This window comes from Balaenoptera borealis (genome assembly GCF_965194805.1).
Source record: "Balaenoptera borealis genome assembly, chromosome: 9".
NCBI classification, from domain to species: domain Eukaryota; kingdom Metazoa; phylum Chordata; class Mammalia; order Artiodactyla; family Balaenopteridae; genus Balaenoptera; species Balaenoptera borealis.
This window is the reverse complement of record NC_138873.1, coordinates 30,695,916-31,272,631: the sequence shown is the minus strand read 5'-3', so window position 1 is coordinate 31,272,631 and position 576,716 is coordinate 30,695,916. Positions and strand designations below refer to the sequence as shown.

Sequence of the window (576,716 nt, the reverse complement as noted above, 5' to 3'; positions counted from 1 at the left end):
TCCACGAGGCACCTGGAGTTGTATCAATGCCTATTAGAGATATCATTGGCTTTAAGCCTTTGCTCAAAAAAAAAAAAAAAAAAAAGCATCTCTCAGCTGCTTGCCAGACGGGTCTGTCACAAGCAGCTGTTTCCCAGCCAGTCCCAGTCATGGCTTACAGCCAGGGGGCAGGGGAGCATGCTTGAGTGAATCCTTAAAGTTCTTTCTTTTCATCTCTGCTTGGGATTGCTTCACTCTTGTTTACAGTACAGCAACTGCTAGAGAGCAGGGCTGCCCATTCTGCTCACGGGGCAACCTTTGCTCCCAGCTGGGAGGCCAATCGCATCCCTGTGGACAAAGGCCTAACACTGTGACCCACAGAGTCCGCATCCCCCAACCCCGGTTGGAAAGACACATAATAATTTACGGAAATAAAATTTTGATACATTTTACAGTTTGGGACGAGGTTCAGATATTTCTAGTCTGAAGAAAGTGTAAAAATAACCAGGATGAATCTTTATGTTGTATTTTTTCATTTTGTCAAGCACGCATTCCCCTGAAATGTTTTTGCAAGTTTAAGATTTTTGTAAGATTGAGGAGAAAAGGCACAACTTTCAATTTCCTTATAACCTATTATAGATCACTTGTTACTTAGAGTGTCTTAGAACTCAAGTTAAAACAAGAAATATTTTTATTGATTTCCTTCCTCAACATCATTCGGTGATTTGCTTTCTTTTCAAATCTCCTTTCAGATGTATAGCACCTCATTTACTGGGATAAAACCTTATTTTCAAATGGGTATTTGAATCGGTTTTCTAATTTACTGTTTCCTATGTTCAAAATGTACATACCTGAATCATATTTCAAATGTATGTTATTGTTATCATCCCTTTCAAGTTTTTTTTTTTTTTAACTTGTCAATTCCAGTGCTTCCCTGTTCTCTGAATCACCAAACTATTTCTGGCGTTGTCGGGGCGGGGGGGATCTTGACTTATTCTCATTTATAAAAGGGAGCCCATAAAACTGGTGGATTAAGAACTGATGTCCGAATAGTTTCCAGTTTATGACTCATAGTCAATATATCTCATTTCTTCCTATACACAGATCTTACACAACTAGCAAAAGCCATATTTCAAAATCATCTAGGTCTGTGGTCTTATTTCTACTTCTTCCTTATTTTTCAAATCTCAGTGAAAGCATTCCATCCTCAAGCAACCCTTCACTGACCACATCTTGCTCCTACCACAGATTGGTTCAGACATTCCAGTTATATATTCTGCTCTCTTATACTTTTTTACCATAGTGTTTATTACCATTTTTTATTATAGTTCTCAGCATTTATTTGATTAATATCGATCTCCCTTCACTAGACTCTTAAATTCCTTGAGGAGACTGATATTCTCTTACCCATGTATCCTGAGTCTAGAATAACGCTTGGCTCATAGTAGGGATTCAACAAATATTTAGTGAATAAATGAATAAATAGAGGTGAAAAAAATGAATGAATGACTAAAGTCCCCAGAACTGTGACCAGTATACAGTGGCATTCAATAAAATAATAGTTGATATTATTATTGCTGGTCTCCATTCCAGATCAAATCAATTTGCTGAGTATTTTAGTTTGTTGAAGTCTTGATTGTGGCTTCAGAAACAAAGTTATGTGCTCTTTCAAATACGTGGTTTCTGACAGTTGAATTCTTTTCTATAGTTGTGCAATAGACAAATATGTAGATAGAGATAGAAAGAGACACGTGTGTGTATGTGTACATGTGACTGTGTTAATAAGGAATAAATCAATAATTTTTTAGATATAAAAATATGTGAAATAATTTTTCTATTTAGTAATCATGCATATTAAAATGTATATACACCTTGATTTAATTTCTTATTAAAACAGTTAAATTTTTAGTATAAGTTTTATCAATTCCTATCAGGATTTCCAAAATCAAGAATATATGACCAGAAGTAAACAAGGTTAATTACTTATACATTTTTTGCATTTTTTGAAAAGTTTGATTTTATTCCTTTTAATTTGAACACTTTAATAAAATTTGCAAGTTCAAGATTTCATTTTTCTTTAGAATAAAATATGATAATCTCAATTATATGGGGATTTCTGGATAATTAGTTATTTTTCTGTTATAATAAAGTTAATTTTCATTTTGCTTCTCAATTTAGTGATAGCAAGGACTCAGAATTACGTGGTATTAGATCCACATGGAAAGTTTGAGACTTGTGATTAATTACCATTCCATTATTACATTTGATTTCTTAAAATGAATTTACTTATAGCTCATAGACAATGAAGATATTTTGAAAGCACTTTTTTCCCATTGAAATTATTTTCTAAACAGAACATTTACACACAGCAATACTTTTATTAATTTTTCTATTGGAACCAGAATGGCACAACTCATTCTGTCTTTTAATTGGCTTGTCAAACTTTCCAGGAAACTTATTTACCTTTTTTTGAGTTGTAGAAACAAATTTGTCATATATGGCTGGGCTCTTAGTTCACCCCATCATCTTTCTCATTCAGTGCCTAGATGCCAGCTGTACATCCCTGGTCTCTTTCCTGCTGCGATGTGCTTCAGCTGTACTCAAGTGCTTTCATTGCAAGTACTCTTTCTTGTACCTGTGAGTTTTGTGTGGGCTGCTCCTTCATCCTCAAATACCATCCTTCTCATTCTTTGCCTGACTGTCACTGGTCCTTGGAAGTAACAGACTGATAACAGGAAGTCTTCCATGACCCCTGTTCTATTCTTTTTGTATGAAAGGAAAGAAACCCACTAAAATCAGATCATGGCCAAAAGGAGGGGCATTCTTCTGAGAATACAACAGGTAAGATCCAAAGACAGTAAGTAAGGTAGACCTGAGCCACACAGGTGGTGGGTTAGGGTGTTGAAAATCAGTAGGTCACTTCACGTTTTCTCCTGACTCTGCTTCTCTCCAAGTGCCCACTCCATGCTTCCATTTCTGTATCTACCAGAGTCCTCTGCTGACGCACCTTGCACAGTGTCCAGCGTGGTCTCTGTCAGCTGCTCTTTCTACATTGTGACTTTCGGCTCTGTCTGATTGCAAAATTCTCAAGCGACAGCAAACCTTAGAGCTCAAGCCAGGGAAAACCCCGGTCACAGCAGAGTGAATGGATGGGCTGGATTTCTGTGAGGCATCTGATCAAATCGTTTGTGACCACAAGAGCAGGGCCATGTCCCAGGATATGTAAGGCTGTCCTTTCTAGTGGCTCTCAGGAGAATAGGTTTTCTAAAGTGGGCTACAGGAGGTATAAGCAATGATAGTCATAAGGACTATAGCCCTCCAATTTGGGATTGGTACCTTTCTATGGGCTCCCAATACATTGTGCTGCCCTTTCATAGTTCTCAACATACTGTATTAACTGTGAATATTTCTGGCTTCCACACTGGGCTAGGAGCTTCTCGTGAGGTTGGACCATTCTTGTTTTTCTTTCTTTATCCCATGTTTCTGGTACAGTCCTTGGTATACAGTAAGTAATCAATAAATGTGTGTTCCAGAGGGCAGGCGGATTAGCATTCAGTATGCATATTTGCAACCTATTTTTCACACTAAATATATTTTTTGGGTAATTATATGGTAATTCGCCAAATATGTTGATATGGTAATTTCTTGCCTTTCAGTTCTAGAGCCCTAGAGTCCAAAGGCTCTGTTTTATTTTCTCCGCAGAATAAACCTCCAGTTTTCTGCTGACAAGGGGGAAGAGGTAGTCACCAGCTGCATGGAATTGGGGAGAAGATCTGGCCCTCTAACTGCTTCTTAAACAGACTTCGAACCAATTTGCCCGTTTTTTAGTCCTACCTTCACAGCCTCTAAAAGAAGTACCTGGTGTAGCCCATTTTGCACATAAGTCTGGTTACATCTTGGCTTTCTTCACTTTTGGTTTAGGGTTAAGCTTTCTTTGGTCTGTTAAAGCATTTATCAAGTGTCCACCTGTTTTTCCATCTGCTATTGTGTTATTCTCGTCATGTCTTGCCAATTTTCTTTGTCCCCGAGGATTTATGCCTTTAAAAAAGGCATTCTTTTGTCTTAGTATGGTCTGGGGAGAAAGTGAAAGCAAATGTACCTGTTTGATCCATCATCTTTTTCCAGACGTCCCTGTTTGCATGATTTCCTTTTTTTAATTTTTAAAAGTCACTTTTATTGAGGCACATTTGATACATAGTAAAATTCTTTGATTTTAGGTCTACGATTCAATGAATTTTGACAGATATATGCAGTCATATAACCACCAACATCATAATGTAGAAAATTTCTATCACTCCAAAAAGTCCCCTTGTGCCCATTTATAGTCAATTTTCTCCGCTCACCCTGATCCTGGCAAACACATGCCTGCTTTCTGTCACTACAGTTTTGTCCTTCTAGAATCTCACATAAAATTGTTTATAATATTCCCTTATCCTCCTAATGTTTGTAAAATCTGTAGTGTTTGTGCCACCTGTTTCACAATATTAGGAATTTCTTTCTTTCCCAATAAGTCTAATTAGAGGCTTGTCAATTTTATTAAGCTTTGCAAAGAAATATCTTTTGGTGTCATTGAGTTTCTCCATTTCTTTCTGGTTTTGATTTCATTAATTTCTATTCTTCACTATGTTTGTTTCTTTTATATAAAAGATAACAGTCCTTAGCTGCCCATTATTAATATGATGAAAAGACATTTTTAATATGTTTTGTCTAATTTTGTTTTATTGGTAATATAGTATTCCTTTGATTGGCAATTCTCCTATTATTAGTTAGGGCATTGCTTTGAATGTTTTCTTGGCCATATGCTTTTCTATTTCTGGTAAGTGCCTTTTTTTTTTTTTTAATAAAAAGAGTTGGGTTTTTTGTCATTTTTTAAAATACTTAAGTTTTTCAAAATCTCATTAACTTTAAATGATTATAAAGTTCCTTGTATATTAAGGAAGATCATACTTTATCTCCCTCATTTATTCATTCTTCTAAAAAAATGTTTGTTTGAAAAACCAGGAGCTATGAGGTAATTTTTGATAATCACCTATATTTTTTTCATATGCATTTGAGGGTTTTTTGTGCATGTGTTTATGTTCACATTTTTATCTTTTAGAAGTTTATACTGGAATAAAATATGAGATATCTTTTTTTATATTGTTTTTCCAATATTTTGGTTTTAGGTGCCTTAAGGTATGAAGAAGTACAAAGCTTTTTTCCCCGCTATTCTGCATATTACAAGAATGAACAAATCTGTCTTACACTGGGCCAGACTTAAGCATCTGACGTTCTGGATGATGTCACCAGCACAGTGAGGAAGAGGAAATTCTTACTCTTTGGGGTTCACAGCTGCAACATTTCTCCTTGTCTCCCAAGATTTTAGACTATCCTGCAACTATGGCATCTTTGTAGCAAATGTTCTCTCAGATGAGTGAGAAGGAAAGCCATGTGCTTGTCTCAGGCTTGGTCCTGTGTGTCCCATGATCATACCTAACCAGCTTTGATGACCACATCAACAGAAAAAATGGGATTCCCCATATTGATGAATCAAAAAAATGTCAGGATCTTTCCTATATACATGTTATATGCGATTATATACTTGCAGGGGTAAAAATGGATAATAATTTTGAAAAGAATGGTGAGTTAAATTTTTTTTTTTTCTGTGTGAGGGATCTGATACCTGACCAACTAGAATTATCCACCTGCCTCAGAGCTGGGAGAGGAAGATAAGGTGGGCAGCCTTGACTTTATTATGACCAATATACAAAGATAAAGGAATTGTTACCAGTTTTCAACTGCAAAAATATAATTGTAATACCTACTTCAAGGATATGTAACACCTACTTCAAAGCCAGGTGTTGTTAAGAGACAAAACAATTTCTAAATTTTTTAAGCTCCCACAAACAAATTAAGTGTGAGGCCTGAAAGACTTGAATGTTCAGTGTACTATAAACCATGGGAATACAGAACTCAGGAGATGATGCATGAAAAGTCTCTGCTACACTGCGATGAGAGAAAGTTGACTCTTGGATTCTGTGGAGTGTGGAAAGGAGAAGGGTGAGAGGGAAGTGCTCAGTTAGACACCTTTATGATGGCTTTACCTTTTGTGAGCTGAAATCCTGGATGGGAAGGTAAGTGTTAGGTAGGTTGAATAGAAAGCCTGAAGCAGAGATGCTTCTACCCTACTTTCTTATTGGGCCTCTGTGGGCAGAACGTTCCCCTCATCGATATGGGGGGGCTTCATCCAAATGAAAAATGTTTACACCCTGTGGCTAGGCAGAATCTGATATAGCGGATGGAAGTTGGCTCTACTGTAGGAAGGGAGCAATACTGAATTTCTCGCATGCCTTTTGGGGATGTGGAAGTTACCTGAGTTGAGAGCCAGTGGAGTTACCCAGTGGGCCTTATAGTCAAAGATAAGATGACCCTAACAATCATCTCAGGGTTCCGTAAATTGACCAAAGGCAGACAAGTTGAGAAAGCATTTATTCTCGAAAAACTGCTAGGGTTGGATAAGAACAGTGGGAGTTTGTAGCCTTTAGACATCAGAGGGGCAGACTTGATTTCGTGAGGTGATGGTGGAGTGTGAAAATGGCAAAATTTATAGAAAACAGCAGGAAGAATCTGAAGTTGTAAGTCCAGGAGAGTACTGAAAGAAAAAATTCTCAGAAAAATAATCAGAATCCAGAGTAGCTATAACATATTACCTACAAGTCCAGTTTTCAACCAAAAATTATAGTACTTGCAAGGAAGCAAGAAAGTTTGACTCAGATTCATGAAAAAAAATCAGTGTGTGTGTGTATGTGTGTGTGTGTCTGTATGAATACTCTGTTTTCTTAATTTCTTTAAAAAAACCTAAGGTTTAGAACAATGATCATAATACTGCATCAATGGCTTTATAACGTATAGATTAATACATATGATAATAATGGCAGAAATGAGGAATCAGAAAATGGAGATCTATTACAGAAAACAATGTTATATTTTACCAGAATGAAGTCAGTATTAATCTGAAGTAGATGGTAAATTAAAGATGCATATTATAACCTCTAGAGCAACTACTAAGAAAATAACTCTTTAGAAAAGGTAAAATTCAACAGAGGAATTAACATGGTATAATAAAACATATTTGAAATACAATTTTAAAGAAGTAAAGGAGAAACAGAAGGACAAAAAAAAAAAGACACAAGGCATAGAGAAAACAAATAGCAAAATGGCAGGCATGAATTCAGATTATCTGGCAACCCCAGGTTTTGCTTGACATGAGGTATAAAAGAGACAATGGGGGGTGGCAGAGGCCGTGGACCACCAAAAAGTGAAGACTGGACAGCAGTTCCCTTTAGATGGGGTCTGCATTTGCCATTTTTCCACAGTTTCTATGACTCAGTTGCATTCACTTTCTGCAGTCACTTCACTGATTTTGTTACCTGACAATGAGGTGTTTTTTTCTCCATCACAGAGGGGTCAGTATCCCTTCCTGATCCCATGGGCTCTCCCTTTGCAGATGCATATATCCAATGGGAGCTCTCAAACCTTCCCAGAAATTATATTTAAATCATTTATAGTTATTATATTTAAATATTTAAATTGTGCATAATTTATGTAAAAATTTGGGTGATTTAATATGGAAAGGATCTAGTTAAATTTTTATGTAAAGTTGGGAAAATTCAAAACATTTTGTTGACATTTAGAGATACTAGTGTAATTTTATGGTATTATTTATAACACCCATTTATAAATGAGGCAACCAAGGCTCAGAGAGTTCTTGTACTCTGTACAAGGTCACATTGCAATCCAAGCTTCTTCCAGGGGGAGTATTTTTGCACTTACAAAAAAGAAAGAGAAATCAGGATGTCAGGCAAAGTCTTAAAAATAAATTAATGCCATGGAAAAAAAATTTTTTTTCTAGATCTCATAAAGATGAAAGAAACTTGTTTTTTCATTTTAGACTGGGCTAGATGTCTTCCAAGTTTCACTGGAGAATTGGAGGGACTTCAGCTGGAGAAGCTCTGGAGCAGGTGCTAAAATAATTATAGTATATTTCATTTTCTAGAAGCTGAGAAGAGTTGTTTCTCAATTTTGAGAAGTCATAGTTCAAACATAGATAACAAGTTGGTTGTGTTTGCTGTTTTGGCCTTACTCATATCCAAAGTTTCAGGCACCAAGGGGGAAGTGTTTACATATTTTTGTACAGTACAACTTAAGGAATCATAAAATCTTACACCCTCATCTTTTCTGCTGTACTAGATTAGAGTCCTCAATCATTAGAGGCAGAATGGTTTAGGACTAAGGATGACACGTTCATTGTTCACCTTTACACTAACCGGAGTTTTGTTGCAGTTTCTGTCTCTTGACCTTATTGTACTTTGGAGTGTGAAGCTGTCCCTCAGATCATTTTGAATATAAACAAGATGGAGACAAGACTTGTCTATAGCTCAGCGTATGGCTAAACAACATGAGTGGCCTACTTGATCCACTTTTATTCTAATTTTAGGGTTTCAACTGGATTTTTATAGTTACCCATAAAAGTCCCAGCTGGCACAGGCAAGGCCTGAGCATAAGGCAGAGGCCACATCCTGGTGGCCTGAGTGCCAGGCCCACCCTGCTGATGTGTTACATTTTGTTTGGCCTTGAAAGTATTTAATGAAATTGTTTTTCTGAATTTTGTAGACAAACTTTTGCAATCTGGAGAATTCACACAAACATCTAAATTTCCTGTTTCTCTTGAAAACTCTGACTATCTGGCCACAATGGGCACACAGTCCTTCTGAGTTAGTGCCATAGCCTTTAACAGGGCACACACTCACCTACAGGGGGCTGCCTCACTCTTTTATGGTTCCTGTTGGTCCCTGGATGTTTGCGTTTGTGACCCTGCAGTCCTCTCCAGCAGTGCGTGGAGTCTTTAAAATGATTTGTTGACTTGGGATGCAGACAAAACACTTATTTCGTTTGTTTTCTCAAGTTCAAAGCCACTTTGGAATGACTCTGTTGAGTTGCTTTTGATACTCATTTGACCAGTCTCCGTAAATCTTTGTCCTTGACTCTGATTTTTGGAAACAGTCAGAGGAAAATTTAGAGCCATGTTTGGGGTAAAAAAATGTGTGACTATGTAATAGTGAAAACCTGTTTCTCTTGGGTGGTTTGGTTTGAAAGCTGACTCAAAGGTAATTAAAAAAAAAAAAAAAAGAGCTCAATAGTGCTTTGAGGGATGGCCTTTACTTCTTCCAGATGTCAGGTACCCTTTCCACTAAGCTCTCGTAATATCCTATGTGTGATTCTATTATGCATATATAATTTGGGTTTTAGTTTTTTGTTTACTGCCTTCACCCTGTTTGATCAGACTGAGAGCCACTTGGGAAAGATATACTTCTGTGCATCTTTGATATTATTGGAGACCACCGACATTGTTGGAAGCCAAGAGATTGAACTGAAGGATTCATTATTGAATGAATGAATGAATCAATCAATATAAATGGAAAGCATCGCAAGTTAACTATTTTAAAGGGGACAACACACATCTTATATCTGTTAAGCATCCATTCTCATTTTAAAAAATATTTGTATATATTCCTGAAATCAAAATGAATTGAAAATTAATTGATATTGGATGGTATAAATTTCCTTGGTCACTAACGTCAGTTCCGGGTATGGAAAGTCGTTGTTTTCCTCTTGACAACCGAGACTCACGTCACTACACACTTGTGGTTTTTCTAATTGATGAGCAAGGAAATGTAAAAGTTGTAGAATCAAAGGTGAAGCAAAACCCACCAAGAATTATAGCCTACTGTTCGTGTCCTAGTTCAAAAACAAAGTATCAAAGTATTCCAGCCTGTTAAAATTTTTGACGTTGCTAACAAGTATCGGCAGCAACCTCAGGAGAGCGCAGCGCGGACACTTTGAAGCTTTCGATGTATAAAGTCTAAAAGAACTAATAAACAAATAAAGCAAGAGCAGCCCTCACCCCCAGCACAGAAACCACAGAAAACCATAGAAAATTAAATCTCTTTTATGTGTGCATTTGTAAATTCAGGTATTTTAAGGTTGGATAGTCCTGAGTAGCGTAGGTAGTGGATAGCAGGGCTTTGAGGGAATTCTTGTCTGTTTCTACGTAGGAGACAAAGGTCGCTTCCCCCAACGCTTGACCCCATAGCCTCTCTGCTTGTCCATCCAGAAACACACAGGTCTGTCCTGACTGCATTCTCCCGCCTTTGAGAAGCCGCACTGGCCCGGCGGCCGCATCCTCCCTCTCCTACGCTCTATTTTGGGGCCCCATGATCTCATGCCCTCTGCAGACCACGCTCTGCAATTCCAGTCCAGCCCGCGCCCCGAGGCCACGCAGGGCGATTCCTGCAAGTGTTCTGCTGGTGGCCGGGGCTCGAGGCGGGGAAGGCTGGGGGGGCGGCGGGGGGGAGTTAAAGAAGCGCCCACGTAAAGGACCCAAAATAACCCACACGCAGAGCGCCCGCCATCAGACAGGAAGCCAAATAATCCAGGGCGTTGAGTTGCTTTCCCCTCATTCGTAGCGCCGGACTTCGGGCGCCGAGCCAAGGGTCTGGCGGCAAGGGGCGGGCGCGGCGGGCGGGCGGGACGGGGCGGGGCCGGGCCCGCGCGGAGCCTATTAAAGGCGCGGCGGGGGGGTGGGAGCCGAGCGTCTAGGGCCACGATGGAGCGCGACGGCTGCATGGGGGGTGGGAGCCGCGGCGGCGAGGGCGGGCGCGGCCCCCGGGAGGGCCCGGCGGGGAACGGCCGAGAGCCGGGCCGCGGCTCTGCCGCCGAGGCGCCCGGGGAGCCGCAGGCGGCCTCGTCCCTGCTGGCCCCCATGGACCTGGGGGAGGAGCCGCTGGAGAAGGCGGCGCGCGCCCGCACGGCCAAGGACCCCAACACCTATAAAGTGCTCTCGCTGGTAGGTCCCGGCCGGCCCGGCGCGCGGGAGGGCGGGGAGGGCGGCACCCGCTCCTGCGCTCCGAGCGCGCGCCGTCAGCACCCGGGGCCCGGAGAGAGACAGCTTTTGTGCCGCTCCTCTTCGCCTTCTCGCTCTCCTCTGCGGGCTTTTATCAGTGCTCCTCACCGCCGAGCCTTCTCTTCCCCCCGGGGGAATAGTTCACTCTCACTTGTATTACTGATTCTCAGAAGGGCCTGTTTATGAAACCAGGCTGTTAAAAATCGAGATCTTTAGAAATCCCACCTCTTCCCGCCCCGCCCCGCAAGAGAGCACAAGCTTTTTCGTGGGGAAAAATGACCAGCCCGAAAATTGTTGGTCTTAGGAAGGACCGACAAGGTGTTTTTTCTGCTTTTTTTTTTAATTTTATTTTTTAATTTAAAGTTTTACCTCTTTTGGGGGAATCTGGGTGCAGTATTGATGACTTTCCTTGCATTAACCGATTCCACGTGAGAAGATTTAACAGAGCTCTTTAAGTTGTATCAGGAACTCTAGAAAATACTTTTTCTCTTGGCTCTGTTTAGGAATTTCCATGCAGCTGTTCAGAAATTCCGTCAATATTCATGTTATGTGAATGTGAAGAAAAGTTAATGATTCTTTGTCTACTCTTTCAATCATAGGTTACACGGTTTTGGTTGCTAACAGAAGTACTCACTCTCCCTCTGCTATTTTGTCGTGACAGTTGCAGGATCCACAGTCAATTTTATGAAATGTGGGGTGGCTTTTCATTCTACATGTATGGTAGGAAGTGCTGGGCTGAGAGTCAGAAGCCTGGGTTCTTGCTTTCATGGCCGTTATTAATTGCTGGGGCCTCCTGTAACTCTCCCCAAACCTCAATTTCTTCTATGTTAAAATGAGGACAACATCACTTCTATGTGCATCAGATAAGATTATTGTGAGGGTCACTGTGCAACACTGTATGTGGGGGAGTAAATTTGAAAACTACAAGGAGATATAATCATTTTATTGTATTATATGGAAGTGACAGTTCTATGTTTAGTGTACCTTAAAGCATATAATCACTTACATATTATGATTAAACAATGAGGTGTAGAGGATATCTTTTCTGATTTTTGAAATCTTTCCTTTCATAAGCATTTCCATTTTCACTATGTCTTGGGTATCGTGGAGATGATACAGTGCTCTGAGGAACCAACATTCCTAGACTAAAGAGATGGTGTCATATAATTAGTACTTAAAAATAAGCCTAAGATTCAAAGGGTAAGTGTCCCAAAACACATACTGTTTGTATCTCAAGATACATTTCTGCATCATATATCACTGTTTAAGAACACCTGACATTGATGAGAACTTAGTTTTAGTCTTTTGAGTCACCTTTTTTGTTTTTGTCAATGGAAGACCTTAGCTTTTGCAACACTATCACTTAACTTAGTATCAGTACTTTTCAGTATTTGGCAGGCATTCAATAATTGTACGTCGAATCTGTATGTAACTCCCGTGTGAAATCACTTCTACATGCCAATCTACAGTCTTGAAAGTTTGGTAAATTGTCAGTTGCTAAATTCCATTTTAAAATCTTTCCTATTCATTTACTTATAAATCCACAATAGGTATCAGCAGAGATCTGCCTTTGCAACATGCATTTCAGTCTTTGACACCTGCAGTCATCTGGTCCAAAAGCATTTCTTTATGCTCTGATGATGCAACTCTGGGCTTTGACGTGGAAGTGTCTTTAGTACTTTTACAAGTAGGACAATCATGAATATTTTTTATGCCATTAGGAGGAGTCTCTTGCTGTAACACACGTTGAACTGGACAGAATTCTTACTTCATGACTTTTGATGAAATACAGTGGACCATTAATGTACACCAAAACTCACTGCTGTGTTTTTGAAACTCTTAATTAATGGTTTCAGGTGAAAGTGAAACCTCTTACCCATTCTTCTTTCCCTTCCCTACTTCAATACCCTTCTTCCCTCTAGACTTTCCCAAATGATGCACTGCTAAAGGGAAAAGTCTCCAAGAGGAGCTTGACAGTTGTCATCAAAGAGCTCTGGGACATGTCTTCCAGAGAGAAGCTGCAATTATGGGATTCCTTTTTCAGGTGAAACATCAGCACGCTTTTCATAAACCTGAAGAAATGGGTTGACTAGTTGCATCTGGGATTGGGATTACAAGAGCCCAACCACTGAGGTGGTCCTCAGCCACACGGTTGTTATCTAGTAGGATAAACACAAGAATTGCCTTCTGGAGAGCTAAGCAGTGGTGACTGTTGCATTTTTCTGAAAGTGTTTCAGATAAACTTAAATGCCGGAGGTATGTGAGAGTAGATGCAGAAGGGACGATCCCGCCCTACCTGGGCTTCTCCCCATTTGATCCCTAGGAAGACCACAGGCTCTGCTCTGGAGGCTTTGGCCCTGGGCTCTGGAAGTACTCATGCCTAGGCACTGAGCCAGACTGTGGAAAACCCCAGAAGGGCAAATAAGTACATGCTTCAGTAGATATGTTAGATCTGGATGCCTTTACTGGTTCCAAGTTAAGTTTTGAACTGAAATGTCAGCTTCCACTGAGGTTGGCCACGGACATTTATTTGAAATAACTTTCCTGTTCCCTGGCAGGTATTTTCAACCACGTTGCAGTACACTTCTCCACTGTACAGTAAGCTCTTACACGGCATAATTTTGTGTTTGTGACCTTCTGCTGTCCTTATGAATACATATACCTGTGTGTGTGTTCATAAGGGGCCTTGTGTGTGGGTGGCTGTGAGTGAAGACAACTTTCACCTTTTGATGAAAGAGTTCTTTGTAAGTGGCAGAAGTTGCCCTTGTTTATCAGACATTTGAGTGTGAAAGTTATGAATTCTGTTAGCTTTTCTCTCCCTCTTGCATCATATCATCTTATTTCTAGAATACAGCGTGGAGAATATTCAAGATAGTCCTCTGCTCTTAATCTGACTCAGAATTGACATTGCTTTTTGGTTTGTAAAATTTTATATCTGTCCAGCTATAGTGGAGCATTTTATTTCAAAAATGACCAGAACATCTTAGGGGCCAGAGACATCTCCTGTTTTCCCCTTATGGTGTTTGTTGCACGTGTTCTAATAACATGTACCCAAGGTCTCTAGGAACCCAGCAACACTGTTGTGTTTACTTCTGGGCCTAAGATGGTACCTCACACTCAGTGTCAGCTTTTGGTCGAACGAATGAAGTGCACTTTTACTTAGACTGAGTAACACTTTGACTTGGAAAAGGGAAAGATGGGAAGACTAAATACACAACCACATACCCATATGGCCAGCTGAAAGTCAGGAATCCAAATATAGGTGCATTAATAGAGATGACATTGGGTATCAATTCAGGGATAAGATCAAACTGGAATATCATTTGTTTAGCACATAGGGAGATGGAAGAGGCAGTGAATGAGTGATAAAAGTTCCCAACTAAGGCCAGCATACCGAAGAGGCCAGCAGGGCCTCCATGATAACTTGAATTCAGAATCAAGATCTAGCTACTGGGCACGCCCTCAGAAAGAAACAAGGCAGGTGCAGCCGTTTGGCAGGTACAAATAAGGCCATCCTTCAGGTACAAATGGGTCTCCCTGCTTATACCAAGGCATCTTCTGTTTTGGTGACTTTGCTGTCACACCCCAAATTCTTTGGAAGTCTTTGTGGCTCTTGTAGGGAACTGTTTTCTTCAGCATTGCTTTCTGTGACTTCCTTTCTTCTGCTTTGAGTCATATTCTGGTCTTTCTCTCTCTCACCATTTATATTTCAGCTGTTTCTACTTCATGCAGCCTCTTAGGAATACACAGGCACCCTTTCAACCCTTTTTTTTTTCCATTCTATTCCACTTTTTCAGTTACCTCTGGGCACTCAGTTTTGCCGTCTCCTGCCCCGTCATATCTTAATCATGACTGTGAATCATGACTCTCGCTAGAGCCATGTTGAGAGACCTTATGCATTTTGTATAACAAAGATCTGGGGACCATTAACCTTTTTAGAATACTTATAGGAATTTTTTGTCGGCTTCTTATCTTCCTCCAGGCCACTCTTTTTCTCAGATATCAGTATTAAAGGCAAATGAAAATAGTTTTAAATTCAGTTTTGTTTTTGAGTTTGATAAATTCCATTGCAAAATATCTGCATTACTTTTAAGACATAGCAAATGTATTTCATCTATATTATGGACATTTTAGACAAGCCAAAGAACTTAATCATGATTCATAACTTTTTGGGAAGGTAGGTAGGGGGAAAGCCACTTCAAGTTTCAAACAACATAGGAACAAAAACCTTTTGGAATACAACTTGTAATTAGAGATCTGCCTATGGTTAAAATAAACATGCCTCCATCAACCATGAAATATCCCCCAAACAACAAAAATAAACAAGAAACCTTTTAGCAGATGAGCCCAAGGCAGAACATAGATTACTCTTCTAAGTTCTGTGCAACAAAAACTGATATTCAGAGTGCTGACCCAATATGAAAACCCTTTGGCATCAAACAAGAGCTAAGTTTTGTATTTACCAAGGAGAGAAAGTATAATAATATATTTAAAAGGGCTTCTCAAAAGAATGACCAGAATGTTCAGCTAAATATTAACTGGAACATTCTGTTTCCTGAGTATTTTAATTGTATGAGGTTTGATTACAAGAATTAAGATATTATTGATAGTATTTTTCATTTTATCCTCCCACTTTTGGTTTTTAGAATAACGTTTGGTGGAAAAGTAGGCGGTAAAAGTTCAGATGATTATTACATAGCACTTTGCACTTTCAGAAGCATTTTCTCATATATTTTTAATTGATCCTTGGCATATCAGCAACTCTGAAATAGGAAAGTATGGTGACAGTCAATCCTACTTTACAGATAAGGAAACTGAGGCTCGCAGAGGTGTTTCTTAAACATTAGGTTGCATAGGAACCAGCTGGGAACTGTTAAAGACCATAGGTTCCAGGGCTCCAATCCCAGAGACTGTGATTTAGAAGATCTGAAATTATTATGGACTGAAGGTTTGTGTCCCTCCCAAATTCATATGTTGAAGTCCCAACCCACCAATGTGATGATATATGGAAGTGGGGCCTTTCAGAGGTAATTAGATTTAGATGAGGTCATGAGGATGGAACTCTCATGATGGGATTTGTGGCCTTATAAAAAGGGGAAGAGAGAGAGGAGATCTGAGCACACGCACCCACCCATAGAGGAAAGACCATGTGAAGACATAGTGAGAAGGCAACCATCTGCCAGCCAGGGAAAGAGCCCTCACCTGATGAAGCAAATTGGTCAATTGCTTCATCTTGGACTTCTGAGCCTCTAGAACTGTGAGAAATAAATTTCTGTTATTTAAGCCACCCAGTCTATGGCGTTTTGTTATAGCAACTTGAGCAGACTAAGATAGGAATGGATCTAAAGAATCTGTATTTTTTAAACAAGTACCTCAAGTTGTTCAGATGTAGTTGGTTCAGTTATTCCACTTCTAGAAACAGTGGGTTAAATTTATAGACATAAGTCACATCACGTGTAAGTAGTGGACTATGATAACTGAAAGGACTTTTCTTTCTTTTTTTAAAATTAATTAATTAATTAATTTATTTTTGGCTGTGTTGGGTCTTCGTTTCTGTGCGACGGCTTTCTCTAGTTGTGGCGAGCGGGGGCCACTCTTCATCGCGGTGCGTGGGCCTCTCTTGTTGCGGAGCACAGGCTCCAGATGCGCAGGCTCAGTAGTTGTGGCTCACGGGCCCAGTTGCTCCGCGGCATGTGGGATCCTCCCAGACCAGGGCTCGAACCCGTGTCCCCTGCATTGGCAGGCAGATTCTCAACCACTGCGCCACCAGGGAAGCCCAACTGAAAGGACTTTTAACTACAGATTTTTATTCTGGACTAATGGCGAAACCCCCCACCCCCACCCCCATTTATTTCCCTTTTATCAGTGTGAAGTCAATAATCATGTTATTGTGAGCTTCCAATGTATACAGATTTGGGGGAAAGTGACTTTCTTCTTAATCTGAGTTTCCTTCTTAATATATCTTTAGATGTACTACAACAGGAAAATAGAGTCATGATAGTCGTTTTGGAGTGAGTGAATTTTCGCACGCATATCTCATTTGTGGGTCAATCATTTTCTCACCATACCTTAGGACTTTACACATATTTGGGTGGCAAATATCCTATCACTGATGTGGTTTGAGACCCTTAAAGATCACTCTATCTTGGTTTTCAGGGAATAGTCCTGAGAAAGTATTGGGCTGGCCAAAAAGTTCGTTTGGTTAATGAATCTGTTGTTCAATAAAGTTCTTGGTGAAAATGAAAAATGTCTTTTATGTTTACTTAAAACCGAAGGAACTTTTTGGCCAGCCCAATAGTTTATTCCTAGAGCTGATTTCTTTCCCTTGATAAGTTTTTTGGCATTAGCAAGCATCTGGAGCCTTTGGTCTCTGATGGAGAGAGAGAACTGAAAAACTCAACAGTTTTTTTATGATGCTATTATACAATAAAATAAATTTAGCTATTATTATGTGATTTTTTTTTTCCAAATAGAGTTTCATATTACTCCAGAGTACCTGTAAGTGATTTTGGATAAATATGTTTAGAAGCAAAAGGTAAGACAGGTAGAACAAAGCTTCAGCCAGAGTATTTCAAGCAACAGTTCTAAAAGTGTGGTCTGTAAATCCCTGAGGGGTCCCTAAGAGCCTTTCAAGGGGACTGTGAAGTCTAAACCATTTGAACATTAATAGACATTTTTCACCCTTCTCACTGTGCTGCCGTTTACACTGCCGGAAAACTGCTTGCCCCTCAGCAGGAATCAGGGCAGTGGCACCAACTGTACAAGTCCTCATGCATCTGCAGTTAAAACCAAAAAAGCCAGTTTCACTTAATGAAGCAGTAAAAATGTCCTCAATGAAGCAGATTTTATTAAATTTGAACCTAAATTACCTTCCTTTTTAATATTCTGTGCGACAACATTGGAGTCTGCCTTTAGCACGTCTGCTGCAGCCTGAAGTACTGTTGTTTTCTGGAGGGAAAGCAGTTGAGCTGCTGTTTGAGTTGTGAGCTGAACTAGCTGCCTTTTTCATGGAACACCATTTTTATTGGAAAGAGCAGCTGACAAACCAGTGATTCAGACTTGGGTATTTGGCACATACTTTCGCAAAAATGAAAAGCGTTAGCTTGTCACTTCCAGGAAAACAAAATGAGATACGTGCTGCCTGTCATAAAACTCGATCTTTTAGGTAAAAATTGAAATTTTGGAGAACTTGTTTCTGCCGCTGTAAGCTCGACAGCGTCCCAATCCTTAAAGATTTTTCTGATGAAATAGATGAGATAGTAAGGAATGTGATTTTTTTCATCTGGTACAATGACATGTGTCAACATTTGAAAGAAATACGTAGCTCAGTGAACCAATATTTTCCAAAGGACCAATGGATGATTTACAAAATTATGCATGGGTGTAAGTTCCAATCAAACTGCAAGATAGACTAATGAATTTTAATATAATGGTATGAAAAGTTCATTAATATTGTTTCAAGTTTCATGTTGCATTTCACCTTTAAGAAATTATAACTAAGAATTTTAGTCTAGTTTTAAATAAGAATGTACACAATTATCTGAAAAGGCTTCTTAGGGTCCTCAGTAATTTTTAAGAGTATAAAGGGATTCTGAAACCAACAGTTTTGAGAATATCTGCTTTAAGGAAAGGTGTGTTCATTCAATACTATTTTTAGTACTGGGAAGAGAGGGAAAGGAAATTAAGGCATATAAAAAGAATCAGCTATTTACAACAGTTGTTGTGTCTTATTTAGGTAAGGTCCTTTATGAATTTCAAAATACTTTTACATCTACCACCTGGTTTGGTCCAAACCACAGCTCTGCCATTATCTCCATGTTAGAGATGAAAAAATCATGCTCAGAGAAATTAAGGGGGCTTTCCAAGATCACAAAACTAGTATAATAATTCTCTTAATCTCATTGCTGTAGCTTATTGAGAAATGAAGTCAGACAGAATTGGATTTAAATCCTGGTACTGTTATTAGCTGTTTTTGAAGGTAGGCAAATAACTTAAATTTCCTGAATATCAGCTTCTACAACCATAAGATAAGCTTGATAAAACCCTGTTAGGTGTTGTTAGGAGAATTAAATTAGATAAAGTATACAAAGTGGCACATAGTGTGCCCTGAATAAGTGGTCATTTTTCTTGTTATTTTTGATAAGCTTCAGTGTTACTGAATTTAAAAATTTTTCCTTATTCAGAAGACACTTTACATCTTTGCTACCCAAAGTGTGGTCTGTAGACTAGCATATCAGCATCATCTCCTTGGAACTTTTACAGAATGCAGACTCTTGGGCCCCACCCCAGACCTACCATACCAGAATCTATATTTTCACAATCCCCAGGGATCTGTCTGCACACTGAACTTTGAGGAACAGCACTCCATAGGGCTATGACGAGGCACAGAAGGCGCCCCAACCTGGATTTCTTTAGCTGGGGGTTCCAATCAGCCCTTCTCCTGCCATTGACTTCATACATGTTGCTATGATTTAAAAAAAAATTACTGAATGTTCCTTAATGACCTCAACTGTGTTAGCGTTGGGTGGAAGTGGTGCTGCTGCTGGTTGCATTTGCCCCTTTCCTTCCTTGAAAGTAAGAGGCACATTGATTAAAGTAGCCCCACCACTTTTGTCGCGTCTACAGGACATTTCATACACAGTCTGTTTCTTTAATTGCCTTTCCTTACCCTGCCTTGGCTTGTCCTTTAATTGCTCTTTATTGCTGTCCGCTGTGCCAGTCTTCTGCCTTTGCTGTGATCTGATAACACTCCAATGTTCTTTCCAATTCAACCATCCATCTATCAGAATATCAAGTAGATTTCACTTTACATTGCTCCATCAATAGAACTCTTCAATTCAAAGTTTCCACTTCAGTACATTCTCAACAATCTACAATATACTTGACATAATACCAAAACAAAGGAGTCTTAGACCAGGGCTTTTTCAGGTGGTGTTGAGGGATTGAGTCAGCTTTGATGTCTTTGGCACAGAGTTTACTCCATGATACTTCATCGTCCAAACGCATTGGCTTCCTATAAAGTGCCACCCAGCACCATTTAGATTAGAAACTTCCAGACCAGGAGAAATAGGTGAATGAAGTATATTCAGGTGGGAAGGGTGTGGGTTAGGAGCACTGTGAATAGACTGTTGATCTTATCTCTTTTTGGATTAACCAGAGAAATAGTACAAAACAACTCTGCTTGTACAGTATTTAAATACCTTACTGATCAGCTCACAGGAAGTGAATGTGAAGAATGTTGACATAGGAAAGTATTTTTTTGCCTTTGTCATTTCTTGGAAACTTTCAAAGAAAAAGAGTACATTGATTTTTCTGGGAAGCTTCAAAGATCTTGAGAGACGGGTCATGTGAAGGGTCCTAAACCTGGATTCACAAGAATTATTTGCTGTGTGACCTTTGAGCAGTTGTTTCACTTTCTGTGACCATAATATGAGGGTTTTGGATTAGGTGGGTTTCTTCTAGGTTTTAAATCTTTGTATAGAGAGCTTATAATATTTTCCCCTTGTTATAAAGATACTACGTATTGCAAAAATTTCAGAAAGTATAAAAAAGTATAAAGGAGAAAATAAAGATTGTGTACTTGTTATTATCTGTTATTAATATTTTGGTTTTTTCCCTCAGGACTTTTCTATGTGTATCACTTCTTTTTTTTTTTTTAACAAAAATGGGATCATGCTGCATATACTGTTCTATTTTCTTTTTTAACTTATATTTCCATTATGAAATTTTCCCATTGCTAGATGGCTATTTTTTTTTCTAATTTTTTATTTTTGGCTGTGTCGGATCTTAGTTGTGGCACGCAGGATCTTCGTTGATGCACGTGGGATCTTTCATTGCAGCGTGCGTGCTCTTCCTTGGGGTGCGCAGGCTTCTCTCTAGTTGTGGCGTGCAGGTTTTCTCTTCTCTATTTGTGGCGCATGGCTCCAGGGTGCGTGAGCTCTGTAGTTTGCGGCACGCAGGTTCTCTAGTTGAGACACACGGGCTCAGTATTTGTGGCACTCGAGCTTAGTTGCCCTGCGGCATGGGAGATCTTAGTTCCCCGACCAGGGATTGAACCCGCGTCCCCTGCATTGGAAGGCGGATTCTTTACCACTGGACCACCAGGGAAGTCCTGCTAGACAGCTTTTTAATGTACCTTTCATGAATGGGATTTTGAGACTTTTATCAACTTTAGTTCATTGGGTAATCTTTGAAAGCATCTCTACTCATACCTCAGACATAATCATTCCCCAAGAATTTAAATATTTTTTAGGACACAGTTTTTGTTTTATTCATCCCTCAACTCCATCTCCATTGCCTATGTCTCTTCTTATGGTTCGATTATTAGTTTTCCGAAAATAATTACTTCCTTGCACTTTGTTTCCACTCAGAATTTCTCAGAGACTGCCACAACACATGTGGGAAATTGTGTACTCCTAAATGCACTCTTCTTTTCAGCCTTATTTCTCATTACTCAAGTAACAGTGTTACCACTTGAGGGCTTAACACTTAACAGCTTCATCCATTCATAGCAGTCCTGCAGGCCTGGGACATAGATGTGTAGCCATTTATTAGTCCATATTTGTCAAGGACTCAGAGCAGACCCATCCCATAGTAAGTGCTGTGTGTTTGTTGAATTCCCATATGCCTCTGTTGAGTTTACTCTATGTCAGACCCTATGTTAAGCCCTTTATCTGCTTAATTGGCACAGCTGTGTGAGGCAGGAGGGAGCAAACGTGTTGGCTGGTGAGTGAGTCTGGTATGGAACCCACACCTCAGGGGGACTCTATGTCCCATATTTTATAGGGGACTTGCACATGTTATATGCATAACTTGGATTTAGAAGTTCAAAGGGTTCAGGTTATTTTTCAACTTCTGCTGTGGTGGTACTTTGCCAATTTAGAGGGTCAGAAAGGGTCTCAAGATGCCTATCTCACAACAAAAGTTCCAGCTGTGTTGAAACACGCCTTCCATTACAGCTCAGATTTTTACTGTTCGCCAGATACACTTTACAGGGACCATTTCTTTTCTCTACCCCAGAAGTGCTCTTTCACCTCCTTTTTTCTCACCCAACACCAGGTACCCCCTGGGATCCAACTGAATTTATCCTCCCAAAGGAAACGCTCCTTTACTGCTCTTTGGCTTGTATCCCCTGTCCCTGGATCACTTAACCGCAGTTGCCACTTAATCATATAAAGGCCGTAGAGCTTAGTGGTTAAGGGCCAGACTGCTGGAGTTGAATCCTGTCTCTGCCCATAACTGTTGTGTGTCCTTGGGCAAGTCCCTTAACTTCTCTATGCCTCAGTCTCCTCACCTATAAAATGGAGATAATAATAGTAGCTACCTCACAGGTTTGTTTTGAGGGTTATATGAATTAATCTATATAAACTAATTAGAAAAGTGCCTGAAAGATAGTAGAGGCTAGATTAGGGGTTATTGTTATGATTATGGTTATGGTTAGTAACTTTTTCAACAAATATTTAGAGTTCCTATTGTGTGGGCAGTAATGGTTAAGAGGCTGGGGGCTAAATGGTGGTGAGGGGAGAGGAAAGACTTACTCCTTGTTCTCATGATCCATCCCCACAGGACTGGATGTTTATCAAAAAATCCTGCAAGAGTGTCTCTCACTGCAGCTGTGATTGGTGCTGCCTAGAAATTATATGCAGGGCTGTGAGAGAGAGTAGTGAGGGGGAGTTGGCTTAGTCAGAGAGGTCTAAGAAGGTGTCCAGGAGGAAGTGACAGGCGAGCAGAAGAGGATTCTGAGGGGAGACAACAGCACATACAAAGGGCCTGGGGTAGCAGGGAGCATGGTGTGACCCAGAATTGGGAGATGACCAGGTAGCTGGTAGGCAGAGAGATGTGTGATGGGTGATGAGGCAGGAAAGGTAGTCAGGGGCCAGGGCCAGGCAGGGCCTTGCAGACCATCTTAGGGTTTTTGGGTTTTGTTTTAAGAGCAACTGAAACTCACTGACATACTTTTCTGTTTGCTTGGTTTTGTTTCCACTTTTGTTCATAGTGACAAAGTCTCATTTACATTTTGGAAAGGTCATTTTAGCTTTAACGGCAAGAACAAATTAAAGAGAGCATGTTGGGTGTAGAAAGAGCACCGTCTTATTTTTTTACTTGGCTATTTCATAACTACTTTCTCTTTTCTACTAGATTTTTAAGTTTCACATGTGACTATGCAAATTAAAATTTGCATGAATTAAAGTTAAAAAGCATAAAAAGGAATTCAGTTCCTCATCATGCTGGCCACTTTTTAAGTGCTCAGCAGTGATGTGCTGGCACCACCCTGTAGGGCAGCACAGACAGAGGGAACATTTTATCATCTTAAAAACTTGAATTGAATCATGCCAAAGATGGTGATATCATAGGGTTTTTTACTTTTATGTTTTTTTCCAGCAAGTAATAATGAAAATGTGCATAAAACAAATGTTGTTTGTTGAAGAAACATTTGATAGAAGAAAAGAAGTTGCTTAAGGGAGTTAAGTTGTGAATGTTTTTACAAATAAAATTTTAAGATTCCTTATCCAAATGAACGCATGTAATTTTGTTGACTTAAGCCTAAATATACACATTAAAAGGTGACACATTTCTAAAATTATGGTTCCCTCCTAAATTATAAACCCCTATATCCATTACCCGATTTTAAGTTCTGTCTTTAAGTTGCCACTGTAATTGTGATTGAGTGTAATTGTGATTGAGTACCTAACCACTGGGTCTTTAAAGAAAGTAAATGGTCATTTTAATCTCCCTGTTAATCCCATTCTCTGTCCTCAGGAAGAATACCAAAAATCCTCTGGAAGTTATCTTTTTGTTGTCTATTTCCACTGAGCTCATTTTTCGAGAATAAATGCAAGGTGCTCTAGTCATTATGTTCCAAAAATTATTTCAGAAAAAAACTAGAAATAAATCACATAAACTTAACTGAACGTGATGTTCTTTCTCTTTTTGTGTTTCTTCGTCTCTGACCTACCACCTGCATAGGCAGGAGACCTGCCTAGGCAAGGAAAACAATGTCGTTTAGACAAAGCCCATAGCCCTTTACCTCTTAGTCCGTCTGTTTCATCCTCCGCCTGAGGGTGGCAAGGGCTGTCCTGTACTGTTAATAAACTGGTTTCTTCTCTTTCCTGTCTTATGAGCTAACACAAAACTTAAAACATTTTTTCCTAAAATGACTTAATACTCCTTTTATTTACTGAGTCATGTCTTTCTTGATTGTAGCTTCTAATGAAACAAACTGTTTTTAGGATTATTTTGGCAGTGCTTTTTTTTTCCCCTTGAGATCCAACTGAAGCAAGATCGAATTAAAATATGTTTTGCATCTAGGAGACTGAGAATTAAAAACAAGTAAACTCTCAGAATGAAAAGTTCTTTGCCTATATTTAATTTAGCTTCGTTTATGCCTTGGGCTATATGTATGTGTCTATCTGATGTCTGATCATTTGCTATACGGCCAATTAGAAAAATAAAAGTCCATACCTGGTAATTTAATCAAGAGAATTTAATATAAGAAACCAGTTACAAAGGTGTTGGAAGAGCTGAAAGCCAAACGGGATGGTATGGCAACGTGGCAACCCAGGGAACAGTACCAGAAAGAAGCTTGTACTACCTTGAGGGCAGGAAAGGCGAAGGGAAAAGCTGATGAAACCCAGAGCTGGCAGCCAGGACTTCCCTGTAGGAGCTGGGACCCTGGAGAGATGCAGCCCCTGCCAGGGGTCCTGTCTGAGGCTAGAACAGGGAAGATGTATTCTGACTTCTCCCGTCTTCCCACCCTCCGATCTTCTGTCAGTGTTTCCCATTGGCTTATCCTGCTCTGATGCTGGAGCCAGGGAGCCTGGGTAATATACTGATATTTACTAAGAGGTCATTTCTCTGAGATAGAAGCTCAGGAGAAAGGCAGTGTCAGAGTTTGGGTTTCTCAGGAAACTGACACTGAGATGGAGACTGGCATCCCAGGGGTTTTAACAGGTGTGCCCTCGAGATCAGCTCCTATGGAAGGAAAAGGACTGTGGGGAGGGTGAGGTGAGCTGTGAGGCGGTCTCTCAATGGAGGCCGCCGCCCACTCTGTGAGCTCTTCCTACTAGCGTGGCCATTTAGAGCTGTCCAAGAGGGAGCTGGCTTTCCTGGGCAGGGGTGTGGCATTGGGCAAGTGCTCTCTTCAGCTGAGGCAGGCCCTGCCGGGTGGCACCCCCAGCAGCCAGGGGAGTAATTCCTTCCTTCCCGAAGGCAAATCCACGCAGCTTATCAGTCTCCACCACTGACGGCGGCAGATGTGAAAGCAGCGTCTGCACATTGTTTCTTTTTAAAAATCATATAGCACTGAAATATATAAAGCAGAGGTTCAGCTTTTTCACTTAACAATACCATGTATTGTTTAAATGGGTCCATATCCCAACCTATGGCTCTACCTAAATTTAAAAATATGTATATTTTAAAGAATTTATTGATAAAATAAGAAATGCTTATGAAATAGTATTACATGCAAAAAAGAAACAAAATTATGTATAGAATAATTTCTTGATTAAAAAAATGTATATAGAAAAAATTGTGTACATTTATGTGTGTGTGCATGCATTTTTTTTAAAAATTAAAAGAAAGTAGCCAACGTTTTTAAATAGTGGAAATTTTGTGGTGGAATAATATGGATTCACGCCTATTTCTTTTTTTCCTTCCCTTTTAAAATAAACTTTTTATTTATAGAATGGTTTTAGATTTACTGAAAAGTTTCAAAGCTAGTACAGAGAGTTTCGATATACCACACACCCAGTTTCCCTGTCACTAACATCTTATATTAGTATAGTACATTTGTCACAACTAATGAACCAATGTTGGTACAGCCTTATTAACTAACGTACACACTTTATTCATATTTCCTTAGTTTTTTCCTGATGTCCTTTTAGTTTGTTGTTCTGGTATCCAACCCAGGAATACCATGTTACATTTCGATGTCACGTCTCGTTAGGTTCCTCTTGGCTGAGTTTCTCAGACATTCTCAGACTTTCCTTGTTTTTGATGACCTGGACAGTTTTGAGGAGGACTGGTCATGTATATTTGTGGAATGTCTGATGTTTTCCTCAGGCTGAGATGGGTATCATGTGCTTTTGGGAGACAGACCGCAGAGGTAAAGTGTCATTCTTAACATACCGTATCAAGAGTCTATGCTATTAATATGACTTAATCATCGATGATGTTAACTTTAATTACCTGGCTGAGGTAGTGTTTATCAGGCTTCTCCACCTCGAAGGTATTCTCTTTTGTGCCTTTCCATTCTGTACTCTTTGGCAGGAAGTCACTGTGTTCAGCCCACACTTAAAGAGGAGAGAGTTCTGCTTCACCTTGAGAGTGGGGTATCTACACAGATTGTTTGGAATTCTCCTGTACTGGAGATTTGTCTACTCTTATTAATTTATTCAATCATATATTTATATCAGTATTAACTCATTGATATTTATTTTACACTTTGGATTATAACCTAATAATATGTTGTTCGTATTTTTGCTCAAATTATTCCAGCTTTGGCCATTGGGAGCTGGCTCCTGTGTCCCTTTGACATACCCCCATCATCGTGTATATGTGTTTAGCACTCCCTTACTTTCTGGTGCTAGAAGATGAGTCTGAAAGTCTGAAACATCATCACACATGGTTACAGTTTTTTGTCTTGTGATGAGAACTTTTAAGTTCTACTCTCTTAGCAACTTTCAAATATACACTACAGTATTAGTAAGTATAGTCACGATAGTGTATATTACATCTCCAGCACTTATCACTTATTTATTTTATAACTGGGAGTTTATACCTTTTGACGTACCCCATCATTGTGTGGGCGTGTGTGTGTGTCTGTATGTGAGTGTGTGTGTCTGTATGTGAGTGTATGTGTGCCTCCCCTTATTTTCTGGGATAGGACTTTTAGGCTCCTCTTGTCCTATTTTTTTTCCCCTAAATGTTTACTAACATTCTTGCTGCTATAAAACTAGTGAGTGTAACCAAAAGTCCACTTCTCCACCTGAAAATTAGAAGTGGACGTATGTAAACATATATGCCTAAACTTTCTGTGCATTTACCAAAGGGAGAAAAGTACACATCACACCACTCACATCCCTTTATCACTCTGTGGAATAGTTTTCAGACATTTCCCTTCGCTGTGAAGTGATGAAGAACCAGGTGGTTACCTCTGAATGAAGCTGGCCAGCTGTGCACTTTCCGCAGAATCAGCTGTTAGATTCCTTCATTTACCATTTTGCTGTGGGAATGGTTTAGGCATAAAGTCTGGGAGAAAGAAAAGCAAGCATGTTCTCTTATGTGGTCAGGAAGCCTTGTTGGTTAGTACTACCAGCTTGATAAATTCATCTCTGTTCAGCATCTGGTCATCAGCTCTGTAGACTCAAAAGCCCCTCGTGGTTTTTGATGGGTCAGGGATTCAGGAAAGGCTTGGCTGGGCAGGTGTGGCTCAGGGTCTGTCATGCAGTTGCAGTCAGTTGGTGGCTGGAGTTGCAATAGGGAATGGAGCACCTAGATGCTGGCCAGGCATCTCTCTCCCACTTCATGTAGTTTCAGGACTTCCCCACTGGTCTCTGTGCCTGGGATAGTCTGGGCTTACTCGCAACATGATGGCCTCAGAGTAGACTGCCAGCATGGGGACTGAAGGCTTTAAGAGTAAGTATTTCAGTGATGGATTTACATAATTTTAAAGTAATTGGATAGTATTTTATATTGTTTGGGTTTACCATAATCCATTATATTAACTCAATTGTTTATTAACAGAAATTTAGGTTATTTGCCTGTCTTTGCTATTACAAATAATGCTGCAATAAATAAATATCTCTGTGCATATCCTTATCTGCTTATGTGAACATTTCTATCAGATAAGTTAAGAGACTTGGAATTGCAGGAGTGGAGGATATGTACATTTTGAATTTAGATAGATTCATCTAAATGACCTTTGAGAAAGACACTTATGCTTCTATGAAGACAGTATGAACGTGCCTGTCTCTCCTTATATCCTTGCCAGCACTTGTAATTATCAATCTTTTTAACATTTGTCGATTTCATTGGGTAAAAAAGGGACTCTTTGATTTATACTTCTTTGATTTTTAATGAAGGCCTATGACATATTTTTATTAGCTGTTTTATTTCCTGAAATATCTGGTTTATTACTTTTGGTATTTTAAAATTGTGAGTTATCTTTTTCTACTTAACTTTTATACACTCATAATCTATCATGGAAATTAACTTCTTGTCATATGTTGGAAAGTTTTACCTTAGTTTCTCCCACCCCGATTTTTCTTGTGGTAGGGGTTCTTTTTTTTTGGAATTTTTACAGAAATTCCTAATTTTTATGAAATCAAATATATCAGCTTTTCCATTATAATTTTTGGATTTTGTGCCATGCTTGTAAAGATATTTATCACCCTAAAAATATTTCCCTATATTTTCCTCTAGTGATTTCATGTTAAACCTTTAAATATTTATTTCAGATGTTATTTTGTTGTAAGGCAAGAGATAGAAATCCAGTTTACTATATACTTCCCTCAAGATCTCTTTTCTCAATAGATTGCTTTTCTTAAGAAGCTAAGGTAATTTTGAAGATTAGATAAAGAGAGGCCACAAAAATGTATTTTTCAATACTAACAGTCCTGTTGAAGACAGAAGACGGTTAAATAAGCCATCAGACTAAGAACAGTGTTGATATTTAATAATTCTGTGATCCCTTGTGGGCATTACCCAATTGTGGATGTAAATGGAAATTCTAGGGGCAGGAGGCTATATCTGAGGAGTCACCCACCAGCTTTTTAAGAGGACCCTGCTTTGTGTTGAGGTGTTTGCTGTTACTGATCTTGTTGATTAGGTGCTTGCGTCTCAAGATTCAGTGAGGGTGTGGGAGTCATGGAAGGAAGCTTGCCATCAAAGCTGAATCTCTGGAAAAAAAAAAAAAAAGCTGAATCTCCGGACTTCTCTGGTGGCGCAGCAGTTGGGGGTCCGCCTGCCAGTGCAGGGGACACGGGTTCGATCCCTGGTCCGGGAGGATCTCACATGCTGCGGAGCAACTGGGCCCGTGCGCCACAACTGCTGAGCCCGTGTGCCTAGAGCCCACATGCTCTGCAGCGGGAGAAGCCACTGCAATGAGAAGCCCGCACACTGAAACAATGACCCAACACAGCCAAAAGTAAAAACAAACAAATAAATAAATTTATTAAAAAAAAAAAAAAGCTGAATCTCTGCTGAGACCATTACTTTAAACTACCAAATGGACTTTTATCCTTTGACCTTTAACTTCGGAGGGAAACGGTCTGTGAAAGCAGTCACTGCGATCTGGGAGAAGTGATTTGCTCACTCAAGCAGAAGTTATAAGTACTGGATTTTTTTCCTTTGAAAATGTTTGGTACTTTTGGAAACAAAAATAAATGATCATGTTTTTCTTTTTATTGTACCTGTATGAGATGATGAATGTTAACTGAGCCTGTTGTGGTAATCATTTCACTGTATATTTAAATCAAACCATCGTACTGTACGCCTGAAACTTATACGGTGATATATGTTAATTATTTCTTAATAAAACTGGGGGAAAAAAAATGAACACTATAGGAAAGGAGAATTACTGGCCTAGATAAATCAGTTCTCTGGAGGCCTTGCAGGGTCCCCAGGAAAAGTTCTGACATGGAGGATATGGCTCAGGTGAGGTTCTGACCTCCTTTCTGCTTCACCTGGGAAAGTAAGGCTTGCAGGCTAGTGTTTCAGGTACTTCTCATGACAGGCCTAATAGTTTATTCCAATGGCCTGGGTTCAACAAGAAATCTTAATACATGTATATATTGGGGGTAATATTCCTTAAGAGAGGAGGGTACAGGATGTGGGGTTAGGGGTGATCCAAATAAAGGTAAGGTCAAATGTCAGGGGAAAGTAGATTCATAGATATTTTAGATTTATTAGGGAGAATAGAAAATACCCAGTCTAACCCAATAAAGGGGCTATAGATAACGTGCTTTTCGCAATATCACAGAGCTCCAGAAGTAACTCACATCTTAATTTGGATATAAAGGCATGAGAGTTATTGGTCTCTTTGAGATTAGGGCTACAATTTTGCCATCCTTATATTTTTAATCGAAAATGGATAGAATTTTAATGATTTCCTTACAGTTTATGGTAAAGTTCTAACATTGTTTCTGTTTTCTTAAGCTAGAGTTCTAATTTGATATTTCATTTTTTTTTTTTTTTTTTTTTACACTCCAGCAATGTTTATCATAGCCAACACTTGGAAGCAACGGAAATGTCCATCAACAGAGTTGATATTTCATTTTAACCTGTTCTCCTAAAAAAATATTTTCCAATTATCATTACTAGCTCCCATGGGCTACTGATTTGAGCTTTCTTTGAGACTTTTCTTCAAATGCTTATTTTACCAGGATAATTCATTGAAAATTAGGGAAATGATGAAATGACTATTTGCTTGAATATTAAAAGTGCCAAAACCCTTCTCTGGACTATTATAGTTTAGACAAGACTCTCATAGTTTTATCTGCCCGAGAACCGGTTCAACCAAGTGTGTACAGCACTGTGCTTATTCAAGATAATTGTTTTGAACTGCACTTTCTATTATCAGCGACTCCTAACAGATTTATATTTGATTGAGGGCATTATCTTCTCTATCTTTCATGTACATAGTGTCATATCTGAATGGTAAAAAAATATGTCTGCCATTATCTTTCTTTCTTACTTAGGAAAGGGTTAAAAGCTCAGAGCTGCTGAGTGACAGATGGGGGAGCCTTTAAGAGCCAGTATTTAAAATAATAATAATATAAATATTACATTAAATATTTAAATATTAATTTAATGATATTTTGTACCTCATAAAACTGCTCTACTGCCTTCTAAGTTTATTTCTCCTCTGTTCTTTTTTAAAAGGATATGAGAAAAAAGAATACCAAAGAAGAGTGTGTAGTTTCTCAATGTGAATATATTTCTTTTTACTCATGACTAGAATTCACTTTGGTAAAGTCTATTAAACTCAGCCTGCTACTGATTTCCCCCATTCACTAAATATGAGAAGTAGTTTGTATCTTAAGAAATGTACCAGATTTCATGGCAATATTTCTGACATAAATTGGAAGAAGTACTGTTGGAAATGATGGTATACATCCAGCAGTTCTGTTAGTCATTATTGTAAAAACATGTGTCGATGATGAATTCTTAGAAAGTCAACCAAAATTTCTGTGATACGTCTTTGAAGCTTGTTTTTGTGGACTCCTGTCTTAGCATCTCTCATTTTAAAGGTAATATTTTCCCTTCTATGTTTGTGGAAAATACAGTATCCGCAGAGCAGAGGTTCCTTCTATCCATAGAAGTAAGAGTCTCTCTGAGGGGGAGTGCTATGGCTTGTGATCTTAGCTTGCTTATAACTCATATAGAGATCCTAGAAGTGCTTTAGCAGCTGGGTTTGTGCAGGTAGTGACACGTTCTACCCTACATGTATGGATCTGTCCAGAGTCAAAGGAACCCACCATGGTGTTCCTCTCTGTTATGTTGTCATTAGCCTCGTGATCGGTCCTTCTAGTTACTCTTATAAGCAGTGGTTTGATAAATGGCCTTGATCACCAAGACCCTGGATATTTTTGGGTTTTTGTTGTCATTCTTTGTGTGTGTGTGTGTGTGTGTGTGTGTGTGTGTGTGTGTGTGTGTGTATTATAGTTTAAGAAATTGCTAGTTATGGCTTGAAACTTCATAAAATGACTCCCCCATTACACTTTTATTTTAGCACCTCTTCTTCTCTCTGTCATTGTAATCTTCAACCTATGCTAGTCATAAGTTGGTATTGCGATAATGATTTCTGTGACTCCTAATTGAGACCTGTCAATGAGAGAATAAATATTATCATTATTTTCTTAATGGCCAATACTGATGTAATTGTGAGGGTAAAGGACATTCAGCTTAATACAGTTGTCATATGAGATATTCCCTGGAATAGTACTGGCAGGGACTAATATTTCTTAAATTGAAATTGAAAAGGTGGAGCATGGGCCAGAGAGACAGAGATATAAAAGATATGTTTTTGGAAACTATCAGAAATCAGAAATTGAGATATGGTTTTGAAGTCATAATTTCATTTTATGAAGAAATTGTGATGCTTATATACCTTATAAGCTATGTATTATATTATAAGTGAATTATATACGTAATATGTTGTATGAAGTTGGAACATCCTGTGGAGGACATAGGTATTGTGTAATTTATGGCGTGTCCTCCATATATAAAGATATATACAAGCTGATCTCACTTTATCTACCTCAAGTTGTGAAGGTGGTCTCAAACTTGAAATTTCACCAATGTTTTTGGCAGAAGCAAACATATATAAATCCTTTTTGGAGGAAAACACCATCATCCTCAGCTTCAAAGAATCCTGAAAATTTTTGACATCAATGAACAGAACACAGTTAAAAACAACTAAGCACACAAAGGAAAATGGCAACATGAGCAAAAATCAGCAGAAATATCACACAGCAGAAGCAAACAAACAATGACTTCAGATGGTAGTGTTATCAGACACAGATTATAAAATTCTTGTCCTTTTTAAAGAAAATATTGAAGAAATAATAGTGAATTGAATTAGAAGGATAATTTCTTGTGATCTTTCTTTGTGATACATGCTAGATAATGTCTTCTGATCTATTTTTCAGCTCACAAATTCTGTCTTCCACTACTCTACATCTCTTCTGATGTGAAGCCTAATCCCTTAATTAATTTTGTTCATTTTATTTTTCATTTTATTTCCAAAAATTTTATTTGGTTCTTTAAAAAACTTTCTAGGTTTACTGATTTCTGATAGTATTATCCCTTTTACCTTTTATTTTGGACACTATTTGAAGAGATGACAATTTTCTAGAACTGACGAAAGACATCAGTCCTTAGATTCAAGTAGCTCATTGAATCGTAAGCAGAATAAATAAAAGAAATATATGTCAAAAAACAACAGAATAACATTGCAGAATACAAAGGTAAAAATAAAAATCATTGAAGGTATAGGAGAAAAATGACAAATTTTCTTCAAGTGTGACGGACTGACAGCTGAATTCTCATAGTATAATGAGATCTTCACTGTGCCGAAAGAAAACAATTGCCAGACTGGAATTGTATACCCCTGCAGAAATACCGTTCAAGAATGAGAACAAAATAAAGACATGTATATACTAACAAACACGGACAGAATCTGCCATGAGGAAAATTTTAAAAGATTTCTTTATGCAGAAGGAAACTGATTCCAGATGTTTCCAGATGAAAAGTATAAAGGAAAAATGCATTAAAATGCATAAACTTGTAAATATTTGGGTAAACCTAAATGAACTTATAAAACAACAATGTCTTAGGGGTTTAAAAGTTAGAATAAAAGTAATATTAAAAGAGAATAAAGTCTAAAAAAGCTAAAACCTAAGCGTCCATATCAACAACTTAATAAAAGAAAACCCAGAAAATTAGACCTGGGATATGGAAGGAAAGAAAAAAATAAAGATAAGACCAGAAATCAGTAAAATAAAAAAGAGACTGGCAAAGTAAAAAGCAAATTCTTTGAAAAGGTATGATCCCCTATGGTGAGCCTGATTACGCAAAAAAAGAGAGAAGGCACAAATTACATCAGGAATGAAAAAAAGGAACACAAATTCAGTGCTACAGACACTGAAAAAATAACAAGTGATTATTGTAAATCACTTTATACCAATATATTTGAAAATGCAGATGAAGTGAAAAATTCCAAGAAAAACTGAGTCAAGAAAAATTAGAAAATCTAAGTAATTCTATAATCAATGAAGAGATTGAACCAGAAGTCAATAAACTTCTTGCACAGACCTTTCTAGGCCCAGAGAGCTTCCCCAGTTAGTTCTATCCTTCAAGGAAAAACTAACTCTGATCTTACACTTCTTTACTGCTTATTGTGAAGTGAAGTTGGCATAACCTTTCACTTGAAGATCTTTTTATTGTTAGTGTTCTGGTATTTTATAGTGATGTGAATAAGTATGAGCCTTTGATTTATTATTCTGGTTACTTGATATTAGTAGTATGAGCCTTTGGATTTCAATATTTGTATGTAACTTCTTTTTTTTTTTTTTAATGCTATTCTTGTCTGCTTACATTCTTTTTTTAAATTTATGTATGTATGTATGTATGTATGGCTTTGTTGGGTCTTCGTTTCTGTGCGAGGGCTTTCTCTAGTTGTGGCAAGCGGGGGCCACTCTTCATCGCGGTGCGCGGGCCTCTCACTATCGCGGCCTCTCGTTGCCGAGCACAGGCTCCAGACGCGCAGGCTCAGTAATTGTGGCTCACGGGCCGAGCTGCTCCGCGGCATGTGGGATCCTCCCAGACCAGGGATCCTCCCAGACCAGGGCTCAAACCCGCGTCCCCTGCATTGGCAGGCAGATTCTCAACCACTGCGCCACCAGGGAAGCCCTGTATGTAACTTCTTGAATCCTATTGAGAATACTGTTTAGATGGGTTTGTTTTAAATGCTTTTCTCCTCCCTGTTTTTCCTTTGTATTGATCTTAGACCTTTTCTTTTTGTTGATCTCATATTGCAGGCTTACCTCAAATGACTGGTGAATCATGGTGGTTCATTGATATTTAAGAATGAGGGATTAGGTAGGTTAACTGGAGGCAGAATTTGTTGATTAGAGTTTGCTTAGAGTAAGTGGGCAGGGAGGACTTCCTGTTATGCTGAAGATCACTAAAATGCCAGAATGAGGTAAACTTTCCTCTGGGTCACTATTATCCATGCTAGCCCCCTGGGTTCTCCAGTATACTGATTCTAAAAGTATATGGGTTCATTGTGGAAACTGGAAAATAAAGGTAAGTACCAAGAAGATAACAAGAATCACTGTGAGCCCATCAGCCAGAGATAAGACTATTTGTAAACTATGTATTACGTATAACATAAAATTAGGACCATATTGCCTATTCTGTTTTATAGTTTGCAGTTCATACTCAACAATGTCTTTCCCCAGGTCATTAAATATTCTTCTAAATCATAACTGTTAATGGCTGTATAATACTCATATTATATACAGTCCATATTTTCTTTAGCCATTTTCCTACTATTAGACATTGTACATATGTCTATTTTTTGTTATAAATAGTACTGCATGTATATATTTGTATCTAAATATTTGTACATAATTTTTTTGCCTTAGGATAAAGTGTAGGAAGTGTAGTTTTTGAGAAGTATATATACTTTAAGGTGTTTCTTTCAGACTTTTTCCAGAGATTTTTATATGCACAGTGCTTGGATCAATCCACAGCTAATCTTTGTTAAGTGTGCAGATATGAATCTGTAGTAATCTCTAATACACAGATTGGTGTTTACATGGATCCCTTTTTCAGTGGCATGGGTTGGAGAGCTGCTGTATAGGTATAACTAAAGTTACCAGTACAGCCGTTACCTGCAAAATAATAATTTGCTTTTCTTCTCTATTACACCTTTTTGACATATTTTCTTTACCAGTGCATGGTCTTCAACCACTGTTAAACAGATTACTGCAGAATTAAACCCCCCCTCCCCAAAAAAGGGAAATATTAGTATACTGGTTTTTGGCATTTCTTTTAACAGCAAATAAGAAAGAATGCCCTGAAGTTTGATTAAACATTGATAAGGTTATATTGTTCCTGTGGAAGAATCTGTAATGTCTCAGTGCTCTAAGTGAGTTGGATATTCCTAGTAGGAACTGTCATTTATGGAGTACCTCAGCGCCCCAGTCACCAATCTGGGTACTTTCTGTAAATTATGTCCAAGGCTTGTGCCAATTTTTTGAGGTGTGTATTATCACCACTTCATAGATAAAAAATAATGTTTAGCAAGGATATGAAACATTTCTAAGTCACATAGTTGGTGGTTGTCTATAAGTCGCAAGAAGGTAAGCTCCATGAAAGCACTGAAATGTTTTCGTTTCCTGGTGTATACCCAGCACGAGACTCTTCTTAACATGTAGTAGCCTCTCAGGAAATATTTGTTGAATGCTGAAAAAAATGAATGAACAGAGGTGGGATTTGAACCCTCGCCATTTTGAAACTGAACCCCTTTCTACCAGGTAGATGTCAACTTTTTCAGCGTGTTCAGGTTTCACTGAGAGGTTGAGTGTGAGGTTTGCCCCTAAGTGATGTGCTTGTCCAGTGCGTAGTATCTCCTTCCCCCATTTTCATTTGACCAGTTACATAAATTGCATCACATGAAATTTCACTGCCATTTGGGAGAATCTTCAGTTAAGTCAAATGTAACTAAAACGATACTGAGTATATAAGAGGCCAAGCAAAAGTTAGAACCTTGTCTTTAAAAAACTTCTCAATACACTCAAGCAGTTGTTCTAACTTCTACACTGAACTTTGTAACACTTCAAAGTTCTTCAAGAACAAGACATTATCTTTGAGCATGACATCCCTCTGAGTCTCCGGTGGGAGTTTCTTGGCACTGGGCTTATTGCATTAGGATCTAATCCTCATCCTCTAGGAAAGAAAATTCCCCGAAGACTCCAGCAACGCGTAGGTCTGAGTTCCCACAGAGTCGTTTCCAGAAAGCATGCTACTTGAGTAAAAGGTCAGAGGACTGATAGGCAATGTGGTCGGCTAATTCATCTTCAAATTGGAGAGGCATCTGTCACATTTGAATACCAAATCCAGCAATTGTCCATTTCCTAAAAAATGCTTTTCGCCTATATTTATTATAGGCACCCTTTATATAAAGGCACTTAACAAACTGATTGACTTTGTCAACTCAGATGAAGAAAAGGGGGAGATTTATAGTTTCCCCCCAAATTGTTTAATTAAATCAGTTTACTGATTTTTCAGGTCAGCAGTTATTTTGAATGTCTATGCGCTAGGCACTCTGCTAGACCTAGAAAATACAGAGATGAGTCAATAAATCCATGCCACCCTGGAGCTCACAGTCCGGTCAAAGACAGACAGATAAACAAACCTCCCAGAGCATGGTCAGGGCTGCAGTAATTGGAAAGACCCAGAGGAGGACAGAGCATTTCCTGAGAGAAGACAGGCAGGTGAGTGACTTACGGCACAACCTTTCACAGTGTCACCAAAGGATCTTTCTAGAATTTATAAATCCAGTCATGTCACTTTCATGTTTAAATCCGCAACAGCTCCACATTGACTGCCCCGAAGGCCACAGCCACCTTTCAGCCACTCCCGTGTCCCCGCTCCTGCCCCACTCCCTTTACAATCTGACTGCTTAAGTTCTAATCTTGCCCATGTCGCTTATCAACTCTGTGATCCTTGGCAAGTTGCTAACCTCTCTGCAGCTAAGTTTCCTTAAACTGGGTAAATAAAATAATCTGTGTCACACTGTTATTGTGAGGATTAAATGATTTGATAGAAAACTCTTAGAAAAGTGCCTAGCACATAGTAAGTACTACAGAAGGGATGGTTGCTATTGTTCTGTAAAAGTGATGGCTATTACTGTAATCATTGTTATTCTCTCTTTCCCAGACTGGTGTTATTTTCTGTACTTCCCTGGCTTTGCACAAAGCACCATTGCATAGATTTGTTACTGAATTAGACACCAGGCCCCTCTCTTGAGGCCCTAGCTGAACTGAGGCCCCCTGGTTGGATCAGGGAGTTCTTTCCCGGTCAGGTTCATGCTGCCAATGACGAAACTGTGTTTGGTGCAAGCAAGACAGGCTTTTATTCAATGGCCAGAGAGTGGAGAAGGGGAGCTCATGCTCTAAAGGCACCATCTCCTCTAAGGGAGGGAAGTAAGGGAATTTTAAGGGTCAGGAGGCAGACAGGTCATCAGGGCACTAGGAAAGGGGTGGAGATTTCCAGGGGCAGCCCGGGCATGCGCGGTCTTCCACACTCCTTTGCACACGGCACCAATTGTGCAAGCAGAGTACAAATCCCTCCGTTGGGCAAAGATCTTAGCATGATGATGAAGCAAAGGTAACTCTTGGACTCCTCCAGGTTTCATCTGCATAGATGCGGCCCTGTGGTCAAGTCAGGGCCGGGTTCTGAGCGGTTGACCACTGTGTATCTCTCAAAGCATGTATCTCTCCCAGTACAGCTGCAAACCATCGGCCCAACACCAGGTACTTTTGAAACAAACACAGAGATAAATCAGGGCAAGTGTCCTTCAGCTCTCAGGGGTTGATATGGAAACACAGAGCTAAATCAAGTCAAGGAAAATGGTGACCATTAGCCTACTTTTTCTGCCATCTTGGATCTAGCTGGTTCAGTCTGGTTTTGCCACGGGCCTTTGTGGCATCTTGTTGATAAAACACAACTAGCCTGTACAGTTAAAAAATAGTTTCTGTACCTATGCATGGGTGCATGGGTGACACATTGTCACTATGTAGTTTAATTCTTAGGTTACTTCTCACTGTCTCATGTCTTCATCATCAACAAATTCTAGAGTTGTTGCCCTGAGTAGATTATCAACTCAGCTTAGGGATTTCACCACAAATTCTTTTTGTTTTAATTTTGTGCTTCTCCGCAGAATCGAAATCCAGTGCATAGTGCAGGCACTCAAACATTTCTTTATTGACTGAAGGGGAAATTCCTTTTTTCCCACCTCTCTCTTTGTGAAGCCTTTTGTAAGCATTCTCTCCTTTTCTTCTCTCCACTGTGCTGGTAGCATGTTAACATTTTTTACATATTTCAACTGTAGCTCTTGTCCAGTTCCATTGTAATCATTCATTTTCATGTCCACATGCTTTCTCTGTCAGGGGAGGAGTTGCTTTCATTTGCATCTCTGGCCTTTAGCAAAGGCCAGTAGACACATATTTGTATGAATACTTGATAAAGAAAGAATAATACTGATTATGTTAACGCCACTGTGTTTGAGGGAATTTGTGAGAAAAAAAATTGAGTGATTTCTTTATACCTGTTTTGGTTCACTAAATGTCCAAGAAATGATTCAGGGACTCTAAACAAGCAGGAAACTCCAAATAAATATTGTTCTAACATAGAGGCAAAACATTCCAGCAACTTTACTTTTACTTATATGTCTCCAAGCTTCATGTTTTCTAAGATGAAATATTTTGTCTATAGCGTCTAAGAAAATATCAAAACTTGAAAACTACCTAAATTGTTATAGAGGTATAAAAGGATGGTGGATTTTGACATTGTTGGATTAAACTACTTTGAGAAGGAAATTCAAATTGAATTAGATTTCACAGCTCTGATAATCGTTGGTGAGAAATTTCCTACTAAAAACTATTCTGATTGGGTGTTGTGTAACAAAGTGGTAGGTAATTTAAATTTCATCTTTTACAGAGGTGAAATGATTGCTTCTATGATCATACTTTAGTTTCAGTTTCATGCTATGCATTATCTAAAACGTAAATCTAAATAACATCTTTTAGTAACAAAGAGGTGATTAAAAAAATCAGCATGCCTCTTCTGTAGCTTAACAAGAGGGCAAAGATTTTCATGTATCATGTATGCTTTAAACTCATGGTTGCAATTTAAATGCTTGCTAACCACTAAATCTTTTCATAGTTTTCTTCAAGATGAGACTTATTTTAGCAGAACTGTTCACAAGTTTTGTTTTATATTTAGTTAGAACAGTAAGGTTATTGGTAATACATCTTCATGACTGAATTTCTTCAGCAGTGAGGGAATATGTATTGGAAGTCAATAAATTTGAGAATATAAATAACTTCTCTTATCATGATTTTCATTCATTGTCAAAAGGTTAACTCCGATTACTAGTAAAAGTAGTAGAACTTTTTCGTCTTCTTACTTCCAGCAAGTACCTTATGCCAATTTCAGGTTTCTACTTGTGGGTTCACCTCCACTCCACACCGTCCCACTTCTGAGAGCTCAGACACTGAAATTCTCTTCAGAGTCCGTAACTTCTGTTCTTCTTCCTTCCTCACTCCCTCCCTCATTCCCACTCCTTCATTCGCTCGATCCTTCACTTCTCACAGTTCTCCATCCCGATACCCATGTTCACATGGTCCTAACCCTCCCTGTTCAGCTGTTGCAGTCACACCTTGACTCTCTTGTTCCCTTTTCTGTTTCCCCTCGCTTCCTATCTCCCCATGCCATGTTATCTTTTCACCCCACTCCTCCACTCCCACTCCTGGAATTAGAGGCCTCTGGGTCTTATTACAAACAATTCATGATCTCAGTAAGCTGGGCCCCCAGAGCTGGAGGATCTTTTCACTCTTCCATTATTGACTCCATCTCTGTTGTCCCTACTGATTTGCTGCCATCCTTCACGTGGGGTCTCCTAAGCCCCCTTCATCACTTCAGAACCCCACCTTGGCTTCCTCACTCCCCACAGATGCTTCTTACTTACAGAAAAGGATTGAAGGGCTGCTTCCAACTTCCTACGGCTGCCCCTCAGCTTTTTTTGGTTTTTGTATCTTTAAGCCTTCTTCTCACCCACCTATCTCTGAGGCTAATCCCCTGAGAGTATTTTATTGTATGATTAACCTGACTGTTTAAACCAGTTTCTTATAATGAGCTTAGGTTGTTTCTGGTTTTTTTGTTTTTTATTTTTAAATACGAACAGTTCTGAATTAAACATCCTTGGATATATATATTATTATGTTATATACTATATTATTGCCCACTTGTGAGAATACAGGCAGTGCTAGCTTTGCGTGGTTCTCTGACATGTACAATTTCAGTTCCCACAGTTTAATTAAATAACACCAGTCTCCCAACAACATGGTTCAAATTTCAGTAACTAAGACTTATTGACTGTGAGTAATTGCATAAAGTACAATCTTTGCTACTAGCTTTTTCAGTCCACAAAACACTATGCAAATAGCAGATGCATATCATGGTCAGTGACCAATGTCACTTCTTTTAAAGTGTGTCAGTGATTGGTTACTATGCATCTGTTGGTCAGTTCAGCACAGACAGAAAAACAAGTACTTGTGTTGCTTTTTTATCTGCCAGTGGTAGACCTACATCACATTTTATAGAAATGAATAATTGAAAGAGGGAATTGGCTGATAAAGTGCAGTTAAAAAAAGAAAAGAGATAATGCCGGAAATGAAATTCAGATCAAATGTAAATGGGGTTATGGAAGAGATAGCTGACTGTGGGTAGGCTAACACTGCTGCCGTTCAACAGACTCTAGATATACAGCCAAAGGAACTTAGTGACAGCGAATTTATTGACATGAGAAGCATGGTTGTGAGGAAAAGGATGAAGATGTCCCAGAGGAAGTGACAGTGATACAAAGATTCATATTAATGGAACTTTTGGAGATATTTCATGATATTAAAAGTACAAAGGTTAAAACGTTGGAAACTTATCTAAACTTAGAAAGGAATATGACAATTTGCCAAGGCATATAAAAGATTCTCACTCTGTATTGTGAGAAGTAGATAAAGCACTGTTCAGACTATTCTTGATAGGTTTATTACAAAGAAATAAAACTTTAATTTTCCATGTTTTAAATTACAGGATACTAAATACAGATTAGTTTTACTATTTTTTCATTTCCCTATATATTTATAATTGACAGTAAGAGAGTTTTTATTGTTTTTGATAGATCCTTTAGAATTACTCTTCCATAAGTTTGTGTTAGTTTACACCACCATTAAAGGCTTAGGAGAATCCATTAGTACTCTTACGACCTTGTTCTATTTGCCATTCTTTACTTATTTGTTCAAGCTCTTCTTCTGATGGCTCTTTATTTTAATGGACATATATACATTTAGATTTTTGATTTCCTAAAAAAAGAACATGACCTAGACCCTGTTGTATTTTAGATCCACTGTACTTTCACTCTTCTTTCCTTTACCTTCGTTTTCTTTTGAAATGAGTTAAACCTGCTTCCTCAGTTTATTTGCCGTTCACTTCCTCTTTAGTTCTGCAGTCCCTTGACAGTAGGCATGCTGAGGACAGAGGTCATGTCTCTTTTATTACTGAGGACCCAGTACTTAGACTACAGATCAGCATACAGTCAATACTCAGTATGTTTTATGTGAGGGAATGAGTTCAGAAAACATAAAAGCCTCTACCCACCACCGACCCTGTCCCATTCACCCATTCCTCCTCTCGTTAGTATCTCTTCATCTTGGCTTTGGGGAAATGCCACGCCACCTTTCCATACTGTGTCCATTCCCTTTTTCATATTCTTGGTTCCAGCCAAAGTAGTCTGCTCATTATTCATCTGCCACCTCCCATATGCCTTCCTTCCTGCAAGCCTTTCCTTATACTGGTTTTTCTCTGCTCTGCCCTCTCTTCCCTTCCATCAACTCTGCCTGGCAATATCATGCCGTCATTTCCCCTTTTCAGAGTCCAGCCCAGAGGCTTCCTCTATGAAATCTTTTCTGATCTCCTTCTCACCAACCACCCCAGCCTCTCTTCTTTAAACAACTATAGAACTCTGCAACTAGAGTCTACCAAATATGAGCCATTTGTGCTGTTGCTTTTGCCTTTTCCCAAAAAGTAGAAGCTCCCTGGGGGATCTCTTATTCTTTCCTTCAATGCATAATATAGTCTTTACACATAGTTGGTGCTCAATGCATATTTTATTGAATTGTCCTGAAATGTGACATTCCAGAGAGCTGCCAAGGGAACTCCATTCCACTGAAAAATATTGAAGACTATTTTGTAGATTATTCTGCTCCTTTTTTTTTTTTTCTAACTCACAAATAAACTTCTGTCATTGTTCTTAGGAGTTATATGGTGTAATCACTGACACCATATTAACCAAATGATCTAGTTAAAGTCAAATGTCAAAGTCCAGAATAGTGGAGAATGAGAAAGTTGCAAAATGTTAGAGCTGGAAAGATTTTTAGGGATCCAAGGAGTCCAGCCCTTTAATTTTATAAGTGAGTAAATTGATGTCTGGAATGTTAAAGTGACCTGCTCCAAATCTCTACACAACCAGTTTGTGGTAACATTTGGGTCCGGGATGTAGTCATCCAACCCTGTCTGTTGCTCATTCCCACAAGCTGTCACAGTGAATATGAGAATAGTGTTTAGGTTTGTGTAATTAAACTGTTAGAAGAGGCATCTGATATTCTCATATTGCCTTTTATGGATTAACAAGTAGAAAATTGTTAGGTTTCTTTTTTCCCTACCTTAATTATTATACGTTTTTGGACTGGATTCATTTACATCAACTGGGAAATTTCTGGCAACATTAACCTAGGAAGGCATAGATTTGTTTGCTAATTAAGTAAACATTTTGTTGAAGTATGACGTACATACAGAAAAGTACCTGAAGCAAAAATGTGCGGTTTGAATTTTTCCAACGTGCACACATCATGTGACCAGCACCAGATCAGGAAACAGAGCAGCACCAACAAGTTTAGAAGTATTTAAAGAAATAAAACATTTGAAGAGATAAAAGGGCTTTGAAACCACATCATTTTTGTTTTCTCTCCACAGGTATTGTCAGTCTGTGTGTTAACGACAATCCTTGGTTGTATATTTGGGTTGAAACCAAGCTGTGCCAAAGAAGGTAATTAGTGTGTGTGTTTGTGTGTGGGTGTGTCGGGGTACTAGTCAGCCTTTTTCAGAATGTGATTGAGATAAGCGTTATGTCCTAATCCCTTGAGTACTCCATAGACAGTGCAAATTTGATGCTGGTTTGAGCCTTTTTCTTGAAGCTCTTTTATTATTTTAGCCATATACTATTTTATTTACTTGCAGAACTTCATCCCAAAACGATGAAGAGGGGCTATGATCAAAAAACCAACCAACCAAACAAGCAGAAAAACCTCAAAACAACAAAAAATAAAGAACAAAGACACAAACAAGCAGCTGGCTGACAGGTTCTGCTGCTGTGCTCCTGGAGCCTGTCTCCCTGACTTCCTCCAGTGACTCCCAAACACTTTTTCTGCCTAAGGAGTTAGGTGCTGGAGCAGCCCTTGAGGTTACTAGGTAACCAATTAGCATCCCTGGGCAACCAGAAACTTATCCTTAATGCTTATAAGTCTTTTAAAATTGCAGACATTTCAAAGCAGCAGTGATATTTTTAAGCTTATATATACATTTTTTTTAATTGAATGTAGAAATCTAGCCAACACTGACAAGATTACTATGAATAATAAAACTATGAATAACAGTACACTGTAGCAGTCATTATTTTGGCTCTGAGGTAGTTTTTATTTTTTCCCTGTTAAAAATCATTGATGGTCTTCCTAGGGAATTTGGTTTTGAAAATTGAACAAATCCTTCTGTTCAACTATTCTGTAATTGTACTATTAGTCATTTAAAAAATTTTAGTGATTGTTAAGCTGTCATTTATTGTTGAAATGAATGAAATGTAATTTTATATATTTAGTCAGCAACTATTCAGAGCAAACTATCAATGTTTAATAAGATTAAAAAGCTGTAGACTTTAGTGTTCACCTATGTAGCCTTTAGACACAGAGTAATTCCCCTTGAGTTTAGTTTGGCATGTAAAAATAAAACCGAATGATTGAAAACAGCAATTTTAATCTAAACTCAACATGGAATGCATATTATTTTTTAAATGACTAGGAACATATTAGTGAGCTCCAAGTAATAGCTATTATTATAATAGCTTTCCCCCCTTGGGTCAGGAAAGTTAATATTTTTGATCCTAGGAATTATTATTGTCATTTCATGTCCTTAAAATTGCCTAGTTTCCCAGTGTTAAATGAGAGTTAAACTCTGTGGCAGTGTCTTCTTGGGTCAGGAGACCATTGCAGTCAAGAGCTAGGATTATTCATTTTTTTCTTTTGGACTTCCATTATTTTATAAGTGGATTTTTTTTCTTACCATCCTGATTTTTAGTAATCCAATAAAAACCTAGCTTATTCTAGGTAACTAGTAAAGAGTTATAATGTAAAATTGTTTTTAATGAAAAGTATTTTCCTTCCATATCTGCCATTTATCCATTTAACAAAAACGTATTAGTACCAGCTCTAGTCAAGGCTCTTGCTAGGCACCAGGGATACAGTGAACTGGGTAACATCCCGATGTGGTCTTTGTTCTTAAGAAGTTTGTGCTCTAGGGTGAGACTGGGATATTAACCAAATGATCTAGTTACAAATGAAAGTAAGTGACTGAGATGAAGGATAAGGTTTTATACAAACTTAAGAAAAGGAAAAAGGACCTAGACTGGGAGTTTGGGAAAGTTTCTCAAAGGGAGCAGGCTGGATCTGAAGGTGCAATGGATGTTTTAGGTGATGGTGGGAGATGGGTCCCGCAGAACATGTTCTGTACAAACACATTACTTCTTTACACCAGACTGAGAATGATGTAAGTCAGGTATTCTCTGTCTTTCTGAAATATTCATAGATTATCACTTTTTAGAGAACTCTGCATAAAATCTTAAGAACAAGGTCTTCTTATTTTTCTTTTCTTTATTATTCAAACGTATTTAAGTTTTATTACCCCCAGTAGGGTTTATAATATATAAAAGAAAAAAGTCATCTTTTTTTCCTATGGCAAGAGATAAAATTGCAAACTCTATAAGGTTACTGCCTTCTGTTTGTGTTACTTTCTACATGTATTTGTGAAAAGATTCTTGGTTAACTTCATTGCCCACCCCATCTGTGTTTTCTAAAACAATATTTGAACCTGACTATAACTAACTTAGGTGTATTAATTGATGTTTGCTTTGTAATTATATAATGATTAGAAACATCTAACTCCTTCAATATTTTCAGTTAAAAGTTGCAAGGGTCGCTGTTTTGAGAGAACATTTGGGAACTGTCGCTGTGATGTTGCCTGCGTTGACCTTGGAAACTGCTGTCTAGATTACCAGGAGACGTGTATAGAACCAGGTAAAAATATGCAGGGGAACAGATGGAGTCATGGGCCTTGGTAAAGGAGCAAAGAAAAGTTCTGCATCTTTTAGGTATGTGATTTACCTAACCCATTTGAGATTTTTAAAAATTTGGCTTTTATATTTTCTGAGAGAAAAAACATTTACATATTTTGCCTTGTTAAAAGTTTTATGGATAGCAAAACTGCCTGTTTTTAATGTATGCTGATAGCCTATGTAGGCTAATTTGCATTTCACCTAAGTTCAAAAAGGCTACTTAAAATATATGAATATTTCTATGGGCTTATTAAAGCAAGAGTTCTTAAGATGTCCACTTAAACTTCAAAGTAAAACTATCAGACTATGGAAATTTTCTCAGTTTGATTTGGTCTTCTCTACGTATGACATGGTATAACATTTAAATGAGAGCGAGCCAGGTTTAGATTAAATTTTGAGAACTCTGACAATGACTGGTGGAAGAAGCCAAGGTGGACGTGGGAGTTGTATAATAAGAATTATGTTTGTTTACATTTTAAAACGATGAGATTCTGGCTTTTTAGTGAATAATCATTGCTGCCTGCATATTTTCTCTTAGTTCAGATTTACCACTGTGGTGGCAGGTTCTGTGACTGACTAAGGGTTAGAAAATGGTCCATTGTCTCTTCATGGATCATGTTCCAGAGGCATTTCTGTATTCACTTTGGACATGTTGAATTTGGACCCTGAAATGTATTATGTTGATACTTGTTTCTAGAACGGATATGGACTTGCAGCAAATTCAGGTGTGGTGAGAAAAGGTTGTCCCGAAGCCTCTGCTCCTGTTCGGATGACTGCAAGGACAAGGGCGACTGCTGCATCAACCATGGCTCCGTGTGCCGAGGTCAGGGGGTCATGCCCTTGCCGGGTTCACATGCAGGCTTACATCTTCCTAGGTCCTAGCGGGGTTTAGCACAGATGTATTTTTTACATTAGAAGTCATAGTTATTGACCAACCATATTGGCTGAAAAAATATTTTAAAAACATTGTATTGTAAGGAAAATTTCAAATATATATACCTGAATAGAGAGAATATGTGATGAAGCTTGCGTCACCCAGCTTAATAATTACCATTATCTAACACGGCCAATGTTGTTTTATCTGTAGTCACTCACTCTCCTGCTACAACCCCCTCGTGTTATTTTGATATTAGCTGCATATTTAACGCTGTACTTGTGGAAAGATCACTTTTGCGGTCCTGGCTGACTATATAACAGGTTCCTTTATAGTAAGTGAGGACGATGTCTGCTGTGCATTGAGAGAGTGGACGTGAAGTTAGTGCATAAGATTCTGTGTAAACTGATGTTATTATGATGTCTCGTCTAGGTGTTAACAGGGTTCCTTGAAATTCTTTGACAGAACCTGGCTCTGTATGAGAGGAACTAAGACATCAAGGATTTAATACCAGAAGATTTTGTTGGGTGGATAGAAGCAGGGTTGTAAATTTTGGCTGAAAATATTAACAATTTGAAAATGGAAAAGGTGCCTTCAAGTTCTCCCAAATACAGTAGTATGTTTTAGTCTTGCAATCATACATTCATTTTTTAATTCCTGATATCAACTAACTTTTATTTTGAAACAGAATAACTCCCTTTATTTGTTTTGTTTCCCTAGAATCATGTCCCATATTATCTATGTATCTGTTAACGTATTTTGTTTTTGGAATCTGTCCTAATGTGTCTCACGAGCATCACAATCATTGTTTCTATTGAGTGTGTTTAACTCATTGTACTTCTTGAAAATGTTTTAGGTGAGAAAAGTTGGGCAGAAGAAACATGTGAGAGTATTAATGATCCACAGTGTCCAGCAGGGTAAGATTATATTCTGAGAGACTAATTTTTTTTAGGAGTACCATTTTTTTCTCTTTCCAAATAAAAATAATAATTATTCATTGGTTCAGTAAATATTATTTTTAGTTAAGCCTTCTTTTGGCACTGGTGGTATAGAGATGATTATGGCATGACTCCCCACTCTGGAAGCTAGTGGAAAAAAGAGAGGTCATGAATATTTAGTATTCATGAGTGTTGGGTGAAAGTATTTGTGTTTTCCTTCTTAGGAAGGAAGGATCTTTACATTCATTTGAAGTTTTTCAAGTTGAACTTATAGTGAATTACTTTACAGCTTCTTTTTATTATTTTTGTGTTTTGGTTCATTTATATATTTTTGGGATAACATGTCTGTGAGAAGATGTTACATAATTTTTATAATTTATACTTGTTATTTTTGTATTTAGAGTATTTTTACAATACCTTATGTTTACAAGGTCATCAAAAAAAATTTGTGTGGAATTCAGAAGGTAGAAATTTGGTGACAGTATTAAACATAATTATCTTTGCTCCACTTGAACAGAGATATATGAATTCAAATTCATATAATTTGAATTATTAATCTTCAGGAATATATTTTTATGTCTTTAAAATAATGATTTTTCCAGACTGTTAAACATTTTAAAGCTGTATTTTAGCTTACTTATGTATATAATTTATTTTTGTTTTTTAAATATGTATTTTTGTTTTCTGTTGGATGGAAGAGTTCTTTTCTGTTTAAAACAATAGTAATAACAGCAGCAAAAACTAAACCCAAAAAATTCCAACAGAAGAGACTTTTTTCAAAGAGGACTTCTCATATATCCTAAGATGTCTGTTAAGTCCAAGGTATATTGGAAATTTTACACTTAATGAATTTTGAATCTTCCTTTCCTTCTGAACATTGACTATTATTTTCCAATTGTAATGTTGACTCTGTTAGTGGAAAATATAAGTCTTCCTTTCTTTACAAGAAGACCATAATTTAGGACACATTTTATTATACTGGAAATTATTATACCCGTATATTTACCTGGAGGCCCAGCAAACTGTTTTTATGTTTTCTGTTGATTGAATAGAAATAATTTTATACAGACATGGACCATTGAGACTATATGCAGCTGATTCTGCAGAGTCTCCCAACAGAACTATGGTACAAATACTAGTTAGTGGAAATTATACACAAATTTCCTCCTTTTTCCATTTGTGTTTGAGTATGAGAGTAAGCTGGGGAGGCAGTAGAGTTGGAAAAGGCAAGGTAAGGTAAATCTTTGTGCTCAGATTTTTAAATTACTGAGTAAACTTTCAGTGGAAAGTTTTTTCATGGTTATCCAATGATATACGACTTTCCTACTCTCTATCAGATGTCATTAGAAACTGCAAAATTTCTGAACCATGCCTGTTTTGGTGTAGCCACGGAATGGTTGTCCATAGTTATTCTCTTTTGCTGAGTATATCATTACACATGTTTTTTTGCTTCCCTCTTTGGATTTCCATACCACACATGTAAATCTGTGTGTGTTTGTGTGTGTGTGTGTGTATGTGTACCTTCATTGTTTGTTCATTTCTAGCTTTGGATCATTTCTTTGTTGTTTATGTATTTAAATGTAGTAAATACCTCACCAACTTCTCAATTAAATATTAATATCTTTTAAATATGGTAAACTTAAAAGCTAAATATTGTATATAATTTATGTGATATGAGATACTATCTATTAGGTTCAAGTAGAGACAATATCAGAAAATGCTTTTACAGGAAAAAAAGTAGTGGAAACAAGAACATAATTTAGAACATGCTGTTTGTTAACATTCATTCTCTTGCAAATTGGGAAAATATTATTACATTTTAGTTGCTTTTGGTCTAGCTTTTGGAATAGCAGGAATCATAAATGATGGTCTCTGTATGGTGGCTCAAAATGGTATGAGTGCTTAATCAGTACTATTTGATGATATATATAATAAAATATAAAAGCATATATATGAATATAGATGCTTACAAAATATTCTTTATGAGGATGTTTGTTGAGCTTGTTAGTTTACCTTAGATTACATATCAGCCTCAGTGGAAAATCTTCACGGATCTGTGTCTTGTTTCTTCTTTAAACAATTTTTTTTTTCTTTCTTTCTCATTATCTAGGTTTGAAATGCCTCCTACCCTCTTATTTTCTTTGGATGGTTTCAGGGCAGAATATTTACACACTTGGGGTGGACTTCTTCCTGTTATTAGCAAGCTGAGTGAGTAACTTCAGAGTTTACTATTGGAGTGCCACAGTTTCAGTGAGATAGACCAAGGAGGGAGTCATTTTTTCCAAAAATACTGGCAGAATCTGTTTTACTAAACTCCTCTATTGCAAAAGAGTTAAACCTAATGATAAGGAACTAGTATTTAATATTGTAATTGTTCTGAAACTGCCTTTTAAATAATTCTGAGATAATAGTAGTTATTTTAGGATTTTTATCCCTTGGTGATAGATGTAGATATAAGGATGAGATAAGATATACTTTTTTTTTTCTTAGACTTTTGGATTCCTTTTATGGACAAATTATTTATATATTTATCTAATATGTATTACATCTTAAAATAGCATTTCAAAAACTGAAGGTATTTCTGCTGTGTTTCTAGTAGTGTAGATATAGAATATTTGTTATTTATCTTATAGTATCGTGTAGCATCCTTCCAACTTCTTTACCTCGATAAAGCCTTAATTGATTATTGTATAAGTTACTAATGCAATAGTAGAATAGTCTTTTCTTAGTATTAATGCCAAAGTTTTAAATCACATTAACCACCAGTAATATGGGCATCACTTGTATCATCATTGTTACTGAAAAAAGAAAAAATTAAATATAGGTATAAAAACTGTAGAACATTGCTTGTTATCAGTGATCGGTATTTAAGTAGCCACAGTGTAATGCTGGACTGAACTAGAAGTAAGTAAATACACTGTTTTGGTGTTCTTCTGGAGCTCTGAAACATTATTTACTGGACTTGAGTATATGAGGTTGGTTTAAACATCACAGCCACTCTCAGTAAATACATAGGTTTGTTTATTGTACTTCTATTGTAACAAGTGAAAATAATATTTGGAGAACTTTTAAAAATTTCAGTTTTTAATTTCTCCCGGGAAGAAAATAGTTTTTATAAATAATCATTTGACATAAAAAGTCTTTAGCAGGGAGCTTGCATGGGCAAGGAAGACTCTGTTCTTACCAGCCAAGCTCATGAGCTTTGAGGTTTGAATATGGCCCTTTGTTATCATCAGGAGGAAAGTTTGTTTCCATAGCACCAAATATGAGTTCAGAACCTGAGTTCAGAATTAAGGAGCTGTAGGTACCTATATATGAAGTTGGAAGGAAATCAATACACAGTTAGACTAAGTCCTCTCTTTGGGTAGTTGGAGAATGTAGTTTGTAATTCTGAACTATTTGGAAGGCAGTGAGATAGATAGACACGTGCCAATCTGAGGAATATTTTCAGGCAATGGGGTATTGATATGCTAGAATCATTAGTTAGGTATTCCGTCGTCAATGGTAGAGGCAGAAGAGGAATGTGACGCTAGGGCTAAATCAGGAACAGTTTGACTTCTGTCCTTTCTTGTACTTGCCGCCAGAAGATGCTTTTTATCTTTAGAGCAGTGTTGAACTTATCTGGAGTTAGCTAGATTGGATTTTTGGGGTGGGGCACTGTCGTCCCGGCTACTGCTTCATTCTTGTTTTAATTTTGCAGATTTAGCTACTAGTGCAGTTTTTTGTTGTTAAAATATAACTACATCTTATAATTTAGTATGTTACCACCAAGTAGTAGCAGACAAAGATCTAGCAAGAATCATTATGGTCCATCTGGAACTTAATGTTATTGATAGGTATGGGATAAGTATTTCATTGGCTTAACAATTTTGTTCAATGATTTTCTAACTAAGAGAAAAACTAACTCTTAACATTGAATTCGAATCCAAAATGTTGCTTTGTAATTCACCCTGAATTTTTATATGGTTGTAAATCCCTTCTGGGTTCATTTTTTAGTACTATTTAGAAGTCTGTGGTACCAAAGCTAAATAAGGGAAACAGATTGTTAGTTGTATTTAATAACAATATTTAATTTTTTTCCCTTGTAGAAACCTGTGGAACATATGCTAAAAACATGAGACCAGTATATCCAACAAAAACTTTCCCCAATCACTACAGCATTGTCACAGTAAGCTCTGCATTTCAACTTTTATATGTTCACAGAAGTGAGATGTAAGTGTAACATTTTTCAAGACAATAAGTAGATCTCAGATCAGAAAAAAATAACTTCTTTTTCATTGTGTAGTTAAGCAAGGAAACCTAGGTTCTGGTCTTAGCTTTTCTACTAACTAGTTGTGGCCTTGGGCAGGTCACTTTACCTTCTGGGTCTCCATTTCCCATCTGTGAAAAGAGGTGACTAAAGACTCCAAGAAATGATTTCTTGGTTCCCTTTCAATTTAAGAGTCTCTGATTCTTGGGTCCTGTTTTTTCTGATTAGTTTTTATCTTACTTTATTTGAACCCCAGACTGTCTACACTCACATGTTCTCAGCTGTCTTTCCAATCATCTTGATGTATGAGACTAAGCAAGCCACTTTGCCTGACTTTAGGTAGGATTACAGCTCTATTTTTGTTTCACTCAAAGTTTGCAGATTTAATTTGAATCCAGAAAAAAAAAGTAGAATTCATTAGGCCTTAGGGTTGAAGCCAGAGAATTAATGCTTTAGCTTGTGTTGGTACAAGCTATTCTTGGACCCACCCAAAAAGGAGTTTGTTCTGCAGAAATGTTTCACTGAGCAATGCAAAAGGACAACACAGTAGTTTTTTCAAAATTAGGCTGCTTCTTTATATAGAACTTCATCCATATCATTCCTAATTTATTTTCTCCTATTACATAAATTAAAACACAAATACTCCATAAAATCTTGAGTGGTTGGTTGTGTTTTAACAATACCCATTGTTTTGTTCTTCTCTCCTTAAGCTGGGTTAAGTTCCTTGTAGCTTAAGTTGTCTATTTCTCTTTGATGATTTTGTTCTGTAACTTTAAAACTTGCATAAAACTTGTATTTTATATTTTTTAGGGACTTTATCCAGAATCCCATGGCCTCATTGACAATAAAATGTATGATCCCCAAATGAATGCTTACTTTGCACTTAAAAGTAAAGAGAAATTTAATCCTGAGTGGTACAAAGGAGAACCAGTGAGTTGTTTGTTTTCGCTATTAAAATTATTTTTATTATTCTCATCTGTTTCTATCAGAGTAAAATACCAGATTCCCTGGAGCTTTTAATAACTCATTTAATTTACTGTGTTTTGTGCCATCCTTATGCAAACAGAGATGAATTCAGGTAACTCTAAATATAGCTTGTATCATTATGTAGTTTATTCCAGAGTGGGGTTTGGGTTATGCTGAGCCAATTTTCTTTTCTGCTTGATTTTACCTTTTTGTCCTAGTAGCGAAGAGCAGTAGTCTGGGGGTAATATTTTGATCTACACAAAGCTAACGGTTTCTACAGGTGTAAACTTTGACTTTGTTTGCATTTGTTAACTTAGAAGATTCTCTCTGATTGTGAGTTAGATGTGTTCTCCTTTTGAGTTTTTATAAATTGCCACGACAATTCTATAAGGTCTATTTGGGTAGTCTTGATATTCCTCTTGGGAGGAGAAGAGCATTTGCAAGTTATAAATTCAAATTTTAGCTCTGACATTTAAAGCTGTGTGACTTTGGGTAAATTATTCTTTCTGTGCCTCAATTTTCTCATATCTGTACTGTAAATAATACTGTAAATACTGTTAACTACCTCATAGAGTTATTGTGATGATTAGTTGAATTAATAATCTAGGATGCTTATAGGAATACTATTTAGAACTGTAATTGGCAATAATAAGTGCTTAATAAATGTTAGTTACATAAGCAAAAATGTCAGTATGTTAAAGATATGTATATTTGTAAATTTTTCTTTTCTTTTTCCTTTCATGAATTTTTCTTCTTTTAAGAAGGAACCTATTAAGTAGAAGTATGACTATAAAAGTTGCAGGAGTTATCAACTGTTCATATTTTTTAGGTTAATTTAATTTCTGATTATTTAATTTCTCTTTGCTGCTGTTCAAAGTCATATTACATTGTTATTTTGTAGTCTAACTGCTGGAGCTTATTAATGTCAAAAACATTCTAACATTTGGGAGGAAAGCATTGGTGTTGCATGAACACATGGTTTCCTAAGAAATGAATGCTTGCATAATTTCCTAACTTTCCTTCACTGGCTTCCCCAGATTTGGCTTACAGCTAAATATCAAGGCCTGAAGACGGGCACATTTTTTTGGCCAGGATCAGATGTGAAAATTAATGGAATTTTCCCAGACATCTATAAGATATATAATGGGTATGTATAGCTGTACTTTTTCTAGGACCTATAACATAGAACTGTTGATTTTCTTATCATAGCCTGAGTTCTAGCGTTTGAATGATATGTTGTTTGAAAAATGAGACCTGTCAGAATAAGAACTCTGTCTCAAAGAGTTTTAGATGGATGATAGATAGACAGTAAAACTATGACGAGTTTTTTCCTGGAGGTTTTCTAGAAAGCACTGGTAACATGTTAGAGTTTGCATTCAGATCTTTGGGCAGGAATAAGAATTGAAGTCCTGGTGAAAGTAGAGGTCCTGCACATTTTCACTCTAGGGAGAAAGAACGAGGAGAAGGAAGTGAAAGTATTAAAGGGACACAGGTAGGAGTGACTCTCTGGTATCTGGAAATATTATTTAAAAGAAGATATTAATGGCACCCCTGGATTTGCATTTTCAAATTACTTTGTTAAACGTTCCATTTAATGTGAGAACTGATTGGAGTGACCTCCCTGTGATATTCAAAATCCATGAGGTACCACGAAAAAAACAGAAACTTTTTTCTGGAAAACTCTCTTTGGATCATTTTAGGGAGAATAGCAAAATAATTTTGTCTTTCACTTGGGAAATTTATGTCATAAAATCAATACGATAATGTATTTGAGGGACGAAAGGAAAAGTTCATAAATTCCAAACAAGAAATGCATAATGATTTTCTTTGGTGACCTTATGCTGTTGTTTATTCCTTATGGTTCACACGAGCAACTTGTTATTTGCCGTTAATTTCATTCCATAGATGGTTATTGAGATTCTATGTGCCAGGCACTGTCCGAGGCCTGGGGGATTTGAAGAGTAGTGATATATGTTCTCTGGCTTCTCAGGGTCTGATAGAGACCTTCTCAAGGTACAACTAAGTGTACTTGGGGTTGGGCAAGCACTCTGATGGAGACCTGTAAGCAAAATCCTGTGCCCACAGGAAGGTGTCATTAATTCTGCCCAGAAATTGTTGCCTGGAGAACTGTCTGCTCATTAGGTGTCCACTTCCCAATTTTACTAAGAGTCGTCAATGAGTGAGTTCTTCATGAGGTCCTCTTTGAAGAGTGTATTGACACATGGGTTATTCATGCCTTAGCAATTGCTATTCTCGGGTCCAGGAGTAAGATCCTCAGGTAGAGTATAGGAAGCAAATCCTTTAAACCTGGCTACAACTTGCATATGTGAAAAATTTAATGTTTGTTTCTTTGTCGGGAAAACAATTTTAAGTTTTCAGGTGAAACTCTTACATTGCTTGGAACACATGTGATGCCTTGAATTGTTTTAGTCTCTCTGAATGCAATTTTCAGTGAGACACACATTTATATCTTAAACCCAAACAGTTGTCACAGATTCGTTTTCATTTTATCTTTCATATTAGTTCAGTACCATTTGAAGAAAGAATTTTAGCTGTTCTTAAGTGGCTGCAGCTTCCTAAAGATGAAAGGTATGTAGACGATTAATTTCTGTCATAAAATACTCCTTTGTTTTATAAAAATGCCAGAATATTTTAAATAGACGACAGGAAAACTTTGCTATTGGCTATGATGTTTTATATCCAAATGAACTCTTTAGTGCCCTATTACAGCCACATTTTGAAGAACTCTAAACATGTAAATTATTTCTCAGCAATTTTAGAAATGTTACCCCAGTGTTGTATAACTTTTATTCACTATCAGTTGTTGAATTATTCTTTCTATCCTGTTTTACAATGTGTTCGTAAAATATTACGTTTTGATACTGTTTGATTTAGACCACACTTTTACACTCTGTATTTAGAAGAACCAGATTCTTCAGGTCACTCTTATGGACCAGTCAGCAGTGAAGTAAGTACATTTTTATCAGTGATTACGTCATTAAACCTGGTAATATCTAACTGAACCTTGCTTTGAAGCAGGTTTCTAGACCATTCTATAGGAATCCATGATTTCTGGAAAGAGTGAGTATTAAGCACATTTTTATTAAACCAAAAGATGCACTTTAATCAAAAAGAGTTGGAAGCATTGTTTTGTTTAACACTATCTACAGTGCTAAATTGAACCAATGATGAGTTAAATTCTATATTTTCAATGTCAAATGAGACCTGTCACACTCCACCCTTTGTACTCTTTCCATCAAAACCGATCTCCAGTAACTTCAGTGTAGTTAACAACCCACATGCCCTTGCTTTGATTCTGTCCTTCAGCTAAGTAGAAATGCTCCTTCTTAGAGGTGGGAGATGGGTGGCCGTCAATGCGGCCATGTCATAATTAGACAAATGGAAGTTTCTTGTAGTTCTTATCTTGGTTTGAACAATTGGCCAGATGCTAGTATAATTTTTATTCTTTCACTATTAAGACCCGTGTCTAGGTCAGTTTGGCTACAAGTAAGTCTAAGGATCATTTTGTAATTGATTATCAGATCACATAAGTTTTAAGACCAGTGCTATTTTTTCTATTCACTAAAGATTTACCAAAGTACCTGCTTTTCTCTTTCATCTTCATTCAAGGTCGAGCCCATCGCTTTTCAAATCATATTCATCAATTTATAAACTCAGTTAAACGCTAGTATTATTGGCTCGTCGAAACCCACTTTATCTTCATACTTAAAAATTCCAATCCATGTTGCTTGGATATCTTTGAGTGAAAGAAAGACCATGTTGAAAGAGCTTGTTTCATAATACAGTGAAATACACAGACTATAGATAAAGGTTAGACTGTTTTGATACAGTACCGAAGACACAGGCAAAACTGCACAAGAATTTGCCTCCGGTGGTTTTGCCCGGAGAGAGGAGGAGAGAAGAGCCAGAGGTAATTTGCCAAAATCATGCGCCATTCTGTGTCCTTGTGATATTCATATGCAAAATAATACAGTTTGTATGGAAACAATGGGTTGTATTCCTAGAAGTTCTAATTTTAAAAAATTAAGTACATAGAACTATAAGAAGCATTTCATGAATACTTTTAACTGCGTGACATGAGATTGTTTCCCTTTCTTAGGTCATCAGAGCTTTGCAGAGGGTTGACAACATGGTTGGCATGCTGATGGATGGTCTAAAAGAGTTGAACTTGCATAGATGCTTGAACCTCATCCTTATCTCTGATCATGGTAACCTGAATTTGCATCATTTTTCCTTCAGGTTAAATGGTGCCCCCAGAAGTTTACTCGATTGATTATTGTTTTATTATTTCCTCTGACTTTTATAGTTAATTCTTTCTTTTAAATGTGATTTCTTGTAGAAAGCCTTTAGAAAATACTACATTAAATACAAATCACAAGTGAAACGTAGAATTCACAGAAACCTAAGAGCCTATTAACCACAATGCACTCATCTCCTGATTTGGGGAGGGCTTACACCAGGAATTTGGAGAGTTAAAACAATTTTTTTAACATTAAATTTTGGTAAATCTACTCTCAAAATTTTAGGTGTAATTTGAATAGATCATTATGTGCTGCTTCTGTTTTCTCTAGCATGATAAAGCTGACTTTTAAAAGCAGTATGTATTAATTTTGGCAATATTTTAAGTTAACTTTTACTTACTGTGACCTTTAGAACATGTATGTGTATAGCCTTGGGACTGTAAAAGCAATATATATACAAGAAAATAGGAAAGAGGTTCTTTTTGTTTGTTTTTTGTTGTTGTTATTATTGTTTGCTTCAAAAATAATTATTGAAAACTATTTCTAGAAACAGTCCTAAGAAGCTGTATCCTAAAGAAGCCCCCAGTCCTGGAATGAGGTTGAGAGTTTTATACTCATAGTTAATATGCTAGGTGATTCTGAGAAAGTAACTACGCTTTCATATTCAGTCTAAAACTGTGATATTCCTCATCACTCACATAAAGATATTGTAATATATAAATAAGAAGAAACACTAATTTTGGATGAAGGAAAGGGAAAAGATTTTTTTTTAAGTGACGTGGTAGATATACATGAAATTCTGTGTCTTACCTATTAGATGTTCAACTGTCATGAGTGCTGACCTCATGTTTATTGATTTAAATTCTGGAAGTGAAAGAAATTCTGACCTACATGTTAAATGTTTTTTATTATAGTTGTAACATGTTTGGGGATTTTTTTCTCCTAGGCATGGAACAAGGCAGTTGTAAGAAATATGTGTATCTGAGTAAATATCTGGGGGATATTAAAAATGTTAAAGTTATATATGGACCTGCAGCTCGATTGAGACCCTCTGATGTACCAGATAAATACTATTCATGTAAGTATATCTCTGTGCTAATTTTGAATATGATTATATTCACAATACATTCCTCGGAATCATTATGTCTCTAAATTAAAGGGGATCAATTAATTTCCTTTTCATGATTAAATCTCCAGAGCTGATCTTTTGCACCCAAAGGGATTTTATGGAACTAGATGGGAGGGCACAAGTCTAACCGCTTATCTGTTATTAACGTCTAAGAATATTATTTGATGAACTTGGTACAATTTTATGTTATTGTTGTGTCTTTTGCTTGTGTTGGGTTCAAGATTACTTGTACTAGAAAAATAAAAACTTAAGAGAAAAGTTCAGTTACATTTATTCAACTTTGATTAATGTCATTTCATTAAAATAACTTACAGATGTTATAGGATAATATTCCATTATGAGGAGGAATGCTGGCAGAGATGATTAATTCTATAAGCAACTAATTTCTGTTCTCAGAAATGACTTTCTTAAACTATTCCAAAAAACAATGAGAATGTGTTTTTTGAACAGAGAAGAAGAAATTTCACATTCTCTCTTGACCCCATGTTGTACTCAAACTAAACTACCAAGAAATTTTAAATATTCATTCTTTTGAAAGTCAAGCCTATTTCAGAACTGATTGCACCTCTATTGTACCCCTCTTTGATTACCATCCTTGGTAATTCTCAAATACTAAGGGCAGTTTTGTTTATCTTTTTGTTACAATTACCTTTGAAATGGAAAGAGAAAAGAGCTTTTCTGGCAGTCATCAGCATTGGATTAGGTTTGGGTATATGCAGTGCTATATGTTTCAGTAGATACTGTTGAATGTTCATGAGAAGAAGTAGATTTCCCTGCAGGAAAATAGTTATGCCAATATATTAACATAGTAACCCAAAGCACAGACTCTAACTTGTACAATAACAAGTTTTAATTAGTGTTTAAAAAATTTATTAAAGTAATACATGATTGTTACAAAACCTGTTATAAAACTATACAGGCAATGGCAGTCCCCAGAGATGTTTAGGATAGGATGGCCAAGTTTAGCCACACCCTTATCTCAATTAGGCCCCTAAGTTTCCCACTTTAAAGTAAAAATTACATATCTCTGTATCTACATTCATACATTAAAATATATATACAGTACATATTCTTTTATCTGGATAATTTTCTCAAACTTATGTAAAGTATAGCTAAAAGAATCGTAGGGAGCTAGGCAGTTACTGTTTGCAACACAGAGTACACTAAGTAAGTACACTGTGGGCTTGCTGTGCAAATTCAGTTTCAAAGCTCTTCTACCTGCCCTCACTTCTAAATTCCCCTATGTCCTTATTTGGAAATTCTGGAATTATCCTTGAATATCAAAGTATGTAAAAAGTAATAATTTTCCACCCTAAATCCCCCTAATTCACAACTCAGTTCCTCTCTCTAGAGATAAATACTTAGATTTGGGATGTGTCTTCCCAGGTATTTGCTATGTATATGTAAAACACATTCATTTTTATTTTTACAAAGTGACATTATACAGGATCTAGATGGGTGGATAGAGGGATGGGTAGATATTTGGATGCATGGACAGATAGAGAGACAGATGGATGTATAGGCAGATGGACAGGCAGATGGATGAATGGACACACATGTGAATGACAGATGGATGGATAAATTGATGTTCTATAACTTGCCTTTTCACTTGACAATAGGACATAATTTCACAGGCATGGTGGTAGTAGAGGTTGGTTGGTTCCTAAAGATCTGTCTTATTCCTGTCAATGGCTAGTATATAATAATTGAAATCAATGGTCCCCAACCTTTCTGGCACCAGGGACTGGTTTTGTGGAAGACAATTTTTCCATGGATGGGGAGAGGGGATAGTTCAGGTGGTAATGCGAGCAATGGGGAACAATGGGGAGCGGCAGATGAGGCTTTGTTCACTAGCCCGCCGCTCACCTCTTGCTGTGAGTACCCAGTACCGGTACGTGGCCTGGGGGTTGGGGACCCCTGATTTAAATGATCTGTTTGAAACCAGCTTTGGTATTTAAATATAGGGTTTGAGTCTGACATTATATATATTTTGTATTATTTTTATTTCTAATGGTAACATACCATTCAACTATTAATTCTTATCTTTGCCCCCCTTCAGTTAATTATGAAGGCATCGCCAAAAACCTTTCTGTGAGTATCTTTTTTCCCCCATTACTTTGTTATTACTAGTTTTGTATAAAATATATTTAGAAGAAAGTTTCAGTATTTGTTCTTGGGATTATGGAATTTAATCTAATTTTTTGAGTATCTGGGCCAACATTTAAATGCTCTGTAGTTTTTAAAGATCTTTAAGGACAAACCCCAATAATGTAGGTTTTTTAAATTTTAAGAATTTATTTATCTGTTGACATTGTTAAATTTATATGACAGTACAAGAAGTAACTGAAAACAATAGAAGGGAAAACCCTATAGCTGTACTACCATAAACACTGTTAGCATTATGATATATTTTCTACCAGTCTTTCTTATGCCTATTTTTTAAAATAAGTTTTTGTCCTAGTGCTGATTTATTATCTATGCTACATTTTTTTACTTGATAGAAAATTCTTACAATTTTAAAGAAAATTCTTAAAATTGTTATAAGAGTGTTTGAAAATATGATCATCAGTAGTAACACAAAGGCAAACTAGTGACTCAATCTAAGCATCCCGGGACTCTTATGTAATAATTATGATTTTTCTATAAAAATAAGAACATTCAATAGTTGGGAATATTCAACTTGTACTTTATATAGGTAGTAAGAACTCAGTTTATTTGCATCTGTGACTTATTGGGCATACTGATTAAATGTTTGTGAGAAAAAAATTCATATGGCGTTAGAAAGCAATTTCAAGGGAAGTTTACACTTAAGAAAATATGGAAATAATGGTTTTTCTTTGCCTTCTACAATTTCAGTGCCAGGAACCAAGCCAGCACTTCATACCTTACCTGAAACATTTCTTACCCAAGCGTTTGCACTTCGCCAAAAGTGACAGGATTGAGCCCCTGACATTCTATTTGGACCCTCAGTGGCAACTTGCATTGTAAGTTCTGACAATCTCCCAGGTAAACTTAGCTTGATCTTGTAGTAATTCAAGGTAACCATTGGGCCCTTTCCAATGATGTCGTTATATGAAAACTACAAATATGATTCTCTTCACTCTATCCCAGGGTCTCTCAACCTTGGCCTATTGACATTTTGGATCAGATAATTCTTTGTGGTTGGGGAGTTGTCCTGTCTGTTGTGGGATATTTGAAAACATCCCTGGCTTCTACTCACTAGATGAAAAAACACCTTTTCTATAGTTGTGACAACCAAAAATATCTGCAGACATTGCCTGAAGCCCCCTGGGGAGGGGAGTCACCTCCAGCTGAGAACCACTGCTCTGTCCCCTCACATCTGTCTTGATTATTTCTTATGCTCCACATTTGTGTAACCACTTGCCATTGTATGTCTTCTGCATGTTACAGTTTTGCCTAATAATACCTTCAGAGTCTAACAAATAATTGGCAAAACTCTTTATAATAATGAGCCATTACCTTCTTCATTAGACAAAGCTGTTTTTTCATTCTTGTTATCCTAGTCCATTAATAAACCTCAGTTTATTGGTGTGTTCAGCAAATTTTTTGGATGGTTCGTATTGTTAATATCTCAAAACTTGATCATTAACTCTGTATGGTTGCCAGGAAGCCAGGGCTGATAAATACCTCTGTCCAGCAAAACTTAAGCAGGGAACCAGAATTCAGTCAACAGAATTGCACTGTCTCTCCTTTATTAGAGAGCTGTGCTTTCAGTGTTTAGAAAAAGAATATGAAAGAAGAGGAGGTCCTTACCTTCATGGGAGAACTAATATTAGTGAGCATCTACTGTGTTCTAAACATTTCTTTAGTACAAACCATTTAATTTTTATAAACCCAGCATGACAAATTGAAACCACGAGAAGATAATTAAATTGCCAAAGTCACAGCTGAGTAAATATTATGGTTAGGGTTCAAAACCATGCTAATGGTTTTCTCCTTTATACCGTATTGCTTATAATTGATTCGTCTACAAAATGAAAGATAAACGTGGCTGCCCCTTAATGCTTTTCAAAGACAAGTGGTTTTATTTACTTTTTTTTTGATTTGCTTAACAATAGTTACTTATTTTTGATCAAAGAATATTAAAAAGTGTACAAAAGTATTAAAGAAAAATATTGAATATTAAAGAATAGTTACTCTTTATTAATGGAAATAATGTCATGATTGTCAGTTTTGCTTTATGAATGGACTTTACATTGTTAATTTATATTATGTGAAAATTAGGAATCCTTCAGAAAGGAAATATTGTGGAGGTGGATTTCACGGCTCTGACAATGCATTTTCAAATATGCAAGTGAGTAAACCTAGTATACAGTAAAAATTATAGTTTATATCTGAAGAAAAAACTGATATATGAAGTTTTAGACTTAAAATCATAGACTGTCATTATATGTCTCGAATGAGAATTAATGAAGCTTTTAGTTTCATATAGCTGTTTTATTTGGACATTAAATAAATTAATAGAATTTTGTTAAATATTTATATTCATATTTTATGAATGTTACTTATACCTCATACTAAATTTCTATTAATTATTTTGTATGTATTTGTGCTTCATTAAGAATGTTGCTCCACAGTAAATGAAAGCCAGTAATTTAATAGGTGAAAAGATATCATAGTTATGTTTTAAATAAAGTTAATGCCGGGAATTCCCTGGTGGTCCAGTGGTTAGGACTCCGTGCTCTCACTGTTGAGGGCCTGGGTTCAATCCTGGTCAGGGAAGTAAAATCCCACAAGCTACGCAGCGCGGCCGCCCCAAAAATAATAATGCCTTCCACTTACCTAGCACTTTAAAATTTTCAAAATATACTCATAATAATTTTCTGATTTGATCCGTATGGCACTGTGTGTGGTGGGAAGAATGAGGTTTAGATCCCATTTCACAGTTGAAAAAAGATTTCATCATCATTCTGTTCTGATTGTCACGTTAGGAATTATAATGCAGTTAAGAAAAATAACCTAGATGTCCTTAGATTAAAAGTACAACAGGGGTTAAAATAATATCCTAGAAAGTCCGCTGGGCACAGTATTTTTCCACTTACCTTAATATAACCAGTTTATATATGTACAATGGGGAAGATATAAAATACCTTTTTGGTGACCAACTCCATACATAACTGAAATGAGTAGATAAACTGTTTCTTTTCTGGCCAACATAGGCCCTCTTTATTGGCTACGGACCTGGATTCAAGCATGGCATTGAAGTTGACTCCTTTGAAAATATTGAAGTCTATAACTTAATGTGTGGTAAGTGTGAACAGGCATCTTTTCTCCCTTCTGAACACAGAGCTGGAATAGGATTATGAAAAGTAGGTCACATGTTGGGCACCTTTCTGGAAGTGATGATATGGCAAGACAGACCCTTATATTTCCACCTTTCTTCTTCCTGACCCGGAGTCATTGAAAAAATGTGCAGAACATAATCATCTGATGACTGACCTGTTCCTTCCACTAGACTGCACAGTGGTAAAGTACAACACTCAGAGTAGGGAGGTCTGTACATCCCAAGCGCCCAGTACTTTGCCAGGCCCTGGACTTCATTAGATGACAGTTGAACCAGATCAGGGTGGAAGCCAGAGAAAAGAGTTTGGGGTTGTGAAAGGAAGACAAAACAGGTGGATCCTCTGGTAGCAATAATAGTTGAATTGATGGCAATGTCAAGGTTATAGAAATGGAGGAGGACATATTGACTATGTTCTTAGTTTACTCTGCACCTTCCAAATTAGTACTTTTATGGTTGAGTATTGCATTTTAAATATTACTTCCTTTTTCTGATAACAATACTGGGCATTTGTAAAACCTTAAATATGTTCTAAGTAAAATTATTTTAGTGAGCGCCTGTATACTTAAATGAGTTAATATATCCTAAAGCACTTAAACAGTGCCTGGCATATAGTAAGCGCTTTACTGTATAAGTGTTTGCCATTATTAGGAGCGTGAGTCTTAGACTTGGACAGAGCTGGTTTTGAATCCTAGGTCTACTCCATTAGTAGCTTGAAATCTTAAGCTAAACACTCTGGTTACAGGCATACCTTAGAGAAATCGCGGGTTCAGTTCTAGACCACCGCAATAAAGTGAAGACTGTAATAAAGCAAGTCACATTATTTTTTTGGATTCCCAGTGCATATAAAAGTTACATTTATATTATACTGTAGTCTATTAAGTGTGCAATAGCTTCTGTCTAAAGAAACAATATACATACCTTAATTAAAAAGTACTTTATTATTAAAACATGCTAACCATCATCTGACAATGTGGGGTTGCCACAAACCGATTTGTAAAAAATGCAGTGTCTCTGAAGTGCAGTAAAATGAAGTACAGTGAAACGAGGTCTGCCTGTACTCATCTACCAAATATTGACAATAACTTATTAAATTGTTTTGAGGATTAAGTAAGAAAAATATATTAGCATACTGATTGGCATATAATAAGCATTCAACAGGAGATAACTATATTTATTGTATACATTAAAATTTAGAAATTTTTATAGAGAAGTACAGCATGCATATCAGTATTTCCATTGAGAATAGCATGGTCATAAGTACTCTACAGCCCAAGAGAGAGAGATTTATAGTTTTATTTTAGGTAAAGAGTTAAGGACTCTTAAATAGATTTGGCTTTAAAAGATAAAATTCATAGTTCAAGTCTACTATTTATTTAGTTTTGAAATTTCTAAGTAAATCTTTATTTACCATTCTTGAAATTATGCAGATTTACTGAATTTGACACCAGCTCCTAATAATGGAACTCATGGAAGCCTTAACCACCTTCTAAAGAATCCTGTTTATACCCCAAAGCATCCCAGAGAATTCCGCTCCTTAGTCCAGTGCCCCTTCACAAGAGCCCCCAGGGAGAGCCTCGATTGCTTGTGTGATCCCTCGGTAAGTAGTCTCAAGAAGTTTAGCCCAGTGGGTATGGTTTTTTAACACCCTCTGCATAGCATATGTTGTAGAAATACATAATGATTAAATTAAAATTTATGAGTGGGAGTAAACATATATTTATTTTCAATTCCAGTGACACATGCCGACCTTTTTATTATTTATTTTTCCTGCTCCGGGTTTTTGCACTCTCACTCTATTTTTATCCCCCTGTGTCGAGACTTGATTTGGCTGTAGGCTGGGAGAGGTCTAGCTGAGTCCTGAAATGTACTGAATCCCAGAATCCGTGCTGATATCCTAGCAGTGAGGTCTTTTATGAACCAATCACAATATTCCTTTTCTAAAATACATCCCAACCTATTTTAAATTTAGAGGGAAAATAATCATTTTTTGGCATGAAATGGATTTATGACACTTTTCGTTTTTTACTCCTATCTTAATATACAGTTGTTGTAAGGAGATGAAAATACATGACAAGTTATGAACAAAATTGATAGTGTCCATAAAAATAGACATTTGAGTAGTTTATCTTACGCTTTCCATTCTGTTTTAGGTTTAATTTAGACTTGTAAAAAGACTGTTAGAGTAGAGATAAGAATTATAAAGCAGCAATTACATTCTTGTTTTCGATGACTTGTGTTATGCTATGCTAACAATTTTGTCTTTTTGCAACTATTATCCCTATTCTTTTATCTCTTCTTCAAAAAAAATAACTTTCACTTGCACAAAATGATTTTAAATTTATCTTTGTTCTGTGGTGGAATACTTAAACTGTAAAATTCATTTATTACAAAATGAAAGCATGTTTCTCAGTCCTTAAAAATTGTATCATTAATTTTTTAGATTTTGCCAATTGTGGATTTTCAGACACAGTTGAATCTGACAATGGCAGAAGGTAAGGCATGCTTAGTCTTGAGCCTGGGATGTGGAAGCAAGCTTTTTCTCAACAATGTGAACCACAGAATTAGTTTTTGGGTCATTGTTTGAGAATACCAACAAAATAAGGTAGTAATGGAGGACGACCTGATGAACCGGAGAGATTTCTTAGCTTGATAGTCTAGACTATTAGTCATAAGGAAAGAAAGCATGTTTACAGTGGAAACAGCATGTAATATAATTAGTGGAAGCTGAATCACTCTTTATGAACTTAGTGGAGTGTCTTGAGATTTTGAAGATATTTATAGGTTTATACAATATTATAATAATAGATCCTCAGATTTCCATTTAAAATACCCATTAGCTTTCTATCTTACCTAATTCTTAGTTAATTATAAGGGAGTATAAATTGATTTATTTATCTAAAGTTATTTCTTCATAACTTTTGAATGAAAATTAAGAATATGCAAGCAGCTGATGAAATGTGGATATTTAGCATCACTTTGACACAGTCTCTGATCCTTAAGTTACTTGGCTCACAGCTTTTTCTTGCTGGAATAAAAAGGTGAATTATGCATTCATATATGCAGAATGAATGAAGTTCTGCATTCATTTATATGAATGAAGTTCTATTCATGTAGAACTTCTCTTTATAAAATCTCTGTAAATGTTCAGATTAGAGAAATCTCTGATGGCCCCAAGGTGGCCAAGTTTTGTGGTGAAAAGTGACACCTTGGAACTGAGTAGATATGGGTTTGAATATGAGCTTAGGAACCGTATGTCCATGGAAAAAGCATTTACTCCCTATAAATTGCTGTTTTCTCATCTATAAAATGGGCATATAACCTTAATTCTTAGGGCTGTATAAGAATTAAATTCAACGATGTATACAAAGAACTCTAAAAAAGTATCTGATGCTTGGGAAAAGGGGCAGTAAACGGTATACATACTATTGTTGTTTCATTCAGTGTAGTCTCATAATTTCAGTTTTGAACTTCTGCTTTCCAGGTACACACATCAACCAGAAAATTTTCCTTCTGTAGTATATCCTGGAAAATAAGTAATAAAGACAATGTTAAAGAATTTTAGTAATATAATTTAAGTCCTAATTGCTGAAATTCCTAGCAATTTCATGTAATATCTTGTGATATCTTAGTATTACATTGATCTTTCAGAATCTTCATAGGCAAAAACTGCAGTGAACTCCTTTTTTTTTAAATTGTTTATGGTTCTGCTCTTTGTAATTAGTTTAAGTTTATAGTTACAAATAATTTTTCAATAGGGTTAAGTAGAAGAAAGAATTAGATCAGTGTATCATTATGTATTATCATATCATGCACACTAAGCATATTTGAATGGTGGTTTCATTTTCCCCCTATGACCCAAGAGAAGGCCATTAAGCGTGGCACTCTACCTTATGGAAGACCCAGAATTCTCCGGAAGAATAGCACTGTCTGTCTGCTTTACCAGCACCAGTTTGTGAGTGGCTACAGCCATGACATCCTGATGCCCCTTTGGACAGCCTACACCATCGACCGAAATGCAAGTATTTGTCACCTCTTTACCTTTGTGTGGTTATTTTATATTATCATTAAGCAAAACATTGAAAGCATAGTTTCTCACTGTCGATCTTGGCTCTGTAATCGGTTCCCAAATTAGAAGATCACTGAACTGAGAGTCAGAAAAATTAGATTCTTGTTCTAGCTCTGCTACTAACTAGCTACGTGACTTTGACACTCAGAGCAAACTTCTTCTGTGAAACAAGGGTGTGCAGTGAAGATTTCTCCCTTGCTTTTGTTTTTTCTCAGTTTTAATATTTGATGATTCTAATTTCTAATTTAATGAACTCAGTTTTACAATCAATTTATCTCAAAGTACATAGCTGTGTAAGTACAAGGATTTCCCTTGGCTGCCCAAATCGTAGGGGGTCCTCAGTGATGGAGAAGGCCATTAAAGCTCAGTTACCTCACTGTATATACCACCTATAGGAAGACACCCAGACCAAACCAGGGAAAGGTCAGGGATCCTGTCTACCACCCAGACCAGAAGAGTTTGGCCTTGAAAGAAGTAGGGGAAAATATCCCAGAATAAGACCACCATTCCCCCTCACTCTCGTCCCTTGGGTGCTGTGGTAGAAAGATAAATGATGAGAAAGAGAATGGGGGGAGGAGATGAGATTTAGATCTTATCTGGAAGTGAAGTTTTAAACTAGACTGACCAGATTTTCGAAAACTGAAAATGTCTGGCAAGCTATAGGATGCCCTTAAGGGATGGAAAGGGGATTTGAGAGAGCTTAGTTGACTGTAGCAGTTAGATTTTAAAAACAGAGCTTTTGTTACTACTCACTAAGGCTGCTAAATAAAAAGATAGGGAGACGTGTATATATATATATATATGTAATTTCTGTGTCTATATATAGATATATTGAATACACACAGACATTTCAGGTATTAACATGTTTTTACCTTAATTTGATTTTTAATTTTTAAAGAGCATCTTCAAACACTTTAAACACATTTTACTTGACTTTGTAGTATATAGCAGTTTACCCAGTGTTTTGTAGGTCCCCATCCTATTTATTGTTGTTTAATACCTTAATTATGGTGTTCTTGGACTCTGAATTTTCAGTTTTCTTATATAATGAAAGCTGCAAAAATTCAGAGTCATCACTACTCCTGAGATTTTCATATCGAATTGCTGTTCAGTGGCTTTTCTCCACCCCCTAAGCCCCACTACTTTTGTTGTTGTGGCTGTGTTGGATATGAAAGAGTCTATCTCTAAAAGTCAGCAATTCACTACACAAAAGTTTGAAACTGAGTAGACAAAAACATTATAAACAAAATTAGCACAACATAGTAGGAAAATATTTGCACATATATGATTAATACCCTTAATATTGTAAAGAGTTCTTACACTTCAGTTAGAAGCAAGATGAATACTCTCGTAGAAAAATGGAAAATGGTGAAGGACATGAACCAACAGCCAGAACTCCATGACTTTATGTTGTGATTCACCTTTAACTATTTATAAAACTCTCTGTTTTTCTTCCGTATGCCTGATCCCTGATGGTCCTTTTCATTTTGTTCTTCAGGATAGTTTCTCTACAGAAGACTTTTCCAATTGTCTTTACCAGGATCTCCGAATTCCTCTTAGACCTGTCCATAAATGTTCGTTTTATAAAAATAACACTAAACTGAGTTATGGGTTCCTTTCCCCACCACGTAAGTCTCTTCCTCTTTGACCTTCCCTTTCCCTTCTTTCTCTCTTTCGTTTCCTTTTCTTTCTTATGGGGCAGTGTACGTCTTGTTTATTTATTGGTGAAAATTGTGAAAGGGAAATAGAACTATTAGGGAAAATTTTCAAGTGTCTAAAACTTGAGTTTTGGAAACCTTTTTACTTTTGTTTGGAGGGTGATGGATTTAGTGCAGGCACTGTAGATAGAACATTCTTCACTTTTCTGCATTTCTTTTAAACAGAATTTGAGAAAACTCAGGTCAGAAGGATGCATCAGGGTTCTTAGGAAGGAGATATCATTTTGTTGTTTGAAAAGAAAAATGTGACTTGTCAAAGAATTAGGTAAAGGGAGAGCCTAAGTGTGCTTGTTCTTTCACTGGTACAAAGCCCCTAAGGAATGGCTTTTTTTGAAGTTAAGTGTTCTGTGTTTTCAAGTGGCAGACTTGTATGTTAATGAGAAGACAATTTGAATCCGTCCTAAAAAGGCAAAACTCAGAAGCCTCCAGGTGCTCAAATACACCCAATATCCAATCGAGTCCCCAGAGCAAGCTTCTGAAGTCAGAACTTGGCTATTGCATTATAAAAATAGACAGGTCTAAGCCAAAAGTCCATACAAAGAAGCCTTGTACAGCATTTTGAGGCAGACATCCTGTGATGTTTTTTCTAGTTAGTAGGTGTTGTTCTGAAGCCAGATATTCTCTTTTTTCTTTTCACTGTGAGAGAGTTTTAGGAAAGAAGATTGTCAACACAATATACTTTAGTTGAAATAAGGCAAATGAGGTAAAATTTGAATATGTTTAATTTGAGACCTTCATATTAAAGATTCTGTTTCATTGATAAATTCATCTTGAAGAAGAAAAGATCCAAAGATTTTGTTTTTTTTAAGGGACTTGACCAAACACATTGCATTTCCCCTTGACCCAGTACCTGGGAAAGTTTTACAAGTTTAAGATGATACTCAGCTGATGTTTTTAAATGTCTCCCATGAGAAAGTATAATTCCTAGTGTTACATGTGAAGAATGAAATAGTTGACCTGTTATTTTCTTTGTAGAATTAAATAAAGGTTCAAGTCAAGTATATTCTGAAGCATTGCTTACTACTAATATAGTGCCCATGTACCAGAGTTTTCAAGGTAAAAAATTTTAATCTTATGTCTCATAATTTCAATGAATTTCCCTAAATTATAGGTATGATTTATATGTAATAAGACTGATGCTCTAAATTAAATGACTAAATATCAAATGTGTTCTTATAGGTTTGTTTAACTTTGAGAATACCAGTACACAAAAAATTCTACAAGTATTAGAATTATGATATATTCCTATAGTTATTATTATGCTTTGTACTTAAGTGTTTACAAACATTTTTGGTGGAAAAAGTATGTAATGTTCTTCCTAAGTTATGTAGCTAATACGGTCTACTAACATATATTAAATTTCAGTCTATTGTACTATTTAACTATTTGGAAGTTCTTGATAATTGTTTTTTATTTTAAAATGAATAGATTTTACATCATTATTAATTATTGCAATACTTGACTCTTATAAGAATAAATACACATTTATACTTTGTGACATATAGAATTTCAAAATATAGAGCATACAAGGAAATTTTTACTCTCATTTACATCTAGAATGCTTTTGAATATTTCAAAAAAATTCAGATATTAACAATAAATTTGAATAACCTGCCTTGTTTGTGTTCATGATTTTTTTTTATGCTTAATGATGATGTGTGATCACAGCTTCATGATAATGCACATGTTTAAGGATGCCTCAAGTAGAGTTGAATTCAGCATTTGCTGGTTAGTCCTTCCAAGGGCCAAAGCTGAACAGTGGATTCTTGGCCAAACTTGACTTTACCCCTAATTATGACAAACGCTAATTTTGAATCATGGTGTGGATTTATTTCACATGACAACATGGCACCTTGTTCTTTTGAAACTGTACTGTCGTCCTTCTTGTTTCAGTTATATGGCACTACTTTCATGGCACCCTGCTGCAAAGGTATGCTGAAGAAAGAAATGGTCTCAATGTTGTCAGTGGTCCCGTCTTTGATTCTGATTATGACGGACGTTATGATTCCTTGGAGACTCTGAAACAGTAAGAGCGTATTTCATTTACTCTTAAAAACAGCTCTCAAGTGAGATTACCATCCAGTTGAGTCAGCAGAACCTTTTCTATCTGATGCTATTCATATTTATGTACATGACATTTCTGATTACGCTGGAAGCCCCTTGAAATATCTGATTAATTTTGATGTTTTGCTCAGTGTTAAATATTTTTTAGATGAAAGCAGTGTTTATCGCCCACTCAGCTCAGATGAATAATTCTGTAGTTCATATTAAATACTGAACTCTGCCTTTGTTAAGAAGATAACATCAGTGTTGAAAATCTCTCTGTGTGGCTATTGTTAAGATACTGTCTTAACTTGCATACTGCCAATTAGAAGATGAAGAATGATATAGTGTGGCTGGAGGCATCCTGAGTCAAGGAAGCAGAACGCTTATAAAGCGGTAGTGCCCCAGGGTTGCCCCTGGTCGAATGTCACAGCTTTTACCCAACTCTACCGGCAGGGGAATGATACAGTGACCTTCTTGAGAAACCATCAGTGGTGCTGTTTTTATAAAGGAGAGGGGAAGAACATTTTAGAGACTAGTTAATCTTTATTAGAACAATAATTACAAGATTTTTGGAAGCAATTTTTCTATTCAGACTATAAGAAAAAGAGAGTGAAACATCCACTGAGATTCAGCCCCTTTCTGAGAACCACTCTCTCAGGCAGATTTAGGGATTACTGTTTACACACATACACCTGTGATCACTTTAGTTTGTAAAATTACATTTTTCTTTTTTTTTTTTACTATAACCCTTGAGGCATAAGTGTCCCATGTAAATGCCTCAGAGATGACGGCAGTAGAATGGGAAAAGAAGAGAACTTATACCTTTCCCATTCACAGCTTCAACCAGAGCGCTGTCTCCATCTATTTATGTATCATGGTTCCACATACGATTATGTTTAAAAACAATGATACCACTACCTTAAATTTTGAAAGATGCTAAAATACCACCCAAACAAATCTAGTTTGTTTTTTTTTTAATTTCAAACAAATCTAGTTTTGAGACCAAAGGAAATGGCAGAATTAAGATGAGGTAAAAGTGTCACTTGGGACATCTTTGAGAATATGCTTCAATTAAAAAAAAAAAGTTATGGGATAGGAAAGAAGATCCAGGTAAAACATAGGAGAATTCATAGGTTCTCTGAAGGAGCTAGAATAAAAAAATCCCAAACCAGTTCTCTTTCACTCTCTGTTCATAACTGCCTAGAATATAAAAGACTATCAGTAATGCTTTAGAGTCTTGGTTGTACATATTCAAAATTGATATTTTTCTCTTTAGTGTCTCAATTTCAGTTTGTTAATGTAGAATTACCCCCAAAAATCCAAAGTTTAATAAATTTCTATAGAAAATCACATTATTTGGATTGTGTTTAGCTGTCTTCTAATTCTTATTCTTTCTCCATCTGGCAGAAAATGTTGAGGTATTATGATAACTAGCCTCTTACAGTATGTTTAATTATTTGACTGAATTTTATTTTGGGATGTATTGTATTAACAATATACTTGAGTGAAATATTCACTAAGAAGAAGATAGTTATTTCTTTCTCAAAGTGAATATTACCATATTTTACAGAAACAGCAGAATCATCCGTAATCAAGCAATTATGATTCCAACTCACTTCTTCATTGTGCTAACAAGTTGTAAAAATACATCTCAGACTCCCTCACAGTGTGAAAATCTAGATACCTTGGCTTTCATTTTGCCTCACAGGACTGATAACAGTGAGAGCTGTGCTGTAAGTAACCTTTTTTAATTTACCTTAAACACTGACACATAAATATGTTTGTGTGTGTCATATCTAACATAACTGGTATATACATGTACTTTGAAATTATAGGATGGTTTTAAATTTGATCCTCTAAGATGACATATCTTCAGAGAACATCATTCTTGTCTGTTAAAAGCACTAACAGTAAGATCAAAATGTCAAAACTTAGTGACCTCGTATGGCTTAGCCATTAAATCCATGTCTGAATTCTGGGCCCTCCCCTGCAAAAAAGGGCAGCAATAGACTTATGCTTACACTTCACTGACCACAATGATGTTAAGTGCCATGAATTAGGCATTGAGTCCCTTTTCCATCTGTACCATTCCAAAAGCTATTGTACCGATATCTTAAATACAAGCATTTAACAAATTCTATAATGGCAGCGTAATTAGAAGACACTAAATATTGAACGTGAACCAGAAAGAGGATTATTTGAAGGTGTATCACACATACTTACGGAAATAGTGACTAAGGATTAGCTGGATATTGGCCTGAGAGAACAGATCCCTTGTGTGTACTTTTTATTTATTCCTGTAAATATTGGAACAGATGGCAGATATCTACTGGCCAAGTAGTCTATTGAGTCAGGGCTATTCCCCTGAAAGCCAGAGTGAGGACTGCTGGAGAGGAGGAGACTGAGTGGAACAGCAGTTTTGGGTAGTGGATGACTGGAGGCTAATGGGAAAGTGGAAATTATTGGTCTGTTCCTTTTTATGTGAAAAGTCTATATTTACCATTTCCAACTAATGATATCTTAAGGGTACATGAACCTTTATTGAAGTATGCCTTTAAAGTATAATCATAGTACACCAACCAGTGGATATGTTCTTCATCTGACTTTCTCCAGTAGCCATTTTCAGAAAAATGTATATCAACACATGGATGTATGATTTCCGTCCCTATTACCTGCCTTAGCTACCATCTCTGCTTCCATGTGCCAGAGCATAAGGCTTTAATTCTTTTTTGATCTCGTATTAGCTAAAACTTCACTACCTCACCAGAAATGAAAGTGCGTTTTACCACTTCCCCTAATCCTTTCTTCATCGCAACCACATTGATAATTGATTCGGATAAGAACTAGCGTTTGTATAGTGCATTTGCATACATCATTACATTTGATCTTCAGAGTAACCCAGTAAGGAGGGTGCAGGTAAGAGAATTAGGATTCAGATGTTAAATAACTTGCCTCAGTTTACCTGGTAGGATAATGGTAGAAACAGGACTTGAATCCAAGTTTCTTTAATTTATTTTAATTTTTTTATATATGTATTTTTTATTTTTGGCTGTGTTGGGTCTTCGTTTCTGTGCGAGGGCTTTCTCTAGTTGTGGCAAGCGGGGGCCACTCTTCATCGCGGTGCGCGGGCCTCTCACTATCGCGGCCTCTCTTGTTGCGGAGCACAGGCTCCAGACGCGCAGGCTCAGTAGTTGTGGCTCACGGGCCTAGTTGCTCCGCGGCATGTGGGATCTTCCCAGACCAGGGCTCGAACCCCTGTCCCCTGCATTAGCAGGCAGACTCTCAACCACTGCGCCACCAGGGAAGCCCGAATCCAAGTTTCTTGATGCTAATTTCCATATTCTTTCTACATGGCATGTTGCTTCTGTTTTCTAACATTTTTTAACCCCATACTGTTGACGTTTCTTGCACCAAAGTAATAGAGGAACATCTGTTCCACATATACTTTTCCCAAATTTGATACATCTATTAAACAAACATGCATGGTACGTATTAGATAGTGAGCTACTCAAGAGCAGGGATTATGCCTAACAACTCTCGTGGTATCTGCCATTTAAGAGCCGAGGTGTCACGGCTGATTAAAATGGGGGAGATGGAAAGTTCATAGGGAAGGTTGATTGACTGCTCTCCAGTGACTTTTCTTCCTTTCCCACGCTCATAGCATGGGAAGCATGAATCCTCATGGGTTGAAGAGTTGTTGAGGCGACACAGAGCTCGAATTGCAGATGTTGAACACATCACTGGACTCAGCTTCTATCAAGAAAGAAAAGAGCCAATTTCAGACATTTTAAAGTTGAAAACACATTTGCCAACCTTTAACCAAGAAGACTGATGTTTTCCATTCCAAAACCACGCCGTAAATCTTTTTGAAAGAACCTTCTGTTTTATACATCCTCTATTTACACTATTGCCTTGTTCGGAGACTGTTGACCGGAGTTAGAACTGGGAATCCTCTTGTGATACACAACCATCTCAGGGAAACTTGTGGCCTCCGCATAACAGTAGGAAAGTGTTCCTATTGAGTCACGCACGTGTCTGAATGTGTAAGAATTGTTCAGATTGGGGAATAAAGACAGACCATACCTAAAACTGCTCTTCTACTTCTCTTAAGGGCAGAAGTAGCTGTGAACATTCTCTGGACACCAGATGTTTGAATCTTATTATCATTAATAAACTTCGATGATGCTGGCAAACACTAGACTGATGAGGAGGATTGGAATAGGCCCTGTTTCATTCGTTTCTTCCCAGGAATTTAAGAGTGATTCTGGATTCTTTTTAACTTAGAGTTTATTTTAATTTTAATCATAAAAGTTAATGGAAGCAAAAACATTTGAGACCCTATTTCTATCTTTTCTGTACAGCCCCTCAAAAGCCAAAGTATGTAATCCTGTGTTATTTTTTAACTGTGACTGGGCTTCTTCAGATTTAATGATTCTTTCAAGTTAAACTTTGAGGGAAGGCGTGTATTGAGTACATCTTTTTCTAAATTTTACTCTACATTTGTACCAAAGAAGAAAAATATTCCCATCCTTCTCACTGGTATTTAACATAGGTTGAAAATAACTCCAAAAATGGTTATTTAGACTGTTAAAAGTGTGTCTTGTCTTAGTGAAGCTCCACAGAGCTTGTCAACTCATGCAAGGTGGCATTTTTCATCCAGATAGTGGGAACGTTTTCCTCTGTGCACAAAAAATGACGCTACCAGCAGCAGAGCTATACTGTTCTGAGCTGTTCATTTTGAAGTTCCATTGATTTGAACAGAATGTGTTACCATCATTTTATATCTTCTCGGTAGTCATGATAAATGAACTTGATTTCTCTGCTTCATAGACTATACCCTTTAGTACCAACCTGTGGACTTTCAAAAGTTACATTCACTTTTAGGCTACTTGGGTCTGATATAAGTCTTATATTAATACAACAAAGATCTGTATTTGTCCTTCATATGATACTTGTTCTTCAAAAGCAGAGGGGCCACAAAGACCTAATTTAGATAATACAATTTGCATCTGAAAATTATTTACTAATTTAGAAAGTCTCATTGGTTTTGTTTTAGTCCCACAGATCCCTGAGGTTCTGTACATTTTTTTTCCCCAGTCTGTTTTTTTCTCTGTTGTTCAGATTGGGTAATTTCTATTGTTCTATCTATCTTCAAGTTCACGGATTCTTTCCTCTGTCTAATCCATTCTGCTGTTGAGCCCATCCACTGATTTTTATATTTCAGCTATTGTGTTTTTTTATTTCTAAAATTTCCATTTGATTCTTCTTTGTAGCTTTTATTTCTTTGCTGAGAAATTTTATCTCTTGGCTGAGACTTTCCATTTTTGCATTTGTTTCAAACATGTTCATAATTGCTTATTGAAGATTTTTATGATGGCTGTTGTAAAATCCTTGTCAGATAATTCCTACATGTGTCATCTTTGTGTTGGCATCTATTGTCTTTTATCATTCAAAAAGATTTTTCTGGTTCTTGTTGTAGTGAATGATTTTCAACTGAAACCTGGATATTTTAGGGATTATGTATGAAACTATGGATCTTATTTAAACCTTCTGTTTTAGCTGACTTTCTCTGTCATTACCCTAGCAGGGGAATTGGGGGCACTGTCTCATTATTGCCAGGTTCCTTACTCAGCCTCTATTGACATGGGGTAAGAGGGGACCCCTGTTACTAGGCAGGGTGAGAATTCAGCTTCCCACTGGGTCTCCATTGATGCTTCCCTGGCTGAGATGTGCAGGGCACCTTGTTACTGCCCCCATGTGGTCTCCACTGATGTTGTGGACAGGGGTGGCAGGGAAAACTTTATTATCACTAGGTGGGAATGAAACTACCAGTTTCCTACTCAGTCTTCTCTGATGCTGTCATGGCAGAGGACTTGGGGCACCTTTTCACAACCTGGCAAACCTCTGTCTTTGCTGGCATGGGTGGGATCATGGTCTTTTATGTGGTGTTTAGTTCGAGTGGAGCAGTTATTTTTTTCTCCCTTGCTAGGCCACTCCTCTTCTGGTCCTTTGGCTGGTGAGATAGCAGGCCTTTCTTGGGGCTTCTTTTTGTCTGTACTCATTGACATTTCCAGGTTGCTGACTTCTTCAGCAACAAGTCTGGCATATATGAACTAAAAGAAAACCCAGCAGAACTCATTACAGTGTTGTTCCTTGGGTCCCGAGATCCCTAGCCTGTCTGCCTTCTCCTCTCCACCTTTCAGAATCTTGCTATGTTTATTTTATATATAATAATGAAGATTTTTATCTGCACTTAGCAGAAGGATATCTACTTCTTTATAGAAGTGTCTCATTGATTTTTATATATTTTTCAAAACACATGCAGACACAGTTGCCTCTACATGGAGCATCTTAGCAGATCTTAATTAAATGGATGGATGCCTTTCTCCTTTGCCAGACAGCAGGAATACAGAGAAAAGCAAGTGACAATCCTTCCAGTCTTGGTGAGAGAGAGGAGGCAGCAGCAGTGTAAATGATCCCTAAAAGATGGTAAATGTTATAACGGAGCCATGGGCAGGGTGCCAGGGAGTACAAAGCAGGCACTGGGTGCTGCTTGGAAGTATCAGCAGTGGCTTCCCAGAGGTGGTAATGATTGGGCTAGGACATGAAGGATGAATTGGAGCTCTGCAGGTGAATAAGTGAAAAAACGGCATTCTAGCCTCCCTTGGGTGGATACATTTGGGGCATTTTTCCATTTACTGCTACTTCCGATATTTTCTACAAGTGTCACTGTGACCAACTTACAATATACAACTATTTCGTTTTTCTTACTTTGTTAATCTCCTGCTCTTAAAGGAAATGTCAGACTATAAATTCTGCGCTGATTCTTTAAAGGAAAAGGCATCCACATCTGTTCCTACTTAGCTTTCAGTTGCTCTTATACAATGTGCTTTTTTTTCTTCTCTTGTCTTGAAAGAGACCCTTTCTTGCACTCTTTCATCTACTTAAGACATGTGACTAGTCCCCGGTTTGAATGGTAAATTCACATGATCATATATGGAAATGTATGTATCCTACTTTTTTCAATAAAGGCTATTCTTTCCTTTTCAAATGCACAGCAAAACCTTTATTTATCCCTAATTTTGCTGCCATTCCTCCAGTCAGTACTTGTTAAATGAGGTAAGTAACTCTCATACATAATTTTCTAGCTGGTTAGTTTATTCACGGCAGAGCAAAAAATCAGGTGAAACTTAAAAATATTTCCAAGAATCAGAGAAAAGAGGGCAAACCATAGGGGGAAGAAGGCGAATGTTCAGGTTCCGGCAGGGTAAGGAGATATGCAGAGCGTGGTTAGGCCAGTTGGCCTGGCTGGTCCTGTTTAAGGAGATAAGACCCACCAGGATAGAGCTGAATCACTGAGTCCTCCAGGATAGGCTACGGCCACCCCCCCACCGTGACTATTTTCTGCCATTAGCTGCAATAACTGTCCAGCCCAGATCTGTGGGTACGTGTTTATCTGTAATTGAAACTGTTGTTTGAACTTTGAAACTAAATGTGATTATACTTCACGCTGAAGCCTATCGCAGGAATTTGGTGTGTGGGTGCTTTCATAAGCACCAAGTTAAATTTTATCATGGCTATAGTCCAAGGGCGTTTTCCCTGATTTTTTGGCCAGTCTAAGTATTGTAAGGTAGGGGAAAAAAAGAAAAAAAAAACTTCTATAGATTAAGTGTCTCTAAGCTAAGAAATGTGAATTTACAAATAAAAGTTGTATATACAGAATCTTGGCTGCTTTCCTGCCTGGATGTGGATGTGTGTTTGGAGGGTGGGGTCAGGAAGGGCGGGTGATGGTGTTTCTCCAGGGATTGGTGCTGAGTACAAGGGTTGTAGACAATTAACTCCAGCTGTGTTGTCAGGAGGAGGAAGAAAGATCCGAAGTTCATTTCAGGTTCACAGAGTTAACCATTTCTGATTTGTGACCTATATCCTTGTTTGTGGTATTTTAATTACATTTAGTCGTACTTCTAGGTAACAACGAGTGACAGGCATATATAAATATCTTTCCAGTATTTCAAATGGTCTGAAACCAGGAGGAAAGTCTCCAACTTGTAACTTCCATAGATTTTTTTCAACATAAAATTTTTGCATTTATCCTTTCCGTGATAGATAAATAATGAGCGGAAAAAAAGGTGTTTGCTAGAAATCATATCTGTACCAGAAGCCACAGAGGTATGAAATACGTTTTAGTGTACTAGAAATGAAAGAATCTCTGGAATAGGTATTATACCCATGGGATGGCAAAAGGAAGCAATGTAATCCTACCCCAACGTGGTTGTTTTAAATTTAACTTCATACTTTCACTCAAATCCTCAATTCAAGGGACAATTTGAGGATTTTAGTAAAAATATCTAACACATTACTTTAAAAACTCATATCCAATTTCATTATATATCAGAAATTCAGAACTCAGAATAGACTTCGGCTTTCACAGAGTAGAGATACAAAACAATTTAATAAACATCCAGGAAATGAGATTTTTACATCTCTTGATAATTTTGCCCCATGATGTCCAGGTATTTTTCACTATCAAAAATCGTTTATGCCTACACTTAGATGGCATTGCGCTGGGTTTAAATAAAGGAAGCAAAACAGGTCTCAGAACTGAAAGTTTATAAGCTAATAAAAACTTGAAACAATTTTAAATAAATGAGAACAACATTTTCTCAGTCCAATGAGTAGATCTCATTGCTCAAATTTCCACAATTTAAGAAATCTCAAAATTCTCAATCATAAACTACGCTATACCTTGACACAATTTCACTCTTTGAAGAGTTACTCACTTTTATTAAGGTCAAAACGGAAACAGGCTGGTAGATTTATGGGGCTTTTATTTGTGTACTTACTTGTTTTTAAGATAACGCCACTGTTTAACTTAATAGCACACTTAAGACACTGCAACTAGATTAGATTCAATTAGATCAAGATTGACAATAAATTTCAAAGCTGTGCTTACTCTGTGTCAAGGAATTAGGCATTAGAGATAAATTGGGGAACAGGACAGATGGGAGGCCTGCCCCCTTGGTACTTACTTATCAACCTCTTAAGTTCTAGCCCAACGCACATGTGCTTTTGAAACCTCGTCTCTATCCCCCTAAGGGATCCATCATGGGATCATACCCTCCTAGACTTTGGAGATTATAAATAGCACATGCCTTCAAGGCTAGACATTCTTACGTAGTTGCACCCAACTGCCCATATTCCATAACCTGGGCACAGTGTTGCTAGATGGCATTGAGACCTACTAAGAGATTGTCCCCAGCCCCTCTCTTCCCCCCACTGCCCCGCCCCCCCACCCCATGCTAGGTCTAAATACATGGCTTGCTAAAGGCAACCTGCAACCATAAAAGGAAATAAAATGATTTTAAAGTGATGTGGTTATAGGTATAAGAGGATTGTTGGCTTCTACTTGGGGCTTCCAGGGAGGGACCTGGCAGGATTGTCTCCTAAAGAGAACACATTACCACAAACCATATAAGGAAAGTGAGAAGTCCCAAGAAGCTGCATCATCTATACTTTTCCCAGCCTGTGATCTTCTGTTAAATTTGCTAAGACTGTATCCTTTGAGCTTATCCCCAAAAACTCTAACTTTGATGAGATATATGTTGAGTGATGTTGAATGTGCTCTTTCGCCAGGAGTGCAACTCTATACTGTGGGATTTCTTTCCTCCCAGTGGTTGTAACCGTAAAAGAAAATTAATCAGTCAATCTAAGAAAGAATTGGAAAATTTTATTGGAGCCAAATTTGGGGATCATAACCCGGGAAGAGCATCTCAGAAAGCTCTGAGAACTGTTCCGCCTGTTAGAAGTCAAGACACAGTTTATATAAGTTTTTTGAGACAGATGGCTGTACATTAAATGATGCATTATTGACAGTTTACATAATCCAGATTTAAGTGCCATGATGGTGGGTCATGTGATCCTTTACAAGATTAAGAAGGAATGTTATCTTCTAAGGACTTGTCTTGTTGATGCTGGGAGAATGTTGCTGTTTATGGTTGAGCAGGTATTCCTGCTGAAGGGGAAGGTTTGGTAAATGCATAATGCAGATGCACAATGCACAGTGGGGGGAGAGGGGAGGCCAAAGGGCAGAAAAGAATTTTTATGTTTAAATTTTTCCTGTCTTGCCATAAATATGAATTTTATTTCACATAACTCTCATTTGGTATTTAGCATGTTTCTTAAATTGATATATTCCTTTCATGTATTTATTGTCTTGTCTGCAAAGTCATCTGTCACTGAGAACAGAAATAATCTTTATATCCTCTGTTTCTAGCACAATGCCTGGCAACATAGTAGTTGCTCAATTTAAAAAATGCCCAGGTGAATAAAAACCAATGAGATGATCCTAACAAAACATCCATTTAAGATAGCCAAGGAATCACAGGTTACAGAAATGCAGCTGGAGGACAATCACACTGAAATTAATTATTCTTTGCTTCCTTAGTTTTTAAGCGCCAGATGGAATTTTCAGTGGGATATTCTTTAAAAAAGAATTCATCTAGAGATATGTTTCTAGTGCACAACGCAGATTTTTTTAAAAAATAATAAAAGATCAAGAATGCCTTTCAAGGGTCACTTACAGTTGTTTCATTGACTACATCCTGTGGAAAGTATGATGCCTGGTGAACTGAAAATGAAAAAAGGAACTCTTCAGAGTTTTGGCATGTCAAACGAAAACCTCTCCATAAAGCACACAGTGTTTCTCCGGTAACAAGCTGCTGTCGTAAACATTCAATGGCAAAGGTGAAGGTGCATGGGAATGTCATCCATGCTACGTAGCCCAGGCCCCAGGAGCAAAACTGTTTTTTTTACTATACAGGCTAGTTGTGTTTTATCAACAGGCTGCCACAAAGGCCTGAGGCAAACCAGACGGAACTGGCTTGATCCAAGATGATGGACAAAGTAGGCTAAATGTCACCACTTTCCTTGCCTTGATTTATCTCTGTGTTTCCATACCAACATCTGAAAGCTGAGAGACACTTCCCCCGACTCATCTCTGTGTTTGTTTCAAAAGTACCTGGTGTTGGGCAGAGGTGCTTTGCAGCTGTACTAGGAGAGATACATGCTTTGAGAGAAACACAGCAGTCAGCTGCTCCAAACCTGGCCCTGACTTGACCACAGGACCGCACCTGTGCAGATGAAGCCTGGAGGAGTCTGAGAATTACCTTTGCTTCATCCCCATGCTAAGATCTTCACCCAACGGGGGGATTTGTACCCTGCTTGCACAATTGGTGACGTGTGCAAAGGAGTGTGGAAGACCGCGCATGCCCGGGCTGCCCCCAGAGATCTCCACCCCTTTCCTCGTGCCTTGATGACCTGTCTGCCTCCTGACCCTTAAAATTCCCTTACTCCCCTCCCTTTTTAAGTGCTAGAGGAGATGGTGCCTTTAGAGCATGAGCTCCCCTTCTCCATTCTCTGGCCATTGAATAAAAGCCTGTCTTGCTTGCACCAAACTCAGTTTCCTTATTGGCAACGTGAACCTGAGTGGGAAAGAAGCCCCCGACCGAGCTCGGGGGTGGCGGGGTGGGGCCTTGGTTCAGCAAGGGCCCCAAGAGGGGTCGTTACATCTCATACAGGAGAATATCTTAGTTCTCATGTTCATCAACTCCAGGTAACACCTTCTGCTGTGGGGGAAAGCAAATCAGCCTGGAAGAAATAAGTAGGTGGTAGGGACCACACCGGAGCTTCTGGAACAAACAGACTTCAGGCAACTTCCCTTTACCAAAGAGGAGAGATTTTCCTCTTTCCCACACCTTCCTCCTATCTTTGAAATCTAGGGCAATGGAATCTAGCATTGGCTAAGATAGTAGTGAACCAAGAAGTGTTAGAGGTGGGTGAAATCATCCCATCCATCTCTGATGGAAGGTTGACAAATGATTAAACCTAAATTCTCGAATAACCAATGAATCAGTAATATTATTATGATAAAGATCTTGAGATCAAATATGATGTTAATTACAATAAGTACCCATTACTGGGTACTTATTTTGTTCCAGACATTGTGCTAAATGATTTACATATATATTCTCAACAATCCTGTAATGTGAAAATACTCATCTAACCATAGCTAGTGGGTTATCCCTGGCAGGGATTTGAACCCAGGTCCTGGCAAAGTTCATACATTTAAGGAGTATGTCATATTGCCTTCTTAATAAACACATTGAAAATGTTCAAGTTCATCAAGTTCTACTCCATCAGTAATTGAACTCTGAAACAGTTCTTGAAATAAATTTATTAATAGTGTGTTAATAGTATGACATATCACCAATTTTTTAAAAAAGCACTTAGAAACAAAACAAAGATACGTTAACCCTCAATTGAAATGGGCAAAAGTCTGGATTAAGACATGCACAGGAAAGAAATGAAAAGAGCAAACATAAATGCATAAAATGTTTAAATTCATTTATTAATGTATTTTTATGCTTACCTTGTGGGAAAAAGATTAAAAAGATGCAGATCTCCAGTGTTTCAAAGTTATAGGCAGTCAGACCTTGAGGAGGGCAGCACAACATAAGATGCTATGACATCTCTGACGGCAATTTGACAACTGTGTTCTGAAAGTCTAAAAATTGTCCACAAACACTTCAGTCTTCGGTATGAAGAACTTTCAGTTCTTCAAATTTGTTCTGAAGAAGCTGTGATCCAACTGCTGGAAGATACAAAGTAATGCTCAATCTAAATGGTTGACTATTACTAGGGAAACAGTAATGGTATAGTATATTCATATAATAGAATAAACTCTTAAAAAGTGATGCTTATCTAAATTTACTAAAGTGGAAAACTTCACACCATAGAAATTCAAAATGACAGCTTCTAAAATAGCATATGATAATTTACCGATTCTGGTGAAAGGAAAAATAAAATCCCTTTTCCTCCTCTTTTCCCTTCTTCTGTCTTCTCTTCCTTTTCTTCTCTTTCTCTCCTCTTCAGTGTCACCCCTCTCATTGTTCCCTCTGGAAGTTAATGCCCTAAACTATTAACAATATTTGTATCTGAGTGGTGGGATTTGGGGTGATCTTCAGTTTCTTGTTCCTCTATAATGCATCAATTTTATAATCTGGAAAAAAAACAGTAAAATTCATTTAGGCAAAAAATATTTTGAAAATTCATAAAGTATTTGAAGTGTCTTTATCCACGTCAATATAGGTGGTAATAAATGTCTGAACAGCAGAGAGTATCCAGTACCAAAGGATATTGAATAGGTACAGCTTAATAGTGTGTACGTGCCATTCCCTCGTTGCATTGCTGTTTGCCATAGCGATGCTAACACAATTCCAAAAGGCCCATTCTGACTTGAATTCTGCCATAGACATGTGTCTGCACAAGACATGTGTCTTTTATCATCTTCCTTCCCATGTTCTGTGTGCACACCTGGTCCAACTTCCTTCTAATCCATCATAGAAGAAGTGTGATTCTTTTTCTTTTTCCCCCAGACCTGACTCCTCACTTCCTCCAGGGCTTTGTTTTCTTAATGATTAATGCTTCTTTCTCACACACACATCTGCGATTCCTACCTCTGAACTGATTCCACATCTCTGCTTTGACTATGCACGTGTCCTTCTTCTATTTTTCTAAAGTATTTACCCTGTGGCATCTGTTCCCTCTGGCTCCCTCACAATCTTCTCCTCTCACTGTAGGAAAGGACAGATAAGTGATTGGTTTTTATTTCCTGATGTTATTTCTTCACCAACCTCTCCCCTTTTTTGTAAAGTCCAATAAATTGGTTTCAGACCATGTCTCCAAACTTCACTACTTCTTATAACCTCTCCTAAAAAAAATAACAATTTCCTAATTGACAGATTTTATTTTTATTTTGGCAATTTAAAAAATATATTGTAAAATATAAGGAGGAAAATAACAATCATCTGATGCAGTCACCCACTGTTAACATCCTTTCTGGTTTATTAACTTATTGATAATTGCATTAATCTTTGTGTTTTATATTTTCAAACACTATGATTATCTTAAGCCTCCTTACATGGCCCAGATTCCATTTTTCAGTAATGTTTATTTTCTTCTTTCTTATTTGTAATTTATTATTTCTATATTATTACTTCTTTGAGCCTACTATCCCCCCTTTTAAAATCTCCTTCTATTATTTTATTATACCTTCCTTAAGTTTATTTTTATTTTTTGGATTCACGTTTCTGTTAACCTGTTCTGTAATGTGAAACATTTCTTTTGACCTATGTGTTTTTCTTCTAGATGGGATTGATGTAATGAGCTCTTCCTTCCTTCCCTCCTTCCTTCCTTCGTTCCTTCCTTCCTTCCTCCCTCCCTCCTTTCTTTCCTTCCTCTCTCCTGCCCTTCCTTCCAGCCTTCCTCCTTTTTTATCCTGTAGTAATTTGCTGAGTTTAATGCCATTTCTTTTCATATTACTCATCCTATTTTGTTCTGAGATGAAGCGATCATCTTCCAGTTGTGTCTGAGAGTTGTTTGTGTTTTCCTTTAAACTGTCAGGGAGGAATATTTTATGTCCTATCCAATTTTCTGAAGTCCAAGGGTAGTGTAGGGATGGGAGGAAAGATGGACTGAGGTTGTCTTAGACTTTCTAGGATATTTGAGATCTTTCCTTCTTCAGAGATTGTGTCTCAGAGAAAGGTACACTTCACCTTAGGTTAAAAAATCCTATGTTGGATAATTTTAGACTTTGACTTATTTCTCCAATTTAGTGCATACCAAGGAGATTTCACATATCTGTCAACCGTATTTTCTCTTTCTCTGTTTCACTGGTTTTCCTCCCATTATGTCCCTATTTAACCATTATAATAGATTGTTGGCTCTTTCCATTCTGAATGCCTCTTTGCAATGAGACTTTGCTGCTCCATCCCTAGAACGTGGGTTAGCCTTGTGACTTACTTTGACCAATAGAATGTGGCAGAAGTGACATTTCTCCACTCATGAGGTTGTCCACCAATGAGGTCACCTTGCCACTTATGCTTCTGCCTCTGAAAATGCTCCTACTACCATGTAAGGAAGTCAGTGCTTAACTACTGAACGATGAGAAACTATGTAGGAGAGAGGCTCAGCTCACAGCCTGTTCCAAGGGCCCAAATGAGAGGATAAGGCCATCTGATGGCCTCTAGTCCCAATGGAGCCGCCAGATGACTGCAGCTGTATGAGTGGCCCCAAAGGAAACCATCAGAAGAACCACCCAGCTGATCACAGTTACAGAATCATGAGAAATAGTAAATCATTATTTTAAGCTACTATGTCTTAGGGAGGTTTTTATGCAAAAATATATAATTGATACCTGAACATGGATGGTATCATAAGCCCAACTCGAAACATGTGACATTGGCTTTGGGACCAGGCAGTGGGCAGAGGCTGGAAATGGTAGAGACTGTTGAAGGTAGAAGAAAGGACTACCTGTGTTATGTGTTATACTATGTTGCTGTTCTTCACAATCTGTCTCCAGTTGTTTGTGAAACACTCTGAAGGGGACAAGGCTGAGTTGAAAATTGAGACATAAGGCATTTGTGTGCGAGTGTTGATTCCGTATTTGAAAGGACACATTGATGCACATCAGTGTTCATTGAAGCATTATTCACGATAGCTGAGAGCAACCCCAATGTCCACGGATGGATGAATAGATAAGCAAAATGTTGTCGATACATACAATAAACTATTACTCAGTCTAAAAAAGGAAAGAAAATCTGTTACATGCTCCAACATATATGAACCTGGAGGACACAGGTGAATAAGGCAGTCAACAAAAGGCAGTATTGTGTGGTTCCACTTATATGGGGCATCTACAGTGTCAAATTCACAGAAACAGAAAGTAGAATGGTGGTCACCAGTGGTGTGTAAGTGGGGGAAATAGGGAGATGTTAAATGGGCATCTGTTTTGCAAGACAAAAAAGTTCTGGAGATCTGTTGCACAACAGTGCAAATATATTCACCGCTACTGAACTGTACACTTAAAGATGGTTAACACGGTATATTTTAAGTAAGGTGGTTTTTGTTTGTTTGACCACATTTTTTTTTTTTTCAATCGAGGGGTGGGGAAGGACATGGTGACAAGATAGATGGTAAATCCTGATTGTAGATGGGGAATTTGCAAGTTTACAGTTATGCTTCACAACAAAAATAAATATAGCAGGAGCAAAAATAACAAAAAAAAAAAATTGTCACTTTAGAAACATTGTTAGTTCTGTAAATGTAAACATGGGATAAAACTGAATATAGGAAACTCCTGTAGCCACGGTACTTGGTAGATTTCAGCACTAAAGTAAGGAGCAGTTCGCCTCCTGCTGGCCATCTTAGAATTGTTCCGTTTTAGGAAATAACCAGGACTGATGGAATAAGCATGTTCCCTGTAAGATTAGGTGCTTTCATTTACCAAAATATTTCCTGTGGAGACTCTAAACTCCCATAGCTATTATCTGCAATTATTCACTCATTCATTCTTCCATTTTTTTAAATGAACGTACAGTTCATTTGGATATAGCTCACTCATTCACCAACCTTTATTTAACCCCTAATAGGTGCCAGGAGCTGTGCTAAACACAGGTTTCAAAGATGACACTGGTGTAGACCTGAATTTGGCATCTAATAGAGTGACACTGACATGTAAATCATTAAATTCAGTAAAGAGTTATAAATGTGATAGAATTTGTCTGTGTACTAGAGAATAAAAATTGGGGCATAAAGAGGCAGTAAAGAGACTCAGCAGAAGTATAATTAGTAAATGGGATCCCTACCCTTAGAATTCACTAAGAGAAGTAATCTGATCATACAAATATTAATATATTAATTGCACATTAATATATTCTCTTTTTTCTCTAGTTGGATTTTTCAAGAACAGCTTTTTATTTTGAAATAATTACAGATTCACAGGAAGTTGCAGAGGCAGTACAGATAGTCCCACATATACCTCATCCTGTTTTCCCAGTGACTGCATCTTCAAAACAGAAAGTTGATAATGGTATAAAGTGTGTGCATAGTTCTGTGTCATTTTATCAGATGTTTAGATTTCGTAAGTGCCACTGCAATCAAGATTCGGAAGTATTCCATCATCACAGACCTCCCACAGCTACCCCTGGAGAGTCACACCCACCTTCTCCCTCCATCATCCCTAACTCCTAACAACAGTTGATCTGTAAAAGATGACATTGGCCCCCAGAGATAACATCTAATAGAAAGACATAGACAGGTAAATCATGTAAATCAAATTCAGGAGATATATACATATATTAAGGTATTTTGTCATTTCAGGAATGTTATATAAATGGAATCATATAGTATGTGACTTTTTGATGTTGACTTTTATTTCTACACAGTACAATGTCCTTGAGATCCATCCTAGTTGTTACATATATCACTAGTTTGTTCTTTTTTTTTTAAATTGCAGAGTAGCATTCTTGTTACGGATGCACATGGTCTGTTTAAATATTCATCTATTTTGGTTATTTCCAGTTTTTAGCTACTACATGTAAAACTGCTATGAACAATCACGTGCAGGTTTTTGTTTAGACATAAGTCTTCATTTCTCTGGGGTAAATGCCCAGCAGGACAATTGCTGGGTTGTATAGTAAGTGTATGTTTAGTTTTTTTGAGAAACTGCCAAACTATTTTCCAGAATGACTGTACCATTTTACATTGCCACATGTAATGTATGAAAGATCCAGTTTTCCCTCATCCTTGCCAGCAATCTGGGTGTCAATATTTCATTTTTGCCATTTTGATAGGTGTACAATATCTCATAGTGATCTTAATTTGCATTTCTTTATTTGCTAATGATGTTGAATGTTTTCATGTCCTATTTGCCACCTGTATATTCTCTAGTGCAATACCTCTTCCTGTCTTTTGCCCACTTTTTAATTGGATGGTTTATTTAATTTATTTTTTTACTGTTGTGTTTTGAAAATTCTTTTGAAAGTCTGTATATGAATTCTTTATCAGATATGTGGCTTGGAATTATTTTTCTCTTGGTCTGTAGATTGTCTTTTCAACCTCTTAACAGGGTCTTGTGAGGAACTTTTGATGCACTTACTTAGCAAAATTAAAATGCTTTTAATTTTGATGAAGTCTAATTTATCCTTTTTTTTTTTAAAAATGAATCATGATTTTGGTGTCAGGTCTAAGAACACTTCACCAAGCCTTAGGTCCTGAAGATTCTCTCCTGTGATTTCTTCTAAAGCATTATCATTTTATGTTTTACATATAAATCTATGATCCAAAACCTTGAATTAATTTTTGTACAAAATGTGTGTTTAGTTTAAGGTTTATATTTTTGCCTGTGAGTATTCAATTTCTCTAGCACTATATGTTGAAAAGCTATCCTTCTTCCATCGCATTGCTTTTGTACCTTTGTCAAAAACTAATTGGGCATGTTTTTGTGGGTCTATTTCTGGGTTCTCTATTTTTTTCCATTGATCTATGTTGTTTACTGAACCTATATAGTAAATGTTGAAATCAGGTAGAGTGAGTCTTCCCATGTGATTCTTTTTCTTTTCTTTCTTCAAAATTGTTTTAACTATTCTAGTTACTTTACCTTTCCATATATATTTTAAAATAATCTTGTCCTTACCAACAAAAGATCTTCTGGAATTTTGACAGAAATTGCAATAAACCTGTATATCAATTTGAAGAGAATTGGCATTTTTTCTATGTTGAGTTTTCCAGTCCATGACAACAGTATGTCTCTTCATTTATTTAGATCTTTGATTTCTTTCATTTATATTTTACAGTTTTCATCATGTTTTTATTAGATTTACACCTAAGCATTTTTTTTTTGGCAATTGTAAATAGTATTGTATTTAAGATTTTGATCTCCAAGTGTTCATTGCTAGTGTATAGAAATACAATTAGTTTTTGTATATTGATCTTGTATCATGCAATTTTGCTGAACTCTTTTACTAGTTCTAGGATTTTTTTGAATAGATTTCTTGGAATTTTTTATGTAGATAATCATACCATCTGCAAATGAGGACAGTTATATTTCTTCCTTTCCAATCTGTATTCCTTTTATTTCCTTTTTTGCTTTATATCACTGGCTAGAACGTACAGGATTATGTTGAATAGCAGTGGTGAATGGGCATCCTTACCTTGTTCCCAATCCTAGCAAGCAAACATTATTTTTCACCCTTAACAATAATGTTAACTGTAGGTTTTTTGACAAATGTTGGTTGATAGAAATGTCATTTTATTTAATTTTTCTCAATCAGATTAAATCTGAACGTTAGTTGCTATGTTTCTGATGAGCATCCATTTTTTTATGTTTATAAAAACAGTAGGTTTATATAAAACAATTAGAAAAAATAACAAATAATACTGTTGTGGAGAAAGAATTTTCCTCTACTCTTCAAAGTTTCTTTCAGCTCGTCTAATAATCAAATTGATGTGAAACAGATAAACAGGAGAAAAACAAAGTTTAATTTTGAATATATGGGAACTCCACATACATGAGAGGTTCAAAGACAGAAAGGTAAAATGAAGTCTATGTGCCATTCTGAGCTAAGGAATGGCTTAGGGGCCTGAGCCTTCCAAGGTTAGGGGGGTCATTCACAGGACAGTAAGAAGAAAAGCAGATGTTGGGTAATTAGATGTTTGCTCTGCCACACAGATGGGCCACTCAAATAAAACTGATCTCTGGCAATAACTCTAATTCTGGGAAAAACTCCTAATTTAAATTCTTCCAGGTACTCATGGGAGGGGCAAAAGTTTCTCTTGAATCTACAAGTTCTCCGTTGCCTTTAGTGCAAAATAATCCACATACCACAGTGGCACATTTTGGGGAGACTTGTTCTGAACCCCTTCAATACAAAGAAAACTCATACCCCTGGCAGAATTTTTCACCTTGCTGTGATTATATGAAAAGCAGTGATCACATTAATAATTATCTGACCAATTACTTTAAGATATCTTTTGTATTTTCTCTTGGTTATTGTTTTTCTTCTTATAACAAAGTCCTCATTCTTATGAATTAGATTAAAGTAAGAAAAGAAAAAGTCAGCAACTATAATTGACCCCTGCCATTATGTTTATGTAGAATTGATAAGCCGTAATCACTTTGCCAAAAAATTGAGGTGACTCTCATTTTATTGATAGGATAAAGTGGATAATCAAAACCTTTAAAATATTATTAGATCACAGTGAAATATCACCATAGGATCCCTTCAGTTTAGGAAATATTAAGGGCATATGATGCTCATGAACTAAATATACAGATGCCATTGGAATTCCTTGGGAAGCACTGCCTATCATTTTGAGTATCCATTAGAGCACTGACCACTGAGAGGAACTGTTTGCAAGAGTCTCATATAGGAGAAATACCTCCCCTTGTATCTCACAAGTCACTGAAGTCTGGGCCAATCAGCAGAGACCTTCAGCAGGCATGTAGAAGCTCTCAGAACAGCCAACGATGGCTGCAGATGTCCATGGCAGATGCCATTTCTCTGAATTGTCTGTACTACTGTTTTTCAACTGGCGTTTGCTATAACAACAACAGTGACAGAGGACAAACATCCCAGAAGTTATAGCTACTTAGAGTTCAGTTTGTCCTTGAGATACAATTTGTCCTTGAGCGCTACTTCTCTTCATCCAGCAGGTGGCGATAAGTGATTATGGGAAATACTGTAACAAGCATCAGCGTGAAGGACCTAGGAGTTTACTTAGGCTGCGTAGAAAGGGTAATTCTAAGGGCATGTTGGACATAATGCTAATCTGAAGGTATCTTTTAATTTGAATATCACCTGAAACACTGTTTTATTTGGTGCCTCTAAACTAGTGAAGTGGTACCTACTGTTTAAGAATAAAACAGATTTAGAGCTGAGCTACTTTAGTTGCAGAGGGGCATGAAGCCACTCTCCCCCAATACAGCAGACCTTTGGGACTTTGAAGACCCTGCTTTGGCTCAGCTTCTCATCGGAACAATTGACCTGTAATTCTTACGACTAGGTGACTAACCTCCATCTAGATGTCTGACAGTCATCTCAAATTCAATATGCTCAAACCAGGCTGTTTTGTGTTGTGTCCAGCCTCAAGAGGCTCATAAAAGCTGATGGATAATTTGTCAGAGATTTTGCAAGTGGGTTGACTTTACATTGGTAGCTTGAAATTGTCTATCACAGAAGCATTTACAATAGAAATTTTCTATTGTTACAAACCAGTACCTTCCATCTCTTCCAGCTAGTTGTTAAATATTTACCAATATTCTGCTGATCCAAACACACTTGCTTTGTCCCTTAACAATACCTCTTGTCTTGCTCACACATCCTATCAATTCCCAAGCCTCTGATTATCTCACTCTCCAAAGCCCAATTTAAATTCACTTCCTCCCATGGTCAACTATTTTTTTTTTTTTTTAATTTATTTTTATGGCTGTGTTGGGTCTTCGTTTCTGTGCAAGGGCTTTCTCTAGTTGTGGCAAGCAGGGGCCACTCGTCATCGCGGTGCGCGGGCCTCTCACTATCGCGGCCTCTCTTGTTGTGGAGCACAGGCTCCAGACGCGCAGGCTCAGTAATTGTGGCTCACGGGCCCAGCTGCTCCGCGGCATGTGGGAGCTTCCCGGACCAGGGTTCGAACCCGCGTCCCCTGCATTGGCAGGCGGATTCTCAACCACTGCGCCACCAGGGAAGCCCAGTCAACTAATATTTGACAAGGGAGCCGAAAAGACAGTCTCTTCAATATGGTGCTTGGAAAATTGGATATTCATAAGCAAAAGAATGAAACTGGGCCCCTATCTTACACCACTCACAAAAATTAACTCGATATGGATTAAAGACTTAAATATAAGACCTGAAACCATAAAACTCCTAGAAGAAAATATAGGGAAAGAGCTTCTTGACATTGGTCTTCACAATGATTTTTTTTTGGATGTGATACCTAAAGCACAAAGCAACAAAAGCAAAAATAAGCAAGTGGGACTATATAAAACTAAAAAGCTTCTGCACAGCAAGAGAAATGATCAACAAAATAAACAGAACCTACAGAATGAGAGAAAATATTTGCAAACCACATATCTGATAAGAGGTAAATACTCAAAATATATAAGGAAAGCATACAACTCAATAGCAATAATAATGAATAATAATAATAATAGTAAATCCAATTTTAAAGTGGGCAAAGGACCTGAATAGATATTTTCCAATGACCAACAGGTACATGAGAAGGTGCTCAACATCACTAGTCATCAGGGAAACGCAAATTAAAAGCACAATGAGAATGACTATCATCAAAAAGGCGAGAGGTAACAAGGTACAGCCACTATGGAAAACAGTATGGAGGTTCCTCAAAAAATTAAAAATAAAGCTACCACATGATCCAGATATTCCACTTCTGGGTATATATGCAAAGAAAATGAAATCACTATCTGGAAGAGATATCTGCACCCTCATGTTTATTGCAGCATTAGCTATAATAGTCAAAACACTGAAACAACCTTAAGTGTTCCAATGGATAAAGAAAGAAATTGCGGTGTAAATGTAGAATGTTATTTGACCAAAAAAGAGGAAATCCTACTATTTACAACAACATGGATGGATACTGTTAAGTGAAATAAATCAGAGAAAGACAAACACTGTATGATCTCACTAATATGTTGAATCTAAAAAAACTGAACTTACAGAAACAGAGAACAGATAGGTGGTTGCCAGAGTTGGAGACTAGGGGAAATAGGCAAACAGGGTCAAAAGCTAAAAACAGAAAAAACGAATTCACCTTCTCCTGCAGTAATACTGAACTTGCTTCTCTGACCCCTGCCACTTCCCCCCATGCCTCTGGCTTCCTAAGACACTTGGCTTATGCCACAGGGTAAAATACCCTTATTTTATAATGTGTGTTTCTCAAAAGTCTAGTGAGTAAATACTAGGCTGTGGGTTCCTAAAGGGGACTTTGAGTCCATATCTGAGACGTCATGGTAGCCTCAGTGGCTATGGTAGAACTTGGCACATAGTAGATACTCAAATGGTTGTGGTTTTGGTTGTTACCACAGAACAACTTTGCAATTCTTTTACGTTGGCCATCGGACCCCAACCAGATTATTAACATCACTTTTTACTTCTCATCTTCATTTATCCTGTTATATTGGTTACATTTTACTCAAACCATGACCCTTGATGTACCCCATGGCCACCTCCCGTCGTCTCCATCTTTGTGTGTGCTCTGCCTTGTCTCCATGGAGTATCTTTATCCATTTCCCTCAAGGTCTTGCTCAAGTGCCTGATCTTCTGTGGAGCTTTTTCCTTCTCCTTAATCCTTCAATTCTGCCACTCTAAGTAATCTGATCTCTCAACAGCACGTCTCCAAATTTGCCCACTAACTCCTAAAATTCTGTGCAAAGGGGAAACTGAACTAATCCACTGTGGTTGACTGGACCGCAAAGGGGAATGCCAGAGTTCATGAAGAATATTCTGAGAGCCTTGCCAAAGTCACTCCCTTGTCCAGACCAAACAGGAGTGTGAGTGATAGATAGAGATTTTGGATGTGGGGTATAATGAAGGGGAGGAGGGCAGGGCTTGAGTTCTATCTCTTTAAACTGGTTGCCTGTTTGGCAGCCCTGCCTGGAGGTGAGAGGGGCATTTGTGCTCTCACCCGTATCAAAGGTACCGTTACCACCCTCCAGGCCAGGACTGTTAGCCTTCCTCAGAAAACCATGTTTGGAGAGATATCTCTGGGGAGGGAATTTGGGGTTGAAACTGGAAAAGGAAAAGAAAGCCTGAAACTTAATTGGGAAGTAAGAGATATATCAAGGGGAAAAAGGCAACAATTTTGATGTGGAAAATATCTTGTGAGGAATAAAAATAGTAGCTTTTAGGTGGCACATGAGGCAGTTGGGCTGCTAACGCTTCCATTAGTTGACTTCCTGTGTCCCACGGGGACTGTCCTCTGAAGACTGATTGCTGCCTTTGATGCTTCTAACCATTTGGTGTCACTACCGTGGCCATAGAATCTGGGATTCCAGAAAGACAGGTAGATTAGCAAAGAGTTAAAGAGCTTTGTTTTGAAAAAGCTGATCTATCGATCACTTATCAAGAATTTGTTAGAGGGAGATATACAAAAATAAATGTGTGATTCAAATTTTGTTTGTTTGTTTTTTTCCTCTTTGGTGCTTTGGATAAAGTGAATGGTTTTCGTTTGTCTGGCAAGACAGCATAAAGCATGAAGTGGTTGCTTATGTCCCATCGCTCGCTCCTCTCCCTCAGTTCAATTCAGCACCCTTTTAGTAAACCTATGCTCTCTGCTAAGTACTTTGATAGGCCCTAGGTATACACATTTGAATGAAACATCATCTATTTTTCCTTTAAGGAGCTCACTGCCTAGTACAGGAGGCAGATCTGTACACTTCTAATATTAGCCCCAGATAAGTTATAATTAATGGATGTACAAAGTGCAATGGAGACTTATAGGAGGGAGTAAGTTGGGGGAGGCATTATGGAGGACTGAGAATGCTTCGCAGCTATTTTTTTCTCTTTTAGTTACATACTTTATTATCTCAAACTACTTGTTAGGCCCTGGCATCCCTGATCCAGAGAGATAAAATAGACAAACTTTTCCAATAAGAAGAGAACACTACATACGACACTCAGGCTTTTCCACTGAGCCTGGACGCGGCCTCAGAATCCTCTCCACTCAGGACTCAGGGGAACCATTCGCAGCCATTGCCATTTGCACAGAGTAGAGACCTATTTCTCACCCCAAAACCCCTCCCGAACTGATATTCTACTCCTCCATTACATTAATTTTTAGGGGTCTAAAATTCCTGTTTTTGTGCCCTAACATTCCCTCATGAAAGATTATTTAATCAAGGTTTTATAATTTTGAATTGTGAACACATATTTATCCACGGAAATTCTCCACAGCCTGACTTGGGAATATGCCGCTCCAAAATGGTTTCCAGTTTGCTTTAGTGAGGCACACTGAAGATATTAGCATTTGGGGACCAACCTTTATATTAACCTCCTAGCTTGAGGGTTCCCAGACTATATACGTAGTGCTCCTTCAAACCTCAAACTACTTATGGGAAAGCCCACAACTGTTAATGCCAGAAGAGACTTTTTTCCCTATCCAGGCAGACAAAACTGTTTCTCCTGTGCTAGTAGTTTGATTTCTTTTTTTTCTAGACCACCCTTTCAAGTGTTCTGGCTTTACTGGGAGAGGAGCTTGGGGTGGTGGTCTTATTTTCATCTCCGCCTCCTGGCATCACAGCTTCATATGCTGTGTTCATGTGAGTGCTAAGACCCCAGACTTATGGTTCCTGGGGCTGGAACCCTCTTCCCTCCCAGGATAACCTCAGTGTTATTTTGCACTCATAGCTTTAGTTTTTAATATCTTATTATTTGAAGGCCCTATGGAAGTCCTTCTTTTCTTGAGAGCTCAACCATGCATTTTAAAGATTGTTGGCTATATTTTACCCAGAATTTCTAGGTTTAGACATGGCTGGAGAATGTTCACGTTGTCTACTGCCCAGAAACAGAAATCCATCTGGCAAACACTTAAAACCTAACATCATTCAAGCCGTCCTTAGCATCCACAGACATACATGAAAACAGAATGGGACCTGTGACAGTGTCTTCCTATCTGATTATTTGGACCGCTACAGGTTTAGATATAGAAGACTGAGTCCTGCCTTCTACTCCTCATGGCAGAAACAAATAATATAGTTCAGGCATGAACCAAATCACCAATTTTTAGTGTACAAATACAGTCACATTTCTTTATTTTTCTGTAGAATCACTTTAAATCCAACTGCCTTTATTGAAAAAAGTCCAGTGTCTCTCTTTTGAGGCCTCACCCTCTCCAGCAAATTATTCAAGAACTCCTAGGGATTATTTAATACAAAGGGAGTCAGTCCTCTTCCAGCCCCAGGCAGAGAGAACTGCCCTGTACCTCAGCACAGCTATTGTCAGTCATTGCCACATGGTGTCGCTGTTGAGCCTGAGTCCTGCCGGGTCCAGGGACGGTTGTTTACTGCTACAATTTCTTCCTCGCTGGTACCCTCATTTGGACGGCAAGGTTACAGCTCTTTTAGTTCACTCTCAGATTTTCAGCAATTGTTTTCTAAAGCTGTGACAGAGTAGCTGGTCCTCAGGGCCTTTTCGCCTCAGCCAACCACTGTGCCAACCGGCGCATTCTCACTCAGATTCTTGCCCTCCTGTTTTGCAGTAGTGTTTAGACTGTGTATATTTTTCTCAAGGATATTAAGCTCCCATTCTTTTCACTTCTCACTTATACTAAAAAAGAAAAAAAAAACTTTTTTAATATAGTGATTACTATTTAATAATTTACTGATACTCAAAACCCGCTCTATGCAGGCAGCACTGGGACCCAGAAAGAAGTGACTTTCCCAAGAGAATTCTACCAATTACTGTTAAAACTGAAACTCCACTGTTCTCTGTACCAATGTCACGTCTTTCAGACACTAACCCTTGCCACGCAGTAAGCTGTTTGAGTACAAATCAAACATCTCCTGTATATCTTCACACATCTTTTTTTTTTTTTTTTTTAATTTATATTTTTGGCTGTGTTGGGTCTTCGTTTCTGTGTAAGGGCTTTCTCTAGTTGCGGCAAGCGGGGGCCACTCTTCATCGCGGTGTGCGGGCCTCTCACTATCGCGGCCTCTCTCGTTGCCGAGCACAGGCTCCAGACGCGCAGGCTCAGTAGTTGTGGCTCACGGGCCTAGTTGCTCCGCGGCATGTGGGATCCTCCCAGACCAGGGCTCGAACCCGTGTCCCCTGCATTGGCAGGCAGATTCTCAACCACTGAGCCACCAGGGAAGCCCCTTCACACATCTTCGCTTATTTAAGTGTAGTCCCCTCACTAACGGTCTGCTCTTGATTGTCTGCATTGTAGTAGTTACAAACACAACACTAACGATTCTCAAAGCGTGGTCGCTAGACTAATAGTATCAACATCACCAGGAAACTTGTTGGAAATGCAAATTCTCATATTCTACCCAGACGGGCTGAGTCAAAAACTCTAGGTGCGGGGACCAGCAGTCTGCTTCCACTAACTTATGAGAAACCCCGCCTCACAACACATACAGTCTTTTATCTGTTAGATACTCTGATACAGTGTTTGCCCAGGTACATAAGATTTTGAAGGCCTACAACAACGTTTGTAATTTGAAAAACAAAGTTTCATCTACAAGTCACAAAAAGAAAATGCCAAACTGTAAATCAAAATTAATAAATAGGTCACTATCTACAACATAAAACAATATGTCAGTCAACCAAACCTCAATTCTTATAATTATCTGTATGTTTAATTAGGAATGTGGGTGCATTTTAATATGTTTGATATGATGTGCACCGTCAAAATAAGTGTATACTTTGGTCTTGTTTTGTTATTTACTTCTTGAACATAGAGACTCAACTCCTTGTATGGCATCCCTGCAGATGAAGGTTAAATATGTGGAGGGACAATCGTCAATTTCCAGACATGTGTTCAGCTGACCACAAATATCGGTGTAATTAAAGGAAAGAACAAATGACTATGCTGCAGTAGACTCCCACTAAAATGTCTTTCAAAACTAAATTATTACAGGCAAATGAAACGAGAAAAAACCCCAAACTATATAGCCCTATTAGTCTGTTTTGGCAGGGTATCATGCTTGATTTCTATTTTCTTCTTATCTCTGCTCTTTTACCTGTGCATTCTCTAATGTAATGACATTAGATGTTTAAGTAACCTAAGATGAAAAAGAAAGAATATTTACTGATTGCTTACTTTATATCAGCTACTATGTGCCTGCTACCTAATAGACGATTGAGAGAATTCATTGAATGCAATACTAAATTCGATATTCACATTGACGAAGAAGGCATTTACTATTGTTTCTTTTTAAGGATGGGAAAACTGAAGTTTAGAAAGGTTAAATTACATTCTAAGGCCACGCAACCATAAATGTCGATCCAGGAGTTAAATGTCTTAGACACTAGAAACTCATGATTTTTCCACACGACCATGCTACTTCTCTGAGAAGTAGCATTAACAGTGAATATTGTCTCTGGACAATTTTTACCGTGCAAGGCATATTGGTGCCATTTACTATTGCTTTGGGATCTGGAAACTTGTGAAGTAACTAAGCCTTTCTATGCCAGTGTATGTAGGCATATGTACAAAATAATTATTCTTTATGTAGGAGAAGTCCAGATTTGCTATATTTGAGTTGAACTTCAAAAGTTGACATTTAAGGGGAAAGTTTCTTATAGGAAAATCTATTTTGAGACTTTATTATTCCCCATTCTCTTATAAGACTTTAAATGCAGCAAGTCCCATCATCTGCTTTGTACTGGTTGCTTAGAGGCAGTCTGTAGCTACTTTATGCTTTGTCAACTCTACAGAGTCATCTCCTAAAAATAGAATTATTGCTTGATGATAAGCTTGTACGAGAGAATAGCCCATAGCTGCTACTGACAGACAATAGTCTGTTATTGTTACTGCAACTAGGGCAAGTGTAATATGAAAGGTTTAGCTTACAAACACTCCTTTCATCCAAGTCTCTACTCTTTCCTAAAAACACATCTCACTGAATGGTCCAGGGCTCCCCCACCTGCTAGCTCTCTGCCATCAATATTTTAGGAAAAAGTCTAATTAAGGAATGGAGATTCAATTGCTCAGCAATAAGCTCACCCAGCAAACAAGGATCTCATTTATTTTAGTCCTGATGAGGTTATAGATGAATATCTATTCATATGACAAAATGTTCTTAACATCGAGAAGTGGAAAAAAAGTTATTAAAAAGTTTGCATAGTACTTGACCATTAAAAATTATATTTATTTAACAATCTAGAGGATATACATGAATACATAATACAGCAGCACTGTTCAATAGAAATATGAGTCACATATGTAATTTAAAATTTTCTAGAAGTCACATTTAAAAAGCAAAAAGAAATAGGTGAAATTAATTGGAATGATATATTAAATGTTCTAAACTATATTAATTTTACATGTATATATTTATGTAATTATATATTTTACACACTATATAGTTATATTTATATCTAAATATGTTAATTTATTCTATTAATAATACATTTTAACAATATATTAATCTATATAATAAAATATATTAATGATATATTGACTGATTTTATTTATATGTGAAATCAATATAAAATTATATATATATAGATAGATAGATATACTTTACATTTTTTTCATACTTAGTTTTTGAAATCTGGTGTGTATTTACATTTACAACCCATCTCAATTTGGACACTAAATTTGATGTGTTTAGATTTCATAAAATTTATAGCTAAAAATAGGTTCATATACTGAGTTACTCCATTTCATAAGTCATACATAAAAGTTTTCCAGTCACTGAATTGAATGTCAATTTTAAAGTTAAATTAATTAAAATTAAATTTTAAGAATTAGTTCTTCAGTTACACTAGACAACATTTCAAGTGCTCAATGGCTACATGTGGCTAGTGGCTGCCTTTCTGGATGGTGCGGTAATAACATTATTTTCATGAAGTCTCAGACTGCATAATCACTTCCAGACCGCAGAGGATGGTCTTCCTGTTCTGAAACCCAGGACAGCTGAGGCTCTGCCCTCTGCTAGCTTGGCCTGCTCCCAATGCCATTTCTCTCTTACCAGACTCAGTTCCCTTTGTCAGGCCCATGGTCTACAGTCACACAGATGGCACACTGCGTAATTCCAGGGGATACCACTCACCCTGTAGTGCCCTGCTAGTGGACTTCGATGACGCTGTAGGTCAGTCTCTTCACCTAAAGACTGTCCTGGTGGGTGGGCCATCCAGACCACCCTCAGGTCCACGTTTTCCCTCCATCAAATCTCTCTTGTGATGTGCTCTGCTCCAGCTCCTCAACTTTCCTCCAAGTCTGCCCAGAATCCAGGCAGGCAGCTGTGTCTCCTCTGAAGATCTCTTTAACATGAACTGACACCTCCATAATAGCTCTGTGATTAGAAATTGATTGAGACAATGTCCTTATGTTCCATGATGAAGAAGGGATGAGATTAGACCTGGGAGTCAGACTCATAATCTTGGTCCTCATCAATCAAGGTACTGAAGGTGAAAAAATATTTTTATAAAAATATGAAACAGTAATTAGATTCCAGAAGTTCTCTTGCTGGAATTAGGTGAAGAGTCACCTGATTTTATCATTAAAGAGAAGCTATGGAAACAGTTTTACTAATGGCATATCAATCACCTCTGCTTCAAAATCAAGAGGAAACCTAGTGGTATCTTCTTCAGACCGGAAACATGAATTCAATGGGAAATGGAAAAAATCAGGGGGCTGAGAGGCTCCATCACAGTAAGAGAAATCCGTTAATTATTGAGGTCGTATGACTCTAAAAGTAATAGAGTTAGTGCTGTAGAGTAATAAAGTGAGAGTGGAATGTAGAAATCACTTTGAATCTTGGGAGCAGAAATGCAGCTTTACTTACAGAAGGAATCTGCCTCAACAACTGAACAGTTTCCATTGGACAAGTTAAATCAAGAAGAGGAAATAGGCTTTCCTGGGATCAGAGTCAGTGACCCTTCATTGAAAGTTCAGGACAGCCAAATGCCCGAGGGAGAAGCCCTTGGGGCCACTCAGGAAAAGAAGTGCCTCCTGCAAGGTGCCCCGAAGGGGAGCTACAGAGATCTCTTGGAAAGATGGAGAGGGTGAGAATGGTGTCAGTGCAGGAGTTCTGGAGTCTGGGGAAGCAGTCATTTGGGGCCAGAAAGTTCAAGGCACATTTTTGCCCTGGGTCAACCACAAAAATGTGCTGGACTTAAAAGCCAGCTTTTCAGCAGCTCCCACCTCCCCAGAGGCCACGGAGGCACCAGTGTCTGCAGGCATCTCACTGCATAAGCATCTCTTTCCACGCTTCTCCCATTCACTCATATTCCTCAGGTTTAATCTCAAATCTCCCACTTTTGTCCTGCTGTCTCACACATAGATTCTATTCTTTGATCTTTGGATGATATCTGACCTTTAATTTCTTCTCAAACCTCTGTCTCTGGGCTCCACGTTTTGAGGATGTGTTTTTCCTCACCCAGAATAGTTCTAGGATAAAGCATTTAACCCACTGGGCGGCGTATGCACAAATCCTGGAGCCTATATGCATTTTAGAGACTGCTCCCCACCCCGCAAAATACTTGAGTCCTGAAAAAAATACATATGGCTCCAAATAATATAAGAAGACTGGAAAATTGAAAGTAATAAGTGTTTAACTAAAATCTACAAATATAGCACCACGTCAACTGTATTAATTGTCAAATTTAGTATTTATACCAATTTCATTGCCTTTGAATATAATTTTGGTATTTGGAATTTCTTACTTTGAAATACTTCCTAAGTATACATGGTGATAGCTGACAAATCATAGTCAACCATCAATCAAATGCTATCTGTAGCCAAATAGCTTCAAAGGTAAAATTATAAGCATCCTTTCAAAAAATTTACAGCTGAAAATCATATTTAGTGTGGGATGAGGATTTGTTTTGATATGTTTTATGTGATGCAGTGTGAAGCCTCCATAATAAAAAAACTCAGGGCCTACCAAGGCCTTAAAATGACCCTGAAAACCCCTCTCCACCCAGCCCATACCCGGCCTTTCCTGTTCCTGGATAAGACAAGTCCACATAGCAGACAGCATGATGTGTCAGAAAGTCCATGAAATTCACATCCTGGACAAATCAATTTCTAGCAGTGAGAAAGTTGGCAACTTCATTAGCCTCTCAGACCTTGCATTTATTTGAATATTCAGAGATTCCTGGGAGGATTACATAAGATGACAATTGGGCTCAGTATCTAGTAGGTTGGTAGGACGGTCTAGAAAGAGAGAAGATGGGTTAAATCCTTGTGTCCCATGGCAGAACAGAAACAGAGGAATAAAACTGAACTCGTCATCAAGGACGAGTTAAAAGGAGTTAAAAACTGCAGGAGGTTTCAGAACCACAAACTTTACAAAATTCAACATCATTTACCGGGAGAAAGATACACTTAAGATACCTATGTTAATTGGCTCTCGTGGTAGTTGCATCATTGTACCCACGACTCAGTCCCCTTCCCTGTAGGATAATTATGCATTCTCACCCATTGCCACAGGGCTTGTAGAGCCACCCTATGGGCTGAATACACTTGGCCACCATGTCAACTTGGCCATGTGGCTTGTTTCAGCCAATGGAAATGCAAATGCCACATCCAAGTAACAGCTTTAAGGGCAGTTGGGTGGTTTGCCTCTGCATCTTGCCCTTTCCCCTTGGCCTCAATAATGATGTAGTGTCCCAAAGAGGGGCTGCTCTTTTAGCCCTGTTCCTGGCACGATAAGGCACATGGAGCAAAGCCACAGCAGCCGAGGCAAAGCTACTAACATGGAACTGTGCGAGAAATAAACATTTGTTGTTACAAGTCACTGAGATTTGGGACTTGTCACCACAGGAAAGCTGATTAATATAGGCATTTAGGAGGTAGACACTTCCAAGTAAGAGGATTATTCTCCTTGTTCTTTTATTGATCTAATTTGAAAAAGACGATTTTTGCATTAATCAGCAGTAAAGAAAACCAGCATGTTTCACTCTCCCCAGAATGGTGTTGTGCATAATTTATAGTAGTTAACACTTTAACAGAATTAGTAAATTAACATTAAAGGTATAATTCCTGTGCCACCTGTCACATGCCACAAGGGTCCATGTCAGGATGGAGTCATAGAGATATTTGAACTCCAATAAAGTTATTTATTTGTCCCTAATGACATCTTCTGGGATTTACTGACGTAGGCATTTTATGTTTTTCAGTTATAAGTGTGAAGTATTTTTGTTGCCAATTTTGCTAGTGTTAGGAATTCTCTGCAAGGTTCTTTCTGTACTTAGAAAATCAGCATTAATTAAATCAACTCATTTCCCAAAGGCTTAATTTAGCACACTACTTATTTCTTTATGGTGAAAATCTGTTGTTTCTTCTCTGAGCTCTAGATAAATAAAGTACCTTGACTCAGAAGAACGTAACCTTTCATTAATTAAAGTAGCAACTACTAAGATTTTTTTGTGTGGTTGTTCTTTCTGGTTTACTTTTATTAATTGAGTGAATGCTACTTTTAATTTTTCTTAGTGTAGCTCTCGGACCAGACAGTAAAACTTTATACAGAGGGATGGTCTGTCTTCTTGTGGAACCTTGGAATTCTTGCACTAATCTGAACATTTCTGCGTTATCCCATCGCCTCTGTGTCTGCCCTTATTTTTCTCGCCACATTTGCCTCATTCATTCATTCAGAAGATATTTATTGACTACATGTCAAGTACTGTTGTATACCCTACTGATATACAAGAGAAACAACATCTTATTCCATTGGACTTAACATTGTTAGAAAATTCGTAGGAAAAGATCTGCCTCGGTAGAGGGAATAGAAAGTCAAAAAGCCATGAGGCATGGTTGAGCTTAGACCATTTAAGGAATGGCCAGAAGATAATGTTGCTGAAATAGAGCTAAAAAGGGGAGAGTGTTAGGAGATGAGGCTGGGAAAGTCGAGAAACTCTAGATCATGGGAGCCGTGTGAACTATGCTAAGAAATCTAGATTTTATTCCAAGCATAATGGGAAGCCATGGGAGGATTTATATTTTCCAAAGATCACCCCACTGCTGAATAGAGAAAGGAGAGTAGAAGGGCAAGGGGACATAGGGAGACCTCTGGGGAGGTGGTTAGAGAAATCCAGGAGAGGGACCATGATGACGTGACATGGACTGGAGTTGTGGTGGTGACAGTAGGAAGAAGGGATCAGATGCAGAATGTACTTTGGATGTAGGTCTTGCTGACTGGCTGACTGTGGAGTGTGAGCAGAAAAGAATTCAAGGACGACACCTCAGCGTCTGGTCTGGATGACTGGCTAAAAGGCAGGAGCATTACCTGGCATGGAAAAGACTGGGGAAGAAACGAATTATTTGGGTGTGGGGCAGTGGGGAGAGATTATATATCTTAGCACATGAAAGTGTTGTATCCAGAGGCATATTATCTGTTGCTGGAACTGGTACTTGTTATCATGAAGGCTGTCACCTTTCTTCCTAGTTCCAAGTATTTGTAAGAGCCACCTGGACACTCAGTAGACTATTTGAATATGAAGCCAGGTGAACTTAAAGGAAAAGCAGCCTCCTGAAAGTCATCTGTTAAGATTCTCATAAAGAGGGGGCAGGGCTGAAGACTCAGAGAAGCAGGTGTACCTATATTGTACTATGCATGTCGTAGATACCTACTGTTTGTTTTTTTGTTGCCTGACTTCCATCCTATAATTGTATTCAATTTCTCTCTAGTACAGGGCCTGCCTCCTGATTTTGTAAATAAAGTTTTATTGGTACGAGGCCATCCCCATTTGTTGACATAATGTCCATGGCTGCTTCTGAGCTACAAATGACAAAGTTGAATAGACAGAGACTGTATGTTCCACAAAGGCTAAAATGTTTATTATGGAGCTTTTTACAGAAAAAGTTCACTGATCCCTGCACTGGTGGAATCATCCTCCTCCAGCTTTCAACCCAGGTGCCTTGGGTAAAGCTGATTCCACTCATAGACTCCAAGGTCCACCTGAGTTAAACCACTCTCCACATTCCGTTCCACTGGCATGAGTGACCAGTTCAGGAGTGAGCGCTGACCTCAGCTGGTCTAATTTATGAGAACTCAGAATTTTGCCTGGAATTCTGGGTCAAAGACTATAGCTTTTTGTGAATCCAGAAGGCTGTAGGTTTAGAAGTGCTGGTACCTTGGGACAGGTTGTTGGCGACAAAAGAATATAAGATGGAAAAGAAGAGTTCTGGAGAGAGAGATGGAGAGAGAGAGGAAGGGGGGGTGCAGAAGGAGGGTGGTGGGGGGAGAGAGAGAGAGGGAGAGAGAACCAAACCCTGGTCATGTACTTTGAGTTCTTTCATCCAGTCCTGTCTCAAGCCAGTGTACCTAGGACTTTTCTGTTAAATTCCTTTTTTTCCATTAAATCCCCTTTTTGCTTAAGCCAGGCTAGATTGAGTTTTTTGGTCATTTGCAACTGAAAGAAACCTAATAGATGTAAATGAATATCATGCTGGATCATAATATATCTGATTTGTCTGATATTGAGATGACATTAAGAAATGTATGCCTTAGACATTTTATCTTTCCTAGAAAACCCAACTCAAATGGTTCCTTTGTCATAAAGTCTCAGCAGAAAGTGAATTTTCATTCCTTTCCTCTCCTATAGGATTTTTTTCCAGTGCAACACTTGGGAAATTTAACATGTTCTACCTTACTTTGTGATTATTTGAGAAATATTTCTACTCTATACATAGGTTTTAAGGTCTGTGAGAGCAGAAACTACATCTTACTCACCTATGCATCTCCCCTAGAACCTAACACAACGCATAGCACTACCATAGTAAGGACTTAAAAGGTGGTAAGCAAATCACTGAGTGCGCCTTGGTAACAGTTTAATTTGAAGCTACAAATTAAAGATGAGGCAAAACGAAGTAGAACAAGTTGAGTGAAAGAGAAAAAAAGTGCCACTCCCTCCCCACCACCCCTGCAAACTTTGCTCCCTACTTGGAAGGAGAGGATATTTAAATTAGATGCAGATTATAGTTTTGATTTAGATTGGAATAGATTTTTTTAAAATACCTGAATATAAAAATTGTATAATAGCTAAAAATATACCAAATCTCTGGGATCTACCTAAAATATAAAGAAACAGGATCAGGATACTTATCAAAAATGTGTAATGGCTAGGGGTTAGGGGGTGGGTGAGAAATTAAACTATTTCCTAAGTGTACTCTACTGAATTCAGTCTATTCGATAAGCTATTTACATATATTATGCCTGATTTGTCTTGCATTTCTAGCTTTGGAATTTAAATGAAAATGATCAACTCTTTAGAAAGATATTTAAATTTTTAAAATTATTCACAAATAAACATGAGACCTGATTAATTTAAAGATATGACCCATATATTTATGTACTAGCATAATTAAATAACCCATTTAATTTAACCCATGTTTATTGAGAATCTTCCATGTCGAAGCTGAGTTTCTGAGCTCAAGAACTTTGGAGTTGAGAGAGAAAGTAAATCTATGAACAACTAGAATGGTGCTTTCAAGGATAACTTTGTGTGACGATGAAGATGTTTGTGATATCTGCATTGTCCGATCTGGAAGCCACTGGCTTCTGAGCATTTGAAATAATGCTAATGTGAGAGAGAAGCTGAATTTTACACTTTATTTAATTTTAATTCATTTAAGTTTAATAGCCACATTTGTCTATTGGACAGCAAAGAACTAGAATATGGGTAAAATTGACATAAGTGACATAGTACAGATATAAACAGAATGTTTGCTAGAATGTTTTAAAGAAAAGATGGCTGCTGACAGGTCAGGGCAACCAGGAAAGGATTTGTGCAGTGACTTCTGGGAAGGGTTTTAAAAGATGTGTAGGGTTGACATATATAAATGTATTTATGCATTTACACACATACACATTATGGAAGAATCAGGGGAAGAATTTTTCAGGCAGAGGGACTAGACTGAATGAAGGCAAAGTGTGGAAACTATTTGGAAAATATGGTAAGCCCAGTTTGGTTTTGGCATAAAAACTATGTATAAGAGTAATATGAACTTGGACTTCCCTGGTGGCACAGTGGTTAAGAATCCGCCTGCCAGTGCAAGGGACACGGTTTGAGCCCTGCTCCAGGAAGATCTCACATGCCGCGGAGCAACTAAGCCCATGCGCCACAGCTACTGAGCCTGAGCTCTACAGCCCGCGAGCCACAACTACTGAGCCCATGTGCCACAACTACTGAAGCCCGCGTGCCTAGAGCCCGTGCTCTGCAATAAGAGAAGCCACCGCAATGAGAAACCCGCGTACCACAACAAGGAGTAGCCCATGCTTGCCGCAACTAAAGAAAGCCCACATGCAGCAAAGAAGACCCAATGCAACCAAAAAAAAAAAAAAAGCAAAAAACAAAGTAATATGAACTTATTCTGAGTAGATGCTTTGATGTTATTTTGTAGATCTTGAATACAGTCCTGCAAAGATGGTATTTACCTTGAGAATAACTTTTGCATCTTTTTCGGAGCACAAAACTTACGTGACCAGAGATGATAATCTGATGGCAGTAATTAAGAAGAAGAATTGTGGAGGAACAGGAAAACTAATTAGCAGACTCATACAAATATTGCTGGCAAAAATAGTGAAATCTGTAATAAGAATGACAGAAATAGAAAGCTGGAGATGGTTTAGAATTTTCTAAGTTTGGAGGCATGTGAATAGAAATTGGTACCTACCATTTGTCTATAGAGATTTGTGAAGGTAGGCATGCAGTAGTAGCTGTCACCATCAAGGTGAGAAGGGATTTTGGCACCTGGGAATAAGATGGAGGGAACTGCAACCCAATTAACAGTTTTACGAAGATTTCAGAGAGAAGGAAAAGAGGACTTAGTAGTTTCCAGTGTTCACTGAAGCATCTGAGAGGTTAGAGAAGGGGCAGAAATAGTAGAACTACCCAGTGACTGCTTGGGCCCCATTAGGAAGCCCTACTGAGAGAATCATTTAATTCAAAATCTTTAAAAATTTCTCTTGAGAGTCCTTCTTTGACCTATGTGTTATTGAAAAATGTGCTGTTTAATCTCCAGGTATGTGGGAATTTTCCAGCTATCTTTCTGTTCTTGATTTCTAGTTTAATTCCATTGTAGTCTGAGAGCAGACATTATATGATTTCAATTCTTTTAAACTTGTTAAAGAATATTTTATGGCCCTGAATATGGTCTATGCTGGTCTATACGTGGATGTTCCACGTGAGCTTGAGAAGAATGTGTAATATGCTGTCGTTGGATGAAGTAGCCTAGAGATGTCAATTATATCCAATCAATTAATCAATTAATCAATATAGTTGATGGATGGTGCTGTGGAGTTCAACTATGTCCTTACTGATCTTCTGCCTGCTGGATCTGTCCATTTCTGATAAAGAGGTATCAAAGTCTCCAAGTATAATAGTGGATTCATCTATTGCTTTTCATAGTTCTATTAAGTTTTTGCCTCACACATATCCATGCTCTGTTGTTAGGTGCATACATATCAAAGATTGTTATGTCTTCTTGGACTACTGACCTCTTTATCATTACATAATGCCTCTCTGTATTCCTTACTTTCCTAGTTCTAAAGTCTGCTCTGTCTGAAACTAATATACCTACTCCTGCTTTCGTTTGATTAGTGTTAGCATGCCTTATCTTTCTCCACCTCTTTACTTTTAAGTTACATATATCTTTATAGTTAAAGTGGGTTAATTGTAGACAACTTATAGTTGGGTCTTGTTTTTTGATTCATTCTAATAATCTATGTCTTTTAATTGGCTGGAACACTGACTTTTAACGAGATTATCTATATTATATGATTCCATTTTCCCTCCTTTCTTAGCACATCAGTTATACTTCTTTTTAAACTTTTTTTAGTAATTGCCATAGAGTACACTATACATTTAAAATAATCCAAGTCCATTTGCAAATAACACCATATTACTTCATGGGTAGTACTTTATAATAAAATAATCCTAACTCCTCCCTTCAGTCTCTTTTATCATTGATGTTATTTAGTTCATAAACATAAGCATACATACTACATTTTGGCAAATTACTATTTTTAGATCAACTAAAGAAAAGCAAAAGTTTTAATTTTACTTTACTTACTTCTTCTTTGATGGTCTTTCTTTATGTATAGATAGCTTCACAAGGTACAGAATTCTAGGTTTGTGGCCTTTTTTCTGGAAACACATCAATTGTTTCACTCTACTATCTTCTTGCTTGCATGGTTTCTGAGGAGAAATCAGATGTAATTCTTATCTCTGCTCCTTTATAGGTAAGGTATTTTTTTCCTCTGGCTTCTCCCAAGAATTTTTCTTTATCTCTTATTGTCTGAAGTTTGAATATTATATGCCTAGGTATAGTTTTTGGGGGTTTTGTTTTTGTTTTTGTTTTTTGGTTATTTATCCTGCTTGGTGTTCTCTGAGCTTCCTGGGTCTGTGGTTTAATGTCTGACATTAATTTAGGGGAAATTCTCAGTCATTATTGCTTCAAATATCAATTCTGTCCCTTTCTCTCTTTATTCTCTTTTGGTATTCCCATTATGTGTATGCTACATCTTTTGTAGTTGTCCTACAATCCTTGGATATTCTGGGTTTTTTTCCAGTCTCTTTTCTCTTTGCCTTTCAGTTTTGGATGTATCTATTGCATATCAAGCTCAGAAACTCTTTCCTCAGCTGTGTCAAGTTTACTGATGAGCATTCTTCATTTCTGTTACAGTATTTTTTGATCTCTAACATTTAATCTTGATTCTTTAGTAGAATTTCCATCTCTCTGCTTACATTGTCCATCTGTTTTTTCATGTTGTCTACTTTTTTCATTAAATTCTTCAGCATATTAATTATAGTTTAAAAAAAATTTCCTAGTCTGATAATTCCAATATTTCTACCATATCTGACTCTGGTTCTAATGTTTGTTCAATCTCTTCAAACTGTTTTTTCTTGTTTGTTTGTGGGTTTTTTGGGTTTTTTTTTTTTTTTTTGTAGTCATCTTTTTTCTTTTTTATTTATTTATTTTTGGCTGTGTTGGGTCTTCGTTTCTGTGCGTGGGCTTTCTCCAGTTGCGGCAAGCGGGGGCCACTCTTCATCGTGGTGCACGGGCCTCTCACTATCGTGGCCCCTCCCGTTGCGGAGCACAGGCTCCAGACGCGCAGGCTCAGCAATTGTGGCTCACGGGCCCAGCTGCTCCGCGGCACGCGGGATCCTCCCAGACCAGGGCTCGAGCCCGTGTCCCCCGCATTGGCAGGCAGATTCTCAACCACTGCACCACCAGGGAAGCCCTTTGGTTTTGTTTTTTGCCTTTCAGTATGTTTTGTAATTTTTTATTGAAAGGTAGACATGATGTACTGAGTAAAAGGAACTGCAGTAAATAGGCCTTTAGTAATGTAGTAGTAAGGTGTTGGGGGAGGGGAAGCATTTTATAGTCCTATGATTGGGCCTCAGTCTTTTGCTGAGCTTGTGCCCCTGTAAACATCACCAGTACTTTCAGTCCCCCCTGTGTTTGGTGTGACCACATAGCTAGAGGGAGGTGAAGTTAAGTATTTTCCTTCCTCCAGGTAGGTTAGACTCGAACAAAATCCCAATAGGTAAGGCTCTAGTAAAATAATTTCTCCTTGGGCCTGGCCTTGTTAAGAAGAACAGAGGGCTCTGGTGTATTTTTTTTTTTTTTTTTTTTAAAGAATTATTTATTTATTTTTGGCTGTGTTGGGTCTTCGTTTCTGTGCGAGGGCTTTCTCCATTTGTGGCAAGCGGGAGCCACTCTTCATCGCGGTGCGCGGGCCTCTCACTATCGCGGCCTCTCTTGTTGCAGAGCACAGGCTCCAGACGCGCAGGCTCAGTAGTTGTGGCTCACGGGCCCAGTGGCTCCGCGGCATGTGGGATCTTCCCGGACCAGGGCTCGAACCCGTGTCCCCTGCATTGGCAGGCAGATTCTCAACCACTGCGCCACCAGGGAAGCCCTCTGGTGTATTTTTAAATGGTTACTTTTCCCTTTCCCCTGCATGAAGCAAGAGGGGATTTTCCTCCAATATTCATAGAGCTCCTGGAGGTAAGATTCACAAAAGCATGGGGCTCTCCTTATGACTGCGTCTGGGACTACTTTCTCTATAAATAAATTTCTAAATTGAAGTTAAAATATTTGAGTGTGGGTAAAAGGAAAGTGGAGGATTCCATGATAATGGAGTGTTTCCACCTGGGTAACAAGTAGATTAATAGTGCTATTAATAGAAATGCAGAGTCACATGGAGAAGTTGATTTGGAGAGAAATTATGATGTTCTCTTAGTGAGGAGCATAATAAGACCAATAGTATTCCTCTTTTTTTCCTAACATCAAGGATGATTCACCTAAGCATATTTACACAAAACGAACAACATCTTCCCTCAAAAAGCTCTTCAAGCAGATGATCCCTGGACCCAGCTCTCTATTAAAAACACCCAAGGGTGCCTCCAGTCAACATCGCCCAGGAGAGCCTCTTGGCTGTTGCTCTTGGCAATGACCACTTCTTGGCCACTACTTCCAACAGTAGTCAGCAAGAATTTCCATAGCAGGAGCTTCCAGTGGCCACCCATATTGTCACAGATCCTAACCAGCAGCAACACATCCTAGCAGGTCTTCCTTCTGGTGAACACGGCTCCAAGAGATTGCCAGCAGCTCTTGACTGCTTATCCTTGGAATCCCATTAAATTCTAAAAGATTTAATTGTAAAGGACCTCAATCCCATACATCTTCTCAAAAGTCTTCTGGTTTCCCTCAGTGACTAATGGGAGCATTAGACTTCCAGCATCACTCCTCAAGACCAGATCTCAATAGGCTCTCTATTAAGCCCTTTAGGGGCAGTTAAGATGGCACACTGTTCTTTCAAAGTCCTTTATATCTCCATTGGTTACTCTACATACCTGGTAGAAAAGTCCCATAGACAGAGATGCTGGGCTTCTGGCTTGAAGGACTGATGGGTGTTTACTCATTGCGGGGTCCTCTATGTACTCCAGTTAGCCGAGAAATCTCTGGGTGTAGGAGGTCACTAGACAATCATGTTTGGAGCAGAGAAACAGAAAGAATACCTCAAAAAGATAGTTAGAAAATTGACAAAGACTCAAACTCAAAAGGATGAAAGCTACCAGAAACCAGAAATGAGAGAATTGAGAATATGTATACTATTCTGTATACAGGACACCATTTTTAGTTGCCTTTCCCACTTTCTTTTGCTGTTCACCAAGGCAGAACACATGAACTGACTTCCCCAGAGTTCCAGCAAAGCTCCTGTCTTCCTTAAAATGTATCTCCCAATGGTCACATTATAAATCCCATAACTCCCTCCTCAAATCTAGGCAATTTTAGTGTTTGGCTCATGCCCCGCACATGTCCCTTCTCTCACCACATCCCTATTTCAAGGTGTTTATGCAAATGGAGTTCTGGGAATTTCTCAGACTTCTCAGAGCTCCTTAATATAAACATGGAAACTTGCCTTGAGTTACAAATTATCAGTGACATGAAATAATTTTCATATTGAGATTCATCAGCCCAAATTATGGGTAAAGTTTAAAAACCAGCAAATAAGCAAAATGCAAAAACAAACAAACAAACAAAAAAAACAGTCATGTAGAAAATATTTCCTAAGCCCTTAGATTTAATGTCATTTTCAGTATTTTGTAAGAACTCACTAGAGAGGATACAACAAATACTGACCACAGATCAGAAAGAATCCAGGAAGAGAGGAATTGGGGAGAAAAATAAAGAGTTGAGCATATGCTTAGTTAAAAAAAAAAAATCCTCTGGAATGATATAAAAGAACATTTGAAAAAAGAATTAAATAATAATAGTTTGTCTTTTTTTTTAATGCTAAGGGTTTCAATTTTAAAGGACTTCAATCTCAAACAGAATAAATCAATATATATTGGATTGAAAAATGGAGAATATAAACATTGTTAGCAGTTAATGTAGAAGTATAAATTTAAATTTTGATCTCAGTTTCCCAATTTGAATTAACCCAATTGTGTTAACTGTGCTGACAAAAACTGTATTTGAATTTGTTGACTTAATGCAAATCTTACATATGTTTTACATTCTTGAGACATAAATTCGAATTAATCAGTGACATTCTACATTTCTTACTATTCTTTGTCTTTTAAATATCTAATATAGAAGAGGGTCTCCATGTTTATTGTTTTGGATCCTATGTTTAGATTTGGAATGTGACAGTATTTTAAGAATACATTTTACATTGCATACTTTATTCTTAGTCCTAGCAACAGTCTATATATAATCAGTATGATTCATGAGATAAAGAATAGTTATTGTAAATTTATAATAGAAAATCTTCCATGAATTTATTTACGGAATTACGGAATTGGAAAATGAGGTAAGAGAATACACTTAATATACATGAATACATGTAGCCTAGAGGTTATATGTGTGTTGCACATGCTCCTGGGCACATGGCACATTAAAGAATGGTGACTTGAATGGCTTAGCCATCTGTTTATGTATCGTGAGCTGTTTATCTAAATCTGAAATCATGAAAAACTCTAACACTTTTTGGCATATTCTTGCCATTTTTTTAATGAGTTAAAAGATTTATTTTTTAAAACTTTTTCTGATTATGAAATAATGCATGTTCATTTTGGAAAATTATAGAAAATTATTTTTAAAGAATATAAAATTACTTTAAATTGAATATCATGAGATGAATACTACTAAGAGATTTATTTCTTTTAAAAGTCATCTCTGGATTATGTCTGGAATTGGTACAGATTAGACCAATCTCTTCTGAAGCACTATGAGCTGTGTAGAAAAACAAAGATGTGAACAAAGATATGAAACCAAAGTCATCATGGACGTATTACATTTAGTGTATAATGAATAGGTTCCCTAATATTCTCAGGTGGCCAATTAGGTTTTTTCTTTAGCTATCCTAATGAGCTAATCAATTTAAGGATAGATGATAGGCTTAATACACTGCAATTCTTATTCTCATAGAAGCTCAAATTGCCCCATCTTTAGTAGGAGTCTCTTCAATTTGCCTCCTGAATCCTTTCAGTATGATCTTAATGGTCCTTGTCAGCTTCATTATTATCCAATATATAAAGGTGTTCCCTGCATAAATGTATTTACCTTACACATTTACTGCCCCAGTCCTGGAGTCAGCCATTCTCCAAGAAGCCTTAGGTTTTTTTAGTGGAAAATAACAAGAGTACAATCTGGACTTAGGGATGCCCATTGCTTTTTAGTTGTCATTGTAGCTAAGCTTTTTCAGTGAGCAGATGTAGGAAGAAATGTACATACGTGTGTGTGTTTTAAAAGATAAAATACATCATAAGTTTACGCTGATATTTCTAATTCAAATTCAGGACTACAGAATCTAACTTAACCACTTTTATATTACATCTGTATTTTCTGACTTCCTCACTAAGAATCCTAGGAACTCACCACCACTTGGGATAGTGTTAGAATGTCCATAATGGCTAATTTGCTTGATCTCACATTACACACCCCATAGTCTCAGAATAACAATACCACCACCACCACCACCAATAAAAGGAGTTAAATGTGTGTGGGGGGGGCATATGCTACTTTCATTCTCTCCCCAAACATTGTATGGTTGCACTCCGCACTATCAGAGTATATAGCCACTGTATACTCTACTCTCTCCTCTTTAGCCTTTATTTAGTCTTAGTTCTAAAGATAAGCTATATTTAATGCTCACCACCAGTCCTTACGTTAGCATCTCTCAGACATTTTTGTTTTTTTAGCTTTTTCTCAGGTAGGCTCCTCAGAAAGTGTTCATAGGAACAATATGCCCTGAGTTCTTACATGGTTTTGATGATTTGCCTGTGTCCTTTATTCTTGAATATCAGTTTTGAAGGGTAAAAATTCTTTGGCTCACATTTTCTTTCCTTCAGTATCTTAAACATGTTATTGTAATTTTTCTGATATGAAGTGTTGCTGTCATTATCAGAATAATGAATTAATTTTCTTTTACTTATAAGGTTTATGTTCTTTTTGCCTAGATGTCCCAACAGTTTTTCCTTTTTCTTTATAGTGCAGCAATTTTACTAGAATATGTCTTAGTGTTGGTTGATTTTATTAGGTATATGGCATGCTTTTTCAGTATCACTTTCTTTCTTTCTTTCTTTTTCTTTCTTTCTTTCCTTCTTTCTTTCTTCCTTCCTTTCTTTCTTTCTTTCTTTCTTTCTTTCTTTCTTTCTTTCTTTCTTTCTTTCTTTCTTTCTTTCTTTCTTCCTTTTTCAGTATCTCTTTCAAATCACTTTTTATTTCAGTTTTCTTGATTTATAGTTTTTGGTTTTGTTCTTCTTCAGGAACTCCTACTATTCATATGTGGGACCTTCTTTGCCTATCAGTAATATTTACCACTTTTTCTTGAAACCTTTTAATTCTTTTTTTATTTAAAAAAATTTCTCTCCTCATTATCTCTTCTTCTTAAGGAATTAACTGTTGTGTTTGTTCACTCTTGTGTTCCTTCTATTTTTCTAATATTTCTTTAATTTCTAATTCCTTCTTGAGTTTTTATCACCATATTTCCAGGTTTTACTAACTCGTTTATGTTGTTATTTTATGTCATTAGTCGTTACCTTTTAATCATTTATGTCCAGTGTTATTTTCTTAATGTTCTTTTGAAATAGTAGGTTATAGTTTTGACATGTTTTCTGGGCATGTATTTCTGGCATGCTTTTATTATCTGTAGATATGTTATTCTGTCCTTTATTATTTGTTTGTATAATATTGTTGTATGCATTTGGCTTTTTTTTTTAAAACATCTTTATTGGAGTATAATTGCTTTACAATGGTGTGTTAGTTTCTGCTTTATAACAAAGTGAATCAGCTATACATATACATATGTCCCCATATCTCCTCCCTCTTGCATCCCCCTCACACCCTCCCTATCCCACCCCTCTAGATGGTCACAAAGCATTGAGCTGATCTCCCTATGCTATGTGGCTGCTTCCCACTAGCTATCGATTTTACATTTCCTAGTGTATATATGTCCATGCCATTCTCTCACTTCATCCCACCTTACCCTTCCCACTCCCTGTGTCCTCAAGTCCATTCTCCACATCTGTGTCTTTATTCCTGTCCTGCCCCTAGGTTCTTCAGAACCTTTTTTTTTTTTTTTTAGATTCCATATATATGTGCTAGCATACAGTATTTGTTTTTCTCTTTCTGACTTACTTCACTCTGTATGACAGACTCTAGGTCCAGCCACCTCACTACAAATAACTCAATTTTGTTTCTTTTTATTGCTGAGTAATATTCCATTGTATATATGTGCCCCATCTTCTTTATCCAGTCATCGGTCAATGGACACTTAGGTTGCTTCCATGTCCTGGCTATTGTAAATAGAGCTGCAATGAACATTGTGGTACATGACTCTTTTTTGAATTCTGATTTTCTCAGGGTATATGCTCAGTAGTGGGATTGCTGGGTCATACGGTAGTTCTATTTTTAGTTTTTTAAGGAACCTCCATACTGTTCTCCATAGTGGCTGTATCAATTTACATTCCCACCAACAGTGTAAGAGGGTTCCCTTTTCTCCACACCCTCTCCAGCATTTATTGTTTGTAGATTTTTTGGTGATGGCCATTCTGACTGGTGTGAGGTGATACCTCATTGTAGTTTTGATTCACATTTCTCTAATGATTAGTGATGTTGAGCATCCTTTCATGTGTTTGTTGGTAATCTGTATATCTTCTTTGGAGAAATGTCTATTTAGGTCTTCTGCCCATTTTTGGATTGGGTTGTTTGTTTTTTTGATATCGAGCTGCATAAGCTGCTTGTAAATTTTGGACATTAATCCTTTGTCAGTTGCTTCGTTCGCAAATATTTTCTCCCATTCTGAGGGTTGTCTTTTCGTCATGTTTATGGTTTCCTTTGCTGTGCAAAAGCTTTTAAGTTTCATTAGGTCCCATTTGTTTATTTTTGTTTTTATTTCCATTTCTCTAGGAGGTGGGTCAAAAAGGATCTTGCTGTGATTTATGTCATAGAGTGTCCTGCCTATGTTTTCCTCTAAGAGTTTTATAGTGTCTGGCCTTACATTTAGGTCTTTAATCCATTTTGCATTTATTTTTGTGTATGGTGTTAGGGAGTGTTCTTTTTTTTTTTTTTTTAATAGTAATCTTTATTTATTTATTTATTTTATTATTTTATTTTTATATTTATTTTTTGGGTGTGTTGGGTCTTTGTTTCTGTGCGAGGGCTTTCTCTAGTTGCGGCGAGCGGGGGCCACTCTTCATCGCGGTCCGTGGGCCTCTTCACTATCACGGCCTCTCTTGTTGCAGAGCACAGGCTCCAGATGCGCAGGCTCAGTAGTTGTGGCTCACGGGCCTAGTTGCTCTGCGGCATGTGGGATCTTCCCAGACCAGGGCTCGAACCCGTGTCCCCTGCATTGGCAGGCAGATTCTCAACCACTGCGCCACCAGGGAAGCCCTAGAGAGTGTTCTAATTTCATTCTTTTACTTGTAGCTGTCCAGTTTTCCCAGCACCACTTATTGAAGAGGCTGTCTTTTCTCCACTGTATATTCTTGCCTCTTTTATCAAAAATAAGGTAACCATATGTGTGTGGATGTATCTCTGGGCTTTCTATCCTGTTACATTGATCTTTATTTCTGTTTTTGTGCCAGTACCATACCGTCTTGATTATTGTAGGTTTGTAGTATAGTCTGAAGTCCGGGAGCTGATTCCTCCAGCTCCGTTTTCCTTTCTCAAGATTGCTTTGGCTATTCAGGGTCTTTTGTGTTTCCATACAAATTGTGAAAAATGTTCTAGTTCTGTGAAAAATGCCAGTGGTAGTTTGATAGGGACTGCATTGAATCTGTAGATTGCTTTGGGTAGTACAGTCATTTTCACTATGTTGATTCTTCTAATCCAAGAACATGGTATATCTCTCCATCTGTTTGTGTCATCTTTAATTTCTTTTGTCAGTGTCTTATAATTTTCTGCATACAGGTCTTTTGTCTCCTTAGGTAGGTTTATTCCTAGGTATGTTATTTTTTTTGTTGCAATGGTAAATGGGAGTGTTTCCTTAAGTTCTCTTTCAGATTTTTCATCATTAGTGTATAGGAATGCAAGAGATTTCTGTGCATTAATTTTGTAGCCTGCTACTTTACCAAATTCTGTGATTAGCTCTAGTAGTTTTCTGGTAGCATGTTTAGGATTCTCTATGTATAGTGTCATGTCATCTGCAAACCGTGACATCTTTACTTCTTCTTTTCCGATTTGGATTCCTTTTATTTCTTTTTCTTCTCTGATTGCTGTGGCTAAAACTTCCAAAACTATGTTGAATAATAGTGGTGAGAGTGGGCAATCTTTTCTTGTTCCTGATATTAGAGGAAATGGTTTCAGTTTTTCACCATTGAGAATGATGTTGGCTGTGGGTTTGTCATATACGGCCTCTAGTATATTGAGGTAAGTGCCCTGTATGCCTACTTTCTGGAGGATTTTTATCATTATGGATTTAGCTTTGATAATTTTGCTTTTCTATTTTTTAGGTAAAATTAGTTTTCCTGGACTTTATTTAGGAAGGAGGCTTGGTTTAAATAGCTTTTCTGACTTCATAGAGCTCCCTCTTTGGTTGTTTTCATGCAGCATTAAAAATATGGTCATTTGCTTCCTGAGATTTTGAATGTTTCTATTCTCATTTTTACCTGGACCCTCTCTCTCAAAGTTTTCGCTGTCTCTGACTTGCTTAATTTTGATTTTACTCCCAAGAATGTGGAGTCCTCCCTTGGGAGAGAGCCTTGGTTTCTAAGTTTTGTTGGAATGGGCAAAACTCCTACCAGTTTCATAAGCTATCCTCAGATTGATCTCCTATATTTCACTGTTGGATATTTTGGAGCTCTCCCTTTCTCAGAAGCATCAGATACCCTATTGCATTCCTTTGCTTTTTCTCACATTTATGCTGACATAGTGCGGATCTTGTGGTGGTTGATGATTTTCCCCCTCTCTTATCTTGGGGCAAGGGATACATTGCCATATAATTCTGTTGTAAATATGTCTCATGGTGTTTTGATTTTGCAATCTAGTTACTCTGTTTTTATGTGGAGATTTGGAAAATCTAAAATCTATGCTTCCATTATTACTTCTATCTTCCCAGAATTCTCAAATTCCTTTTAAAACAGTTAGGCTCATTTACCATGGCCCTTCATCTTTGCAGCTAGGAGTCAACTGACAGAAAGGAAATGTAAAGCAAACAGTGTGCTCTGTGTGTGTGTGTGTGTGTTTGCATGTGGGCTTATTTGGGGAAGTGGAGTGCAGCTACTGATGGCATTGCTGTATACGTATGTAGGTGTATCCTAAAAGTCCAACGTTTTGACCAGAAATACTTTTCACATTTTGAACATGGGAAGCTTTCCCTTTGGTTTGTGGCATGGGTACTGTTTGTAGAACTAGTCTTTATTTTCGGTTGTATTTCTGTCTCTTAGAATGACACTGGCACTACAACATTGCTAATTACCTTGTGAGGGCTTGGTCTGTCTGCAACTATTTTTTTTTTCCCTAGAATCCACAGCTATTCTGATCTAGAAAAAAATGGGCTTTTAGTTGTCCCTGGAGTGTTCCTTTTGTTTGCCACTTATGTCAGTTGATTTTTCAGTGGAAACCTGGTGAGGTCCAATATCATTTCTACACAGGGCTTCTTGAACAATTTCATTTTGTCAAACCACTTGGTAAATTATTGATTTTGAGATCTGATAAAGTGAAAAACTTTATCAGGAGAAATGGAGGAGTTGCTTTTAATTTAAGGCAAATTTCTATGATACAAATGAATGGAAGATTTGCTTATCCTTCTTTTTCTACTTATGCCATCATGTATTTGTGATTTGTTATCTGGCAAATGAAAGAACAATGCAAAATAAGACTTATTAAGTTGTTCCACTTTAATGGAGATTTTATACTTTTTTAGATTTAACAGTAAGATATTCAAGTTCAGAAATAAATCTACAGTAAAGCATACAAATTCAAAAAATAGTTAAAAATTTTCTATGTGCAAGGCACATAGGCTAGTGTGTGATCTACAGTAGAGCATACAAATTCAAAACATTTTTCTATGTGCAAGGCACATGGGCTATTGTGTGATGACAGGTTGGAAATTAGATGCCCACAATGGCCAGAGAGGTATTAAATGTAAACAGGACCGAGTGTAATACAACAGGGGTTAGTGGAGACTGAAATAATCTAGAGAGAATTGAAGTGTTTATAAAGTACTGTGAAGATAACAAAAAATGCCTGTGTACTCAATACAGTGTATATGCCTGCAAATTTGTGACACCTGATTCAGTGTGATGTGTATTCATGTAAAAATTCTATTGAAGGGATTAACCAATTGATTAGATGATAAAAGATATCTAGAAAATTATAAGTGAATTGTTTTAAGACAAACAAAAGCTTCCCATTTTTACTCAAGAAAACTCAGAAATGTTTAGAGAATAAATGAATAACCAAGCCCTTTGTAGAAAAAATATATACTTTATTTTCAACTAGAAAGGTGCAAACATGTAACTTTTGGTCACACTCTCAACAAATAAACTGTCCAAAAAAACAGTCATAGTCAAAGTAGAAACAAATGCTTCCAGGTGGAAAAACCAATCAGCTATACAGAGCCACTCATTTTTTAATAAAGGTCATTTGTACATTAAAAGTGAGCCTACCACATTTCCAACCTACAAATCGGACTTCCAAGGACATTGCTGCCTCACCTTTAGCAAAAAACCTGTTTTGATGAACTGTTGCTCTAACTGAGCAGAATTTCCATTTGAATATCCATTTCATGCTTTGAGTTATCAGACAAGCTTTACGTCCTACCTATGGTGTTCAGAATTGAGGCTAACATTTGAAATATCAAAGCATTAAAAACATAAACAAAAAGGCACAAACAACTTTAAATTAACTTAGATAACTGTACAAATATATATATATATATATATATACACACAGTATTTACAGTATCAATAAAAAAAAAATCTGGCTTGTTACAGGCAAATTAGCTTGCCACAAGCTGTCCAGTCTAATAGACATGATTCTGATTCCTGAACACTGTCATCCGAATCAGAAGGTCAGAGCTGAATCTGCTGTTACGACTTAGAGAAGAACTTGACTCATCCTCATGACGGCTGGAGAACGCACATCCTAGCTGTCACTGGAGCTACAGGCAGGTCAGTGAGTCTTCCTTCCCAGTGACACTCCAAATAGCAGGCACATCACTACTGTAAGATGACAAGGCTTTCTATTGGTCCCCTCCCACTGCTCCTAGCATACATGCTGGTGCTATGCACTAATGCAGTCCCACGGTCAAGTCTTGCTTCCTTCAAACCAGTGTCTGGGGTTGACAGACTGTTTGAATGTCATATGGCACAAGATTTTGAATTTGGTGGGAATTTTTCTTTTCCCCAGTTAGAAAAACAAATTTAAATAACCTGTGCTACTGAAATCATGTTTACACAAAAATGAGATGTGAATCAGTTCAAGTGACAGCCTAAAGAGTTCATGTCTCTCTCTCTGGCTTTAGGCCATGTCTCCATACATCTTCCTGTAGTACAGTGACTCAAAGATGTCATTGTCCCCGGGGCAGTTGTAATGGCAGGCACAGGTCTTGATGAACATCATGCTCTTCTTCATGACCTCGCCATCGGGACACTTGAACTCCACGGGAAGGGTCGCGGTTCTGTGCGGGGTGCAGCACCGCCCGTCGGTGCACACGCCGCAGAATTTAGCCCGGAATGTCTTTACGCTGGTGCAGCCAGAAAGCTCAAACTTGACAGGCTTGGAGATTTTGGGGGTCCGGATGCACTTTTTGCCCTTCTGAGGAAGACAAGGGAGGACAGAAAAATCAATGACTCTGCAAGGGGTGTGGCTTTCTTCAACCTCTGTGTGTTCTCGCCTTAGGGCTGTCTGACTTCTGTTTATGTTTTGAGGAGGGGAAGGCTGAGTCTCATTTGCCAGTTTTCCAAAAATAGACATGGCCTCTTCTGGGATGTCTTGAATGAACTAACACTGCGGAGGATTTCCGAGTGGAAAATTGGTGGTTCCTATTACATAACATCTCATTCCATCAAAACAGCTCAATGGTTGGATATTTTTGGAGATGACAGGCCTATAATAACAAGGGTGGTAAGAGACCTAACTTTGGTCCTGTCCTAACTTTGGTCCTGTCCACTCTTGTTCCATGATTATGAGTTAATAGGAGGAGAAAACGTACCTTAATGTTCTCTTCCAAGTCAGCTTCACAAGGCCTGACCATGCAGAGGCGGCTCTGCTTCTCCAGCCTGCAGAAGGCGTTGTCATTGGTAACCCGGGTGGAGATGCCCATCCCGCAGGTCTTGGAACAGGCACTCCACTCTGTGGTCTGGACCAGGCAGTTGGCTCGAATCATGGTTGGGTCTGGGCCAAACGTGTCTTCCAGTCGGTAAGCTGTGAGAGCAGAGCACGCAAACACGAGGTAAGACGCCAGGCTAAGACATTTCCCCCTGCCCTTGGCAAAGTCAGGATTCAGCCCCAGGGGGGAGAATCACGAGGCTGACTTAGAGGAAGACTCAGCTCACCAGCGAGGGCAGGGCCGACCACGGTGTGGTCCTTGGGCTCGTCACACACCCACTCCTCGCAGCATTTCCCGGGCAGCTTGACCCTTCGTGGGAAGGGGCAGTCGGGGCTGGGCAGGCGGACGTCCATGCTGCACAGGGGCACGCAGCCCACCGCCCCGTCCAGGCAAGTGCACTGGTATTTGCAGCTGCTCTGGAAGGACTCTCCGCTCCGGTACACCGTCCCTCCGAAGACGCAGGGGGCACCATCTTTGGCTGAAGGAGAGGAAGGGAAAAAGGGGACGTGCAGGGGTCAAGCATCGGTTCTCGAGCCTGAACCGGAAGCGCGTCGGGGATGGGAGCTGGGAGCAGGGCTCCAGGGGAACAGCCTGAGGAAGGGACGCAATTCGAGCGGCTTTCTTTTCCGGCGGGACGGTGAGCGTGAGGGGAAGAGGTGGTGGGTCATCGAGTGTCCCCCGGCGCCCCGGTGGTGGTGGCGGCGGCGCGGGGCGAGGGGCCCGGGGAGGCGGAAGGGGACGGGGGCTGCAGGTCTTACCGGTGCACACGCCGATCTTGCGGTTGGCCGGGGAGCCGAAGTCGCAGAAGAGGCCCTTGTGCGGGTCGCAGGGGTCGCGCTCGGTGCACAGCTCGCCCAGCTGCTTGGCGCACACGCGGCAGCAGCCGCAGCTGTCCAGCACCAGGCTGACGCCGGCGGGGCAGCGCGGCGCCGGGCCGGCAGCGCACTGGCACCGGCCGCCGCAGTCTTGGCCGGAGGCGGGCTGCGGAGGGAGGCGGCTGTCAGCCGGGCGCACGCCCCTCGGCGCCGCCGGGGTCCCTCCCGGTCCCCCGCCCGGCCCCGGCCGCCGCGGGGGTCTCCGGTGCTTACCCGGCTGCAGAGGGCGAGCAGGAGCACGAAGGCGCAGCGGACGGGGCCCAGGCCGGCGGCGGACATGGTCGGGGCGCTGCGGGCGGCGGGCGGCGGCGGGGCGGGCGTGGCGCGGCGGGCCGGGCGGGCGGCTCGAGTTCGGGCCGGAGGCGGGGTCGGGACGCGCCGGGCTGCTGTCTCGGGAGCTGTCGGTCTGGGCGGCTGCCGTCGGGCTGAAGGCAGTGGGTCGTCGGCGGTGGGAGTCGCACTCGCTGCCTCCTCTCGGCGGGGAAGAGTTGTTGTGTGAGGCCAGGACGGGCAGCCCGAGGCTTTTATACGCTCAGGGCGGCCCCGGCTCGCCAATGAGCTGAATGGAGTCCTACACAAACAGGGACATTCCTCGCATTCCTCCCCACCTTCCTGCCTCATCAACTCACACCGGATTGATCCTGACCCCTTGACACTCAGCATTCCTCCCGTCTGAAAAAGCTGGCACACTCCAGCTCACCAAAAAAAAAAAAAAAAAAAAGGCTCAGTATTTCCAGCCACCAAATAGGATTTTTTTTTTCCTCTTGCCTCTTCGCATCACTCCTGATTTATATCATTTAAAAAAATACATCGGCAGTGATTATCATTATTTTTATGCCACTCACTTCTGTTTCTAATAGCTGTGCTTGTTCTACACACTGACATAAATCCTTTGTAGGAGGTAGGTAGCTGAAGAGGCTAATAGCAGGGATTCCTAAAAAATTCGAAAAGGTTTCCTTTTTTATTGGTTTGATAATGATTTTTAGTTTTAGAGGCTGTCTGCCTTTGAAACTCTTCAGAGAGCAGAAAAGGGGTACGTTGCTTTTAACTGCTTGAAATCCCCTAGAAGCAGAAGCATACCTGCAAATCCCTGAATCCCACATTGGAGATGCAGGAATTTGATCATTTGTCACTTGGAGTAACGGTTTGGATGCCCACGCCAGACGAGAAGGAGAATAAAGACAGGGGTCTGCGTAGGGATGCAGTTTTCTGGGAGGGATTTCCACCACTCTTGCTTTGTTTTCTCTTAATATATGTAGCAGTTTTATGGTTGGGGCTATAGAGAGGGAAAAGGGGTGAGTGGACATCAACACTTCCAGAAAAATCCATCTATTGTTATGTCAGAGCAAGTGATTATGTGTTGGGTAGGTAGAAGCCCTGGGTGCTGAGATGGAAAAGGGGTGGGAAGACAGGGGAACCATACAGGAGGGGAGCAGCAAGAAGCTTGGGGTTCACTTGGGGAGTTTTAAACACATTTGTGGGTCTTTGAGAAATGAGTGATTTTTCTTATGCTAAAACCTATAATCTTCAAATGTGAAGATTTAGTTGTGTTGCAGTTGAAAAGAAAATCTGATTATATAATGAGAACACTGTACCCCCATTATATTTGGTTATAATTAAGAGTGTCAGTAAGTAATATATTTTAGTGACTCTCCACACACCTGTGAATAGTGATTGTTACTTCTTATTACCCAAGGAGCCTGTAGCCTAAAGGAGGGAGATCAGGACAAGGAAAGAATAGGTTTTATTCTCTCTGCTTGTGTGCAGATGTCAGATATGGCCAATAAAGTCTAAACATATGTCCCTTTCCTAATATTGCTATTTAGCTTCACTAAGGAGTCAGTTAATTAACTGTGCTTCCCTCTAGAATCTATAGTTTAGTTGTGTTTTGTTAATAACTCCAGTTTCCACTTTATGTAAAGAAAATGATTCCAGGGCTATGCCATTTTTTCCTATTGTAATGCCACATCCTTTGATGCTGGTGTTACCCATGAGTAGATTCATTTTAGTTGTTGATGCTTCCTTGTATAGGTGGAAGATTAACCTATCTGTTTCAGATGCAAAGGCAAGCTTTCAGAAACATTATAGATTTATAATTTGAAAATAGCCTGTTTAAACTGGCCACATTTTTTCAAGTTTCATTTCATTCTGTTGAAAAAGAGCCAAGAAAAAAAATAACTACTCCAACTTCAGCACAGACCACATCATCTGTGCACAATTACCTTGTTAAGCAGTCCACATGTTGTACAGTGTAGTTGCATGTCAACAGTGGGAATGGCCAGCCAACGATGAGGGTCTCTGAAGCTCAGGAAGAATTTTCATCATTGTTATTTCATGTTCTTTCCAAGCATTCCTCAACGAGAAGAGGCCTTAAACGTTCCTATTTAAAGAAGGAACATTCCGAGTTATGTTAATAGCCACATGTGTATTAAAGGCAACTTGGCCCCCAACTTTTTCTTCCCCTGTGGATGATTTTAAAAGTCCAAAATATGTGGGAAGCCACAGTGAAATCTTTCAAGACCTAAACCCCCAATTATATCTACCACTAATGGTTGGAAAGGTGTGGTGGATGGGGAAGGGGAGGGATGTGAAGCTGGGACCTCACCCAAAGTGACATGTGGCCTGAGCCATGAGCTCTTGTGGCTTGCAGGGTGAGGTAGATGGGAGAACTGGTTGGGAATTTTTGAATACTCTGGAGAGTCTAAGAGCCACCACTTCATGTCCAGTAGAGTGGAGACTCTCATTCATGGAGGGGCTAAATTGCTGGACTGGGTTACAGTTGGGTGACCTGGGTTGTATTCTTGGAGCTACCATTCACAAATCGTAGGGAAGTCATAAGTAGGAGTCATATTCCTGAGTTTCCGTTTATAAAATGCTGGTTTAATGATAGTTAATTAGACTACAGTTCTCAGAGAACTGGTGCTTTATTTTATTTTACTTTATTTTTAAATTTAATTTAATTTTATCTTTTTGATCTTTCTTGATTTTCTCTTTCTCCACAAGCATAACAAGTATATTCCTATTCTACTGTGTTGTTAAAATATCGGGAAGTATTATAAAAAGAATTTGGTTTTAATAAAATTCACGTGGTCCCTCAAAGTCTCAGAAGTCCATAGTTAGCTCCAGTTGGATGGTTTTAATATTGGCTAAGAGAAAATAAGCATATTGAAATATACAGAACATGGAATCTCAGAATAGAAAAATATGCTGTGCATGTAAGGTTAGATTGGGGCTTTATGATCAAAACTCTTTTGAAAGGTTTAAAATGAAAGATTATTAAGACAGTGACAGAAAGAGGGCGGGAGAGAAAGAATGAATACACCCAAGATATTCACAGACTCAAAAGTATGTTTATATTGTGATATGGACCATCAAATGCCAGGAAATTCAAAGGGAACGGCTGACACTCTGTCCTTCACTCATGCCATGGGATTTGAATTCTTGCACTATTATAAATGACTCAGCAAATGTTTGTGTGTGCCTGGGCAGTAAAGTGGAAATAGTGGCTTCTTATAACTTCTTCCAGCTCTGACTTATCACAACCCTTTTGATTGACAGCAGGTCAGAATTGGGAGAAAAAGGTCTTTGAATTTGTGTGTAAAATGGTTAAGATGCACTAATTTTGTCTTGTAAGCAAGTGTTTATCTAGCAAATGCTTTTTAGAGAGCATTTTTTCTTTTTCCTGGTAGAATGAGGAATTCACTGAGTTGGCCACTGAGTCCTATTTACAGAGCTATATAAGGTATGTGTGTGTGTCTACTCAGGCATCATTTGTACAGGTCGTTTGGTTAAGGCTTGTAAGATGTTCAGCTGCGGATGTACTACATTCCTTCTCTTATGTTTTTTGGGTTTTTTTTCCCTGAAAAAAAGGTTACTTGATCAGGTATCAGACATAGAGAAAACCTGGCAGGACTACAGGAAAGTGGCCAGACTTGGAGTGTTTGTGTACTTGAAGAAGGAATCTTGCACATTTCAGCTTTCAGTCGTAGACATTTTCTTATAAGAGCAAGCAGGAGTCTGTGCCAGCCCTCAAAGCGGAAATCAAAGCTCCCAGGGAATGTGACTCAGAGCCAAGACCCATACGCAATGCATACACTAAGCCATCAGATTTATAGGAAGTCTGGCCATATAAGGATATCTGGACGGGGAATGATTTGTCGTGATGGTCGGTTGGGAGTGGGCTTCCGATATTTCTGACATGCCTCAAATCCAATCATGTAAATGAATTCCAGCAAAAAACATGGTGTGCCAGAAGGCTTTTTGAAAAATAGTCATAAATATTATCCTAAAATCTTCAGGGACCCTGGCTTGGCTTACATTTCCTTGTATTTGCTTAAGATGAAGGTTAAAGAGAGGGCGTACTCCCTGGGAGTTCAGAGGTGGGAAAGAAGCACGGATGTTTACTATCTAAATTACATTCATTTCCTTCATGCTTTTCCCTCCTTATAATTAGTTCTCTGACTTTCTTAGGATATTTTCTGATGCAAAGTTATTTGTCAGAAGGTAGTCAAGACTGTTGCATGTGGTCTGTGTTTTATGTTTGCCTGTTCATTTACTTGCTGGTAAATGGAATTGAGGGTTAGAGGGGTGAGGAAGGAAAAGAATTTTAAAAAATATGCTATTTCCTTCAGTTTGCTACTTGTCCCACTTATTCTGTTAGTTTAGTTAGAATCCTGTGTTGCCTGTAGTCTGCTTGCATTAGTCTGAGATGGTGCTGGAGAATACAGATGCTCCTACATGGAGATGTCTCTCTAACACTTTTCCTGACAGATTAGCAACTCAAATGTATTACCATAGCAACCAGGAGTATTTACAACCCTTTGTTTTCTCTAGCTAAACAGGTAGAGTCCCCTCGGTGATAATTAAGGTGATAAGTGAGTAGGAATGAAAAGAGTGGAGGTAACCATTCTTTCAAATGTGTGATTTGGGGAAAGCAAATCAATAGGTTTAAGAGGAAGACAGAATTGAGATGAGAATTTATTTCAAAGAATGGGAGTAAATGAAAGGATAAATATTTTGAAAGCCCCTTCTCACAACTTCAGGGCTTCCTGGAATACTTTTTGAAAATCATTAAGTAGGACCCAGAGAACTGGCTAGGAGGGTGGAGGTGTGAGTTCCACACCTGCTGTTTACCTGCCATGGGAGCTCAGGGTCAGACCTAATCTTCCCTGAGCCCCCAATTTCCCACCTGCTCATAGTTATTTTTCAGCCCAAGGAGACCATGTTTATGAAAGTACTTTTAGATAATGTATGAGGATTTTAAATGTACCCATCTCTTCTGTCTTTCAGTGGCTCTTCCTCTTCTTAAGTCCAACTAAGCCTTGATTTTAAAAAGCCCATTGCGGTCTGACTTGATAACACCATTCATCTTTGCAGGGATTTCTGAGTGTTAAAATTCCACGAGAGCTTAGAGAACATCAAATCTGACTTCTTCATTTTTTAGATTAGGTGCTCAGAATTGGTAGAGACATTTAACAAATGAAACTTTTAGGTAAAAATATCATGTGTAAATATTCAAGAGACAACTGAAAATTTATTATTATTGCCTGTTTCAGTGATGTTTTCTTTAGGTTATTTATTTCTCAGAAACCAAGATGGTATTTTTTTGCTTAACCTAATGCCACAGACATTTTACACTCTACATTAGACTTTCTCCTTTCATTTAATTTTAAATGTGAACTATGCTACCATGATAGTGACAAGCAAGTTTTCAAATTGAATGGAAACTGGTAGCCAGTACATGCTAAAGTGTTAAAAACTAAGCTGTTCAAATTGTCCAAAGAGTTTCTAAAATATTCCTCTATGTGGGAATTTTTAAATAACTTTGCCTATGGGAATCATATATTAAAATCTGAACAGATGGATAAGGCTTTTTGCGAAGGCATCAGGCTTCTAGGTCAGAGCTTACACCATAAAGGAAGAAAAGCCACTCTATTTAAACTCTTGACATCATCAGATTTGAAGTAAATGTGAACTAATGCATTGTTTAATCTGATGTTAGAACTCACAATGCCAGTTTTGTCTGATCAATTTAACAAGAATGCCTCTTAGTGCTCTGTCAGGGTGCCTGAAATGGATACCCTATATGGCTGTATCACCTTCCGTTTATGTAGAAATTTTAAATTTACAAAAGCCCTTTTGCATACACCATCTCATTTCAGCTTCCTAACAGCCCTCTGAGGGATTATTCTCCCCATTTTGCATGTGAGGAAATTGAGGTCCAAGAAGGCTAAGTAACATTACATAAGCTTGGGCAGAGGTGGAGCAGGGACATGTGAGTCTAAATTCGGTTCTAAAGGGAACACTTCTTTTCAAACTCCACTGCTTCTTTTCTTCACATTCTATACACACTGATCTCTGAACAATGTATGTTCTTAAGATAGTTATCTCAGAGCTTCTTAAAACTCTTAAAGCACAAACGCTAGAAGGCATATAAAACACTGTGGGCTAATTAGCATAGTCAGTATTATGCTGCGGTCTGAGATAAGCATGAAGTAGAAAGATAGCGTTTACTGATCTGTATTAGGAGAGACTCTTGGGTTTAGACAAAGATTTTTTTCCCCCGACAATTAAGATTTTTGCTGTGTAGGCAGATGTGTTGCTTCTTATCCACTAAGGAACTGATGTAGCTAAAAAAGGAAACATGAATCAAGATGATGGGTATGCTTTGGGAGGCTTAATATCAGGGTGTGTACTTCTATGACATCAGCCGCAGCCCACACTGAAAATGTTCAGTCTCTAACTCAGTGCTGTCTTGTTTAGGCTGAGACTCGGACCAACCACAGGCATCAAAAAAGTCTTCTTGAATAATTGCATCATTCACTGATAAGCAACCCTTGTGCATAAATACCATGGCAGACTCTCAGACAGGCCATTGGCATTGAAGCAGTATCTACCATAGACAGAATTTTTTCACAAGTATCCCTTAATAGGCATGTCTCAGCGTGTTATTAACATACTGCTTATTTTATGAGCTTCATCTTCAGTGAAAAAGCACTTTCCTCATACGGAATACAGTGTGCATTTCAGGCTTACAGCTTTCCCCTTCTTTTGCCATGGGATGATTTGATTTGAATCCTGATGAGTTTCACGTTGTTAATGGAATGAGGTCTATGTCGTCACTGCACGTGGCAGAGATTGAGAGTGCTGTTGTCTAGGAGAGACAGGTTTGTAATGTGGGGATATTCGTACGGACTCGTGCGTGTGTGTGGAAGTGAACAACTACAGGATAAAGTTTCACGGAACCATGGACTTACTTGCTCACGTCTGGAAATATTTCACCATTAAGCCATTTCTCACATATAGATGATGAAAGCTGATTTTGTCCAAATGAATCTTTTGTGGCATTTTCATCATTTCTAACTGCTCCCTGTTGATTCTTCTTGCTCATGTGTTTTGCCCTGCTGTTTCCAAATATGGCTGATTCCTGAGACTCCCACTGCTTGCTTTCAACTTGTAGGTAAGCAGGCAAACTTCCGGCCCAGCTTCAGATAGACTTTGAACCAACTTTACTTTGCAGTGGGATGAGGCACTGCTAGGCGCTTTGCCCGGTGGGGCACTGTGGTGGGCGCTGTGCTGGGTGCTGTGCTGGGTGCTGTGCTGGGCGCTGTGTTGGGTACTGTGTTGGGTGCTGTGCTGGGTGCTGTGCTGGGTGCTGTGTTGGGCACTGTGTTGGGTGCTGTGCTGGGTGCTGTGCTGGGTACTGTATTGGGCACTGTGGTGGGTGCTGTGTGGGTGCTGTGTTGGGCGCTGTGCTGGGTGCTGTGTTGGGTGCTGTGTTGGGTGCTGTTGGGTGCTGTGTTGGGTGCTGTGTTGGGCGCTGTGCTGGGTGCTGTGTTGGGTGCTGTGTTGGGCACTGTGTTGGGTGCTGTGCTGGGTGCTGTGCTGGGTACTGTATTGGGCACTGTGGTGGGTGCTGTGTGGGTGCTGTGCTGGGTGCTGTGTTGGGTGCTGTGTTGGGTGCTGTGCTGGGTGCTGTGCTGGGTACTGTATTGGGCACTGTGGTGGGTGCTGTGCTGGGTGCTGTGCTGGGTACTGTATTGGGCACTGTGTTGGGCGCTGTGCTGGGTGCTGTGCTGGGCGCTGTGCTGGGTGCTGTGCTGGGTGCTGTGTTGGGCACTGTGTTGGGTGCTGTGCTGGGTGCTGTGCTGGGTACTGTATTGGGCACTGTGGTGGGTGCTGTGTTGGGCGCTGTGCTGGGTGCTGTGTTGGGCACTGTGTTGGGTGCTGTGCTGGGTGCTGTGCTGGGTACTGTATTGGGCACTGTGGTGGGTGCTGTGTTGGGCGCTGTGCTGGGTGCTGTGTTGGGTGCTGTGTTGGGTGCTGTGCTGGGTGCTGTGCTGGGTACTGTATTGGGCACTGTGGTGGGTGCTGTGTTGGGCGCTGTGCTGGGTGCTGTGTTGGGTGCTGTGTTGGGCACTGTGGTGGGCGCTGTGCTGGGTGCTGTGCTGGGTGCTGTGCTGGGTGCTGTGTTGGGCACTGTGGTGGGTGCTGTGCTGGGTGCTGTGTTGGGCGCTGTGCTGGGTGCTGTGTTGGGCGCTGTGTTGGGTGCTGTACTGGGTGCTGTGCTGGGTGCTGTGTTGGGCACTGTGGTGGGTGCTGTGCTGGGTGCTGTGCTGGGCACTGTGGTGGGCGCTGTGCTGGGTGCTGTGTTGGGCACTGTGGTGGGTGCTGTGCTGGGTGCTGTGCTGGGCACTGTGGTGGGCACTGTGCTGGGTGCTGTGTTGGGTGCTGTGTTGGACGCTGTGCTGGGCACTGTGTTGGGTGCTGTACTGGGTGCTGTGCTGGGTGCTGTGTTGGGTGCTGTGGTGGGTGCTGTGCTGGGTGCTGTGTTGGGCGCTGTGCTGGGTGCTGTGCTGGGTACTGTATTGGGCACTGTGGTGGGTGCTGTGTTGGGCGCTGTGCTGGGTGCTGTGTTGGGTGCTGTGTTGGGTGCTGTGTTGGGCGCTGTGCTGGGTGCTGTGCTGGGTGCTGTGCTGGGCACTGTGTTGGGTGCTGTGCTGGGTGCTGTGCTGGGTACTGTATTGGGCACTGTGGTGGGTGCTGTGTGGGTGCTGTGCTGGGTGCTGTGTTGGGTGCTGTGTTGGGCGCTGTGCTGGGTGCTGTGTTGGGTGCTGTGCTGGGTGCTGTGCTGGGTACTGTATTGGGCACTGTGGTGGGTGCTGTGTTGGGCGCTGTGCTGGGTGCTGTGTTGGGTGCTGTGTTGGGCACTGTGTTGGGTGCTGTGCTGGGTGCTGTGCTGGGTACTGTGTTGGGCACTGTGGTGGGTGCTGTGTGGGTGCTGTGCTGGGTGCTGTGTTGGGTGCTGTGTTGGGCGCTGTGCTGGGTGCTGTGTTGGGTGCTGTGCTGGGTGCTGTGCTGGGTGCTGTGCTGGGTACTGTATTGGGCACTGTGGTGGGTGCTGTGTTGGGCGCTGTGCTGGGTGCTGTGTTGGGTGCTGTGTTGGGCACTGTGTTGGGTGCTGTGCTGGGTGCTGTGCTGGGTACTGTGTTGGGCACTGTGGTGGGTGCTGTGTGGGTGCTGTGCTGGGTGCTGTGTTGGGTGCTGTGCTGGGTGCTGTGTTGGGTGCTGTGTTGGGCGCTGTGCTGGGTGCTGTGTTGGGTGCTGTGCTGGGTGCTGTGCTGGGTGCTGTGTTGGGCACTGTGTTGGGTGCTGTGCTGGGTGCTGTGCTGGGTACTGTATTGGGCACTGTGGTGGGTGCTGTGTTGGGCGCTGTGCTGGGTGCTGTGTTGGGTGCTGTGTTGGGCACTGTGTTGGGTGCTGTGCTGGGTGCTGTGCTGGGTACTGTGTTGGGCACTGTGGTGGGTGCTGTGTGGGTGCTGTGCTGGGTGCTGTGTTGGGTGCTGTGCTGGGTGCTGTGTTGGGTGCTGTGTTGGGCGCTGTGCTGGGTGCTGTGTTGGGTGCTGTGCTGGGTGCTGTGCTGGGTGCTGTGTTGGGCGCTGTGTTGGGTGCTGTGCTGGGTGCTGTGCTGGGTACTGTATTGGGCACTGTGGTGGGTGCTGTGTTGGGCGCTGTGCTGGGTGCTGTGTTGGGTGCTGTGTTGGGCACTGTGTTGGGTGCTGTGCTGGGTGCTGTGCTGGGTACTGTATTGGGCACTGTGGTGGGTGCTGTGCTGGGTGCTGTGTTGGGCGCTGTGCTGGGTGCTGTGTTGGGTGCTGTGTTGGGCGCTGTGCTGGGTGCTGTGTTGGGTGCTGTGTTGGGCACTGTGGTGGGCGCTGTGCTGGGTGCTGTGCTGGGTGCTGTGCTGGGTACTGTGCTGGGTGCTGTGTTGGGCACTGTGGTGGGTGCTGTGCTGGGTGCTGTGTTGGGCGCTGTGCTGGGTGCTGTGTTGGGCGCTGTGTTGGGTGCTGTACTGGGTGCTGTGCTGGGTGCTGTGTTGGGCACTGTGGTGGGTGCTGTGCTGGGTGCTGTGCTGGGCACTGTGGTGGGCGCTGTGCTGGGTGCTGTGTTGGGTGCTGTGTTGGGCGCTGTGCTGGGCACTGTGTTGGGTGCTGTACTGGGTGCTGTGCTGGGTGCTGTGTTGGGCACTGTGGTGGGTGCTGTGCTGGGTGCTGTGTTGGGCGCTGTGCTGGGTGCTGTGCTGGGCACTGTGTTGGGTGCTGTGCTGGGTGCTGTGCTGGGTACTGTATTGGGCACTGTGGTGGGTGCTGTGTGGGTGCTGTGCTGGGTGCTGTGTTGGGCGCTGTGCTGGGTGCTGTGTTGGGTGCTGTGCTGGGTGCTGTGCTGGGTGCTGTGCTGGGTACTGTATTGGGCACTGTGGTGGGTGCTGTGTTGGGCGCTGTGCTGGGTGCTGTGTTGGGTGCTGTGTTGGGCACTGTGTTGGGTGCTGTGCTGGGTGCTGTGCTGGGTACTGTATTGGGTACTGTGGTGGGTGCTGTGCTGGGTGCTGTGTTGGGCGCTGTGCTGGGTGCTGTGTTGGGTGCTGTGTTGGGCGCTGTGCTGGGTGCTGTGTTGGGTGCTGTGTTGGGCACTGTGGTGGGCGCTGTGCTGGGTGCTGTGCTGGGTGCTGTGTTGGGCACTGTGGTGGGTGCTGTGCTGGGTACTGTGCTGGGTACTGTATTGGGCGCTGTGGTGGGTGCTGTGCTGGGTGCTGTGTTGGGCGCTGTGCTGGGTGCTGTGTTGGGTGCTGTGTTGGGCGCTGTGCTGGGTGCTGTGTTGGGTGCTGTGTTGGGCACTGTGGTGGGCGCTGTGCTGGGTGCTGTGCTGGGTGCTGTGTTGGGCACTGTGGTGGGCGCTGTGCTGGGTGCTGTGCTGGGTGCTGTGTTGGGCACTGTGGTGGGTGCTGTGCTGGGTGCTGTGCTGGGTGCTGTGTTGGGCGCTGTGCTGGGTGCTGTGTTGGGCACTGTGTTGGGTGCTGTACTGGGTGCTGTGCTGGGTGCTGTGTTGGGCACTGTGGTGGGCGCTGTGCTGGGTGCTGTGGTGGGTGCTGTGCTGGGTGCTGTGCTGGGTGCTGTGTTGGGCGCTGTGCTGGGCACTGTGTTGGGTGCTGTACTGGGTGCTGTGTTGGGTGCTGTGTTGGGCGCTGTGCTGGGTGCTGTGCTGGGCACTGTGTTGGGTGCTGTACTGGGTGCTGTGTTGGGCGCTGTGGTGGGCGCTGTGCTGGGCGCTGTGCTGGGTGCTCTGCTGGGCACTGCGGTGGGCGCTGTGCTGGGTACTATGGTGGGCTCTGTGCTAGGTACTGTGCTGGGCGCTGTTGGGCTGGGCACTGTTGTAGTAGAACTGAGCACAAAGCCCCGTTGGCTTTGACTCTATCTGCACAGGCCCCTCCTCACCAGTCCAGCAGATTCCTCCTGGCCAGCTTCTGGAGGTGCTGCCAGTGAGGGGCCCCCATAGCGTGGTGGTACCTCTTCTGCTTCTCTGATGTTCTCTTCTTGCTCACGGAAGCCTGGCCTTAATCTAAAGAGGGCTCAGGAACTCCAAACTCCTGTATTGTTCGCGCTTCACATCCGACTTTCCAAGAAGGGAAAATGACCTTATATTGAGCAGAAATGGTGATCTGTAGACTTCTGTCTACAACTGCCAAAGACTAGGGGATTTCTCAGACTCCGTGTGTATCGAGGGCAGGTGACCAAGTGCATTGACAGTGCATCACCTGGCGTCCTTTAGACAAGCACAGCTGAAGGTCATTTGCTTAGGCTCCTTCTTTTTCTTGGCAGTGGTGATGGTAGGGAAATACTACTGTTCTACTATTTCAGGCAGCCCAGTATTCAGTCAAGCCTAGGAAAGCAAAGGAAAAAACAAAGAAACCAATAGATCATGTTTTAAAAACCGTTGGTGTTTACATTTTAAGATCTCAAGAATAAAGCCTACAAAGTAAACTTGATTCGTATTTAATTAAAGATGATTTTCAACAATTCTAGTTTGATATTCTAGTATGAACATTTATTACCTAAAGTAAGTTAATTCTGTATTGGAAAGCAGTTCCTAAAATTAGCCACCATTTTGGATTTAACTAGGGCAACTTTTGTTATCTTGATTTCAAATGTTCTATTGACAGAGGTTATACAGAAGTGACATGAATATAGAATTTGCTGCACTTAGTATTTCTCTTTTTGACTATTTCAGGAGAGATCTTTTTTTCTTTTTCTTCTTTACTTCATTAGTCAGCTGTTTCTTTTTTTTGTTTTTGTTTTTTTAAAGATTGATTGATTGATTGATTGATTGATTGCTATGTTGGGTCTTCGTTTCTGTGCGAGGGCTTTCTCTAGTTGTGGCAAGTGGGGGCCACTCCTCATCGCAGTGCGCGGACCTCTCACTATCGTGGCCTCTCTTGCTGCGGAGCACAGGCTCCAGACATGCAGGCTCAGTAGTTGTGGCTCATGGGCCCAGTTGCTCCACGGCATATGGGATCTTCCCAGACCAGGGCTCGAACCCGTGTCCCCTGCATTAGCAGGCATATTCTCAACCACTGCGCCACTAGGGAAGCCCCAGTCAGCTGTTTTATTAAATGTGTGACATCATGCAAACTACTTAATCTATCTGAGCCTCAGCTGGCTCCTCTTAACTTGGAGATATTACTAGTACCCTACCTTATAAGACTGTTGGGACAATTTGTGAGGATTAAATCCCTCAAATCTTGCAAAGTACCAAGCACAATGTTTGTCACAGAATAAGCACTCAGTAAACGTTCGTTAAGGTAAAATTTTCCTTTTCATTCATATCTAACTTTTTTGCATTAGCACATTGACCAAATATTAGCCCCTTAGCCCAGTAGGTTTCGGGGTCATGCACTATGCAAATTGCATGGAAAGAAAAGAATGTGGTTAACAGTTTCTGTTGACAGACTTTTTCTAGCAAAACACATACTATTGTTATGTCACTTGTGAATGATTTATGACTTGTGATTCTGTCCTTAGGATCCCATTCTTTTCTTTTTTTTTTTTTTTTTTGCCATCAAATTGCCACAGTTGGGAGTATAAGTTCTTGAAAGAAGCAAAGAATACCGTTAAGGAATTTGATACCAATTATTATTGAGCGTGCATATCTAAAACATCTAAGCAGATTATATTAATATCCGTGAGAAAGTAGAAATATTTATGATAAAATAATAAATTAGGCTGCTGTTCCATCTTGGATTTAATGATTCTATGATAGTTGAAAAAATAGTGCCTGGAAAATGTCTCTGTGGGACATGGAGAGATGTGTGTGTGTGTGTGTGTGTGTGTGTACACATGGGCAATATTGGCACTGCAAGAGAGGGAAGAAAATTTAAGTTTCTAGTTTTTGCCATTAAAATCATGACATGAAAGAGAGGAAAAGAGAGAAAGAAAGTGCTAATATGTATAACACGAGGATGAGAATGGCGTGGCTATGATAATATGACACAGCCTCACATCAGGAATGATACTGAACCTACCCTGTACATATGAGAAAATTTAACTTTATGGAATTCCATTGCTAGAAAAGACAATTCCAAAATAGAGAGAACTGTGCAAGTGGAAAATGAAATATCCCTTTGAATGATACAATTGCATTTAATAGCTACAAAAGACGTGACCTAATTTTGTAATAGTAATAGTCAAAAATGTGGTATTTCCTCTGTCTCTTTGGAGAAAGTGAGGCACAACGAAAGTGTTAAGGAAGCTGAATAGAGAAACTTAAAGGTTGGGTAGGGATGATAATGGTACCAACGTGACCTTTGCCTGTTGCGAAATAGTCATCTTGGTAGGTGGTTTGTCAACCTTCTTTCTATCTCTCTGCTTCTCCCCTAAAGTCCTCCTTCAGGACCCTGGTATGCCACAGATGAGACCACCTTTCCCACACTGCCTGTCTTTCCCCCCTCTCCAGTTTGGTGCAGAGTTCTGAAGAAACCCTGTCCTAAAGATTCTTATTCTTATGGGCGATCTTCCTGTGTGTCTTTACAGCACACTTACTGATTTTCTGAGTGGTCGAAGGCTTTGCACCTGGCTTCTGTTCTTCCACTGAACCCTAACTCCTGCCACCATCATGGGTTTCCCCCAGTATCCACCAGAACTTACTTCTCAGTTCTTGTTGCCTGCTTCTTTAAAGCCAACCAAGACTCGCCCCAAACCTTGCCATTACCTAGAAGTGCTCCATCCCCTCAGGTACTAAACCATCTGCTGTCTCTTGCTCTCTCTCTCTCTCACTTACCCTTTATGTCTATTCTTTGACCTGATTGAGACCGGGATCTCTTGCCCCCTTCCTTTTCTTCTAAACACACGGCTTCCTTCTCTATGGCATCATGTTTTAGGGCAACGGTCTCTTGCTAGCACCTCTGGCGTTCAGCCTCCCAATCTTTTTTCCAGCCAACTGCCCTGCCTTAGTTGCTCCTACACTGTCTGCCATATATTTATGGTCTCCAGTCTCAGCCGGGCCCTCAGTTCTGCTATGCTGTGCTTTTAGTCTTTCTGGTCAGCCCTTTCCTATCTGTTCCTTGGTGTCCCTTCTAAACCTCCCTGCTTCCCTCAAGGTTCCTACCCTGCCCTCTCCCTCCCAGCACATCAGTCCTCCTTCCTACACGAGACCATCAGGCATGAGCCACTCAAGCCTTCCTCCCCAGGACTGATGAATCCTCAGCCCCACATTCACTCTAGCTTAAAGCTGCAGTGTTGAGTTCTTCAGATTCTGGTCACATATGACCATTTAAATTTAAATTAATCAGAATTTAAAATCCATTTCGTCAGTTGTTCTAGTTGCATTTCAAGTGTTCAGTAGCCACATATGGCTAGTGGCCACTGAATTGGTTGGAGTGGCGAACCTTAATATCATACAGAAAGCTTGATTGGACGGTACTGATTTAGACAGACTTCTACTTGTGCTTTTGGCCTTTCTCCTGTCTACTGTGGAACACGTTCACTTTTTCTCATCTTTCAATTTCTTTTTTTTCTCGTAGCTTCTTCTCAGCCTATAAAGACGTGTAAGTTTCTCCCACAGAAAAAAGCAAAATCCCCAAACAAAATAAAATAACCTTCCCTTTGTCCTACACATCCCTCTATATAGTGCTTTTTCATACTCTGAAGCTCCTGAAGCACACACATACTTCATAGCACATGATGACAAACACACACACACACACACAAACCCTCTGTATTTACTGTCTCCAAATACTTACCAGGCAACCCACTGCAATAAGGCTTCTGATTCTAGCACTGCAAATTGCCACCAAACAACCTATTCATTGCCAAATCCAGTGGATTCTTTTCAGTCCTTATATAACTTGATTTCTCTGTGGGTTTTGTAGTTGAGCCCTGTCCTCTCTCCATCTCTTCGGCCATTTCCTTTGGTGTCCCTTGAAGTCTTATTTCCCTCTGCCTGCCCCTTTGATGTAGATGCCCCGTGGTCTTTTGTCCCTGGTCCTCTTTTTACTTACATGTTTTTCCGCGGCCACATTGTTGATGGTCCCCTGCTCTCTGGATCTCGACCAGAAACATTTGTGCCATGTACAGAATATTAATCTGAATGTCCTACACAGACCTTAAAGTAAGCATGTTCAAAGCCACACTCATCGCCCCCACCCCCAAATCTGCCCCCTTTAATGTTTCCCAGTCTTAGTGATTGAAACCCCCATACCACTCCATACTGAAGCCTATACATTGTTTGATATTCTTTTTTCTCTTTCACCTCCTATATTTAGTCAGTCCCAAAGCTCTATAGACTCTAACTTTTCATGATATCTTCCCAACATATCATGCCATTAGCATCTTTTGTCTGAATTACTACGTTAGTCTTTCTGTTATTAACTGGTCTTTGACCTGCCTTATTTGCCCTTTCCAATTTATTGCCTGCACTGCTGCCTGAAGAATCTATCACTGCAAAGTATTTACTCATCTGCTTGAAACCTTCACATGGTTTCCATTGCTTCCAAGATAAATCCCTTTGTCTGGTTCCTATCTTCCCCATTCTTATTTATCACTACCCGCCACCCCTGCCCTTATAACTTTTTCATTTCCTATTTTGCTCCAGTCAGTTTCAGTAAAGTAGTTTCATCATGCTAATCATGCCGTTATAACTTACTAATCTTGCATATCCTGCACCTGGAGGAGCTGTAAAGTGTGTTTACACCAAATGAACTTTTGACTATAGTAGGAGCTTGTTTTATATTTGTTCCAGTACATATACACTTACATATACACACACACAGTGAAATAAAAAATTTATGGAAACAATATTTATTGTTACTATATGTGATAGCTTTGGTATTTTAAAATCGATTACATTCCATTTTTTAAAAAATGCTGATCTTGACCTCCATGATACTGTGATTTATAAGAAATATATTTGGTCCTTCAGATGACCAAAATGTATTTCTTATATATACTCAGTCTTTGTGCCATTTCTGGCTCATGGCTTTCAGAACACTTGAAATTTCCTAAGTGTTGAGAGGGATAAAGGTGTCTTTTGTTATATGAATGAGGTGACTTTTGGAAGCACCTAAGCATGGAGCTGGTTGCCATTGGCACCAAACATGAGGTTAGAGGGTTGGAACTTTCTGTCTACTCCCCCCCTCACGCCCCCACTATACCAGACCTCTGGGGAGCTGCGAGGGGCTGGAGGTTGAATCAATTGCCAATGGCCCATGATTTAATCAACCATGCCTATGTGATGAAGCCTCCATAAAAACACAAAAGGACAGGGTTCGGAGAGCTTCCGGGTTAGTGAACACATGGAGGTTTGGGGGAGTGGTGTGGTGTGCCTGGAGAGGGCGTGGAGCTCAGCGTGCCTTCCCGTATACCTTGTCCTATGTGTCTCTTCCTTCTGGCTGTTAAGTAAAATGTTTCTCTTGAGTTCTGAGAGCTGTTCAAGCAAATTAATAGAAAGCAAGGAGGGGGTCATGGGAACCTTTGATTTATAACCCGTCAGTCAAAAGCACAGGTAACAGCCTGGCCTTGCAACTGATCTCTGAAGTGGAGGACAGTCTTATGAGACTGAGCCCTTTAATTGTTCAATCTGAATTGTTTGTTAATGTGGGGAAGCCTACACACACACACACACACACACACACACACACACACACAACACACTCACTGGAATTGGGTCTAAGAACCCTTGCAATCTCTAAGCTTATTTTACTGTCTAATAGAACCCACACATTAGAAATAAGATATATAGATATAGCGTTGCAATCCCAGGTGATCAGGATAGGCTATCTGAATAAGCATTGGAGGGAGGTGGAAGGTCGTGTGAGGTTGTGAGGTTTGGGGATGCTGTAGACATTTGAGAATCATTAAAAGAGCACCTGTAGTTGCTGGGAGACCAATGTGTGGAGTGCAAGTGAAATACAGAGCAGAGATGCAGAGAAAACCTGGGTTCTTGGTACTTAATCAGTTTCATCAGTTTCATCAGTTTCATGAGCCAATACGTCCAGCCCACTTTTTTTAATGGGATCTGGTTATTGTACTCCAAAATGTCCTAGCTGATACAGACTTCACTAATGTGAGAGAGAGAGTAGTTTTACTTTCACATTTATATTTTCTAATGTAATTACTTATAACATTTCCTAATTCTTTCATAGTATTAGGATATAACAATGCTTTCTAACCCACCCCTTTTAAAAAAGACATAATGGAATACATAGAAAATGATAATATTTTTATGGCATTTTTGGGCAAAGGCTTTCTAAAAGTTCTAAAATTTTGGAATGGTAAAGGTATAGAAATTACTTTGGTTTGAAGATATCAAAGATCATAGGGAAGCTTGCTGGAAAATTGCTACTTTAAAAAAATAGTTTTTAGGTAATTTAAGGTATTTCTTGGAAGTTGATTTCTGAGTATTTGTGAATAACCTCTCACACAGCATCGAGTACAAACAAATCTACCATTGAATGAATTCCTTATATAAAGTTTGAGAACTAGCTTGAACTTTAAAATAGCCTATAAATATGCTATATTTAGCTAAAACTCACAACTACTAAGGTTTTAGGAACTATGGTGATATATATTATAGCGTACTTCTATCAATTTATTTATTGATCATATAAATAAAATATCTGAGGCTCATGTATTCATATCTGGTAAGTTTGTGGTTTTTAGAATACTAGCGAATACAGTGTTTATTTCATTCAAGCCATAATTTATTGAAGTAAGAAATTCTCTAAAAAATTGGATACTAGGTATGTAGGAAAAATTGCTGGTTGACTGGCTGATGTATTTTCTAAAAATTAATGCAATTGTCAAAATTGCCTAACCTTAGGCATAAGAAGATATTAGTAGAAAATTATTGCAAGCTAATAAATTTATTCAAATGCTCTAAATTAAAACTCAATCAGACATTTATTATTGTTTCCCTTTCAGTGAAATAAATAATTCACAAATATTTTGAGCATTTGATATATTTCTAACATTGTTTTAAACACAGTGGGGTATCAAAAGATATCTAGTTCTTGCTTACAAGGAGGTTATGATCTATTTGCAGAAGAAAGTTACACATGGACTAAGCATTAAACCAATGATCTTCACAGTTTTCTGACATGGTAACCACACGACACTGAAAACTCTGGAGGATTGGTGTGATGTCATATTTCATGACCCAAAAGTTTATTAGAACTTTGAAGAACTTTGAGGTATAGATAATGATAGAACCATTTGCTATGAGGCTCAAGAGCTCTTTCTCAAGTGTCGGTGGGTCAGTGGTGAGTCATTAAGTGGTCACGGAGGGATATAGCATTAAGTGTTCTGTAAGTGAAGAGGAAGGAGAAGTAACCAATGTGGAAAACCCAGCGTGACCTTTTAACGGATATAAGCTGGGTTAAAGGATGAGGACAAGAGGAACAGCAAGGGCATTCCAGACCTTAGGAATGGTGTGAACAGTCTTGACTTTGTGAATGTTGCGACATATATGAAAGAGAATAGACGGGCTGTTTGGACGTGAGCCAACATGGGGATGAACTTGAAGGATTAAGGAAGGGACTACAGTGCAATCCTAGTTTCTTTCTTTTACTCTAATGTTGAATATATCACTTTTATTTTTAGTCCTCTAGTCTTTGGAACATATATATTGCTTTATAATAGTTTTCAGGGCTTAGAGAATGTTAAGAATACACTTGCAGATTTATAAGGAATGATTAAGAGAGTCTCAAAACTCAGAGTTAGTAATGCTGAAATTATTGTTATGCTCTGTTTCTCTTCTGGCTTTAAATAGTATCTATTATTTTTTCTCTCCACAACCTGCAAAGCGCCAGGCATATGGAAAAAACACAAAGCACAATAAACATTTGCTGAATTAATGCATGTTTCTTGAGAGCAGAGATTATATTTCTTCCTTTTTGTGATTCTCCATGACTCCTATATGGCGTTATGCATGCAGTGAACATCCCATAACTATAAAGTATTGAAAATGTTTATGTTACCGAGAAACAAACATGACTGAAACCAGTATTACTTGCTCAAACTGTCTCGAGCATTCTTTCATTCATTCAGCCACTCAGTAATGGGTGCATTCACAGGATACTTCACTAAGAACTTTTAGTCTGAGGGTGATTTTATGCCTTTTACAGGCTGGCCAACTCTTACTGATCCTTCAGCTCTCAGCGCACATGTCACTTTCTGTTTTAGCATTCCAGACTGGGTTAGGTGCTTATCCTTTCATAGCCATATTCTCTAACTGTACGGTAATTCGCTCCAGATGGTGCTCCACAAGAGCAGAAGTGAGCCATTCACCTCTTGGTCCCTAGTACCAAGCCCAATACCTTGTTTATAGATGTCACTTGATGAGAGTTTGTTGAGTAAATGTTTGTAGAACAAATATAATCTTTAATGATGGTGTTGTCAGATGTATGGCTTTGAATTGGCAATTTGGCTTTTAAGTATCACATTCAGAAAACTAACTGAAAAAACAAAACTGCCACAGTTATAACAGTTTGGAGACAAATGTGAGTCAACAAGAAAGAATAATTAAAAAGTCACAAAAATATGATATAAAATATAAGATGAAATGTACCATTAATAAACTATTCATATTATGTGGGTATGTACATTTTTTATTGTGGCAAACTTTTACTGTGTATCTAGTAATTAAAATATAATTGTTAATGAAGGGGTGATGTTTATTCAATGTATGATTTAATAAAGACTGTCTTTTTAAATAACCAACTTAAATAACACTCAAAAATTTATTTTTGACACTCTCAAATCAAATAAGTAATGATTGTTATCTTTAGGCTAGAAGTGGAGACTGATTAGATTTAAAATATTTTTCAAAAACTTAGCAATGTTGTTTGTAACAAATAAAATGGAATCCACTAGCATGTCCTTATTTATTTGATTGTGAATTTTCCATCCCCACCAGAACTTTTTGAGAATAAATAGAATCTACGTGTAAAGTAAAATTTGCTTTATAATCAGACATGTGCCTTTACGCGTTTGGAAGTTAGAAACAACTCACAAGTCTTGGATTGGGTGAAGGCAATGATGCCATTTCATCCTCAGAACGCTATTTGGAAGAGCAGTTAAAACAAATGCAAAATGAGGGGGAAGACTTAGCACAAGTGGATTTTTGTCTCATGAGATTTGCTGAAGTGTATTATTTTCCCTAGAAATGCCTTAGGCCCAGCTTGTGCTTGTCTTAATTTTCTCCACAGCCCTTGCAGGGTACTTTGCATATTAGTAAGTATGAGTTGACTTGAATTGAATTAAGCTTGGTGGGATCCAGCTGCTCTTGAGGCAACTGGCACCCCAAAGGCATGGAGACAGAGCAGTCCTTTTCAATAACTAATCTGTGGAACTATTTCCTACTCTGTGTAACTCCTGGAATTCTTACAGACAGTCACAAAGTGTGGAAAATGGCTGGATATTAAAGCAGGACATTACAGACCTACTAAGCCAACCTTGTCAGATTTCTCTTCCCCTCGTCCCGAAGTAGAGTATCAGGAGTTAAAACTTCAGGAGTTACGCAAAACTCTAAGCCACATCAACTCTTACATTCTTGGGATTATTTGGGTCAATAGTTTGTCTTTCATGTGGTGTGTTTACATATGGTTGGAAGTGGTGAAGTCATTTTCATTGAGAGCATTACAAAGTAGAGTCTGAATGCTACAAAGGGGGGTGATTTTTGTTAACAGTCAATCAAGAGAAACAACAATTGAATCAGAAGATGAATGGGTAAAACAATATAGAGTTCATGTTTTGTGAATTTTGTGTATTTAAAAAAAAGACCTAGGACATTAAACCGAAAGTAAACCAACCGAAAATTGGTAGTTCTTTTAATTTTATACTCATTTAATTTGTGGACTAATTCTTGATGCATATGTTTAGCCAAAAGTTGAAAAGCAAATACAAAGATCAAATTTCCGCCTCCACTCCCCACCCCTAAAGAAGGAAGTTAAAAGTATTTAACTTACACATTTTACTGTGTTGATTTGTTTAAAGCTCAGTTGACCTAAATGGTTATAAAATGTCTACACATAAAGGTGTTAGCACATATTTTTATATGGGCAAATCCTGAATATGATGGAAATGTAATTTCGACTTGGAACATACAACTAGCAAATTTAAGAATAGGAGGTTTCTTTTTAGCTTGTTGTGGAAATAACACCATGTCTTTGGTTTCAGGTAACAGGATGAAGTCACTGCCAGAGCCTGACTTCCTACTATGAAAAAGGTAAGGTATGAAAGAAAGGAACAATCCCAGTGGAAATTCTACCATAAGATCACATACCGACCAAATCTTACTATTTAGTATTTCCACTTGTAGACTAGATTTTATTTGACATAAATATATCAAAAAATATGTGCTTTTAATTTAAATTTCTTTCTTTCTGAAAAACAAAAGGCAAGGCATCTGTTCTATAAAATGAATAAACTTAAGTAGAGTTTGCTAAGTACCATGTCTTCTAACTGTGGCCTCTCTATAGTTTATTTAATGTGGTTCATCCTCAGGAAGTTGCAGAGTAATGAAGAGTCTTACAGGAAATAGTGACAGTTTTACTGTTATCTTTAGGAAAAGTCCCATGAAACAAAGGAAACCATTTTTAAACTGTCTTAGAATATTTTTTTTAAGCTCAGTTTAGGATTGTATAATAGAGTAAAGCATGCCTATTATTTGCAGTTACTCCTTTAATAATAATAATTATCACACATGTTTTGGTGATTAATAATACTATTGATATGGCTCCCTAAAAACCCCATGAATTTTAGGTAGGTTCAATTAGAGTTTTTTTTTTTTTTTTCCCCTTAAGGCTTGGAATAGATATTTAAAGACTTGTCCAAAGCCACATAACCAGTTAGTGGCAGAACTGGTGCTAAGGACAGGTTTGCTGACTTTAGCTCCATCTCCATTGTTTTGTGTTTTTCTCATTACTTCATCCAATCTTACTTAATTTACTATGGGGAAATATATTCTGAGGAAAATAAAAATAAACGGAAAAGAATAACATGAATTCTAAATTAAGGCTGTTGTTTTAGTAAGTTTCAGCATCCTGGTTTGTTTCATTCCCAGGACGTTAATGCCCTGCATTGGCTGCTGACATGCAGCAATGAGGCTCCAGGCTTGGGCTCAGGAGTCAGGCGCTTGGGTGGGGCTTGTTCTGCCCCTCACTAAGTGTGAGAGCTTGTGTCTCAGCTGCCCCTTTGGAAGATGGAGAGCATAGCGAAACCTACCTTTGGGGGTTGTTGTGAGAATTCAATGAAGTATAGTTTATTTAAAGTGTTTATAATAGCGTTGATGTACATAGTAAGTGCTCCCCAAATGTTAGAGACTATTATATTTACTTTAATAATTAAGATTATCAAGGAAGATGAAAGATTTATTTTCCCCAATTAAAAAACTAAAAAAATTAGGGATCCAGGGGAAATTCACTTTCCGAGAGGGACTTCTCAGTGCTCCAGTGATCTCATAAGCATTGTTAGTTCACGGTAAGGGCCATTGAATGAAAAACAGAAGAATAATGTTTTCAGTTACTAAAAATTTTATAAACAAGGTAAATTAGCAGCTTAGTTACTAAATTAAATTATCTTGCTTTGAAACTGAGGCTTTCTTCTAAAGAAATATTTGTTAAATAGACTAAGAAGTCCCTTTAGATGTGGCCTTACTTCTCAGAATAAGCGCTGTCAGGAATTCTGGGTATTTAAGACATGGACTAAATATTCACTAAGTATGTGAGTTTAAAAATTATGAAAGTCTTGGGAGTTTGTCTTAGAAAATCTGCCAAAAGTAAGCACCGTGAAAGTAGTAGTTTAATTTTTGGTTCTGATTAGAGAAACTGACAGCTTCTTTTTTTTTCTCAGCTAGTTAAATATATATAGGATTAGAAACTGGTAAAGTTGGAAGAAAACACTTCTGATCATGCGGTCTTATGCTTTTCCAGCTTCTCACCATGGCACCTAATTACAAAAATGTAACCTATAAAAACCAGGAGGAGAAGCTGTAGTTGTTTCAAGAGAGGGGGTTGGAGCTGGGCTCACCACTTCTGCAGAACTCTGCAAAGCCCGTGAGCGCACCTCCCCTTCAACGGGTGAGGAAACCGACTCCGTAGGCAATGTGCGCCTTACTCAAAGACACACTCTCAGACAGACAGTGGCGGAGCCAGTTCTTGAATAAATATCCTCTCCTCTTCTGCTCTTTTGATTTTACCCTGTATCCTTCCTAGTAAAGGATCTGTAAATTAGAGCCCTTTAACAATCCAGATCCTTTTCTCTTCTCCACTTTTATTAGAGAGTTGTACCTGACAGAAAGTCCATTTAGCTTGATATCAGCATGACGGGCATGTCCTTGGATCAGTGCAAATCCATCCCAGTGTTTAATTGATTAACTCATTAATCATCTGTTAATCACCTGCTCTGTGCCTACTGGGTACCATATGACGCCCTGGGAATATCAAGTTGATGAAAACGCCATCTTTTCCCTCATAGGTAGAAGAGGAATGTAGAGAGAGATGCATAAATAAATACTGTGTCTCTTGTAGTGGCTTAGCTAGAAAGTAAAAATTGTGTGAAAAATATTAATTCTTTAAACATTAAATATTAATCATTATATAATGCTCTGTTCATGGTAAATGCAATACTTATATATTGGAAGGAAAGGCAGGATTTCGATTAATTTTTATTAATTTATATTTTTATTTAAACTTTTTTAAAGCAAAAAAAGTTACTTTATTTTTAATGATTTTTTTATTAAGTAAGTAATTTTGTTATTGCTGTGAGTCACAAATCCCATGGGCTGGATGCCTCCTGATCTCTGTTGGATGGTTAGGTCACTGATGAAGTTGAATAATGCTGAGGATGGAGGGTTCTTTCTTATAGTCTAATCCTACAGTAGAACCTGAACGGGTGGTAATGGAGTATAGATCTCCTGATAGAAATATATCTCCTTATGTAATTACTGATGGCCAAGGTCACTGTTTATTCTAACTAGTCAAAGTTGCTTTAAGCCTAGAGTGGTTCCTCTCAATGATTAAGCTTGATTGATTAGCCATGATCAAGGCAAAATAAAAGACTTCCTTTGGCAGGGAAAATTAATGGCACCAGAGACCCGTGCAACTATGCTAGGCCTCACTTCGGGATTCCTTGCCTTCTAGAAGCCTTGTTCATATTAAAGTTCAGAATTTTGAGGATCACCTAGCCCCTGTTACAAGTGCTCACCTGATTGTCGCTACCTTGATGTTGAATTGTGCTTATTTTTGTTCGTTACAGTAAATCAGAATTTCTCTATTGCCTGCTATCATAGTAGGCTGCCCACCATACAGTGAATCCTCCCTTACTTTATTCTACCATGTCGAACAACATTTACTGCTCTACCAACCTTAAGGAGGGTATCTGGTTCTCTTTTGTATCATGATCCATGTATCTGTGCTTGCTTCTACCTGAAAGCTTACCGCACTAAGCGTTCTCTGTAATAACGTTTGTATTGTAGACTTTAGTTTCCATGATGGAGTCATTTGTAATGGACAAACCTTCCTGCAATAAATAACTATAAAAGCTGGACAGAATATGTAAGATAATAGATTGAAGACATTGGAGAGCAACCGACATAGTCGGGACACAAGGGTGGTTATGATCCTTGAGAGAAGAGAAACGCATTGGCTGCACTTAAATTCTCCCTAGCTACCCCTGTGAGAGCATTGTCTAAATTTTAGCACAGGTGAATGAAGTATAAGAAGAAAGTGGCAATTGTTATTGGACTAAGGAGAATGATATCAGACTTTGGGGCAAACAAAGTGGCTAGAACTAGAGGGGAAAATTTCTGGAGGGGAGTAAGCCTCAGAAAAGTAGCCCAAATATCTCCATATAAATTCTGTTCAAGTCAGTTGTCAACTACTAGTCTGTACGTAAGCAGGACAAAGACCTCAAGAAATGTAGCACAAAAGGACATCTGAATGGCTAAAAAACAGATCTCTGGAGTATTTTAGCCTCATGACACCGGGGAGAGAGATAGGAATTCAAGTGCTGCCAAAGTACAGGGGCATTGGTAAACAACCTGAGGATCTCAGTGGAGACCCTGTCTGTCAAGCCCTAGGAGTAGGGACCTTACCCTAGGAAAAAGGAAATACAACAGAGCTTTAAATCAAGCTTAGACAGGATCAGTTGATCCACCAGCATTTTTTTCCTGAATTTCAGAAAACCATTTAACTCTCTTTTAAGGACCATATCAGAGTCTCTATGATACTCAGCAGTCAATAAAAAATTACAAGATGTGCTTTAAAACAGGAAAAAAAAAAATGACCAAAACCCAAGAGAAAAAAGACAATAAACCCATACATGATTTAGATATTGCTGTTATCAGATAGGGACTTTAAAATAACTATGGTTAATCTGATCAAGAAAATGGAGAAAATGATGTACAAAATAGATGAAAATATAACTTCAGCAGAATATTGGAATCCATATAAATTAATCAAATGGACCTTCTTGAGCTGAAAAATACAATATTTAATATTAAAAACTTTGGATGTTTTGAACAGCCAGGTGAACACATTATTGAACTAGAAGACACAGGATTGATGAACTAGAAGACAGGTCAAAATAAGCTAAGCGAGAATGGAAACAGAATAGAACATAAAAGACACATGGTACACAAACTGACTTCTGAACTCACTATTCTCCAGAAAGAGACTTCATACTTGGAAGCTCTATGGATTGCTTTTTTCTAGACTATTGGATGCTACTAGAAACATACTTATACATATCTAATTCCATTGCTGATTCAAAGCATTTGCATTTTCAAGGGAACTTAGGGAACTGAGAGATGCTTTTGTTAACTTTAATTTTAATGGAAAATCTATTTCCTTTAAGTGGTATCTTTACCAAAATTTGACAACTGCTGAAAAGAGAACAGAGTACAAGATCTTAGGGAGTAGAAATAATCTAGATCAAGTTTTCTTCCTAAAGAAAATAATGCAACATCATAAGAATGTATTTTCATGTTTTAGTTTTTTTTTTTCATCTTTATTCTAGTTTTTATTTCAGAACTATTTGGATCAGTAGCAGATCGCTGTCCCTTTTACTTTCTCCTGGTTTCTTTGCTTCCCACTTTTGATCTGTGAGTGCTTGTGCTCTGTGCCTTTTTACTGTATTAACAGTCTATAAGGTTTTCCATTTCTGGAAAATTAGGCAGAGAGCAGAATTTTTGATCCAAGTCTTTGTAATTTGCAGCATGAGAACTGTTTCACCAGTTGCAATCCATCTTTTATGGGTTTTAAACTATTTTTTCTTGAGACTTTTGTGCATTGCTTGTAGCCCACACTGACACTGTCAGGGAAAAATAATATACTCTGACAGTAGTCTTACTGGTGTCTTGGAAAAAGACAAAAACGTGGAAGGCAGGTTAATGAAGATATTAATGAAAAGTGGATAGTATATTTTATTTCTTTCTATTCACTGATTCTCAACTAAAAATTAACCCAAAGCCAATGTTTGGTATCATAAAACCTTGGCTATTTTATATATTTGGAAATGGCTTCTGACCTAGAAATAACATTGTGTTCCCTTCCACCCCCTCCCCTTTTCACCCAACAGCCTCATCCCTTCCCCTCCCCCACAAATCCTTGATGATAAAGAGGTTTCCTCTGTATACCCAGTAACACATGAATCCAATTGCAAAGAACTGATTACACCACAACTCTGCCTAATATATTGATACTATCATGACCCAGTTTCTGAGGCTAAGATTTTTTTCTTGATAATAAAATGCTATCACAGATGTTAAGTCATTTGACTTCCTCAAAAATTGTGTGAGGTAGGGAGAGTGAGTATTATTACACCTATTTCACAATAAGGCGGCTAAGGTAGACGAAGTAACTCACCCAAGGCAATAGCTAGTAAGCTTTAAAGCCAGGACTCATGCCTTTGCTACTCTTCAGCGTTGACATCCTTACTTAGGAGGCTTGGGTGGAATGGTAGGTGGATGCTAGGAGCATTGTTATTATTGAAATGTTTTCATAGTATAAAGTAGGACTATGCCTACCTTAAATCCATGATAGGTATAGACTATATTTTGACTACTGTTCTAGCTCTAGTGGGAGAGAGATGTTCTACTTTGCAGAAGCTTTTTACAATATGAATCCCTAAATCCTTTTGGGAAATGGTAAAAAACAATAGTTTTAGAAATTTGTGCTGACCTTAATAAAGAGGAAATGAATACCCGTAAGTGGTTTGACAAGCTCAGGAAAATGTTCTTGGGAATGTGCAATAATGGTTTGTTCAGATTAGATGACATCCTGAATCAGAAAGGACTTTGCAGATCCACAGGTATTTAAGGCGTGGACCAACAGGACGCCAAGCACTAAAGCATGTTCTGTGAATTCTCTTAGTGTCAAGGTCATATTGGGAGACAATTCTTGGAGTGTCTTGGAGTCTCACATTTCTCCCTGTCTTATGAGCAAAGGAAATAACTAACTTTATCCCACTCTATTATTTCCAGAATATTTGTGCAGTGAACAGCCTTAGAAGATGTAGATAGTGTCTCCCTTCAGAGCAAAGGGCAGGCATGCTTACTGTCCAGTATAAAAGATTCAGGTTCCCTAAGCTCAGGGTCCCTCTCCTATAATGCTTATTGTATGTACAGGTGTCACCTGACCCTCTTTGTGTTGCCCTATGGGAATTGGCTCTTTTGGAACTAGTGCAAGAAAATAATGATATTCTGGCTACCACTACTGCTGAGAGGAATAAAGTCAATTGTCTCTGACACAGGCAAGTCACATATTCTTCCAGCATCTGTAAAAGTATGAATGTTAGTTTGCAAATAGCCTTCACCGCACAGTTCTGACATGTCTCAAGCCATCTCCTCCTCTCCTAATCTCTGGTCTAGTGCAAAAAACAAAAAACAAACACAAGACATTTTGAGTCCATGAATGTGGTTTCCTGAGTCTTGTGTATTTTTAGCAGGATGATTCTGGCATTTCACAATGAACATTGTCTGTGGAAACCAGATACGTAGTTGGTGGAGACCAATCAGCAAATCATGACACTGCAGAGAAGTTGGGGATTCTTAGATAATCCACTGCTCCTCTTCCCCTGCAGACTTCAGTCTCTTTAAGACCAGCCTTGAGCCAACCTGGGATATAGGTCTTCAGTCTGAGGAACTGCTTTTATTTTCCCATTTTATTGCTCAACATATTTGGAAATTATCCTCGTTGTTCCTCACCAGGCTGGATTTTCATCCTTAGCTCATTACTAGACTTCCATTTCTGCATAGCCCTCCAGTTCTTGACAAGATAACTGTGTTCTCTCTCTTGATTTTTTATGATGATGGACATTAACACAACAAACCATCTCTGTTATTTTTTAAGATCATTTAAGATGGGGAATTTTTTTTAGCATTCTAGATTAGGTAGGGGCCAGTCATGGGTAAGAAAGTTCTCCAACCTTGGACTCTCCTCTTGTTAAAGGTTAATACAATTTTCTAAGACTTAATGCTGCCCAAGGACTCTGAGGTTCACTTCTGTGCCTGACCCGTTTTATTTATGCTCTCTGTCTTCAGAATTTAGACCTTAGTTTGGGCCCATTAACTTCGGGTTTACTTATTCTTCCACAGTTCTCCCTTCTCCCTTCCAAGCCCCCAGTAAGTCACCCATTTGATTCTGGGAGCTGGTCAACCCTGATGCCTTGCAGAAGCTCAATAAATATTTGTAGAATGATTAAATGGAGGTACTGGATCTTGTTTTGAGCCTTTTAACCAGAGCTCTTCAATCTAACCAGTACCTTGATTTCCCCAATAAAAAATACATGGAAAGAGGGATAATAATGCTACAAGTCATGCATAATATAATACCAATACTGGCCGAGAGCTTACCTTATGCCTGGTACTGTACCAAGCGCTTTAGATATATTGCCTTATTTAATCCTCACAAATTTACTACATGATTACCAACATTTTACAGTTATAAAAATAGGCACAGGGAGAGTTTGTAATTTTTCTCAAGTCACAAAGTGACAGAACTGAGATTCTTCTACCTTGTAGGAGCTAGAGTTATTTGGTGCACATATTACATGGTTAAAGAAGAAAATTGAACTTTTACTTTTGGGTAAGGCTAACTTAAATCAGCCATAAAAATGTCTTCTTTGTCTCAGGATCAGGTAAAAGATCAGTCAAGCCAGAAAACCTGAACTTTGTGGAAAGCAAGCCATGGGTATTCTCGTCCAACTCCTCATTTACACAGCTCCCTCTCATATCAGTTGGGTGATTAGTTAATTTCTTCTTTCATTTATTCTAAGAATATTTACTGAAACCTGATTTGGTACATAGCACTGTTCCTAAGAATTCAGGCTAAGTGAAGAGAAGTAATTCCCCTTAGGGGAAGGAGAGCATTCCTTGTGGACCTGCCTGAGGCCAGGAGTTTTCCCCAAAGAATTGGAAGAAGATAGAACTGTTGTGAAGGGTTGAGATACAGACTGGGGACTCCTTCAGTGCTTGTAAATTCCTGAGGGCAGGGACTGTACCTGCGTCTTTCATGGCTGCATCGTTTGTGCTGAGTACACTGCCTGATACACAGGAGTTGCTTCAAAACTATGGTCCAACTGAATTGAATCAATAGCCTCCTAGGATGGTTTTTTTTGCCTTAATCATTCTTCTGGAATTTTACTTAAGTTGTTGATTGGAAAAATTGGATATATTGGTTTATTATAAGTGTTCAGATATTAGATTAAACATGACTAAGTTTCAGTTTCTGCTTTTTCTTTTTCTCTAACCAGAAAAGAACTTTGTCATTCACCACATTTCATATTCCTTTAGTACTGTATTTTGGATCAAGACAGTGTTTCTTTTTTTTTTACTTCCAAGGTACAGAAAACAATACTATAGAAAAACTGCTCACATGTGATAAACTAAACTATGTAAATATACGTAGTCTGCTAGGTTGGGTCATATGTAACTGACAATATTAGGGAGTTTTTGACCTTTAGTGGTTAAACTTAATGGATTATGCTTTATTTTCTTCTTCTTCTTCTTCTTCTTTTTTTTTTAATAAAACAACTGAGATGCCTATAAAAGAAGAAAAATTTCTCCACAAAAATTTCTATGGCATTCTCCAGGTTGGTGTACTTCTGGCTATAATGAAAGATATTTGCATTTTTCCTTTGCCTTATCAGAATTCTTCCTAACTGGATGGCCTGTAGCACAAACTTACTTTCCCAGCTCTGACTATTATGTGAATGTGTGCTGGATAATGTATTTCATATTATTTGAGGCCTTGTGAGTATTATTAGAATGAGAGGAAACCATGAAAATTATGGGTTCTTGGTTCACTGCTTTAACAAATATTTACTGAGAGCCAACAAAAACAATATTTACTGTATGAGCGGAAAACGAAAAGACACAGTTCTTGCCTCCTTTGACTTTATTTATTTATTTTTTACTTTTTAAATTTTTTGGACTAATATCTACTATTTATTGGACAATTTGCAAAGCACTGTGCTACACATCACATGCATTATTTCACCTGTTTCTCATGGAAGCCCTATGAGGTAGGTATTGCATCCACATCTTACAGAGAACACAACAGTTTCAGAAAAATAAGCTGCTTGCCCCTGATCACACTGCAAGGGAGAAGCCAAACCATAATATGATCCTAACCTGTCTCACGCACCAGTACAACCTGACAGGGACAAAACTTATCTCCATGTATGAAAGATCCATGTTTTCAAACAGAAGTAGAATCACTTCATTTTATAATCACATTTAGTATCAGTGGCATCACTGTCTGAAAAAAAGGTCTCTAAACCATTCTTCCAGTTTACTAATTCTGCTAAAATGTCTTCAGAAATGGCATCATCAGTGAAGCTGCCCAACAAGCCCTCTGGAACAAAACACCCAATGAAATGGACCTTTATTTATATTTAGTGCAAATTACACTTCCAGGACTTTAGCTTGGAGCTATCCCCCTGCACAGATATGTAAGCAGATTAAAATAAATTATGGTATATTCATTCAGTAGAACCTTATGTAACCAAAAAAGGAAAGCGGTTCTTTGTTCCTTACCTAAGGATATGGAATGACCTCCACTGGGGAAAACACCGTATATAGTTTGCTATCATTCACCCCCGTACATGTGTTTGTTCAGGCACAAAATCTTTGGCAAAAGGATATAGGAAACTAGCGAGTGCCTGAATCCAGGGAGAAAACAAGGAGGTGAGGGACAACGCAGATCACTTTGTATTGACCCAGGGGGAAAGTTATGTATTTACACTTTTTTTTCAATTAAAAAAAATAATGGACTATTATACATTTGAAAAATTACAAGAGTAACTTATGGTTGCAGAAAGAAAAACACAAAAAGTCTTCTTACGAGAATCACTATAAAGTTATAATGTAAATACAATTCTTTTAATGTAAAAAGGCATAAAATTTCCTTTATAGACAACTTCTCATTTATCTACCATGTAGTGTCAAATGTGCCTGTAATCCCATGAAATAAGTGTGATTCTTATGAGAGAATAGAGCCAGATCAAATGCATCATTAAGGAAAAATATGCATACTAGACTATGAATTCTACTGAGGACAAAGGCCATTACTTTAAATACTTTTAAATTCTCCAGTTCCTGATAGGGTTCTCAGAACAGAGTTTCTTGGTTAATGAATAGCAAATTGATTTATTGGTTAAATTAGCAACTATGGAGCTTCCTGACAACAACATAAAATTAGTGGATAATTCACCAGAAACTGGCTTCTAGATTTTCATTTTAATTACTAGTTTGAAACAACATAATTTGGTACCAGAGGTTTAAACACCCAATATAATTGCTAGACTGTGAAATCAGCATTATTTATATCTCATCAGCTCTACAAAACTCATCAATTTTTCTTTTGAAAACGGTAGTAGAAATCCCAAAAAATAAGGGAGAGACTACTAATTTAAGGTCATGTTTACTAATCTAGCACCATAATTCCATTCTCAGGACCTCCCAAGTGGCTGGAAGGAGGAAGGGAAGAAGTAAGGATGTTTGAAAAGTAAGGGTTGTTCTTAACTTGTGGCCCCATTTGTGCTGTAAGGCAATACAGGGTCTAGCAAAGAAGAAAATTGCTGAGGCTGGAGATGAAAACAAAAGCTTTTGGTTCAGATGGTAAAGGAGGCCCTCAAGAACAGTACAATCAGTTTATCCAGGAGGCAGTGCTGGAGTCGGCCTCATGAACTAGGGGGTTTCTTCTTGGTGTCCATGTCCTTTTTGATTTCTTCAGGTTTTTTAGCCAGGTTTGGTATGTCATAGTTCTGAGCCAGATACGTTCCCACCACGTTGCCAAGAGTAAATCCAAGCAGGAACTGGAGCATGTGTCGGCAAGGAAGGCTCGAAGGGCGGCTGCAGCTCCGTGGGCCGTCTGAGGCTGCCTCGCCCGGCATGATGCCTCCTTTGACTTTATTGTTTATGGTTTGTATTGTTTATCTCAAAGAGCCTTGTAAATAAATATAAAATTATAGTTGTGATAGGTGCTTTGAAGGAGAGTGCATAATAATACAACTGTAAATACTAGGGGGAATGGATCAAGTTGGGGAGGTCAGGGAGGGTCTTTCTGAGGAAGTGAAGGCTGAGCCAAGGTCAAATACAGTTGTTACCCGGATGAAAGGAGACCAGCAGTGGAGATATGAAACAACACAGTCCAGTTCAGTTCACTGAATGTTTACAGAATGCCTACCATATGCCAGACACTATGATTAGATGCTGGGAAATAAAAAATGAATGAGACATGGTCTTTGCCCCAGTAAATTACTCACTATCAGGGTTTCATCTTCATGCAATTGATAAATTAGGAGAGCCACACCGTATGTGTTTGTTTTGCTTCTATGTAGTTTGAGTTTCCTTTGTGTCAGGATTCCCTCAGCTAGGCAAGTCCTTCTGAAGAAATCAAACACAGTCTTTTTGTCATGGAATCAAAGTTTAATAAATAAATATACATAGTCTTCTAGATTCAAGTCCAGCAAGGCTATTCTAGGCTTTACCATCAATTACACGTGGCCTCACTGTGGAGCTCAGGACTGTTTCAGACCTGCCAACAGCACGGCTCCAGGAAGAGAGCCTGACTGCCACCAAACAAGAGACCGATTCTTCCTTTCTTTCTTTTTTTTAACATCTTTATTGGAGTATAATTGCTTTACAATGGTGTGTTAGTTTCTGCTTAAAACAAAGTGAATCAGGTATACATACACATATATCCCCATAACCCCTCCCTCTTGCGACTCCCTCCCACTCTCCCTATCCCACCCTTCTAGGTGGTCACAAAGCACCGAGCTGATCTCCCTGTGCTATGCAGCTGCTTCCCACTAGCTATCTATTTTACATTTGGTAGTGTATACATGTCCACGCTACTCTCTCACTTCATCCCAGCTTACCCTTGCCCCTCCCCGTGTCCTCAAGTCCATTCTCTACGTCTGCATCTTTACTCCTGTCCTGCACCTAGGTTCTTTAGAACCATTTTTTTGTTTTTTTTAGATTCCATATACATGTGTTAGCATACGGTATTTGTTTTTCTTTCTGACTTGCTTCACTCCTTATGACAGACTCTAGGTGCATCCACCTCACTACAAATGACTCAGTTTCATTTCTTTTTATGGCTGAGTAATATTCCATTGTATATATGGGCCACATCTTCTTTATTCATTCATGTGTCAGTGGACACTTAGGTTGCTTCCATGTCCTGGCTATTGTAAGTAGAGCTGCAATGAACATTGTGGTACATGACTCTTTTTGAATTCTGGGTTTCTCAGGGTATACGCCCAGTAGTGGGATTGCTGGGTTGTATGGTAGTTCTATTTTTAGTTTTTTGAGGAACCTCTGTATTGTTCTCCATAGTGGCTGTATCAATTTACATTCCCACCAACAGTGCAAGAGGGTTCCCTTTTCTCCACACCCTCTCCAGCATTTATTGTTTGTAGATTTTTTGGTGATGGCCATTCTGACTGGTGTGAGGTGATACCTCATTGTAGTTTTGATTCACATTTCTCTAATGATTAGTGATGTTGGCATCCTTTCATGTGTTTGTTGGTAATCTGTATATCTTCTTTGGAGAAATGTTTATTTAGGTCTTCTGCCCATTTTTGGATTGGGTTGTTTGTTTTTTTGATATCAAGCTGCATAAGCTGCTTGTAAATTTTGGACATTAATCCTTTGTCAGTTGACTCGTTTGCAAATATTTTCTCCCATTCTGTGGGTTGTCTTTTCATCATGTTTATGGTTTCCTTTGCTGTGCAAAAGCTTTTAAGTTTCATTAGGTCCCATTTGTTTATTTTTGTTTTTATTTCCATTTCTCTAGGAGGTGGGCCAAAAAGGATCTTGCTGTGATTTATGTCATAGAGTGTCCTGCCTATGATTTCCTCTAAGAGTTTTATAGTGTTTGGCCTTACATTTAGGTCTTTAATCCATTTTGAGTTTATTTTTGTGTATGGTGTTAGGGAGTGTTCTAATTTCATTCTTTTGCATGTAGCTGTCCAGTTTTCCCAGCACCACTTATTGAAGGGGCTGTCTTTTCTCCACTGTATATTCTTGCCTCCTTTATCAAGGATAAGGTGACCATATGTGCGTGAGTTTATCTCTGGGCTTTCTATCCTGTTCCATTGATGTATATTTCTGGTTTTGTGCCAGTACCATACTGTCTTGATTACTGTAGCTTTGTAGTATAGTCTGAAGTCAGGGAGCTTGATTCCTCCAGCTCCGTTTTTGTTTCTCAAGATTGCTTTGGCTATTCGGGGTCCTTTGTGTTTCCATACAAATTGTGAAATTTTTTGTTCTAGTTCTATGAAAAATGCCATTGGTAGTTTGATAGGGAGTGACCTGAATCTGTAGATTGTCTTGAGTAGTGTAGTCATTTTCACAGTGTTGATTCTTCCAATCCAAGAACATGATATATCTCTCCAACTGTTTGTATCGTGTTTAATTTCTTTCATCAGTGTCTTATTGTTTTCTGCATACAGTTCTTTTGTCTCGTTAGGTAGGTTTATTCCTAGGTATGTTATTCTTTTTGTTGCAGTGGTAAATGGGAGTGTTTCCTTAATTTCTCTTTCAGATTTTTCATCATTAGTGTATAGGAATGCAAGAAATTTCTGTGCATTAATTTTGTATCCTGCTACTTTACCAAATTCATTGATTAGCTCTAGTAGTTTTCTGGTAGCATCTTTAGGATTTCTCGTAGCATCTTTAGGATTTCTCTATGTATAGTATCATGTCATCTGCAAACAGTGACAGCTTTACTTCTTTTCTGATCTGGATTCCTTTTATTTCTTTTCCTTCTCTGATTGCTGTGGCTAAAAATTCCAAAACTATGTTGAATAATTTGGTGAGAGTGGGCAACCTTGTCTTGTTCCTGATCTTAGTGGAAATGGTTTCAGTTTTTCACCTTTGAGAATGATGTTGGATGTGTGTTTGTCATATATGGCCTTTATTATGTTGAGGTAAGTTCCCTCTATGCCTACTTTCTGGAGGGTTTTTATCATAAATGGGTGTTGAATTTTGTCAAAAGCTTTTTTTGCATCTATTGAGATGATCATATGGTTTTTCTCCTTCAATTTGTTAATATGGTCTCTCACATTGATTGATTTGCGTATATTGAAGAATCCTTGCATTCCTGGGATAAACCCCACTTGATCATGGTGTATGATCCTTTTAATGTGCTGTTGGATTGTGTTTGCTAGTATTTTGTTGAGGATTTTTGCATCTATGTTCATCAGTGATATTGGCCTGTAGTTTTCTTTTCTTGTGACGTCTTTGGTTTTGGTATCAGGGTGATGGTGGCCTCGTAGAATGAGTTTGGGAGTGTTCTTCCCTCTGCTATATTTTGGAAGAGTTTGAGAAGGATGGGTGTTAGCTCGTCTCTAAATGTTTGATAGAATTCGCCTGTGAAGCCATCTGGTCCTGGGCTTTTGTTTGTTGGAAGATTTTTAATCACAGTTTCAATTTCAGTGCTTGTGATTGGTCTGTTTATATTTTCTGTTTCTTCCTGGTTCAGTCTCGGCAGGTTGTGCATTTCTAAGAATGTGTCCATTTCTTCCAGGTTGTCCATTTTATTGGCATATAGTTGCTTGTAGTAATCTCTCATGATCCTATGTATTTCTGCAGTGTCAGTTGTTACTTCTTCTTTTTCATTTCTAATTCTATTGATTTGAGTCTTCTCCCTTTTTTTCTTGACGAGTCTGGCTAATGGTTTATCAACTTTGTTTATCTTCTCAAAGAACCAGCTCTTAGTTTTATTGATCTTTGCTATTGTTTCCTTCATTTCTTTTTCAGTTATTTCTGATCTGTTGTTTATGATTTCTTTCCTTCTGCTAACTTTGGGGGTTTTCTGTTCTTTCTCTAATTGCTTTAGATGTAACTTTAGGTTGTTTATTTGAGATGTTTCTTGTTTCTTGAGGTAGGTTTGTATTGCTATAAACTTCCCTCTTAGAACTGCTTTTGCTGCATCCCATAGGTTTTGTGTCATCATGTTTTCATTGTCATTTGTTTCTAGGTATTTTTAAAATTTTATCTTTGATTTCTTCCGTGATCTCTTGGTTATTTAGTAGCATATTGTTTAGCCCATGTGTTTGTAGTTTTTACAGATTTTTTCCTGTAATTGATATCTAGTCTCAGTGTTGTGGTCAGAAAAGATACGTGATACGATTTCAATTTTCTTAAATTTACCAAGGCTTGATTTGTGACCAAAGATATGATCTATCCTGGAGAATGTTCCATGAGCACTTGAGAAGAAAGTGTATTCTGTTGTTTTTGGATGGGATGTCCTATATATATATCAAGTAAGTTCATTTTCTTTAATGTGTCATTTAAAGCTTGTGTTTCTTATTTATTTTCATTTTGGATGATTTGTCCATTGGTGAAAGTGGGGTTTTAAAGTCCCCTACTATTACTGTGTTACTGTCGATTTCCCCTTTTATGGCTGTTAGCATTTGCTTTATGTATTGAGGTGCTCCTACGTTGGGTGCATAAATATTTACAATCGTTATATCTTCTTCTTGGATTGATCCCTTGATCATTATATAGTGTTCTTCTTTGTCTCTTGTAATAGTCTTTATTTTAAAGTCTATTTTGTCTGATGTGAGAAGTGCTACTCCACCTTTCATTTGATTTCCATTTGCATGGAAGATCTTTTTCCATCCCCTCACTTTCAGTCTGTATGTGTCCCTAGGTCTGAAGTGGGTCTCTTTTAGACAGCATATATATGGGTTTTGTTTTTGTATCCATTCAGCCAGTCTATGTCTTTTGGTTGGAGCATTTAATCCATTTATGTTTAAGGAAGTTATCGATATGTATGTTCCTATTACCATTTTCTTAATTGTTTTCCATTTGTTATTGTAGGTCTTTTCCTTCTCTTGTGTTTCCTGCCCAGAGAAGTTCCTTTAGCATTTTTTGTAAAGCTGGTTTGGTGGTGCTGAATTCTCTTAGCTTTTGCTTATGTGTAAAGATTTTAATTTCTCCATCGAATCTGAATGAGATCCTTGCTGGGTAGAGTAATCTTGTTTGTAGGTTTCTCCCTTTCATCACTTTAAATATGTCCTGCCACTCCCTTCTGGCTTGCAGAGTTTCTGCTGAAAGATCAGCTGTTAACTCTTTGGGGATTCCCTTGTATGTTATTTATTGCTTTTCTCTTGCTGCTTTTAATATTTTTTCTTTGTACTGAATTTTTGATAGTTTGATTAATATGTGTCTTGGCATGTTTCTCCTTGGATTTATCCTGTATGGGACTCTCTGTGCTTCCTGGACTTGACTATTTCCTTTTCCATGTTAGGGAAATTTTCAACTATAATCTCTTGAAATATTTTCTCAGACCCTTTCTTTTTCTCTTCTTCTTCTGGGACCCCTATAATTTGAATGTTGGTGGGTTTAATGTTGTCCCAGAGGTCTCTGAGGCTATCCTCAATTCTTTTCATTATTCTGCTGTGTGGTATTTATTTCCACTATTTTATCTTCCAGGTCACTTATCCATTCTTATGCCTCAGTTATTCTGCTATTGATTCCTTCTAGAGAATTTTTGATTTCATTTATTGTGTTGTTCATCATTGTTTGTTTGCTCTTTAGTTCTTCTAGGTCCTTGTTAAACGTTTCTTATATTTTCTCCATTCTATTTCCAAGATTTTGTATCATCTTTACTCTCATTACTCTGAATTCTTTTTCACGTAGACTGCCTATATCATCTTCATTTATTTGGTCTGGTGGGTTTTACCTTGCTCCTTCATCTGCTGCATATTTCTTTGTCTTCCCATTCTGCTAAACTTACTATGTTTGGTGTCTGCTTTTCACAGGCTGCAGGTTTATAGTTCCTGTTGTTTTTGGTATCTGCCCCAATGGGTAAGGTTGGTTCAGTGGGTTGTGTAGGCTTCCTGGTAGAGGGGAGTGGTGCCTGTGTTCTGGTGGATGAGGCTGGATCTTGTCTTTCTGGTGGGCAGGACCGAGTCCAGTGGTGTGTTTTGGGGTGTCTGTGAACTTATTATGATTTTAGCAGCCTGTCTGCTAATGGGTGGCATTGTGTTCCTGTCTTGCTAGTTGTTTGGCATAGGGTGTCCAGCACTGTAGCTTGCTGGTCATTGAGTGGAGCTGGGTCTTAACGTTGAGATGGAGATCTCTGGGAGAGGTTTTGCCGTTTGATACTGCATGGGGCCAGGAGGTCTCTGGTGGAGAAATTTCCTGAACGCGGCTCTCCCACCTCAGAGGCTCAGGCCTCCACCTGGCTCGAGCACCAAGACCCTGTCAGCCACACTGTCATGTACGTGGAGAGCTTTTTGCCTTTTGGGAATTCTGAGTTTTTCTGCCATCATTCAGTAGGTGTTCTGTAGGAGCTGTTCCACATGCAGATGTATTTTTGATATATTTGTGGGGAGGAAGGTGATCTCCATGTCTTACTCCTCTGCCATCTTTGACACTTATTATTTCTTTATCTCTCTCCTTTTTTAACCATTAACTAAAGTTACTAAATTATTAATCCAGCCATAAAAATGAATAATAGACACACAGTATGTGCACTTGATTAATCTGTTTTCATGTTAAGTGTCACTCAAACGTGGAGTACAAACTCCTAGGGGCACACAAGTAACACACATATGAAGTGTCCAGGGTGTAAACAAAGGGGAGAGGCAGGAACTGTGGAAAAATGGAGATTACCAAAACCACAGAAATAGAACAAAACAGCACCCTCGTGTGCTGGATTTTGCCCCAGACTCTAAGACATGTCCTAGTGCACATTCTAGGCCTGCCATCCTTCTCTCTACAAAGGTCTAGGCCCTCTCAGCATCTTTGGGTCTGTGATTCTGGCATAGCTCTCTATTCTAGAATTACTGACTCTTGCCCTGCTTGGCTTCATACCCTAGTCTTAGAGTAGAACTTGCCCCAGGGCTAGTTCTGAGTGTTGCAGTCTCTGCTCTTCTGTTTGACCTTGGCTGGGTCACTGCACCGCCAAGCCCTAGACACCCAGGATGGCAACCTGACCACCCCACTTGGCCTGCTCCTTTTTCTGGGACTGACAGGCCTCCACAAACGGATGGATGAGGAAGTTAGTGACACCCAGACCTGTGTCTCAGTTCTGCTGTCTCATTTCATTGTTTTCTTACTTTTCACTCTTCTTTGCAAGGACTCACAAACTTCCTTTATAGTTAGTGTCAATATATTATACTATTAAGACTCTCTCGTCCTGGCTGCAAATCCTAAACACTTGTTTTCTTTTCCTGTTTTTCATTATTAATAATTTTTTTTTGTTTTTTCATCTTTAAGAATTGATTTGTTAGAGGGCAAGCAATATTTCTAAGGGGACCCTTAGATATTGCATCACTAAGTGACTTGTCCAACTTCAGAGCATGCCCTTCATTATGGAGCAATCAAGTAGAAAAGAGGAACAGCTCCTAAATTTTCTTTCTTAACTGAGTATGCATAACCAATATTGCACAGATTCAATAAATATGTTAACTAAATGGTGGAATATTAGTAGTTTGGGTTTATCAACTAAGAAGTTTTAGGTTAAAGACTGTAAGAAATTATGTTAGAGACAACAGCATTAAGTGGTCTTTTGGAAAATATACCTCTGTATTCACAATCCATGAAACTTTTGAGACTTTGCTTTTGAAAATTCAGCCTGTGTTCTGTCTAACAATTCCACACTCTTCCTGTGAAGAGTTATTATCAACCCTGTTGACGAGAGCTGTGATTTTTGCCTAAAATTTCTAAATGAATGTGGTGAATGTCTAGCAAGTTGTCTGTCTATCTGTCTAGCAAGTTGTTTGCGCTATCTCATTTCCAGATTATTCTGTAAAAAGGAATTTACATGAGTACCATTTTACCCCTTGAATAACTATGTCTGCTAATTTTTCTTCTGGAAGTTTTATTAACAATATACTCCAGTAATGATCTAGCCCAAGATGTTCTTGTGTTATTTTGGAGCTAGTTGCTCGTGACTCATAGCACGTTGGACATCCAAGCTATGGTTAACTGGTGGTAAGGAAATTCTGTTTCCATTAACTCTCCCTTTCTTAGCCCAGAACACCTCTCCACTCATTTTTTTCCTTTTGATTCGTCATGCTTATAGGCTCTGCTTGGTGTTTTCAAACCCAAAGTAGACACAATGACATGCCATAATAAGTATTGTTCCTACTGCACTTCCAGCTTAGCTAAAAACAGGAAATACAGGACATTTTGTGGAAAAGCTCACTTTTGTGATATTTCCAACCCAAGAGGTTTGGATCAACTTTGGTTGAGTGTCTGAACTTTTGGCTTCTTACTTACAGTAAACCTTCTAACTTCAGAATTTTAGCACCATTTGCACTTATAAGATTATACCTTCTGTATTTAGATTATGCTGACACATGAATCAGTTTGCTTTGAAACCATTTTTATTTAATATTAGGATGTACTTGTAGCCAAAACGTGTACATAAGAAAATTGTGTGAACCATAAGATTTAAAGCATAATAATAGAAATAGCCTTACTTCCCATAGTTTCAAGACTTTCCTTACTTATTGGACAGTTTATTTAAAATGGGTCTATTATTTTAAGGCTTTACCCATTAAGTGAGCATTTGATGCAGAAATTTACTATGTAAAATAAATCCAGAAGCAAAAAATGCTAGATTAGGTAAAATAGTCAGACAATACTTTTGGTAAGGAACACCAGGCCCTACCAGAAAATAGATCTAAATTACTTTGCACTTAAACAATCAACCAATTGATTTTTAGTAATCCTAGGAGGCAGAGGGAGTTTAAAGTTAGAACTTCATGTACACTGTCTTTTTTTCAAGATCCAGTGAGGTAAAAATTGAATTGGATAGATTAGCAAAAGAAGCCACATAAGGTTACATTTATGTGATTCCAGGAAAATGGGGTGGCCTTGGACAATTCATTATGTTATTTTTCAGTGTCAATGAAGGGCCTAAGTTTTCTTGGTTTCTTCCATATTTGTGACTGGGGAGATTGGCCATAATGAATCAGATGGATTGCATTGTTTCATTCATTCTCTTCTGACTTAGCCATGTAATGTGATCCTACAAAACGTTCATCATGGTTTTCAAGTGTGATAAATGGTGACATGAACTATAATTCCAGATTGAGTCATTAAAGTTTATTTCATTTGCCTTTGTGAGATACAATTTGCTACATTTCTTTTTTCACCTTTGATTTAGTTTTAAAGACAAGTCATCTCAAGGAAGGGAGATGAAAAAAATAATAATGTCAAGGAACATGGAGGTTAGAGATAAGAGAAGCATTTTCAGAGGAATCAGAGCTCTTCAGCCTTAACCTTTATTGAGAAAAGATTTTAACTCAATATTTGTTGAAGTTCTGAAATGACCGAATAGCTCCTTTTATTCTCTGTCTTCTTGCTTCCATTTAGCTGGAATGTACTGGACAGGATTAGAAATGACTATTCTTTTGTTTTTTTGTTTGTTTGTTTGTTTGTTTTGTTTGTTTTATGGTTTAGACTAAAAGCAAAGTGCCAGAGTTCTTAAAAATAATCTCTCTTTATGAGATTCCAAGCCTTTGTGTAAGGCTCAGAAAGTGGAGACAATATCTAGGTTTTTAAAGAGTTTATCAAACTGTATATAACATACTAAACTTTAAAAATTTTGCTCATGGTTGAGTTGACAATACAATCTTCCATCCCAGGTCAACCTTTCTCCCCTAAACCTTCTTCCAAAGCAAGAAAAACAAAGTAAAAGACAGCTAATACCTGTTAAAATCCTGCATAAGCCAAACATTTTTCTATTGTGTCTGTATCACATGATATCCATTTTCCTCTGCATAATTCTTGGAATAATATCACTCACAATTTAAGATCTTACATTTCAGATTTTTAAGCTCTAACTGAATAATACTGGATGAGTTAGAGAGTCCTAATAGTGAATTTATAAAGAAATGTTGACAGAGCTTGGATTCTCATAATGCTGGTGGGTACCATGATTATAATAATGGTTTCCTTTAAAACTCTTCCATTAAATGTTCCAAACATTGGAATTTGTAGTTTTTCCTTTGGTCCAGAGATCAAAAACATGAACAATTTTACATTTCTAAGGTTGGACAGCATCTGTGTTTCCACAATTTCTGTGGGAAAGCAATCCACCCTTTCTCAGTTTTATTAACAACCACCATTTTGGCTCCAATATGTGCCATTTCAAGCACTTTCATTATGTCTCATATCTCCTTTTAGGAAGTAGGAGTCTGCCTATTGCTTTTTTTCCCCCTTTTTTCTTTTTGGCTTTCCAAAATTACATACTGTAGTGAAGAGTGGTTTAAAAATTGAAGATAGTGTAACATAGTGGTTAAAAAGGTATTGTGAGAGACAGATTGTTAGAGGTCAAATCCTTCTGCACTTTAGTAACTATGTGAGTTAGGCAAGCTGTGTGACTCTAAGCCTTATTTCCCTCATCTGTAAAATGTGTATATTAATAGTATTTTCCTTGTGGCAGATACTATTAATCCTTTTGTAAGGATTAAATAAGGTAACGAATGTAAGGCGACTGGATCATGGTAAACTCTCAGGAACTGGTGCCATTACCAGATGTTCTATTTATTTTTAACAGATAATTTGGAAATATTTTCTAATAGCAGTTACTGTCTTACTAAGATAATCTTATTTTGTAACAAGCATATTTTAGTGTTTCTATTTTAGAATAAAATAAATTAAATCTGATTTATTCATTCAACAGCTCTTTGTTAAGTACCTAGTATGTGCCAGTTGACTAAAGACAGCTCCTTCCTTTATAAATTATGATGTTTACTGTAGGCTTTTTCTGTTTTGGTTTGTTTTTGTGACTATCAGATTATGGAAGTTCCTCTGCATTCCTAATTTGTTACAAAGTTTTTCTACCATGAATGAATGTTGAGTTTTATCAAATGATTATTTTTTTCCTGGATCTTTTGAGATGACCATATGAGCTTTCTGTTTTCTTTTTCTTTAAGTTTGTTGAATTTTATTAAAAGATTTTAAGTATTAAATCACCTGTGCATTTCTAGTGGAAACAAATCTTGGTTGTGGTATTTTATCCTTTTCATATACTACTAGATTTGATTTGCTTATATTTTGTGTATGATTTTTATATCTGTGTTCATGGGAGAAACTGGCTTGTTCTTGTTGTGTTTCTTTCTTATAAAATTCTTGTCAGAGTTTGATATCAACCTGCTGCCCTCACAAAATGAGATTGGAAATATTTCCTTATTTCTTTTTTTTGGAAGACTTTGTGTAAGACTGGTGTTATTTCTTCCTTAAAGGTTTCAAGGAATCACTGATGTAAGCTGGGCCTAAAGTTTTCTTCCTGGGAGAGAAATTACAGATTTAATTTCTTTTACAGATATAAGTACTATTGAGATCTTTCATTTTTCTTGTGTCAGTTTTTCTTCCTTTTTTCCTTCCTTCCTTCCTTTCTTCCCTCCTTCCTTCCTTCCATCCTTCTGTTTTTCCTCCTTTCTGCAGTTCTATTTCTATAACTTTAGTAAATACGTTGCATACATATACATACCTTTAAGAAATAAATGTTACCTATGTTATTCTGTGGATTGCCTTATCTTTTAGTAACATATCTTAGAGGTTTTTTTTCTATATCAGTAGCTATAAGACTTTCTTATTCTTTTAATGGCTGCATAATATTCCACAGTATGAAATCACCATATTTTATTTAATGAATCCCCTATTGAGGAATATTTAGATTGTTTCCAAAGCTTGACTATTGTAAACAATAATGTAATAAGCCTTATTGCACATATATCTGAATGTATACATAGAAACATTTGTTTCATTTTCCTTTTTTTATACCTTAGTAGTAACTGTATCTAGCATAAACAGTGGAAATTAGATTATTACTTACTGTCTTCTTCATATTCTAATGAGGTAGGCTTAGAATTATTTTTAATTTTCTGAATGATACTTTTTGCACTACACTGGCACCTTGGTGTGTCACCTTACCAACCCTACCTTTATTACTTATTACTGCTCAGATTTGGTTTATTGTAATATCCTTTAATTGATTTTCACTTCATTTCCATAAATTTTTTCAATAGAGGAAAATCTCTACAGGGACAACATTTTGTCTGTTTTGTTCAGTGCTTTATCCCTAATGCTTAGTATAGAGTCTGGCACATAGTAGGTGCTCAAAAAAAAAGTAATAATTCAGGGAGAGACACAGTGAGATATAATGATTTTAAAACAACAGTAACTGTGAGCTGGGAGACATTCATTCATTTATTTGATGAATGATTTTTAGGGGTTATGGTAACCAGTGGAATGTTAGGTGTTTAAGATGCTAAGATGACTAACATACCAGGCCTATGTCTCACAGACTAGAGGGAACAGATGCATAATGGGCCAATTACAACGCAATGTCATAAGTACTGTAATGACATTGGGAGGCAGAGAAGAATGGGCAAGGAAACTGACTCAGAGAGACATGGAAGGCTTATGGAGGGCAGGATGCTGGAACTGGAGATTCCAGCAGGAGGTAGTAAGAGGAGTAGTAGACACAGAGGTCTGGAGATGTGCGATGTAGTAGGAAAAGGGGAGAAGTTCAGAGTCATTTGATGTGTAGAAAGCATTGGTGAGAGCAGGTTGTTGAGGGGTTGTAATAAGGCATGGCTGAGGAATGAGAAGTGATGGTAGAAGGTGGCTTGGGTTAGACTGTGAAAGTCCCTGGTTTCTACAGGAAGAAGTCTGGATTTTTATCATATAGTCAGTAGAGACACTGCAGGTTTTAAAGTAATACAGTGTACACCTGTAACTAACACATCATTGTTAATCAACTATACTTCAATAAAAATAAAAATTAAAAAAAACCTATGCTAGCCAATCAGCATAATTTCAAACGTCAAAAAAAAGTAATACAGAAAACCTGGTAAAACAGTGGCTTAAACAAACTCAGGTTTGTTTTTCACCAAGAAATTTGAAGGCTAGTAGTTGCTGGTTTTGGTTCGATGTCTCGAGGGTGTCAGGGGCAAGGTCTTTGTGATTCTCTCATCTTCTCCTCATGGTTGGGTGGTGGCTGCTGTAGCTCAAGCCACCATGTTCAAGTCTCAGACTGGAAATTGGTGGAAGCATCCCATAGCAATTAGTGGAGTCCTTATGAAGAATGCAAAACGTTCTCTAAAGATTTAAACTTTCTGGGGACTTCCCTGGTGGTGCAGTGGTTCAGACTCCGTGCTCCCAATGCAGGGGGCCCGGGTTCGATCCCTGACCAGGGAACTAGATCCCACATGCATGCCGCAGCTAAGGAGCCCGTGAGCTGCAACCAAGGAGCCTGCCTGTCACAACTAAGACCTGGTGCAACCAAATAAATTTTTTAAAAAAGGAAAAAATAAAAGAATATCCTAGATAAACCAGTAAACATTATTAAAAAAAAAAAAAAGATTTAAAGTTTCTGTCTCTCTGGCCAGAAATGTGTTTCATGGCACTCACCTTACCTCAAGGAAGGCTGAGAAATGCTATCTGGACACATTTGTGTTCCAAAAACAATAGAGGTTCTATTAGGAAGGGAGAAGGGAGAACAGATTGTGTAGACAACTATCTGTGTCTACCATAGGTGTGACATTAGATGTGATTCTTAGGAAAATACCTGTGGGCACTACCAAAGTTGATTTGGGGCTAGGTGATTTGGTTGACAAATATATTCTCCTAAGTTTAGTGGCCATGATATCTAGAGATTATAACATTAATGAGAAACATGAAGGTGATATTAACGATTTATAGTTCAATGATATCATTAGGATGTTTTAAGTTTTTTTTCTATTTGAAAGAAGTTACTAAGAAATAATTAACTACAACACATATTTAATAACCATCTAAGAGCCATATCTTGGTAATGTTAATTCATTTCATTTCATTCATTGCTTCATTCATCGAATGTTTATTGGGCACCTCTCTGTGTAAGATATTGGGCTAGGTGCTAGGGACAGAGCAGTGAAAAAGATAGACCAGTCTCTATTTTCACAGACCACAAAGTCCAGTTGGGGAGACAGGCAGTTAACAGGAGACCCAGGCTTCCCTGATGGCACAGTGGTTAAGAATCCACCTGCCAATGCAGGGGACACAGTTCAAGCCCTGGTCCGGGAAGATCCCACATGCCGCAGAGCAACTAAGCCCATTCGCCACAACTACTGAAGCCCGTGCACCTAGAGCCTGTGCTCCGCAACAAGAGAAGCTACCGCAATGAGAAGCCCATGCACCGCAAAGAAGAGTAACCCCCGATCACCACAACTAGAGAAAGCCCGCACACAGCAACCAAGACCCAACGCAGCCAAAAATAAACAAACAAATAAATAAATAAATAAGTAAATAAATAAAAACAGGAGACCCAAGCAGCAAGATTATTATAGGTTGAACCATGGGATACTAGAAAAGAAAGAGTGATGAGATAAAGTGACTGGGGTGTAAGGGGCCAGGTGCTATTCAAATAATGTGGCCAGGCCAGGAAAACCTATCTGCAGAGGGAAACTTTGAGCTGAAGGATGAGAATATGAAAAAAGCCAGAGTATATGTGTTGGGGTGAGGTGAGAGTTACAGGTACAAAGACCCAGAGGCAGAAAAGGGCCAGAAATGAGGGCTTGAGGCTGGTGGGAGGCGTACCCTGGGAAGAGCAGGGAGATGCCCTGTGGTGAAAGAAGCAGGGGGCCTTTCCACGTAGGGCCCATCGGGCCATCGTGCAGGAGCCAGTGTCATGAAGTGCCTTGAGTCATGAAGGTGATGGTCTGATTTATGTTTACAAAGGTCCCTCTGTTTGCCATCTGAGAAGGATTGGAGAGAGGCAAGTGGGAATGTAGGGAGACCAGTTAGGAGGACCAGTTAGGTGGTTAATGCTCTGGTCCAGGAGAGAGATGATGGTGATTTTGGATGAAAAGGGTTTCAGAGGAAATGGAGAACACCTGGAAATATACAGAGGCGCATGAACCGACAGCACTCGCTGATGGATTATACAGGGAAATGAGGAAAAGCCTCATTTCTAAGTATTTTAAAAACTTTTAGTTTTGTGTTATCTGTGAACTCTAATGGCAGAATCTTAACTGGGTACTTCCAGTTCTTCTTAACTCAACCTTCATACATTAAAATGCTAACATCAACTGGGATGGCTGTTTTCTTTTATCTTATAATTAAAAAACAACAACAACAGGAAAAGATTTTTAACAGAACAATAATTCCAGCTTGGTATTTGCCCTTGAAGATCTTGTGTGTGTCCTTCATCCTAAAGGGAATTCCTCCTTTTCTGTTTTTTCCAGTTCACACAAACAAATATCCAGAAAAAGAGATATAATATAGATATTTGTTTTTAGTAGAAGAGAGAGTAAAAGAAAATAGCAACAGCAACATCTTTCTCGTGTCATTCATATGCATTACTGTGGAATTTAATGACCTGAAGGAAAGCAAATGGTTTTTATGTAACTTTATTTGAGATAAACTTAATCTACACCAGTGAGTCCCTCAATTTAATGTGCACATAAATCGCACAGGGGTCTTGTGGAGATGAAGATTCTGACTCAGTGAGTCGGGCTGGGCCAAGGTTTTGCATTTCTACCAAACTCCCACCTGGTCCGCAGACCACATGTGAATAGGAAAGATCTCAACTTTACTCCAAATGGGCATTGTCCCTGCTCTTAATCACTTATACTTTGAATTTTCAGTGTTCCAGGATCATCAGATTGGAGAAACTGACCCAGTGGAATTTAAAACATACTTGGTAAGTAGAAGAAACAAATAAGGAATTTTTTTCCCCCTCTGGAATTTATTTCTAGATTTATAATTCACTTTCTGTTCTTGGTCTAAGAAAACCTGGCATATTGATTGTTGTCTGGTATGTTCTTTACCCTAATGACTAAGAATCTAATTACATTCCAGATTGTGACTATTTCCCTAAATATTCCCAGCTGCTTTCAAGATGAACTCTATAACATTACTAGAAATAGGCTCTGTGGCCTTTTTGGGAAATCTAAAATATGATCATGTGATCCCAAATAGCTTTATTCAACATGTGACGTTCAGAAGACCACAGAATTTTAGGGTATCTTTTCATGTTAGCATTAATCATACATGTTTTTCTTCTGAAAGCATTTCTTTCAAAATGACCCACATTTTGAAAAAGAAAGAAAGCACATATCAGTTTAGATGAGATATTGAGGGAGAGGATTTGACTCAGAAACTTTATCTGGAAATAATAGATTTTAATATTTTCTGTCTCAATAGTTATTTGGTATATACTATCAAACTACTTGTAAACCAAAGGGGAGGGCTAATTTAAATAATAAGCTTAAGTACTAATTTACAAGTGCTAGTACTATGTACAAGTGTACATAAAATTGAAGTCAAAATTATTTTATCAAAAAATATGTTTTGTACAAATTACTAGTTATAAATACTCAGAATATCATTTTTAACAGAAATATGACTTTTAAAGCCTCATAACTCCAAAAGACAGGCTAATTCTAAAAGGCATCTGATGACCTAATTCTTTAAATGTCATTCAAATTGGGGTTTACAAAAATATATATTTAGCCAAGTAGTATTTACTCAGTTGAAAACAGCAGCAAGAGATTCTCCCTGCTATTATGATATTATTCATCTTTTTTCCAAGCTCACCCCATTTGCTGCCTCTTCTACATTTTAATTTATTTTATACATTAAAAAATTATATGTAAATATAAATACTTTATGAAGCACATTTTAAAATGAATGCCTGTGAACCCATCACCTCCATAAGAATTAGAAAAATACCAATATCTTTTTATTCTTTACTTATCCATCTCCTGTTTCCTTCCCAGAGGTAAACTCTATGTTGAATTTTTCATTAATCATTCTCTTAAAAAATAGTTTTACCACATATCCATATGAATTGAAATAAGATGTAATTTATTTCCTTGTTTTTTGAGCTTTATAAAAATGGTTTCATATTTATCTGTCTAGTATTTTTCTACTTGATGTTGTTTCTACGATAATTCATATTAGTGTCTGTAGTAGTAGGTCATTCGTTTTCATTGCTGTGTGATATTAACTTTGTGATTGTATCAAAATTTGTCATTTTAGAAATGGAGAGTTGATTTTCCATTTTTTTCCGTTATTATGAAACACACTTCTCTAAACATTCCAATACATTTCTCCCGATGCACAAATAAAGAGATTTTCTAGGTTGTTTATATTTTGGAACAGAATTGCTGAGTCATAGCAAATGATCAACTTCTCAAGATAATATCAAGTTCTTTTCCAAAGTACAGTTTTATATTCCTACAAGCAGATCAATTTCCATTGATCCATCTCTTGGTTTTGTTATTTGTCTGAATTTTTGTTAAAATAGGTATAATTTTGTTATCTTAATTTGAAGTTACTTGACTATTCCTAGAGTTGATAATTTTTATATGTTTATCAACCATTTGTGTTTTCCCCTCTATGAAATGTTTATTCATTCTTTTGCTCATTTTTCTATTGAGTTATTTGTTTTTTCTTATATGTTTCATTTTTCATTTAAGGACCTTATTATTTATTGATTTTTTTCTAATTACTTTCTAAACAGGGAATACATTTAATCTTGTGTTAGGTATGGGTTCTTCTTCTAGTAATGGCAGAGTAGCTCAGATCAGATCAACCATCCCAATGAGAACAATTACACACATACACAGTATATACATAAATTCACAATATACACATAATTTTATACCCACACACATAGATGCATACACACATATTGTGTGTGTAATTATATGTATATATATGTGTGTGTGTGTATATATGTATATATATATATCACAACTATCTGAAGCTATTGGAGGACAAACAAAGGTGGGCAGAAACAGAAGAAACATTGATACTTCAAAGAGGAGAATAGCATTAAGTGAGTTTCCCACATTTAATGAACAGAGACTCTGTCACTTGTAGGATAGTATCAGAAAGTCTAATGTGAATATAAGTGGAATCTGAAAAGGAGATGGAAAACAATGCAGAAAAAAGATTCAAGGAAATAATGAACTAGAAGTTCCCAAATTTGATGGAAGGTATATTTGGTATTGTTACCAAATCCTGCCAGTTCTGTTGCCAGAAATCTCTATGAATCCAGCCTCTCTCTTACCCTCCTACTGCCATTCATTTGGACTACTGCAATAATTTCCTATCTGGTCACCTGGAAACCTGCTTCTCCCAGTTTTAGTCTGTCTTCCACATTTTCACCAGAGTTACCTATCTAAAATCAATCTTGGGCTTCCCTTGTGGCGCAGTGGTTAAGAATCTGCCTGCCAATGCAGGGGACACGGATTCGAGCCCTGGTCTGGGAAGATCCCACATGCCGCGGAGCAACTAAGCCCGTGAGCCACAACTACTGAGCCTGCGCGACTGGAGCCTGTTCTCCGCAACAAGAGAGGCCGCGATAGTGAGAGGCCCGCGCACCGCGATGAAGAGTGGCCCCCGCTTGCCGCAACTAGAGAAAGCCCTCACACAGAAACGAAGACCCAACACAGCCAAAAATAAATAAATTAAAAAAATAAAATAAAATCAATCTTTTTCAAAATCAAAGCTGATAGTGACATTATAAATTAGGTAAAATCTTAAACTCAGCACGGTCTTTGCAATATGACCCAATTTATACCTCCCGCCTCTGTTCCTTAATACCTCTCTCCTGTATGCTGTGCTTCTATTACCATGAGCTTCTCATCGTTCCCTGACAGGACAGATCCTTTCATACCCTCACGCCATCTCTTAGCAGTGTCTTAATGCCATTAACATCCTTTTCCTCTTCTGGGAGCCTCCTATCATATCTGCAGTGAAGTCTCTCTGTTTCCATGGCACGTGACAAACATTGCTGTTAGAGCAAACACCTTGGGAGAAAGAGACTGCCCTATATGCTCCTTTAGTGCAGGAACTGTTCCTCTTTGTATCTTAAAAACTGACAGTGCCTGGCACAAAGTGGGTGCCAAGTAAGTATATATTGGATAAGTAGACTATCTGGTAGATATTGGGTTGGCCAAAAAGTTCGTTTGGGTTTTTCTGTAACATCTTACAGAAAAACCCAAACGAACTTTTTGGCCAACCCAGTATTATATTATATATGTATGTATTAGGTTGAATCATAGGAAACTGCTGATTTTGATAATTTTTTACTACAGAAGTAGCAATCTTGGTTCAACACACACACGTATATCTGTGAACAACTTAAGTTTTATACTACAGCTGTGTCTATTAGCATTCATCAGAAAATGATATCAAGAAATCATCTGATCCAACCCACTGCCTTCAGGCATGTGACATATTCTTATGTTACAGAAGAAGTTCAGAGAGATTATTTGCCTAAGGTTCACAGAGTTATTAAGTGGTAAAGTATGCTTATAAATGTTAAAGCAAAAGTACATACATATGCATAGATAGTCATTTCATTACTATATAAACATTTTAAGTGCCTGCGGTCTACTCAAACAGTGACAATAAGTGACCCATATCCACTCTTCCTTTATAACTTAAATAATTTTTCTCAAAATATTATCATGAAAAATTTTAAACATACAGGAAAGTTGAAAGAAATATACAGTGAAAACACACAATTTTAATGAATAAAGCTATGAAAAATTAGTATGTTCATATTGTCTATAAACCTCTGAACTAGAAGTTGTGGTAATCTATTTTAAGGGGAGGGCTAGCAAGGATGGGAAAAGAACTTTCTGTAAACTCAGATGGATATAGATTTTATCACTTTCTTTGGTAAACTTTGGATTTGAATTAAAGATATGAGCAAAGTTTTAGCCACTTATGTTCTAAATTAATGCTGGACATTGGATTTGGTGCCTTAATTTTGTGTGGGATACAGATCAAGCAACTCTATGACTCTCCACTTTCAAAGTCAACAGTTTCCCAGCTCGATAATTCTGGGAGCCGATAGTGTTTCATATTCATTTGATGATGCGGTCCGTAACTGCAGAATGACTCATTGGATCTTCCTTTCCATTTCTCTATAAGGGTAGCCCTTTTGGCCTATAAACATTTCCCAAATACCTCTTGAGTTTTTACTATGTAATGAGGACCATACTGGGGATATAGAAGTGAATCAAATAGAGGCCCAATACTCATGGAGCTTAATAAGTAAGGTAAGCAGACTAGAAATAAATAATTTTTACAAGTTATTAAACAAAGAATTGATTACAATTTATTTACTTTAGGTAAGAAACAAAGAATTTATTACAATTATGATCAATCCCATCAGCTGTCATTAGCTGTCATCCTGGGTCAATCAATGTAAACACAAGCATGTCCTAAGAAGAGAGTTGAAGTCTCTATCTGTAATACTCTCACCCATATGTTTAACATGTGGAAATTCTGATTCTGCTGATTCTGAGCTGACAAGAAAAACAATAGTAAAACCCTACTGATTTTTATTTTTAGTTTAGAGAAAAATGCAAAGCTTTCATTTCTCTTTTTTTATAAAGTAGAAGTATGCCAACATTGCTATTTCTGGACAGGCCAGTAATGGTCCTACCACTCCTTTCTGGAGCATTTCTTTCAGCTACCTCAGGACAAATGACTCAACCACATTCCTCCTTGTAGGTGAGCCTCATTAGGTCTCCAGGGCTCTCACCCTTGCATACCTGCCTAAGCTTTTGAGAACTGTTCAGCTGAGTCTGAGCAATGAGAGGGAACCTTCTGAGCGGGGTGGGGGAGAGGTGGGGACTGAGGTAAACAGTGCTGTGAAGCAGGATGGGGTTCTCCTAAAGGTTTCATTACTTCGGTGGGTCATCACTTCTAATGATGGCTCCCTTTCATCTTGAGACTGGACCCTTGGAACGTTTCTGGGGGAGGGCAGGAATATTGTGAGATAGGAAGCTTTTTTTTTTCAGGCACTTGTGAAGCTTTCTGTCCCCACCTCTTGGGATGCAGTGTGCTCATGGCTCTGTAAGTCCTTACTTAGTTAGGATATTAGGTCTCTAGATCAGAGAGAATGGTGAGAGACACAGCATTTTCTCTTTGGTGACCAAACAAGCCAACTGTTACGGGTTGAACTGTGTTCCCCAAAAAGGTATGTTGAAGTCCCAATCCCTGGAACCTATGAATAGGACTTTATTTGGAAATTGGTCTTTACAGATGTAATCAAGTTAAGATGAGTTCATACTGTGTTAGTGTGAGCCCTAATTTAATGACTGGTATCCTTACAAGAAGAGGGAAATTTGGACACAGACACCCACAGGGAAGAAGGCCGTATGAAGACAGAGGGAGAGATTAGAGTGATGCATCTGCAGACAAGCCAAGGAATACCAAGAATTGCCAGCAATCTGCAGAAACTAGGAGAGACTAGGAAGGATTCCTGCCTTAGAGTCTTCAGAGAGAACATGGCCCTAGCAACACCTTGATTTTGGGCTTCCAGCCTCCAGAACTTGCAGAGAATAAACTTCTGTTGTTTTAAACCCACTCAGCTCATTATGCCGGTCCTAGGAAGCTAATACTCCAAGCAGTAGAAAAAGAATCATCCCAGTCTTAAGATACAGACACACAAACTTTCTGCTCCCTGATCTTTCCAGATCTAAGCAGGAGCTCTCTCTCTCTCTCTCCCAGCCTCTAGGACAGGTAGCATTTCAGTCTTCTAGTACAATCCTTCCTGTGCAAGTGCTACAGAACAAATGAGGCGTCTCTCGTGAGACACGGGAAGGCAGCCTCCAGCTTCCCCGAGGGTATCCACAGGTCTCCTGAGGAAAAGTCTCCTCCAGGCTCTGCAGGGTCCAGGTTGTCACCCAGCCTCCACACCTTAGGCCAGTGTGCAACCCGTCAAGACTAGAACACAGTTCCTGACGTCACGTGCACCCAGCTCTTCTAGCTTGCCCTCTACAGCCAGACCATCACCTCCCCAGGATGTAGGGGTAAATTACTGACCAAGAAGGAAGAAAGTATTTTGGAGTAGGGTAGTGATGTACTTTGAACAATATATATACACACATACACATATATGCATACATATATGTAAATATGAATATGTATATTTTACTTCCGTGTTCAAATACTTTTACAGGCTCCCTATTTTTTGGTGAATAAAATCTAAAATAAACTCTAAGCTTGGTTTTCAAGATTAACTGCTATATTACCTGACAACTCCATTTATGTATTCTGTAATCTAGCTGAACTCTTTTATTAAGTGCTTCCCATCTTTCAAAACCCAGATCAAATATTAACCCCCAAAAGAAGACAGTCTTTCCTCATTTCCACACCCTTTTTGGAGGGACTACGATACTTTGGTTTCACCTCTCTAATTGTGTCACACATTGTGTTGTATGTTTTTGTGCATTTGTCTGACCCTTCTTCCCTGGCAGGAAGAAAGCTTGTTGTTATTAAAAATGAAATTAAAAAAAAAATGAAATTAATGGCACACTGTATTTGTGAAAACCGAAAGCACAGAAATTCTGGAATGTTTTCTTATGTAGAAGGGTCGTCATTGGCACTGCCATCATTGCAGTAGCTAATACTTACTGCGGGTTTATTCTGTTCCAGACAATGAGCTAAGCATGCTACATAAGTTATTTTAAGCTCTTTCCACTAATGCATGCCGATTACTCATGTATCTTTGTGTCCAGCATACTCCATGGCACAGTTGCAGATACTCTGTAAGTGTTTGCTGAAAGATGAGTCTAGAATGCAAATGCACGTAGAACGTGAGATTCTGAGCCTCCTCTCTTGACCTGAATAGATGTATTGTTTTTATGAAAATTATGGCTGAGCTGATCTATTAGGAAAAGTACTCCAATCCAAATATCTGTCTTGGAGTACACTCTAAACTGAGGAGGATATTTGTGAATGAGGATGTGATACTGAAGAAAAATTCGGAATCGTAATCCTGAAGTGTTTTCTTTTATATATATTTATATATCATACAAATATAAAATAAACTCTTGATTATTTTAAACCATGGTCATTATGATAATGCAGAAAAACATACTGAAAGCAATATTAAAAATGCAGAATACGGACTGTCTTATATGTTTAATTCCACCATTTAGTGTGTGAACTTACAGAGAACTAATACAGCTATGAATTTTTTCTGTAATAACTGAATTCGTATGTTTAAACATTAGTGTAAGGAATTAAGCACATATGCTTTTTAATAACCTTTTTTTAAATCAGTTCCCAGCATTGCGAACTTGGTCACAGGTGATTGTGCTTATTTAAACCATGGTTCTTCCGATACATGCAGAAAAACATACTGAAGGTAATATTCAAAATGCAGCATATGAACTGTCTTATATGTTAAGTCCCACCATTTTATGTGTGAGCTTATGGAGAACTAACATATAAAACTCTAAACTACAGCTACAAAGTTTTTCTGTAATAACTGAAATTGGATGTTTAAACATTAGCATAAAGATCTAAGCACATAAGCTTTTTTTAATTATTATTTTAAATATTTATTTATTTATTTATTTATTTATTTATGGCTGCGTTGGGTCTTCGTTGCTGCGCGGGGGCTTTCTCTAGTTGCTGTGAGCGGGGGCTACTCTTCATTGCCGTGTGCGGACTTCTCACTGTGGTGGCTTCTCTTGTTGTGGAGCACGGGCTCTAGGCGCGCGGGCTTCAGTAGTTGTGACATGTGGGTTCAGTAGTTGTGGCTCGCGGGCTCTAGAGCGCAGGCTCAGCCGTTGTGGCACACGGGCTTAGTTGCTCTGCGGCATGTGGGATCTTCCCGGACCAGGGCTCGAACCCGTGTTCCCTGCATTGGCAGGCGGATTCTTAACCACTGCGCCACCAGGGAAGTCCCCATCTGCTTTTTAATAACACTTTTTTTTCCTACCACATCCCAGCATCATGAACTTGGTCACTGGTAACTGTTCAGAGCTCAACACAGCTCACAAGAGTCCCCTAAAAACCAAGCCGCTTTGCGGACTTGGCATTAAATTCAGACGACTTTGAGAAGCAGTTCAGATCTTCTGGGTTTTTTCCTTCTTTGTATTTATTTCCGTAAGAAAGCTGAGTCTGACCTATTTTTAGGATTTGGCCCATGGAATTGAACTTGGTGGTTTTAGTTTCACTGTTGTTGTTTTTCTTCTTTTAGGTAAAAAAATAAAGCACAGGAGTCCTGGCTGCCATGACTAGAAAGACATTAAAGCTTTCTTCTTTTAATTATACACTTAAAGGCATACTAGGGTAGACGTGTGCTTTCTATTTCCTGGAAACTGTGGGATTTTAGTTTCCCTAAACCCTTCTAACCTCTCCTTTTAAATTACTCACTGACTTCTAATGGCCCTTGAAAAATGACATCATCAAAACACCTAAAATTAATCTACCTGGATATTAGTTTCCATTTTTTGTTTGTGGGGATTTTTCACCATCAAGAATTCTATTTTTTTTTCCTGCTGTTATTCGCCATCTTACCCTTTGTGTATCTTATAAAGTCCTTCTCTCTTTAGAAGGGCTGAAGAAGATTGACATAAACTCCTTTACCACGCCAAGATCTTAGTGCGAACTAGAGGGAAATTTTTGAATATTGAGATTTTTCCATCCGAAGAGGCTGGCCCTTATTCCCTTTCCACATTTTCCCGAGTCTCCCGTGAATTCTTACTAGAGTAAGTGTTAGAGGAAATAAGTAAAACATGATTTATTCTCAAGCGCTTCTATTACTGAAGTTAATGAATATTAAATTTGTAGGCTTGAACTTGTTTTCAAATCTGGCAGGGTTTGAATGCTTCTATAAGTTCCATTGCCTTAGGCAGTTATAGGATTTCAGTTCTGGGAATAAGGATTATAAATATAGGGAAAACATGATAGGCAATTAAAATGTTTAATCACCTAAACTCTAGAAATTAGGGCAGATTGACCATCTCAATAGCTTGAAGAACCACAAACGGACTACCAAAAAATAACTGCTGTCACTTTTGTTCCACAGTTTGTTTTAGAGGTTCAGTAGCAGCCACTGAACTTTTCCCCTGACTATCTTAACACACCTTTTTCGTATTTGAGACTCTGGCCAGGATTGGAAACAGAGGTGTGAAAGAATTACGAGAGTGGCTGTTTTTGCAGTACTTTTGGCTAGAAGTAAAATAAGCAGGAAATTCTAAAATGTCTTGAGAAAGTTTGTCCCCAAGAAAATTCTAGCTTGAATTTTTTTAAAAACATGGGGTTCAGACATTTAGGCTCATATTTGAATAAAATTTTGATTATATGGATACCAACATAATTGCAACTATTTGAACATCTTACTGTCTATATGGTTCCTTTCTAGGATTTTCAATATTCTTTCACATGCTTTTTCTTCCTCCAGTGGCTACAAACACGGTATCAGGCAGAATAGTTTGGTGGTGTTACTTCTGTTTTACAAATTAGAAAACTTAAACACAATGTTCATAGCAAAGTTTATTTTGTTGCTTTGTGTACGGTACCTTTTAACTCATAGGCTTTCATAAATGCTTCTAAATTTCTTGGTCTAGCTGTAGATAAAGGTTATTCTGAAACTCAGAAGTACTGAGGTCTGTTCCCAGTACCATTTGTGAATACAAATGCAACTCCTCACTTTATGAATAATCTACAAAAAGATGTATTCAGTGCTTACCTATCCATGTTGCTGTGCTCAGTCTGTACTTTCCTAGAATCAAGATATTCAATAAGTTGTTCTGCTATTTCTGACTTTATACAGAATTATAATTTAATATTGATTTGAAAGTATACAAGCAATCAGACAAATCCAAATTCCTAGAAAAGTGATTAGTTTAGGATTAGAATGAAGTAGGATTTGGATTCCAGCATTTATAGGAGTGTTGTGGATGCCTGTAGCTGTGGCAAATGAAAATAAACAAAAATGGATACATTATTACTCATAGCATTTAACTGAATAGAACTCATTAGCTTAAAACCTGGTTTGTAGGAGCTCTCTCACATGTTTTTAGTATGATACTATTTCAGAGATGTTATTACTATGTGTGATAATATATTATGTTTGAATCAATATGACAGTGCTTTCTAAATATTTGAGTATCATTCTTTGTGAATATATGTATATGTTGTATACCTTTTACTTAGTCACTTATTCTTAAAGCATCTATAGCAAATCCACATGAAAATGCAGGTATTTATAAGGATATTTAATCTATATGGTATGTTTCAGAACATCTAGGTGATTGTTGTTGCGCTTGTTGGAATGCAGCCCAATGTGGAAAGTAGAACATATAGAGGATGTAGTTTGAAACCATATAACTTAAGGAATGATGCCCATGTGGTTACCAGGGGGGAAGGCTGGGAGGAGGGAGGGACGGTGAGGGAGTTTGGGATTGATATGTACACACTGTTATATTTAAGATGGATAACCAACAAGGACCTACTGTATAGCACAGGGAACTCTGCTCAATGTTATGTAACAACCTACATGGGAAAGGAATTTGGAAAAGAATAGATACATGTGTATGTATAACTGAATCACTTTGCTGTACACCTGAAACTAACACAACATTGTTAATCAACTGTACTCCAATATAAAATAAAAAGTTAAAAAAAAAAAAAAAGAAATGATGTCCCTACTCTCCAGCTATAGCAGCCTACAAAAGTTGTATTACTCATGTACACTTTATTTTAAAGCTTGATAAAAAAGTTGTTACATTCAATACAGTAACCCTGATATAGAGAGGTGTAATTATGTAGAATATTCAGTTTTCATGATCTATATGCAACAAGTTCAGAGATATAGATTTCAACTTAGGAGAAAGCAGAACCTTCTGGTGAAAATAACTGTTGGACATTTGATTGACTGCCTCAGGAGTTAGTAAATTTCCTGTCAATGGAGATGGTCAAACAGATGTTGTAGTGGGGATTCCAACGTTTGATTAGGTTTGACTAGATTATTTTGGAGTTTCCCATGATTCATAGCTAGTGGAGGACAGTGGCTTCAAGAGAGAATCTCAGACTATTACTTCTGGAAAGAACTTCAGAAATTGTCTAGTCCCGCTCCTTCACTTTTCAGAGGAGGAAACTGAACCCCAGGGAATGCAAATGTCTCATCCAAGGTCAAATAGCTAATATATTTTAGCTGGTTTGTTTGCCAGGAGTTTATCTTTTGATTTTATTTAGAACCTAGTAAATGTAACTGTATTCTCAGTGAACTGTCTGCCTGTGTAGTGTAGGGAATACTGGACCCCTACTGAAAGCAGAAAGTCTTTTATTTCAGTTAATAATCTGACAGGTATAACTCACAAAGAACCTGTATTGTACATGAATAATTGAAAATAATAATTTTAAGCTTCTATTCATTTTGAATAATTCATGTACTTCTGTGGCAATGGGAGTGGGTCTCATAGCCTTTATAATGTAAGGATCTTCCAGAAAGAGCAAAGAAGAGGGTCAGGATTAGGTTGCAAAGGAGAGGCAAGTACATAAGAGTTCTAAATTCACTTCCCTTTGTTATTAACCATTCCTTGTGGGGTGTGAGGCAAGATAAGCAAGGCAGATACCATTTGGTAAGTACTAGTAAAACCATTCTGGTTGGTTAAGGCTAAGTATTCCCATGCTGATTGGCCATTAGCCATTTCTTTGAGCTGTCTGAATGTCCCACCCTCTACCGACCCTTCCACTACCCTGGCTGCCTCGCCACCACATACACACGTACTTCCTGACATTGTAGCAGCTGAAAGGTTAACATCTTAGTTGAATGGATACTGAAAATTAATTTCTAGCCAAAATGATGTGACTTTTGTTCAACAAACTTATTTCAGGCTACCCAGGCAATCTGTCTGGATTGGCTACCCAATCCAGAATCTATTCTTTCAGTAAGTCAGGTTATTTGGTAATGACCATAAAAGAGAGGGAATATAATTTCTTATTCATCTCTGCCATACAGTTGGGGGACATGTTTATGAAGGCCGTTTGTTAAGTCTTTAAAGCATTTCATTGTATTCAAAAATAATTGAGATCATTCTTTAGATGAGTTCATAACCAGGTAATTCAGCTAATGCAGTAGGTTTTTGTTTGTCTGTTTTTAATTTTCTGGTTGGTTGAAGGGGTAGATAAAGTTAAAGGATCTTCTCTTAAGAATCCTGGCTTTTACAAATATGAGGCACTGAAATAATTAAACAGCTGCTATTTATGGAGTGCTTACTATGTCCCAAGTACTGTGCTGTGTCCTTTACATGTATCATCTCATTTAATTCTTATAATAACCCTATGAGATATGTCCTTTTATCATTCCCATTTTACAGCTGAGGAGACTAGACATATAAATAACCTTATCAGCTCATAAGGGGTAGAACAAGGATGCAAACCTCCATCTTTTTAATGCCACTGGGAGTTGTAAGGAATCAGAAGCTGGGTTCCATTTTTGTCTTCCAAGAACACCTAGGCTTAGGTTTCTTCACAGGCCATAGCCTAACCCAGGCCCTGTCCAGGCCCTGGTTCAGAACTTGGGCCTATTCCCAGGATCTTTAGCCAGTAAACTCAGCCTTGGTCCAAGAGACACCAAGGTTAGAGTGTAATTTATCAGTCATGGAGCTAGGTAATACCTGTGTAGAAACTTCAAGGCCGAAGTATTCAGGAACCCACAGAGCTGAATAATACCTATATGATGTGGGGAAACCACTACAGCTCAGAATGTCTTGTTAATAGCTGGGTATCTTGTTAATAGCAGAATATCTTGTTAATTTCTTCATTTGTTAATAGCTGGTCCTACCTCACCTTCCTAATGAAAGTTAGGCTTAGGAGGGAGTGGGCACTGTGTATTCTTCTTTCCTTCCTCCACAGGTTAATATCAGTGCTTTGGACATAGTAGACATTCAAAAAATATGTGTGAATGAATTTATTTTATAGTTTTAAAAGGAAATATGTTATGGTGTGGTAGTAATATTCAGAGAACTCAGGAAGATTTTTCTGATCAGTGAAGAAGAATTCAGAAATGCTTATTAGATTCATTATTGTTGAGAGTAAAAGCGGGACAATTACGCTTACATTTGATTTAAAGAAGGAAGAAAGGGTCTTATTCACTAAACAACTGCATTCCAAGTCATTTTAAATTGCATTTAAGAACTCATTCCTTCGTTCTGATAAGCCTTAGTTTACTTCTGTCATGCTGTGGTAGTCACTGAGTAAAATAGATGAAAACAGCTTTTCTTGATGCTGTCCAGTATGTTTATTTTACATGCATTCCTGCCAGATATCTGCAAGATATGCCTTTGATAGGACTATGTGCCAGTCACCTCTGGGCAGCACAGTTTCTAGTAGTATTTTACTTGAGATAAATAACAACGATTACTGCAATAAACTCCCAAATCCCAACAGCTTAACACAATAAAAGTGTACTTCTTGCTCACACCTGATCCAGAGTGGATCAGCAAGCAGTCTATCTTGTGGTCCTTTAGGGATCTCATCTTCCTCCACCATCTTTTAGGACTTCAGAGTCTTCTAATGGCTCCTCCACATCAAGACACAAAATGCAGTAATAGAGAAAATCACATGGGAGGCTTCTTAATGCTTCAGCCTGAACTATAGGATAGAATCATACAGGACGATCCAGTCATGCAGCCATGCTCCCAAGCTCCAGGGGAATGGCAGTGTCATCTAGCTGTGGGCTCAGGAGGCAGAAGGAAAGAGTTTTGGTGAACTCAGAGAGGTCATAGCAACCAGCCAAAACCTGTTGTTTCAACTGCAGTAGCTTTAACAATGCTGTGCTTAAAAATTCAGACTTCAGAATCATAAAGTAGCTCATTAAGTAATTCTTTGCTTTGGCTTCTCTTTAGTTTCTTTCACTTTTGTTATAAATGAGTTTTCCTTCAAATTTTGAAAAGTGAATCACACAAGTCTAGAGATGTAATGAACTCTCCCTAGAGAAACATACCATGTAGTTTTTGCTAAGAAGTTCACAGAATGTAGGAATCCTGGTGCCAAAACTCAAATAAAAACTCAGGTTATACGCACTGAAAAATTGAGAAAATGGCATTCTTATTGAGTTTGTTTATATAGTATCTCTTAGACTTAATTTTAAAAAAGGTAGAGGGTTAGTTGTTGTTGCTTTCTTCTATAGCTTTCTTAGGAAATATGCTTTTAAGAAAAGAGGCTCTGGGCAACGTACCGAATGGGATAGAGTATTTGCAAATCATACATCTTTAAGGGGTTAATATCCAAAATCTATAAAGAACTCCTATAACTCAATAGCAAAAAACCCAAACAGTCCAATTAAAAAATGGGTAGAGAGTCTGAATAGGCACTTTTTTCCAAAGAAGACATACAGATAGTCAACAGATATGTGAAAAGATGCTCAACATCACTAATCAACAGGGAAATGCAAATCAAAATCACAATGAAATATCCCCTCACACTTGTCAGAATGGCTATTTTCAAAAAGACAACAAATAGCAAGTGTTGGTGAGGATGTGGAGAAAAGGGAACTCCTGTTCACTGTTGGTAAGAATGTAACTTGGTGCAGCCACTATGAGAAACAATATGTAGTTTCCTCAAAAAATTAAAAATAGAACTAACATATGATCCAGCAATTCTACTTCTGGATATTTATCGGAAGGAAATGAAAACACTAATTCGAAGAGATATATGCACCCCATGTTAATTGCAGAATTATTTACAACAGCCAAGAAAGACATGGAAGCAACCTAAGCGTCCATTGATGGATGAATGGATAAAAAAAAATGTGGTATATATACACAATGGAATATTATTGAGCCATAAAAGAGGTTAAAATCTTGCCATTTGTAACAACATGGTTGGACCTGTAAGGTATCATGCTAAGTGAAATAAGTCAGATAGAGAAAGACAAGTACCGTATGATCTAACTTATATGTAATCTAAAACAAACAAACAAAACCCACCCAAACTCATAGATATAGGGAACAGATTGGTAGTTTCCAGAGATGGGGGAGTTGGGGGCAGGCGAAATGGGTGAAGGTGGTCAAAAGATACAAATTTCCAGTTATAAAATAAATATCATAGGGATGTAATGTACAGCATGGAGGCTGTAGTTAATGATACTGTAGTGAATATTTGAAAGTTGATCTTAAAAGTTCTCATCACAAGAAAAAAATTGTAACTATGGTGACAGATACTAACTAGACTTATTGTGATGATCATTTTGCAATAAATACAAATATTGAATCATTATGTGGTACACCTGAAACTAATATAATGCTATGTTATATCAATTTTGTCTCAATAAAAAAAAAAAGAAGAATGCTTTGCTTAACACTGCTAGGCAGATCTATGAGGATTTCAGTAACAAAGGTCCTTATCCTGGCAAGTGTATGAAACATAAGTCTGGTAATTAAAAGACTTCACTTGGTATGTTTTCTGGAATGAAAATTATTTCAGAGATATCCAAATAGGAAATTTTGACTAGAGAGAAACCATGATGCAGTTACAGGAGTAAAACAGTACCGTACCTAGCAAGCATATAAGCTGTTAGTAAGCTGATGCCGTTATTCACTCAATTCGTTTACTAAACACTGTGTCCCAGACACTATTTCAAGTGCTGAGGATACAGCAATGAACAAAATGGACAAATATCTTGTCTTCATGGAACTTAACATTGAATATAAACTATAAAAAATGTTATGTGATGGTAAATGTTGTAGAAAAACTGAGAAGAGGAGCTAGGAGAGTGTGGAGGGTTGAACTTTTATAACTAAGGGATTCAGGAAAGGTCTTACCGAGTGAAGATTTGAAGGAAGTGAGATAGTGGGCCATGTTTCTTAGATTAAAAGGGTATTCCTGGCAATAGGTAATGGCAAGTACAAAGACCCTGAGTTGAGAGTGAACCTGGATTGTTCAAGAAACTTTTGATAGACCATTGTGGCTGGAGCAGAGCCAGAGAAGGGTAACGTAGTAGGAGAGAGGAAACTTGGATGTGATAGGGGGCGTGACAAGGGAAGATCATAGTAAGGATTTTGCCCTTCACTTTGAGTGATATAAGGAACCAATTCAAGGTTTTCAGCAGAGGAGTGACATGATCCAACGTGTTTTATGAGATTAGTCTGTCACTTGTGTTGAGAATATAGTGAGTGAAGGGACAAGGATAGGAATAGGAAGGCCAGTTAGGCATCTGTTGCAATAAGCCAAGTGAAAGCAATAGTGATGTGCACCAGGGTAATAGCAGCAGAGGTGGTAAACACTGGTCAGATTCTGGATATATTTTGCAACTAGAGCCAATAAGGCTTTCTGATGGATTCACTACTGGTGGAGGCAGTAAAAGAAAGAGAGAAACCAAGGAAGACTCTAGGATTTATTGGCCTGAGCCAATGGATGGATGGAGTTGCCATTTACTGAGGTGGAAAAGACTAGGGGCAGGTTTTAGCAGGGTTGGGAGGAACTCAGTTTCTACCAGTTACATTTGTGATCCCTGTTAGATATCCTGGTAGAGGTGTCAAGTATGCAGCTGGATATTAAGTCTGGAAGTCAAAAAAGAGGTCAGGAAATAAATATTTGGGAGAGCTCAGCAAACAGATGATATTAAAGACACGAGCCTGGATGAGATGACCTAGAAAGTGAGTAAACACAGAAAGGAGGACCAAGGACTGAATCCCGATGAGCTGTTTATTGGGAGAGATGATGAAGAAAAGGAGACTGAGAAGAAACGGACAGTTAGGTAGGAGGAAAACCAGAAGAGTAACCCTGTGTTGGATGTCAAGTGAGAAAAGTGTTTCCAGTAGGAGGCAGTGATTGTCAGATATTGAAACCTGTACAATTAAATGAGGATTGAGGAATGACTATCAGGTTTGGCAATGTGGAGGTTCTTAGTGCTCTTGACCCAAGCAGCTTCTTGTAGTGGTGGTGGTGGGAAGGGGCTCTTTGAAGTGAGATGGAGAGAATGGGAGGAGTAAATTGGAGGCAGTAAGTACAGACAACACTGGGGAGGCTTTTGTGACAGAAGGAAGAGAAATAAGGTAGTACCTGGAGGGATAAGTGCTATTAAGAGAGGGTTTTGAAAGATGAGAGGACTAGGATGTTTGTTTTTTGAATAATAATGAGTAGAATGGGGAAAATGGGTGCTGAAGGAGAGAGAAAGGAAATTTGGACAAGAGGAGATGGGAGCTGGGCACAAGTGGAAGGGTTGGCATCAAAGAATCACAGACAGTTCATAGACTGATGGGAATATGGAGGAATTGGAGTTTAAGAAGAAAAATGGAGAAGGTTTGAAACAATTTTTAAAGGAAGAGAGTAGGAGAATCTACATACTACTGAAATATGATGGATGGATTCCATTGTGGTCTAAGGATTGTTGGAATCAGACATCTTGAAAAAGCAAGATGAAAATATAGGGTGGTGAATAACTGTCATAGATTGAGTGGCAATTAGTCTGTTTCCCATTGAGTTGTAAGGCAAGAGGGTATTGAACATTTCCCTGAGATTTAGAAGTGTCATGAGACATTTTTGGGAACCGTAGCTTTGTGCATTTAGCAGAGCCAGGTATACTTATGTGGGACGACCAGATAAACATTGATGTAGACTTCCGCACGGTATGTGGCAAGACTAAATGAATGGTCTTGGCCAGTAGATTTTGCACTTATAATATGTGCCAGTGAAGGGAGTGGGGCTAGTTGGATAAAATACTGCCCCTAGGGAGGGCTGGAGCAAGAGACCTGTGCATTATGCCTTCCAGACCTGAAACGGGAAGTCAGGTTTTAATAGCTTTGACTTACAAAATTAATACCCTCCAAAGAAAATTCACCTGTTGCCAAATCTAGTGCCAGGGTTTGGATGCTCACAGTTCCTTCAAGTCCCTTGTTAGTTTTCATTTCTTTCTTTTTTCTTGTTCTTTTCATTCTCCTTTTTTTGCCAGAGTGTTCTGGCCTTTTAGGGACAATTACTAAAGGACTTGTAATCAATCTTCTTGCTGAATTGTTTAATCAGAAGGTCATAATGAAAGAGAGGGAGAAAAAGTGAGAGAGAGATTTTAAACATTTTGTAAAATGCATTTCTCCTGGCTATGGATTTCCGTAAATTCTTTGTGTACATGTAAATATACTGTTTATGTCTTGTAATTTGGCCCACTTATTTGGAAATCCAACTCTTCCAAAACATGCCTTTTTAGTTAGGTAAGTGTGAAAAACAGCAGTTCTGTCAGAAGTTCTACTGACCTAGGTGCCAAATACTTCTTATTTTTGTTCCGTATACCTTCATTTTTAGAATTAGATACCTCAAAGCTGCTAAACTTGATCTTTCACACCATCAGATGTCAGTATTTAGCAAATGCTGTTGCCACTAATGGTTTTTACACTTGGGTTGTTTCACAAAGTCTACTTTTAAATCTTGCAAATTAAAGTTTCCATTCAGTATCACCAACAAAGAAGCAAGAAATATAGACATAGTTTTCTCATAAAGAGGATACAAAAATATTCATACCACACACATTTTTTGGTGTTGGTGTTAAGAGGAAAAGGATTTAAATATCACTTAAGATTTGGCTGAAAAAAATGTGAAGGAATTTAGATGCAGGAGTGCTAGAATATATTCCCATTATTCCTTATTAGATATATTTTAAGATGAGTTATTTTCTTGAATTTATTTATATTACTTTGAGTTTTGACTGAGATCAAGAATGGAAAAATGGAGAATTATTATTACTATTACTACTTTTGATAGAGAATGGCTTTTCCTAATCATATACATAATACATGCTCATGTAAAACATTCTATCAACAGAGAAATGCATAAACTACAAAGAACAGGTCCTCCCCGCAGTCCCACCTCCCAGAGGTAACCAAATTTAGTAGTTCAATTTGTACCCTTTCAGGTTTATCTCTACCTGTGTGTATGTGTGTTTGTCTTTAGTTTTTAAAACAAAATGAGCTTTAATATAGTCATTTTAGCCTCTGTGTTTATTTTGTTGGTAAATTATGCACCTATTTCCATATATATTTACCTCACTCATTTTACTGTATGGATGAGCTAATATTTATTTTATCATTGATGAAATTATTCACATTTCTAATTTTTACTATTGTAAGTAATGCTGCTATTCACACCTCTATACAATGGGATAACATCACCAATCTCATAGGCTTATTGGAATTAATAAACAAATACACTATTAAATTTAAAGTGTCAAAAGAGTACATGACACATAAGTGCTTCAAAAAGTACTTATTTATTATTCTGTTTATTTTCTTTATTACTAGTGAATATGACTGTGTGACAAACTCCTAGAAATGAAATTATTCAGCTGATAAATATTACCAAATTGCCCTCGAAAAAGATTCTACCAAGTCATACTCCCTTCATCAGTGAATAAAGAATATTTGTTTCCCCACACTATTTAAATTAAACTTTTCAATAGTAGCATAATATGCATATAGAAGAATAATGCACTTGATAAGTATTGACTCAACAAAGCGAATCCATATGTGTAACCAACACCAGATCAAGTCAGAGTACATTTTCATCTGAGAACATTTCCCTTGAGTCATGACCCAGTCATTATTTGCCATTCCTACCCCAAAGTTAAGCACTATCTTCCTTCTATCACTGTGGATTAGTTTTGCACTGTTATATATAGCTTCTTTCACTCAACATCATGTTTGTATTAGATGATTATGACCATTCATACTGTTGCAGATATCAATGGTTCAATCATCTCTATTACTCTATTTTAGACTATATTGTAAATTATCCATTGTACTGTTTATGGACATTTTATGTGTTTGACTGTTTTATGTTTGTTACAAGTTAGACTATTTTGATTCTTCTGCATGCCTTTTGGTGTATGTGTGTATGTATATATATATGTGTATAGATACACGCATAATTTATATATACATAACATAAACATGATATACACACATGCATTTCTTTTGGAGAGTTACCTCAGAGCAGAATTGCTCGTTCATAAGGTAGGTGTGCATTTAGCTTTAAAAGTTTTCCAAGTTATGCCAATTTATCACAATGGCAGCAATGTATGCTAGTACCAGTTGTACGTCGTGGCCCATTCTTGGTATTATTAATTTTCAAAATTTGGTCATTCTGATGGGTGTGTAGAGGTATATCATTGCGGTTTTAACTGTATTTTCCTGATAATTAATGAAGCTTAACACCTTTTTGTATGATTATCAGTCTTTTGGATGCCCTGTTTTATGAAGTACTTTTTCAAGTCTTTTGCCCATTTTAAAAATTAGCTTGTTTTTTTCTTATTTATTTTAGTAGGAGTTTTTCTTTTTCTGGTTATGTGTCCCTTGATATATATAATTCCTCTTAATATATACAATTAGAGATATTTTTCTCTTAATCATGTCTATAAATAAGCAAGTTCTTAATTTTAATGAACTCTGCCTATTCAACCTTTTCCTTTATAATTAGTGTCTTTTGTGTCTTGCTTAAGAAATCTTGGCCTACCCAAGTCCGTGAAGGCATCCTCTATGTTTTCACTAGAAGCTTTGTCATTTCACTTTCCTTTGTTAGACTTATAATCCATTATAAATTGATTTTACGTGGTGTAAGAAAGCAGTCCATACTCATATTTCCCCATATAGAGTCAATTTACTGCACTATTTATTGAAAAGTGCTACAGTGGCATCTTTGTTGTAAATCAGATGATCATATATATTTGTTTTTCTGGACTATTCTGTTTTATTAGTTGATTTATCTGTCTTTTTGCCAAAACCATATACTTGATAACAAGTCCTCATATCCAGGAGTGCAGGCCCTCTACTTTTTTATTCTACAAGACTGTCTTTGCTACCCCTGGCCTTTTGTTTTTCCACGTGCAATTTAAAATAAGCTTAGCAATTTCCACAACAAATCCTTCTTGGATTTTGATTGAGATTACATGAATGTATTTACTCACTTTGGGAGAATTTGCAGTTTGACAGGATTGAGTCCTCTAGTCTATGACATGGTATAACCCTCCATTTACTTAGGTCTTGAAGTAGTAGAGCTAGTAGAGGTCTTGGATATATTTCATTATGTTTATTCTTAGATATATATTCAATGTTATTTATATTTTACATTAAATATTTTATACATTTAACATATTTTTAAAATTTCAGCTTTATTGACATATATAATACAAATAAAATTGTAAGATATTTAAAGTGTACATTGTGGTGATTTGATATATATATGCATTATGAAAGGATTCCCCCCTTCTTGTTAATTAACACATCCAACACCTCACATATTTATCTTTTTTTTTTTTTTGACGAGAACATATAAGTTCTACTCTCTTAGCAAATATATGTTTTCTGCTAGTATATAACAATAAATTGTTCTTTACTATGGTCAGTAAACATGTTGGCATGATATTATCCCTTTAAAAGTTTAAGACTTACTTTATGGCTGAGAATATAGTAAATTTGGGGGAATGTTCCATTTGCAGTTGAAAAGAATATATATCTTGCAGTTGTTGTGTAGAGTGTTCTGTTGACATTCCAAATTGCTGATCCTGTGATTACAGTCTGTATCTCTATTATTTTGTCAATTTTTAAAATCAGTTATTGAAAGAGGTGTTTAAAATCGGCATATATTATTGTGGATTTGTCTATTTCCCTTCTTATTTCTATTTGAAGTTTTTGCTTTACGTATATTGAGCCTATTTTACCAGGTGCACGCAAATATTTTGATTGTTTTACCTTGCTTTGGATTATCATTATATATTATAGCTTCTATTTGAAATAATTCTGCTTCTTTTAACATCTTTGTCTTTGTCCATTTAATATCGATACACCAACTTTCATTGCTTAACTTTTTCATGGTAATGTCTTTTTCATCCTTTTATTTTATCCTTTTTGTGTCCTTTATTTAAGACATGTCTTTTAAACAGTATATAGCTGAACTTTAAAATCCATTTGACACTCTTTATCATGAATTAGAATATTTAGTTTATTTACTTTTAATAAAATTACCAGTATATCTGGGTTTAAATCTACTATAATGCCATTTTTCTTTCTTTTTTTTTGACTGGTTCTTTGCTTTTTTCTCTTTTATCACCTTTTAAGATGAAATATATCTTTTTTTGCCTTTTTAGCAAGCTATTTATGCCTTTTGTTATTCTCTTTGAAGTTAGCCTAGAACTTACAACATTCGTCATTAACTTAATAGAGCTATGACATTACCACACTGTGGAAAATGTAAGGAACCTAAAATAGTTTAATTCTACTCATCATTTTTCTGCTTATCTGATTTTCCCTTTTTTCAGGAGTCTTAGATCCTCAAATTCTATTTTTCTTGATAGCTCTGAACTCCAATGCTTGTCTCATCAGCTCTATTAGAATGGGAAAATCTTTTTATCACAACTTTCTGCTTGACCTCGGATCCCTGCACCAAGTATTGGCTGATTTGTGACACCTTCAAGCTGTTTTCAGATACATTTTATCAATCTTATCTAGATTATCTTGGTACAAGTACTGGTCTGATGCAAAGTACTCCATCATGGTCAGAAGTAGATGTTTCTGTACACTTTTATCAAGTCTGGTTGTTAGCTACCTTTTTATTATTTGCTAGTTTGCTGGCCAAAAAGTTATCATACTGTATCCATCAGTTATATGGCAGCCATCATCTTGGTTCACTGTGACTACTTGACATCTGTACTTTCTACCATGTGGGAAAATGTATTTTGTAGTAAAGATGAAATCAGTATGCAGAGAAATGCAGTGAAAAGGCATGGAAAGAGAGAGTGGGCTATGCTTCATTTCTTGATTCCAGTTATTCAGTAATCCCAGCTGCATCTACTTTTCCTATGGATTTTTTATTATGGTAAAATATATATAACATAAAATTTACCCTTTTAACCATTTTTAAATGTATAGCTCAGTGGCATTCAATATATTCACATTGTTGTGCAACCATCACCACTATCCATCTCTAGAAATTTGTTTCATCTTCCCAAACTGAAACTCCCTCCCCCTTGAACAATAATTCCTATTCCCTCATCCCCCCAGCCCCTGGTAACCATCATTCTACTTTCTGTCTGTATCGATATGACTATTCTAGGTATCTTATGTAAATGGAATCATATAGTATTTGTCTTTCTGTGACTGGCTTATTTCACTTGGCATAATGTCTTCAAGGTTTATCTATGCTGTACATGTGTCAGGATTTACTTCCTTTTTAAGGCTGACTAATATTCCGTTATATGAACATACCACATTTTGTGTATCCATTTATCTGCTGATGGACACTTGGATTGCTTCCACCTTTTGGTTATTGTAAGTAATACTGCTAGGATTATGTGTGTATATGGATTGTTTTTTGCATTTTTTAATTTGTTTTTTGCATTTTTTAATTTGCTTTCTTGATGTATTTTTTGTGTTGTTTAAACAAATTAGACTTAGCATGCTACTTGTAACCAAGAAGGTCCCAACTAATATGCATGGATCTGTTTTCAGACTCTCTATAATATTCCTTTGATCTACCAGCCTTTCCCTGAATCAATACCAAACTGTCTTAATTATTTTAATTTATAGTACATTTTTGAGGCTTGGTAAACAAGCTTTCCCTCATTACTCTTCTACAAAAATGTGTTGGCTGCATTTTCAGTGTTTTTTTCCCCAGATGATCAATTGTCAAGTTCTAAAAAGAAGACAAATGGAATTTTGTTTGGTATTGCACTGCATTTTAACTTGATTTGTGGAGAATTAACATTAAACCTTTAAAAACATTATCTGTGTAACATATTTTTTTGTAAAAGAGCCAAATAATACTAATATTGGCCCCCTTTTCTAAATATCCCAGTCCTTTTCCAGTTTGATGTTGTCTTGTAGAAACTCTGTTTCTTCCTCTATTTACAGGATACTTTATGACCCCCAAATATGTGGTGTTTGTCTCACACAAAGCAATTCTGTGATACTAATTGGGTGTACCACAATTCAGTTAAATTCTGACACTAATCAGAGTTAGCACAGATCCCATAGGTTAATGGATGGGTCCCACGACTACCTACCCTACTTCAGACTTTAGTCACAAGTCCAGGTTTTCACCAGTGCTTCTGACTGACCAGCTATAAATTGGGATTCCCAGGACCCCCTCCTTGGATTTAATAATTTGCTAGAATGGCTCACAGAACTCAGAGAAACATTTACTTATGTTTACTGGTTTATTAAAAAGGATATGGTAAAGGATACAGATGAATGGCCAGATGAAGAGGTACATGGGGTGAAGTCCAGAAGAGTCCCAAGCATAGTCTTTTCTGTCCCTGTGGAGTTGGGGTGCGCCACCCACCCAGCACGTGGATGTGTTCACCCTCCTGGAAGTTCTCTGAACCCTGTACTTTGGGGATTTTTATGGAGGCTTCATCATCTAGGCATGATTGATCATTAACTCAAACTTAGCACTCTTCCCTTCTGGAGGATGGGCGGGGGGGCGGGCGGGGGAGGCTGAAAGTACCAAACTTCTAATCATGGTTTGGTTTTTCTGGTGACCAGCGCCCATCCTGAAGCTATCCAGGAGCACACCAAGAGTTGCCTTGTTAGAAAAAGAGTCTCCTATCACCCAGGAAGTTCCGAGGGATTTGAGAGCTCTATGTCAGGAACCAGAGGCAGAGACCAATATATATATTTTCTATTGTTTCAGAGAGCCTTCTTTATACTACTCATCTAATTTGTTTGTTTTTTTTTTTTAATTTTCTTTTAAAAAAACTTGAATGATACACGGCATGTATTTTTCTTCAATGTCTCTATTTTGAGATCTGTCCATGCCCATACAGAAATATCCTCTTCATTCCTTTTATTTGCCACCGGGAGTTCCATTGTATAGGTGTACTTTATTTATCTGATGGTTAACCTGTTGATGGACCTTTAGGTTATCGCTATTTTTCAATATTACAAGAAAATTGTCCTGAAACTTTGAGACATATTTTTGTTCACATTTTTTTAAGAAGGAAGCTACCAAAAAGCAGATTGATGGGTTTAAGGATATGCACATTTGAATTTTCAAACTATTATCACATTATCCTTGAGGAAGTCAATCCCATTTTATACTCCTAAGGCAATAATAGACATAGCTCTACCTCCTTATACAGTCAAGAGGCTTATCATTAAAACTTCTGCCCATTCAGAGAAAAAGAAAAATAATCTGATAGTTGTTTTTACTTTAATTTTAATGGTTACGGTATGGTTGAACAGCTTTACTTATTCATTTGGTAATTCGCATTTCTATGTCAGTAAAAAGTCAGTTTATAAACTTTGCCTGTTTTTCTGTTTTTGTCGTTGTTTTAATTGTTCGTTTTGTCTCATTGATTTGGTCCAGTTGATTTTCACTATACATTTTGAGTATTAATATTTTATCTTTAATATATATAATTAAAGTATTTTTCCTCATGCTGTCCATTGTCTTTTTTTAAATTTAATTTTATTTTTTTAACATCTTTATTAGAGTATAATTTCTATACAATGTTGTGTTAGTTTCTGCTGTATAACAAAGTGAATCAGTTATATGCATACATATATCCCCATATCTCCTCCCTCTTATGTCCCCCTCCCACCCTCCCTATCCCACCCCTCTAGGGGGTCACAAAGCACTGAGATGATCTCCCTGTGCTATGCAGATGCTTCCCACTAGCTGTCTATTTTACATTTGGTAGTGTATATATGTCCATGCCACTCTCTCACTTCGTCCCAGTTTACCCTTCCTCCTCCCTGTGTCCTCAAGTCCATTCTCTACATCTGTGGTCTTTGTCTTTATTCCTGTCCCACCCCTAGGTTTTTCAGAACCAATTGTTATTTTGTTTTTGTTTTTGATTCCATGTATATGTGTTAGCAAACAGTATTTGTTTTTCTCTTTCTGACTTACTTCACTCTGTATGACAGATTCTATGTCCATCCACCTCAATACAAATAACTCAGTTTCATTTCTTTTTATGGCTGAGTAATATTCCATTGTATATATGTGCCCCATCTTCTTTATCCATTCATCGGTCGATGGACACTTAGGTTGCTTCCATGTCCTGGCTATTGGAAATAGAGCTGCAATGAACGTTGCGGTACATGACACTTTTTGAATTATGGTTTTCTCAGGGTGTATGCCCAGTAGTGGGATTGCTCGTTCTTATGGTAGTTCTATTTTTAGTTTTTTAAGGAACCTCTATACTGTTCTCCATAGTGGCTGTATCAATTTACATTCCTACCAACAGTGCAAGAGGGCTCCATTTTCTCCACACCCTCTCAGGCATTTATTGTTTGTAGATTTTTTGATGATGGTCATTCTGACTGGTGTGAGGTGACAACTCATTGTAGTTTTTTTTTTATTTTAACATCTTTATTGGAATATAATTACTTTACAATGGTGTGTTAGCTTCTGCTTCATAACAAGTGAATCAGCTATACATATACATGTCCCCATATCTCCTCCCTCTTGCGTCTCCCTCCCACCCTCCCTATCCCACCCTTCTAGGTGGTCACAAAGCACCAAGCTGATCTCCCTGTGCTATGTGGCTTCTTCCCACTAGCTATCTATTTTACATTTGGTAGTATATATATGTCCATGCCGCTCTCTCACTTCGTCCCAGCTTACCCTTCCCCCTCCACGTGTCCTCAAGTCCATTCTTTACGTCTGCATCTTTATTCTTGTCCTGTGCCTAGGTTCTTCAGAACCATTTTTTTTTATAGATTCCATATATATGTTTTAGCATACAGTATTTGTTTTTCTCTTTCTGACTTACTTCACTCTTTATGACAGACTCTAGACCCATCCACCTCACTACAAATAACTCAATTTCATTTCTTTTTATGGCTGAGTAATATTCCATTGTATATATGTGCCACACCTTCTTTATCCATTCATCGGTCGATGGACACTTAGGTTGCTTCCATGTCCTGGCTATTGTAAATAGAGCTGCAGTGAACATTGTGGTACATGATTCTTTTTGAATTATGGTTTTCTGAGGGTATATGCCCAGTAGTGGGATTGCTGGGTTGTTGGTAGTTCTATTTTTAGTTTTTTAAGGAACCTCCATATTGTTCTCCATAGTCGCTGTATCAATTTACATTCCCCCCAACAGGGCAAGAGGGTTCCCTTTTCTCCAAACCCTCTCCAGCATTTATAGTTTGTAGATTTTTTGTTGATGGCCATTCTGACTAGTGTGAAGTGATACCTTATTGTAGTTTTGATTTGCATTTCTCTAATGATTAGTGACTTTGAACACCCTTTCATGTGTTTCTTGGCAATCTGTATATATTCTTTGGAGAATCTATTTAGGTCTTCTGCCCATTTTTGGATTGGGTTGTTTGTTTTTTTGATATTGAGCTGCATGAGCTACTTGTATATTTTGAAGATTAATCCTTTGTCAGTTGCTTTGTTTGCAAATATTTTCTCCCATTCTGAGGGTTGTCTTTCATCTTGTTTATGGTTTCATTTACTGTGCAAAAGCTTTTAAGTTTCATTAGGTCCCATTTGCTTATTTTTGTTTTTATTTCAATTTCTCTAGGAGATGGGTCCAAAAGGATCTTGCTGTGATTTATGCCACACAGTGTTCTGCCTATATTTTCCTCTAAGAGTTTTATACTACATGGCCTTACATTTAGGTCTTTAATCCATTTTGAGTTTATTTTTGTGTATGGTGTTATGGAGTGTTCTTATTTCATTCTGTTACATGTAGCTATTCAGTTTTCCCAGCACCACTTATTGAAGAGGCTGTCTTTTCTCCATTGTATATTCTTGCCTCCTTTATCAAAGATAAGGTGACCATATGTGCATGGGTTTATCTCTGGGCTTTCTATCCTGTTCCACTGATCTATATTTCTATTTTTATGCCAGTACCATACTGTCTTGATTACTGTAGCTTTGTAGTATAGTCAGAAGTCAGGAAGCCTGATTCCTCCAGCTTTGTTTTTCTTTCCCAAGATTGCTTTGGTTCTTTGGGGTCTTTTGTGTTTCCATACAAATTGTGCAATTTTTTGTTCTAGTTCTGTGAAAAATGCCATTGGTGGTTTGATAGGGATTGCATTGAATCTGTAGATTGCTTTGGGTAGTATAGTCATTTTCACAATGTTGATTCTTCCAATCCAAGAATATGGTATATCTCTCCATCTGTTTGTATTGTCTTTAATTTCTTTCATCAGAGTCTTATAGTTTTCTGCATACAGGTCTAATGTCTCCTTAGGTAGGTTTATTCCTAAGTAGTTTATTCTTTTTATTTCAGTGGTAAATGGGAGTGTTTCCTTAAGTTCTCTTTCAGATTTTTCATCATTAGTGTATAGGAATGCAAGAGATTTCTGTGCATTGATTTTGTATCCTGCTACTTTACCAAATTCATTGATTAGCTCTAGTAGTTTTCTGGTAGCATCTTTAGGACTCTCTATGTATAGTATCATGTTATCTGCAAACAGTGACAGTTTTACTTCTTTTCTGATCTGGATCCCTTTTATTTCTTTTTCTTCTCTGATTGCTGTGGCTAAAACTTCCAAAACTATGTTGAATAATAGTGGTGAGAGTGGGCAACCTTGTCTTGTTCCTGATCTTAGTGGAAATGGTTTCAGTTTTTCACCATTGAGAATGATGTTGGCTGTGTGTTTGTCATATATGGCCTTTATTATGTTGAGGTAAGTTCCCTCTATGCCTACTTTCTGCAGGGTTTTTATCATAAATGGGTGTTGAATTTGTCAAAAGCTGTTTCTGCATCTGTTGAAATGATCATATGGATTTTATCCTTCAATTTGTTAATATGGTGTATCGCATTGATTGATTTGCGTATATTGAAGAATCCTTGCATTCCTGGGATAAACCCCACTTGGTCATGGTATATCATGTGCTTTTTTTTTTTTATTAATTTATTTATTTAGTTTTGGCTGTGTTGGATCTTCGTTTCTGTGCGAGGGCTTTCTCTAGTTGCGGCAAGTGGGGGCCACTCTTCATCGCAGTGCGCGGGCCTCTCTTGTTGCGAAGCACAGGCTCCAGACACGCAGGCTCAGTAGTTGTGGCTCACGGGCCTAGTTGCTCTGCGGCGTATCATGTGCTTTTAATGTGCTGTTGGATTCTGTTTGCTAGTATTTTGTTGAGGATTTTTGCATCTATGTTCATCAGTGGTATTGGCCTGTAGTTTTCTTTTCTTGTAACATCTTTGTTTGGTTTTGGTATCAGGGTGATGGTGACCTTGTAGAATGAGTTTGGGAGTGTTCCTCCCTCTGCTATATTTTGGAAGAGTTTGAGAAGGATAGGTGTTAGCTCTTCTCTAAATGTTTCATAGAATTCGCCTGTGAAGCCATCTGGTCCTGGGCTTTTGTTTGTTGGAAGAATTTTAATTACCGTTTCAATTTCAGTGCTTGTGATTGGTTTGTTTATATTTTCTATTTCTTCCTGGTTCAGTCTTGGAATGTTTTGCTTTTCTAAGAATATTTCCATTTCTTCCAGGTTGTCCATTTTATTGGCATATAGTTGCTTGTAGTAATCTCTCACGATTCTTTGTATTTCTGCAGTGTCAGTTGTTATTTCTCCTTTTTCATTTCTAATTCTGTTGATTTGAGTCTTCTCCCTTTTTTTCTTGATGAGTGTGGCCAATGGTTTATCAATTTTGTTTACCTTCTCAAAGAATCAGCCTCCAGTTTTATTGATCTTTGCTGTTGTTTCCTTCATTTCTTTTTCATTTATCTGACCTCATCTGATCTTTATGATTTCTTTCCTTCTGCTAACTGTGGGGTTTTTTGATTCTTCTTTCTCTAATTGCTTTAGGTGTAATATTAGATTTTTTATTTGAGATATTTCTTGTTTCTTGAAGTAGGATTGTATTGCTATATACTTCCCTCTTAGAACTGCTTTTGCTGAATCCCATTGGTTTTGGGTCATCATGTTTTCATTGTCATTTGTTTATAGGTGTTCTTTGATTTCCTCAGTGAGCTCTTAGTTATTTAGTAGCATATTGTTTAGCCTCCATGTGTTTGTATTTTTTACAGATTTTTTCCTGTAATTGATGTCTAGTCTCATAGCGTTTTTGTGAGAAAAGGTATGTGATACAAAATTTCAACTTTTAAATTTACCAAGGCTTGACTTGTGACCCAAGAGATGATCTATCCTGGAGAATGTTCCATGAGCACTTTTGAGAAGAAAGTGTATTCTGTTGTTTTTGGATGGAATGTCCTATAAATATCAGTTAGGTCCATCATGTTTAATGTGTCATTTAAAGCTTGTGTTTCCTTATTTATTTTCATTTTGGATGATCTGTCCATTTGTGAAAGTGGGGTGTTAAAGTCCCCTACTATTATTGTGTTACTGTCAATTTCCCCTTTTATGGCTGTTAGCATTTGGCTTATGTTGAGGTGTTCCTATGTTGGGTGCATAAATATTTACAATTGTTATATGTTCTTCTTGGATTGATCCCTTGATCATATGTAGTGTCCTTCTTTGTCTCTTGTAATAGTCTTTATTTTAAAGTCTATTTTGTCTGATATGAGAAGTGCTACTCCACCTTTCATTTGATTTCCATTTGCATGGAAGATCTTTTTCCATCCCCTCACTTTCAGTCTGTATGTGTCCCTAGGTCTGAAGTGGGTCTCTTGTAGACAGCATATATATAGGTCTTGTTTTTGTATCTATTCAGCCAGTCTGTGTCTTTTGGTTGGAGCATTTAATCCATTTACATTTAAGGTAATTATCGATATGTATGTTCCTATTGCCATTTTCTTAATTGTTTTGGGTTTGTTTTTGTAGGTCTTTTCCTTCTCTTGTGTTTCCTGCCCAGAGAAGTTCCTTTAGCATTTGTTTTAAAGCTGGTTTGGTGGTGCTGAATTCTCTTAACTTTTGCTTGTCTGTAATGATTTTAATTTCTCCATCGAATCTGAATGAGATCCATGCTGGGTAGAGTAATCTTGGTTGTAGGTTTTTCCCTTTCATCACTTTAAATATGTCCTGCCACTCCCTTCTGGCTTGCAGTTTCTGCTGAAAGATCAGCTGTTAACCTTATGGGGATTCCGTTGTATCTTATTTGTTGCTTTTCCCTTGCTGTTTTTAGTATTTTTTTCTTTGTATCGAATTTTTGATAGTTTGCTTAATATGTGTCGGCATGTTTCTCCTTGGATTTATCCTGTGTGGGACTCTCTGCGCTTCCTGGACTTGATTGACTATTTCTTTTCCCATGTTAGGGAAGTTTTCAACTATAATCTCTTCAAATATTTTCTCAGACCCTTTCTTTTTCTCTTCTTCTTCTGGGACCCCTATAATTTGAATATTGGTGGGTTTAACGTTGCCCCAGAGGTCTCTGAGACTATCCTCAATTCTTTTCATTATTCTGCTGTGTGGTATTTATTTCCACTATTTTATCTTCCAGGTCACTTATCCATTCTTATGCCTCAGTTATTCTGTTATTGATTCCTTCTAGAGAATTTTTTATTTTATTTATTGTGTTGTTCATCATTGTTTGTTTGCTCTTTAGTTCTAGGTCCTTGTCAAACGTTTCGGTTTTTTTTTTTTTTTTTTTTGCAATTGACAAGGAAATTTAGTTATTTCTGAGATATACATTTTAAAGTAATAACTAGAATTATGACTTATAACATTATACCAGAACATATAAGATTTTTAGAAATTTCATGTAATGTCTGAAACATTTATATTAACATATTTCCATACAAATAACCCAATGAAAGTTTAGTATTAGTTTTTTTGTTTGTTTTTTTATACTGCAGGTTCTTATTAGTCATCACTTTTATACACATCAGTGTATACATGTCAATCCCAATCGCCCAATTGTTTGTTTGCTCTTTAGTTCTTCTAGGTCCTTGTCAAACGTTTCTTGTATTTTCTCCATTCTATTTCCAAGATATTGGAATAGTAAAGATTTTCATCTTTACTATCATTACTCTGAATTCTTTTTCAGGTAGACTACCTATTTCCTCTCCATTTATTTGGTCGGGTCAGTTTTTACCTTGCTCCTTCATCTGCTACATATTTCTCTGTCTTCCCATTTTGCTTAACTTACTGTGTTTTGGGGTTTCCTTTTCGCAGGCTGCAGGTTCATAGTTCCCATTGTTTTTGGTGTCTGCCCCCAGTGGGTAAGGTTGGTTCAGTGGGTTGTGTAGGCTTCCTGGTAGAGGGGACTGGTGCCTGTGTTCTGGTGGATGAGGCTGGATATTGTCTTTCTGGTGGGCAGGACCGAGTCCGGTGGTGTGTTTTGGTGTGTCTGTGACCTTATTATTTTAGGCAGCTTCTCTGCTAATGGGTGGGGTTGTGTTCCTGTCTTGCTAGTTGTTTGGCATAGGGTGTCCAGCACTGGAACTTGCTGGCCTCTGGGTGGAGCTGGGTCTTATCATTGAGATGGAGATCTCTGGCAGAGCTCTTAGCGATTGATAGTACATGGGGCTGGGAGGTCTCTGGTTGTCCAGTGTCCTGAACTCAGCTCTCCCACCTCAGGAGCTCAGGCCTGATACCAGGCTGGAGCACCAAGACCTCTCATCACCCTCTTGGGCATCAGCACAAGGCAGGAATCAGCTGCATTCTTTATTTATCCCTCCGATTTTTCCAGAACCTTTTCTTCAAGGAGAAATCTCTGGGTTCTGCAGGAACAGTGAGTTGTGACCATCAGGTAAATCTGAGACTAAACCAAGTTCAGCCAAAGTGGTGATACTTATTTCCCTTGTAGGAGTCCACACGGTATTAAGAGGCACTGTGGGAAGACTATATTAGTAGCTACCATATCTTGGGTCCTGTGGATTACCTTGGGAGCCAACAATCGTGCTTCCAGTATTTAGGCAACTGCTTTGAAAATCTATGTCCAGATGCAAACAAAGATGCGGTTATGCACAGCAGCTCTACTCATAATGGCTAAAATCTTGAAGAAGTCAGAATGTCCTTCAATAGAGGAACGCATAAGCAAATTGGCATACATCCATGTCAAGCCGAGTAAAATATGCCACCCCGAAATATCTGTCCATTGTCTTTTAATATTGTATATGATATCTTTTGCCATACAGAAGTTTTATGGTTGCTACAGTAAAGTCAGTCTTTTTCTTTATTGCTTTTTAATATACATCTTAAGTAAGAGGGCTTCCCTACTCTAAGATTATATATATATATATATTTCCTTCATTTTCTCCTATTAATTTTACACATTTTATTTTACATAAAGTTCTTTGACCTCCAAAATTTATTTTTGTACATGTGTTAAAACTGCTATATTTTACTACCTTTTCCCCTATTTGTATTACTATGTCTGTGAGTTGTCTGACCATATTTTTCACTCATTTTTCTGTTTGGCTGATAAAGACTATATTCTGCCCCGAAAATTTGTTGGAATAGCTACTTCTATCCTTTCCATATTCAACTGAAATGTCCTCTTTATCATATACCACATTATATTTTAGCCATGGCTCTATTTGTATGTATTCTGTTCTGACCTACTTGACTACTTCTGTGCTAATATAACACTTTTTTATTTACTGTGAGTTTTAAAAATAATGTTTTTTCTTAAAAAGCTATCTCCACTTTTCTTATGTATTTTATTTTTAAATGAAGTTTAGAATCAACTTGTCAAGTATCATCTACAATCTTACTGGGAATTCATTGCATTTATAGATTAATTTGGAGCCAATTTATATTTTTTTAATAATGAGACCTTTTATCCAGGAACAAGGTATCCCCATTTATTTAGGTCTCTTTGTGTGTGATTCATTAATGTTTTATATAGCTCTTTTTTTTCATATAAGTTTTACCCCATTTATGCTAAGCCTATTTCTAGTCATTTAAATTATTTTTGCTAGTGTGAATGAAAATTTTCCAGTTATTCCAGTAACCAGTTATTTTTAGTATGAAAAGAAAAACTGTTAACTGTTAAAAATATTTATCTTATGCTGAGTAAAAATATTTATCTTATGCTGAGTGAAATAAGTCACAGAAAGACAAATACTGTATGATATCACTTATATGTGGAATCTAAAAAATACAAGCTAGTTCAACAGCAGAAAAGAAGCAGACTCACAGATATAGAGAGGAAACTAGCGGTTACCAGTTGGGGGTGGGCGAGAGGGTCAATACAGGGGTGGGGAGGTGAGAGGTACAAACTGTTGGGTGAAAGATAGTCTCGAGGATGTATTGTACAATGTGGGGAATATAGCCAATATTTTGTAATAACTTTAAATGGAAAGTAGGCTTTAAAAATTGTATTAAAAAATTAAAGACTATAAAAAATTTATCTCAAACATGAGTAGCTTACTGAAATGAATTTTTTATTTGATTCTCATAAATTTTCTTGATGTATAATCATAATGTCTGCAAAAGTAACTTGTCTCTTTGCAATGTGTATACTTCTTTTATTGCCATCTTTTTGCATTAGCCAGAATCTCCTGAGTAGTGTTGAATAGCCATGTTGATAACATATATCTATGTCTTTTCCTGTCTTTAATGGGAATGCCTTTAATGTTTCATCCTTAACATGGTGTTTTTTGCTAGTAGCTGATGAAGAATTTTTGTACTACAGCCGTGGTATATGTGAGCATATCAAAGTTTAGAGTAAAGAATTGAGCACAATATGTTGGAAAGACCTCAGCTCTTAGAATAACCAGCTTGGAATTCTGGCTTCATCACTTACTGGCAATATGATACTGAGAATGATACTTTACTGTCTGAATCTGTTTCTACATCTAAAATAGGAAGATAACGATACACATAAGGATAGCTCTGTTATGAGCAATTAAAGAGATATGTCAACAAGCTCCCAAAATGCTTGATATAGGTTGGACTCAATAAATCTAGATTCCCATCCGGATCCCAGAGGACTTGGGCAACAGAGAAAGCCAAGTAAAAAGCAGGACACCATTTATTGTATTCATTCTATCCTCCCACTCTTTGTTGAGAGCACATGACTTACTAACATAATGTATTGCACATTTAATTTCGCTAAAATGGAATCTCTAAGGCTGGCTCCACACTGTAACTAAATCAATTATACAACAAATGAGTGAGCCTATTAAGTGTGAATTTTTAAAAATTTACAAATATATCAGAAACACAAATATCTTTCAGAGTTGTATAAAGTTGATTAACTCTGTATATCTACAAATAGAAAAAAAATCTCATTACAGTAAACCTTTTTATTTTAAGGTCCAAATGGCTTCATCAAGATTTGAGAAGTCATCCAGGAGTGTTTGAATCCAAGGTAAGGGTCACTTTATTATGAAGGTTTATTAGTGTTGTTAGGGACAAGTTACTGCTAAATTAATCAATATAATTAAAAAAGAAACAAATGAGCCTATTATGAGGTACTTTATACATGTTCGAATTTTGATAACTTAGAAGGACTGAGGCCAGTCCCCACATGGACAAAAGTTTATTTCTTCTACTGAGCTCTAGTCACAGCTAATAATCATAATGGTTTGAATGGCCCTACACAGTTTTTCAAATTTGGGCAAGTCCCATCCTGTCATTTGTAATTTGAGTGGCAAATATCTACACACATACCTATTATTTGTTTTTTTTTTTCAGCATCAGATGGAGTTTTATTTTTTCTTCTTCCACTTTTATGGAGATATCATTAAAATACAGCACTCTATAAGTTTAAGGTATACAGCATAATGATTTGACTTACGTACCTCATGAAATGATTGTAACAATAAATTTAGTGAACACCAATCATCTCATAGAAATATAAAAGAAGAAGAAAAATATCTTTTTCCTTGTGATGAGAACTCAGAATTTACTCTCTTCACAACTTTCATATATAACATACAGCAGTGTTGATTATATTAATCATGTTGTACACTCTATTAGTTGTTAGTTACAACATTCAATGATACTGTGATTTTGTGGCTTTTAGAGAAATGCTCATTTCATGTAAGTCTCAGTTTCCAAATATAAAACTTGGAATATGTGAAACATGTTTTAATCTACCCAGGTAGGTGGGTGAATCCCTTTAGAGCATAGACCACGCTTTCTGTGACTTGTACCCCCATAAAATTCAGCAGAGAATTCAGAACACAATATGTGCTTCCATAAATATTTTAATGGCAGTTAATGAAAACAATATGTGAATGGTTTAGGGAGTTTGGCAAACTTTATAATGTATAATTTTGAAGTTTGTTTTTCCAAAGAGATTTTATGTTATTTGTTGATAGAGATATAAATTACTCGTGTCTGTAATAGCAACAAACGCTAGTTGAGTGAGTGGTTTGTGAAAAACAACTATTTGATTGCTATCAAAACAAAGTTTATTGAGTGAACTGCAATTAAAAATAAAATAGGGTAAAGTATAAAGAAGCATAAACTTAAAAATAAATAGTTCCCTTACAAGAAGATAGATTAGCTAATAAACTCAGGGGAATCTTGTTAGAAAATTGTTATGTAAGTGAGTAACGTCTATAATGGTTGATAGTCCAGCTTAAAAATTTTAGGAGGCAGAGGTAATGCCCTTCATGTACCTTAACGTTCAAAAAGCTTGATGACCTTCTCTTTGAGCGGCGGGGCCATTCCCTTTTGTTCTCCAAATGCACAATCATACATCCTGAATCAGAACCACTGAGATTAATGACTGTGTCGGTGTTGAAAGCTTGAGGCCAGCAATTGCTGTTAATATACTGAAAGCCAAGTATATTTTAAAAGAGTGTGGTGGGTCCTTGAAGTGTGGACGCTGAGAATATTTGAAGGCCAGTGAGCAAAATCTCCAAAGGAGAAAGAAATGGCTTTATTTTTCACATAACCTATCAAAGGTGAGTTTTGCTGCCTTCAAGCAAATCAAAATGATTATAGGTGACTTATTGCTGCAAAGATGTTTTGTGTGTATGTGTGTGTGTGTGTATGTGTAAGTGTACACACATCAGCAAGACTTTTCTCTTTCCAAGAGGAAAGCTATTTCTATATTCCCTTAATGTGAGACTTCTGATTTCCTCAATTTTCAGTCCAACTGGGAAGTTTCTCTTTTTCCATGTGTCCCCAGACACAGGAGAAAGCTTAAGGAGAGTGACACAGGGAGGGGCCCGTGGCCTGGCTTCCCCCCCTTCACTGCCTGCCTTCTGGGGCCTGGCGTGGTGTACGGCTGCTGTTTACACCTGCTGAAGTGCTTTCAGTGTTTGCGTTGGCGCTGCCACCTTACGTGCTAGAGCCCCAAGCCATTCATGAGGTCTGTCCCAGAGCTTTGAAAACTGCGAGCTGGCGCTGGGGCGAGAGAATGTCTCTCTCATTTTTTGGGTGAACTCCATGTTTTTTCCAAGAGGTTAGATCACTGTGGCAGCCCAGGCTTGTAGACAGAATGTAACAGTTACTGTTGGAGACACTCTGAACTTTTAAGGGCACAAGGCAGAGGGGGAAGGGAGAGAGGAAAAAGCTCAAGGTCAACTTAACAGCTTAAAAGTGAACACTTTTATATCTGGTAAACAAAGATTTTTATGGAACTGGAAAACTTTATCGCCAAGGAAGGAAAAAATATATATATCACTTCTTGTTATGGCAAGAGGTTATGTAGTTCCAGAGTTCCCAATTCCATCCCAAGTCTTGTTTGAGACCAGACCAGATTAATCAGTGGTCATGGCAGGGGTGTTAGGAGTGATGTAATTTTTGCAGAAATTTACCTGGCTCTCTCCCTGGTTCTTTCATTGGCCCTAATGATTTTTAGAAGATGTGTCTTCTTCAAAAGTGGCTAAATTAGGAAAACTCTGACACCTGCTTGTCCCCTGCCCACCATTCTTGGCTTTTCCTTCCCTGTGCCCATTATTTGTAGTATTAGAAATATCCCAACTGTTTTTTGGCTAAGATTTCTCTCCCCTCATCTCTTTCCATGGGAAGTCTTGGTTCATGGGAGAAATTTTATTTTGATTATATAAGCTTGGGTGTGACTAGAATTATTTATTTTCCTTCTGTTTGTGTGTGTGTGTGAATGAGTATGATATAGATGTATAAAAGACATCATATATGAGAAACTAGTAAATTATTAAAGTGTTTTACACCAAAGTATAACAGCATCCAAATAAAAAAGTAGACACATGGAAGAATTGAAGTTTAAGGCTGAGTATGACTGAATTCCAAGGTTCATAGCAACTTTGTTTACAGGAAAACATAAGAGAGCCCTTGTTACACCCTCTTCCCCACCTCTGACCCCCAGTGAAGTACAAGGTCTGTGTTCTTATAAATATGTTAAGAATTTCATCTGTAATGTTTGTCTATGAAGAACATAAAAATGCTTTGAATGGAGTAAATGCCAATCTTCTTTCACCAACCCAAGGGAAAAAAATTCCTACTCTTGGTTTCCACCTAGAGAAATGCTAGTGAGAAATGAATAAGCTCTCCTAGACTCTTCAAGGTAGTATATTTATTCTTGGGTCAAACTCAGTGGTCTTCCGTTTTACAGTTCTACCCCCTTCTTCATATTTCATTCCCTAACCTGACTCATGCTGTTTGTCTGATAAGGCTGAAGGATGTATACACCGAACATTTAATTTGACCTTGTCTGGAAGCAATACCATTAGAGTCTTATATTAATTTTAATGTGATATGGCTGTTCCAACATATGGGATGACTTTGTTTGTCATTCAAGAGATTTATTGTTGTAATGTGTATTCCCTGGTCCTTTCATGAAAAAATGTTTATACCTGTGGGCATATCCAGATGGCAGTGAATGACTTGCATTCATGAGTACAGCATTCAGCAATTCATGGTTGCCATGGTTCAAAGGCATGCCCTCTGTACTCTACTGCCTTGTAAAGAAATAGCCTCTAAGGTAACAGACTAGCACCCTTGAGGCCAGAGTTCCCTAGTGTTTTAGACTTGATGGAGAGGTGGAGGGGGAGAGAAGAGCCAGAGGGACAACATGAAATAATACCTAGGAAAGCAGTTTTTTGTTATTGTTCTGGCAATTTTAAAAGGGGAAAGAGTTGAGGGAAGAGGAGGGGGCTCAGAATTGTCCACTTTGGGTCTCAGTAGAGATTTAATTTGGATCTGCCCTGTGCGTTGTGAGCGTGATGCCCCTTTCATAGGTTAATTTCAGGGACTTAGGCAGCTAATGGTCCAAGGCATGACCGAAGGGACAGGCTCTAGGCTGTCACAGGCTATGATTGTCAGGTGGTAAATAGGCAGGCGCTCTGATTCTCTGGGAATTTGTGGCATTTTTAGGATTGACGTTTTTTCTGTACTGTATCCCCTTAATGCTATCATTGCAATGGTAAAATGTAACCTGAACAAGTGTTCTCCAGGAGATATTGCTGGCCTGGACTTAACAGTCTTGATGGGAAGGATTTTTTCATTCGATCACCTTCAAGTGCAGAAAATTATCAGGTGACAGCTTCTAGTTCTTACAGCCAGTGGTAGTGTAGATGTGAACCTGGTAGGTAATACTAGGATGTTATATCCTTTATAGAATTTGACCCATAGTTACAGCTTAAATACATGATATATTGCGGGAGGCGGGGGGTTTCCATCGAATTAGAGAGGTTCTCACATTAAAAGAAGACAATGGTTTCTAATAATTGAGTTTGCATTTTGGTGTTATTGGAGAAAAAGAGCGGTCCTTAAACATCACAAAAGGAGCCTGGATTATAGAAACATAATAGCTTGCTTTGGCTAGGTCTCATCTTGTCAATATTGTTCAGGTGTTACTGAAATGGCATTGGGGGTGGGAGGAGCAGGGACTGGCATATACGTTACTTTTGAAACCCAAACAGACCATAATGAATGTATCTGGTTGGACTGGCATAATGTCAAATCCATTCTTAACACCAAATAGTAAGTGAATTACGACACGCTAACAAAAAGTCAGTTTGGGTTAGAAGAACTTCCATTTGTTCGAGTTCTTTCCCTTTGGTTTACTATCAAACCAAGAAGTATATTTAACAGGATATTTAACAGGGAAGGACACAGTGAATAGACTGTGTCTTTAATGCTCCCTGATGTGACATAAGAGAGGGTCAATGGAGGGGTGAGTGCAGCCTTGACAGCAACCCACTAGGTCACGAGGGCAATGAAACTGCCCCTTTTTCATTAACCCCTTTGAATGGGGTTAATGCAGACTCCTACCTTTTGTACCAGCAGGCTGGGAGAGGGACCCATTCACACTCACAGAATCTACTGCCATATAAAGGATTCCTTGCTGTACACCAGTTAACATACTACAGTGGTCTCCTCACCGTATCACCTAGTTACAGAGGCCTGGGCCTGGCCCACCACAGCAAGATCATACAGTATTAACCACAAGAGGCCCTGGAAGCCATCAGTCACTTCTGATGTTGAAATGTTATCCATTCCCTGAAAACTTGTATTAGGTAGAGGGAGGGTGAACTGAAGAAAGCCTTCATGAGGCCTCAAAACAGGGAAGGCTATAGAGATATCCTCTTAAGAGCCTGATTACTAAACCCTGTATAAAAACAGAATAATAGGACTCAAAGGGACTTCATAAGATTCACTTGTTTAAGAGTCTGCCTTTAAGCAGGTGACTAAGTTATCCAGGAAAGAGAATTAGTTATTCCTGTCTCAATATTTTCAGAGGGAAACACTACACAAAATCCCCTGAAAGTTAATTCCATGTTTTGGCCCTCCAAAGACATATTGTGTGAAATTAAAATCCTAGCTGTAAAAGTCAAGCTTCTTTCTTACCGTTCATTAGCTGTGCATAAACACTCTATCATTCTACTCAATACAAATTGGATATATTCCTAAAATTTCCTGTCAAATGAATTTATAGGAGTCACCAATTTGTGTACAGATTCCAGTTTATAAGGATGTTTGGAAATTTGCCGGCTATGTAGAAATGTTTTATTTTTTATTTTTTAAGATTTATTTATTTATTTAATTTATTTTTGGCTGCGTCAGGTCTTAGTTGCAGTATGCGGGATCTTTAATGAAGCACGCGAGATCTTTCGTTGTGGCGCACAGGCTCTTCGCTGTGGTGCGCGGGCTTCTCTCTAGTTGTGGCGTGCGGGTTTTCTCTCTCTAGTTGTGGCGCGCGGGTTCCAGAGTACGTGGGCTCTGTCGTTTGCGGCACGAGGCCTCTAGTTGAGGCGTGCGAGTTCAGTAGTGGTGGTGCGTGGGCTTAGTTGCCCCGCGGCATGCGGGATCTTAGTTCCCTGACCAGGAATCGAACCTGTGTCCCCTGCATTGCAAGGCGGATTCTCTACCACTGGACCACCAGGGAAGTCCCTGTAGAAATGTTTTAGATAATGATAATAGTATTTGTTGTATGCTTGCCATGTGCCAGATACAGTTCTAAGTGCTCAGTGTGTATTAATTCAGTTGTTCCTCTTTAATAACCATATTAGGTAGGCACCATCTTTTACAGATTATTAAAATTGAGGCACAAGAAAATGAAATAACTTTTCTAAGGATCACACTGATAGCAAATAGAAGAGTCAAGAATTAAACCTATCCTGACTTGAGAGCATAATACAACCAAGTGGTGATGATTCTGCCACTTAGTAAAGGCTGAGTTTTTTTTATTAAGTCTTCAGCCTCCCCCAGAAGGGCCTTTAAATATATTAAGCTCCTGAAATGGAGCATTCTTTTAATAGAATTGCAAAATCTGTCACTATGTTTAAGACAGTGTGTGTGTGTGTGTGTGTGTGTGTGTGTGTGTGTGTGTAAATGTTCTCCGATTTCCTCAGCCCCATTCAGTTTTTTTGTTTTTGTTTTTCTTTTACTTAGAATAAGGCATAACATAAAGGGTATGGTAAAGCTTCTTCCATAACCTCCTAGATCTTAAAGGGGAGACAAAGTTGCATATTGATAACACTTTAGGTTCATAAAGGATTAGAATGGAAAAGTAGACTTGATGGTGCCAGGCTTTTCATTTCAGGGGCAGAGCAGGCTGAGAAAGGACTGGCCTGGGGCATAGCGTGGTAGACCAGATGGCGGTGCTGGAGAAAAGGCAGCATGATGAGCAGGGAAGTGTCAAGAAATTATTCATCTGAGCTCACATTTTTCCCCTCTTTCCATTCCTTCATTTCATGCCATCATTAGACTTGTCCCATATAATCCACTTTGGAGAGAAAGATGAGGAAAAGATAAAATCTAGAGATGTTAGGACACTTCCCTTAGCCAAGGGAGAATTTGGGCAAGAGAAGTTTGGGATGGGGAGAAAAGCATTGGAGACTATTTTAGTAGGGGAAGGAGACTGACTATATGTAGCTGGAAGGTTTGTTTTTTTTTTTCTCTCTCTCTCTTTTTGTAATCATCTCTTGTAGCTTCCAGGGAGGTGATATTTGGAAATGAGTCCAAACCCAGCTTAAAAAAATGAGTGGCCTCTCTTTTCTCAGCATTGGGAGATTTATTGATTGCCTCTTCTGATTTTGGTCTATAACAGCACCACTAGCATTGAGTGGTTTCTGAGTATGTCCAGGAGCCAGGCTAGCTTTGAATTCCAAAAGAGAATGAGGCCAGAGTGTGCTGAAGAGAAAAATAAGTAGGCTTTCTTCAATGGGACCTGAGGGACATCTTCTGTAATTCTATAAATCAACATTAGAATTATGACTCGAAAGCAGAAAGACTGCAGTGGAAAAACATGTGAGATATATTCTACATTGACTACCTCAACTTCCTTCATTGACTCGGGATGACATTAAGGACACAAAGAGAATAATGATTAATTTTTTTAAATGAGAAATTTAAACTCTTTGTCTGCAGCTATAGGAACTTTTTCAGGATCTCAGATATGAGGCTTCATTTGTTTTGTAGTTGGGTTCAAATTTAATGGCTTAGCAGATTGTCATTTTTACATTTATTGTATTGTAATCATTGATTTACATACATTTTTGTGCATGACAGTGAACACATTGATTTTAAGACACATTCTGATTTCAAGACATTGAAATGTAACTTAGAATCAAGGAAGTATGGTTTTATATGAAAGGCAATATTAATATTTCATCATTTTAGCTCACTACTTTTCACTATTGAAATTCTGGTTAGATCTGTCAAAAATAAATTTAAATTTACTTAGTTTTCATATTTTGGTGGAAGCTTCTTACATGATGTGATAAATAAAATTTGGATGCCATAATAAAATAATCCTGGGAAAGCCTCAACTTTGTCTTCTAGAAAATATTTTCACTCACTGAATTCCAATTAAAATTATGTGTTTGTAACTTATGTAATTTCATCTTAGCCATGAGGAAATATTTTTACAGGATGCAGTGTGATGGAGTAGAAAGCAGCCTGAATTGGGAAGCAAGTAATTGGGGTTTTAGTGTGTGCTCTGCTATATGTGTGATATTCAGGCAAGTCAGGTTGAAATCCCTTGGGTCTTTTCAAGGCTACAGGAGCCTCAGATTTACCATTAACCACATTATATTTATTTCACTCGTTTCCATTTAATTAATAAAACTGACTAGAGAGAACCGTTTCAAATTACTTATATTTATTATAGGATTATTCAATATAAAAAGAATTACCTATTAACCCATTTACTTTATGAAGGCTAAAACTTCCTTTTAGGTAAGGGTTAAAGGCAATGATATCTATCTAGGTAAATACCTGCAATGATCCTTTAGTGGCCTCGTATGTGGGGATGCTCTTGGTCTCTTTTCTGTTACTGCCTGGGCCACGCAGGGGGACTGGATCCTGGAAGAAGACTCCTTTCAAAGTGCAGTCCAGAACCTTGGGCTGGAGCCTTGACCTTCCAGCTATAGGAATGTGGAGGGATATCATACTCCCCTGCAGTGACAGCAGTGTCCTCACTGACTACAAAAGCTCCAGCTTGGTTTTCATAGCCTGTGAACCGGGAACTCCCTTTATCCTAAGGTTTCCTTAGAGATGTTGCAGTTCACAGCCTTGCCATGATTGACTACATGCAAATTACACTAGTATGTTGATCCTAGAGATGTCGGTGCAAGTCCTGGTCTGGCTGCCCTCACCCATATAGCTGGAGATGTAATAGATTAGAAAATTAGTTAATGCGTTTCAATTTTATGTTGATGCTAAGATATGATTGCACTTAGGCAGCCCTTCTATATAGCTGTTTCATTTAGAACTAGGACTCAAGTCATGATTCATACATTCAACAGTCATACAGTCAATAAAATGAAGGGGCTGGGCTTGGGTCTCTTTATGATCTAAGTAAATAAACGAATACAGTATCTCTAAATTCTCTCTCTGGTCCAAATAAATATCATGGAAAATATTCCTAAATCTACAATCCAAAAATCTGATTAGATAACAATGTATTCCTTACCTGAATGCAGGGTACCAGAAGATTCCCCTTAGTTCCAAATATAATTGCCTGGAAGTTTACTTTTAAATATTTTTATTAAGGTAAAAGAGAAAGAGGAGTACAGGGGCATAATGAAGTAGCATGAAAAATCAAACTATCTCCTCACAATTTTGTCTCTAACTGTGCTAATTATGAGCATCAGCATGAAGTGCAGTCTTAAAAAAAACCTCATCTTTTGAGTGTGACTTGATTTAGAGCAAATTTGAGAGAATTTTCCCCAAATGTATATAAAAATTACAAACCACATAAACACATAGAGAATGCTGGTTGCCATAGCTGACTTTTATCCTGATGATTCGAATGGGTCATTCCCAATCAGAAATGGCTGGAAGACCTAGGTACAATATAGCAATACAAAGAATCTGTAGTGCTATTTAAATACTAATGATTAACAATAGTAAAAACTGTTAGTATGGTTCTGCAAGTTCCCTTAATTAGTTTATATTATATACATTGGTCCAATTAAAAATGAAGATTAAAAAACTGGAAAAATGATCTTTTTCCTCTCTCACTACTCAGAAATTTTTTCTCATTTTCACTCTAAAAGCATTAACCTATAATCCTTTCAACTTCAATGCTTTTCTGTTCCACTTAAAAATAAAAGCGAAAGAACTACCAAATTTTGGCCAAGAGATTATTTATTTATTCATATCGGTTTAAAGCCTCCTTTAGAGGTCTGTGTGACCTGAGGGATATGAAAGTAGGATGCTTTTATAAAACACTATTCCACTTCTGGTCTTTTGTAAAAGTGAAGAGTGAAGAGACTTTTCCATTTTTATTGTTATTATTATTATATTTATAGAGAGACTTGTGTCCACTTTTTCAACGTTAATAGCAATCAATTACTACAACTGAACTAGCATTTATTGCCATTATTTCTAATTACTACTTGAAATAGATATAAGTAGATACTTTCATAGTAAAAAATAGGTTAATTTATGTTGATTATCAAAATTGTTTTGGGAACGCCTGAAAAAATTCAGCTATTTCTTTAGTTTCCAGGAAAATCCAAGTCTATGTCTCTTTCATCCCATCTGAGAGATTATCTGATTGGAAAATATTTCCCCCATTGCTAAGGTCATATCTGTTATGAGGCCAGTATTTTTATATGTATAATAAACACATTATATTTAATGTTTAGCATATTTCAAAAGTCCATAGCTTTGCTAGTGTTTCATCCCACAAGGAAGAGCTCCAGATAAACATGTGTGACCTATTGCACCCAAAATGAATTATGGAAGACTACAGTAAACCTGATTGTCTGAAGGAAATAAAGACTTCCAAATGGAGAAAAAAAATGGGAGCAACTAAGTTCCTGAGGTCCAACTTCTGTTCTGTAAAGTAGGTTCTAACGTCTAAGGAGCCATGTAACCTTCGGTTAAACATAAAACATCTGTCTAGTCTCTTGACAATTAAAATAATTTATTGTTGAGAAGCCCTTATGAAAACCTATTAGGAAGTCTGTTATGCTCATCAATAACATACCCTCAGAGGCTGTGTTTACACAATGATGAACAATGGAATGAAACAAAAAGGTTGCTTTCAAATAGCTAAAATACACGCTTTATTCCCCCTGGTTTTCTTTTCCTTTCATTCTTTCTTCCTTCCTTCCTTCCTTCCTTCCTCCCTCCCTCCCTTCCTTTTTTATATTTATTTATTTATTTGGCTGCACTGGGTTTTAGTTGCGGCATGCAGGATATTTTAGTTGAGGCATGCGGGATCTAGTTCCCTGACCAGGGATCGAACCCGGGTCCCCTGCACTGGGAGCAGAGTCTTAATCACTGGATCGCCAGGGAAGTCCCCCCTGGTTTTCATCATAATTTCTGTCATTTTATTATTTTATTGTGGTAAAATATGTATAATTATGCAATTTACCATTTTTACCATTTTTACCATTTTAAATGCATAGTTGAGTGGTATTCCTTACACTATTGTGCAACCATCACCATTATCCATGTCCAGAACTTTTTAAACCTAGTTTACTGAAACTCTATATCCACTGAGCAATAACTCCTCATTCCCTCCTCTTCCTAGCCCCTGGTAACCACTACTGTTCTACTTTCCGTCTCTATGCATTTGACTATTCTAGGTACCTCATGTAAGTGGAATCATACAACAGTTATCCTTTTATGTCTGGCTTATTTCACTTAGTTTAATATTTTCAAGGTTCATCCATGTTGTAACATGTATCAAAAGCCATAATAAAGTTCTCTAAACTCTGAAAAGTAAAGGATCTTTATAACAAGAAGGATCTTGTGGAAAAGGTGAACATTTGATTTGATCATGGAAATAGTTTGTGGGGTTTTTTTTAATCAGGGACTCTAAAGTTACGTTTCAAGAATGACGTTACACTCCCCTTCACACCAGTCAAAAAAGCATGGAAATTCACAAACTCACATCTAACACTATGCAAAATGTGTTCTGTGGTCTCTCTACTTCCTTGGCTTTTAGTTTATTTAATAGTCGTTGCCAGGATATACCCATTATCTTAGCAGCTTGCCCTCTCTATTTAAAAATGCTTTCAAAAATAGTATTTTTTTAAATTTAATTTAAACAAATAGGTATTTACTAGTATTAACCATGACCTCAGGGCTATGCTATGCTATATTGAGGCTACTTTTAGAGGGCAAAATATACATAAGATATGGTCCTTGCACTTGAAGGGATTAAAAATTTTCAGCAGAAATAACATGCATAGTCATGAAACTGTTAATAATAAAACATAATAGAAGAGAATTAAGAGGCAGTGTTGTAGTACTGATGGAAAATTGTCTGGAAGCCAGGACCTTGAGTCTGGTTTGGACCCTGCTCATACCTAGTTGTGAAATCTTGGGCAAGACACCACTGTGACCTTGTTGTCCTTACTGTAAAATGAGTATGTTAAGTTGAATCAGCATGAAGGGCTCTCCTGGCCTTTGAGTCAGAAGAGATCATATGAGTTTAAGAGGAGGACGGTTGTTCAAGTACTCAGCAAGGAAGCAGGATATAAACTGGGACTTGGAAGATGAATGGGCGCTGTTGCCATTTGGTGGGGGGTAAATGTTTCCTCCTATTTGATCATAAACTTCTCAAGGGCGGGCATGGTGCTTTGTTCAGTTTTGTATCATTCTAGCACCTTGTGCAGTACTAGTGAGTTTCCAAAACCCCTGAAACACTTTTCCAGAGGCAGGGTTAACTGTCAGTCCCAAGCTCATCCAAGGCATTCTGTACCCACCCCCTATCACCCTTGCCACCAGGTATAACTTTTTATTTATCTGTTTGTCTCTTTGAAAAGCAGGGATTATGTCTTTGATCTCTATCTCCAGTGTCCATCACAGTTCCCCACCTGTAGTAGGAGCACATTAAGTTTTTGTTGATTGAGTGAATGAATGAATAAAGACAGAAAAGAAGGTATAAGTTTTTGAGTAGAGGAGCAACATAATGAAAACTCTGCTTGAGGGAAATGAGTCAAGCAGGCATGTGAGGGAAGGATTGGTAATAATAATTATTAATATAGCATCATCAACATCAAAAAGTATGCATTATGTCAGTGTTTTTGTGCAGTATTGTAAATAAATGCTACTAGAAAGATAGATATTGATTAGGTTTTGCTATACTATACTAAAACAGCCAAGATTTTCCTTTATGGTATGTATCATAGTTTATACTTATATACTTTGTGGTCTTTGCATCTCATATATAATATGTAAACTCCATGAAGGCAGGGGCCGTGGTGGTTTTGTTCACTGGTGAATCCCTAATATCCATCATACTCCCTGGAATATACTTAGTTTTTTATTACATATCTGTTGAAATAATGAGAGAAAACAAGTTAAGGAAAGGTTGCAAATACAAATTCAAGCAGAAGCAGGTAATTAAATCTAAAACTTTAAAAATTAAAAAAAAAATTTGCCTTTCAACATACAGGAAATAACACAGACTGCTGGGGTTACTCAGAGAGATCTGGGCTAGATTATTAATTCTCATTGTATCCCTTTAATTGGTTCACATAAAACTTCCTGTAGGAAAATAGTTTTAGATCCATGTTTCTTGGGAATAACAAAAGATGCACAAATTTGTTGGTGAAAATAACCACATTTAAAATGGGTCAAGTTTAGGAAGTTATTGTAGTATTAGAATTTTCCTTCCCTTTTTCCTAGCAATCCATTTAGTTTTATTCTTTGGTGTCAGAGTAAGAAGAACCAACTCACATTAGCTGAGCCGATCTCTTGGGGATTCTGGCTACATCAGAAGGAAATATTTTAGGACACTTCCAGACCAATTTAGACAACTCAGGCACTTCAGATAAACATCCTAATTTTTAATGTTTATCTCAGCTGCATCTCAAGGGTGGATCACCTGATAGCTGGAGAATAATGTTGCCCTTTTAAGGACATTGCAAGGCTTGGTATAATACCATCTCTGTAGTATTTTTCAGTTATCTTGTTAGTATATTTCAATATAATTTACTAATTCTTACTATTTTGGACAAGTCTGGTGTATAATTATCATGAAGTCTGAATTATAGGATCTTTTAAATGAAGTAGACTTTATTACTTTTAAACTCATAACTGTAACAAAGTAGAATTGTTTGAATAAGGAGAAACAGAAATCTTGCAATTAACATGTTAATTATTTATTGGAAAATGTACATTTAAAAAATATTTTATGGCAATTCAAGATTTCTTCCTAGTCAAAAATAGTCCAAAAAATTCATTTGGCACCTATTATGTAAAAGGTCAGTACTAAGCACCATGTGAGGGTACAAAAAAGAATAAGACCCAGGGATGTGTGTTCTCTGTACTAGCAAGAGAAACAGGACATATAAGTTGCTTTGATCAAAGGTTCATGATGTGAATGAATCTGTAATTTTGCTGAAGCATCAATTTAAATGGGAGGCCTCTGTGGGGGGAGCCACTTTGCTATTATGTCAACCGGGTTACTTCAGCTTTAGAGCAGAGTTTTATCAGACAGTGCATCTTATTAAAAACTTTGGATGAAAAAAATACTCTTTTAAATGACTTTAGGGGAAGGCAATCTATGACTCTAAGTGGAAATGATATTTCAGAGGAAGTAAGAAGCCTGTGAAAATATTTGTGAAACTGGGGCCTTCTGAGCTTGTTTGTGTGGGTTATACTTATCAATAATTACCATATTAGAAATTATGTTTGAAAAAAATTTAAATTTGTATGTGTTAATTTATTTTAAAATAATAAACTCATTACATGTAAACATAAACATTTTATAAAAATATTTTCCAAAACAAAAAAATAGTGAGAAAAGTGGCATTGTTTTCCGTTCTAAAAATACCTTTAATGCTTAGTTTAAGGGAAGACAGCAACATTCTTATATCTGCTTCTGCAACCATTTTTTTGGTGTGTGATATTACATACCATAGAGGCAATTAAATTCTTAGTAGTATTAAGAAAATAGTTTTGACTTCACAGAGCCCCTGAAAAGATCTCATGGACCCCAAAGTTACCTGGACCCCACTTTGAGAGATACCCTCCCTACACTCAAGAACCCACTGAACAAGTAGTTGTCATAGTAGGCGGTTTGTGATAATGACCTAAAACAGGCAGAGACAGTAAATAACAGAAGAATGATTCAATGAGTATAATCTAAAACAAAATAAAAAGCACCCAAAGCTTGTGTTGATTGGATCTTTAAGGCAAAATTTGCAACTTCTATGTGCTTTGTTTTTCCCCTTTGGGATAAGAATAATAATGAGAGGAACAATACAGGGTTGTTTCGAGGTTTGCATGATATGATAAATATTAAGCATTTGGAACACTGCCTGGCACAAAGTAGGAGCTCAGTTAATGATCACAGTTACTTTTGTTAAATTCAGCCGGTGGAGGTGGAGGGAAGGATGCACCCCAGAGAAGGTCACCGTGAGCAAAGGCCCAGAGGCAAGATGGGGCATGGCGCATTCTGAGAGTTGTGTATTAGCTACACTAGGCAGGCAGATTGATTTGGGAAAGAAGCAGAAGATCTAATTGTGGAGGTTCTTTCAGGACAGGTCAGGTGGTTGGGATTTTATTCCCCATGGAATAGGGAAATCATTGAAATCATAGGTGGAGGAAGTGGCCAGATTAGATCTGTGCTTGACTGGAATCAAATTCTACCTGTGTCATAGTTCCCTAAATGATTTGCCCAGCTAGTTCTTTCTTCTTAGGTGAGGGGAGAGAAATTTTAAGCCACAGTCTGTATCCCCAGTCAGGTGAAAAGTTAAAATTCGCACTGTTATTTCTGTTTTGCTTCTGGGCAAACTAAAGGCCGTGAGCAGCTAACTCAGTTTTTGACACTCATACCCTCCCTTGGTGTTTCCAGTCACATCGGGGACCCAGATACCCACTCCTGTGTAGATGGATTTAAAAACTCATGTCCAGTGATCTAGGAGCTGGAGGGTGGTTTTTAAGGGAAGTGGGGTTTGAAAAGGACAAGGACAAAAAGAGCTCCTGGAAAAAATAAACAAATAAATTGCATTCCGGATGTATTTTAAAAAAAACCCTGGTAGGATGAGAAAATCATTCTAGCCTTGCCAGTACTTTATTGCAGATCTTTTAGCCAGACCCCAAATAGCAATTGCCTTGACCATAATTCCTGCATTTGTTTACTTGTACATTGCTTTTTATTACTCGTGGTCAGCTTTTAGACTTTGAAACTCTGTGGTATGTGAATAGCTTTAATACTTCAGGTTTTTTTTTTTTTTATAAGTAAGTCATAATTTAACTTTATTTTGAAAGCTTCCCAATGGCCTAAGGGTTTGTATCTTTATTACCTCAAAGGGATGTTTGAGGATAAAGTGAGATAATACATGTAAAAGTGTTTTCAATTTTTAGGTATAGGGAGGCGGTTTATATGTATGTGTGTGTGTATCTCCTCTGTCTTTAGTAGTTTAGGCTTCAAAGAAAAGCAGGTTCTATGCAATAAACCTATTTCGATTGGTTTAGAAGCCCAAGCTGTATCTGAATCAAACTGAAAAAGCTTTTCCTTTTCTTTTTTTTTTTGATGTGGTAATAGGTTATGGTTGAAAGAAGCATAGCAGTGGATATAGACAGGAATGTTTTAATGTCTTTAAAAAAAAAAAGAAAAGAATCATTTTCTCTTCATAAATCGTCCTATCTCTCAATGGGCAGAATTGGAAGTTTTAAATTCTGGAGTTTCTTTGTTTCAGCAATGGCAGTATGACACCCTTGAGGGATGTCTTCAATTTTACCATGAAGAATGTGCTAAAAGCAACATTTCAGGTACAAAAATGGGGAAGGAATTCTATAACTCTGTAGCTATGGCTCTCCCATTACTGTAAGTGTAGTTAAGGCCATTTATAATAGCTTGAGAATGCAATCAGAAAGGCAAATAAGACAAGAGGATGCAAATGATTCTAGTTATGTACCAATATTTTTTTTCTCTTAAAAAAATGACTTGTAGTCTTCTCTGATTATAAAAGTAACATGTCTTCACTAGAACTTTACAAAATATACAAAAGTGTAAGGTGAAAATGAAAATTGCTCACAACTTCCTTACCAGGCAGAGATGATTCCTTTGACCTTTGCATATATTTCCTTTTAACTTTTTTTATTCATATGTATTTTGCTTGTTAGCAAAATTGGGATAATGCCACACGTATATTTTTGCATAATGATTTCCCCCTAATTATAACGTAAGCAAGTTTCCACGTCGGTAAATAGAGTTTGAAAAGATTTGAATGACTGTTTCATGTTCTATTTTATGGATAGAAGTGTGAGGTAATATGTGTAGGAGTTAAGGCCATGGACCCTGGAGTCAGACTGCCTGGGTTTGAATCCAGCTCTGCTGCTTGCCAACTGAGTGCCTTTGAGCAAGTTAGTCAACCTCTCAGTATCTCAGTTTCTTCACCTCTAAAAAGAGATAAAAATAGGAGTACAAAGTTCATAGAGTTGTTGTAAGGATTAAATGGGTTAATCCATATTTATCAAACCATTGAGAATAATTCCTGGCACAAAGTAAGTATGATTATCATTATAATAATAACTTAAGTAATCCACTATACCTTATTATTAAAAAGCCATTATTATTATTAACTAATAATAAAGTGAGCCATTATTATCATTATAGCATGATTAAATGAATATAATGTTAGATGGGCTATTTCTCATTTTTGTCATTAAAAATTAAGCCACGATGAACATTCCTGTAACTAAGTCTTTTTCCATCTGATTATTTCCTTGGGATAATTTTCTTAGAAGTGGAATTACAGAGCCCAAAACATTAAATGAATGACTAAATTGCATTCTAGAAAGATTGCAGGGCTTTACCTTCCCACTTCCAGCTAAGGACCTTGTCTGTTTCACCACACTGATGATACTACTGAAAATTTTTATGTGAAACATTTTATACTAATATTATAATGTCTTAATTTAAATTTGTCCTTCTTTGACTACTATTTAGAATAATTTAAAAAAAAATTTTATTATACACTCTTCCCCTGTAAGTTGTCTATTTGCTTCCTTTTCCCTATTTGCTTATAGAAATTCTTGACATATTAATATTTCAACTTGTGATCTGCCAGATATTTGGAAACTGTTTTCCTCAAGTTTTGTTTAAAAATTTTGCTTGGGATGCTTTTTGTGACCCATACAGTTTTTATTTTTTAAAGGCAAATTTACTGACCTTTTATCTTTGTGGGTTTTTTTTTTTTTTTTTTTTGACCTTAGCTTTTGCGCTTAGTAAATCTAAAATCTCAAGATCTCTGTCCAATCTTTTCTCCTAGGTTTTTTTTTTTTAAACATTAAACATCTGAAATGTATATTGACTATAATTTGAAGTAAAGATTAATGTTATGTATTCTCCAAATAGCTAACCTTTTTTCACAGAATTATTTATTGAATAAAACTTCCTTTTCTTTTTTTTTAAAATTGAATTAAGGTTGACTTACAATATTATATGAGTTTCAGTTGTACAATTTAGTGATTTAGTATTTTTATAGATTATATACCATACAAAGTTATTATAAGATATTGGCTATATTCCCTGTGCCATATATTACATCCTTGTAACTTATTTATTTTATACCTAGTAGTTTGTACCTCTTAATCCCCTTCATTTATTTTGACCTTCCGTTCACCCCATCCTCTCTGGTAACCTCTAGTTTGTTATCTGTATCTTGAGTCGGTTTCTGTTTTGTTGTAGTCATTTGTTTGTTTTATTTTTTAGATTCCTCATATAAGTGAAAACATACATATTTGTCTTTCTCTGACTGACTTATTTCACTAAACATAACACCCTCCAGGTCCATCCATGTTGTCACAAATGGCAATTTTTCATTCTTCTTTATGGCTGAGTAATATTTCATTTTATATATATATATATATATATATATATCTCACATCTTCTTTATTCATTCATCTGTTGATGGACACTTAGGTTGCTTCCAATGTTTCTCACATACTGTTCCTCAGACGTTAATAGATATTTCTTGAGAAAAGTAGTCCATGGTCATCTCCAAGTGGCATTCTTTACCCTTCTAGATATATCTTGCACATTAGCTTATCAAAGCAGCTGAATATAAACATGTTAATGTTGTTTAATCCAGTATTCTCAGAACCTATATGAGCATACAAAGCCACTCCCTCTTTTTCCTTTCTTGAGGAACACTTCCTAGCGGAGCGCAGCATTTTAGGAAAGACTGCTACAGGGATTGTAAACTATTTTCCTTTCACTGGGTAAATGACTAAAAATGTAGAATTGCAGCCACTTGATTCAAGTTTACCTCTCTTATTAATTTCAAAAGATGTGTTCTTTAGTTTAATCTTTATCAAAGAATGAATTAATTAGTTAGTTCTCTAACAATTTATCATACCATGTTAATTAACCCACATACAGAGCAACTACCAACAATATATGAATCAAATTACAGGTGGTTTCATGTTTTGGTGAAACTTAGACACTGCCCAGGTATCCCTGCCCTCATGATCTCGGATCTCTTCTCTTTTACTCTGGTTTCCATTTTGTTTCTCTATTCCTTGCCAGTCCATACTGGATTAGTCACCATTGACAAATTCTCCGTCTGTACTGTCACTCTTTGGCAGTCACTATTGCCAAATTCTCAGTCTGTATGCTGCAATGCAAGCTTCAGTTGGATAATTCATATTTATTGTGAAACACATTTTATGAATGATATTCTTTGTTCTTAAAATTTGTTTTCTCTGCTAATTATATAGAATGAAGGGGAGAGGAATTTGCCTCCTATGTGAAAGTAGTTTCAGCAAAAACACTTGCTTATAAAATTTCTAGACATGGTTTGCATAAGAAGCTCCATGACTTCAGTCCCAGCTCACCTAGGCTGAGGGTTCCCTAGAAGACTCTCCACCATTAATTACCCAGAAGGCTCTGCTTCTATAGGATAGCTTTCAGACTTCCTTGTATCCTATTCTTTTTTACTGCAGTAACTAGGGATGAAGCAGTCAATTTACTGTGATGTCAATACTTAGGATGCTAAAATTTCAGATTTTAGAGAACTAGGTTTTATAGTATATACCTTCTCAGTTACATTATGAGGCATTTAATCAGAGATGCCTGGCAATGTCAAGATAGGGACCTGGGAGAAGGCAGACGAAATGGCTATCTACTGGGAGGTAGTAGTTGGCCAGCCTCGCCATTAACCAGCAAGGTTTGGAACATAGATACTATTGCCTTTAACTTCATATAGTTGGGTGAGGATTGTGACTTGTTAGATTTCAGAGGGAGTATCATTTAATGTAGTTGGCCATAGATGGGACAAGCCCAAGGACTTATTGTAAGGAATCTGCAACAATACATGCATGTTGTTTGCAGACTGAATAAAGTAGATGTTTTATAAATTAGATGCTTTAAGAATATGATGGCTAAGATATATAGGATCCCTGCTTAGGGAAAGATAGACAGTAAATAAATAAACAATAGAAACAGCAGATAAGGATAAAACTGCTATGCAGAGGATTAAAAGAAGGTAATGTGATACAGAGTAACTGGATGGCTATTTAAATTGGGTGGCCAATGAAGTTCTTTCTGAAGTGGTGTCGTTAAAACCAAGATCTGATGACTAAGAAGGAGACCATGTGCAGACCTACAGGAAGAGTATGCCATGTAGAAGACAACAGGGTAATGGTCCTATGAAGGCTAGAAGTTTGACCTGAGGATCAGAAAGAAGGCTAGAAAGTTAGGCAGGGTCCAGACCATGAAGAGTATTGTAGGCTCAGGCAAGATGTTGGTATTTTATTCTTGGTTTGGTAGGGAAACATTGGAAAACTTAAATAAATTTGTGTTTTATGACCTGATCAGAATGGGTTTGAGAGTAATGACTCCTTCTGCTTGTGGTTTGTAGAGGGGCAAGTTTGGAGGCAAGTTTAGCAGCCTGCTTGTGAAGTAATATCTTTAGAGTAAGAACAAAATCAACAAAAACCATAGCTAACATATTCTGTACTATTCTGTACAGGTGCCATGCTGGGCATCGTGTGCATTATCTAATTTAAATATATGTGAGTGGCTGTCATGATCCAAAAAAATATAAATTAGATTAAAAATTTCCTAATCATAGTAATTTTTGTCACCCAATTAAAAATGTTGAAATTGTAGTTACACATGGAAGGGTTGGAGCAATTTCTTGACCTTAAAGTGACCTTCATATTTGAAAATACTGGGAGTGAATATGTTGGATGAAGAAGAATACTCAGTCCTACGCAGTGTCTATCAGGAATGGCTCCCAGGACGGTAACAGCACAATGTGGAAATGGGGAAGAGCTTGTAGGGACTAGTTTAGCAAAAAGAAGTAGTGGAGACAGGACACTCTATAGATCCTTCCACCTCAGTAAAGAGACTACAACCTATAAAAACCCAAATTCAGGGATTGTAGTAAAAATGCCATAGCAAGCAAATACCAATCTCTGGGGTTAGAAGACCTTGTCTGAGAATAACTGGGGAAAAGGTTTTGGGGACTTTTTGCAGTAGACAAACCCTAAGACAAGTGCAGTTTGAGTTGTTAACTGGGGAAGGTGGCTTGACTTACGATTAAGAGAATTGGAGTTAGATTTTAACTCTAGGAGGCAAGAATATAGTAGAAGTGAAGAAAACCCCTAATCAGCCATCCCTGGGGGACACTGCATGTGCCAATTGGATGCCACAGAGTCAGGGCACAGAAGGAGGTCCAGAGTGGGAGAAATAGGACCAGAGCAGGTCAGGAAGGTCAACTAGACTCTCCAAGGGAGAGCTGAGAGCTTAATCACCCGAAGTTCATCCTAGTGCCTCAGGCTTCATGACTCTTTGGCTCGTTGGTCAGCAGAAGTTCATCCTAGTGCCTCAGGCTTCATGACTCTTTGGCTCGTTGGTCAGCAGATGTAGAGCACGAAGGTGTCTGGGATCTAAATATACTTCAGAGGGAAGGAAATCCCCTGCTGATAAATTCTGTTGGTTCTGGGGGCATGGGTGGTTGACATGAGCGATGTGCTGGAACCAGCCTATACATACATATATTTAGTGACATCATCAAGGTGGTACCTTGAAATTGACCATGGCAGGAATATTTATACCATAGAAATCAACACAAAGCCTATAATCAGCCTCTTCCCCCACCTCAAGAGCTGGTTTAACAGCTTACCATTGGTTGGCACAATTCACAAGTAACTGGTTATGATACAGCAATGGTACCTAATTCCAGGAGATATAATGTTATGTGAAAATTGCTCCCGGGAGTTTTGTAACAGCAGTCTTAATGATTATTTCAGATGGCTGACATCACTAGGACAGTGAAGCAGGACTGATAATCCACTCAAGTTTACCTTGAAAATAAATCATAAATCTACTTTCACATCACCTCCCTTAAAATAAGCCATGGTGAGAATATGTTACAAGGATACGCATCAGTCATGTAGTCTCAACTGGAACTGCATGGTGTTGAGTGCAATGTGCATCTGTGGCCACGCAATATTTTCAGGTTAATAGAAGGTCTGACTTGCTTTTCAGATTCAAAAGTACAAATTGATGTTATCCGGTTTCTTGCTTGTAAACTTTGAAAGCTGGTTTAACAAAACACATAAGGAACTGTATTACTGTACAGTTGACTATTTCCACAAGAATGTAAAAGTGGTTTAACTGCTTTGCCTTTATCAACTCGAAGCAAAAGTTTAAGGTAGGTAAACCAGTTAACTTGACATTAAAGCATTGTAAAGTCCATGGTGACAGGTAGAATTTCCCAAGATGGTGTTCCACTTAGAGTGTTAATCTGATATGAAATTAAATTGAAACATAGGTTCAAAAGGCAATGTTGAAATATTTATTTGAGTTCAGATAGTTACAGGTTTCCCCACCTCTTTTGAAGTATTTAAAATAAACTGCTCAATTATAAAACTCTTCCTCTGACAGGATTTCCATTGAGTGTGGTCAGCTTTCTGGGAAAATTAGATTGAGTTCAAGAATTTTGAAATCTGAACTTCAAACTTGCTGGATTTCCATTGGGTTTCAGATTTTCTTTCAAATGTTTTATTGCACATTGACTCAGCATTCTCAAGAAATCAAAATGTAATAATAAGGCTAACAGGTATACTATGTAAAGGACACCCATCTGGAACTCATTTTATTCTAAAAGAGCATACCTGCCATGTTAAACCAAATATAAAGCACTCCAATACCGTTAAAGTTTTGGAAAATCTTTTGCTTGAATTATAAATTTTAATTATTTGGGTCTTTGTATTTTCTTCTCCAAAATATTTTAAAATTCCTCTTGATAACCAGGACTGTTTCTTTGAAATTTGATAGGATTCAGGTGTCTCCAGTCACTCATCTAATACACAGAAAATTCTTTCTTTTCCCCTCCTCTTTATACCCTTCCATTTACTCTTTTTGAATGCATACTACTGAATGCACACATTCTGAAAGCCAAAGCAAGCCCCTGTGCCACATCTTCCTGCCCTTGATATAGATACCGCAGCAAGATTTCCTCCACCCAGATTCCTTTATAGCCACAGTAATCATGAGAGTTTAACATCCGTCTTTACCTTTCTCTCTTCCTTTGGTCTTCAAGCCAGGTATGAGCTATAAATTGAGGTAGAATGTACAGCTGGGTCAATAAAGGCGGTGGCGGGGGGGCGGATGAAATAGGTTTCCTATCATTTTTCACAAAGTTGAAAAACAGAGCTGGCAAAGAGGAAAAAAATAAAACAGGAAGCAGGATTGCACATATAAATTAAATATTTTCACCCCAACCCTTTTTAGATAGCCCAGGGGTATTGGGAGGGTGTGTGTTTTGGATGGGCCCGGCAAGCATTCCAACAGTAAATGGCTTCCTGTTCAGCATGTTCGAAGTCAGGGTGTCTTTTAGGGTTGGTTAAAAATATGTGTGAAATATGTACTTTTATTTCAAGCCAAGTCAAATGTTTTCAATCATCCCCCCTTACTTGCTTCTCCTCTCTTCCCATCCTGTCATTTCTTGCCCCCCAGACAGTAAAATATACCCCCAAATATGTTTTTTTTCCCAAAGGGAAGTTTAGTGATTAATTATGAGTTCCATGTAAGCATATATTATTGCCCTCGAAGGTATTCACCAAGAACCTGGCCAGTGTCATTCCTGGCTGGCATTTGTGAGTGTTAGATCTTGGTGAATAGAAGTTAGAGAAGCATGCAAAGAAACCAAGTATTTGGCTTGGGCACAGCAAGGAACCAATGGATAATTGAGGGTGAGAAATGGTCTATAACTTTTCACCCCAGTGGTGATGAACCTATAATTCCCAAATTGTTTGTGTAATTTTCTATTTCTACCACATCAGTGACAAATATTATTTTGTACTGCATGTTCCTTGTGGATTTTTTTCATCAGCAAAGTCCAATTAGGCTGCCTGAAAAGAAAATAACATACCTGGGGCCATCATACCTGGCAAGAAATGCCACAGATGTACCCAGGAGGAAAAATATAGACTTCTGGGGGAAGCCACAGAGTCCCTTTCTGCAAAACACTACTCTGATGTTGATAGACTTTAAAACTGTATGTCATATGATCTAATTAGAGGAAACTCTCAGATATTCAAATTCAACATTAAGCTGTCGAGGAACCTTTTATATTTGGCATAGACTACTGAGGCTACAAGTGCTCTCTACAGAAGGCTCGGGCAGTGGCTTTGTTTTCCCACTCCCCCGTTTGACTGAGCCTGTTTCAATTCAGCAGTGTTTTTAGACAACTATATTTGCTAATGGTGTTAGGTGTCAGAGTTTAACCCTTTACATATTTTAAAATTTATTTAGTGTAAAAGGTGATTTTTAAAAAACTCCAATGTGAGTTACATGACTTGTGTGGGGAAAAAAATAGCCAACTTTTCCAAATGAATCTCTAAGGATAATTTCTTCAAAGAACGTCTCTTGACATGTGATTCCAGGTTTTTGGTGTTTGCTGTTTTCAAATTGGTTTAACTCAGCAAACACTTATTAAATTGTTGACTGTGCAAAGCTCAATGCTAGGTGCTGTTTACGGATGTTAGTGACCTGGAAGTAATTCACCTGGACAAAGTCTAACACCTTTTATTATGAATACTCTCAGAAAAGTAGCAATATAAGGGAACTTCTTTAACATGATAAAGAGGCATTTATATTAAACAAAACCAAAACAACCCACAGCTAACATCAGACTCAATGGTGAAAGACTGAAATCTTCCCCCATAAAATCAGAAACAGGACAAGAATCCCCGTTTTTACTGCTGTTATTCAACATTGTTCTGGAAGTTCTAGCCAGAGCAATTAGACAAGAAAAAGAAATAAAAGTTTCCAAATTGGAAAGGAAGAAGTAAAACTATCTTTATTCACAGGTGACATGATCCTATATATAGGAAATTCTAAAGAATCCACAAGAAACTACTAGAGCTAATAAATTCAGCAAAATTATAGTTGCTCCATTTTTTGGTCATAGTTCAGCACTTAGCATCCTCACTAAATAAATCTAATTGCTTGTCTTCAGAGCAACAATGTTTTAAAAAGTGAATGTGGAAAAAAAAAGTGAATGTGGAAGTTCCCTTATTGTATGATGAAAAATAATTTCATTTACTACCTCTATATTCAGCTTAATGTGTGAAATTCTCATGAGATTTTTTTTTTTTTTTGGCAGAAGGTCAAATTTTGCTTAAATTCTAAATGGAATTTATACAAATTAAATTTAAAATGGAATACTTATATGGCTAGTAGCACATCAAGTCTCTTTATGCCTTGAAAAAGATTCATTTATTAAGTTATCTCATGAGAGCAGATGTTACTGGCTAAGAAAATAGAGGGAGAAGAGTGAGGATTACCTGCCAAGTAGAATCTGGAGGGAGGGACAGAGACATAGGAGAGACTTTAAAGGAAAGTAAAGAAAGGAAGGGCAGAAGGATCAACAAACAAAAGGTACCATAGACTTTCACTGGTTTTTTTTTATGGTAGCCATGAGCCATATCTGACTATTTAAATTAAAATCAATTAAAATTAAATAAACTTAAAAATTAAGTCCCTTAGCTGCATTAACCACATTTCAAGTGTTGCTTACCTTGTGTGGCTGTGACTAGTGTATTGGAAAGCATGGATATAGAATATTTTTATCACCATAGAAAGCTATTGAATAGCATCCTTATTTCACTCAATAGTATTTAGAGAATAAGTTTTCTTTTCAAAAATGATCTCAAGTTCAATTTTTAAAGATTGGATAGTATTTGTTTACATTATGATCATGATTTTTTTAAATCAATCATTACAAAAGTAGCTTTTCTGTAACTTTTTGTTATCATAAATATGGCTATGATTTTTCTTAAAAAAAACCTTGTAGCAGAATTTTTTCATTCATCTTAAATTATTTTATTTATTTATTTATTTATTTATTTATTTATTTATTTATTTATTTATTTATGGCTGTGTTGGGTCTTCGTTTCTGCGCGAGTGCTTTCTCCAGTTGCCCCAAGTGGGGGCCACTCTTCATCGCGGTGTGCGGGCCTCTCACTATCGTGGCCTCTCTTGTAGCAAAGCACAGGCTCCAGACGCGCAGGCTCAGCAATTGTGGCTCACGGGCCCAGTTGCTCCGCGGCATGTGGGATCCTCCCAGACCAGGGCTCGAACCCGTGTCCCCTGCATTGGCAGGCAGATTCTCAACCACTGCGCCATCAGGGAAGCCCTTAAATTATTTATTTAGAATAAATTCTTAGAAATAAAATGCTTGGATCAAATGTTACAAACATTTTTAAGGCTTTGGATATGTGTGGCCAAATCCAGAAAGTTTGTCTGTTTACATACCATAAGCATAGGTGACAGGAGAGTCATTTAATTTTGAAGGGAAAGGAGCATTACCCCAAAGAGCAAAACAAAACAAAACAGAGCAACGGTATAGTTGCCTCTGTGAAGAACAGAATTTCAAATTTGGGGAGGAGTAGCTGTACAGAGGTAAGCTGTAATACACCAATAAAAAATAATAATTAGTAGCCACTTGTGAAGTATTGCTAGGTGGTAGGCACTATTTAGGCATTTTATAGGGTAACTCAAGCCAGGATAGCCTTGTGAGTTAGGTATTACTGTTATTGGCCTCATATAGGTGGGCAAAACTGAGGCACTTGGAATTAAGTAACTTGCTTGAGATCATTCACTAGGCAGCAAAGCTAGGACTTAAATTCACATGGGTTCATCCAGACTGGTAAGGATTCAAGAGCCCATGCCTTTAACCACTATACTACATTGCCTCTCAACCATTTAATTCAAATCCCAATGAAGCCAGGTATTTCAGATTGGGTTGTGTCTCTCAAAAAGACACGTTGAAGTTTTAACCTCCAGTACTTCAGAATGTGACCTGAATTTGAAAATAGTGTTATTATAGATGTAATTAGTTAAGAGGAGCTCATAGTCAAGGTGAGTGGACTCCTAATCCAGTATGACCAGTGCCCTTATAACAAGATGGCCATGAAGACACAAGGAGAAGACCATGTGATGACAAAGACAGAGATTGGAATTATGCTGCCGCAAGCCAAGGAACACCAAAGATTGCCAGCAAACCACCTGAAGCTAGGGGAGAGGGAAGGAAGGATGCCCTACAGGTTTTAGAGCGTGTAACCCTGCCAAAATGCTAGCCTCCAGGACTCTGAGACAATAAATTTCTGCTGTTTTAAGCCACCAACTTTGTGGTACTTCATAACAGTAGCCCTGGGAAACTAATATACCAAGTAACTTAGAAAGACGTTCCAGTGTCTGCCCAGATGCCCGTTTAGCCCACGAGCACTTCTCGCCTAGTTATCATTTTGCCCCTCTATCACATCTGTGAGATAACTTGGTGCCCAATCACATGGGCTGAAGACCAAGGACAATATGTTTGCAACTGAGACTGTATGTCTTGGAAATACCTAAGAACACTCTGACTGACTCACAGTGAATAGTTTGTTGAATTTGCCAACATTGTGTTCACTTTTGGGGGAGCTAATCATTGTATATTTTTGTTTGTTTTAGAAGGGCAGTGATTCACAGTATGAACTGTGCTGCTGTCACGTAGCAGCATTTAGATATGTCTACCTTGTAGGAAAAACTGTGAGGTTTAAACAACTATAGATTATCCATGAATTTGTCCTTTTGTCTTAATTTTCATTCCCATATTTAGTGAGATTGTAGTTTGTCCGATTTTAGAAAATCAGTATGCTTCTTGGCTTAAAAAAAGTAAAACAAATTTATAGTTTATTCCATACTTTGCTAAAAAAATAAGTCTTCACTATGAAAATAACTGTTATGTTGAATGAACATGTAAAATATGATTTAAGACCTAATTTTCCTTTTATAATATCAGGAGGAGAGAAGAGTCTAGAAGTATCACCAATATCACAGAATACCTTGTTCTCTAATATATTTTCCCCCAACCATCTGTTTATATCCCTGATTTATTCTCCTTCTCTGAAAGAATACCCTCTATAACCTGATTGGTGCCTGAAGTTGTAAAAGTGATCCAGATTTTTATACTGGGAATTACCTTCTCCTGGCAGATATGATTTATAAACAAAACTAATAGTAGCTTCTTTACAGTGCTTTTACAGTGTCAAGCACTCTGCTAAATGCATTTATGGATATCATTGCACTTGAACTTTATAGAACTCAATGAAGAGTAGTGAGATAGGTCCTGATGATGAATCTGAAGTTCAAATTAAGTTATGTTACTAGGTCTAGTAAATGGCATTGCAGGTTTCAAATCTAGGGCTGTTTGAATCGCAGTGTATTTCCATGCCCTATGCTCTCTTGAGAACAAGAGTGTGAGCAGCGAAAGCATGGGGCCCTGAAAGGGGAAACAGGTAGGTGTCTCAGTGGAGAAAAGAGAGAAGAGGAGCATTAAGGACAAAGCTCTGGCATCTTCTAATTTTGCCTGGGGCCTTCCCTGAATCATTTCGAAGACTGGTTTTTGAAGACAATATGAAAAAAGAATGCAAAATATCTCATTGATATTTTTTATATTGATTACATGGTGAATGATAATATTTAGATAATATTGGGTTAAATAAAATGTACTATTAAAATTTCTTCCACCTGTTTCTTTTTACTTTTTTAAAATTAATTTTATGTATTTATTTATTTATTTTTGGCTGTGTTGGATCTTTGTTGCTGCACGCGGGCTTTCTCTAGTTGCGGCGAAGAGGGACTACACTTCGTTGCGGTGTGCGGGCTTCTCATTGCAGTGGCTTCCCTTTGTTGCGGAGCATGGGCTCTAGGCATGAGGGCTTCAGTAGCTGTGGCATGCGGGCTCAGTAGTTGTGGCTCGCGGGCTCTGGAGTGCAGACTCAGTAGCTGTGGCGCACGGGCTTAGTTGCTCCGCGGCACGTGAGATCTTCCTGGACCAGATCTCAAACCCGTGTCCACTGCATTGGCAGGCGGATTCTTAACCACTGTGCCACCAGGGAAGTCCTACTTTTTTTTTTAATGTAGCTACTACAAATTTGAAATTATATATGTGACTCCCATTATATTGCCATCAGACACCACTTTAGATGTTCAGATAATCTAGACACCCTGAATAATGTTAACTTAATTTAAATGAAAAAATGGGATTTGACTTTTTGAGAAAGGCAAGTAGTACTGCAGTTCAAAACTAATACAATTTTTAAAGCACACAACATATTATTTTTATCTTCAAGATAATACCATAGTTCAAATTTTAAACTCGATTTCTAAAAAATTGTAATTGTGAGAGGTGAAGGTTTTAGTCTTTGTGGTAGATTGCATGCAAAACTGGACTTAATTTCTCTCTCCTTTTATTTGAGCTGCTTGGCAGCTCCTCTTAGTAGGAAGTGGGGTTTATTTTCCTGCTCCTTAAATTTCCAATCACAAGTGTTAACCTTGTGAGATGCTTAGGCCAATAGAATATGTCAGAATGGTGACGTGCTGATTCTAGGCTTAGATATCAACAGTCCTTGCACTCCACCTACTCTGCCTCTTGGAATCCTGCCCATCCTTCATGTGAACAAACCTTGAGATAGCCTGCTGGAGGATGAGAGACCAAGTAGAGCAGAGACAAGCTGTCCCAGATGAGACCATCTCTGTTTTCTATGGTGCTATAACAAAGTACCACACATTTAGTGGCTTACTACAACACTAGTTTATCATCTTACAGTTCTGTAGGTCAGAAGTCCAACACAGGTCTCACTGGGCTAAAATCAATGTATCACCAGGGCTATGTTCTTTTCTAGGAGGTCCAGGGGAGAATCCTTTTCCTTACCTTTTCTAGTTTCTAGAGACTGCCTGCTCACCTTGGCTTATGGACCCTTCCTTTATCTCCAAAGCCAGCAACTGCTGGTGAAGTCTTTCTCACTTCACATCACTATGACCTCCTCTTCTGACTCCCTCTTACACTCTTAAGGACTCTTGTTATATTGGACCAACCCAGATAATCCAGAGTAATCTCCTTATTTTAAAATGAACTGATTAACCTTAATTCCATCTGCAATCTTAATCCCTCCCTTGCCATATAAAGTAACATATTCTCAGGTTACAGGGATTAGGATATGGACATCTTCGGGAAGGTCATTATTCTGCCCATCACACCATCCTTAGCCAGACAGTACCTAACTAACCCCAGGAGGTGATTGGAAATGCATGAGTGAGTCTGGCTGTGATTAGAACTGCCCAGGTGAGCCCAGTCCAAATTGCTGACCTGCAGAATGATGAATTTAATAAAGGTTTATTAAGCACATTAATCAAAAGTTAGGTGGTTTGTCGTGCAACAGAAGAAAACCAATAGTCTTTGAAAAGGTCCAAATGCTAACTGACTTCTTATGTTTCTGTAAAATACTGTAAAATCTAATTTCTGAAACAATCCTGATAATTTGAGGCACTCCATTTTTATTTAACTATTTAATTAATAATTTTTACTCTTTTTTTTAAAGATAATGGCGATATGGTTGGGACAAATTCTGTCTCCCACCTGAATTATTTGCAGTATAGGAAGTCATATTTACCCACCCTTCCCTACCAACATTCTCAACTTTGCTTTTTGAAAATAACTTCTAGCAAGAGGGAGGCTTAATCTCCAAGTCCTTGCCATTTGAAATAATAATAACTTGTAGCCTGGGCCAAATTTCCATTAGTGAATAAATAATATTTTTTAACAACCTCTCCAGCTGTTTAATTATTCTTTTAGCTCTCTTTTAAGTGGATTCAATATGTAGTAAATTACTTTTGGTTTGCACTGTGTTGTATAGATTACACGGTCAACTTTTGGAGGAATCAGGGTTTTGTTTATGGTCAAGGGAAGGCCTTGATATGCCTCATGACGCAAATTCTCTGTTTCAACTGTGAAACAGAAAGGTGTAAAAAACTCAAAGTGGCTTTTTGTTAGAAATGACATTTTACCCTCCTGTGTAAAATCTCAGATAAACTGGGACTTTTAAAACAGGTTTCAGATGGAAAATAAGAGCCGAGCAGAATAATTTCTAATTGAGGCACGTGAAGTTTTTACTTTGTAATGTTTTTAACTTTTTAATGTTTGATCTAGGGTCTCAAGATTTCCATATCAAGTATTAGTAGCAAATTGTGAAAATGGTGGGTCAACATAATCAGTTTGGTGGCAGTCTCCTAAAATGGAACCCATCTGCCTATGATAGCCTCATGCTGTAAAAGTTCCCCCAGATGTGTGTGTGTGTATCAGTGGTAAGAGGTTCTTCATTACCAGCCAAATTTATTACTAAAGATCCTGAAACTGGAAAGTCATAAACAAAGGTAATCACTTAGCAAACTAATAAAAATTCACACATTCAAAACTCTTGGAAATTGAAAGCATCTGCTAATGGTTCCCAGTTTAACAGATCATGGAAATATATTTAAGGATAAATAAATAAGCTGCATCATTGAAATTTCTTGTTTTTTGTTTGTTTTGATTTTCCTTTCTTCTTAGAGTATTTTAAACTTTGTCACCGTGAAATCTTCTATCTGAGAAGGGTATGAAAGAATTTCGTTTTCTATTTTTTCACATAGAGAGCAGAATGGATCTGGAGTGACCTATGAAATTCTGAGATTTTTGTATATTGGGCTAAATTCGGAGGCATATATGTTTCTTAATTTCATTATTATGTTTCTGTTGGGAATCACGTAACCAGATATTAGCCTCAAGAGGATGTCACAATGTCTTTTGAGTTGCAAATTGGATATGGGCTTCATATTTTCTGATGTGGCTAATCATATTCTCACTGGAAAATTGCATAGTTTCCCCTGCAACACTAAAATGGCTTTGCTGCCCACCAGCAATTAAGACATAAAACATTTCACTTGGACAACTATTTGGCGCCCCGGGAGCTCTAAACAAAACTGCGCTTGTCATGATGCTGCCTGGCTCTGCTTGTTATTATTAACTGGGACCAAACAGAGCAACTCACATGTCAGCACATGTGTGTGATGTGTGTGCACATGTGCAGATGTAGACTCACAGGCCTATTGGAAAATGAGGTGAGAAGAGACATATTTTCCTACTTACAGAAAAAGGTAATGTGCTCAGTGGGTCTTTGTAAGTGTTTTTACCTCACACATTGAGACAATATTGATTCAATTCAATTAGCCTGGTAAGTGCAAATATTAAGTATATAAAGATCAAAAGAGATGGGAGGAGGAAACACATTTATTAAGCACTTACTGTGTATGCACCTCCATTACCCTCCTTGTATTTAGTGATAGTAACAATAGGTATTACATTTGCAGCGTATGGATAAGGAAACAGTTTAGGGAGATCAAACCACTTTATATGTCAAAGCCAGGATTCAAACTCAAGTGTGATTCCAAATCCTGTTTTGTGACCGTGGTAAGAAGGCGCCTCTTCACCCAAATAGGAGTTCATGGTCTAGTCCAAAGTAATGTTCATGAACATTTACTGACACTCTCTTGATTACGACGTAGGTGGATTTTACACACATTTGTCAGAAATGATGAAAAAAAATGAGGTTTTAAAAAATATCTTTATGGAATTTATAGTCACAGACACATTTACATAAAAAGAGACTCCTAATTGTGTTTTACAAGTTCTACACTTCTTTCTTGTGATGTTTAATCAGGACTGGAATAAAGAAAAGTAACACTTAAGGTGCCTGTTTAAAGAATCATATTGTCAATATGAATTCAATATTGCTTAATTCTTTAATATATTTCTTACAAGAAAGAAATTAGGACAGCCTTTAAGGATAAGACCATAGATATCATCTGTTATGTGTCTATGCCGTTTTTTGAAAGTGCAAAATACTTGACCCACGTATACCTTGTATTTAATTCTTTTAACAACTACATATTAGGCATTAATTTCCAACTGTAAAAAATGAGAATCTCAAGGCTGTAGAGGTTAAGTAACTTATAAGCATTGGCACCAGGGTTTAAACCAGTCTTACTGTAAGAACCAGACTATTTCCCAGATATGACATGTTGCCTTCTCAAATACAGACTTGAATAAGAGATATCACTGAGACTATTTAGGATGATTGCTACATTAATTTGAACTAGAAAGGTCAGAAAATGGATGATAGAGTGAGAAAAACAACAGCTTTTTTTTTTTTTAATCACCGAATTAGAATAGCAGAGGGAAGAATTCAGAGGTCAAAAAGTAGTTTCAAGTGGTAATCTGCTAGCTATAGCAAGAGCAGCTATGGGAATGACATCACCAGGGAAAAAAAGAGTAAATAGTTTGGCAGACAAGTAATCTACCTCAATTAACAGATCTAAAACAAAACATCATTGATAATCCTCCATTTCCTTTTTCCTGGCTACAGTGCTGGAAAGAGCTACATGAGCATATGACTGAATTGTTTTGCAAGGCTTGGGTGACCTGCAGGTGGTTCACGGTTAATTGCTGGAACTTCATTGGAGATGTAAATACTGTTAGTCTTTGTAGTTTCATGACACGTACCTGAAGAGCACAAACGTCTATGTAATGGATCAGAGAGCAGTACATACATGCACCATATGTATACGAAACAATAATGATGTACATGGAAAAATCTGTTTAATGGCAGAGAAACAGGAGTGTGTAGTGGTTCTTGAGCTCTTAGTTTTGTGTCACAAAAAAGAATTCCAATCCCTTCTGTTCCACTTGTTAGCTGTGTCTATTTTTCTATCAATACAATGCATGTAACGCTCTTGGGGCAGCGTTATTGTGTAATTTAAATAAATGGATGTATGTAAAAACACTTGGCGTGGTGCCTAGAACAGAGTAAGACATCAAACAATAGCTGCTATTAGTGTTCATGTCATAGGATGTAGTATTCTGCTGCCTGACTCTTCTGAAAAGGAAACTAATACCCAAATTTGTCTCAAGTGAGTTTTGGTCTCATGGGATCAACCCCAGAAGGCCACTAGCAGAGCCAAATGGGAGAAAACCCAGTGTCTGACTTGTAGCTGTGGAGGGCTAGTATTTACATTTGGGCTGTGTCTTTGGTCCCTTTTAATCTGGCCAACCTGGTGCTTCACCAGCATGAAATTACTTCCTCCCAAGGTTTTCACTTGCAGAAACAAGAAGACCTTAGAGGCCAGTAACTAGTTGTTTATTTTAAATGTTCTAAAATAAAAATAATAGTGTGAGACTTTTGCTTCAGCTTTCTTTCTGAAATGACTCTTGACAGGAACTGGAAATAGTTCTTGTCAGTGCAGCCATTATCTCTTGTGACCAAACGGTACGTAGGAGGTTGGGTGGAATTTCTGAGTTCTTTGTACCTGGGTGTGAAATGCCTGTCATTTAGTTAAAATAAATTATTGATTCTTAAATCAAATCAAAATATTGAGTCAAACAAGTGGGTAGTGTACTTGAATTCTCCCTTATTTGTAAGAACTGTTTTTCACCATTTCATGAATAGTGGGGGAAAATAAGGGGTTATAAATAACGAAAACATGTCTTGGGCTTCCTGAAACCCATAGAAGCAATTATAGGACAGTCTGGAAAAAAGTTTAAATTACCATTATTTCCCAGGAAAAGAAGTAATTCTCTTTCTTGCCTTATCAGATAAGCAAGCTAACAATATGCTTTGAAAACAATTTTAGAATATTTAGTTCCTCCTTTCATTGGAGGCCTGTGCATGAAGCTCGGATCGTTCCTTCCAGAGTCCAGCACTTTCTCTTCTTCTTGGGAAGAAGGGTGTTAAGTGTCTTCAGCGTTACTTCAGGGCTTGGGCTTGGGAAAGTCTTAAGAGCAAGACAAATGACTGGTTTTGCTGGAAGGGAAGTAGAGAAAGCTGGACACATGTTAAGTGGAATAGTAGCCTAATGACAGATAGCTTTAGCAGATCAAGTGTTGACTTACTCCAGAGATTAAAAGATGACACAGGGCTTCCCTGGTGGTGCAGTGGTTGAGATTCCGCCTGCCAATGCAGGGGACACGGGTTCGAGCCCTGGTCTGGGAAGATCCCACATGCCGCGGAGCAATTGGGCCCGTGAGCCACAACTACTGAGCCTGCGCGTCTGGAGCCTGTGCTCCGCAACAAGAGAGGCCACGATAGTGAGAGGCCTGCGCACCGCGATGAAGAGTGGCCCCCGCTTGCCGCAACTAGAGAAAGCCCTCGCACAGAAACGGAGACCCAACACAGCCAAAAAAAATTAATTAATTAATTAATTAAAAAAAAAAAAAAAGAGAGATGACACAATTTGGGGTTCCTGTGTTGTTGCTTCAGGACTTGCAAAATTTAAGTATCCGTAGCCTGGGAGTAAAGAATGGGCAATGATCTCTCTAGTTTCTTATTTAAATTACTTCCAAAGCTCTAATCGTCCCAGAAATAAACTCCCACGTTCTCAGCCTGAGAATCTGGATTTCCTTGCTCTTCTTCTCCCTGCTTATCCAGTTCCTGTGGTTCTAGTTCTCTCTTCAAACCTTGGGCTTCACATGCTAAACTCATAACAAGTTACTGTCGCTGTACTACGTCAGAAATGTGCCTCTCAGCCTTTGAATTTCATACTCCTTTTGTCCAGAATGGCCTCACTCCCTTTATTGCCTTGACTAAGTGATAACTTATCATTTAAAACATGCTACTTAGCCCAAAATCTGGGTTGTGTGTACTTGCTATGTTTATAAATTATCCCTTATTTTTCTTAACCATTATATTTATCATATTGTAATCTACTCCTTCATTATTTGCATCTACTGCCAAACTAGTGACTTTCATTTAATTGGTGTTAAGTGGGACCTTCTCCTCAGTGGTCTATTTTAAACACTGCCTGGTGAATTTGGTTCACAGTGAGGATTAAGACCCACTGGATTAGACTGAAATCTCCATGAAGATAGGACAGTTGACTGTCTAGTTCACCATCATACCCTGTTTTCTAGTTCAGCGCTGGAAACATGGTAAATGCTCAAGAAATATCTATGGATTAAATATCATTGTATCCCGAATACTTGGTACAGTGTAAAACATTAATTGTTGAATGAATTAATACGTTAAATTCTACAAGGGTTACACAAACTAGTAAACCACAGGTTTTACTTTTAAAAAGTGATAGATAAGGATGAGGGGCATTAGAGAAGCACACCAAGAATTTTGATGTAATCACTCATACAATCAATGGTAAACATATTTACAGTGGTTATAATGATTTCTTATGGAGAATATCTTTCATGGTGAGGATCTTTCTTCTTTCTGAATGCAGAAATTTTCCAAGTGGTTTGGCAGATGTCCAGTTAATGGAAGCTTTGAGCAAATTCTGTTTAAATGCTTCGGAAAACTGCTCAATCTTCTGAGGTCATTTCCAGACCATTTGCCTTTCTCTGTTATGCACTAAGGCAGGAAATGTTTTCCTCCGCTTTGAAATGAGCAATTCTAGGGGCAGGTAAAGAATGCACTCTGTGCAACGTGCTATCAGCACCCTCCAGCTGTTTGCCATGGTCTTTTTCATTCTTAACAGGGACATCAAGTTCTTTTGGATACTAGTTATGGTTTTATACATAAGACAAAATAAACATTTCCTGGAGGCCTTCGGAGGGTAACTACTCTTAGGTCTTAAATTGCATTTTCCTTCAATCAAAAAAGGAAAAAATAAGATTTAATTTGAAAGACGACTACCATTTATCAGGTTATGCTCTAGTCAGTCAGTTGGTACATTTCTCTTCCTTTTCTTTTTTTATAAGCCTGAAAGCGGTACAAACCCACATCTTAACTTTCCCCATGTTGAATCACTTAATTTTTTATACTTGTGAGTGGCCATGGCCCACCCCGCCCCCCCCCTCCCCGCTCCCAAAGTCATCTGAGAACAATAGTACTGGAGTCACTGACATTCTTAAGGTCTTGTTTGGAAGGGGTTGTTTGGAGCTGCTGTAGTCTGTAGTCTGATGACCTGAGTCATCCCACACTGGGCCAGGGAGGATAAAGAATTGGACTCTTCCCAAAGGAATGCTTGTTATTGTAGTGAATCTCTAGAAAGAGACGTGTAGTTAGAGCTAAGAGAACATGCGCTTCGCCTCAGATTTACCGTTGGACAGGGACAGACTCTGACCTTTTAATCAGGATAGGCTTAGACTGGATATTTTGTACAGAGTAAATTGGCTTCTGGTGGAATTTCCCAGAGAGACCACCCTGGAGGAAGGTATGATGATTTAGGGAGAAGACCATGGGATTTGGAGTCAGATAGACTTAGGTTTAAACCCTGTCTCTACCTGTCTCAGTACACTGTCTGTACCACGTACCATGTGAATTAGGTAAGATGCTTAACCTCTTTGAGGCTTAGGTTTCTCATCTATAAAATATAATGACCTACTATAGAAATGAAATATTTCTGAATTTGTCAGATGCAAACTTTATTTTAAAATATTAGTTAAAACTATTCTATGTGCTGTACAAAGAGAAACAGAGTTCATGCCTGCCAACTAGTCATCTTAAAATAGAGAAACATGTAGGACAAGAAACACTTGAATATGGTAGAGCAGAGGAGGATAATGGAAAAAGCATTGAATTTGGAATCTCAACTCTGTGTAACATGAGGCTCACTTAGAAATAATACCTACCTTAATATTTTTTAGAAAATCGAATGGTGTAATGTTTATAGATCTACCTTGAAAGCGTTAATAGCAACATGCCCACATTAATTTCTAAGAACAGGTTGCATTTCTTCTCCTACTGACCAAAACCAAAGTATTTTAAGAGTGGGGAATGGTACACAGTTGGGGAAGGGGTATTTTTTCAGAAGCCAGGAAGGAAGATGGTGAATTTAGTTATAATATGCAACTATAATTAAATGCATAATGTATACATAAACTAATAATGTATGCATATGCAACTAAATACATAATGTAGGCATATGCAACTAAATGCATAATGTATGCATTTTCTCAACTACCCCTTGGAATTAGAGCTAAAGGAGGCAGGCCAGGTATTTGCTCAATGGTGCATTTTGGTGGGGCTGAGATGGAGTCCTGCCTGAAATAGAGTAGTCCTTCATAAACTGGGTGGTGTGTTTGTGAAAAAGACCGTGGTGTGTAACACTATGGAGGGCAAGACTGAGGACTCAGAGAAATAGAGAAAATAGAGGTTTGTGGAAAGAGTAATAAAAATGATTGATGTATATGTATTTTTATTTAAACATCACAGTTCATAAATATTCTCAAAGACATCCCCTACTAAAATGAACTAGATTTACTGGTGTTAAAATGTTGCTCCAATAAGTAAGCATTTTCCTGACCGTCCTGAATTGTTCTGGAAATCTCCTGAAACAGATTTTTCCATGAGTCATATGTTTTGCAAACTCATTTTAAAACTTTTGGACCCTACTGATTTGAGATTTAACATATTTTTGCACTTATCATTTGGTTAATTTCCTCAAGTATTAGAAAAATGTTTGTGCAGCCACTCTGCCTGGGCCTAGTCTTTATCCCACAAACCTAGATGGTGGAGCCTAATCAGGTGTCCCTTTTACACTCTATGCCTCTACTCTTTGGGGGCAGGGAGGGGGAGTAGTATGGCTTTGGGGCTCTTTTGTTTAAAAAGATTGAAATACACAAAATATAGGTAACAGTATTGCAGACTTTAAGTTGTCATACAAACATAAAACTGCATGCTCTTGTAATTTGAAGCCCACGTATAATGAGTCTCTCATTTGGGTGATACTTGGGAATTGGTATAGTTATGTAATTGTGAATGGATAAAACACTGGGTTTATCATTTATAAGCATTCATTTGAAGTTAGTTTATCAAATGAGCAAATAAGTTGCCCATAAGCGTGCAAGTCAGAGAAATGTAGTGAGTGTAAGAGGGATGCAGAGAAGGTCTGGGGACATGGGATGTTGATCTCAAGGAGTACCCAGTGGGAGGCCCTCATGGTGGTATGAATATGGTGAAGGGTTGAATGGCAGAAGGAGACACAAACAGAAATAATGGCAGAAGGCCACTGTTTTGTCCCTTCTTATTTTTGCCTAGAACTGACCTTGTTTAGAAGGAAGGCTTCAGCATTGCTGCTTTTGCTGTGGTGAAGACTTTAGCTGAAAATAGTAGATAGAGCTTAGTTAATTATTGTGGCAACCGCTGACAGACTTCCTTATACAATCCTATCAATACTAATCTTCAGATATGCGAAGAGAAGACTAAGAAAGAATAGAAACCAAAACTTTATGTGTAAATGCTTGACTTATTGTGTTCTTGCTCAACCTTTTAGAGTTTCTGTGTTTCCTAGTCAAATTTATTCTTTGCCCCCTTAAAATCAAAGCACAGGTAATGGTGGATACATGTCATTGTAGATTTGTCCACACCCACAGAGTGTACAACACCAAGAGTGGGACATAATATAAATTTTGGTCTTTGGTGATAATGATGTGTCAAAGTAGGTTTGTCACTTGCAACAAATGTACCCCTCTGGTGGAGGATGTTGATAATGGGGGAGGCTGTGCATGTGTGCGGTCAGGGGTGAGATGGGACATCTCGGTACCTCCTACTTAGATTTGCTGCGAATCTAAAACTGCTCTAAAAAGTAAAGTCTTACTAAAAACAAAACAAAGCACAACAAACTAGATGAGAAGTGAGAGCAAAGGACCATGAGAGATGGGAAAATTCAGATTTGGTTTTGGAGAGCAGGGCACAGGGATCAAGTAAGAGCTCATTGAGATGTCAAATCTGAGATGGACCTTGAAGGAAGGGTGAGATTTATGAGAAGACTGATCTTGATGTAGGGAACAGAATGGGCAAAGACACTGAAGTGTGGTAACAAGTCCGAGTTACATAAGTGATGTACTGTGGAGTGGTTGGACTGCAGAGATAAAGGTGACTGATTGGTGGTAGCTGCTGTCACGTTGAATATTTCTTCCTGAACTTAGAGGGGAAATTGAACTGGACAACATGTTAATTGGAAATTCTTTCCATATTACTAACATGAGACATGGGAGATCTAGAAAAGAATAATGTAAGAATTAATAAAATAACCCTTTTAATATTCCTATTTAAAACATTGTTCTTCGATTTCAAATCTCCTTTGCTTTGCGAAGTGTTGTTTTCCACATTAGCTAATTATACCCTAGAAGTATTTTCATGGCTGTTTTTCCATTTCATTATAATATTAGCCGTTTTTTTAAAAAAGCAGAATCATAAAATTAAAAGAACGCAGTATTTGAACAAGGATTTGTGAATTTTTAAGCTTCTCTTTGTCTAGTTCCACATTCATAAATTGGAAAAGAAATATATATCTGGCCAAATTGTAGAAAGGAATCAGAAAATATCAACCCAGTAACACCTTCAAATTTCAGCAATTCACCCCATTGAACTGCCTTTGCTTGGCTTCTTTGTGAAGCTTTAGAGGCCCCAGAAAGATATTTGTTCACTACCAGAGCTACCTTAGTAACTGCTCAGCAACTATTAGGCTGTTTCTAGTTATATAATTTAGAGTATATGCAGAACTATTTGACTATTTCAGACTCATATGTTTGGGGTTTTGTTTTGTTTGTTTTGTCTACTTTCTTTTATTACAGCTTTAGTTATCTACTAGGAGAATATTGTATTTAAGCAGAAGCGTAGAAGATTGGGAAGTGGTATCTTTACAGTTTTTTCCCAATAAAACGATATTTAGTGAAACTGGAGATTTTAAAAAGTTATTTAAGCATCAATAAAATCTCATTAGAGTCTTCAGAAGGGAACCAACCAATCATGCTTTGTTCATACTTGATCTTTCATAGTGGCCCTTCCTAACACAGTCTGAAATCAGGCATCTTCAATCATATAGGTTGAAAAAAATCTTGTAATATGCACTTGATCCAAAGTGCCTTTTACACTCTATTCTTTGAATAGCCTGTGTAAATGTAAATGGACCTTAGAATGATTTGTCTTTGTCACCAGGCATGATTCTGGGCGCTTAAGGAAGCATGTGTATACTGTGCCTGTCATAAAGTAGGCCCTGAAAAATTATTCTGTTGTTTAATTAATGCAGATGATTTTACCATTATTCTTGTCAAAATGTAAGTAGAAGGTAAAATTGAGATCTAAGTACTTATGTATTAGGTTTAATGTTCAATAGAAAAAAAAAACCCCAGTATCCTTACTTCTTAGGTCTTTACAGTTTCAAAGCATTCAGAATTTTGAATGCTGTATATGATTACTTCTCTCCATACATGGATATCTAAAAATTCATTAACAGGTAAAGGATGGAAAGATTTGGAAATAAGATTGACAAGAGGAGATATTTGAGTCCTGGGGTCCATGGTCTACATTTTCAATCTTCTCCCTTCACAGTATTTCAAAAATTAGTTGTCAAATGTTCTATATTTTTATGTTGTACTTGACATAAGGTAGACATGAACTATATACACCTAACATTCAGGGTGACTTTATAGGCACCTTCTTGTAAAAATCAAAATCTGATTGTTAGTAATAGTTAATAATAAATGACATGACAACAGGTTAATTTCTTTTTTTTTAATTTTTTAATTTTTATTTTTTTATATTTATTTATTTGGTTGTGCTGGGTCTTAGTTGTGGCAGGCGGGCTCCTTAGTTGCGGTTCGCCAGCTCCTTAGCTGCGGCATATGAACTCTTAGTTGCAGCATGCATGTGGGATCTAGTTCCCTGACCAGGGATCAAACCCGGGCGCCCTGCATTGGGAGTGCAGAATCTTAACAACTGCTCCCCCAGGGAAGTCCCAGTTAATTTCTTTAATGACCTATTTATTAGATAAACTCTTCATTTCTTAATGTTATTTAAAGTTACTTGTGGGTTCCAATTTTTCAGATATTGCCCACAAATCTAAGTGAAATCAGAAGAAGGCTAGAAGGAAAAAATATATTAAAAATGCATGATTTAGCTGCTTTACCTTTTAAGAACTTGAGAGAGAGTTCAGAAAAAAATTGGAGATATTGTAAACAAATTCAACACTGTTGAATATCCATTGACCTAGACAATGATGTGCTTTAAGAGCTGACCAATATTGATGCCATATGCTATTTCACAGCATGACTTTGGACAACCCCAGTGATTTCTTAAAGATTATATCATGAGTAAATTTTGTAACATGGCAAGATTTTTGTATTTTCCCAAGAACTAGTCATATTAAAATGTACTTTTCCAGATCCTTAAATCAACAAACATTATCTGAGGACCTACTATGTACTAGGCCTTAGAAATACAAAGATAAACAGATGTCTCTGCCTTCATGTATAGTGTACCCAATATGACTTTTCACATGAAAAATCACATACTGCCAAAGAAATGACGATCTGAATTGCTAATGAACTATGCATAGTCATGAAGAACCGAAAAATTAACCAAAAGAAAATGGAAAGAAACAATAACGATAAGAGCAGAAAATACTAAGTATAGCGAAACATTCAACACAGAGGATCAACAGCAGAAAAGATTAGTTCATTGAAAAGGCTAATAAATTTGACAAACCTTTGATGAAATTTATCAAGAAAAAGAGGGAAGTATAAATTGGGAGATTGGGATTGACATATACACACTACTATATATAAAATAGGTAACCAGTAAGGACCTACTGTTTAGCACAGGGAACTCTACTCAACACTCTGTAATGACCTATATGAGAAAAGAATCTAAAAAAGAGTGGCTATATGTATATGTATAACTGATTCACTTTGCTGTACACCTGAAACTAACACAACATTGTAAATCAACTATACTCCAATAAAAATTTTTAAAAAAAGAAAAAGAGAGAAGTCACCAAAAAATATTAGGAATGCATGGATGCTGCAGATATTGAAATGAAAACAAGAAGATGTTATAAGCAACTTTTTGCCAGGAAATATGAAAAGTTAAGTGTAATAGAAAAATTCTTGGAAAAACACAATTGACTTAGGAAGGTACAGAAAACATTAATATTCCTGTAACTATTAAATAAAATCAGTAGTTAAGCACAGGAGATTGCCATTTTCAGCCATGACATAGCAACCAATAATTAATTGCCTCTTGCTAAAAACAACTATAAAACAAGAAAATACGTGAGACAGCTGTTTCTAAGCATTGACGAATGGGCATCACAGGACTATAATCATTGAAATAAAGGAAAGACACAAGGTGAGCCCTACTATTTTTCCAGGTTGTGTTGTTTTCTTTTCTTTTCTTTTCTTTTTTCTTTTTTTTTGCCTGGGTAGTAGATTCTTGCCACAGTACAGGGATGGGGAATCCATATAGACAAATAGACACGCAGTCTTGCTGAGCTTTGGAGGCAGAGATTAGAGTTTGAGGTTGCCTGAGCTGGAATTTGTAATGCAGGGTACCAGAGAAGAGGAAGCTGCACAGAGGTGGGAACCAAAATTTGTGTAAGGATTTACCATTGCTCTTTGGCTGGGGGTGAGCCAAGTTTGAGTAAGGCGAGATTCCATGAGACCTAGCAAGAATGTGCTACAGGATTGAACAGAGGTTGTGCGTTGCTGAAACATATTGGAGTTCTGGCCCAATCAGAAAGCAAATACAAAATTTTATTTATATACACAGATCTTCCTCAATTTACGATGGAGTTACATCCCAATAAATCCCATCATAAGCTGAAAATATCATTAATTAAAAATGCATTTAATACACCTAACCTACGAGAACGTCTTAGCCTAATCTACCTTAAACATGCTTAGAACACTTACATTAGCCTACAGTTGGACAAAATCATCTAACACAAAGCTTATTTTAGAATAAAGTGTTGACTATCTCATGTGTACTGAAAGTGAAAAACAGAATGGTTGTGTGGGTACAGAATGGTTGTAAGTGTATCGGTTGTTTACCCTCATGACTGTGTGGTTGGCTGGGAACTGCAGCTCACTACTGATGTCCAGCATCATAAGACCTCTGTATTGGCCCAAATATCGCCAGCCCAGGAAAAGGTCAAAATTCAAAATTTGAAGTACAGTTTCAACTGAATGTGTATCGCTTTTGCACCATTTTAAGGTTGAAAAATCATTAAATCAAACCATCGTAAGTTGAGGACCTTTTGTATATTATCCATTCTATGTTATATCCATATACTTACCTAAATAATAGTGTACTCTCTTGCTCTCTCCCTCCCCCACCTCTTTATATATCGTTTTTAAAAGTAGTATAAAATAACTTGTCTGTATGAAAGTGTGTCTGTTCCCCAAGTCCTGCTGGAGTAATTCCTAGGAACAGAATTATCCATGATTTATCCTGTCTTACAATTATAACATTAACATTAATTTGTAAAGCAGTGGGTAAGAAGTTGCCATCTGATCTTTAAATCTAATAATCTTAATACAGTACTGAGTCGTAGTAGAGGAGCTTTGAATTCACAGAGTATTCAAATTATTTTTAAATTGATCTGGGCTTAACAGTTCTCAAAACTGATTTTCTAATGAACTTTCAGCTTTAACTTTTAAGAATTGGGATTTGAGAAGTTAATTCAGCTTACTTTTTACTTTGGCATTAAATATCATATTTTTGGCTGCATAGAAAATCTTTGATGCAGAGTTAAAAACATTGAAGACTTTTACAAATCAAGAACAAAAGGAAATTAGATTTTTCAGGAAGAATTTTGAGTTCTAGGTAGAAACCTATACTATTCCTGAGGTGAAAACTTTATCCCCAGACATTTTCAAACCTTGGAAAATAAAAAGTAGTCATTTGTTTAATGTAGAATAATGTTACTTTTAGTTACCTTGTGTATGTGACTAAGACAGCACAAATTATAGATAGAAGACCAGCACAATCTTGAATTATTAGCAGGGGAGCAAAAACAAGACGTCATGGTATAAAACAGTCTTGACCCAGTGGCCAAGTGTACTGCACACCTGTTTGAACTTTTCAAAGGCCCTGCTATCTTTATAATGCACAGTTTTAGCTTTCTGTGTTGCATTGTGTGTATCTATGGTTATTCATGCTGAACCGAGAACAGTTTATGGATGATTATTCCTAGCATCTAAGCAACTTTACTGGTACTATTTATTTTGGTCACTTTCTGTTAGCTTGGATGTTTGCAAGCCTATTCACGTAGAAAGTGGAAAGAGGGGACCATGTAGAGTGGCTCTCTGTGTTTCCTAGAGGTATCATAAAGTCATTCACAATTATTTGTGAAGTTTGAGTCCCTGTAATGACTAGTTCTATAGAGTAGAAATGTATATGAGAACCAAGAATATATGATTTTACCTTTTATTGCGTGGTCACCTTCCTAATGAACTTGACTTTTCATTTGGCCACGTATTTTGCTTCTTAGCTGTAACATATTAAGTCTTCCAAACTCCATACACCTAATAAATAGGATCCATATTATTAGAATTATTCAGTTGAGTTGTATTAGTCTTCTATATATTTGACTCATCCTTTTCATTTTTTAGCCCTGAAAAGAAACCAGTTCCCACATATCACTTAAAAACATGGCATAAAACTGTTGCCACCTACATCCATTAAAGATTTATAGATAAATATTTGAAATTTACCTATAAATTTTAGACTTCAATTTTCTTTACTTAGACTTTAAGTGGAAAAATGATATTGAGAGTGTATGATAGCTTGTTTTCTCATGTGATTCTTTTAAAATTTTAAATTTTGAGCTTATCTTCAGAATTTAATTTATGATCATTTTGTGACAGTTGAACTGAGTGTATATTCTTCCAGATAGGATACTGTTTGCTTCAGCTAAGCAATAGGGGGCATTATTTACGCAGTGATAATTCCTTACCTTGAGCTTTAATTCCTTATCTTGAGCTTTCTCAAACCCCACAGGTAGTTTAAATTTGAACCCCAATCCTGTAGTTTTGAATATTTTTCCCCAAAATCTAGACAAAGACCAGGAAGTTTTCTTGACATTTCTCTTTGCCAGGAGATAAATATTTTCGAGACACCCTCTCCTGCCCCAGCCCTGAGGGTCCAACTTTATGGCCAGGATCTATATTTTAACTCATCACTTTGCCAAGTATCTAAATTAAAACTCAGGGCTCTTTAGGTTCCTGGGATCAGCAAATACCCACAGGGGAAGATTTAATTTCAACCTTCATTTATCTCTCCACTAACTGCTTCCTTATCCTGGTTGGACCCTGGAAATATTCCTTCTTTCTTTTTTGTTCAAAATTGCTTTTTCACTTGTAAAATGTTTACTTAAATATAATACATATACAGAAGAATGCACACATTATAAGTGTACAGCTTGATGAGTTGTTACAAATTAGACATATGCCTATAACTACCACCTAAATCAAGACAGATAGCATCAGAGCCCATCCACCTTCTTATCCTCTCTAAAAGCATTACCCTACTTACCTAGGAGAGCCACTGCCCTGACTTTTATTATCTTTGATGGATTAACTTTGCCTGTTTTTGAATATTAGGTAAATGGAATCATACAGTATGTATATACTCTTTTGTCTGTAAATATTTTTGCACAACATCACATTTGTGAGCCTTACCCATTTTTGTGTGTACAGTAGGGGTTTTTTTGTTTTTTTTTTTAATTCGACTGCCATTTACCCATTCTATTTGTTGATGGATGAGAGGGTTGTTTCTAATTTGGGACCGTCACAAATAAAGCTGCTATGAGCATTCTTCTATATGTCTCTTAGTGAACATATGTATTCATTCCCATTTGATATGTAGCTGAGTGGCATTGCTAGGGTATACACGTTTTCCAAAGAGGTTGTCCTCATTTACATTCCCATCAGCAATGTAGGAAAAGTTGCTGTTGCTCCACATTCTCCCCAACCCTTGGTGTTGTCAGGTTTGTTTGCTTGTTTGTGTGTTTGTTTTAATAGTAGCCATTCTGATGAACGAGCAGTAGTAACTCACTGTTTTAACTGGAATCTTCCTGTTGGTTAATCACTTTGAATACCTTCCCATATGCTTATTGGCCATTTGGCTGTCCTCTTCAGTGGAGGAAATTGGTCGAATGAAGAAGGGTTTTTGAGTTGTATTTTTCTTTATTTTTGAGTTCTTTTTCTATTCTGGACATGAGGTCTTCATCAAATATATGTATTGCCTATATCTTCTTCCACTCTGTGACTTTTCACTGTCTTAGTGTTGTTTTAATGAAAAAGTTAATTTTAATGAAGTACAATTTTTCATTGTTTTCCTTTATGGTGAATGCTTTTTTTGTCCTGTTTAAGAAATCTGCCCTTCTTAATTCATGAAGGTATTCTTTCATGTTACCTCCTTGAATCTTTATTGCTTTGCATTTCATATTTATACATTGCAATTCACATGAAATTGATTTTTGTTTATTGTCATAAATCAAGAGACCATATACTTGACCTACTGTTTCTAGATTCCCTTTTCTGTTCCATTGGTATATATGTTTTTGCATCAATACCACATTGTTTTAATTACTGCAACCTCACAATAAATCTTGAAATCTGGTAGTGTGAGTTCTCCAACTTTGTTATTCTTCAAGAATTGTTTAACTGTTCTTGACCTCTTGTGTTTTCATGTAAATTTTAGTACCAGGTTTTCAATTTCTGTTGAAATACCTATTATATTTTATTTGGATTTTATTGAATTTGTAAATTAATTTGAGGATATTGAAAGTTTTATAGTATCAGTTCTGTCAATCACTGAATATTTATTGAAATCTTTTATATTTCTCTCAGTAATATTTTGTAGTATTGTATAGAAGTATTATACATCTTTTCTTAGATTTATTCCTATATATTTAGATTTTATGCTTTCATAAATGTTATCACTTTATAAAGAATTACATTTCCATCTGTTTTTGTTAGCATATGTAAATATAAGTGACTTTTATATCCAGGAACCTTGCTAAATTCACTTATTAATTCTATCAGTTTACCTATAAACATTTAAATTTTCTATATTCACAATCAGGTTTTCCAGTTCTTGTATGTTTTCTTCTTTCTCCTTTCATTATTTAACTGGATAATGAATAGTTGTGGTTTTAGCAAACACTCTAGTTTTATTTCCAAACTTTGTGGTAGGCTTTTTGTATTTCACCAGTAGTATTTTGTTTCCTGTAGATTTTGTAGCCATCCATTATCACGTTAAGGATGTCTCTGTCTATTGCTAGTTGGCTAAGAGTTTTTATAATAAATTTCTGTTACATTTTATCCAAATTGCTGTTAAGTTGTTTTGTCTACTGTACCTTTAGTGTTCATTTTCTCCAAAAGGTAAAATTTTAGTTTTGTGCTTGAGTAAAATAGAGGCAGTCATCTGTTTGGTCAACATGTGGGTGATTTTAAATGTCTAACTTTTCTTTTAAAGATTTCAACCTAACCTTCCCATTTTTAGTTCCCCACTCTCTGCCCCATGCAGTTTTTAACCCCCACTTTAAGAGCACCGGATGCCTTGAATTCCTTACACGGTTTCCAGGGTTCTTAGTTTTCTTTCTTACTGGCTTCCTCATACCTGTCCTCCTTTACCCTAGTTCTGTTGATGTTTAGTATTTAACGATCTGTAACTTGCTAAATTATTTACCATTATTCCCTCTGCTTTCCAGCCTCCAAAGTTCTTATTCATTCATTTGACAAATGTTTTTGAGTTAGGATGGCCAGATTTAGCAAATAAGATCATAGGGCACTCAGTTAAACTTGAATTCTAGATGAATAACAGATTTTTTTTAGAGTAAGTATGTTCCAAATATTGCATGAAACACACCTATACTAAAACATTACTTGCTGTTTATCTGAAATTCAAAGTTAACTGGTCATCCTGTGTTTTATCTGGCAAGCTTATTATGAACACCTAGTGGCTCAGGTATTATAGGTATAGGTGATACAGTGGAGATAAAAAATGGTCAAAACTCTGCTCCCAGGAGCTTACATTCTACTGGATGAGACAGATAATACACACAATAAGTAAATTATTTAGTATTTTAGAGAGTGATAAATGCTATGGGAAAAAATTACAGTGGGTTAATGGATATTAGATATGTAAAGATTGGGATTGGACTTCAGGCGTGTTGGAAAAGGTATCAACGAGAAAGTGAAGTTACAGGTAGCATTTGAGTTGTGTAACTCTGGGGAGAAGGGTACCCCAGGCAAAAGGAGCAGCACATGAAACCTGAGGCAGCAGTACAGCTAGTATGTTGGAGGCAGGAGGCAAGTATGGACCAAGCAGATTAGCAAGGGCAAAAGTGGTAGGGCAGATCAGGAAGAGAAATCCAGACCAGGTAGGGTGTTGTGGGCCATTGTGAAAATTAGGAACCTCCTCTTAAGAGGCAAGGGGGCAGTGTTTAAATATGACTGATGTCATTAGAAGATCTGACATTGTTAAGAGAAACAATGGCCGCTATGCTGAGAATGGACAGCAGTGGGTCAGGAGAGGCCAGGGAAGAGATCCCTGCAGTAATCTAGACAAGAGATAATGGTGGCCTTTACTAGTGTGATAGCAGTGGAAGTGGTGAAAAAATGGCTAAATTCTGAATATATTTTGATGGTAGATCTCACAAGATTCCCTCATGGATTGGACATAAGTATTATCTCAAGAGAGTTGGCATCATGGATGACGCTAAGGTTTTCAGTCTGAGCAACTGGAAGGATGGTTCAGTTCTACACCATTTCTCATCTATTTTAATCCTCTCTTTTCTTATTTTTATCCTCATTGCTTTATGCTTGTTTATATTCCTTCACTGATAGTTTAGTGGGGCTCTGGGTTGAAGCGATGATAAACCTGTGTGTTTAACTCAACATGCTTATCCAGAAGTCCATATAGTTGTTTTGATAAGTTAATTTTACTTAATTTTGATTCGTGGGGAAGAAACACCTTTGGAATTTAACTGTAATGTGATACTTTATTTTTTAAAAGGTGATGGAAATAAATGTCCCTGACCCAAAACAGTGTGGCTCAAGTCCATGTAACACATGTGATTCAATTAGAATTTCCTTGCTGTATTTGGTTACTGTGGAGAGAGATTATTTTTACCCTCGTGCCACTGCCAAAATGATACGCATGAATTAACTTCTCTGTAATTAAACTAGTCCATTTTTGTATTTTGAAATAACTGATGGTAATTATCCAAGAACTTTTATGTGCCCACAGAGATACTGCATACCCTGAATAATTCCACAAGGCATTGAGAAAGGTCCAACTAATCAGAGCAGATATTTAACACTTTAATTTAAAAATATGAGAAGGATCCATCAAAAGAGCTAGATAAATATATAAATTGTTATAATCAGTACTTTCTTAAATAGCTTTACTCCCTATTTGAGCATGGCACATCAGAGTTTTATGCTATTGTTGGCTAGTCACTCTTTTTTTTTTTTCCTGTTTTGTAGAAGAATGTTAAAACTTTATTGGATTTGTTTATTTCTTTTAGGTATTTTCCACATCTCCCTGTCCTTTCCATGGCCAAAAGTGATCAGCTAAAAAATGTTAACAAAGAAACAAATTATCATATTTTTTAAACGATATACTGTAAAGCATTCTTTATACGAAAACCTGAACATTTTAACAAGAGTAATTTGGGCAACCTGATGCACTAATTGAAGATCAATATGATGACTTGAAGTTATTTTGAGAATCAGGTATACCTTCTGAATAAATTAAAAAATATAAAATTCAGCAAATAAAAAGTGCACTCAATCACATTTTAATTTTTTTCAAATTGTTAATACAGATGTAAATGATCGGAGAACCAGAATTCTCAAGATTTATCTTGAGTGCTTCTTGGCACTCAAGTAAGTGCCTCTTACTTACTTAAATAATTTGTATGACCTACTTCAGTGGCAGCATGCTAATTGGAATTCTGTTTATATCTCCTGGCATTATGCTTCTCAAATTAGAGTAACTGAATTTCTGGGAAGCCATGCTGGGGTTGCCAGTGGTTGATACCCCAGGATGAACAAGGTAACACTTCCTGGAGCATCCATCTTAGAATTTTTTGTGAAAACTTTCTATATTTAGGCAGATATCTGTTAGCCTGTAACACAAAGGAGACATAAAAGAAATTTCTCCTTGCCAGGGCTCCCTTTGGGCTGTATCTCAACCTACCTTCCATCTCCTCTACCATTTGGATACTTTGATGTAAATATTTAAGAAGCTCATTTTGACAGTCTTCAGGAAAGTCCCTATGATGCTAGCACATCTTTCAGAGATTTCTAGGGTTAAATACTGATGATATCCTATTTCATGACTCATAAAATATGCAAAATATTCTAGAATAGCCTGCAGAATGTGATGTAAATGTCTAATTATCTTACTAAGTTACCCAGTTTCCTTTTTTACCAGAGCATGCCTACTTTTGTCTCAGCTAAGTCAATTCAGTGACTTTGGATGGCATTTTTCAGTTCTGTATAGAAAATAATTATAATAGGTATGAATTGAGAGCTTTCTATGTATGAAGAGCCATTTTTGTATTGTCTCTTTTAACTATCACAGCAACCCTCTGAGTTAGGTAGTATTCTCATCCCTTTTTACAGATGAGAACTTGGGCACAGACTGGTCAAGCTACATTCTCAAGATCACACAGCCTGAAAGAAAAGGATCCAAGATTTGAACTCAAGTGGTCCTCGTTGGAGGCTCCACCTTAACATTGTTCTTTGTCTAGAAATCATCTTGAATTAACAACAGTCCTTCGTTTAAAAAAGCAAACAAAATCCTTATAATCATGGGTAGCACGGCTGACTTCTGCAAAGTGACGTCATCTGTGCTTAACGGGTAGGATCCAGCTGCACACAGTGTTCAGCGTCTATGAACAACATTGACTTACATACACTCAGAGTTGCGTGGTCAATCTCAAACGAAACTATGAAGTTAATGAAATTCATGCTCCCTTTTCACAGCCCTCAGCTTCCACATTCTTGACCTGCCTTGGCACACTGCAGCTGCTTTCTAACCTTCCCCTGTTGTGTAAACAGAAGAGAACTCGATACCAGCCTTTAAAGTGTGGTTGATGGATTCCGCTTTACCTGGGTGTGAATGAATTTCAGTAATGTGCATTATCTCAACTAAGCATTTTCATTCAAGACTTTGGTTTTATCTCTAATGGAAAGATTTGAGTCCATTAAAATACCAGCCTCAGTAACCATGTGGTAAGATAACTTGAGTGTGAGAGGCCCTGGAACTAAATCTATATCATCATAAGTTACCCCATTTAATGAGACTGAAAGAGGGTAAAGATGGTCTAAAGGAACAACACCACAGAGTTTGTTTGCTTATTCAGACCTTCCCTCCTTTGGTGCCACTAAGGCTAACAGCGACCCATCAGTTAGAGCAGCAGACATTTTTCAGAAGTTTCTGGGGGCAGAAGAGCACGTATCCCATTGTTATCATTTTCTTCCAAGACTGAAACAGGTGTCTAGGGCACATCCGTTCCTTCCACATACACTGCCCGCCATCACTGCCTGTACAGAGGCTTCAAGATCAAGCAGCTCAAACCTCCTGTGCATTCTGATGCTGTGACATTTTGGTAACCAGCAATGGGCAATAGCTTTTAGAGAAACACTGCTCTTGTGACATCCTGAAATACCTATGTCTTTTGTATTACTTTGATCTCTGATAAGAAGTTGCTGAAAATAAAACCACCTTATTAAAAGTGTTGATACAGTGGACGTTTCCCTCTGTCATACACAGTTCTTAATCTGTTTATATGTTTATCTCTTCCACTGGACTCATTGAAGTCATGGACTGTTTCTTTTTTCTGCATCCTCAGTGCCCAGTAGAGCACTTGGCACAGAGACAGTGCTCAGTAAATGTGGACTGAAGTAATTAATGACTAACAGAGTGGATACACAAATTTGTGTTGAGTCTATATATAACTCTAGGCTCTGTAAGAATATGGTTAGAGTAATTCTCCAACAGATTTTAATAACATCATAAAGTGCCCGGCAGTATTAGACAGCATAATTTATGCTACTAGAATAAGATAACTGGCACAGGCAAAAATCATCCCATTCATTAACAAAAATTTAGAACTTAGGTTTATAAGTACTAATTTTAGATTATTTTCCAGACAGGCTCCAATTTAAGGAATATTTTTAAAGAGTCCCACAAAAAATTTGAAGCTGGCTTTTTAAAATGTATGGCTTAAGTTGTATTAAAGAAAAGACAGGAGTCCTTCATTACATATCACATAGATTTATAATCCTCTTTGAACTATGTCTAGCTCCACTCTCCCCTTCCATTCTAATGTCCTTCTGCTTCCCACATGCAGCCTTTCTCCATGCAAACCAGTATCCTCAAAAATCTCCTGTTACCCAGCACACTGGGCTCTTCATGGCCTTTGCTCATTCCACTCCTCCTTTTAATAACTCCTCCCCAGTCTTTCGTCAGCCCGACTCAGAGTGCAGTTCAAGTCCTTCCACCATGAATCATTCCCTGACAGCTCTTACAAATGATTTTCTATTTGTTCCTCTTCTGAGCTCCTAGTGCACATATTGTTAATGCCACATTTACATTCTTATTTCATCTTTTACTTGCTCTATGTTTATTAGTTTTCTCCCCAAATGTAAACTGTTTAAGGGCAATGATTGTGTCAAAACCTCTGAATCCTCCACAATACCAAATAAAATGCTAAGCACATAAAAGCATACACGGAGCAAAAGCAATGAAAGGAAAAATAATTAGCAGGACTACATCAACTAAAAAGATCATCAAAAAGTGAAAGGACAATCTACAGAATTGGAGAAAATATTTGCAAATCATATGTCTGATAAGGGGTTAATATTCAAAAAATATAAAAACTCATACAACTCAATAACAAAAAAAAAAAACCTAAAAAATCCAAATAAAATATGGGCAGAGGAACCGAACAGATATTTTTCCCAAACAAGACATACAAACGGGCAACAGGTACATGAAACAGTGCTCAACATCACTAATCATCACGGAAGTGGAAATCAAAACCACAATGAGATTTCACCTCACTCCTGTTAGCATGGCTATCCTAAAAAAGACAAGAGATGACAAGTGTTGGTGAGGACATAGAAGAAGAAAACTTGTGTTCTGTTGGTGAGAATGTAAACTGGTGCAGGCACTATGGAAAACAGTATGGGGTTTGCTCAAAAAATTAAAAGTAGAACTACCATATGATCCAGCAATCCCACCTCTGGGTGTATATCCAAAGGAAATGAAAACAGGATATTGGAGAGATATCAGCACTCCCGTGTTCATTACAACATTATTCACAATAGTCAAGATATGGAAGCAACCTAAGTGTCCATAGATGGATGAATGGATAAAGATGTGGTATATGTACACAAAGTAATATTCAACCATGAGAAAGAAGGAAATACTGCCATATGGGACAGCATGGATGGACCTTGAAGACATTATGTGAAGTGAAATAAGCCAGACAAAGAAAGACAAATACTGCATGATATCACTTATATGTGGAATCTTTTTTTTAAAAAAAGTGAAACTCATAGAAACAGAGTAGAAAAGTGGTTGTCAGGGGTTAGGTGGTAGGGGAAATAGGGAGAGGTTGGTGAAAGGGTACAAACTTTCAGCTACAAGACAGAGTCTAAGAATCTAATGTATAACATGGTGACTATAGTTGATAACACTTTTTGTATAACTGAAATTTGCTAAGAGAGTCGAACTTAAATATTTTCACTAAAAAAAAGATAAATAAGTGAGGTGATAGATGTGTTAATTAACTAGATTAAGGGGGTATCCTTTCATGATGTATATGTATATCAAATCACCACATTGTACACTTTAAATATCTTATAATTTTATACATCAATTATACCTTAATAGAGCCGAAATTTTAAAAAATGTACTCATCAATATTGCTTGTTTGTTGGCAGAACTGAGTTTTTAAATATTTCACTGACCCCTTTATTGGTACTTTGCTTCTATTATTTTATCTTCCCTAAAAATTAAAATCACTTGTCAAAATCCTTTTATAACCTGTCATATCTTAATGCTATGTCTTAACCAAATGATATTTAAACTTGTCTGAAAGGAAATTTTGTCTTCCCATTGGAACGTTACTCAGTATTCTGCCCACCAGAAGTCAGTGCTTCTTTTGGAAACACTTTTAGTATTGTTTCCCTTCTCATCATTCAAAGAGCACAGTCTGTAGTTTAAGGATCTTCATAATTTTAACATCTTGGGGGTGACTTAAACCCAGGCCACAGCCAAATGGATAAACAAGGAGTATACCAAAGGTATACTTATTGGAAAGAATATTTTCCCCAACTTTTCACATAGAGCTAAGAAGTGAAATGAGTAGAGAAGTGAAGGGTAACCTGTAAGTCTGAAATAGCACTTTTCCAGGTGCAAGAGAGGATGTAAAATTGCTGACATTGGTTTTTAAAAGTTTAAATTGTAAAGAAAAAGGAAATAGTACCTAGGATGGTGGTTTTTATCTGAAACTAAGATCAATGCTCATCATTTCCAAGTATAAAGTAAGTGGAGGCTTTAGGAATTGCTCTAATTTTAATATAAGACAGTTTTCTAATTTTTGTCCAGTCTTTACTGGTTCATGCCTCTGCAGTTATGTTGATTTGGAAAGTCTATATTTGTGAAAGAAATCATTTAAACACTTTTCTTTTAACTTGGTAATGTGATTATTAGCAGTGAGGTCCATTTGTTTATCAACTGGACTACTATAATACTAATTAGAAAGGTCAGTGTATTTTTCAGGTCACCATGTACCTTAATAGACTGAACCTTCTAACATGTCTAATTGTACTTGTCATACTGCGAGGTCTCACATTATAGGAGGCTATGGTGGAGGGATTTCATTTCTTGATTTAAAATCGAGAAGAATTATTGTCCGGATTTTAAATGAACTTTGCCTACTTTGACAAAAAGAAATGGACCAAAGATTTCACTCTTTCTATTTTTCCTTATTAAGTAGAAATTGGAAGGGTAGACGGAGCTTCAAGTGTGGTTTAGGCCACTTCAAAACCCTGCCTTGACATTTTGAACATTTCTAACTATTCTGCTCTTTGAACTGCCTTAGCACTTTTTAAAAACAGTTGGGTCAAGATAGATACTTTTTTAAGTTCTACTCTTTAGACTTAGACTTTATAGGTACATTAGTTAACATCATGCGTACTGTGAATAACTATGCTCTGTGCAGTTAATCAGATTCCCACTTTATCTGTGGAGTTTGGTGGCAGATGACACAGGACTGATGAGTGATTAACTAGCCAAGAGAAAGGTAGGGTCACAGGAAACACCCCAAATGCCAAGAAGTTGAAATGAGTCCCCGTCAATAAAAATTCTTTGAAGAATATATTTAAATTAGAAAAAATATATTCAGTCGTGTATATGCTTCTAACAGGGCAGAGTGAGTTTACATAGGCATTTTATTTATTGTTTTAATTTTTATTGAAGTATAGTTGATTTACAATGTTGTGTTAGTTTCAGGTGTACAGCAAAGTGATTCAGATATATATATATATATATGTGTATATATATACATATATGTATATATGTATATATATATACATATATATATATATTCTTTTCTAGATTCCTTTCCATTATAGGTTATTACAAGGTATTGAGTGTAGTTCCCTGTGCTACACAGTAGGCCCTTGGTGGTTAGCTATTTTATATATATTTGTGTGTATCTTTTAATGTCAAGCTCCTAATTTATCCCTCCCCACTTTTCCCCTTTGGTAACCATAAGTTTGTTTTCTGTCTGTGATTTTATTTCTGTTTTGTAAATAAGTTCATTTGTATCATTTTTTTAGAGTCCACATATAAGCAATACCATATATTTATCTTTCTCTGTCTGACTTACTTCACTTAGTGTGATAATCTCTAGGTCCATCCATGTTGCTGCAAATGGCATTATTTCATTCTTTCTTATGGCTGAGTAATATTCCATTGTGTATATATACCACATCTTCTTTATCCATTCATCTGTCAGTGGACACTTAGGTTGCTTCTATGTCTTGGCTATTGTAAGTAGTGCTGCTATGAACATAGGGTGCATATATCTTTTCAAATTAGAGTTTTCTCTGGGTATATGCCCAAGAGTGGGATCACTGGATCATATGGTACTCTATTTTTAGTTTTTTAAAGAACCTCCATTCTGTTCTCCATAGTTGCTGCACCAATTTACATTCCCACGAACAGTGTAGGAGGGTTCCTTTCTCTCCACACCCTCTCCAGCATTTAGTATTTATAGACATTTTGATGATAGCCATTCTGACTGGGGTAAAGTATACCTCACTGTAGTTTGATTTGCATTTCTCTGATAATTAGCAATGTTGAGAATCTTTTCATGTGCCTTTTCGCCATCTGTATGTCTTCTTTGGAGAAGTGTCTATTTACGTTTTCTGTCCATTTTTTGATTGGGTTGTTTGCTTTTTTTGATATTGAGCTATATGAGCTCTTTGTATATTTTTGAAATTAATCTCTTGTCCGTAGCATTGTTTGCAAATATTTTCTTCCATTCTGTAGGTTATCTTTCTGCTTTGTTTATGGTTTCCTTTGCTGTGCCAAAGCTTTTAAGTTTAATTAGGTCCCATTTGTTTATTTTTGTTCTTATTTCCATTACTCTAGGAGACAGATCCAAAAAACTGTTGCTGCAGTTTATGTCAGAGTGTTCTGCCTATGTTTTCCTCTAGGAGTTTTACATCATCCAGTCTCACATTTAGGTCTTTAATCCATTTTGCATTTATTTTTGTATATGATGTTAGAGAATGTTCTAATTTCATTCTTCTACATGTAACTGTCCAGTTTTCCCAGCACCACTTGTTGAAGAAACTGTCTTTTCTCCATTGTATATTCTTGCCTGCTTTGTTGTAGATTAATTGACCATAAGTGCATACATTTATTTCTGGGCTTTCTATCTTGTTCCATTGATCTATATGTTTGTTTTTGTGCCAGTACCATACTGTTTTGATGACTGTAGCTTTGTAGTATTAGTCTGAAGTCAGGGAGCCTGATTCCTCCAGCTCCATTCTTTGTCAAGATTTCTTTGGCTATTCGGGGTCTTTTGTGTTTCCATACAAATTGTAAAATTTTTTGTTCTAGTTCTGTGAAAAATGCCATTGGTAGTGTGATAGGGATTACATTGAATCTGTAGATTGCCTTGGGTAGTATGGTCATTTTCACAATATTGATTCTCCCAATCCAAGAACATGGTATATCTTTCCATCTGTTTGTGTTGTCTTCAATTTCTTTCATCAATTACATAAGCATTTTAATAGCCCCTTTGGGTATCTGCTAAACTTTGGTAAGAAGGAGAATTAACATGGACTCTCTCATATTGAAAGGGGATAGGGAAGGACTTTTTTTGAAGTAAAAGCAATTTAGAAGATTCAATTTAAAAACAACTTTATTTAGATACTTTATGAAGTCCATGTGAAAATTTCGAATGCCTATAATAAAGTCTTTGTGTGTACGTGTCATCAGGATTTGATGGACACAGTCAGTGTCTGAACTAGCAAAAAAATGTAGTCAACTATTTTTGGAATGTCTCATGACCCCAACATTCCTCTACTACCTTTATGTTTCCCTGATTTGGGACAGGTTGATGTTTCTTAGATCAGGAGTCAACTAAAAACTCTAAGAACAATTGTTCCAATCACTTTCCTAGTTTTGATTTCAAGAAAAATGTCATTGGTTACACTTGTTAAAAAGTAAACTGAGGCACATTACAACTTTTCAAGAGTTTATCTGAGCATACATTAATTCAAATCAAGCGGCACCAAGCCAGAAGTTGTTAGGAGAACCCCACTGAAAAGAGCAAGAGGCAAGGTTTTTATAGAGGAGATGCTGAACTAAAGCTGAGACGTGATTTGACTGGTGATAGCTTAAGCAGTTGCCTTATTTGGGAACACCTAGTTGACTGTCTGTGACTGGTTGCTACTAAGTTTCATTTTCTTGCATTCCAGTGCACTGACGTTGGCTTAGGTTTGGGTTCACTTATGTAGGCTGCCAGGGCATTGGAAACACCTCAGTCTAATGGCCTCCTTTTTTAAATACTTATAGACACAAGCTATTTTTTAGCATCATTAGAACTATGATTTGCACTATAAATATGGATCAGACTAGAATTCAAAACTATGTAGCATATTGTTCAAAAGTAAACATCATATAACATCATTATTGTGTGTCCAGATATTTCTGTATACCATATGCTCAGAACAAAGTTTATTTATTCTAAGAATCTTCAAAACATCCAGAATTATTAAAACTGTGTATTCAGAAAAGCATATAGCATCTAACTTCCCAGTTACAGACCTAGGGATTTAGGTCAAGAAAAGAATTGCAGCCATAAAAAACTGGAAATCACTGTCACGTGCAGTTGAATGTGAGATGTGGTGATCTTGGCAAAAGGCACATTATCCATGTTTAAAAGACATGGAAGCCCTTTAGAACTGTATTTTGTCACCATAATCAAAAGACATAAGTTTTCATCATGTGCTTTCTCCTTATCTTGTAGCAGGAATGAGAAATATTTCTAGGTTCAGAAATCAAAAACTAAAATCCCCGTTACAATTATGACAGTTTACTGATAATTGAAACAGAAAATTTTGCAATTGTAACTGTCTTCATACATTTTTTTCTTACATGCATCATTGATTGGTTTTTAGTCAAAGAAAAAAATAACTATTTATATAGCAATATAGAATATTTCTCACATTCACTTCTTAGAATGGGAGAAAAAGTACAAGTCTATTTACTGAAACTTTGTTCCTGAGATTTTTCTTTTATTGATTCAATGGACTCAGCTTGGTGTCTTCTGTAATGTGTTTCTAGTCCCTTCATGCTGTTGGCTTTCTAGATGTCCTTCTGAACAGGTCTTTACATGAACTATATTTGTTCCTGGAGAATGCAGCATGACCACACAAATTTCTTCAAAATAATGAGCGTTCCTTTAAAGGCCAACTGAAGGAGTAAGGTTTTGCTCAGCACATTTTTATCACTGATGTAACTTCCTCTCTCTCTCTCTCTCTCTCTCTCTCTCTCTCTCTCTTACTTTTTCTTTTCTCATATGAAACATCACATCTTTCCTTAGGATGAGAAACTCACAGACTAAGAAGAATGTAAGGCTTTCTACGTGTCTGGAGGAAATTTTGTCATTTAAAATAAAATAGCTCTTACCAAGCAAAACAACCTTCCTGAGTATTTCATTCCTGGGACTGTTTGCATTCTTTCCCAGTGAGCTGGAGTGATAGGCACCAGAACCTATTTATAACAGGCAAGAAGAGCTATTAAACTATTTGGGCTGGGTTAAGAATAAATGCTGCAAGTGATTGGTTGGAATTTTGACATGCCTCTTTCCAGCAAGCATCCGTTGCCCTTTTGGGGAAGATATGGCTGTATGTCAGGTTTGTGAGAACCCAACTCAGGAACAGCATGCAATGTGAAAATGGAAACAGTTGGATTGAAACCATACATGGTGAAGTCAGAAAGATGTTCTTTCTTGAGCTGTTACTGAAATATGCTGGGGTTATTTCAGTGTTTGAAGAATAAATAGAACTTGAGGTACTCTGGAGGATAATGTAAAAGTATGTCAGAGGTCTCTGTGAATTTTCCCAGGCAGCATCTCTCAGCCAATTATATTTTAGCTTTCACTCTGACTTTAGAAAACATTATTCCAGTGCAATAAGGTCTGAGCCCTTTGTGAGTGGACACAGACTGCCTTGCTTCTTTAAAGACATGAGAGAGGTTTCTACCTAACACGGTGTTCCTCAGGATTAAAGCACAGAAGCAAAACCGAAAGAAACAAAACCACAGCTAAAACCCCAAACGAGCACAAGAAGACACTGTAAATTATCAATACTTGACAACTAGTGAGAAACTACTCAGAATCATAGAATGTTTGACCTGTGCAGGACACTAAAAACCCGTAGTCCAAGCTCTTCTTTAGATGAAGAAAAACAAGACACAAAAAAATTAAAATGTGGGAGGGAGAGAGACGCAAGAGGGAAGAGATATGGGAACTTATGTATATGTATAACTGATTCACTTTGTTATAAAGCAGAAGCTAACACACCATTGTAAAGCAATTATACTCCAATAAAGATGTTTAAATAAATAAATAAATAAATAAAAAATAAAAATAAAAAAATCACACAAACACACAAAAAAATTAAAATAACCTGATAACCTAACCATTTATAACAGAACTGGAATCACTTCTCATGGCTTCCTGTCTCCCAGTCCAAGGGTGCCCTTCATTGGGAAATGCAAATTAAGAGCAAAAATTACAATGGAAAGCATGTCTACAATGTGTTGGAGCATTGCTAGACTTACACTTGTTGAGTCCCTGGCCCCTGGGCTGTGTAGCAGCCATAAATAAGCCACAGCATCTTGGTATTACAAGTACTAAGGCTCATCTGGTTTGGTTACTCCCAGGGAGAATAAAGTAGCTGGGTATTTTTAGTAACATATAGCCAGTCAAACTAAAGGGGGAGGTGACACTGGTACTGTGAAAAATACACAAAGACAAAGGTCTAGGCAGTTAAGGAAGATGACTGGTCAGAGGAGACAGTCTTCTCTGCATTTTTTTAGTTCTATTTATGAAGCACTGAGATGTTCTCTTTGAATTATGTAAGCATTTAATACTACGAGAATTGGTCTGTTTAATATAACCAGCCTTCCTAGCTAAATCTTGTTTCCTAGCCAAAGTGTATTGATATATGAGAAATATACTTCTTCCTCTCTATGAGAGTGTTTATTTAAATTGATATTTTGAACTCTTCTGCAGACACAGACTTATGTCTGTGAGAATTTCAGCATCCCAGAAGCACATCCATCTGGAGGGTGGTGCTTGTTACTGGTATCTCATTTTTGTACTGGGGTACAACAACAGAGAGGAACTTTTCTTCTAACTCAACAATGCTAAGCCATCAGACTTACACTAGAAAGCAATTATTGAATTTAGATCAGGTTGTGTTATGAATTTGAGACTTAACTCTGAAAGTCTTTCGTAAGCTTTTCTTTTCAGTACCTTAATGGAGGAAACATTTTGAGATTGAAGGAGAAAGGAAAATCTAGATCAACCTTTTGGTTACTATGGATTTTTATCTTAGCAGATTTTTGAGCAGATCAAGTGAAATAATTCACATAGAAATTAAAAATATTATTATAGACTTTAAACATTAACTTGAGGACGTTTATTTTAACTGATAATGCTAAAATATATAGAGGGATAAAATATATTAAGAAATTATAATAATGGCACATATGTTACATTAGCCACTGACCTGAGTATGTGCATTGATGATTTCACATCATCTTCTCAACCCTATGAGAGTAACTATTATTTATGTTTTTAAATGTGAAAATTAAGACCCCAAAAAGTCATGCAGCTAGTAAATGGCACAGTCACAGATCTTTATGACTCCGGAATATATGCTTCTGACCACTAGGTTCTACTACCTGAAATAAAACTGCTACTTTTCATGGTATCACACACACAAAAAAAAGTTAGAAGAGAACTTTGTAACTCTACTGGTCATGTACTAATTTTATCTGGTTCTGATTGGTTTTGTTTGGTTAAGTCTTTTTTTATGAAAGATCTTAGAACATTTAAATTATCCTGTTTTTTATGAAGAGAGATCAGAACAAAGCAGGCTGTCAGCAACTGGCAAGAATCAGTGATTCATGTGAGAGACTATTATCTTTGTTGATAATAGATAGTGCTGTGCTAAGAGCCCAGTGACAGGAATCGGCCATATCCTGGCTGTGAGATTTATGTAAACACTATTACTGAAATACATTGTCTACAATTCCTTTCTACCTCTAAAATTCTATGATTCTCTTACAGAACCTTCCTTTGGAAGATCTTGCATTGTTTATTTAAAAAGGCATATGTAGTTTAAATTACAGGAAAAAATAGTGGTATCAATATAGAATTAAACTCACACTTTAGAGTTCCATATTCCATTGAAACGTTTCTCAGAAAAGCAATAGCATCAAATTGAGAGTAAAATGACCAAAGTAAAAATATAGTGTATCATGAGGCAATCTGATAACTACCAGGGTGGTGTAAGAAGAGACTTATTTACCTAATGGAGAAAGTGTGGTGTGATTTTGGGGAATAGTTTTTGAGCATCTCTCCTCCATAGTCATTTCCAATGGCAGCTTTAGTGCCAGGCTGATGCCCTGGAAATTGTTCAGCATATAGTCACTCTAAAGGTGTTCTGCCTCTAGAGTTACATCATTTCAAACTTAAACCCAATTTTTCTGACTCTACAGTCTGCAACTTCTTTTCACTTTTCTATCATTCTCCTTCTCATTTTATAAATATAGATAGAGTAGAAGGACATACCTTACTTATCCCTGGTCACCAACCCACTGGCAAAACTGAAATCAGAACGTAGGGGTACACATTTCTATTAAATATGCTATGATAAAAAGACAACTTTTACTTTGAAATGTTTTATTTTAACACAATAAGGACTTGTGTAGACATGACACTTGAAACTTATCCTACATTTCTGGGTTCAATTACTGCATCAGTCAATTGCAGATATGTGGGTTTGTGGACATTGAGTTTGCCCAGCCCTCTTTTTGCCCTTATTCATAAGAGAATTTGAGGTTATAAATAGATCATCACTAGAAAATAAGAGGGTCAGTAGGATCAATTTATAAATGAAGAATACCATATTTTATTCATTTCTTTACACACAGGAACACAAAGTAAAGCACAGAAACACACGTAAAATTTTTTCTCAAAACATCTAGATATTTCATACATCTTTAGAACTCAGTCTGCTAAGAACATTTTAGGCCTTCTCATGCTAAAGTTAAAAACCAATTGAGTTAGGAAATTCCTGATTCTTTTAGCAAAATGAAATTCTTGTGACTGAGCCAAGAACGTAGTTTTTCTAGTACTAATGCCATGTGCAGTTTTGCTGTTGGTGTCACATTGCATCTCAGGGGATCGCTCCCCTTCACCCAGCAGCAATATCTTAATGAAGGAAGCTTGTTCTTACAAAGAAAACTCAGAGTAGGTTTGCAAATAATGATAATGTTATGTGTATGTTGTACTGGATTTAACTCAACAAGAATTCCACACACATTTCATTTTTTGGATGGGAAATTTCTATTTAGTCTATGGTTTTGTATGTGACTGTAACCCAGTTCCTTATTCAGAAGCTGACGATGGCTTATTTTTCTATCTCGATTATTTTCTAGGGATTTTTGGCCATCCTGTTTAGGCTCCTGCTGTTGGCAGGTGGGTCTCATTAGCATCCAAATGATACAGAATTGAGATGCTTCATAAATGACTGCCCAAGGAGGTTTGAGACATCTTTGTAGAATTTTTTTTTTTTTGTAAGATATTCCTGCCACATTTCCCTCAAGCCTTTTTAAAAATATGAATTTCTTTTCATCTATGAGACTAATTTTGCCCATAGTATATGAATATTACTCAAGGGAGAATTCTTTTGTGTATGAAAATAGTGAAATTGGAAAAAACACAAACATACCTTTATTACTGGAGCCAGTTTCAGACAAACTCTTTTATCCCTTATTCCCTATACCACGTAATAAAAGTTTCATAATATCTTAGTTTGAAGACTTGTTGCTATGGACTGAATGCATGTCTCCAACCTTTACAGCTATATGTTGAAACTCTAATAACTTCCAGTGTGATGGTATTTGGAAATGGGGTTTGGGGAAGATAATTAGGTTTAGATGAGGTCACGAAGATGGGGCTGTCATGATGGAATTAGTGCCCTTATCAGGAGAGACACCAGAGCACACTCTCTCTCTCTCTTTTACTCCTGCTCCCCTGCCATATGAGGATAGAGGGAGAAGACAGCTATCCATAAGCCATAAAGGGAGCTCTCACGAGAAACCAAACCTTGCTGGACATTGATCTTGCAGCCTCCCGAACTGCGAGAAAATGTATTTCTGTTGTTTAAGCCACCCAGTCTATAGTATTTTATCATGGTAACCCACATTGACTAAGATACTTGTCATACGGCAATTATCAATATACATATGATTGGCTGCTTTGACTTATAAAGTAGCCAAGCTTAGTTACCCATTTAAAAATCCACCTGCACTGAACTGCACAAAATATCAAGAGGTTTTATTTGTAGGATAATTTACCATATTTTGTCCCCCCCGCAAACTTTCAGGTTTCTCTAAACAGCCTAAAAGACTCCTAAGTCTAATAATTTGTAGATTTTCTTGGATTTCTTATGTGGACAGCAATGCCATTTACAAATAAAGAAAATTTTGTTTTGATCTCTGTGATCTTAGCCATTTTATTTAATTTTTCGTGGTATTGAATTGTCTAGCATCCCCAGTGTATCATTGAACAAAAGAGATAATGTAAGATATCCTTGTATGATACTTGCAGGACAGTTTTGATAGAAAACCTTTATCTGGTTAAGGATGTTCCTCTTCTATTCCTATTTGCTAAATTTTTGTTTTTCTACATGAATTAGTATTGAATTAATTTTCATTACTTATTGGGAATATAACTTGTTAATTATCGTTTAAGGGGTGGATTACATTGCAATGCATTCCGAGATGAATCATCACTATTTTTAGGAGTAGATTTTTCTGTGAGGGGCATATAGTAGCTTTAATAAGGTAGCTGTTTCTTTCTTTCTTATGTGAGTCCAGTTAGGCAGTACAGGACTGAAAAATAGTGCCAGGGTATCATGGATCCAGATTTCTTCTACTTTCTTCCTGTGTTTTGTGTGGCCTTCATTCCTTATGGTCAAAGATGCCCTCTTTAATAACAGCTTTTTCATCTGCATTCCGGCCAGTTGGAAGGACTTTGAGGAGGAAGAAGAGAGGCCTACATTTCATAAGAACAAACCTTCCTCTCTTTTTTTTCTTTAAATAAATTTATTTATTTTTTTGACTGTGTTGGGTCTTCATTGCTGCACGCAGGCTTTCTCTAGTTGTGGTGAGCGGGGGCTGCTCTTCATTGTGGTGCGTGGGCTTCTCATTACGGTGGCTTCTCTTGTTGTGGGGCACGGGCTCAGTAGTTGTGGCTCACGGGCTCTAGAGCACAGGCTCAGTAGCGTGGCACACGGGCTTAGTTGCTCCATGGCGTGAGGGATCTTCCTGGACCAGGGATAGAACCCATGTCCCCTGCATTGGCAGGCAGATTCTTAACCACTGTGCCACCAGGGAAATCCCCCTTTCTCTTATAATACTCCAGTGTCCAGAACTTACTCACATGTGCACTCTTAGCTATAAGAGGGGCCCACTTTACCAATTTCTTATATTTAATATTTCCTGCATTATACTTTATTTTGACATATTCTATCATTTATTATCTAGCTTTGTGAGTCAAATGTTTAACTCATTTGTACTTAATCTTTCTAGTTTCTTAATCTTTCTAAAATTATTGAAGGCTATAAATAAAGGTTCCTTGAAAATCTCTTAGATACATCTCAGTTGTGTTCAGATCGATATATTTTATAATAGTCATTGTGAATTCTACTTAAAACCATTAGTTATTTAAAGAGTGCATTTTAAAATTTTCTGTATGGTTTAAAAATACATTTTAATATTGATTTCTTATATAATTGGCCAGAAAACATCAACTATATGCTACAGATTTTTAAAATACTTATTCAGATTGCCTTTTCACTTAATATATGGTCAAATTTTGTGACTGTCCCTTTTGTGCTTGAAAGAAATTCATATTCTCTATTTATTGGATCCATGAGTTCTGTTAGATCCAGCTTATTAATTATGCCATTTATCTCTTCCATAAAGGTGTTAATTTTTATCAGCTTTTATCTGCTTAATTTCTGCATATTTCTGATAGAGGTATGTTAAAATTTCCCACTGATTGTAGATATGTTCACTTTTCCTTATATTTCTGAAGTTTTTTCTCATATTTGTCTTCATTCACATATAAGTTCTTCACTATTGTATCTTTATGTGGATTTTTCTATTAATTTTTACCTTAAATTCTAATGTATCTCACATTAACATTGCTAAATTAACTTTTCATCTTCATTTGCCTGTTAACTTTTTTGTATTCTTCTGTTGTCAATTCTGTGTGCTTTGTTTTAGTGTTTCTTAAAAGAGTTAGCTGGATTTTTAAAAAATTAATTTAATAATTTCTTCTTTTAATATGTTAGTTTAATGTATTTGCATTTATTATGTTTGGTGATTTATAACATCACACTTTGATTCTATTTTCCATACATACATTTTATTTGTTTATTTTTCCTCTTTTCTGCATTTTGTTTGATTAAAAAAATTTTTTTAAATGTGCCTTTATTTCCTTTGCTGACTTGAATGCTATTTCTTTTCATTTAGTGGACATCCATTAAATTTGATGCTACTTATTTAAGTATACATTTTTTCTAACAAAGTTCAAAGTTATTCAAAATGTCTGACTTCTCCTGTGAATGATATGGATCTCAGTATGCTTTAACTCTTCACACAACACCCAATCCCATAATCATCCTTTTAAAATATTATATAGAATTTTACCTATCAATTTGAATCTAGCAAATACTTTAAGCTTTTACAGTCTAAAAATTTTTAAAGTTGCCCTTATTCTTGAATGACTGTTTAATTAATGATAGTTTAATTAAGGATAGAATTCTAATTGAAGGTTAATCTCAGTACCTAGAAGATATTACTTCATTATGTTATATAATCTATTGTTACTGATAAGATTTGTCCTTTCTGAATGTTTTTCATTTATAGTTAATCCTTTTTTCTTTCCTTTTTTTAAAAGAATTTTATATTTTTCCTTGATACACTGTATGTAGTTTCCTTTTAATGTGTCTAGATGTGAATTTATCTCTATTGTTTCTACATTTTACTTGGTGTATGCCTTCAATATCAGAATTCATATCTTTTTATCTAGTAGGTTCTACATCAATAGCCCTTTAGTCAGTAATCCTGGTTCTCATATTGACAACACATTGATTAGTTTATGTTCTCTCCAGGTGTGTAACTCTGATAAATTTAGATCACACATCATTATTCTGTAGGGGCCTGTCTCATTGTGAAAATAAAATATGTTCTCATGTTACCTCCATTTGTGGTAGGTTGTTACAATAATGGCCCTAGTGAATGATGCCTCTTAGTATCCATGTCCTTATATAACCCTTTCTACATTGACTTTGGGCTTGGACATGTGACCTGCTCTGCTTAATAGGTTATCAGCAAATATGACATAAGCAGAGGCTTAATAGACATTTGTGCATTGGGGCTGGCCCTATGGGAACCCTGAGATAACCATGTTATAAGGACTCAGAGTCTAGCTTCTCCAAGATGATCCCAGTCAATTCTCTAGATGAATGCAGCCACAGGCAAAAGCAGAAGAACCAGCAAGCCAACATTCAGAATTATGAAAAATAATAAATCCATGTTGTTTTAAGACACTGAGTTTTCTGATAGAGCAATAGTTAACTAATACAATGTCTAATTTTTTTAACTTTTCTCTCCCCAATAATATGTTCCAAATTACATTCAGACTTTTATACCTAGTTGAGATGATGGCACACATAACAAGCTATTCAATCCTCTGTTCCTTATAACTAGTTATTCCCAGAAAGAAATCATAGCACTCTGAGGTACAGTTAATCATATTTACAGAATGTATGTAGGTTATCAAGGGTCTCAATGTGGATAAAAATAAGAACAGTTTAAATATATAAATAAAACAGTTTTCTTAAGGCTGCAAAAGAAATTAAGATAGTGTTGTTGTAGGTGGAACAGTGTCCATTAGAAAATGCCAGCACTCTGAAAAAAACAACAAGTAGATGTTTGTAGGTAAAGTAGAAGCTGTAAATCATGATTACTGTTGTGATTTCCCTTCCCAATGGAATGAAATCCAGTTTTACATGGAAAAGACATGATTGCCTCTCATTACACAAAGAACTTTCAAGTCATACTTCCTTGGAAGCCATGTGACTGGACCAAAGATCAAAGTTCAAGTTAGTCATTTGCTGGTTTCAAATCAGGCAGGGTGATTTCACAGTTTAGAAGCAACCAGCCATCTGATGGAGTTCAGGCTGAACATTTGCAAAGGGTTTCCCAGGTTGCCTTAGGGGCATAGATAACTCCTTAAAAGCAGATCACTTCCTCATTTTTTATTAACGGTGTGTCTGCCTCTCTTTGGCTCAGGATTATTCCAATTTGAGACCAAAGAATGTATTTAGGGGACTGAGTAAACTTTATCAAGATTGATAAAGAGAGGAGCCATCTTTTACTGAGAACCTGACAATTTCCAAGGAAACAGTTTAGGAGGTATAGAAGCTAAGCTACTAGTTATGTCCACTCAACCGAAAGGCTCTTTTAAGAAATACTTTTATGTGAAAACTTAAACTAGAAAAAATAAAGATTATCTTCCTAAAAAATTCACAGAAAATAAAGCAGAATGAAAGATTTAAGAGGAACTGTTTGGGACTGACATGTACACACTGCTATATTTAAAATAGATAACCAACAAGGACCTACTGTATAACACAGGGAACTCTGCTCAATACTCTGTAATAACTTAAATGGGAAAAGAATTTGAAAAAGAATAGATACATGTATATGTATAACTGATTCACTTTGCTGTACACCTGAAACTAACACAGCACTGTTAATCAACTATACTCCAATATAAAATAAAAAATTTTTTAATTAAAAATTATGAGAAAAAGAACTTCACCATCATTTAGTGATGCAGCAATAATTAGTTCACTTGCCAGGTGAGGAGGGAAGTTGAGTGTAGATTTCCCTATCCTGGACATTTCATGTAAAGAGAATGATAGAATATTAAAAGAAAAAAAAAAAAGAGGAACTGGACACACATTTCACATTCTCATAATCAGAGGGTAAATGTTCCTACCCTTTTACCCTCAGAAGGTAAATTTGGCCACAAGTCTCCTTATCCTCCAACAAAGTTAACAGGAATGTGAAGAGCTTGACAGAACATAGAACTGGGGAAGCCTGAAGTGAGTGTTGATTTTCACTGTGATGGACTTTGAAGAAGCTAAACTTTTATGTGGTTTAAATAGTTTAGCTGTGTTGGAGTGAATGTGTCTTCCAACCAACTCACTTGCACTTCCTTTTCTAGGCTGCATGATTTGGGTTACAGAACCCTCTCACATTAGAACCTATGTATTTTTTTGTGAAAATAATGTTGGTATTGAATACCCTTTAACTCTCAAGAAAAAGAGAGTTACATTAACCTAACCCTGGCTATTTCATCATGTTGAGAGTATGAAATTTCTTCCTAAACCTACTGGTTGAACAACAGAACATAATACTGTAAGTGGACATACATACATCTGCCTTATCCTGATGCTTTCTTCCCTTAAAGATGTTGCATAATCAACTAACTTTTCTAATTTATTTGTTTATTAATAGGGAACTAAAGTAGCAAAAATATGATATAAAATTTGAAAGAAAGGAGACAATTTAGAATGGACCAGGAGGAGAGGAAATAATGAAACAAACAAAAAATAAAAAAAGATTAAGTTATGCCTGATCTTTACAAATGAGAGAAGGCCTTAATTATTTTCCACTGTACTTTATGAGATAAAACTTAGAAGAAATATCAAGTATGAAGAGATGGGCCAAGGTCTAGGGTTCAAGCTGAGCAAAAAGAGTCAAGTACTAAATGAATTTGAACTTCCTCAGGGAAGCTTTCTCTAATCTTCAAAAGGTATCAGATGGTGTTGTCATATACAAAGCCACAGTTGCCTGTACTTCTCTTTTGTTGCACTTATGATAATGGAAATTTTTAAATTTTTGGTTGGTTAAGATTTTTTTTCTGCCTAATATTAAAACTCTATGAGGGCAAGCACTAGATCTGTTTTGTTGAATGCCTAGCAGTTGGCCAATGATCAATTTACTAAATGAATGGATTACTGTATAGAAGACTGGAAACAACTCCTCAAATAGGAACAGATAGTTCTTCAAAAATAGCAGAGTAGAGGCAGAGCTGTTAATCTAACAAGAGAGGGTCTCAGTTATTACTGAAGTCAGTCATCTTGATGAAAGTAGAAAAAGGGTTTTGGACACGGAGTTCTGTAGCTACTGGGATTTCAAAAAGAGGCTTATTCCCTTGAGGACCCCAAATAGCTCCAGCAATGCCTTCTTCTGTGTTGCAAGGGTCTGCTCCTGTCTAGGGTTTTGGTTTTTCAGAGTAGACCTAGTGAAAGGGTCATGATCTGGGCAGGCTGAAGCACAAATGATCATGTGGGCTTAAAGCCAATATTCTGATTCCTTGTTCTTTTTAGTTTGGCAGGTAGAGATGCCTCTTGCAGTCATGAAACTTTTCCTCAAGTGACAATGGCTTGAGAAATCATGAGAACACTAATAACTAATGCACTGTACTCAGTGGTATATAAGCAGTTTTTACCTTCCGGATGGATTAAGGAAGGGTTTCTAGAGAAAGTGACCATTTAATTGGTCTATAGAGGATGAATAGAGCTCACTAGACCTAAGATGAGTACAAAGAATTTCCAGATAAATGAAAGAGAAACACTAATGGCATGAAGATATTGAAATGCATGATAAATTGTAGGAATGATATTAGTTGTCATGCTTAATTAGTATTTAGGGTGCACAGGCATGTAGGGATAGTTATAAAACGCTGATGTTTAGAGATGAAATTGATAAATTTCTTTGGAATAAGATTTTAAGAAATTTTCTCTACCAAAGCAGGCAATTTGTTTATAATTGATGGGGAACCACCAGAGGTTATTAAAGAAGAGAAAAGAATAATGAGAATTGGGACTTTTTTATTTTTCTATTTTTTCCCATGTATTGTGTTTTAGGATAACACTGGTGATTACCAAGGGAAAAGACTACATAAGAAGGGCAAGTGTGAGAGTTTCAGCAATCATGAATGGCTTGATTAGATTAAGCCAGAGACGGCTGTTGTCAGAGGGCTCTGAAAGTGTTCTTTTCATTGATGTGAGTCTTGAATATGAATGAAGATAAGAGATATGTAATATCAGGCCAAATGAACAACACAGTAGGGTTTTGAGTGTGAGAAGGTGGCTGGGAGCAGCATTTAGACTTGAAGTCAGTTCAGAGTAGAGTTTGAGAACATAGCCATGGATTAAGCTTCTAATTTCAGATGGAGGAAAAAAGAAACCAGCAAGACCAGAATCAGGACAGAGCCTGGGAATGATGTCTCTCAATCTGGATTGAGAGGGCAGGTTCACACAACAGCTCTACTGGCTTATAACTGTAGCTCCTAGGCTGCCGACATTTCTCCCTTGCTTTTAAACTTTTTTTATTTTTTTTTTAATTTTTTATTTATTTATTTATTTTTAAATTATGGCTATGTTGGGTCTTCGTTTCTGTGCGAGGGCTTTCACTAGTTGTGGCAAGTGGGGGCCACTCTTCATCGCTGTGCGCGGGCCTCTCACTATCGCGGCCTCTCTCGCTGCGGAGCACAGGCTCCAGACACGCAGGCTCAGTAATTGTGGCTCACGGGCCCAGCCGCTCCGCGGAATGTGGGATCTTCCCAGACCAGGGCTCGAACCCGTGTCCCCTGCATTAGCAGGCAGATTCTCAACCACTGCACCACCAGGGAAGCCCTCTCCCTTGCTTTTAGTCCAGCTTTTGTGGTGTGGTTACATAGCACAAGAAAGTGTGGGAAGCCCTTTTGAGAAGACCTCACATTAAAACAAGGTGTTTTTACTCCAGCTAGACCATATTGGGACACCTTGTCATTGCAGCATTGAGGAAGAATATCAGAAGGATATCACATGTTAAACCTGGGAGTTTGCCATAAATGTAGGGAAGAGGCCAGAGACAAAGAGACATATAGGAGGAGAAGCTTGGACGCAGATGACCAGCAGCCAGACTTGCTATAGAAGTGAAAGTATCAAAGATGACCCAACCAAGACTGCATTGGTGAGATGCTTCCAGTAGCCAGTGAGAATATGGGCAGGGGGAGATTAGGTCTATTTGAAGTTAGAATTATATGTGAAGACACTTACAAATCAAATAAAATGCACAGCATATTTGGGAAGGGAAATAAAGTAGGAGTCAATGATTTTTAAACTACTTATGATTGAAATTTAAAATGCTGAAATAAACATTCTAAAGGATATTAATACAACAATGTCATTTTAACTCGAAGAATGTTTAGTTTTAAATATTTGTACAGGAATGTCAAATGCTTCCTGAATGCTTATGAAAAGGAAGAAGTTCCTTTCCAGCACACCACATCACATCTGAGCCCTGATAGTAGCTTAAAAATAAATAAGACAAAAAACAAAAAACAAAACTACTCCCATCACTACTACCATTTCTTAAAAAACACAGAGCCACCTTTTATGGTGCATTCCAATTTAGTTAACATCTTTCTTGCCTTTAATACACATGCCTCCAACCTAATTCAAGCATGTCAGTCAGTTAACTTAGCATCCAAATAAAAGATTGGAGCTGGAAAGTGATTATGAAGTAGAAAAAGAAAAAAAATCCTGGGAATGTCAAAGCCTTCTTAAGAATATTAGAGAAGTGAGCTCATTGAATGACAGAATAAGTAATGGTAGAGTGATAAGCTCAGAAAGCTACATAGGACTGAAGTTGTTTAGACTCCAAGTTTATCAAAGTATTGAACTGATTTTTTTGTGCAGGTTAAAAGCTGTCTCAAGAAAAAGCCCCAATTATTTCACTACATTGGAATTTTAGTTTATCCGTTTTGATTTGCAGGTGGTAGACCAGCAGTTTCCTTGTTATAATGCTGTTTACCCCAATCAGGGGAATTGGGGAATTGGGAAGAAGCAGAGGTGGGGAGAAGTACGTACTGTCTCATTTCAATAAGAAGTCCAAACAGCAAGCAACTCTCTTTCTACAAAGGCACAACCTAAAATAGTTCTGAATTTTTGCCATGTCACAGTTGGGACCCTACTGTAGTTCAGCTTAAATTGGGTGTCCCTCCAAATCCTGGGGAAATTCAGATATCATTATCCTTTTGATCATTATCCAATCAATATCCCGTAATTTTGGCATCTGAAAATAAATATACTATGTGGAGTAGAAGAGAATAAAGACAAATTTGATATAAGGCCAACCATTTTTTCTGTATTATAGGATTGCAGTGTAACATTTTCAAACATGGACAGATTGAAAGATCCTATTAACAGTTATACCAGGACAACAGGAGTAAGGAGGAACTGTCCTGGAGAGATGGGATGTATAGTTAGGTTAGCCATAGAGAATCGCATTTCCAAGTCTAATATATTACTTCTTTAGTGTTTATATATCTTTTTTTTAACATCTTTTTTGGAGTATAATTGCTTTACAATGGTATTTTAGTTTCTGCTTTATAACAAAGTGAATCATCTGTACATATACATATATCCCCATATCTCCTCCCTCTTGTGTCTCCCTCCCTCCCACCCTCCCTATCCCACGCCTATAGGTGGTCACAAAGCACCGAGCTGATCTCCCTGTGCTATGTGGCTGCTTCCCACTAGCTATCGATTTTACATTTGGTAGTGTATATATGTCCATGCCACTCTCTCACTTTGTCCCAGCTTACCCTTCCCCCTCCCCGTGTCCTCAAGTCCATTCTCTAGTAGGTTTGCATCTTTATTCCTGTCCTGCCCCTAGGTTCTTCATAACCTTTTTTTTTTTTTTTTTTAGATTCCATATATATGTTAGCATACGGTATTTGTTTTTCTCTTTCTGACTTACTTCAGTCTGTATGACAGACTCTAGGTCCACCCACCTCACTACAAATAACTCAATTACGTTTCTTTTTATGGCTGAGTAATATTCCATTGTATATATGTGCCACATCTTCTTTATCCAGTCATCTGTCGATGGACACTTAGGTTGCTTCCATGTCCTGGCTATTGTAAATAGAGCTGCAGTGAACATTGTGGTACATGACTCTTTTTGAATTATGGTTTTCTCAGGGTATATGCCCAGTAGTGGGATTGCTGGGTCATATGGTAGTTCAATTTTTAGTTTTTAAAGGAACCTCCATACTGTTCTCCATAGTGGCTGTATCAATTTACATTCCCACCAACAGTGCAAGAGGGTTCCCTTTTCTCCAAACCCTCTCCAGCATTTATTATTTGTAGATTTTTTGGTGATGGCCATTCTGACTGGTGTGAGGTCATACCTCATTGTAGTTTTGATTTGCATTTCTCTGATGATTAGTGATGTTGAGCATCCTTTCATGTGTTTGTTGGCAATCTGTATATTTTCTTTGGAGAAATGTCTATTTAGGTCTTCTGCCCATTTTTGGATTGGGTTGTTTGTTTTTTAGATATTGACCTGCATGAGCTGCTTGTAAATTTTGGAGATTAATCCTTTGTCAGTTGCTTCATTTGCAAATATTTTCTCCCATTCTGAGGGTTGTCTTTTCATCTTGTTTACATTTTCCTTTGCTGTGCAAAAGCTTTTAAGTTTCATTAGGTCCCATTTGTTTATTTTTGTTTTTATTTCTATTTCTCTAGGAGGTGGATCCTAAAGAATCTAGCTGTGATTTATGTCATAGAGTGTTCTGCCTATGTTTTCCTCTAAGAGTTTTATAGTGTCTGGCCTTACATTTAGGTCTGTAATCCATTTTGAGTTTATTTTTGTGTATGGTGTTAGGGAGTGTTCTAATTTCATTCTTTTACATGTAGCTGTCCAGTTTTCCCACCACCACTTATTGAAGAGGCTGTCTTTTCTCCATTGTATATTCTCTTGCATTCCTATACACTAATGATGAAAAATCTGAAAGAGAAATTTAGGAAACACTCCCATTTACCATTGCAACAAAAAAGAATAAAATACCTAGGAATAAACCTCCCTAAGGAGACAAAAGACCTATATGCAGAAAACTATAAGACACTGATGAAAGAAATTAAAGATGATACAAACAGATGGAGAGATATACCATGTTCTTGGATTGGAAGAATCAACATTGTGAAAATGACTATACTACCCAAAGCAATCTACAGATTCAGTGCAATCCCTATGAAACTACCAATGGCATTTTTCACAGAACTAGAACAGAAAATTGCACAATTTGTATGGAAACACAAAAAACCCTGAATAGCCAAAGCAGTCTTGAGAAAGAAAAACGGAGCTGGAGGAATCAGGCTCCCTGACTTCAGACTATACTACAAAGCTACAGTAATCAAGACAGTATGGTACTGTCACAGAAACAGAAATAGAGATCAGTGGAACAGGATAGAAAGCCCAGAGATAAACCCACACACACAAATGGTCAGTTTTTATATATCTTAATAGCTAAATATAACTTAGATGTATCTCGTATTTACAAAGTGTAAGCTTTTGTTCTTCAACACTGTATATCTTTGTGAGAATATTTGGTTGCACAAGCCCTGTACCTTTGATCTTATCAGGAATAAAACTCATGTTCCGAAAAAAAAAAAAAAAGAATTAAAGCAAATAATTGTGAAATACGTAACCTAAAGAGGTCTAAGAGATCACACATGTACAGATTTCAACTGTATAAAGTAAGTTTAATTAGTCATAGGAGAAAGTGGCCTACAAGGAACTAAGTGGTTCATAAAGGATAAACAGTCTAATCTATTCATAAATAACAGATTAAACTTTAAGTCAATAACCATCATAGAAAATAGAAATGAATTATGGTGAGTTTTATTCATATCTGCATCTGCCCCTTTAAATATATGTTAATTAAACCGACTTAAGCTTTAAATTCTTCAGTGATAACTCAAGTATGAGTTCCTCATTCAAAAACTAAAGAAAGTCATTTAGCATCACAAGAGGAAGAAGGAAAATATATAATTTGGGTTCACCAACAACTGGAACCAAAAGCCATATTTAAACAAATATAAACATTGTTCCCTGGACCACTTTTTTCCCCCAATATTGAAACTGTTCTGCAGTGCCAATGTTGTCTTTCTGAATCTTGTCACTAACATACTGCTGCATCCTTTTCATAATATTCTTGGTATTTGGAAGAGTGTGAACACAGAGCCCATTAATTGTAAGTCTCCCCTTTGGGAAAGGGTAGTACAGACCAGCTCTCTGTTTTCCTAAAGCAGAGACTATTTCCTCTAAATAGTCTCCCCTCTGGGTTTCTCCTTCTACTCCTCTCCCTGTAGGATGACCCCTCCATCTCTTTGCCATTCTGACCCCCTCCATTTCTTTTTATAGATTTCTTTTTATAAATAGAGTCTTATTTTCCTATTTCTTTCCATCTTTTCTTTGGGACTAATCAATCAAGCATTTATTATATGTAGTTTTCCCAAAATGGAGCAGTATTTTGCAATACTGCAAAAAACAATGCATTTTGTTTCTTCACTAGATACATTTTTGTCGAGAACTCACCATGTTCCAGGTGCAGAAATTAGCAGTGAATAAAAGAGACAGAAATCCCTGCCCTCCTGACTCTTATAGGATAAAACAAAGCCATTCTTTTAGGTTCATCAAAAGGGTGAAATATATATAAAACAACTGTTTCTAGTACTAAGATTAGGCACCTTTAAGTCGTTCCCTGGCATTCATTTCATAGGATATATTATATTTATATTGCATATATATGTAAATGCATAGCAAAGTTTGGGAATAACAATAATAAAATAGGTTCATTTTGTGTGTATGCATTTGTATGTGTCTGTATGTTGTATGTATGTGTGTAATCATCATACACAGTTATTTGCTTTTGGCACTTAATAGATCATGGGTTTTTGTGTTTGTTTTCATCATCATACAAAATATATTTCCGTATCAGCACATATAAGTTTATCTCATCCTTTTAATGACTCCTTAGGGACCTTGTCTCTATTGATAGAACAAATTTTCACTGTTTCAAACAACGCTGCACTAATCTTGCACATGTCTTTTGTACAGATGTGAGTATTCCTATGGGATAGATTCCCAATTGCTAAGTCAAAAGAGACGGTTACATTATATACAGAAAAATACCACCTACTATAGGGTGTACTTCAACATCCTGAGAAAACCCAACTCAGAGGAAAAGTATGGGGTATAGAGAAAATTGTTCTAATTTATTCCGGATACGGCTGTATTGCTGTTTATCAGAAGCAGAAGTCTGTGTTATCTCCTCAACAATGGAGAATAAATGTATAGAACACAAGAAATGATTGTGTACATCCGGGGGATGGGATAAGAGAGGATGAAGAAACTGGGACAGGGGAACTTTTACTTTTACTTTTACTTTTACTTTCTGTACTATTTGAATAGTTTATAACAGGTAGGTATTCATTTCATATAAAATTAAGTAAATTTTCAAAAACCATGTACAAAAACCCCAATATTTTCTCTATATTCTCTCAGTGAAAATCATATGGTTTCATTCATCTAAGAGAAATGACAGGGACTGGTTGTTTTGGGGGTTTTCTGTTTTTTGTTTTAGGTAAAGTTTAATTAAAGAGCTGCTTCTAAAGACTTTAGGGTAATAGGAATGAGTCTGTCCAAGTAATCAGCTTTTTAAACAGGCAAATATGAAAAATAAATTTAAATTGCCTCTGAACCCCAATCCTAGTTTTCCCAGCTTAGTTTATAGGTCCTGATCTGACAACTAACACCACATAATTTGACATAATTTCTGTGTGTGTGTGTTGCCAGGGTGGGGGGGAAGGGGGAGAGAGAGAGAGATTTCACAAAGGCTTTAAAGAAGCACTTTTTAAGGAAAATATAGTATTTTGGTCTTTCTCTTTATATCCATTGACTGTAGATTACATTGCTAGGATATCCACTGCTGTGTTACTGTATTTGTTCGGTGGTTAGAAGATACTAAGCAGTGAATCATTTTCCTTCAATGAGAAAGATCAGGTGAGGCTATCAAAATCCAGGATTGGTACCAAAGTAAATTGCCCCACCCAGTGTATTATATCCCAAACATCACTAATTGTACATCTCAGCCAGACCTGCCCTGCTCAGAATGCAGCCTGCCTTCACCTTCACCCCACACCCCTACCACCCCACATTCTCACTAGATATCACCCCTCTGGGAACAGCAGCTAACTGATTTTCTAAATTCTCTGAGCAGGGTACACAATGAGGTGTAAATGGCCTATTTACCTCTTCTAAGGAAAACTCAGTCTTTAAAAATGACTGCCCCCCCCAACCCGAGGGCGGGGGCAGGGATGGGGGGGCGGAAACTGCTATAAGACAAGATAGTGCCTGAATTAAGAAGAATGGAGGTGAGGATTTCAGGGTGCATTGCTTGTTCTTGGGAGGGGTGGCATTATTCTCTCCAAGGCCTACTGTTTTCGTACTTAACACTGCCATTTCTAATTCTCCTATTTTCCCTTGTTTAACTTTAAGTGCCTTTAGGAAAACAGATTGCCATTTTGATCATGTTGATGTTATTCAGGGCTGTTTTGAGGGCCTTGTTATCATACTTTTGGCTGCCCTGCATGTATAATATATCACACAAATTAAAATCCACCCATATCCCACATTAAATATAATTTATACTGCAGCTATAAGAGTAGAGTTGAAGTTGACTAGTTGATGTAATGTTATTTTTTTTGTAGACATTTAATTATTTATTAATTTCCATTTTGCAGCTTTCATTTTGCAGTTTGGAACCAATACTTTTTTTTCCCAGGTTTCAATTATTTTTGTAGACCTTTAAAAATCTTACAGTACATTGACACTGGGCTCTAATGAGTAATGGATGAAATGTCCTTGATGATGTCAATTTAATAGATGCGTGTATTTTAAAACTTTTTTCTGTAAATAGACCCATTTAGAATATTTTGCCTTTTTAATAAATATGTGGGTTTTTTTTACAACAAACTACCTTCTTGAATTTTTCTATATCTTCTAATTATCTAATTTTTGAGAAATTCAAGTACTTTTCTTTACAGATGATTCTCTTCGCTTTCATATTTTGATATTTAAGTTCTAAAGTTACTGTCCTTTTATTTTAAGGCGATTTCTGTAATTTGCTATTCAACGCCCATTCTCTAAAACAATGATGTCCAGAGTTGTCCCTTTCAAAAATTAGGGCTCTGCCTTTTTTTTCTAAAAAGATACTGGATGATGACACCTCCAACCCCTTGACTGTAGTAGCTCCTACAGACACTGTGTGTGCGCAAGCTTCCCCTACATATTTCTGCAGACAATAATACTTACTAACATCTAAATCACAGTGCACCATGCTGCCCCATTCTGGAAAACGATGCATGGAATGCAACTGCGGGGTGCTCTGAAAAGAAATCCAAAATCAGGATGCAAACTAGTCCTTTTCAAAATATCGGGCACCCTCAAGTCAGGGTTCAGAATTTCTCATGTCCTTCAAAGTTGGGGAGCATTTTAGTAGAGGCTGCACACTGTTCTTAGGTTGCTTGAGAAACTTCTTCCCTGTGGATTCTTGGTAAACCTCCATCTCTCAACTTACAGAGACAAAAATGAAGTGCTTTTCCTTCTCTGCTCTGTCTCATATTCTACTTGATGTCATCCAGGTGAAATGCACTTCCATATTGTTTCATTCAGTGGAAAATAAAGGCCTTGTACCAGTCTAGTTGTTCTGCAAGGAGAGAACATTTTCTGTGTCAAAGAGGGTGACACTTAGTAGTAAAATCAGTAAAGTTTCAGTACTTGCATCAGGAAAACACATATTTATATCATTAAACCTAAAGCTTGCTTTCTGATACAATGTTTTGTGGCCTAACTAAATTATTGCAATGCATTTCAGGATGGTTCAAAATGGCATAAAGAACATATTAAAGAAAACTTTTTTTTTCTGTTTCTTAGAGTCCTGAAGGCAAACAAAATTTGTACTTTTATTCTCATCCACATTGCCTTTTTCAAGATTTCAGTTTTATCCCTTTGATGTTTTCAGATGTCTATAGAGTCAGGGTCCTCTTCTTTGGAAAACCTGAATACAGTATTGCAGCACAAAGTCTTGCTCATACTGTCCACACTTAGAGGATGCCATGGAATTCACAGCGACAAGAATGTTTTGGAATGCTAGCAAAGTAGCAAAAACAGTGTGTCCTCTACACACGTTTAGAAAACTAGAGGTACAGAGGACATGGCGTACTTCTTATTAAAGGCTTTGAAAAACACCACACCTCAGTAAACATTCCTCAGGAGCTGAGGAAACACTCCGGTCAATGACTTACCTCAGATCCCTCAAATCTGGTTTGTGTGAAGCAGACAATAGTACAGACACAATGCCAGACTTGGAAGAGGGAGAGTCAAGGACACGCAAGCACACTCTTTGAACAAGCCCAGTGTCCTGGTTCGGGCACTTTGTGTTGTGCTGTCAACCCAAGAAGCATTTGCGATTTGCTGAGCACACATTGCTAGGTAACCAGGTCTTAATGCTTTTTTCTGCTCCTAAATAGGAGACTCAGCAACTTCCTCCTTTTTTGGTCTTCAGAGCTCCCAATGGGGCTCCCTTTGTACCTCCACAGAGGCCAGTGCAAATCCAGCTGCTCCTGACACTAGTTCATTCTCCTCCCTCTAAGTTTGAAAATGCAAGTACCGCCCTCTGTGACAGTAACCAAAGAGGACCAAGTATTCAGCTTATGGTGGGAATGCATATTGTCATTCCGTTTTGCTTCCTAAATGTTTCATCTGAAGTATCTTTTCCATTGGGAAGAAAAGAGCTACTAAGAAGATTCCCAGAGTTTTTGAAAAGACAAGCAACATTCCCAATTCATTCCCATGACAGGAGGTTTGCACTAAATTAGCTTCCCTTCTTATTTGTGAAGCAGATACTCTCCCTTGATGACACTTTCCTGAATTACAACCTGTTCACCTCACTCCAGCCCCTTTAAACAACCCTAGTATCCTTGAGTGATCTATGCTGGAGTTTTGTAGAAAGCTAAAGAAAGCCCCATTTCTGTCTCCAAATTTCTGCAGAGCAGTGGTCTCCTATGCAGCTCCATAGCCATCAGAAATCAGAAATACATGGGGAGCTATGAAAAAAGACAGATGCTTGGGCCCCATTCTGAAGATGCTCATTTGGTAGGTCTTGATGAGAACTTAGTATCAGTGTTTTCTTAATTCTTCATGATCCTAATTCACAGCATGTTTGTTAACTAACAATTGAGATCACTTTCGGTTTGTCTACTCCCCTCGTCATTTCTGATTTCCCTGTTTCATGATATATCTGCATATCTCAGCTTCCTCTGTCTCGTCACTTGAATCGATGACATTTTTCACATGTGCTACCCCAACTTCAGCCTCTGGCCCCCCTCCTGGACATGACTCATGCTTCCTGCTATTCTGGTCCTGGTCCCTACTTGGGCCCCCTTCTGCCAGAAAAGGATAGTCAGAAACTAGCAACCAGCGGGCAAGGTCTCCAAAGCAGGGCACTGTGCAACTGCTTGATTTGCCCCACTTCAAGGAAGGCTTAAGGTAATGGCTTTATCGAACGTATTATGAGTGATACATTAAGAAAATAATTACATAAGGAGACCTCCACTCTCCACCTTGGGCTGCAAAAAGTGCATTGTCCCTGGCTGTGTCTTTGCTCTGACTTCCAAGGTGAAAATATAAGAAGGATGTAAGCTAGTGGTACCTCCAAGTAGCTGTCACACTCTGAAGGAGGACACACACAAGCAGGCAAAGTGCAGAAGTTATTTGTGATTATATGAAGCATGGTTCCAAAAGATTCAGCCACACTGGGGACTGCTGAAGATCAATAGCAGCATATACTGACCTCAGAAGTCACAATCTATGCTGGAGCTGCTTATTTGGAGGCAAGTTACCAGAGCCCCTCAAAGGTTAGGAGCAAACAAATAACAAGAGCAAAAACATTAATTTAGGGGAAAAAAAGGATAAAAATTAGCCAAACCAGGATGGAATATATAATACTTTGGAATTCCAGGCTACAGTTGTATGGCAAAATGTCTAGGGTGTATTGGTAACTTTGGTACATATATATTGCTAATTCTGAAGATCGAAATTCAGCTAGAAAACAAAATCCTCTGGGTACGAACTATGTTTATTCAGTGTTTTGAAGCAGACTGCAAATAGTTGGAAAAGATCCTACGTGTAAAATTTGAGTTTACTCTGCACATTTCCCAAAGAAGGCTCTTTGAAGCTCAGGAATTTCCCCCAGAAGAATGCACTGAGCTGATATTCTACAACTATGAATGGGACTGAATTTTATCATAGTCTAGTTGGTTGAGTGTCAGTGGATGACCTTGGGCAGACACAATGTAATGAGCCCAGCAGTATTCTTTTTAGTGGGTCAGATCTTCTGCCTTTATTTTCTGCCAGTTTCCTACTTTTTTTTTTTTCAGTTCTAAATAGCAATATTATATCCTTTACCAACTCTCTTCCAGGATATATTCTATATTTTTGTGTTTTAATATAATTTTATGGACATATACTGAAAAGTGCACAAATCATAAGTGAGTTATCACAAAATAAACACATGTAATCACTACCCAATCAATAGAATATTAACAGCATCCTAAATATTCTCTCTCAAACTGCCTTTTAATACCATAGATTAGGTTTTGCCTGTTTTTGAACTTTATATACATGGAATTATACAGTAATTCTATGTCTGATTTAACATTATGTTAGTTCGATTAGGCAATACTGTTAGGTGTACCAATAGCACATTCAATTTTTTTTTTTTAATTAATTAATTAATTTATTTATGACTGTGTTGGGTCTTCGTTTCTGTGCGAGGGCTTTCTCTAGTTGCGGCAAGTGGGGACCACTCTTCATCGCGGTGCGTGGGCCTCTCACCATCGCGGCCTCTCTTGTTGCGGAGCACAGGCTCCAGACGCGCAGGCTCAGTAATTGTGGCTCACGGGCCCAGTTGCTCCGTGGCATGTGGGATCTTCCCAGACCAGGGCTCGAACCCGTGTCCCCTGCATTGGCAGGCAGATTCTCAACCACTGCGCCACCAGGGAAGCCCCTTACCCATTTTTAAAATGGGGTTGTTTTAGAGGTCTTTGTGCATTTTGAGTCCAAGTCCTTTACTGGATATGTGGTTTACAAGTATTTTTCTCCCAGTTTGTGGCTTGTCTTTTTTATCTTGGAGAGGCAGCAGTGAGTGGTGGCATGAAGCGAGATCTTCATTCCCTGCCCAGGAATTGAACCTGGGTCGCCTGGATGAAAACCAGGAATCCTAGCCACCACCCCTGCTAGCTCTTGCCCCCAGTGAAAAATGCATTTCTCATAGAGGTAAAAACTGTAAAAACAGGTACAAAGTTTATCATTAGAGACATAGCACAGCAACAAGTGGGAGAGCACACAGAGAAACAGTATGTTTAGTTAAGACAGAAGCAAGGCAGAGATGCACACCCGGAGAGAAAGGGTGTGGACACCCTCCCTAATGAGGAGGAGCGCCCACATTCAATTTTTTAAAAATAAAGAATATTCTCAGATGTGTAATATGCAAATATGTCTGTCAAAAGAAGACAATCTGAGATGCTATTAAGACCAAAGCATCCTTTATTTACACCAAACCCAATTCTCTCATTTACTTTACCTGTCTGACTCTTCTAGGTGCATTTTAGCCTTTATGTTGAATCAAATATACAAAATATACAGAATGGTGCCTATGAGTGTACAGAAGAGTAATTTTCATCAACTAAATATATCTGTATAACCCCTACTAGGATAAAAAGCAGAATATCATCAACACCCACAAGAATTCCACTTTTTGACACCTTCTAGTCACTACTTACCCCCAAGGATAATTACTATCCTGATCGCTAGCAACATATATTAGTTTTGCCTACTTTTATATTTTGTGAAAATGACATCATGTGGAATATTCTTTTTGCCTAGCTTTGTTTCTTTATTATTATGTTTGTGAAATTCATCTATAAGTTTGCATGTAGTTATGGAATAGTCATTCTCATCACTGTGTGGTATTCCATTATGTGAATGGACCATAATTTATTTATCCATTTTACTGTTAGTGGGCATTTTGAACAGTTTCTGCCTGTGACTATTAGAAATAATGATGCTCTGAACATTTATTTTGGGGATGATTTCATGCATTTCTGTTGAGAAAATTGACATCTAGCGGTGAAATTGTTAGGTCACAGAGTATACTCCATTCAGTTTTGGTGGTTACTACCAAAGAGTCCTCCAAAGTGGTCTCACCAGTTTATATTCCTGCCATCAGTGTTTGAGAATCAGTTCTGTAACTTTGCCTACATTTGGTATTGTCAGTCTTTCTAAGTTTACCTAGTCTGGTGGGTGTCCAATGCTCTCATTGTGCTTTTACTTTGCATTTCACTGATTATTGTTGAGGCAATCAATTATTCATGTGTTTCTTGGGTATTCAGATATCCATTTTTTTAATGCGCCAACTTATTTTATAAATTAGGCTCACTGCCTTTTTTTCTGATTTGTAAGAGTTCTTTATATATTCTGATATTAGATCATTTGTGGAATAGACAGATGTTGATGTAGATGCAGATATACATATATTTGCCTTTGCACTCTCTTCATAGTCTTTTGATGAAGAGAAATTTCTAATTTTAATGTAATCCAATTTATCAACTGTTTTCTTTAGGACTAGTGCCTTATGAGTCCTGTTTAAGAAATCTTTGCCTGTGCCACATCGTGAAGATATTTTTTTTTATGTTTTCTTCTGGAACATTTATTGTTTTACCTTTCATATTTAACTCTACCAAATACCTAAAGTTGATCTTTGTATGTGATGTGAGGCAGGAGTCAAATTTTATTTTCTTTTTCCATATGCACACCCAGATGACCCCGTACCATTTACTGAGAGATGGTACATTGCCCTCTGCTTGGCAGTGCCACCTTTATCAAAAGCATAGTGACCATATATGTGTGTTTATTCCTGGACCCTCTGGTTTGTTTCACTGCTCTATTTATCTATCATTACGCTTTGTCTTTATTACTGTTGCTTCATAATATGCCATAAAATCTGATAAAATAAGTCCTCCAACATTTTTTCCCAGGAATATTCTGGCTATTCTTGGCCCTTTATATTTTCATACAAACTAATGTGTTGTCTGGATGCTCTGTGGATCTATTTCTATTGCCTGATTTTTTTTTTTTTCTTGGTTTTCTGTAAAAATTATTCAGTGTCTTACCATTATCTAGAGGATAAAGTCCAAGTTCTTTATAAAAGTTTGTTTGCATTTCCGTGATTACTAATGAGGCAACCAAACAGTCCTAAGTTTCACGAATATTCAGGTATCCATTTTTGTAATGTGCCTATTCAAATCTTTTGACCATCTTTAAAATTGGACTATCTACCCTTTCTGATTTGCAAGAGTTCTTTTTTTTCAATAAAGACACATTTGTCTTCACCTAGTTCTCTCTCCCTCATTACCTACCAACCTTTATTTCCCAATTTGTAGTACTACTAGACGCAATTTGTAATATTACTTATAGTTTAACTGTACACATGTTATTTTGGATATTCTGCTTTTTACCTGGAATACCCATCCCATTCCTTCTTAAACTGGCCAATTCCTACTCATCGTGCAAAACTTAGTTTAGGCCTGATTTCTGTTCAGAATTTCTTCCCAAAGGCACTATTCTTAGGATGGCTTTTATGCCACTCTCTGTCTTGGAACTTACCTTACTATATCAGTTATCCTTTTGTGTGTCTGCCCTGTTTCATGTGTCTTTTTCATATCTGTGCACCATCACTTTACATATTTTCTGACTCATATTAAGTATTCAATTCACTCTGCATGAATGGCAGTCTCCAATCTAGACAATTCTTGCCCAAGAGCAGCTGCTGAACAGCTTGAAGTTTTATTTGTGTATTTGTTAGAGTTGTTTTCATGTTTGACACTAATTTTTACAGCCCAAACAATTGAGTGATGTTACCCAATAATAATACATGAGACTTTATTGTGCTGAAGTCTCCTGATTTTCTAAAGTAGCTTTGGCTACTTTTCCATGGGGAAACACTCACTTAAGGCACTTAGCAACTTCCTCTTTCTGGCCTTCCGGGTTTCTGTTTGGACTCCCTTCTTGATCCGCATAGGCTAATCTAATTCTAGCAATCCCTCTAAAGAAGCTTAGGCTATAAGTTCATAGAGACTCCTCACTTGGGGAGAATTAGAGTTCTGCTGCCTTGGAACGTTAAAGCTCTTTCAGGGATTGCCAAACAGGAGAAATGCTTCAACCAACATATAATTACGAATGGAAATGAAATGAATAACTTAACCTCCCACTTTTACTACATTCAAACGATCCCCAACATGTTTCAGTGCTGTTCTAAAGGCTCCTTTATGCAAATGATTTGTATCTTTCATCAGCCCCAGTGGATTGGATTGAAATCCTAGGTAAGAACAAACTGTTTCTGATGACTTTGACATCTACGAGATATAATGTCATCTTTTCTGTGCAGGTACAGTTCTTAGCATAAGTGATATTTAGCTTGTGTGTACGCATTGGGGTGGGGAAGGGGATCAAGTAGGAATAGACTGTGCTGCCAACCAGAAGCAGTTGTTTCTTGTAGTTGAACTGGTTTCTCCCAAAGAAGTGTTTCATTGAAACGTTTGCTTCAAAATGACTCTGTTCTGCTGCAGTGAGGAGAGACATCCAGTTAAAACATTTAATTAGCTCCCAATTTAGACGGCCAGAATGATCAGTCAGCCAGTGTTTTGGAACCTAAGTTTGTACATTCCTTGGGATTGGTGAGTCTTGCTCAGCGGATGTGGTCAACTGTGAATAGTTTGTATGCAACTCACATCACAGAACAGATTTTTCTCTAGTCAGTCCCTTGAAGGACAGCTAGAAAGGGATTAGGAAAAACTTGGGTGATATAAAGATAATATTTCTCCGTCTTCTCCTTAATGTCCCCACAGAAGCATATAGTAAGAATATCTCCAGTCTTAGAAGTTGTAGAAGCTAGGAAGTGTATATGGAACTAAAGCGAGCAGAAATCTGGTTTAAACTGGTTAGATTGTTTTCGCTCAATTTCAGGGTAATCATGACCTGGGTAGTGGTTTTAGATACACTGCTTATTGAGTAAGTTTTTTTAGCTAATACAAATAAATCGCTATGCTAGTGTGTGTGTGTGTGTGTGTGTGTGTGTGTGTGTGTGAATATACATGCTGTATATCTGTGAAAAATTCAGTTCTTCAGTCAAGCTAACCTTCCTGTTTATTTCCATGGTATAAATCTAACTTCCTTCTTCTGTCTGTACCACAAGATAGGAAGCTCTTACCCAAATTCTATACAGTAGTTATAAGTTTGCCTGATGATTTTGTAATTCTTTGCTGAGAGAATGCCTTCAGTCTTTCCTCCTTTCTAGTCAAGGGGCCCTTGAGAAGATGGGTCCTTTTTGATCATTTCCAACCTAACTCTTCTCCTTCACAGAACTCCAATCTCATTAGTCATTTCTCTAATCCTAGCATTTAATGTTCTAGAAAGAGCAAATAGCATAGATTTCTGCATGATATTTCACTACTACTTTTTTGACTATGCCCTTTACTTACCCAGAATGCCCTTGCCCCGTCTTCATCTGAGGAACATCAAAAATGTTTTTTCTTCCAGGAAGTCATCTCTAAACCCTCTTGGGCCAAGGGCCTTTCCTCTGAGTTCCCTTCTGCTATCATGATCATCACAGTGCCTGGCTTGGCAGGGTCTCAGTGTGTGTGAGTGAATGCATGATGTTCACAACCTATGTTGAATTATGTCTTCAGTGTGTCTCTGTTTACTAGATGATGAGCATCTTGAGATCAGGGACTGTACTTTATTCATATTATTCATATGTGTATTCCTAGAGTCCAGCTGAAAACCCGGATGGAATATGGGAGGTGCTTAATAATTGATAACAGAACTGATAGGAAACATTTTAATACCTTGAAAACAGCTGGAACCGGGCCCCTTCCAGAGAGCAACATAATTTCTCTGAAACATTTCCCCATGTCAGAATTTCCCAAGACGCTGAAGCCAAAAGCTCACAGATAAACGTGCGGCCATGTATCACACAGTCATGTCCTCCTGTCTCTGGTTATTCAGCTGGAAAAAGGGAAAACAGCAGTGATTTGCAAAGCATTTTTGCTAGTAGAGACAACAATGTCTTAGAGCTTCAGGAGAATGACATGATCTGATAAAACATGAGTGTAAAGAAGGTTTTTATGGAGAATAATTTATAGGAGGAAGTCATGCTAATGTCCAGTATTAGTGGGGGAGAATCAAAGCAGAAATAGAAGGTAAGTGAAGGGTACTTATCAGTGAATCATTTGAACAGTATTATAACAGTCGGCCAATTCAAACTCTATGTTTTCTTTTCACATGTCATTGTTTTTGATCCAGGCTAGTGAGTTAAAACAAGAGAGATAAAAACACATATGTGGGCTAAATAACACATAATTGCTTTGCTATATATGTCTCATTCATTCAGAGCCTATTTTTATACAATAAGCTTTGTGAGCTTTGTGGTTGGCAATGAATGCCTAAGTGGAGTGTAAAAGATAACATTCTTGGAAAGCTTTTTGAGATATTTTAGTCTCTATTTCAGAAATTAATATGAATAAAAATGAGAATGCTTTATCTAAGGGAACTGAATACCTTTGAAGTATATATATTTAAATGATTTGGAAATTTGTTTCTTTGCTCTTAATCATGCTGTAAAACAGTAAGAATTGTGTTTCCTCAAATTCTAAAATGTAATATTCTACTTACTGTCAGATTCCCAAAACAGTGTTGGAACCTAAGACCTACAGAAAATAAGCATGGAAGGGGATGGTTAAAACCAAAAACAAAGTAGTCTAAAACAAAACATTAATTACTCTTGAAGAATAAGGTCTATGGGAAAACTAACAGCTAGGTAAGAATAACTGCTAAGGCTATCGTTATAGTGATGTGGGCACAAAACAGGATTTGACCAGATAAATGATCTCATCATATTTTTTCTATCTTGTGTTTCTGGGTTTTTACAATGGGCTACCTACCATTATTCTGAAGAAAGCAATCCTACTTTTCACTTACTTGCATGGGAAGCACAATTATTCATAGGCTGGGAATATCTTTGCAGAAGCTTGAAAGTAAATACATCAAAATACCCAGGACTACTTGATATGCTTAGAAAGAAAGAGTTGTTAGTTTCCGTCCATACAAGTTTTGGCAAGTCTATTAGTTCACACAGTTACAACACAAATCCCAGGTTTTGACTTGTGCTTCAGTAAATTCAGTAAATGAGTGAATTTACTCATACTTCATACCTGTTAATATGCATGAGCTGAAAAACAAGATAGCTAAATAGAATATACTTTGGCCTGATCTTCAATAAACTTCAATTATTTTCTTAAGTTTACGGCAGATTCACTCTAATATTGTGGGTAGTATTTAAATATACAAAACTGAGGTGGTCATTAAGTTGAGAGATTGCTATAGTTTTTGAAAATTTCTCCAAGAAATAGTACTTCTAAACACAATTTAAGTAGACTAAAAATAAAGGGATTGACTTTGCTCATTTTGGTAACTGTTGTAAGTGGCACATTTAAAAATTTACTCCAGACGGTTATAATCTAATGACACAGAACACTACATAGTATCACTGAATTTAGAGAGTATATTTTATATCTCTGTGCTCTGAAGTATTACCCCCTAGGACTGCTGCCTCCATTTGTCCTTTTCCCATTTTCCCACTCCGCTCTTGGTCCTGCAGCTTTGGAAAAGAAACCTTCTGATATTATTTCACGTGCAGTTTCCACTCCCCCACCTTCCAGGCAGCACTGGCAAAATCACAATTCTTTTACCAGCAAGAGAGAGTGAGACTTCTCCCCATGTAAACAGAGCTGAGAGCTCTGACACATCCTTTGATTGCCTGAAAGAGGTGGAAGGTTGTTTATATATCTGTGGTCTCTGTGCTTGGAAATGATGCCATACTGATGCTCTTCGTCACCTGAGGGGGTAGAAGGGGTAGTACCAGCAGGATGAGAGGATCAGGCATTTTCTGCTGACTTTGCAGAATGGTGAGGACTGGCCTTGATTTTTGATGAGTACTCTTCAGGCTTCTACCTTCATTTTGTTCAAATTGGTTCCGATTGTTCAGATTGAGCCACTCCACTGCTTGTTGCCAGCTATGTTGGTCAGCTGTCATGAGTTTACTGTCTAGAGATAGTGGTTCTTAAATTTTTGGCCTCAATATCCCTCTATAATCTTAAAAGTTACTGAAAGTCCTAAAGAGCTTTTGTTTATGTGGGTTCTATCTATTGCTATTATTTCTATTAATATTAGATATCAAAACTAAGCAATGAAAAAAATGCTTAATGATTGATTCATTTAAAATAACAGTCATAAGTTCATTACATACTAATAACTTACCTTTATGGAAAATAACTATATTTTCCAAACTAAAAAATTAGTAAGAACAGTGACATTTTTACATTTTTGCAAGACTCCTTTATGTCTAGATCAATAAAAGAAAGCTGGATACTCATATCTGTATCTCCATCTGTTGTGATTCGTTGCTTTGATTCAAGTTTAGGCAGAAAATCTGTCCTCACACAAATAGGTAGTAGTTGGAAAAGGGAGGGGTATTTTAATAGCCCTTTCAGATAGTCGTGGCTATTCTTCTCTGACGCAGAAATCAAAAAAGTTAGTTACAGTGTGGAATCTTAAAGCATGTCAATGAACTTTCATACTCTTACTTTAAAATCCACTGAGCTGTCCTATATTTTGACTGTATCTTTATTCTGCAGAATCACACATACATCATTTGGAACATATTATTAGTTCACTAAGTTTTGCAGATCATACAAATGTTGATCTATTTTATTATTTTATTTATATACAGATGATATGTATATTAAAACATTTAATATCACATACCATATCACCACCTGTCTCATCAGAAGTCTTAACATGTTGGAAAGCTGTCAAACTCAAAGTGACAGATTTAAGTTTACCAAAATCCTAATTTTTCACTTTCACTCTAATTTTATCATGGGTATCAAAAACTGTCAGTTGTTTTCTCTAAGGTAATAGGATAACTTCAATTCATTTTTGAGAAAATGTCTGACAAATACCCAAGTTTAAATAACTATAGTTTGTCTGTCAATCATTTTTTAAATGAAAATCATGTTCCGTGAAGAAAAGCGGTTAGTGCAGCCCTAACTCGAAAAGATCACAGAGTGCTTTTCCTAGAGACAACTGTCATATTTTAGCAGAAGTGCAATGCGCTTAAAGGTTGAACTTTAATAACACTAATACTTTTTACTGTTTCACCAAAAGCATCTTAAGTAAAACTGAATTTTTTAAAAACTGCAAGTGCACGGTAGTGAGGAGATGATCACTACTAGTATAGTTTGAAGCCACTGCCCTGGAGTCAAGCTACAGCACAACAAGTTTTAACCCTGTTGCTTTCGCACTGAGTAGGTCAACACAATGTAAAAAGCAAATAATATTAATATTATAATGAAAGTAATTTTTACATTGCAGACTACTACAAGGGTTTCTGGAAGCTTTGGGGTCTGGGAACCACATTTTGAGAAGTGGTGCTTAAAGGTATCTTTTGGTGTGACTTTGTATTTTTTACATTCCCTTTCACTTGCTTTTGAGCAATATAGCAGCTATTCAGAGGACATTTTCACTCAATCTATTGCCAGCCATTTTTCTAGATGCCACTGATTAGTGCTGCCATGTTACTTGAAATCAATTTTGCCCATCCACATGGTTGATGCAGAACTTCAGAAAGTCATGGAAGTAAAGGTTATGTTTAAGGTTGTAAGGATTTAATGAGAAGATATCTGTAAAATACTTACCCCAGGGCCTGGCATTTGTTAAGACGCCAGAGTCTCTTTTGTGCAGTAGGCCTTCAAGAAATATTTCCTGTACTTAATCAGGCTTTTGGGGGAAAATGATGGGGTCTAGACATCTGTGGGATATCCAAGAGTAGATAGATATTTGGAGATGTGTACTTTATGCTCTATATACAGGACTAGACTGGAAATATATAGTTAAAGCCATCAGCATATAGATCATAACTGAACCATGTGGAAGGATAAGATTGTCCAGAAAGAAAATATAATGGGTAAGATAAGGGAGCCTAGACTTAAGTACAGAAGAACACCAAATTTAATGAACATTCAGAAACATTAGGCCCACAATGAGACAGAGGTAGCATGGCCAATATTCTTTCGATAAATATTATTGATAAAGCACTAAGCATTACTCACACTGTATCAAACCTTGTGATAGACCCTCTAGGGGAAAAAAAACAAACAAACTCTGAATATTAAAATGAGGTAAGAGCAGTAATTACAGAATCCTTGTGACCCAAACTGAAGCATATCCTGAAGCCATTTCAGTATTTTCAGGTTTTTATCAGGAAAAAAAAATCTCATTTAGAACTGAGATTAAATAGGGAAAAGATAAAGAGAGGACTATGGAGTTAGTAGTACAAGGGGTCCAAAAGAGGAAATAATAATTAGCCTGAAAAGATGACAAATTATTTCACACTCTTTGGAAAGAGACAGCTCGACGATACTGGTTAATGAGCTGCCAAGTAGAGCTGGCTTCCTCTGGCACTTTCTGGGAACCCTCTTAATCCAGAAGGGGATGGGATGGGCACAATGGCTTGGCAGAGGTGAGGCTGAGCAGATGGGGAATCCCTTCGCAAGAGTAATCGTAACAGCTTAAAAGAACACTCCAGTGCAACAAAAAGAATAAAATACCTAGGAATAAACCTACCTAAGGAGACAAAAGACTTGTATGCAGAAAACTATAAGACACTGATGAAAGAAATTAAAGATGATACAAACAGATGGAGAGATATACCATGTTCTTGGATTGGAAGAATCAACATTGTGAAAATGACTATACTACCCAAAGCAATGTACAGATTCAGTGCAATCCCTATCAAACTACCAATGGCATTTTTCACAGAACTAGAACAAAAAAATTGCACAATTTGTATGGAAACACAAAAGACCCCGAAGAACCAAAGCAATCATGAGAAAGAAAAACAGAGCTGGAGCAATCAGGCTCCCTGACTTCAGACTATACTAGAAAGCTACAGTAATCAAGACAGTATAGTACTGGCACCAAAACAGAAATATAGATCAATGGAACAAGATAGAAAGCCCAGAGGTAAACCCACGCACATATGGTCACCTTATCTTTGATAAAGGAGGCAAGAGTATACAATGGAGAAAAGACAGCCTCTTCAATAAGTGGTGCTGGGAAAACTGGACAGCTACATGTAAAAGAATGAAATTAGAACACTCCCTCACACCACACACAAAAATAAACTCAAAATGGATTAAAGACCTAAATGTAAGGCCAGACACTATAAAACTCTTAGAGGAAAACATAGGCAGGACACTCTATGACATAAATCACACCTAGATCCTTTTGGACCCACCTCCTAGAGAAATGGAAATAAAAACAAAAATAAACAAATGGGACCTAATGAAACTTAAAAGCTTTTGCACAGCAAAGGAAACCATAAACAAGACGAAAAGACAACCCTCAGAATGGGAGAAATATTTGCAAATGAAGCAACTGACAAAGGATTAATCTCCAAAATATACAAGCAGCTCATGCAGCTAAATATCAAAAAAACAAACAACCCAATCCAAAAGTGGGCAGAAGACCTAAATAGACATTTCTCCAAAGAAGATATACAGATTGCCAATAAACACATGAAAGGGTGCTCAACATCACTAATTATTAGAGAAATGCAAATCAAAGCTACAATGAGGTATCACTTCACACCAGTCAGAATGGCCATCATCAAAAAATCTACAAACAAATGCTGGAGAGTGTCAGTTCTCAATACATTTATTTCCAATGTTATTTTTCCTTACATGTGTGATTAATAAATATTAAATTTTTCTAGGCTTTAAAATGATCGGTTGTGTCTATCTACAATTGCTAACTTATATGTTAAAGCTTAAGACTTTAGTTTTTGATTGACAGTCAGAGGATATAAATTTCCCTTTAGTTTAGTTTAGGAAAATAGTATTCCTCTAAACCTATTTGAACCCAGCCCAAAACTTTTAAAAGTCTTGTGCTATGGCATTAAGTTGTTCGGAGCCTTGCAGTTTTCACAATACTCATGATTCCATAGATCAAAATCATTAATGCATCACCAAATCAATATTATTATAATAGTAATTTCAGGTTACATTTCTTTAGTAATAGAGAGTTTTGGAGACTACTAACTAGGGGATTAGTTCCTAGGAGAAAAAAACATGCTCTTTCAATTTATTGTATAAACTTGTCAAACTTAGAAAAGTACATCTAAGAATTATGAGTACTATTGGTTAACTACATAGGTTTCAATTTACAATTTTTTTTTAATTATAAAAGGCTGTAACCTTTATGGCTTTGTTTTGGATCCTTATACATACCACTTTGAAAAAAATAGATAAACAGCATGTTGCATAACCAAAATTAACAAGAGTGAACCTCACCTGGTTGCATTAAATCTTTGTGATTCATCTCTGTTTCCATGAGTTCCTCCATTTTCATCCACTCTATAATCCTGACTTTTTTCCCCAGGCCAGACCTCATGATTCATCCCTGATCCTATTCCAACATTCCTCAGATGTCTGCGAGGAAAGGACAAGATAAAATTAGGTTACCTCTACAATGAGAACAGTACACTCTCCTTAAGATCAGAGTTGATGGATATCTCCAATGAACAAAGTGACATCTCTGAGACCAGTTTATTTATCTCCTGCTCTTCTCTTACTATGTCATCTTTGGCTCTGTTGTTGGCTCTTTTTCACTACTCACCCCAATAATATTGGTGCTTTCCATCCTCACCTATTCTCCTGAGCAGTATTCTCCATACTCATAGCTTCAAAGACCGTACACTAATGACCTCCAAATCTCTATGATTTCTCCTCTTCAGGTCACATGTTCAGGTTGCCTATTGGACATCCCATTGGATAATCTTTAAGTAACTCAAACCCAACACGTGCTGAAGTGAGCTCCTCACTTTCTCTCCATATCCTCATAATTATCCTTTCCCTCTCATTTCTGTTAAAGACTCTTAAAGTCACCTACTCATAAGAAGGATTGTATCTGTTACAATTCATTTGTTTGTAAGTAATAGAAAACATTGATTTGACTGGTTCTAATGGAAAAGAGTTTATTATCTCACCAAATAAGGAGTCTAAAGTTAGAGGACTTCATGGCTGGTTAGTTCACTGTCACAATATCATCATCAAGGACCCAGGTACTTTCATCTATCTGTGTGGCCGTTCTTGGCATATGTACCTCTTCTGTAGGCTAGTTATGAGTTGATGTCAGCAATTCCAGATTTTGCATCCTCAAGATAATATCCAGGGGCAGAAAAAGGGTGTGCTTCTTCACTGTGACTCTTCTTGAGATTAAGACACTTTTTTTCCAGAACTGCTTGCCTACTCCTTGCTTCCAGTGTGGAAAAGAGAAAATGGATTTGGTAAATACATAAGTAGTCTTTATCTCAGTTATCTTATTAAATCATAATCTTGATTGGAGTCTCCTGCTTCCATCCATAATGGAGTACCTGATAGCAGACTTACCCTCCTGCCGTAAACAACTAGAAAACTGGTTAAAACATGTAACATTAGCAACTGGAACTGGATAATAAGCAGCCAGAACTGTGGTGTCTCAGAGAAGGAAAACAAATAACACAAGCCCAGCAAATGTCCTTGTTTTCTACCTAAAGGTACTTACCGAACCATGCTCCATGAAGCAGGAACCCAAACAGAGTCCCTCAGTTTCACTGAGTTGGGGTGGTAGAGACTGGAGCTGAGGGAGGGAGAGATGGCTGGAATTTGCAGGTAGACCCTCAGTGTGTGAGGAGAATACTATGCAGAGAAGGACCTTCACCTTTCTGCACTGGGGTCCCTTGAGTCTGTTGCTGAATATTAATACTAACGAATAACGAGGATGTGGTACATATATGCAATGCAATACTGCTCAGCCATAAAGAAAGAATGAAACAATGCCATTTGCAGCAGCATGGATAGAACTAGAGATTGTCATACTAAGTGAAGTAAGTAAGACAGAGAGAGACAGATATCATAGGATATCACTTACATGTGGCATCTGAAATATGACACAAATGAACTTATTTACAAAACAAAAACAGACTCACAGACATAGAACACATACTTATGGTTACCAAAAGGGAAATGTCGGGGGAGGGATAAATTAGGAATTTGGGAGCAACATATACACCCTACTATATATAAAATAGGTAAACAACAAGGACCTACTGTATAGCACAGGGAACTATACTCAATATTTTGTAATATCCTATATGGGAAAAGAATCTGAAAAAGAATGTATATATATTCTTTAATTTCAGGTACACTTTGCTGTACACCTGAAAGTAACACAACCTTGTAAATCAACTATACTTCAATTAAAAGAAAAACTCCACAAAACTGGGCAGAAAACATCCAGATGACAGGGAAGCTGTAAGCTGAACAATTTCTAGAGCTTACGTATAACTCATGATTGGGGTAAAAAATCATCTATCTTTACTTCTCTGAAGCAGGTATATAGCAAGTTCTTTTACTCAGGCTATCAGGAGTCATGTGCTCTATATCCACAGAGTGTCAGTTCTCAAGACTGAATATTGTGTTGTAAGCTCTTGAAAATGACAAGCCCCCACTGTTTTTTATGTTTCTCTGGTCTCCATCCCTAATCCTTCCTTACCCATTTGATCATAAATGAGGACAGGCAAAGATGACAAGCTGGGTTGAGTTTCATGGTTAACTCTGAACTTCCTTAAAGGATCTAAGCAAATCACAAGTTGATGCAGTTTTGTTTGTACTTAAATATATGTGACGCACCTCTCCAAGGGTCTCTAATTCTGGCCCATGCTGAGAGCCACGTGCAGGGTCATCCAGCTGGTGAGAATAAACAACCATTCAGGGCTTTTGGCTTTCTGTGTGTGTGAGTCACGGAGGGGTCCTTGTTGGAGTGTTAAGAAAGATCAACACATGGCAGCTTTCTAAAGCCTGTTTCTGGAAACCTAGCAGGAGGGAACAGAGAGCCATTGTTCAGAGCCTGTAAAGTGTTAAGAGACTGGGGTGGGAAATGCATGCATAGGGAAGACCAACCTTTTGATGGATCAGAAATTGAAAATGATTGTAATTAAACTGAAATTAAACCAGTGGTGACAGAGGGATTTTGGGGTGAGAAGATACAGTGGCATGAAAGCAAGAACACAGGGGTTAAGATCAAGGAGATGCCAGGTTCAATTAGATCAGGAATTCTCATAAGAAAACAAGACACCGGAGGAAACCTGGTTTCTTCTGCAGTAGACTTGACCATGACCATGAGAAGAAAAAAAAAAAATGTTGAAGCTCTTTTGCTAGAAGTGAATCTATAGCTCTATTCCTACATGGTAATGGCCACCTTGATAATACAACATAATATACAGAATTACCAAATTCTAGTCTGCCAAGGAACCTTATAATAACATCCTTCTGGGGAAGTTTGTTCATGCTTTAAACCTTTTTGGATTCTACACATCCATGAAAACACTTGAGAAATCACCTTCGAATAGTACTGCCTTTACATGCAAGTAAAAGGGCCTCTGCCCTTGGCTCTGCACCTCACAGATACGTGATAAATAAGATTGGTAAAGAAACATGATGCCCTTACCATTGACCCAGTGCTGACATAGCACGCCTGGAACCCTAAATGTCTGCACTTGTGACTGACATTGTTCAGGCTTCAGGGAAATGCTTCTGCCTGTCTTGAGCCCTGTGTCCTAGAAAAAGTGATTGTATCTGGGTCACTATTACCATTGAAGAGAGAAACTGCTTTGGAGTGGATTTGAACAGCAGAAGCCCTTAGGTAAGAGAAAATATATTAAATAATTAATCAAATCCCTGCTCTCAGATAATATAAACATATCCGTTCTTTCATCAAAGTGTTGTTTCCCATGGTACTGAGCAACCATTTTTCATGCTATTCCTTTTTCCAATTCATGATCCTGGAGATACAAACTAGTGTGGTATTCATAACAGTTGCATATGGTGACTGCGGAACACTTCAAAATGTTAAAAAATTCATACTATTTTTAAACTTCTACACCTATTTTATCAGTCATCCAGGTATCACTGGACACCCAGACATGTGCAATAAAAATTAATATGCTTATCTTTGATAATTTGCTGACTTCCAGTCATATAAAAATCATAGATTTATACTTTGTCATTAGGACAGTTACATACAGCAACGTTAAGAGAATAAAACATTTTTTTACAGGGTGTTAGCTTATTTATAACTTAAATATTAAGACATATGGTAGGATGACCTCCAATTTCACTCCTAACTTGAGCCCTGCACTCCCCAGCCTGACCACACTTGACCCAGTACTATCCAAGCTACCAGAGTTAGGTGACCTGGCTTACTGACATCTCAACAAGGAAAGGAAGTGTTGTCCTTTTAATCTGACAATATCTTTCTGTGTACTCAGGAAATATTGTTAGTTGCCTTGGACTCTGGTGATATCGTTTCCTTTCTAAACATTTTCTTTCCTGGAAAAATCAGTCATTTTTATGTTCTGTCTCTGACAAAGTTTTGTCACTGAAATTTCCATGCTTTGAGTTGCAATACACAACATATGCAGAATAAATTCTTGTCCTGCATAGAGAAAGGCTTAGGGAAATGCTCACTTTTCAAAGGCCACTCCTTACCATCCACAACACCTCTCATTTAGCGGGACTTTAGAAATATTGTTTTATGAGTTGTGTGCAGGAATAATAAAATCAGATGATAAATTACAAATATATGTTTATAATGAGTTTACCTGGGTAAATAAACCAAGATAATGAGAAAACAGGGAAGTGATGAAATGTTAAATCTACCTTGGGAGCAGATGTATTGCCCAGGAAAAAATTTTCCACAATACTAAAAGCCTCTTAGAAGTCCTGTGTTTTACGCTGAAGATCTGTTTTAATATAAAATTGTTTTAAATGACACCATTAAGTAAAGTGGGTGCTCCAGAAAAGTGCTCCCTACTGAGGCTATAACTTGAGTAAACTCTGTCATTGACTCTCACCCAAAACCCCCTGGCCACAGTGTGAAGAAACACAGGCTTAGGGGATCCTTAGCAGATCCTAATTATCTGCTGTTCATCGTATATATTCGGTGTGAAGAGTGGCTTTTGAAGAATAAATTCTTCTTCAATTCCAAAAAAAAAAAAAAAAATACTAAAAGCCATCTATTAGGGCAAGTTCCCAGAGTAAAAAGAATATAGTGATTGTCTTCAAGGGCAAATGACAACGATGGGCCCCCATCTTGAGGGAGAGTCCAACAGCTAAGATGGAAAGTTCAAACCTCCTGCTACTGCTTTTTATTTTACTAATGAGATGAATGAACCATCCAACAAGATGCATCTTGGCTAACAAGAGAATTCCCTGAGATTCCAGGTTCCAGGATGAGTGCCCCTTCTCTCCTCTCTCCTCCTACAAGTCCAGAACTACTTGGACCTGTCCTGCTGCTTGATTTTTACTCTCAGTTATTTCTTAACTAGTCTTGGGATAAAGACTTATGCCTTTTCTTCCGAGAAGTTAAAGAATCTTTAGCAGCACTTTGAAACCAAACTCAATAAGCCTTGCCCTTAAAACCATAACTTTGAGAATATCACTGCTAAAGACTCTGTGTTTATTCCCAACAAGCCTTGTAAATTTAGGATAAAACACTTAGATAATGATATCTAAACTTTAAGAGAAAATACCATACATACTTTAAAAATATATATGGTTCTTCCTAAAAGTGTTGCTTGAAACACAGTATATCAATGAAGTAATGAAGACTGGTTTCTGGTGGACTTAGTAGCATTAGATGTACTCATAATACCCAAGATTTTTCAAAAGTGGTTTAAAATTAATTTCATTTTAAGAAAAATTTGGCAGAAGTTCACATCATTGGGCCATCATTACAGACATGCTCCCTTAAGTGTCTATAAACCAGACTATTGATTTCCATGATGCCATCTTCTGTGTAATAGAGAATGCCATCAGCTTTGCTTTGTTATTGTTTTCCTATTTTTTATTTTTTTTCATAAAGACCTTTAGACTGAAAACCCCATTATACAATTGTCAAAGTGAAAATGATCTTTAAATAAGATATGTGTTGCTGTCTGATAGTTTCTCCATAAAATTGGAATCATACATAGTAATGAAAATCAATTATCTATTCACGTTATTTCCTCCTCTTCCAGGTTTCAATACTAAGCCTCTTATTTTCTCTTATTGTCTTGTCTCCCTTTCTCTTAAGCTATTTTATACATTCATTAGTTTTCTGATTCTCCAGTATATATGTCTTTCTTGAGCATTAATTTATCTGTTTCAAGCTATTTCATAGGCATTTCTATTTATTTTATTTTTTTCCATCTTGACTTGGTTCTCACTTGCAGAGCTTTTCTACAAGGGATCTCTGCTTTCTGATTTCTTTATGTTGATGAAAATCCATGAGGCTGCTTTTAGTGTGTTTGTCACCAGCACTGAGCCCTTTCTGCCAATTCCATCCCTTCCATTTCTTGCCCCTTCACTGCTCTGATCAGTGTGTTTTTACCCATAACTTGAATGGGGCTATCAAAGCTAATTAATCTGCTTGACCATTTGACTACCCAAAGCCTCTAGATTGATTCTTTCTCCATTATCCACCCAAAACCATATAAGATTTAACAAACTAGGTCCCCCAGCTAAATGAAGCTATGCTTCTATATTTTCCTAACTTAAAAATCTTATGAGCAAAAAATACTTTAAAAATATTTTTGATAACTAGGTTATCATGTCTAGGTTGACTTCACCAATCTTCACATTTTGTCTTCTCTTTCTTCCAAAGAGTTACCTTCACTAAATGAATCATACTCTTCTCCAGATATTCCCTCTGGTAACTCCATTTGGAAATGAACCGTGTGGACCTCTCATTCCTCTTTAATCCTCTCATACACAGTTCCAGTCAACAAATCCTTGATCAATTTTTATGCAGATTCTCCTCTTTCACCCTGGGAATGGAACTGGGAGGAAAGAAACTGTCCTGTGTTGCTTTTTTACTTGGAAAATTTATTTATTTTCCTAACGTGAGGCCTTGTCCCACTTCACACATTTCTCCCCCCTGCCGCCCACCCCTTTCAGGCAGATTTTCCATGTGTCAGGGCTCCAGCCCAAACCAATACCACCACTCATCTGTGATTTCAAAACTGTAACTACCACCAGTGAAGAAGCCCAAGTGCCACCAATGCTACAACTTGTCTCTTGTCAGACTTTTCTATAGACTTTCGTGTATGCAAGTCTTATCTCTCCAATTAGATTGTAAGCCCTTTAGGACAAGCACTGAGTCTGTTTCTTTGATTTTCAAACCAAATGCCCTACCTGGTGGGTAATAAAATCAATTTAGAGAGCTGTCACCAGCACTAAAAATAGATAAAATATAAACAGAGAGAAAATATTCCAGTGAATTTCTCATAATAAGAGAGAATTGTTATGGGGAAATGTTTCAGTGCATGTGTACTGCACTACAGTGTAAGGAAACAATAGATACTTGGTATTTGGTCATTTAAGTTATTGAAAGAGTTGAGGAAAGATTTGGGAGAAGCTTGTCTGTGAAATTATAAGGATCTTCTTGTGGCTCTTGGTCTTCGGCCCATCAGTCTAAGAGTGGGGTCTAAGCATTCCCTAAGGTCACTTGCTTCAGGAGCCTGGTTGAGCACCCCCTTCCCTTGTTTGGAACATTTGGATGAACCACAGACCCCCTGAGGGAATCTATATACTGATGTAAGCCTCAGAGTGAACACACCCATAACCCCTAATATGGATTTTCAGTCACCCAAATGGGAAGTTAATTATTATTGACATAAATATAAGTTCCACAACCTTCCATTTATTTTAGCAAATGTTCATGGAGTGCCTCTTCTGTGCCAGGGTTGTATGGACTGAAGATACAGAGTTGAATCAGACACAGATTACCCCTTTGAAGACCTTATGATTTATTGCAGGAGTTGGCAAACTACAGCCCATGGGCCAAATATGGCCTAGAGCCTGTTTGTGTCAATAAAGTTTTATTGGAACTCAGCTAGGTTCATTCATCTGTTTTGTCTACAGCTGCTTCTGTGTAGCTACACAGAGTTTAGGAGTTGTACCAGAGACCATATAGCCCACAATGCCTAAATAGTTCGTGGAAAATATCTATCAAAAGCTTGCCAATCTCTGATCTAGTAAAACATCAAAATTTGTTTAAAAGAATGTATCTTTCTGTGAGATTTCCATATACAAAAATGACAGATATATCAAGGGGAATATAATATTTTCCATATTTTAATGATGAAACAACATAGATGGTACAGCCTTAAGAGGATTCAAGTGGCTCTTTTTGAAAACTTGGTGAGAGAAAAACATTATGATCTCAGTGAAATGACATTTCATGTTTTTCAGTCTTACACATCCATAATCACCCTGCCCAGAACTTGGGTTTCTGATTGCGAAGTCCCAATACTCTCACAAAAAATTACAAAGCTATATCAGCTGAATATGAGATCAAGGATTGCCAATGGCCTGCCCATTAGCTGGGGGTGGCCCATCATCATCATATGCTTGGCTCTAAAATTTTGAGAAACATTCATTTGAGAAATTCACTTAATTTCACGTTAACATCTAGGTCTCCCGAGTCTCTTGAGAAATCACATTTGGCAGCATGCAGCCTTCAGTCTTGCATGACGACAGCCCACTGGAGCTGAAAGGCAGCTTCCGTCCTTGGACAAGGCATTCACGCTGCAGACTTCCCCAACCCCTGCAGCTCCCAAACATTTCCCTGACTCAAGATGAAAAGTCAGTTGCTGTTTATAACTAGCTTCCACTGTTATTTTCCGCAGTAAAGAAATTTCTCTGTAACTATTCTGTTTTAAAATTGTTATAACAGGATTAACCAAGAAGATGGTATGTTAAAAAAAAAAAGTTGTCTCACGTGTTTTATATGCAATCAAAAGGTATGCAATCTGCAGGTACTTGACAGATTTATGCTCTTCCCTAGCCAATGTGGAAATGGCGATTTAGGACTAATATCTTACACCCATCACAAAAACAGAGCTGAAATGTGCCTTAAAGCACATTTCCAAAGAGGTATGAGTTTGCCCCAGCTGTATTTAAGATAAACTATTACAGTTTGGAGAGAAAATGTTAGAATTTACATATATCTCCTTTTTAATTTGTATTTTATATATTTTGTAAGTTTATAATATAGTTATAAAGCATTACATGTATACACATACACACACACACACACACACATCTGGACAGATATTCAAATTTGTTTTAGTGACTGAGGCATGTGATCAAACTAGCTTGTTGCCTTTAGTCTTGGGAACCCAGAAGGAATCCAAGACATCACATCCAGACCTTCATTATACAAATAAAGCATGTGAAGCCCCCAGAGGTGGGATGTTCTGGTCAGAGGCAGGGGTATGTAAGCAAGCAACAGAGGCCAGCTCTCTCCTAACTCTCATTCCTGCACCCTTTCCACTACTCCACACAGCCTGCTTTCTTAACGGACACGTCCTTGAGAAAATGAGACCAACGTGGTGATAAATAAATCCCCCGAAATAGCTGGGCAACTTGTAGGAAACTGTCAGACTTCTTCCTCCAGCGTAGCACAAATTTCAACGGGTGGTACCTAGAATAGTTTCTTTTTGTGTGTGAAAAATGGCATCTGATCAATTTCTCCACTGCCAATAGAGGCCGCCTGCCGTTGCGACGTTCTCATTGGCCAGGGCTCATTGGCCAGCATCTGCCTTCTTTTCCTGTGGAAATAAAATATAAGGGCAAGAGAAAAGACATATTTGGTAATGTTACGCTCCTCAGCTTCCTGCTCGGGGCTGTCTCAGCTGCAAAATGTCAAGGGAAAAAATATCCCTCCAACTTGGAATGAATTCCAGACAGACCCTGATGCCTGCAAATTTGTCAGAGGGAGCCAAGTCCAGAAAGGCAGAACATGAAGAAGGTTCATTATTCGGCTTCAAGAGACTCAAATAATCAGACACTCTGGTATTTATGATTTTCCCCATTTCAGATGGTCTGTAGTTCACATCATTCCCCTCCCTTTACCGCTGATTCTGAGCTTCCTTTTAAATTAAACCTCAGCAGTTATAAAAAGACTCTCACATTACTTGTAAGCCACAGCACTACTGGAAGACACTGTTCGTACAGGGCTGTTTAGGGCTGGGGAAGGGCAGCTCTTTTTGCCTATTAGTCTGGGCAGGGCAAGCCAGGAACTCAGACTCACTTCACCTTGACTACGCCACAGTCCTCATCTACTTCTGACATCTGTGCCAGAACTTCCTGCCACTCACAGCATTTGATATGATTGTCTTTACTAAAAAGCAGTATTTCATTCCATTGGCTTTCTTTTTCATTTTAGCTTTTATTTTCATCAGGGGGCGTGGAACAACCAGAAAGTTTATCCTGACGCTCCCAGTTTGTGAATATACCATCAGGGCTATTTGTAAGGTTGAGTTTTAGGGGATCTTAGTCTTTTCTTGGCATTCAGCGCGCTTTCTTTCTCTTGTAAAACCATTGCCACATGCTGGCAAAAAGGTGAGGAAAGAGAATTTGTAATCCAAATCTCATTAAATTGCTACATACACATTTTCCCTTCGACATTTTTGCCCTCCATTTCTAAATGCCTTGGCATTTGTTTATACTTGGTTACCCTAAATCCTTATTTGGGTTCTCCAATAGGCACAAAGGCATCCGAATATCAGTTTTAGCAACTGGTGGAAGTGCCCACACGAGGCATGGGGTGTTCAGTCTTGACATGTGGTCTCCATGAATAAGGGTCTTCTTTTTTTCTTTTCCTAAACTGTCCAGCATCTCAACTCTGGTTTTGCTTCTCAACAGTTTAAGGTTTGTGCTACTCCCATGGTGATCAACTGTTAGGTCATAAACATCAGATTGTGGCAACACCGAATGAGTCAGTTGGGAGGAAGCTGGTCTGGAAATGCAGATGAAAGTCTCTGTTGACAGATGGAGACCTTCTTAATCATGGCCTGTGTGGGTAAAGGGAAAGCCTTGCCTGGTCCACCCCCGGCATTGATTCACAAAACTGGGCCGCTCTGGAGGAGGCTGGGAAAGCCCATCCTCAGGGAATCCCAGTTTTTCCTCTTCCAGGCCTCTCACAGGACACCCACACAACTAAGGGGAGGTGGGAAGTGAACAACAGAGCTCTTTCTGGTTACTTTTTGAGAGTCAGCAAAGTAAACCAGCTTGCTTTTTCTTTTAAAAATCCTGTAGGGTTCCTTCTTAAACAGCTTATAGTGTTAACATTGCCTATTACTCGGTGCATTCATTTTTGATAAGGTTACTGTTCTGTGTTATCTACCTGGTCTATAAAATGGGCATCATAAGAGCTCACCTTTATAGAAAGCAGGAAGTAGAACTAGACAATATCATTAGGCTCCTGTCCATCAATTCTCCCTATCTCTTTGAAGCACTGGTCACTACTAAAAAGATACCCCTTTGCCATATTTTTTAACATAATTCCTTGAGCCCATATTTCATTTTAGAAGAATTCCTTCAATATTTCAAAATTTGGGGTTTCTGAGAACACAGGTCAGGAGCCGTTGTGCACTAGGCTGCTAGGAGACCAGTCAGTAAGAGAAACAATGCCCTTCCCTGTGTCCACTATCAAGAACTGCTCAGTATTTCTGCCAGCCTGCGAGCCTTTATCGCCCAGTCATTTTAGACCTGAAAGAGAACATTCCATCAGGGAATCAAGTTCTATCATTTCACTGGAATGCAATGTAAGACCACAGAAACTCTAGTACAAACAAATTTACCATGGCTCAGATTAATATCAGATAGCACTTGAATGGTCTGCCCCAGTTGTATTCCCTCTCTGTGAAGGATAAAATAAACAAAAATGAGTTGAAAATTTTGCTAGGAGGCTCAGACCAGACATAAGGAAGAACTTCGGCATTAAGGATACAGAAGAAGCTGTGAATTTTGCCTCTTGGGGAAAATCTTTAACATTAGCCTGGAAGAGCATATTGGAATGATTAAGATGTGGTTCTGACTGGAGATGGGGACAAGGTTCTATGATTTCCAAGGTTTTCTTCAAGACACAAGATTTTCAAAGTTGTTGAAAAGTGACTCTGTGCATGACTCATGGCTATTAAGGTTGTTATTCTTGATCAGGCTACTTTTACATAACAAAGTCAGATTCTCCTCCTTGGAAGATAACTGAAGAGTTGTTAATTCCATCCCTCTTGTTTCACTGATGAGAAAACCTGGGCACCGGGAGTTCATTGTCAGATAGCCAGCAGAAGAGCTGGGCAGACCCCCTTGGCTCCCTGTGTCAGTGTCTTTTCCTATACTTTGTTTTTACGAATCACATAAATCTATTTAAGATGTAGTTCCATTTTATAAGAATTTTGTTTATTTCATAAGCAGTACTGAGACAGAAATATGAGAATCTCTGGGAATTGGCATGGCTAAATATTACAATTTAGAAGAGTAGCTTAGGCAAAGTACAAGAGAGGAAATGCTATTTAGATGAGCTCATTTCTACTCACTAAAAAAATTTAAAAATTAAACTCAAGATCCAACAACTTCTTCCTTCACTTAGCCCAACATCAGAGGCTTACCCAGCAACTCCCCAAACAAATCTGTTTCATATATTTCTTCTCCCCAAACTCAGGAATTTCTTTGATGTCTAATCTCACGTTTATTAACTTCCCTTGGAAAAAGTTCTATTTCATCTCTACAAATGCAACATTTCACCTAATTTTACCTCTCTTTTGTTGTATAATCCTTTAAATGGATAATGCTGCCTGATATTAGAAAACATTCAACAGTTTTAATTGCTAAGTTATAAATTATTTCTTTCCTTCCTTTCTTCCCTCCTTCCTTCCTCCTCTCCTTCTTTCCTTCCTTTCTTTTTTATCTTGGAGGGTAATTTGTCCATTTCACATAGGAAACTAGTTGAATTATTCCTCTTGTTTTTTCCATGGAAGCTGTATTTGGAGGACTTCCTCGATCCCACTATCAATCAGAAGTCACGCTTCACAGATTCATTTTCTTATGAATGACTTTAGGAGCCAGCATTTTTAATAAATGAGAAGTAAAATTAAAGTAAAATTAAAACATTAAATGATAAAATTCTCACCTAAAGCTGATATTAATATTACAATATCTCTTCTCTTTCCTATTTTGGACTTTTTAGAGTCTTTGTTCAGTATCTTAAGAAATCATACTTTCAGTGGACTCCCCCTATAGGCAATTTCTTAGTTGGTTTGATTTAAAGGCTTCGAAAGCCATTCTTTTCTTTTAATTTTTTTTTTAAGGGTTTTTGATGTACACGATTTTTCAAGTCTTTATTGAATTTGTTACAATATTGCTTCTGTTTTACGTTTTGGTTTTTTGGCCCCAAGGCATGTGGGATCTTAGGTCCCCGACCAGGGAGCGAACCCGCAACCCTGCACTGGAAGGCGAAGTCTTAACTACTGGACCACCAGGGAAGTCCCTCCAAAGCCATTCTTATCCCAAATAGTTCTTCTGTTGATCAGTAAGCAACTGAAATCCCGATCATTGGATTCCATTGTTCAGGTTAAGACATCGTCACAGTTGCCAGAAAACTATGCCAGTTGGCATCTGGCAGTGTCAAAATATTAACCCATTATTACCCACAATACCTTAGCTTTATATCCTGGGTCTCACCATGAGTCAAAGGAGAGTTACCTTTTGATTGTAAATGGCCTAGATTGATTATGCTGGGGAAAGGAAGCCCAAGTTGGGCAGTAGCTGTGGAAGATTAGGTGAGAATCTTTGCAAGTTGCAAATTAAAATGAGAGGGTGCCAAAGAAACCATCACGGGTCTCTTTACCCAGTTGGGGGGAGGCTCTATTTATATTACTTTTATCTCAAGCATCCTTAATACGTTTATTTACTTCTGTTGAAAAGGTCTTCATTGCCATTAATCTATTTGAATCTTCAGATTGAGTCAGAAGTATAAGTTACATGTCATTGAGAGTTTGCTAGATCCAGAAGCTTTTGGAATACATTTGCCTTAGAGTAATTAAAAATTTTAAAGGGCAAAACAAGAAGACTAGTAGTCAAATTTTATGGTGGTTTACACGGGTTGGGGGAGGCAAGCAAGGGGTAGAATGTAAAAAACAAGGGAATTTAGGTCATTCTTTAGGTTAAGGAAAAACAAGTTGGGGGCTTCCCTGGTGGTGCAGTGGTTGAGAGTCTGCCTGCCAATGCAGGGGACACGGGTTCGAGCCCTGGTCTGGGAAGATCCCACATGCCGCGGAGCAACTAGGCCCGTGAGCCACAATTACTGAGCCTGCGCGTCTGGAGCCTGTGCTCCACAACAACAGAGGCCGCGATAGTGAGAGGCCCGCGCACCGCGATGAAGAGTGGCCCCCGCTTGCCGCAACTAGAGAAAGCCCTCGCACAGAAACGAAGACCCAACACAGCCATAAATAAAAATAAAAAATAAAAAAAAAATTAAAAAATTGTCTTCACCCTCTCATTAAAAAAAAAAAAAAAACAAGTTGGGAGAATGAGAGGTCTGGCAAGACTAGTACAAACTAGAAATACACTTTCATCCCAGAGATGGTCTCCTAGAAATAAGTCTCAGCTCAGCCCAATCAAGAGACCACTGTGGCCTTGCTTTCATTGCTGTTCTTTTCAGGTGAAGCAACAAAATGCATTTTTATATATCAGCACTTTCATCCTTTTGTGTGTGTGTGCACGTTGATTTTGGAAGATACAGATAAACCCTAAGCTATGTATTATATTTCTAACATTCACTTGATGAAAAATGACCATTGCCAGCTAGGATTGGCTATTTATGCCCAGCAGACCAAAGGAATTCTAGTGATATGCAACCACTAGTTTCCAGAAAATGGAATTTTTTTGTGGGGGGGGAGGCTTCTTTCTGGGCACAGAAATTCTTCTAAAGGTTTGATTTTGGAAGTTTGTTAAACTCTGGCAATCTCACTGTGGAGTAAAGACAAAACCAGAGTGGTGGGTTGGTGGGACTGAAAATAAAACTACTGCTGCTTGCCTCTCTCTGTAGGAGGCTGGATGCCACCTAGACAGGTCATCAGGAAAAATAGTAACAAGAGTCTGAACAGTTAAATTTTACTTCTGAATTATGGAGTTTGTACAATAATAGCTTTAATGACTGTTTTGAAATCAAAATTTGAACACATATAAAACACATCCACTGAAGAAATATATTTACATTGCTCATGTATTAGTAGTTCATTCTACTATATAGATAGTATATATATATATATATATACTGTGTGTGTATATATATATATATATATATATATATATATATATATACACATATATATTCTGTATCTATACTATCTATGTCTATATATATCTATAAATCTTATATATATCTATATCTCTATCTATGAGAGATTGATTTTAAGGAATTGGCTCACACATGGTTGTGGAAGCTTAGCAAGTCTAAAATCTGCAGAGTAGGCCAGCAAGCTGGAGACCCAGGGAAGAGTCATAGTTCAAGTCCAAAGGGAGTCTGCTGACAGAATTACTTCTTGCTTAGGAAGGTCAGTCTTTTCCTACTAAGACCTTCAATTGATTGGGTGGGGCCCATTCACATTATGGAGGCTAATTTGGTTTACTCAAAGTCTGCTTTTTTAAAAGTTAATCTTATTTTTTAAAATACTTTCACAGAAACATCTGGAATAATATTCACTCATTTATCTGGGTACCGTGGCCTAGCCAAGCTGACACATAAAATTAACCATCTCATAGTGCTAAGGCACAGTTCTAATTATTATAAAAATAGCCATTATCTTATGGAGCTTACATTCTCATGGCATTCAGAGTTTGAGACATGTTGCCACAGATTTAAAAAAAAAAATTTCCAAAGTTAAATCAGTTGGAGCCATTCTTACTCTCACCCTCTGGTTGTGGTGGTGATGATGATGATGGTGATTTTGCATCTTCCTGGGATTGCCTTATGCAAACTAGTCATTGCAGAGGTAGCTTGTTGAGTGATGGCAGTGCTAGAGTCATAAGAATCTTTCTGAAGAATACAGCTTCCTTTTCTTTATCCTATAGATTGGAGGAGTACAGACTATGATTAAATAACACTTTTCCTGATGCTATTAGAAAATTATGCAGGACATCTCTTTGAGCAGAATCAGACTGTGAGGCCCATGATAAAATAGTGGACCAGCTGTGATATCAAAGACATATAGGAGCTTTTATGACTCACTGTATATTTACCTGCAAGGGAAATGCCTGAAAGCCTGAAGTATATATTACACATAGTTTGGCTGCACTTAGAGGAAAATCTTGGATTGCCTGAACCTTCTAACTTTTATCAAACAGAGAACATATTGTCCCCTTCCTTCCCATATCCATTGGTGAAGCACAGAAACTTTCCATTTATTTTTCACTTTATTATTATTTTATTTATTTACTCTTTGCCCACAGTTTGATTTTTCACTTCATTACACCTGTTTTCAAGTGCTAAGTGAAATCACTCCTTATCCTTGGGAGAAAATGACAGACAAGAAATGACAGTTATGGAATCTTCCTCTGGATATGAGAGCAGAAATAGCTCTCAAAATAAATAGTGACCACCCACAGGTAGCTTCCTCATGAGGCAAGTTGGTGACTTCACAGGATAGGCCCTTTCACACCCATCTGGGATGAGCCAGACCAGGGCTGCCATCCTCTTTGGGGGCCTATAATTATAGTACAAAGATGAAGGTGCATCTATGAAAGCAGACTCTGTCACGATTTTTTCAAAGACACACTCTACTTTTCCAGATTATCTCAATGGAGGGATCATATTAGAAAAACTCATAGAATGTCTCTGGAAAGATCCATGGAAGACCTGGTAACATTGTTTCCCCTGGGGTGGGGAGCCGGGAACTCTGGGTAAGGGCAGGGCAGAGGCTTGCTTCTCAATGTACACTTTTTACTATTGAAAATCTGAAAATTTACCACATGCAAAAATTACCTCCTTAAAATTAGCTACTTCCTAACTAATTAGTTAACTAAATAAGACATAATAAAAAAAGAAAGGTTAAATAACTGGAAACACGTGGACCTTCCTCTGTTACTATTTAGCTAACTGCTCCGTTTAACTCTTAAATCACTTATTTCTTCTTTTTTTTTTTTTGTCAGAGAGACTCTGTACCTAAGTAACACTGACCTCCTTGTTCTTTCTCGAACATACCAGGCACATTCCTGCCTCTGATTCTTAGCAAAAACAATTCCAGTGCCTGGAAATATCTCATCTTTATCAGTATGGCTCACTTGTTACCTACTTTGTCTTGACTCAAATATCTCATTTTCAATAGGGCTTGCCTTGACCACCTTATTTAAAATTGTAATCTCAAGACCCAGAACTCCCCCATCCACTTTATTTTTCATAGTAACTATGTTCTTTTAAAGTATTGTATAATATATTTAACATCTTTATTGTATATATCCCAACAGTAGAACTAAATTCCATGAGGCTTGGGATTTGTCTGATTTGTTCACTGCTTTTCCCCAGCATCTAAATACTGCCTGGCAATCATAGGTTGTTCAAGAAATAACTGCTGAATAAATGGGAGAGAGAATGAATGAGTTTTGCTTTTCAATTTGTTACTCTTGATTGAATATTATTAAGTGATTTGAGACTAACACATCTAGTTTTAAATTCTATTAATGGTTACTGTTAAATTTTTTGAAAACATTCTTTGATGTATATTTTGAAAATCAAGAATAACCTTCTCTCATTATTGCGAGGGAAAGTGTACTTTTCCTTCTGTTACTTCACAACTCTTCTGCCTAGCCACTATCCTCATCTTTGTGAACAATACTTTACAATCTAGATTTTTAAGATATTATACTTTTATTTATAGATTTTTAACTTCTGAGAATATTTTGGACATAATCATTCTGTTCTGAACAAATTTGCCTTAATTGTTTAGACTTACCTATGATTACAAGCTTTCAATGCTCATCACCTCAAACAGTAAGGTTTAATCAACTAGAGTAGTTAACTAGTTACTTCAACCAGACGACTTAAAATAGGGAAGTAAGCACTGAAAAAATTCATTGGAGAAGCGAGGGCCAGAGCAAATCTCTGTGACCTTTGGGAACTGAGGGAGTTGCAATTTACAAGAAACCATCCCATTGCTCCCAGTCTCAGCAGCAGCTGGCAGCACTGAGGCAAGCCATTTGCAGATTTCCCAGAAGCTACTGTGAAACCCTACATACACTGTCTGCTCCAGTCCCTGCATCGCCCACTTCTGCTAGAGAAACAGTAATGGCTCTGCTTCTCCCCTTTCTCTGGAATTAATATTTCCTGATGTTCTCTGTGATATAAATGGACAAAGGTTTACCCTTATCCATCTCCAGAGGTCCCTTGATATACAGATTTCTATAAGCCTTACACCTAAAAGAAATAGAAAGAAAGAGAAAGAATACTGAATTCTTCATCAGAATTTCATCCTTATATTTCTTAAGCCCATTCTAATTTTTTTAACTTTTGAGCTGACAGTGTTTGCTAGTTTATGAAAGTCATTGCTGTTAAGTTCTACTCATGGGCACATTCTGTAGGTAAACCCCAGTATTGAGCAAACATATTCTTTCTCAGGTTCTTTGATAACTATGACATGAAGGGCCAGACCATCTATATCTTCTCCCAAGACAGGAAGTATAAAGGTGGGAAATCACAAAGGCACTATACACAATCCACATAATATACCTATACAACTGTTTATGAAAGCTAGCAACTATTATTATTTTAAATTGATAATTTCCCATTATTTGCTTATAAAGCCTTTCCCTACCAGTGTTACCTTGTCTGCAAGGTAAGAATATAGTAGTACTCATTTCATAGGATTGCTGTAAGGACTTCATGAGATTAGAGAGAGAGAGAGAAAGAAAGAGGGACAGAGACAGAGAGAGAAGAAGATAGTGTTTGGTAGTAAATGGATAATAAAAGATAGCTGCTATCCTCATCATCATTATCATTATCTTTACTCTTTTCCAGAAAAACTGACAGGTTTATGTGGTAGATTGATATGCTGGGCTGAATTCTTCATTCCTCTCTACATCTTTTGCCATGATCTCTTCATGAGCAGAGTGTGGGTCTTCCCTACTTGAATTTGGACTTGGCCATATGACTTGTTTTGGTCAAAAGCATATGAGCAGAAGTAATTTGCCAGCTCTAAGCCTAGGCATTAAGAGCCCTGTGTTTCCACTTGCTCCCTTGAATTTCTGCCATTGCCATGAGAAAAGTTCCCTTCCAGGTTGTTCCTGCCCCTTCAACCTGAGCCCCAGAATGAATACATAGGGGCCAAAGCTGCACTGGTCAATCCACAGAATTGCAGTAATAAATAAAGCCATCCAGCCAAGCCTAACCTAGATTATCTGAACCCCATCCCACCTACAGAGGGGGAAGCAATAATAAATGATTGGGGGTGGTTAGTTATGTAGCAATAGTGAACTAATATGCTTCATTTCAGATGTACCTACACAGATGACCTACCAGTAACAGAGTCAAGTGATGACACCTGCTCCCTGACTGAATTATATTACGTTTTGCCCAAATGTTGGCCTGGTTCTCTGTGAACATTGCCCACTGGAGTGCTGTAAGGACTGAGTGAGTGTGGGGAGCGGTAAGAATCGGTGCCAGTTTCTGCCTTCTGTGTTTTTGCCACCTTCAACGGTCTGCCAGCTGGTACAGCTGTACCCTTTGGACAAACGATATGATATCCTGGGCATTAGCCTTAATGGTACCACACATGCAAAGAACCACAGCTGCTGTTTTTGTATTTCTTGCTGTTCTTGGCTCTGCTGCAATGACTGGGGTGGCATAGATTTCTACACACGCCATGCAGCTTTCCAAGATTCATAGATAGAGGTTTGATCAATGCAGCCACTCATGATGATGACTGTGTATTTGGAAAATAGGCGAGGATCATTTTTGAATAGTCTAATATTCTTTTCTCAGAGTGAAACTTGTTCAAATCAATTAATTACATAAAATGATGGTATAACATCAAATAGATTGTCCTTCCAAGAAAAAATTAAAACCTCACCTATGTTGTTAATATGTTTTTATATTTTTTAAAGGAGAAAATATCTATTCTTTGCTTTGCAGAATATTCATAGCATATATGTAGATAAATCCCATAAGTTAGTCATTTAATAAATCAAATTTATAATCAGTTTCCATATAGTAAAATGGTGATTTGTTTTGCATGTGTTGCCTGGAATAATTGAAAACCATTACTGATTAGTACATGTGGCTGGTGAATGTAATCCATCTCAAAAATTTCTGAGCTTATTTTGAAATCTAAAAATAAGAGAATATGAATAAATGTTCATCAAATTTATAATCCGTAGAATATATCTATTTCTAGCCCATTGAAAACTTACTCAAAAGTGGGGTTTTTATTATTGACATCATTTGCTAGTACTATGGAGATGAGAGAAGGCACAGAGAAAAAAAGAAATGTTATATATATCCAAAGTTCATAATTTAAGAGGATAAAACATAGCCATACTTCAGAGCACTCTCAATGAAAATCTAGACAAATAAATATATAATGTAGTTGTTTTCAACACTGGTTGCAAATTAAACACTTGGGGAGATTTTCAAAAATATCAATGCCAAGCCCCACACAAAGCTTTCTAATTTAGTTGGTGCTGCGTGGGACCAAGGAATTAGTACTTTATGGAAGTAAAGTGTGTAGGGTTAGACTCACTATTATACGGTATTTTGAAATTGTCTTAATTCTAAGGGATGCTAAAATGTGTACAGTGACTAATTTCAGACTTCTTTAGAGTAGGTTCATAGAGCATTTGAGCTTGTAAGAAGGGTTTTAAAGGAAAGAAGCATGGATTGACATAGATATGTGTTTTTCTTTTAACATCAATTCTGTGATTTGGGATTTCTCAAGTTTTATCATTTCACCCAGCAAAACTTAGATGAATTAATCTGTGAGATGATGATCTTCGACTACACATTTCCTCTATCCATATTTTTACTTGATGTCAATATCGATAGCATTTTCATATCTGTCTCCTTTGGTAGAATTATGACTTTGGTCAGTGATGTGCTGGAGCAGCTCACAGTGGCCTGCATAAGTTGATTGTGCATGTGTCTTCCTAACTCTATGTTCAGAAACGTCAGGCTGGTAGATTGAAATTAGCCACAGTGAAAGTGTTTACACCACGGACATTGGCAAATGCTAAAAATCAGATACTCTCTCATCCCAGAGATGATTATTAAACATTTGATAGCATTCAACTAACTCCACTGGAAAAAAATTATGGCACATAAATTAATTTTTTAGTTCTTCATCCCAGCTATCTTAAAATTACAAATCTTAAGTTTGAAGTACCTATTAATCTGGGGGAAATTGAACTTGCATTTTACAAGAATGCCTTTCTGTATTTTTATTTCCTCTTGAGTCTTGCTTCTCATTTTACCCTTACCACCCCAAACAGAAATTCCCACATATTCAATTCTGAGAGGAGATTGATTCGTGTTAGCTTAAGAATCATTTTATGTTTTCTCATGCCTGTCTTCATACCATCCCATACCACAGATTTTAGTTTTTCATTTAAGCTTCACAGCAGTCCTTTTTTTGTTTGATGAGGAAAGATAACCAAGAAAATAAATTAGGAGCCTTATGATTGACCTTATTTTTCTGTTATTCAAGGAAACCCAAAATGAAGCAAAATAACCAAATTTTGCCAAGGAAAACATTTTCAACCATTTCAATTACTGTTTTAATTGGCTGGTCCAGCTACCAGATTATCCTCTAATCTCTACAAGAATGCTATTTGGGAAAAGCTGAAATATGCCCTGCATAGAAGCCACATTCATCCCCTCAGCATATTCTAGTTGGAATGACTTTCTCTCAGCAAACTGGAATCAATATTAGAGCAAAGTTGGCAGTTCCTGGAAGAACATAATCCATAGATCATATAAAAGCCTAATTCACTATCAGCATATTATTGAAAAGCCTGAAAAATGTTGTGTGCCTGAATCCAAGATAAATAAAAGTGATGATATTGAGATGTTTGTATAACAAATACCTCTAGGCAATGTGCAGGCTTATGTGTGTGCACATGTATGTGTGTGTGCATGGTGGCGCATGTGTGCATGACTCTGTATGTCTCTGTGTATATTAAGTAACACAACAATAGAAGGAGGATAATGGTTTCAATTATTTGGATGGCTTCATGAAAGCATCTTGGGATGTGGGTTTTATGAAGGTTACACCCAGAAATAGCCCCGGCTGCATATCAGACTTGTGGGTTTAGAGACAGGAAAAGGCTTTTCTCGTTTGTTTGTTTGTTTGAATTGAGTCTTGAAAATTTGCTATTAAGATGAGGTTATGACGTCTTCAGATTGCCATTTCCAATGTGTTCTCAATCAAGTGGGATAAGAGCTACTGTGCACATTGTTTTTAAAAAGTTATGTGTAGTTAGGTTCCTCAAATAGACTCCAGAAAATGCACAAAATTATATGTGTGGCTATGATAACCAGTTGGGTTTGCACCCTTGACTAGTCTCTTCAATAAATTTGGGTTGTCTGGCACTATATTGAATTTATAAAATTCAAACCAAATAAAAGGCTGCTAACATCTGTTTCATATGTTAGGACAAGGCCCCCGTGAAGGAGCATGCCATTAAAATCCATGTGAATGTGTTCCGGGGGTGACCTCTGCAGCACACATTAGCCATCCTCTAGAGCCTCATTGCTTAAAGTATGGGCCCCAGAGCAGCAGCAACACCTTCGGAGAGCTTGCTACAAATGCATAATCTCAGGCCACATTCAGACAACTGGATCAAAATCTGCACTTGAACAAGACTGCCTGATGACTTCTATGGGCATTAAGATTTGAGGAGCACAGGTTTAAATTATCTTATTTATCTAAGAATGGAAGCAAGTGGGTGTATCTATTCAGTGTCTATATCAGGAATACGATGGATACCACAGTATTTACTGGAGTATTTATCAGTAGCTCTAAGAATAGGATAAAAGTGGACTTTATATGTGGTGTTTCAGCAATTAGTTAAAATACCCTCTATTCATTCCTTCAAAGGTTCCATTGCTAAGATTATTAAACCCATTGTATGTACTTCAAGATCTCAAGGATTGTACAGTGGTAGCCGGAAGTTTTGCTGTGGCTGCTCAGAGTAATGTCTTCTTTGAGAATCTACTCTGTGGTATCACGAAGGTGTGGAAAGATGTCTTCATACTTAACGTGATTAAATGACTGGAAGTGAGGTCCAGTTCATTTATATTCTTCAATCAGACTTTTTTAACAGGAGTCCGAAACAGAGTAAGAAGTATAGTTGACCCTTGAATAACACAGGTTTGAACTTCATGGGTACACCTATATGCAGATTTTTCGAATGGTAAATATTACTACAGTACTACACGATCTGCTGTTGGTTGAATTCATGGATAAGAGAACCACGTGTATGTAGGGCTGATTGTAAGTTACATGGAGATTTTCAACTGCACAGAGGGTGGGGCCTCTAACCCCTGATTTGTTCAAGGGTGAATTGTAGCTTGCAAGGTCCAACCTGCATCATTTAATTCCACAATGGTACTGATTTACTCAAGAGACACACAGGTAATGAATTTTTAGAGCTGAAATTATTGAGAGAGAGTAAGAGGAGGGAGAGGGAGAGAGAGAATGAGAAAGAAAGGAGGATACAGAGTTCTCATACTGTGAAAAGAAAGAGATGGGGAGAGCGAGAGAGGAAGAGACAGGGAGAGAGGGATTGATGGGGAGAAGAGATGGAGAGAGAAGGAGAAAGAGAGAGAAGTAAAATTTGCTACCTAAGATGTCTTCAAAGAGTTGCCCCTACTTGGGCTTCACAAGTTTTGCTGTTACTACAAGCCAATTTTAGTCTGAATGCAAATGAACACATTTATGTTTACCAAACCATTCAAAGTGCCTGAAAAATGAGACTGATCAGTTAAATCAACAATTCCCAAACCATGAGAACTCTGTATCCTTGCGTTCCCACATTAAAACACTTTGATTCCAAAGAGCCATGACAAAAGGAAAGCTACAGCCAAAAGCAATTTTTTTCCTACATAGTGTTCTCCTGAATCCCTGTCTTGTTACTGATCTTAGTGAACTTTCAGGATGACCTGGAAGGAAATGAAAAAGACTGCAAAACACCATCATCTCTCCCCTTCCTCCCCAAAGCAGCCTGTAGTCAGTTCCCAGCTTTCTTGTTATGGGGTCTCACCCCTGAACTCTACAGAGCCAAAGGGTCTCCCTCACTCACCAACACCCACTCCATCCTCAAAGAGAGGAAGATTCTCCCAAAGGCCCAGGAACCTGAACACCTGGGGACCTACCGGTTAAGAACACAGGGCTCTGGCAGCAGAGAAACCAGGGTTTGTGTTCCAGCTTAGAAGCTTGGTGGCTTTGGGCAAGATGGTTCTTCCATCTGAGATCTGAGTTTCCTCATCTATAACAAAACATCTATTTCAGAAGATGTCATGAATATTATACACAAGACTGTAATTCAATAACTTAGAAAATGTTTATTATGTATGGTAACTCTTCGTCCTCCCACCCTACCTCCAAGTTCCTTTTCCCTCTTTGTTTTCTCTCTTTCAGTCTGTTTCTCCCTCTCTCTTTTTGCCCATATTCCTTTCCCTCTTCCTCCAACCTTCACCATTTTTCATGTTCAAGCCAAAAAGCTCACCAGCAAAATATTACAAGCCAAAATTATGTTTAGCCAAAAGAATCTCAGGAGCCCCAAAGCCTGTAAGTCTGCAGGGACCATCAGTCATTTCTTACCTTCCTGGTTAATGACCCATTTATTTCTGCAACCAACAGGTCCTTCTCAACTTCCCACCAGCATTTTTGATGCTCAGGCTTAAGAGGAACTGGCTTAGAAGCCATATGTGGTACTTTTCACCTTAAGCTGAATCACTGTTCCAATTGCCCTCAATCTTTGTGGTTGTAGTTGTTTTACGCCATTATCAGACCTGAGTGGACTTCTATTATCTCCTGTATCTCCTGACTTCCCCTTCTCCATCCCACACAGAGATTTTTCTGTAAAGATTAAGTGGAAGTGGCAGTGAGACTGATATTTTCACAACAGTGCCTGAAATTTTAGCAACTAGAATTCCAACTTCAAGCCCAACACGACCATCCTAAGAGTCCACATGCTGCCCGAGAACAGATTGATGTTCTCTTTCAGTGCAGCACTTTCCAAATTCCTGTTCTGGCTCTGAGTTGAATGGATCAATTGTCATAAAATAGTTTGGTGTGAATAAGTCTTAGAGTACTGAGTTTGTGACTGAGTTAATTTTTATAATATCAGTTAGAATGCTTTATAGGCTAGTCTTGTGGTAGTGTCTCTCTCATTTGCTTGCACTCTGATGTGCTTTGCAGGAGAGAATAGAGTTGCAGGAAGCTGCTCCAAAATTACCCATCACTAGCAGCCTCTGACCACCAAGTAAGAGAGACTGCTACTGAGAGACCATTAACAATTGTGGAGATTCTAAATCATTGAAGCACTTGACAAAAGAGAGTTTGTGGATCATATGAAAATCCACATATGCCCAGGAGAGTATACTGAGCACATAAATGTTCTTGCATAAATGTGTCACTGAGAAGAGAAGTGTGTGAGCCACTGTTTTGGAGTAAGAGACAGCAGAGAAGAATTCAGTTTCAGCCTGAAGTGACTTATTTAGCCACTGGCCATCAGAAATGTAGGCAACATCACATTTCCCTTTGACCTAGATTTGTAATGACGGGATGCACCAAATTCCTTCGCTCAAGTGAAATTTGAATGGTTTTTGTCTGTAGAACTCTAAAGTATCAAAAGATGTTTTACCATAGTTAAATTTCTTGATGGGATAAAAAAATTTATTGTTGATCCATCAAAACTGCTGAAGAGGAAACCCATGTGTGTTATACACCCCCATACCACTTGATTGTTGAGTAAGGAAGAAGTGGGGAGGTCTTCAAATAGGATGGGAAGACTTTAAACGTGAGTACTGTGTGCTTATTGTTGCTTAGAGTGAACCCTTTTTGCCCCTCCATTTATGTGCAAAATGAAGTTGGATGTGGTTGGTCATGTGGTTTTTAGCTAAATTAGATTGTCCATGGGAATCAGCTTCTTTGGTCTATAACTGAGACCTTAAATGCCATTTTATAAACACTGAAAAAGAAGTCTCTCTCTAGGTAAATGTTAGTAGAGCAGGAATTTGGGGGTGCTAATTAATAGGTCTTATAGATTTTATACTTTGAAAACATACTATTTCATAACCTAACATGGTATCCAATACAGGAAAATTAAAGAAAAATTCACATGCAGTAAGAGTAGTATTCCTACAGCAGGAAATAATTATGGTCAGCAATGTGACAGTAAAGTCATCCCAAAGTTAGCTGACTATGGTGGATTAAGTTCACATCTGGCTAGTAGAGACTATCCCCAAAATGATTCTGGGAATGCAGGGAAGCCTTTGACAGGGCTGTGGCTTTGCTCTGTCTTTGTGAGCATCAGCTGACAGGGCTTCATCAATACATTCATTATGACATCATTATGTGGATGAACAATTTGTGGGCCAAGAAGCCTGAGAATCCGTGGGGCGAAGGGAAATTCCACAGACATCCATGGTCTTGGATGCTCAGTGAGTAAACTCTGGTTTTTAAGCAGTTCCTAGAGCCTGAGAAATAGTTGATCATGACCCAAGCCTACACCCTTCAGCCTGAGCTTTCTCAGGGAGGGTTGGATATGTCTGCAAACCCCACACTTCCCCACATGTCCCTAATACCTTACAGCAAATGAGATTAATATGGCAGGAGATGTTCTTGAATTAAACTCTTTAATGGAGAATGTTCATGTAAGGAGCCAGAAGGCTAGGATACTGATGCCCTGTTTCATTGATGCCAATTAACACCCTGTCATAGCGCTGGCATGCGTAAGGCACAAGCCCACCCTTGCTCTGCGAAAAAAATAATAAATTTCAAAAATCTTATGCCTGAATGCATAAACCTTCATTATTATAATATTTTAAGCATTATATGGAAAGATGCACTTTCATCTCGATAGCTATAGATAGATAGATAGATAGAAAGATAGATAGAAAGATAGAAAGATAGATAGATAGATAGATGGTCATCTACCCTGGACACACTGTCTACCTTTCCTATATTAACTCTCATAACTCTGTCAGAATTCTGGATGTTACCTAAACTATGCTTATTTCCTTTCATCATACCTTTATTCTGCATCATTTCCACTACTGCCCCAGCCCAGTCTCTGTACTTCTCCTTTAAGACAACTAAAAAGATATGATTAAATTTCTCTGAAGGATCTGACTAGACAATGACTCTGTCTTCCTTTAGCTTCCAGGATTTTGTTTTCACCTCTGTCACTTCACATTCCATTCCATCTTGTGACATGATCATTGTGTACATGCTCAAAAATACGGTCTGTGCACTTAAATGTATATTAAATTTTGGAAGTGATCTGTTAGCTTTTACTGCAGGCAAACTTTGCTTGTAAAAGACAAAACTAATCTGTATGTTTCACTTAGTTAACTTGGCTTCTCTTTTTCTGACTGAACACAATCAATCAAAATAGTATGTGCAGAGTCAGGTAAAGTGAGGGCCATATGCAGAATGATTATATTTGTAAAGTGATCCCTAGTGCCATAGTCCCTCTCTTTGGCAATAATATCCATGGACCTCAAAATCAGAAAGATCTGTATCTCCTGTACAGAGGGCTCATGAAGATAATGGTTTTTGGCCTACTGAAATTATTCTAATTTAATTTTATTTTTTTGAGTTATGTGATGTCAAGTTAGATATATGAAGAACATAAAGAAATGAATGGTATTCTCTTGACTAGACATACCCTTAGTTCTAAATGGACCATTTCAACATCAAACATGTTTAATTTATCAAACGTAAGTGGAATATAGGGGTTCTTTCGGCAGCTACTAATTTGTATGTCTGCCTGTACTCAAGGTGTATATTACTCTCTTATGACCCCGTCCTATGTGAATAACGTGTACATTATTGACTCCTAATGAAAATTACTAAATATTAAAGTGCTACTTTACCTGACTCTGTACATACTATTTTGATTGATTGTGTTCAGTCAGAAAAAGAGAAGCCAAGTTAACTAAGTGAAACATACAGATCAGTTTTGTCTTTTACAAGCAAAGGTTGCCTGTATTATCTCACCGTATATGTTTGTGAAAGCATGAATAAACCTACAATGATGTTATGAAAAAGATGGGTATTTAAAGAAGGGCACCAAGAAATGAAAGTTTTAGCAAGGCAACTCATTCTTATATTGAACCTACAATTTCCATTACAAATTATGGTCTTATTTAATGTCTGCTTTAAGAAAAAACATTGTACCAAGCTAAGTTTGCTTTAAACGATAGGTGTAGAAGCTTTAGTGTTTCATGTAATAAGAATTCAGTGCAATGTTTAATTTTAAGTGAAAATGAGACAAAAAGCAGTTAATACTTTGCCGGTCAAAGCTGTTCTATACTATTATGAAAAACAAGACTTATTTTAATATATATTTACCCAAAATAGTAAACATATTTCAGTGACAATGTAGCATCTTATAAAGAACATGGGCTTTGACATTCGACAGACCCAGATTCAAATTATGCTTTTGTCCCTTAATAGCTGTGTACTATTGGGTGACAAACTTAAACCAAGCCTCAGATTCCTCCTCTGTGAAAAGAGAATAATGATACTTTTTAAAAAGCTATAGTGACATGTTCAATGAAGCACTATTCATACTAACAAAACTGGAAAACAGCCTCAACGTCCAATTCTAGTTGTATTCATCAGCTCACAATAATGCATGTAAAAAACATCTCCAAACTCAGTGGTCTGCAACAGCAGGCATTCATTTAATGCTCATGTATCTGCAGATAAGTTGAGATTGGCTAATTTAGTCTAGCCTTGAATGGGAAACTCTGCATTGGTGGTACTTGGATCCAAGGTCCAATTTGGGTTCTGATTTGTTCCCATATGTGCTTACTTGGGGGTCCAAGCTGGAAGGACAGCAGCTGCCTATAGTGAGTCATCAAAGCATTAGAGCCAAACTAACTTGGTCAAGCACAATTAACAACTCTGTTTGCATAAATACATTAACTTCCATTGGCCAAAATAAGTTCTACGGCCAAGCTCAATATCAACAAAGTTAAAAAGTTATCTACCGTAGGAGAGGAGGAAAGTAAATATTTACTGTACAATAATCCAAGTTATCACAGTAGCTAAGTAGTAAGTGATTTAATGATTAAGCAACATTCATAGGATGAAAATCTATCTATCCATTTAAAAAATTGTAATAGGAAAAAATGATTGGCATAGTAATATGCTTAGAATCTATTTTCAACGGAAAAATTACACTACAAAAACACATGTGCATGGAAGATTTTGGAACAAAATATTAACAGTGGTTATCTTTGAGGAATGCTCTGTTAGATGATTTTGATTTCTTCCTCTGTACGTACTCTTCAATGTTTTCCAAGTCAGCTGGATTGATTACATATTATTTTTGTCATTTTGTCAATTCAAACAGTTAATTCGTAAAACTTGTTCTTCCAACTTTGAAAGAACATAACTTCTTATTTGGGGCAACAGAAAATAACCACATTAAAATGTTTTAAATGAGAAAATAAATGTGAGTATGTTGTAAATTATAAAGCAGAAAAAGTAAGAGATTTTTCTGATAATTTGGATTATGTCTCGAATTCCAGTATTCAATATTTTAACTGGTTTTTCCTGAGAATACAAAAAATGTCTTTATCTTATTCTCATTCTTAACGGATAGTTTTACTGTGCATAAAGTTCTAGGTTGACAGTTATTTTCTTTCAGAGCTTAGAAGATATTATTCTGGTTTACAATGTTGCTATAAGAAGTCTGCTTCAGTTTATTTTTATTTGTATGAAGTTATTTTATCTTGTCTGTATTTTAGGATGTTTTAGTCTTTGATGTTATTCTGTTTCATTGCAATGTGTCTAGGTGTGCTATTTTTTTTAAGTTACTTGATATTTATTGGATTTCCTGGAGCTAAAGATTGTTATATATCAATAATACTAGAAAATCCTAAATAATTAAATCTGTGAATATTTCCTTGTTCCCATTCTGTCTCTCTCTCTCTCTCCATCTGAACCTTCAGTTACATTCGCTGTCTTCTGTTTTGCTTAATTATCTTTCAGATGTTTAATCTCTTTGGCCCCATCCTGTATTCTCAGTGACGCCTTTATTTTCAGATTCTTTAACTCCCTGGTGACTTTTAAAAATATCTCTTGTCCTTCTTCATAAACTTGATATTTTCTTACTTCTTGAAACATGTGGCTGTATTCATTTCATAGTCTGTATGTGTCTTTCCAAAATCTACAACATTTTGAGTTGGATTTTTCTGGCGATGTTCACTCGTAGTTGCTCGTATGACTTCAGTCTCCTTGTGAGGATATTCTTTCCTAGTTCATCTACTCATGTGGCACCTTTTGAAAGCTTTTGGTTTTAGACTACCTCTTTGCTCTTATACCTCCCCTTGCACAGACTCCAGGTTTTGTATCTGCTCTGCCCATGCAGCTGTGAGCCACCAGGTATGGCAGATGCCCTCATGGTAAACAATGATTTTGGAACTTGTCTACTTTTCTGTTCTCACACCTTTTTGCCATCTGCCTAACAAGATCTTGGCTTTCTCATGAGCTCAGACAAGTAATACAAAAATATATCATTAAAAAATTTATTCAGTATTTATGGATATTATTTTCTGGAGGAGTTTTTCTGGACAACTAACCTACCATATTTTCAAAAATAAAAGTGCTTAATCATCTTTTAAATTATTTGCTTACCTCTAGACAAATGAAAGCCCTTCACGGATATGCGCTATGGTATGCATGTAGAAATCCCTGAAACCAAACCCAGTACCTGACACATTTAAGGCAATGAAGGAATAAGAAAGAAATGAATGGCACCAATCATATAATCTTATAGCACAAGGTCTTTGAAACTACAAATAATTCAAGATATATGACATTACTATTTCCCCAAGGGATTTGGAAGTCATATTGAGTTTCTCATTTTACTATAAAGGTATCTAAAATAAATTGCATAGCCCAGTGAAAATGTAAATTATCTGACAAAATCGAAAAGTCAAAATATTGCTAAAAATCTATAACTTTTGCATAACTAGATATTTTTTTAAATTTATGGCAACTGACAGAGAGAGTGCAATTTGATATTAGACTACTATGCTTTAATTGCCTAGCTTTGACTTAATTGTTTGCACTCAAGAAAAGGACAATCTGATAGGTATCTTTATCCCTATCTTTGCTTAATTTGGTAGAAATTTTCTGTCCTCTACACAAATGAACCCATGTGATAGAGGGGGAAAAGGCAATTTATGCTAGAAACTCCTATATTTTAGGGAAAGTTTTGGGGACTGGATCCTAAAGGAAGATTTGAGGCATATTAATTTATTTTCAACTTTAATTGACTATATATGGCCTGATCATTAAAAAAAAACAACTTACTTCCAAGGTTTTTATTTTTTATATTTTTAGGGTTTATGTTTCAGAATAGTCACAATATTTGTAAAGCCAAGCATTTAAATATGGAAAGAGACATGAAATTTTTATATACTTTTACTGGGATGTTAATAATCTTCTCTTAAAAAAAAAAACTACATTGATGAAAATTCCTGGGAAAAGGGCGGACCTGTGTCAGTGTGTGTGTGCGTGTGTGTGTGCATGCATGTGTGTGTTGTGTCTACCTGTGTGTTTATACTTGTTTGTGGTTCACATATTTTGTGGTTGTATTATCCAAAGTTTGTTCCCTCCCTTCTGATGAAGACTTGCATTCCAACTTCATTGCAGTGTGCAGTTCTTCTGTGTGGTTTGCTTTTTCTTGCATCTGAAAATAATTTGGGAGAAACAGAAACATAAAATTTGATTTGGCCTGAAAAATCTTCTCTCCATTTCTCTTTAAAATGTGACCAGTCCAGCCATTTCTATATAAGGATAAAGAGTCAAAGACAGGCTAATCCAGGAAAAATGTGAACCTGAAGATTTCCTCAAATCTGATATTTGGACAAACCAATCCCAAAATATCCAAGATTTATTCCTTGGCTCTGAGAATTGCAACATCATACGAATAGTTCTTTTCCCATTATTGGCCGTTCTTTTGCTTGTTCACACTTTGCCATCGAGGTTTTCTTCTTAAGATTCTTGAGAAAGCTTGAGTTTAACTAGAATGAACACTGCTCTCCCAAAGTCCCAAGAGGTGCAAGTCAAAATGATTTTATGTTCAGGCATCAGTGCAAAATATTTAAATCTGGAGGACTTCACTCCAAAATTAGACCACAAACAGAAACCATTTTCTAAACTGTGGACCATCCAATTGAAGGCAACATCACCCAGGCATATTTACAAAAGTTTTGAAACTATGGTGTGTGATTATCATAATGTTCAATGGGAAAGTAGGATCTAAAATTACATGATGCTACATTAGTACAACTATGATTTTGTAAAAGCTAGGATAGAAAAATAAATCAGGTAAAAATATAGCATAAAACTGTTAATAGTCATTATCTTTTTGTTTGCAGAATATGGGATTTTTTTAAAAACCTTTGTTAATTTAAAAAATTTAGTAGTTAAGTATTTTTCTGATTTTATTTCTGTATTGATTTATATATTTATTTTGAAGGGGCAGTGTGTCAAGGCAGAACAAGTTTCCAGGGACCTGAATTCAGGTTCTGTTCTTTACCATCTACTAACAAGGGTTCCATACTGGAATCTTTCAAAAACTACTATTTTCCTGAAACTGTATCTCATTTCATACCTTATTCTGGTGATCCATAGAAAATGTATTTTTTTCTATTCCTCTTATATAGGAAAGTGGATAGTTATTTAGAAATATATTTGTATTGAGAAATGTCACAAATCACGTGTTTTACTTTGAAGTGACGTTTCAGATGAAAATGTTTGCCTTGATGACCCAAAAGAGGCTGGGTCTGACAGAGGGTAAGGTTATTGCTCTGCTTGATGTGGAGAATAAGTGCCAATATGTGGTACAGAACAATGAAAGCACGGGTGGGTTATGAACCATCACTTTTATGGGTTTCTGTGTGTTAGGTTTTTCCACTTAAAGGCACATTTCTCTAAATGTTGGATATTGCTTTAAATCCCCAGGCTGTAGTGGCATTAATTCATCATAGCAAATACCTCATGTGGAATTATTTACCCAATAACTGAGTATATTTTCTCTCAACCCAACATTTTACATCTCCATATCCAGTCAACATAGTTCTAAAATAAAATAAAACCATGAAAATTTCCAGAATTTTCAACTCTAATGTACACCCTGGTTCTGATTTTCAACTGTGGTAATCCAGTTTTTAATATAAACTGTAGAATGTGCCTTTAATCCATTAGAAGTTGCATATTTTTCTATTCCTTGCTCTCTTTCAACAGAAATATTTCCCTCTAACCAAAGGCTGATGCCTTCTGGTACCTTCAAGTAATACCTACAGTGAATATGATTTCTTAGAAGTTTTTTTTTGAAAAACGTTATAAAATAGTCTACACAGACCACAAGCATTCCCCTGCAACATAGTACAAATTCTACACAAGTCTCATTAACAGCCTACCTGTTTAGATTATCCAGTGGAAAGTTATGACAGTGGTTTGTCTGTGGAATTCCAGCCTGTGCCATTTAAGGCAGAGCAGTTACCTTAATTTTTTTCAGAGGACATTTGTCTTCAGCACTCTGGTTGAATTTTTTCAAGGAGAAAGACATTTCTCAAGCAGTGAACATCCTTATGGATATTGGAATCAATATGAAGTTGGAATCATAGTCACCTATGGAAACCTGGGCATTTTTAGGTAAATACTGGTAAATATTCTGAAAGGCCATTGGGCATCACTCAATATAGAGGTTCAGGTGGGTTTTATTCAAGATGATTTTAGACTTTATATTTTAGTTGACTGAGGCTAATGGATAAAATTTTAGGTGAAAACAAATATTGTTGCCTTATTGTATCTTATTAAAGTTTTTAACATTCTGTATTATAAGTAACTTATTGACCCAGTTTGGGTAATGGGCTCACCACTTGACCCATGAGGAAGCATATACCTCCAAAGTAAAACTGGGATGCTATTACCAGATGAATGGGAATGAAAGCTGAGAAGGCAAAAAAAATTGTCCAGTCTTTTAAATTTATTTCACCTGTTTCATAAGTCAGGTATATGAACGAAAAATAGTGGCCTTTTCCCACAACTGCTGATTTATTTGAAATATTGTAATCTTCTTTTTCTCTCTCCCTTCCTCCCTTCCTTCCTTCCTTCTCTCCTTTCTTCATTCTTTCCTTTTCTCCTTCCTTCCTCTCTTCCTTCTATTAGGGACACACTGGCATTTCAAAGCACAAGATTGAATGTACAGGTGCAGTTCAAGTTAACAATTGAGACTCAGAATCGAATCAAACAACAATTCATTTATCAGAGCTTTTTCAGTTTTGTGGCTTGCTACAAAGTCATTAGATATCTGTGAAGAATCAAGCTATCTTTTCTTGTAAGAAAGTAGTATGTGCTCTTTCAAATTTTAAAAGCAGATTTTTTTCAGTTTCAAGTATTTTCCCAAATGTGTTTCTTAAAACTTTGTACTCTGCTACTATAAAAACAATTATAGAGTTAGAAAAGTATTTTTAAAAGAAAAACATTATGAAAATGGTTTAGGACTTTTAGTTTGTGTCTTGTGCTCAGGGTTGCTTTTAGTTTTTGAATAAAGATATTTTTCTGCTATTAAAATTAGTCCAAATTTATGTAATGACATTAAATATATGTATTTTTAAATGTTATCCTAAAAACTACTAGAACTTTTATGTTGCCCAGATGAATAAACTAGAGAATTTTGTTATGTGGCACCATAACTTTCCTGGCGGCTGTTGTTGTCAGTATTAGAAGTTTCATGAATAAAATCTTTTTTGTCTTTCTTTTATTTCCTTCTGAAACTCATTGCCTGAAATACCCGTTTATATTGTGCATCTCTTACATATTGGCTGAATTTGTTATATTATCATTAGGTCAGAAGATGTTATATAAGCATGGGGTGGGGGCACTTGTCTATGACTATGCATCACTGACCCAGTAGAATCTTTCCAAAGAAAACAGGTTAAACTTGATTGCAATTAAGATGATTCACATTTTTTACAACCAAGCACATATGTAAAGAGGTCATTTTCTACTCAAGTAATAAAGTTAATGGAGCTCATTTCAAACTCTCTCTTTAAAATGAGAATGCTTATACAGTATAGAGAGGTAGGAGTTCAGTCAAAATTGTCAGTAAGAGACTTCCACTTCTGAGAATATAGAGTAGACATATTTTTCCTTATTTGTCTCACTATGAACAATTAAAAGTTCTGGTCACTATGTACAAAACAAACATAGGAAGACTCTGAAAGGTGAGAAAAGAAGGTAGACTGACTAGGGACCTCAGGACCTAAGAAATGACACAGTGGTGAGTTCTCTATATTTTCCTTTTGCCTTATACATCCCAGACTTGGAGCTAAAGAAACTGGCAACTAAGAAACACAAATGGATACAAATTTTAAAAGCCCTAGCAGCCAAATAAATAAGTTTAAAAAAATTTATTAAAAAAAAAAAAAAAACCCTAACAAAAGCCTACTCTCTTTAGCTAAAGGATCATGAATAGGGCAGTCTAGCAAGACAAATTTTTTAGACAAAAGCTGCTCTACCTCAGCTAAATACCACAGGGAAAAAAACTGTGATTCCACTCCCCACCCATGCCAGCAAAGGCTGACAGGGGAGTCTAGACTTCCACCATCACCAGGATGTAAGCAGTGCCCTCCAACACTAAGGTGTTGTCACAGGAAGCCTAGTGGAACATCAGGAATTTCACCTTTGCCCAGCAGTAATGAGACCCCACCCTCTGGTATCACATGGGAGAGTAATAGGAAGCCCTCCGATCTCTACCAGCCAGGTGGTATCAGATGATGCTAGTGGGGAGGCTGAATTCTCATCCATGCCTAGCAGTGATAAGGAGCTCCTTCTCTTTTTGGAAGTCAACAGAGGCTGAGCAGAAAACAAGAAACACTTCTAGCAGTAATGAGGTGACACATGCACTTCACCTGCCAGAGTAATGTCAGAAGAAGCTAACTGAAGCAAATGAAATTACCAGGGACATAGAGGGACATTACATAATGTTAAAAGATAAATTCTCCAAGAAGATATAGCAATCCTAAATTCATATGTACCAAAGAACAGAGCAACAAAATATGTGAAACAAAAACTGGTAGAACTATAAAAAGAAATAAGTCCACAGTTATAGTTGAAGATTTCAATACCCTTCTCTCAGTAATAGATAGAACAACTAAACAGGAAATCAGCAAGGATATAAAAGAACTCAAAAACACCATAAACCCACAAGCTCGAATTGACATTTATAGAATACTCCACCACCAACAGCAGAATATGCACTTTTCTCAAGGACCCATAGAACATATACTGAGATAGACCACATCCTGGGCAATAAAACAAACTACAGCAAATTTAAAATAATTAAAATTATACAAAGTGTGGTCTCTAGCCACATTGGAGCCAAACTAGATACCAATAACAAAAAGATAACAGGAAAACCTCCAACCACTTGGAAACTAAACAACACATTTGAAAACATGAGTCAAAGAGGAAGTCTCAAGGAAAATAAAAATTCTTGAATTGAATGAAAATTAAATGACAACATATCAAAATCTGTGGGACATAACGAATACAGTTTTGAGGGGAAATTTTTTAACACTAAATGTTTATATTAGAAGGGAGCAAATATCTCAAATCAATAATCTACACAAATAAATTTAATAACTTAGAATAAATGGACCGGATTCTCAAAAAGCACAAGCTACCACAATTCACTCAATATGAAATATAGAATTAGAATAGCCCAAAATCTATTAAGGAAATTGAATTCATAATTTTAAAACTAATTATACAGATATTGAAAGAATAATTCATTATACCCAATATTTTTCAGAAAATAGAATAAGAAAAAACATTTACCATTTAGTTTTATGAAGCTGATATTATTCTGATACCAAAACAATGCTAAGATAGTAAAAAAATAATAATAATAAAGACTAATAACCCTTATGAATATAGATGCAAAAATTCTTAACAAAATATTAGCAAATAGAATACAGCAAAATATAAAAAGGATTATATATCATGACAAAGCAGGGTTTATTTCAGGGCTACAAGGCTAGTTCACTATTTGAAAATTAATAATGTAATCCACCATGTTAATAGGCTGAAAGACAAAAAATCACATGATAATATCAATTGATGCAGAACATGCACTTGACAAAAATTCAGTATTCATTCATGATAAAAGCTGTCTAAAAATGAGGAATAAAGGGGACTTTCCTCAGCTTTATAAAGGGCATTTACAAAACCAAAAAACCCTATAGCAAAGATATCCTTAGTGATAAAAAGACTAAATGCTTTCCCCCTAAGATCAGGAAAAAAACTAGGATGTCTGCTCTGACTGCTTTTATTCAAATAGTTCTGGAAGTTCTACTCAACGCAATACAGCAAGGAAAGGAGATAAAAACCATACAGAACATAATACCCAAAAAAGTGAAACACTTAGGTATAAACCTAACAAAATATGTACAAGACCTGTATTGGGGAAAGTGCAAAACTCTGATGAATGAAATTTTTTTTTAAAGAACTAAATAAGTGGAGAGATAGTCCACATTCACCGATAGGAAGACAATACTGCCAAGATGCCAGTTCTTCCCAAATTCATCTATGGATTCATTGCAACCCCAATCAAAATTTCAGCAAGTTATTTTGTGAATATCGACAAAGTGATTCTAAAAAGAGCTAAAAGACCAGGAAGAGCCAACACAGTACTGAAGGAAAAGAATAAGTCAGAGGACTGACACTACTCAACTTCAAGATTTACTATAAGCTACAGTAATCAGGAGAGTGTGGTAAATAGGTAAATATAGGCATACCTCAGAGATTTTGAGGGTTCAGTTTTAGACCACTGTAATAAAGTGAATATCACAATAAAGTGAATCACATGAATTTTTTCATTTCTCAGTGCATACAAAAGTTGTGTTTACACTATACTGTAGTCAATTAAGTGTATAATAACATTATGCCTTAAAATATATATACCTTAATTTAAAAATACTTTATTGCTAAAAAATACTAACCATCATCTGCGTCTTCGGTGAGTCATAGCAGTAACATCAAATATCACTAATCACAGATCACCATAACAAATATAATAATAATAAAAAAGTTTGACATATTGTGAGAATAACCAAAATGAAACATAGAGACATGAGGTGAGCAAATGCTGTTGGGAAAATGGTGCGAATAGATTTTCTCAACACAGGGGTGCCACAAACCTTCAATTTTTAAAAAATTCAATATCTAGGAAGCACAGTATAGCTAAGTGCAATAAATCTACAAGTATGCCTGTAGGTCATTGGAACAGAATAGAGAGCCCAGAAAGATACCCACACAAATATAGCCAAATGATCTTTGACAAAGGAATAAAGGCAATATAATGGAGCAAAAAATGTGCTGGAACAACTGGGCATACACATGCAAAAAAATGAATTCTAGACACAGACCTTACACCCTTCACAAAAGTTAACTCCGAATGGATCATAGACACAAATATAAAACACAGAACTATAAAACTCCTAGAAGATAACATAGGAGAAAATCTAGATGACCTTGGGTAGAGCGATGACTTTTTAGATACAACATCAAAGGCACAATCCATGGAAAAAATAATTGATAAGCTGGACTTCATTAAAATTAAAAACTTTTGCACTGTGCAAGACAATGTCAAGGGAATGAAAAGACAAGTCACAGACTAGGAGAAAATATTTTCAAAAGACACATCTGAGAAACGACTGTTATCCAAAATATGCAAAGAACTCTTAAAACTCAACAATAAGAAAACAACTCAATTTCTTTAAATGAGTCAAACAACTGACACCTCACCAAGGAAGATATTCAGTTACCAATTAAATATATGAAAATATGCCCCATATCTTATGTCATCAGGGTAATGCTAATTAAAACAACAATGAGATACCACTACATATCTAGCAGAATGGCTAAAATCCAGAACACTAACAACACCAAGAGCTGGTGAGGATGTGGAGCAACAGGAACTCTCATTCATTGCTGGTGGAAATGAAAAATAGTACAGCCACTTTGAAAGACAGTTGTTTCTTACATAACTAAATATACTTTTACCATACAATCCAGCAATTGTACTCTTTGGTATTTACCCAAAGAGTTAAAAACGTATGTTCACACAAAAACCTGCACACGGATGATTATAGCAGCTTTATTCATAATTGCCAAAATTTGGAGGCAACCAAGATGTCCTTCAGTAGGTGAATGAATAAATAATCTGTGGTACATCCAGACAATGGGCTCTAAAAAGAAATGAGCTATCAAGCCATGAAAAGACATGGGGGAACCTTAAATGCATATTATTAAGTGAAAGAAGCCAATCTGTAAAGGCTACATACCGTGTGATTCCAACTGTACAATATTCTGTAAATAACAAAACTAAGGAAACAGTAAAAAAAAAAAAAAAAATCAATAGTTACCAGGGGTTACAGGGTGAAAGGCTGAATAGGCAGAGCACAGAGGATTTTTAGGACAGTGAAAATACTCTACATAATACTATAATAATAGATATGTATCATTACACACTTGTCCAAACCCATAGAATATATAACACCAAGAGTGAATGCTAAGGTAAACTATGGACTTTTGGGTGATTATGATACGTCAACGTAGGTTCATCAGTTATAGCAAATGTACCCTGTGGTGAGGGATGTTGATAATGGGGTAGACTTTGCATGTGTTGCGGGCAGCGGGTATATGAGAAATCTCTGCACCTTCCTCAGTTTTGCTGTGAATCTAAAACTGCTCTGAAAAAAGTCTTAAACCATACAGACCATAAAGAAAAAAATAAAACTACCCCTATTTGTAGATGACATGATTGTCTGTGTAGAAAACCCCAAGGAATCTATTAAAAACTACTAGACCTGTTAAGTGAGTTCAGCAAGATTGCAGGATACAATAAACATGTAAAAGTCAATTGTAATTGTACATACTAACAATGAACACATGGACACCAAAATTAAAAATACAATGGCATTTTTGGTCACTCCAAAAAAAATGAAATGTTTAGGTCTAAGCATGTACAGGACCTATAAGCTGAAAACTATAAAATGCTGATGAAAGAATTCAAAGATATAAATATAGAACCATATTGTGTTCATGAATTGGAAGACTCAACATAGTAAAGATGTTAGTTTTCCACAGATTTCTATACAGGTTTAAGACAATTTCTATCAAATTCCAAGCAAAGATTTTATGTAGCTAGGGACATGATTATTCTAAACCTTATATGGAAAGGCAAAGGAACTAGAATAGCTAAGATGATTTTTAAAAAGAGTAAAATGGGAAGAACTCTCTACCTTATTTCAAGACTTATTATGTAGTGACAGTAATTAAAATAGTGTAGTATTGGTGGAGAATATACACACAGATCAATGCAATAGAATAAAGAACCCAGAAATAGACCCACATAATTACACCCAACTGGTTTTTGACAAAAGAGCAAAAGCAATACAATAGAAGGAGGATAGCATTTTCAATAAATGGTATGGGAGTGATTGGATGTCCATAGGCAAAAAAAAAAAAAAAGAACTTTGACCTAATCCTCACACCTTATATAAAATATAAATTAAAATGGATCATAGACTTAGTGGTAAAAAATAGAACTCAAACTTTTAGAAAGAAACAGAAGAGAAAAGAGAAAATGTATTTACTTTTAGACATTTGCAGATATTGTAAAAAATCAGGACACTGGAGGTACAGTTGTCTGGTACTTAAGAGAAAGAAAAATTATTTAAACCCATGGAGGATCCTCAAAATTTTTTATGAATAGATCACCTCCTGAGATTAATGGATACATAAAAAAGGCAATATAAATAATTGAATTGGGATGAATAAAATGGACAGTAATGGGATTAAAACAAAGGTTTCAACGCAGCACTACCAAAGGCTGGATGGGTCAAAGTGATCTCCTGTTGGTCCCTCAATATTAAAGGAACCTAAACAAGTCAGGTCTATTTACCCCAGACTGGAGAAATCTGGAAAGCTAGAAGGCAGAGATTACAATGAGAAACCTGACCAGCAACAGTTAGGCCAGTTAATCAAATTAAAGATGGACAAAAGGGCCAGGATCCCTTGGCTTGACCCCTCACTGGGGACCCAAAGCCTTTTGCACAAGAGTAAGGAAAATGGTCAAGGGGTAGAAAAGAGAGGTTTCCAGGATTCCTTGATATGGGAACCCCACAAAGTGTGACATCAAAACCCACTGGTGGAGCTCTGACTCTGGCTACAATTAGGGTGGAAGAATATAGAAATGTAAGTGTTGATAGAATTATGAAAATCGGAATGTTTAAATAGGCTTTATGTTAAGAAGTTATGCCAACTTTATTTGAATGTTTTATGGGAATAGATATTATGTCTGGCTGGAAACACTTTCCCCACCCAATACTGTAAAACGAAAACCTATTCATGAACTCCTGATGGAGGCTATAGTTCAGAATGTAAGAGTTGATGGAATTAAGGTAAAACGTTTATAGGAGAATTGGTATATTTGAACAGGCTTTATATAAAATAATTGCATTTCTTTTACCTGATTATATTATGGACATGGACATTGTATCTCACTGGGAAATGTTTCCTCTACCTAGTATTGTAAAACAGAAGGCGTGTAAATCTGCCCCTTAAGCAATATTAATAGGACATGCTAAAGGGAACCAACAAAATTGCCTGAGCAGAACATGAAAATCATTTGATTTACATCTTAGTTAGAAATCTCCCTGATGTAAAGAAGCAAATCGAAGATATTGGGTGGATGGATCAACTATCCATCATATAATGTCATTTAAGTTACATCTGACAAATCTTTGCAAAATTATAAATGCAGCTCTAGAGGCAGGTCAAATTCCACCCACTCCTTTACATCTATCACCATTTTATCTCCCTATTTATCTCAACCTCTCCAGGAACTTTTATCTAGACCATCTACAATTCCTAAGACTGAAGAAGAAAAAGGGGCAGGGGAGGTGGTTTTTAAAAAAACACAAACTGCTGTAGAAGCACCCTTGTCCAAACATCTAGTTGCAGGAAAATTTTAGAACAAAACCTGTAAGGTCTCTGTATCTGTCTGTATGTCATGTGTGTCTTATTTATACATGTATTATAGATGTGTGGGTTTTTTTCTATGTTCAGATGGTATTACTAAAAGTAATTTGTAAAAGAGTTCTATTTAATTGGCTTAAACAAACAAGCACTTATACATAAATTAAATTCTCAGAAAATATAATAGACACTAACCCAAATGCTTTTCAAGTTCACATGATCTAGGATTACTCTTTAGTAAATAAAAGCTAGTGTTTTTTTTTTTTGGTTTAATTAATATAGACATGTCTTTAATGTTACCAACATTATGTATAATACTTTTATTCAATCTAGGTTACTAAAAGTCAGATAAGCTCATATTATCTCTTACAAAATTTGTCAGCCAGAAAAATAATTTAGGATGATGACTGAAGTTGTATAATGTCTAATGAAGTTTTTTTGTAGGTAACTAAACATGATTGTTAAAAGCAAATGAATTAAATAAATGTAAATGAGTTGAGAGTTTTTATGTGAACGTTTTAGCAGTGATTGTTTTATGATATGTCTACTTAAATAGTTTCCCAAATCTCTTTGGCAATGTACACCCTTCAAATTTTGCTAAATTAAGTTGAACAATAAGTTGTTACATTCATTGAATATCTAGATCATTCCCAAATAAGATGAGAAACTGAAATATTAATTACTGAACATAGGCTTCCGTTTACAGAGAAGCTAAAGATATTTGGGAGTATTAGTAAACATGTTTGAGCTGTGCTGTGAAATTTTCTATGAGAAAGCACATATTTCCAGAAATTATAAAAAGTATTTATGTTTGCCAGTATACAGAATGCTAATATAAAAGACAGTTCATAATTGCTTACTTTGCAGTCTTCTCTAGAAATTAAAGGTTTCTAAGGGTAAAAAAGGAAGCATCTTCATATGCAAGGAAAATAGGATGTGTGTTCTCAGTAAATGAAGATCTATGAAAAGGAATCTTTGGAAAGAAATTTTATATGTGGTCAGGACTGGATAAAGTTGGAATGAATATAATTAAGTAAATGAGTTTTAATATCAAAAGTAAACTGGAACAAAATTGGAATTTGGTTTTCTCTACATTAAAAGGACAATTTTTTTTCTATTGGTCTGCTCTTGATAATAACAGATTATAAAAGGTTTCTCTTTACCCTTAAATAACCTGCCTAGAGAAAAGGAAAGATCTTGTATCTTGTCAAAATAGTCACTTAATGTTCTATGTTGTCTTTATCAGGCCTTTGATTACTTAAGTAAACCTAGTCGTCTGGATACTAAAAGAGCTTTGTTTTACTCAGAACTATATAACCTTCTATATCTGCCTATGAAGTCTTTAATTGTTATTTTGGTTAAATGGGTAAGCATTGTTTCAATTGACCTATTATTCTATTTGACTAGTTCAAAACATTTTTGATGTTTTAACAAATTTCCAAAATCAAGCTCTAAATGAAGTCTTTTTGATTTAGAACTAACTTTGAGATATGAGACATTTCAGAGGCCTCTGAAATATCTGAAAGATTTGTTTTCTCTCCTCACGAAAAAGAGATATATAGGTATGTGTTATAAGTGTTCCAGAAATTGTGTGAAATTCCTGAAAGTCTGATGTATCCTGGCATAAAATGTTGTCTCTCATCAAAATTGGGGCTCACACTGAAAGGACTGACCCTAGCTGACTTTAACTCAAAGGCAGCAGCAACATACTGTTGCCATCTTGATGTTTTTGTAACATGGCAACAATCTCCTTCTGAATCAAGGATATTAAGATGGGAAACAATTGCTGTAGGTTAAACAAACAGTCAGGACTGTGGGAAACAGAGGACAGCCCCTTGGTTCTTCCCAGCTCCCTGGTAAACACCATTTTTTTGTTTTTCCTTTCCTTCACCCACTATAGTGTATTTAAGATGGCACAAATTGAAAATAGATATTGGTGGGGAGAATTCCATAAAATTTAAGAAATAGTCTACCAGCAATGTCTGACCCAGCAGAGGCCTCAGATCTTCTGCCTCTGGACCCTTTGAATACCTGCAGCTGGGCTTCATTCAACCACCACTTAATATGGGTTATCAATATGTTCTTGTTATTGTATGTGTTTTCCAGATAGGTTGAAGCCTGCTCTTGCCAGAAAGCTGATACCCTCACAGTGGCAAAGAAACTATTAGAAAATGTGTTTCCCACTTGGGGTATATTTTCCACAGTCTCCAATGATCAAGATACCCACTTTGCTGGGCAAATCATATGAGCCTTAGTAAACAGCTTGCAAACTTCTTGGAATTATCACTGTCCCTATCACCCTCAAACATCAGACAAGGTTGACAGAACTAATGGTTGGTAAATTATACCCTTATAAGCAGAATTGAAACATTTATTTTTTTTCTCCCTACTTGATCCCTCCAGAATTTAGAAACTTTTAGTGAGTAGTCTTGCTTTTATGACCTTATAGTTATTTGCATAAATTCAATAAGAATCTGTTCTCCTTGTAACAGGACGCAACTGAAAATTGGTTATATTACGAAGACTTTGACTGAAATGTCAGATTTAAGAGAATGCATAAACTCAGATATGACCAGAGAGCTTTAAGGAACTAAGCAACTAAGATTGACTTTATGGAGCCAATAAAGCTCCTTGGAAAAACAGCCTGGTATCTTGCTTACAGGGTTCCCAGCAGCCTTACCAGGTGAGTAAGGAAGGTAACAATTAAAGACTTCATAGGCAGATATAGAAGGTTATATAGTTCTGAGTAAAACAAAGCTCTTTTAGTATCGAGATGACTAGGTTTACTTGAGTAATCAAAGGCCTGATAAAGACAACATAGAACGTTAAGTGAATATTTTGACAAGATACAAGATCTTTCCTTTTTTCTAGGCAGGTTATTTAAGGGTAAAGAGAAACCTTTTCTGGAACACTTATAACACATACCTATATAATTTCTGGACCACTTATAACACATACCTATATACCCTTCCTTACTCACCTTCCTAGCAGATGCAGGCCTCAGCATATTTTAGGGACCTTGAGAAAGGAGGAATTCACTCATATCGGTAGGTATTGCAAACAAAGTCTGATTGTAAGTTGTTGGCTTGGCTTTTCTGGCCTCGAGAAGCCTAGGTCAAATTATATACTTTATCAGACACGCCAAGTCTTAAGACGAAAATAGTACAACCAGGATTAGGCACAAGCAATACAAAAGGCCCAAGTAAGCAACACAATCTGGCCCAGACTTCCATTTCATCCACCACAGTTGTACCAAGCGAGACCTCTGAACCAATATTTATATATGCTGCATAGGGGATGCCTTAGGACAGCTGACAAAGGAGGAAAAGAGCAAAGCTGATTTATGACCTGTCGTCCCAGTATGTGTGCATAAACTAAAAATGGATTGGAACTTCACTACGTGGTGGGGGGAAATCTTTCTGATAGGCAGAGTCCAGATGGTACAACCGATCACCCTCTTTTGGTGAAAAGAGAATGGCCCAAGATTAAAAATCTATGCGAATTCATGGGTGGCAAATAGCTTGGGACGAGAAAGGTGGAGAGATCACAGGCAACAAGGTCTGCAGTCATGGTATGTGGATGGACGAATGGGAGAAGGCACAAAGTGTGAAGATCTTTGCATGCATGTTACCAGAGCGCATCTACTCTGGAATAGGCATTAAACAACCAAGTAATCACAGTAGACAAAATGTCATCTCATCCGTGTCAGCCATCTCTCTGTCATCTGAGATCACAGCATTGGAACACCAGGCACAATGAACAGAGAAACCATGATGTCCAGAGACGGAGGCTTTGCATGGGTCTAACTACATGAGCTCCCATTTACTAAGGCTGGCAAGAGAGACCAAAACTAACTCCCACATACAGCACCATCCCTTCAGGAGGCCAACCAGCCACCTGGTGGCAAGTTGAATACATCGAACTCTTTCCATCCTGGAAGAAGAACCAATTCATTTTGAATTAACACTTCTTGCATCTCTACATATTCTAGATATGGATTTGCCTTTCCTGTCTGAAGAACCTCAGGCAGCACCATTATCCATATGATTACAGAAAGTTTAGTCCACCTGCATGGAATCCCATATGATATTGCATCAGTCTAAGGCAAGAGTCTTAACCAAGGGCAGTATTTCCCCACCCCAGGGCATACTTGGCAATGCCTGCAGACATGGTTGGTTCTCACAACTGGGAGGATGCTACTGACATCTAGTGGCTAGTGGTCAGGGTTGCTGCTGAACATCTTAATGGACAGGACAACTCCCCATAACAAAGAATTATCTCACCCGAAGTGTCAATATGCCACTGTTCAGAAACCCTTGACTAAGATACTCGCTTTATAGTGAAGGAGGTGCAACTGTGGGCCCATGATCATGAGATCCACTGGTCCTGTCATGTACCACAGCATCCAAGACAGCTGGCATTGAAGAGCAATAGAATAGCTTACAGATGGCGTAGAAAAGGCACACGCTCAAAAATGGGACCATGCAAGGATAGGGAGTCATCTTCCAGGATGCAATACATACTCAAATTAACAGCCATTATATAGTGCTGTGCCCCATTAGTTAGATAGAATACATAGGGTCAGGAACCAAGGGATGAATGTAGGAATGATCCAGAGGGAATTTCTGCTTCATTTTTCTGAATTCTGACCTCTGTGTGTTTACTGGTCTTAGTTCTCAATGTGGGAAACATCCACCAGGGAGATATAAGCTATGATTTATGCCTGTGTACTTCATACTTCTCATACCAAGGGGCCAGCGGGCAAGGAGAGGAACATGATATTGATAGAAGCAATTGACATGATCTTCAGGAGGAAGGCTGTTATGGCACGTTGGGGACGGGGAGGAAAATGTTTGGCACTTGGTTATCTCTTTATACTTTTTTGCTCAATTGTGTTGGTAAATAGACAAATACAGTAGCCAAGGTCTGAGAAGGGCTTGATGACCAGGGACTTGGATAATCAGAGATATGACTTTGGGTCACCCCACCAGCTAAGCCACCAAAAGCAGCACAGGTGCTAGCTGTGAGAGAAGAAAATCTAAGATAAACTGAGGAAGAAGGAAACAATGACATATCACATTTGTAGCCTCAATCCCGCCTGCATCAGTGAAGGTTATCGTTTTCCTAAGTTTCCTCTAACAAGTTTACCCTAGGAAAGAGGCCCATCTCTCGGGAAGAAGACCTTCAGGGTTTAGATGAAGCAAGAGGATCCAAGCTATGCAAGAGTGGGCAGTAGTGGACGCTGCCCAGATTCCCTTTCTAGGAAGGAAAGTGCTAATTCCCTCAACCACTGAGTGTGCTGCTGGCTGTGAGCTGTCAGCTGTCAGTTCTCCCTGGAATTTGCCCTCCCATGAAGAGAGCCATATTGCCCATCGTCATTCCTCCTCCAGAGGGCAAGATGCAACCCCAAGACTGGTTGATGTGCCGTATGGTCTCCTTTCCCCAACTCGGGATATGTCTAAAGAGCCATTCCAGCCTCAGGGCTCCCCTCAGGCTTGCCTTAGTTCTTTTTTTTTTTTAATTTTTATTTATTTATTTATTCATCTATGGCTGTGTTGGGTCTTCGTTGCTGTGCGAGGGCTTTCTCCAGTTGTGGCAAGCGGGGGCCGCTCTTCATCGCGGTGCGCGGGCCTCTCACTGTCGCGGCCTCTCTTGTTGAGGAGCACAGGCTCCAGACGCGCAGGCTCAGTAATTGTGGCTCACGGGCCTAGTTGCTCCGCGGCATGTGGGATCCTCCCAGACCAGGGCTCGAACCCGCGTCCCCTGCATTGGCAGGCAGACTCCCAACCACTGCGCCACCAGGGAAGCCCTGCCTTAGTTCTTGTTGCTACTACACTGCAGCCCAACTTCTCCCTTTGCCTAATTCTGCTTCCCTCCCATCCTGCCCAAGTGTTGATCCTGACAGAAACTCCTCAAACACTTTCTGCAGACTAAGCTCTATCTCAGAGTCAGCTTTCCAGGGAACCTGACCTGCAGCATTAATACATGCACTGCGGTCCGCGCACTTAATGATTCAGTGAAAGGATGCTGCTTAAGCTTGCCAGAACTTTCCTTCTTCCCTGAAAGTTTGTTTTTCAGATGTCTGTTCACAGATACACACTTTTCATTCTCTTCCTCACTTTTGCCTATTCTCCTTCATGTTTGGGAAAATTTCTGCTAGAAAGGAATTGTTAGAACTAGAAAGAAATGCACGTAAAAGACTGTCTTTTCTTACTTCTTTTTTACCTGCAATAAGAACCCTGTGATAAAAAGATTGAAAGGAATTACAATTAGCCTTAGTCCACAAAATATTTGGCCTGAAGCATGTGTTTATGAAATGCAAAACTCACCTTGACCTAGGCTTAAATTTACCAGAGTTCCTTTTCTTTCTTCTTTCCAACACATTGACTTTGTTTATATCAATGTTGATGTTAATCATTTTCAAGAAGATTATAACTTGGATTTGTCTGCCCAACAGCAGTGCCAGGTTTCTATGTTTTTCATTTCTTTTCTTGTACATCAGCCTATAGCAGGGGAGAAGCCGGCTGAAGATAAGTGCCAATGTCAAGTGCTAACTGAACAATAAATGGATAACCTCAAAAATATTAAAGCCCAGCTGAAATTATAGTGAAATTCTTTATTGGCCAGACCTGAATCTAAATATCTCCATTCAGCAAATAAACTCAGACTGTTCCCTTAAATGCCAATTCCCCTGGAAAAACAAATCAGAAGAGAATAATTGGTATAATTTCTTCTTTAAATGCTTGATAAAATTCACCAGTGAAGCCATCTGAGCCCAGCATTTTCTTTGAAGGAAGGGTTTTTTTAATTTAGATATGATCAATAAATGACATTATTTTAGTTTCAAGTGTAATGATTCAGTATATGTATGTATATGAAATGATGACTACAATAAGTCTAATTAACATCAATCACTATACACAGTTACAATTTTTTTTCTTGTGATGAGAACTTTTAAGATCTACTCTCAGCAACTTTCAATACAATACAGTATTATCAACTGACACCATGCAGTACTTTACATCCCCAGGACTTATTTACTTTATAACTGGAAGTTTGTACCTTTTGACTACCTTTTTAATTATGAATTTTATCTACTTAATAGGACTATTCAATTATCTTTCATTTTTGTCAGTTTGGTTTATTGTGTTTCTCAAAAAAATTGTATCTTTTTTCATCTAATTTAATTTATTGTGATAAAATTCATCACAATATTTAATCTTTCATTCTTTCTTGTGTTATCAAATTTTGGTATCATTTACTGTTAGCCAAAAGAACTTCCTCAAGTATTTCTTGTAGTGCATGTCTGCTGATCAATACTTTTTCTAGATTGATAGGTTTTATATATTTTTAATAAATTTAAAGATACTGTTCCATTGCCTTCTGATTTTCATAGTTTCTGGTGAGAAGCCAGCTTTCTTATTTTATCTCCTGTATTTAATGTGTATTTTTCCTCTTGCTCTTTTTATGTTGTGTTTAACTTTGGCTTTCAGCAGTTTAATATAATATGCCTAGGGGTTTTTTTCCCTTCTGCTTGGTATTTGCTTAAATTTTTATAATTATAGGTGGATTTTTTTTTTATAAAGTTAACAAGTTTTCCAAACAATATTTCCTTAAGTAATTTTTTGCCCCATACTTTTTCACCTCTCTAACACTCCAATTATACAAGTGTCAGTTCATTTGCTATTATTCCACAGGTCACTGATGTTCTGCTTTTGATTTTTAAAGTAATTTTTATGGCTAATTTGCTCATAATTGTTAATAATTCTGATAGAAAATCAAAAAAAAAAGATAAGCAGTATCAACAATTTGTATCATACCTCTAGAAATAGCAGTTATTTTTCTCTTCCAAACCTTATATCTCATTTTTTTTTTATGTCTTATTGTCTTGGCCAGGACTTGTAGTTTGTATTGATCTATAGAAATGATAATAAGCATTCTTATCTTTAATCTTAAAGGGGAAATATTTAACATTTCACCATGAGGAAGGTGTTTGCTAAGGTTATTGAGAGGTATCTTCAATCAACCTTAGGAAATTTCCTAATTTTAAGTATTTGGCTGTTTTTAAGTAAATTTCAAAATGTATTGCTTTTGTTTTTCTCTAACTCTTGGGAAAATATGGAGCAGTAGTCATAGTGCCATTTCCAACCATTTCAAAATGTCTCCATTTCTGAACACATGTAGGATTGCACTTTTTTATCCTCTGGAAGTCAGGTTGGCCATATGACTTCTTTCGGCTTATGAAGTGTGAGCAGAAGAGACTTGTGCCACTTTTGGACAGAAATTTTCAAAGTTGGTGTGGTGTAGTTCACCTAGTGCCCTTTTCCTGACTCAGTGATCATGTAAACATGTGTAGAGAAGAAGGTCCCATCAGCCTGGATCCCTCAGAGATGAGGAGGAGCAGAATCTCCTTGCCCATGTTCATTGTACAGGTAATGAGCAAAGTTTAATTTTTATCATAATAAACTACTCAGCTACTGGGTTTATTTATTCACGCAGAATAAACTAACCTATCCTTTATTTCTTTCTTTATGCTAAACCATTCTTTCATTTAAGGCATTTACACTTGATCATAATATATTACTTATTAATATTTTTTATTCCATAGCTTCCTTTTTCTATCATATTTGGTATAGCTAATAGGCAGAACCAGGTAAGCAATGCAGCTTAGAGAATTTTTTCTTTAAAGAACATTTCTTTCCAAGTGTGAAGTGGGTGAAAGTAAAATAATTGAGTATATAGTCCCTGTCCTCGGGGATAATAGTCAGACGATTTATTAGAAGAAATTAAATAAGTTCCCAAAGACAATTCTAGATGTGCCACGTGAGCTTAGGGGGAAAAAAAAAAGAAAGAAAAGAAATATTTTTCTAGAAGGAGAATATCACAAAGGCTTCCTGGAAAAGGTGATATTTAAACTGAGCTTGAAGGATGAACAGAGTAATGACAGGAGAATTCTAGGTAGGGTCCTTAACAAGATATACTATTAGGAAAGTATGAAGATACAATAATGGAACAGCAAACTGTACAGTGTAGCTTACTTATAATAGCAGAGTTAAACTGCAGGAGTATAAATTTGATTCATTCGTAAGCATCAAAGACTTTTTTTTTTTTTTAATTTATTTCTTTATTTATTTTTGGGTGTGTTGGGTCTTCGTTTCTGTGCGAGGGCTTTCTCCAGTTGCGGCAAGCGGGGGCCACTCTTCATCGCGGTGCGCGGGCCTCTCACTATCTCGGCCTCTCTTGTTGCGGAGCACAGGCTCCAGACGCGCAGGCTCAGTAGTTGTGGCTCACGGGCCCAGTTGCTCCGCGGCATGTGGGATCTTCCCAGACCAGGGCTCGAACCCGTGTCCCCTGCATTGGCAGGCAGACTCTCAACCACTGCGCCACCAGGGAAGCCCCAAAGACTTTTTAATAGGGGAGAAATTTTGTTTTTGTTTTAGGAAAATGACTAATGCTGCCACTATATTTAGGATGGATTGCGAGAGGTGGGTTCTGGAGGTCATGAGAGGTTGAGAGAGGCAAGGATTTTTAATTGCTGAGGTGAGATATTGAGGGCCTGGAAAAGGGAGTAGAAAAGAAGGATCAGCTCTGAGTTTTATTGATCTGTCTATATCCATCTGTGACTAAGCCCTTGAAAACCTAATATCTTTCATTTCTGTATATTGCAAGTCATATAAATAGAGAACATAACTGGATACACCTTATTGGAAAACCACCCTGAACGTAGTATTTTATGTTATTGAGTCAGCACACTGACTCAATGTGCTAATATTCAACACTAAAACCAAAAGTGAAAACCCAGATACCTAGGGGAAGAAAAGTTGGAAACACAAACTTCTGAGAATTAAGTAGGGTATATTTTTGTTTTTGTTTTTGTTTTGTTTGTTTTTGCCTTTTGCTGCACAACAGGCAATTGTGATTCAGGTGCATATGCTTATTCTGGGAGAAAAAAATCCTCCCCCTAAAACAAAAGGACCATTATAAAGAGTGAGGGGTAATTGACAACACCCGGCTTCGCCTAGTCATCCATGACGGTAACAGGGTCACATTCAGGGACTGTGGACCAGACTTTGTTTCTTTTTTTCTAAAGGGCATTTTGGGAATTGTAATACTTCTCCACGTTCTAAAGCATCATTTGTCCAGGGGAGAGGGGTTGGGTGTCAGCATAGGAGAGATGTAGGGGTTTCTAAAATGGTCACTTTGAGAGTCACTTTATAATATACTTGTCAGCATGTCTTTCTCCCAGTTCTGGTTTTGTTACCTTCGCTCTGTTTTCAATATAAACAGTGGTGCTAAGGGAGCTATCTTCCTGCTGCTCAAAATAACTACTTAGTTGGGTAAAATTTATAATGTTGGATTCTACTTTTAGCCAGGAAATGCAAACAAAGCTTGGAGACTGCTTGTTCCCTGACCCCAAATTCATTTCATGTTGCTATAGTATCACCCCTGAGAAAATGGGCCTGCCTGTTTTCCTCTCCATAGACGCACTCAATGGGCTTTTGTCAGCTCTTGAATTATAGCATTAAAATTTAAACACTGGGGATTTAATGGAGGATTATTATGACACTCCAGTGCATTCTTTCTGTTGCCATTAGCAACAACCCAAGGATGAAATAAATTGTTTTAAGAGGTTCTATTTTCTTAAAAGATGAAGGATCTACCTTACATTCTTGGAGTTTTATAAACTGGTTTATGCAGGTTACTATTAACATGAGAAGGGTACTGGTGGTATATAATACCAATCTAATAATTGAAGAACTTTTTTCTATTAGTTCACCAATCTACAAAGAAAAGATATTTTCACAGGCCCCCAGAAGATGAACTTCAATCTGCTGCTCCCAAACGCATTCTCCACTGTCTGGAAGACGTGCAAAGGGAACAGCACAGCGTTCTCCAACTCAAATCCTTCAAAGTGCTGTGGGAATAAAAGAATCCCCGCCAAAAGCCCCAGAGAGATCTGTCTGTCTGTATGGTATGGTAATGACCAAGGCTAGTCCAGAGGGGCTTCTGGGAGAAACTCAGCTATTGAAACCTAATGAATGGAACTGAGAATTTCTTGTTACAATACTAGTTGTTCCTTTGATTGGTCATAACCTTGTATCTAAGAAGACATCAAAATAAATAATGAAAGCAAGATATTGTTGGATGGGCCTTTGAATTTCCGTTTGAGTATATATTCTGAAAAATTTTCTCATAGGTAAATTTGCATCTAGATTTATTTTCTCTGCCAGACATCTGCATTTCTAGTTGTGTGTCATTTTTACCTCTTCCCTGTTCCAATGTCAGCATCCAGGTTTATATTCAGGATTGTATTTTTCTTTTCAGCAACAGAGATTACAACAATTTTTGTTGCTCTCTCAATTACCAAAATACGGATATAGCCTTTCTTCTCCTATATTCTTGCTGGCAAACGCTTTCAAAATATTTCAAAATTTTTTTGTCTTTGGAATAAATTTAAGTTCATGGTAGAAATAATACAAGATTAATAATAGGCTGTAAATAAATAAACAGTCCTTTGGATTTTTTCACCACCCAGAGATAATACCTGTTAACCTAAGTGTGATTCTTTATATATGGCAATGAAAGTAAGTCTTATTTTCACCAAAGTCTTTCAGGGCTCCCTGTCCTTTTCTCAAACGCAATCCTATTACCAGTGTCTTGTGTTTCCGTTCAGAGGTAGTCCATGCAGACATCTTTATATACTCGACTTTTACATGAAAATGATACTTCCTAAGTTTTGAGCTCTTAGCTTTTCCCCATAACAGTAAATCTTGAAACCAGAATTTGTCTGTGAGAACATAGGGGTGATATTCTTGTGGCACCAGAAGGTTAGGAGTTTGAAGGAGGAGACTAAGAATCTTGCTTTAAAGTTGGCTTTGCTAAGCAAGCCTACCATTATTTGTTAGGTTGTGTGGAGCTAGTCAATAAAGAGAAGAGGTAACGAAACATGCTTTTATTCACACTTTACATAACACTGAGAAAATACTGTTAATAAAAATTTTAAAAAAGTTAACATTATTTTTATTTGTCATGTTTTGGGTTAATTTGTTCCAGTTTGTCTGGAACAACTAATCTCTGTCCAGTCCCTAAATGAGAGATTTTTAGTAGTTCTTTGTCATTTGCTAGCAAAAACAATGTTGCAATAAATATCCTTGCAAACATGACTGTAGGCACACATACCAATCTGTGTGTACTCTAAATTACTAGAAATCGAATTACTTAGGTCAAAACAAAACAAACAGAAATGTTCACCATAGTGAACCAGACCAGGTGTTCAGAAGCATCTCTCTGAATTGAGGGCCCCATTCACTTCAGGAATCACACTGAGAGATGAAATTTCCCCTTGTGGGCGGCTGCCAATTTTCATGTCAGTCTAACATGTTGCAGGGGCCAAGCTGACTGTGCTCTTGAATATATTATTTTCACCTGACAAGTGAGGTTTATTAGGCCTTTCCCATCTCGTTAGTCATTGAGTCCCAGTTGACCCACCCCCCCAAAAAATGGGAATAGCAGGCCATAGAGTCACAAGGTTTCTGTGGATCACGTGTTAAGCTTTGCCAAGAACCTAGTAGCAAGCTGTTAAATGATTTCAAAAAAGCCTTATCCGGGCTTCCCTGGTGGCGCAGTGGTTAAGAATCCGCCTACCAATACAGGGGACACGGGTTCGAGCCCTAGTCCGGGAAGATCCCACATGCCGTGGAGCAACTAAGTCCGTGCGCCACAACTACTGAGCCTGTGCTCTAGAGCCCGCGCACCTAGAGCCCGTGCTCCGCAACAAGAGAAGCCATCGCAATGAGAAGCCAGTGCACCACAGCAAAGAGTAGCCCCCGCTCGCCTCAACTAGAGAAAAGCCCAGGTGCAGCAACAAAGATCCAGTGCAGCCAAAAATAAAAAAGCCTTACCCGGTAGCCATGCCAGAGAGGCAGTGAGTCTGAAACCTCAAAGGGCCCCTCAGGGTAGAGGCTGCTTCCCTTTGCCAAGGACCCGAATTGACTGAAACTTGTCAATGAAACTTGAGCTCAAAGGTGTCATTACTGTTGTGAGTTCTATTAGCACTTCTCTACATGCAGCTCTTCTAGGATTGGGAGAATCCCCTTGGCACTCGTGGGATGAGGAAGTACATTCAGATGTAGAAGCAGCAATAGTATATTAAATTGGCCCAAATCTCTCAACCTCCAAGATCACATTCGCTTCCTTTTCCCACTGTGAACCTTGCCCAAAATCCATTCACCGAATCTGGGTACCCACTCCCCAGGCAGGAAGAAGTAAGATGACAACTTGGGTTGTTGTAGCCAGCAGAGTTCTCCAGCATAATAAGACTGATGTGTATGATCTTTTGTCTCTTTGGGGGACAGGGAGAGCTCTTTGTAAAGCAGCTGAGATCAGCAGTAGAGTGGAAGAGAATGATCAGAGGGCATCAGTGGAGAGAGAAGCTCCTTGCCAGTAAACAAGGTATTGCATTCAATTTGAGCAGGTTTTGAGTAGGTGCTAGCTCAAAGCTCAACAAAAAGAACTTCTAACTATTTACTATTTTGGTCTGCCCAAAGCTCTGTGTTTAATAGCAAGGTCCTCATTGCTGACAGCAGTTATTTTGGCTTTGAGGACTCTTTCGTTCATCAGTTGCAGCCTCATTACTTTTTGGCTGAAGCTGTAGGCTCGATGCCCCATTGTCATGGTAACATTTGCTCATCCACCCTCCCAGAGGAGAGTGAGCAATAGCCAGGGCACCGTTTGAGCAGCTTACTTTAATCCTACCTCTCACCACTCTAAACATTTATCAACAGGCAGGACAGCAGGGAATAGTTATTACCACATCCCCCCACCCCCTGCCTAACATTTGCTGTCGGATCCCAGAGTCTTGTCGCAGTCCCAAATCTGGCCTGCAGGACCCTTGTCCTTTCTCTTCCAGAAAGGCACATCTCAATCAGCATTCCATTCTTGTCACCAAAACTGTTGAGAATTGTGATGAGTCTTATATGTTTTCTTACTTGCAAGCTAACAAGATAGTCAGCCACAGGCTTACGGATGCTAAAAGATGACACAAGACTCCTAAGTCAAAGACAAAGGAATTTATTACTCAGAACATGGTAAACAGTATGAACATCAGCTTATTTTTGAGAGTTCCTTCTGCCCCCATGTCCTATAGAGAAGACACAGGAAGGCCCAGATATAGCCTACACGTGTAGTGGTTTGCATTTCAAGAGAGAAACTGTTAGCATAGAGAAGGCCAATATTTTAAAATGGGTAATAAGCATGTCTGCCTTTTGCCCCAGAGAGAGATAATATCTTTATTATAGCAGACAGTAAGCATGCCTGTTCTTTGACCCAGGGGGAGACACTATCTCTATCAAGGTTATTCATTTTACAAACATCCTTAAAAAGATAGTTCAGAAGGAAAAACAGTCAGTGCCTCTGTTCCCAAGATGTGCTCAACTGTGAAAGACCCATTAGAATTGTTTCCCTATACATTCCATGGTTTGGATGTACTTAGATGTATTCAACTCCCCCCTCTCTACTCCTCCATTGGTGGCACTACTTTCATTAAAAACCAGTACCAGCTGCTGTAATAACCCTTATGTATTGCTTATTTATTCCTTTGGATAATTTCCCAGGGGAGTGATTAGGTAGAAGTGGATACATTTAATTTTAATATATTTTGCAGGTTTTCTCTACCAAAAGGCTGTTAAAATTAACATTTCGTGTGTCTGAGAATGACTTAGTGCCTAAAGTGGAAAAAATAAGTGATAAGCCTCATATTCTTAAATTTAATCTTTCCTAGCAAAGCAACTCAATGCAGAGACCATAGAATTTAATTAGAACATCTTAGTCCTAATAAAATGGGCTGCTATAACAAAAATAGACTGGGTGGCTTATAAATGATGGAAATTTATTTCTCACAGTTCTGGAGGCTGGGTAGTCCAAGATCAAGGCACTGACAGATTTAGTGTCTGGTGATGACCCACATCCTAGTTCATAGACAGCCATCCTTTCACTGTGCCCTCACATGATAGGAGAGGCGAGGGAGCTCTCTTATTAGTGTCTGTATTGTAAGGGCACAAACCCCATTCATGTAGGCTCCACCTTCATGACTTAAGCACCTCCCAAAGCCTCACTTTCAAATACCATCACATTGGGGATTAGATTTCAACATATCAATTTTGGAGGGACACAGCATTCAATCTATAACAAAGTTTAATAAGAAACCTTAAGCATAATGGTTAGACAACATATATAGCTGCTTTGAAAGCACAAAGCTCTTGTATAGCCATTGTATCTTATCAGAAGGATAAGAAAAGTCTAGGAAATATTTGCATGCTAGTTTTCATAAAGTGTAATATAAATCTACATTTAGCCCATATCTTGTCATCATGAAATTTGAGTTTTTGTCTATTTTAAAAGAAAGACAAAAGGTTTCTCTGTGTTATTAAAAGATTCTAAGGACTTCTCACTGGTAATTCCAAATGTATGGGTTTTTTTTAAATAAAAAAAGTACATTTGTTAACGTAATATTTCTTATAAAAAACTGTATTCACTTGTTTTTAATTATGTTTCTTGAATGAGATTGAGGTTACCCACTAGTCTCATGATAATTAACTCATTCTAAGACATCACCGATTTATTCTGAAACTGCCTTTGTAGTGGCTTAAACTTACTTGGTAGTATCAAAAACACACGGAGAACATTTGTTAAGCTTTCTACTGCTATATAATCTTGTTTATAACAAACCTTGTGATTTAACCTGTTCAACTCTGACAGGCAGTAACAATTCAAGTTTTTCTCTTTAGAAAAATCTGTGTCAGCAATGGGTATTATCACTTGCAATTTCTACTCAGCCAATAGAGTAAAAACAGGACCTCATTGTTGCATTAATCCACTCCAGATGAAATTCAGGTCCTCAGAATTTTAATTTATTTTTGGCAGTGAAATGTTATCTCTGATCAAAGATCACAGCAAAAGAGAACCACTGTCACTGGTGGAAGTCCATGGAATCAACAAACAATAGATATAGATCTCATAGACTGCAGATACTGAAATATTTAGATCTAAGACATGTATAAAATACTTTAAAAATGGAAGGTAAAATGTTTCTTAAGATAGCAGATGGATTTCAACAAAATACAACTGTTAAGGATGAAAATATAATCTTTAAATTAAAAATTTAAGGGGTGATTAGAGTAACACAGGCAAAAAGTCAATACGTTTCATCATAAAAAAGTACTGAAAAATGCAGCACAAAGACAAAAGAAAATGAAAATTACTGAAGAGTGTTAAGAGATAGGGAAGATAGATTAAGAGAATTAAACCTTGTCTTAGAGTGAGACGAGAATAGAGATTACAGAGCAAGAGCCAATTATTGAAAAGGTCATGACAAAAAATTTTCCAGAAATCATGAAAGACAAGAATTTACAGAGGAAGCACAATGTATACCAAATGGGACAGATAAAAATGACTCTATAACTATGCACCTTCCACTAAAGTTTTAGAACTTCAGAGACAAAGAAAAGCTCGTAAGAGCAGCAGCTCAAGCAAATAAATAGATCTCCTCAAAAACAAAAAATTGAACAAACAATAAATGTCCCAACAGCAATAACAGAAGCCAGGACACAGTGAAATGATAAAATTGACAGCCTAGAATTGTGCAACCAGCCAAACTCTCTTTCAGTAACAAAGGCAAAGTAAAGACATATTTACATAGATAAGAATTGAGGGTTTTCACCATCAGCAGAATTTCAGTGAACTAACTTCTAAGGTATGTTCTTCGGCATAAAAGGAAATGATTCCAAAAGAAAGACCAAAGATGCATAAAAGAAAAGAAATGTTTTTAAAATTATGTACAAAATAAACAAACCAGTGGTGAATTGTTTAAGAAAAATAAAAGAGAGTAAGAGGCAAATAAATAGTATTAGTAATGGAAGAGAGAACATAACTAAAGGTAGAGCAGAGATTAGAAATATCAGAATACTATGAACCTTTATATGTTAGAAAAATCTTGATTCCTGGAAAAAAATTTTAATTCCTGGAAAAAAGTAAGACAATAAAAGAATAACCTTATAATAATATTAATTTTATAATAGGATTAAAAAATAATATGATGGGGTTCAGGAAGGCTACCCCAAAATGTGGCACCTTGGCATATTGAATATTTTAAGCCGAAGGATCTTGAGAAAATGGCAGAAGCAGGGAGGTCCCTCTGACCTCTCGCTTGCCTTTCTCTCCTGTGAGGTCATAAAACCCTCATGTGTGAGGTGTCCTCCCTACACTCAGAGGGGTGGTCACTCTTTTTCTCTGAAGACAGAGACACCAAGAAAAATTTCAACTGGCTTTGCTGTTTCCCTAGTTGACTACACTTACCTCATACTCCTTGACCTATCATATTTCTACACAACTGCCCACTCTTCATGAAACCTAGGACAAATACACTCAGGTCTAACTATTTCTTCAGATATTCATTTCTTTATGATGGCTCCCATGTCACATAAAACTTATATTAAATAAATTTGCATGCTTTTCTCCTGTGAATCTGTCTTGGTCAGTTAAATTTTCAGACCTAGCCCAGGACCCTAAGAGGGTCAAAGAAAACTTTTTCCTCCCCTCCAAATCTTATAACAATTTAAAATTGAATATATATATTAGATATAAACTTTTACAAAGCCAGCAGCATGTCTAGATAATTTTAAAGGAAACGTTTTACTAAACCTTCTTTTAATACATCATTCTAGTCTTATACAGATTCTTCCAGAAAATGGAATCGAGGGAAAATAACCCCATTTCATCTTAAAAGCCAAATATGATCTTAATAACAAAGCCAGACATATTAGTTTGCTTTTACTGCTGTAACAAATTACCAAAAACTTTGTTGCTTGAAACAGCACACATTTATTATCTTAGAGTTCTAGAGGTAAGAAGTCTGACACAGATCTCACCAGAGTAAGATCAAGGTGTGGGCAGAGCTATGTTCCTTTCTTGAGCTTAGGGGAGAATTGGTTTTTAGCGGCTGCCTGTATTTCTTAGCTCATGGCTTCCATCCCCCTCTTCAAAGCCAGCAACTGTGGGCCAAGTGTTCACACTACATCTCTCTGGTTCTCCACAACTGAGAAATGGTCTCCGCTTTTAAGAACTGGTATGATCAGATTGGGTCCCCTGGATAATCCAGGAAAACCTTGCCACCTCAAGATCCTTAATGTTAATCACATTGGCAAAGTCCATTTTCCCAAGTAACAGGATGTTCACAGGTTCCAGATATTAGGACATGGACATCTTTTGAAGGACCATTATTCTGCCTATCACACCCAACAAGCATATATGAAAAAGGAAAATTAGAGATCATAAACATATGTGCAATATATATGCAAGTATTCTAGACAATAGTTTGGCAACAAATACTTTGGGACTCTTAATCCATGATCATATTATGATCAAGAAATTTAACAATGTTAACTAGCTTAGAAAAACCTATGAATGTAATTCACTATTTTAAGAGAAAAAGGCATTATATAATAATCTCAGTAGGTAGAGAAAATAATTGCTAAAATTCATCATTTATGATCTTAAAAACTCTTAGTAAGTTAGGAGAAAAAGATAATTTACACAATCTGATAAAAGAGTTCAACAGAAAACATACACTAAACATCAACCTTTGAGGTAAAATATTAAAAGTGCTCCCTTTAAAATCAGAAATAAATAGACCACTCCCATTCAACATGGAAGTCTAAGACTGTCAAGTAAGACAAAAAGAAAGATAAGTTCTAAGGTTTGGGGGGAAAAACCTAAAATCTTTATAATTCACAGATAAAAAACTGCAAAGAATCAACATAATTAATAAAGCAATATGGTCAGGTGCTTGAAAAACTTAATATATAAAAAGCTGTATATAGTTACAATAAAGCATTAGAAAATGTAATTTTAAAAAAGATACCATTTGTTATATCAACACAAAGTATAAGATGCATAGAAACATATCTAAGGAAAATGTATAAGGCCTTTATAGAGAAAACTTTTAAATACTATTGAGAGACATTAAGGAAAACCTAAATAAATTTAAAACTTTGCCACTTTCAAAAAAGACTTTTCCTATCATAAAAAAGTCAATATCCCTACCTATTAGGGATATATCATCTAGAGAAATCTTTTCATATATGTCCTGGATCTTGAGACAGGCATAGTAATCTTCTAACAGCTTTATTCATATAACAAAAAATACCTGAAACTTAAATGACAATGAACAGAAGATATTATATATAAATAGGAATATATAGTGACACAGTGGACCAGGATATAGGAGTGAAAACAATGAAACCTTGAAGCACATGTAGGAAAAAAGTGATTAAATATTACATATCATATGATTCAATTTTATAAGACTCAAAAACAAGAAAAATTAAACTATTCACCTGTTAAGAAATATATTTTGGGAAACTTTAAGAAGTGAACAATAAACTCAAAAGTCAGGAGAGTAGTTACCTTTAGGGATAGAAAGATGAGATTTGGAGAAATACACAAGTATACACAGGTATTTCCAAAGCTATTGATAATATTCTAGCTCATGTATCTGAATATGGATTCACTGTTTTTATTTTATTATGCTTCATAACATATGTTACATACATTTTATATAGATTAAGTACAATATGATAAAAATTTTAGAAGTTGTGAATTATAAATAAGAGGAACAAAATTATTGCAATAAAGTACAAAAACAACTACAATGTTCTTGCCATCAATGATAACCTTAGTTAATATTTTAGTGTATTTCCTTCTAGTACACACATGCACACACACATTTCCCATTTTATTTTCTAAATAAGGTCATATTATTTAGACAATTAGATATTTTCTCTTTTTATTAACATTATTGTGAACATTTTCTTTTTTTTCCTTAAATAGTGCTTTAAGACATAACTTCTAAAGACTGTTATTTCCCGTTATTTGAATCATTATAGCTTATTTATCCAGCACACCAATTTTGACACTGACATTGTATGCTTTTATTCTTGTATTGTTGTGACTGTTATGAACATTCTTATACTTAGTCCTTCGTACATACAACCTTGATTATTTCCTTAGTGTAAATTTCTAGAAATAGAATTGCTGAATCAAAGTATACAGATTTAGGAGGTCAAGTTGACCTTTACTTTAGGCTGCACCCTTAAGTATGAGTCAAAACTTTCCCTCTCCCACATACTGTGGTATTAAATACCACAATGTAGATTCTGGGATGAATAATAAAACTAGTCAGTGGAGAAATCAACATACCATTTCCTCATCTTTCTCTCTTCTTCCTTTCTGTGTTCCATTCATATATATAAACAAACCACTACAGGTCATCAAGTATTGGGAGAAAACCAACAAGAATAAAGAAGGGAACCAAGACCCAGGGAAAAAAGAGAAGTCCTCTTAAAGGGAAATTTAAAATAATCATCCTCAACAAGATTCCAGAGAACATTGTATCAATAAAACCAAAATATGCTGCTATGAAAAAAGAAAAGCCAGAGAACCAAAAGTTTTCTTGGAATTTAGAACTATGCTTCTAGAAATAAACATATTTTAAAACCATGATTGTGGAAATAAAGTTATTCATAAATAGGATGAATAAAAGAATAGTCCTGGTAGAAGACCTAGTCACATCAAGGAAAATTTCTCAGAATGAGAAGCAAAAAGATGGAGATAAAAATTAGATGATTGGAGAGAGATATGTGAGGACAAAAGAAGGGTCAAAGGGACGAAGCATTACTAGCTTTGAAGATGGAGGAAGGGGAGGCCATGAGGTAAGGAGAGCAGGCAGCCTCTAGAAGCTTAGAAAGCAAAGGAGATGGATGTTCCCTAGAGCCTCTGAAAGAAACACAGCACTGCAGACACCTCGATTCTAGCTCAGTGAAAGTCACGTCAGACGTCTGACCTCCAGAATGGCAAATAATAAATTGTACTGTTTAAGCCAAAAAAAAAAAAAAAATTAGATGATTGATGTGAAAATATTTTGGATGTTATTAAACAATTACACATATAAAAAATAGCATTAGTAATGGGTAGTAGAATGCAATATACAATGAAAGAATTCTAAATATGTGGACAGAAAATTGGGACAAATATATTCACCTAATATATAAATATGTGAGTATAACCATGTGTGTATCTGGTTAAACAGTTAAGTTGTGTAATAAGCCCAAATCACTTTTTCTTTCAGAAAACACATTTTATTATAGAATTATTTCTCAACATTGTGGAAATCACATAGATTCCTAGAAATCACAAGATGCAATTTCACACAGGCTGAGAATGTGGGTAGCATGGAGTTTCATGCAATTCTGATACTTCTGTGATTACAGAAAAGCAATGTTTGGGTCATTAGAAAGATGGGTCCGTTTTTCCAACTCCTTCAAGCGTTCAGATTTACAACAAGGATTCTGAATAGTTTTCATTTCATCCCAAACCAATTTTCCTTTTTAGTGGCTTTGAAACCAAATAGCACAGAGAATTTCATTTACATGTCAAGCTCCCTGTAATGCATTTTGGGTTTTGTTATTATGCAATTTGAGTGTCTGCAGAAGGATTTTTCACAAAGACTTGTGCTTCCTACAAGATATAAATGCTCAGTTTGATGGCCCCAATCTCCTAAAATAAGACCCCAAACACCACTGAAACCTAACAATAATGCCAAGAAGTCCACTAATACCCATCCTTTTAAACCACAGAGACATGCTATTCAGTAAAAAAGCACCCTTGGCCTGGTCTCACTCTTCGCAACAAGAACTTAGGTTGGTGGCACACACCTTTTCCGACAGAATGAGGATACCTAAAACCACTGACTAAAGTTGTCAACTCCAGAAATGGGGGTTAGTTATGGAGAAAATAAAAATATTAAATAAAGTGACTCTGATAAATATTGACTTTCTGGCAAGTTTGGATCTCTTCATGCTAAATAAAAATATGAGGTTTCTTAATGACACTTGATCTATGAAGTCATCTCCAATAATGTTATAATACATTGGACAAGAAATGCAAAACAAATGAATCTTCTAACTGAGCCAGATTATTACAACAGCCTTTGACTAATTCTCCCCATATTATGCTTTCCTTTTGCCAATTACCACCCACTTCCTCAGTATGGTTTTCCTAGTTTATAGGAATTTCAGGCTGTCGATGTCATAAACATAAAGAATAATAATGACCACAGACAGAAAGTATAAACAAAATGTAATCATAATGTGACATCCTATTTTGGGAAATAAAGGTGAGAAGGGGCACAAAATTACTGAAAAATGTACAAGAAACAAGAGACAAAGTTTCTTGGTTGGGTTAAGTTTATCAGTTTCCACTCGGGAATTTCTAATTTCTATCTTCCAACTCATTTCTGACTTCTTGTAAACAAAAGTAAAGTCTGGGGTTCCTCAGCATTTTTCTCTTTCTCCTCTCTTAAACTGGGTTTAATTCAATTTATCATCGTATTCTTCTACAAGAAATGACAATTGTTAATACAATAATCCTATACTCTGCCCAGGTACATCTCCAGGTAAATAACATCATAAATAGTAGAAATTTTGATGGTGTGTATGCCCAGTGAAAAGCACAATGGTTCAGGGCAGGTTATGGTATATGGAAGAAGGAATAAAAATAGGAAAAGCAAAGCATAGTCCCTTTTCTCAAAGAACAATTTGCTAGAGGAAAAAGACACATTCAGAAAAGTTTCGGGCATCTTGGGTTTAAAAACAGGTGAAGGTAGAGAGAGGAGGAGTACTACGTGTATGCTGGGTATAGAACTAGGTTTTGACATTTGAATGCTGATTTTATGGCATAAACTTTTAAAAAGTCCCACTCTACTGCCATGATAGACTGATCTTCCATATCTGAGAGAGCAGGTCACTTTTAAATACTGAGCCATGGTACAATGATGTAAGGTGCTCTTCTAGGTAGGATTTCAGGAAAGCTAGCTGTGCATGAAGTCAAGATGTATATATAATTTCTGACTCCAGCCAATGGGATGTAATACATAATTCAAAAAAAGTCATTTATTCCATTTCCATCAAAAATTCTGACTTTAATATTGACAAAATAATTGTTGGAATTTATCAAAGAAAAACAATCCACTATGGAGATAAAATGGAGATGGAGATAAAATGATTTTTTTATGGAGATTTTATGGAGATTTTATGGAGATAAAATGATTGTTCGTTTGACTGACTGAGCTCCTTTTTCAGCCAATTGTGGTTTTATAGAAACATGATCCTGGCTTCATATCTCTCCTTCTTTTCCAATTCAATTGATGATTCATTTTATAACCATGAGAATGTAGTAAACTAGTGCCCTATTTATCAGTGGTTTAATAGTCGTTTCTTTCTGGATATTGAATAAATCAATTGAATAGATAATTGGTAAGACTGGAGAAAAAGGGCTATAAAACTGCTAAATAGTCACAAAATAGATCTGAGTTCCTTCCTGTTCTACCACTTAACAATCTGTGTTTCCCTGAGCAAGTCACTCAACACGTCCAGAGGGATCCCTAGTGAATAAAAGAGAGTCAACATCTGTTTCCTCTGACTTCTCTACATTAAAAAAGAATTAAATTAACGTAGGTTAGTAGAGGTTTATTTTGTTTTGGTTTGGGTTTGGTTTGGTTTGTTTTAAGCGGGAAGGCAGAAAAAACTGTGTCCTAGTTCTGGGTCTGTGTCCTGCTCACTGTATGACATTACGTACATCTTACTCTTTCTGTGTGCCTCCATCTTCTTCTCTGGAAAATAGAAGTTGGACTAGATGATCTCTCTGGTCCTTTCTAGCTCAAAATTCTCTTTTTGGAAAAAAAATAAAAGTGCCTCTAGGCTTCTAATTTGAATGCCAGGTTTTAGCCTGACGTGAATTAAACTGTCTGGGTTATAAAGCAACTACAAAACAAGATTTGTAATGGAAACAGCCAGTGACCCTTGGCTGCAGCCAAGCTAACAGTTCCCGCTATAATATTCAGTTACCGCTCATATCCCTGGGCAGCAACTGGCTTGTTATGTAACAGTGACTATTGCAGGATTACCCAATCCTTTCACCCAACCCTAATTGTACAGTCTGCCTGTGGCTCCTATAATACCTGGTTCTCCTCAATGACACGCTCCAGGATATATGTGGCTGCCACCACCAAACCCAGCTCTTACTGGCTTAAAATAACACAGTTATGTGCAATTTGCAAGCACCATCCTTTTTAGAGTACATTATTTTTGCTTTTTCTTCTGCCTCTTTCTAACTGGCAATGACTTCTTGCCCAAAATGACCTAGCACTAGGAAAAATTCTAACAAATATTAAAATGCTCCAGTACAGGTATAGTACATATCGTCCTCTAAGGCACAGACCAAGTAAGGAGCTCCAGCTGGAAAGATCTAGAGGAAAGGCAGAGAGAGATGATTCACGTTAACTACGTCAAATCCTCAATCGAATGGAATTGATCCTTTTTTTGTCTTTGTATTTAGTCTGCACTCCCTTTATTACATATAAATGTTTTAACTCTCAGGAAAAGAAAAATTAATGGAAAATTTAGAAGAAAAAGAACACCACAAAATAGAACTGGATAGCTAGGTAAATATCAGGTCTGACACTTAAGATGAAACAGATTTATTTCCAGGTGTGAATATCATCTAAAAGTTTACTTATTAGAAACAATCTAAACACATGTTTCTCAAAACAGAACAATCCAAGAATATATTTCTCAAAATATAATGTTAATTTTTCTGCTTATAAAACTTCTACATTCCCATTTTAGAAAATACAGGTAAGTAGAAAAAACAAAGTAAGAATCAAAACAGATAACAACTTATCAAATAATCTTGTATACTTCCTTAATGCATGTTTATACTAACATAATAAAAATATTATCTGTGCAATTTTGTATACTGTTTTATCAATCATTGTCATGTAAACATTTATCTATATTATTTAAAACCTTTGTGAATAATATTGTAAATGGGTATGTATTTTGTTAGTCATAATATACACATCCACTCTGAGTGTTTGAATTGCAGATTGTATACAATTTTTTGGTATGTATTATTTTATGAACAATGATTCAGTAAACATCTTTGCAAACATTTTTGCCTGAATTTCTGATTATTTTATTTTTTAAGCTAGTAATACAGCTTAAGCTACATTTCTGAAACTATTTATACAGATTGCCAGCTAAATCTAAAATCTGGAGCTAAAATTTCAAATTTAAATTTATTTTCCATCCACCAGAGGGAAATCCTTATGCAAAACTAAGGGTACAGTACAAAGGTAGAAATTATGTAAGATAGAAGTAAAAATGAAACTGATTATGTCATACAAAGTGTTTGTATACCTGTGTATTTTATATTTCAAATTAATGTTTAAATATGCTAAATTCTAAAAACTATCCAGAAAAAGAAAATTCATTTAACTACATGAGTTATGTTAGATAAAAATATTAGTGTAAAACAAGGTTTATAAATGACAACCATGTAAAGACTTGGTTATGGGTAGATTTTTAAACATACTAAAACAAATTGCCAGTAAGATGAGAACTTGCCACTATTAAAATTACATATGGGACTTCCCTGGCGGTCCAGTGGTTAAGACTTCGCTCTTCCACTGCAGGGGGCAGGAGATTGATCCCTGGCCGGGGAACTAAGATCTTGCAAGCCGCGTGGTGAGGCCACAAAAAAAAAAAAAAAAAAATTGCATATGTATCTGCATTTACAAACCATCTTGTTGTCTTTTCTCTTTTCTTTCTCTTCTTTTCTTTACAGTGACGAAGTTGCTTCTGCTTCTTTCTGAAACTTATTGCTTTTTTTCTTGTCTTGCCCCCAACTGCCCCCTGCTTTCAGGGAATTTGCTCTACTGTCTACCTCCTCTCTGTAGGCAAAGTTCCTCTCTCTCTACTGGATTTTTTCATCAGTGTTTTAAATTTGTACAAGCCTCTTCCATTTGTACGATCTTTCTCAATCTCTACCTTTTCCCCTAGTTATCACCCTGTCTTTCCTCACTTTGACAGCCAAATACATTTTTAAAATGTCTATTCATACTGACCTTCATTGTCTAATCACACCTCAAGTCACTGTAATATGGCTTCTACTTCTATTATTCAACGGCTCTTGTCAAAACCCTTAATTTTCCTATTACATCTCTTCTCTGGCCAGTCTCTGTGTTTTCCTTCTTCCTTTTCCCCTTGCATAAGGATGTTCCATGAGATTTTGCCTTTTCATCTTTTCTTTTCTCATTCTACCTACTGTCTCTGGGTGATCTTATTCACTCCCATGATTCCAAGTATCTTTTATAAGCTGATGAATCCCAGAGCTTCATTTCCAGCATAGATCTCTTTACATTCAGAACTGTATATCCATCTACCTACTGCTCCTCTCCATTTAGAGATTCCTGAAGTACTTCAAACTCAACATGTGTAGAACTAAATGCATGTTTTTCATCCCAATCTTGCTTTTTCTCCTATTTCTTTTTCCTTTCTAGTGAATGGCACCATCAATCATCTGGTCCCTCAAGGCAGGAACTTAGACATTATTCTGCATTTTTTCCTCTCCCATATTCTAATTTTTGTGGTTTGGCCCATGTGTAATTATCTTTAGGTAGCCCTCCCAGATTGTACAGGTTACAAATAAATGCCTGTCCTATGTGACCAAAGAGTATTCCTGTTTCCTCTATCATAGCCTGCCTAACACAATTAAATTTGTCCATTTGCACCTCTATATCCACCACAAGACCCGTAGCTTTATGTCTATAATTTCTCCCTTGCGTTCTCCATATCTAGCAGTGTCTGCCATGTAGTATATACTCAAGAAATATCTGTTAAATAAATGAATAAATAATCATCGATTATGCTCTACTTGCTGAAAGCGCAAGTAGTAAGAATTTTGATTCTGAATAACAAATGCTTATTATATAATCTTTAAATATATTGAAATATAGTAGATTTTATCAGCAAATATATAATGATGGCATTTATGGGTAGCTATATAATAAAATATTTTTCTTGTACCAGACAGTCCATACCCCTACAGAGTCTTCTCTGTAGGGGTATACTACATTCTTCTAAAAAGTCACAGAAATCCAGCTGTGCCTGTACACCACCAGTGGTAGTATAGTCTTATACTACCATAGACTCACAGTTTACCAAGATTTGACCCATGTAACTCTGTCTTCCTGGGACCGTTGAGTCAACTCAGAATATGGATCTGACCTGAAAGCAGCTCTCTGTAAGCTTGACCCATTCAGATTCCCTCTCATGGAAAGAGACATACAGAGTCAGTCAGTTATGGTGCAAGGATTAGCAGAGTCAAGATTATCTGCATTAACAGCCCCAGAGGACTGTTGGATTTTCACTGGCCATAGATCATTAGAACATTCATGGTGTTCTTAATGGCAATGAATTGATTCCAGGCAATGAGGCTGCTAAGGCAGAGCCCTGATGCCTTTTTTTCCTGTGTATCAGTATGATTGGCCAAAGAGTATCTACCACTAGTTAAGCTAACGTTAGTCTAAGACCTGCCAGTTACTATAAGGTTTCATTTATGTCAGTTTGCTACCTTCTGCCTTTAAATTTTGAATACTATATTGTTAATTAAATAGTCAACTTTGTAATTTATATTAGTAAACTTTGTCATCATGATTAAGTATTCATTCAGTTTTTGTTCACAATTATGCATTCTCTTATGTGACATAGTTTTTACTTTCTCTTAAGCCTGCCACTGGCGCTAGAAAATCCCCTATTGAAACCTTTTTCCAAAATCCTAGAATTTTATAAATAGAAAGGCAAGTTTAAAAAGTGAAATTTAACATTATTTTAAAAAACATGTCTATCTATTTGCTAGAAAAAAGTCCTTAAAGGCATAAACTTATCCTAAACAGGGACCAAAATTTATTTCCAACATAAGTAGAAGTGGAGGGGTAGACCTGAGAGGTTTGGGTGCCCAACAGACTGCTCTGCTCTTGTCAGAGGTGCCTAGCACTGGCACTGGAGAAGATGTCCTTCTTTGTATGCCTCACACTCGACTCAGCAACTGACATACGCAGGCCTTGCACTTGCATAATAAAGTGTTCATGGAAAAGAAGATTCCAGGATGACAGTCTGTAGTTAGAATTCCCTCTCTCATGGCAGCTCCTGAGAAGATTGGATGATGTTTAGTCAGATGCATATGAGGTCCTGCCTATTCTTTACATACCCTAAGATATTGTCCTTTAGTTCTTTCAAAGGAATTTGTATTTCTAGGAAGTTTAAAATAGACATGGAAAGATAGTGCCTATTTTCTAGTAATAAACTTCATCAATGCACTTGTCAATTTGATAACACATTTAGGCTTTCTAATTGAATTTTTGTCCTGATGTGGCTTTAAAAGAGGGTTTATTTTGTGTGTGTATGTTTAGGACTCTCTGATTTGGGCAAGTTACATGGGAATTCGAAGTAGAAAAACTGAGATCGGCTGGTGAATTCTTAAGTAGGTGAGCTACTCAGTGATAGACACAATCAGATCACCTCTGCTTAGCTCTGAACATCTAGATGCTTATTGTTTTATTGTGTATATTTTATTTTTAGTATAACTTTTTGTGGGTTCATTAAAAGCCTGCTCAAAAGGAACACTGCTAAAACCACCAAAAGTACGTAAAAGAAAAAAAAAAACTGTTCTGTAGACTAGAATAAAATTGTTACTTGGACTTGTAAAATAAAAAAATAGACACACCACATGTAAGGATAAAATTCTCAGTGGGAGACAGAGCCCAAACACCATACACCCTGCTAAAGGACATACAGTTGGTAAACTTCTGCCCTTGTTTGGCAATGATCAGTCATTCTGCAAAGTCGTACAGCCACACAGTGGAAGTTGGACATAAAACAGCTTAGCCATTGGGTGACTTTTATTACTTATCCAAGTAAAAAAAGCACATTTTTAGAGCATGACAGGCTGAAATATAAAAGTATACAGTACAAACTGTACACTAATAAAATTTTGTCTTGTGTGTGGGTTGGAGGTGTGAATTCTCATGGTTAGACCAAGTTATAACCACATTCTTGGGTTTGGGATTTTTTTCCCTCTTTAATAGTTCAAGGATAACCTCTGATTTTGTAAATGTAATCTTAAAATCTGGATTATAGAGTAAAAAGTGGAAATGATAATAATATTGCAATAAAAATCTGAATTAACCTGTGGAAAACAGAAGCCATTTTCCAAATGGCTAGTCAGAACTCTATCTTAATTTAGAATAGATTTCTACCTAAGGCAGTGGCAAAAAAAGCCAACAACAATCACACACACCAAAAACAAACAATGGTAATGTATATCTAGCACTATTTCGGCCTATCTTTGAATAGGATAAGCCATTTAATAGAGGAACTAACTATGCTTATCAAGCCAGGTGAGATATTAAGGAAAACACCACAGCCAAAGACTGGATGCCATCAATAGTAAAACCCTTTCTTCATATATATCAGGTAATATAGCTTGGGATAATGTGATCTGAACACAGTAGCTGATTCAGATAACAAATAATTCCACTATAGTTTCAGCTGCAATAACTGTTTTAAAGCAGTAAGATGAGATGGAAAAAAATCAAGTCCCCAATACCTCATGAGCACAGAACCCCTAAAATGTTTGGGTAGTTTTCTGAACAGAGGGTTATATTCTCATCTATACCATTGAGCTTAGCTTCTTGAAGAGCAAAGATTTATTTGTTTTACCACCAGCACAGACCATAACATCTTTGATATTGAATTTCTGAACAAAAGTTTATTCAATTAACTTACTAAGAATTTTGGAAGTTTAAATAAAGTAGCTCTCAGAATAACTAGAAGAGTTTTTTTTTTTTAATTATTAGCACCTTTAATTATTATTTATTTTATTTTATTTTATTTTGGCTGTGTTGGGTCTTCGCCTCTGTGCGAGGGCTTCCTCTAGTTGCGGCAAGCGGGGGCCACTCTTCATCGCGGTGCGCGGGCCTCTCACTATCGTGGCCTCTCTTGTTGCGGAGCACAGGCTCCAGACGCGCAGCCTCAGCAGTTGTGGCTCACGGGCGCATTTGCTCCGCGGCATGTGGGATCTTCCCAGACCAGGGCTCGAACCCGTGTGCCCTGCATTAGCAGGCAGATTCTCAACCACTGCACCACCAGGGAAGCCCTAACTAGAAGAGTTTTTAGGAGACTTCTTTTTTTTTTTTTTAATTGGACTTTTTATTTTATATTTACATTGAATTTTATTCCTTTCCTTTCTTTTTTTTTTTTTTTAATTAATTTATTTATTTATGGCTGTGTTGGGTCTTCGTTTCTGTGTGAGGGCTTTCTCTAGTTGTGGCAAGCGGGGGCCACTCTTCATCACGGTGCGCGGGCCTCTCACTATCGCGGCCTCTCTTGTTGCGGAGCACAGGCTCCAGACGCGCAGGCTCAGTAGTTGTGGCTCACGGGCCCAGTTGCTTCGCGGCATGTGGGATCTTCCCAGACCAGGGCTCGAACCCGTGTCCCCTGCATTGGCAGGCAGATTCTCAACCACTGCACCACCAGCGAAGCCCTAGGAGACTTCTTTAATAGTCAGTATATTATTCACAGCCTCAGATTGACAAGATCATTTAAATCAAGGTATGATCAGGACATAAAAGAAATTAACACATTAAGTAGACTGAATTTATTTTTAGAGCCCTTTTCTGCCATGTCTTGTTAAGATATAGTGAACACCTCTCAGGCCTCATGAAGGCATTTTCCTGCATATAAGACCTCAGATTCATGCATAAATTATCAAGGATTATTAATTAATGAATTATGCAAGTAATTATTGAGACACGTTCTAGGGATGCAAGGATAATTAAGATAAGATATAATTCTGGTCTTCATGGCAATTCTAGTTTAGTTAGTGTTCAACGAATTTTTCTATTTTTGTTATGGAAATTTTCAAGTGTACACATATGTGGAGAGAATAGTTTATGGAACTCAGTGAACCTATTACTTACTCTCAACGGTTGTCACCATATGTACTCTCTACCCCACGCTAGCCTGATTGTTTTGAAGTAAATATCAGACATCTATCATTTTATCTAAAAGTATTTTAGTTTGTATTTCTTAAAGACAGTAACTGTCTAAAAAAGCCATAATACCATTATTACACCTAAAATATGTTAATAATAGTTACGTAATTGCCATAAAGAATCAGTGTTCTCATTTCTTTGTTTATTTCACATCCAAACACACCACTTTTTATAAATAAGTTCCATGTTAGAGTGATATGTCTGTTAAATTTCTTTTAATTTAAGGTTTCCCTCATAACATTGGTGTGTGTGTTAAAGAAACAAGATCTTTTACCCAGTAGAGTTTCTCTCCCTGGAATTTTCTAATGCATGCCCATGATGTCATCTAACATATTCTGTTTTCCCTTAAATTTCTTATAAATTATTAGTAAGACCTAGAGTCTTGGTCAGATTCAAGTTTGATTTTTTTCATTCTTTTTGTCAAGACTGATTCATAAATGGGTGTTTGCTAAATATACATGTTTTAAAACAATATGTTCAGATTTTTATTAAAATTAAGCATCTTTAGAACTCAAAAATTAAGCTAAACATGTGATTAAGTATTTTTTTCAAATGTTATCTAAACTCCAGGAACTAATACATGATTATAGCAAGGCTGCAGGATCCAAAATTAATATACAAAAGTAAATTGTGTTCGTACATACCAGTCATGAACAAGTAGAATTTGAAATTAAAAACACAATAACATTTACACTAGCACCCCTAAAATTAAATACCTAGGTATAAATCTAACAAAATATGTGCAAAATCCATATGAGAAAAACTACAAATCTCTGATGAACAAAATCAAAGAACAACTAAATGAATGGAGATATAGTCCATGTTCACAGCTAGGAAGACTAAATATTGTCAGCTCTTCCCAATTTAATCTATAGATTCATTGCAACCCCAATCAAAATTCCAGCAAGTTATTCTGTGGATATTGAAAAACTGATTTTAAGTTTATATGGAAAGGCAAAAGACTCAAAATAGTCAACACAGTATTGAAGAAGAAAACAGGTGGAGGATTGACACTACTCAATTTCAATCTTACTATAAAGCTATAGTAAGCAAGACAGTGTGGTTTGGAGAAATAATAGGCAAATAGGTCAATGTAATAGAAAAGAGAACTCAGAAATAGACCCACATAAATATAGTCAACTGATCTTTGACAAAGGAACAGAGGCAATGCAGTAGAGCAAAGATAGTCTTTTCAACAAGTGGTGCTGGAAAAACTGGACATCCACATGCAAAAGAAAAAACAAGAATCTAGACAGAGACCTTACACCCTTCACAAAAATGAACTCCAAATGGATCATAGACATAAATATAAAACATAAAACTAACCCCCTAGAAAATAACACAGGAGAAAACCTAGATGACCTCGGGTATGGTGATGACTCATTTTAGATTCAACACCAAAGGCATGATCCATGAAAGAAATAATTGATAAACTGGACATCATTAAAATTAAAAATGTCTTCTCTGCACAAGACAATGTAAAGAGAATGAAAAGATAAGCCACAGACTGGGAGAAAATATTTGCAAAAGACACATCTGGTAAAGGACTGTTATCCAAAATGTACAAAGAACACTTAAAACTCAACAATAAGGACCTGATTCTAAAATGGGCCAAAGACTTTAACAGACACCTCACCAAGGAAAATATACAGATGGCAAATAGGCATAGGAAAAAATGCTCCACATCCTATGTCATCAGGGAAATGCAAATTAAAACATCAAGACACCACTCCACATCCAGTACAATGGCCAAAATCAGAACACTAATACCACATACTAGAGAGGACGTGGAGCAACAGAAACTCTCATTTATTGCTGATAGGAATGCAAAACGGTACAGATGCTTTGCAAGACAGTTTGGCAGTTTTTTACAAAACTAAACATACTCTTACCGTATGATCCAACAATTGCACTCTTTGGCATTTACCCAGAGTTTAAAATTTACATCCACACTAAAACCTACACATGGATGCTTATAGTAGCTTTATTCATAATTTCCAAAACATGGAAGCAACCAAGATGTCCTTCAGTAGGTAAATGGTTAAATAAACTGTGGTAGTCCCGGCAATGGAATACTATTTAACTCTTTATGCTATCAAGCCGTGGAAAGACTAAGTGAAAGAAGCCAATCTGAAAAGGCTACATACTATATGATTCCAACTATATGGCATTCTGGAAAGGGCAAAATTATAGAGACAAAAAAAAGATGAGTAGTTGCCTGAGGTTGGGGGAAGGGAGGCTGAACAGGTGGAGCACAGAGGATTTGGGGAGCACTGAAAACTATGATTAGTTTAAACCCATAGAATGTACAACACCAAGAATGAACCCTAAGATAAACTGATCCTTGGGTGATTATGAAGTGTCAGTGTAGGTTGATCAATTTTAATGAATGTACCACTCTGGTGGGAGATGTTGATAATGGAGGAGGCTATGCATGTGCGAGGGCAGAGAGTAAAGGGGAAGTCTCTATACCTTCCTCTCAGTTTTGCTGCAAATCTAACACTGCTCTAAAAAAAATTCTTTTTTAAAAAAAAGATATCTAGACCATTGTGATGTGTGGCGTCATCCAAGTCCATTAACCTGCCTGAACCACAGTTCCATACTGATATGAAAAACTCTTCCAACTCTGAAAGTCCAAGACTCTGACATCTCAGTTTAAGATCACCATATTCCAAAGCCATTTACCAACAACCTTTTATTATTCAAAGGCAGTTAGAAGGAGCCTGATTTATTACTTTTATACACAATCAAGTTCATTTTCAGCAAGCTGGAACCATCTCAGATACATTGAACTACCCACAATCATTCCCTTTGTCTTTGAAGGAGATAGTTAACATTCTAGAAAGTTATATTACCCCTACCCTCATCCCATTTCCCAAAATCTCACTTGCTCAATTCTGCAAATAAATCTTGTTAAGTAAATTCTTTTCTGATAAGGTGAGGTTGTCTAGCAAACAAAATGATTTAAATATTTGAAGTCAAACTTGTTACTTTAGTACATTACAAGAAACCAGCAACAGCTTCATCATCATATTGTTAACTTTGAAAAAATCTTTACAAAATTCTCATTTCATGGATGGATCTTCAGTGAAAGCATGCCCGTTTTAGCTACTTAAGAATTCAGAACTTTAAAATCCGCATTTTTTTTTCCCTACTGGAAAATACTGGCTTGCTAAAGGGCCTTAGTTTTAGAGTTTCTCATTGTCAAGAAAATGGTAAAAGTTAACAAATATCTATAAGCTTAAAATATAGTCTATTTGAACAATCATTGGTTACTCCTGGCTGTTGTAGCCATGACCTCTTAAGGATCACATAAAGAAGCAAATTCACTGAATTTACTTCAGACCTGTCTTTGCATCCAGTATCTTCAGGGCAACATTACTTCATAGGTCAGGGGTCTGCTATCAGGGAATGCACACTGGTCAGCCGGCAGGACAGAGTAGCCAGCAGGAATGATCAGAGACATCTGCTCAGTCCTCGGGGAGTTTGCAAACTTGTTTATGTTAAGAGCTCTTGCTGCTAGACAGCAGAATGAACTTCTTTAGAATTTGTTCCCATAATAGTCCCTAAGGCAATGACACACAGCTGTGGAGAGGAAATAAGCTCTTTAATTTGTTAACCATGCCCAGAGAAGAAGAAAACAAAATGCTCAAAAGAGACTATAAAGAGGTCTTTTAAAAGCCTTCTCCAGAAACAGCTAAAAAAAGAAATACAAATTTTCCCCCCAATCACATAGAAGGTATATTTGTCTTGTTTCTTCCTTAATATATAGCCAAGCTTCTACTTGAATCCCATGAAATCTTTTTCTTCTGACTTTTCAGTTTTACCTCTTAGTGATCCCATTGTTTAAAGACTCTGCTACCATAAGACCTCTAAATCATCACTGTTGAAAGATCCCATTTGGAAAAATTCAGAAAGTCAGGGAAACAGGCCTAAACTTCTGGCCAGAATATTGAGGTTAAGATAAGGACATGCTTACCTTCATATGAGGGTCCCAGATTTTTAGAGTAGAAAGTTAAATATTTTAATCCAACTCCAATTTACAGCCCTTACCCAAACCCATTTTTTTTAAAAACGGTTTCCAGTTTCTATGGTTTAAATGCATTTACCTTGGTTACCATGAAATATTTCAAATACAACAAAGTAAGACTTTACCATAACAAGTGTCTGGAACCAAGACCCAGCTACCAAGCTCTACCAAGTTCTAAAAGTTTGCCATATTTGCTTCAACTTCTAATATTTTTTAAAGAAATAGCTCATTACAAATACAATTGATGTTTTTTGACTGCCTCTCTTACATTTTATGGCAGTTTCTTCCTCCTTCTTTGCCTTCCCAGAGATAATCATCAACCTAAATTTGGTTATCATTCTCATGCATTTTTACACCATTGCAACACAATAATCCAGAGTTGCTTGGCATATTTTCAGATTTTTCATAAATGGTATCATACTGTATGCATCCTTCAGTAATGTCCTTTCTTCACTTAATGTTGTATTCAAGATTTAATCAAGCTGATATGTACAGCTGTAGTTCATCCATTTTCCCTGGTGTACCACATCTACTGCAAGATTTTTCACAATTTATCCGTCCGATGTTTCCATTTTTTTGCTATTACTCGTGATGCTATGAACATTTTCATACATTTCTTTGAGCGCATATGCAACATAGTCTCTAGATTTTCAACTTATTTAATATTGTCAAAATACTCTTCCAAATGATATAGCATTTACACTTCCACTAGGGTCCCAATCCTAGCCAACACTAGATATTGCCAACAATAGATGTAAATTTTGTTAATCTGAAGTGTGTTTTTCAAATTTGAATATCCCTTTTTACTAACATTCTTTCCACAATGTTTATTAGATTTCAGCTTCTATTCCAATACATTGCATGAGTTTGCTATATTTATAGGAGTTATTATTTCTGCATAATTATCCTTTATTAGATATCACAGTTATAAATATCTATTCCAAATTGTAGATTTTTAAAAACTTCTTTCATGAGTGTTCTTCTTCTGACTGAAGAAGATTTTAAAATTAATATATCTCAATTAATCCATAGTGAAATTCTTCCTTGCCTTAAGGTCATAAAGATATTCTCTTAAATTTTCTTTTAACAATATTAAGTTGATCATATAACTTTTCTCTTTCAACCTACTAGGATAGTCCTTAATAAATGTTAGATTTAATTTCTTAGTACTGCATTTAAATTTTCACCTCTAAGTTCACAATGAAGTTTGTTTATATAATTGACCTTTCCTTTACTGTATTTGTTTGGCTTTGGTATCAATATATATTAATCTAACAGAATCAGTTGGCAATTTTCATTCCTTTTACAGGCTACACATAGTACAGGTTATCTGTTCCTTGAAGGTTATATGAAACTCACATAAAATTTTCCAGCCCCTATTTGGAGAGATGGTTTGGAACCCTCTAGAATACTAAAATAATTGCCTTAATTGTGACAAGGTTTAGTTGTTATTGTCTTTCTTTTTTCTATTTCAACAAAATTATTGGCAATTCTTCTATAAATTATGCATTTTATCTAATTATTTAAATGTATGGGACTAAAATTATTAATAACATTCATGAATTATTTTTAAAGTTGCATTGGAACTATAGTTACTTCCTATTTATGTTATTTATTTATGTCTTTTTTTTCACTTTATCAATCATGTAAAATATTCACCATATTATTAGCCGTTTTAAAAACCAGATTTTAATTGTTGGTCCTTTCTACAGTTTCTTTGTTTTCATTTTCTGAGTTTCTGCTTTTCCATAGTAACATCATTTCTTCTTTCTTTAGGTTTTTCCCTGCTCTTTTTCTAGGCTTCTTGAATAAATCTATATTTATCTATTTTCTAAGCACTCATTTTATGATAAATGCATTCAAAAGTCTAACTTTCCCTTTACATATCTCTCATTAATAACTACTTTCAGACTCATTCTAAGGGAGGATTTTAATTTTGTTTTCGCTCTCTCTTCCTTGCTCCATCACCTTCTCTTCTTATGTGATAGTTTTGCCTCAACAGGTGACACATTGCTTTTTATTTCTTTAGATTCTTTTTCCAGGGGTAAGGATAGTCCCATTCTAGGAGTGATCAAGACTATAGTAAGATTTTAAACTTACATATATTTACCTTTCTGACAAATCATTAATAATAGTACTCAAAATGTTAAGAAAATTACTGTTTATTCCCTGTCTTATGAAAAACTGATATACAAAAACCTTTACATATAAGAGAAAGAATTTGAGGGGGAATGACCACTATGAAATGATGTCTTAATGATTCCTATTATGCTTCTCCAATATTTTGTATATATCTGTTGATAATTAACCCCTTGGCCTGGATGGCAAGGCAGAGAAGAGAAAGCCTAGAGCTAGAATCTATTGCAATCAAAAATAATCAGGCACTATCTTTGGACACTTGCCATGGAAGAATGAAAAAAAAAAACCCAAACAAAATACCCATGGTCTCTAACAGTAAATGCATCATCTAGTTAAGCTAAAGCAATGTTTCAATCATAACGTATGTGAATGAGGAAATAAAACTCATTTTAGAAAATAATATATTTGAACAGAATTCTTTGGGCTATATTTATGTGAAAGAGACCCACAGAAATATAGAAAATAAGACTATGCATAACTGAGAAAAGAATATGCATAACCAGAAAAACGGGTGTGAAGAAGATATTTGTGTTAAAAATGCCAGAAATAGCATATGTTTTACTTTAAAAATTCAGAATCATCACAAAAAACATAATACAAAGAACTTAAATCTGGGCAATTTTTTGCTTTTCATAGAAATTTTAGTATTTCACATTCTTAAACTTCAAATTACTTTAATCTCTTTTACTTACAGATTTTTGTAGTACTTTCCCCAAGTTGGGGACCAATGTTTTAGAATAAATTCATACAATAGCCTTATAATGAGGAAATACAAACACAAACCTAGCTCTTCCTGTAGTGCAGTGGGAAGAATACTTTTTAAATTTGACCTACCTTTGAATTCTGCCTCTGCCACTTGACTCAAGTAGTCAGAAATTTCACTCTGTGATGTCTACGTAAGGTATTTTTGGTGTTGCTGGTTAGTTTATCTATTTATCTATCTATCATCATCTAACTTGGTATCTCCTTCAACCTACAGTTCATGTTTATTACATCTTTGCATTTGTGACCTATCACTCTTCTGTAATTTCTACAAGATGATGTCACAACTTCTAGATCTACCTTTCATGTCATTTAATTTTGCTTGCTTGCATATTTTCAATTTCTTTATCTTTTGTGGTATGTCCTGTAAGAATCATTTGGCTTGATCTTTCATCATGTTGATTCTTTTATTTAGCTTTTTTAAGATATGATCTTTAGTCTCTTACCATGGGAAATTTCAAACATATATTAAAATAGAAAAAAAAATACAATGAAACCCATATATCTATCATTAAATTATCTTTAACAATTACTGACACACAGCCAGTTTTGTTTCATCTACCAGCACTGACTCTCTTGAATTTTAATTTCTGTGGTCAGATTTTTAATTTAATGATATGTTTAATTGTTTTTTAATAGATTAAGTGTTTACTTGTATCATTCTGAGTTTTCAGGTATAATTTATTTGGTTACTCAAATTCATGGGCTCCCTTTCTTTGTATTCTTAAATTTTTGGTGATTCTTGATTGTGCACTCAATTTTGTGGTTGAAATTTCTGATTATATTGTCTGTTGTATGTGTTTTGCACAACCCAAAGAGGGTTAAGGGTTGTGATGAGGTGCTGGAATTTGTGCAGCAGCCTGTTTGAAGAGATCTCCTAGAAGCAGAATGTGGGAATTCCCTGGCTGTCCAGTGGTTAGGACTCTGTGCATTCACTGCTGAGGGTGCGGGTTCAATCCCTGATCAGGGAACTAAGATCCCACAAGCCATGAGGTGTGACCAAAAAAGAAAAAAAATAAAAGAAGATGAAGATGAAGAAGAAGAATGTGTCCCGTGGGACAGAGTGCATCAGCAGCTGGTCTTCTGGGTGTGAGGACACATACTTCTAGGTCTTGCCAGCCACTTGGAGTTCTGCCTCATTTCTCAAAGCCAAGCTCCCACATACTGATGGCTCTAGGATGCAGACATCCTGAGTAGCCAAGAAGTAATGTACCAGGAGTTTGACCTCCCAGAATATCTTGCTACTGTACCCAATTAATTACCCCAAGAGTTACCCCTGCTTCTGTCTCCTCTCTATTCACCCCCCTCCAGCTTCTGACCCCATTATCTGCCTAAGGTTCCTCTGCTCCTGTTTACATTTCATAGTTCAGTTATTTCCCATGGTTTCTAGTCAGTGAAAGGTTTCCTTTCTATTTTTCTAGTATAGTTATGAATTAAAAGTTTTTATTTTGTAGGGGCCATATGACGCTGAATAAGAGTATGGGTTCTGGATTCAGACTGCTTGGGTTGAGTCCTAGCTCTATAATTTCCTGTGTGGCCTCAAGCAAGTTTATTAATCTCTCTGTGCCTCAATTGCCTCAAATGTAAGATGGAGATCAAAATGGTCCATGGGATTGTTATGAGGATTAAATTATTGGCATCTAAAATGCTCAGAACAATGTTTGGTCCAGAATGTAGTATGATTCTAAAATGCAATTTTATTAAACTTGTGAAGCAAGGAATATCTGTGTTCAGAAACACAACCAATCCAAACAAAACCTGAAAAGATCTTATATACCATTCTAGGCAAGCACATAAGATTTTGAAGAACCCTATCAAAAATAGGAGACAATTCTGAGTGGCTCCTAGATTCAAGCGGGACTGCTTTAACATACCTGGCATTCTGATACGTTCCAAGTTAAAGCTGGTTTGTTTTTAACCTATAGTTTTGATATGATTTCAAACAGCCAAGTTTCTCAAGGTGTATGATTTTAAGCAAGAGGTTTTCTAGTGTTATGTCCTTGCTACCAATATGATTCAAAGAACACGGCTTTTTGGTACTCCATCCTTGATGTTCATAAGCTGGAATGCTGTAGATAGTGCACAATAAAGGTTACTTGCTATTACTATTGTTATTGTTACTATTTGAAGTGAACATTGTTACCTGTGCTCTTTATGCGGCCCTTGTGCCATGTGACCTTGGGCAAGTTACTCAACAGCTTTCAACCTCATATTTCTCATTAGCAGATGGATATACAACAATACCTATCTCATCAGGTTAGATTACCATGAAAACTAGAAATAATATACTTAATTGCACAATCATGAAGATTTTTCAATAAATTATAGTTCTCATAATAATTAGATATCTTATTCTGGTTCAAATGACTAAAATATCTTTTGGAAAACACAACTGTCCTTGACTTGGCTTGTGACCAGCCAGGCTCCAGGTGGGAAGATGTGCTGTCAGATAAGTGCATTAATGCTCAGTGTAATGGTTCAATTATTGGCCCAACAGGAAGTACTTGCATATTATTATTGTGGGATATTTCAGACTGGTGCAATTTCCATTACAGAAGTCTCCCTTTATCTGTGATTTTGCTTTCTGTCATTTCAGTTACCTGCAGATCAACCCATGGGTCAACCATGGTCTGAAAATACTAAATGGAAAATTCTAGAAATAAACAATTCATAGGTTTTAAATTGTGCACCATTCTGAGTATCATGATGAAATCTGTGCCATCCCACTGCATCCTGCCCAGGATGTGAATCATCCCTTTGTCCAGCATATACTGCCCATTATTTACCTAGTAGCTGTCTCAGTTATCAACTCCACTGTCACGATATTGCAGTGCTGTGTTCAAGTCACCCTTAATTTACTTAGTAACAACACCAAAGCGCAAGAGTAGTGATGCTGGCAATTTGGATATGCCAAAGCGAAGCAGTAAAGTGCTTCCTTTTAGTGAAAAGGTGAAAGTTCTCGACTTAATAAGGAAAGGAAAAAAGTCATATGATGAGGTTGCTAAGATCTATGGTAAGAATAAATCTTCTATCCATGCTATTGTGAAGAAAGAAAAAGAAACTCATTCTAGTTTTGCTGTCACACCTTAAACTGCAAAAGTTACCACCAATAGGCATGGTAAGAGCTTAGTTAAGACAGAAAAGGCATTAAATTTATACAAGATATTTTGAGACAGAAAGACCACATTCATATAACTTTTATTACAGCATATTATTATAATTGTTCTAATTTATTATTAGTTGTTGTTAATCTTTTATTGTGCCTAATTTATAAACTAAACTTTATCATAGGTATAGGAAAAAACTATATATAGGGTTCAATACTATTCAGGGTTTCAGGCATCCACTGGGGGGGTCTCAGAACGTATCCCCTGAGGATAAGGGGAGACAACTGTATCATCAGAGAGGACATTATTCTACTTGAGCTGTATCAGCTCAGAATAATGGGAGTTAGGCTGTCACAGCAGAATTAAATGGTAGCCTAGAACAGTGACCCTTAAATTGGGATAACCTAGGCATATGCGAAAAACTTAGTAAGTAGTAGGAGACACAGTTTTAAGACAATACATTTCTAGGTCTCTAGTTCCACTTATACTCTTTCTTCAAAACGATCTGCCTGAGGACCAATTAAAGGTCATGATGGAAGTGGGACCCCCCACTCTCCTTCCTGTCCTCCCCCTACTACCTCCTTCCTTTTTGTGCTTGCCCACTTTTCCTTTACAAAAGAAAGGCACATCCAGGGGGGTACATACTTCAAGGACATCAAATAAAAGGACACTTTGAAACAGTGGTGTCTTGGGTAACGTCATATTCCAGTCAGGTAGTTTTATACTCAACTTTCAACAAAAATGAAGAATAACTTAATCTATTAACTGATGAATCAATAAAATTATTTCAGTAACAGATAACTATGCAACATTTGGCACAAAGTCAAGAGTAGTTCAAAGAACTGAGTGTTAGTGCTATAAAAATAGTCACCTTCACATTTTTATGTATGTGATTAAGTTCTTTTAGTGTTTACATCTATGAATATTTAAAAATGAAATAGGATTGATACTGAACTCTCTCTCACTCTAGCACTAAGTAATATTCCCCCAAGGATATGTGATAATGAAAATAAGGAAAGCCCATTATCTCATTGAGAACTACATTCCTAACATTTTACTTTTTGTCTTAATAATTACCATTTTAATATACTCTATATTGTTTTTAAAAATTGTGTGTTAATAATAATTGTCATGATAACTTAATCTAAAGCAAAACATTTAAAACATAGAGCCTCATGGGCATAGAAAAGTTGAACACTTTTAAGTTTCACTTTCATTCATTCAAAAAATATTTAGCCAGCATCTACTTTGTGTTAGGCCCTGTCTCAAGTGCTAGGAATTTAGCAGTGACCAAACAGAAAAGAAATTTCTATCCATATGGAGTTTGCATTCTAGTAGGTAGAGTTCAGATAAAACCAAATAACAAATGCATATAAAATATAATGGCAGAGATATATATTTTTCTGCCAGAAGACTGTGGTAGGGTGTTTTAAGCATAAAATATATTAGAGCAATATTCTGTACGGAAAAAACATGTTTAAGAAGGAAAAAAAGGAACATTAAAATGAAGAGCTTGATTATGCACTTTTAAAATGGTTTATGGTAAGGATTCTATAGCTATAACCTTAGATTCCACTGGAATATTAAAGAGTGACATAATAGTACCCTAAAATTTTTTATTTTATGTCTTTTTTTACAATACACTAGAAATATCACTCTTCAAAAATGATTTTAAAATGTAGATGTCTTCTTTAAGATGTATAAGAGAGCATATAATTTTGCGAAACCATGTAAGCAAATTTAAGGACACTGGATAGAAGGCACAAATTCTGATTCTTAGTACCTAGACTATGGATGGTATTAAACCTACTTAAGTTATGTGATGAAATATCACTTAAGGACCTGAGTGTAAATTCATGTTAGTTTTTCCTAAATATTTGTTTTATATTTATGTCAAAACAAGCAGTTTGCTTGACATTTGAACACTAAATATCCTCTTAATAATACAATGATAGACCAACTCTTTCTGATGTTTCACTGAAAACAATTTTATAAAACCTCAAAAAACAAACAAAACCTATGTATTTTGAAGATATTGCTAAATTACTTAGGAAAAAAAAAAAAGAGCCTACCTTTATAAAGTCATCATTATTTAGTTTGGAAACTACCCTCAATGATAATAGAAAATTTTTTTGTGTAAACACATGCCGCATTCCTCAGATTAAACAGATTCTAAGGCCTGTGATGCTGAGGATAAATGAAACCTTCTAGTACACGTATTTGTTATGATTCTGAACATCCAGTACTGTATTAACCTAACTCTTTTGTTGCGGGTTTCTACTCACAATAAGAAAACTATCATGGGTGAAGCTCGGAGGTCTTGTCTCCATCTAGTGGTCAGTGCATTACACTAATACTACGATTTTAAAATCAAAATATTGTGGGCATTTTATTTTCTTAATTGTCATGAAAAATGACTCTAACCAAGATACTACAGTAAGTCCCCTACATACGAACCTTCAAGTTGTGAACTTTCAAAGATGCGAACGTGCGTTCACATGTCCAATCACATAAGTTAGTTCACGTGTCTGGTGTACATTGTCACATGCGTGCATCTTCTACAAGTGATTGTGCTATTGTGTACTTTACTGTATAGTACTGTTGCTGTGCAACACGAGGAGCTTAGTATTGAAGACCTGATAGAATTGGAGGCCAAGAGAAAGGACGAAGAGAGACAAGAGGAAGAAGAAGTAACTGAAGAACCAAAGAGTTTCACGATGTAGGAAATGGAAAGGGGATTTTCTTTATTTGAGGAGACACTGTTAGCTTTTGAGGCACAGGACCTAAACATAGAATGGTCCATGAAGGTTGCAGCAGCCATTCAGAATGCAATCCAGTGCTACCATGTCATCTGTGATGAGAAAAAAAGAACTACTACCCAGACATCTCTGGATTGTTTTTTCAAGAGGGCAGATAGAATTGAATCCAGCAAGGAACCAGAACCTGTGCCATCAATGTCAGACATGAGTGAAATTGCAGCTTGCCCTCCATCTCCTATTGCTGACGATCCTTCAGCTCTACCATATCCCAGCTCCTCTCCCTCCTTGAGTCAGTAACTCTTCTTGCCTGTTCACTCCATGCCAGCCCCTGTATTCCAGCTGTTATACTGTACTACTGTCCTTTTCAAAGTACTATACTGTACCTTGATTAAAAAGTCTATTTTTTGCGTTTGTTTTTTACATATTATTTATGTGGAAAGTATGATAAACCTATTACAATACAGCACTATATAGCCGATTGTGTTAGTTGGGTACCTAGGCTAACTTTGTTGGACTTACAAACAAATTGGACTTATGAATGCACTCTGCGAATGGAACTCGTTTGTATATGGGGGACTTACTGTACTGTTACTTTCTAATCATGGCTATCAAACTTGACAAGTAAATAATCAGATAGAAGATATATAATCTTAAAAAAGATACGTTGAAATATATGACTTGACTATATCGTCCAAAATTCCATGAAGCTATTTCTCTGCTACTAAAAAAAAAAAGAATTTTTTCCTATAAAATATACTCTCATAGTTTGGTCAGTTACCTTAGTCGCATTGTTACAGAGAGATACATTAAAAGTTTTGATTTTATTCTCACATTAGGCATTTAATTTTGATACCTACATGTAAAATAATATTAATATATATAAAGGTTGATGACACTGTTTGGGGTTGCTCTTAACAAACAGAAAGAATATTGTATCTAATTAATTTTAAAATATTGCTTACCAAATAAAGAGATTAATTCCTAATAGGTCTCTTTATCACACCTAGTATTTTCTTTGTAAAAGTGTGCTATTCTTCGTAAAGACTTAATTTTTTTCTCTCTTTTTCTTTTCCTTTTTGTAAACCCATTAGAGATAAGAGATTAGAGATAAGAATAAAAATCACATATTTATTGAAATTGTATTATAAAAATAACACAACCTTTCTTTTTTGAAGATGTCACAATTTACAAAAGGTCTCCTATAGTTTGTATTATTACCCCATTTTCATTTAACAAAGGTGTTAGGTGAATCTCCCACCCCATTAAGACCTTAGTAAGATTGGCTTTTGTACACCTATTTATGTCTTTAGAAGTTCAAAGTCCTTCCCCAAGACTTCTGCAAATGTCCAGAGGACTCACGTTCTCAAAGCCATCTCCATCTCTGGGCTCCTACCTTCATGAAATACATCTCTGGTCTGCAGTATGGCCACCCAGACATGAAACCCAGATCCATTCATAATTCCAAAACGTTACCCATTCACCCCTGGCCTGTGTGAGTGTAGTAAATGTTGCTGAACATTAGGAGGAATGGAAGGAAGAAGGAGAAATTTAAAGTCCATTCAAACTTCAACTTGAACATTATGTAGCTGGGTTCCAAAGATGTTCTTCTGTCTCTCCTCTACTGGGAAATTTACAATAGCTCTTCTCTCCACCTGCTCCTTAGGTCTTATGACAAATAGGATGCCCTCCTTAGGAAGGAACTGCAAACACTTTTTTATATAGACAAAAAGAAATTCACGTTCAGATGCACAGTTTCACAAGAATACGGTGCTGAGTACTTGATACACAGGAAAGTAAAGATGGCTTCTAGAGCTCAAAACCATAATACATTCTGTTTAAACTTTTAAAGATTCCCCAACAGAAAAATGTTTGGCCTATCAGGTGAGAGGAACAGAAAAATGCTTGGCCTATCAGGTGAGAAGTTATTTCTTATATAAACTGTGGATTTAATGTGCAAACAACTCAGAACAGAGATCTATTCAGAACAGGAAGAGAAAAACAAATTGTCTTTGTTTTTGATTAGGCAATTTATGGCACAAATCAAAACTGGATATAGTTTTATTTTGTAACCTAGAAATTGCTTGCCTAAAGGCCCTAAAATCTGTGGCAAAGGGGATTTTTATACCTAAATTAAAAATTCAATATATTAGAAATGAAGGCAACATCCTGCCTTCACTTTCTTTAGCAATAAAAATAGGTCATCTCAGATGAATTATTCCAGGTTAAGTTTGACTTATTTTTAAAAATTGTGGTGTTTGGAATATCTCCCCCTCAGCCTCCTCAGATCTTTGGCCAGTTTTCCCTTGGCTCTGATTAACAGGAGGAGTAGACAGGAGATGAATCAGGAGAATAAAGGGATAAGATTAGAGACTTGCCTTCATTTAAGAAAGGACTTCATATTATACAAAGAAGTGACATAGTATGGAATGATAACAGAGACCAGTTCATATTAGCTCATTACGTTGGCAAGAGTGTCATATACAGACAGTACAGTCCTTTCATGTCATAAGAGAAAGTGTTTGTTCTATAGGTTAAACTTGGCTTGATATACTGGGTTTAAATAGTTAAAGATTTCTGAGCCACTAGGACAAGAGTCAAATGGCAACAGATTATGACTAATGACTTCCATGGTTTCTTCCTCCCTCTGGGAAAGCTGTGCAGGATTCTTAGGAGAAAAATGGCTAAGTGTATTCAGAAAAATCTTACAAATAATAACTCCCAAAGGACAAGTATAATTCATATGAGAAAAAGAGAAAAGGAGGCAAATGTAATATTTCACTGCTACAGAATGTAGAACAGCTAAGCTCTCTAATTCCTCGAAAAAGCCATGTTCTCCTTGCTTGAAAGTCAGTTTCCCTCCTTTTTCCCATCACCTGATGAAATAGCTAGTCTCCACAGACAACCCTGCCTCCTTTTGTTCACAATCTTGTGTATCTCTTTCCCTTGGATCTGGGCTTTCCCTGTGATTCATTTGGAAACAACAGAATGCTGAAGAAATAATGCTGTGTGATGTCTGAGCCTTGATCAGAGAAGGTCTTTTTTTTTTCAATTTTTATTAGAGTATAGTTGATTTACAATGTTCTGTTAGTTTCAGGTGTACAGCAAAGTGAAGCAGTTATACATTATATATACATATGTCCACTCTTTTTTAGATTCTATTCCCATATAGGCCATTACAGAGCATTGAATAGAGTTCCCTGTGCTATACAGTATGTCCTTATTAGTTATCTACTTTGTATATAGTAGTGTGTATATGTCAATCCCAATCTTCCAATTTATCCCTCCCCCCACTTACCCACTGGTAACCATAAGTTTGTTTTCTACATCTGTAATTCTATCTCTGTTTCGTAGATAAGTTCATTTGGATCATTTTTTTAGATTCCACATGTAAGCAATATTATATGATATTTGTCTTTCTCTGTCTGACTTATTTCACTCAGTATGACAATCTCTAGGTCCATCCATGTTGCTGTAAATGGCATTATTTTGTTCTTTTTTATGGCTGAGTAATATTCCATTGTATATATGTACCACATCTTCTTCATCCATTCCTCCGTTGCTGGACATTTAGGTTGCTTCCATGTCCTGGCTATTGTAAATAGTGCTGCAATGAACATTGGGGTGCATGCATCTTTTAGAATTATGGTTTTCTCCGTATATATGCCCAGGAGTGGGATTGCAGGATCATATGGTAGCTCTATTTTTAGTTTTTTAAGGAACCTCCATACTGTTCTCCATAGTGGCTGTACCATTTTACATTCCCACCAACAGTGTAGGAGGGGTCTCTTTTCTCTACACCCTTTCTAGAATTTATCGTTTGTAGATTTTTGATCAGAGAAGTTATTACCGATTTTATCTGAATCTCTTGGAGCACTCTCTACGAGCCTTGAGCAACTATGAAAATAAGAGTGCTCCAGTTGACAGGGTTTGGAACATAACACATGGAGCACAAGAATCTCCCAGTCAAGCCCTGTTCAAATTCCTAACCCATAAAGTTATAACATATAATAAAAAGGTTGCTTTATGCTACTAAGTTTTGGGGTCGTTTGTTACACAGCAGTGGATAACCAGAATGAATGGTTTCCATCTATTCACTTTCCAGATCTCAATATGGATCTCATACCTTTCGGGAAGGTTTTTCTGACCCCATAGTATGGGTTAAGCATCCCTTCTAGGTACTGTCCCATATTTCAATTTTCATATTATGTTATAATTATCTGTTTATTCTTGCGTGAGGTTAGGGAGAGCAAGAATCATGTCTGAATTGATTATCATTGTACTCTCAGAACCAACAGTGCCTGATAAATATAGGAGGCTATAAACAAGCATGACCCACTGAATCAATAAATACATTTATTATGCAGCTAAATACTGATCTCTTGCTCCTTTGAGAAGAAGCCCCTTGCATGTTTTACTATGTGATAATCAGCTTCCAGAAAAGGAAGTCATGTAAATATATCTCAGCAAAGTATAAGGGCAACAAGCATTACACAAGCCACTTAGCCACCTAAGTTATTAAAATATATGGAGGATTTAGAAACAGATCTGGGCAGCAAGAATTTCTTTTCTAAATATTCACTGAATTCCTCTGTTCTGGATTTTGACCAATCAGAAGTTGATTAATCTTGCATTAGCGCTATTCTCATAGTTTTTATGGATAAGGAGAATGTTAAGACCATGGAGGTTCATTATCTGTGTATTCTAAATGAAGAAAAATGCCCTCTTGTATCCTATAAATAAGACATCTGTGAATTGGCAAATGCTAGTACAAACAAGTTCATTTTGTGACAGTAAAACTGTCACGAACACATTTAAACTGAAAATATACAGCTAGGAAATTTTTACAAGAGGCAGATGTCATGTGAGGCAGTGGATTGAGCCAAATGACCCAAAAGATGTAATGGGGAGGGATTTTTATGAAATGAGTAAGAAATCGGAGAAGGTGAAACACACATACACACACACAATAGGATGACCTCCCTATTATGTCACTTGGCAGGTACCTAGAGCCATCTGAAAAGTGGAATATGTTTCCCCAAGCATCTGGCCTTGACTGAAGAATTACCAAGAAAAAGGCCAAGGGTAGTCCCAAGCGCTCAACCCTGGCTGTCTCAGATAGGAGCTTTGATAAGTCTTCTCAACACTTTGGGAGTGGTTTACAATTTCCTGTAAGACCTACCTAGTGCTCTTCTATCATTTTGAGTTTGAGAAGGCACTCAGTGATAAATGGTGTTACAGTTTCTGCCTCACACAGCAGCCCCCAACAATTGCTTTCTCTGGGGCATTCTTTAGGAAATGAAATTCCAATTCACTGACATCTCAGTTAGGGCTCAATTTCTCCTACAGCATATTCCTTACCAAGCATTTCCTATTAAAGAAAAGTACAGTATAAGAACTGGACCAATGCGACAGTACAGTTTTTTCTGATATACTGTAAAATGTAACATTATTTTTTTTATATCATAATTTACTTTTATATTTGCCTTTAAGGTCTTGATTGTCAATTGCATGTTATATTATTTAAACATTATCTAAGAGTACATACAGGAGGGAAAACCCCTCTGAAGTCAATATTATTATTCTAGGTTTTCCCAAGGTGAAAAACTGAGATACAGTTGAGAGGTTACATGTCATAAATTAGAAAAAATACAGTACAAAGGCATGACATAGTAAATTGAAGCCCATTTCTTTCATAATTTTGTCTCTCCGTATTCAAAATTATATACATTAGAACTCAGCGTGACTTTAAACACGTATTCAAAAGTCCTTATTTTAAAGGCAAGGCCCAGAAAGTTTAACTAAATTGCTTGGATTCACATAGCTGGTGACAGAGCTGGGATTACCTGCCAATGTTCTTATGCGTTTATTTGACATTTAACTTATTTCTCAATAAGACCCGGATACTCAAACTTCTGAACACATAGAAAGTAAAATTCCCTTGAAGAGCAGGCAGAATGCTTTATAAATCCTGTGTCCCAAATAACTAAGTACAATGAACAGAGATATACCACTTCCCAAAAGATTTGATTTACCCTCTAAGTGACACAGGAAAAAATAAGTTTTCCCAAATAACAGCAGCCAAGAATGGTCAGACTTTTCCCAATACATATCTCTCTTGATCAAATACAGTATTCTGACTTCTTGCAAGGGAAAAAAAATAGAACATGGAACAAAATGATTCAAGAGAACTGATTTAGGAGAAGGTTGTTCATTTTCTTCTTTCAGTAAAAAAAATGGTGGGGGAACAACAAAATAATCTTTTGGATAACAAGAGAAATGAAGAGGAAAAAGGTCAAAGTGGGAAGAGACACGGGAATTGCAGGAAAAGAGCTCTTTAAGGGAATTAGACTCATAGTTGTTTGAGTGTCATTATATCAAAGAAAAATTCTGGCACAGTTTCACTCAGTGTATCTCCCTGCTCTTGCCTTTGCTCTACTGATCATGTCTCTCTCCCCCATTCAGTCAATCCTTGGGCATTAAGGAATATTCTTATAGTGCCAACAGATAACTTGCATAAGGCATAAAGTTGATTTTAAAAATAAAGTTTTAATTGGTTTCTCATGCCAAAGATTAACAGTAATCCTTTCCCAAGGTTTTATATGTCTTTACTATATAACATTTTTAATGGCTTTTTGAACTCAAGAGTCACACAAAGAAAATGGGAGCCAGTAGGCCCTACACAAAGGAGTTAGGATGAGTCCATGGACAAGCCAGATGTTCCATGTGCTTGAGAACATCATTGGTTTTCCTCACCCCCACTGTCAAGCCACTCAAGATGTTCTTACTGAGCTCGAAGAAGCTGATCAAAGAACATATCTTTGGAAAAAAATTTAAAAAGATGATCACATTAAGCTTGGTTTCCTCCTCAGAGGTGAACTAAGAGGGAAAGACTCATATACTTCTGTAATCTTGGTATAGGGCTTTTAATGGGGCTGAAATGCTAAAATCTGCTTTAAAGTTCATGACAATGAACCTCTGATATTCCATAGAAATGATAACTCTGTTAAAATCTCTTCCCAGGACCAAACCCAGAACGTGGAATTGAAAATATCAGGGTTCAGAGGACCCTGAAAGATGAAAAATATTTCCATACATAGAAATAGAACACAAATCTTACAAATCAAGGATTAATTCGTTTAGGCTGGGTGTTAAGAATCCAAACCACTTCACCCATGCCTTGTTGACATCAGAGTATGACTCTAGGGACATATTAGGATAGTTAACATAATATTTACATTTTCTTTCTGCAATTCTTTTCCACTTTCCAAAATAATCAGAAACTTCACAAAATCTTGCGTAACCATGTTACCAATTTGTCTTTCATATTTAAGAAATCCAGCAACTTATTTTTGGATGAGCATCTCTAATGCGTAACTGGAAATAGCTACGTATGTGGAGATAAGTTTAGAAATGGATTGCAAACATCTACTTATAAGTTATATACATGTAAATAATTTTATAAATTATCTTTTTAGAATTTGGATAAGGTCAGCTGATTTCTCAAAATTAGAATCAAAACAAACAAGCAAAAGATCTTTGAAAACCACAAAGGAAGCCTTAGACTTTGTTTTTATTAATGACTGTGTTTGTTTGGTTGGTTGGTGGGTGGGTTAGGTGGGCTTTTTTTCCCCATAAGGAGGAGAGTAATACTGTCCCATGTGTGTTTCTTGAGATAATTTGAGGATTTCCTTATATGATGGTAAGTAAAAGTGATATGGGGAACAATATATATTGAAGACACCCTTCTCCATGTGAAGACATGACAAGAACTGTATTTTGGTGCTTCGTGCTCTTTTATCTTATTTAGTCTTCACAACATCCCTGCGACACATGTATTTTATGATTCTTAATTTATGGATAGGGAATTTGAGGTTCATAAAACTAGAGACTGAACTGATTTTTTTTAGAGTATTAGGGGAGAAATAGATATTAAAAAATTTTCCCCCAGCAGAAGTTTCTATTGAATCACTCTCAAATCTGTTCTTAAATTTTCCTCTCCCCATGCAACAGTTATACTATCTCTTATTTTGTTGATGTATTTAACAAATATTTATGGATTACCTATTACATGCCAAGTACTATTCAGAAGATCGCAAAGGATATAGGAGTAAAGTAAGCAAAGAGCATAATTCTAGTAAAGTGAGACAGAGAGTAAAGAAACAAATAAGTAAAATATATAATATTTGTATCAGATGGTATTAAATGCTAGGTAATAAAAAAAAAACAGGAGAGGGGAATATGGAGTGCCAGGGTGCAAGAGGAACACAATAGGTTGGTCAGGGAAGACCTCACTGAGAAGGTGAATTTAAGAAAATATGACAATGAGGAAGTCACCAGCATTGCCGATATCTGCGGGAAGAAAATTTCAGTCAGAGGGAACAGTTAGAATAAAGGCTGTAAGGCAAGAGGATGCCTAGTGTGTTTGAGGAACAGCAAATAAACCCGGTCACTTGAATGGTGGGAAGGATGGAGAGAGCTTCAGAGAGGTGATAAGGGTCACATCGTAGAGGACCTTGTAAGCTTTGGTAAGGCTTTGAGTTTTGAATGGAATTATCACCACCTGATTTAAGTTTTCAAAGGATTCCTCTGGATGCTACACTGAGATTAGTTTATGGAGGAACATAGATGGAAGTTGGGTGAGAGTCACACTAAAAGATCATTCTGCTTGCTAGACTAAGATTAGTTTATGGGGGACCAATTTGGAAATAGCCAATGTGGCTTGTTTATGTGATTTCCCATTCATCTCAGCCTTCCCACCTCTTAAGACTTAGTTTCAAATGGGGTCCATGGAAACTCCTCCTAGCAGTCCATACAGCCAATTCCCATAGTTGGAAGTAGGAGGTTTTTAACTGAAAACTTACTTATGTGCTACTTGTGGAAAAGCGTGCTCCACGAGCTTTGATATTTCCTTGAATATAATCTATCAAAATCACTTTACCATTAGCATTCAGCTGTTTGACTATGATGTATTTAGTTTTGGTTTTGCAGTATATTTATCTTGTTTGGGGTTCACTAAACTTGAATCTCTTAAGTATCACAGATCTTCAGACACTGATTAGTTTTTGCTTTTTTCCTTTTCTTTCTTTCTTTCTTTCTTTCTTTCTTTCTTTCTTTCTTTCTTTCTTTCTTTCTTTCTTTCTTTGTGTTTCTGTGTGGATAAATTTTATTGATCAGTCTTTAAATTCAAGTGACTAATCCTTTTTCAGCTGTGTCCAGTCTACTGATAAGTCCACAGATAAATTTATTTCTGACGTTATATTTTCAGTTCTATAATTTCCATCTTATAGTTTCCATTTTTCTGATGAAATGTATCATCTATTCATGCATGTTGTTCACTTTTCCATAAGGCTCTTTATCACATTTGTCATGGTTATCTTTTAAAATCCTTGTCTGGTAATTCCAATATCTATGATAACTGTGATTCTTCTTTTATTGACTAATTCTTCTTTTGATTTTGTATTACATTACTTCCAGTTTCTTTGCCTGTCTCATAATTTTTTGTTTGCTTCACATGCTGTTTTTCTGTCTCTTTTAAGCTATACTTTCACTTGATCTACAGGTTTAGTTTCTTTATTCACTGCCAACACTTTTCTGCTCCTTGTCTTTTCCTTTGTTTTATTGTGTCTCCTTGCATTTTTATCACATTAGTCTTTTTTGAATGCCTTGGAAGTAGTGAGCTCTTTTATTGTGAATAACCAAGACCCTGGTTCACAAGATACTTGCATCTGTTGAAGTCTTAAGACCAACAAATACTTCGATTCTTCTATTTTGGAGAATTCTGGCTCATAGCAGAAAAAGATTGAGGAAAGGTATTATGAAGGATGAGGACTTGAAGAGCGGGTTAGATATTGACCAGCAGAGAGGAAAAGGGAAGCATTTTTGACAGAGAGAACAAAAAACACAGGGATAAAGAAAAATAAATAGGACATTTGTACGTCTGTGAGGAGATGAATATGATGAGAGCAGTTATGTGAGGTCAGAGAAAATCCTGATGAAAGAAAATTTTTAATTCTCCTTTCCCTCCTTGCCATTTTCCCCTTAGGATTAAATGATATGAGTAATATAATATCCTCTAAACTACCTTCTAAACAGAGAGCTATCAATGATATTTCCTGCCCTAATATCTTTATATTTTAGCCTCTATGTTTAATAACCTAATCAAAATACAATTAGGTTGTTTTCCATTTAGACTTGACTTTTCCTTGCCACTCTAGATTCTTACCTCTAAATGTCAAAACAAATGATATGAAAGTGATGAAAGAATTTCAACCAAATGACTGTTTCATCTCCGAGGGATTAAATCACCAGTATGAATAATTTTTCAGTGAATTGGTTCATTTTTTTACCCAATTTGCCAATCAATAGAGTTAAAATAATTGAAGTATCTGTGTAACTAGCAATGAATCATGAGACCAAAACTCATAATTTTCATTTTGTCAACTGCCAAGCTAGAAACTGTTTTCTCTTCCATATAAACCTTTACATTCTCTTCTGTGACCTTTAAATTCTCGACTCTGTTGGACTTCTAACACATCAAGAACTCCATCACTATTCTACAAAGCACAAAGAGTAATCACAAAAAAGTGTCTGCTCTGTGGTAAAAGAAATTCCTGACAGGTTCCTCCCTAAATAAAAATAAATGGAACGACTCCCATAAAATTCATGTGGTCCACACAGAAATAGTTGGACTACATCAAGACCTCAAAAATGTCTGGTTAAAAACATAAGAGCCACACTGGGATAAACTTCCTATTGATGCAATCTCTCAGATCATGGAACCCCCATTAAGAGAAGCTTATCACTGTCACCTTTGAGAAACACACTGGGCGAAACACCAAACAGTAGAAATAGAAATCACGTATTACGTGGAGGCACAGCAAAACTCCATCTTATCTCTAAATACTAAGATTCTCAGAGATTCGTGTAATACATGCATTTTTGCCTGCTATTTAAAGGCGTTTCTTGAGTTACAAGTTATGTAGGCATATTATGCCCATGTGTTTTTGGTTCAGAATCTCTGACTTATTCGATTGTTGATAATCAGTGAAACAAAATGATAATGTTCTTATTTAGACCCCTCTGTCTCCAAATCCTAGGATTTCAGCAGTGTGCTCAGCACTGGTGATGGAACTCTATCTTGACTCCCTATCTAATCTACGGTGGGGTGAAGGACCTACATTTATGAGAGGGCTGGCTAGGACAAGGCTGCTTTCTGTGGCCTTGGAAAAGAAAAATTATTAGGTTGCCAAGGATTGAACTCATAACCTATTCTTCATTAACTTCATTTTATTCCTGCCTTGAAATGTAGAACTAAATTGCCTTTTAAGAAACTAGCACGAGTGTAAGTAGTAGTATTTAAGACATCTGGGTGTTACTTAAATTTGAATAATTGTTATGGCAAAGTTTAGTCATAAAATGATTAAAATCACAGTATATGTGCAAGTAAAAATATGATGGTGAAGATACAGATATAATGTCCAATAACTAGGCTGTATTTGAATAGTGACCCCACACTTCAAAATAGCAGATAATATTTTATGCTCTTGGAGTTATTTAACACAGAAACTTCTACTTTGCCTGTATGCTTCTTTTAACTAGGCTATAGAAGCATCCATAAGAAATATATGAATTAGGCATACCCCTTATATAAGCACCTTAAAATATTACTTATATCATCTTTCAATCTGTCTTCCTCCCTAAATTTTGGAGAGAGGCCATTTCTTTTTACATTTGCATCCCAGATTCTAACTCAGTTCTGTCATATCCTTTAATGAGCATTTATACATGGAATATCTAGGCAACTGAGAATTCAGTATCCAGTTTATTTGCTTCTTTTTGCCATATATAAAAAACAATGCATGGAAATGGAGCAGAAGTAAACAGGACGAAAGAAACATATTATTATACAAATACACTAATAAATTAGTTATTCCATGTAGAACTATTTAAGGCTGCTAAGTACCTTCACCAGGCCACTAACAGTTTATAGGCCACAGTTTGCATAATCGGAAATCTCTACATATATAAATCATATAAAAGATTTCTGTAAAAGAGTATGGTACATCTAATTTAATTGTTATGGCTTCATTTCTACGAATGGGATGATTGGTAGAATTTTACTCCTTATCAGTTGCCAAATACAGCCTAGCTTATGTAGTTCTGGTGTTATATATACATTTTATGTGACAGGCATGTGATTCTCTCAACAGCCTGTAACACCATAGCTATGGGTCATGGATGTGGTTCTTGTGTTGTTCACAAGATATTTCTGCAACTTGGATATGGTTCTAGGTATCACTGATGTGGTTTACACGTCTTAAAGAATTTTTTTTCATTTGTTGTTGTTGTTGTTTTTCTTCAAGGAGGGACTCATTTAGAATTCCTTACTCTGCAGGATTTGGGGTTGTCATATTGAAGAGAACAACCTTGTCATATTAGGAGAGGAGCAACTAGTGTCTTTGATGGAAGGTTGACAAAAGTGTTTTGTCCCTGGAGTTATTTTTATTATATGACTACTGTGTTCTGCCAGGAGGACTGAGACCACCTACCCGTACATTGAAAAACACAGCTGAGATCTGTCTTTGTGACCCAGACACATGCCCTCTCAACTTTTCTCTGTCCTGAAGGAAAACATCACAGCCCAGGCCAGATGAAAACAAGCACATTTTCCCCCGCTTTTTCTGTGGGAAAGATGAGCTGAAACCAAAGCTAATATATTTGAAAAATCTGGGAAAAAAACAGAACAGATTTTTTAAAAGTCATTCCTTTAGCCCCATCGGTATGTTACTTGCAGGAGTCTTACAAAGAAAACTTCTGTTGAAGTGGAAAACACTGGAGGAAACCCATGTTATGTGAGACTTTAATTCCCTGGAGCTGGGAAAGGTGAAAGAATCAGGTCCCTATACTCTTGGACTGTTTTCATTCATTACCAAGAATGTTTATGCAATTGATTTTAACCACTTCATCAGGAATCCCCTTCATCTGCTTGATATAGTTAACACAAATTGGTTGAAGCTAATTTTTAGAAGCTATACTATTATATAAAACCCATTCATGAGGAAAGACAAAGATGCAGAAGAGGAAGAAGAATTGACTTGCTCATTTTTTTATTCTCTGTATATCATCACCCTTATTTCAACAATACAGCCTTGCTACAACTTCATGGAATCTGTGATTTATGTCTTAATGCTTTCTTCTTGGATGGGATACATTTGGCACAAAATACCCAATTTTACATAATGAAATCACAGACCCTGAGCCAATCTTGTCAAACCATTGGCTCATGTAAAGTTAAATCACATAATATAATTCCTACACAACAACCTTTCCCATTTTGTTTAGTCACTCTATTCCTGGCAAATATAATTCAACAACACCAAAATGAAAATGGCTGGGCCACTTGGTATTTTGCATGTTGGACTCCCCCAACTTTCCACCAAAACAGAGGTTCATTTCTATCAGACTAAACAAATTAATTTAACAGGGTAAACTTTAGATCAATATTTTTCTAGCTTTTTGGAGTTCGACTCACATTAAGAAGTATATCTTACCCCAGGTCCCATATATAACCTGACACAAATTTTCATAATAGAATACTCATGATTATTTTTTCCCCCAGGAACTAAATTTATTTTTTATTTTATCATATTCATTTTTCTTTCTTTTTGTTATAGGAAGAATATTTAACATGAGATCTACCCTTTTAACACATTTTTAAGATGTACAATACAGTATTGTTAAGTATAGGCACCATGTCGTATAGTATGCTCATGCTTATTTTATATGGTGCTCTTCAATATGGTCTGTTCTACTTTGTTCATGTGAATTATTTGTTTGTTTTCACTACCCACGAATGTGTCATGAACAGTAATTTGAAATACATAGCTTTAGGTAACATTATCTATGAAAGCCTGGCACAGAATAAAATTGCACCTAAGACCATTAGTAATAGCCAACCCTTATTGAGAACTGAACTTAACACTTCTTTTATTTATTCATTATCCTACAGACCTCCATCACAAGCATACATTTTATAGATGAAGGGCGTAGAGGGGCAAATATCTTACCAAAATTTACACAGCTAGTTAGTGACAGAGCTTTGATATGAACCCAGGACTACCCAGGTTCTTAGCCACTAAATTAACACCTAAACAGAAGGCTGAGTCTTGGGTCATGTCCTAGACCTAGAAATATTCTGTTGACCCCAAACTCTTGAAATTAGAGAAGATATTTATGAGGCCTTACATGGTTCTGAGAGGATCTCTATAGCTCTAAAGTATTTACAGCCTTCACAACAGGTCTCCACATTGTTATGTCCTTCAATGGGCAGAACAACTAGACACTTGTTTCATGGTTTTTTTAAAAAAGTAAAAATCCTAAATATGATGTCACAAAAATGTAAAGTTAGTTCACTACTCTATCTATGCTTATATATAAACATATCTCATCTCCAAAATGTATTCTCTTTGTGATGGGGCAAGTTACTTAAACTTTGTCTCATTTAAAGTGAGGATGGGGGCTTCCCTGGTGGCGCAGTGGTTGAGAATCCGCCTACCAATGCAGGGCACACGGGTTCGAGCCCTGGTCTGGGAAGATCCCACATGCCGCAGAGCAACTAAGCCCGTGAGCCACAACTACTGAGCCTGCGCGTCTGGAGCCTGTGCTCCGCAACAAGAGAGGCCGCGATAGAGAGAAGCCCGCGCACCGCGATGAAGAGTGGCCCCCGCTTGCCGCAACTAGAGAAAGCCCTCGCACAGAAACAGAGACCCAACACAGCCATAAATAAATAAATAATTTTAAAAAAATAAATGAGTTAATGCACATAAAATAGTATAGTGCTTGACATGGTAGTCAGTGTGCTGATAAAAGCCTAGCTATTAGGATTTTTACATCTATACCCTTCCGTGAAGAAAAACTTTTTCATATGACTAGTATAGTTCTCTGTAAATGGAAAAATCTCTTCCCAAAGACACACACCCACTTACTAATTTGAAACTAACAGAAGTCTGAACAGAGTTTGAAAGAGATTTCTCTTTAACAAAATGCCAGAAATTTCCATCAACCATGTAAGTTAAACAGTGAATACATAGGTATTGTGCATTCAAAATCAAGTTGTAATAGTAACATAAAAGAAAAATCAGGGCTTCCCTAGTGGTGCAGTGGTTAAGAATCCGCCTGCCAATGCAGGGGACATGGGTTCAAGCCCTGGTCCAGGAACATCCCACATGCCTTGGAGTAACTAAGCCCGTGCGCCACAACTACTGAGCCTGCACTCTAGAGCCTGTGAGCCACAACTACTGAGCCCGCGAGCTTAGAGCCCGTGCTCCGCAACAAGAGGAGTCACCGCAATGAGAAGCCCGCGCACGGCAACGAAGAGTAGCCCCCGCTCACTGCAACTAGAGAAAGCCCGCGCACAGCAACGAAGACCCAACACAGTCAAAAATAAATAAATAAAATAAATAAATTTATTTTTAAAAAAGAAAGAAAAATCAGAGTATGCTGTGAAAAAAGAAATAAAGAGGATTAAACAATAAAGAGGATTGTTAACACATTATTCCAGAATAGTTTTTCTATTCTTAAGGTATGGTGCTCATGGTTTGTAGGCAGCTGCACATTCTGTATGAAAGACTTTTATACACTTTAATATAGAAATCCTTAAAATCTTTTCTTCATGTGCCTTCTGGATGTAAACTATTGTGATACCTTATATTCCGAGAATCTGGGGTTTGAAAAGGTGATCTGTGAAGAATTCTAAACCATGAGATTTATGTCAGCAAAACATAATACTACTCATTTCTGGGTAGAGAACTAATTTTGAGATCCATTTGGATCTAGGCTCTCAGAACAATAAGCTCATGAGAGTCAAGGACAGTGATAAATGGATATTTTAAGGATTGCAAAGGATCTCATGAAGAGACATAAGTTCTCTGGATGTCCACTGGCCATTTGCTGCCTCTGCTCTTGTGAATGTTGTTGATAATAATGATGAAGAAAGTCTTTATCTCCTGGATAACTTTGACCACAGGGATAAAAATAAATCTCTTCGAATTTTCTTTCCTTAATTTTTAAAATGAATTTTTGATGGATGAAAGGTGCCTTAGGGATGGTATCTCTGGAAGCAGAGGGCTGTTCTCACAGGTTGGGGATGGGCCTGTGTGACTTGCCTTTGCAGCTCCCCACAGTGTTATGGCAAAGACAAGTTAGGCTTGGCCTGGAAAAATAGCACTCTGCCACCCTCTGGATGTGTGCATCTTCAGGGCACAGGCTGCCAAGACAAACAGGCACCATCAGATTCCTTTCTACCTCCCACAGAAGAATGGCCTTATTGAGGATGACCTCTAGAATGGGGAGAAAGGATTCATTCACCCATCACTGCCTTAACCCTCCCAAATTCTTAGACCCCTCACTTGAACCCTGCAGGGGATGCAGACAATCAGCAAAAGAATGTTTTGGTAAACACCATTTTTCAGACAGTCCTTCATCAGTGAAAAATGAAGACATACCGGAGCCTTCCTCTGCCTGTGCTGCTGTGGGCAGGTTCAGGAAAGTTGGGAAAGCTGGCTTTTCAAATGCCACCTTGCTGCTGAGCATGGCATTTATAGACCTACATATCCAAGCAGATATATTTAATCTAAAGGTACTCACTAGCAGGATGTGAGATTTGCCCTTGCTGCTGGATAAGAAGTGTCAGAATGTTAAGAGCTGGAAAAGATCTCAGAAATTAATTAATCCAACCCTCTTTCCACATAAAACATGCCTTGCTTGTGGCCCAATAATTCATAATCACTCAAGAAAATGCTTACTGTATGAAATTTCTCAAATAGTTTCATAAATTTGTCTACCATTCCCCAACATTTTTGAAAACATTTATTTTAAAAGGCAATGGGCCTAAGTAACCTGTTAATTCTGATGCATGCAAACTGTGAGACCAATGAGAAAATACTTTGAATTTGGGGAAAGAAAAATCTATTATTAAATATATGCACTACAAGCATCATTATTATAATTATCTGATTCTAAAAGCATTTTTATTTGGTCGTGTTTTCAAACTAATAAGCCAAAAGCAATTATTTTTCTCGCTGGCTGATATGTTCTAAGCTCTAAACTTGGTACCTTGAAGAACAGGAAAGAAGTGAGAGGCACTTCTTGCTCACAGAGATGTGGCAGAAGTGAAGGTATTACAATGCATTCAGGAATCAGAGAAGAGAATGATGGATGAGACAGAGCCAGATCGCACAGCGCCTATCAGCAGGACCCTGCGCGAAAATGGAGATCAAGGGTAATTGGGGAAAATCTTCCGGAAGAGATGGGATTTGAGTTTGACTATAGCTACAGAGGGAAATCTTTTGTTTTTACTCCATTTACTATGGTCCTCAGCATAGAGTCTCTGAAGCATGAATTGTTATGAAAGAGCTACTTCTGACCACTTCACGGAATGAAATAGCCAGCAAGGGAATAATGTGGGTTTTACAGACCACACATCCACTAGTCATTGATTGGATCTTCTGGTCCTTAACTGGTACTGTTTCACTTACCAGTTCTGTTTTCTAAGTTTAAATACAACACCTGATGGAAAGAAATGTAGGTTTAGAAGCACTGACACAACAGTGAAGGAAAAATCATATGACTTCTTCAATTATAGTATTTCATAGCAATTTAGCCCCCCATCCTAAGTGTACTTTTCAGATTTTCTCATACTAAGTCGCTCATCAGTAGTTAACATGTAAAAAAAAATGTTTTTCAACTTAACGACAATGTCACAACAGGAACAACAACAGCAAATTCAGAGAACAAAAGGTCTTGATTGAAGTTTGTTCAGCAGCTGAGCTTAGGGTACAAGGGAAATCACTGACCACCCCCTCATATGAAAGTATTTATAAAATTATGCCACACATGCATAATTATATGCACAAGTCAGCATGTTCACCACTCTACCCAGCAAATTTTCAAACTCATTTCAGATACATCCTATGAGGTTACTCAAAGGCAGATTGCATTCATCGCTATTTATAAAATGTAAAGATATATACTTTACTGAAACCTGGGATAAATAAATATATGTGTGTGTATCCATTTATAGTATACACCCATATATATAAATATATAATAGCATACAAATCTATTTATAGCATGCACACATACCCACATTTTCCTGAAATGTAAGTATTCACTTAAACACATGAAATACCTTTTCGTTGTAGAATTAGCTACTGAAGCAAAAGTTTTCATAAGTGAATGATGGTTTCAAGGTTTAGAATAAATCTGTACCTTATCTTGCAAATGAGTTGACAGGATCTAAAAATGTTGACCCATTAGAATCTCTATGACCTATAGGCTGGTGCATTAGTTATCTATTGCTGCATGTCAAATTACCCCAAAACACATGACTTAAAACTAATCATGTATTATCTCTCACAGTTTCTGTGGGACATGAGCTTGCAAAGGGAACGTAGGGACAGCTTGTCTCCATTCCATGATGCTGGGGGCCTCAGCTGGAAGACTGAAGTCTGGAAGTGGAATTATTTGAAGCTTCTTTCGCTGACGTTTAAGGCTTGCTGCTGGTGTCTGCCAGTAGCTTAGCTGAAACTTCAACCGGAACAACTACATATGGCCTCTCTCGTATGAAGAATGAAGACTAGGCTCCCAGGCAAGTATCCTGAGAGAAAAAAGCCAGCTAGAAACCTCATCCTTTTCATGACCTAGCCTCAGTAGTCACGTAGCATTGTTTTTACATACTACATTGATTGGAGCTTTCACAAGCCCCTGCCCAGATTCAAGTAACAGCAGACATAAATACAGATCAGTAGTTACTTCTTATTAGGAGGAAAGTTGAGCTAGTTCTCTGGAATGGCTCTCGGAGTTCTTCTGAGGAAATGCGTAATGTTCTATTTTTGAACCGGGAGAGAAAGATTGTGTGAGTGTTCTCACTGTGTCTCTTCTCAAAACCCTCAAAACATATTCATCCTAAGGGATCACCATTTTTCTAAAATTACAGTTCAACCTTCTTAGTATGTCATAACAGCCTATGTCTCCTCCAGCCCCTGCCTATCTCACCAGTCTTATCTTTCACCTTCTATCCTACACCTGATTTTTATTACATGTCAACTTTTTATTCAAAAAACAAGGCCCAAACAGACTAAGGTTAGAGGTTGGTGGCTCAAAACTGTTCCATTTTGGACTGGTTTACATAAAACCTTGGTCTTTTGTATCTGAACCCTCTATTTGTGTATTTGGCTTTTTGTTGTTGTTGTAATCGTTGTGCTTCTCAGCACTCCTTTGTCTGTTCCTTGAGAGTAAAGCCATGAATACAATCCCTGAGATGATGAGGATTCTTCAGGTCTTTCCTGGAAACTAGAGAGGAAAAATGTGTTTTACACATTTGAAAAGTTGGAAATAGCTATTCAGGCTCTGGATTTATTCAAACCACCGATGTCTAATTTGTAAAATTCTTCACATGGTGTTGGGCATAGAAAGCTGTACTAAAATTTTTGAAGGTGTTTACTTCTCTGAATTATGTATGTGTTTTTGGTCGTTTCCTTGAAGGGCACTTCTAGTTAGCACGGCTTGTGCTTGATGTTCCTTTTGGCTAAAGGTACAACCCTGTACTGACTTTTTGGTCAGAACATATTTCTTATGTTCCAACCTGTCAACAAGTCTTTGTTTAGCAACTCTTGCATGCCACGCACTGTGCTAGCTCCTTGGTATTTTGTGGTAAACAAGATTTCCGTTATTCCTGCCACTATGAAGTTGTAGACTTGTGATTATACAGAAAGTCTTGGTTTTGTTATATTTAAATCCAAAACAAGATTATTTTATGATTGTCTTGAAAATTTATAAAAAGGATGAATTCCTTTACAACTTTCTACTTACACTTTCTTTATGATAGTTTGACTATCTGATCCATTTACAAATATAGGACAGACTTCAGCTGAAAAGAAAGGCCAGAAAAGAAAAGAAAAATCACATGAAAAAAATAACACTAAGAACTTATTACTAAATAGGTCTAAGTGATTATGGGTAATCTGTTAGCCAGCCATTTCTTCCTCATGCTAAAAAACTGTGGTTCATGACATGAAAAAGGTCCAATGGCAGAGTCATAGACCTCATGTTTCTTGTATAAAGTACACTTCAAACTGGATGTTTTGGCTTCCTGTATGTTTGAGAACATCTTGTTTCTTACCAACATAGAGTAAACATAACATTTAATAAGAATTTGTCACAGTTGATAGAATACTGATGCCTTTTGATGCCAAAAGGCACCAGTGACCTGGTTCTAAGATGGCTGTAGATACTTAAAGCTGCAAAGATGATAAAATCCATTCTGCAACATTTTTATGTTTATAGGAGATGCATAACTTCTGTGCATCAGTTGTATAAACAAGTAAAATAGTTTTAAATGAATTTTACTTACACATGAATCTTCTTTTCTCAGCCACAAACAACACTGCTTCTCTTAATTCCAACTGTTCCTCCAAACCATGGAGGGAAACAATAGTATTCGATAAAACTGAATTGTTGTATCAATCCTAAATACATCCACTCTTTATTTCTTTTTTGGAATTGCTGCGAAATAAGTGTCTTCTATTAAGTTTTGGAAATTTAAGTGGTTCTCAAGAATAGTCCCTCAGGTAAAAACAACAGTAAAAGAGCCTAAAAATCTTCTTATAAATTACTACCTGACTGGTTTTTCTCTCCTGTAAAAACAAAACTCATAAAAAATTGACCTAAATTCAGTATTTAAGCCATTTTTCATATAGAGATAAATTTCCAAGTAACTTTGAAGCAATTTGGAAGACGTTTCTATCTTAATTAATTTTCCTAAGAGTTTTGCGGAAATGTTAACTTTCTTAGACTAAGATACATACCACAGTTTTTTCTAATTATCTATTATATACACTGTATGTGTATGTGTGTGTGTATATGTATGTATATATATGAAATATTTATTTATAAAAGAACAAGGCAGATCTGAGAGAGAAAAATGGACAGTTTATTTTGCTGTCTGTGCTCCTAAATACTATCAAAACATCCTCTTTTGCTGCCTATTCAAACATTGGTAAATTACCTAGCAACAACAGCATATATTTGGGGCATATTTTTTAGTTACCACATCAGTGTCAGGGATAAGAAATATTATCAGGTATGTACCTTCCAAAAATACCACATTATCAAAAAAAAATAATATTGCACCAAGTAGGTCAACCATTCATTAAAGTCTAGGGTAACAGCAGTCACAGACTCATGTCAAGAGAAATTAGGGCTAGCACAATGTAGAGAAAAGTACTTTGTCTGCAGTAGACCGAATACTAAAATTGGGATATGGAAGAGGAAATTGCTCCCTCGTCAAGGTTTTTTGTGGCTTTTTTTTTTTTTATCTTTAAGCATTCATTCATCTGACAAATATTTATTAAATGTCTACTACATTAAAGACACCAGGCCTGGGGGTTGGGGGAATTGGGGAATTATTGTTCAAAGGATATAATGTTTCAGTTATGTTAGATGAATAAGTTCTAGAGACCTGCTGTACAGCACAGTGCCTTAACGATATGATATTGTGCTCTTCAAAGTTTGTCAAGAAGGCAGATCTCATGTTAAGTGTTCTCACCACAAAATAAATAAATAAATAATAAAAAGACACAAGGAAACTTTGGGAGGAATTGGTTATGTCTATTGATTGTGGTGATGTTATCATGGTTTGCCTATGTCCAAACTCATCAAGTTATACACATTAAAATGTGCAGTTCTTTGTATATCAATTATATAGCTCAATAAATCTGTTTAAACATTTACAAAAGAAAAAAGACACTGTTCTGGGCATTTGGGGCATAGCCGTAACAAACCTTCCTGGATCTTACTTTCTAGCAGGGGAGAGAGAAAATCAACATCATAGAGTATCAGTTAGTGATATGCTAACATCGCCGGTGACACATCTTAAGGTTTGAGTTTATTAACATCATCATCACACACATCAGCATAACATCACTACCTTAAAATGACTTTTATTCAGCACTCATATGAAGAACCACTAGGTCAAATACTACCCAAAGCAAGTTAAAGATGCTAGCTCTGTACCCTGGAGGCATTTGATACAGAAGAAATTGCCACAAGTCAACAGAAGAACATCAAAGTTGTGCAAAAGTTACACAGTTAATTTGTAATCAACAATTGGTACTATTGAATGTGAGGTATTATAGAATGTACAAACACAGAAGTGATATGGAGATTGCCTATCTTGTTCCATGGGTCAGAAACTGACCTCTTCAAAATTTTCACCAACAAAGGAACAGACTTTCATTTAACTCAGTGAGTTGCCACAATATTTTCCCCTGACTCAATTATTCGAAGAACTCTTACGTAATCTTTTGACACTTTCTGTGGCAGCAGAACCAAAGGTTGGCATGAACAAGGAAGACCCCTTCCTGGGATGAAGGCCCAGCGCAGGAGATGTTCATTGTTCTCATCAATTCTGTCTTGCTTGCAAAGAAAGCTCCATTATGGGGACAGGGTATCAGGAAAATGAAAACCAGAAAACAAAGTGTAGCTGATCTCATTCGAACTGAACTTGCGTCCTGGATCTTCCTACCTGAGCCATTAACCATGTTCCACATTATGACCTTGCAAATTCAGGTGATAACAATTGGTGGACTTCTTATTCTAAATTGCTGAGCAATAATAAAATTGGCACAATACATCTCTAATTGGGCAGAGTCTTGTATCAGGTGATGTCATAGGGTGGTGATTGTCAAACAATGGATTACCGTTCCTTAGGTACCAGGTCAGTGCATGATACAATCAAGGACAGCGGTATGTCCTGTAGTTCATAGGGCTGCAGCTAAATGCTCTGAGTCGGTGTTTCTCGGGATGAAGTAGTGAGCAGGAGAGGAAATGAAAATGTTAGTGTTCATATTAAATGGAAATATGTTACCTGGAATCAACCAAAGAATAACTCATTGTATTAGCAGGTAAATTAGCTATCCCACAGTGGATCTCAGGGTCTCAAGGTGACGGGAAAGAGAGCAGGTAAATTTAGCTGGAGGGAAGGAGAATAAATGAGAGAAGGGGAAAATTAAGTATGCTATCCAATCCAGAGAGGTCGTCTTTGGGTGGTATGTAAATGAGTGATTCTCTGGGCACGTACAGATACCATTAGCAGACTGGGTCTCCCGCAGGAAGAGAGGGAGAGTAGCTGTCAAAGTGGGATGGGTAGAACAGCCACTCTTCCTCTTTCTTCATTTTGCTAGAGGCCAGACTTCTCTGTGTGACATGAGTGGCAAATTTTCAGTTTTCATCTGGATCCTTAACAACATAGATACACTGTTGATGGTCATGAATAATCTAACAAAGACAAAGATGAAAGCATAAAATGCAGAAGCCACCAAAATCCTTCTGAGACTGAAGGGGAAGTAAACTAATACTAATAGGAATGAGCTGAACACATCTCCCCAAGCCACATAGTCCTTTCTGGACACACTCAAAGACTCAGCTCCTTGTCTTCTACAGGAAAGGCATATAATGCCTGCCACTAAAACTACTTACCATGCACTCTGCGAGACCCCTGTTCCTTTCCGGAGGGTCCAGCTCTGTGCTAAAAAGCACAAGGAAAAGCAAATGGTTTGGAAAGAGAAGTTGTTGATGTCTCTTTTCCCCAAAGGTACTTCAAGCCATAAATGAACACACACAATCTGTGTTTATTTTCTTTTAAATATATTTTTGAAAATATTCTGTGATCCAAAATATGTGTTTTCAATTTTGCCTGCCATTCCATGACCATGAGTGATGTATTTTATCCATATTCATAACCAGGCACAAACTTTCTTTTCATAGCTCGCTCTGCAGTATAAATTCTGGCGGCCGGGAGGAATTTCCTTGTGTAGCCCGCATCTGGTAATCCTTTACCGGAGGCCTGGCTCCGAATCAGTGTTTGCATTCCTCCAGTGGCTCAGGTTAAATGTAAAGGAATGAGGTATTTGGGTCTTCCTTCAAAAAATTAACTGCATTTACTTTTCTCAGGTAGGATAGGACAGTATGTTCATAAGCTCTTGCTAGCTTCAGGAATGTCTAACCTGATTTCCTGTCATAAATATTTCATTAAAAAAAAAAAAAGGCTTTAGAAATATGCCAGTTCAAACTCAGTGCAGACCCTTGCAACACCAGTGCTCTGTGGCAGTGGGAAACCAACACCAGAAGGTCATGGGCATCCCCACTGTCCTCCTCTTCATCCCCAGCGTGAGGGAAAGCCATTCCCCCGGGGGCTTTCTTCTGGGTGGTAGAGGTAGAATTGTGGGTGGTAGCCCAGTGTGTGTGCACAGCCTGGAGAGGAAGAATGTTTACTAAGGGATGACTTCAAAGCTGTCTTACAGAGGAAGTATCTGTCCCCATGTCCACCCCTGCTCCAGAGAACAGGGTTTTACTTTCAGGTAGGAATCTTGGTTGGTTCTCTCTCCTTGGAGTGACTCCTAACAGCCCCTTTCCTCTCACTTTGATGAGGTGACACTGACCCATCACAGGTTCATCCTAGTGCCCAAGCTTGGAAGGTACCATCCAATCCGTGCCTGTGGGCTGATACCTGAGATGAGCTGGCCTTTGGGAGTGGAGTTGCCTCCTAGGTTAAACAGTGAGCCCAGGGTGTTTTGCTTTTCAGAGTTCTTCACCCAGTCTCATCTTCCCACTTGGCTTTCCTTCCTGGGGCTGCCAGTGAACTGAAACTGAGAGGCTATGAAAACATAACACAGGAGAGAGAGGTAAAGGAAGGGCACAGGGTGTTCCGCTGGTTTCTTGTTCTCGCCTCTCCTTACGTGGCCGTCCTACCCCAAATAAGATATCCTCCTGCTTCCTTTGATTTGCCTTAACTGGGAACGTAAGGTCAACTTTGGGAAGGAAGCAAACAGATGTATTTAAATCCACTAGGAAGCAGCCACAGAATGTTCCTTCTTTCCGAGGGTAAACAGGAGCAGGATCAGGGTGTTTTTATCATACATTTCCCAGATGCAGTTCTCAGGTTTCCCTCAATGCAACTCAGGAAAATCCTGTTTTTACTATTAAACTTGGGTTCATTCATGTGGAGTTGTTTCAATCGCTGTTTTGAGTGTTTTCAAACTGACTGGCATAAAGTTAATAACACAGACCAAGGGCAGCTGTGTCAACAGAGGCCAAGAAATTATTGAATGGCCAATTCATTGATGATATTTATAACTCTTGTCTATGGATAATGTGTCAGTATTATCAGAAACAACAAGTAGTGGAAGGTTGATCTACATATACAAAAGATAACTTCATCAATCACCTTCATATTAGTAACTTGGGTATGTGTCTCTTTCTAGAAAAAATCTATATTCTGCTTCACTCATCAATTGTATACTCAGTTGTGTATCTAAAAAGGATTAATGAGCACCTACATTTTCTGGGAACTGTGTGCTGCTCAAGGGATACAAGATATGGCTTTCTTCCTTAGTAGATAATACAGGTGAGCAAACCAACAATTACGATACAATGCTATAAATATAAATTTGGAGATGTGCTTAAGGTGCTATAGAAATAAGAGGTATATATCTATGTTGTATTGGGAAGTAGGGTCTGCGAAAAAGTTTCTCTGTAGAAGAAAACTTTGGTTGACTCCCAACTGATGGATAAGATTTCCCAGGCCAGCATGGGGTAAGGAGTGTGGTGGGTTGTTCCAGCATGTGCAAAGGCATGCATACATATAAAAGAGTATTAGGAATTTGCAGAACCCATAGTGTGCTAAGATTGGAGTATAGTATTACTTTGGGGACACCCAGAGTTAAGGTGGAATAGTGTACTCATTTTTCATGATTCATGAAAACTCTTTGATGCCATTCTGTGGGATTTGCAAGTATCCTGACATCATCACCTTCCTTGGGAAGCCAATGCAAGATTTTATCAGAAGAATGATCTACAGTTATCATTTTAGAAAGATCATTCTGGCTGTAATATTGAGGACTGATTAAGAAGAGAGGGGTAAGAGAAGACTGAGGGAGGATATTAAGTAGCTACAAAATTGGGTTTCAAATAAAAGGAAGAACTCTACAGCCTTGAAGGGGAATATGCTATAAAGTTCAGTGCCCAATTTGGGGAAAGGGTAGGTATCTGAGTGAGGGAAATGTCAAGAGTTGTAGGGCTTCCTTGGTGGTGCAGTGGTTAAGAATCTGCCTGCCCATGCAGGGGACATGGGTTCGAGCCCTGGTCTGGGAAGATCCCACATGCCGTGGAGCAACTAAGCCCATGCGCCACAACTGCTGAGCCTGTGCTCTAGAGCCTGCAAACCACAACTACTGAGCCCACGAGCCACAACTACTGAAGCCTGCACGCCTAGAGCCTGTGCTCCGCAACAAGAGAAGCCACCGCAATGAGAAGCCTGCACACCACAATGAAGACCCAACACAGCCAAAACTAAATAAAATAAAATTAATTAATTAAAAAAAAAAAGAATTGTAAAAGGTCAGAAATTTTACACTACTTCCAAGCTAACAATTTAACCTGCCATAGTTTCATGGATGCTGAGAGCAGACACAGTCTCCTGTGTCAGAGACAAAGGAGAGTTTAATCCTCATAGCAATAACAGTAGTCAGAGTATCTGCATTTTTGTGCCAGTACCCTGAGCCTCCATGTCCATAGGGTGACATAAAGAAGGACCAGATGTCACTTGCACACACAACAGATTACATTACTGGTAAAGAACCCTGCATTTAGAGAGCCTAAAATTTTTATCATGAGCATTAAGCATGCTTGCCTTTTTCTCTAGAGGAAGATGCTATCTATATCTTCTAAGACTATGAGCAAATCTGCATGTTGTGCCAGAGAGAGACACTACTTCTGTCTTTCAAGACTCTTCACTCTACAAACATTCTTGTAAAGACAATCTTGAACAGTGGGCACTCAATGCCTGGCTTGCAAGATTTGCAGAAATGCAAGACACCCACAGAGAACTGTTTTGCAACAGAAACACCCAAGGAAAAGAAGAAATTAGAATGACTTCCAGTTCTGTGGCATGAACAACAGGTGAAGAAATTGTAGGAAAAGGAGGAGAAGGTTTGGTTTCATGTATGTATCAAAGCTGAAATGGTAAAGAGCGTGACACAAAAGTCTTCAATATCACAATCACGTGTGACAACAGTTAACCTCTAAGTTCACACAGAGTTTAGATTTCTCTTCTCAATACTGTAGTAAAGAATCTCCTTAACCAGTATAGTCCTTTCTGGAAGGACTGTTGCCTGTTGCCTGTTGCCTGTTGACTGTTGCCTGTTCCTGTTGCCAAGTTTGAACCAATCACCAGCTTGAATATCTTGACCTACCTGTCCTTCTGGCCTTCTAAGAAGAATCAGTGAGACTAAGAGAAACCATTGCAAGAGCAGAATTAGAAGGAAACACATAATTCAGTCTTTGACACACTTTATGAGAACTGTAGATCCTACTCAAATTTCCTCGGACTAGGGACACAGACAGTTGTCTACAGGCTGTTATCATTCACAGGGCATCCTCCAAGCTAAAAGGAAGACCACTGAGTTTGTCATGAGCTGAACAATGATTTCAGAGACCCTCACACATCTATTTGCAGCCCCACTGTAGCATTGATTTCTGAGTTGTAATTCTGGTCACAATTGTTCATCTCTTCCAATAAACCACAAGTTTCTAAAACTAGGGAGTGTCTTATTCATCTTTATATTTTTCTTGCACCTACCTTCAGTCTGATTATGTTACATAAATCAGAAATGAAAAATGTATTTTAAGTTTAACTTTTGCATTTTAGAAGCTCCTTTGTCCTCCATACCATATATCTTGGATACCATCCAAAAAGTCAAATTATCTTCAGAAATTAAGTAGAATGGCACAAACAGTTTCTACAAGCAAGATTTAGAAAATCTTATTTATATACCATTAATAGTTTATTCATGGATGAACAGAATCCTCTCATACCAAAAAAATGAATTGCTCTAATCTATATTTCCTTTCTTAAGGTCATAAGGCTTTGGTTACTTCAATAGAACAATAAATTGCTTTGTAAAGGAAATAGTGGCATCATTATATTAATCTATGAATCAAGTATAAAATTTTAGTTGCTCTGAATTTTAACAGCCCAATTACCATTTGTCTTGCCGGTAGCCTTTTTAAAGATACAATCTATTTACATGTGTTAATGTTTTTCAGTTGCTATAGATTGCCTAAGCCCCAAGGATTTTATCACCAAAACCATTACAGCATTATAAAGTGATTTTAGTATTACACAGAGAACAATCAGTGGCTTTGTATACCACCATTGACTTACATCAGAAAATCCAAGGTCTAGAGTTTTGCCACTGAATGGGATGGTAATAATAAAAAATAAAATTGACAGAAAAGGAAGAGAGAGTTTTTAGATACCTGAATAAAATGATTTGGAGCCGGGTTGTGGAGATTTATTGGGATTTTGTTAAATCAAATACTTCTTCCTTAAAAAGTTCAGCTATTGTATCAGTTTCTGAGGGCTGCTGTTAACAAAGTACCACAGGCTGAATGCCCTAAACAACAGAAATTTAGTGTGTCACAGTTCTGGAGCTAGAAGTCCAAGATCAAGGTGACAGATGGGTTGGTTCCTTCTGAGGGCTGTAAGAAAGAATCTGTTCCTTGTCTCCCTCCTCTTCTGGTGGTTTGTCAGGAATCCTTGGCATTCCTTTCTTTTAAACACATCACTTCAATCTCTCTGCCTTGATATTCACGTGGAGTTCTCTGGGTGTGTGTGTGTGTGTGTCTGTCTCCAAACTTCCTCTTCTTATAAGGACATCAGTTATATTGGATTAGGACTCACCCTAATGACCTTGCGTACTTCTGTAAAGGACCCTATTTCCAAATAAGGGTCACATTCTGAGGTACTGGGGGTTAAGAGTTAATTCTGCGGGGGACATAACTCAACCCATAACATCTGTTAATATCCAAACCCCAACTTTAACAAACCTCTTCTAACGTATTTGGCTCTGTTCCCCAGAACGTACAATCTCTTTCAATGACACATATTAGCCAATGAGAAATAAATAACACTCCAATGAACTTGGTTCATTGGAAAATAATTTTTCTCAATTGTATATTTCAGACATTCAGACACAATTTTTTTTAACATAAGCAAGAAGCAAAATTCCAACTGAAGTGAGATCAGAGTTGGGTGCATTACCACTCTCAACTTCTATCTAGAATTTCAAAGATCAAGTAAAAGAAACTGAATTATGAGCTTAATTATGTCAAAGTGCCTAGGACTGTTCTGAGCCCATATAAGATCCTTAATAAATATCGGTTAACTTTCTTTAAATATAGCAGTTATAAATCCTAGGCTCAAGAAATAATTTATTTCTCTATTATCTACAAAGCAAACTAATTCCCTTACAAAGTCCCCACCCACTGGGTCAAGAGGAAATTCCATCGTAATGAGATTCTAATTGTTTTGCACAGACACATCTTGCTGAACTATCCCCATCTCATCTCTCCAGGTATAACTCTTTCCAGTTCAAAAGAAAACTCCTTATCTCCTTCTTTTCCGAATCACTACCTCTGACCTCAAATATTATTTGAAAAATAGATTTTATGCCACAGTATAATCAGAAACTGACTCATCAGCAATTAAAAACCCGTTCTTTCCTTCAGGACAAAAAGATTTTAATATTCAAATCTCACAAGAAAGTAAAAAAAAAATTGTTTTAATCTTCTAACAAATTTTTTAAAAAGGACAAAGAAAAGAGAATTATGTTTCTGTAATAAAATTCATATTCAGGCTAGACTAGACTGTAACTCACCTGAGAGCAGGGGTCAGACCTATTGAACGCACCTCTTCATACACAGTGAGTTGATGAATGAATGAATGGATGAAAGTAGTTCTTTATCGATATGGACATAGGAAAAGCCCTAAGGTATCCTGATGGAAAAAGTGGGGGGAAAGGCAATGTATTTTAGTTCAAAGGCTTACATTTTGTAGTGAGAAAATCCATGTTCAAATTCCAGTTCTTGATGTTTCACCCATTTTGAGCCTTGGTTTCTGCAATTGTAGGTAAAATGGAAATAAAATCTTTCAGAATTCTTGTGAAATTTAGAGATAATTTATCTCAACTGCTTGATACATAAAAGTACTTCACATATGGGTAGTTGTGATATTTGTTATTATTACTGTTTTGCTGTTGTTATTGTTTTACATTCCCAACAGATCCTGTAGAGCTTGGTACATAGTTGCTGCTCAGGAAAATGTTAACTATGGAAAGCGGAAGCTTCCTCATGGTTTCAGGGTCAGATAGTCTGGGTCTACTGAATATTAAACTTCAGTGTCTCACACTAAGACACTGTGGTAGCTAGAATAACTCCTCCTAAAAAATATGTCCATGTTCCAGTCCCCAGAATTCGGATATGCTACTTTATATGACAAAAAAAGGACTTCGTGGGTATGACTAAGTTAAAGATCTTGAGATGGGGAGATTATCCTGGTGGACCCAATGTAATCACGAGACTCATAAAAGAGAGCAAGAGGGTCAAAGTTAGAGAGGGAGAAGGGAGGCAGATGCAGAGGTTGGAGTGACCTTGGAAGGTGGAAATCCAGGCTGCTATTGCAGAATACCACAGACTTAAAAAACATAGATTTATAAATCTTCTGATATTCCAGGAAGTGACTTCATGAGGGGAGAGAAAGACCAGGCAGAGTTGTGGCAGATTGCTGAGATTAGGTCCCTGCTATGGACAAGTACTAGTTTCCCAAGTACATTGACCGAGCGTGAGAAGCCAACACCATGGGAAGTCATTCTGCATCTATGCTCCATGGGATGTCTTCATCCTGTAATCCTTTTGATTTTATTAAATTACATCTTATATGGCTTGTTTTGGTATTACAGAAGACTGCAAGAAAGAAGAGACATGATGGTCCAGAGTACATGGGATAAGAGGCAAGAAAGTCAGACAATGAGTGGATGGAGTAGGGCAGGTAGAGTAGCCAGCAGGACAGGAGAGAGCTGTGTGTAGGTGGTTCATTAGAGAGGTTCTGCAGAGAAGAGGAGAAAGTGTCCAAATTCCATGGTGATTTGTATGGTAGATTCTTCCCCAACGGGAGAGATGCCAGTATTTCTTTGTCTCTAGCTTGTTGAATATAATGAGAATCAGACACAAGTAACAGTGTAATAATAAGAAAACCAAGAATGTGCAGTATCCTGGAACCCAACTGAAGAAAGTCTAAAAGGATGATCATTCATGTCAAATGCTGGTGATAGGTCAGATAGGATGCAGCCTGAGTGGTAGCCTGAGATTTATAGCCGCTATATTTAAATAAAGCCAATTCATAGTTAATATAAACATCTGTTTTATGCCCAGAGAATGCTAGGCGCTCAGGCACCTAATGAAGACCATAACTTTTATTTGATATTTTCCCCCCTCTTAATTGTCACTGGGGGTGGCAATGAACCAAACTTTCACTTTCACTGGTGTTATTCACTCACTCCCACCCTGTTACTCCTCACCCCATGCAGGATCTACTCGGATCCCTATATACTCTTTGCTTTTTTCCAAACAATTCCCTCCCGTGTAATTTTCTACTTTGTGCTCCTCTGTCTTCACCCTTGTCCACCTAGCCATTCTTCAACCAAACTCAAGTGTCTCTTCCTCGACTGGAATAGCCCTCTTCTTTCTTTATTTTTGACTGACATTTATTAGGGGCAACTCTATGCTGGTACTGAGCTCTCATTTTCTATGCATGGTCTCATTTAATGCTCAAAACAACCCAAGGAGGAAGGTCCTGTTATTATTCCCATGTTACAGAAAAGGCAAAGAGAAGATAAACAATTTGCCTAAGGTTCCCTTACTAGGAAGTCGTAGGGCTAGGTTTACAATCCAGGTCTGTTGGCTGAATTCAGAACTGGGGATCTTAACTTCTATATCACCCTCCCCTCCCATTGTCCCCTTGTTCCCCTCCCTCCCCACTTCCTGCCCAGAGAGCCACTTGCTTCCTCTCCATGTACCTGAGCTCCTTCTTTCCTAGCAGTAGGGTACCTGTAGGATACTTCCTGTGTTGTTAAGCAGTTAAACACGTATCTGACTCATTGGACTCTGAAACTACACCTTTTCTCTTTTCCTCACTAGTGTATTCTCTGTGCATGGTGTAGGGATGTATATATAGTAGGATCTACAGTAGGGCCTTAGTGTTTGTTGACATCTTTCCCGTCTCCAGAGAAGAAAAACCTTCTATGTATTCTAGACTTAATACTCAACTTAACAGCAAAGTTTTCTGGTTGTCACATAAAAACAAATATATTAATAAGAAGTTTCTTCCTAATTCTAATTTTACCACATAAGCTCCCAGGGTGACATCATTTAACTGTTGTGGTTTTTTTTTTAACTGGAGAGTTATGATAGAAAAAAGCAGAAGAAAACAGATTTTTGATGGGTATTTTGATGTAATTGATGCTGTTTGTAAAGAAGTGCTCATTTTCCAAAACCTGAGGGTTCAGAGTATGTGAAATAAAGCTGAATATTAAGGGAATGTTTTTCACATGTTTGCTTCCTATGTAACAGTAGATACACTACTAAAACCGTCAGTTCTATACTAGGATAGCGGTTTTTTGGGGTTTTTTTTTTTTTTTTTTTTTTTAATGTTTTAGTGGCACTAGGAACTGTACTAAACACTGTAGGTATTCTTTTTTTTTTTTTTTTTTTTATGGCTTTGTTGGGTCTTCGTTTCTGTGCGAGGGCTTTCTCCAGTTGCGGCAAGCGGGGGCCACTCTTCATCGCGGTGCACGGGCCTCTCACTATCGCGGCCTCTCTTGTTGCGGAGCACAGGCTCCAGACGCGCAGGCTCAGCAATTGTGGCTCACGGGCCTAGCTGCTCCGCAGCATGTGGGATCTTCCCAGACCAGGGCTCGAACCCGTGTCCCCTGCATTGGCAGGCAGACTCCCAACCACTGCGCCACCAGGGAAGCCCAGGATAGCGGTTTTGAAAGTCATGAAGAGAAAGGTGCTTGTATATTTTTGCTTCTCAGGCTGAGACCTCTAGTCCGTTATTAAGACAGTCAGCATTTTAATGAAAACTTTATCAGGTGTCGGCAAGACAGGTCTGAACTCTGAGCCCTAAACCAAAGAATAAGTTATGCACATTTGTTTGCTAATATGTGAATCATGTTCATTTTTTTTTTTTTTTTACATCTATCATGGTAAATAAACTACTTTGAAGTCCTGTAGACAGAAATGCCACCTCCCATCAGCCCCGCCTCCTGACCGGATCTTCAAAGCTGGTCTTACCCTAAAAGGTCTCTTCCTGCTGGCAGCCCCACGCTGTGAGATGGCTCTCCGTGCCCAGCAGGCACCAACTCTACCCGTGCAAGGTCATGATGCTCAGGACCTTTGTTTCAGGAGGTTTGCTATCTTACAGAAGTGAAAAATGCAATCAACCTTAACCACATGGACCCTGCAGGGAACGTTGCTGTAGATAGATGTACTTTGGTTCTAGTAGGGTATTTACTCCCTGAAGTATTATGTGTCAGTTTCAAAAGTAACTAATTTGAATGGAAGTCTTTCTCAACAGCTTTTTGTGTTTTCTTCTTCTTGAACCAGTAATAAAATGTCATTTGAGATTTTCTTCATCACTTAGTATCACCCACATGGACATTTCTTTTTTTAAATTTATTTATTTATTTAATTTTTGGCTGTGTTGGGTCTCCGTTTCTGTGCGAGGACTTTCTCCAGTTGCGGCGAGCGGGGGCCACTCCTCATCGCGGTGCGCGGGCCTCTCACTATCGCGGCCTCTCTTGTTGCAGAGCACAGGCTCCAGACACACAGGCTCAGCAGCTGTGGCTCACGGGCCTAGTTGCTCCGCAGCATGTGGGATCGTCCCAGACCAGGGCTCGAACCCGTGTCCCCTGCATTGGCAGGCGGACCCTCAACCACTGCCCCACCAGGGAAGCCCCACATGGACATTTCTTAATGAGCTCTGTTACAAGGATATAATCGTTCTGGGGTTTATTAAAATTGATCAGGATTTGGACCCTTGCACTAAACTTATAAACATGGTTTCTTTTTCCATTTAGCTCTTTTCTCATCATTTCCTGTGGACTCACTCTCTTCTGTGAATATAGAAGTCAACGACTGCAGATCTGAATTGCCTTGGATTTGGAAACCATTTATATCTATAGTAACCATAAATAAGTTGTGTGATATGGTAATAATTGTGATGTATGTGTGATAATAGTAAATACAGTTGAAGTGAGGGCCAGCTATGCCCTCCCAAGGATCCTGTAACTGTGCCTTAGTACCTTGATTGAGTGTGTTTTTAGCAGCTCGCAGCTGCTGTATTTTTTTTATTCCTGGTTTGCAATTATACTCCAAATATATAAGGTTGCCAAGTAGATGGGTTCCTTAACAGACCAGGTACTAAAGCAGTGAGCTCATTTCTCTCATTCCTGTACTATTATGTTCATCTGTAGAGTTCAAAACAGCTTGTACCATGTGGTGGGTAAGAGACTGGGCTCTGTAACCTGGCCTGGCAGCTTGCATATCCTTTCTCAACCACTTATCAGCTGTGTGACTTTAGGCAGGTTGTTTAACTTTTCTGTGCCACGATTGTTTTCTTATAAAATAAAGGTAATGAAAGTGCCTAACTAAGGGGCTATCGTGAAGAGTAAATATGTGGCATCCATAGCGCCATGCTTAGCACATACTAAGCATTCAGTGAATGTTGGCTTTTATTAACATTGTTGTGGCCAAACGGAACTGTAGATACTTGGTGTTTAATTGAGTCACTACAGGTGCTCCATATCCATGATCCATCTTTAATTCCACTTCCTGCAAAGACATTTTCCAAATGTAACAGACCCTGTCTTTAAAATACCAGGGGAAAGTTGATCTGCTTTTCTTTTGGTGCTTATCTTGCTGTACCTGCCATTGCAGTTATGGAAAAAAGCTCAGAAGAGAGCAAGAACCACTGTATTGATCGCCAGGACCTAAAGCGCCCAAGACCGATCAAATACTAGTTTTGAACTGAGAATAGACATATATGTATATATCAGGCAGCTCTTTCACTCAAAAGTCATATATCAATTACTCCTTGAGGAATATCCCCAATTAATAATAATCTCACAGAGGAACACTTGCCTTGAGAGTGAGTAATGTTTACCAGAAAAATAAAATTTTCCAAGTGCTTTTTTGGGCTGCTAAATCTCAGCTATGCACATCAGTAGAAAAACCAACCACCTCAAAGAATGCGACTCAGTAATAGCAACAGGACTTTACTCTCATGCCCAGACCTTTTGCTGGGAAAAGGAAAACCAATACCCCACAGGGGATCCTCCAGGTTGACTTCCTCCGGGGTTGCCCTGCTCTGGCAATGTGAGTTGACAGCCCAGATGGAACATGTTGAAACACTTGGATGCTCTTCCAACAACGTCAAGCTGAAGCATGTGGAACATCTCTCTGATATAACTACCCTTTCACATACTCTCCCAGTTCCCTCAAGTGAAGAAGGGAGGAATGTGGATTAAAGGCATAACACCTGATCAGTGGTAACTAGTCTCTTTGGATCATTGTTCATAGGTTACAGTACCGGACAGTTCATAGTCTATGAAAATATTCATGGACTCCACTCAAAAATGTGTTATGACTAAAGAAGAAAAGTTGTGCTCCATAGGGTATATATATTGTGTGGTCACTTCTAAAGACAAAAATCGTCTTTGAGGGAGGTTTAGAAAGAAAAAGAGAGGTTCATGTTAGTTAGGAGGAGGTGACCTGAAGAGAAGCATGACTGTCCTGAGGAGAGGGAGGAACTCAGCCTCGGGAGAAAGTACTACAGGCAGGACCCAAGTTTCCCGATTTGCAAATAAACTTACCACCACTTCCCCCCGCCCACTCCAACACCAGCACCCCCAGTTCCAGCTGCTCCACTTCCCTGCTTTACCTCCTCTGAGGGGGACTCTTTCCCCCTCTAACCTCCCTTAGCCTCTCCTTGCTGCAAGACGACCAAGCTAGACTGGACTCTTTACACCACCTTCTGGCAACACCTAAAAACGTTTTAAAAAGTGTGTTCTTGTTTCTTTTACTCAGAAGTATTCCCAAAGGTTTCACCTAGCTCTTCCTTTTCTAAATAAATAAGCTTTAAAAAAGAAAAAAACATTAAGATAACTAGAAATTGGTTTCATACTGTTAAATAGTGTAACATATACTATTTTGTACTCTAGTAGCATAAGTTGTTGTTAAGGATCCTTTATCACCATTCTTATTTGTGTATTCTTAGTTTTGTGCTACTGATTAGCAATGAACTTTTATGGTGTAAGCTTCTTTTTTCAGTTGAAAAAAAGCAGAATTACCGCTGAAACAATGAAGCAATAGTAATATGAAATATATGAAATAATAATAATAAATAAAATTTTAATGTCAGGAAGGATGTAGAGAGAGAATCATATTCTGGTCTTGGTGAGCTCTGTTTAGGGTTTCAGAACTTCATTCTCACACGTCACTGAGAAGCACAAGATAATTGGCTGCACTTCTGCTTTCCTAAGCAAAGCCCTCCTCAAATAGACTACAACAATCATAGACTGCTATTATTCCCCTCCCTTCCAATAAAACCTCTACAAATTATTGATATCTCTCAGACCCTCCTTTGTTCCCAAAGTTCAGTAACTTGGAAAATACATGGTGTGTCCTACTTAAAGCCTAAAGCTTCCATACAAGAGAATGGTTGAATCTGAAGAAGCCTCATTAGAGTGTTTGGATTGTTCAAGATAGAAGGGATGTGAACAAATAGCTACAGTCATGGACGTGTCCGTGGATGAAAAGAAATGTTGACTTAAAAGAAAATAACAAAGAGAGGGTTTTAGATTTAGAAAGAAATTTCCAAACTCTCATTCATTGGCTGGAGAAATGAAGAGACATAACCAAGGTCCTACATGGCTTATTGGTAGCCGTGTGGGACAAGAGCCAAGAATCTCTGATCTCCAGCTCATTGGACCTTCCTACAACAGAGAAGGAGATTCGGGCCATGTTGAAATAATGCCAGTGAAGCTAAACAGGACAGTGACAGCAGTGGTCCCCCTCTAAATCTAGACTTATCTGGATGCATTGTTCTAGGCTGCATGCAATATATAGAATTCTATGTAGAAGAAGGGGAAGATCTAATCATAATTGGATGTACATCAAACCTCCTTGCCCACAGTTTTAGATAACTCCATGAATAAAGAGCCAAGGCCTTTTATATATTCTTCTTAAAGTTTGATATATATACACAATGGAATATTACTCAGCCATAAAAAAGAGTGAAATATTGCCTTTTGCAGCAACAGGATGGACCTAGAGATTATCCTACTAAGTGAAGTAAGTCAGATAAAGACAAATATTGGGGGCTTCCCTGGTGGCGCAGTGGTTGAGAGTCTGCCTGCTAATGCAGGGGACGCGGGTTCGAGCCCTGGTCTGGGAGGATCCCACATGCCGCGGAGCGGCTGGGCCCGTGAGCCACAACTGCTGAGCCTGCGCGTCTGGAGCCTGTGCCCCGCAACGGGAGGGGCCGCGATAGTGAGAGGCCCGCGCACCGCGATGAAGAGCGGTCCCCGCACCGCGATGAAGGGTGGCCCCCGCTTGCCGCAACTAGAGAAAGCCCTCGCATGAACCGAAGACCCAATACAGCCAAAAAATAAATAAATAAATAAATAAAATAAAAGTAGCTATAAAAAAAAAAAAAAGACAAATATTGTATGATATCACTTGTATGTGGAATCTAAAAAATAATACAAATGAATCTATTTACAAAACAGAAACAGACTCAGAGACATAGAAAACAAACTTATGGTGACCAAAGGGGAAAGGGGGAGGATAAATTAGGAGTATAGGATTAACAGATACACACTACTGTATATAAAATAGACAAGCAACAAGGATTTACTGTATAATACAGGGAATAATATTCACTATTGTATAATAACCTATAATAGAAAATAATCTGAAAATGATATATATACATATATACATACAACCGAATCACTTTGCTGTACATCTGAAACTAACACAATACTGTAAATCAACTATACTTAAATTTAAAAAAAAAGAAACAAGGGCTAGTTTTGGATTTCTTGCCAATCACAGAAACAGATTTCAGCAGATTGTTACACTAAACGTTAATTAGGTGAATTCTGAAGCTGTTTTACTCTTGGACGTGTAGCAGCTGTAGACATGGTCCTCCAGTTTGCACAAGGAACCTCTGGTGCAGCCTTCAAATGAGGCAGCCGATGGGTAACATCCCTCTTGCATATCTCAGTTCCAGCAAAGCCAAACTTCTGTGTAGCCGTTGTCTGTTCTAATCTCTCTCAGGCAAGGATTTCAATGGAAGTTCTACTTCTGTAAATAGAAAAACATCACATCTGATTTTTATCATATTGAGCTAAGGAGAATTTCCTTCCTGTAATGGTTCTCTCATTAAAACTAGGACACTCTTACTATTTTTCAAATGACTTTTGCATCTGCACTTGAGGAGGAAGTGAGGAGGAAGACCCATTGCTGTCTGGAATCCAGCATGCTTCCCCAGCATAGAAGGTACTGTCACTCTTGTTGAACACATGAGAGGCAGACATGCTGGGACATCCTCAGTTGTGTGAAGTCAAAGAAGCGTTTGCTGCAGGCTTTGGCTTGGCAAGCTTTGAAACATTCCCCAGCTTTTCGGAGGTATTATTATATTTTCCACACATAATGGATCCACTTTTTTATGCTGCCAAAATGTGGTATATGGGAAACACAAGATGGAAAGCTGCCTGTGTTTACAGAATTCTAGTTACTGTATGTTTCTGTGATCTACACACACAAGTTAGGACCTGGGCTCAGTCAGGAGAGCAATTACCCCTGACATATCACATTACTGAGCCACTAATTGGTATATGAAATGGGGTATCCGGGCATTCAGAGAACAAAGCATAAGTAGTACAAACTAGTGGCTAAGTATGTGGCCTCAGACACATTGTTGCCAACATATGAAATGAGAACATTTATCCTTTGGATTTGTTGCAAGTTTTAAATGGTATAATGCAAGTACAGCAGTACATTCTAAAAATGTTACCTACCATCAGCATTACATGATGCTAGAATCCTGGGTTGAAAGTGGGAACAAGACAATAATCCAGACTTTATTTAAATGATTAGGAATATGAAAATATTTGAAATCATTTGATCAACTGATCTTTTAAAGATTTGGAATAACACCGGCTTATCCTTAAATTGCCTTCTTTAAACAGTTCATTTCACATCAGGTGCCTAGCATAGTGTTTTGCATGTAGTATTGGTACAATAATTGTTCGTCAAATAAATGAATTTTAAAATGAATGAACAAATGTGTTGTTATCCATTACATAGTATATGATTTGTTCTTTCATGAAAAAATTGCGTAGAAATTTATCTTTACCCTCCATTTGTCTGAACATACATGCGAGCTGTAGAAAGATTTGAATACAAGTCCATGAATTTCTGGCCCTCATTTATATGAATGTGCTCATTTCTAGTGATAATATGTTAGTCATAATAATAATATCTTACTATTGTAGGGTACCTCAACAGTTTTCAAAGCACTTTCACATAGACTTCATGGGAGAAGTAGTTGGGGATCATTGTCATTATTTTACAGAAAATAAAAATGTTCAACCAGATTGTAAATTAAATGAGTAAATGAAAGAAAGGGAAGAGTGTCTGCACGTGACTAGTTCTCAATACATGTTTCTTGGATGGATGGAATACATCTTTCACCATAACAAAACCAGTTATACATATTCTAAATCTACTGCTTTTTCTACTACATCAAAACAGAGATTAAAGAACTATATCTTAGTGCTTGTATCTATTTCTAATTTTACCATCTTTTTATATGTTTATGGCAAAATTATTTACCATATTTGAAAAGCAAGTTAATCCGTGCACAAATAATTTTCAGTACCTACTAAGTATTAGATATTGGTGATATAAATGTGGAAAGGAAGAACTTCTTCAAGCAGTTCATATTCTATTTGGGAGTTGGAGAGCACTGACAGGAAACACTACAACAGAAGCATAAATGTAACCTTTTCCATGATTGCTAATTTATGGAGAAGATAAAATGGAATAATATGATAGAGTCTAGAATATAGGACACGGGGTTGGGGAAGGTTAATGTTTTGCACAGTTAATTGAGAAGTCTTTTCTGAAGAGGCGAATGGGAAGAAGGCTGTTGTGAAGATGTTGAGAGAGTCTTAGTTTTTCTTTCAATAAACCTTTGTTTGTAAATGGCTTTAAGATATCTATAATTATATACTTCTTCTTCATATATTATTCAACATGATTACAGAAGCCTATTAATTTATAAAATCTTCATACCTTTTTATTATTACTTATAAGCATTCTATATTAATTTTTAAAACACTGCTAATTCTCAGTACTTTTTTTTTTTTAATTTATTTATTTATTTATGGCTGTGTTGGGTCTTCGTTTCTGTGCGACGGCTTTCTCTAGTTGCGGCAAGCGGGGGCCACTCTTCATCGCGGTGCGTGGGCGTCTCACTATCGCGGCCTCTCTTGTTGCGGAGCACAGACTCCAGGCGCGCAGGCTCAGTAATTGTGGCTCACGGGCCTAGTTGCTTCGCGGCATGTGGGATCCTCCCAGACCAGGGCTCGAACCCGTGTCCCCTGCATTGGCAGGCAGATTCTCAGCCACTGCGCCACCAGGGAAGCCCTCTCAGTACTTTTAAAGCTACTTAATAATTATATTTTACAGTGAGGTTGTTTATGCATATATTTTAAAATCTCTTTTGTCTCTTTCTATTTCTTGCTCTAATTGGATTAAGTCAAATTTTAGGAACTAAAATTTTCCTTTTATCCTTTTTAAAAAATTCCATTCGGATCAAAACAGTCTGATAAAAATATTGGTACCAAAAGATTTAAGACCAGCTGGAGTAAGATAAGAAGATCAGGAAGGCAGGAACAAATGACTGTGCCTTTTTTCCGAGATTTTGATTGGATGCTCCTTATTAGTTTTGATGTAGATAATGGCTAGTGAAATTCATGATTCAAGCAAAGCTCAAGAGATCTGGTATCTTTCACCATAACAAGACTAAATTTATAGTAAATCTGAAATAGAACCCCAAGGAAAGTCTTGCAAAGAGCCTGTAACTTTACAGTTGTTGAAGATTTTTGCAATGAAAATACCCAAAACAAAACAAATTGTAGCATTGCCTGGGATCCTCTCCTGACCAGCTTGATGCACCTCGGTGGATGCATCATGATGGCAAGTTAGGGGACAGAATCCACGGCCTGCTATCTGCTGTGTATTTCAGGCAGAGGAACAACCTGCAGACGAGAGAACCCAGTCTGTCCAGCCCACTGATTCAATGGCAAATTTTAAGAATTCTGTTTGCAATTTTCAAACATACATACAGTATAATGCCTAAATTGAGAGTAAAAAATTAAACTATGGTGTTTCTGTGTTCAGGAGTAAACAAGGTAAAAAATATACAACAAGGATAATAAGAAGTGATAAAAGCAGCATGGTGGGAGTGGGGGGTTAGGGGTTGTGAAGATACAGACATTTATTCACTATATAACTTAAGAATTTTAAGCCACCACGCTCAGTCTTCTCAAAGGCATTTAATGCAATTCAACTCAATTCAATATAATATTGAGTGCTTAGTATGTGCCAGAACTTGGATGCAGGTCAATTTTAGAAATATCTTCAAAACCAAGCCTAATGCCTAGTATATGCACCGTAAATACTTCTGAATGAATAAAAGAATGAGTGAATAAAACTGCATGGCCCATTCAAGGATCTGATTCCAAAACTAAAATCAACCATGCTTTTTCTTTTGATCTGATTCCATCTCTTATGTTCACTATCTCACTTAATGATAGTCATATGTTTCTAGTCACCCAAGTTGACTTTAGCTATTTCCTCACCTGGATTGGTTTTTCCATTACTGTTACAACACTTGACCACAAACTTATTGCCTTATAACAAAACCCATCTATTATCCCACTGTTCTGTAGGTCAAAAGTCTCAGTGAGCTCATCTGAATTCTCAGCTCAGGGTCTCGCAAGGCTGAAATCAAGGTACTTGCTGGGCTGGTTCTTTCTGGAGATTCTGGGTGAAGAATCGCCATCCAAACTCATTGAAGTTGTTGGCTGAATTTAGTTGCTTACAGTTGCAGGATAGAGGCCATCATTCTCTTGCTGGCTGATAGCTGGGAGTCACTTGCAGCTTCTAGAGGCAGTCCTCAGCTCTGCCGTTCCATCTGCAACCAGCAGTGGCCAGTCGTCCAGTCCTTCTCATGGGTGAGTTGAGTGCTTCTCATTCTTTAAATCTTTCTGACTTTCTCTTCTGCTCCCAGGCAGAGAAAACTGTTTTTCAAGGGCTTATGTGATTAGACTAGCCCTATCTGGACACTCTCCCCTTTGTCATATAACAAGACATAATCACAGGAACAGTATCAGGGGGTGAGGGTTGTGGAGGCCATCCTGAAATTCTGCTTACTCTACTCCCTATAACTTCTCACTTTGAATTGTCAAGCGTTACAGATTCTCACATTCACTCCCTTGCGTTACTACTACATACAAATTAAGGAAGTGGGCTCGTGTATTTGCCAGGAAGTGGTAGGAACTAAAGAACAGATGTCTCCCCTAGGCAGTAGCCCAATGTTAGGTTTTAAATAAAAGCCTAAACATCCAGATTTGGAGAGAAAAGTAGCTATTTTAGCTATATCAATATATTTTTTAAAATCTATACAGATCAAAACATTTTAGCTGGCTGCATCTAACCCTGGTTTATCATGTTATAATCTCCACACTAGACTCTGCACAGATTTTTAGCTCTCCTCAAAACAGGGGCTGTAAATGTATATCTCCAACATCTGGAATTTCTCTGACACCTGTTAGGTGCTCAGTTAATGTGTATTCAATGAATTAATGGTAATGTTAATCTTTTAGTTAAAATAAGGTAATGGTGTATGTCATCTGCCTCTTTCACAGGAATGTAATGAGAATCAGATATTTTTTTATCTCCTTAGATAATAGACACTGCACCTGATATACGATCACAAGAGTTATTTTAATAAATGAGGAGTATGGTGTGTTTCAATGTGCAACTCTATCACTGAAATTGAGATTGCTCAAGAAAATTAATTAGGCCTTTGACAATATTTATATCCACATTATTTAGAGATTGCCCAAAAGCATTTATTCTGTGTATGAAGCCATACTTTAAATACCCACAACTCCCTGAGCTAGTTTATTGGATACTTTACAAATGGACTTTTTACTCTACCTGAGGCCCAGCGTTCTGAGTACGTTATCAATCCCTGCTACACCAAGAATTTCTCACATGGCTCTTTACCAGTGTAATAGTCATACCTAATATTATATTTAGCAGCAACTTTGATGTCTCTTCCAAAATTGAAATGTTATATGTTTTCAAAAAATAAAACGGCTCAAATGATTGAGTGGGTGCTGGGTAGGAAAGGATTAAGAGCATGAACGAGGACTTTACTGAATTATCTCAGTCAATGACATAGATAAAAGGTCCATCAACATGCAATAAATTTTGAACTCCTGGGACAATTATCATGCTTCATTTCCTTGGACCCTCATGTTATTTGTTTCCATAGCAAAGAAAATGCATCGTTGAGCTCAGAAGCTATCAACAAGGAAAGGTAGAAGAACTGCCAATGTTATTGCTACTGTACAAAGATTAATGGCATCCACTGGATTAGCCTGAAAATAAATTCGGAGCTAGAATGTTGTCACAGTGTCACTTAACTGTCAAAATTAAAGTGTATGGGCTTAGATAAAAGATTAAAAACAAAAGCTTGCTCTGGATTCATCAATAAATATATGGCTTCACAGATGTTGTCTCCCAGCAGATACATAAAAGTGTTATTATTCTCTCTTTAATACCCAAATAGTAAGTTCCAAAGGGGCAAGGCACTGGATTCAGATAAATCATTAGCCATTTTCAGTAAGCAAGTCTTAATTTTTCATTTGAAGTTTTATGTGCTTTATGAAAAGAATGACATTTATAAACTGAAAGGAAACCTGGCATTCTTAAAAATTGTGGAGAAAGTTAATCTATACTTTGAGGTAGAACATTCTGATTTTTATTCTATGATTACCTGTACAAAACTAAATTTAGTTATCCAACCAATAATGTCTAGTATGCTATGCCAATTGAATTAATACTGAGTTCTCAGAAAAATAAATGAAACAAAATGAGTTATTTTAAGGGAAATAAATCTCAATCATATAAGATAGCTGCTTTTCAAATAATATCAGTTGGAATTTTAATATAACTTATGAGAATTTTGTTTTCTTCCTTTTGGAAGGGATGTTTTAAGTCAAATATAGTAACCAAAATCTACAGTTTGGCTTTCTTCCCTCCAGGCATTCTTATGTTCAATTCCCACTATTTTTAGCTTTCAGCAGTTGCTCCAAGAACATACCTTTTCTCAGAAAGCAATATTTTCTCCCTTCAAAGAGAAAAATTCAGGAGAAGTTCAGAAAATGCAGACGCCCTAAAAATGTACTTGGCCTGCTTCTTCTTAGAATTGAAAAACAATTGGCTCTCTTCAGTTCAGCCTCTCTAAAGAACAAAGGCAACAGCAGAATTTGTTGTAACTAACTTGACCAACGATAAACTATTAAACGACTTCAATACCTTCAAACCACTTATGTTCCCTACTGTTAGCTGACTTACCTTATTGTCACTGATTCTGAGAGTCAAGACTGGTCTTGATAGTCTACAACATATTAGCCCAAGAGACTCCACTGCCTTTTTAGTTTATCTGTTTAAGAAAATTGGGAGCTTGGCAGTATAATCATATCTGACTAGCACGTGATGATCAGGCAGGGTACGCAGTAATTGCATTTATGTCTTATTGTAGGGATGTGATATAATGATATATTATAGAGATGTGATATAACGTGGTATGTGATACAATGAGTTACAAATAAACAAGAACAGGTGATACCAGTATAAAAATACCTAGAAAAGTGTGAGGTCGGGCGTCAAGTATAATTCACAGGAATGAAAATGATTAAAAATGAAAACTGACTGTGGTGATTTCTACTTTCTAGGGGGTAGAGTAGTTGTTTGGATAATTAATAGTTAAAAAATAAATTTCTATTCTGGTCCCTTCCACGTACAGAAGTTGTTGCAGGGGCATGGGGTGTGGAGGGTGATGTTTTAAAGGCTCTGCTATATGATGAGGTCGTTAGGTGGATCTTTGTTGATTGCTGTGTATCAATGAGTCCTTTGGAGATAAGAGGAGGCTCAGAGGTGAGTGGATCATGGAGGGTTAACTTGAAAGACACTATAAGGTGTTGGGCCAAAAAATAAAGGAGTAGAGTGAGGGAGGGGAGGCCTTAAGAAAGGGATGGATCTGAGTACCATGACTAGAGTAGTAAAGGCAACCAGAAGACTTAAGAACAGAGATGGGCAATAATTAATTTTGAGTTATATGCATTCCACAGCTGTAAAAAAGTCACTGTGTCGTACATAAACTTGGGTACAATCTGAAATAAACACAGCGCCACCAGTCTGGTGAACGCAATCATTTTCAAGCATTAGCTCAAATGTCATCCTCTCTTTGTGACTTCGCCTGACCCACCCATCTCCTGGGAAATCCACCAGAGAAAATTAACCGTTTCTCTTTTTTTAATCAATGTTCATTGAAATATAGTTCATTTACAATGTTGTGTTTAGTTTCAGGTGTACAGCAAAGTGATTCAGTTATATATATTCTTTCTTAGATTCTTTTCCAGTATAGGTTATTACAAGATATTGAGTATAGTTCCTTGTGCTATACAGTAGGTCCTTGTTGCTTATCTGTTTTATATATAGCAGTGTTTATATTTTAGTCCCAAACTCCTAATTTATCCCTCCCCCACCCCCTTTCCCCTTTGGTAACCACAAGTTTGTTTTCTATGTTTGTGAGTCTATTTCTGTTCTGTTCTTTTGTATCATTTTTTAGATTCCACATATAAGAGATATCATATGATATTTGTCTTTCTCTGGCTGACTTACTTCACTTAGTATGATAAATCTCTAAGTCCATCCATGTTGCTGCAAATGGCATTATTTCTTTCCTTTTTATGGCTGAGTAATATTCCATTGTATATATGTGCCACATCTTCTTTATCCATTCCTCTGTTGCTGGACACTTAGGTTGCTTCCATGTCCTGGCTACTGTAAATAGTGCTGCTGTGAACATTGGAGTGCATGTATCTTTTTGAATTAGAGTTTTCTCTGAAAAGTAACCTTTTCTTGCTCTGTGTTCTCATAGTACCTCATCCATAACTTCTAGAACTTACCTACCTGAATTATATGGTATTGCTTTGAAAATCTGTCTCATCCATAATACCATGAACTATTTTAAGTCAGGGGCCTTTTCTAGTCATCTGTGTAGCCCTGAAATCCTAGCACTATGCCTGGCTGGCACATAATAACCATTCAACACATCGTGGCAATCTTCTACAAGTGAACTTTTCAAAAAGAAAGAAAAGGTAAAAATAAAAATCTTCAAAAACCACTTATTGATCAGATAGAGAGATAACTTAGCTTAAATAGAGAGAGAGAGAGAGAGAGACCAAAATTGTATTGTATTGTATTGGTACTTTAATTGTATTAAAGTACCAGTTAGTGTGGACCTCTAATGTTTGGCAGGTCATTGTCTAGGACACATGTCACTTTGTACATGAGTCCCTTGTAGTATTTAGAAGGTTGTATTGCTACTAATTGTTTTCAAATCTTTCACTAGACTGTAAACCCTGTTGATGCCAAGACTGTTTTATATACCTGTATACATCCCCAGCAGCACAGTACCTGACATATATAATAAGGGTCTAGAAAAGTTTGAGAAAGGAAGAAGGAAAGGGAAGAAAGAAAAGGGAAAAGTTTAAAAGGGTGGAAAAAAAAAAAAAGACAAAGGGTAAACCCTTAAAACTGTAGTATAAAAATATTACAAAAGAATTTTTTGCCAGGTTGGGGGTGTCTAGGCCAAATAAGGCTCTCAGACATGTAAGAGTTTCCAAGTTGACAGTGACTGAGCCAAAAGAAAATCTGATTCTTTCCCGTCTCCTCTTTGTTCCTCAGGTGCCACATGTGTATCTGACTAACGTCAAAACAGAAAGCTGGACTCTGTGTACAAAAATGTGCTGGCGAGCCATCCAGTGACCTTTAAGAATCAATCATTGCAAACGGGCATCGGGGCAAGAGGAAATGATCTTCAGCTGGGCCATTTCTCTTCTGCACACGCTGGCTGGCGAAGAGGCAAGCATACAGTTACAAGGAGCACAATTTTTGTTTTCAAACTGCCTGCCCAAACCTTCCAGTATTTTCCATAGCTTTACTGCAAAAAATAACACAAGTCTAACAGGATGTGAAAACTCCCTCCATGTCTTGAGACAATTCCCCTCCCCGCAGCTCAGCCTAGTGGCCTCTTCTTACTCAGCCAGTGTGATCTGCGTCAATTGTTTTAGCAGCCAGATACCGAGAACAAATATTGGCCTTTCTCCTTCCTGTGTCCCTGAGTTCTCCCCTTATACACGTGCACCTGGCAATTCCACAAAGTCAGGAGGTATTGCCTAGCTCGTATTTGCTAGCTCAGTGTGGATAAACACAGTTCATCAGTAGCTACCAGCCCTCCTTCCTTCCTCAACCCTCTTCATTCTTTCCCAGTGTAGGGTCCAGCTGTCTACCTGGACCTCTTTTTAAAATACCCTGTAGAGTGGGATGGTAGACTCATACCTTTCCAAATCTCTAAAAACAGATAGAAAATATTGTTTGTAGGATAATATTACTCCTTTGACATTTGTTAAAGTTCTGGCTCACAAGCTTATACATTGTTTGCCATTGAATAGTTAATGGGAATCGTCAGTTCCTGTTATTCTTCTAATGAAGACACAAGTGCGTGCAGGAAATGTGTTTTGTTTATTTCTTTGTTTCTCTGTTGTTTGCTTTTGGAACAGAAGGAGGAGGTGAGGAAAGGAAGTTGCTTTGTTTTTTAGAATACATTCTTTTAAGGTTAAAAAAAAATCTGGTACATCAGCTTTCAAAAATCATACTGTATCAGTCAGAACTTTGGATATAGGTCATTTTTTCCTAAAAGATAAATTTCTAGTTTAAGGAGGTCAATCAGAAATGAAGGTAAGCTGCTTCTGCTACTGCTAACATTTAAGAAGCAATGTTATATTAGAATAATTCGACTTTGGATATAAGATTTTGTCAACAGCTGATGATAAGTACCTGCCTGGCTGAAGAAGTTTACATGATGCTCAGAAGTGAATCTAATATTGTAGACACAATACTGTTGATTAAAAATATCTTTCCATTTTGAACAAATCTGTAAACTATAGTACCTGTAATAGTCACTGTATACCTGGCTGTGAATAAAATGTGAAGATGTAAATGCTTGTGAAAAAAATTCATATTATATCCCCTGCTAAAAACTTTATTAACTTTGTCTTTTCTTTTTCAGATATCATAAGGGAATACATTTCAAAATCTCTTCATCTTTGTCCTCCGCTGTTCTTATTTCTTCTTAGAAATTTTCTGTGAATGTGTCTTTTGAGCTTTAAGAATGCATTCCTATGAGCTCAAAGCCTACCTAACCAGAGGGAGAGGCTTCTTTTCAACAAGCTGGTATAGAACTAGGTTTGTCATACAATACATTTGACATCTCTCCACTGGTAGGAGACATCATTAATTAAGGAAGCTACTTTCTCCTGCAGAGTACAGATGAGACTCAACCCTGCCAAATACAGAGCTCAGACAGCTAAGGAAACCTAGCTCTTGGACTGGTTTTAGAGCTGAAGGAGGTCAATTCGATTCTCTAAATTCCTTCTCAATGCCTTATACAAGCATATTTTGTTTTATTCCACTTCACAGATACTGCATTTTTTGCAAATTGAAGGTTTGTGGCAACGCTGCAAAGCTATTCGGCACCATTTTCCCAACAGCATTATTTATTTATTTATTTATTTCCATTGAGATGAGACAAGCTCTTTGTTATGACTCATGTGTATGTACAAGATCATATATTTATATTTCCACACTGTGAGCAGATCTGAATACTTCAGAAAATCAAAGAGGGAATAATAAACCCAAGATTAAAGTATTGAAATGTAATAAAATTAATCTTTTCACAGTTTGTACACGCACAGAAGATTTTGAATACTTAAAGTCTAAGTACATTAAGCTAAGCAGGATGGGTTTCCATATCAATTTATATTTTTGAACGTTGATGTTGAATTCAGTGGCGCTGTATTACTGAAATACAATATCATATATCCCACATAAAAGAGATTGAGAATCACATGGCAGTATATGCTTGTGATCTTTATGACCCGCATTACATGATGTTGCTAGATGGAAAATGCCATATGTCTATAGTCTCATTTATTTTCTTTTTTTAAAATTTATTTATTTATTTTTAACATCTTTATTGGAGTATGATTGCTTTACAACGGTGTGTTAGTTTCTGCTTTATAACGAAGTGAATCAGCTATACATATACATATATCCCCATATCTCCTCCCTCTTGCCTCTCCCTCCCATCCTCCTTATCCCACTCCTCTAGATGGACACAAAGCACGGAGCTGATCTCCCTTTGCTATGCGGCTGCTTCCCACTAGCTATCTATTTTACATTTGGTAGTGTATATATGTCCATGCCACTCTCTCACTTCGTCCCAGCTTACCCTTCCCACTCCCCATGACCTCAAGTCCATTCTCTATGTCTGTGTCTTTATTCCTGTCCTGTGCCTAGGTTCTTCAGAACCATTTTTTTTTCTAGATTCCATATATACGTGTTACCATACGGTATTTGTTTTTCTCTTTCTGACTTACTTCATTCTGTATGACACACTCTAGGTCCATCCACCTCACTACAAATAATTCAACTTCATTTCTTTTTATGGTTGAGTAATATTCCATTGTATATATGTGCCACATCTTCTTTATCCATTCATCTGTCGATGGACACTTAGGTGGCTTCCATGTCCTGGCTTTTGTAAATAGAGCTGCAATGAACATTATGGTACATGACTCTTTTTGAATTATGGTTTTCTCAGGGTATATGCCCAGTAGTGGGATTGCTAGGTCATACAGTAGTTCTATTTTTAGTTTTTTAAGGAACCTCCATACTGTTCTCCATAGTGACTGTATCAATTTACATTCCCACCAACAGTGCAAGAGTGTTCCCTTTTCTCCACACCCTCTCCAGCAGTTATTGTTTCTAGATTTTTTGATGATGGCCATTCTGCCTGGTGTGAGGTGATACCTCATTGTAGCTTTGATTTGCATTTCTCTAATGATTAGTGATGTTGAGCATCCTTTCAGGTGTTTGTTGGCAATCTGTATATCTTCTTTGGAGAAATGTCTATTTAGGTCTTCTGCCCATTTTTGGATTGGGTTGTTTGTTTTTTTGATATTGACCTGCATGAGCTGCTTGTAAATTTTGGAGATTAATTCTTTGTCAGTTGCTTCATTTACAAATATTTTCTCCCATCTTGAGGGTTGTCTTTTCGTCATGTTTATGGTTTCCTTTGCTGTGCAAAAGATTTAAGTTTCATTAGGTCCCATTTGTTTATTTTTGTTTTTATTTCCATTTCTCTAGGAGGTGGGTCAAAAAGGATCTTGCTGTGACTTATGCCATAGAGTGTTCTGCCTATGTTTTCCTCTAAGAGTTTGATGGTGTCTGGCCACACATTTAGGTCTTTAATCCATTTTGAGTTTATTTTTGTGTATGGTGTTAGGGAGTGTTCTAATTTCATTCTTTTACATGTAGCTGTCCAGTTTACCCAGCACCACTTATTGAAGAGGCTGTCTTTTCTCCATTGTATATTCTTGCCTCCTTTATCAAAAAATAAGGTGAGCATATGTGCATGGGTTTATCTTTGGGCTTTCTATCCTGTTCTATTGATCTATATTTCTGTTTTTGTGCCAGTACCATACTGTCTTGATTACTGTAGCTTTTTAGTATAGTCTGAATTCCAGGAGCCTGATTCCTCCAGCTCCATTTTTCTTTCTCAAGATTACTTTGGCTATTCAGGGTCTTTTATGTTTCCATACAAATTGTGCAATTTTTTGTTCTAGTTCTGTGAAAAATGCCATTGGTAATTTGATAGGGATTGCATTGAATCTGTAGATCACTTTGGGTAGCATAGTCATTTTCACAATGTTGCTTCTTCCAATCTCAGAACATGGCATATCTCTCCATCTGTTTGTATCATCTTTAATTTCTTTCATCAGTGTCTTATAATTTTCTGCATACAGGTCTTTTTCTCCTTAGGTAGGTTTATTCCTAGGTATTTTATTCTTTTTGTTGCAGTGGTAAATGAGAGTGTTTCTTTAATTTGTCTTTCAGATTTTTCATCGTTAGTGTATAGGAATGCAAGAGATTTCGCAACAGCATTATTTTTTAATTAAAGTATATGCATCATTTTGTTAGACATAATACTATCACACACTTAATAGACTACAGTATAGTGTCAACAGAGCTTTTATATACATTGGGAAGCCAAAAACTAGGTGCGACTCCTACTATATTTAAAATATGTAACCAACAAGGACCTACTCTATAGCTTAGTGAACTCTGCTTAATATTCTGTAATAACCTAAATGGGAAAAGAATTTTAAAAAGAATAGATACTTGTATATGTATAACTGAATCACTTTGCTGTACAACTGAAACTAACCCAACACTGTTAATCAGCTATACTCTAACATAAAATTAAAATTTTTAAATAAAATAAAAAGCAAAAAATATAAATAAACCACAAAAAATTGATGTGACTCACTTTACTGTGATATCTGCTTTATTGTGGTGATCTGGAACCAAACCCATGGTATCTCCAAGGTCTGCCTGTCATTGTGGTTTCTTATCTATCACGATCACTCTGGGCATTCTTCATGGCCAATTTGAGAAATATGGTCATATTATGATTACCTACAGCTTTTCTACAGTACTGTAATGGATAGAAAAGGGTTTCTGACCTCTCCAGTGTTACGAGTCAGAGAACTTTCCAGAATATTAATAAGGCTAGACAAGACCTTCTCCTGCAGCAGCCAGTGCCACGACAGGAGGGTCCTGCAGCTGTGGAAGGAGCACATTCCGTTCCTTTCCTTGATCAGCCAGATTAAACCAGAGCAGGGCTCCCCTCATCTCTGCAGCTGCATTCCAGCATGGACTGGAGAGGTGCCCCCGGCACACGGTGTTTCCTACTAAGAAATGTGCTAAAATTACCCAGAAGTTCCTCAAGTCCTGGCTTGGAGGATGCCACACAATCAGCATCACTCCCTTTCTTCTTCAGCACTGTTTTCCTTGCTATTTCTGGAGCAAGTTACCTTTGGCATTTTGGAGGATTTATCATTGTTGGTCTTAAACTCGGAACTCTCCAGTAATGACCAAATAGTGGAAATTTCAGTGAACACAATTTCTGACTATATGAATTCCAGGCATGAGCTGCAAGATTCTGTTTGTGTATTTTTCCTCCACAGGCCCTACCTGGCGTTTGCAGCCTGAGTCCAAGGAAACCTCATGAAATAAAAGCTCCTGATGGTCACGTGTGTTATCTATTGGGCCACCCCTTTAGTATTGTCTCTTTGGGCCAAAGGTGCCATTCTTTCCAATAAACCATCTGGGGGTGAGGGGGCCTGCTCCTCTGAGACCAAGTCAGAGGCACCACACACGACATGGCCTCACGCAGCTGAGGCAGGGAGCATGCTCCCTGTGAGAGCAGCCATGCTTGGGCCAGCCCCCAAGCCCTCCAAGTGAATGTCACCTCGTCTCCTTGTTACTGAGTCTAAGCCCTTACTGCATGACAGGCCAATCAATGGAGAGACAAGGTGTGGAGGCAAGGAATGGCAGCTTTATTCAGAAAGCCAGCAGACCTAGAAGATGGCGGACTAATGTCCTAAAGAATCATCTTGCCCGGGTTTGGATACTACTTTCTTTTATGATACAGAAAGACAGAAGTAAGGAGGTAAAGCAGAAAAAGGCCATAAGTTGCTGCAGCTATTTCCTGGTTCTGGCCAGACTCCAGAGGGCATGTGTTAAAATTCTTCTTTCCTGAAGCTCTTCACAGGTGGACCTGGTCAGGATGTTTGCCGTGAGCTAAACAAAGGCATTTTAGCTTAACATTCAGGCATGGTGGGCAGGGTTCCTGGAGATGGATCATTATGTATGTTTTAAGCTATAGGCAACCTTTCTTCAGGGATTCACTTGCAGCAAAGGCAATAGAAAACAAAGGTTGAAGTCAAAGCAACAGATCCAATATGGAGTCAGATTTGCTGTTTCCTATTATAGCCTCACAGAAGTGGTCCAGGCCAAGGGAGACAGCTGAGGGCTTCCTCTACCTATCCCAGGCTGACTCCACACCCCAACACAAACACTTGTTGGATTGCTCACCCCACCCCCTCTAGCTCTCACTTTGGCCTGACGTGACTTCCCACCCTCCGCTCCAGCCTGCTTGGTGCCCCCACCTCGCCATGACTAGCTTCTCTTCTGTGTCCCTCACAGACCTACAGTCCTGCCTTCCTGCTAACAAGATAGACCTGTGCTTCAGGGCCCTTTCTCTCCAGGTCTCTAGTGTCTCTCTGGAACCTTCAAATCAAGATTCTGCTTCCCAGAAAGCAGGAAGTTGGGACAGAGCCCAGAAGAATGGCTGCTGATGGGGTGAGGGGCCAGAGAGGAGTATGGTGCTGGGTGATGAGCACGGCCTGGAGATCATGGACTCCTTGGCTCCCAACCGTATGCAGGTCTCTTACCTGCTCTGTGGCTTGGCTTTTACATCCTAAAAACATTATCCTACTAATAGGCAAGGATGAATTAAACAATCTCTTCAAAGCCTTGAGTCCTGCCTTGGTACATGGTGCCTCTCCATATTAGTTTTTATTATTACAGGGGTACTTACCAATGCATCTCCTGAAGAAAGGAGTCTTGTGATTGGCCACACCAAAACATGTTCCAAGTTCAAATATGCCTGAGAAATGGTATGAACTGAAACTTACCCAAAGTCAAGGGAGGTTTGTAAAGTTCAGAGTCAGTTCTTCCACAGAGGAGCCTGGATAAGTTTCTTAACTGCTCTGCTTCCATAAAATGGGGCCAGTAATAGTCTCTTCCTCCTATTACTTTGTTAGCATGAAATCAGGGGCCATATATTAAACATTTAGCAAAATACTTGACAAATCATATGTGCTCAATACATGTTAACAGGGAATATTAAAATTATTACTATGACTACAATTATTTAATGATACTGAGAATTCCTCAAGTTAAAAAAAACAAAACAAAAACTTGTATATGTTGTTGAACCAAGTGTTTCCCAAACTTACTTGACCACATGGATCTTCTTTCTGGCGACCAGTAGAAAACACAGGCTAAAGAACTGAACCCTTTAGAGATGTGTGATTTTCAACAAGAACCTCTGGACCCAAAGAACCTTTCAGGCTACAGTAATATTCACTGAACTCTTCTTGGCATGGATGGTTCATGCTGCAGAAGGCGAAACGTTGAAGAGGGCACAGTAGTGGCAGAATTATGAGCTTCAGAGCCCAGATGTGAGAGCATCCCAGCAGAGTGCCAGGAGAATGAGCCTGCAACTCAGCTGGACCTGACTCTAAATCCTCAGGGAGCCATTTTTTATTCTTTCGGGGATAATAAAGGGGAATTACTTAATCTCCCTAAACTTCAGTTTTCTCATCTGCAAAATAAGAATGATAGTGCCTACTTCACAGACCTGTTATCTAGTATAATAAATGATATATAACTGAACCTCAAAAAAACTATATCTTTGTTTTCCCTGATGGCGCAGTGGTTAAGAATCCGCCTGTCAATGCAGGCGACACGGGTTCGAGCCCTGGTCCGGGAAGATCCCACATGCCACAGAGCAACTAAGCCCACGAGCCACAACTACTGAGCCCGTGTGCCCCAACTACTGAAACTTGCGTGCCTAGAGCCCGTGCTCTGCAACAAGAGAAGCCACCACAATGAGAAGCCCGTGCACCACAATGAAGAGTAGCCCCGCTCGCCACAACGAGAGAAAGCCCAGGCGCAGAAACAAAGACCCAATGCAGCCAGAAATAAATAAAATAAATAAATTTATTTAAAAAAAACAAAAACAAAAAACAACTATATCTTCTTGTTATAAAAATTGTATTATTTTTATCTTTGTTATTTGTACCCCAGGTTCTCTACAGAGCTAGTGTATGACCTTTCGCATGATATATTTTTGTTAGGGAACCATTGACCGAAACTGCCTGCCTTGGCCAGGTATGACGATAACTAGTTGCCTGAGTTGTCTCACAGCAGGAGGTCCTGAGAAGGAACATCGTGCTGCCGAAAACTAATCAGGAGATTTCGGGAGGGGCCAAAAGGAGAGAGGAGACACCAGCCCATAATACGTCCTACCAACCTCCCAGAACCCTTTGCGCTGCAATCCATCTTGTCTGAGAGAGATGCATGTGCCACTGGGAAGGACCCTAAGTCAGACCAAATATGGGCCAAGCAGGATGACTGGCCAGAGACAACCCAGAAACTAACCTCATCACCATAAAACCTGAGACTGCAAGCCACGCGGCAGAGCAGTTCTCCTGGATTCCCTTACTTTGCTGCTCTCCGCCATGGGCACCCCTTCCCAATAAAGTCTTTTGCTTTGTCAGTATGCGTGTCTCCTCAGACATTTCATTTCCAAGTGTTAGACAAGAGCCCACTCTCTCGGTCCCCCTTTCTATAACACTTTTATGTGTTGACTTTGGAGGGTTAAGTGAGAAAATGTGCGTGAAGAGGGTGACACTGGGAAAGTACGTACTATAACTCTGATCCTTCCCCCTGCCTGTACCTTCCTATGACACTGATTTTCATTTTCTGCTGGTCTCCATTGTTTCTTATATTGAGACTTTGGTGTTTTTTTTTTTTTTGACCAGACTATAGATCCTGAAAAGCAAATTGTAAATTCTCTCCCCTCACTCTACTCTTTTCTAAGTGCCTAGAATGTGCTAAGCATATAGGAAAGTGTCGTGATTCTCTGTGTGAAAGGAATAATGGAATGTCAGGCATTAAACCAGACCAGTGTGGAAGAATTTTTCAGAGTAGCATCTTTTTAGAACACTGCAAATCAAAACCAAGGAGAAAATACCTTTTCTAGTTTTGTGTTCCAAAGTGAACAGGAATCACCTCTCCTGTGGAAAAGAGCAAACATAACTCTTGGTGTACTTTATTCTTCCTGAATTAAAGTATTATTATGTTGGATATGCCTTAAGTTCAATCGCAGAGTCCCCAAGTTGAGAGAAAAAAATCTGATAAGCATTTTATTCTGCAGAATCTTATCTTCCCAGAACTAGTCTGCTAATTTCCAGGCCCTCTGCAGCTTCCAGAAAGCTGCAGCATGGTTACCCCTAGGGTAGAGTCAGTGGCCCCTGCTTTGTTCTGAAGGGTTTGTGCTAAGGTAATTACATGGAAAAGGGAAACTCTTCTATCTGAATGTCTTGTGATCTCAAGTTTCTGTGTTCTATAACTATTCAAAAGGCAAGAATGGGCCTTGTTCATTTTATGTGTCAACGTGACTGGGCTGAGGGATATCCAGATAGCTGGTAAAACGTTTTGTATTTCTGGGAGTGTCCGTGAGGGTGTGTAGGGAGGAGATTAGCGTTTGAATCGGTGAACTGAGTAAAGCAAGTTTCTTTCACCAATGCTTCAGGTCATCCAATCCACTGAGGGCCTGAATAGAGCAAAAAGGCAAAGAAGGGGTGAATTTGACCTCTCTCTATGTCTCTGTCTCTCTTTCTCTCTATGTCTGTCTCTCTCTGTTCCTCTCTCTCTCTCTCTCTCTCTCTATCTCTACGTCTCTCTCAGCTAAGACCTCCATTTTCTTCTGCCCTTGGGCCATCGATGTTCCTGGTTCTTGGGCCTTGGATTCAGATAGGGACTTACACCATCAACCTCCAACTCTCAGGCCTTCAGACTCAGACTGAATTACACCAGCAGCTTTCCGGCTTCTCCAGCCTGCAGACAGTCCTCTCCACTCCCATAACCCTGTGAGCCAATTCCTATAATAAATTTCCTCTTATAAATATCTATATATATCCTATTCGTTCGGTTACTCTGGAGAACCTTGAATTATACAGGCCTCATAGGATGGCCATATTGTGCAAACATTTTTATATTAAAATTTTATTTACACTCTATTTTGGAAGTTTAAAAAATAGAAAAATCAGCCATAAAAGTATACTTTTTGGGGGGAGAAACTAAATTAATATATAGCTTATTTTTAAACAAATCTATGACCTAAACATTCATTTTTTAAAAAGTAAAACATAGTGGGTAGTTATTTGCTTCATTGGTCAGTGAACTCCTTAAAAAGTAAGGACTTTATCTTTTCTCTTTATACAACTTGTATGCAGTACAATACTGACACGTAGCAGGCACTAAGTACATATTTAACACAACAAGCTCCTTTCAAGTGCATTTAAAACATAAAAGTTAATTTACACAGCTTTCATTGCCTAACCCATCTATTTCATGAGAAAGATGATATCTGAATTCTAGCAGACAGGTAATATAATGTGAAGCTTTCTATTTATTCATTAAACAAAATTCAATGAAACCAGTATGTTTTTATCATGCCAGACCCCTGCTAAACATTCAGGTCCTTGAGATAGAAATTTTTAATTTAGTAGCATTTCTCACCAATAAACATTGACAATAAATTTGGGGAAGTTTTATTGTTTGTTTCTATTTGAAGTAGCTAGAAACACTTAGCCATGTCACTATTTTTAATGAACACCAGACCAGAGAAGACAAGGGAAGGAAACATTGAGTTCAAAACCAATACTTTGTAACAAATGTTTTTTAACAGGCTGTATTAAGATGAACTTTCTTGTTCTTCTTACGTAATGCTAATAGGAAATGTGAAATTCTATTAGGATTGCATTCAAGGTATCTATGCATTTCCTCAAATGCCCACCCGCCCTTTTGGCAATATTTAAATCCTTAAATTCTTACGTTGGGAGTCCGTCCAGAGAAATTTATCACTCTCTTTGCAAAGTGACATATCTACCACAAGAGGGCAGTGTCCTTCTAATTCAATCTAAAAGAAGCTAAAACTCGAAACAGCACTCTGTCCTAGCTTACCGGAGAAGGTTTCAGCTGTTGCAAAAGAAACACTTGCATGTGTCTATTGTATTTGAATGGAGATAAAAGAGAGAAGTCATTATTAGCTCAATAGTTCCAAAGGCAAGAAAACAAGTGGAATGAGAACTGTTGGTTTGTCAGCACTTCCGGTCATTTTTATTCATGCTACAAGAGGGCACCTCTTCCTCCATCACAGCTGCGCTGCCAGCCCTGAGCCAGTTTCTTTTTCAAAACTTTGGGTTGGCAATCAGCACTGTCATTTTGAAAAAAGAATATTTCTTGTAAGTAGAAGCTTAATTAAGAAACTTAAGAATTTTTTTTCATCTACTTATGAAAATTTGCTATTTTTCAAGGATGGGTTTCTGTCAAAGATGATCAAATGTTAGAACAATGAAATGAAGAGATATTTTCACTCTACTTGAAGGATTTTCTCCAGCCCCTGAGCGCAGCCTCATTTAATACAGGTAATGCTGGGTTTCACATGGTCCTTAGCTTGCAGTACAAGGTTAAAACTCTCTCACCAAAACCAACAGAAATACTTTGTTTAAACAATAGCAATTCATCCATGAAAAAGATAAATTATTTTTTGAGGAAAATGATTTCATTATTTAGTGTTACAATTAGGTTTTCAATTCTTTTGAGTTTAGCTGGATAATTTTCTAGCTGGAATGTCTGCCCTCATTGTGCCTTTTGACTTGCAGGGTCCATTATTAAAGTCCTCAAGCCTGAGGCACTTCTGGGCTCTACAGCAGCACCTGTGACTATGGTTTCTCTTTGTCGCATTAGGGTGCTGTCTGCTCTTTAGGAAGAGGAATAAAGAGAGCAGCATGGGTGCAAATGGTTTAAGTAAGAAGTATAGACTGATATGATATAACAGTAAGAATACTGATGAGCATTTTTAAGTCACTGCATTGCTTTAATGAACCAACTGTGAATGTTCTAGGCCCATCCCTGAGATTATGCTTCAGTAGGTAAGACATGGCGACTGGGACTAGGGATCTTTATTTTTACAAAATTCCGCAGGTGATTCTGACACACATCCAGGTTTTGGAATCACTGACAAGGAAACTATGGCAAAAAGATCAAATGAGAGATAATAAGGACTTGAGTTAAACTCATAACAGTGAGAATGGCAGAAAGCATTCAAGGGTCTACAAGACATAGGGACAGACAGACTGTGAGGACTGAAGAAATGGGTGAAATTGATGATGAGTTCAAATTCCAGTTTAGGTGAATGAGAGGACTGTGTGACCAATTCACAAAAAAGGAAATAGATAAGAATATAGACGTTTTGCAGCAAGAGGAGTTCTATTTGGGATATAATAAATTTGAGATTTGAAATTAAAAGTATATAACTATATATACCATAATATATATTATATATAATTATCATATATATAATATGTAGATATTATATATAATTATAATTGTATAATATAATTGTGTATATATATTTCTGTTGCTATGTCTAGTCCAATATGTTTGAGGCCAGGAATTATCATAATACAAACACTCGTGAACACCAGGGAAGACAGAACCCTATAGAGCAGGAAGGTGCTAAATCACATAAATACATTTTGTAAGGTCTGCTCAACACTTTTTTAATTTAAAAAAAAAAAAATCAAAACCTTTAGTTGAGTTTTGTGTTCTCCGATTTGGACACAGACCTCTTCATTCCAAATTTTCTTACGATCATCAAGTATAATGCTTATTTATATTACCTACTTTGTCACCATAGTTATGGCATTTGCCTCCTCAATTCAAGGTCTGTGTAGGGTTTAAGAAAAGATAAACGTCCAGGAAAGAACAAAGAGAGAATTGTAATGCACAGCCAAGGGGGGGAAATATGAAGAAGACAGAAGGAGATCATTGTGTTAAATGCAGCAGAGACATTAGATGAGATTGATCTCAGAAGCAACCTGACATTTTTCATCTGATAATTTATGATAGAATGCATTTATTCAACAAATGTTTATGGAGCATTTTCTCTGTACCTGGTAGTATGTTAGGAACAAGTGAGACAACAAAGTTATAATTCTTGTCTTCATGGAATTCATAGGCCAGAGGACATAGAAAAATATATAAGGAACAATAAATCCCCCAATGATGACATCTTATATAATCATGGTATATTGTCAAAAGTGGTAAATCAATATTGTTACAATACAATTAACTCAACTATGGACAATGTTTATATTTCACCAGTATTTGCATGTACTTTTTTTTTTTAAGGAGAGGGGTGCATAGTTCTATGAAATCTTATTACCAGTACGTATTTGTGTAACTATCACAATTAAGGGACAGAACTATTCCATCACCACAAAGAAGCTTCCTCATTTTACCCCTTTACAGTCAAATCCTACACCCAGCCCTAATTTCCGGCAACCACTGGTCTGTCCTCCATCACTATAATTGTGTCATTTTGATAATATTATATAAATGGAATCATACATTATGTAATCTTTTGAGATTTTCTTTTTCACTTGGCATATGACATTGAGAAGTATCCAAGTCCTTGTATCAATAGTTCATTCCTTTTTACTGCTGAGTGGTAATTCATAAGCTGCATGTACCCAGTTTATTTTTCCATTCGCCCATTTAAGAACATTTGGTTTGTTTCCAGTTTTTAGCTATTATAAATAAAGCTGCTACAAACATTCATGTAGGGCTTTATGTGAACATGAGGTTTCCGTTCTCTAGTGTAAACACCCAGGAATGTGATGGCTAAATGAATGAGTTGTAGGCTAAATGAATGCTTTTCTTTATAAGAAACTGCAACCTTTGATCAAAGTGGCTGTACCACTTTACATTCCCACCAGTAATGTGTAAGTTTATATATTTTTGTTTCAGGTCCTCATCAGCATTTTTTTCTGTGTTTTTGATTTTAGCCATTCTAATATATGCACAGTGGTATTTGTGTGATGGTTGTTCATGGTACTGCTTTCCCTGGAGGCTGTCAATTCTACAAAATCAGGAAATTTGTCTTGTTGATGACCCAGCCAAGTTTGGTGCTCAGTAAATGTGTGCTGTCTAGCTGAGAGTTTGCAAGAGAGAATGAAGACAGGAGGGGAGAAATGGAAGGTGGAAGGGAGGGTGGGGAGAGAACACGGAAGAAAGGAAGAAGAAAGATGAGAAATCTGTGGGACCACAGTGTCTGCTCAAACCCCAGACTATTGTTCCGTCTGCAAGAGCAGACTGCTGGACCCTCCAGGATTGAGAATATTTCTGTAGCTGCCTGGGCATCTGTCCCCACAGTGGCACCCATGTCCTTTAAAACCAAATGGGGAGTTCAACGACGTGTTATTCCTTCTACTCTTTGGGAAGGTCACACCTACCACAAAAAGGGGAGAAGGAACACCTGTTATCCTTTGGCATTTCACCCCATAACCTTTTTCTTGATTAATTAAGGTCATTTCTACTCACAGAAGATTGAAAGAAAATGTAGCTGTTGTATATGGGGACCCATTTTAAACTTTGCATTAGACTTTTCCTCATGTTAAACCACAGGCTCCTATTTTACACTGAAGTAAATATCTTGCTGCTTTTATGGATGACAGGAGAGAATGCATTAAATGCAAATTACCTTGACAAATCCTGGTTGTGTGGCTTAGGCACACATATAGTGCTAACTACAGAAATTGAAGAGAAGGTTGTCTTCGACTCTGTTTAGTGTCCATTACTTTTTTTGCGGGTAGTCTTGTTCATTCTTTCATCTGAATACTCGACCCATTTCATCTCCTCCAGCCTTCTTACCTCCACCACATTCCATTAAATTCCTTCTTCCTTAGGAAGGAATAATACTTAATGTATTAGCTTTCCAGTGACCAAATAACAATGTTCTGGTTTTGAAATTTTAGGCAGCAGCCAGCTAGGCAGAGTTTTTCTATTCACCCTCTAAGTATCTGAATTCATAAAGCTAGATCACATGATGATTATCCTTTTGCCTATTTACAAAGCAAGCCCTGCGTACCAGACATGGCCTTAGCTAGTCTCATAGTTCTGGTTACTGTGTTTTTCTACCAACAGTAAGATATCCCATAAAAGAACTTTATATGAAAAAGTTTGATTTACTTAGTCTGACATTACGTGCTTTATGTCACTTTTGGTACAAAACGAATTCAAAAATTTTTAAGTTTTAAATACTAAACATATTTAGCCTACTGGAAGGCTACTAGCAACCTACTTTTAAAAAACTTTAAAAGCATAATTGGAGATACTCTAAAACTACATATTTCAGAATTCTTTAACTAATACTTATAATGAAATTACTATAGGCAGTTCACTGTGCTAAACTGTATAGGGGTTACAAAGGAAAATGATGAAAAATTTTCAGTTAAATCACATTAGACAGTCTAATGGACATGAATTTTAAAACGACGATTTAAAGAGGATTTTAGAAAATTTAATATCTTATTCTAGCTTCTTCACTGTACTTGGGTCAACTTTAAATCAATCTTATGTTCATTGTAATGAAGTAAGGCAAAGATTTAACGTCAAGTCATCACATCAGAATAAGTACTAAAAGCTGCTATGACCCAGCGACTAAGCATTGTGTAACAGTCCCAAGCAAAAGTGTTTTTCTGTAGATGTGGAATATGAGCCACAGAACACAGCCCAAGCTCTCCTCCTCTGAGAGCTCTCTGCCCGCTCATCCTACCTTTCTTACTCTTTTAAGCAGGTGCTCACAAGTATAATTTATAAATTAAAGCTGCATGGATCCAAATCACATGAAAAATGATATTCTTGTTAGAGATGCAGGCATATATTACTTAAAGGAAGCCCTTTTAACTGTTAAATAAACTCACCTGTAGATAATACAGAAAATATGTTAACAGTCCGAAAAATATCACTCACATGGAGGGTAAATGCAACACTTAACTTTAAGCAATATACAGGTCAAACATTACGATAAGTAAAGCTGTAAACTCTATGTAAAAAAAAAACTATGCCCCATGGCTATCAGAATTGATGCTGTATTAGCTATGCAAAGAAAAATTAAAAATAAAAGATTCGTTTCACGCTGTACCTACAATCTGTTTTTCTCCTGAGATTTGAACTTGAGCTTTCTTGTTCACCAGTGTATTTCAAGTCTGTAGCAGCATGTCTGGCTGAAGGGTAAATGATGGATGAAAAGTTAAAATTGTTTAAAGGCTGCACACGGACTTCCTGCAGAGCCCATATGTACAACCACATCTCAATTATGCAGGACTGCAGGAAATCTTTGTTAATTGTAAAAATGGAAGATTTTAATAAAGAAAAAAAGAAAATTTCTCCAGCTCATGAGCCATCGCTAAAAGTGACAGAAAAAAACGGGCAACCCCAGGAGTAGGCCTAGTTACCATATTTGCTCATTTCTCCAAGTGCACTGCCCATATACGGCTCCTGGCTAGGGGAATGAAAGTGTCATAGTTTACTCCAAATCCTGTGCTTTTATAATTTGGAGACTATGGAGTTGTAAAGAACAGAGTACTTCATACGAGCACTAAATGGTCTGTGAAAAGTAACACTATCCTTGCAAATCCAGTGTGCCATCTGAGCGATAGGGTTTATGACTCTAGAAAGATTAACTTCAAGCACTGAAGACTCAGCCTCATCTGCCCTGGGAAACCCTTTACAGGGAGCCAGTGATGTAGATGGCAGAGAGTTCCGGGGCAAAATTTCCTCCACTTTTCCTTGTTTACAGAGTGCATTCTCGCTACTGCTCACAATCCCACTTAAGGGCATCAAGCTATTATTATTATTATTATTTTAATTTATTTATTTATTTATTTTTGGCTGTGTTGGGTCTTCGTTTCTGTGCGAGGGCTTTCTCTAGTTGCGGCGAGCGGGGGCCACTCTTCATCGCGGTGCGCGGGCCTCTCACTGTCGCGGCCTCTCTTGTTGCGGAGCACAGGCTACAGACGCGCAGGCTCAGTAGTTGTGGCTCACGGGCCCAGTTGTTCCGCGGCATGTGGGATCTTCCCAGACCAGGGCTCGAACCCGTGTCCCCTGCATTGGCAGGCAGAGTCTCAACCACTGTGCCACCAGGGAAGCCCCATCAAGCTATTATTAAAGAAGTGTACGTATATATATATATTTTTTTTTTTGATAGAGAACTAATGGACTTAATAATAGAGATTGGGAAGAAATGATTAAGATGGTTAGATCAGAATTGAAACTGAGAATTAAATTTAAAAAACGAAAACAGTGAGAGATAAGAGAACAGAAAGTTAAAGATCTAAATAATCCCAAAATCGAAGGTGAAGTATAAAACACAAGCTACAGTAAAATGACAATTTGGAAATTTTAGAAAGAGGCTTAGAATCATCACAGTAAAAGGTTAAGAAACTTAAGATTGAACTTCGAGCTAAACTCTCAAAAAGAAAGCTTAAACTTTAGGTAACTGAATTTAGAATTAACAAGAATAAAGGTAATATGGAAGGAAGTAGGAAGAGTCCAACATGTGAAGCCTCAAGAGCAGTTGGAGGAATCCAGCATGTTTAAATCCTGCTTCATAGCTGACAGGATTGACGAGCAGATACACAAAGCGCCCTCTAGTGGCGAATAGAAACACGTTCCTTGTTTAATATGGATATCTCTCTCACCCCACTCTTATTTCCCCCATCTTTCCTTATTTTTGGTTAACAGAGTACCATTATATTTAGTAGGATTATTTAGAAGAGTCCATTTTTCCAGAAATATCTTAATAAGAGAAGACAACTTATAAAATAATTTCTCTAGGTGAGGTGAAGTTACTATAATCAAATGTGGAAGAAAAAGTCTCATGAAGCAATAAAAAATAGAGAACTTTAAAGCTATTCACATAAAAACTAATCATATAAAAGACAAGAAACATAGTTCATTTGAACTCTGAAATATCATTAGTTTCAATGAGAATAGATTACTTTCAAGAGGAAATAAAAGAGCAAAACAGTATTTTACCTCTTTGGAAACATAAAACATAACAAGTAGCCAGTCATTAAAGATTTTTATTTTTGAAGGAGTGATTGCCAAATTCACTCAGACCTAATATTTATTTGATAGTATCATTCACTCAGTAAAAGTGGTTTGGTTAAAGTCAAATTTCAGTTGATTATATCTGTAAGGTAGGAGAGAAAGTCTGCATTTGTTATCAGATACTGTGCACCTTAAATGTGAGATCTTGCAAAGGGAGGAAAAAAACTAATATTGACAACTCATTGTGCCAGGTGCTATACCTTCATTATCACATTTAATCCACAAGCAATTTTATTAGGTTAGAAATTATTATCCCTACTTTACCAATGGGAAACAGAAGCTTAGTAAGTCCAAGTAATTTGGATCTAATTTATATACGTGTAGTTTGTAAAGTGATTGAAACTTAGGTCTGCTATGATTACTGCAGTACAACATGCTGTCTGCTTAGCTTTTCTGAATACAAATACTCACTTGTAAAAGCAGTTTTAAACACTAAGTGAGAAATGTGAAAGCACTTAGCAAATTCCAAAACATTGTATAAATATATGGAATTATTTTGGTTGTCAAGATTTAATGGGCTTATTTAAAAATATTAAGGGAGAAATTGGTTCAATTCAGGATTGCATTCTACATTTGTAGATGGTTATTCCCAATTTTCATTTTTTTTTCATTACATCAATTCCACACCATTAGTCTGTGTCTATAGGTCTGAAACTTTCCAAAAATATAGTCTTATTTGTCAACACTTCTCAGATACCTTATTCATGCCATGTAATTCATTTTAGTGTATTTATTTAATTAAAAAAAAGTAAATTCCCTTTTCTTTGTTCTCCGTAAATTGTACTAACTCTAGATTAATAAAAAATAGTGTTTGTTGGCAAAAAGAACAGCAAGTAAGGAATAGACCAGTGAACACACCTGGAAGGCCCGCGTCTGTTGGGCTATGCTTTGCAGCTAGCCATGAACACGTTGCAATCTTCAGAAAAATTGTTACATAAACCTGGACATGCTCTGCGGGGAAAAGTGTGTGCCCCAAAGCTTGTTCCTTGGGGAATACTGCTCCACTACAACGTGGTAGAGTGGTCAATGAGTTCGGGAAATGTTTCATACTATATAGCTTGGACTTTCAAATGCACATTCATATATTCGAGACTCTGAAAAGTGCAAGAGTAACCCTCTTTAACTTTGTATCAATTTTCCACTGCTATTCATATTTTTCATAGAACACACCTCTCACCGGGGGGTAGGGGATGCTGCCATAAGTTTATTCAATTGACCATTTTCTTCTCATAAACTACCAGTTTGACTATGCTGGATTTGGATACAACTGTCAATCAAGATCTTGTAAGGCTAAGATGACCAAAAATAGATAAAACTATATAAACTATGTTTGTGGTCCAAATAACCTATGGAAAAGGGATGGTTCAGGATGGTGAATAAGCATTTCATAAAGCTAAATTTATTCAGTTTGAAGGACTGACATTTATTCTGAATCCTTCCATTTAAAAAAAAAATAAATAAAGATAGGAGATTTTATTTGGCTCAGCTATGAGCTTTACCGTGAGGCTATAATCTCCATTATGGCAGAGACAATATCTGTTTTTACTCACAATTATAAGCTCAACATTCTAGTAAGAGCCTGGCCCCAAGTAGGCTTTCAAAAAAATTGTTAAATAAATACTAATTATCCTGTTTAGTGACCTACTTGACAAATACATATAGTTGACAACACTATACTGGTCTGATAATTGTCTCTAAAACTCAAAACTCTTGGAATTTACTGGATTAGATGGAAGTCAATTTTGCTAAAAATATCTATTGCAGCAGAGCTTCTCTTCTGTAGTGCTATCATTAGGAGGCAGCTATCCAAACAGACATTATGTTCCCAGCCCCTTTCACATTCCATTGAAGCCACGTGACTAATTTTAATCAGCAGAGTGAAAGTGGAAGTCATTTATGTCACTCTAGTTCAGGTCTTTCTCTGGTTAGCTGGCTGAATGCATAGGACCCCCAGGCTCTAGGAATGATGGAACCGTAGGATCTTGGGTCCCTGAATCACCACAAAAAGGAAAGCCCAGGGAGATCTGCGCGGTGCTTTGTGACCACCTAGAGAAGTGGGATAGGGAGGGTGGGAGGGAGATGCAAGAGGGAGGAGATATGGGGATATATGTATATGTATAGCTGATTCACTTTGTTATAAAGCAGAAACTAACAAGCCATTGTAAAGCAATTATACTCCCATAAAGATGTTTAAAAAAAAAAAGGAAAGCCAATTAGCAAATGAACCACACACATCAAACTAGTAAATGAATATGAAATAAACTTTATTCTGTTAAGCCATTGATATTTTGGAATTTGTTTCGGAAGCTAGTGTTATCTAATATCAAATATGGATTCACATAAATATATACTTTCACAGACACATACTAGAAGCATATGAACCAAAAAGTTAGAGTTGGTAGTCTCTAGATAATAGGATTAACAGATTTGGGTTTTGTCTTTTTTTAAGTTACCATATTTTCTAAATTTTCTTCAGTGAATAGGCATTACTACACATTAGATTTATAATCAGGGGAAAAAACAGGAAATAAATGATACATATTTTTAATGATTTCCAGCTCCAAAACCTCTTCCTTTTTTGTTTTGGGATCCTTTCCAAATCCCTAGATTTTTCAAGCCCTTTGTTCTGGACTTCTAAACTGGGAATATATTCCATCCTTAGTCAGAACTGGCAAATTGCCAGTCATTCCTGCCCTCAGCCATGGGCATCTGAGGCATAATCACATTCCAACTTCTCTCTTTGCCACTATCTAGGGAAGATCACCTGCCTGGATCACTTTACTATAGGTGGATCTTTCATTATTGCATTAGTAACTTTTTATTCTGAAATAACTTCAAATTTTAAAAAGTTGCAAGAATAGTATTAAAAAACTCCTATATCTTTCACCCACAGTCCTCAATTGGTATCATTTTACCATATTGAATTATTATTCTCTCTCTGTGGACAGATGATAGATAGATGATAGATAGATAGATAGATAGATAGGATTCTTTTTTGAACCATTTGAGAATAATTTGAACAATAAGTTGAAGGCATCTGGCAGTATTCATCAAAATTCTCAAAAATATGCAATTATTAATATGTAACTCCACTTATAGTAACTTATAAGGCAATACTTATAGAAATGAGAGTTTTAATTATAAGAACGTTAATCACAGCAATGTTTATCATACTGAAAAACTGGAAATGGTCTGTATGTCCAACAATAAGAGTTCAGTTGAGCAAATTGTACAGTGCAGTTATATCCTGCTTCCAAATGTCCTCCTATTTGCTATTCATCATTGGCCTCCGTAGCTGTTAAGATAAAAGTCCAGAGCTCTTAATTCATCTGCCTCTGTTGACTGCATCACTCTAATCACTCTTACCACCCTTGACCCTGCCTGAGACTACTCCAGAGAAAATGATCACCCAAGGTACTTTCAACCTCACATGGCCTTGATGAATTTTGGTTTTATCACGGATGCCTCTCTGACCCTCCCCACATGGCAGCTCAAACCAGGGACCATTGTACATGGAGACTCTGTCCTCCCTTGAGTCTCAGGCACTCCTCCCTGATAGCCTAGGAAACAGGTACTGTGACTTGATCCAGGGCAGCAGTAAAAAGCCTGGGCTGTTCAGGAAGGTCTGTTCAACTAAAGAGCAAACTAACTTAGAATATAATCAGAATCCTACCAAATATTCAACAGATAACCTATCCCAATTTCAAAGAAAGAGTCAATGCCTCAAAATTATATATATTCATGAGAATTCCTATGAGAAGAATGCCAGCTTTATTCTTAGCAACATCAAGTAGAAAAATAGACTCCCCTGGCTCCAAAAATTTGAGTTTCCAGAAGCTGTGTATCCTTTTCTAGCCAGTATGTGCACCTTCCTTACTAAGAACAATGAAAACAAATATAGTATTACACAATTTCCAAAGGAAATCATTTTACTTTGATATCTCAGATTCAGAAATTCTGAAGTAAAAATAAACATGAAATTTCAAATAGGGAGTGTTTGGGATGATCATATTTCTTACAAAAATATTTGGAAGGAAAATCATAGAATCTGATATAACACTTATGAAATAAAAGGAATTAAAGTTAACAATAAAATATTCCTCATAAACATTACAAATATTTCATTAGATGGACAAATTCTGAGAATCAAGAAGGAAAAACTCCGAAACACAATATTTATTTAAAAGACAATACAGTTTGTGATGAAGACGTTGTTTGCTAGGGAGAAATGGCTTAAAAATGGAATGGAAAAATGCAACATTCTTAATTGATTGGACTGGCAAATCAAGCGGTATTGAACCACTTGCTTCTCTCAAGGAGTATGCAAGATACCACACAAAAATTTAATTTTATTTAGTTTATTAATATGATCCAAACAGACTTAGTTTAAGAAGTGAGCAAAAGACACAAAACAAGATTTGGCTAATCTATACTATACCAAGAGAACCAAAAAAGGTGACAAGATTTTCAGTTGGTGACAATTTTACGATGGAAAGTTAGTTTATTAACTAATATAAAAATACATCTACAATAGCAACTGTGACTCAGATTGAGCCAGTATGCAACACGTGTGACACCCACCATGGTCAGGGAGGTACTACAGGGACCTCACACCCTCCTCAGCTGGTTCACACTATCTGGCCTTTGCCCTGGAGCCCCACAAAACACCCCTCACAGCACAGAGTTTGCAGCCAATTACATTTTCTCCTCAGTCTACAATCAGTTGTGTACCATTTCTATGTTTCCCATAGCCTCTTTCTTTTTAGATAGTGACAGAGCTCAAGGAAAAAACTCACCTGGCCAGTGTTAGCAAGGAAGGGGGAAAAAAAGTACTTTGAGATGGGTTCAGGGTAGTCTGGGACTCAGACTCAGATAAATGAGGAGACTAGAATGGGCACCATCAGAAAACATTGAGGTCCATGGGTAATTCACAGAAAAGGACAGAACGAGATAACGCGGAAAGGTAGGAAGGACCACTGTTACATCTGGGAAGTCACACCAAAGAGCAATAAAGAGGAAGAAAACTGGAATGGAGAGTACTTCCTTTTACACCTTTATGATGAAAACATTAAAAAAAAAAAAAGGTATATAGAAACCAAATCAACAATTTTAAAAAGTAAAATAACAAAGAATATTTCAATAAAATGAAATACAGAAGGAGATAAAGAATTCTTTTACTTCCACTTGACTTTATCCATAGTTTTTAAGAGGTTATATTAAGTCAGGCCAGCTTTGCTCTATTTGGGGGTCGATACATGTTATCAGATGTTTCTGAGGAAAAGACGAGAACCCGACTGACATCTCTCAGGCAGCCTGGGAGGAGGGGGAGGGGAGGAAGGGAAGGTGTGAAAGGAAAGTCTCCAAGAGCTTCACCCTCACCCTTCATGCCCAAAGTGTCTTTAACCTGCACGTTAAATGTCAGGTTCGGATCTCGGAAAACCATGGTCACGGAGCCCGACAGGATTACGGGCACAAGCTCGTGGTGCTTAGTGTGCCGCCCAGACCACGAAGCACAGGAGCAGCTCGAGAGACACATTTCCATGCAGAGAAGTGGAAGAAGCTCCACACACCAAAGGCTCTGCTTTGTAGGGTCTTTCTATATCTGGAGGTAATGCTGTCATCCCTTGAATCTGCAAAGGAAAGAGCAGACATTGCCACTGAGTGTGTGATTTAAGAGCAGGACTGCGGCCAAGCTTGCTCGGCCATTGCGCTTCTGAGGGGCTTAAAGGGGCGGTGGTATGGATGCTGAAGTTGTGCACCGTCCGGGTGTCAGAACCTTAAGGATTCCCAGCGAGGGGGCGAAGAGGGCCGGACACGCCTTTGGGAAAGAAGAGATAGAAAACACGCTCTGTCTTTTTTTTGAAGGTCTCATCCCATCTTATTCCTTCTTCAGCCCAACTTTAGTTTTAGAATAGATTGCCTTCTTCGAAGGAAGTGGAATCAGGAGTTTTGGGCCAATCTAAGTAATCACTGAATAAATTCGCAGACATATCAAAAGACAGCTGGACCACTGGGTTTATGGATATCTGTCTGTTCCTTTGATTGTATCTGCTGTGGATTCAGGTAAGATGTAACATCTGGTTTCCCCGAAGACTAAAACAAAGTGGGGCTTACCGACCACTCCGCGTTGTCTGTCTTGGAACACCTCACATTCACTGGCAGGCTAAGGACAAGCTTATTGAAGGCAAGACCTTCCTTTTTAGTCCATTTAAACTTATTCATTGCATCCATGAAAGAAAGGTTTTTATATTGCTTGGGGCTTTTAATAATGAAAGGCCAGGTCCTGAATTTAAAATAAATAACCCTAATTAGTCATATTCAGAACAAAAGCATTACATGTTTCCATCACTTTTCAACATTCTAAAATAGACTTCATACTTGTTCATTTTTACACACATAGATAACCTAATGCAAAGCACTGATGAACTCTTAAGCAGTTGCTAGAAGAAATACATATAAAATAAGGAGTCTTTTTAAAAAAACAAAATTCCTCGGTTTAGTAACAGACGGGTATTACTTTTAAACAAATCGTTTTGGCTTAGAAAGCTTCCCCAGAGCCTCACAATTCCTCACGTACTTGTTTTGGTTCTAGTTAACAATATAACTGGTAAGCATTCAGTTCTGACGAGTATAATGCTAATGGTGTAATGAAGAAACGTACAGAATCTCAAAAGGCACTGAACAATGTTGGAAATTTCAATTCCATACTGTTGAAAAGCCTGACCCCTGCTGGCTGCCCTGTTTTAGCTTGCCTAAGTGACAAAAATTTTTTTTTAATTTGAAATTGAACCAGTGTTTTTAATATTCCACTGAGAAAAAAATACTCTACAAATGATACACTCTGCTTCTACTTGCTGCTCTAAAAAAATATATGTTAAATGTCCAAGAAAGAAGGACGAAATCACAGAAGAATGACATGACCAGCTTCAAGAGGTACTCTTCAGGTGATATCTTTCATTAAATATAAGTTTGATATTATTGATTCTTGAAAAAAGGAAAAGCGTAAGTGTTGGCATAGCTCAGAAATTTACATAAACTACTCCACGGACCTTCCAGGAGATTATCATGGGTAACCAGTAGGTATTTGGCTCCCTTGATACCCCAGGAGGAAGTTCCAGTGATTTTCAGTAATTAACAATGAATTAACCTCCAGCTGAGCAATCTACATTTTTAATATCTGATCTTCACAATTTCTTCATTTAATTATGTCACTACCGACTCTCTCTCTTACACACATAACCTACTCAGGCACATTGAATATTATCTTTTTAATTAAATTAAACATCCTTTATTAATCTTTTACAGTTACAAAGATGCATTTTTAATGTTTAAAATAAAATCATTTCCTCTGTACTCTAATAAGTAAGACAATGAATAATACAATAGGTCATATATGAGAATCTTTATATTCTTTATTCCTAACCTTCTTTTTCCTTTAATTAAAGTCAATATATCTTTGTTGAGTTTTAAATGTACTATTTTGCACAGAGACCTTAAAGTACCATAGAGAGCAATCACCATCATACTACATTAAACATAGCTAGCAATGACCTTAGATCTATAACATTGTAAATTAAATACACTGTGAAGACTCGTAGAGATACAATCCAGAATTAGTATAAAATAAAACTTGTACATGTAAAAACTTGTATAAAGTAAAAATCTGACTTGAAAGGGGCCCATTATATTTACATACAATGTCCTTTTAAATACACTAAAAGCTTTATATTTCATTAAATATAAAATAACTTTAAATCAAATATTAAAAATCAAATTTACTTTTCAAAGAGATACGGTATTTGTCTTGAAAAAAGGAAAATCAACTTCATCACCAGGGAAATGCTGGGGGTTAGTGGGGGTGGGAGGTGGGGGGCGGTGTGGAGATCATCAGCCTGTAATCACCTAAAACACCACCAGGTGGCAATGGAATCTCTGCTAAAGCACTAAGGCGGACTAAATGCCCTAAATTTTCTGCAGCCTTGCTGGTAAGAGTGAATAGTGTATTACATACATAGATGAAATCTTAAAAAGTTTTACTGCTAAAACAAATTAGTAAACTAGTATCCATTTGCTATTTCACAGTATAAAATGACAGAAGAGGTATAAACACATTTATTTACTTACTATAAATATATGGAAAAGGATGTAGGAAAGGGCAAACCCAATGAATCCCATGTCGGAGCCAGCATGACAGGCTGGGTGAGGAGAAGCATGTCGCAACCTCCCTGACCTGGCATCTTGTCTCATTTTTATTGTCTCCTTTCCCTTCCTACTAAATTTGTTCAGGCTCCTACTCTGTAACATCACACCAATCTCCTAACCTTTCCAGCCTGTCCTACACCACATTTCCAGATTACCATTAGAGAAAAGAGAAGGAAAAGACAGAATGAGGAGAAATCCTGGAAAAGTAAATATTTATCCTGAGTATTTTTCCTTAAAAGACTAAGCTGTAAACCAGAAACAGGTGATGTTGAAGTAGCAAGTTCCTCTGCTCTCACTGGCACTGGGACTTAGTTATTAGAAACATTAGGAATGTTCTAGAAATTAAGACAGTTACGTTTCTGCACATCTGGGCAGTGTCCAAATGACTACCCAGATATACATATAAATAGAAGGGTATTATTTATATATCACTATAGTTGATAAAAAGGATTTAATATTGATGAGTAATTTTCCTTTGTAAGCTTAATTTAATTGACCAGTTGAATTAAAAATACACAAATATGGAATAAACTTAGACTATCCAAAATAATTTTGGAAAAAGAAAAAGAATGACAAGTTTGGAGACTTTTACACATTACACACTCTTATTTCAAGATTTACTATAAAGCTATAATAATAATCGAGTGTGGTATTATAGTAAAGCTAAACATGTACCACAATGAAACAGAACTCAGAGACCAGAAATTGTCAGTATATGGGGAAATGATTTTCAGCAAATCTTCCAGAGTAATTATATAGGAAAAGGGTAGTTTTTTTCATCAAATGGTTCTTGTACAACTTGATATCTGTATGAAATACAATGAACCTCAGCATATACAACACACAAAAAATTATTCAAAATGGATCATCAACCTAAAGCTAAAACTGTAAAGTTTTTAGGAAAAAAAAACAGGAGAAAATCTTCACAACCTTGGGCAGGCAGCAATTTCTTACATGGGATATCAAAAGCACAAAACAAACCAAAAATGATAAAACAGACTTCAAAAACTACAGTTGAAAAAGTAAAATCAAGCCAGACTGGGAAAAAATTATTTGCAAACATATACCTGACAAAGATTTATATCCAAAGTATAAAGAACTCTTTAAAATTATGAAGGACTCTTACAACTCAGTAATTTTAAAAAAAGTAACCCAATTAAATGGACAAGAATTTGAACCATTATGAAAGAACATATATAAATGACTAATAACCATGTGAAAAGAGGCTCTATGTCATGCGTCACGGGGAAATGGAAAATAAAACTACACTAAGATACCACTGCATACACATTAAAATAGATAAAATTTAAAATATGGAAAATACAAAATACATTGGGAAGATTGTTAAGCAGCAGGAGATCTTATTAATCTGGTGAAAATGTAAAAAGGTACGCTATTCTGGAGAACATTTTGAGAGTCTTACGCAGTAAACATAAACTTAGTGTACAATCCAGGGACTCCACCACTAGGTGTTAACCCAGAAATTGAAAACATATGTCCGTACAAGGATGAACACAATCATGTTCATAGCAACTTTCTTCATAATAGCCACAAACTGGAAAGAATCCAAATGTCTTTCAACTGGTGAATCGATAAATGAATTTGGGCATATACACACTGGGGAATACTACTCAGCAGTAAAAAGCAAAGGACTGCTGATACATACATACATATATATTCATATATAGTATATGAATCTCAGTATATATTCATCAGTGTAGATGAAGCTCAGAAACACTGTAAGTTAAAGAAGCCAGGCACAAAATAGCATATACCATCTTATCCTATTTTCATAAAATCTAGAAAAGATCAAAGCCAATAGATAGTGACAAAGCAGTTTCATGGTTTCCTGGAGCTTTGTGTGGAGGGCGGATTGTCTCCAGAGGTGTGAGAGAAGTTTTGGCGGTGATGAAAATGCTCTATATCTAATTTGTGATGTGTTTAAGTAGGGGTACCTATCTGAGAAAACTTGAGAACAGTATACTTAACCATAGGGCCATTTTATTGTATGTATGTTCTACCTCAAGCAATTTGACTTAAAAAAAAAAAAAAATAACAAACCGACAAAAAAGACACAGTGTATACTTTACCAATCAAATTGTTAAAAGAAGGAAACCAGGAAATCTGACTTAACAAGGCACAACTCCTAATCCTCTCGACACTCCCTGAGCCAGTGAATGTTGTGAAGCACTGAGTAAAGCTCAATCTCCCTGATAGAAGCAAAAGCTTGAGAGCTGCAACAGATTTGACAGCATGATATAAGGCCTGGGACATTCCCTTATGGAAAGGCATTCAGCCCTAACCACTTAGTAACCATTCTCTAATAGATTTTTAATAAAATCTGAGAAAGGAATAACCCATGCATTGTGATATAGAGTCCCACCTCCACACACACAGCCCTTTACCCTCAAAATATAGAAAAGGAAGTACATAAAATACATCACCCAAACTTCAAACTGTGGTGTGGAGAGAAAAAAAACTACTCTCAGATTTGCTTAGAAGGTAGTAAAAATTCACCTATATTTTACCAGAGCAAAGAGAAGTTTTAAACAGAACTGGCTCAGCGTAAGCAAGAAATGACAAATAACCATGCAAACTTAGGGTGAAAGGAAATTATATCACATTTCATATAAAGAGACAGAAAAAAATCAATTCTAGAAGAAGATATAAATCAATTATACTGGAGAGAATTCCCACAAGTGTTTCACGCTGTAAGTTTATTTAATAAGAACATGAATTCAATTAAACAAGAGCTCAAATAAAAGATGATAAAACAACACAATGAGATGCAAAGAGGGACAGCAGACTAAAGGAAATAAATTTAAGACAAAAAAATTAATACCAAATAAGTTAGAAAAAACAGGAAGCAGAAGAGCACTTCTGAAAAATTATGGGAAAATGCTTGAGAAAAATCCCAAATAGATTAAAAAAAAGTTTGTAGATATAAGATAAAATTTTCTTGAAATGAAAAAAAGAAGTGAATATATGTACTGAAAGAACACTTTGTGTTTCGGGAAAATTTGATTCATATGCTCAACACTGAAATATGTTCAATTTAACTTATGAATTCTCCAGGTAGAGGAAGAATGAGCCCATTCATCCAAAGATATCTCCAAAGGGGGAAAAAAACCCCTATGAGCCCAAAATATTATATCCAGCCAAATGCTGCCCAAATATAAATGCAGAAATTTTCAAACATAAAAGAACTCAGGGCATAAAGCACATGGAAGCCCCTCTTGATTAAGCAACTTGAGGACAAAACCCTGAGGAATCAAATTAAAGAACTCAGAAATGCAGAAATCATATAAAGATTAGGGATTATCACTGAATCTATAAAAGTTGCACTAAATATTGTGGAAATTACGTTTTAGAATTAAATGTGAAAATTAAAAATCTTGAGAATACAAAAATTCTTATATAAATAATAAATATTTGGAGGTACAGAAGGGAGGTTGGGAGAAAATGTGAAAGTGTGAATGTCCTCATCTTTATGATCTAAAACTGAAACATGTTTTTAAAAAAATGTGTTAATATCTTTTAGGATCTATTTTCTCAACATTTGAGAGCTCCTTTATACAATATTATCTCTTGTAGTTAAAAACAATAGCAATGCTTATTTGTTCAACAATTATTCAATTTTGATTTAGTTTCTTTTTCTTCTGATAAATTAAAACAAAATTAAATTGTAATATTTTTGTTTAAAGCGCTGCACAAATTATAATCTGTCTAACGCTACTCTATTCATCTTCATATAAATACCTACATAGAAAAATGTCTGTAATGACATTCCATTAATGTTAGTGTTGCTTATTCCTAACAGAATTTGGGGTGATTGCTTTCATCCTTTTTTTTTAAAAATTTATTTATTTTTGGCTGCGTTGGGTCTTTGCTGTACGTGGGCTTTCTCTAGTTGCGGCGAGCGAGGGCTACTCTTCATTGAGGTGTGCGGGCTTCTCACTGAGGTGGCTTCTCTTGTTGCGGAGCACGGGCTCTAGGCGCACAGGCTTCAGTAGTTGTGGCATGCGGGCTCAGTAGTTGTGGCTCGCGGGCTTAGTTGCTCCGCGGCATGTGGGATCTTCCTGGACCAGGGTTTGAACCCATGTCCCCTGCACTGGCAGGCGGATTCTCAACCGCTGCGCCACCAGGGAAGCCCCATCCTCTTTTTTAAAACCTTTTTCTGCATTACCTAAACTCTTTATAATAAAGCCTGTGTGACTTTTACACCTTATCAACATAAAGTAATTTTTTTCCTGCAAAGAAAAATACAAACACCTCTCCTGGGTTTTTTTTTAAGAAATAGAACAAATAAGGCAGGAACTTTCCATCACATAAACCTCACTGGAACCACACAGACAGTGGTGATGTATGGTGCAGCAGAGAATACAAATTTATCTGAGCTCATTGTCTACTCTGTTATCTGATCTTTGGGAGTTTTTTGTTTTTCCTTAAGCCTTGCCAGATCTGTAGGAGGCAGAGAAAAACTGCATCCCCCCAAACAGACAAATCCTGAGACAGGATGTACTTGTCTCTATCTTTCCACCAATGCATCCTTTAATCCTAGAATTGCCACAGAATGTTTAAAACAAAACTGGACACCTAAATAGTCCCTACATTAAAAGCAAAAATAGGAGATTCTAGGTTATATGTTTTATAATATTCCTGTTTAGTACCGTGTCCTAAAACCAAATTAGCGATATTCTTATAAGCAAAACAGAAAAAAAGCACTCAAACCATTTCTCTCTTTCTGATCTTTTCACCAGAACCTTGTTGGTTTGGCCTTTAATGATATTTATGTCAGTGTGATGATGAACTAGACTTGAAAGTCTGATTTAAAGTCCAAACATGTATTTTATAACAGAGGCTCTTTTTCACTCATATTTTTGAAGAATAACTATATTTAACCATGTAGTTAAATGGTTTTATGTGGGCAATAACATCTCAAAACTGGCCTTGTTCTTTGAAGCAACTCTCCCTGTCTTTTGAAGTGATGAAAACCCCAACTTCAATATTTCCTGAAGGAGACCAAACGTGCGGACACTGGCAGAGCTCGTTGGGACACAGGAGCTGAACGTTTCAGAGGCTTCACGCAAGTTGAACACACAAAAAAATAACTGGACCACAGAACACATTTCATTCATCTTGTAAATACACGGCTTTGAATGTTCATCCAACATTCACTCCAACATTCTCTTGATTAGGAAAAGTTTCTAGTCAATACGTTAAAAATATTCTAAAGGGAAAAAAAAACTACTTAAGTCTTAGTAAGAAACAATATAAACTCAATATTTTAAAAACAAGACTACATCCTAGTGTTTTTAGAATGACGTTTTATGTGCTGTTTTGATTTTTATTGATATTTTATTTACTTATTTGCAATGTAGTTATTGATTGTGAACAAAAAGGCACATATATCAGCAACCACAATACAAACCCCAGCTCTCCCATTTAGTATGTACTCTATGAGGTTGAACAGATTTTTAATCTCTTAGCTTCCATTTCCTTCTCTAAACTGGGATTGCAAATACTGCTCTACCTATTGGAATTGTGTGAAAATAAATTAAATGAAATCATGTATGTGAAAATACTTCATAACCTACAACCTAATTTACACCAGCATTTTGTTATTTGTATTTTGGTAGATACAGACTTATTGTCTAGTGGTCATTGGGTTGTCTGGATAAGAACTCAGTAGAACATATCTATGAATAGCAGGTTTAATTTAAAAAGAAGAGTGTTTTTAGTTCCTAATTTATAATCCCTATAAAATTTTGGAACAAAAAGGAGACCATAATTATATTCTCCTTCAGATCTGCATTTTACCACATCCTCATTAAGAGTTTATTTAACCTCTCCTTAAATACACCCCCTCAAAAATCTATGTGTATCTTTTGCCTAATTACATCAGTCTTTTTCATTTTGAAAAATCCTAATCATTAGAAAATTCTTCCTTATATTAAAATAAAATCTACACTTCAAAATTTCTACCAGCCACCCTAATTCTTCTTTGTGGCACTACTAAGAATGGATAAAATCCTTTTATTCTACATCAACCTTAATATTAATAATAATAATTAATTAATAATAATTCTCAATTTCTTCTTCAAACATGTTTCCCTGCACCATTCACATATCATTACTTTCCCTTTACTCTTCTCTTCCCTCACCATCCCCCAGAGATGCAGTCAATCAACAAGCCCAGAGAGTGCTACCTTCAAAAGCTAACCTGATTGGAACCATTTCTCATGAACACTACTGGCACCATCCTGGTCCAAGGCACCCTCACCTCTCAACTGGACAATCACAAGTCTCCAGGTAGATATTATTCTTTCCAATCTTGCCCTTCTAGAGTCCTTTCTCAACACAGTAGCTAAATTAACATTCTTAATACCCTATACCCTATAATAGCTTCTCTTCGCACTTAAAACCCAAAGTCCTTATGTTGCCTATAAAGTTCTACACTATATGGTCCCACTTGCTCTTAGACCTCCTCACCTACTCTCTGCCAAATTTCACCCTGCTTCAGCCAAACTCACCTTCTTGCTGTTCTTTGAACATGCTAGCCTCATACTCGCCATCCATTATACTGGCTTTTCTCCCTGAAGAGTATACTTGCATATCTTTCCTTGGCTGGCTCCAGATCACCGAGGTCTCTGCTCAAACATCACCTCCTGCTATGGTCTGAATATCTGTGTTCCGCCACCCCCCGCAATTCACATGTTGAAATCTTAATGTCCAGGGTGACATTATTAGGAGGTGGGGTCTTTGGGAGGCTCTGTCCTCATAAGTGGGATTAGTGCCCTTATAGAAGCAGCTTGAGAAAGCTCCCTTGACTCTCTGCCGCATGAGGTCACTGTGAGAAGATGGCTGTCTGTGAGGAAGTGGGTCCTCACCAGATGCTGAATCTGCCAGAATCTTGATCTTGCACTTCTCAGCCTCCGGAACAGTGACAGATAAATTTTCTGTTGTTTATAAGCTACCCTGTCTATGGCAGTAATAAGAGTCCAAATGGACTAAGACACCTCCCGAGAGACGCTCTCACCACCCTACTGAGAACAACTATATACTTCCTTCACTGTCTTGATTATTTTCATAACATCTTTTAATATCGGAAATTTTATATTATGTTGTTTATTTGCTTATTACCTCTTCCCCACTCTAGCACACAATCTCAAGGGAGCAGGAATAATATTTCTCTTGTTTATAATTTTATCCCAAGTCATTTCTATTATATGCAATTGTGCAGAAAGAGTTAACACAGCAGGCCTGAGACTGCCATCCTTAGGAACACCTGCTTGGAAGACTGACCTCTGGCTGGCATCAGTGAACTTAAATAGCAAACAATTTCCTATAAGGACATAAAACTTTCTCCAAATGCTAAGAGTAATTTACTGTACCTAGACTGTCTGTACAAATGACGCTGTTTATGTTGAACACTTGCTTTCCTCCTGGGAGTCTGGAATTTTGCTATTTGCTAAGCAGAGGGCACCTATGTGACCAGCCCCCAGTAGAAACTCTGAGCACTGAGTCTCTAATGAGCTTCTCCAGTTGACAACACTTCATATATGTTGTCATAATTTGACGTGGGTGGAATTAAGCACACGCTGTGTGACTCCACTAGGAGAGGTCTCTTGGAAGCTTGCACTTGGTTTCCTGTGGACTTTACCTCATGTGCCTTTTCCTTTTGTTCATTTTTCTTTATGTTCTTTCACTGTAATAAATATTAGCCATGAGTACAACTATAAGCTGAATCCTTTAGGTCTTCCTAGAAAACTACTGAAGCTAAGAGTAGTCTCAAGGCCCCTGGACACAACAAGCAAGAAGGTCCCTTGGACTCCCCAGTTGAAAATAATCAAATAGAACAGCACATAAAGGAATCCCATAACATGGTGATGAATCTAGTATGAAAATAAAGCCCATCCTTACCCCTGCCATGAAATCTGTTTACTACTTACGTGACTGGCCTGTAGATCTCCTTAACACCAATGAACTGAAGTTGTTCCATAATGTCTGGGATACTTGCACATCGAGTAAGATTAATTCGTGGGTAATAAAGAAGGTAAGAGAGACACATTTCATTCCTGGTGCTTAATCCTCCCTGAAAATGGAGATACTTTATTTAGAAAAATGTATGTTCCACCGACTCTGATACTTATAGCACACAAGCTGCAAATGTTATGCATTTTCTTCCCATATCGAAATGTCATAAATCTTAAAGCTGAAAAATAATCACTTAAAGGCCAATTTGGTTTTTCAACAGATAGCGGCACATTTCAAAATTAATAAAGTTATTTCCATCTCTTTAAAAGCTGCCTTTCTTAAATAACTTAATAATCTCCTCAAAGTTCAGTGTATGTGATGTAAACTTCTCACCACAGTGAACATTCCAGAGGATGTTCAGTAACAAGATACCAATCGGTCAGTTTGATGGAATCTTTGCCTGATTGATTGCACTGAATTTTCCATAATCTTGCTGTCATGTATATAAACATCAGCAGCTGCATACCACAGGGGAGGCACAGGTCACAGTTTGAATCTAAGTAGTAAATTATGTACTAATTAAAAAAGAAGAACAGCATCTGGAGTTGCTACAACAATGTCCAATTTTCAACCAAAAGTTATTAAACATGAAAAGAAACTGGAAACTATGATCTGTATTCAGGACAAAAAGTTAGTAGAAATGAATTGTGAGAAGACATGGATGCTGGATTTAGCAAAGATTTAAAATCAGACATAAATATATGTAAAGAGCTAAAGAAAGATGTTCAAATAATTAAAGGTAAATATGTTAAAAATGAGTGAACAAATAAGGAATGACATCAGACAAAGGAAAACATTAGAAAAAGGAACCGAATAGAAATTCTAGAGTTGAAATGTACTATAACTACATTAAAAATTCACAGGATGAGCTCAACAGCAACTTGACATGGCAGAGGAAGGAAGCCGTGAACTTGAAGATCAATCAATAGCAATTTCCCAACCCAAAGGACAGAGAAAAAAAGACTAAAGAAAGTGAAAACACCTCAGAGATCTGTAGGATAATATTAGATGTTCCATGTGTGTAATTTGAATTCCAGAATGAGAGGGAAGAGAAAAAAAGAATAGAAAAAAATATTTGAAAAAAATGGTGGAAATCCTCCCAAATTGAGTGAAAAACATTAACTTACAGACCCAAGAAGCTCAATAAATGCCAAAGATAATTATGAAGACAGCCATACTTAGACACATCATAGTCATATTGCTGAAAGCCAAAGACAAAGAGAAAATCTTGAAAGCAGCAAAGAAAAACGATACATTGTATACAGGGGAGCAGTAATACAGTGAACAACTGACATTTCATCGATGGAAGTAACAAAAAGATATTGGAATCACATTTTCAACTGCTCCAGGGAAAAAGAAATTAACCAAGAATTCTGCATCCAGCAAATCATCTATCTTTCAAAAGTGAAGGTGAAAAACATAGTAGTGTTGTTCATAGTTATACGTTAATGTAGTAGCTAATATGCAATGATTTTACAAATTGCAAAACAGAATGCTTCGCACTTGATGCAGGATTGGGCAAAAGAAGAAGCTGATCTGCAAATGAGGTGCAGCTGACACCTCAGTAAATATATTTAATCTGTCCTTGAGCTGGGACGGCTATTCAGAGTTATACCAAATTGTAGGAAGGGAATTGGGCTTTTGTATTCTCACATCAACCAGTCATTGGCTGCTGGCTGCCCCACTGAAGAGAGTATAACTTTAAGTGGGTCATTCCTTGACTCCGATGGCAATGTCCAGTGAGGGACACACTTCTGCTTTTTTTCTATTGTATGTTTGTCTTATGTTATGGATTTATAGAATCTATTTTATATGCTGGATACTAATGCTTTATGTATTGCAAATTTTTTTTTTCAGTTTAGAACTTATCTTTTCACTTAATAGTGTTTTTTGGGTAACCAAAAGCGTTAAGGTAATCAAATTCATCAATCTTCTAATTTATAGTTTGTGCTTTTTATGTTCTGTTTAAGAAGTTCTTACCCCAAAGTACTAAAGTTATATTTATATATATTTCTCCTAATGGTTTTAATATTTTGTTTTTCACATTTTAATGTTTAATCTACCTGGAAATGATTTTTTTGTGTATTGTGGGAGATAAAGATGTAATTTTATTTTTGTCATCTGGATACCCAACTGTGCCACTAAATTCTTTAATGAAAAAGTCCATCCTTTGCCACTTATCTGAATGCCATTTCTATATTAAACCAAGTTTCCACGTAGGGGGTTTGTAGGTCTGTTTCCAGGATCCCTATTCCAGCCCACTCTTCTAACTCTGGACCCAAACCACACTATTAATCACCATAGCTTTAAAATAAGTCATCAAATCTAGTAGCTTGTTTCCCATCTTGTTCTTTTTAGTAGTGTCTTGCCAATTCTTAACCCTTTGCTCTTTTATGTAGATTTTACAATCAACTTGCTCCGTGTAAAAGCTAAAACTGTAAAATTTTTAGAAAATTTTTTTTTAAAAAATAGGAGAAAACCTTTGGCTAGGTGAAGATTTCTTAGTTAGACACCAAAACCCCAAATCATAAAATCTCTCTGATCTTTCTTTACTGGAATTATATCAAATTTATAAACCAATTTAAAAAGAAAGATTATCTTTGTTTCACTGAGCTTTTCTATCCATGAACACAGTACCTCTTAATTTCTTTAGGTGATCTTTAATGTCTTGCATAATGACTAATAATTTTCTCCATAGATATCAAACACATCTAATGTTATTTTATTTCTATAGGATGTGTAGCCTTAAATTGAATTTTCTTGAGATAATTTATTGTATACTAAAATACAATTAACTTTAGATTTATCAGTTTGGGGGAGGTTTTGATGTGGAAAATTACAATATCTGTAAATAATGTGTTTTACTTCTTCGCTTCTTCCTTTCTGATCTTTATATCTCATTTTTTTCTTTTCTACTACGATATTGAATAAAACCAGTGATAATAAATATCCTTGTCTTCTTCCTGACTTTAAAGAATTACTTCTAGTATTTCACTTAGTTTGATATTTGCTATAGATTTTTCACAGCTAATCTTTATCTGGTTAAGGCAATTCTCTCCTATTCCTAGTTTGCTAAATGTCCTTTATTGCCCCCATGACTGACAAATTTTATGAATGCTTTTTCTGCCCCTATTGAAGTGATCATAAGTCTTTTTCCTTCAATCTCTTAATGTATAATGGCATTAGTGTATTTTCTAATTTGAACCAATTTTACATTCCTTAGTAAAGCCCAAATCAGTCCTAACGTTACATTTTTATATAATGCTGGATTTGGTTTGTCAATACTTTTTGTCAAAGTTACTTCCCTCGGGTGCATGTTGGGGACCTTTCTCGTATGGCCCATATCAAGTTTCAGTATTAAGCTTATGCTAACTTCATAAAATGAGTTGGTAGAAGGTGTTCTCCCTTTTTTTGTGCTCCCTGGAAGAGACCGAGGAAGGCATGAGTGATTTATTTCTTGAATGTTTGGCAGAACTCCCCAGTAAATCTGTTGGGGCCAGATTTCTCTTTGGGTCAGAAGCGCTAAGGTCATGGAATTTATTCTTCCTTTTGAAGTCTCGATTAATCTAAGTCCAGACTCACGCGCATGGTCATTAGCGACCACAGGTCTTTATTAATAATATTGGGTGAGGGAAAACTGAAAGACTAAGTACAGCTTTTCATGAAAGGGTCACTAAATTATACTGCAAATATTACCAAGGTATCATTAGTTAATCTGATAAAATGCTAAAACAGCTCTGATTTCACTTTTATGATGATTCATGTTCAAGACATTCAGGAATTTTGCTTCCAAATGTGAATGCTTTTCACTTTTTTCTCTTCTAAAAAGTTTATTCCTTCTCCTCCACAAAAAAATTTTAATAATAATAAAATTCGTCTTACCCAAGTCATCCGGGATCTATCTTTTGTGTTGTAGCGACACTCAGTAATTAGATTATCCCCCTAAAACATAAAAGTAGAAGCTTTCAGATTGGAGTTTCATGCTGTTTTATTTATCTAATACATTTGTAGACAGTTTAATTTGCTATATGAATGCATGCATTAAGTAATTTGATTCATAAGAAGACCTTTGATCTATTAAATTCTAGGTTTGCTAGTATAATAAGCAAGCAAACAAACAAATAAGACTCTCTTTGTTCAGGCCAGACTCCACCATGTTCTAGCTACATGACCTTAGGTAAGGAAATGACTCAACTGGGCACAATTTGTTCATCTAAAAAATAATGATAAAAATAGCACTTATCTTGCACAGCTGTTGGGAGGAGATTACATGACAGAACACACATTTAGTTCTTAGTACAGATGAAACACTTCATAAATGTTAGCCACAGATACCAGTTATTGTGATTATCTCTTCATTTACATTATTTTCTTTAAAGGTCCTTAGGTATTCATTTTCTTAAAACAGATTTATGAGGCAAATTACTAGTAATTTATTTTTCCCATACTTTCCAACCTTTTGAACAGTTCTGCACGTAATGAAAATAATTTTTTATGGCTCCCCAGTCAGGTAAGTGGACAGGCTATTCATCAGAGGGAGTGAGCTCTGGGTAATGGCCCCCAGATTTGTCCTCCCTGCCTGGATATTCAGAGAGCCCAGAGATCAGTATCTCAACATATTTATACCCTACTTATGGCACACCAGTTATGTGTCACAAGGAGTTCTGAGATAACCCAATAAAACTGGTTGGAGAGTCCCAAGACAAGACAACACCATAAAATGGAGGGTAGTCCTTAAGAATCTTGAGATCACTGTTTCTCAAATTTCATCTTCCTACTCTCAGGGTGTGTCAGGGGATTTCTGCATGTAGAAAAGATATTGCTATTACTCTCACTTCATAACTAGTATAAGTATCTGACTTTTAAGAAGAGAATAAGGGGCTTCCTTGGTGGCGCAGTGGTTGAGAATCTGCCTGCCAATGCAGGGGACACAGGTTCGAGCCCTGGTTCTGGGAGGATCCCACATGCCGCAGAGCAATTGGGCCCGTGAGCCATAACTACTGAGCCTGCACGTCTGGAGCCTGTGCTCCACAACAGGAGATAGTGAGAGGCCCGCGCACCGCACCGCGATGAAGAGTGGCCCCCGCTTGCCACAACTAGAGAAAGCCCTCGTACAGAAACAAAGACCCAACACAGCCAAAAATAAATAAATAAATTTTTTTAAAAACCAAAAAAAAAGAGAATAAGGGTAGGAATTTATATAACTATTGAGCTTGATGGCCATTAAATAAAAAATTTGACAAAATGAAGCATCATAAAATTTTTAAAATTCTTCATTATTATAAAGCATAAAGTTCTCTTCTGTGCCCTTCCACTAGAACCCCAAGTACTGCTGCAAGCTGAATTACACACAACAGAATAATTAGCTATGTCCAAATATCTGTCAAATGAAAGAATTACCTTATATTCATTTTTACTGAAATGAAACTTCCAAAAACTATCTTATGTTGAAAGCAAACTTCTGATCTTACCATTACTTGAACTGCAAGCCAAAGGATTGTTAACTGGGGAGTCAAGTAAAAAAAGAAAAAAAAAAAGATGCTTACAGCACAAAACCCAAGTTTTTATTTTCTTTTTAAATCAACAACTTGAGTTGCCCCTGGGAATAGTAAGAAAAATGAGTTTCAATTTGGGAAAACAGATCAAACACATTCCATGTGGCTTGTGCAACAGCCATGGTGGGTGGCTTTGAGGATATGGATGAGCGATTTATTTCACCAATAGAAACCTGGCTAATTCTCAGCAGACATATGTCTCAGGACTTTGATGACATTCAGTGAAAAAGAACAAAACAATCATACTGGTAAGATTGTTCGTTCTTCCTTAAGGTACTGAAACTCCTGGAAATTGAAGTCAAAATCATCATCATAAGCGAGTAATCTCATTTCCTCCCCTTTGCGAAAATGACGCAGCCTGATGCCTCTGCCTGCCAGGTGAGCATGGAGCAGAACAGCAAACACGTGGATGCCACTTGGCTTCTCAACTTCCAAAGCCTGCAGGGGACACAGGGGACACAGGGGACAGAGGCCTGATTAGCCCAAGTAAGCTCAGACGGTTCACCTTAAAACACACTTGTAGGGGCAACGGAGAAGAAAAGCTTACACGATTTAAGTGAATGCATGAGCTGCCAGACAATTTGAATTTGGATTTTTCCTGACTTATACCTAGCAGTGTTATCTTTGTGAAGCAATACTGGCTGGGAGAAAAGAAAAGGGACTAATGCTTGCTGAGGACCAACTGGACCACTTCTAAATATTACCTTTCTTTTTTCTTCTTTTAGTAGGTAAGAAAGCAGTCAAAGCTCCTGGCAAAAAGATTCCAGTATGTTGGTAGCTTGCACGTTGAAAACTCTTAAAAGGAAAATCTATTCCCACTTTTCCAGATAAGAAAACTGAACTGAGAGAGTGAAATTAAATGAAATGCTCATGGTCCTACAGCTAGTGGTTGATGTCATGGCAATTTAATTCATGGTGTAAATGTCTTAAATAACTCAGAAGAGCACAATCTTTCCACTCCACCAGTCTGCCATACTGTCTACAACCACAATATCCTATAATTCATAAAGAATACTATCCATGTCGAAATACTTTAATTCAAGAAAAAAGAACTATAAATGGAAGCAGCCATTATGAAATACTTATATATGGTTTTCTCTTATCCAATATGTATTTTTATATTAGTTATTCTTGCTCTTTGGTTAAAGAAGGGAAGGCAACTATAAATCAGAGAAAATGAGAAAAAAATGAAAATGAATCATGGAAAAAACAAATATGGGTAAAGATGAAGTTGAGAAAGGAGAAGGGGACTACACAAACAAAGGTCGAAATTGTAAAAGAGAAAGTGAAGTATCCGCTATGAAACAATCAAAGGAGGGGAAAGGAAGGAAAACACCCTGAAAATTATTCCTGTCTTTAGAATTCTACACCTGTAGTCTTCAAGATTTAAAAAAGCAATAGAGGTCCTGCTAAAATTGTAAATAATTGTTTTACAGCATGACAACAAGAAAAAGATTAATAATAAACTAACTTGGAATTTTCCAAACATAGTTTCTAAGAGCATAGATGAATCTGGAAACAACAGCTCATAGACTCAGACATAGCATACCTCTTCCAGGCATTCCAGGGTGCAGTGGCCCTCAGACCGGAAATCAGGCAGGCCTGGAGGGATTGTGTGGAAGAGGCTTACCCAGAGGCCAGCCTCAATCACCCCAGCGTCGTATTTCCTTATATCTGTCGTGTGAAATAACCTCAATCCAGAATTATCTATTAAGCCTGGAACGAGCATTTAAACAAGAATCATTCAAAGTGAGTTTAAGTTCTTAAAAAAGAAAAAGTTTTCCATATTCAGTTGAAATGGGTTCATTGGCTTTTCTTAAAAATCTCACAAGGGAAAGGAATACAAGCAAAGATTAATGGACGGCAACATTCAGCTTCAAAAAGAGGAATTAAAAGATGAGTCACCATATGGTCTGCAACCATTCTTCACTTACACAGCATACCATGGGAGACACGTTTGTGTTGACTAGCTGATATATTCCACAATTACCTAACATGAAGACAGAACGAAAATTCTAAAGTCATTCATTAGAATATAGAATAACTCAACAGGAGTTTTATTTTATATTGTTTTGAGGTGAAGTTCAGTAACATTTACATAGAGGTGAAAACCCCTTGGTCTGGAAACCACCTGGTGATGGAGAAAAGTACTAATGGTTAACTTTCTTTATAGTTTATTACCAGTCTTTTAATAATTCATCAGTCGTTCTATCAACAAACAGTTATTAAGAATCTATAATGTGAACAGCACAACAACAGGCACAGTGGGGAGGAAAGATGAATAAGACACATCTCTTGCTGTGACATAGTTATCATAAGGACGGACAGTATGAGCCCCAAACACTTCATAAATCCGTTCCACTATAAAATTGCTTCTTCTCTGCAGTGGTGACTTACCTACCTGTGACTACCGAACTGACTTTTGGATCAATTAACATATATATAATTTTGTATTAATTGTTGTGATTATTTTATTGTTTCTCTTTTCCACTACACTATAATGTCCATGAGGGTGGGGACATTATGTTGTTAAACACAGATCCAGCACATCATTGGTGCTCAGTATTTGCTGAAAAATTGCACGAATCAGTGTAAGATAATAACTTTAAGTTTCTTCTGTTGATAATTTCATATTAAATCCTTCAATTTTTTGGCTTTGGAATATTACATAGTGAATTCAGGTGTAAATACTTACCTCTCTTCATTCCAACATCATATTACACAGTGTCACTGCATAAATATTTTTGAGTATATTTATGGTTTGCCTATCACACAACAAAATGCTTAATATTTTCTAGTGTGATGAACGATAGTTTTTTATATATGCTTTTAGAAAGAAAATATTTTGTAAGCACCATGTATTTGGGACTAATTTACATCATAAAGGGAAAAGTCTATTATTCTACTTCCTGGTAAGTAATATGCAAATTGCTTTTTAAAATTAGTGATCACATGCGCCCATTTGCCTGGTTCATCGCTGGTTAATGACTGCTGTCCCAGTGTAACTATTAATAGTGCCCTTTTTCATTCTAAAAAAAGTATCCTAATTGGATGACAAATGTATAGGTTAATTCTTTCTACCACTGGATGTTATTTTATTTTAAGTCTGTTTAACTCTGTTAAAATTAAAAGTTACAAAACTTTAAAAATCATAGGTAGAATGTATAAAGAATACACTCACCTTCCTTATATGTTGGATTGTCGTAATGGACTTCCAGGAGCACATAATGAGGGTCTAACGGAGTGCCAAGGGATAATCCAACATGAGGTGGATAGGAAAAACCCTAAACAAGCAAAATTCCATGACATACTGTCCTGTGAAAGTCCCTCAGAGCTCTGCTCCACCCAAAAGCCAGCCATTCTCAATGATATTTCAATGTTCTTCAAATCCATTAATCTATAGTTGATCAAATAAAATGGCTTAAGGGAAGAATTACTTCCTATGGAAAGAAAAATAAACCACCCTCATATCAAAAATAGTATATAGGGCCTCCCTGGTGGCGCAGCGGTTAAGAATCCACCTGCTAATGCAGTGGACACGGGTTCGAGCCCTAGTCCGGGAAGATCCCACATGCCACGGAGCAACTAAGCCCGTGAGCCACAACTACTGAGCCCGCGTGCCACAACTAATGAAGCTCACGCGCCTAGAGCCTGTGCTGCGCAACAAGAGAAGCCACTGCAATGAGAAGCCCGTGCTCCACAATGAAGAGCAGCCCCCGCTCGCAGCAACCAGAGAAAGCCCACGCACAGCAACGAAGACCCAACACAGCCATAAATAAATAAATAAATACATACATACATTAAAAAAAAAATAGTATATAGAGTTTTACATGTAAGTGTTAGACTCGTAGGGGGAAAAATGATCAATTAACTTCGTTACATCTCAGTAATCATTGGCCCACCTCTCCACCAATGGCCCACGCAAAAATGACAGTCTCGCAGGTGAGGAAGGCATCGGGCATGTTAGGGTGGTAGCACTCGTGGCCGTGGTCCAGGACGCTGTCGCTGAAGTTGCTGCTGCACTGATAGAGCAGGATGTGATGGACCAGACTCTCGTGGCCTCTCTGTATCATGGGCTTAACCTAAGCAAGCACAGGTGAGAGGGAGGATGCAATGAATAAAAACACCCTACAACACCCTACGATAAGCATGAAACTAGCATAAATGATTATTAGTTTTTGAAAGGAATAGTTTTCTCAACTACGTAACGGTTATGTGGCTGAAGCATAATTTGTTCTGGAGATGACGACAGTGATGATGATGATGGCAGCGGCAAAGACAATGGCAACAGCAAAGATGCGATAACCATTTACTCCTCCAAGAATCCTAGGACTTCACTAATCTGTTGTTTGCTTTTTAAACTCACTGTTGTTTCCCTTAACATTCTGCATAGCAGCTGTTTCAAAACTTGCTTGCTCTCTTCCAGGTTTTACTTTGCCCTGGCACTCTCTGTCTCTCTCTGTCTCTCTCTCCAACTCTCTGTCTCTGTCTCTCTGTCTCTCTCTTTTTCACATAGAAAAAAAAATCACATAGGCATAAATGCCTTCAGTCTCCCTCTCCACCACCTCAAAATGTTATCTTTACCCATCCCTACTGGCAGTAATAGATCATGTATCACCTATCTATCTATCTTTCTATCATCTATCATCTATCATCTATCATCTATCATCTATCACCTATCTATCTATCTTTCTATCATCTATCATCTATCATCTATCATCTATCATCTATCATCTATCACCTATCTATCTATCTTTCTATCATCTATCATCTATCATCTATCATCTATCATCTATCATCTATCATCTATCAATCACCTATCTATCTATCTTTCTATCATCTATCATCTATCATCTATCATCTATCATCTATCAGCTATCATCTATCATCTATCATCTATCATCTATCAGCTATCTATCTATCATCTATCATCTATCACCTATCTATCTATCTTTCTATCATCTATCATCTATCATCTATCATCTATCATCTATCATCTATCAGCTATCATCTATCATCTATCATCTATCATCTATCATCTATCATCTATCACCTATCTATCTATCTTTCTATCATCTATCATCTATCATCTATCATCTATCATCTATCAATCTTTCTATCATCTATCATCTATCATCTATCATCTATCATCTATCATCTATCACCTATCTATCTATCTTTCTATCATCTATCATCTATCATCTATCATCTATCATCTATCATCTATCATCTATCATCTATCACCTATCACCTATCTATCTATCATCTATCATCTATCATCTATCATCTATCATCTATCATCTATCATCTATCAGCTATCATCTATCATCTATCAGCTATCATCTATCAGCTATCATCTATCATCTATCAGCTATCATCTATCAGCTATCATCTATCATCTATCAGCTATCTATCTATCATCTATCATCTATCTATCTATCATCTATCATCTATCATCTATCATCTATCATCTATCATCTATCATCTATCATCTATCTATCTATCTTTCTATCATCTATCATCTATCATCTATCATCTATCATCTATCATCTATCAGCTATCTATCTATCATCTATCATCTATCATCTATCATCTATCATCTATCTATCTATCATCTATCATCTATCATCTATCATCTATCTATCTATCATCTATCATCTATCATCTATCATCTATCATCTATCATCTATCATCTATCTATCTATCATCTATCATCTATCATCTATCATCTATCTATCTATCTTTCTATCATCTATCATCTATCATCTATCATCTATCATCTATCATCTATCTATCTATCTTTCTATCATCTATCATCTATCATCTATCATCTATCATCTATCATCTATCTATCTATCTTTCTATCATCTATCATCTATCATCTATCATCTATCATCTATCATCTATCATCTATCAGCTATCTATCTATCATCTATCATCTATCATCTATCATCTATCATCTATCATCTATCTATCTATCATCTATCATCTATCATCTATCATCTATCATCTATCATCTATCATCTATCTATCTATCATCTATCATCTATCATCTATCATCTATCATCTATCATCTATCATCTATCTATCTATCTTTCTATCATCTATCATCTATCATCTATCATCTATCATCTATCATCTATCAGCTATCTATCTATCATCTATCATCTATCATCTATCATCTATCATCTATCATCTATCATCTATCATCTATCATCTATCATCTATCTATCTATCATCTATCATCTATCATCTATCATCTATCATCTATCTATCTATCATCTATCATCTATCATCTATCATCTATCATCTATCATCTATCATCTATCATCTATCATCTATCTATCTATCATCTATCATCTATCTATCTATCATCTATCACCTATCACCTATCATCTATCATCTATCATCTATCATCTATCATCTATCATCTATCATCTATCATCTACCATCTATCATCTATCATCTATCATCTATCACCTATCTATCTATCTTTCTATCATCTATCATCTATCATCTATCACCTATCTATCTATCTTTCTATCATCTATCATCTATCATCTATCATCTATCATCTATCATCTATCATCTATCATCTATCATCTATCACCTATCTATCTATCATCTATCATCTATCACCTATCTATCTATCATCTATCATCTATCATCTATCATCTATCATCTATCATCTATCATCTATCTATCATCTATCATCTATCATCTATCATCTATCATCTATCATCTATCATCTATCTATCATCTATCATCTATCATCTATCAATCATCTATCATCTATCATCTATCATCTATCATCTATCATCTATCATCTATCTATCATCTATCATCTATCATCTATCATCTATCTATCATCTATCATCTATCATCTATCATCTATCATCTATCATCTATCATCTATCTATCATCTATCATCTATCATCTATCATCTATCATCTATCTATCATCTATCATCTATCATCTATCATCTATCATCTATCATCTATCTATCATCTATCATCTATCATCTATCATCTATCATCTATCATCTATCAGCTATCATCTATCATCTATCAGCTATCAGCTATCATCTATCATCTATCATCTATCATCTATCATCTATCACCTATCACCTATCACCTATCACCTATCACCTATCACCTATCACCTATCATCTATCATCTATCTATCTATCATCTATCATCTATCATCTATCATCTATCATCTATCTATCTATCATCTATCATCTATCATCTATCATCTATCACCTATCACCTATCACCTATCACCTATCACCTATCACCTATCACCTATCACCTATCTATCTATCATCTATCATCTATCATCTATCATCTATCATCTATCATCTATCTATCTATCATCTATCATCTATCATCTATCATCTATCAGCTATCAGCTATCAGCTATCATCTATCATCTATCATCTATCATCTATCATCTATCATCTATCATCTATCATCTATCACCTATCACCTATCTATCTATCATCTATCATCTATCATCTATCATCTATCATCTATCATCTATCATCTATCAGCTATCATCTATCATCTATCATCTATCATCTATCACCTATCTATCTATCATCTATCATCTATCATCTATCATCTATCATCTATCACCTATCACCTATCACCTATCACCTATCATCTATCATCTATCATCTATCATCTATCTATCTATCATCTATCATCTATCATCTATCATCTATCATCTATCATCTATCTATCTATCATCTATCATCTATCATCTATCATCTATCATCTATCAGCTATCATCTATCATCTATCATCTATCATCTATCATCTATCATCTATCATCTATCATCTATCAGCTATCATCTATCATCTATCATCTATCACCTATCACCTATCACCTATCTATCTATCATCTATCATCTATCATCTATCATCTATCATCTATCATCTATCATCTATCATCTATCATCTATCACCTATCACCTATCTATCTATCATCTATCATCTATCATCTATCATCTATCATCTATCATCTATCATCTATCATCTATCATCTATCACCTATCACCTATCACCTATCTATCTATCATCTATCATCTATCATCTATCATCTATCATCTATCATCTATCATCTATCATCTATCATCTATCACCTATCTATCTATCATCTATCATCTATCATCTATCATCTATCATCTATCATCTATCATCTATCATCTATCATCTATCATCTATCACCTATCTATCTATCTTTCTATCATCTATCATCTATCATCTATCATCTATCATCTATCATCTATCAATCACCTATCTATCTATCTTTCTATCATCTATCATCTATCATCTATCATCTATCATCTATCATCTATCATCTATCATCTATCTATCTATCTTTCTATCATCTATCATCTATCATCTATCATCTATCATCTATCATCTATCAGCTATCTATCTATCATCTATCATCTATCATCTATCATCTATCATCTATCATCTATCATCTATCATCTATCATCTATCATCTATCATCTATCATCTATCAGCTATCTATCTATCATCTATCATCTATCATCTATCATCTATCATCTATCATCTATCATCTATCATCTATCATCTATCACCTATCACCTATCACCTATCTATCTATCATCTATCATCTATCATCTATCATCTATCATCTATCATCTATCATCTATCATCTATCATCTATCATCTATCATCTATCACCTATCACCTATCACCTATCTATCTATCATCTATCATCTATCATCTATCATCTATCATCTATCATCTATCATCTATCATCTATCAGCTATCATCTATCATCTATCATCTATCACCTATCACCTATCACCTATCTATCTATCATCTATCATCTATCATCTATCATCTATCATCTATCATCTATCACCTATCACCTATCTATCTATCATCTATCATCTATCATCTATCATCTATCATCTATCATCTATCATCTATCATCTATCATCTATCATCTATCACCTATCACCTATCACCTATCACCTATCTATCTATCATCTATCATCTATCATCTATCATCTATCATCTATCATCTATCATCTATCTATCATCTATCATCTATCATCTATCATCTATCATCTATCATCTATCATCTATCATCTATCATCTATCACCTATCACCTATCACCTATCTATCTATCATCTATCATCTATCATCTATCATCTATCATCTATCATCTATCATCTATCATCTATCACCTATCACCTATCATCTATCATCTATCATCTATCATCTATCATCTATCATCTATCATCTATCATCTATCTATCATCTATCATCTATCATCTATCATCTATCATCTATCATCTATCATCTATCTATCATCTATCATCTATCATCTATCATCTATCATCTATCATCTATCATCTATCATCTATCATCTATCACCTATCACCTATCACCTATCACCTATCTATCTATCATCTATCATCTATCATCTATCATCTATCATCTATCATCTATCATCTATCACCTATCACCTATCACCTATCATCTATCATCTATCATCTATCATCTATCATCTATCATCTATCATCTATCATCTATCTATCATCTATCATCTATCATCTATCATCTATCATCTATCATCTATCATCTATCATCTATCATCTATCATCTATCATCTATCACCTATCTATCTATCATCTATCATCTATCATCTATCATCTATCATCTATCATCTATCATCTATCATCTATCACCTATCATCTATCATCTATCATCTATCATCTATCATCTATCATCTATCATCTATCATCTATCATCTATCATCTATCACCTATCACCTATCACCTATCACCTATCACCTATCATCTATCATCTATCATCTATCATCTATCATCTATCATCTATCATCTATCACCTATCATCTATCATCTATCATCTATCATCTATCATCTATCATCTATCATCTATCATCTATCATCTATCACCTATCACCTATCACCTATCATCTATCATCTATCATCTATCATCTATCATCTATCATCTATCATCTATCATCTATCATCTATCATCTATCACCTATCACCTATCTATCTATCATCTATCATCTATCATCTATCATCTATCATCTATCATCTATCATCTATCATCTATCATCTATCATCTATCATCTATCATCTATCTATCTATCATCTATCACCTATCTATCTATCATCTATCATCTATCATCTATCATCTATCATCTATCATCTATCATCTATCATCTATCATCTATCACCTATCTATCTATCATCTATCATCTATCATCTATCATCTATCATCTATCATCTATCATCTATCACCTATCTATCTTTCTATCATCTATCATCTATCATCTATCATCTATCATCTATCACCTATCTATCTTTCTATCATCTATCATCTATCATCTATCATCTATCATCTATCATCTATCATCTATCATCTATCATCTATCATCTATCATCTATCACCTATCTATCTATCATCTATCATCTATCATCTATCATCTATCATCTATCATCTATCATCTATCACCTATCTATCTTTCTATCATCTATCATCTATCATCTATCATCTATCATCTATCACCTATCTATCTTTCTATCATCTATCATCTATCATCTATCATCTATCATCTATCATCTATCATCTATCATCTATCATCTATCATCTATCATCTATCATCTATCATCTATCATCTATCATCTATCATCTATCATCTATCACCTATCACCTATCAATCTATCATCTATCATCTATCATCTATCATCTATCATCTATCATCTATCATCTATCACCTATCACCTATCAATCTATCATCTATCATCTATCATCTATCATCTATCATCTATCATCTATCATCTATCATCTATCATCTATCATCTATCACCTATCACCTATCAATCTATCATCTATCATCTATCATCTATCATCTATCATCTATCATCTATCATCTATCATCTATCATCTATCATCTATCATCTATCATCTATCATCTATCACCTATCTATCTATCTTTCTATCATCTATCATCTATCATCTATCAGCTATCTATCTATCATCTATCATCTATCATCTATCATCTATCATCTATCATCTATCATCTATCATCTATCATCTATCACCTATCTATCTATCATCTATCATCTATCATCTATCATCTATCATCTATCATCTATCATCTATCATCTATCATCTATCATCTATCATCTATCATCTATCAGCTATCATCTATCATCTATCATCTATCATCTATCATCTATCACCTATCTATCTATCATCTATCATCTATCATCTATCATCTATCATCTATCATCTATCATCTATCATCTATCATCTATCATCTATCATCTATCATCTATCATCTATCATCTATCATCTATCATCTATCATCTATCATCTATCATCTATCATCTATCATCTATCATCTATCATCTATCTATATGGTACAGAGCATAGTGCTAGGCACAAAGGAGGGCTCAATAAAGGATATTTTTATTTTAGTGATTAAAATCAAATTCTAACAAGAATTTTACCATTAGAACTTAGGAGAGAAAAAGTCACTGTAGCGATGCGCTCCTGTGACCCTGCTCAAATTAGAAGAAGGAAACTGGTGAAAATAGAATAAGCGGTAAAGTTCGTCCTGAAAGCGTGATTTAGGTGACTATGCTCCTTCCATTGTCCCTTCTGTAAGCTCCCTTCAGAACATTGTCCGGGAACCCAGAATGAGCTAAGCACATCCTAACAACCCAAAGAGCCTTATATCCAGAGGAAGTGGACGAGCCCTGTACTTAGCTTAGCTGGGCTATCGCTGTTGCCATTAGTTACAGGGTTCTTTGAACCTTCTGTTCATCTGCCAAAGAAGGCCTGGTGTGTTCCTAAATTTCCAAGAGTTTAGCTGTCTTAGAGCTCATCCACATTTGTGCTTTTAGCCCTAACTACTCAAATGCAAACAATTCATTTTAAAATCCTTGCTTTAGACAGTCATAAAGATGAAATGTTTTCAGCTATTTTCCCCTAAGTCTCTCCATTTTGATTTTCTATATAGTTTTCTTTATATATATATATATATATATGTTTATATATATGAAAATCTAAGCAGCCAAAGAGAGAAGCAGTAGGCAGTGAGTAGATATCTGAATGGGCAGCCAGGGGTTCAAGTTTTTAAATCCAGCTTTTCTTTTGTGCTGCATAGAGTCCTGCCACACCTAACCCACACGTACATTTTTAAAATCACATTCACAGAAAATGACGTTGCACATGGTTGTGTTTGCACTTGCCTCATCTCTAGAGGATCGTGTGCCCTGAAGACAGAAACTATTTTCTATTTTGCTTGAAAATGACAGTTATTGTTCAAGCATGGTTGCGTAATATATAACAAGTACACAGAAGGACAGCCCAGGATTTCTACGAGACTGTAGTTTCCACATTTAGTTTGAGCTTTTCTGCAAGCACTTATTTGGGCGCCTCAGTACTCCAAGGGGGACAGGAAACTGCTAATATGTCCATAGTAAAATATTCAGGCACATGTGAGATTTTTGCTCTGTGCCTTCTAAGTTCGGGCAGAACCTGTAGGTTGTACCGAGCTCTACCAGGTAGGTCCTGGATAGGAGCCCTTAGGGCAAATGAGGGTTGGCTGTTGCCAAGGCAGCTACATAAACTAGAGGCCTTCATAATGGCACAGCAAGAGGGCGCTAAGAGAGGGTGGGGGGCAGAGTATGTGAGGCTGGGTGGTGCCTGTCTTAGAGGAGCTTCAAATAAACTTCTTAAAAAAGAACTCTTTAAGAACAAGTTCCTTTTGTATGTATAAAGGAAGTGCTGAAGCCAACACCAATTTGCCAAGCTAACAATGCATTCTAGGAACAATAATAGTAACATCTGTCTTTTATTTAGCACCTACTAACTACCAGCCACTATTGAGTCATTTCACATATTTCATTTACTATTTATAACAAATCTATAAGGTAAATGTTATTGTCTCCATTTTACAGATGAGAAAACTAAGACTCAGAGGTTTAGGCACCAAGTTCAAAGTACCATGGCTAGGAAGTGGTGGATGGGGATTTGAAACTAGGCTGGTCTGATCCCAAGGTCAGTACCCTTCTGCTGCAACACGTTGTTGAAGGAAGATACGTTGGAGATGCACCAATGACCTTGGGGGTTGCTACCAGTGAGCGGGCGGATGAAGGGTTTCACATAAGGCAAGTTGCCTACAGCTGTCAGGCAGATGTCAATGCCAGGAGGTGCTTTCAGAGAGCCACTGCTGAAAATCCTCATGCAATACTGCCATCAGGGGAGCAGTGCCGGACTGGGAGGGAGCGTCATGCCTGGGGAGTCTCCTGCCCTCCTTGTCACCCAGTCCAAGTACCCTTAGCCTCTAGAGAGAGGAGACAGACTGTGACCTTTAACTGTGCTCTCTCCTAAGGAGAGCAAATAACAAGGTCTCTCCTCGAAACCCAGTGAAGGCTTTAAGGAGAATTAAATTGCAATCCAAGCCCCAGGTTACAAATGGATAGTACAGCCTAGAAAATGAGGATTTCCTAAGAAACATACACTCATAAAACAAGAAGGAAACTTACTGCAGGCAAACCTAGGTACTGATCATAAGAAAATATAAGAAGCCTTGGAAGAAGCGAAGCCCTTGAAAAAAAGAATTTTTTTTCTACTGTGAGACGAAAGAGAGAAAGAAAGAGAAGTGCCTGAGAATGATTCGTAAGGATTAACTACTGAATGAAGAGGCCACAGACGTGGGAGGAAAAATACGAGTTATCAAACTCCTGAAAAGAGGAGAATTTCTTGATAGAGAATTTTAAGTTGACCATGGGGGATAATTAAGCGAGACACCAAGAATATCCCCGTGGATGGGAATAACCTGGTAGTGCAGGGTCCAGGTTCCAGGGAATGTGAGCTCCTTGATGAGAGCAGGACAGGACCACTGGCTTACGGTGCCCAGCACAGGAGAGAATTTCCCACAAAGCCTCCTGGCATGCTTAAGAGCCTAGTGACGCCAGTGCACGGCTACCAATCACCAAATGACGGCTGCACGTTATCTTCTGCTGCCACGACCAGTTCCACAAACATCTGAAGCAGTCATAGCACTTGAGTTTTATCCCCTGTTGTGATATCCTTCATTTCTCCCAAGTAAGGCTGAGGCACAGACCAGCGAGTACATCTGAGGAAGGAGAGTGAGGGGCACAAGGGGTCCATGCTTCACACTGCTTGCTGGCTGAATGCAAGCACTCAACACTACTCTTTCTTGTGCTCTTGGTTAACAGTCCACAGGAAAGAATCTTCCTTTTGCATCACTGCCTTGTTTGAAACAATGGTGGAGTTCTATACTTTTGTATTTAAATATTTCGGAGACAAATAAGGCTTGTTTGTCTATCAGTGCTATAAGGGGCAGCACTTAAAAAGGATTTCCTATTTTGATTACTACTTCATAGGTGTCACGTTATTATCACAATCAAAATGGGAATGCCAAAAGTTGCCTCTATTCAAAAAAATATTACAATGATAGAAATTGTCAAAGAAGGTCATGGCAAGATAAAGCACACAAATATAAATAAATTGGTCTTCCTGAGACCGTAATGAACATTTAATTGAATTTTGCTTTTAGTTGGCTATATGCCGGCAGAAAAAATAAATAAAAAGAAATATTTTTTAAAAGTGCCTATGGAAGTGGGTGGCAATGACACCCACCTGATGACATATTAAACTGTGTGACTGATCAGTGTTCTTGCACACAGATGGAATTTACAGACCTAGAACAGATGGTAGGCCTGTACTCCCACCTTCATATGCAGAAGAAGCCAGGCAAGGATGGCCTGGCAGCTGCGGGTTATCTGTTAGCATGGGTGCACACTAAAACACAGCCGGAGAACAAAAACGCAGATGAAAAAGAGAGGGAAGTCTTCAACCTGAAGGATTTTAGCAGGTAAAACAATCCCTTCAGTTAGTTCAAGAAACTGGAACTTTGGGATACTCTTGAGAGGACTTAGCAGTAAAAAAGAGAAGAAGAAGAAGAAAAAACAAGAGCTGCTAAGCATAGCCAAGACAAAGATGAAAATTAACACTGATGATAAAATAACCTAGACACTGAAAACCCCCAGATATTTATACTGTTTCTCATGACCCCATCTTTTCTTGACCTCTTTAGTCAGGTCAAAGCAAAGTCCCTTCAACACACAGACTACTTAATACTACTTATTGAATGGAAATGAACTGACTACTACCTTTTTCATGAAGCCAACATTAAGGAGGCTGAGTCATCAAATGCAATGCCTCTTAACTTCCTGATCATCTCAACTCCAGTGACTTATGCTGCATCCCACTTCCCTCACCATCTCCCAGAGATGCAGTCAATCAACAAGTCCAATGAGTGCTACCTTTAAAAGGTAGCTTGATGCCAAGGAGCAACTAAGCCCGTGTACCACAACTACTGAGCCTGCGCTGTAGAGCCCGCGAGCCACAACTACTGAGCCCGCGTGCCACAACTACTGAGCCCGCATGCCACAACTACTCAAGCCCACGTGCCTAGAGCCCGTGCTCCGCAACAAGAGAAGCCACTTGAGAAGCTTCTCCGCAATGAGAAGCCCACGCACCACAACGAAGAGTAGCCCCTGCTCGCCACAACTAGAGAAAGCCTGCGCACAGCAACGAAGACCAAACACAGCCAAAATAAATATATTTATTTAAAAAAAAAAGGTAGCCTGAATGTAACCATGTTTTCTCAACTTTCAAATATCAACTACCTTAGTACCAACACTTGCAGAAAGAATCCTATTTTTTGCTTAATTCCCCTACACTGGGTTGAGCAATGTTCCTCCAAAATTCATGTCCACCTGGAACCTGAGAATGTAACCTTATTTGGAAATAGGGTCTTTGCAGATGTAATTAGTTAAGATGAGTTTCCACTGGCTTAGGATGGGTCCTAAATCCAATGACTAGTGTCTTAATAGAAGAGAGAGGAGAAGGAGATTCAGACTCAGACACACACACACACACACACACACACACACACACACACACACACACATATACACACACGGAGATGGCCATGTGAAGACAGAGGCAGAGACTGAAGTCAAGTTGCCACAAGCCAAGTAACCCCAGAAAGCAGCAGAAGCTGAAAGGGCCAAGGAAGTTTTCTCCCTTAGAGCCTTCTGAGAAAGCATGGTCCGGTCAACACCTTGATTTTGGAGGTGCCAAAATCTCTGGCTTCTGGCTGCCAGAGCTCTGAGAGAATAAATTTCTGCTGTTTCAAGTTACCCAGCTTGTGGTCATTTATTATGGAAGCTCTAGGAATCTAATACAGCCCCCATCTCTATTTTTTAAAATAAAAAACTAACAATTCTCAGATTTTTACACTTGTACCTACGCCATGGTTGTCTCTGCATTTGTTTGTGATGTGAACTTATCACGAATATACATTGTTTCCTCTTATTTGAATAGATCTGTAGATTAGTTAATAATATTGTATCAAGGGTAATTTCCTGGCTTTGATAATCAAACTAAGTAAATGTAAGATGTTAGCATTTAGGGAACTCTACTATTTTTACAACTCTTTTTGTAAGTCTGATATTATTTCAAAATAAGAAGTGTAAAAAGTAAAAAAATATAAGATTCATTATCTATAGCTAAATACATGTGTTATCTGCTTTTGTTTTCATTTTTGGTGAGTAAAAGAGAGGGGGATAAAATGCCCTTCTTGACTGGTCTAAGTATACTGAGCTCAGTGAGAAAAACAGGAGGTGATGAGAGCTCTTACGAGCAATTTTCCTATACTTCTTCTTCCAAGTCTACCCATTTAAGGTGTGACTTGTTGGAACATGAGTGGAACATAGCTCTCCAAAACCAACTTGCAGTCTAATAAATTAAAAATTAAAACAAAAGGAAGGAGGTGATGGGTGGAATCTGTAATGAGCTGGAAATTTTGTAAATCCCCATCACCACTTTCCTGCCTGCCCGTTCTTGTTCCTGGCATCCCTCTTTACATACCCACCCGAGGCACAGGTTGCTGTCCCTGTAATAGCAGATAAACCAGCTCTGACAAAGGTTATCCAAAGGGCACCTGGCTCGTAAAGTGATGCAGCCTATGAGAACATTTCAGCCAGAACTAGTAGTATAGATAGATGATTATAAGGTCATGTGACTATTTGCTTCCCGCTCTCCCTTTCTCCCTCTTTATCTTCATCCCTGATGGGGAGAACTCTTTGAGAATGACAATATATCTGACTTTTATAAAATTAATTTATTTATTTTTGGGTGTGTTGGGTCTTCGTTTCTGTGCGAGGGCTTTCTCTAGTTGTGGCGAGTGGGGGCCACTCTTCATCACGGTGCACGGGCCTCTCACTATCGCGGCCTCTCTTGTTGCGGAGCACAGGCCCAGAAGCACAGGCTCAGTAGTTGTGGCTCACGGGCCCAGTTGCTCCGCGGCATGTGGGATCTTCCCAGACCAGAGCTCGAACCCGTGTCCCCTGCATTGGCAGGCAGATTCTCAACCACTGCGCCACCAGGGAAGCCCCTATCTGACTTTTAAGAGGCAATCAAATTGAGCAAGAGAATGATATCACTGTCCCACAGGTAATCCACTCTGAAAAAGTTCAGGGTTCAAAGCAAAACCCGACTTATTGATATGGCATCAAGAGGTCACAGCTTGAATGCACTTGGCAGCTAAAGCCCAGGAAATCATGTTCAAATCAGATGGAGATGACTAAAAGAAATGAAGAAAAGGGGAAACCTGAGGGAGAGGAGATCTCTGGGAAATAATTCACTCTGTACTGCAATCCTGAATTCTCCTAGGAACTACCATCTTCATGCATGACCATGCCCGTGCAGCCACAGTTGACCAGTTCAGGGATGGGTGCCCAATGCATCAATCCTTTTTGGTGATTTTCAAACTATGAAAGAGAACCCACTGCCCTCTAGAAGGTGGAGATTGTGGAAGAAGCCAGCATGTAGTGAGATACAATAAAGTCAGCACACAGAAAAGTGCCAAAGACAAGACAGTCTTTGAATACCTAACTTAAGCTGTTCCTGAAACCAGCTGCATCTCTGCCATTCTGTGGATTATTTATTCAACCTTTCCTCTTATTTCATGAGTCAGTACATTCCTTTCTATTTCCTAAGCTAGTTCAAGTTGGGTTTCTGTTACTTGCAACCAAGAGCCCTGATTAATAATCACACAACTATATATCATCAACTTATCAATATGTGTGTGCATTTATGTATGTGCTATCTGAAAATATCTTTTTTTCTCTTAGGAAACTTGCCATATAAAACTGCTTTGTTTTTGTTTTACTCTTTTATTTTAATTATTATTCTTAATTGGATCTGGGTAAGTTAATAACAAAGTTACTTCAATAAAATGCCCTTAATAGGCAATATGGGGAAAAAAATCACCCCCTCTAACACACATAAATATCTCTCTCCCTTGCTTATTGATTCCTGAAATTCCACATAGGCACTTAGTACTAAGGCTGTTTTACTTGGTGAACACGCAAATACCCTTGAGAAAGGTAAAACATTATGACTTACAGTCATTAATTTCTGCATGTGAATTAATGAGGTACTTTTGCCAAACATTTCAAGCATATTAAAAACAAAAACAAAATAAAACAGAAAATTACCTTTAAGAAAGTTCATCACACAGCATGCTTAGTGTATGTATTGTTTTTTGAATTTTTAATAGACTATTCACGAACTCTAAGATAGCTTCTGGCCCTATATTTATATATTAATTTTTGGTTAACTGAGATATTTAATAAGCTAGAGATCACCTACCTATGCTAAGAAAATTTAAATTAACACCTATATGGCCAGCAAGGAGTAGTGGAATGACCTGGAGGTTTGGAGACCAAGTTCACGTCCTGCTGTGCCACTAACCAGCTGTGCGACATGACCTTGAGCAAGTCACATCACACTAGTTCTTACTTTCCATCAGGCTCTAAGGCTCTAGTTTATATACAGACTAGACATATAAACATAAATATTACATCCATTAATCCTCAAAACAACCTAATGAGCTTAGGTAACAGAATTTTCACACATTTTATAGAAATGGAAAGTAAAACACATGTAAGTTAAGAAACTTGCCCAAGTGTCAGAGCCCTGATTTGACCTCTGGTGGCCTGCCCTGGGAGTCGGTGTTCCTAACCACCACACTGATGTACTGGCCTCTTTATTGGCAGGGTAGTAGATGGGGCAGTGTCTACTCCACCCAGATCACTTCAGGTCCCTGTAGTCTTTACTGTGTACCCATCACCCAGGTTCTGGTGCCTAATTTCTAGGCACCAGAGGCATGATTTTGGATTCACTTTGCAAACAGCAAGAAGTACCAGAAAATGTACATTCCTCTAGGGAAGGTGAAAGGTAAGAGAATATGAATGTCTGGTAATCTTGTGTTAAATAGGACAACTCTAAACATACTTTATATTCTTCATGGGTGCTATGGACTGAATATTGGTGTCCCTGCCCCCCAAATTGATATATTAAAATCCTAACCCCCAAGCTGATGGTATTACATGTGAGACCTTTGGGAGGTGATCAGGTCATGAGGGCAGATGCTCATGAATGGGATTAGTGCCCTTATAAGAGACCCCAGAGAGCTCCCTTGCCCCTTCTTCCATGTGAGGTCACAGCGAAAAGACAGCCATCTCTGAGGAAAAGGTTCTCACCAGATAGCAAAGCTGCCAGCACCTTGGTCTTGGCCTTCCCAGCCTCCAGAACTGTGAGAAATAAATTTCTGTTGTTTAGAAGCCACCTAGTCTATGGTATTCTTTAGAGGAGACCAAACGGGCTAAGACAATGGGATTAAGTTACACCTGGAACTACAAGGCAGTCACACCCTTGCTTGGCTTCTTCCCCTTCCCTAGCCTTACTCTGCCCCCTACTGTTTTCTCCTGGTACCTCCTTAATCGATCCTTGGTACATAAAACCTTGTCTTAAAGGACTGAATCTGGGAACCCAACCTAAAGGAGGTAGCATAATGGAAGAGCATTTTTGGACCACATTTTCTTGGGTTTGAATCTTGCTCCATTACCTTCATATTTACTTATTTTCCTTGAAATGTATTTGACATATAACATTGTGTAAATTTAAGGTGTACAACATGCTGATTTGATACATTTATACACTGTAATACAATTGCATCAAACTTGTTAAAGACTAGATTTTAATTATTCCCACCACAAAAAAAAGGAATTGATAATTACGTGACTTTCTATCTCTGTTTCCTAGTTACTTAACGTCTCTATCTCAGTTTCTTTATCAGAAAATCAGTGATAATGAGAGTTACTCATAAGATTACTTGAGAATCAAATGGCTGGTACATATAAGGCAACAGACACCTTGTAGGTGCTCAAAAAGTGATGTATTATTATAAATTGGGTTCTGGGTTTTTAAATACATTTTTAACATTGTGCCCACATAGATAACAAGCAAAACGATGCAAATAATTTATTCACAAATGCCAGTATTTCAAAATCAAAATTTAAGGCTTTATGTTATAAATATTCAAGCAAACAAATATCACCATGGTCAAATGTTTTATTGCAAAATATGTCATCATATGAAATACAAATTTATGTGTGCCTTGTCAATTTATTTAGGATTTGAGTTTCAAATTTGTAGATATAAGACTGAGATGTATTTTCTCCACAGACATCTTTTTCTGAATTACGACCACCCTCCTTTCTCCAAAAGAAACTTAGCTACATTGACACTTATGTGTGTTGATGTATAATTTTGAATATAAACGTTCCTTATCATTTTGCTCTGAAAATCTTTTCTCTCAAAGAGATGCCCTCCATTCATTCATTCATGCACTCAACTAATCAACTAAAAAACAAAAAAACAACAAAAAAACCCACACACACCTATATCTACTCTACTGTTTGCTCTTTGTTAGGTGTCAAGGGGGGAAACAAAGATGCATCATACATGAATCTGACAGTCATATGGTTCATATTCTAGAACAGTAGAGAAGCAAAGGCCAGAGAATGATCATTTTTGGTTGCTGTCCAGCACTGATTCTCCCAGAAGATTTTCCTACCAGAATCCTGAACTGCTTAACTACACCATTGGGCTAAGAATGATTCCTACTTTCGCTGAGTGGCCTAAACCCATTTATGTGATCCCATCCTTGACATGAACTTAAATTGGTCAAATCACAGGGACTTTTCCACGGTGGCTGACAGAAGAGCTGTCCTCTCCCTTCCCCAAGATGCGAGAGAGAAAGTGTTACATCAGGAATTGAGGCTGCCATTTCCCTACCATGAGGGAAAACAGCCTAAGCCTGAAGACAACACAATGGTAAGGGCCAAACTCAAAATGAAGCTGCAGCTCTTGAAACATCACAAACCTCCGGACTAACAGATTTGCCTGAAATAAACGCAAGCAATGCTCAGTTGAAATAAAACTGGGTTTGATGCTGACAGTAATTATCAATGACAATTATTTTCTTCAGTCACCCTTCATTTGTTTCTTCCCTCGCTTTAGACAAACAATGCAAACTGAGATGAGCACCCAAATCTGAATAAAGTCAGAAGCTTTCTTAATTAAGACTTCTGAAAAAAAAAAAAAAAGAGTTCCCCAAATATTAGCTAATGGCTGAGTCTCTGGTTCTATAACATATTTGAAAGCCGATTTTTTTTCATGAGAACACTGAATATTTAGAATATGTCACAACAATATGGCTTATCCTATTTCACATTTCTCAGCTGCAAAATATCCTTCAAGCTACTTTCCAGTCACAGCATTCATCCTACTCTACACCTCCTACACATCCTACCTGAATTATACCAATAGCCACATACTTATCTTCTTAAATGTTTAGGAGCTTGCTTTCTGGACCACACTCCATATCCCAGCCAAACCATCTTCACAGATTACTACTTTTCACATTGTAAATCTGAATAATATTCAACGGCTCCATACCACCCATCTGGTAGCTGATCAAGTCCACACTTCTTTTTCTGACATCCGGGGCCCTCTGTCATTGGCTGCGTGTTAGTTACACAGCCCTATATGCGTGAATTTCCATCCATAAGAATCACTTCTCTTTATGCATCATGTTCGTTCTTACCTCCATGATTTCATTAGCACTGTTTTCTCCACCCAATACATTCCTCTTACTCAACTTTGCTTGTTAAAATCGTACTCATTCTTGAAAGCCCAGCTTTTGTTTTCCCTGGATTCCTTCTCTGATTATTTTGGCTCACATTTGCCTTGTTTCTCTGAACTTCTTTTGGGAGGCAATACTCTGTGGTAGCTTGAAGCCAAAGACTTGGTTTAGAAGCCAATGTCCAGTGCTGTGTGACCTGAGGCAAATTGCTTAACCTTACTGAAACTCAGTGTTCTTATTTATAAAATGTAAATACAAACCAACTCTTAATCCATTATAAAAGTAAAGGAAAATATGTGTCTAGCACATAACAATTCATAGTAAGATGTTGAAAACTCTACTCAGTTCTGTATAACTTTGCACATCTATCATTTTTTCCTTATTGGATGCAATAATTTCATACATGAGCTTTTTTCTCCCTACTTGGAGTAGCAACTCATTGTCCTACCGCTTGTTGACAATTCATTACATGGAGCAGACTTCTTCAAAGTCTTTATTATTTCTGTGCTTTAATTAAGAAAACAGAACATCAAGACTAGTTATTGCTAGTTATTCTCTGACATGTAATTTCTAACTTACTTGTAAGTGTGAGCTGTTTTTAAACAGTGAATTGAAGTTTTAGGTAAACTTGCATTTCAGATTCTGGCAGTTCATGGAATCAAAAGTACATACTGTTTATATAAAATAGATATGATTTGCTGTTTCATACTGCAGAAAAATGGTTCAGAGAACTTATCCAACAGTGCTATTAGTCAGTGCATGCTATTCAGTGCAGCAATACATATATCAAAGGTATGAGTATAACTGGATTTCTGCCAATCCTATGCAGGGTAGAGAGACACACGTGGACCAACATGTTTTATGAAGGATAAAAACTGCAGAAATGGGGGATATCTGATAGAAACATAGCTCAACATCACAGAATGACAGGGGAGACAGAACAGTGCAATAAAAATGCATGGACACTCCAACTTTATCTAAAGTGACCCATCCTCCTACTGTGGAGAAGTGGACTATAGGTTAATAGAGGAAAGAACTGGAAGCAACACTCAGCTGAGCAAAGATAAGTAAACATTAAATTACCAAAATAATGAGGAAAATATTCGCAACATTTATGTCAAGCAAAGGGCCAATTCCCTTGATATAAAAAAGCTCTGATAAACAAAAAGACAATAGTAGAAACAGGCAAAGTTACATGAGTGAAAAGTATATAGCAAAGAGATACAAGTGGTTACAAATAGAGAAAAAGATGTTAAAAGTCATTCATAACTAAATAAATGGAAATGAAAACAACGTACTCTTTCACCTATCAGATTGGCAACATGTTAGAAGTTTGTTAAAAGGCAATGTCGGAGAGTGGACTGAATGCTGTATCCCCCAAAAATTCATCCATTGAAGTCCCCATCCCCAAAGTGACTATATTTGGAGAGAGAGCCTTTATGGAGGTAATTAAGGTTAAATGAGGCCATAAGTGTAGGGCCCTAATCCAATAGGATTAGTGTCTTTATAAGAGACAGGAGAGTGCTCTCTTTCTCTTTCTCTCTCTTTCTCTGCCATGGGAGGACACAATGAGAAAAGAGCCATCTACAACCCAAGAGAAGAGCCCTCAGAGTGAAACTTACCTTGCTAGCATCTTGATCTTGGACCTCGTAGCCTCCAGAACTGTGGGAAATAAATATCTGCTGTTTAAGCCACCCTAGTCTATGATATTTTGTTATGGCAGCCTGAGTAAACTAATGCAGACAGGAAGTATGTAATAGCAGAAAACTGAAAATATTTAACGTTATTAATTAAATTATATTAAATTCAGACAATGGACTACTACACAGTCATAAAAGAATTAAATAGATCTGTACATACTGAAGTGAAACATTTTCCAAGAGATAGTTAAATGTAAAAAGCAAGTGTCAAAATATATAGTTTAATTCCTTTGAAGTCTAAAAATAAAAACAAGAAAAAATATATATGTAAAGAGAGAGGACTTAAAATGTAAACAGAAATAGACATAAAGGTGTATGATTGCATATGTATAGGAAATTTCAGAAAAATACAAGAAAACATTAATGATGGCTTATGAGAAGCAGAACTTGCATGGTAGAAATTAGAACTCTTTGCTTTTCACTTTATGGCCTTCTGTATTTGAGTTGTTTACACTGAAGAAATATTAATTTTATAATATATTTTTAAAATTTTGGGTTCATCACTTATTAGCTGAATGGCCCCTGACAAGGTAATTAATTGAGTCTTTTTTTCCTACCTCATAAGGTGATTGTGAGAATCACATGAGATATTAGAAACTCCTACACAGTGCATGGTATATACAAACATCATCAAATATTAGTTCTCATATTTCCTATCCATAATCTATCTAGGATACTTCCTTGAATGTTACATATATATCGCATTTGTGTTATGCTATTACACTTGAATATATAATACAGAGTCCCCAAAAATGTAAAAAATGTTTATTTCCCTAATCTTGAGTCAGTGCAACAATAGTCTGTTTCCTCTCGTGAATTTTTAATTTAAAATTAGTTATTTACAGTAATAATTGACCAGGATGGAACAACATACTGTTCCTCTGAAAACCCAATTATAGCGTCCGAATTTTTAAGCCCTTAGAATAAAAGAGTTTTCTTCCCCAAACCTGCTGTTAAGACTTTCCAGCCCACTGGCAGATGTCACTGAGTTGGCTTCACCTCTGAACAGACACAGCTCCTGCTGGGAGGGTCCCAGCAAAGACACCGAGACCTTTCCTTGGTTCTGCATCAAACATTTTCTGTCTCCCTGGATTGTTTTTGCTTTTTGGTCTCCTTTGAAGCTAACAGTTGCTGGTCTGCTTTTTGTTTTTGTTGTTGTTGTGTGTGCGTTTTTTTTTTTTTAATGGTTTAAAGGCCTAATAATTCCATCCATGAAAGGACGGAACTCAATTACTAACAGATGATCCACATGATAAAATGCCATAGCCCCAAATTAGGGGAAAGAAAAAATTTAGTTTTTCATTTAGCCCAATACAACTGACATGTAAAAATAACTGATTTAATTCTGCATATTTTAAAACTAACTCTTCAAGACTTGTTTCCACATCCTGAAACTTCTAGTACCTGTGTTTATATATAATTTATCATAATAATTTTGGCAGATTTAAGTAAAGTGTATTATTTTAGCATTGATTCATCATAATTTAAGGATTGTTTTTCCTGGAGAAATTTAATAGATGGGCCAACTTTTTTTTTCCTCTAGGAGTACGGAAATAATCATTACATGGCATTTTTTATTCCTTCAGGCATAGTTTAAAGATTAGATGTAATTGTAAGCAATACAAATGAATAACACTGCCTCATGCAGAATTCTATGTTGGCTTTTATCCAGAGGTGTAGAATTCACTGCTCTTTAAATTTAAATTAAATTTAAGTTTAAGGCATAGTCTATTTTTTTTATCTTGTAATGAAAGTAGGAGAAACTGATGTTAAGTATTTTTCTCTAAGATACAAAACAATGTCGCTTTAGAGCTGGTAGTAAATGTAGGTTTCCAAATCATAATTCACTTCATTGAATTTTGGCCCTTTCTATGAAGTGTCTACAAGTAGCACAGCAGACCTGTTCAGTTCAGCCCATAAATTAGATACATAATCCACAGTGCCACACATTCAAAGTTCATTTGTTTCAGGGATAAGAGATAATTTACTGATAATTCACCATCACTGACTTGAATTTAGATTTGAGTCATTCATCCAACAAGCATTCATTAAGCACCATTGTCAGGACCTGTACCCAGAACTGAAGGTCTAAGGATGAGCATGGCACAACTGTCCTGGGGCTTAACTTCTAAGGTCAGGTAAAAAGATGCGTCCCATAGGAAATATATAGGTGTTATAGCATCAGTAATAGCTATCATTTGTATTTATGTGTACCAAGCACATTACACATACTATCACATTTAATTTCATTTCATCTTCATACCATCCAGAGACAGGTATTATTGTCTCATTTTATAGACAAGGAAATTGAGGCACAGTTAAGTCAATGGAACAAACTCACACAGCTGCTGAGTAGCAGGCTTGAATTTGCACCCAGGGCTGACTAGCTTAAGTCCCATTCTTTGGGGGACAGTTCTTGTCTCCCTTTCTTATCCACACAGACTGCAGTGGGGATCTGAAAGGGGAGCTATGGTTAGAAAAAGAATTGGAATAAGGGTCAAAAATAATTTTGTACTTTAACACTACAGTACTGTTTCAAAGAGTCATTTGATTTTATTTATGGAACTTTGCCCTCTGGTTGGAAAAAGGGTGATAAAAATAATAAAAAAGAAGGTGAGGGCTTCCCTGGTGGTACAGTGGTTGAGAATCTGCCTGCTAATGCAGGGGACACGGGTTCGAGCCCTGGTCTGGGAGGATCCCACATGCCGCGGAGCAACTGGGCCCGTGAGCCACAGCTGCTGAGCCTGTGCGTCTGGAGCCTGTGCTCCGCAACAAGAGAGGCCACGATAGTGAGAGGCCCGCGCATCGCGATGAGGAGTGGCCCCCGCTTGCCGCAACTAGAGAAAGCCCTCGCACAGAAACGAAGACCCAACATAGCAATCAATCAATCAATCAATCAATAAAAATAAATTTAAAAAAAAAATTTAACCTTAAGTCAATATAAATATGAGAAAAAAAAAAAGAAGGTGATCTCAGAGAATTTGTTATTAGCCATTACTACAATTAAGAAATACATATGGGGACTTCCCTGGCGGTCCAGTGGTTAAGACTCCGTGCTTCCACTGCAGGGGGCACGGGTTCCATCCCTGGTCGGGGAACTAAGATCCCGCATGCCATGCGGTCAAAAATTTTTTTTTTAAATTTTAAATAAAAAAAAATTTTTAAAGATTAAAAGAAATACGTATGTATAGTCTTTACATTTCAGGAAAATTAAACAAATACCAGCGGATGGCTTTTATAATTCTGGCTCCTCTCTTTGTTTCTTTCTTATTCTCTACATGTTTAAACTTGAGGCCGCCATAAAAAAGAAGTCCTCATTTATAGGGCAATTCCATGAAAAGGGGAAAAACAACAAAACGAAGAGTGTCTCACTCAGGCTATGGCTGAGTTAACACTGCTCTTCTGTGGGTGAACCTCCACTCTAGATGGATAACCCCTCCTCCACGAAGCCTTCGCTTGGCTTAGTAAACAGGATCATGCTGAATTCACCTTTTCAAAGCCCTTCAGTCTCCTGCTGCCTTCTAGCTATTTGAATAAATAAGTCTTCTCCTCTAGATGTAGGTTTCTGGAAAGCAAAGCAAGTATCTCATTAATCTTTTAAGTTATTTGCTTGCTTCTGATTTTAAAAAGTTTATACCTATAGAAAATAACATCATTTATAATAACCACCCAGAATTAATTAGCATATTGTCATTTTTACTTTGTTGTTCCTCTTTGCCCCCACTAAATCCAGCATATTTCTCTCTTCTCACTAGGCACTCAATGGTGACCTGAATGACAAACTCAGGCATTCAGAGTCTCAAGGAATAGCTCACGGGTCATTAGTCTTAACAGGTCTGATCCTTTTCCTAAACATGGTCTCCATCTTCTTTAAATTAAATCTCAAATAACTTTTGCAATCAATACTTTTTATCAGAGCTTAAATATTCTTAGGTCTGCTGTTATAGTAATTACACACAAAATGGATCTATTTATGAGAGAAACATAAAAAGCATGGGTGATTTATTCCATATTCTTCTCAATCAGATGAAAGCCACACTCAATCTAAACTTCATTATTCACAACCTTCATAGGTATTCATATGAGAGAAATGTGCAGTTTCAGAAATGTGGCCAATCTACTTTCTTGGCAGTTGAAAGAAGAAACCTAAAAATGATCTGATAAATCGAGTTATGATAATGGTTCCAAGAAAGAACTCGTCATCTTCTCTCCCCCATGAACCATCTCTTCCTTTGGACTTTTATTAATCTTAACCCCTAACATCAAGTGAGCTGCCAAGTGTTTCAACTTCCACCTCTACAACAACACTTGTGTGTATTCTCTCCTTATTTCCCAAGCCACTCTCCCAGTGGAGGCTGTCTTTTCTTCTCACGTATACTTGTCCTAGATTAGAAGCTAAACTCCTATCTCTAATCTTCTGTATTCTAAAATCTCAACAACAAATCATGCCATTCCTCTAGTCAGAATGCAACAGTTCCGCTCTGCCTCAAGAGAAACTCAATTTTCAACCTCCTACCCATGCTCCATAGGATTCTGTCACAAGATCCTCAAACATTACTAGGAAGATCTGTTCTCTGCGCCTGTGGTCATGGCATTCCAGCCTCCTCAATCCTGAATCTGGCAAAACTGAAATGTATCCATCAGAGCTTGAGCTTTCAGTAGGCTAGCTAGCTGTTTTAAACACCCCTCAGTTGGAAAACATCTGGATTCTCAAAACTTAAACATACCTTCAAATGTACTGATAAGCTCGGTAAGAAATTAAGGGAAATTTCTCAAAGGTAAATTTATATGTATATATGTTTGAAATCAAAGTGATAAACAAAAACAGAAACTGAGGCTCCTATGAGAATGTATGTCTATACTATGATCCTAGAGTCTCTGGGAATAATGGTGACAGGATAGGCTAATTGAATGATAGGAGAGGGGAGCCTGAACTTGACATATATCTCTTCCCCCTCCCCCATTTAGACATAGAACCTGGACCCCTCAATTTGATACAACTCCAGTGAAATGTAGGCTAGAAAAATCTAAATGCTACCAAAGGCAGCCAATGAAAAACCTGCTTCTGCCACAAATCTGGGTTAATATGTCCTCCCCAAATTCATATGTTGAAGTCCTAACCTCCAATGTGATGGTATTTGAAGATGGGGCTTTGGGGAGGTAATTAGGGTTAAATAAAGTCACAGGGGTAGGACCCTCCTGTTGGAATTAAAGGCTTATAAGAAGAAACACCAGAGAGTTTGCTGTCTCTTTCTTCCTGTGCTTGCACAAAGAAGAGGTCATATGGGCACACAGTGAGATGGCAGCTGTCTACAAGCGAAAAGAAGAGGTCTGGGAATGAAACCCACATTACTGGCACCTTGATCTTGGATTTCCTAGCCTCCAGAACTGTGAGAAATAAATTTCTGTTGTTCACCAGTTTTCTATCACACATCTATATGAACAGCTTAAAATTAAAGGGTTGGCAAGATGTGAAGTAACTGGAATTCTAATACACTGCTGATGGGAATATAAAATGGTACCACTACCTTGAAAAACTATTTGGCAGCTTCCTAAATAATTAAACATACACACCATGCAGTCCAGCTGTTCCACTACTAGATATGTATCCAAGAGTAATAAAAACATATGTCCATATGAAGACTTGTAAAAGAGCGTTCGTAGTAGCTTTGTATGTGATAGCTAATCCCACTGTGGTTTTAATTTGCACTTCCTTAATGAGTAACGATGTTGAGCAGTGTCTCAAGACATTGGACATCAATTATACCTTAGCAAACCTGTTAAAAATCACACCATGCAACACCACTATACTCCCTCTAGAATGGCTAAAAATGGAAAGCACTGGTGATATCAAGTATTTACAAGGATACAGAGCAACTAGAACCATTACACACTGAAAAACTGTCCTGTATCTAGGTTGAAACTGTATTCTTGGGGCAAGAGTAATGGTATGCCAATCCTAAGGGCAGACATCAAATGGCCTTATAGTTTCTACTTTCTTGCTTGGAACATTGCCACCATCTTTGAAAAAGCTCAATCTAGACTTCTGGAGAACATGCTACTATAAAGGAGAGCCCACTTCCCAGCTGAGGACTCCTAGGCCAGCCTACAAAGAGCTGACTCTCAACCACATGCGACAGCCCAGCCACCATTGAAGAACCACCTACACAACCCAAGCTGGTTACAGACCTATGAATAAGCAAAGCAATAAACAGAAGAACACCTGCCAGCTGATCTGTAAACTATAATAAATGTGTATTTATTTAAAGCCTTTGAATTTCAGGGTGGTTTGGGACACAGCAATAGCTAACTGAGACAAACAAATAAAAAATCTGGAATATACAGACAAACACTGTATCACACAAAGATGAAAATGAACACATGATTTTCTACACGCAAAAGCATGGCTACTCACACAGCATGTTGAGGAAAAGAAGGCAGACACAAAAGAGTCTGAATATCTGATTCTCTCTGCATGAAGTTCAAAACAGGCAAAGTTAATAAACAATGATTGAAGTCAGAATAGTGGTTATGTCTGGAGAGAAACAGTACCTGGAAGGGATCTCAAGGGCCACTTCCAGGGGAGAGGTCATGTTCTCATTTCTTGATCTTGACTCTGATTCCATGAGTCAGTTCACCTTCTGAAAATCCAGTGAGTCATATACTAGTGTTTGTACACTTTTATATATGTAATTCAGTAAAAGGATTTTTTAAAAAGGAATCGGTAAGGAATTGAACAGCAAATTCACCAAAGAGGTAATATAAATAAAAAGAGCATCAGTCTCTCACTGAAAAAAGCAAGTTAAAGCACTCATAAATACTAGTTTTCATCCATTAGTAGGCAATGAACTTAAAAGACTGAAATATTCAGTACTTGAGAGGGAATGAGGAAATATCGGCACATTGCTAGTGTGTAAACTTTAGAAAGTAATCTAATGAATAAATTAAAATTTGTAATGCAGATAACCTTTACTCAAGGTTAAAGTTTATGAATCTATAAACTCATTTATTTAATCTATAAACTATTTAATCTATAAAGTAGTTAAAATCTATAAAATCTATAACTATTTAATCTATCTATAAACTAATACACAAACTCATTCATTTATGAACCTATCCTACAGAAATGAAACCACTAATACATAAGCATATACTTACAAGAATATTTATTGAAGCACTGTTCATAGCAGCAAAAAAAATTTAAATCCCCTTGAATGCACATCAATTGTGGATCGCTGCAAGAATTGTGGTTTATACGTAATAGGGAACTTAATTATATAAATATTAAAGTGTATGTATTATTATAGTTTGACCTGCAATGATAAGGGTGGTAATTTGAAAAAGCAAATTTCAAAGTAATATATATATATAGTGATCCTACTTTTGTTTCAAAAAAGAAGGGATATTAACTCAATAAAATCCTATATAATTCTGTAATTTTTTCCTTGAGCATAAAGTTACAGAAATTAACAAATAAGTCTGTTAACATTGGTTACCCCAGAGAAGTGCAATTTGGAAGAAGGGGGACACCGCTATTGTTTCTTTTATACAGTTCACTTTTTTCTTGTTGTAACAAGTTTTCATTACATCGAAAATGAAATATGTACACACGTTAGAAAATACTTTTTTAAAAAACTCCCAGCATTTAAATTAAAAATAAGAACATCTATTCACTTCATTAAATGCAGTTTTCAAATTTTATATCCAATCAGCACAGGTAGACACAAACATTATACAAAATAGACCCCCAAAAAGAAGAAAAAACTAAAGCATTCTCTTGAGAAACAGTGCACAGAACAAACTCCTTAATCTTTCAACTAATGAGGGATAAAATTTTAACAGTTGTGATCTCTTTTCAAGATTGTTAAAGGTCAGTCCAGGAGGACATCATATCACATACAAATATCATATGATTATGAATTCAAGCTGAAGAAGAAATAGTCTTTAAAATATCTTTTAGCACTTGGAACAAATACACTTTGAAATAAAGTGACCAACCCAAAAATCCGTTGGAATTATTTGCTATATGAGTGGAAAATATTACTCAGAGTACTGACATTTCCTGTTTATCATGTAAAAAAAGAACTTAGTTCTCTAACCTTGTAAATTTAATTCAGTTGTGAATCCTACAACTTCTTGCAATGAGAGCTTGCCTTACATAACAAATAAGATACGTTTGGCAGGCTAGTTCTTAGAGGAACCAAGCTTTATCTTAAAAGTGAATATAGAAACAAAAAGCAAAGATAGTAGAAAGAGTGAACGGCAAATTATAAAGAGCTAATATACCATATGAAATCCAGTTGGATATAAATATATTTCAATGTTTCCCTCTTTTTAATGTCTCAGAAAACTCAATGAGATCAAAGTGAGTTTCACAACTGCTCTAAATTACTGGACAATTACATTTAAGTAATTTAGAGCTTTTCCAAAAGCTCTAAAAGTTCTTTCATTAGAGATTATTAAAAGATGACCGAGTAGAAAGGGATATAACTCTTGGGTATATTTTTTACCTTAAAATTGTTTTGTATTTCATATACTGAAAGACGCAGATAAATAACAGCAATTTGGGATTCATGACCTAAATTTGAATCATAGTTTCAATTAATTAACTGGATGAGGAAGGCAGGTTTTTTTTCACGAGACTTCATTTTCTGCAACCATGAAATAAATGATGACAAAAGCAAACAGAAGGTTTAGAGTGTCAGAGTAAAATATATCATATGCCATTAGAGCAGATGCTCTACAAGCATTTTCAAATAATTAATCTGTGAATAGGTAGTGTCTCCATTTTGCCAATGAGGAAAGTGACATCCAGAGAAGTTATGTTTAAGTCACCCAAGGTCACACAAGTGGCAAATGGGAGAGCCAGGATTTGAAACCAGCTCTAAGTGACCATGAAAACAAGGTCCTCGATACTTAGGTTCATATAAGTTAAATAAATTGTGTAAGCTCCCACTGCTAGACTACAGGAATATGTTTTACAATATTAAATCCTCTGGGACATTAGGAAAGTCATCTAATTTTTCTGAGCCTCAGTTTCCTCATCTGCAAAATGACATAAGTAGTAAGTAAAGCACAGTGCCTGGTACCTAAAGAACAATCAACAAATATTTGTTTTTGAAAATTCAATATTCTTAAAGCACTTTCAGAGTAATCTTGAGAAGACAGGAATTATTACTTCCATTTTGCATATGGGCATATACTGATACCAAGATCATAAAAGGTAAGAGGGGCATATTCAATAACAGGCCATGGTATTTACTGCTGTCATGAAACTGTGTTGTTTCCATTCAAAAGGACTAATTTGCCTTGAAGCCATGAAGTTAAAATCAGCTATTGTGGAGAAAATATCCAATTTCATTAATAAAGATAAATTTGGAAAGTCTATGGAATATTTTAATAATTATGAGAAACATTCATCTTTGGAGGGTGGTTTTAAAGAAATATTTTTTCAAAGCTCAGGCAATAAATAAACTATCTCTTGAGATCTTTTCTAGGTCCATGATTCAACAAAATGGACAGCTAAGTGATACAAACCTCTTGTATAAAGAAGCCCACGCACATTACATACTTGTAAACTACTGGGAAAACTCGACTGATGTTGACAATGCGAATGGATGTCCAACAAACTCAATAGTCAAGTCACCCTACAGTGAATAGAGCTCTAGGGAAGACCTCTCACTTCCATGAGAACTGAAAGGCCATCACTCTCTTCTGAGGAAGTGTCTGCAGCTTTTCTTTAAAGAGCTAAATGGTTACATGCATATGTGTGCAATTAAGAGGTAGCCTTGGTTTCTATTTTGGAGTGTATGATGCAACTTGCCAGAGTTCTAACATTAAGTAAAACTATAAGTTCATGACTGGGGATAAAGCTACACAATGGTATCATTCAAGATAAAATCAGTGACCCCATTTAGGTAGTGAAGGCCACAGTCTACAGTCCCTTTCAATATTTGACACTAGGGGCTTTGGTGTAGTATGCCTAAGGCATTCTCTGATCAAAAAATGCAGTTACCCTGACAACAAGTAACTGCAGGGATTCTGCATTCTAATCTGGCATGACTATGAATTTAAAGTTCAGCCAGCCGCTGCTGGTTAGCTCTAGCATAGGCAGATGTTGGCTGGAGCATCAAGGATTCTTTGAGACATTTCTTCCTCGGGGAAAAGTATACAAACAGGAGAATTATCAGCAATGAGTAAGTTATGTAACTTCTCTGGGCTTCAGTTTCCTAAAATGAGGATAATACTACTACCTACTTCCTAGGGTTTTTTTTTTATGAGAATTGATGACTCACAGAATGTACAGTGCTCTCAGTAAATGTTGTCTTTCATCTAGTTTTATGTTGGCGCTTAAGCACGTGAACAGGGAGGCTGGCTCCGAGTCGTCCTCACCACACCTGGATCCTTACCTAAGATCCAACTGGTTGTACTTTCCCCAAATGATTCTTTCCATACAGCATGAGACTGTGCCCAAAACTTTACTGCTCTCTCCCTTCTTTTTGCCTCAACTGCCTGTACTTTGTAGTTTGACACCATGTTCGCTTGCCGGCTCTGGGGTTTCTCTGTTATGCATGTGTGCATCTCTTCTCCCCATCTAGATTGGAAGGTCATTGGGGTGAAAGGTTATGTCTTATATTGTCTTGTATCTGACAAAAGACATAGAATTTTCTGAAGTGGACACTCATTAGACACTCATTGATTCTTCTTTGCGATTTAGAGGATAGTAGGAAGGTATATTTCTAGCTGATTAAGCATACTGTGTGTTAAGTACACATCTTATTTCTGAAACATATCACAAACAAAGTGCCTCTCCTATGTTCTCAGGACTTCTCACGCCAAGCTAAAAGGCTGAAAGGCTCTAGCATTTATGTACTCAATAACAGTTATTTACATGGTCTGGCCGTTAGTCAATATTTAAGATTCCACATAGAGCAATTCAGTGGGATTTCAGTGATGAAAAGATGTCTCTTTGTTGGTAATGGAATGCATTCAAAAGTCAGGAAGGTGGTCTTCCATATACAGTTTCCAAAATGGATCCATTACATTATAAGCATTAATGTACAGAGTTAACTTCGAGGTGTATATTTCCCTAGAACATAAGTCTTTTTTCCTTCGTAGAAGAAAGTATCCCTTATATCTGAATTAGTTCATGTTGAAATTTTATAATGAATGTCAGCTGTGGCTCCAGGAAACAGCTGGTGTTTTCGCCTCTCCACTTCCACAAAAAATGTGCAACGCATCAGGAATAAACTATCTCAAAACCATAAATTGCTTAAATCTTCATGTGCAGACAACTAACAGTGCATTTCAATAGTAGATGTTTGATGTGTGTTCAATTTTTACAACATTTGTTGAATAAAACAGTGTATTACTATAAAAATATGCACCGATGCTATGTAATATGAAGAGCATTTTACTAGGTGCTATAAAATCTAATTTAAGTATGGTCTCCTGGGAAATTTTAATACATGTAAAAGAGTGATTCTCAACCACAGAGTTCATATCAAGATCATTTAAGGAACTTTTCCAAATGACAGCAACAACTGCCACTAACGTAAGGGCCTGGACTGCATCCCTAAAGATTCTATCCACATGGTTCTAATGTGTACCCTAGGTTAGGAATCAAGAAAAATATAATTATTCAATGAAGCAAGACTCAACCATAACTTTTTTGATATGTGAGTGTAATATTCTTCTTCATAAAATAGATATATTATTAAACTCTTAAGTATAATCTGAATTTTTGATGTAGAAATACATTCATTTTAAATGCACTGAGAGGCTTGATATTTTAAAGAACACAACTGTGCAGCCTTATAAACTTGAATAGTAAATAACTGATTTATTTAAACTAAGTTTCTACCACATATATACTTTTCTCTACTAATTACTAAAAGCTCCATTCATAAAAACTATAAGAAATTTCAGTGTTGCATTAAAAAGGAAATAATGGGTGTCATCCTGTTTTGAAAAGTATAGAAGTTTTTACATTGAAAATAGACATCAAAATAAAATTGGCATGTTATATCCCATGAGAACACACACACACACACACACAAATTATCTTCATTCCTTTTATAATTTTTAGTATAACTTTTTATTACAGTTTATTTTATAAATTGTATGAATGTGTCGATTTATTTTATACATTTCCAGTTTTATCAATTTCAATATTTCACTAAAGTCATAGAATTTTAAGGGTTAAAGGTCACTTAGAACAACGTCTTGGTTACATAGATTTATAGTCTTTGACTTGTGTTATTAACATGAATTCAATCTCTTGAGAAGCATTGTGGTGCAGCCCATGAATGATCAGCTGACCAATGGTTACTGCAGGATTAGAACCCACACTCAGTCTGGTTCTTAAGCCACTCGGAGATATCAACACTTCAAAACCTCTCTCCAACAATGTGGCTCTTCTCGTTTTTAGGGTACTTTTCTTTAGGCACTTTGCCATACATTTAACTTCCAAATGGAAATGTTAGTATTTTTTCTCACATTGCCAGTGAAGGGCAATAAAGTAGGTCATTGCCGTTATTTTCACTTAACTCCAAAGAGGATTGTAACTCAGCTTATAGAGAAGGCTATGGGCTTGTTTCCAATGATCCTTATGCTACAAGACATGTCCAATAAGATTAGCAAGCTACCTTTTTTCCACTGAAGTTCCTGTCTCCCTAACATCATCTCTGAGATCTAACGTTCCGTGCCCTTTTGTATCCATATGCATAATCTTTCACCTAATCAGCCTAACTCGAATCTTATTTAAATGACTTCCTAAATCACAAATGAAACTTTATAGGTGTCATCTCTTGTTCGTGAGCATTTCCAATCCCCAAGAGTGAAAACAGTAGGCCTCTGTGTACTCAAATGCCATCCAACCAGGTCTAAGTCAGTTCCCAGGATCTTTACACTGACATTTCTGGAAGGTTCCAGTGGGATCTGCTCATGTAGCCCTCTGTCTATGCACTGATTCTATAGGACATAAAAGTAGCCTGGGTACTGAGGAACTTATTCAAATTATGTTTCCTTGATATATATCACCTAGAAAAGTCATAAGTCCTGGGCTAGTAGTATTGTAGAGAGAAAGATCCACTAGTTTTGCTATGAAGATCTGTGTTCAATCTTGGCTCTACTTCACAGAATTTGTGCAATGTTAAGGAAGTTACTTATGCCTGCCATGCCTCACTGCGTTCATCTGGAAAGTGGTAGTAATTCAACTTACCTCAAGGGAGGCTGTGAAAAATCCAACAAGATAATGTATTTAAAGTAGCAAAAAAATAAGTATTTTGCTTACATACTTACCTGTATGTAAGTAAAAGTCATTCATATCTTAATATTACCATACTTCTTAATCCTATAGTGCCATCAACATCTAGAATCCAACCTAAACATCTTAGTACTCTTTCAATAGAAGTGCTATTATTTACCAATTTTTATAGCCAATAATTATCAATAGATGGGTTAATGCTTCTCAATTTTGTTATCCAACCTTTTGAACTACTTAAAAAAAAAAAGATGTACCAGATTGGGGGTAGAGTTGGGTGGTAGAAGAGCAACAAAGAAGAATAACTATCTTTTTATGTCTGCTGAAAATTATTTAAGGCCATAGAGTGGAAGGCTAATGGGTGATCTAAGAATGTGAAAGAATATTTCCCAGAGGTTAGTCACCAGCTGGTTTTTATCCTTACTTAGCCAGAACAGGAGGAAATTAGCTTAAATTTCCTTTGGTTTAGAATAATGGAAACAAGCTATGAAATCTAATTCCCAGGGAATCTTTTCGTCAAAATAAAATAGAGACTTACTGCCTACCGTGGTTTCAGTGCGGTCCTGACTTTAAGTATGAGAAAATACTCGATGAATTTATAGCCATCCATCTCTATAATCCCCATCAAGAGAAGAAAACAAGCAATTATGAGCCGATTATGCAACAGGTGTCTTCACTTGTAACCATTTCATCTTCACTGGAAATTGTTTTTCCTACCTCACAAGGGAAGATGCACACTGAGAGTTTAGTTTGCCCAGGGTCATCGAGCTAATGAAAAGCAGAGTTAGAACACAACCCCTACCTGTCTCTAGAGTCCATCCTGTGTGCTGTGCCAGCCTACAAGCTTTCCTCACCCTGGCACTCTTAATTCTATCCTTATTTTAAAAGGACATTATTCCCAAGATTTAGAGTTATTTAGTTGTTTGTCTGTTTATTTAGATTTATTTTATTTGGATTATATCCAAGATTTAGAGGTACCTGAACACCAATGTAAATTGGGAATATAGCTAGTACTTATTGAGCTATCTAATATATGCCAAATATATAAGAACTCTACAGATATTATCTCATTTGATAATGACAGTTACCATTTGAGACGAGTACTATTATTATCCCCATTTACAGATGGAAACCTAAGCCTCAGAATGTATGCTAAGAGAGCCTATGACCGAGGGACTAAAGAAGGAGACTTTTAACTTCAAGAAGGAGGACTTTTAACTTTAAGGGAGGCAGTGGGGTCCTAAGCATTGTCACCCTGGCATGCCCAGGGATAGTGAGAATGAAGCGTATCAGGAAGTCACACCACGGGGCATCCAAACCCCAGCACAGATTTCACTTTTAGTTTTCAGCAAGTCATAGATATTCAGAAGTAAAAAAGAGCCAACTGAAATCATCTGGTCCAATCCCTTTATCTTACAGACAAGGAATTTGAGGATCAGGGTGAGGTTAAGTGCTTTCTCTAGGGTCAGAAAGCTAATTAGTGACAGAGTTAGCAATAAATCACTTCCATGAAAAGACATGCTTTCAAAGTGAATTCAATTACCTCCACTCTCAAGCAGCTACTAAGAACACCCATGTAGCTAGACAGTCTCCAATGTTTCAGTGAAGTCAGTATGACCCAAGAGGATCTAGAAAGAACTTGGCAGCACTGAACAATCTAAGTCAGTAATTTTTAAAATGTGCTAATTTGAGTCAACTCATTATTGTTAGGGGCGGTGCTCCTACCAACTTCTCTTCTGTTCAAAGTTATAGTTTTAGCCACAGTAAATGCCCAAGTAATTTCATCTCTTCTCTGGTAGATAAAATCTGTACAACATTTCAGATATTCTTAGATATACTTGGACATAAGGGTAAAATTATTTTGGTATTTTGGTATTTATAAATTTTGGATGACAAATTCCCAAAGAAGAAGATTCTTATGTTTTTACAGCATGATTTTTTTCTAGAAGGTCAAAAATCATCCATTTTGTCAATCAGTGATAAAATCCACAGGTGCCAGTGGTCATGCATTGGTATTAAGAATTTAAGAACCACATATAGTGTTGCAAAGTATTTAAAAGGAATGGAAAGTATTTTTACATGAAGCATACTTGGAAAGCTAATTTCTTTCAACATACTAAATAGATCTATCTGAAGAGCTAAAGTTTGCCTTTAGGAAATATGGTTGAATTAGTAAAAGATAAAAGGGAAACATCAGGAAACCCAAAAAAGTACTATAGAGTTGGAATGAAAATGGGTGAAAATACAAACAACTGTTCAGTCAACAGTCAATAACAAACACCTACTAGTCTGCCACAGAGTAAAGTGAAACACACAATGAAAGAATGAGAACTAAAGCATGGAGTCTGTGAAAATGCATCCTGATGACAAACCAAAATGCTATTTCCATCAGGGGGCAAAAAATCACATCAACTAAAATATATTTTGAAATATCATTTCAGGGAAAAAAGGAAGAAGATACACTGACTGAGAAGAGATCATTCTAATTGTTGTCAAATCATGTAGTTTGACACTGAGAATTTCCAAGTTTTACTAAATTTAATCCTGAAGTCTTACACATTTTCAGAAATAGAAACCCGCTATCACACTTGACGTTTCAGAATGTGTTAATGCTAAATTTCTCCATTTGATGGTGTCCTTTTATTTCAAAAAGAAGAAGGAATGAACATAATAGGGAAACCGGACAGCAGTGTTCATTTAATTTTGTATATAAAGTCAAAGGTTCATGCTGTGTGTCTAGCACAGGAAAATCAATTTTTGAGTGACTATTTCATGGCTATACAGTACTCTGGCTTCAAGGACATTTCATGGTTATTCAGTGTCAATTGTGCTTAGATTCTCTTATCCTAGGAAACGTTCCCCAAATTAAATCACTCAGATTTATGAATGCCAGCAATGAAAAAGAACAGCGGCATCTAATTTCATAGCAAGAAAGATGTTCTGTCCAGTAACAAGTATAAAGCACAGCATTTCACTTCTTGTGTAGACTGCTGAAGAGGAGAATGATGAGTGTTTTTTTCACTCAACTTCACGTTTCTCCTGAGCAGAGAGTTCTCAAGGTGGCCTCCCTAGATGAAATGAGCAACAATCTCTGTTTTATTTGGAACTCTGACTGTCTAGAAAGGGTTGGCTGGTGTGGAATCCCTCAGAAACCCAGAAACCTAACAAGATGTTTAACAGATTAGCAACTGTGTATCACTAGTGATCAACATAATTTTATTTAGTTACTTTATTTAACAAACACTATGTGCCAGGCCCTGTTCTAAATTACAAATATTAAACGCCTTTGATTCATTTAAGGGTCATAACAACCCTATTAGGTGAGAACTATTATACCCATTTTTCCAGATGAGGAAACTGAAGTACAGGACAGTAATTACTTTGCCCATGATCACACAACTAGTAAAAGTAATCCTCTCTTAAAACTCAGCAATAGTCAACCTTCTAGCATGATGTTTGTCCTTTTCTGGGCCTTCACGCAAAATAGTAGTTTTCAATGAAAAGTCATTCAGAGAGCAAAACTGAAAATAAATGGACTGATAAGAGTAATTGAATTTATTAAGACTCTTCTGTGTTAGATACTGTACTAAGCGCTAATAAAATTTTTTTTAAACCTGCTATTTAATCTTTAGTCTAAACAATCCCATCAGGAAAGTATCATTCCTATGTAAAACTGAGTTGCACGTGATTAATAACTTTCCCGCCGTTCAGTGACTAATAGAAAGAAGGGATTCAAACCTGGCCCATCAAAGCCTAGAACCCACCTACTGCCTCCCTATTAGGGAGTCATCTCTTTTAAGGGGAGATGACTAAGGATGGTGATTCAGCCTGGCTGTTTTCCTTTTTCCTCCTCTTTAACATAATAAGCCATCAACAACTATTTATTAAATTGATTAAGACACATCAGATTTAAACAGATGAATCAGAAGTTTAGTTCATCTATGGGGAAAATACCCTGACACTAAAAGCTCCTCAAGAAAAATAAAAAAGTGTGTTAAACCAACTGACAGCCCCAGCTTCTAGCAGAGTATATCCAAGCATTACTATAAGTTGGGATAATGATATTATATTGACTAAAGAGAGTGGAAAGAATCATTTTCTCTAAAAATTTTAAATTTGGGGTAATATCACATATTTGGCAAAGCTCAAATAGGGTCATGCTTAAATATGAAGAGATAGGCTGGAGAGTGGGTCTCAAGAGGGACTCACAGAGATGATCTCATATGAGAAGTATGGTTTTAATATAATTTACCAAGAATTTTCTTTTCCACAATCTCCATATCTGTCATCTGACAACATCAACATTTTCAAGTCATAATTTTAGACATTTTTTGCAAGCATCAAAATACAAATCAATAAACTGGAATCACAAGTAAATTGGAATGACCAATAATTTATATCATAATCCCATCTTTCCTACAGATAAAATTATTTATCTTTGTTGTAATTTTAGAAATTATTTACCTTATTATTTTGTACTTTAGTAGTAAATCATTTTTATCATTATATGATTAAAATTTAAGCTGTAATTAGTATTTTGAATTTTAGTCATTTCTATTAAATGTATTCATTGATCAAACCACTGATATATTTTATTTACCTGCTTAGTTTTATAGTTATTACAACTACTAAATGTATACTAGGCAATACTATCAACGTTTCAACTTCAATTACAAACATTTGCTTTGAAATACAGTCCAGAGAATACCACTGATTTCTCATAATACTAGTGTAATCAATATGTTCTTAAAACTCATTGCAAATGACACACAACATAATACAATATACAAGCAATGTTCTTTTTTCTGACAAAGCACTTTTTGTTTGTACCAGAGAAGGACTGAGGCTTTTTCATGCAGCCAATGTGTGGGATATAAAATAAGGAATAAGGAGAAGCACTTAGCCAATGGATTTTTGAAATATAGTAGTCTTTGGTTCTATGAAAAGAAGATACACTTTTCTTAAATTATTAGAAATCATCTCTGAGGGTGTGGAGGAAAGGGAACACTCTTGCACTGTTGGTGGGAATGTAAATTGATACAGCCACTATGGAGAACAGTATGGAGGTTCCTTAAAAAACTAAAAATAGAACTACCATACCACCCAGCAATCCCACTACTGGGCATATACCCTGAGAAAACCATAGATCAAAAAGAGTCATGTACCAAAATGTTCATTGCAGCTCTATTTACAATAGCCAGGACATGGAAGCAACCTAAGTGTCCATCATCGGATGAATGGATAAAGAAGATGTGGCACATATATACAATAGAATATTACTCAGCCATAAAAAGAAACGAAATGGAGGTATTTGTAATGAGGTGGATGGAGTTAGAGTCTGTCATACAGAGTGAAGTAAGTCAGAAAGAGAAAAACAAATACAGTATGCTAACACATATATATGGAATCTAAGGAAAAAAAAAAAAAAAGGCCATGAAGAACCTAGTGGCAAGACGGGAATAAAGACACAGACCTACTAGAGAATGGACTTGAGGATATGGGGAGGGGGAGGGGTGAGATGTGACAGGGTGAGAGAGTGTCATGGACATATATACACTACCAAATGTAAAATAGATAGCTAGTGGGAAGCAGCCGCATAGCACAGAGAGATCAGCTCAGTGCTTTGTGACCACCTGGAGGGGTGGGATGGGGAGGGTGGGAGGGAGGGAGATGCAAGAGGGAAGAGATATGGGAACATATGTATATGTATAACTGATTCACTTTGCTATAAAGCAGAAACTAACACACCATTGTAAAGCAATTATATTTCAATAAAGATGTTTAAAAAAAAAAAGAAATCATCTCTGCTAAGGAAAAGAGAATGGAAATTAGATAATTTCTTAAGATAAATTAGAAATCTATGAACTCTACTTTAAACATTTATTAAAATTTTATTGTAAACTGGCAGAGGCTGCAAATTAAAACTGTTTTTGAAAGACTATCTCAAAATTTATACAACCTAAATATTTTCAATTTATTTTCCAATAGAGCTTTCTCTTGTTTTTGTGTTTGTTGTTTTTTGTATATTATCCTATTTGAGTTCATTTGCGAGTTAAATGTTTCATAATACTTAATGACTTAAAATATTTTAGGGATTACCAACAAGCTCAGGAATCTAGTCTATAAGTGGTATTCATGAGTAATAACAGAGTCTAAAATTTTAGCCACCAACCCTCCGCCCTGCAACAACGAAAGTCTGTATAAGCCTTGCTCTCCAACCTGCCGCCCCTCCCTCAAATCCCCTCTTGTTCAGAGTAAAGACCTTTTGTCATCTTACAGATCTCCAACCACTGCAAAAAAAACCAGAGCAAAACAAAACAAAAAAAACTGCTCCAAAGCCTTTCCAGTCACTGAGATCCCTCTTGATACCTATGAAGACAGCAATGTGAACCCGAAAGTACTTAATTCCAAACACACCCTTAGATAATAGATGCACACATATCTGAGTTTTACTATGATATGCTTGTGACGGGAAAGCTAGCTAAGACTTCTTAGATGAGGTCCTAAGCAAATACCCTACATAGAGAGTCAGAACATATACTGCCATCCCTTAAGTGTAGACAACTGTTTTTATTTCATTCAACTTAATTACTAGCATTAATAAAAACAAGAATAAAAATGCATTCAGGTAAGTGGTTAAGGACTTTACATCCTATCAATTAACATTTGCTGAAAAATGAATCAAGGACCTGGTTTGTGAAACATTTGCTTAACCTATAGTTTTACATTTGACCCTTAAGCCAGGTTCCAGTTAAATTTACTGCAAATAACACATAGTAATGTACGACACACAGTATGTATAAATATAACATTCTCTTTTCTGAGAAAGACTTTTCATTGATTTAAGGGAAGGACTCAGGCACTGTATTAAGTATGTAAGAATAGAATTTGCATTCCCCTTTCACATGCAAGAAATAGAAACTAACATTGCATGGAGAGGAATTGGCTCATCCACAGTCACACTGTTGGTAAATCTTCTGATTGTAAAAATATCCTACAAATATTTAGCACTACTTATTAATTCAATAAACATTCCCTCAACCTACTCCTCTTGCTTCTCTAAGTAGTTATGAATCACTCTGTAAACAAAAGGCAGATCTATGCCACTGGAGAAATATATTAGAAATTAACTAATTTAAATCACTTTATAGAATGTGCTCAGTGTTTCCATCTTTACCAGAATGCTTTGAGGTTGGTAGGAAAAGTGGGACGAATAACCCTCTTTTACAGATGAGGAAACGGGGCCTGCAGCATTACCCCAGAGTGACTTATCTGAGACCACATAGTTAAAGAGCCAACTTGCTATTTGAACCTGCATATTTCCCTCTAGATTTCAGAATCTAGAAGTTTCCCCCTTTCTCACATCCACACTACTTCATTACGTAGTCTGGGGGAGGACAAAAAGTCAGCAATGTCTGGCCTTCTGAATGTCTGCAGTATTTTGTGTGCACTATTTAATTCTATCCTATTCTTTCCTGTGTCTTGGTCATGTCTCCTACAATCTCACTGTAGGTTCTTTGAGAGCATGAAACATATATTCAGCCTCCGTGGAACTGCCTAACAATTCCTAGCACAGAGCCAAGGACCTGTAAATTTTTTAAAATACTTGTTCAGTCACTAACTAGATGCAAAAGTTTTGGGAGACCTATCCCTAGAGGAGGTGGGAGGGAATTAGATGCCACAGGCAAATTAGGCTTTGTTTATTACTCCATTCTGTGTTTTTCAACTCTGTAGAAATTCACTACAATTTTCTTGTTTTCCTGTTTTCAAAAATATACTGTAACAGTTATTTTTATGACAATATCCAGTATTTTCAATGAAGCAGATATTCTCAAACAATATAGGGGAATGTGAACTTCCCAGATAGAATTTATTGATACATAAATATATTATTTTAAATTGCAATTCCAACCATTCCAAATGTTGAATTGTTGCCTACGAAATAACCAGAGGTATACAAATGCATCCCAAAACTTTAACCTTTAAACATATAAAATTAGGAGACAAAACACAAAATACTAGCTACAATCCGAGCTTCTCACTAAATTCAGTGACTTTTAGGACAGTGTGTGGGTCAGATAAGCCAGTTCCTTGGTCTCTATGTAACTTTTAAATAACTGAAAATCATTTCTATAAATTTTATATTATTTTCATTTTAAGAACAATTTCTCCTCTGTTCATACAAATTAGGTTTAGCCTGTGAGTGAGTCACATACCTTTACTACATGATGCTTTTCCTGGAGCATAGGAATCTTAAACATTTGGCACCAATATGTTGTACCTTTGTTTGGGATGGGGACCTGTCTTAAAAAAAAGGAGAGGGGGACAAAAGTCACATTCTCTTGACATTCTATTAAAAACAATAATTTAAAAACTATTATGCACTTTCAATAAACCCACCCTTAGAACCATAAAAACCTGAAAAAAAACTTACGTTCTGATTTACCAGGTCAAAGTATGGTACGGCTGTAGACAACACATTGGTTTTCTCAGGATTCAATAACCGCAGACTCTTGGTACCACGACTGGATTCGTGGTACTTGGGACCCGCTTCTCCCACATCTTCGTGGTGGTAGGCCCAGATCACCCTCACCGTGCTCTCCTGGTGATCAGACAGGGGCATGATTATGTCTCATGAGAGCACTTTGCTTACCATTGAATTGAGTTTAAAGAACTCTATTCAAAGCAGGATATAGAAGCTCAAAAAAGAAAATAATGACATTTGGAGTTATCAATATGGTCTCTCACATGAACTGTGTAAATCTGATTAAGTCATTAAAAATCCAAATAGATGAGTTCCTCTTTGGAAGAAATCATCTCTCCCATGCAAGATTATGTGTTCCAAAATAGAATGAAGGACAACTGATTTAGTAGTTATGCTTTCATGCTTACGGCAACAGTAAATCATTGTCATGCTAAACCTCCAAGCTAGCAAACTAGTAGTTACCAAGCAAATACTCTTGTTAAGCAGCAGGGGTTTGGGAAAATTAAAACCTATTTTTATGCCATGGAACATTTTAGGGAAAACAAATAAATACAATTAAAATTAAAATGACTTCCCAGGTCAGGATTTTTATTTTCACAATAGATTTTTCCCAGACACTAGCCCACTCACATGTATGAATTTACAGAAAGTGGAAATACAGCAGGAACTTCTGATTCTAGGTTTGTTTATTATCCTAGAATCTATCTATGGTCATTTTATGAATCCTGGGAATTGCCTAGGGACTGGGGTATCCCAACTAGAGAAAGCACTGTCAAGTGAAATCGGTTTCCATTTAGTAAATGAGAGATTGCCCAAAGGGCAGTGGGGCAGTGGGGAGGGTTTGCTGGGGTATAAACAGTTCAGTCCCCCCACAGATAAAGATGATTTTGCCAGATCTTTGTAATAAGAACTTTGAAAATAAATAATAAAACAAAAGCTATTTATTTTAAAAGCTATATTCTTTCTTAAGTCAAACAACTATAATTATTACTCCAATTAAAGTATAATTGCACTGTATATTACATTAAAAAGTGGTCCATGTCTTTGCATGTGTTTTTTTTTTCTTCCTCTTTTACGGTTTATGCTGAATGTTAATCAAATTTGCTTCAGATTTTTACATTCCCATTTTTAAAGCTTTGACTTACCAAATAAAAATGATAATTTTGTTGGTCTATACAAAATGAAATTGATTCAAGAAATTCATGGAAACCTTCAAAGTACCACATGAATTTTAGATCCTCTAGATACCTAATTTGCATATGCACAAAGATGTTAATTTTTGCATGATGTCTGACAATAAGAAATCTTGTTTAATATGTTGACAGGCAATTTTCATCAGTCTACTATTCATCTTGACTTTAGAAATTTACAAAAATGAATCAGTTACAATTCAGATGAATTACAGCCTAATATTCAGTATCATAATTCTCTCTTGTGTAATACCATTTTTTCCAACCTTTATCTATTACCTATTTTCAAACTTTATAAAGAAGCTAAAACCTTTTACAGGTAAAATCTCACACACTTTAAACAGCTCTTCAAAATTTTAGATTCACACAAAAATTGCCTTCATTGAAATTTATAGCCTTAGATTTTTTTGTGGCTTCTAAAGAGAATTCAAAAATATTCCAAAGAAGACTATGTGACTTTGTTGTTAAAGGTTATTTTAAAATATTTGTTTCTTTTTATTCTGTAAAGTGTTTCCCATTTGTAAATGTACAATCTATTCATGCATGCATTCACTGATAGACGCCTTACCGTTATACTCTTGTCATTTATGTCACATGTATGCAGTTCTCTGGTAAATTCAATTATTGTGTGTGTACTATTTTCCATGGCATATTCTAGGTGGTAATCTTGCTGAACATCTTTTTTCAATTCTCTATTTGCATTTGTAAAATAATCCTGTGGAAAATATGAAAAAGAAAAATTAGGATGTCCTAAATTCAGGGTGAAAATAATTTAGATTGAGTGTACATATATCACCTTAAAAAATTAATTCTCAGTTTGCTTATTACAAAACCCTGTATTTATAGTCATTTTTTAAGTCCTGGGAATTTCCAAGGGGCTGGAGTATGGGATACTCCATAGTTGGGACTAGGGAGAGTTCCCTAGGAAACTGGTCCATATTTGAACTTCTGGCCCTTCAGGAAAAGGCAGTAATAGATTTATAATACCACAGAGCATTGAAAGAGATGGAATGAATGAATATTCGCAATCGCTGAGTACTTTTTCCTCATTCTGCAAATGAAAAGAACTTCAACACTGGGAAATGGCTTGCTCCAAATCAAATAACTAGTTCATGGCAACACAAGGCCCAGGGCCAGGGTCAGCACTTTTCCACTGTTATACCTTATGGTGCTTCCCTTCTGCACTCCTAAAAGCAAGAAGACCCATCCTGAGATTATAGGTTGTTTTAGTAGGAGCTTTAATGGCATATGTTTATTAAAATGAAATGCAATGGGAAAATATGGAAAAAAAATGACACTAGTTGAATTATAAGATATTGAAAAGCTAGGGACATTTTGTTTTGGTGGTTCAGCTATAATTTTCATACTAAGCTTGTTCAATGGTGTAAGATCACTTCTGGGAGGCAGACAGATGCAATGGAAAGGGCATGGGCTTTGAGATCAAATGACTAGGATCTGACCCACAGCTCTACTCTGAAATGTCTTGACGAATTGTTGAAGTCAAACTCTGAACTTCTGTTCTAACATTAATAAAATTGAGATGATACATACTTATTTTGTGGATTTTGAAAGATAAATAAGTGAAATAGTATATGAGGGAAAAAACTGCCAACCATGGTTAGAGCTCATTCAATGCCAATCTCCTTCCCTCTTCTGCAATTAGAGTTTGGTTTTTCCCGAAAATATTCTCCATGCTTTTTACCATTAGCTTTCTATGTTGAGAGTTATAAAAATCGCGTTGTTAATTTTTATCACTTACAGAAGACACAAAATTTGCCGTAATTATACTGGTTTTTCAGTACATAAGGGTATTTTATTTTTGATAATCACAAAGACCTGATTTAGAATATACATGTTGAAACATAATTATAATTAGTTTTTCTAACATTAAAATTACATTTGAAGAAATGACTGCATGCTTGACAGAGAAAATACAGTGTACAAGAGAAGAACTTTAAATTGTCTATAACCGTCATACTCAAATGGATGGTACTTGGCATTTCTATTCCTAGCATCTATTTTCTTTTTTTTGGCCATGTGGTATGTGGGATCTTAGTTCCCCAACCAGGGATCATACCCGTGCCCCTTGCAGTGGAAGCGCAGAGTCCTAACCGCTGGACCACCAGAGAATTCCCTCCTAGCACCTTTTTAAATTAGTTATCAAGTGTGTGTAAATTTGATATCCAGGGTACCAGATCTAGATACTGTTCAGACCCCACATTATCGGTAATGCACAGAGCCTAACTAACCTCTTTCACTCTGGTAACAACTACAACTTACTGTGTACATTCTATAGTTTAATCATGTTACACGTATTAACTCATTTAATCTTCAGATCAAGTGTATGAGATAAAATGAAGCACAAAGAGGTTAGCGTCTTGCCCAGGGTCACACAGCTGGTAAGTGGTAAAGCCAGTATTGAAACCTAGGCAGTCAGATCCAAGCCTGTGTCCTTCTTTACTGTTCTACATCATAGTGGCCACTGCTGGAAAAGGACGGGTTAGTTTATATCTTTCTGGCTACAAAATCATCTTATCAAGTTTTTTTCACATAAAATGTTAACTTTTTCTACTGCTGAAGTCAGGGTTTGTCCAAAATTTTTTTCTGAGAACCAGCTGTAATTGTGAAAGCAATTCAAATGAAATATTCCTATGATACTATGGTTTTCCCACTTTTGATCATATAGATTTCAGTATGTAAATGAAATAACAATGCCTGTGGACAACAAGGGATTTATATAAACTAACTGTGCCTTTACACCAAGCTCACATTTCATTACGTGATTCAAGTAGTCAGTTTTTGCAAACAAAAGGAATACAGTACAAAATGTAATCAGTTCAAAGAGTAGAATAATTATCCTAGTCTTGCAAATATGTTTCCAAAACCTTAGTCCCACAAAATATCCAGCTGGCTTGCCAATTTTCCATTTGTTTTATTTCCACTCACCAAAACCAATTCCTTTCAGCTATTCCACCTTTTTCTGGCTTTTCAGATAACTTAGCTATGAGAAAGCAGGAGAAACTTCATTCAGGACTTACTGAAAATCCCTTGAGCTCATCTGCCTCGTGTAAACCACTGAGTGTTCAATATTCAGAAAAGACAGATGCCAATTATGTCAAAGTTCTGGACTCCTGGAAAAATGTGGTTGTCTAAAACAAGCTGATATCTTCAACCTCATTGAGGGAAAATATGAATGGATTTGAATAAAACTAAAATTGAAATGTGAAATAGCCTAATCACCACTGTAATTCCATAAGTGTTTCTTTGCATTCTCCAATTTTTAGGGTCTATTTGGAGACATCTTCAGATTTGACCATTGTACACCTTAGCTATCCAAATAGTGTTATCAGTTACCTGTTTAATTAGCTGTGCCCTTACTAATGCTTGGAAATCCACATGTTAATCTCTTGCTTTTCCTGGGAGACCTCCCGAGACAAATATTCTAAACCTTCTCTATATAAGATGCCAACATTTCCCCAACCTCAGCTTATGATCATACTTCTCCCTTCATTGAGAGAATTTCAGTTATGATACATGAGAGCTCACATCTTGCCTTCTTTCTAGTCTAAATAATATTACTTAATGGAATCATAAAAAAGTCAATCTAAAATAAGGCAGGAAAAGAGAAATATAAAACAAAGAGTAAATGGGACCAGCAGAAAACAAATAGATGTAATTGAAATGAACAAGAAATATTACAGTAGATCCTACAAACATTAAGAGGTTAATAATTTTATGCACACCTTGATGTAAAAAGCTTGAATAAATTAGATGAGAAACAGGCAAAATACTTGAAGGACACAAACCAGCAAAACTTAGTGAAACAGATACTTTGAATAGTCCTATAGTCTACCTATGGGTAAAAATTTTCCTACAAAGAAAATTCTAAGCCAAAGTGTTTTCACTTGGAATTTCACCAAATATTTAAGGAAGAGGTAATATCAATTCTTCACAAACTCTTCCACAAGATAAAAGGGAGGGAATACTTCCTAACTCATTTTTTGACACCAGCATTAATCTGATAACAAAATCAAAGACACTACAAAAAAAAGATCAATATCTCTCATGGGCCTAGCTGCAAATTTTCTTAAAAATACGTATTAGCAAATAGAACCCAATGATGTTAAAAAAAAAAAGAAAAAAAGATATTATGACCATGCAGAGTTGATTTAATGTTAGAAAATCAATCAATGTAATTCATTATACCAAACTCTAAAAAAGAAAAAAATCATACAGTCATCTCAATAATGTAGAAAATCCATTTAAAACATTTATTCATGGTAAAATCTGTCAGTAAACTACCAACAGAAGGTACTTCCTTAACCTTATAAAAGGAATCTATAAAAACCTATAGCTAATATCACACTTAACGATGAAAGGCTGAATTCTTCCCCACTAAGTTTGGGAACAAGTAAGTCCTGGGAATAAGGCAAGGATGTCCATACTCCCCACTTCCAGAAGGTTCCATTGTTGGTTGTCCGCCTCTGACAGTTTGTCTCTGTTATTCCCATTCCCTAACTACGGTCATGGAACTTCTGTCCTTGACATTATACTACACTGTCTTCATCTTTCATCCTTTGGGAATCTCATCTACTCCAGGAGTTTCCAATCATCACCTTTATTCAGGATTACATACCCAAAAGTCCATTGGATACCTTCACTTGGAAGGCTTACCGTCTTTTCACGTGCAATGTATCCAAAATTGTATTCACCCTTTATCTATAAGGATTTTTATTTCCTGGTACTGCCATTCTCCCAACCATCCAAATTCAAAACCACAGTTTTATTAACTTCTTCCTTTACTACTCACACCTCCACAGATAATCTCTGCTCCTATCAGTTCCTCCTTTAAAAAAATAACCCAGCTTTTACTTCTGCTCCGTTCAGCTTCTCCTATCTCAGTTCAGATTCTATCACCTCATACTTTTGTCAAGGTCTTCCTTGAAAATCACTCTCAATGTGTCATTACATTTTATTCAACAGTATAGAGTGCAAAGTTCTATAATTTAGATTCAAGTTTCTCTAGAATTTAGCCTAACCTGGTTTTCCAGAGTGTCTATCATTAATCTCACCACATGGGACTTCCCTGGCTGTCCAGTGGTTAAGACCTCACCTTCCAATGCAGGGGATGCAGGTTCGATCCCTGGTTGGGGAGCTAAGATCCCATACGCCTCGTGGCCAAAAAACCAAAAACATAAAAACAGAAGATATATTGTAACAAATTCAATAAAGACTTAAAAAAAAAAAAATCTCACCACATGATCTCTATTATCTATTTATTATTCCCCTCAAATAATCTACCTTTTTCAAGCCCTTTGCTTTTGTTCATTCTTCCTCTTTATCTCCCCACTCTCTTCACCCCACTGAGATATCCACTCCACTACCTCCACCCACAGAAACAACTCCACTGAAATGCTTCCTTCTCTCCAAGACTCATGATTCTATCTCCCCTACGAAGTTTTCTTTGAGCATTCCAACTGGAAGTGATCATTCCCTCTCTGAATTTTTATTCCTCTATTTCCATTCCCGCGTAGCATGCAATATATTCTAGACACAGCATTATCTTCTCAACCAGTGGTAATTGCCTAGAAATAGACAGCTAGTCCTGTTAATCCAGTTATAAATTTATACCTTTAGAAAAGTTGTTTACATTGTAAATGGAACAAAAAAAGGGAACAATAGATTATTTTCCCATTTGCTCTCAATTATATTTACATATGGTTAAGACCTGGTGTGGAAGGTGTTTAACCAGATGCTAGAATGAGTTTGGGTCTGCATGACCTGTGATGCAGACACATCTGGCACTGAAATTTGGGAACGCTGTTATGACCTTTTAGCCCCTAAATGGACATGAATCTTATGCAACTGACATCAACATTTAGAAAAAGAGTTTACACATGCAACAGCTCTTTGAAATCCTTTTACACTAGGATGGTATTCCTTACCTATTTTAAAGAAATTTTTTAAAAAAACATATCTGAGAAAGAGAAACCCTATTTTAGAATGTTTTCCGATGTTAATTTATATCCTCAGTGCCTAATGGAGGGACTTGCATATTGCAGAGCCTCATTAAATATGTGCAGTTTTGAAAGAAGAATCCTGCCTTTCCTTTTGCTAAATCTAAATGAGGGGATAATCTTGAAACTAAAAGATAAGGACCCATAACCTATCCTCCGATATTCACATCTTTGGTAAAGGAACAGTTTAACTTGGTGGGAGCAAAATATCCGGCAGTAGCACCTACTTTCTTCCTTCAGCCTGTATTAAGAAGATACATGAACTATAATCAAACAGGATTGATGGTGTCAATATTATACCGTAAGAAATGGCATATTGGCAAACCTTAAAAGCACAATTAAATGAGGCAAGAGGAGAGAAAAAGGCAAAAAAAATCCGGGTCTCAAATTTCTTATCATTCAATTATTCTCCCTGGGAGGGAGGAAAAACGGAAGAAGGAAGGAGGAAAAGAAAGCGAGTCAGTCAGAGAACAATCTTGAGAATTTATCCTGCGGATTGGCCAAACCAAAAAAAAGTATATTTAGTGAGTTTAAGGGTTTCCTGACAGTTTGACAAAGAGATAAATGTTATACAAGGGGATAATTAAATGGAATACTTACTTTGTTACTATCATCTTCTAGGGGGAAAAAAAATGGAGAATGAAATTAACAGCAAAACATTGACCAACTAAGAATTTGAATACTGATAACATCAGCTAGAAATTTACATTCACAAAACCATACAGTATAGTACTTATGGGCTATTTAAGGAAATTTTCCAGGTCAGTTTTACTATCAGATTTTCACCTTTAGAATTCGAACAAAATGGTCCCCCTCTCTCCCACTCCCCATCCCATTTAGCAAATGGGGCCAGATGCAGCTTCACTGTACATCCATGGTGAAGGCCATTCCTCAGCCACCTTGCTGTAGTGTTTGATATTCCAGGACTTATAAAATAAAAATAGAAGTATTGATCACAGTGTACTCTCATTGTCATGGTCTGATTATAAAAATAACAGCCATTATAAAAATCTCATCGTATGATATATGTATTAAATATATTTATAAACTATAAATGTAACATAAAATGCTGATAAATAAAAGTAGGTTCTGATTAAGTATCATTAAAAATTGACTTTATGAGGGCAAGAAGGTTGAGGAGGATTCAGAGAATCATGATCCTATAGAGATTTTGTAAGCATTCAAGAATAAAAATATGTAGAGCTTTTAATTGTGTAAATATAAAAGCTGGTATGCAGAAGTCATTCTTCTTTGTACTTATTCATTTTTAATGTTCTATAAAGTGAAATGTGAAGTAATATTTCCCTAGATAAATGGTTTTATGTGGATTTCAATCATATTCTAACTCAAATATCTGCATAAATATCAGCTTCAATATGAATTGTCATTGAGGTATTATTTTTTGTTTTTATTGCGGATTATTACATTAATCATGTATTAACCTTGTTTATACTTTTTAAAGATAAAATATTAGCTGTTATCTTTGAAAATTGAGTTGATAATTAGACTCTGGCAATAAAATTAACCTGCAGTTGTGTCATAAAAATATTACTTCTAGATGAACCGGTTTGCAAGGCAGAAATAGAGACACAGATGTAGAGAACAAACGTATGGACACCAGGGGGGAAAGGTGGGGTGGTGGTGGGGGTGGGATGAATTGGGAGATTGGGATTGACATGTATACACTGATGTGTATAAAATGGATAACTAATAAGAACCTGCTGTATAAATAAATAAATAAATAAAATTCAAAATAAATAAATAAAATATTACTTCTGAAGCATATTCTCACAGGATATTTTTCCTTTTGAACATGTATGCTTTGAAATAAATGATAAAGTGTATTACTGAGGTTTCAAAATGCTGTGTGGCGATAGTAAAGACGGCATCAGCAGAAGCTGGCATTAGCATTTCGCATGGTAGCCAGACTAGTGACTGCCACCTTCAAACTAAGATAACAAACCAAAAACACTAGCTTTGATAATCCACAAGATTGCTACGACCTCTCATTAAAAAACATGATTACACAGATGTGAAATTGGTTCTCACTCATTGTCAGTCTTTTTTTTCCTCTCTTGAGTAAAATCTCTGTTAACGAAAAGAGCTTTGACCGGGGCTGTGTTAAACAGGATGAAGTGAAAACTCTTATGGGTGTAATAAAAGATATGAATAAACCCCGGTTCAGCCTGGGGAACTGAATGTAAGCACAGCTGCAGAGGGAACCTTGAGAAAAATGTTACCATCTGTCATCATTTTCTTCAACAGGTGCTTGTAGTTTTCCTTCTTTTTCTAAATCACAAAAGCCTTGTTATTTCAAACATTTCTGTTTGTAATATCCATTTCTATAATAAGTGTTATGGTAGTTTAATAATATTGATAGTATAATAATAGATATTTTTGTGTTCAAGAGAATCTTTGATCCTAAAAAACCATAAAACCATATAAACAAACTATATAAACATAATCTTCAGATTTCAGTATAAGCTGATTTTAATAAGTTATTTCTTCGCTAATCTTGGAAATTTGAGAGGAATGTCAAAACAGAAGGGGCTTGCCTTCCAGAAACCACTTCAGATAAAACTGAAACTCTCTAGCTCTAAGAAGGGAACTGTTAAATGGCTGCCAGAACGCCAAAATGTGAGCCCTATTAGCTTGCGTTCCAGTGAGGGGCCCACCTGAGCAATCTGTTTGTCCTTTAAGTGCCACCTTCTGGAAATACACATCCTGAATTTTCTCCCACAGCCAATCATCTCATTTTAGTTTTCATATAGGTCATTTAAGACTTTGCTATAATTATAGAATTATCAGATAAAGTGTAAAATGAAAACTTTGACCCGATCTCTAACGATAGGCTTCAATGGAAAAAACAATTTCAAATCTTACCATTGACATAAGATGTTATTTTACTTTCACCGTATTCCATCATTTTAATTTTTAAAAAAATTTGGATGACTTCTCTTAATTTTCCATGACCAGTTTATGAAAGGAATAAATTTTGAAGAGAAGACCCCTTCCTTCCTGCCTTCCCTCCTCCGTCCCTTCCTCCCTTCCTTCTTCCTCTCCTTTTTTCCAACACATATTTTATTGCATGGCTACTATTCCTCATCCCTGTTGTAGGGCTGAGAGCACACGACTGTACAGTATAGACAGTATAAGACAAAGTCCTTATTATAATCAAACTGATAGTGGAGTTGCAGGATAAGCAGACAATTTTTTAAATTTAAATAACAATATAACCAAAAATATCTTGATAAGTGCTTATAGGAAAATAAAACAGAGATTCTAGACACAGATTGGAAAGCCTTTGGGTTGAGGGATCAGAAAAGTCACCACTGAGACACTGAGACTTACTTTGAGAAATAAACTACAGTTAGGAGCCAGCCATGGAAAGTGAGGAGGAAGTAGGTCCAGGAAGAGAGAGCAGCTATTGGAAAGGACCTAGAAGGGGGCAAGGCGAGGTTTATCCAGTTTGGTGAAGCAAATAAAAGCCAGGGTGACTGAACTGTAGTGCCCGGAACAGAAAAATGAGGTCAACAGGGATCAAATGAGGCCCCAGATGTTGTGACGCCTTATGGGTCAGTATAGGGAGTTCAGATTTATACTAAACTTATATAGAAGTTATTTGAGCTTGAAGCAGAAAGTGACATATTCTGATTGACATGAAAATATATATATACGTGTGTGTGTGTGTGTGTGTTTGTGTGTGTGTGTGTATTACTGTGGCTACCATGTGGAGAATGAAGAGAAGAAAAAAGAAGAGCCATGGTCAGAAGACAGGAGTCACACAGTGGTCCCAGGGGTTCAAGCTTGAGTGGTAGTAGTAAAACTGAAGGGACGTGGGCAGGTTTTAGATTTAGTTTGGAGGAAGAGTCAATAGAATCTGAAGAGGTGGGTTTTATATGTGGGAAGAAGGAAGGAGAAGAAACAAGGATGACTCCTAATTTTTGACTGGAGGTACCTGGAGGCGCCATTTACTGAGATGGGGAAGGCTGGGGAGGAAGCAGATTTAAGATGCTACCTAGACATCCAGATGAGAAGGTCAGGAGGCAGAGAATATGTAGACTATTCTTAGATCAAAAAAATGCATCAATCAAGTTTCTGAAACTTACTGACTTTATATTCAGCCTTGAATATAAAGGCTCCTGAAGCCCTCCAATTCTTTTGAGTATATACAAGTCATAAGACATTCTTTTTTTCATTTTTTCGGTTTCAAAATGAATACATATTCACTATATATGATAAACATATACTCACTAATATAATTCAAGTATACTGAAATATATAGTAGGGAAAGAAATGAAATACTCTCACAACTAATGTAAAGATTCAATGCACACCTATCCACAGAGACAGCAGAACTTCTTGAGACAGGTTAAAAAACAACATAGACAGTTTCATAGTTGCTAATGTCTTCCTTTCTGTTAATTTCTAGAATAACCTAAAAGCAAGGTTGTGGAGTAAATTTCTTTCCAGCATCACACTCAAGTTGGAAGACAGCCTGAAGGATACCTAATCCTAGCTCCCATCAAGAGGATTTCTCTCAAAAATGTTTTTAAGAGAGGATCACACGGTATTCAATACCTCCAGTGACAAAGCTCATGAGTTTACAATCTCACAAGGCAACTCATTCAATTTTAATACCTCTGATGGTCAGAAATGTATTTCTTATACTAACCTAAAATAGAGTATACTAATTGGGTCTTTTTTCTTCCTTCTGGAACCTAATAGGTAGCATCTAATCCATATTTCTTGAGGAAGACTGTCCACTATTTCAAAGGCAATGATCATGTCTTTTCTAATTGTTCTTTTTCCAAGCAAACATTGCCAGTGGTGTCCCATTACTCAAGTACCCCAATTTCCAGAGATTTCAATCATCCTTGTAATTCTCCTTTAGAATAATCCAGTTCACCCACACATCCTTTAAAGAAGTTATTCAAGAAGGTATCTTCTGTTATGGTTAGCCTAGTACAGATTACAATGTCAGTATTACTTCCCTTGATGTAAACGTAGAGTTTATAGGCTAATATTGCATATTTGTGTTCAACAAGCACATCTTTTGAGCTTAAGAAGAACTAATATTTAGACCTTTTTCATATGAATTCCAATTAAGTCCAATTTTACACATTTTGTACATACACAGCTAATCTTTAAACCAAGTGTTTAACTTTATTTGTATTCTCAGTGAATTTTTAACTTTTAGTTTCCTTCCATTATTTTAATATATCACTATCTTTTGAGTCCTTATTCTGTGGACTAATGTAGGCAGTCTGTTATCAACATGCTGTGACATCCTAAGAGACCTGCCAATTACTTTAGAATCATTCAGACACACCATTGATTTATTACCACAACTACAGGTTCAGCAAATCAAATGCAAAAGCAAATGCAGTCTTGTGAGTATAACTTGTGTTTATTGAAACCATGCTGACCTCTAGTCACAAACCAATTGCTTAGGGCCAAGCATTCACAAACCAGTTGCTTAAAGTTTGTCCTTGAACTTCCTCAAAAATTACTATGAATCTCCCCCATCTATTCCTTCAACAGATATTTTTCCCCAAGTTGAAAATCCGGGACGTTTCTCTCCATGTAATCATCTGACAATTCTGATATTTCACTAAGTGGCTCATTATAATAATACCTTGTATTTATTGAGTACTTTTAATGTGCCACATACTCTGCTAAGAGCTTTACATGCCTACTTCATTTAATCCTCACAAAAACCCCATGCATTAGATATAATTCCCTTCTTCATAAAGGGAACTGTCACTTTAGAGACGTTAAAGAGTTTGCCAAGGGCCACACAAGGAGTAAGTAGCAAGCAGTGCTGGGATTCAGAGCAGGACTGCCTGCTTTTAGCTGCTCAGCAGGTATTTCTTGAGGACCCGCCAGGCACGTGGACTCTCTCCTGGTCCCTCGGGGAAGATTGTGGCAGCACTGACGTACTCATAGACCTGTAAACGTTCCATCCACACCCTAATAAAATACTAATTCTCCACCACTCCTACTCCTTTTCCTCCTTCTCCCTACTGCAACTACAGCTTTAGGGCATTTCACTTCTTATTAGTAACCTTGGAAAATGAAGGAGGGAAGGAAAAGAATATCTATTTGCGTAACTAGAAAGACACTTCAGAATTTTTCCAAATACAAAGGGAGTCCATATTGTCACTGGTAATTCTAAAAAAAGATTTTAGAGCAGAACACGCCTCTTGAACAGGCTGAGAAATTATCTAAGACTTTCATTTATTAATATTCCTTTAATGCCCTGTGGCCATATATAACTTATGAATTTTAGACTCTGTGTGGGCAGATATTCCTGTTGCTTAGAAATACAGCAGCTAGTACCATCTGACAAAAGGTGTGTAGGAATGGTAGAGGGCTATGAGGAGGAGGGAGATTTCTGGCTCAGCATGTTTTAAAATACACCACTACCCACAGTTCTTCCATTGCTGCTCTCGTTTCAGCATGTACTTTTGAGAAAATACTTAGAATTATCACCAAATTTGTTGAACATTTCAGAAGTGTTTCAATTCTAGAAAAACCCACTTTATTTTTCTACTTTACAATATAATCTTAAATATCTAAGCATATGTTTGCCCTTGCTTCAAACATCAAGTGGTCACTCTGAATTGCTTTGTCCAGAATCCTGCTATGCGTCCCCATGCCCAGCACCTGGAATCTTCCAAGCTTCTATAGGTGGACCACACAGGAGTCACCTGATTCTGATCAAAGAGCCTAACCACATAAGGTCAGTAGTTCCTGAACTTGTCTGCACATTTCAGAATTGTCTTCACAAAGTCAAATAAGAAACTTTAAAATATATTAATGCCTGTGTCCACCCCCCCAGAGATTGTGATTTAATGGGTATTAAGGAGGGATGCGGGGGCCTTCCCAGGTGGCGCAGTGGTTGAGAATCTGCCTGCCAATGCAGGGGACACGGGTTCGAGCCCTGGTCTGGGAAGATCCCACATGCCACGGAGCAACTAGGCCCGTGAGCCACAATTGCTGAGCCTGCGCGTCTGGAGCCTATGCTCCGCAACAAGAGAGGCCGCGATAGTGAGAGGCCCGCGCACCGCGATGAAGAGTGGCCCCCACTTGCCGCAACTAGAGAAAGCCCTCGCACAGCAACGAAGACCCAACACAGCCAAAAAAAATAAATAAATAAATAAATTAAATTTAAAAAAGAAACTAAGAAACTAAACTAATTAAAAATTAAAAAAAAAAAAAAAAAAAAAAAAAAAAAAAGGAGGGATGCGGGTTGCCTGGACGGTGAAATTTTTAAAAGACGCCCAGGAGATTCTAACGCGCAAATCTGGGAATTTCTGACGTAGGAAGTATCTTTCCCAGTTCTCAGTCTTCCATTAGCTCTGCCTGCTCACCACTGGATTCCAATCCACCGTAGCACAGATCCATCTTGGCCCTGCCCAAAGGGATCGGGATGTCCAAAGTACCAGAGGCCTTGCTTCTACATGGTTTCATCTACGAAGAGCTTCCTTGTATGAGTAGGTTTCTGTGCATGAAGTTTGCAGGGGGAAAAATGGTAGCAATTTAGTTGTATCTAAGAAACTGAGACTTCCAAGTTTTAGTCTAAAACTTGCCTGAAAGATGGAAATCTTCCCCAGACGCATGTGGTTTTGTTGCTCTAGCTTCTCAAAGTCCTTTAGCTCTCTCATATTATTGAAGACGAGAAAGAACACAGAGTATAAGAGAAAAACATTCATACCTAGTATTAAGAAAGAAACTCCTATAAAATCACCGAGTCTCTAGATCAAAGCTTGAAAGACTCTAGTTGAGCTTACTAAACATCTGTGTAACAATGCCACAGAAATGGAAAAGAGAGCTCATGCGGTTCAGACACATTAATTATATTTCCTCCAGGTAGGCAGTCTCCTATATTCAAGGTCTACTGAGTCCTTTGATGCCCATGCCAGATAATCTTCTTCATAGTATATGATATTTTGAATTGTAAACACTATGGTTAACCTTGAAAGACAACCTTTAGAACTTGGGATAGTTGTTTTCCTTCGTGCTTTGATTATAAGCATCCCAATCTCAAACAGCCACACGGTTGCTCCTTATCACATCACCCTATTTTAATTCTCTGCACAGCACTTACCACTTTCTGATATTTTTGTTGCTTGTTTATTTGTTTATCCCCCATCAAAATGTGAGCCCCCTGATACCACTGATTTCCTCTCACTAAATGCTATATCCCCAGCATCTAGAACTGTTCAATAAATCTTCAGTAAATATTGGTCAAGTGAATGAATGAACATTCTAACATTCTCTGCCTCTCGGTGAGTACTTTACCAAAACAGTCATATGAAAGTCCCAAGTGATTCTCATGCTGTGTGGCCTGGAGCCTCAGGTTTATACATCTACAAAATGGGAGAAATAAGATATTGACCTTATAGGGCTATTGAGAGAATTACATGAGATATCACACTTTAAGGACTTATCATAATGTATGGCATATATTAAGAACTCCACGAGGGACTTCCCTGGTGGTCCAGTGGTAAAGAATCTGCCTTCCAGTGCAGGGGACAAGGGTTCGATCCCTGGTCAGGGAACTAATATCCCACACGCTGCGGGCCAACTAAGCCCGTGCACCACAACTACTGAGCTTATGTGCCTCAACTAGAGCCCTCGTGCCGCCAACTACAGAGCCCACGTGCCCTAGAGCCCACGCACCACAACTACAGAAGAGAAAACCCGCATGTCACAACTAGAGAGAAGCCTGCGCACCACAACGAAGAGGCCGCATGCCTCAACGAAGACCCCACATGCCGCAACTAAGACCCTACACAACCAGAAAAAAAAACAAGAACTCCATGAATGAAAAATCACATCATAGAAATGTATATCTATGACATTCATAGTACAACAAATGTAGTAAGAGAGATACTATGATTTTATCACTTTTTAAAAATGCATTTTATTAACATGTTTTTTCACTGTTGAGGAAGAAAACTGTTAATATGTTTTTATGTAAGCTACCAGTTGCTTGTAGGAGAAGAAAGACCACCAAACCAGGACTAAGAGGAAATGAATCCAGGCTACTGATCTGTATGGCCTCCAACAAGTCATTTAATAGGTACCTAAGGCCTAGTTTCTTAACTGTAAAATTGGGGCGGGGGTGGTTTAGGAAATTTAAGGGGAATCAACTGAACTCTGAGCTCTTACGAGCAGCAAGTAAATGCCCAAAACATCAACATTTAACTTGTAAAAGCAAACAATGTTTAAAGATTTTCTCATAATTTTTGGCTACATTAGATGACTACAAAAGACCTCAGTAGTAAATTAAATTTGGTCTATACATTATTTGCACAGCACTCATATATAATCACCCATTTTTACAGTTAACAAAAAGTGATATATTTGAAGTTATTTTTATTTTTGTAGAATTCTCTGCTTATGTGTGTGCTGTATGTTGTCCTAATGTGAAGCTTTTTTTCCCAGTCTATTTTAAAACTTAACAAGTTAAAAAGACATAGATTGGGAAGAGGTTTCCTGGAGAAATATTCTCTGCTTAAAAGTTCTGTACTAATTATTTTTTAAAAGTTACAATAAACAGCACTGTGAGGCATCCATAGGCAGAGGTGTTTTTTGTTTGTTTTATGTCTTTTGTTTTTACATGTGGATCAAACATTTCCAGAAACATGATATATAATGAATTCACTCCTTTTGCCAGCAACTTTATTTTAACAGGGCTCTATTACAAATGATGAATCAATAAACCACCGTTCACTTTCTTTGAAGTGGACTCTTCCCTCTCCTTCCAAGAATCCAGAAACAGGCTGTTGGTTGCCTGAAGTCTTAAACCTTGACGGTCAATTCAGGCGCACTGTTCTCTTGGCTCTTACTCTGCCATCTCCTCAGGCTGGCGCTATGAAATCATCTGCTCTTCCAGGGAGAACCGCACAGCTGAAGAGTGTCCTGGTGTGTTCCCGTTCCAGCTTACATTGGTGCATATGTACTTATTACTAATGCACAAAGCATGAAGCTTGGAGAGGTCCCTTCCTCATCTGGAAATTGATGGGGGGGGGGGCGGGTGGAGAGGACATAATTTGAAGATTTATAAATATCTCTTAACAAAGCCCCAGCTGAGCTGTGTCAGGGTTGCACACTCTCTTCGCCTTTCCCTTACAGCTTTTCAATTTGCTTTCCAAACATTTCTTTGTTGCCATTGGCCCCGGTGCACTTAAAAGAAGCCCATCATTAACCACAAAGAATGCTCACTGTTTTCTGTGATTTCAAATCACAGCATAATTTCCAAGCACTTCCTCAGGGAGCAGCCCTGCAGCAATTACCCCGCTGCTGAAGACTTCCTTCTCATCACAGAAAAGTTTCAGTCGTAGGGACGGCCAACCAGCAAGGCAGTAACAAATGATGACATAGGTTTCAGCCTCCATTCCCCAGCGATTTACACCCCCAAAGGAAGAGTGAATCCATTTTTGTGCAAATTCAACAGGCACATCTGACAATGCTGCCCTCTTCTCCAACTCACACAAACTAGGCATTCATCAACCCGATTACTTCCCCCAAATGGGGACTCACAGTTGCTAAGTGGCTTGGGTCGGGGTGGGATCGCTCTGTGTCAAAAAGGGGCAAAGTACAAGGAAAGGACACGAATCCGAGTGCATCAGGGAAGTGAGGGCTGAGTTAGTTCATTGAGACAAAATAGTGAGGCTTTCCAAAGCCGAGGCAAAAGGAAAGACCGCTTCCCACCCCCACCCCTGGCCGTTCTGTGAAACACACTGTCTCAAACTAACCTCAGCAGCATCCCAGGGGTAACGTGTCCCCCCAAGTGTAACCCGATCCAGAACAATTTACCCGACCGGGTACACTGGGACTGGCTTTACTTCACAACCCCGTTTCTCTCTTTTCTTTCCCATTTTGACGGTACCTGGTTATACACCATTTGAAGAAACATCTCCAGACAGGGTCGGAGGGTTACAAAACAGGCAGGGCAAATTTCCACAATACCTCATCTCTGGGTGTGGTTTTAAGGGTGTCCAAGCCAGTATACTGCCTTGAGGCAAGGAAATCAAAATCTGATTTTTCACTCCACAGCTCTCCAAGCAAATGTTGCGCTGCCCTCCGGAGACAGTCTCATTGGGTCCAGCCCTGAATTAGTGATCAGCAGCCACTGAAAAATGTGGGTTTGTGGAGGTTTAGAACTCTTTTTCTGGGGGGAAAGGGTGGAAGGAATGTGGACTAGGACGACTAACCATTCACTAACTTGTGAGTAATGCGCGCGCGCGTGTGCGTGTGCGTGTGTGTGCGCGCGCGTGTGCGTGTGTGTGCGTGCGCGTGTGTGTGTGTGCGTGTGTGTGTGTGTGAAGGGGCAGGGAGAGGAAAGAGGTGAATAAGTAAGCACTTGCCTCCCAATCCGAGCAGCATCAAGAGAGAGCGACTACGTGGAGACAGGTACTCAGAAGCGGTGGCGGAAGGGAACTGGCAAGTTGGTGACGATGGGTGTGGTGGCATGGATTTTCCGAGGATGGCCACACTAATATCTTCCCCTCCCACGTGACCTCCTCACAGCATGATGTTGAGGTGGCGTCTACATTCTCTCTTCAACCCAGTGGGGCTGTGACTACAGCAGAAGACACAGTCCGTGATTCCGTGGCTAAATTATAAAGGGCCATCCAGTTTCCACCTGGGCCTCTGAAGATGTTCACTCTTGGGACCTCAGCCACTCTGCCGGGAGGAAGCCAGGCAGCTACATGGAGAGGCCACGTTCCCGCCACAGTACCAGCGGAGGTCCAGCCAACAGCCAGCATCAACTGCCAGTCAGACAAACCAGTGAGAGAGCCTCCAGATGACTCCAGCACTCGCCTTGGAGCTGACACCACGTGGAGCAAAGAAGCCCTGTCACCACTAAGCCCTGCTCAAATTGCAGCTTTGTGAGCAAAATAAGCCGCTGTGCTTTGGGGTGGTTTGTTACACGATGATAGATTAGCAAAAGAAGGGGCAAGGTCCCCTCTGACACTGGACATTTCTTGACACAGAATAAATCTGGCCTGAAGAGAAATGGGACCTGCCTCTCTGTCTTTTCTGGATTTTCATAATTTGGGTTGATTCTTTCTTAACTTTAGCTTTTCTTCCTCTTGGTCCCAGATGAAGCTGTCCATGGGATGTATCTCAACTGAAATTGTGTATGTATATGGGCACTACAGGGTGCTTTGTACAAATTTGAACTGTGGCTGCTATTTACTAATCAGAAAGTTTTACTTACACACACACACAAACTAAAAATCTTTCTTCTCTTGGGACTTCCCTGGTGGTGCAGTGGTTAAGAATCCGCCTGCCAATGCAGGGGACACAGGTTCGAGCCGTGGTCCGGGAAGATCCCACATGCCACGGCTCCATGTGCCACAACTACTGAGCCTGCGCTCTAGAGCCCGTGAGCCACAACTACTGAGCCTGCATGCTACAACTACTGAAGCCCGCGTGCCTAGAGCCCACGCTCCGCAACAAGAGAAGCCACCGCAATAAGAAGCCTGCGCACCTCAAGGAAGAGTAGCCCCCGCTTGTCGCAACTAGAGAAAGCCCACACACGCAGCAATGAAGACCCAACGCAGCCAAGAGTAAATAAATTAAATAAATAAATTTTAAAAAAACTTTCTTCTCTCAAAAAAACTAAAACAAATGGAAGATCTGGCAATACTCGATTTGCATTCCTACATAACAGTAATTCACATGCAAAACCTCACGTTTCTTCTCTACCCTCTACTCTGCTGCATTACAATCCTGCCTGTTCCACTCAAGACTCGTCACTCTTTTACATTTGCTGCTTGACCTCTACATGAATTTGGGTTTATGACATCTGTTTCAACGACGATTCTCTGCCTGGCTGGTTAGGAATTATTCTTATATAGTTATCCAGGAGTTAACATTCTATTGAAAAGAAGAGTTTAAGATCATCAGTTTAATAATAAACTGAGTTTAATACTCATTATTAAAAGTCATAATAATAAAAGAATAAAAAATATGTAAAGGTCAAGTTTTTTTTAATTAAATAAGAAAGGATGAAATAAAATATATGGAAAATAGCCACAAGGGGCGGTGACAAGAATGTCAACTTAGGTTGTTATCATACACTCTGATGCCATCCTACATTGTGCCCCAGAAGCCAATGCTTTTTGTTGTATTGTTTCATGCAAAATTTGTTCTTATTGGGAGTAAAATTACACAAAATTCAGTCTACTAGTGGAATCACATACACAATGTTTAACAACCCTATCTACCTTTTGGTATAGTTGCTGAGGATACCCTTATCACACCATTGCATGAAGAATCTCAAATCAATAGTTTCTAGGGGGAAGATACAATTTCAAGAGTTGGAAAATGGAATCACCCAGCCTGGATGATCCAGCTGGAACTGATACATTTCTTTTTATTTTTAGTGTCTGGGGTCTTTCATTTTATTAAAGAGGTTTTTAATACATTTTCTTTCTCCTTAACTGATAAGCATAATTTTTATTGTATATTATATGTCCTAAAATGAATGGGATGCTTAAAAAAATGGAATAGTAAAGGATGTCAGTCAACTAAGAAAATGGTGATCCTTTATACATGAAAATAAAGATTTCATCTCCTTAGGAATAAAAACAGAGGGGAAAGTCCTACTTCGTGCTCATTAAATATATTGGGAAAGGATCCATTTCCAAGGCTTATTTCATAGTGATATGTGTTCAGTAATTACTTTAAGAAAAGTTCTATGTTTCAAAACCCATCTAAAGAGCACTTAATTAATTCTTATGTGATCTTCATGAAGAACCACCAGCAGTGTGAAAATAACTGTAGTTTAACAAACCCTATGTTTGTGGTGTGCCCATTATGGCATGTTGAAACAGAATTCTCCTCATAGTCTTTCATTTGATATCAAGTTGGATGGGCTTTCTAGAAATGCTACTCTTCTGGGGAAAACAATATCAAGTTATCTTTTAAAGTACACATGCTCTGTTTTATGATATCACTATAGTAAGACTTGCCCCCTTCAACAAAACATGCAAGGATAGTTAAGGGGCATTTGACTCTCCCCACCCTAAAAAACCAAACAGACAAGCAAACAAAAAGATGTGGCTCAACAGGTGTTTAAATAAGGTATTGTCTACTTCATATCAGAAGAGAGCTAAGTTATTCAGCTAGTGAGGCCTGTGCTTGGGGTCAAATTCTTGGTTTACAAATTTAATGTCTGAGGTGCTCCAGGAGGAGAAAATTTGTACATCAATGACTTCAACAGAGTGTAATCCTCATATAACTTTACTTTCTTGGAGTTGTCCTTATTTTGGGGAGGAAAGGACTAATTTATGAAAATATAGACAACAGAATGGTTTTAAAGTTTTTATTGCTGTCATTTTTTTAAATTTCTAGCCGGAGTTAAAAGCCCAAGGCCAAAATTAGCGTTAAAAATTAATTGCAGAATGTTGTGGAAATCAAACTTAGAAGTCAGAAATAAAATTACTGAGAAATGTTCTTTGAAATCCATCGTGCACATCGATTTTAACATCATCAAAGCCTTAACACAATGCCAGAACCAACTAGTATTCATCTGGATCAAGGGACTTTTTTGGCAATGGTCAGCATTTTTGGATGAACTTTGATAAGCAACACTATATTTACCACGATGTTATGTCGTCGTGGAGAAGTGTCCAAATGTCGGTCAAGATCGAACAAAGATGTCCAGAAAACCAACCTACCTACCTAATCGTTCTGGTCATCTCATAATTTAAAAAAATTTTTTCCTATTCATAAAAACACCTGTGAACAGGCAACGACTCTACTCGGGCTCTTTCAAAGCAAAACGGTAGCTGTCAAATTAATTTTGTTAGCTATTAAAGTAAGTGAAAAGTTTTGCCACTTAATAGGGGGTGTTGCCTGGGGACTCCAGGTTTTGTAGGTTTTGCGGCTTCCTAAACGGCTCTCAGAATAGCAAGCTCCTAACGGTTCTTGGGGGCCTTTCATTCATTTCTCGGGTAAGGTAGCTGACCCGGCCCGCGAGCCAGGAGGCTTCAGAATAGCCGAGATGTGGGAAGTTCTGAGATCCCCGACCCTCGATAGCAAGACAGCAAATGCTACAGCTCTCCGGTCCCTTCAACCCTGAGAGCTGTCCCGTTAGGCCCCCAAAGCCAGGGTCCCTCTCCTTTCCTGTGAGGGATGGAGGGGGGTGCGTGGCAGGTGTGTACCTGGGGGATGTATTAAGTGGGGCGCTGGGGACAGGAAAGTGTTCAGAGACGAAGAGCTGCCTGGGGTCACCGTGCTCAGCGGTGAAACCTGGGGGCCGGAGGGCGGAGCTGGGGAGCCCAGCCGCGGGCGCCTTCGGCTCCGGGGCGTACAGGAGCGGACGGCGAAGGGAAACGGGTGCCGGCCAGGGGCGGCGGGGCTGCGGAGCGCGACGGCGTCCAGTCTCGGCCGGAGGGAAAGCCGGGTGGGCCGGCGTCGGGACCGGCCGGGGCGCGGCGGGGCGGCTCCGGCAGGGGACGCGCTTACCTGCAGGTAGGGCCGCCCGCGGACCACCCCGCCCACGACGATGTCGGCCGCGGCCATGGTCCCGGTGGGCGAGAAGCCGAAGCCCACGTAGCCGGCGGTGCGCACCTCGAGGCGGAAGGCTAGCCGGCCGCCCCGCGGGCCCCAGCTCAGCCAGTACTTGCCCTCCGAGTCGAGGAGGGTGCGGTGCGGGAAGGGCCGGCCCGAGCCCCCCGCCGCCGCGCCGGGGAGCAGGCCGCACAGCAGGAGCAGCGGCCAGCGGCACATCCTCGGGCGCGTCCCGCCTGGCGGCACCTGGGCTCCCGCCGCCTGGAACGCGGAGGGCGCACGCCGAGCGGCGGCCGAGAGCCGGCGGCTGGGCACCGCCCCCCGTCCCGCCCGCCGGGAGGGGCCGGGCCGTCCCGCTCTCCCTCCCAGGCCCGGGCCGCCCGCCAGCCCGTCGGCCCGGGTCCCGCCGTCTCCAGCTGCGTCCCGCCCTTGCCGCCCATCCACCTGCCACCCCGCGCCCCTGATTTGGTCCCCGAGGTGGGATTCAGTGGGGAGCGGAGCGACGGACGTCCTGGAAGGAGAGAGGAGGAGGCGGAAGCCGAGGAAAGGGGGTCGGGGGCAGAGGGAAAAGGAGCGGGGAGAGTAGGCACGTCTTGGGGACCAGGGGGTGGGGATCCCAGCGGAAAGAATAAGAAATTGCCGAGAGAGGGTAAGTTTAGCTTAGCCGAGGAGGGGAGGACCTGAGTAATCAAAGGGATAATCCTGCGTTTGCTGGAGGGCAAGTAAGAGAAAGTCCCGTCCAGGGTTAACCGCTTAATATTTCGGTATTCGCTGCCGTCGATTTTCCGAAACCATTGTACACAGCGATGCCTCTACCCCGCCGGGAACACGGTTCACCTCGTCCAGCGCATCTCTCTCACCCTTTCATCGGGTCTGGGGAGATCTGGTTCCTGACGGCAGGAGTCAGCACCTTAAGGCTTGCCTCCTTCGGCCTCTGGTTTTCGTTTGATTTGGTTTGGTCTTGAGGGGACACCTTCTGCCAAACCACTCTGCCATCAGCAAATAGGTCAGGGTTGAAGCATCACTTGGGAGTTAGATTTTAATTTGATATCCTCGTTTCCTGCTATTTCAAGTTCTGGCCATAGTCATGTTTATCAAAAAGTGTTTTTGTCTCTACCTTTGACCACATCACTCCTGTCTTCAGAATGCTAATTACTCCGTGTGGCAACTGCAAATTACCTTCTTTATTTATTCACTTATTATTTATTCATTTATTCAACATATTCTGCCATGTTTCAAAAAAGTTCTAAGGTGGCTTATAAAATACAAATAATACAAAATATAAAAATAAGAGAGGATATCAGATAAAAAAAATATGGGTAAGAAGAATACTACAAATATGTACTATTTACTTTGGATTTGGAGGCTCCACACAAGCTGCTTATATTAATTCTCTTTTCGAGTCGTGTTTCAGCCTGTTTTTTCTTGCTCCTATTTTCTCTTCCCATTCCTTTTCCCATAACTTTTCCAGAGTTGCCACCATGCATCAAAACTGTGCTCTCCCAGAGATTCGGGCATATTTGACTAATTCTGGAAAGCAACCTTCCAGCGGACCTGTTTACCAGGGAGTTCAGGGAGTTGCTTGAGAAGGGACTCATCCCAAGGAGAGAGGGGACTGAAGTCTACAGGTTTAGTCAGTGACAACAGACCACCATCAGAGTAGAGCAATGTTGAAACCTTGGGATAAGGCAAGAAATAAAAGAGTCTGTGAAGCCTTTAAAGAACTGAGGCATTGGGAGTATGAACTGCCAGCAGCCACAGGGCTCCCTGGGCGGACGTCAGGAGCAGCAGCATCAACTTCGGCAAACTAAGGATCGCATCCTGGAGCTTCCCTGGTGGCGCAGTGGTAGAGAATCTGCCTGTCAATGCAGGGGACACCGGTTCGAGCCCTGGTCTGGGAAGATCCCACATGCCGCGGAGCAACTAGGCCCGTGAGCCACAACTACTGAGTCTGCGCGTCTGGAGCCTGTGCTCCGCAACAAGAGAGGCCGTGATAGTGAGAGGCCCGCGCACCGCGATGAAGAGTGGCCCCCGCTCGCCGCAACTAGAGAAAGCCCTCGCACAGAAACGAAGACCCAACACAGCCAAAAATAAATAAATAAATAGCGTTCCCTTTAAAAAAAAAAAAAAATCGCATCCTTAGAACTGCATTTTTACAAGCACAGGGGCATGGCTACTACTGTTGCTGTGGCCAGGAAGAGGAAGGGAATGTGGAGAGAGAGGAACAAAATGGTGGACATGGAGGCCAAGAAGAGTGGGTCTTGGTACCATGTGAGGCACAGGCATTTCAGGGGAGTTATATTACTCCAGAGTGATCAAAGGCAAACTTCCTGTTTTGTGACCCCACTTTTATCCCTAGCATAGAGGAGCCTGGAATACATGGTTACATCTGCTTCCTGGGGTTTGTTATATAAATCCCAAATTCACATCTGGAACCTGCCCCCTGTTTACTGTTCCGGCTTTACCTTCCATCACTGCCCTGTCACTCACCCATTTCCAACCGGACACATAAAAGCTGCCTCTAGAATCCTCAAAAGAGAGCCCTGCTCTTTCCCATCACTGTGCCTTTTCAGATGCTCACACTCTGCCACACTTGCCTTTTCTTCCCTCCATTCTTCGAAGTATTTTCTGATCCTTCTTCCCACATGTCCGTCAGATTGCATTGACCCCTGCACAGTGGTACCCATGCCCATGGAATGTTCTGTCCAGACCTCATGATGGCACCCCTAACATTTCAGTGTCTGTCCATATGCTTGTTTTCCTCCAGGAGCCTTTTAAGTCAGGAACAGATTCTGGTTCCTTGTTCTAGCACATTGCCTAGAATATGGATGAACATGCAATAGTGCTTAATAAATACTTGTAGGAAGAATAAATAGATGCATTTTCAGATCCCCCTGCAAGCATCCTCTTAACAAAGATGGGCTGTGGAGGGAAAGCTTGGCCCCCAGATGTGATTGAATGTTCTGCTCTGCCCTGGTATTGAGGCAAAAATAGAAAAGAAGACCATACATGAATACACAAAAGAGAAAGTCTTAAATGGTCTTTATTCTTTCATAAAGTCAGAATGTTGAATGTGAAGTTATTGCCCTTTGCTTGTCTGTAACTGGCATTGCATCCAAAACACCCTGCGTGCTTAAGAACTATTAAAACTAATATAATCATGTTGAGATTAGGTCAACAAACAGAACATCATTAGCATAATTCATCCTCAAGAGACCCATTCTGCCTTGGCTTGAATTACCTTAGTAAATGAAGACAAAAGAGACAATTTTATCTAAGTGTGCTTTATAAGCTGCCTGAGTTCCCTAGATCAAAATCATCTCCCCGCTCAGTTGTATAAAGTCACAGTTTCCCAACTGGGAAATTAATTACTGTACAACTGCTTGTCTTAAATCTGTAAGGAAAGCAGGAAGAAAGCACAGGTCCATTAAAAACTCAGGGTATAAAGCCGAGAAGAGAATGAAATCAGTGGCAAGTGGTTTCAAATTTACTTTTGTAACTATTGTTTTTGCAAAAATGATACTTGCTCCTTATTTAAAGCAAAAGATCAGGAAATGCAAAAAATATGAATAAGAAAGTAAACTAAAAAAACACCTGAAATTCCACCATCCAAAAATAACACTTGTATGAATTCCAAGAAACATTATTCCAGAACCTAGTGCCATTAAAACCTTGAAGGAAGAGCCTGTTGAATAAGAATTTGCAAAGAAACAGGTGAATTACTTTTGTAAAACTCCTCTTGAAATAAACAGAGTGACTCTAAACCTGCTGGTTACAATCACATTTTTTAGGTTTCTTCTCTACACATGTATCTAAAAAAGAAACAAAAGACAAAACTAGAGATTCAGTGAGGTCCTTCCTGAGTTCAGAACATTCAACCAAATTACTCATTCTTAAAAAATGAATCATTTTTTCACACTTTTCAATCAGGAATTTTAAACGTGATGTGTATTTTGAATTCTCACCCATTCTGATACACAGGTTGCCATCAGCCAGCATGTCTGCAATCATGCTGGGCTTCCTTACCTTGCAACCCTCGCTGCTGTGGAAGGTTTATTTATATTTCCACGTTTGTCAACTGCAAGGGCTGAGGAGGATGGAAAAAAGAAAGCTCAAGAGACCCTAACAAGCCAATGCAAAGTCCTTGGTATGAACCAGGTTTATCTGAAATAGGTATTTCTTACTTAAATATGGGAGTATAATTTCCTGTCTCCTTGTACCTAAGGTGCAACAATAAAACTAAATATTTATAAAGTTCCTGTCTTCTAGGGAGCTCAAAGAAAAATATTTATATAAGTGATCTCAGCAGTTCTCCAGCATTCAAATAGGGAAGCTGAAGCATTTCTCATTTTCATCTGTTAACTAAGCCTCTTGTGTGGATAGGCTTAGTTAGCAGACGAAAGTTGGCCTGGTTCAAGTTAATACTGTGAGTCAGTGGCAGAAAAGCCAAAAATAGAACTTTGGTTTCTTTCTTTTTTTTTTTTTTGACTACATACTTTCCTTAGCTCTCACCTCATATCCACTAAAAAAAAGTAATTTTTAAAGCTACCAGGTCATCATCATGAAACTTTCAGCTGGGCTGATATTTTTCACATGAGCAAGATGCCGTGATCCGCTATTAGCCCAATATTATACTCCTTATTTTAATAATGGATGATACCAATGATGATGGTGGCACGGATGAAGAAGTGCATTTATTTTTATTATTAAAAAACTGAAATGGGCTTAACTGCGTTCTTGAGGTTACTTTGAAAATAAGTGCCAGTTGGCATTGAAAATCCCTCCATATGAAGAGAACAACAAGCAAACCACTTTCTCTGTGCAAAACCTGCACTTTGGTATTATCTATAAACCATGCTCTGAAATCAAACTGTTTCAACTAGAAAAAGTAATAAAATTTTCTTAGAAGAAAAAAATAATAATAATTTTTTTTTTTATCACTAGTGACTATCTGTTAGAATTTCCATTTACAAGTAACTATGATGTGTATCAATACACTGGTAGGGAAGAAATTGATTTATACCAGCACTCAGCCTATAGTATTGTAAAGCCTTTTTAAAAAGTTGTTGGGGCGTTGATGAGAGCAATAGACCCCGGAATTGTGCTCTTTATCAGAGTGATCCTTAGATGAATTAAAATAACCATGTTCTCTAAATTTAGTCTCTATGGCAATGAAGCAACTGAAGCTGTCAGTGATTATGGGAGGAGAAATGAGGGGTGATAAAATGTGCTGAGTTAGTCCTAGGAATATCCTAGAACTTGCCTTGAAAGGAACCTCAAGGACCCTGCAGTCCATACTCTCATCTTGCAGCTGAAGCTAGCAAGTCCTAGAGAGAAGTGAATTGTTATACAAAGTTACAATTTTTTAATAGATACAAGCAGGAAGGGCGGCTGCCTGACAAAATTAACAATGTTTGGCTCTTCCCACATCCTACTCTTAACAGTTATTCTTTTGGATGTCTCATGTTCACCACTGGTATTGGTTTACCAAATTTTAACTTCTGTAAACATGTTGGGAGAAAGAAGTCATTGTGAGTACAGTAATATTCTCCCTAGATATTACCCTTCTGGTTATACAGTAGATTTGGTATTTTAAATGCTTGTGCTTCTATGGGCTTATGCTTCTATAACCATCAATTTCAAGAAAAGTCTACATACTTAGTCAAAATGAGCAACCAGCATCAATTCAAAAACTGAATATGAATGAGATGATTCAGTACTACTTGATTCCAAAATTCCATATGAGGTTTTGGAAAAATTTAAAGAAATCTATACTCTAATGAAAGAACATAAAGACTAGAAATATAAAAATGTAATTATTAAAAAACACAGTGGGGGACTTCCCCGGTGGTCCAGTGGTAAAGAATCCACCTTCCAATGCAGGGGACTCGGGTTCCATCCCTGGTAGGGGAACTAAGATCCCAAGCCCGCACGCCACAACTACTGAGCTCCCGCACCCTGGAGCCCGCGAGCCACAGCTAAAGAGAAGCCTGGGTGCCACCGCAACGAAAGATCCTGCATGCCTCAACGAAGACCCCACGTGCTGCAAATAAGACCCAAAGCAGCCTAAAACATAAAAAATAAAAAATAATGAAAGTCATTACAATCATTACTAAGCATAATAAATAATGAAAAGAGGTTCCCTTAAATGCAAAACTGGAATAATTAGCAATTATTTTTCCATGTGGAAACTGGCAAATATAAGACATAGTCTGGGAATGAGCGTTAAACTAGGTTTTGAAGCTCTCTAATCAATTCTTGAATAAAAAAGGAAAAATGTGTGTGTTTATTTCCTACGCTGCAAGATTTTATTTCTTTTCATTTTTAAATCTAAGCTCTAGTCTCAGTTCTTTGGAAATTTCCACGTTTAAATATCCAAATTAGAAGTTAAAGAAATTAAAGATTAATTAACTTAGAAATTAAAGATTAATCGACTTAGCCTTACATAAACACAACTGGGTCTTCAAAAGGCATCTTTTTTTCTTTAGGTAATTAAACAAATAAAACAAATAATCAGGTTGACTGTCACTGTTAATTGACCAGATAATTGATGGCCAATCACCTCACTTACAGCAGAGTTTGCCCCAAAAGGGCCTATCAAAACCCCAGGCCATTACAAAATCAGCCTTAGGAGTAAAACCATTAATAATAATGAGAACACAGGAGCATGACCAGAGGGTAATTTCTAGGGCGCCCTACACTTGAGGAGAATTTCCCTGTATTCATGACCTCTTCATCTCTACTCTTTACCTTCCAATGTGTTTATGGAAGTTAATATTTGGTAAAACTAATTCCAACAGTGAGCTTGAGACACCAAAAGAATAAAGAATAACTGTTAAAATGAGGATATGGGGAGAGCCAAGTATTGATAGCCTTAGAAGTAGAATCATAATAATGATAACGATCATCACAATAATACCAATACGTTTATTAAGTGATGCAGGCATGTTACATGAATTGTCACATTTAATCTTTAGAGTAACTTTACGAAGTCAGTGTTTTTTTTCTCCCTATTTGAAGGAAACTGAGGGAAAAAACGTTTTTCAACTTCTATAAAAGCAAAGACAACAGGATCTTCTCTCAACTGTAAAGGAAGAAATTTCTTATAATATTAAATATTCATTAATAACCATAAACTGTTACATGTCTTAGAAACTTCTTTACACCTCTTTGTTTTTCTGGGGAAACCATAAACACAGTCGCCCAACTGCTACAAATTATGCAGTTGAGTTTCCCACACTTGGGGAAATCGCAAGGGTCAGCACATCCAAAGGGCAATGGATAAACCTCCCCCTGGGAGAACTACCTTGGAGATCATGGTACCTCCCCTGCCAGGTATGTATTTTTTTTACATCTCTTATCAAACAACTCTATTGGTAGTATTTTTATTGAATATAAATAAAATAAACAAAAACCCACAGGAAATCAATTTGCTACAAATATTTGGAGCTTTTCTTGACACAAGTTTCTAAAACTGTATGTGGTTACTGAGTTCCTTGAGGAGTGTCTATATACTAAAATTGGTTCAATGGCAATGGAACATATAAAAATTTAATGTTAAAAAGTCATGGTGAGGGTGAAGAGGGGAAGTGAAATTTTGAATGAAATTGAAGAAAGTAAGTTATCTTTTTAAAATAGTATTTCTCTTTTATACTCTCTCCTCTCTCTCTCTCCACACGTACACTCAGACACAACTTAAAGTCACTCAGTTAATCTTGTTAGGCAGAATGGTAATTGTCAATCCATTTTTTCCTCCACTTTTCAGATGTTAGGAGAGGAAAACTAAACATGTTGAAAATTTAAACTTCATGTGATATAAAATGAGAGTTGGTGTCTTGTAAGGAATAACTTAGAAAAAAATGAGTAATCTGCTCTCTTCCTCAAGTATATAATCAGTGTTTAGAATTCACAGCAGCAAAAAGTTATAGAGAAAATTGCCATGGTCACATTTTGTTTTTCAAATTGTAGGTTAATTCTATGACCCCTAGTGACATTAGGGAGTGAAGGCTTTTAGGTAATTTAGACCATGATACAAACATTAATCAGTTAGTGGGTGTAAAATAGTTTGAAAATCTAATTTTAAAAAGAAAATTTGGGCTTTCCTGGTGGCGCAGTGGTTGGGAGTCCGCCTGCCAGTGCAGCGGATATGGGTTCGATCCCTGGCCCAGAAGGATCCCACATGCCGCGGAGCAGCTGAGCCCGTGAGCCACAACTACTGAGCCTGCGTGCCACAACTACTGAAGCCCACGCGCCTAGAGCCCGTGCTTGGCAACACGAGAAGCCACCGCAACGAGAAGCCCGCGCACCGCAACGAAGAGTAGCCCCTGCTCACCACCAACTAGAGAAAGCCCGCACACAGCAACAAAGACCCAACGCAGCCAAAAGTAAATACATTAAAAATAAATAAATAAAAAAGAAAAAGAAAAAGAAAATTTATTTTCTTTTTAAAGAAGAACTGACAAATAATGTTTTATTATTGCTACTTATACTGCAGGACTGTTAAGTCAGGGGAAAAAAACCTAAGGGAGTTTTTAAAAAATCATGATTTGGGATATAAACCAGAGAAATCAAAGTATCATTTCTGTATCTCCAATATTGTTAAAAATCTTTTTTGACTAGCATAACCAATGTTTTGATTTGAAAATATTTTTTAAAATATACCTTTGTAAGGTAGGTTTATTTGTGTGAAGAATATTTAGGAGGCCTAAATATTCCAGGAAAGGGGTTTGACCTGACCTGTGGGATCAGTTTGATCCGCCTCCTACAGAGAAGAGGCCAAATATCAGCCAGAACAGACCATCTCCTGCTCTATTCTTCCTTCCTCTTTATTTTTTTTAAGATTTTTTTTTTTGATGTGGACCATTTTTAAAGTTTTTATTGAATTTGTCACAATACTGCTTCTGTTTTCTGTTTTGGTTTTTTGGCCATGAGGCATGTGGGATCTTAACTCCCCGACCAGGGATCGAACCTGCACCCCCTGCATTGGAAGGCAAAGTCTTAACCACTGGACCACCAGGGAAGTCCCCATTCCTCTTTAAAAATGATGTTTTAATTCAGTCTTGCAGATATTCCTGTAACAATATATTCCCCCAAGGAAATAATAAGTACTCCCAAGTAAAGAACATTAATTTTAATTCTTTGATTCACTGTGAACAACAGCAAACACCATGTGACAAAATGCATGTTATCTGAGGGGGGCAAATTTAGGCAAACTGTTAAACTATACGGTAGCCACTTCTTAAAGCATATTTATTGTCAATTCTGAATTACCTTTTATATGAAGGAATTACCTGAAAAGTGTTTGTCTAAGGTGGTGTGAATGCTGTATGTTTCTTTGGTGGCCAAGAATGCAAAAAGAGAGATTAGAAAAAGCAACAGACTGAATCCCACTGAAAGAGTCAGAAGAGTGAGAAATGTGTAAAAATAAAAAGGACAAGGGTGACAAGGGGCATACCAGAGTCCTGCCAACATCAGTCTCATGGCTTCAGCCCACATGATCACCACCTCTGTTGGATCACCCATTTTAAGGTAACTCTCCATCAATTAGAGCCATTTCCCCGACTTGGTTAGTTGGTGGTATTTCACAACAGAGCTTCTAAACCAGGAGAGCCGAAGCTTGGAATGTTCCAACAGAAAACAGAAACTTAACTAGATGATCCAAGACAGCTCTGCCTAGCTAACATAAATATTGATGAGAGGGAAGATGAGCTGGGGCAAAGAGATGATTGCAGGGGTAGAGTTTATTTAAAGACCCAGCCTGAAAAGGAAAGTTAAAGATTAAAAACAAAATTTGAGGTATATATGATATATGACATCAGACTTGTGAGGAGTCTTCTATGAAGTTTTGGTTAGAAGAAAGATTTCCATCTACAGGAGAAATTTTAGGTTGGGGAGCACCAGAAAAATCAGAAAGTTTAAGAATATTGTGATTTTTACGGAAGGAACATTTTAAAATTAAGAAATGCTACTCAAATATTTAATAGAAAGAAATGTTCACAGCATACATTCTCTAATGGAGAAGTTTGGTTTTTTTTACTCAGCCTTTTGTCACTAGCCACTAGAATTTACAAGTTTCTGGATTTTTACCAATGATTAAAAATTATCAGAGCAGCTGGTGTTCATGCGAACTTCTAAACAAGCAAACATAAAGTTTTCACATGTATTGTGAAACAAAACCTTTTTAAGAAATCATCATGGTTACACAACCCTATGAAAGAATATTTCCTTAGTTTGTTGGGATTAATCCCTTTAAATATTTTTTTATTTGAAATTTGTGAATTTTTTATTTAGATTGCATTCCAGGATGTTATTTTATTCATTTATTCATTATACTTTTGATAACCTATTGTGTGCCTATACTTCTAGATGCTGGAGAAGCCCCATTAAAAAAAAAAAATCCATTCCCTCATGGAGCTTGCATTTTAGTGATTTAAGTAACTCAGGGAGCATTAGAAGAAGAATCAAATTACAATTAGTCAAAAACCTGACAAGATTTCCTCTTTGAGGTGGATACAGCACACATTTTTCTTTAATATAAAACCATTTTTGAAATATTGTCACTTTCTTATTTTGAGCTCCATCAAAAGAAAGAACAAAATGAGGGCCTCCATTCTGAATAAATAGTGTTGAAATGTTTTGCTCCATGTGGTAAGAATTATCGGAACATGGAGAGTAACTAAAACAAAGCAAAAATTTGGGGGAAGAGTATTTATATAAGAGAGAACTGCATCAGGATACTCTTAGTGGAGCCAAGGCACAAAGTTTAAACCACCATAAAGAAATAATGCATCCAGGCTCTAAAGAAACAAATGGAGATGTGCCATTCTGAGCAGGACTAGAGTAGGGAGAGGATGAAATGCCAACGCATTTCATTACGTGATGCTCCAAAGCAGAGCTGTTTCAACTTATCAAATTAATTTATTAGGAAGCAAATTCAGTCAACCAAACGAATGTTTAGGTATGACATTTTGAATCATTAACTGTGTAATGTAAATATTTTTATCTCCTCCCGTCTTATATTTCCTCAAATTGCTTGACACACAATCACTCTTTGGATCCCACTCTTTCACCTCACTTCTGAAGTCTTATTTCCTCTATGTCCTGACATCACCCTCTAGACTACTGCCCCTGCAACACACACGCACACACACACACACGCGCGTGATTAAAATACATCTCCAATTTCGTCATATATTTCATAACCACATGTTTAAGAATATCTGTGTGTTGTGGGAGAGCTGTATTTGCCCAGAAAACATACATCTTTCTAATATCTATCTAATCAATTTATGCAAAAAGTTAAAACTCAGTTATTGAGTCAACATTTGAAAACAGAATACAATTTTTAGGAACACAGTAGAAATTGAAATCTTTCTTTTGATACCCATATCCTCCCTAGCCAGTTATTGTGAATCTTCTGAATACTCTGAAAAGTATGATGAAATAATCTCCTTATTCCCCTACAATCCTTGTCTACTTAGAAAATTGAAATGTTTGATTTAAAGCAGATTCAGATTTGAATGCACTATTTCAGTGTTTTCAAGTACAGGTACACTTGGCTTTGCAGCATATAGAAGAATACCTTGGAAGCATTTTCAAATGGCATGTACTTTAAATGTATGGTACTGAATTAAATAAACCCAGCTTGTGATGTAGTGATGAAAGTGACTAATCATTGTCATTTATGATTCTTTCTCACTCTGTCCTTCCTCCTTCTCCACACCTTTTGTCTCCCCCTCTCTCTCTCCCTTCCTTTCTTCCTTCCTTGTTTAATTTCTACAAGCAGAACACACCTGTAGGTAACAAGGTATGGTTTCAGTATTTTAGAAAAAGAAGAGCATGGACTTTGGAGCAGAGGACCACCTGGAGCTGAATCTCAGCCCTGCCACTTGCCAGCTGTGCAACCTTAAGGAAGTTAGTTAACTTCTCTGTGCCTCATTTTTTATCCCTTATAAAATGTGGATAAAATTAAAGTTATCTCATAGGATTGTTAGGATTAAATGAGCTCATACTTATAAATTCCTTAAAGCCTGGCACTAGGAGGTCTTATTTAAGTACATGTTAAATAAAATAAATAAATAAGCCTAAAGACAAAACTGCTCTTCACTTAGAAATAATTTCTCTAGAAGAAAACTATGGAAAGTTAGTCAAGCCACCCAGTTTTTGTTTACCTCCTCCATCGCACCAACCTTGCCCAACAAATATATTCTATTTCAAGAAACTGAAATTGATTCCTTCTTGTCCATTTAGTTCACATTTGTAAATAAAAATTCCAGAAGTTATTGTTTTCACTCCATTGGTCATTCATATAAGGCAGGATTCCTTCTGAAATTAAATGACGTTAGAGCAGCAGAGGGGAAAGAGAGAAAAGTATAGCAGAAGTGACTAAAAGTGAAATATAGGAGTGCAGAAGAAAACATTAAAAACAGCCTATAATTAAAAGCATGCAAAGAGTCCTGTTGCCCTTGGCTGACTCCAAAAACACGGTTCCAAGAGAAGTGGTCTGCTCTTAACCATAAATACAGAGGTGAAGAGCTCCAGGGCAAATCACATCAAAGGCAAAGGGAATGAGTTGGTGCGAAGGGGCCCCACCCAACCTCCCAGGATGGGCTGGGTTTAACGTCGTGCAGCAGACTAACCAAACCAGCAGCTTTGACCGTAAGTGCAAATTTTCACCAACTCTGGCAGATGAGCCTCTAAGTGGAGTTACCGGCGGTTACTCTTGAAGATCAAGGAGCACACTGAAATTAGACCTTGCATTCCCTTGTCTCTTGAGTGGTGACTGCTTGGGACCCTTGAGTTTGACTGGGATGAATAAAGCCCCTCTCAGACTTGCAGACTCCCCCTGAGGCTTTTGACATCACCCCACAAGCACTCGCTTTCTATGAGCTGCGTCATGTTGCCCTCTGACCTGATGGAAAGATCTAGTGCCTGAAAGTGTTCTGAGATAGCTATTCATTTGTAGGAAAGTTAAAATACAAATCTGTGGGCCTAGGAAATCGTTTTGAACCAGTCATTAATTCTGGAAATTTAAAATGTGAGTTTTGGGGGTTATTTTTTTTATTGTTCCTTAATTCCCAATTTACTAAATCACTATTCAAATTTATGCTAAAAAAAAAAAAAAAAAAGAGTACAATATGTAGCAAGAAACAAGCCCGAAGTATTTTTTTATTTACATTTACCAAGAAAGGGATAGCAATTTCCTTTGAGGTCAGGAGAAATGTAATTTCTCTGTGTAGTAGAGAAAGCTGGTTCCATAGGGTTCTGTTGACAATACAGTGCCTGTCATTCTTGGGATCAATCCCCTTACCTATAATCAGTCACCAGCTTTGTTCTGAATGTACCTATTTCAGAGCACAAAATCCTTCTAATTAATTTAAATTATGAAAACTTTCTGGCACAAAAAGACATAAAGAATAATATAACACACATTTAAGTAAAGATGGTTAACTGAACACTTGATTTGCCGGGTCTCTCTCTCTCCTGAAATGCACTAACATGGTTTTTCAAAGCCCTAAACCCACAAAGAAAAAGAGAATGTTAGGGGAGAAAAGAACAGAATAGTTTTGGAAACCATAAAGCATATAGATCGATGGTAACCAACTTAGCAAATCTGAGAAAACTAAATCCTAACCTGGCAATAAAGTCCAGGAGAAAAGTGACTTAAATCCCAGCATCTCCAAATGACCAAGTACAGTGAATTCCATATACCTCTGCAAGTGAAGGTGATGGGCTGGGGAGTACAGTGAGAATAGCAAGATTTTGAAAATTTAGGAAGTAGTTGGATAAAAAAATCCCCTCTCTTCCACTCACCTGGGTCAATGACCCTCATCTGTTCCAGCCCCAAACTGAAGGTTTATTCTCCAGAAAGGGTAACAGAGCAACTCGAATTGGGGAAGGAGGTGAGGGCACCAGGCAGCACTGAGGGCAAGAGCCCTGGAAGGGAGGAGGGGAAATACATAAAGTACAGACGGTCAGATTACAGTTTTGTCTCCACTAGCTTCTAGAACCCTGAGAGCTGACTTAAACTCACCAGACAGAAGATCATTCACTGGAGAATCTACTCAGCCTAAGGATGTTGATGTTGGGCGCTTCCCAATAAAACTGCCGAGTCAGGTCACCCCACAGTATACATGTCCTACTAGACCCCAGAACTTCCCATTCACTCCCCAACTTTCAGTATGAATGAACTGCAAAAGATCACAAGGTATTTGAGGCAATTCTCTACTGTTCTAAAATGAAAGTCAGAGAGGGAGGAAAAAAAAAAAAAAAAGAAAACAAATCATCAAAAAAATGCAACTTGAGGAAATGGAAACTATCCTCAGAAAACAAAATAAAATAAAAATTTGTCTTTAATATCCTCAGAGAGCTAAGAAATAATATAGCATCTGTGAAAACTGGCAAGATGCCATAAGAAAGAAACAATCAGATAATAAAAGGAATCTGAGAGATTAAGAATAAAATACAGTAAATGAAAAGCTCAAAAGAAGGCAGAGAGAATAATGTAAAAAAAACCCCAAAACAAACAACAACAACAAAAAACACACAAGAAAGCAAAGCAAAAAAAGGAGAGATGAAAATAAAATGCAAAATAGCTAATTTTAATAACACCAAGTTAGTAAAGAAGCTTCTATCCAAATAACAGTCGTTCCAGAAAAAGAAAGCAGAGTAACTTGACAGGAGAGGAGGGGAGAGTTATCAAATAATCCAAGAAAATCTCCCAGAACTGTAGAAATGGGTCCACTGGGTCCAGGATGAAAATAAAATTATACCAAAGAACATCATCATGAAATCACTAAAACATGGGATGAAAACAATCTGAAAATTGCCTGAGAAGGGAAAAAAATTATGTAAAAAAAGTGAGAATTGGATTGAGTCAAATTTCCCAGTAGCTCACTGGCATGAAGTCATTAGAGCAAAGCCATCAAATTTCTCAAGGAAAATTATTTCCAACCAAAATATTTACACCCAGCCAAATGACCAATTAAGGATAAGGTGACCAATAAAGAATTTCCAGATTTGCAAAATCTCAAAAACTTATCTCCTATGCATCTTTTCTCAGAAATATTCTGGAGGAAATAAAGCAAGAGCCATGAATCAGGGTCTCAGATATGGGAGAGACAAAGGGAGAGCCCTCCAAGAGTTGGATGGGGAGAGATCCAGAGATGATGATTCTGTCATAGAAAGGAATCAGTCCACATGGGAGTGGAACAGAAGACTCCAGGAGAACTTCCAAAACTCTGAAACTGATGGGGTACCTGTTGTGTTGGAGGTTTTGAGAGAAAATTTGGACTTCTGAGAGTTTAAAGATAGATATGTGCCATATACATAGAAAACTAAATGAATAACACACATAAAGCAAAAGTTAAGAATTTTAGCTTTTACAGTTAGGTCTGTGATCGATCTGAATTAATTTTTGTGTATGGTGTGAGATAAGGATCTAAATTCTTTTTTTAAATTATTTATTTTTAGTTTTTTGGCTGTGTTGGGTCTTAGTTGCGGCATGCGGGATCGTCTGTGAGGCATGTGGGAGCTTTTTTTTTTATGTTGTTATGGCGCATGGGCTCCAGAGAGAGTGGGCTCTGTAGTTTGTGGCATGCAGGCTCTCTAGTTGAGGTGCCTGGGCTTAGCAGTTGTGGTGCATGGGCTTAGTTGCCCTGAGGCATGTGGGATTTTATTTCCCCAACCAGGGATCGAAACTGTGTCCCCTGCACTGGAAGGCAGATTCTTTACCACTGGACCACCAGGGAAGTCCTAAAATTCCTCTTCTTGCATGCAGATATTCAATTGTCCCAGTATTGTTTATTGAAAGGCCTAGCCTTTCTCCCCAGGGAATTGCCTTGGCACCTTTGTTGAAAATCAATTCACCGTAAGTGTAAAGGATACTACATTATCTTAATTACTGCAGGCTGATACTACCTTTTGAAATCAAGAATTCTAAATTCTCCAACTTTCTTTTCTTTTTCAAAATTGTTCTAGCTATCCTGGTCTTTTGCATTTCCATATATATTTTAGGATTGGTTCATCAATTTTTGCAAATCTTCTGCTAGGGAGAATTGGGAGAGAATTGCCATCTTAATATTAAGTCTTTCAATCCATATACATGAAATGTCTTTCCATTTATTTAGATCTTTTGTAAATTTTCTCAGCCAACTTTTATATTTTTTCTTCTACCTATCTTGCTCTTCTTTCATTAAGTTTATTCCTAAGTATTTAATTCTTTTTAATGAAATTATGAATGAAATTGTGTTCTTAATTTTATCTGCAAATTGTTGGTAGTATATAAAAAAATCGATTTTTATACATTGATGTTGTATCCGACATTGCTGAACATGCTTATTAGTTCTAATGGAATCCTTGGGTTTTCTGAATACAGAGTCATGTCACCTGAATAAATAAAATTTTACTTCTTTCTTTGCAAACTGGATGCCTTTCATTTCTTGCTAGAACCTCCAATGCAATGTTGAATAGAAGTAATAAGAGTGGATATCCTTGCCTTGTTCCTGATCACAGGGAAGGAACATTCAGTCTTTCATCATTAAGTACAATGTTAGCTATAGGTTTTTCATAGATGCCCTTTAACAAGTTGAGGAAGTTTCCTTCTATTTCTAATTTGTTGAGATATTTTTATCATAAATGGTATTGATTTTGCCAAATATCTTTTCTGTAACTATTGAAAAGACCATATGGTGTTTTGTCCAGCTTTATGGTTGCTTTTAGGGAGAGGATTTTGTTTTTTTAAGATTTATTCATTTATTTTTTGGCTGCGTCGGGTCTTAGTTGCGGCACACAGGATCTTTCATTGTGGCATGAGGGCTTCTCTCTAGTTGTGGTGTGCAGGTTTTCTCTCTCTAGTTGTGGCGTGCAGGCTCCAGGGCACGTGGGCTCTGTAGTTGTGGCGCGCAGCTCCAGAGTGCATGGGCTCTGTAGTTTGCAGCACTTGGGCTCTAGTCGAGGCATGCAAGTTCAGTAGTTGTGGCACGCAGGCTTAGTTGCCCCAGGGCATGTGGGATCTTAGTTCCCTGACCAGGGATCGAACCCGCATCCCCTGCATTGCAAGGCAGATTCTTTACCACTGGACCACCAGGGAAGCCCCTAGGGAGAGGATTTATTTATCTACTCATTCTGACATGCTACAAGTAGGAGACCCCAATGAGATTCTAATTTTGATTATTATATTATTTATTTGTAGTTTATAGCTGTTATTGTTATTTATTTTCAAATCTGTTTTTATGTGTTTATTTTTTATTTATTTTACTATTTTAAAAATATGTTTTTAATATATTTCAATGTATTTAAAATATATTTTTTAATATATTAGACTTTTATTTTCATAATCCTTAAATCCAAACTTCTGGGTGTTCAATTCTGTAGCTTATTGTTTCTTTTGAATCTCACTTGTAATGCTTTGTTCCCTTGTGTGCTTTTTAATTTTGTAATGTATGCTCATATTCATTAAGCATATATTACATGGGAATCATGGTTTGAAGATGTCTTTCTCCAGAGAGGATTTATAATTCCGCCAGACACCTCAAGGCTACCAACTCAGGACCACTTTCTGTGAATTTTCTTAGTTTGGGATTCTTGGCTCCAAGAAGTATAAATCCAAACCTGAAGCCATGTGAGGGTCCAATGGTGGTTACAAATTCTTAGTAAACAGTTTTTTTTTCCACCAGAACTCAGGCCAATTCAGATGGCTTTTGTCATTTTCCTTTCTTGGTGGGCAGATTTTTCTAGTCCCCCTTTTGCTAAGGGTGTAACACTTACAGGGATCCAGTTATACTGTTAGGTTTTCATTCCAAATTCTTCTCTTCCTGGGTCTAAGCCTTAGTTATTAAAAACTGCTGTGCTTAGAAGATTATGCCTCAGATCCAAGAAGATGGAGACTGGCAAATCCCTTGAGGATAACTATTAATTCAGTGCTGCGTAGCACGAAGGTTTTTAGCTTCTACCTGCTTTTCCTTATTTCTTGAGTGTATACCTGTGTACATGCAGTGGTGTTGTATCTAGTTTCCAAGATGGCCTTCAATGATCTTTACTTCCTGGTATTCACATCCTTGTATAGTTCCCTCCCACACTGAATCATGGTTGACCCATGTGCCCATTTAGGATAATGTGGAAATGACAATGTGTGTCTTAAGTATAAGTCATAAAAACATTGCAGCTTCCATCTTGGCCTCTCTCATGGATTGCTTGCTCTAGGGGAAACCGGCATCATATTTTAGGTACATTCAAGCACACTGTAGAGAGGGCCCCACGGGGATGAACTGAGGCTTCCCACCAACAATCAGCATCCACTTTCCAACTATGTGAGGGAGCCATCTTGGAAGCAGATCCCGGCTAGGCTGCTCCCGAATTCTTGATCTAAAAAAAACTGTGAGAGATAATGAATGTTTACAGTTGTGTTAAGCCAGTAAGTAATTTGTTATACAACTATAGAAATCTAATATTATACCATATCCAGCATTTAAAGATACTTTCTAAAGGGAGTGTTCACATTTTTTAGTCCATCATATTCCCAGAAACAGAGTATTGGCCATGAAATAAACCCAAAGATACACTCTTGTCTCAAGGCTTCTTCACTTACTCATTCCTTCCCTGGTCATCTGATCTAAAATTTCACCCCTGCATACTTTCTATGTTCTTTCCCTGCTTTTTTCGCCTCTCCTTAGCACTTATCACTATTGAACATACTACTAATTTTATTTATTTTTAAAAAATTATCTATATTCCAAGTAGCCAAAATGATGGAGATTACTGTGAACAATTATGTGCCAATAAAATGGAAAACCTAGATGAAATGGATAAATTCCAAGAAACATACAATTTCCTGAGACTAAATCATAAAGTAAAAGAAAATATGAACAGACTGATTACCAGTAATGAAATTTAATCAGTAATTTAAAAAAAACTTCCCCCAAACAAAAGTCCAGGACCAGACAGCTTCACAGGTGAATTATACCAAACATTTTTAGAAGAGTTAACAGCTCTTCTCAAACTATTCCAAATAATTGAAGAGGAAGGAATGCTTTTGAACTCATTCTATAAGGCTAGCATCACCCTGATACCAAAACCAGAAAGACACCACAGAAAAAGAAAATTACAGGCTAATATCATTGACGAACATAGACATAAAAATCCTCAACAAAAAATTAGCAAACCAAATTCAACAATACATTAAAAGGATCATACACCATAATTAAGTGGGATTTATCCCATGGATGCAGGGGTGGTTCAATGTCTACAATTCAATTAATGTGATATACCTCATGAACAAATTGAAGAATAAAAATCGTATGATCATCTCAATAAATGCAGAAAAGGCTTTTGACAAAATTCAACATCCTTTTAAAACTAGCCACAAAGTGGGTATAGAGGGAACTTACCTCAACATAATAAAGGTGGTATATGACAAGCCCACAGCTAACATCATACTCAACAGTGAAAAGTTGAAAGTATTTTTTTAATATCAGGAACAAGACAAGGATGCCCAAGAACAAGGATGCCCACTCTTGCCACTTCTGTTCTACATAGTATTGGAAATTCTACCCATATCCATCAGACAAGAAAATGAAATAAATCCAGATTGGAAAGGATGAAGTACAACTGTCACTGTTGGTAGATGACAAGATACTATATATAGAATATACTAAAGATAACACCAAAAAACTATTAGAACTCATCAATGAATTCAGTAAAGTGACAGGACAAAATTAATATACAGAAATCTGTTGCTTTTCTATATTCTAACAATGAACTATCAGAAAGGGAAATTAAGAAAACAATCCCATTTACAACTATATCAAAAAGAATAAAAAGTCTAAGAATAAACTTAACCAAGGAGATAAGACTTGTAAAACGATATGACATTGTTGAAAGAAACTGAAGATGACACAGACAAATGGAAAGACATACTGTGTCATGGATAGGAAGAATTAATATTGTTAAAATGACCATACTGCCCAAGGAAATCTATAGATTCAATGCAATTTCTATCAAAATACCAATGGCACTTTTCACAGAATTAGAACGAATAATTCTAAAATTTGTATGGAAACACAAAAGATCTCAAAGAGCTAACACCATTTTGAGAAAGAAGAATAAAGCTGCAGGTCTTATACTCCCTGATTTCAAACTATACTACAAAGCTACCATAATTAAAACAGCATGATACTGGCACAAAAACAGAAACATAGATCAGAACAGAGTCCAGAAATAAATCCATGCTTATATGATCCATTAATCTATGACAAGGGAGGCAAGAATATACAATGGGGGAAAAGACAGCCTCTTCAATAAATGGTGCTGGGAAAACCGAGTAGCTACGTACAAAAGAATCAAACTGGACTACTTTTTCACACCCTATACAAAAATAAACTAAAAATGGATTAAAGACTTAAATGTAAGACCTGAAATCATAAACCTCCTAGAAGAAAACATGGGCAGTATGCTTTTTACATTGGTCTTAGCAGTATTTTTTTGGATATGTCTCCTCAGGCAAAGGAAACAAAATAAAAAATAAATGGGACTACATCAAAATAAAAAGATTTTGCACAGTGAAGAAAACTATCAACAGAACAAAAAGGCCACCTACTGAATGGGAGAAGATATGTGCAAATGATATATCCAACAAGAAGTTAATATCCAAAATATACAAAAAACTTATACAACTCGGTATCAAAAAACCAAACAACCCGATTACAAAATGGGCAGAGAATCTGAACAAACGTTTTTCCGAAGAAGACATATAGATGGTCAACAGACACATGCAAAGATGCTTAATATCACTAATCATCAGCGGAATGCAAATCAAAACCACAATGAGATATCATCTCACACCTGTCAGAATGGCTATTACCAAAAGAACAAAATGTAACATGTTGGCAAGGATGTGGAGAAAAGGGAATCCTCGTGCACTGTTGGCAGGAATGTAGTTTGATATAGCCACTACGGAAAACAATATGGAGGTTCCTCAAAGAAATTAAAAATCGAACTACCATACAATCCAGCAATTCCACTTCTGGATATTTTTCCAAAGAAAACAAAAACACTAATTCAAAAAGAAGTATGGTCCTCTACGTTCATTGCATCATTGTTTAGAATAGCCAAGATATGGAAGCAACCTAAGTGCCTATTGATAGATGAATGGATAAAGAAGAAATGGTATATATATACAGTGGAATATTACTTGGCCGTAAAAAAGAATGGAACCTTGCCATTTGCAACAACATGGATGGACATAGAGGGTATAATGCTAAGTAAAATAAGTCAGACATAGTGTATAATTTCACTTATATATGGAATCTAAAAAATAAAACAAATGAACAAACATAACAAAATAGAAACAGACTCATAGATACAGAGAACAAACAGGCGGTTGCCAGAGGGGAGGTGGTTGGGGGAAATGAGTGAAATAGGTGAGAGAGATTAAGAGGTACAAACTTCCAGTTACAAAATAAATGAATCACAGGGATGAAATGTACAGCATGGGGAATACAGTCAATAATATTGTAGTAAATTTGTATGGTGACAGATAGTAACTAGACCTATTGGGGTGATCATTTTCTAATGTATATAAATATTGAATCACTATGTCATACACCTGGAACTAACATAGTGTTGTAGGTCAATTATACTTCAGTTTAAAAAACTGTCTATATTCCAACTAGAACATATATTCTACTAAGAGCCAGGATTTTGTTCTGACTAGCTCACTGCTGTGAGCCAAGGACAGCAGTTAATGTCCTGGCAAGCAGTTAATGTCCAAGAAATATTTGTAGAATTAGTAACGGAATAGATGAAATTTTAGCCTGAGCTTCAGTCACATTATCTTGATAAGATCTTCCTCTATTATACTCTATCTCCCCAAAGCTTTCGTAATTCCCAGTAGTATGAAGTCCCAGTTCTCCATATTTGGAGGTGAAGTGTGCCATGCTCTCCCTCCAATTCATTTCTATTCCTCTTAACGTCTATAGCACTATTCTAGCTCTTTATCATTAAATTTTTTGGCTAGTGAAATTCCCTGAGTTTCCCATTTTTCTAGAAATAGTTTGTTTTGGCCCAAGTTTTATCTCTTATTTACTTCTTAAATCTTATTTTGATAGAAAAAATCCTCCATATTGGAACTAACACTTTTCAGGTCTTTGAAACCAGAAAAGGGGTATAAATTTCACAACTTCACCCATTTATTTGGGCTCAGCATTTCCTCCATCACCTCACCTAATTTTTAAACTTAGGCATTGTAAATCCTGTTCCTTATAAAGTTAAATTTGAAAATACAGACTCCTACACCTAGTAACATTAGAAAACTCCAAAAAGAAAACTAAATACAAGGCTTTAAAAGTTTTTGTTCCTCCTTGCATATTTAGCCAAAATGGTCTTTTAATGTTAAAGTTCCACAAAAAGATTATGTTTATTTGGCTATTCTTCATTAAAAAAAGTTGTGTTTGTTATTATAAGTATTAAAGTGGAGAAGAATGCTCATTTCCAAAAAGCAAGAATGTGACCTAATTAGACTTATTCCTTGCTTTCGTCTTACAGATTTTTCTTGTGCCAGAGAACACCAATTAAAGCATGTCCATTTATTGTGTTAAAAAGAATACAAGGAACAGTTGGTTTTTCACTTAAGCAATATTGTCCTGAGAAATGCTACCAGGAAATATTTACTTGAACAGAGTATGGAGAAGAAGGTTATTTCTATCCCTGGAGCATATGGATGTTTTAAATATGTCATGAGACTGTTATTTGGCTGACAAAAGTCAGATCTCCACATGGCAAATGCACCAAGCCAATTGCACTAGAAAATGTTTGCTGGTTTTAGATTAATTCAGCTGTCAGGGTGGTGGAGAGATACAACAGAGAATCAAAAATCACTTAGAATCAACAGTATGCCTACCAAAATAGAATAAATTTTTAGTTCTCCAGGGTTTTTTTGATGATAATACAGAAAATATAAAAAGAAAATATGAACCCATTGCCCACAGTATATTCTAATGATGAGGATACTATTATTGTTATTGTCACTTTCAGTGGAACAGTTAATATAATTCATAATTACATATAAAATATCCAAAATTCTCCTTTCCTTGAGATAGTCATATGTTGTTTTATTAAAACCAACTCACCCCTTCTGAAATGAGTTTCAACTGTTTTCAGTTCACTAGAGAGGTTTTTCAGGTGCACACAGGGGCAAATAGAAACGTGTGTAAACATACATGGAGGGAAGGGGGAGGAGGGAGAGTAGATCAGCGCACCTTTCATTCCTCTGTCTACCTGCAGCCTGGAGATCAGGCTGTCATGCGTGTATCTTTTCAGCACATGGAAGAGCTTTCACTGAGTTGGTACAAAACCTAAGTGTATGTAATTTTCCTGGAGGAAAGTTCCCCAGCATACCTGTGCCTGCAGATGCCATTGCAGTAGGTTTTCAGGCTACTGACCTCCAGGAACTATGAACTAAATTAATTTTAGATGAGCTAATGTAAGACTTATACAGAAACTAGAGCAATCAGCAATGTTTTGGGGGCCAGTAGGGTCAACAGCCACTGAGAAGACAGAGACTTCCAGGTCTCAGTGGAAGTTGAGGAGGGAAAGTCTGTGTTGATCTTTAGAGAATCCCTAAACTTGAAGGAGGAAGGTGAACTCGGGTTGGTTTTCTTTACTTATTCATTTTATATATACTATACACAGGTATGTATAGTATATAATGAGAGATAGCAAGGTTATCGAAGGAATGGATTATTGCAGCTGAAAAGGGAAAAAGGTCATAAGACAAGGCCAGGGACACAATAGGACCGTAAACCCTTTTACTGAGATATCCGAACACTTAGGTCCCTGGGCTCCTGCCTCCACCAAGCATAAGCCTGAGGGCATCGCAAGACGTTTTTTTCTTAGGGTATCTTTTGACACACAAGAGAAAGGGGTTAATTTCCTGATCCAAGGGGTATAGTCCCTTACTCCTACTCATATTTGTGTCCAACAAATCTTTCTCGTAGCTCTGTCTCCCCTTTTAAACTGGGAGTCCTGGAACATGAGTGCCCGTTGAAAACACTTCTTCACTAATTATACTCACTCAGCTGCTATCTTCAACCTGAAAATGATAAATATGTATCAACTGACTACATACTGGTCACTCAATAAATGTTTTGGGGATGAAGAGTAAAGGGTGAAGGATAAAAATACAAACATGAAACTCAATCTCTAACTGAACAAACTCATTCTGTTTGGAATTTTTTAAATTCCAAATGTTTTTGACTGGTAAAACATCTATATCCATAATGTGTGCTATTGTGTACAGGATTTAATACCATATTCTGTATCAGAAAGCCAACAGATAACTGGATAAAATTTTTTGTGTGTTTCTTTTGTTTCTTTCTTCTTTTTTGTATGTTCTGGATACAAATTCACAATCATTAGTTGCTCTATTCATAACTTGTTTTCCAATTATGAACCTACCAACTCTTTCACCTTTTGTTAGCTTTTAAATCATTTGTAACTGGGGAAATATCTTGAACTCAAGTATAACATAAAGGAATTATAATCAGTGCCTGCTCTGGACATATGGCTTCATTTAGAGTGTTTACAGTTATTAAACTTTTGGAAAAATATAATTGAAGGAAAGTAATATGAACATAGAATAAAGTTTATATGAGTGTTTGTAAATCTCTTTAAATTTATTAAAAACAACCTATAGTGATTTTCTCAAATGTAAACAATGTTGATTTTCAAATGTCAAAAGTTGCTCTTACAATCATGTTCTTTCTTCAAATGGAGCCAAATGGTGTAGTAATCAACACTGTGCAATATTATTTTAAACAAAATCTAAGGCTGCAAACAGAAAATATCTTATTATTTCTGTTCTTCTTTAAAGGTTAAACGTCTCTTAACTCTGTCATTTATTGGCTTAAAGTACGCGTTTCAATATTTAGATATATTATTTCTTGGACTAGTTAACTGATTTTTTTTCCTGTGAGATCTCTTCTTTACACATCATCAACTGAATCAAATTAGATATCAAATAATGTGGCCTACAAAATTAAAAAAAGATATAATTCTGAGGGTTTTTTTACTAGGAATAAATAAGCACATCATTTAATGTTTGGGGTTCTGCTTTGGAGAAAAAGCATGTTATTACATTTGAAACTAAAATATGTATTAATTCTGTGCCAAGCTTATTCCATTTATCCTATATAAGCTTGATTTTTAAACATAAATATATTTAAGAACAATAATACCAACAAATATCCTCAAAATTATAAACCACTTAAAACAAGTTTTCTAATCTACCAATGCTAAGATTTAAATGAATCTCTGTAAGCATGGCCAAATGTACCCATAGGCACATACTTCTACAGGAGCCAAAAAGCATAGCTCAAAGGGATTTAAAATGAAGGCGGGCATCATGGCACATAGGCTGTTGAACTGATGTCATCAGGCAGGTCTTAGGACTGAATGATGAGTCATTCTACTCGCTGAAGCTTTCCACTGAAACAATCACCTGTTTTCCTGAAAGATCCTTTACTGAATTTAAGAGAAAGCAATCCCTTTCTCTGCTGAACACACTGGGGAAAGCATGGTCCACAGAAGAAATTCCTGTTTTGAAGTTTTGGAGCCAAGAAAACCAGAGAAAAGCTGGAGCAGTCAGCAGGTGTAAAGAGGAGGCAACACAAAGCAATAAGCAATTGAATTCAGAATAGGATCCAGAGCAAGAGGAATACGCAACCACTGTATTAGCATCTTCCTCAGGAATCATTGAAACAACTGAAGAAAACGCTAGATTCCCCAAACGACCTAGGATGGGGACTCAAACTATTTTATTTAGAAAACATTCTGGAAGGGTGTAAACCAAACTGTTAAACACTTTTTATTGGGAAGGGGGATACTGTTTTTTACCTTCTATATTGTTACATCATTTAAAAATAAGCATGAATTATCTTTATAAACATGAAAATCAGTAAAGATATTTTCATGATCATTATTTTTATGTATTGGTTTAAAATCATAACATAGTGAAAACTTAGCTGATGGTGTTGTTTAGAAGGTATAAACTTTGTCATTCTCACTCCCTCTGCTGGCTGGCCAACAGGACCAATGAAGCAACCTTCATCCCTGCCACATATTCTGGGAGACTCTGGTGGGGAGCAGAACAAGAGCATCTCTTCATTAGAGACTGTCAATTGCAGAGGAAGGACCATATTGCTGGTCATTTCTTGGTCTGGAGGGAATCAGGTGACTCTTGGTAAAGACGGTTCTTCCTGGAGAATTCTTAGTGTGAAGGCACTCAGAATATGTCACCCAATGTTCTCCTGAGGCCCATCAATGGTATCTCATGTATGGTTGTTTTGAACCTTAAATTTGATAAATGGATTAAGAGCCCCAATTTACCAAGTGACAAAGTCTCAGGTCTTCCCTTGTGTCTGTCTGGAATTTTCCAGGAAACAGAAAGAGTGTGTTACGTGCAGTCAGAGCCAGCTCATTGGTCACTTAATACCAGCAAATGCTTTGCCTTCAGGAAAGGCATCTGCTCACAGCCATGCTAGGAGACACACGGGGTGATACTGACTCCAGTGTGATCTTCTCGGGGCCCACTTTCCCCTGCAGATACCTGAGCTCTTCTTTCCTGCCTCTTGGTCCATGGAGTTTCAGTGGTGCTGGCTGCCTCAGCTAAGGGATGCCCACAGCTGTGTGAATCAGAACCTGGCTTCTGCTAACCTGGGACAGATTTCTTGCTCCCATTTCTGCCATCTCCTGTCTGAGATCTTCACTCCCTGCAATATGCCTCCTGATACCCAGTGTTGACCGCTTTCTCTGCCATTTGGAAAGCACTGTCCTCTCCCTGTGTCCAGCTCTTTCAAAGAGAAGTTCTCACAGTCGAGAAATAGCCCCGGTGGCAATTCATACTGTTCTTCTCTTTTGTCCCTATGGCAGCCCCACGTTGTAAAATAAACCAGTCAAGCACTGTTACTGAGTCTCACTGCCACACAGTTTACTACTGGATATTTTCCCCCAAAGGCTCCTCTTGTGCTTTCCTGCCATCTGTCTCCACTTCTACACTCACCATCCCCCTCACCGTACTCCGTCTGTCCATTGGCATATCTCCACTTGACTAAACCCAAATTCTGAACTAATTTTAAGGTCTTTGGTAGGGGGGGTGTTATGTAAATGAAAGCATGTGGCTAATTGCCTTCTAACGTTCCGTGACAGAGAAGCTTTGAGGATCTCTTTGGCGATGTACAAACACACCCTCCAGAAAGATGTCAGCTGTGGTCAGAGGTAGATTTATAGATTTACCATGTTGTTAATGAATCTTAATCTTTAGGGCCTCTCACTGTACCCGTTCTAAGGCTTGCTGTGTTCTCTGGATGACTAGAGAGGAAGGAGTGGCCCTAGCCATTGGCAGGAAGCAGGAAGTACTGCCCAGCCTGGTGGTCACCCTCTACAACCTGATGGTGGTATTGGGTCTGCAGTGGTACTAGCGGCTACCAGGAATACTACTGTATCATCCTGGGACTCCAGATATAACCTCAGGCCTCCGGACCCTATCTTTGATCCCAAGGAGATGTCTCCCTGCTTATGGGCAACTATGACCGAGAATTCAGGAATATTTTCTGTCCATCATTTCAGGTACTGCCCACTGGGAAGAGGGAGCAGCAAAGACCTAATAAAAGTGAACCATCTGCTGTGGCAGGGGTTATCAGGGTCCATATCCAGTGATATTGGAGTTTTCTTATCATTTTCTTGACCAATGCCTGAGAAAGAAACTCAGATGTGGCATTACCGGTAATGAGTGAAGAAACTGCAAGAAAGCTTTCTGATCACTCAATTTCCATCAATCATGATAGAGGAAAGAATGAATTATATTTCTAGTCTTTCTAGAAAAAGTTTTACAAAAAATTTTCATGTGAAGAGATAATCAAAGTGTATGCAGCCTGAAAATGCAGGAAAAAAATAGTTATAAAAGTGTTAGGCAGATTATTGTCATCATAATCATCATCATCACTTATTTTGTTGTGCTATTTGCTTTTTAAAAAATAGTAATTTTTTGTGATTTATTTTCTCATTCTAAATACTCACATTCACAGCTTATTTTTGTATTCATAATTTTGTGTTCTTGTTCTTAAAGAAGGCCTATCCACCTGGCACTAGTCTGTTCAACACAAGCTGTTGTCTGGTCCCCATTCAGGCTGTGACTTAGCACGGGCTGACCCTGCAGGGACAGATGCAGAAGACAGAAATGTTTTTAATTTTGATGAAGTTTAAATTAATTAATTGACCACAAATGTAATAATTTATATCAGGACTCTCAAGTCTCTTCCACTGATCTATATGTCCATTCTTGAGCCAATATCACATTGTCTTGATTACTGTGCCTTTGTAGTAAGCTTTGAAATCAGGTAGAAGTCCACCAATGTTATTTTTCTTTTTCAAAATGTTTTGGCTACTCCATGACTTCTGCATTTTCATATAAATTTTAGGATCAGCTTGTCAATTTCTACAAAAATTCCAATTGGTATTTTGACTGAGATTGCATTGAGTTTATAGATACATTTGGAGATAACTGCCATCTTGCAATATTGAGCTTTCAACCAATCAACACAAACTGTATGTCCATTTATTTAGATATCTTTAATTTCTCTCAGCAATATTTTATAGTTTTCAATGTACAAGTCTTTTGTATTGTTTGTTAAATTAATTCCTAAGCATTTTACTCTTTTTGATGCTAATGTGAATGAAATTATTCTCTTAATTTGTAGAATGTTCACTGGTAGTATATAGAAATACAATTGATTTTGTACATTGACCTTATCCTCCAACTTTGCAAAGCTCACTTAGTAGTTCTAGTAGCTTTTTTTTTAGATTCCATTTAACTTGCTACATAAACGGTCACATCATCTGAAAGTAATGACAGTTTCACTGCTTCATTTCCCATCCAGATGCCTTTTAAAATAATTTTTTTCCTGATTGCAATGGCTATTAACACCAGTACAATATTAAATAGAAGTGATAAGTATAGGCATCTTTGTCTTATTCTCAATCTCAGGGGCAAAGCATTTAATCTTTTACCATTTTAGATGGTGTTAGCTTTTTTCGAAGATGTCTTTAGCAGGTTGAAGAAGTTTCTTTCTCTTCCTAGCTTGTTGAGAGTTTTACCATGAATGAGTATTGAATTTTGTCAAATGAATTTTCTGAATCTACTAAGATGATCATGTTGGTTTTTTGCTTTATTCAATTAATATGGTATGTAATATTGTTTTTAGATGTAAACCAACCTTGCCTTCCAACGTTATATTTTTAATACCAAGAATGTCTTTCTCAAGGACCTGGGAGCCATCCCATTAAAACATAATCATCTAGAAAGACTGCACCTTTATCTCCTAGTCTCTGTGAAAAGGTAGGGAACTAACCTCAATAAGCACCAATTAGCAAACAGAGATGGCCTAATGGCATTGACCAACCTCCCCAGTAATGCCCAACAGTACTTTTCACCACCTCACTTCAGTGCTTAAAAATTCTCTTACCTTTTGTTTCAGTGGAGGTAAGTTCAATCTCTCTCTCCTTAATTACAATAGTCTTTAATAAAGTCTCCCTTGCCTGTTTAATCTGCTCAGTGCAGTTTTCTTACATTATGATGGCTTTCATAAGGAGAAAGGAGCATGGGTTCTCCCTTTGGTGGTTTTAGCTGTGGAACTGAAGTCACTATCCACTGAAGAGAGTCTTAATAAAAGGAAACTATCTCTTTGCTGGTTAAAAGGTAGAGACCTACAGAATGGGTGATAGAAGGTTGATGTAAACTAAGAAGTACTGTGATTCAATTATAGTGTTCTCATTCTTTTTGAGAGCCTCTAGTTGCATATTATAATTTAAATGAAAACAACTACCTAGCTTTATCCCTTTAAAATATTGCTATTGATAGAAAGGCCACTTCCCCCTCTCCCTGTTAACGGCTTTCCCAACAGTACCCCCATAGTTTTAAAGGAATTACAAGGGCAAAGAAGCTAAGAGTCTGAGATAACTTGGTATAATTGATGACCCAAAGGAAAACACCACATATTAGTGATTTAGATGCTATTCAACCGATAAAATTGTGCCACTGTAGTATGTGCTTGCCTGTGTGTATCCCTGTTTCTCCTCAATAATTATGCTTCAATAAAAAAGAATACTGTCTTCCAAATAGTACTGTCATTATATAAAAAACAATCACATCATTAAATTTAGATAATTTGGAAATAGTCATAAGCAGAGAAATAAAAGTTAAATTAAAAGTATTGAAGGATAATGTAACTGAGGTTTTTTGGTTTCCTCAGTGAGGGCAATATTTATTCTTGCTCTAAGATCTTGATATGACAAATGTTTTCCAGTTAATTATTCACCCAACAAAAAGCAGTCAATTTCTCTTTGCTCTGTTCCATAGAGCTTGAGGGGGTTTTTAGATGAAAAAAAAAAAAAAAGAATACAAATGTCATATTGAAATCATTAGGTGGGAGATTTTGGTCTTTCGTTTTCTCTTAATACAATGATTTTTTTTTTAAAAGGTTAACTCATACTACTTTACAAATCATAAATAGCTTTGAGGATTAGGAAAAAGTAGACCTTTAAGCAGTCTTCTTTGTTTAGTCAAAAATGACTGGCTAACCTCACCCTAGTTCTCTGAGGCACATTACTACCAAGTCTTAGAAAAGCAAATCAGCAAAAGGCCTGACCCATGAATCTCAGTGATCCTTACATACCTAAGTGTCCCCTCCAACCATGTTTAATCTAAACCAAACATTGCACAGTACCAAAATAAGACCTACTTTGTTTTTCTAAAACCCATATTACTTTGTCAGTGTGTAATATATTTGGGATTAAAGGTTGTTCCTTATTAGAACTATTCAGGAAAAAAGTCTAGACTACCCCCAAATCAAAGGATACTGTTTGCTGTGAGTGATCAAATCCCTCTCTGAAATAATACTCTTCCCCTCCGTCTGCATTTTGAAAATTACAGAAAAATTAATAATGTAAAATACAATCGATGCTGAATTATTACCCAACAGACTAAGTTAAGTGCTTAAGATACCAGCAAAGCAGATGAACCAGAAATTACTAAGAAATTTTAACTGTGATGAATTTATGCAGCATTTCAAAATAAGAAAATTTAGAAAAAGTCATTTTAATTTCAGTATTTAGGTGTTTTATGACCTTCTGAAAAAATAAATTTTCTTTTGAATTACATATGGGGTTGTCATCACAATCTTTTTAGTATTTGGAGCTTCTAAAATTCTCAATCCAGCCCTGGACACAAAAACTCTAAACACAGAGTGTTAAGGCATCAAAGATGAAAGCTAGTACACTCACAACTATTTATATTGCAAAAGCTTTGCTCTTCTGCAAGAACATGCAGTTTCCCAAACACTAACCTCTCTTTACAAGGTTATGTTTATTAGCTAGGATTTGAAGCTCAATAGCAACACTGTTCATCCATGGTTCAATTCAGATTGTAATTTCTTTTTAAACTACCTGACCCTTATAATCATATGGTGAGTAGGTCTGATCATTCATCTTCCTGAGGCCAAGTACTTGGTCTGAACACAGAGTCACTTGTGTTTCTGAAGCCTCTCAGCATCATGATGATTGGGGTAGAAACTGCTGATTGAGAAAAGTTTGAAAGAAACCTTTCATACAATGTTTTCATTGTCTTGTTCTTTTTCTGGAACTAAAATACCTGATTGGAAAAGCAAAAGTCTTCCTAGATACAAGGATGAAGTTTTAAGAGATGTTTCTAATTATTGTGGAAGCTATAAACAATTTCATTGCCCCCAATGTCAGAATTTGCTAAATAAGATTTTGCTTTTCCTAGGGCCCAGTATTTATTAAGCACTCAGCAAATTCTTATTGAATAACTGAATGACTCTATCCAACTTCACATCCTTGTCTTGAAGCTGTATCATCCCTCGTAGTATTAAAATATTGCACTAGTGTCCAGCTTCATATCCAGTGCACCACAACCCACATGCTGTCCAGATTGGATTATAGTTTGGAGGAGAGCAATCTTTGAGCTGATTGTTTAGACTGGGTTTCTGCCCATCCCTGAACCAATCACTAAGGCAAAAGGAATGGGATGGGCTGATTTATCTAAAGTAGTGCCCACCATCTCTGGAGTTAGGTTGGAGTCAATTCCACCCAAAGCATGTGGCTGTTACCCAAGAGAGGAGAAAAAATATTCCAAAGGAAAGTCTGAGACCATTAAGAATTGGCAAGAGTTGCATGGCTTCTGGGTAGGCAACTAACACGTACTGACAATGTAATTTCTATTTTCAATATGACTCAATGAAAAACTGATGAATATATGTTAGAAATCATTCCTTCTCTCTTAAGATTTAAAAAAAAGCTCCTTTAAATTGGTTTGGAAAAAAAAAATTAGTTACATTTGACACCATGCTCTTGTTTTTAGGAAGGGACCCTAAGATAGGACACCATCTACTGTATAGTGGAGTTTTAGACTTTAACTAGACATTGATTAGGTGACTGGCCTTGAGGGTTTCTTAAACAGTTAACAGTGCTATTTCCAAAGAGGTTTTAAATAAAAAAAGTTGTTTCTAAGAAAATTTTCCCTAATTAGAGGTTATAAAAACATTCTTTAACATTTTCCTTCTTAGCACGTCATTCCTTCTTGCATCTCAGACCCTCCTTCTAGTCATTTTTCTCTACTCTAAATTCATCCTTATTCTTTAAATGAAAGTTTATTGGTCACAGATTCTCCTTTAAAAAAAAAACCCACCAAAATATGTCTTTATTTTGCCCT

General features: G+C 37.4%; 4 protein-coding genes, 2 long non-coding RNA genes and 1 pseudogene across 24 annotated transcripts; 2 read left to right on the top strand and 5 right to left on the bottom strand.

Annotated features, from left to right (window-relative positions):
- Positions 1-10,609: 10,609 nt before the first annotated feature.
- ENPP1 (ectonucleotide pyrophosphatase/phosphodiesterase 1) lies at positions 10,610-82,653 on the top strand. 2 transcript variants are annotated; one of them, XM_082406365.1, is made up of 25 exons: positions 10,610-10,864; positions 43,241-43,313; positions 45,493-45,609; positions 46,345-46,470; positions 47,378-47,438; positions 49,570-49,667; positions 51,548-51,627; positions 52,519-52,638; positions 53,712-53,821; positions 55,198-55,263; positions 55,570-55,642; positions 56,795-56,903; positions 57,883-58,014; positions 60,125-60,156; positions 60,922-61,049; positions 62,311-62,380; positions 63,246-63,333; positions 64,798-64,967; positions 65,811-65,862; positions 67,231-67,385; positions 68,935-69,064; positions 70,130-70,210; positions 71,048-71,180; positions 72,771-72,933; positions 74,862-82,653. In XM_082406365.1, exons 1-25 carry the CDS (start codon positions 10,625-10,627, stop codon positions 75,030-75,032), a joined length of 2,778 nt encoding a protein of 925 aa, XP_082262491.1. In that variant the 5' UTR covers positions 10,610-10,624; the 3' UTR covers positions 75,033-82,653. The 2 variants fall into 2 exon arrangements, with proteins under 2 accessions (XP_082262491.1, XP_082262492.1); XM_082406366.1 differs by lacking the exons at positions 10,610-10,864; positions 43,241-43,313; positions 45,493-45,609; ... (3 more) ...; positions 51,548-51,627; positions 52,519-52,638 and having other exon boundaries at positions 53,773-53,821; positions 55,596-55,642.
- A 38,486-nt stretch (positions 82,654-121,139) lies between these two features.
- Positions 121,140-124,215, bottom strand: CCN2 (cellular communication network factor 2). Its single transcript, XM_082406387.1, has 5 exons — positions 124,094-124,215; positions 123,764-123,986; positions 123,232-123,483; positions 122,889-123,100; positions 121,140-122,491 (listed from the first exon to the last, which is right to left on the bottom strand). The coding sequence occupies exons 1-5, from the start codon at positions 124,157-124,159 to the stop codon at positions 122,195-122,197; spliced, it is 1,050 nt and encodes a 349-aa protein (XP_082262513.1). The 5' UTR covers positions 124,160-124,215; the 3' UTR covers positions 121,140-122,194.
- LOC309635344 (uncharacterized protein) lies at positions 123,490-458,358 on the top strand. Of its 16 annotated transcripts, XR_014248775.1 has the most exons (7): positions 123,490-123,642; positions 145,885-145,933; positions 172,816-172,871; positions 208,061-208,115; positions 430,700-430,762; positions 430,855-430,984; positions 435,795-458,358. XR_014248775.1 is itself a non-coding variant. In XM_082406396.1 (6 exons), exons 2-6 carry the CDS (start codon positions 145,925-145,927, stop codon positions 365,271-365,273), a joined length of 252 nt encoding a protein of 83 aa, XP_082262522.1. In that variant the 5' UTR covers positions 123,490-123,642; positions 145,885-145,924; the 3' UTR covers positions 365,274-368,039. The 16 variants fall into 16 exon arrangements, 7 of the variants coding, with proteins under 7 accessions (XP_082262522.1, XP_082262518.1, XP_082262523.1 ...); XR_014248774.1 differs by lacking the exon at positions 430,700-430,762; XM_082406396.1 differs by lacking the exons at positions 430,700-430,762; positions 430,855-430,984; positions 435,795-458,358 and adding exons at positions 358,274-358,370; positions 365,239-368,039.
- LOC309635348 (short transmembrane mitochondrial protein 1 pseudogene) lies at positions 145,940-160,532 on the bottom strand (annotated as a pseudogene). The gene has a single exon. The product of its transcript is annotated as a short transmembrane mitochondrial protein 1 pseudogene (transcript).
- LOC309635350 lies at positions 292,041-351,829 on the bottom strand. Its single transcript, XR_014248794.1, has 4 exons — positions 347,885-351,829; positions 326,993-327,084; positions 295,078-312,401; positions 292,041-295,029 (listed from the first exon to the last, which is right to left on the bottom strand). It is a non-coding gene; the product is annotated as an uncharacterized lncRNA (long non-coding RNA).
- Positions 458,159-544,261, bottom strand: MOXD1 (monooxygenase DBH like 1). Of its 2 annotated transcripts, XM_082406367.1 has the most exons (12): positions 543,896-544,261; positions 522,952-523,098; positions 521,143-521,310; positions 520,925-521,008; positions 479,524-479,703; positions 478,803-478,905; positions 477,171-477,337; positions 475,868-476,059; positions 473,949-474,008; positions 469,982-470,124; positions 459,942-460,110; positions 458,159-459,457 (listed from the first exon to the last, which is right to left on the bottom strand). In XM_082406367.1, exons 1-12 carry the CDS (start codon positions 544,157-544,159, stop codon positions 459,314-459,316), a joined length of 1,821 nt encoding a protein of 606 aa, XP_082262493.1. In that variant the 5' UTR covers positions 544,160-544,261; the 3' UTR covers positions 458,159-459,313. The 2 variants fall into 2 exon arrangements, with proteins under 2 accessions (XP_082262493.1, XP_082262494.1); XM_082406368.1 differs by lacking the exon at positions 475,868-476,059.
- On the bottom strand, positions 535,647-543,889 carry LOC309635352. Its single transcript, XR_014248795.1, has 3 exons — positions 541,651-543,889; positions 539,782-539,996; positions 535,647-538,422 (listed from the first exon to the last, which is right to left on the bottom strand). It is a non-coding gene; the product is annotated as an uncharacterized lncRNA (long non-coding RNA).
- Positions 544,262-576,716: the final 32,455 nt, after the last annotated feature.

Bases quoted from the DNA above. Each gene is read 5' to 3' on its own strand.
- ENPP1 (XM_082406365.1), top strand. From the start codon at position 10,625: ATGGAGCGCGACGGCTGCATGGGGGGTGGGAGCCGCGGCGGCGAGGGC. The intron at 43,314-45,492 runs GTAATTAGTGTG...CAATATTTTCAG, and splicing joins ACCAAGCTGTGCCAAAGAAG to TTAAAAGTTGCAAGGGTCGC. The intron at 64,968-65,810 runs GTAAGTAGTCTC...TTAATTTTTTAG, and splicing joins ATTGCTTGTGTGATCCCTCG to ATTTTGCCAATTGTGGATTT.
- CCN2 (XM_082406387.1), bottom strand. From the start codon at position 124,159: ATGTCCGCCGCCGGCCTGGGCCCCGTCCGCTGCGCCTTCGTGCTCCTG. The intron at 123,987-124,093 runs GTAAGCACCGGA...CTCCCTCCGCAG, and splicing joins TGCTCGCCCTCTGCAGCCGG to CCCGCCTCCGGCCAAGACTG. The intron at 123,484-123,763 runs GTAAGACCTGCA...CCTCTCCTTCAG, and splicing joins CAAGATCGGCGTGTGCACCG to CCAAAGATGGTGCCCCCTGC.
- LOC309635344 (XM_082406392.1), top strand. The intron at 172,872-208,060 runs GTAAGTAGAAGA...TTTTATTTTAAG, and splicing joins TGGAATTTAAAACATACTTG to GTCCAAATGGCTTCATCAAG. The intron at 336,525-337,040 runs GTAAATACTGGT...TCCTTCTATTAG, and splicing joins GGAAACCTGGGCATTTTTAG to GGACACACTGGCATTTCAAA.
- MOXD1 (XM_082406367.1), bottom strand. From the start codon at position 544,159: ATGTGCCGCTGGCCGCTGCTCCTGCTGTGCGGCCTGCTCCCCGGCGCG. The intron at 470,125-473,948 runs GTAAGACGAATT...CTCCATTTTCAG, and splicing joins ATAGATCCCGGATGACTTGG to GGAGGATTAAGCACCAGGAA. The intron at 459,458-459,941 runs GTAAGCCCCACT...TTTCCTTTGCAG, and splicing joins CAGACAACGCGGAGTGGTCG to ATTCAAGGGATGACAGCATT.